Below are 576716 nucleotides of genomic sequence, written 5' to 3' on the forward strand. Positions count from 1 at the left end.
TCATGTAACAGCTCTAAACTCAGGTTGAATTATCCCGAGTGTTTTGGTTTCTGCAGCTTTAAGAGCAAGCAGGAGTTGCTGTAATATGCCTACAACTGCATACCGTTAATATGTACGTGGTGGGTGGAAATCCCCAGGCGAGTGGAGTAGAGTGAGCAGAAGACTGTTAGTCTCAAGCAGGTGAACAAACCAAGAATTATTTGCAACCGAGTCATGTGGCTTTAGCTAAATCTAGTCATTAAGAACATGTCTTTTGGAGACATCAGAGTTGATTTGCATTGGTTGTGCCAAGCTAACAAAGGTGTTTCCTGTTTAAAGCAATCTCAAGAAAGCAATGCTACATGGAGATTTCTGGTCACACTTCAGTCATGTTGCTGTTCTTCAGAAGGAAGAGGAAAAGGAAAAAATTCTAGTCCATTTCTTGTTTGACTTCATTATACTCTGAGATTTGAACGGACTCTCAGAGCTCTGGTCCCCGGGGGTTGGGTGTGCACCCTCCAGCAAAGCAGGAAGGGAGTGAGGTACACTGGTGGGCAGTGTGCTGCTGAGGCTCTGGACATGGAAAGCTGCAGAGAGATACAGAAGGTAGTGAGGCAAGCTTGGAGCTGGTACACCAGGACTTCTAGATGGAACAAAGCTTAGCACAGCAAAAAGCAAGAGAAGTTTAGTAATCAGAAGAAGAGGGATACCCTTAGATAATAAAACATCATTGAGGGGTGTCCTGAGTTTGTTTCTTTTTCTGTGATGTAATTTTATTTTTTTTAAATAATGAAATTTTGGAGCATTTACTTCACTACTAGAAGTTGTTGTTCTTTTCCAACTAAAAAAACCCAGTATATCCATTTGACCAATATAAATTATGATTTACTTTCTCAGGCTCCATGTACTGGGAAGAATCTTTACTGTATCTGGTTTTAAAATGACAAATAGGACTTTATTCTTGGCAGATACGCGTCAAATTGTAAAGCGCTTTCTGCCAGTTACGATAAGGAAGCTTACAGCTGTCTTAACATTATTATTGGTGGCTGTGTCCTTTTTTGTTTGTTTCAAATAAATATTTAAATTTCAGCTGGACAGAACTAGACCTATAAAATTAATATTTTGGTTTTCTCATACCTATAGTTTGGACATGCAGAGCATAAAATGAACTTTCCATAGCTTAAATTAAAATATTGAATTTATTGTAATTGGACTATGCTGTAAAAAGGTTATCTGTTGCATATCCTACCGTGTCAACAGAAATGAAAATTATGTAATTTATGCAGATGAGTATAAGAAGGTTTTTAAAAAGACTTCTGGCTACTGAAATACCTAGGTCAAGTACATAAATAGTCTTTGTAAATTTGCATACATTTGTAATACTGCAACACTAACTTGGTGCTTCTACAAACATATGTTAACTAAACATTAGTGGCAATACACCCAACTCATCCAGATACAGAGGTGGGTCCAGTGGAAGAGTCAGAACTCAGTTTTGTGCTACTGCTACTCTTCAAGCAAATGCATCCCTTTTTTTTCTCAGTTTACTCATCTGAATGTTGGGTGTGAGAAAACTGCCTCTTACACAAATGTTTCTGAAGGTTTCTATATTTTTATATATATACACACAAAAAAGAAGTCGCAATACGTGAGTGAAAGACTAAGCAAGTGCTGTTGCATGTTCCTTAACAACGCTCTGCAGCTGAGAAGACCTGTCAATATTGGTGGACTCAAAAGAACTTGTCTGAAAGCCCGTTTCGTGCTTCATTCTTATTAGAAGAAAACTAGGCTTTCAAGTTTTCTAAACTTCTTGAAATTGCTTATTTAAGGATTGCTGCTGTGTGTGTAAACTGGATCCAATTTATAGGGCTGTTAGGCTAGTTGTCTTTGTCATATCATTTTCTTCTTGTTATTAATGACATGAATAAGTAGTTTTAAATTGTGCTGAATTGAAAATAAGTTTTAAATTAAGCCATCCGGGTTGAATAAATAACAATACGCTACAGATAGACAACTGAAAATTAGTCAAGTATGAAGTGATGACTCATTCAGAGTGTAGAACACCACATTAGATTTAATATAAACGTACAGAAACGTCAATTTTTAAGCAGAACTTACTGTGAAAGTACATTGGCATTATCAGCACTTTTAGGAGTTTCTGTTCAGGTGTGTGCATGCACATTGTACACATTTAGAATGATCACTATGCCTTTCTTTGAAAACTCCTTTCAGGATATTTAAAAGAAAAACCATTTTCGAAGCATTTTCAGCTACATTTGCGCAAAGGAAAAAATGAAAACACTTAAAGCTTTGCAAAATGCTCCCGTTTTGAGCATTTCAGAAACAAGCGTCCTTTCGTCTGCCCCCAAACCAAGATTTCATTACTTCTTCTCCAGTCAGCTGTTGCCATTTTTGTGTATTGCTGGTTTGGTGCCCATGCGTTAACGCCAGCTCTCTTTCCCGTCGGGCTGCGCGAAGCCGGCTGGTGCACAGGGACGGCGATTGCTGGAGGGTGGCAACGACCCAGCCGTCTACTGACAGCAGCAGGTGACATCAAGCCCCACCGATAGCTTTGAAGCAGCTCTAATTGTCATGGTGCAGTAAGGAGACAAGTTGCTTCCAGAGTACCTCTTAGCGGATTTTATGCTAATACTGTCATTTGAAGTGCCCTGGTCCGGAGCCTGCAGAGCAGTGGCTGTGCCTGCTACATCCCGCTCTCGCTTCTCTGCTGCGGGTGAGAGCACTGAGCCACTGGAATGAGCAGGATGTATTTTTTAGCTAGGAGAGAGTGAAATTCTTTAGATAGAATAGGAACTGGAATTGAGCTTTTAAATTGTGACTTTGCAATTACTTTCCACACGAGGAATAAAGAAACTTCAGGCTACTGGCAGTCAGATAAGGTGCTATACCCCTTTCTTCTTGGAAGCTCAGCATTCGTCCCTGACTAGGTATCATAAATCTCACAAGTGAGGTACTTTCTAAAATTATTAGCTTGTAAATATACTCTTGTGAAAAGGTGTGATTAAATATAGTCCATGCACTAGAGCAATCAAGAGTATTCCTGGATGAAGGGAGAAATCAAACTAATGGTGCACGAGCCCCTGGCAATTTCCTGCTGCTTAAAAACAGACATGATTTTATTTTCTTTCTGAATATCAGGATAATTACACACTTCTGGAAGATTTGGTCTTTGTAATGGAGAGCTAAACATGAGTTCAGATCAGAATTTAATAGGATCCACAGTCCAGTGGTAGTGGCTGCAAGCTTATAATTTGGCATATTATAGAAAAAGGATGGAAACGCAAATCCAGGTATTCTTAAAATTCGTCAGGGTTTGGTTCTGTGTTTCAGAGTTGGGATCATTTCTGGTCTACTGTAATGTAAGTAGAAAGTGGAGTTAAAAAAAAAAGACCACTTTTTTTCTTTCCTTGGGCAACATATGTTTCTGTGTGCTCCAGGATTAGTATTAGCTCAAGGGGCTCTTTCTGAGCATAGTTTTATTATGTCATCTATTAACTCAGTTAAGATTAACCAAAAAAGTATATTATTTCTTATGGATTTTCAGGTTTTGCCTTCACTGCCTTACCTGTATGCATGTTATTGTAGTTTAAGAATTCAGCTTATGGTAGTGAAACACAAGTTTTCAAGTTTTGCAAATTAATTGAAATATTGGAGGACTAAGATATTACTCAATCTCAGTCGAGTGGATTTGAATGTAATATAAATGAACAACTGTAGCACTGACATTGCGATTGTTACAATTACTTCAATAATTTTTCCTCTATCTTCAAAAAGTTCTTGTAACTTTTTTCAACAAAGATTGGTTTATCAAACAAATTCTGAACGTGCTTTTCTTTTAGTACTGAATATCAGATGTATTTTTTTTTGAGTCGGCAATCTTCAGATAAAATATCCCATAGTTTTGGAGGGAATTTGTTTTTCTTCATTTAATTCCCTATTCAAACTTTTCTTCAGGGCACTATGTTCATGATCAAACCAAAGAACTTCTTGCTCTTCATCTTCCTTTTAGAAATGTTCTCCTCTTTCAGGATTGAACTGTAACTTCTTAAAATACTAAACAGCTGGATTCATGTAGAAGGACCTTCAGAACAATGTGCATTTAGCAGTTACATTCACATCATCTTAAATTATGTTGGTGAATTTTTATAAACAATTTAATTTTCTGTACTCTTTACTTTGAAATATTCTTTAATGGAAGACACAGCACTTAGTCAATTATTCGTTCTTTCTTACCTAATTTCCAGACTTTACTGATTATATTCAGTTCTAGGGCAGTAGAAATAAGATGTTCACCCATTTCCAAAGCAGCAGTGAAACCTAAGTAGGTTACTGTTTTACTTTACCTCCAGCTGCTCATTACAGTTTTCTTTGCCTGGGTAAAGTACGAGGACTCCCTAACTTTCACTTTCAGACATTTTTTGCTCAAAATAACCAAGCTTAATTTAAACAGTGGGTCATTGCTAACGCAGCATAGGAATGTGTTGCTAACACCTATGGAATCCAGTGCCAGACCTTATAGTCCTGAGCTGGAATTTACTTGTTTCTATATGATTATATTATCAGTGTTGATATTTCTCTTTCTTTTTGTCATGCCTGGGAGCGCAAAAAGGAAGTCTACAGGCTGCATGTAAATTGCAGACACTTATGGATCCTTTGACAAAAAAGATATCATAGGAATGCAAATTATTATAATTATTGCTAGTAATAATATACTACAACATGCTCCTTTTGAATGGTGATGGTCACTCAGAGTACTGTGAAGAATAAATCAAAAGCCTTTTCTTCTTCTTATCCAAAGACAGTACTATGAATTTTACTCACAAGTGGTTGCTTACTATAGAAGGGTACACACTACTGCTTCTTAACAATAGTACAGCATAAGCTTCTGCTGCTCCCTGTTCTGTTATTCCACAGTCTGGAAGCACATTGTCAGGGAGGCTTTTTACATAATTGTGTTGGTTATGAAAATATGTTAAAATATATGAATATATATATTTCATTTATGAAAATCTCAAAGTTTGGTTATTCACTCTGTATATCACCAATTATAACTTGATAATTTAATATTTTAGCAAGCAACATGAATTTACCAATCTGCGAGTAAATGTAACTAAAATAAATGTAAAAAGAGCCATATGCAATTTGAAATACCAATTAAGTAATTATTTTCACAATTAAAATGATTTCAATATAGTCAAATATATTTTAGAACACTTCATTTACAAATACTTTTGCACCAAGAAATGCTGACCACAATAACCACAGATTTTGAGTCTCCAGAACTTACATAAAAACCTAGAAAAGACTTCATTTTAACTTGGATAATTATTTTTAAAAAGAAGTGGTATAAAAGCTAAATGTTTGCAGAGGGGAGGATAATATTGTTTGTGGCTTACCTGGTCTTTATCAGAATAATCGGGCTCCTGACAGTGCCTGACCATGGCAGCATTGTTTCTGCAAATTACCCGACTGCCTGCAACGTCTCTGCTTCCAGCAAAGAACAGCCATCTCCCAAAGATAGTTGTAAGAAAACTAATTTGTCTTCATTATTGAAACTGAGTGGCTTCTGAATATTTGGGAATGTTTTAGGCACGGAGAGCTCATCTATCGCTAGTTTACTCACTTTAATTAATGGCTGTTGCTTGCTTTTTCAAATAATTCTAATTTTGGTATACTTTTTGCTCCATAGAGTTAACCTTTTTTCCCCCTACTTTTCTGATGATCGTAGAGACTAATTTGCATTTTGACATCACGTATGAGTTAAAATTTCTAAACTCTTAACAGTTGAAAATAAGTATCCATTGCTTTGCCCTGGCCGAACAGAGGTCCACTCCCAAAAATATTTCTTCACATATATTTTAATCTCAGTCATGTTAAACCTTGCTCTCAAAAATGTACAGAAGTTACTCAGCCTGTCCATAGCACTGTGAATTCTTTAGGAGATAATGTCTTTTGCATTTGATTCTACATCTGGAAAATATTATCTGTATTAATATTTTTTGCTTAACTCACAATAATACCCCATCCACTTCGAGGTGAATGTCTGCACTCAATATTGTTACTTTTTTTTTTTTTTTAAATATGCATTAGTTAAAAGAATGGAAAGACTTCTTTCAGATTTTTTCTTCATCTATGTCCAAGTATATGATCATCTGGTTTTAGATGTGGCAGTTGATTCCTGTCAAATAAGAATGTCAGTTGTGTTGTGTCTGTATCATGCTGATTCCAGGAAAGTTGTTTTGGAACCAGAAGGGAAATGTATGGAAATCCTTGTAGCAGCACCATTCCCATAACAAACATCAAAATAGCATCATGTTTGTTTTTGGAGAAGATACAAATGTAGTAGAAAAAATAGCAATAATTTGTTCTGATCAGCATAACCTGTGGGCATTTTGTGGGGTTTTTGTTTTGGTTTTTTGTTTGTTTGTTTTGTGAAAACTGCACAGGTGAATGGGATGAGAAATAATGTGCAACAATGAAGGCTTGCTTGAAATCAGGCATTCATCAACAATTAGAGAAAGCATAGGACTTGCAAATAGTTGGCTTTTTTTTTTTTTTTCTCTTCCTCTTGATGGTCACATACTTCAGGAGGGGCTGCTTTGTTAAATGGAGGCATTTGCTGGATAAGTCTTGTATTTTTTTTCTAAATGCTTCTTTATAGTCAAGGAATTGAGGAAACTATTCCTTTCAGACTTACGTATGTTCAAAACTTCTCGTTATGTTACCAATAATTAGTAACTTGAACAAAGTAAAGCCACTCATTCTTTGCTTTGCCTGTAAGACATTCCTCAGCATGTTTGTTCTTTGATCTATTTACACTTGAGTTTCTCTTGTGCTAGACCAGCTGCAGCAGTGTCTGGTAAGTAGTTATGACTATAACCTGTTATTTTAAAGATGATAGCCTGTTATTTTAAAGATGATGAACTTTGTGACTCAAGCATTTCCCTCACATAACACGCATGCTTCTGAAGATTTTTTTTCCACCTTTTGAGCATTATGGTTTTCTGTCCCAGATGCAACACAGCTGAGATATGTAACACAGATTTTTGCAAGTTTCTAATATGATGACATTTAATTAGGACTGGACAAGACCTAAATGAAGCAATAAGGTCAGAGTATGTATTTCTCTACTGGATTTTCTTTTTCCTTTATTCACACGTTCTTCCTGTCAACTTTCTGCCTCTGATTTCATCTTTTTGAAATGGCCAAGTGACCCTGACTAGGTTCTTCAGTGGAACAATTCCCTGTATAGTCCACAGGGAGTCCTGCTTCCAGTGTTCTTGTTACTGAAACTGGTTTGCCCTGCTTTGCAGCCTTTGGACCCTGTGTATGAAACACCTCTCTTTGACTGGACTATTACTAAAGTTGAAGAACTTGGTACAGGGTTATTCATTCTCTTCTAGGTTTTTCCTCAGCCTCAGGGCAGAGGATAGTGGACATCACAGGTGGATGCAGTCTAGTGCAAGTACATCAAGAAAGCTTGCAGTAACTGACAGCTTCATAGCCTAATAGATGCAGCCTCCAACCATCACACTTGGTGCAATATGTAGTATCCAATCGTAAAACAAATGCAGCTGTTTCTTAAGAGGGAAATGAAAATGTGGTGCTACTTTAGTTTAGAAGCTGTTAAGTTTATCAAATTTCTTTACTCTCTGCTTGAGATTTGCTTATAGTAATATAGCATCATTTTACAGTGGTTTACAGAAAATGGAATGAAATCCATTTCAGAAGCTCTGTAATATGTAATTAAAAAATCCTTGTAAAATGTACATCTCATGCAGTGTAGGTGTGGTTTCATTATCCGTAAACTTTTGATCATCTTATGAATCATACTTAACTGTTGTCATTAATTACATCTTGTACCGAAGAACTTCATTGCTACTTTTGAATGTAAATTTGGACCTCTTAAGAATGGACCAAAGGTAACCTCTGCTTTGGGATGGGGGGAGTTGGGGTGGGAAGGGCTCTGAGCAGACTCCATCTGTCTATAGATTCTGTGTTATTTTATTTTAACTATTAGGTACAGTTACTGTACAGCTTCTGGAGGACAGCTGTGTATGAACCATGCAGGATTAAAGACGCAAAAATGTTTTGTTGTATACAAATAATAAAAGGAAAGTTTTCCATAGCTGCTTTTAGATGTCTTTAGGAGTCTGTGCTTAGATAAGCGCATACATTATTCAAAGAAATTATGTCCACATTATGTCTGTGCATACTGGGTCACTTTTCTGATAACAAGAAACTTACACAGCGGGTAATAGTATACAAAATATTCCAAAAGCAGCTTTTTGGAATAAAAGTTGTACTTCACAGTTTTTAGCCCAAACAATGGTAGTTACTCTTTGTCCCATTGGGCTTTAAAATGCTAATTTGGTATGAACCAGGGAAAAACAATATAAATCTTAGGATGCTGAAAAATGGGGTTTTGTTGTTGGGTCTTTTTGGAGGTTGTTTTTTTTTGTTTTTTTTGTTTGGTTTTGGTTTTGTTTTTTTTTTAAAGAAACACGTGGTAAGCATATATAACACCAGCTGCCACAAGTAACAGTAAAGATTTGTTTTGCTTTTTAAAAAAGTACCAAATCCAGACCAAAGCAGTTATGGGTGTGTGGTATTAACTACTGTTTGATATACAGAGTAATTAGTGCAAGACAGTTCCATTTTTTTTTTTCCTTCCATGTATTTGCTGCTTTCATACATCTAGAAATAAATTTATAGACTGTAAGCTAGAGGAAACAAGTAATACGGTCAGCTAGGTTCTCTTCCTGGGCACAGAATATCACTTACCAATTTGTCTAGTGAAGCTGAACCTCGTAGCTCTTGCCTGCAGTTAATCAATCTCCTTCCTATGTTTTGAGGCAAGATAGTGAACTCTGTTTCGCTATGGCAGAAATGAGGCAGAGCTATGGAGCACCTGAAGGTGCAATGAAAAAAAGTCCTCATCACAAGCTGAATTTGGCTGTGCTCTGTGCCAGGATATCAGCTGCAGTGTGGTGCTGTCCGTATTTCAGTTTTAAAGACCGCTATTCAAATGTATTGATGACTACTTCAGAATCCTAGAAATCCTCCTCCTTGCTTTTCCTTCCAGATAGTCTATATCATCCATGACAGAATTGTCTAACCTCTTTTTAAAGAAGAGTCCTCAATGTCTTTTGGTAAACTAGTCCCATGCTTCACTGAGCTTGCTGTTAGAAAGTTTTATCCTTGTGTCAATGCATAACTGCCCTTCCCAGCAATTTAAGCTCATTACTTCTGTTACAAAAGAAAAAAAACACTACCTTTTTTTTGCAGTTACTTTTTATATATTTGGAGACTGCAGTTCATATCAAATGTCTCTCAGATTCAAGCGCTTTGGTTGCTCAACTTTTCCTCAGGGGCCATGCTTTCCATCCATTCTCCTGGTGGCAATAAGAGCCTCTTTCAGCATTTTTTCTTAGTGCTTGTATGTGCTACTAGCTCGCAGGTGCATAAAGACTTTGTCAGGAAAGATTCAAAGCTGAATGTACGTGACGTGCCGACGTCAATAACCTAGGCTGCAAAACAACCTTATAACCTGGAGAAAACAGAACAAGTCTATAAAAGTTGTGTGAGTAGAATCAGTTGGTTTCTTGGTGCTGCATAATCCTTCCTCAAATACAGTAACCCCCCCAGCAGACCCACACAGCTTGCTCAGCCTCTAGCTAGTCATACATGTTCAGACTTGACTCTTTCCTCAAGTAAGCAGATGCAATAACTGTGCTCAAAGAATGTCTTATTTCCTTGCCCGAAACCCTGTTGGATGGGTGTCCTTGCACTCCTTCAAGGCAGTGACAGGCTCATTCTCTCTGGCATGAGACAAATGAGCACAGAGTCCAGTTACTGCCTTCTTCAGATGTTCTCTGGTGTCTTCTTGTCCACCCTGATCTTGTGTGACTGAGAACCTGTGATCATTTTACACAAGGCAGCTAGCTTAGCCCTTGAAAACAAAAGCTGTGCAGGAAGGGTTTTCCAGACCACCTAGTTCTTAATAGCTCCCTTTGCTTTTCCCTTCACTTTAAACCTGCATCCCTGGGGCCTATCAATAAAAGGGATGGGTTTCCCCCACCCCTAGCCACAGGTCCTCCTTTGTGTTGACTATATCATGTGTATAGTGAACAAGCTCATTGGACTGATCCAGCTGAAAATGAATTCAGCAACAAAACTAACAATGAATTTTCTGCACAATATCCTCTCTGTTTTGCGGTGGGATGGCACAAGCACTATTGAAGGAATAAGGAATAAATTGGGGCTTGTAGGGGGCCGAGGTAGGGCAGCAGCCTGGACTTAAATTCACTGAAGTCCCTGCATCACCAGTCTTGGAGGAATCTGATCATTATTCATCTCAGCCAGATCATTAAATCTCACGCTTACCCTCTCAGCGAAGTGCTGCAGCGCGTAGGCTTCCTCCTTCACCACATCTCTGCATGACTGGTGTTCTCAATGCCATTCCAACGTGCTGTCGTACCGTTAGGCAGGGCATCACCCTCTTCTGCCTGTCCCAGAAGACCTGCATCACTGGGAGTGTTGTTTCAAATATGTTTCTCCCTACTGTTTTGTGTCTTTAAAACACGCTGCTTTTATGGGTTCATGTCTTCCTAGCTTGTCAATGTCTTTGGAGCTTATAACTAAGATCTTTAATCTGATGCTAGGTAAGCTCAGGAACAATAAAAGCACAGCTTGTGAAGGGAACAGCAGCGTGAGAGAAGGGGATATGTGCACATCTCTACCTTTTTGGATACCAGCAGGTTTCTGTATGCCAAACCAGTTCTGCTGAACTCCTTCTGAAGTGCCATGTTTCTGCATAAGCACAACAGACACTACATCCCTGTACCAACTTGGGTGCCTTGCACATTGCTTGAACTTTAGGCATACACATTTGTGCCTTGTTGAATTTGGGTTCAACTGACTGACCCTTCATAGAAGACATGTGACCAAAAAAGCAGCTGAGGCCACATCTTGATTTTCAGCATAGCACCCTAGTCACAAGATGTTGGTTCCTTTTTGCATCTTTTTTTTAATGCAGCATTCTGTTCTGGATCCTATGTGACTATCTTTTCAGAGCCAGGTAATTCAGTTAATGTTCATGTGCTCCCTATGTAACACAATGTACTGTACAATAACATATGATATTTTTCATCCTTGCTTTCCAAATCATTACATTTCAAGAATCGCCTTCTACTTGCACTGGTAACAAAACAAAACCATGCTAAAGTCTGCTGCTGCATAATTTCTTCTTATCAAAGTCCTTTTCCCATAAAACCTTATGTTGAAATATTCAACAAGCTTAGGAAACCATGTAACTTCCCCCTCCCCTCTCATTACTGCCTACCAGAAGTTGGTTCCCCTATTTAAAATGAGACCTTTAGACCATTTGCGGTTTATCTTACGCACAATAAGCCAACAGATGAGGTTCCTCCTTGACCCTGCAGCTGATTGTGAAACTGTCAGGAGAGAGTTATGCACTTCAAGAAGGCATAAATCATGTAGTTTATCATAATTAAACCTGCAGAAGTTAGACAGGAATCAGTTAAAGGCACAAAACTAATCTAGCAGCCATTGCAGCTGCCCTTTTTGTAAATCCATCATTTGGAAAAAAGATAAGCAGCCAAGGAAAAACAAATGCCTTTTGCTTGAATGCACACGATTTCCAATACAGAGGTGGTTGCCTTGAAATCCCAGCTCTAAATAATTTAATTTGCTTTATTCAAAACATGAATTAGAGATGAAGATGGGTGGGGGGTCTTGTTTTGTTTTTTGTGGGGTTTCGGTTGGGTTTTGTTTGTGGTGGGTTTTTTGGTGTGGTGGGGTTTTTTTGTTTGGTTTTTTTTGTTGTGGTGTTTGGTTGTTTGGGTTTTTTTCTTTAAATCATACTTGTGAAGTTCCCCGGTCTGCCTGACCCAACAGATATTATTGGAAAAGAAGGTTTTCCAGACTTCTAAAATCAATTAGATATAGGATTGAGCACAGACCTGGGCGTACAGGGGATGTGTAAAATTCAACCCTGAATTTTTAATTTGCAGCTGAAACTCTAAGTGTAAAGCTTTCTGCACTCAGATTTGAGTCCCGTGTTCAAATTTCTGTCAAAAGTTGTTCCTGTGGCTGTTACTTAGGGACTTGGAGCAAGTGCAGTATCATTCTAGCCAAACAAAACCACAGAGAGCAGAGCTTGGCACAAAAATAATTTACTGCTTGATAGAAGTAGAGGGAGGTAGGGGGATGGGTATCCAGTTCAATACTGGGATAAAATCAAGCCCATTACCTCTGTGTATTTATTTTACGTTAGGGTTGTGTTGGGTTTTTGGTTTTGTGGTGTGGGGTTTTTTGGGGGTTTTTTTTCATAAAAGGTGTGGAGGGGCAGAAAAAGAATGAGGAGGAAGAACAAGAGATCAAGAATAAAGACGTGAACCCAAGTCTGCCTTTTCCAGGGTAAGAGCCAAGATCAACTGTACTATTGGCTTCTCTGGCATCTTTTTAAAAAATCTTTTAAACTAAGTTCCCATTTAGATAAAGAAATATACATTGGAGAAGAGGGTTTATACCCCACTGGATCCAATGTCCAAGATAGAAGAATGTTCTGTGGCAACTGGACTGTGGGAGAATTTCACACCGAGGCCCAGTGGGTGTTAGCTGTTTACACAGAATAAAAGATCTGCAGTAGGAGAAACAGAGAGCAGCCCACCAGTAAGCCTCCTAGTAAGCTCACCCACCAGGTACACTGGCATTAAAATGACTTCTGTGGGTATATTCACAGCGAAACTGAGACTTGCTCATGTTGTGGAAGTGCCTTAATCACTGGACATTTCTGCTATTATTTTTCTTCTCTGTGCCTCTCATCCTGTCTCTGATTTTTTTTTTTTTTAACTGAAAATGCCATTTTTCCTGATGCAAGTTGCTTTGTGCCTGGTACTGTTCCATAAACAGTTTTGCTCTTCATATGTCAACAGTTTCTGACAAAAGAAATCATTTCATTAGAAAACCCCTGATCAAGCTGTAATTGGCACACTGCATCCCAGAGCGCTTCTGTACAAAAAGAGAATGCATATTGCCATGCTCTACTCCTTATGGTCTTCAACTCTAATTAAAGATGCCTTGCCATCTGTGAAACAGTTGCAGCAAGAAATGTGAAGGTAACTCCAGTTACAGTATAATAATTTCTAGCCTAAATCTTCCTTTAATGTTTGCTCTTTTGTCTTCACATAATTTGGGAATACAATCCTTGCTGCAAGAACTTTTTGGACATGGCTGTTTCTGAAATGTCTGGATTACTGGTCTGTGTTATTCAGAAAGTCAGATTAGATGATGACTGTGCTGCTTTCTGGTCATAGGCCCTATTTAACATTTACCCTTTTCCTTTACCCCTTTCAAAGCATAAAATGCAGACTTGACCCTGTGCAAGAGCTCTGTGTGGAGCATCTCTTTGTCATCCTCCTTTTTTTTGTATATATTTTCAGCTACCACTTCCCAGAAACTCTCTGGGATAAAAAACGTGTAGTGGAGGCCCACCATCCCAGGAGAGTATGCTCAGCTGCAACAGGTCTGAATTCACAGTGTACCCAACTCTTTTAGAGAAAAGACCTATAGAACTGATAGGAATGGTAAAGGAAGTTGGTTAGATATTGCTAAGGTGCTACAGTTGGGGTTTTGTCTTTTTCTAAAAAAAAACAAAACAAAAAAAACCCACAACAAAAAAAACCCAACAAACCAAGGTTTAATAAGGACTCTACCTTCTGAGAGAGATTTGTTGGAGGAAAAATATCTTCTTTCATTTCAGAAGATGGTTTAAAAACTTGCAGAAAAGTTGAGCTTTTCTGTGATGGTCTCTGGCACCTGCTGGTGCCCAGCAGATGGTGCTGGGAAAAGTAGATGTTTCTTATTTACAAAAACAATAGTGGATGTTATTACTGGGTATGCTTCTCCCCATTGTCCAATGCAATCTTTATTGCATCTGCTGCATGCATGCCAAGTAGCATGAAAGACACTTCCTTAACCATCAGCCACTGGAGTTGGAAAAATTATAGCTCTGTTCCCCAACCAGGTGTGTAACCTTCCCTGGGGAACGTTATACTCCACACTTGATTTGGCATACAGTCATAGATCTTCCTCTATTGTAAAGCTGCAAAGCCAGCTATAGATATTTTGCAAATTGCATCCTATGCCCTGAGAGATGGGAGATGGACTAGACTAGTACAGCTATATCCTCAAAGCCACGTTTTTGCCTTGCACGGATTTACGAGAAAGGTTTCTACCTTTGGCTTGCACTGACAATGATTGTATTAGCTGGCTGTACAATACATTGCAGGCAGAGATGAACAAGTAGATTAAAAAAATTTGAAAGCAGTTGTGACATCAAGAGATAGATGAAATCACCTAGACAATTGAATCACATTTGCAGCAGGAGATAACTGCAAAATGATTAAATCCACAGGCCATCTTGCCTGCCTTGTTTATGTCCTATGCTTTAAAATATTGAGGCCAAAAATACCAGAGGCCTCTGCTGCTCAAAATGTCAGCTTGAATAGTTGTCTGGGGCTTTCAAGTCTCCTCTGGAAGTTAATGGTATAAAGGCTTCAGTGTGACTCCAAGTTGATACACAGAGTGTTTCCAGACCTTGCTCCATAGAGGCTGATCCAAAGTATTTGGTGGAAAGGGGATGGCTGATATCCCCATGTTTACTTATAAGCACTGCTATTCTATTTGTACCTCAGCCATGGTTAGTCCTAATGATTAATCAACTTAGTGGGTTACACAGGTATCTGGACAGAGCAACCACATAAGTCTCATTTTATGTCCCGAGAGAAACCAATCCAACATACAGCAGAATTAGAGCTACAGAGGAAAGATCAGAGGCCGCATGAAAGAAAGTTGAGCAGCATGTACTATGGAGCTCATGGGAAAATCAGTGAGCATGAAGCCAGTGAGGTCTGTGGCTTAGGGAAGTAAGATGCTGCTATGGAGCATCCCAAGGAGACAGTGCAGGAGGTGGCCACTGCAGATAGTGCAGGCACTTATTTGTGAATGATCAATCCATTTGGAGATCTTTCAGCAGGGCTTACCTGCCTGCTCTTTACTTGGATTGGAAAAGTGAAGGGTGCTGTCCTGGGGTCACAGGTGAGGCTGTCATGTTGATTGGGGTTAGGACTTGTAAACCTGTGTTCAGTTCTCTGTTTCATGCAAATTCTTTGCCAACAAGCAAGCCATCTAGCCTCCCTGTTTCTCACTTCCCTATCTATAGTATATACATAAAAACCTCTGTGTTATCTCAACGTGGACTTAAATAATTTAAGAAGTAGGAGGATCTGTTCCAGCAGTAGTAGGGGATATATAAACTTGGAAGACAATATGCTGGACGTAACGGAAAATGGATACTCCTGGAGAGGGAGAAAAAGATTGTCTTTTAGAAAGTAAATGCAATTAGAAAAGTCTGCAAAGGAAGTTATCTGATGTTTAAAGACAAAACAGAGATTCCCCTCCCCCTGCCTTTGATTTCTTTTGATTCTCTGGAAATTGTTTCTTTCTGAATCAGCTCTTTACTGGCTTGGTATTAATGTCTTACTGAAGGCTTACCAGACTTTATTTCTTATTTGCTTTGATATGGCTCTAGGTGATAACATCACATCTTGTGTTAATTTGACTTGGAAAGAGAAGTATTGGATGGTTCCATTCTGTAACTTGCAGAATAAAACTAAGTACCCATATCCTCACTGGATAATCAGAATGTTTAGCATCCTAATGCTGGGCTCAGCAAGCTGAAATATGCAACAAAACTCAGTGAGGAGATTCCAGAACTAGAGCTGACTACGTTGCACTGTACTGCACGGGGAAAACTGGCTGGAGTCCTACAAACGTGGTGGCCACAGTAGTGCAGTAGACATCTGCACTAGTAAGTTCTGCCTTGCAATTACTGCTGTGCCTGCGTGTTTGATCTGTTTCAGGTAACATCGGTGACTTTCTGTAGGAATAAATGTATGCACACAAGGAAACAACCTTGTAAAGGGGGGGTAAGGCTGGGATCTGATGTGCTACAGACCTGGAAGTAGGGGATGCAGAGGCAGCGCACCCCAGACGTGGTGTGCGCTGCAGGGCAGGATGCCTGGGGGGAGCCTGTGCGCTGCCATCGGTACTGCAATGCCAATGAGCCCTGCCTTGCCCAGAGAGCTTTCACAGGCATTTCTCCCAGAATGCAGAATTATTATTTTACCTGGCCAGAATCCACAGCTTAAGTATAAAGCCCTCATCTCCACCTTTATGGTCAGACCTGTTCTTTGAACACTCTGCTCACATTTGGTTAAAAAGCTGATGACACACAAAGAGAGTATTTTCTTATCCGTTAAGGTGGCTTTTCCAAAAACACTGCATATGGAGCGGTGTTTAACCACGTATACACCCAGGTGCTTGTATGTCCAATGAAAAATGAGTTTAGTGCTTTGATAAATGGCAGAAGAGCCATCTATATATTTCAAACTAAAATTACAAAATAACTTGGCATATTTTCCTAGCACGGTCACATGGTATTAAAAATGTTTTGTGGAGGAATTATTTTAAGCTATAAAATATTCTGTTTGTTTTTTCTGACTACTGAGATAACAGCAGAATGTTTTGTCTACGCATATCCAGTCTTCATTAGCTGCTGGAAGATGTAAAACTGATTCAAACTTCTTGGAACTTCAGCTCAAAACAGGCATAATTTATAATGCTTTGGATGGGAAGTTTCTGAGAAAGGAACTTACTTTAATAATACAGGGTTTTGTTGGTTTTCTTCTTTTTCCTTTTTTTTAGGGTTGTTGGTGTTTAGAATATAGTTTGCATTAATAGCTGTTGGTGATTGTGTTACTGTTCTTTGGTCTTGTTTCCATCTATATGCCTAGACCTCTTGCTCATAGTTGAACTGTTGGTACTATTAATTAGTCTTACTGCTGGTAGTTATCTTTATTATGGTGAGACCTTGATGCCATTTAGGAATATGGTTTTATTTCACTAGATGCTGTATAAACAGACTAAGACGGTCCATGGCTGAAGGCTTCACAGTTTAAGTATGCCAGGGAGCAGAGCAGAGCAATGGATTATAATAAACAAGCAGAAAAAAATATTACATAGGGACAGAAGGTTTTTTGACATGGTTTATTTCATTTGTTTAAATTTTAACTAGGCGGTGCTCAGTAAAAATGGAAGGAGATAATTTGATTAGGAAAACAAACGGTAGAGAAGTTGTGGGAAGGGAAGCACTGAAGTGAACCTAGCAGGGAATAAGAGAAAGGGAAATAAGGCAAGTAGGTACAGTAAGGGCTGAAGTGAAGTGTCAAAGAGAAAGTTGGAAGAAAATATAGGGATTGAAAACTATAGTAAAATTCCTGAAGACATCATGAACATATGGTATTATCAGTTGGTATTGTACTGTTCAATCTCCAGTTTACACATGCATTTTGTGTGTAAAGACATATTGATGTTTCTAACACCAACTTGCTTCATGGTGCCCATGTAAATGCTGGCAGAGGATTGGAGCCATCCCTGTGCTGCTCAAGTAGTCCTTCTCTGATGGACCAGTGCTTCTAGGCTCTTGGCAGTTTGCACAAGTTTAAAGATGACTGCGGGTCTTTCTATTAAAGATGAGAGATCAGACCAGCATAAACTGATCTTAACAGCAGGAACAGAAAAGGAGCTTAAACTCACTTCTGTAATCCTTATTGCAACTGAGGATCTTGGTAACTGCAATTTGCTCTGACAAAAGAAAACAAAAGAAGCTGTGCTCATCTGACTTAACGAATAGATCTGTTTTCCATCGTGTCTCATACTCCGGTGGTTACTTTCCATGCCTCTCTTATTAAAACTCTCTTCCTTTGACATCGATAATGGTTCAATTAGTAGGTAGTCAGTGCCTATATTAATATGCATATGAATATTTGGAGAAGTGAGTTATTTCCATATACTATTTTTGGAGAGGAAATTTTAATCTGGAGTCTGGTCTCTCACATTGCAGCTTTTTAATGAAGTTGAGCCTGTGCCATCTGCTAGCCATACTCATTACTTGGAGAACTTTCATGTTGCTTCTCACATAATAGTTGATACATGACTTGTTTTATGCTAGATAATCACCTTGAGGCATTTCTTCACTGATTCCAATGAAGACATAAGTTATCTTTTACTGTAGTCACTGCATCATTGTTACTGTTTTTTTTAAGCAAAAACTTAAAAACCAGTTAAATACATTTCCTGTCATAAACCTGAAATCTTGAGCCAGTACCTTAAAATGCAAGAACAAGCCATTAAAAACTGCCTATAAACATGAAACAACTGTTTTAATTTGTTGCCAAAACCAGTTTATCAGATTAAGATAGCTGACTGGCCTTCCCAATGTTCGTGCTTCAAACTCTTTCTTGTCTGTGGTTTGCTGTGTGGGATGCTTTTGTGTCACTGGTTTAAGTCTGACCTTTAGTTATGAGAAATAATTTTTTTGTTGTTGTTATGAATAGAACACAGGGAAAGTATAGCTTCATTTTCACTATGCTACCTTTAACACAAAAACTCCAGTACAGCTGAAACTACCGGATTCCTACAGTCTACAGCAGTGTTATTGAATCTTCCCTTACCTCTAGGTAAGGATGTTGAGTATTGGCCTGCTATACAGAGGGTCCAGTTCTACCCCAGAGATCTGGTATCTTTAGTAATTGTTTAGCTACTCCTACAATGTTGTGAAAATGAATTTGTGTTTGCAGAGGGCTCCAAGATGATCGGATAAAAGGCTATGAATAAGTACAAAGTATAATTATTAGCCAATGTTTAACAAGGATTTATGGTTAGCACGCTGCCTGTGTAAACAGTATTTAACTTAGAGTTAACACAGTGTGAGAGCCGAGTGCCCCACTCCACTATGAGCTACTTTTTTACTCACACTGAAACTTGTCTTAAAACATTTGAGATCTTTGTCTTCAGTTTGTTGCAGCTTAGTCTAGAACCCTCAAATGAGGCTACTTTTCTGATAAAACATTGTTTATGCAAATCTTAAAAATAGGCAGGAAAGAACCACTGGATTTCAACAGCTGCTTTTACAAGGGTGTCTTGGCAAGTAGTTGTCATTTATTCAACCATCAACATAGAATTAACATATTAAGGTAAAATTTAAAAGTTTCTTTAGATTATCTAAAGAAACACATATTTAAAAATAAATCTCTAAGTTTGACATATTCATGAACATGTAGAACACACTAGACTAATCTCTTTCTGGCTTAAATTAGCAATTCTTGGGTTTCTGAAGAGTTTTGCTGTTTTGCAGTAACTGGGAGTCGACTTCTTAATCGCAGGCTGTATGGCATACATCACCTGACAGTGGTCAAGTTAGAAGTACTTTGGTTGAGGAGTTTTCATCCAAAGAACCATACCAATATTTTTTGTGATTCTCAGTGCTCCAAGTATCATTGTGGATGCAATTAATGCACTTCATATTTTAAAGGAGATATTTAAGGTAATAGAATTCAGCAGGTAAGAGGTAGACTTTCAATGACATGAATATCATGATCACATATGCATGTCCATCTCATACTGTAAGTTGTTGCTCACTGTATTTATTCAAGATCTGTGCAACAGTTTTGATGGGAATAAGAACCCGACATACCTTTCTTCTCCCTGTCAGAATTGATACCCAGAAATTTCTGCTTAAATGCCTACAAGTTCATTAGAGCTTCTCTGTAAGCTACTTAAGCTGCTTTTTACATCATTACTTAAGAAGAAAAAAAAAAGTTCTCTTTTAATACAGCTGGACAGGGGTTAGAGAGAACAAAAATATGTAAAAAAAAAATATAAAAAATAAAAGGGTATTTTAAAGGCCTATAGCATCCCAGAGAATTTACTAGGCTTCAGTATTTCACAGTGCTTACCAAATTCAGCATGTGTCTTCCTCTTTGTTTGAAACCTTTCTGATTCCCATTCAGAAGATGCAGCTGCTTCTCTGCCTTTTGTTCATTTATAGGCTCAAGCAATTCCAATATACTATCGAGGAGAAAAAGGCAGGGGACTTGAGGAGCATCCTGACAAACCTTAAGGCCTTGTCATAGCTTATCACAAAGTAAAAGGTATATTCCTGTGAAGGTCGTCTCAAGGATGGTCAGAGCAGCAGCATGTCCACTGGCTAATGCTACCAAGAAGAGCTATAAATAGAACTTCTTCTCTCCCTAGTGCCAGCTAGATGCTAGATTTGTGATCATGGCATTTACAGTCCAGCCCTGTTCAAACAGATTCTGTGCCAAACAGTAGGTGAAAAAAGCAAGCAAGTTTCTTCAGATCTCAGCACCGGGGATGTAGAAAATTAGATGATGAATTCATTATAAGCACAGAGTCTTTGTGGCTGAAGTAAGTACTACTCCTGGGTCAGATCCCTTTCTATCTTCCCTGATAAATGAACTGGCATCAATGGGAATATTACAAAGGCTTTATGTTTTGGCTTTAGTTTATTCAGGCATAGGCAGAGGAAAGGCATGTATTTTTCACTCAGCCAAAGACCTATTAATCACAGCTTTGTCTGCGTAAGCTCTGAGGAGCCAGGTCTAATACACTAATAATTAAAAAAAATCTTATTCAGTGTTCTCCCTTTCACCAGTTTGCCTTACAATGTGTGACTTGGTGTTCTGTCATTCTCCAAGAGAAGCAAACATTAGCAGACAACTCTCAGAGCAAAGAATCTGTAGCACTGGACATGGGCTGTTGATTTCCCAAGAACATCTGTATTTTCTTTGCTGAACTGGCAGCACTAAAACTTTGTGAATCAATAGTTTATTAGGGTAAAGGGGGGCTTTTTGTGTGTTATTGGGGTTATTTATATCAAGCCGGAAGACTTATGGCTTTGTGTGCTGAAAAAAACCACATTTTTTGCGCAGGTGTACATCTATGTATATGACCAATTTTTAGGGGCCACTGGGAGTGTTGCATGTAAGATGATGGTCCTTACTCTTGCAAGGTTACAGTCCAAAGGGGAGAGAAGGAACAGCAGGAAACATGGCAAATACAAGGGAAGCTCAAAGTAAGAGCAGAGCAAAAGATTCAATAAACAGCACTTCCAAACCAGCAAACATCTGTCTGTTACCAAACCTCTGTTGCAACAGCACCTTCAGAGGAGAAAGCAAGAAGGCAATCTCAGGATCTATTAGCTGTGTTTAAACAGCCTTTAAAGAATTAAAACCATTCCATCTACAAGCTTAAAAACAAGGCAACCTTCTTCCCAGGCCCACATATTCAGCTTGTAGTCTTGAGTAACGCTTTCATGTGTTTATCAGTTATGCTGCCTTGCCCTTGCTACCAGATTTGTTCTTGGTTACACTGTGCTACTTTTTGGCTTTTAAATAGGCATCAAGTGATTGCACTTAGCTTTAAGAAAAAAAAAAAAAGGTATCAACAGACAAAAAGAAGCAAAGCTCAGCTTGCTTTCACTAAAGTTTGACTTTGTAGGACTAGCAAAAGAAAACAGAATATATTCAAAACATCCGTGGATGATTCAGAGCATACACGACAGATGTGCTAAATAAATTGATGTTGTCTTGTATAAAGTTGAGGTTAGCTTCTGCATTAGATGTAAGTACCATTAGTAGAGACTTGTTAATAACTCAGAGAGAAATAGCCTGCATGCCCTGGAAGCAGGAGAGTTGCAGTTGTGAATGTGCTGCTTTGCCTTCAGGGGTGGAGGGTAGGGGAAGGGAGCTATGGACATGTATATATTTACTAAGGTTTTATCACATATCAAAAACTAATCTGAATTCTTTGAGGGCAGTAATTTAGTCGTTGAGGCAAATTTTCCTGCCTGTCTAGATACTGATTTTGTATCATAAACAACAAAGTTGCAATCTTTTTTTTGCTTCTGAAGTAATTTCTAAATCTTTCTAACTCTGTCAAACCTTTCTGACTTCTGCCTCTTGGAGTGGCTGTACCAGTTTCTCCGAGTTGTTGTCATTTGGGGGGGACTGCTATTATATTCTAAAATGGTTTGTTGCGGGTTTTCTGGCGGGGGGAAGGGTGAGGGCATGTAACTATTTTAGTTTCTTTCTGTGCAGTAAAACAGTCCTCTGTTTCCCATGGGTTAGAACTGTATCTGTTACAGGGTTGGGAGCATCTGCTTTCACTGTAATGAAGTTGCACCTACAACTATAGCTGTTTAATGAAAGACAGGAGGTGATAGTGGAGTCAGTTACCCAGCCCACAGTATGTGGAGTCTGGATACAGTGTGTTCCTGTAGTCTCCAGTAAAAGTTACTAATTCATACCCCCAGAGACATACAACATACCGTGGTGGATTAGACTGTTCTTAGCACCTTCTTAGTTTTTCTTATGGTACCAGAGTGTTAGTACTAAGCCTTTTCTCTTTTAATTTGTTTTATTTTCTAACCAAGGTCTTCCAATCACATTTTTGGGGGGCTTTTTTTTGTAAATTTCTCTGCACCTTTGGTGATTTTTAGAGTAGCTGCTTATGCTCCTGTCGCAGAGGAGCAGGATACTGGTGAGTAGTCTGTGTTTAAAACTCTGCAGAGTGTTTTCAGAGCTTTAATATTGATAAAGATCTTTGAATGAAGCTTTAATGATAGAAATTTAGCCAGTTCCTGGCAAATTGAATGCTATTGCAGTGTGCCTCTAAGCTACCAGGAGATTTTGTTTAAGCTGGTTGTTATTTGGTTTTGACCTTTTTTTTTTTTTTTTTTTTATGGGGGTTGTTGTTTGGGGGGGGTGGATTTTCTTGTGGTAGGGGTTTTTTTTGGTGTGTTTTTTTTGTTTGTTTAGAGGAATGGAAATACAAGTAAGTCAGCAGATGAAGGGTTGTGCTTGAGTGTATCCTTGATTTCCACTCCCCACCCCAGTTAAGGAACCTTCTGTTCTCTATTTCAGGTCTCTTCTTGAGCTTAGGGGTGGGCTCCAGGTTAAAAAATATACCAGTAATCCATTTATGAAAAGGCTTCTTAGAGTCTTGTGAAGAAAGTTTATGAGCAGCTTCTGGCTGACTCATTATCAGAAATTACTAATACTGAGAGTCAGTAAAGGGGACAATTGATCAACATTTGTGCCCATTTTTTGAAGAAGTCATTTGTTAGGTGACAGAGATTGTTAGGCTTGGCTGAAGAAAAATCCCTGTGTAATTAACTACAGGACCAGGTTCCTTAAGATATGCTGGTATAAATCTTAAGAAAGTCTGCTGACATCCAACAGTGATGATATGGTACACTTCATATGGCTTTACACACAGTTTACAATAGCAGACGCCTTTGAGCAAACAATCTATGCTTCAAACTTTACGCTTGTGTATCTCTCTTCTAAATTGTTTGTCTAATAAAAGACGCTGGATGAACTAAGCTACCTTTTGTTAATTAAGCAAAGGCTTGCCCTGCAGTCATGTAGCCTTAATTGGCACAAAAGCTAGTGAAAAACCAAACACAACTACTAAACTGTCCAGATTATCAGAGCCTCTCCAAAAGGAAATTGCACTAGTAGTACCGTCCTTAGTTTTGTTAATTGCTTTAAAAATGTTTACAGTGAGGGCAAAGATTTTTAAGCATGCCAGAGTAGTGGTTTATTAAAATAATCACTGTTCACATGCTTATCTGAAGGATATAATATAATTTGCCTAAATATGAGCATGTGACAAATAAAATAGGAATATCTATCAGTTATGTGCAATATGCCCAAACTAACTGTGAGAGTCATTGCTTTCCACTGGTTGATCTCTCAGCCTTAATTTTCTGTCAGACAGATTTTCTACTTTGTTTAAAAATGGGCTTACAGCCAGATGTGGGATACAGAAAGCCACAATTATTTCTACTTCATAAATGGGCAGTTTCAAACATGATCTTTTCTATGGGTTTTAAAATACTTTATCTGCATTTTGTGCTTTGAGCCTACCTCTCATTTCCACAAGAAAACTTTGCATTGTGTGTGAACCAGTATGGCAGAGCCGTAATCAGATAACCAGGAGTTTCACCTTCCTATACTATGTTGCTAATGGCTGCTCCCAGTCTGAGATACCACAGGCCTTCTATCTAATCTCTACATTTTTAATCATGGCAATGGAAATTGATAATCTTCATTCAGCACTTTCACCTGTTTTTAGGAGTAGGTAGGTGTCAAGTGGGGCAGAGGTGCTAGCAGTACTCGCTGGGGGAGATGACAGAAGATGGCGGGGGGTGGGGGAAGACAGAGGCAGCCGGCCCATCTGTATCAGGACTGCACGATTAGGAATTTTAAAGCAGATGTAAAGCAAAGATGTGTGTATGAAGTCACTCCATCAGCAAAGCAAGTGGCAATGTAACAGACATGGAGATCCTAAGGCACCCCATGAGACTTTCTGCCCATAAAGGTCCTGCTCTTGCACAGTAGGAGAGGGCGCGGACAATGACTTGGTTTTGAAAGAGTGGGCTCTATATATTTTCCACCAATTTAATACGAAGATACTAAGGTCCAGCACAGTACCCAAAGCATCTGTGAAAAGGGGCAAATGCTGGGCTGTCAGAAAGAATTTCTGTGACTGTGTACTCAGCATTGTACATCCTAACTCTCCCAAATCCTCTTCCACCTTCTCTGGAGGAAATTGTCTGCTTTGTACCCTAAAAAGCCTCCCGGCATCCTGTACCCCTTTATCCCTACCTCCTTTTAGACTTCCATCAGGCACCTTCCCTAGGCTTCCCCATGTTGATGCCATGTGCCACCTTCTCCAGTGCCATAAATGGCCTCCCTGCCTACAGTCTTTCTCTTTTTTAGCTCTGGACAGCCTTTGTACAACCATCAGTGGGAGTGCACAGCCACTAACTGGTGTATGGGATTTGAGAAGAGACTAGGGATCAGCTTTGCATTTTCTTAGAAAAAAAAATCCCTTGTGGAAGGCTCTGCCTGCCAAGGCTTGGCTTCTGCAGGGCGAGTTGCTCCTGCTTGGCTCAGGGCAGACGTAACCGTCTGCTTGTAACCCTCCCAGTGGCCAAGGCCTAAATGTTTCTTTGTAAAGAGTATGTTTACTTTATACAAAGTTAAGACAAGACTTTTGAAAACTTGATTTTAATAAAAGTTAAAGGTTAGCTAGATATTTGAAGGGGTACAAGGATGGTTTATTTTATCCTACCTTTAAATGTTAAGGTTAGTTGGTAGAGCAAAGACAGTGCAGAAATTAATGGAGTGTATACATAAAACAGGAATGCTGTCAGAGCCAATTTTCTCAAGCATTGTGAATACTGCTGACGTAAAATGAAAGAATCTTTTTTCATTGCTGTGCTCTTATGAGTGCCTGTGAACTTGTCGGAAAGTCAGAGATGAACTTCTGGGTACTTTTGGGAGGCATGTACAAAGAATAGGTGCAGATTATGTCACTCGTGTTTATAAATCACTTCAATAGTCTTGACTCAGAGGAGAATTTTATTGAATCTAGTGCTATCTTTCATGTAAAATACTGTGCCTGTAGTCTACAGCTTTTAAGGATTTGTTTTTTTTTTTTCCCCACTGTATATTGTAGAATTCTATTTTTTCCTAATACAGTGTTTGAGAGATGTTTTAAAAATAAAGCATATTGACATTTGGATTTAATTATAAATTTCAAAGATAGGAACACATAGTTTATACAATATTTCAGCACGATGTTCATCTGAGTAGTACACAATGAAAACAAATTTTACGAAATTTACATTATTCAAGGAGCCCAAATAGTTAAGTTTTCGAGAATTTGTATATTGATAAGGAGAGAGGTCAAAATAGTGGTCTGTAGAAATCAACAGCAAACTCTTAGTCCTCCACAGAAATAAACCTGTGGGGTCTACGCAAGTTACTTGAGCTGGGAAGCAAATGCAAATTAGCTTTGCTTCACCATTTATTAGAGGATTTTGTGAGAGAAGGAGAACTAGAGAGAGAAGTTCTAACACTGCTGAATTCTAAGACGGTATTGGTATATTGCTCATCTCTGGCCAGTGATATTTCAACACATCATTTTTGCAGCTACAAAAGCTCAGAAGGATTTCTGTCTAAGCCTATTTGGAGCTGGATCACTGCAGGGGAACTGAAATACTTGACATAGGATTTGTCTCATGACTTTTACCATAGTTTGCTTAAGAGGTAACAGAATCTTGTCCTGAGATCAGAGCTCTGCCATGGTTGATATTCCAAAGGCTTGCCTGGAGTGGCAAATGTAGGAGACCAAGTACAGCAAATGGGTTTATCTGCCATGGTCTCCTATAGTACCCTTATGGCCGAATTGGTGAGATATGGACTGGGTAAGTGAATGATAAGCTGGGTGGAAAATTGGCTGGACTGTTGGGCTCAAAGGCTCATGACTGTCAGTGTCATGAAGGCCAGCGGTCAGCCAGTCACCAGTGACGTTGCTCAGGATTGATATGGGTGTCAAAATTTTATAACATCTTTATGAATGACTTGGACAATGGGACAAAGTGCACTCCCAGCAAGTTTGCGAAGCAATACTGAGTTATGGGGGGAGCAACTGAGGACGGGGCTGCTATCCACAGAGAACTAGGCTGGAGAAAGGGGCTGAGGGGGTCCACATGAAGTTCAGAAAAGGTAAGTGCAGAGTACTGCACCTGGGGTTGAATAAAGGGCTGGGGGCCTGACTGGCTGCAAAGCAGCTTTGCAGAAAAGGGCCTGGGAGTCCTAATGCACAAGTTGAACGTGAGTCAGCAGTGGGCCTTTGCAGCAAAGGCGGCCAAAAGCATAGTGGGCTGTATTAGCAAGAGTGTGGCCAAAAGGAAACGTTTCCTTCTCTTTATCTGGGACTGTGAAACCATGCCTGGAGTGTCATACTCAGTTTGGGGCTCCCCAGCACAAAACAGACATTGACATACTGGAGTGAGTCCAGTGAATGGTCACCAGGATGGCTGGGGTCTGATGGCACATAATGTATGATGAGCAGCTAAGAGCTGGATTTGTTCAGCCATAAGAAGAGTAGACTAAAGAGAGATTTTATCAGTGCTTACAGCCACCTAATGGGATAATAAAGAGAAGAGGCAGCCAGGCTCTTTTCAGAGGTGTGTGTGGTGGAAGGGTGAAAGGTAATGGGCACAAAAAAATGAGAACATGGGAAGGTCCCATTTGATACAAGGAAAAAACTTTCAGCTATGGGGCTGGTTAGACACTGCAACAGGGACCTGGAGGGGTCATGGACTCTCCACCCTCAGAGATATTCAAAACTTGACTGAACAAGGCTCTGACAAACCTGCTGCCACTTTGAGCAGCAGGTTGGATTAGGTGGCCTCCAGGCATCCCTTCCCACCTGCATGATTTTGTGGTTCTCAGCAAGTGGGGAAAGAAAAACAAAAAGCAAGACTAACTCTAAGATAATGAAATTTATATAGACCCATTAGCATATGATATTCTAACACTTTTAACACCCATGTATTTCTGTGTTTTCACTGAACAGTGTGCCTCCCAAAAACTGAGTTAGTGCTATGGTGAGTTAGCTCTTGCCTAGGGTGTCTCTCAGAACCACTCTACAATGGAGCATATTCCTAACACACAGAATTCTTAATTCATGAAGTATATTTCCCTCACAAGCCATCAGTTAAAACGTTTTTGCTTTACTGTAAATGTTTCTCCCAACTTCTGAAGTTCCTTTGTACTTTCAACTTTATTCATCCCTTTGCAGACCTGCCACCTTCTTTTTATAAAATTGTAGGCTCTAGGCACACTATTTTATGCAAAATATTGCACTGGATTCAGTAAACTTTTTTTAAGATATCAAAACGATTTATAAGAAGACCCATGTGTCATATCTGCCAAAATATACTGACAAATGGGAATCTTCCAATTCTATAGTCTCTAGGGTGCCTCTAATGACTTCCTGACCGTAATCCAATATATTGCAGGACTCTGAAGCATACTTTGTCTTCCTGATGTTGCTACTTCCAATATTTACCATCAGTTCAACTGCATTTTCAGAGTCCCCTCTAAGACCCTTGTGATTTACATGAAGATTACAGTTTTCATTTATTTCGGAAGAGTCTGTCCTTTAGAATAGTGGATGAACTTAAAATACAGATGAATAAAAATATACAAGAAGAGAGAAGAAAGATGGGAATGGTGAAATAACACATTCCTTCAACACTTTTTTGAAGGAAACTGAGGAGATTGAGGAAGTAAGGGATTGCTTGAGGCATTGAATCAGACAGCTGGAGGGGGTGCAGGTGGAACAGCTGGAAGAGCAGGTATAGAATTCCATTCCTCTGGAGGGAGGATTTGTCTGGCTAAACGAGGAAGAAGGAAAGATTTGGGAAGGCAAAAACATGCAGAGAATGGAGAATACTAGCCTGATTATGTAAGCTTGGTGAAGCTGGAGAAGGGGAAGTAGATGTTAGGCTAAGTTGGAGCTGGAATTTAGAGAGAGTAGACCTAGTGATGGGGAACAGTAGCAAAAATTATTACTGAAACCCAGAAGGCACAACAATAATCATGCTCATGAAAATACCTTGCAGATTTTAAATACTGTGGTCAATAATGGGTTTTTGCTCTTGCTTACATTTTGGTGAAAATATGAAGTTATTCTAGTAAATTTAGTATAAAACCCTGACAAGAAGTCAGTGTGAAGACACACTTGGAACAGTATAAATAGTGACAACCATATCTCACACTGCCTTCTGCAGAGGTGCAACAGACACTTTCACTGAAACGTTAAACTGTCTTTACTGTAAAATAGATCAACATAGAGGACTAAATTATTTTCCATTGCAAATTAAGTGTGTGAATAGTCTTTAATTTTTATAAAAATACGGGATTGACTTTCATTATTCTGAAGAACTAGAGTTGAAATACGTTGGTTAACTGATTCTGCGTGATGTAACTGTTGATCAGGTCCAGCAATGGCTTGATCTGTTGTTATCCCATTGGTTTAATTTGGAAAACTTGATTTTTGACTCTTCATTGTATGGACTTCTAGCCTTCAAACTGATAACAAGAGCAATTAATCATTCCCTTTCACCTAGTCAAAATGAACAGCTAGTGACAGAGAAGAGTGGGAAGGAACAGATCTCACAGGATTGTTCAGTGGAAGGTATAGTCGAATGGATAGGGGGGGCTGAAGTGCAAGTTCCTTTCTTGATTTTAAAAAAAAAAAAAAAAAAAAAAAAAAAAGGACAAAACTCCAAGAAATAACAATGAAGCGCTTTGGACCAAATTATTACAAGGTTAGATCTGAGCCCAGATCATTACAGTTGCTCTGGGCTGCGTTGGGTTTCACCAAAAACAAAGCCTACCAAGATACTTAACAAATTTTCAATACCAAAGTGCTCTCCATGTTTCCAGTGACTGAATACTTATTCTGCAAACTCATCAAGGCAGATCCTTCAAAAGACAATTCAATCAGTTGTCTTACTTGCATGGATTGCTTTTTTCTTTTTTTTTTTTATTCAAACTTTTAATAAGATGTTCACTGGATCTAATAAGATCATAGCTCGAATGTCTTTAACAATTGGATATGAACTGAAGAGCTGTCAGATGCATTTCCATTTTAATTACAGCACCAAATCTGCACTTCTGAAATTGTACTTGAGGTTTCTGGCCATATCTTCAGTGACTGAAAGGAGTTTGATTATAACCACTAGCATTCAAAGGTCAGTCTGCACCTGAGGTAATGTTTTTATCTGTTCAGAAAATAAAAATATTTCAGTCAAGCTTAACCTTCCTCTGCCTTACATGCATGAAGCTAATACATCGAAGTTTTAAAACAACGAAGTTTTAAAAATTAATTTCCATTAGGTTTCCCAGTATACAGGATCCAAAAATTGTAGTCAAGATCTTTGGAAAAAGACTATCCTATAGTCTATAAATCATTTAAAAAGCTGGGATCCAGGAGGATCTCAGTTTCTACTGAGTTATAAGAGACTGTCTACTAAGACAGAGATTCTTAAGGTACTTTAACTATTTTTTCATATTTTTTTTTATTTTTCATGTGCACAATTTAATCATTGTTAGTATTGTCTAACTGTTATTTTATAATTATATAGTTCCTGTCTTGTGCAGGAATTCAAGAACACTGCACAATTAGATTGCTTCAAAATCTCAGCAGAACAGCCACTGAAAAGTGATTCAGTAATGCCTGTCTACAAGCATGTGTGCATTCTACTTGATATATTAAAGATGTATGTCAAAGATTGTGCAGTTTCCCATCGCTACAACTTACAGTGGAAGCAGTACTCCTTTTTATTACCTTGATTCCTCTTTTGCCAATACACTTCATTGCTACACAAGAGGTACAAATCCTGGATCTTAAAAAAGTATATTCTGCATGGAGGAGAGGTGTCATGAACTTTAAGCCAACCGAACTTCAGGGATCTGTGGACTCTCACATCTGCCTGAACAGCAGAGGAATTGCGTTTGTTCTGGGGGTGGCTTGTTCCAGATTTACACTAGGATGAGTAAAAAAAAGAAGTGGCTTGGAAGTTTTACCCAAATAAGAATTGAAAATTACCTACTATTTGAAATCAAAATTCTATGCACTTGACTGTCATATAGAAACAATTATCAACATTAAGAGAAGATAACAAAGCAGGTGACTGCAGCCAAATGCCAGTGTATTTAGCACACTTCTGATAAAGGAAATAGCCCCTTGACCAAAAGCATTGTAGTTGCCCCCTTTTTTTCCTTTTTTTTTTTTTTTTTCCTAGTAGGAGTGCTACACCAATCAGCATCTCTAGCAAGCAGCAGCAAGTCTAGAACAAATAAACTTGAGTGGCAATTTCCTGCCCTGGCTTTCTAATAGCAAAATTGCCAGTGTCTAATTAAGTACTTCTTAGAAATGAAATAAATGGAAACGCTGATATAATGGGTCCAATATTGTGCTGAGCCTTGTTTTACCAAGGCTTTGTCTTCAGCAGAGGTACAAAAATAAGGGCAGAATCTGGCCCATATTTGGAGAGTCATGTTCAGAAAATGAACACAGCTGTTAGATACTGGTATGTAAGAGAAACGAAGGAATTAGGAGCATGGTAGTGATAAATCAGGATATACCCTTGTCTCTGAGAAATCCCAAAGCAGATGCCTTAAAATGTGATCAGTTTTGCCTTGTGACAAGTTCATTATCTCACAAAATGGAGGAAATAACTACAAGATATGGTGTGTTGCATTTATCCATTAAATTACTTTTAGCAAAGGTGACAGAAGGAAATGATTGAAATCTTTTCTGCCCCTTTGCATATTCACAGCGCCCTCCGTACATCAAACTGACATGCCCTGGTTTTAGTTCAGTACCTACAGCTGTACCCTGGCTGTCCCTGTAGGAAAAGAAAAATATACATTTTGATTTTAATTCACTAGACTTTTACCATCTTCACAGAAATTGCTATTTGATAAAGCATCATCTTTATTCAGTATATTATCACTTTAACTTTCTAGCAACGGGTTAGTAATCCCAATATTTTTTCGTATCTTAACAATGAAAAAAATATTTGGAGAGTCTGTAACTTGTATCCCATCTACTTTTGGCTGTTCCTGTTTGTATTGTGTAAATATTTTGAATGCTTTTACTTATCCTCCAAAAGGCTATTTGCAGTTCTACACGATATTAAAAGGCTTTTGTCTGGAAACTGCAAAGGCTCAAGTGTGTCTAACTATTACGTCAGCTTTTAGATACTTGACTTTGATTATACAAAATTATGAAATAAAAAAGAGTTGTTCCACTGGCTTGTTAATTAAGTAGTGATATTTCTGCTAGTAGGAGGTGGACTATTTTATTTTCTTGCTGAACTGTTTGCAAACTTTTTTGTGTTGGATGTTTGGGGTGATAGAAAAGATATAGCAAGAAAATTGGGCACTTAATTCCCTCTCAAACCCCTTATTTTTACTAGTAAGCAGACTGCAACAGCAAGAAAATCTAATGTAGGTAATAATGCAGCATATAATCACCTGTGGAAAAAATCCAGCCCTTCCGTTAGTGAAATTAATCAAGAAATTTAAGTTCTTTCTTTTCAGGGTTTTTTGGTTGGTTGGTTTTTTAAAAACTTTCTGTAATGATTACACTCCTTTCAAAAACCAAGGAAGTAATAAAAGCCTCTATCCATTGTTTATTTCACAATCCTTTGAAAAATCAATCTTAACCCACTTGTACCCTTTTTAATCCAAAATTTTCAGAGGAACAATAGATACTTTGCTATGTGGTGTGCTGGTTCCCATTCAGTGTGACTCAATAATTTGTTCTGTTTGCCTGCAAAGATAGGTCAATGTCTACATGGACTTGCATAACATTTGTGCACAACAATGCACTGTCATTAAAGGCAGGACAACAGTGAAAGGCAAATCAACAAAATTGAGAATCATTGCTAATATGAGTATAGAGGTAGAAGAGTGAGAGCAGACTAAGAGTTTGCTTTGGGTGCTCTTCCAAGAAGGATGCCAAATAGATATGCCTCACCCTGGCCAGTTCTTTTAAAAAATTAACTAAAGAGCTGCTGGGAGCTTGAGGGGAAAGTAAAGGAAAGTTTACTTTAACTTTGGGTAGGAAAAAGAAGAAAGTCTTCTGGGTGCCAAAATGTCATATGTTCTCAAGTCATACTTAGTTTGCAGGCATTTGCAAAGTTTTAGCTGCCTTCTATCTCACTGGTCCTTCAAAAGCGATACCTTGCATTGCCAAGAACCACTTTAAAATCCATTAAACACAAGTAAAAGTGTCAAGCCCATTTGTTCTGCCTCTGTCTCTTCCATAATAAGCGAGAAAAAAAGCACATTTGTTTTTAAGATACTCACTTGCTTTCTTTGTTGTTAAGACGTTTTGCTGTAGCTGAGGAGCTGTGCTGCTGAACTGTTACAGTTCTGTGCATTTCATTTTCCAGAGTGGAAAAAAACTAACACAGTGATCAGGACAAACTGGTTTGGGTTGAATGCAGCAAGCTTGCGCTCCAGGTTCCAGACCCGAGAGAGATGTACAGAGCTGTGCATTTGCTCCTTCTGGAAAGCTGTAATAACTTGAGTCTTCCTTCCCCTCTCCTATTTTTTTGTGGTTTTCTACACACCCTTCCTGATATACTTCCCATGTATAGGAGTGTGAGATCTGTTGAAGCTGCACTCTCTTCTGCAGAGCCCAACCTTCTCTCCTCTCTCTGATGCTGCATACACTCACTGAGCATCCCTGGTATTTTGCACAATCAAAAAAGAGCTATGAGGGTAGCAGAGTTGAGACCAGTGATCCTCTCCAGAGCTTCTCTGACATTCAATCATGGCTTCTAAAACCGTTCATTACTGCAACTTCTTAAAATCACAGAATGCTGGGCAAACTAATACGGCTGTTAATGATCCCAGCAACAGCAGGTTTCATTTTCTGCAGTTCTGTTTTTCTGTATCAGTGTAGTTGGGCTTACACCTTATAGAAAACAACCTCTTTTCCTTAACACACCAGTTTTAAAAAATAGGAAAAGGTAAGGCAAACAGGTTTTCTTGCAGGAAGTTGTTTGCAGATCTGTGTTTCCAGGCCTCTTTACTTGTCTTGCATACGTTACCTGTTTCATCCAAATTACAGTAAAGGTGCTTGAATTCCCACTGGTTTGTTTCACTCAACATCCTGTTAAGGGCAGAGGAAACACGCTTTATATGCAAAGTTCACTGTTGATCTAATTAAGTTCTTAAGTCCTTAACAGTCTAATCAAATACTTACTAGTCAAGTTGCAACCATAAGTATTAGTATAATTGTAATTATATGCAGTTAATGTACAAAGAAACTCTGTAGTATCCTTTTCTCTGAAGCTATTCTTACCCTTACAGTGCCCCTCTGGGTCCTAGGGTTAAAGGCTTCAGTATCGCAAGGGCATGGGGCTTGGCAAGTGATCAGCATCCCTTTACCAGCAGGAGGAGGAGGAGGAGGATGTAGGTTGTTTCTTCCTTGTTTCAGTTCCCACATGTGGTCATTTTATGTTTGTGAGCATGCTCTACACCCTGCTTTTTCTTCATTGATCTGCAGTTCCGTGTAGCATCCAAATTTATCTTATCTGTTTTATATATATAAAGAGAGAGAGTACTTGTTCTTCTTCACCCCCTAAAATCATTTTTGCCCAGTTCTTTAACTGATGGTGGGAGAGTGGGTTTTAGCCCTGGAATCATCCTGTACCCTTGCTCCCAGACCCTGTGCCTGTAATCCCTCCCCACTGCTGCTCCTCTGGTATCATGCTGTGCCTGCATTCCTCCAGGAAAAATCTTTGTGCTGGGGTAATTGATACTTCATTATTCACAAACAGCTCTTTCTTGCTACTATTAGTTACAAAAATACATATAGTAATAAGAGTTATGTCACAAAACTGCACAGTGCTAAGCAAACAAAACAAACTAGGTTAACAGTCACTGGATTATTAGATAATCTCTGTTACAAGCAAACAAACAAAAGCAAAGCTCTAGGGTAAGTCAAGACAAGTCCAGACAAAGCATGAGAAACGCCGAGGCCTGGGCCGTCCGCATGATGCAAAACCTGCTGCCTGTTACAAGCAAGGCCATCACCGTATCTACTGGTCTGCAAGGCTTTGGGTGTTTCAGCACCGCCACTGGCACAACTTTTTAAGTGTTTTTCTTTGTGGTACCCAAACGCACCCCAGCTGTCAGCAAGGTCGGTGTCAGTGATGCCTGCTGCCACACATGGCCGGTGGCGGGGGACACGGGGCCTCCGCGGAGGGCAGCTGGCCTCTCACCAACATCCCGGGGCCTCAGGGCTGCTTTCTCGGCTCTGTGCTTGTGAATTTTCCTCCAACTTGTGGGTATGTTGCTTGCTGTAACTGATTCAGGATCACTTTAGCCAAAGGATTAGAGGCTTTTTGCTCGGTATTTTCATCTAAGAGGACTGGTGCTCTGGGGGGAGACCGTTTCATTTTGCTATCGTAGGGTACAACCATGCCATCTTAACACAGTAGGCTCTGTGTGTTCGGGTGTGCTTGCAGGGAGAGGTGAAGGTAAAGGGGATGCCCAAGACGAGTGGCATCTCTGAAGTAATACCTTATCCTTCCCTTCTGCATGGGGATGTGAAAGTAAGGCATCGTATATTTTTTCTCTTTTTTTTTCTTTTTCCTTCTTTTCTTTTTGTGTGATGCTGTTATTTCCAAAGTCTTTGTATTGCTTTCCTAGCTATTAAGTGCTTCTTCTTAGGACATTGGAATTCAAAGGGATTCTTCCAGATTCTTAAGTGTTTGCAAAGGAAATATTTGGAACAGACTGTAGGTTTGGGACAGCCAGAGGAAGAGACTGCTGACAGAGCATACCAGTAACTGTAGCTATCAAAATTGCCACTACTTTTGGAAGTAAACTTCTTAAGGAAAAGCCTTTTTTAAGAAGGTACCTATTAAAAACTAGTTCCTGCTTTCAATGGTGCAGGTAATAGATAAGCATTATTTTCATTAGGACACAGGGCTAGTTTCTCTATGGGGAAATTATTAATTATTATTTACACAAACAGCCAAAAAGACAGGTTGTATCAATAGTAGATGTGCATATGGCCCTTTTTTCACTTAGTTCAACTGCTATACTCAGCGTGCACAAGCAGGATCTAATTCATAAATCAGGCAGTGGTGTTAAGGTGGTGTTATGCTGGGCTTGCGAGACCAAGCACTTGTGCCTTGCAAGTGTAAAAGTGAATTTTTACCATGTTGCTACCTGGTTTATTTTTAATGTATTAAAATTTGACTTTTAATCCAGATACTGTCATAATGATTGCAACCTGGAGAGTAGCAGCATATCGCCTGGTTTATTCCAACTCACACAGTTTTCCTAGCCTGCTGTGTTTATATAGCCACTTTGGACTAAGAATGTGCTAAGAATGCCCTATCTGCGTGAAATTATTCTTCTTATGAAATGTATTTATTAGGAACCTGAGAAATGTACTGTCTTGAGGTAAAAGGCAACTAGCAGAGAGGCAATTGTGTGAAGGAATGAAGAACAGATACCTGTCTGTAAATTTGGTGCTATGACTCAACAGAAAAGGGTGGCTCTGCTGAGACATTTCAGTGTAAAAAGTCATTTATAGGATTGAAATAATAATGTATTTTGTGTTTTGAAAATACAGCCTATTGGCAAAGGATCCAAAATTTGGGAAACGGTATGCATGCTTCAACTCAGTCCTACTTAACCTTTATTAGTAGTGTAAGACTGGAATGTGACGGGTTATAAGGAAGTAGGCAGAGTTAGAAAGACCTTTTGAATGGTAACTTCAAACACAGTCTCTTTTCTCTTTGGTTATCAGTCTATTTAGGTGTGTTATAAATAGAGAAGATAGATTGTTAGATACTTTCACAGGAAAGAGTGGGGGCAGGACAGGGAAGTAATAAGTTATGAGATACCAATCATATTTCCATCAACGGAAAATGACTTGTGATTCATAAAAGCCTTCTTTATGCTAGAATACATTGTTTAGAATTTTGTTTAAAAATTAAACAGAACATCTAACTTTTCATCAACTGCAACTTCCTGGCCTGATTTCCAAAGGACATTCTATAAATAAAATGTATATTTCAAAGCCTGAATTCTCTTTAGAAGACCCTATAGGCAGCTTCAGTTGGATATTGTTTTTCAGCACAGCCTTATTAATTTGCCAGCTGAACAATGTTTTTGCAAGGAAAGCAATGAGTAAGAAGTGTGTTTTGAGTTGACACGTCAGAATAAGGCACCTTATGAAAACAAACATGCAAAAGAATGATCTCTGCAAAATCCAAAGCCAAATTTATATCAAGATTGCTGTTCTGAATAGCAGTGTACAGCAGCACAGTGAGATTTCAGTCAATTCACCACCTGTGAGTAATCCTCTAAATAAAGGTATAAATTTCACAGTAAATCCTTCTGCAAGGCTTTCAAAGCCCTGCACATTGTCAAGAAAACATACAGTGCACAATTCATTATGATCTATAGGGAAAAAGGGAGGCTAGAAGATAATCCCTCTGTCACTTTCTTGTCACACAGGCTATTTGCACATACTTACTTAAAAGAACCAGTTTCTTTTCTGGTGCCTTTGCTGAGATGCCATATGACTCCATAATAGGGTGCATCCCAGGCACTGGAGGGCGGGTGGGCAGGCCTTAACTAGACACTAGAAAAAAGGAAAGTCCTCTCTGAAAAGGCTTTCCCACCCTTTATTATTAAATTCTCGTGTCAGGGGTGGAGGTCCACTGTGTCTTAGGAGCAGCTGAGCTACCTTGGAGCTAACAGAGGCAGAAGGCAGACACAAGATGCAGTGCTTGTTGGCAGGCTGTTTTAGCGTAGGGACAGAAGTCCACGCCCCAGTGATATTTATCTATTTGTGATGTGTATGGATATACATTTGTTTTATTATTTGCTTGTTTTAATTGCACATACTTAGCCAGAACAACGTATGAGATCTGGTGCGTCTCCAAACTTTAGTAACAGCTATATCTGTACCATTTAATAAGCGGGCCAGGTACAACTCCCTCGCCAAGTGGCACAACATAATGTGGCTTGTGTCTGTGCACTTAAGCTCTCATTCTTCCTCACACCCCCTGCCTCCGACTCCCCCAGGTGAGGTGGCTACATCCAGGCTGGTAACTACGAGCAGTGCCTTGCATGATCTATCCCCTGAACTAAGGCCAAGCACTGACTGGGAGAGTAAGGCTTCGAATGAGCCATGACCGTGCCAGGGAACATGCCAAGAGCGAGGAGGTTCAGATGATTGTGGCCCAGTGCTCAGTCTGTGTCCTGGCCTTGTTCTGTTTACTGGAACAGGCAGAGCACGTAGCCAAAGGGGTCAGGATGAGAGCACAGCACTGAATGTTTTTAGCACACTAGGGACATCTGCCCTGCTGGCCTTGGCAATGTTTTCTCATGCACCACTTCGGTGCATACGCTCAGTCCCTTCCCCTCCGTGCTTTCCCCCGCTTGCACCCTACCTTTTCATGCATGTCTGAGAGAGATGGTCTGAGCAAAAAGCCTGCAATTATACTTCATCCTGATCATGTCCTCTAATGATTGGAAACATTTCTTGAATTTTAATCTGCACAGCCATGCACATAAGAAGGCCAGGCACATCTGGTCCAGGAGCCCCAGTCACAGACTTGGAATGAAGGACTGAGACTCTACCACCCTTTAAAAAAGTAATGTTCCCAGGAATGTACAAGACTGCAGAAGGCTGCCTGCTGCCGTGCCAAAGAGCCTGCAATAGTGTGTGTACTCCTGTGAACTTCTGCAGAAATCACATAGTTTAATTTTTGACTTGGTTTGATTCCAAGGAAATACAGAGCTCTAACCCAGGCCACCCTGTGTTACACACCAGTGAGTTTCCCACTGATGGGCAGTGTATGCCTCTGGGGCACAAACACAAGCTGTGGTCAAAAGTAAAGAGAACCTCATTAGAGTGGAATAATTATCACAAGTAATAACACTGGAATTGAGTATTTTCTCCTGTTAATGTGGCAGCAGTATGGGTAGTAACGCCATCACAGAAAAGGAAGTGGTAGAAAGGATGGATTTACTATATGGGTGACTAAGGTGAATTCTCCCCATTTTACGTAGGTGAGCTCATAAAGTGAATAAAATACACCTCCAGTGATCTATGAGCTCATGCCCTGCTGCCTTCCAGCAAGACAAGAGCTCCCTAGTGCCTGAAGCATTTTTCAAAATACTGTATAGGATCTAAAATCACTGAAGTGTTTGAAAACTTTCCTAACACTATATTTGTCTGTCTGTGATGATGGACACCTGCTAGAGTATTAAGAATTACTTTCAGCGTGTCCTGGGCCAGACCTTAAGAGCTGAGAGTGCCGCTTGATTTGGGCCACCAATCCTATGGGCACAGATTGGTTAAGACATGCAACCCACGAGCATCATTTAGAGGAACTGTTAGTAAAGGGGTGTGTGTGCTTGGAAGTTATTTTAGTTCTTTTTATAGTTTACAGAGCAGTTAAACAGAGAAGTTGTCTTCTTAACAGAATGCAGCAATGAGTTGTCTTCACAGTCAAAATCCAGAACGGGGATCTGGAGAACTAGAAAACAAACACAGAAACATGGACGTAAAACTATGCGAGGGGGAGGAGGCATGCAACTTCACAAACTCCAACACAGGAGAGCTGACCCTGCTCACATTGAGATCAAGGACAAACTGTCTCCTGGCTTTGAACCAAGAACTGGTTCAAAATTAAGATAATAGGAAAATTTACTTTTTATTTGCCCTTTTTTTTTTTTTAAAGTGTTTATTATTTTGCTCATTTGAAAGTCTATTGCCTCTGTTCTAAGAAGTTTTTTTTCCAGGATCAGAGATGTCTTGCATTCCTCAAGTGCAATTCATTTCTAATAAAATGTTCTATGTTCCATATCAACCATTAACATTTCCAGACTGTAAACCTGACACATCTAACAGATTTATACTTGTTTTCTATTAGCGTGAAGCTAAGATTGTGAAGTTAACATTTAGCATGCTGTGGAGACTGAGCCACTCTTTCTGTGTCCATGACTTTGTGGTGAAACCAAACTGCTAAAATAAACCAGGAAAAGCAACTCTTTCCTGAAGTGGCTGAAGTTTGAACAATTGTAGTTTTAACACTCAGTGCAACAAAGAAACACTCAGTGCAACAAAGAAAAAAGATGCAAAATACAGAATTTATTAATACCCCCCCCCCCCCCCCCAAAAAAAAAATTAATCAGAAAAAATCCTGTACCTAAATATTTACTGGAGAACAAATGACTACCTCAGAAAATAGAGGTAGACAAGAACTATACAGAAAAACTAGGCTAGTACAAACTCTCACTAATTCCTTTGAGTTACGACACGATGGGCATGAGCAGCCACAGATGTGGACGTGTCATAGGCTGGAACTCTGGGTGACTGTAGCTCCCAAGTTCCCTGAGTCATGTGCAGGGAAGGGATTGCAAACCCGCTGTTTCCTGGTATTGCTAGAGGGTAGATGGAAGTCTCCCATCAGTTTATTATTGTAACATCAAGTCACAGTATGAAAATGATTGAGATCATGCCTTACATCGCTCTTGACCACTTCTGTGCTGGACTATGGGAATGCTGGGGCAGAAGGGCCACCTTGTGTGCTGAGCAGGGACAAACAAAATCCTTTTTCCTTGCCTGATCAGAAATTCTGGTTGTACCTACTGGCGCATTTCCTAAGCCTCCCTCAAACATGCAAACAAACAAACCCTCTTGTTGTTCAATTCCTGGTTAGTGATTGATACTGTTTTAAGTATTTACAGTAAGCTGTGTTTAGATTCTCAATGGAAAAACATGCTTTTTTTTTTTTTAATGTAAAGCTTATGTCTATAAAACAAACACAGAATCTGATTCATCATTCACACTAAGGGCTTTTTAAAAATGATTTTTAAAATAAAACCATCAAACAAATAAAACTATAACTAAAATTACATTTGTTGGTTCATTAACAGGAACAGCAACAAAGTAACATGGAACATAGGTTTTGATCCAGTGTATGAATACAAGGTGAACAAACTAGCCAGTTCTAGATGTCTTAATACTTGGGCCAATTGGCTACCTATAAGTGTAACGTGCCATATTTCTTACCCAACCCCCTGACACTTAAATGCCATGTAGCAGAGCTTTTTAAGGAGGTAAGAACTTGATGTTAACTTTAAGGTTAATTCAGTCCACCTAATTCCACCTCCCCAAGCATAACTAGAGAGATGGGAAAGAAATGGTAATGTGAATAGACATAAATTAAGGAATTAAAATGACTTTGCAAGAAAATTCTACAGCCAAACTGACCTTTGTTGATGGAAATAATTTGGTAGAGAGCTTAAAAATAGTAAGGTGGATCCAAATGGTCCCGCATTTCGATCCCAAGATTGCAGCTTAGTTTCACGTTTAACGTTGGAGCCAGCAGGCACATTACACACTCCACCAGAGGACTCTACAGCAGGACCACCTTGGGTGTGCACCAGTCATGACTTAAATCTTTATTTGCCTAAATAAAAGAATGAGTTTTGCTTACTGACTATTGGCTAAGCCAGATAAGGCAAACAAGAACATATTTATCTGGCTAAGAACAGAGAGATTATTTTTTTCTTATGCTTTGAGGTGACCCTATGTAAGCAAAATATGATTCCCCCCGCCCAGAAAGCACTGAGCGTGGTTTTGTATTCATCTCAGCAGAGTGTGTTTAATTGGGTACAGCACTGCCATAAGTTGACAGTACAGATTTCTGGTCTGGAGCCAGTTAATGTTTACTGCAGATGTATCTCGGGACTCTTATAGGCCTGCAAAAATGGAGCTGCTGAGGGACCCTACAAAGCAGTATATTTGTGTTCCTGGTGGAATAAGTAAGCTGTAACTCTAGCTGTATCAGATTACTTGACATGCTTCATAGGTCAACTCATGGAATAATGTCAGCTAAAACCTCCCAACAGTGAATCGCCATCTCTTTCTCTTCCACCAACCTGGGGAGGGTGGGGGGAGGAGAAAATTCTGGCAACTGCAATCTTTTATTTAAAGGAGGTTCTGGTTGGCTTGTAGTGAACAGTTCATCATCTTTTTGGTTTCTTCTGTGTTTTTCACATATTCATAGATTTGAAATATTCCAGTAGTTTTACTACTTTGGTAGCTAAGTTATGGATTATTCATCACATTTATTACTTTTAATGTGGTTTCTTTGCTCTCAATTTAATGTGTATACTAAAATGTGTTTACTGCAATATGTGAGCATGAGTGAGAACTATGATTATTTTTTAAGTACCAGCAGCAATGCTTTTGTTAAGAATGTCAGATCCTAACAACTGCACCTAAAATGGTGAGTAGCAAAATTTCAATGTTCAGTTTGTATGTCACCTGGAAGTAACTGTACTAAGAGGCTGCTCTCACTATCTGCATTAGGTATCAGCTGAGACACAAGACTCATTTCATTCCTAGGATCTACCAATAGCTCATCCTTTGTGTAACAGAGGTTGAAGTGTTTTGCATGAATATGAAAAATATTAAATACAGAAATATTAAAAGGTTAACAGACAATTTTGTACTCTTACAGATGTGTTTAAATATTTAATGTTTATGTGAAGGTGCTAAAAAAAAATCTTAGTATTGTGTGCAACATAGGGACACTACTTTATTTCATCTTTTTCTTTTACACAAACTGGCAGCATTTTTAAAACAGCTCTTTCACGTCAGCTCTGTACATAACTGTTCTGTTTTGGCTGGCTAGTATTATTTGCTGAAATACCACTTCTTATCTTCCATCTCTTTGCTGGCTGTTGTCCACTTTTCAGCTACCCCTCTGCATCTTCTGACTTGTTGGACTTCTTTGGGAGATGATTTATAGTGCTTTAGATTGTCTTTGTATGCTGCTGCTTTTGTTAGTTTCTTTTTTCTTGTCTTTGTATGCTGCTGCTTTTGTTAGTTTCTTTTTTCTTAGTAGTATGTCCCACTACAGTATTAGTAAGGAGCATTCAGATCTTCTGTGAATAACTGAAGGTGGCTTTCAGTGTGTTGCAACTATGTGGCAGTGATGAAGGAATAAAGTTATTTAGTTTTGAGCCATAGTTCTTAAGACATTAATTAATTAAGATTTTCTTCTGATATGACAAAAGTTTCCGGGCTTGCATTTCAAACTGGATGCCTTACTGTTTTCATGGTCACCATTCTATAATTGTTTGATGACACTAAGAACAAGAAATATTTCATACTTTCTTTTGCAGGAAATAGTACAGAAAGATGTCTCCTCATGAGGAATGATAGAGGACAGTAAGGGATTGTTGTAATTTTTCTTCTTTCTTAAAAAAAAAAAAAAAAAAGCTGTTTTTAATAAGAACCTGGAATTACTCGTTTGTAGTCCATCAAGGTTTTTATGATCTTCAAAACAGGGAATGCTTTTTGTTCCAGCTGAAGTCACATACCAGAGTGATGAGCACCAGAAACCCTAGAGAGGCAGGAAGACAGATGTCCTATAAGGTTAAATTCTTTTCTTCTCCGTGTTGACTTTTTCTGTAGAACATACCATGATGTGGCATTAGTTACAACCCTCATTTTTAAGAGTAAACTGCAATCATTATTTCAGGCCATATTCTTATTCTCCCTTGTTTTAATTTCCAGTTTTACATGTGTTGTAAAGCTCAACAAGATGATTTCTGTTGTGAGACCTAAATACAACTTTATCATAGTGTATTAAAAAACATGATGACGGTTATTTGGTTAGCCACCAATTTCCTTTCTCATGCTCTCAGTCTCAGATTACTAAACTATCATCTGGCATTCTCAGACATGCTAACTAATTGCCCTGTAGTAGACAAATAAAGAGCACATTTTACAAGTAATGTGTGGGACGTACTAACTAATGTCAATTCATATGTTGCCTGGATACAGCTTTTATTTGTGTTTAGGATTATTTAATTAACTTCTTAATTCTAAAGTACAAAGAATTGAAGCATACAGTCCAAAGTCTAGTCAATGGAAAAACTCAATAGATTGTAATGGACTTTGGCTCAGACACCTACTGCTATGGTCGTCAACTATATTGCAGTTGCAACATAAAAGATGAAAATTAAAAGGGGCTTAGATGAAGTTGAAGGAGGCTGTGTGGAGGGGGAGGATGTCATTAGGCATACCAGATCAATGAAAATGTGTTTGTAGAGAGCATTGTTCAACATGTGTCATATAGAAGAGTAAAAGAACATTGAATAGCTGCTCAAGTGAACATTGTTAATCTTTCTAATAGGCTAAGCATGAAGGTCCTGCGGAAGAAGAACTATATGTGGTAATGGGCAGTGATCTCTGCCTGCTTTATATCAGTCCTTCTTATGGTTTTGGGATGCAAGTTGCAGGAAATAGTAAATGTTTGATATTGGCATATAGTGCTCAATCTTTAATGAAGAGAAAGAAGGAAGTACAGAAGGCATATAGGTAATGTTTAAAAGCAAGTCACGGCTTCATCTCTGTAATCTTCTAGAAACACATAGTCTAGAAATGCATCTGCTGTCCTAGTTAGTTGAGAAAGATGGCTGGGGCTGAGGCCTCTACACTTGAAGAGGTTGATCCAGGAAAAAGAGAACTCTTCATTCATTTGCCCTCGAACTATGATGAATTGCCATCCAAGATTAGAAGGGGAGATAGACGAACATAGCAAAATTGTCAGATTTAAGGAATTCATAACACCAGCTGAAACATGAATGTATCATCAAGCTGCATTAGGCTGCCTGTGCAAGATGGGATGGGGCCATTGGATGGTTTTTTTCCAAGCTGTTAGGGTTACAAAAAGTCCACAAAACCTTAAATGTATGCTGACTACTGTAATATCCTCTTAAGCATGTCTAGGGTAGGTGAAAACACCACAATAGTAGTGTATCTGCCACTATGGTTGTGTGTGCCATACCTGGTTTGTGGTGAAATGAGGGGGTTTAGTGTAAATCATCTAATTTTAGCTTTGTCATGAGTAATAAGAAAGGATCAAAATAAAAAAAAAGTCATTGAACAGTGAACTGATGACCCAGTTCAAGAATATGGTGAAAGACCATTTTAGTAAAGGTAAAAGAATCTAAAGGAGGACTTTCCACACACAGTGATGTGGAAATAGCTGTCCAAGTTATATTGCCATTTTCAAAGCACTGCTGCCATTTAGCCGTACCTTGGTGTGTCTAGGAAGCTAGGTTTTTGTTACTCTTTCTCTGCACAAACTCAATGTTACATGAGACCAAGTACCTTGCAGATCATGTATAGCTTAACTGAGATGTCAGATGATAATTCGTGGCATTACCTGGGTAGATTCACTTAATTTGCCCAGGAAAAAAAGAGGGGGGGGTGGGCAGAGGATGTTAAATGGAACGATCCATGTACTGCCTACTGCCCTGACAACCTGGAGCCAAACATGATCCCATGAGTTATGATGTGCAGAACTGTTGGATGGTAGAATTCCCACTGTATTACTCTGTGTGGAAAGGGAAGAGATGGCAATGGGCACGGAACTCACCCAAGAGCACTGAAAATTCAAAGTGTAATGAATGCTTGGTGCAGGTGATGGAGAAGATACAGAGATGAGGGCCAGGAATTAGCGGTCACAGAGCTGGCTGTCTCTGTTCCCTGGGACTCGAGGAAGAAGCAACCCAGAGCAAAGAGAGCTTTTCCTCCTCTTCTCCGGAGGCATGACTGATGGCTTCCTGTCTTCTGTGCTCATCCTTGTAGGGGCAGACACTTTCTCCTTTCTCAGTCTACTTTGAACCTGCAGCATGAATTAAAACAGTGGAAAATTTATGCATGGCATGGATAGATGAGCTGCCTTGTCTGAAACAGAGCCATCTGATGTGATATAAGGTCACTGTATTTGTTTTCCAAAAAGTTTTTTTACAGAGGCAATGGTTTACTGACTATGAATACTTTCTAAGTAAGACCTGCTTAAACAAAAGCTGTGAACTTAAATCAGTCTGCTTCATTAGAAGCCAAAGGTTTGCATTTGCTGTACTGAATGGAATTTTCTACTGCCCTAATCTGACTGGAATGGAAAAAAAGATAAATTTGCACATTTAAAAATTAAATGGAAGAAAAAATATTTTTAAGCAGTTAGATAGCTATAGGTGCACACACATATATACACAGGCTGAACACCACCTCATTCCACGCTACTCCTGAATTTTGCTCTCATGCTGAATCCCTTCTGACTTGTTGCAAAAGGGAGGCTTGACACCACTGCAGTGATGATGTGGTGGATTTGATTCACAGCCTAACAGAGTTAAGGTGTTTCATGCACCACAGTTTAATAAGAAAAAAAATTCTCAGGATGTTTATTTCAGTGTTATTTACTAGACTTTGTTTATGCCAGTACCAAATCCATCTAATCCATTGGACTTTTTGAGATTATGTGCAGTTGAAATACTAAAGTCTTTCAGAAAGATTTCCTTTACTTCAGCACAATCTGTCCCTAATCTTATGGTAGCTACCTTGCAGCCCATTAGTCCTTCAGAAAAGCTGATCCAAGTTTTATAATCTTCCCACCCCCCCCCACACACCCCCGATGACTTTTCAGAAGCCAGGAGTTTCTTTCTAAAATCTCTTTCTTGCCTCATTATTTCCTGGCGATTCTGAGCCGGTTCTTTGTTTTCTATTCCAAGAGTCTGGAATGCCACAATATTTCTCATTCAATTTTTGAGGAAGAGCTGTCTGGCTGTCATGTAAAAGCTTGTGTCCTGTTCCAAAAATTCATAATAACTTTATTTAATATTTTAACATGCCACTGTTTCACTTAAAACAATATATCTAGTGTTTTTGTAACAGTGATGGTATGGAGATTATGGGAAGTAAGGTGTGTAAGGATATATTGCCTCCCCTTCTACAACTTGCTTCTCTTAGAAGAAAAATGAAAAGAAAAGAAAATTGCTTCACACAGTACTGCCTTGTGCAGTTATCCCACAGTAACTGGAAGAACATATTTTTAATAAAATATTTTAGAAGAGTTCCAAGCCATTCCTGAAAGCCAGTTCCTGTCAGAAGTCCTTTTCTCACCTGTTTGTTGCCCTTCTTTTGCCCTTCTGAGCTCATTGGGATAATGAATAACACGCACACCTCAATTCTGTGTGAGTGGTGTCTAGCATACTGTAAGTATCAACATCAGGACACAGGAAGAAGTGTCACATAAACCTGGAGGCCAGTATGTCTAAGACACATGCTTGCATGGGAAAGATGATGTCCCTAAACCCCCTTTCCATTGTCCAGTGCTTCAAGCAATTATGGCTGTCAGATTCCTGACCTGTAACAGCCATCTTGCTGTAAAACCTTAAGTGTGCAGGCATGGCACTCAACGTCCACTAAATATGTAGATGAAATCAACAAAACTGGCCTTGTTCACCATCAAATAAAATACAAAGTCCTGAATCCAATGTATTTTAGCATGCTAGCTATTTTGCGGAAAAAAATCCCTGCACTTTTTCGTCGTGGATTGACCCAATGGAAGAGGTGTTAATTTATCTTTGCTATGAAGGAAGTTTACAGCATGAAAGTGCTCCACAAGGATAGCTTTCAAGCTGTTTTTCCTCTCAGCTTTGGCCTTGAAACTCCAAATAATAAGGTATTGAAAAGAATAATGCTGTAACTTGAAAAAAATCTTTAAGAAATGCACTGTCTTAATAAAACCAAACCAAACAAACAAAAAAACAACAAACCACCACCAAACATTCTGCCTCTCACACTCTCTCATTCACAGAAAGCCCCCTGGACAAATCAAAAAGAAAATACTTTCCTCTGCCCATTTCAGGCTACAAACTAGGCAACCTGTTTGCTTTTTATTTTGGTTAGCAGCTTGGACTCCCTTACTCCACAACTAACCTGAATAAATATTATGCCTTAGCTCATTTCAAGAGAACAAATTCCAAAACAAGCAAAGAAACAATAGACAACAATTTTTTTTCTCAAGGAGAAAAATAGGTAATTAATTTTCCTTCTAAGAAGAATAGATAATAATTTGCAGGCATTTTTTTTGATCAACAAGAGTACAATTTATATAGATTTTCAAGTCAGGAAGGAAAAAAGAAACCCATATACAGTAGTTTTGAACTAGCTTCAGTCCTACTGTGCTGTGTACACAGTGTAATAATATCCTTAGCAAAACAAGGAATCGTTTATACAGCCCCATGCTGCATAGGAACCCTGTAAATACTGGAATTTTACATAATGTAAAAGTGTCACGCTTTATAGAGGGTATCGCATACTTTTGCTACCAGGAATGAAGTTTTGTGGTTAGTAAAAATATTCATCTATAGACCTGTTGCTGATGTTGAGCAATATTGAATTTTAGAATACTTGCTCAAGTTCAGACCCTTGCATATCTCCTGCTAAGCAAAATGTACAGAGAGTCGTGGCAGTACTTCTAAGTGTGTTGACCCTTTCCAATTCCTTGTGGTGACACCTCCCTCCCCCTGATATAGACACAGCAAGCTCCTGCTGATGCTCATTTCTTGCTTTCTTTGAAAGAGAAGGGAAATAAAAGGCCCCACTGCATACCTATAAGAGCTCTCAAAACCTGATTAAACTTTGGCTGTGGTGGACAGCTTCCCTGGTAGCTCCAAGGCACAGCTCGTGCTGTCTTTTTGAAGGAGGACAGAAAGGTGTCTTCCCTGCAATTCCTGGGGGGGGAGTGCAGTTGCCCGCACGTACTGCAGCTTCTGCGCAGTGATCCAGCCTGGGATTGGATACACCTAAGTGTTTCTTGCAAGTGATGACTGTTTATAAGTTTGTGTGTCACTTGTTACATTTTGAGAGCTTCTCTGAGGAGCTCCAGCCTTGTAAAATGCAACAGGGGAAAAAGAACTCTGTAAGGAAAAAAAGAAGGTTTGCTAATCAAACTTGGTCATCATAGCAAATGGTGTGGCTGGCAAAAAACAAGTTCAGGGCTTTGGCAGCATTCTTGGAGCTGCGGATCTCTTGTCATTTTTGAGTGTGAACCATCTGGGGCTACAAAATTCCTCAGGAAGGCTTGTGCTCCTTGTTTATCTGTCATATTGTCCATTAAAAATCTGACTAGAAACCAAAGATATACAGCCCTGATACAAGGCATGGTTGGCTCCAGGGGAATATACCTAAGTGGACAGAAGGCTGAGGAGGAGGGTTGGATCCACTTGTTTGGGGATTCAAGGTACATGTACCTCAGGATGCCCTTGTTGGAAAAGGTGCCAGGCATGAGGTCTCCATAACAACAATGTACTTGGAGGCATATTTGCCTAGAGGCATGCAAGCAGTCATGCACCCTTTTTCCTCACAGTTTGAGCTCTCCAGGCACAAGCTGGCTCAGGAGGCATTTAGTTAAGCTGGTGTGTTACTGTGTAGGCCAGAATACTCGTTAGCTGGTATCCATGATTGCATTAACATTGCTGCCCTACTTCAGCACAGGGTTGGCTTGCCTCCAGCAGGTGCAGATAGTCAGTGCAACAAATATATGAATGTCTCACACCAACCAGAATGACTGGCCCACAGGAGAGGAAATGGGAAATCCTGTTAAGTCCATGAACAGCAGGGAGGCATAGATGGTCAGCACCTCCAAAAATCCTGGTACTTATTCGGGGTTTTGGCCTTGGAACTAGATGCCTCATTTTTGGGCTTCCTATCCCTGTTTATGTTGTCTCCATTTCCCACCTGGATATCTTCACTGTTTTCACTGTTTTTCTTGAGCAGATCTTTCTGTCTCTCTCTTACTAGAATGTTTTGCCCTATGCTTAACCCAAAACAACTCAGCTGTTGCAGTGGAAGAAGAGAGCATCGCTGTTCCCAAGGGAACGTTCTCTTCCCACGATTGTTACAAGATGCTTCTGAGTAAAAGCTGAAAATAAGTTATGTCTTTTTAATTTGACACAGCCTTGCATTACGCTTTCCTATCTAACACCCTGCCTCATACCACTCTTCTGCCTTTGCCTTCCTACCTGCAATCATCTGCCTCCTGTGAATTTTTGTCATGTGAAGTCTTCCCTATCCTGGCACTAAGAATGAGCTCACATGAAGTGTGAACATGACAGACAGATTGTGGAGTCTCAATGTAATGTGTTGCAAAGTGAGGGTGCTCTGTTGGGTAGCTCAGCCGCGTTTTTAAAAACATAACAAATACACAGTTTTAACATAAAACTGAAGACTAGCCCAATTCAAATTGATTTTTGTTGTACTACTTTTTCGAGGCTTTTTGGCCCCATCTTCAGGAAGAAAATGTGTGGTGATCCCAGCTAGTTAGAAATGTAGGGTACTTTCACACAGTGCATTAGAAACTGAATACAGAAACAATGATGGGTTTTTTTTCCTCTTCCGTGAGATATTTGGGACCCAGAGAGGCAGGACTATCTCCTCTATGCTTATGCCACACTACTGCCTTAATAAACATAAGTAAGGAGAGATTCTGGGCTTTGGGTCTGGTCCTTTAGTATGCTGATGCCCCCTTAGAAATTCCAAGTGTCATCCCGTTCCCACAGGACCTGAAAGGGAGATCTTCATCACACAGTAGTGTCTGATATCCAGCGCTAGAGTGTTTACATCCGTGTGTGACAGACTGTGTCTATACGAATGTTTGGTTACCACTCAGCATCTTATGGCGTGACAGCAGAATCAGGTCAAGTACTGATGAGCTGGGGCTGATGTTATTTTTTCAGGACCGGAACGTGAATCTAAGTATGTATTCAACAGTAGACTAAGATACTTGAGTCAGTAGATGTTAGGTCCGTTATAGCCCTCACTTGCAGTACTACTTTGAGAATTTCTTAGTTTTCCCTCACTTTCATTTTTTCAGCTGCTGCATAAGAACAATATTCTCTCAGTGTAAAGTGCTTTGATAGGTTCCAAATGGAATTTCTGTAAGTACACGGTGGGTTTATTATAATACTGGACTTTGGATTTCACTCTAGGGAGAGTGCATTAATTATGTAAAGCAGACCAAAATTTAGCAATGCTAATGGAGCACAATCTATTAAAAAAATCTGAGAGGTGTCTTGGGACTTTGGACTGTTACTCCTATACTTTTGAGCTGGCTCAGAGATGACACAATAAATCTGTTGTATTCTTCAAGTGCTAGGTTGAACATCATGTGCTCTTGATAATTTTAAGGGTGGGTAAGTGGAGATAGACACTGTTATTCACTGATAAAGAATGGGATGGCGAGTCTGTGTCTTTTCTGTGTTGGATGTGTCTATGCTCCTTAGCATTGTAAGCCATGTGGAAAAATCTGTCCCCAGATATGGATCCTTCTAGGATTGCTACAGTTTTTAAAAGATGCTGACAGGGATGTTCACTTGGGCAAATAAAGAGGTAGCACTAGTTTGCTGTCTGCCATCTAGCAGAGGGTTGTTGTACCTGGTAGCTCAAGAAGACCTGGAGACCTGAACAAGTCTCTCCAACAGTGCCTAGGGAATGTTCAGAAGGACCAAGAAAGATGACCAGAAATTTTGGCTACCCTATCCCTTTGCAGTGAGATAAGAAGGGGAATATGGGCGAGCATTCAGCCTACAGCATGAACAAGCTTGAATGTCAAGGGTTTCCCACTGGCACAGAACAAAGAGAAAGTATTCACTGACTCCTGCATCCTTAGGGCTGAGGCACAGCAACAAGAGCATTGTTTCTGAGTGAGGTTCTTGCAAAGATCATAGGCTAAAATCCCCCGTCTGAATGCCCAGAAGCTCTGACAAAACTTAGATCCTAAATCTGTAGCTCAGGCCTGTTTCTGAAACAATTATCTACCTGCCTAAGTAGGCATTAAACTGTTCCTAGATTTTTCTGCTTTGCTATTTTCCTACATTGTGGACAAAAGTGGAAAGCTCCCACAAATAAGATCTTCATTAGCAAGCTGAGATCCCAGAGTTGGAAGACGTGGGAAGGAATTACCACGGTCCTGAGGAAGGAAACTGACCCAGTTCCAGAAGACAATGATGCAGAGACAGAGCAATTAGTTTCATCAAACAAGATGGGTAAATCTCTGGTAGAAGTATTTCCAAACTTTGGGCGTCAATCCAGTTACTTTTCATTTTTAAACCTAAAAACTTTTGGTTAGAACTAACATCATAAAAATCCTATGGCCAGAGTAGCGTAGGACTAGACATCATGAGAACTATTCACTTTCAAGATAGTATTCTGAGGTTTTTTTATAGTAAATGGAGAAGAGAGGAAGGTGCTTAGTGCTAGGACTGCCTCATTTGAACCATTTTAGATACTTATTTGAGGATGAAATTAATCACACCTTAGAAACAATTTCCACTGAGAAGTCGAGGTGAATGTCTCAAATGTAGGCATATATATTTCTACAGTTGTACCCCACTGCAGATTGTGATTGATAGGGATATTCTGTAGTGTTTTTTCATAGTTGAGCTGTTCAGACAGAACTTTCTCTACCCCTCTCTTTCAGCTGGAGAGTTGTTTTCTGAATGTTGACTTTGAAGTAGAACATTGCCTATAAAACCACTGGGAAAGAAAAGCAAATCAAAATCTATTCAAACAGCTCTCTCAAATCAAATGAAAACTGTGCCTTTACAAAATGTGTTGCTTTAATGGACGTTCCAAAAAGGAAAAATTTCTGCTTTAGTTGAAGCAAGTAGCTTTCAACAGAGATTCTTCTACAACTCTGTTAGCAAGAAACAAGGCAATAGAGTTTAGAAAGTGTATAACATGTCAGCGTGCATTCTACATCTATGTTATAGGTAAACACAATATGGATATAATTGAAATGTGTTTTCTGTTCCTTTTTTTAATTTAAAATTATCTGAAAAATACTGCCCACTTGCATAGCAGAGAACCACTTAAAACCACTCTAATTTGTTGAACCAATAGAAATTTTTAAGTGCAACCTCCCACACATATACCCATTCATATTCTTCATCAATGCTAATTTATGCTTTCACCTAGAAAGCACTTTTCCCCTCACATACCTCAGATACCAAAGATGGTAAGCTGTTGAAAAATAGTGTGGGGTTGGGGTTGTTTTTTATTCCTAATGGTACTTCCTTTATACGTGTGTTTCTAGGATTACACCAGGACAAACTTGCTCCAAAGCAATTGTACTAACTCCAGTGTGTTTCCTAACTCTTAACAGAATTCTGTTTGACTTTGCATCCTTAACGTCATGTAATGTCGGCTGTGCATGTAATATACATCCTGCTGACAGTCTGAGCGCTTGCTGATTAGCTCCCACACACCAGATCCTGGCCAGTGAGTGAATGAGCCACTTCTTTTTAATGCTCCAAACTCCTTTAAGCTCCCACTCCATTCTCATCTCCCAAGGCAGCATAGCTGGGTGACAAGTAAGAGGTCTCAGCCCCCCCTGTGGTGTTCTCGCCAGCCAAGGTTAGGTGCAAGCAACAATTTACATTTTGACAAAAGCAGAGAGGTGATTTTATGGTGTTTTGACAAAAATGTGAAGTAGTTCAGCCTTTGTTGCTTGTGGAGCAGGTTAAGAGCCCAGTAGACACTGCATATTTGCTCCAGTAAGCTGCTGGTTCAAACTGAGGAGCATCTGTCACCACCCCAGTACCAGCACTGTGGTTTCACCACCTTCCCAGATGGGAACAATCAGTGTCACGGATTTCTATACCCTGTTTAGTCTGTGCTTTTTCACCTCTGGTTTCTTTTATCAGTCTTACGTGCTCTTTGCCTTTCTGATAGCTGGGACATTTGTACCTGCATTGCCTGTTATTTGAGAAGGAGGTTCAGCAGGAAAGAGTCAGTCAGTCCTGGCTGAAGGGGAGGCCTCCACACAGCATCCCTGCTGTGGCTGAGCTCTTGGGGGGGCTGCGTTCCCCTTGAGAAGAGGAGGAGGAAAATGCTCTGACAGGCTGCAATGTCATCTGAAGGATTTGAGGGAGGGCAAGACTTGATCCTTTTGAGCTGACTTTGATTTTGAAAGGACTATTGTCCGAGGGCCCTGAGGAGATCTGACGGCTCCCCTCACCCTGCCCAGGGCCCAGGACCTCATTTCAGCCCCCCGGGGGCCATCAGCCCCTGCCCCAGCAATGCCCCAGCAGGGCCAGTCTCCCGCTCCCCACAACCCTGCCCAGCCACGGGGCCCCTGAGCTGGACCCACCCACGGGCCCGTATGCCGGCCCGTCATCAGCCCACCCCCGGGGATGTTCCCCATGCCCAGGGCTGGGTCTGCCCCCGCTGCCCCCCGCTGCCCTGCTCCTGGCCAGGGTGGTGGGACAGGCCCTGGCTGCCGGGCCCCACTTGGCCAGACGGGGGGGAGTCCCCATAGCTCCCAGCCCCCAGGGAGCCGCTGGCCCGTGACCAGCTGGCCTGGGCCACCTTTTTGACACTTGGTGAATTAGCCACCACGAATGCAAGTGGGTAGGAAAGTCCTCTTGACCTAAGTGCAGATCAGAGACATCTACTGCAATTGCCTCATTCACAAATCTCGTCATTTTATTATTGAAGGTCAATCAGGCTGGTCAAGTGTGACTTACTCTCGGTAAATCCACGCTGACTGTTCCTAGTCACTTTCCTCTCTTTCATCAGTTCAAAAGTGGTTTCCAAGAGGACTTACTCCATGATTTTTCCAGGGACTGAAGTGAAGCTGATGAGCCTATAGTTCCCTGAATCACTCTTTTGAAGGACCCCAAAGAGGAGTCCCCAAAGGACCATTCTTTTTTTGAAGATGGGTACAAAGTTTGCTTTTTTTCTAGTCCCCTGATCTCCATGACCTTTCAAAGACAATAGAGGTGGGCCTCACTATGGCACTGGCCAGCTTCCTCAACACCCTCAGATGAAGACTGATATGGACTGAGTTCTCACAATTAACCCCTGACTCAGACTGCACCCACTGCTAGTATTTCCTTGCCTCCTCGAAGCTTGCCTCTAGAGACCTGGAAGAACTTCTGGTAGAGACTGAGACAGAGAAGGCAATGAGTACCTCTTATCTGTCCACTGTCACTGAATCACCTCCTCTTTTCAGTAATGGGCCCTTATTTTCCTTGTTTAACCTTTGATTTTGGCAACTACATTCCCCAGAGGTTTCTCAAGAAAGCTCAGGGATTTTGAGCTAGACTGTCTCTCTAATTTCAGCTGGTGAAGTCTCAATATCTTTATTTTCAGAGTCTTTTTGAGGGGGGGGGATCTCAGCAATTCCTTTAACCTACTTTTACGTGTCTGTATGTAAAAGAATTGTTATGCTATCCCACAGCAGCATTCTGAATTGTTTTAAAGGGAGTTCAGAGCCTCAGCCATAAATGTCATGGAAGTGTTTACACAGCAAACATTTTCTTATAGCGCACCTATTCCAGAGCCACAGTGCAAATTCTGCCTGTGGAAACACTTTCTGATGCCTTCCAGAAGAAAGTTGTTTGTAACTAAACGTTTCAATGTGTGCATTCAAGCAATAGGATATATAAGATGTTTTCAAAACAAAAGGTGGTTTTAGAGTTGTTTTTAACAATGGGATGTATAGGTCTCATGTATGCACTTGCTGAAACATATATCATGTCTTGTCTTCCTGTATATTCATACAGCACTTAGCCTGATAAGTTGTTATACCATTTAATGTCTTTGCTCCTTCCATATACCAGGATTATCTCATTATTGTGTATGTGGGCACCTGTTCCAAATTATTTCTAATTACCTTAATTGGGCTTATTTAAAAATTGTAATTATTGTTTTTCAGCCTTTATTTAGAATAAGATTCCTGTGAATTTGTCAGAAATTGCAGGAGTTGTAAAAAAAGTTCCATGTACTAGCAACTGCTGTAGCAGCTGTAAACAATATGCACTACTGCCATAATGTTCTTCAAGTTGCAATAAATTTGTTTCTCTGCCTGCCTCAGTGCTTCAACTGCTCGAAGTTAAAATTTTAGAGTAACCACCTCTTACTAAATCATTGCCAAAAATTAGTGTAATAACTACCTTCTTAATGGTCAAAGAGTGCAGCCAAAACCAACAAACCTGTTCACTGAAGGAAAACATGTACACATTGATATGAACTGTAAAAAACATGTTATCATCAACATCTTGGGGTTTTTTTACTTCCTTTAAAAATGGTAGACTGAAAATCATCCTGTCTTTCCTTTTCATGGGTAGTCACGTGTATGACAGTGGGTACATCTTCAAAAACCTATGAAGTCCATATATGCTGACAGAAGAGGCATATTTTAGTATTGGTCACTCATTTAATCAGCCTGGCCCTGTTCGTTCCCTTCCTTTTGCGCACAGCTCTCTCCTCGGGGTTAAGAGCAAACCTGGAATGGGAATCATGGAGGTCAAGTTTTGACCATCCCTTCAACTGAAAGGAGAGCCTGCTGTAAAATACTGCTTCTGTCTTGTCATATATCCCGTCTTTCCTGTACATCAGCCCCTTTAAAGGCTAGAGACCTGCTGTGTCAGTAAAGGAGAGAACAGCACCAGCAGGGCTTTATGGTTCTTCCATCCCTTTCTATGTTCCTCTGGTTTCCTTTACCCATCCCCACTGGTGAGGGAGGAACTGAGGCCTGGATCACAGGGCCCTTACTTCAGGCATAAGGAATGTGGCTTTCGAAGTTCAGCCAGGTATGAGCTACCAAGATACAACGCTCTTTTAAATTGTAAACCTTCCGCCAGCAGCACCTTATTCCATGTATCTGTAGTGCTCAACACAATGCAGACCTGCTCTTTACTGGAGAACAGAGGCAATACCACAGAACTACTGACAGTACTGAAAATTTACCAGAATTATATAGCACGTGTCTTTTGTTACAATGCTGTGAATGACTGTGAGGCTGAAGATGAATGAACCAAGCCTCTTGTGTAAGCCAAAGTTTGTGATAGAGTCAGCAGTAGTTTCCCCTCCACCCTGATTAAAGAAACATTATCTTAGTAAATGTTTCTTGTTGATTACACCAGCTTATAATCATGCTCAGTTAAGTATCAGAGCACTTAATGTTTCTCTCAAGGTTGTTGATGAGGAAGAATGTTAAGGAGTGAAATAGGGTGGCCAGTCAAATTTTTGTGTGTTGAAGGTACTTCATATATTAGTTTCATTTGATTATCACTAGTCAGCACTCAATAGTACGTTACATGTATTTCCAATCCAAATGACTACCTGGTAAGTTATTCTATGGACTCTGGTTTTGTTTCACTTATACTCTTGGAGTTTGGAATCATGTCTAACTTGCAACCAAGAGTATTTTTTTTCCAGGATGGGGAATTACAGTAACTTTTCAAAATACTGCAGAAAAGGTACTACTGAGAAATTTGCTTGGGGATTAGAAATACACTGTGGTTTTGTGTATTTACTGTGGGACATGGTCAGCATCATCTTGGGGGCAGCAGTAATCCCTAGTGGAGTACTGCGTATGGTTATCTTTTGGTTAGCCTTCTGGTTTTATAATGCCTTTAAAAATGAACCCCGTATAGTTGCTTTCCAGGGAAGAGTGGTGTTTCACAGATAGATGCAAGAAGTTTGTTTCACAGTAGCATTTGCTACATTTTAATTTTATTTCTTTTTCTCATTTGATTCAAGAAGGACATGTTAAACAGCCTTTTGTTCAAGCTGATAGCATGGTGATTTAACCCTCTGCATTCCAGGATTTGTGTATCTTTCCTACCATCTGACACCTACAGGGCACAGGGTGTCTTTAGTTCATTCATTACAAAGGTCTTTCCATTTTTATATAACCTCTGTCTTTTGTTTTTTTTTAATTTTAAAAGAACGTATTTTACATTCCTGAATTTTAAATTCAAATTTAAATTTATATCCTTACTTCTCTGAGAAAAAACAAAAGTTTCCTGTGTGCATTACAGCTTAGAGATAAAAATGACCAGGTAACAACTAATGCCAGTAAAATATTCCATCTTTAACAAAGTTTTCCTCTAATTGTGACAGCAATTACAGTGTTGCAGTTAGGTATGCACCAGGACTTGGACGTCTCAGACAAATTTCAGCTATGCTATCACTTGAGATATTCAGATTTCAGATTTTTTTTGTTTAGGATGATATATCTGACCACGTATTTTTTTTCATGGTGATTGGACCAAGTAAATATGAGATTGAAGCATTTTGTTACCATCTCAAGATGTTGGTAAATAACAACAGAAGCATGGTGTGGAACAGATGGATGTTCTTACTTGTTTAGCAGGTGAGTAATTTCTCTGCAAATGGAAAGCTTCCAGCTCAGCTTTGTGGCAATGCAGCATAGTATAGTGTACAGTGCAGAATATGGATATCTATTGGTCTAGTTTACTGGGAAAAATAATGAAATAGAATAACCAGTTCATGCTCAAGAAAATGAAGTGATCACCTAGAGAGGGAAGGAAGCCAAAAAAAAAATATCTGAAGGTATCAGAGTTGGTGAGAAACAACATGATGGACTATTTCTGGTAAGATTTCCACTGAGAGATATTTCACTATGGTGTGTTGGATTATTAGCTTGCTAAATTAGTATTATTTCCAGATAATAATGTTTCACAGAAAAATGTATCCTGTTTGGAGGGAAAAAAAGTCAGAATTCTTGTAAGTTTGTTCTTTTTATGAATAGCATTTTTATTGTAAGTTCTCTCTAGTTTTATTTTCTTATTTCAAATTTCATGGAGTAACAACAAATCTATGGGTTTTTTCACACAGGGCTTGTTACCAAAGTGGTAAATGCAAGGCACTGCAGTTCGGTTCCTGCCTGTTAAAGTTTAACCCTTAGTCACTTAGTTGTTCTGTTACATGCTTTGGACTACTGATGTCATAGAGCTACACGGCATCTATTAAAATTAAATTGTAACAAACCGATAGAATATGTCTGAACACCAGGTAGAGTTAAGACCTAGAGTCTGTTAGTGTGCATAATTACTACCTCAGGCTCTGCTCTTGCCATTGGCCTCAGCTCAACTGAAAGCCTGCAGAGCTCACGGGTAGACTGAGCTGCTCTGCAGGGTGCTCTTGGGAACAGTTGTACTTTTGTGAGAGCTTCAGATGATGCTGTTTTCTATGTTATTTGTTATTAAAACAAACAATCAAACCCAAACTCCACAAATCTAGGAATAACCTGGAATATGAAAGATCAGTGGGGTCCAAAATCCTAACAAAGGAATTCAAGTTCAGAACTGAGCTGCTAAATCAGAACATATTACTAAGGGCTCTGGCTTACGTATTCAAAGATGTGTAATTGTATACAAAAAGATATACTCAAAGAGAAATCCAGTGAAGACTACAGTAGTAGTTATTGGACTACACTGGTACCCAGAATCTTAAAATAATTAATTACAAAAAAAATAATCAAGCAAAATATGGTAGCACCTTTACAGCTTTAGCAGCAGCAAAGATACTGGGCAAGGTGTACAAAGTATTGGACAGTATCAACTGCAGTGAACTGATGTGTGGCAAACTGAATGCTTAGAGATGTTATGCAAAGTGGACCATTTAGAAATATACAGCTTTCTCTTGTGCTGAAAGGTCTGTTTGTTTTGGGACTTGAGAATGCAGTTTAGTTTTCTGGTTTTAAAGCCTGAAGATATTGGGATGGAAGTCCTGCCTTCCAGGGTACTCCAAAAGGAAGCAAATTTTTATGATTTTTTTTTTCCCTATTTAGAAGGTTATAACATGGAAACTTAATTTAATGGGACTATACTGATCCTTTCTCCCAGAGTGTCAGCTCTTGGGACTGCATCACATAGTGGTGCTCTCAGCAATACTGATGCCAATACTGAGCAGATACCATGTCTAGGCAGTTGGAATGTTTGCTTTGGTTGTATTTCCAAAACTTGGTCAAGAATAGCTGGCACATGTACATATACATGTGCCAAACTACAGGAGAGTGAAAGAACTTCTTGGCAGTTTGACTGCTTTTGTAGCAGGGTTATTTTGTGGCTTTTGTTGGCTGATTTTTCTTAATCATTTTCTTCTGCAAACTACTCCAGCAGGATAATTCTTCTACTACCAAAATTGTAGCGTTTGAGCAGCTGTGAATTTACCAAGAGCCTGGTACCCAAAGAGGTACCACTGAGAGTAGTTTGTTTGATGATGCCTGTAACAGGGTAAATAGCTTCTTTTAAAGATGTGTGCAAGTATCCAAGCCCTCTCGGGAATGAAACAGCACACATTGCTGAGGACAAATATAGAGTCCTGTTTCCCAGCTTTCAGTCTTAGACAGAACTTTGAATTGGACTCTGGCCCTGAAGGAGTAGAAAAAGACTAATGGTATAACTCTTAGAAAGAGATTTTGGGGTAAGGGCTGGATTCATGAGCTGTCTGTATCTGGAGGTTTTAGTTCTAAACTGAATTGAAAAGCACTATTGCCTAACCCTAAGGAAAGCAGGAAGGATAGTTGTTCAGTGGGATGAATTTCTCTATTCTTTGGTTTGTTTTCTGCAGTAAAGCTTATTATTCACTTAGATTTAATCTTGTGGAGTTATTAGGCATAATGTGAAGTAAACAGAGACATGAAAACCATGGCAGTAGGACAGAATATGGGAAAGGAGACAGTTTAAAGTTCAGACATAAAAGAAACAGTGATAAGATGCACCCCAAGATGCCACTGCAGAACTATACTAAGCACATAAAAGGGCAGGCTTTTTGAAACATGACAACAAGCTCTTTAAAGTGGTGTGACTTTTTACAAAAGGCTGCTTGAAGTATCTGTTTGACAGAGAAGGCAGAAGTAGAATACCACAATGAGTCTGGTACAGCTGCCAGCCAGGTCAGTTGAGTATGCATAGCCTATTGGAGTTATCATCTACAGGATAGAATGTTATTATTGTTGCTAAGCAGCTTAAATAAATTGAAAGTGAGGTGGCAACAGTGCCATGAAATAGCATATGCAATAATTCTGATATACACTACCACTGTTATAAGCCTTGTGCATATTAAGCAATCCAAACCAAACATAGATATTTACATAGTAAAACCATTAAGAATAAGGAATGGCTGCTGATTTCATTTGAGTTTGCTGGTACAGATTCAGGACACCAGCATCCTGATGTCAAAAGGAGAACTAGCTAATTGTTGAGCAGGACATTACTGGATAAGAAACCACTTAATATGTGACCTAGAAAATATGATGGGTTTTCCACACAGCCTTGGAAAACATAAAAGCAGAGTTCCTAAGGCAAAGGACACAAACTGGTGCTTCCAGAAGAAATGAGAAATATTAAAAGTGACTTTTTAATGCTTCAGCTCAGTTTGAGAAAGGATCTTGCTGTGCTCTTTTTGGTGGTTTGTGGGGTTTTTTTGGTTTATGGTTGGTTTGGTTTGGGGGGGGGGGGGGGTTTGAGGGCATACCCCAAGACTGTTATTAGTGGAAATACAGGGCTCAGTTTCTAAAAGAAGTAGAGATCCTGCTAAAGTCTTAATGAACTGGACTCGTGCTGTTGTCTGCTGCCACACTTTATTATTTGCACAGTCATGGCAAAATTTTGAGAAATAGAAATGATACTACTGACAGCAGGATTTGTTTATGTTTAAGGACAGATGCTTTTTATACAGCATTTATTTAAAACTATGGATTTTTTGAATGCTTGTTTATGAAAATTTAAAACAGTAAATTAGCACTTTCTTCATAAAATGTGTTTCCCTCAGTAGAATCTAGTTTTCAAGAACCTCACACACTTACATAACATACCATGTAACTAAATTAATCACATAGCCAGCATTTTTAAGATATTCAAATGCCATTTGGGGAAAAGAAATACTTCCTGAAATAACTCCAAAAGTCCTTGGGCATCCTTTGCTTATAGATGCATAAGTCTCCCCATCACTTCTAATAATATAGATACCACAGTAAAACTTATATAATGAAAATGCTTTTGTTGTTCCTATAGTAAGACAGAAGCAAGGTATGGAGGAAACTCAGTCATCCTAAATGTTGAGCAACCCCATATGAACAGTGGGAGAATAAATAAAATAATAATGGAGATTTATCATAGTTGTCTGGGCTTCATCTCCCAAGATACACTCCATGCCATGAGTCTGGTTAATGTGCCTTGCAGCTTGGTCGTCTGCATCTAGACTGAATTCTGGTAGATGTCAGCTCACAGTACCATAGCAGAAAGTAGCCAGATACAAATGCCAATCTTGAAAGTGCTGTGCTGCATCAGAAAGGAAATGTAAGTGAAGAAAGCATTTCAGGTCAACTGAAAAAAATCCAACATTGCTCATTTTTTGGTTAAAAAGATAAGTTTCCTTTTGGTTTTCCTGAAAACTTATTTTTTAAAAATGACTTTCACTGCAGAAAATTTCAGTTTTGGTGATACAACATTTTTTGTTACAGGGGCTACTCAGCAGAACATTTCCATCTGGCTCTTAAAATGGTATTCTCCTTAAAAAGTTATTCTGTCTCTGGTAAATGAGAGGTCCAGTAACATGTCTTAGGTAGCATAGCTTGTTGGTACCATTCCTGTAGCAGAAGAAAGTTGGCTTTTATAAATTTTAGCCAACATGAACTTCATGCATGACAAAACCAAGATCAGGCTGACAACCTGCTGGCAGATTTCAATGGAATGGGAAGGTGGCTAGGTGTTCTACTATTTTTTTTTTTTTTTTAATGATAAGTGTGGTTTTATATTGGTTTTTAATATAAACTACAAGCCTTGGCTTGCTAAGCTTAGTTTCTGTGAGGACAGCTATCTCTGTCTTTGTGGAAAAAAAACCCCAACACCAAAACATATTTGCATTCTAGATTGAACTCGTAGGACCCCAACAAGGGTTAATATTAAACTAGACTTTCAGCCATGAGGTAAACAGCAATGAATATGCCTGTGCCATGAGGATCACCTTAGTTATATTTGTGAAGCGCAAGTACATATCTGCTGTAGATAGTAACTCATCTTCCAGTGACTCTCTTATAGGTTTCAGCAGCACATGTGGCTGAAGCCCAGTTGTAAGATGCATCATCAGAGTAATTTATAGTATCTATGTAGTGTTTATCAGAATATAAATATATAAAAGATAAAACATGCATACAAAAGATAAAACACAGACAGTTAAGTAAGCTGTGCTGCCTGAAAGCTAAACATTTTCAGAGAGATATATTGTAAGGCAAGTAATTTCAGAACACAATAAATGATAATCGGATTTATAAAAATAGATTTAGGCATTGCCATCTCTCATCCCATTGCATTGACTTTCACATGTCTAAGGAGCAGCTACTTTTTTATGCTGATGTAACTTCAGCAGTTAATTGGGAAAGATGAAGAAACACAGGTCACATGGAAGAGAATTAAATCAATTACAAGAGGGAAAAGTGAAATAACTGCATGTGTGATCGTTTGATGTGTTTTCTGAGAAGTGGTTTTGCTTTCTCTTTCACCCCTTCCCTTCCAATTCTTTAATGCCTTATTCTTTTTAGGAAGATGGCAGAAGGCATACTGATTTTTTTTAAAGTTAATTTTGACCAATAAGCAATGATTAGTACAAGATAGACAAAGGTGGCTTTGGCTAAATTATGAGCCTCTGGGCTTGATCCAAGCTCTGGCTCCACAGGTGCACACCCTCTGATAACAGCAGAAAAGGAGAAACTTGATATACTTACCAGCAGCCATTTCTTCCTCCTCCTTTCAGGAAACTCAGCTTTTCTTCAGGGAACACAGGTACAGCTGTAGCTCATGAAATGGTTGCAGGATGTTGACAGTCAAGTCAGGTGCCATTTTATGCCAGTATTTCCTTACTGGTCAAGCTCGTGAACAAGTGTCAGTTGAGTTACTTTGCTTTAAAATGCTTCTTGGAGTGCAGCTTTAAAATTAGAACTATGCTTAATGTTCAGCTATGCAGCACTCTCTTCTTTGTTATGGAGCATAGTCAATATAGCCAATGCAAAGTGTATGTATAGGTGTCAGTGAGTTCGGTAGTACAGGATGAGGGATCCCATGAGTGGCCTTTGCTTTTCAAAGAACAGCTCTCTGTCACTTTTGAAAGACAGTCTTCGCTTTATAAAGTACAGACTGGAAAAGCCTGTGTGGAAGAAAGTGTCTTTGAAGTGCACAGCTCCAGTTTGGTAGGTTTGTGTTTTCTTGGTTTTTTTGTTTTCTTTACCAGTTCAAAAACAAAATTTTAATCATGCCATAATTTCCTTTTCTGTTATGTAGAAAAAGAAATAACGGTAATGAACTTTTTGCTGTTAATTATAAGAAGTAGATATGGTCTGAGACTGAAACCCCAGGACTTCTGAATTATGTGTCTGATTTCAAGTTTGCAGTTGGTCTTCACCTATGAAATGGAATGATAAAGAACCCTAAATGTAGCTCTCACCCCTAGGCTTTGTAGATGATTGGATCTGGCTCTGACTTACACAAAACTGTAAATATAAAGCTTAGTAAATATGACGACCTGCAACTGGATCCAGGAAAACAGTTGCATGCAAAATTCAGTGGCGCTTAATTGTCAGCTTTGATCATGGGATACATGCCAGACTTTTTTCCTCTTTCTTCAAGTCTTATGTAAGTGCACTTTCAGAAACCTCACTGTCTGTGTTTTGGAACTGAGTTAGGGTCCTATTTTACTTTGCAGCTGGAGTGGAATTATTTCAGGAGGACCGCTGTTCTGGTTTTTGGCTTAGCTCAAGAGGCCACAGGCTCAACCCAATGGCATCTCTCTGTATGTCTGTAAAACAGTAATTTCTGAACGTCACATCCGATCGTTTTCAAAACTTCAGGAAAAGTTACAGGTTTTGATAGCCAAAAACTTGTTGATTTAACAAAAAAGCAATAAGAGAAAATGGGAGACGTGGAGCTTCTGCTTTCTCTCAAGTACAGCCACAGTTTCGGTCTTTTTAAGTCAAAGACCTGGTTAATGGTTCCTGTACAGCAAAGTAGAAATGACATCTCCTTCTTACAGTTGTTTAACACGTTGCTATTCTGACGGACTGCCTCCTATGAAAGTGTCAGAGGTGGGAGATGGAGGGGAAAATGGGAGACGCCAGAAGGTGTGGAAGAGTAGTTTGTGGAGTTAGAATATCCTAGCAAAGAATGCCAACAGCTTAAATACCAGCAGGGACAGAAAGAGCGAACGGGAATATGTAGAGCCAAGGAAAGAGACTGCTGTTATTGGAGACAAATGGGTTGCACAAAAGCAAATTTCTTGTGGACCAGGAGAAATTGGAGATTCAGCTGCCAAGAAAGGAGGAATACTGGGGCAAGTTCAAGGCCAGTAAGGACGTAGTAAGAGGTGGAGTGGGGACTGGAGGGGGGGTCTGCAACATCGGGAGTTTCTGTAAGGTACACCTGGAGGACCCTGCTATGCCAGAGATGAGGAGGTGCTGTGCTGCATGGGGGAGGACTCACTGCTGTGGAATGGGACAGTGCAAGTGAATGGGGCGAAATTTTGCATATTAACTGGGACAGTAGAAGAGACAAAGATGGGGAAAACCCAGCACCTCTGGGAAGAGGGGAAGGAGGTTTTGTAACAAAGGTTGGTTTGGACAGATGGGGCGTGTGGAGGAGAGACTCAGAAGGAAGGCAAGAAACCTCTATGGTATGCTGCAAGCTCAGCTTACAGAAGCTACAGAGTGTGTGACCTTCTCATTAACTTCATTTCACAATGTTCCCTGCATGCTTTGTGTGGCTTCCAAGTAATGCATGACATCAGCAATCTTAATAAAAACCACCTGCTTCGTACATTTTATGTTCAACCCTGTTAAACTTTCCTAGTCCAAAATATCCAGTGCTATCTGGAACAGGAGTATAATTAGTTTTCTCTAAATTTGCTGAGCTTTGTTAAATGAGTTCTTTCCTTAAGGAGAAAAAATGTGAACTTATATGCTTTAACTCTACATATTTGAAAATCATCTTTCAGCTCTTCAGCTTTGTACACTGATAAATACATCTGTCAAAATTAAATCCTGATCCTCCTCTTGAACCTAGTCTACTTCTAGCCGTGTTCATGACCTGTGTTTCAAGAATGAATTAATGACTCCTGTGCACTAGGGAAGTATAGGGTATAAATGGCCATAGATCTAGTGGAAGGAAAGTTCAACACACCCCAGAAGATCTCTTTAAGCTTCAGGTTGCCTGGAGTCTTTCAAGTCAGACAAGAAGCTATGTTTATACATCCCTCCTCACAAGGAAGAAGCTGCTGTAGGCCAGAGGTAATTAATATCAGCAGTTAAACTAGCTGCTTCAAGAAAATAAGTAGTATTAGAACTAATTGCTTAGCTTTCCACTATTGTGCTCCAAAAATTCTCAGGCTGTTATGTTCCTATCTGTTAAATAGTAGCTTAATATCTCCCAATACTTAACAAAAGATAAGGACCACTCTTTCCCTGGGCTACTTTGGAAAGTTTATTCCAGATTTTGTTTAGCTGTGACAGAGGTTCACAAATTCTCAGTACTGAATAAATAGGTGCAGGGGCCTGTGTTTTTTGAGGAGTCTAAGTTTTCATTGTAGAGTCACAGCCAGAGGTCAGAACTCCTTCCTGTGGCTCCCTTGCTCTCCAGTTTAATCTGTTATTAGCGACTGAAGAGCGCTTGCCTCAAGGTAGGTTTTCCATTTTAAGTGAATGGAGCCATTTGCAGGAGGTTTTTGAACTTCTTTTTGTTTTGTCAAACAAGTCAGGCACAAGGCTGGCTTCTGAAAACTTATTTTAGGACAAGGAAAGGGGTCATGACCCTGAGGCTTTGCTGTTTAAATCAGCAGAACTTCTTTGGAGTCCAGCTAGGATAAATGAAAGGGCATGGGTTCTGCTGGTTGTGTTGTAAATTTTCCAGAGTGCTTTTTCTGAACAAGCCAGAAAAAGATTTGCCTGAAGGGACACATGAATATGGGGCACATGAATAACTTTTTAACATAGAAGTTCTGTTTTTTCAAGGGACAAAAATAAAAGGACTAAAAAGTGGGTACCATAGAGACTGGTGGAGAGAAGGAGGCATGAAGTTGACCACTGTGTACTTTCAGTAGGATGTGCAGCATAGTCGGGAAGCTGGGTGGTCTTCTGAGACTGCTGGGCCCTCCTTGAAATCTGCTGCCAGAGCTCAAAATCTCAGATAGCAAAGTCCCTGTGCCATGCTTAAAACCTGGGGCTCAGTCTGGAAGTAAAAAGTGAGTGAGATGCCATTTCTCCTGGTCTCCTTTGCATTACCTGCAGTGAGGAGACAGAATATCTCTCTGTCTGATTGAGGATTTCTAGTTCAAGTCTTTTGGAAAGAAAGGGAGTAAAGTGATCTTTGTTTACACTTAGTAGTCTTTAATCAATACTGCTCTCCTTTGTGCTTTCTTGTAAATGTTGGTGTCTTTTGGACCCTTTTGAGGATGGACCATGAGGGCATTACCACACCTAGTACAAAAGAAAAAATGATTGTAAATAAGTCTCTACATATAAATGCCCCAGACCTTTCTATACACATGTTTTTTAATCTATTTCTTCACCTCCCCTCCCCATTTTCACATTTAGATATGGGTAGCTGTAGTGTAAAAGAGAGGTATATATTTTTGTCTGCTTAGGACATGAGAAAGGGCACAGTGCTTTCTGTTTCAGCAGCTGTTCTCAGAGGCCAGTGTGCTCACTGTATTTATTTATTAGTGGGTTGTTTTGGTTAGGATATTTTTTTTCCCCAGTATAACTTGTTGCAATTCTGCTGTAATTGGTGGACATGCTTTCCCTTTCTTACACCAACAAAGAGATTGGCCCAAGAGAATTTTGTGGATTATTCCCTTTTGACCTCTAAATTCTCCAGGTTAAGATTTTTTCCTACATGGTTCTTCCATTATCATCTAGCTCTGAATGCATCCTCTTGGTATGTGAAATAACAAGAGTATATGCCACGCGTTTTCTGAAGACATGAGCCATAACCCTCAGAAAAGAATTTGTTGCTTCTCTAACCCAGAAGCCATTGAAGAAATTGCATCTGGATGAATAATGAAAATCTACTGCAATAAAAGAAAAACTGCAGATTCTTTTTGACAGCAAGCATGGTTTCTAATGTTTCCTTAATTTTCACTTACACATATCTGAAGTGATGATTAATCCAATGAGAAGTGCAAAATTGCCCACATAAATCTGACTTTCATAAACAGGAATTATCTTTAAGTTTTATAAAGTGTTCCAACATTCAGATCTAAACTTACTTTTGTGGTGCAAATAAATATCACATATATATCTCTCTTCATTTCTCAAATTTCCAGTAGTTCTAGAGGAAGAATTTTCATCCACTTGAAAACAGCACCTTTCTCTGCAAACGTTAACTCATAGCAAGAGCAACTGTGTTTCTTCTGAACAGTAGCACAACCGTGTTGCTTGCCTCTAGATTAAAAAAAACTGAAGCTGAAGACTGAATTCCCCTCTCCCTTCCTGTTCAAATTGTGAAATTGGCCTGAAAAAATAGTACTTTTTTTTTTTTTTTTTCCTTTCCTGTTTCCGAGTCATTCTGATGCTCTGTGTTATGATCAGGAATAATGGGTCCTTCTTAAAAAATGAAAATGTGAAACACTAGTCCTGTTGATTCCAGCTGTTCAGGCCTTAAGATAAAACAAAGGTCATGCATATCACAATAAATCCTGAAAGCTAGTAAAACAACGAAAAAATGTGATCAGAAGCTGTGCAGAAATGCACAGATGGAAAGAATAGCTTGAGGCCTGATAAAGTTTTTGCTGACTTTTCTTCTGGTGCTTGTCATGTGACAGCTACTAGCATCAGGTGGAGAGTAGGGAGCAGCATATTTACCCTACAGCAGTTGGGGCCTGCGTAGTTACCTGACCCTGGATCTCTGCTTTTAGGTCTCCGGAGACAAGGCAGGGGAGAAAAGCACTAATTAGCATATGAGTATATACTAGATGCTAGTGTATAGCCACCTGTAAAATTGTTACTTAAGCATGCTAATTTTTCAAGAATAGGGTAGCACCTCCTAAAATTTCTCTTGAATCTTGTAGCTATGGTCTGTGTTCTGGATTTAAGTCTGCCAAAGCAAGAGATCTTCTGCTTGCTGTGTATTTTTGGTAAATACAGCTATTTGGGCTCTGCTGCCCCTGTACTTTTTCGTAACAGGTTTGTTGCATAAAGACTTAAAAAAAAAAAAAAGGCAATGGTCCACATAAACATTTCCAAGACAATAGAGTCTGAGGTTGTAAACACATGCTTGTGACCTTATTAAGATGAAGAGAATTTTGGTTTGAGAAGAGGAAAAGCTTGTGATCAAGCAAATACAGTCACAATAATAACAAAGGAAAACAGAAAATTACTGTCAGCATAATTATTTTGGGAGTCTCGCTTCTCTGTCCTGCCCAATGCTGCCTCTTTGTGACGACCTTTATTTCAGGACAGAATACATAGTTCAACTTAACTGAAATCTAGAAGTGTTGTAACTCAGGAAAGTTTGTGTTAAATTTTTACTTACTATATTATTCAAAGGAACAAAACTGCACAAAACTAATTTTGCAACCCAGAATTGCTACGAAATGGAAGTTAGTGCAAGCACTTCCAAGTATTATCAAAATGGCTGTTCCTTGAAGGATCACAGATATGAAGATTATTTGTGTAACTTGGTTCCCATCAGCCTAGAGAGATATATAAAATGTGTGATGAGGTTTTAGTAATTCAGCATTGTTCCTGTTACTAATTAACCCTACAAGCAGCACCAAAGATCACTGCAAAAGTCATTTTGTGGCTCCACCTTTCTAACATGGCATTTCAAATAGATGATGTGTAAATGTTTGCTTGCTTATTTTCTGGCCTTTTGTTACTATCAGCATTGTGTTACTTTCCATTATACTACCTGTGATGAAAGTAGCGTATGTAAATAAACCTGAGAAGAGATGGAGCTGGGGACAGCTTGTATATGTCAGTGTTCAGTAAGTTAATCAACCAGCTGGTCTTTCATACCAGTTCCTTATTCTCCTCTCTTTTCTCCCCAGAGCAAGAGAGATTCATGCTTCCTGACTGACTGCATGAAGAAGGGAGATTATGTCATTCTAGTGGCCAGATGGCCTGACCACAAAATCCACTATGTCAGCTTGAACAGTCTCAGAAGGGAAGCTCCCAGCCTCAGGACTGTCCCTTCTCAGACAGTGGGAAAGCACAGTGCTACAGGCATTTTCAGAAGCTGACCTGAAACTCTGCAGGCAGCACTTGTTCTATAGAGAGGGCTATTCATCTGACACCTCCAGTAAGAGGCTTCTTCCTGATATACCAGTATAAAGGAACTGAGTAACCCCAACGGTGTGCACGGCTGATGCAGGGACACACCCTGCCATCCGTAGGCTGAATTTTAGATGCAACTTTTGTTTTGGCATATCATTGTACCAGACCTAGGTTTTGGTGTACGTGAGTTTTATCTTGCCCTAACCTTTGTAATTCTTTTGTGTATATAGGGCAAGCACGCCACATTAAGAAGCAAAACTAAACGCAGGAACTTCTTTCAATTCAGAGACACTGATGCAGAAGGAAGGCAAAGGGAAACAAAGCACAGAGATGCGGTGGGGAACTGTTCTTATTATTCCTGTCCATGTCATTCTAGCTTGTTTTTCTTAGATACTGAATTACATCTTCAGCCAGTATACTTTAACTCTGTTTCACTCTTTCACTGACATCAACCTTGTTCTGTTGCTGTTAACTTAGAGAAGCTTAAGGTTTGTCCCAGTGTATTTGCCCAGCCCTCGATTTAACAAAGGCTTTTCCTCTTTTAAAATTTACTTGAGTGTTGGTATGAAGAAGCTTTGGAAAGAAGGGCTTCTGACAGACCTTGTTTAGTCTACTGCCAAATTACTTCTCTTTTTTAAGGGAGGTTTGCAAGTCTTAATTATGGTATTTCTACAAAATCACTGAAGTAAAGTATTAGTTTTATGCATTTCCTTATTTTTCAAAAAGGAGGAATTAATTATGGCTCAACTACAGAACCAAAGATGTTTGTTTAAAAATATATATCATAAGGCTTCTGCAATCTAAATCCACATTTAATGAGTGTACAATATGTGTTTTCTAGCCTGTTTGCATTGCTGGTCATGTGTGACAGAAGCTTAAGTTGTAGATGAAATCCATCCTTAAAAGAATAGGTAACAAGATTTAATTCCCATCGCATGAGTCACTTCATTTTCACATGTCTCTTTACACTTGATTGGACACACTGATATTTTAAATGCATTACAAATTTAATCAAAGATATCAAATAAGATACACAATGTTGAAATTACATCCAGGAAAACATCTGGGACTATGGAGTGGGAATTACTCTTGCATAAAAAATAGAGATTCTATACTTCACAAGATTAATTGAATAAACAAAGGAATATTGAAGCTCCTCAGAAGTTTATATGGAAGGTCAATTCATGGCATTTGCCAGATTGCAAATCAATGCATTGATCTTGAATAAACTTGTGTATTTGAATAACTTCAGGGATGACTCCATCGGACTTTTTCCTGTGCAGTCTGTTGAGAGTGCTCAGATGAGATCAAGAAGACTAATCCCATGTGCAAAGTCATTCGGAGTTGTAAGTGTTATCAAGTTTGGAGGGGTTAAAGGTTCAGTCTTGCAAATTTCATTCACACAGATATATTTATTACTCTTTGAAGAACTATAGTTTAGAAAGGGACAAGCTCTTGAAGTGGGGTTGTTAATATGATTATTGCTTTACTATCAAGATATAATATCCTGAGGGTATCTGAAGCTATGTTCTTTAGCTTCCTGTATAGTATATAATCTTCCTCACATTTATAAAATGTACTCTCTTTTCTTGAAACCAAGCTCCAAAACATTATCTTCCTTCTGGATTTGCTCCATATGGAAAACATGCCAGACAATGATAACAGCAAGAAAAATCGAAAGGTATAAGAGTTCAAAATTCTGTTCAGGTGACTACATAATTTCAAATAGTTCAGAAATGGCCTTCTCCACAGGCCATTCTTTATTATGGATAATTTTCTATTGATTTTTTTTTTCCAGCCATTTAGACTTTAGAATTAGAGACTGAAGAGATTAAAATCAATCACAGCGCAGCATAAATAAATATATATGTAATTTTCTTTCTTACTATGCATGGAATCTGCACAGTTACATTTAAGTGTTAGAATACCATTAGAACAAAATTTGTAAGTTGAAAACATTAAAAACTCATCTTTGACCTTGTTTAATGAAATCTCAGGTGTGCAGTGCATGTTGAAGGAAATAGATTGACAAGTTTGTATAAAACAAAAGGTGGTAAAATTAATTGCAGCTAACCTTAGAAAAATTTCCATTCATTGCTTGCAAAACAGGTTATCACAGTGAAAGAGAATTATATTAAACTTAAATATTTCTGAGTAACTTCTTGAACTCTGCAGAAAAACCCATACTCTGACAATATGTCTGACCAGGATTGTCTTAAGATCTTGTGTTAGAGGTCTTTTCTTGATTTGTCTTTTTCTTTTTTTTTTTTGTTTTTTTTTTAATAATTTACACTATCTCAGCTTAGGTGTCAATATTTAAAAGTAAATAAGGAAACAAATAGTAAGTATTGAACTGGCATAAATCAGTAGTAAGAGGTTTCTTGCCCCGTAGTCTCTTACTCTACAAACATCATTGCTGCAATTTGCATCCTGGCCGGTTTCAGTGAATGCTTGTGCTGTCCCTTAGTCATAGACTTCTCCAGAGATACTTTAGGATACAGCAAACAGAAATGCCCAGGTCTTAGATGCATAGACTACTCCAGAGATACTTTAGGATACAGCAAATAGAAATGCCCAGGTCTTAAGATGACATATACGAAGTGATTGCTATTCAGGAGCTGATAACCTGGAGCTCCCATTTACCCTTTCTTTTATTATTAGGATCAGATTCACGGAAAGTGAAAGAATTTAAAATTCTGGTAAACGGAAGGTTATTTCTGCAGAACAAACAGCCGAGCAATGACGTACTCCTCCATAATGTGCTATTGAAAGCAGATTACCAGAACTGAAACCAATTATGAAATCCAGGATGAAGAAATATTGTAATTTACAGGATAGTTATTCTGTAAATTCATGTTTTCTTTATCATCTTTCATGTAGCAGTCTCAGAGTTGCCTTGCTGTAGCATAAGCTGGAAGATATATTTTGAAACTGGTCAGTCCTTCATTTAATTTGATGTAGCAATATTCAAACCTATTGCGTTCAGCTGTGACTATATAGAAGGTATCATTTTAAAAGTTGCTTATTACTTTAGCTTGATTTGTTCTGCATAGAAGAGCAAACCGGAAAAAATTCAAGGTTCAGTTTTCTATCACATGTGGAATATTCTGTATTTTTTTTCTCTTTTTTTTTTTCTTTAACTCAGACATGAATGACAGACTTCTATGAGTATTTCAACAAAATGCCCAAAAGCTGGAAAGTATTTAAAACCAGAGATTTGAAAAACTTACAGACAAGTTCTTCCTCCTGCTCCTGCCACAAAGACTGAGGGCCAACATTTTGCCTTTCTTCCTCTTAGGTTAAGACAAAATGTTGAAAACTACATTCTTCATGTATAAGGCTGGAAGGAAATTGGCCTGAATGAACAAATTGAACAGGTGTGTCACCTTCTATTATGCAGATAAAATAAATAGCTATGTTTTGTGAAAGTGCTGTCAAATTAGCAACTAAACAATGCCAAAATACTCTTGTAGAAATTAGAGAGTTCACAGCACACATGGTAAGCTCAGTAGCTGTAAACCTGACTCTTTCTATGGTTATGCCTGACTTCAGACCTCTTCGATACCGAACAGTTTATGAGCTCTGTCTTTGGGTTATGAATGTCTTCCAAATCTTGAGATATTTATTTAGTTTAATTTAGTCTCTAATAATCTGATTGAAATGAGACAGTATTAAAAAAGCTTGTTTTCACTGTAAGAAGAAAGTTAGTATCATCAGATTTATTTGTTTGGGTTTCTGTTTATTTTCCTGTTTTGTAGAGGATTTTTTGGTGCAGGAAGTTTGCTTTTAAAACAGGAGAAGTCAGAATCCATCCCTACGTCTAGTTTAGAGAGAGATGAACAATGAAAAATGGATTCATTGAAGTCTGGTTAAGGACCTGGTTGAAGTTCTGGCTTTCTCTAACAGTAGGGAATGTGTTCTATTACTCACTTTCTTGGATTAGATCTAACAAATCCATCAAAGCAAAAATACAAGTTATTTCCTTCTTGTATTTGTAATCAAGGTTGTTCTAAAGCTCATATTGAATTTGTGCCTCAGAAAGCTTTCTTGCTAGAGTTGCAGTGTTTAGGGTGATAGGAAAAACCTAAAGTCCTGTCTGTTTCTGGAAATGTAAGCATCTTGTTGCATTTTTTTGTTTGTTTATTTTAGTTTAGGTGTGGCAGTCTTACGGTACAGGGAAAATTCCATCTTGGTTAATTATATTCTGTCTTTCCAATTGTCTGCAGTTAGACACAGTCATTTCCTTTTCTTCCAGCCTTGTTTCTCACTGTGATGTTTATATGAAATGTTAAACAGCTGCTTTCTTAAGATCCAGAGGTGGCTGTAGTTACAACACAGGTAAAGTAATTCCTGTGAATGCTCTGTACTCTAGAAGGTGGGGGGGGGGTAACCCTGAAAACCTTAAGGTAGGCCATAAGCATTTGTCACAAAATTCAACATCCTTTTGGGAAAGATGTAAACATCCTTCAGTCAGTCATGCTTTTAACTTCTGAAAAAAATGACCTTCAAAAGAGGTGGAAAGGCTCATTTAATAAACAGAAATTACTTTGACACTTTTTGTTAAGAAAACTATGGAAGTTAAGAGTGTCACTGCTGTACGCTGTGCCTTACCAAAATGGGAGGAGCTGACTATGGACCTTGTTAAAACATCAGTGTAAAGTCAGGCATTCTGGAGTGATCTATAATAGATGTAAGTAGGTTGTATACAATTGGGAACATGCACTCTATGCAAGTCTGTGCTCATTATTACAGCATGACCTAGCTTTGACTCTGCATAGTCAATTAAAAGAAGAGCTAAGTCAGGTGAAAAAGGCTGTATCTGTGCATGGACAAACTACCCATTCCTTCATTGTAGATTTTAAAATACTAACAGTAAGTGAGGTTTAAAAAAATCAACCTTATTAAGCCTGCAAAATGAAGAATCCATGAAGTAGCTCCCTGCCTGCACACTCCTGCCTACATAGTTTTAATTCAGTCTTTTTGCCATATATAAAGCCAGTTTTAATTATGATCCTATACTATTTTTCTGACAGGACCCCTGCTTCATTTGGTGCACAAGATAGATGGTACTCATTTAATAATCTTGTATTAACTTCATTGTTTGGCACGAGGCCTTTTGTACCCCATTACTAAAACCCTGACTGAAGAGAGCATTAATTATTTCTCCTTCGGCTTTTTTGGCAGTGCCTATCACTGAATGTCTGAGCTCTGCATAGGCTTTGTTCTAACTTCACACCAAAACCATGAGGTGAAAGGCTGATATGGTTCCCATTTTATACCCAGAAAAAAATGAAGCCCCAGGCAGACCTGAGTTGAAATTACATACTAGTTTTTAATATGGGAAGCCTACATTTTTTTCAGGTTCCTGGCTGTTGTATCAGGATTTTATCATCTGAGTGCCAAGATCCTCATATGAGCTGCAGCTAAGATTTCTGCAGAATCATACATTTGACATCCATAAACCCAAAGCACGGTATTAATGACTACTGCTAAAATTTATATTTTTAATGATTACTCAGTCTTTGACAAACACAGGCTTAAAATCCAGGTTTTGGTCAGCTTTGACTGGCCTTTTCTTCCTGTAGAACTCTGTTTTAACACCGGACTCAGCCAAGAAACAATGTTCCAAATATATGAATATTTTCTTGAGCTTCAGGAATTTTTTTATTCAAATCCAAGCTGACACATCTTCCCTCCACCTTTTCCCTGAGCACCCAACAACTGCATTTTTTGCCCATCCAAAACTCAGCAATATTTCATTTCAGAAAGCAGAGGCTGTTTCCACAGCGCAAACATTTCAGTGTTTCAAAAGCAAATCATATTTTGCTCCTTCCCTGGCTCTCAGACTGAGGAATTATTGAAACACCAGAAATTCTTTCTCCTCAGTGGTCTACTCAATCACATGGAAAGCATGGTCTCCCCAGCCAGCCCTGGTGTCTTTTCTCCCCTTTGTCTTAACTGTCTCTGGCCCTCGCTAAAGCCTCTCGTTTGCTGCCCTGAAATCTCGTTCCTGTGTCGCATTCAATGAAACGGTTACTTGCTCACGGGGCTGGAAGGTGGGGGAACGGAGAGCACAGGGGACAACCTTTACGCTTGCCGGTCAGGTGCCCATCCTCCAGCAGCTGGAAATGCTGGTCGTGTGCTCAGTACCAACATCTTTGGGGGAGTTTTCACTGCAAAATAGTAGAAAATTCTGCTGAGCACGTGGAAACTGGTTTTTCAAGTGCTTTTAACGTGGTTGAATTAGAGCTCAGGTCAAGGGGATGAAACCCTGTGCCTTCCTGACGTAAGACCGCTTCCTTCCAAATGTTAATCTCAGTGTTTCAAAATTTTATGAATGCTTCAAAACACTAAAATGACCTGAGAAATTGTCACCTGATTTTTTTTTTTTTTTTAAACAGATGGGGAGTGGAGGGAGTCAAGTAACAACAGATATTTCTCTGACTTTGTGCTTAGAGATGACCAAAACATTTGGCTGAAAATGTCCAAACAAATCCAGCCTGAGGCATACCCTGAGCATGGGGAACTTTAGTCTCAGTGGCTTCAGTTTTTTATGACTTTCCTGGCCTTCAAACAAGATCATAAAAATCGGAAGTATTATGCAATCTTAATAATAGGCTATGTTACCAGTCTGCTCACAACAAACCAGTCAGCATAACTGAAATTCCTAGGTATACTGTGGTTATTAAAAATTAGTTTCCAGTGACTTGCTGCTGGCCTTCCAGCACATCCTAAATGTATTAAAAAAAAAAAAAAAAATGCTTTTGCTCTTTAAACTTAACTTGATTTTCTGCAACTTTCCCCAAACCATAGTGGATCAGGTATTGATCAGTTTTAGTTGTACTTGGCTTCTTACTCCACCCCATAAATGATCCCTTTCTTTTAATTGATGGTCTCTGTAAACTTGACTTTAGCAAAAATGAAACTACTAGAGACTGATTTTTCACCCAGATGAGACAACTTTGTTCTGGTTCTATAAGAAGTCTGGGAAAATGGCCCTAGTGGCTACTATGAATAATTCAGGGATATAATCTATAGACTTTACTCTCTACAGGCATCAGTATCTAGTACTTTTTTGTTTCCCGAGGTGTAGATGGAATTCCCAAATAAAGCAGCCATTGAAGTTTATCTTCTGAAAAAAGCTTATGAATTAGCTAAAACAGGCCTTAGGTACAGATATTAAAAAGAAACTGAAAAACTGAAATAATGGCTGCACCAGCAGTGACAAGGCCTGGTTTTATCTTGATAGTATTATCATGTAACTCCAAATGGTGAGCTGATCTCATGGATATATACTGTGGTACCCAATGACTGTTTACTGACCTTGACATCAGCGGTGTATTTGTCCTACAGATAAATGAAGGCATAGTTAATCTGGATTAAAACAGCAGTGAAACAAGTTTATTGAACATTTAGCTAAGTAAATAGCTGAATTCAAGCTCAGATTCTCCAACAGGCTTGAATTTCTACCGAGAGGTTAGTTTAAATGACAGATTTCACTGCTGTTTATAAGTGAGGTAGCCAACCCAGGTTAAGCACCCACAAAGACAGGCGTTCCTCCAGCAAAGACAGGATATGAAGCATATTCCCGTACAGTATGATTGAAGTCTTGGAAAACTATTCATTTGGAGAATTGATGAAAGAAGTTGCCATGACTCACAGTCTCCTCTGAAGCTATCAGAAAAATATGGTTTCAGCCCCAAACACTGTAGGCTGTTGATTTGTCTCAGCTGCTGTATTTTGTTTTCTTGTTTTCTACTATTCCCAGGAGCTATCACAGTCTTTCTTTTTTCTTCACCTTCTGTTTAGCAGAGATATTCTGGGACTTTCCTTGAACATACCTGCCATAAGAAAAGTGTTCAAGGCAACTTTGGGAAACCTTGATGTGGCCATTTTTCAGTTAATTAATTAAGTTAACAGATGCTGAGCTTTCTAAATTCATTTTCAGGAACCTATCCTATTTTCCTAAAGTGTCAAATTCAGTGAGGCATCTCTGAAAATCAAGAAATATGAAACAAGCTTCAGGCTCTGCCACTGATCTGCTGTGAGACTTTGAGCCAGGCATCTTCTGTCTCAGTTCTCTCACTTGTAGAATGTGGATAACACTGATTTTTACCTAGCTGTGTTAAAGTACCCGGAAATCTAGATGCAAGGTATACTCAAGATAAAATGTCCCTTACTGCATAGCAAAGAATTACATGTTGCAATGTTTTATGTTTTATAAACAATTCTGAAATCTCTGCAAGGTACTGTTTGTAGTACTGGGAATCTATTATTACTATAAACTTATTTGGGGCTTTTTCTTTTTGATACAGGCCGTATTTTGCTATGAGTTTTGCTGACATCTCCCATGTGTTGGGAAGACAGCTGGGGGCATGCCTGTCTTTTACAGTTTTACAGATCCTGAAATCCACAGCTTATGAATCAAAATAAAGAAATGATCTTACTGTTGAACCCTCCCCCCCCCGCCCCCAGCATTTATATCATAGATTGATGAGATTCTCAATCAGTGTAGAATAACATTTTGTAAAATCACTTCCTTCTAGGTGATGACAGATTTCAGGGATTAAAAGTAAATACAAGTTGTATAATTCAATTTCCAGTCTTGCAATTCCTCCCATAATAATAGACTTATTACTCTTTTCATTTTAAGCTTCTTGGCCTATTTCTGAGTGGTACTGAATATCCACTGCTTCCAAGGAAATCAGAGCTGTACATGCTCATTACTTCTCTGAACTAAATGTCTAGAGCACAAAGCTTTGTGATGTAGTTGTGGATTAATTGTAGATTACAACAGCAAGTATGATGAGTTGGTCTATGCATTTTGTTCTATTCTAGTTAAAATAATTTGAACAATTTTTATGACTGTTCATTTAATGCAGACTTCTCTGTTAAGTAGCTGTACCGCCAATCACTGTCTATACAATAGGGCAGAATAGCAGTGACTAAATTTTTTGTTCTATTGCTGGGTCTTTTCAGAATTGACACAAGCAGATGCAGTCTATTGCATTAGGCCTGAACTGAGTCTTTTCGCATTTGTGGTTCTTCTTGGTGAATCTTTGTAGAAGGGAAGAAACTTTTTATGTTAAGATGTTTAATTACATCCCACCCTGCATGGAGCATTGTGAGCGATTAGCTGTAAATTGTTGATAAAATGAGAATTTATGGTAATGGGTAGCAAGCTATTGTCATACAAGACAGTTTGGTTTACCAAGAGTCAGTATTATTTCATATCCATATCCAAGGCTTGACTTTATCCCTTCCAGAATTGGGGTCCTGAGGTGCAAAGCTTTAACTCCAGAGTTGAACTTCACTTAGAGTATAGCATACCTGGGTTCCACATATGTTATGTAATATCCTCTTTATTTTGTTTAAATCTGGTCTAAGTTTTGGACTTTTTAGAAGCAGGTAAAATCAAGCAAGTTCTGCATAGATTTATTTTTCATAGCTCAGGCAAATGCTCAGCGTATATTACTGCTGCTGAGCTATGTTGCCATGGAAGCTTTAGAAAACTACTAGAAGAGTCAGCTGAACTCATCGCTGTTTCTCTGTAGGTAACACTGACATACATGGTGATTCAAAGAGTTTACTGTCTACATTAGGAAGTAAAATATTTTTCTGTTTGCACATAATTAGATATAATCTTTCTTGCATGAGTAAGTTGAGAGCTAAATTAAAATAATGGAAAACCAATTCTGTAAGGGCAAATAAGATTATCTCTCCTTTCAAAAAAACAACTGGAGGAAAGGTATTTGTGTACTAAACGGTCATATGTTACTTGACAGAACTACCAAAACCATTTTTAAGGTCTTGGGTTTGGGAATTTTTTTAGTAATCTTTTAAGAACCTTGATATTTCTCCCAGAATTGAATTCATTTCTGCACAGAAAGCAAGTGTTAAAGTCTGAAAGGCAGGACTGCTGGGAATTCAGGTAAGCAAGGCACAAGTGAAGGACCTCTAGAACTGTTTCAGTCTTTAAGCAGAAAAAATATACAACCATATACAAACTGGAGCTGTTGAGAAAGAGCAAAAAGTTTGTGAAAATTATGGCCTCGGGTGTCTTCGGTCATTTAGGGTTAATCATACTGACCAATCTGGTGCCCTTGCAATCGAACTAGAAGCCTGGCCAAATTTCAAGTCTATGTCCCACCTTACAGTTTCATCGAAGTCTATAACCAATGAGCAAACCTGTGGCTCACCTGTAACTGTTAACAGATCCCACTGTGGCTCTTTTGTGTTAACAGAAAGAGATCTTGGCACTGTGCCGTGGCTGTGTTCCTTTGTTGATCGTGGGGACCTCTATGGAGGTGCTTTGAAAAATTGAGTTCAGTTGGACAGAATGCTAAAGGCCATGAATTCTCACTCTTTTTCCCAAGATTGGCAAAATTCTTTTCCAGGATGCAGAAAACTGTATAATTTCTTGTAGCAAGAAGTGGTAGTGCTCTCTAGATTAAGAACACCTTTACTTCCATTATAGAGTAAGTCTAGCAGAGCTGCAGTAAGAGCTTCCTGCTGGTACATATTAAGGAAGGAGCCTCCCTCTAGCCGAGTCTGTGGGAGCTGCACTAGCCTCTTGTCTGCTGGAGACAGTTATTTGCACATTTGACGTGCCATTAAAATGCCAATGAACACATTTTATATATTTTGGAGCTTTTTATTGATATCATAACTTCACACAGAATGAATGAATGTAGCTGTAATTCTGGCTGGAGTTGAGCTCATTCAGCTGAAGTAGCATAACCCACAGCTCTCATTGTTTCTAGCTTCGGAAATTCTGAGCGTACATTGGTGCTCAATACCTGAGGATACTTCTTGCAGTGATACTTGCTTGGACTGGTGGATGCCCTGTCAGCTGTGCGCTGCTCTTCCATGCATCTGCACCTGTGGACATCACTGGATTCACAGTATGGCACTGTGACGCTGCAAACCGGGCTCACGCGTCGGCCTGTTGATGCGTGTGTGGAGAGGCTTCAGTACTCTCACTGTAACGCTTATATGGGATTGCTAATTGTTGTTAATGGTGAATTACATGAAGGGAGCAGCACAAGTTCAGTCTCTGCATCTGCTGTACAGTGATGGCCTAGATTAAAATGTTCAGTAGCACATGGCTGACGTTAGCTATCTTGTGTTTTGTCAGTGTGCATATTTGCAAAACAACAGGAAAATCTCCTGCTGTGGACTAATATGCTGATTCAACGGTGGCTATTGAACTTTCACTGAATATTAACTTCTACTGCACTTTGCAAGCATACTTAGCAAAAGGTGATCATGCCAGCCTGAGCTATTGATTGTATCTGCTACCAGATCCCACTGACAGTTCTTCCTACAGAGCATGCCGAGCTAATGCTCTGATACGCTTTTCAGTGTCATGGCGATGAGGACCTGTGAACTGTTCTTTGTCTGATGTCAGGTTCATTTGCCTTTCAGGATAAAGCCATCTTTTCCTGCTGATGGTGACTGTTAGCAACTTACTATCAAAGGTGTTTGATGTTGTGCGTTGTTTTTTCGTTTGAACTATTCTACAATGCCGATTAGATTAAGGGTCAAATTTAGCAGTATCTTCCCATAAACTCTAGAGTAAGCCTTTCTGATATCAACGGGATTGTTTGAATGTAACTAGCGGAAGAATTGGATCCTGTACTCTTGCTCAAGAGAGAAGTCAAAAGGTCGAAGTCCACCTAAAGATTCATGTTATCATCAGAAACGTAAATAAAGGAGATGGGAGTCACAAGGCTGAATGAAGGATGATGGGTCAGCGTCTTGGGCACTCCCACATGATGGCATGTGGAGATCCTGGAGGGCACTTTCAGACACTGGGCCTAGGGATATCATAAGTTAGTTAACTCAGTAGACTAGTGACTTAAACTATCAGCTCTCCACGGTGTGTGGAATCACAGCAAAGTGAAGTTTTATTGAGATATTTCTTGTGCTCCAGGCTGCAGAGGGCAGATGAGGCATCCTGTATTTGTACCCAAGAAACTTGCTATGCAAATCCTGCACCCTTTTCCCATGAAGTAGTTCCACTGAGTGCAGTCCACTAATTTACATTTGAGCATTATTAAGCATTCAGTGTCATTATTTCATGGTATTTTTTGTTGAAGAGTATTAACTCTGCAATATCATAGGTGCAATTAATTAATAAATTAGACTTAATTTTCATAATGTATTAATAGGAGGCATCACATATCTCCTGATTATTTGTCTTCTCAAAGAAGCTGTGGCTCGAAATGAGTAAATCTGCATTTTATTAAACTTGCAGAGATGTATTTGAAAAAAAAACCCTTTAAATGACAGGGCACTTCAGTTATCTGCTTTACAATTGTCCGCTTTAGCGTTATCATGACTTTGAGGAACGGTGAAGCAACCTTTGAAAGCTGGTTCACTTAGCTTGTAATAAAAGGCTCTGTGTCAGTAAGCATTGTATATCTGATAAGAGCCTCTGACTTGATATATATGCAAAAGTGAAATGAACTGGTGTTCCTACTGATCATGACGTGCAAGGTCAGTACAAACTACTGAAACAGTGGATTGCAAAACAATACACTCTTGGCAGTAAAAGTCCAAACTCAGTACAGCTTGGTTATTATAGGGAAACATAGAGCTGTGCAATAAAATTAACACTGTGTTTGAAGTCAGTTTCTAAGAAAGGGTTATGAAATCTCAAGGAAGTTTAAGTGTTTGGTCTTTTGTTTTCTTAATGTTCTGAAATTCTAATTCCTGTGTATTTTTATTTGTGCACTTCACCTCAGTGACAGTAGCATCCGACGGACGAAGTCCAGCTGAAGCCCAAAAGATTAATGAAAGGGAGGGAGAGGCAATTCCTTTTTCTTTTTGAGTGTGTTGGTGTCTTTTCTCAACATTAGTGATGAATGTGAAAGCAATAAAGACTGAAAAGCTAAGAAGCTGGGACTTGGGAGAAAGAGCTACTTCCCATAAGGACAGTAAATACATGAATGTACTGTCAGTGAAACTGCTGGAAACAAAGAATAGAGTAGAAGCAAGTTAAAAAAATCACCCACTTTTTTTTGTGAAGATACGGAATGATAAAAGCAGGAGAGTGGACTTGCAATTGGAAAGAAGAAAAGAAATAGAAGCAAGCCAGAGGCTACATCCTGTCCATAAATTTCATATGTTTTCAGCCATTTTTGAAGTGCTTTTAGCTCCAGTAAAACAATGGTCCAAAGGGCTGAAGACTTTTCCATATTAGTGGAAACTTCACTGCAGTTAAAAGAACTTTAGTATGAAGTTCTTACTGAATGACTCATCATATTTGATCATTTCATTAGACCCCAAGAGGAAGGAAAAACTGTGAGTCTGCTTGTTCTCTCCTTTTTAATCCCCTAAAACAAGTAGACATTTTGCTACTTACCTAGCCCTATGAAAGATGGTGGTCATATCATGCTTCAATGTGCAACCTGAAACGCTGTGATTTATGGTTTCAGTTATATAAGTAAAAGGCACTGGCAGTACTGCTATTCCTCTAGTTCCTGGATGCTTGTTGCTTTCCTACTGGCTGCTAAAAATGGGGCTGGGGTGGAAAACTTGATTAGTAGTGACTGTCCAGATAGCTGAAGAGACCACAACTACAAAAAAGAGGGTGGCAAGCCTAGCCAGGTCTGGGACACACAGCAGGCAGAGCTCCCTCAGCTTAGGACCATGGGAGAGGTCTGTTTCTCCTAGAGGCACTCCTCTCATGAGAACGCACTTCAGTCAACCCCTTGAATGGTGATGTTCACCTTTTGTTAGCAAATATGCATTAATTTTATCGGCAGCGTGTCCCAATGCCGCCAGCGTGTTGGTCCACATGAGTGACAACTGGTAGGATTACCCTACAACCCTGTGTGGCAGACGCCCGATGTAGTGGCTTCAGAAGGTCCAACCTACGTAATGGCCCAGGGTGGAATTTGTTCTTTTTTTACCCTAGAGTGTTACGTGTCAAAAGGACATAAAAAAGGAAATAAAGCGCAGGAAACCCAAATAAGCGTAATTCCCAACCTTCTTCAGCCACAGTTGCAGTGATCCTTGCACAATAATGTTAACTGGTTCCCTTATGCCTGCAGGCATGTTACCTCTCCCATTTACTCTTTAAGAATGAGAATTTGAGTTGACTTTGCCGAGAGATGGACTCCCAGTTCCAGGAAGGAGTCTTGATGTTCTCCCAGCCCAAAGGTTAAGGCTCTAATCCATCCCCTGGAGCTAAAACAAGACAATGATAAAACTTTCCCACTCCTTACAGAATATAATCGTTGTCAAAATATTTTGAAATGAATAAAGGTTACAGTTAAAAGTTTCCATTCACATGTCTTCCGTATTGGCTTGGTTGCTGTCATTGTTCTGATTTTGAGAGTACAAAGATTCTGTAAAAACATCTTATTTAGTGTCTTTAGACACTAAAGAATTACTGCTATTCACAGCTTGGGGAAACACCATCCTCTTCCTCCTCCTCCTTGACATGGTTATAGTAGTTACTGCATTTGAACTCACTGCCAATCCTTCATCAAGATCCATCCAGGGCCTCTAAAGTGCCCTATCTACCCAACAAAGGGCAAACGCTATATGAATATGTGTATACATAAAATTTCTTCTTGGGTTCCCTTTGTCTGTTACTTCAACTGAAAACCAGACTTATAACGTGAATTTAAAGACATTATAGAATAAATTACTTTCTTGGCATAAATTACTTTTCTTACATGGCATCTAAACATTGTTCCGAGAATCTCTGGACTACAGTTTTATGTAAGAACTTTTCTTCCTTGTTCCTCTATTCAGGTTTTGCTGTCTTTTATACCATGGCACAAAGGATACTGAGGAAGTTCTTGATTAGCTTAGCTGAATAAAAATCAAGTGTGGTTTGGCCATGTTCCTTTTAGGACCCCATTATCATAATGTGTCTGGCCTTTTTACATAGCAAAATTACTCTGTGGTTTGAGTGGTGAGGAAAGAGTCCTGATGTGTTTGTACTGTCCAGCTTTTCAACACCATACTGTACCTTTCTCATAAGAGCACACTTGGAAAGAAAAATCCCTCGCTGCCACGTGGCTAGACTTTAGGCAACTCTTTACAAGAGCAGGCACCTTAACAGAGCTGGAGCTGAAGTTTTTTGTCTTCCTGAAGAATTGAATGCAGCCTCATAGCATGATTTTATTGAAATATTTAATGTAACCCTATACAGCTGTTAGTTGTTTATACAAGGAGATAGAACTACATAGTACGAGTCAACCTAGCATGAGCAAAGCTGAGCTAAAATATGCCTGTAACTTTCAGCACTAAAGCTTCTTCTCTCAATGCCATCTTCAAGCAAAATCCATAAAGTTCAATCTTATAATTCTTACTGATGATTTAGCTCATGGATTATCCAGCCTGATTATTATTGAAATCAACATGCTTGCCAAGTTCTTATGGCCTACTTCATCCACTGGTAACATTAGCAGACTTGTAATTAGCTGGACTGAATTTTTAAGGCCATTTTCTATCCTGTAGAATAAAACCTGTGAGCTAGCCCCATTAGTCAGTCAGTTAAGTCTTCAGTGTATGGGAATTCAAACACATCTTTGAGCCCAAACTCCAGAGCCTGGGGAGGAAGTGAAATCCACGGTGAAGCTGCAGAGGAGTATGAAAGCTCCTGCATTCCGAGGCCTAGACCTGCTCATTATGAAGATAGTAGTAGGAGATGGTAGTCTGCCAAGTAGTCTAATTAGTATATCAGCAGTCTCCAAATTCCAGGGCTTTGTGTATCAAAACCAAAATCGTGGTTTGGCAAAAGTCACGCTCATAACAAACCAAAACTTTTGTTGCACTTCTTCCATGCACCCATCCTGGCCTTTTTCTGGATTTATTGGTTAATAAAGATAGAGTTTAATTTTAAACAGAAAAACGAGGGACAAAGTTTTAGAAAATGGGTTGAGTTGTATTCTGCAGTTCTGACAAAGAAAAATCAGACCTTAATTTCTCTTGGATTTTAGTGGGGTGTTTTACTAGCTGTGGAACTGATTGGCTTGGAGTCAGTCTTGAATCTTTGTGTAAAATTGCTTTTTAGGTATACTTCACTGTTTTTTTCAAAACTGTGTTTTAAATACTGTGAGGTTTAGTCAAAATAATAGAAAATTTGAATATCTGTCCGTATACAAAGGGTATTTGTAGCTGTATTGGTCCAAGAGCAAGAATTGTCAATTTAAGACAGTACAGATAACATGATATCTTTTATTGAACCAAGAATAATTAATCTTTATATAATAATACATCCAGAAGAAGAACTTCTGGGCCCTCAGGCTTGAATGTTCTAAAGTATTCTTGTTCCAATAAGAAGTATCGCATTATCTACCTTGTCTACTTAAACACATGTTCAAAATGATGGATTAGTGGCTATTTTGGGTGCATTTTTTACTTGGTAGTTATCTTGAGCCTCATTTAACTTACGCAACTGTTTTCAAAGTTATAAACATATACTCTTTATATGCCAAACTGAATCATGATCTCTTTTCTTTCTTTGCTCTAGTCACATTTTCAAATGAAGTATAGTTTATACAGTTACAGTGTTGCGTGAATGTATTCTTGGTTTATTTTTGTTATATTTTACTTTGTTTTTGTCAGTAGATAAAATACTTTCAAGGAACGAGCACAGCTTTTAATGAATCTTATGCAGGAAAACCAGGTAAAAAATAGCTAAGAGCCCCTATAAAGTGATTGTTATTGGAAGTGTGATATCTGTGAAGACATACTACAATCATTTTGGTGTAGAGGAAGATTGTGTTAACAATCACTATAATTATCAGTCACTGCATGATAACATTTGCAGATGCCAACCCTTTAATTGGAGTCTTTTTATTGTTTGCATCAGTAGTTAGCTGGATCTGTAGAGATATATGATAATAGATCTAGCCCACATAGCTTACTGTGATTGCACGTGGTCTACATGCCTGGTCCACATCAAATAGAAACTTAGGGCATGAGAAAATTAGAGAAGCAGGAGTAACACAGGAGTAACTATGGCAGAAAGGAATCCTTGGTTAGTATCCCGATGCTTTTACATGGCAATATTCCCAGGGACCAGGTCTTGAAGGGCAGTTAGCACCATTAAGGGGAGTTAGATGCCTAAATGCAGTTATGGACCTTGTCTTTCATCCACAAGTGGTGTCACTGAAGTAAGAGGACAGTATTGGCTGCTGAACAGAAATGTAACAAAAATAGCAGGTTGTCTCCCTGAAGACCTAGCTGACAAATGTGTGACATGCAGGTCAATGCTTAATATTACCATTTGATAGGGGAAAGAAAAGTAAAATAGAGCACTTGTTCACCTTAGCCAGTTTGGGTTCAGAGAGAGCTTGCACAAAAGATGCAAACCGGTCCCCATTGCACCAACAGGGAAATCCTAAGCAGAAGTACCGTTGCAATTTTTCTCAAGGTCTTACTGGGGGAGTAGTTTGAAACTGTTGCCAGGCCTCCCTTGGAGCACTTCTAGATAGGTGCTGTCCAAGAGATGTACTGCACCAGAGCATCTCCCCCGCCAAGCCTGACCACTTTGTGGGCTGTGGCATCTGGCTCTAGGCCTTCTGGAAGAATGAAGATTGCAATGAGCTTTCATCACTTCACGATCACAAAAGACACAACCCTGAGAAGTGAATGATACAAGGCTGCAAGATTCACTGAGGCCTTTATAAGGTACTTTGTTTTTTCATCTGAGGATTTGAGTGTTTTATAAATCTGAAGTCTCCTCTGAAAAATAGTGATAGGTTTTGAAAGCTGGTTTCCTGCTGAAGGAGAAGAAAAAATTACAAAGTCTGACTAGGCTACCAACAGGTGGTTAGAGAAAGTCAGACAATATGCAGACAGATTTTTATTCCACTACCCCACCCCACCCCCAACTTTTTTCCAAATTTCAGTGAAAATGGTAGCCCACTCTCTGGAAGCAACTCTGCTCCAAGAGCCTTGTGTGCCGGGAGAGATTCAGCACTGTACAATCCTTTGCTTTTTGATAATGGACTCCTGAAGTATTTCTTCTGGTTTAAAAGTGTTTGAATAGCAAGAGATGTGTACATCTATAACAGCACTTTCTGGTAAATTCTGCGGTAGCAATTAATCTTTGACACCCTCAGGAGGTCCTTCAAATTTGTAATATGCAATGATCACACAATACACCTCTGTAGCTTAACTGCATGTATGTTATGCAGGAGCCTTTGCTAGGAAGCAAAGAAGAAACAACTGAAGTTGTCAGGAGTACAGAAAGCCACCAGCAAAGATAAGACTAGGGAAAAATACCAGGAACAATCCTAATGTTGCCACATATGTCATAGGTCTGTTAAGGACCACAAGAGAGCTTGAATTAGACTTAGCCAAGCCCAAAATGAAGCTGAGATCAGGTATGGCATAAGTAAGTGGGATGTCAGCGATCAGCTACAGAGTTCCTGTTCAGCTGTCAAAATGCTCCTAGTAGAGAAGTGGGAGCTTAAATGCTGAGCAAGAAGCCAAGTTTGGGAGGCGTAAGGAAAAACAACAGCTGCCACAAAACTGCTAGTTTTGCAGTTATCATCTATACTGCTCACTTCTAGGCTTTAGATGAGGAACCTTTGGGACGCACCTACATCTGTGGGAAGGGAGCAGATGCTTCAGCTGGATTTCTGTTTGGCGGCCTGAACATGCACGTCTTCTGTGAGACTAGGGAAGGGAGTCTGTCTGTAAAAGCAGCTACTTCCACCTACGTTTATTCTGGCTCCTTTCAGTTATCCATTCCTAGATAAATTCTTTCAAACGTGGTGCCAAAACTGCAAGGTGCTGGTCAATTTTTGCAAGCTGCCTGAATGACTCACCTCATTTCTCAGATTACTGGCAAAACAGGAAAAAAAAAAAGCCTTGTGGGATTGAAAGCATTTGGCAAGCTTGTACTGTCACTTCTGTGAATCAGAATGGCTCATTTTTGGTGTCTTTCTTGTGTAGCAATTTTTTGATAGCAGCTGTCAAGATAAATTTGTGGCAGGGGCTCTGCTAAGTGCAAGAGGGTGTAACAGCAGTTAGGTCTGCTGTGTCAGGGAGACAGTGTTGGTACAGATGCTTTCCTGGTGATAAACCTGTGGTGACTCTGCCAGGTATACGGACAGCACAGGAGTTGAGGTGTGCAACCATTCTGGAGTTTCTGGCTAAGGCTGTGGGGTGTCCCCTGACATGATAGGATTCAGGAGAGAATCCCAGAGAATACGAGGATGGAGTATTGGAGGCTGGTGGTTCCACTGGGAACCACCCATGTACCAGGGTACAATAGGGTCTTATAATGCACCCAGGAACCAGGGAGCACCCACAGCACCCGCTGCACCACCCCCTGGCCTCAGAGCAACAACCACTGGGGATTCCCAGTCAATGTAGGGAAGCCACATTGTTTCTGTGGGATGCAAGTAGTGTTGTGAAGGGGTTTGTGAAGCCTTCCTTCTGACCTTTCATTGGAAGAGCTGGGAGGTGCCCGTTTATGCCAAGCACACTTAAATGCAGGGGGTTTTTTTGGAGAAGAATCCTTTTAGGGTGAAAGGCAGTTCAATGGCTACCTGTCACAGATCTGGTGCCCATGTGTATTTGCTGCAGATGGCTCCCAATACTCATTCTGCAGGCATAATTATTTCTGGCTGAGGTGGGCCTGTGAAACACGACGCTGAACTCGTAATGGAGGTGGCTTGGGTTGAACTAGAGGGATTCAGGTTGGCGAACAAAGTCCTGTCTATAGACATAAATGAAAAAGCTGGCCTTGAGCTCCCCTGTTGCTGACTGCAGTTGTCTTTTTCTGTGAATATGTGCAGTAGAGGGCACTAGTATGTTGGTTCGTATCTGGTTGCACACTTTATGTTTTTAATGGGATTCACCAATAATATAGTGAGGGCTAAAGGCTAATTAATAGTAATTGTGTATTATTAGAATATCTGTTAGTCTGTGTTACAGAAATAGGTTGATTACTCTCAAGTGAATAATTGATCATCATCTGTGTGTGCAACCTTCTTCTGAACTTTGGGCTGAATTTCTACATAAAGCCCTGCTGAGAAAGGGGGATTTCAATGAATTGGTATGAACACTTCAGCTAGCTGCCACACCAAAATGGTTGATGAGCTCTCAGCAACTGGTGTGGGTACAATTTAATTAAGCCAGCTGAGGGAAAGATTCTGCTAGGAAGAATGTTCCTGCATGTAATTTTACCATGGCCCTGGAGAGCAAAATGAAGAGCAAAAGGCTACTCTATTCTTCCAGTAAGTGTGCAAAATTTAGTAGTTATGAAGGATAAAGGACAACAGTCAAAAGAACTCAGACACGTATCTCTTAAACAGATCCTTCCTGCCCACAATTGTAATACAGTACTGATCTAGGATGGGAAAACTGTCCCTGGCTATTTTCCATTTCTTAGAAATTAACAACAAATGAACTTTAAACCCAAGAGATATCAAGCTGGCACCTTTCTCGGGCATTGGAAGTAACTTACTAACACTGGGGGAAAAAATTAAGATTGGCAAATTTGTATGCAAAGAAATTAGAAAGGGGACATCCTCCCAGCTGGATTTTTCCAAGCTCTCATTGGTTTTTTTGTTGCTTTGTTTATTGGACGTTTCAATATCTTAATTTGTCTTCATAAATCTGTTACATACATTGAATTATAGCCGCAGCAGTGTGGTTTTGGCAGAGGTTAGTGTCAGAATTGGGCAAACAGTCATTTTGCTTCTCTGCATCATGTTATAAAATCCTAGAGTCTTTTTTTTCCCTGTTTGTAGCAACTTTCTGTCATGTGAAAAGACATAGCTTAAATTCTGGAAGGAGAGGCCATTGCTTCAGCGAGTGATGATTAAGCCCTTAGCTTCAGCGTCCACAATTCTACACTCTAAAGACACATATTTGACTTTCCTACATCAGTGTGTGTGTCTTCATATATATGTTCTCCTTTTCTCCATAATAGTCAGCAAAGAGAACTCTCTCATAATTCAGAGTGAAAGGAATGATGAAAATTCATGATCCAGATATAGATGATAAATGAGACAAGGAATTTTCTTTCACAATGCCACCAAGAAAGACCAAACCGGCCCCTAGTTTCACTCAAATCCTTTGAATTCAGTGGGTCACATTTATAAGTGATAAAATTTCAGGAAAAACACTCACTGTAAACATGGGCAAAAATTTGGTGTTAATTTTGCCACACATTCTAGCAAATTCAACAAAAAGGCTTTGTCCTCTGTCTGCATAGAAGGTGTCATCACATACAGTAGTTCAGACATTATCTACAGCTGAACAGTAAGAGGGGTACCGGTATGTCTGTCAGACAGGAGTGAAAGAAGAACCCTAGTGAGGAGCATTTCCCGGTGTGAGGGAGCAGGCAGGAGGAATGTGCATGTGTATAAGTGGAAGCAATGATGAAAGTTCTGTCTTGCTCAGCTAGAGAGTCATTTGGGGCCACTTTTTCTGGGCATTTTGAAACTAAAACCCAGGCTCAATAGATTTTAAAATCAGCTCTGAGGATGGTTTAAAAAAGAAGGTTGTTTTTGGAAACAAAGCTAAACTTTGGGAATCCAGAATTAAAGGACTAGAGGTGGAGTACCAGGGAGAAGTTACAGAAATGTTCAGCCCTCATCATATGATCAGGTTGACTTTGTCAACACCTTGTTTTCATCACAACTACTAGTAATTTGAGTAATTTATAGAATTAGTCCATGATATCTGCATACTTTGGAATAGAAAAACATTCCCGATGGTTTAACTATGTTTGTGGTTAACTGTGATTAGCTAATAATTTTTTCCTATTTCTGGCCTGATTCATTTCTTTTTACTGTATTAGTTACAAAAGTCTCCCCTTAAAATATATGTACAAAACCTCAATGGATGTCATAGTAAACTTTGCACCGTGTCATTCTAGCTCTTAAAACAATAATGAAATAGAGGCAATAAAGAAAGGGAACAGTATAGTAATTTTGATCTGTGCTTTTTGCTTCTATGACTGACTAGCATGACCACAAAAAAAATCCTTTAACCTTTCTTGCTGCAGTAACAAGTCAAGCTTACATATATCTGTACCTGTCCTGAGCTTAATTCAGCTTAATAAATTTCTATAAAGTGCTTTGATCAGTTTATTTAAATACAAGGCATGACTGAAGCAAAATCTGCTCTTAATTTTATATTTTCTAGTGCTGAGATGAATGTTGATAGAACAAAAAAAAAAAGATAAATACAGAAGGAACACTACACAATAGCCTGGAAAATCTTCTGCACATTCCCTGTATGCTTTATCTTCCTTATTTTCCCTCAATGAAACAAAAGTAAGATGTAATGTCAAAAAGGAGGATATTTGGCCAATTCATTGTAGAGGAAGGAAGCAAAATGCCTTACTGAAAAGTAGGACAATTCTGTCAAAAGTAGGACAGCTTACTGCGCATTAAGTACCTTTGGATTATGCGTATTGTATCACGTTTACTTTACATACACAATTAGTTCCGGTGACTTCAAAGTGGGACTTCCCGCGTGAGCTAACTGAGGAAGATTTATCCCACATGATAAAGCTGTAGTGCCATATCAAACAGGGTCAGAATACACACCCATCAAGAAAAGAATCTGGAGAACAGCTATAGCTGGTTGAGCTCATGTAGAAAACAAAAATGTCACTGACATTTAGTCTAGAGATCATATCAGATGAGAAAAACAGAGTAGATCAATGATGCTGGAGCAGGTTACACAGATTAAAATTCTAGACCTGAGCAGCTAAATTTAATCTCAGAATAACTGTGCAAAACCTCTGAACTTTGTGTGCCTTTAAGATAAGCATAAGGATGAGATCATTTCAGTGTTGGCAAAGGGTGAAAAAGACACAGCATGATGGAGAAATTTTTTATTAAATGCATTTTTTTCTTAATTCATTAATGGATAAATTAATTTTTAGTTTTCCAATGGCATTTTGAGGACAGTATTTGCAGGAGCCCTCCTCCAAAAGCAATGCATCTGTAAGTATATCACATGCAGACTGATTATTTAGATTCCATAAGGTAGGGTGTTTGAGTTGTTGGGCTTTGCCCTCTCAGAGGCTGTGTGTGCATGGTCCAGGTAAATCACTCCTGGCTAGACCTACAAAGGAGCCCAGCTCCAGAGGAGAACCTAGAGCTTTGAGTTAGGCTGCTTAGCTCCTTACACGGCACATGGGAAGTTAGTTCGTACAGCACAGGATACATAGGGACCAGTACCTTGAGAATATGTATTGCCTGAGCTGGAAATAGAGGCTGCTAAGGAAAGGATATCTCTTGAGTCCCTTTTAATGTTGATAAGAAGGGTAAATAGAGAGCTCCGAGAGAGGTAGAGTGGTTAAGTGAGAGGATTCGAAGGCTGGTAATAGTTACTTTATGTAAAATGTTTGATCTGCTACCTTGAAGGTTACAGCAGGCAGTGTGAAAACATCAGTCCCGCAATTGGTGCCCAAAGTATGCCTAAGTCCTATTTAGTTGCCAGAGCCCTTATCTGGATATAACCCCTATGCTCTGGGTCTCAGATCCCCATCTATAAAATACTAGAGTCAACAAAGCAATGCTATAGGTGATGCATATATAGTGTTTTACACAGTACCAGGACCTGAGGGCACTAATGGACCTTCATGAGTGGTGCAATTGGTATGCTTGAGGGAAAAGATGCCATCCAGAGGGACCTTGATAGGCTTGAGGAGTGAGCCAACGTGAACTTTATGAAGTTCAACAAGGCCAAGTGCAAAGTCCCGCACTTGAGTCAGGACAATCACCAGTATCAGTACAGACTGGGTCGTGGATAGATTGAGAGCAGCCCTGCAGAGAAGGACTTGGGTATACTGGTAGATGAAAAATTAGATATGAGCCAGCAATGTGCTCTGGCAGCCCAAAAAGCCTGGGCTTCTCCATTCTTGTGAGACCCCACCTGGCATATTGCATCCGGCTCTGGGGTCCCCAATGCAAGAAAGTCATGGACCTATTAGAGCAAGTCCAGAGGAGGTCAATGAAAATGATTAGAGGCTGAAACGCTTCTCCTATGAGGAAAGGCTGAGAGAGTTGGTGTTGTTCAGCCTGGAGAAGAGAAGCCTCTGGGGAGATCTTCAATTCTTAAATGGGGCTCATAAGAAAGATGGAGACTTTTTACCAGGGCTTGTAGTGATAGAACAAGGGGGAATGGTTTTAAACTAAAAGGGAGTTGATTTAGATTAGATATAAAGAAATTCTTTACTATGAGGGTGGTGAGACACTGGAACGCATTGTCCAGAGAAGTTGTGGCTTTGAGCAACCTGACCTAGTGAAAGATGTCACTGCTCATGGCAGGGGAGATGGACTACATAAAGTTCCTTTTGAACCCAAGCCATTCTATGATCCTATGATAATGGCCCTGACCAGCCTCACCTGGGACCACCACCCTGCCCATGGTCCCAGAAGCCCTATTTCAGCCGAGACCCTGCCTCTCACTGCCCTGATTTACTGCTCAGCCTCCCTGGATGGACCCTAACTCATGCTGCAGGCAGCCTGCCTCTGGCCCTGACTCCGGAGTGCACCTCAGACTTATGTGACAGGTATTTCTGTCTCCTGGGTGGACCCCAGACCTGACTCGTTACCTTGCCTTGTCTGGGGCTGTTAATGGGATCTGCCTGTGTCACCACCCTGGCCCTGTTGCAATGCGCCTATTGGCATGGGTGGCCCTTGGCTTCCCTCTCGTCCCGCCTCATGGGGCAACCCCACTCCTGCAGCTCCCTGGTGTGTAGGCCTTTATGCAAGGGATCACCTGATCTATGTTGTACCAAAAATTGTCCAAGACTTTGGTTTTATCTCCAGGGATTATCACTCTCTGTCATTCTCCATAGAAGGGAAAGCTTAAAGCCTGCTGACCTGCCTCTTCAGTAGAAGGACCCCTCCAAACACACCCTTCTCACCTGTGTCTTCAACGAGTGCTTAGTAAGCCTCTCTTAACACAGAAAACCTTGTGGGTATTATGCATAGCTTCACCTTGATCCTTGACATTATCATTCTTGTATGTGCCAAGCAACGACATCAACCGTGGCTCCTGTCCCTCTCCCCCAGGGAGACCTCCTGAGGCTTGGAGCTTGGAGCAGAGCTAGAAATCCAGCAGGATATGGAGACTGCTTTCCTGACACAATTTCTCAACCCTTTTATCCCATTCCATTTAAAAATTAGCTTACACAGATATATCTGTGATTTTTTAGGAGGTATGCTGAAATATGAACTGACTGTGCAAAAAGTATGTGGGAAAGTGAAGGTGAGGGCAGATTAGTATGCAGAAACTTAATATAACTCCAGTGCACTACTCCCTTCCTTGAAAATAAAAAGTCATATTTGCAAGCAGGGCCTGTGTGGCCTGTTTGTCTGAACCAGTGATCTTCCAGTTCTGTTTGTGTGCATTCAAAATGATGCTTCTGTTGGCAGGAAGAAAGAGCCAGTGCTCCTTTACAAGATTATCTATAGATATAATTATACGGGGAAATTTCCCTCCATCTGTGTCAGAAACAAATGTCAGCATCCAAGACACAGAAACCATGTTTTTCCTTGATTTAAATTCGAAAGACTTAATAAAATGAGTTAAGAAAGGCAGTGGCTGTGAAGAGAAGTCTCAGAGCACAGAGGTGGGAGTCAGTAAGATCTGAAAAGTAATTTACATTTGAGAAGTGGTGTGGCCAGAAATTAGGTTTCCCTTAAAGTTTCTAAGAGATGGAAAGGAAAATGTGCGTTCTCTCTCTCAAAAAAAGCTGTGTCTGACCCACAAAGTGTCTAGTAGGGATTTAAGTAAAACAGGCAGAGCTTCGAACATCAGAACTACCATGGTTCTAAGCTAATGAAAGGATTTGCTGTGGGGAGAGCCAATGTCAGTTGAATGATGAAAATTGTAACCTTTAATAGCACCTTATCTCTTCAAGGAATGGAGGCTGATCCCAGGTTCTCCATTGACAGGGAAACATGAATAAGAGGGCTTACCAACTGAAAATACCAATCTATAGATATCTCCAAAGACATTGAAATATGAAATGACACCTCTTCACAATCTCCTGTGCACTGAGTGAAACTATCTTTGTCTAACAGGTAGGAAAATGGGGTAGACCACATATTAAGTGCTGAGACTATAGAGAGAAGCTAAATCAGATTCTGAATTTCCAGGTACTATGCTCAAGCTACATCCATCTGAAAAAAAAAGAAAACAAAAAATTGAACAACAATTAGATTTAAATCTTATAATATATTCCAGCTATGCTATCAATTAACGACTGAGAATCTAAATGTCTGAAAGTCACCATAACAATTGCACGGATCTAGTGAACACATGGGTTACCTTTTTCAATGTGAAATTTGGTACTTTAAAGGTGTAGTGAATGGAAAGACAGGTAATTTCTAAGTCTAATTGTTGATTATAGCTCTTTGTTGACTCAATTTTAAATGGCTCTCTTTTATTAATTTAACAGTAGATTAAACTTAATGAATGTGCTCATTAATAAAATACTACTGAGCCCTAAACCCATCCATTTCATATAGTATTTTACTATGTACCACTGTAATAATATAGAAGTTTTAAATGCCTGTTAAAAGAACAGTAACTGAACTGAGCCAGACTGCCTACATGCAGCAGTGTTATACTGAAGAGAGAAATGGTTGACAAGAGGCAAACCAGATGCAAAAAGAACTGGAGTTTGCATTAAAGCCAACTAATGGGCAGAGTACATTTAGAAGCTCAGCTGGAGGGATGACCAAGTGCCCTTAATAAAACAAAAAGTGCTGAGGGGATGGATCTACTGCCAAAAGCGTTACTCTGCATGTAGGTCACACCAGAGCTTTATGGACTGCCCTGCTGTAAACAAAGAGCCCGGTTATCACCTGCTAATTCTCTGTGTTGAAAGTAGAAAGCCAGGAGAAAAAGTTGGGTGCGTTTTGCCAAGTGTGCCGTAACCCTCAAATTCTCCCTTTAATATAAAGAATCTCTCAAAGCTGTGAATTTTGACTAGAGTCACAGGCCAGAGAGACTATTGTCCACATCTTTTTAATTCCCAAAGTTTACAATGGAATATGTGACACCTCTCAACTGGCTTAGATGAAATCTGAGGAGCAGCATTTTATTTCTCTTGGTTTGTTTTTTCGGCTTTTCACATTTTTGTCTGAGTTCTTCATCTTGCAATCTTAATATTGCATTATTGTTCAATACAACTAGAATGGTAAAGGCAGCTATAGAGAGATGCTGCTTTGAAAAGAGGCACAATGCTCTGTAATATGGAATTGAATGGCCCTCTAGAGCTTCTAGTTGAATAAATCAAAAATTTTACTTTGAGAAAAGGATTGAGGGAGCTTAGGGGAAGTGATTTTTTTTTTAATGTAAACTGTTTTCTAAAAAGAAAAAAATGAGAAGTTATCACAGGCTTTGAAGAATAAGTGGGAGAGTTGAAGCCTCTCCAGAATAGAGGGAAACATTTGTCAGCTGTCAGAAGGACTAATCTTCTTCAAATGTTTGAGGAAATATGATCAAGATGAATTCTTTATTCTCCTTCCTGCCAGCCCTGTCTGCTTAGCTGATGGGAAGGCTTCAAGGGGGTTGTCCTGCACAATGGAGAAGCCCTAGTGGTCCAAATACTGTAATGTCCCAACAAAGTCAAAGTTAGCATAAATGTAATGCAACTTTCTTCTTGCCCAAACACTGTGGCTTCCAAGACGTTGGAGCAGCTTCATTTAAAGATGAGGATTCCAACAACTCAGAAAACATGCTCGTGATCTCTGAAGTGCTGTGATGACACTGAAAATACTTTCCCCAGAATTAAATTACGATAGATAAAATAGCTGGAGTTTCTTAGGTAGATGTGATTTTTACTTAAAATTCCTTAAAACATTATGTTTTGATCCTGGAACTTCTCCTTTGAATATAACAAAAATTGAAAAATGCATGTATTATATAATGCCTATATGCATCCTTCTGCAAGTGAAAGATTATTCGCTATGCTATTTTATTTCAACAAACTCATTCTTATCCTTATCCTGTCACTTTCAAGTTGATTCCTATTCACAGTACCTCACTTTTGCAATAAGTAACTTCCACTTGTGATTTTTCAAACATGAATGCATTCATTTTGTCTTGATGAATTACTAGATGATCCAGCTACAATTATTTAGTAAGGCATAATAAAAGACCTCATTTCTGAATCTGTGCGACTACGTCAGTGCTATGTAGTTTCACAGATGCATTGAAATCATCTCTGATTTGAGTAAAGGTTATATAAATAAAAGTTTAGTTAAAAATAAGGAATATTCTTTCTTGCCAGCCAAAATCTCCCAGTCCCCAAATTATGTATGATATAAAATATACACACAACATTTCTCCTGCTGAGCACGATATAACTTATTACTAATCATATTCCCCTCTGAGTGATTCTTGCCTAACTACATTGCATATAAGAACAGTAAATTTACTGCGGTGAGCAGAGGTTCAGTTTTAAGGGGGTTAATGGTGTGAAGAAATTAAAGAACCGTGGACTACTGTGTTGGTGAAGTTTTGGACTACAGTTATTAAAATACTCAAAGAAAGAGGTAAACTTCTGCAAGCTGAAGAGAAGTGTCGAGTATACCTAAATAAACAAATATTTAGGCTCAGACACCTCAGACTTTAAATCAAACAACATCTCATGAGGCCTTTGTGACTTCTAAAGGCTACAGAATTTTTTAAAATTTTAATCATTTCTCATTAGTTTGTCCCTTCTGACCTTTGTATGACAAGGATTTTCAGGGGAAAAAAAATAGTTCATCATGCAATTAGTGAATGAAGCACTCCTAGCTGTCATTTCAGCAATCCCACTGTCTGTTTAGAGATTTTTAATTAGAAAATTAAGCCATGTTTTCTGTACACACTAACTCTAATGACTATGACTGAAACCATCATCTGCACCCTAACTGAACAGGCACAATCATTTCTCTGTAACGTCTGGAAATCCTTTTTTCAGCAAGTGCTCCCCACCACTACTGTTCTCTGCCTTTGCGGAGAGATTATGCAACGTACTTATTGCATTTACTCTCCCTTTGCTTGCCCTTTCATAATGCGCAGCTCCTTTCTGAGCAGCTGCCAGTGTTTTTTCCACTATTTTATGTGTGTCCGTCCACCTTATAATTCTCTTCTTCCTTGATTTGTGTCTCAAAGGGTTTCCTTTCTGCAGATCATAGGAGAGGTTTGCATATGTCTAAGAATAAAAACCATGGCCAAACATGCAAATTGCAAACAGGTGCCAAGATGTCTTGCTCTTTCCCAGCGTAAGGGAGAGGTTCCCACTACAGCAAAGAAAGATCATTACACAGAAAAAAAGTGGGTTCCGTTGACAGAAACTCCAGTTTGAGTGCCATCAAACATACCTTATTCCCTTTCCCTCCCAGTTTCTTCTCTTTCACATGACTGCTGTTCAGGATTTCACTTTCAAATAAATATTTGGCGCTTGTATCCAAAAAGACAAACAAATATGCAGAGAAAATTTTGCCTGAGTAAGTGAACACTCCTATTCAAAATTCTGTGGCTAGATGAATGGATAAGTGACAACAGTGATGAATAAATAGTGCTTGGGCCTGCCAAAACCCAGCATTAGAAAGTATAAACAAAGCAGTACTGAAAACAGATGGATTCATTTTAAGTTTTATCCCTTTTCAGTCAAGAGATGCTAATGAGGCAACTTCACTTTGTACCATGACCCTGACACATTGTGTGCTAACACCAGCAAGGAGCTGGACTGACGCGGGGTCTGAGTGCCAGCACGCAGCTGCCTTTCCGCAGGGCTAAGTAATTATTACCAAAACTACAAAAAAGCACAAATCTTCCTGCTGAATAATGACAGAAGTGAATTGCAATACGCAGCAGAGCTATGTAATTCCAGTAATTAGGTATTTGTGAGTATTTGCACTGGAATCATTGCAGAAAGCTCAAGCGTGGGGATTTGTTTGCTGGGGGAGGCGGGGAGGGGGGGTGCGGCGCTGAGATGAACTGAAATCTGGTGAGATTTTACAGGCCTGGGAACTGCTCTATCAACCCATTGCGTGTTTACTTTGATGGTAGCCAAAACTTGGTGGGTATCGGAGGCAGGTGCCGTCTGTGCGGTGATTGGCAGCAATACGGTATGGCAACTTTTTCCTGAGGAAATCGTTCTCTTAACTGCTCCTCTTAGAATGCAAGTAACAAAGGTTGTTACAAAAAATAGAGGTTATAGGAGTTTCAGTTTCCAACTGGTTAAACCAAATTTTAAATATAATGAAGTTATGCTTGAAATAAAACTCCAGATTTGAAAGTTATGTATATTTGGGACGCTCTGGTCCAAATACCCAAAATATAATAATGTGTCTGGACAAAAAGCCAAGAAAAAATGTATCTACTTGTCTGGACATGTGGATTTGGATACTGCTTCTAGAAGCAAATTGTAAGAGAAATAACATCTCCCAATGACAATCACTTATTTTTAAAGTTCACAAGGGAACTTTGTAGCACTGGGTCTCAACTTTCCTGTGGTCTAATCCCTGCCAGAGACTGCTGCTGCCTGATGCTCTTCTTCTGCCTCTTCTTTCCACTCTGTGCTGGACCTCTCTGTCTCTGTCTCTGTCTCCTTCCCCCCTGTGCCTTTGACACTGTTTCCTTTTGGATGGGGAGTTGTTCACCTTTTTTGCTCTGCAGCTTTCTCCTTGCATCATTGATGGGTCCAACAAAATTATTTCTATTTTTTAAAAAGTCGTATTATAGAGAAATGATGTCTCCAGCCTGCACTGCTAACAGATGAAATATCTTCTGATAGAGCTATGTAAAGTCACTTTTCAAACATATTTTCCTTCCAGGCACTGTGATCCTACTTCTGGCCTTTGATCCTGTTCTGGGAAGCTCACGCGTGACCCACGTATAAGTACAGCCTTCACAGCCAGCACCGGTGAGATCTGTCTTGGGACACCTGCAAGCTGGAATGTGTCTCACCTGTTGAAATAAGTAGTTTATAGCTACATGAAAGGTAAAGGAAATATATAGCTGTGGAAAGTAAGGTTATTTTAAAGAGAAGCCAGGAAAAAACAAGCTTGTGACTTCTCAGCCAGCAGGGAAATCAAATCATAAACCAGAAGTGTTTGAAAACAAAAACCATGACACTCCCTGCTTTCTCTTCCACTCTTCGTGTGATGTAACTCACCTTCAATACACTCAGTTATCTTACAAGGGTTGTTGTAAAGTAAGACATTCATATATATATATATATATATATTTGAAGTATGTTTTCCTTACAATAATTTTGTAGTACTGTTACTGTTATTGCTAAATGGAGAATTGACCCTAATTCTTTGACTGCACTAGAGCAAGAGGCCTAATGGGTTTTTCTGTGCTTGAATATATTTGCTGAAAGGAGTTTAATAACATAATAACGTTGCTGTCTTCTGCTGTCATTTCTCGGGTTGTCTATAATTTAGTTGATTGGACCAAATTCCTGAAAGAGTTCTGGTATTCTAGATCATTTCCTAATCAAATATGGTCACGTTAATTGTGTCATTTTCCTTATCCTACAGGGGGGGAAACATGTTTATTGTTATTCATTCCATGGAGATTTTGAAATCAAAATCATATCACAGTCCCGTTTCCCATCCTTCCATAGCCTTGATTCATTTTTGTGTAGTCACTTGGAGAATGCCATCCTGCTCATACTTTCTTACCAAGGAAATTGTGTTATCAAATGTATATAATTTATTGACCAACAGTGGGAGCTTCATGAGATTGCAAAAGAGCCACATACCATACTCATCACCACATCTGGTAAGTTTTCTGGATTGTTGTTGCAATTTTGTTGAATTAGGTGGCGCGATGGTTTTCCATCAGCAAGAAGATGATAATAGTCATGTAAGGTGAGCAATTACTAAGTTTCCTGGGGACAGTCCAACCACAGGGAATATTCTTAATTTAAAGAAGCTATAACTGCCAGTATATATTTTTTTTCTTGAACCTTTCTAACTTTGGCTATCAAACGCAATAATAAAGTGTATTCCCTGTTGTTCTTGTTCAGGGACTGTGTCTAATCCTGGAGTTACTGGCATCTGTATATCATTTCAATGGTAAATTACAGCTGGGATATGCTAACCCCAAAGTGTGAGTAAGAACCGTTTCTAAATGATTGGAAGCTTCTTGGCACTTTGTAGTTGATTTATAGTAATTAGCTTAGTCTTCATTGTCTTTTGATAGTTTGTGTAAAATTTGTGCTATTTTCTTAGCACCAGAGCTGATTGCTTTCTCAATAGAAGAATGGTATTTCTGGTGAAAATTAGATTGTAGCTAAACCTCATTTCATGTTAATTGCCTTTCCTCATTGACAACTTCCTCTCCTTGTGTCCGTCCGTCCCCGTCTCCCCCCCCGCCCCAGTATTAGCAGAGGAATGATGGAAACCTGGAATACCAATTTTTCATTAACATTTCCACGGGGAAGATGTAATTTCCTGACCCACTCCAAAATAATTTAAATTTCAAAACTCTTTTGACTACTAATTTGACCAAAAAGGTAATAAATAATATAAATATATTAATAGCTAAAATTAATTATCTTGTTTTAGATATCTTCTGCTCAGTTTTCTAATAATGTACTCTGTGATTGCCTAACAAGAGACTAAGCACAAGAAATGCAAGAGTGTAACTCGGAGCAAAATTTGTGCTACTTATCTTTATTGCCAGTAAATAAGATTAGAGTAACTGTTTATATATCTGTTAAAAGCTACTCTCCTTGAAAACAATAATGAATGATGACTTTTGTCATTTGGAGGGTGGTGGAAACCTGTAAACAGGTTAGAAATTGACTTTCTTTCTCAAAATGGACGGCTTTCAGGGCTTACGCCCATGACAGAGCTGTCCAGGGAAAAGTAAACTTAGAGCTTTATTTGGACAAGGGCTAACATTTTAAATAGTAATTTAATAGTTACAAGCAGCAGTGAATTTGGCCTTTGACTGCCATATTTTGTATTGTTCTGTTGGTTTGTTTAATAGTCATAGGATAGCTTTGTTCACAATTGGAGGCACATGTTTTCATAATTCGATGCTGCTAACTGGGAGCAGGATGAAAAAACTGGGCCGCAGGGCAGATGAATGAGACTTTCATTGGCTTCATTAAGAATATCACATGCTTAATTGAGAAACCCTAATGAAATTCAGGAAAACTTTTCCAAATTGCCTTCCTCCTTGGAGATACCTGAATTCTGGAACTCTGGAACGCTTCTGAAACTTCTCAGCAGATGATATTTTGTAAGTGTGAACTAGAATCTGAGGAATAACAGAAGAAATAGAAATTAGAAGCTATTTTTAGAAGATGATCCTTATTGTATCTTTATACATAAAGGATATATGATTCTATACATGTAGATGTGGTGCTTAGGGACATGGTTTAGTGGCAGACTTGGCATGTTAGTTTTACGGTTGGACTCGATCTTAAGGGCCTTTTCCAACCTAAATGTTGGATTCTATAAAATAAGACTCTCTGAAATCTGTAGGATATATTTCCATAAAGTGCTGGAATGTTATATAGACAATAGCTAACTCTACCTCCAGTGGTTTAAGAATATATTATACATGGGTCAAAAAAATTGTTTCTTCTTATGCCACTTATTCTATTCACTATATGTGTTCTCTTTTAATGATCTTTAACTGTTTATTAGTGTTTTTCAATAAATTATATTGCAAGAAAGAGCTTCAAATAGTCTTTGACTGTTAACTGAAAAACCTGTATCCTTTCTGGAGTAGCAGAAACAATGTTCTAAAAATATGAAGTATCCTTATTATTTCACTAAATAGATGTAAATTTGGTTCACAGCTCCTCTTTCCCTTTTGTTCAGCTCTTTTGCTGAGGGTTTTTTTCCTATACTTCCTAATATTCTTTTGTAAGGTCCCAGTTATATGCAACACTTCAGAATATGTGTCAGTTTAAGGACACTAGTAATGCTCTGTCTGCCCAGAAAAATCAGTTTTGCATGTGCTTAATTCTCATATTAACTAAGTATTTTCTTATTCTGTACATGCTTGTCTAGAAGAGAGAAGACTTAAGTAAATTCAGTAGGCTTGAGCACTTCGGCGGAGTCTTGATTTTAGCATAGATCTCTATCTACATTATAATCGTATGTATTTTATCTTTCTAAAACAAACCTGAAACTCTACCACTTTCCTAGCTCTGGTAATTATTCCATGCTTACTTGCTTTTAATTCCAACATTTTTCACTCTCTGGGAATAATCACAAACACCATAACTGTACAAGATTTTTATAATTAAAAGAATCCCTCCCTTCTATATTGTAAACTTAAACATTAATGGTAAACCCTTTCAAAATCAACTTCTGGTTGTTTCTAGGAAGATCCCTTAGTGCCACATGGAGTTCTTCTGAATGGTGGGCATGGAAAAAGAGTTTAATTAAAATATTCTTCCTTAATCTGAGAGATGAACCTTAGAATGGTCTTTGAGAACTTCCCAGAAATTAAATTTTCATAGTCAGGATTCAACTTGGATTTCCCCTTGAAGGAACCATTAAAGGAACTAGTGAATTTAAAATGCGTATAAAGTGACACAGAGTTTGATAATTTAGCAGGATAATTCTGTTCTAATTTAGAAGAAAACAACAGTCCAACTTCTTCAACTTCTTGAAGCAGTGATAAAATTCTAAATCTATTTGCATCCTCCAAATAGTCAGAAACGTTAATGAACACTATGCTAATCAATAAGTCAAACAAATAGCACCAACTCTGAAGGCAAGCCCTAATAATGTGCCCTTAATAATATGAAAGATGTGGTATAGCCAAACCTGATCACACAAGTCATAAATTCATTAGCTCATTCATCCTAAAAAAGCTGGGGTTTAAATCAGAAATATGGATAATGTAAACCATCAGTGTGTTTTTTTGTTTTTTTTTTTGTTTGGTGGGAGTCATAATATCCTTGCTGCTCCATTTTCACTGAGTGCCCAGTTTACACTTACCAAAATTGTAGCTGGAATAAGTTTCCATATATAATCTACTAAGACATATATATACATGTATATATGTGTGTATATATGTGTACATACATCCATCTCTGTATACATAGGTATATAAATATTTTTATCTTGATCCAGTCAAGTATGCAGTTCGGTAAGCCTGCCCATATACAGAAGTTCCATACATGTATTTGCAAGACAGGGAACTAAATATTGAAAGAATATGCTAAAAATTGAATGGTCTATGTGATTTTTTGTTTTATGCTAGATTGGATTTTGGCCAGTATCTGAAAAAGCATCTGTTTTATATAAAATATTAAGAGGCAAAATGGCAACAGTGGCCATGTGTCTGAAAATTTTGTTTTATTTCAAGTAGCCAGGAGCGGTACCTTCCCTCCCTCTTCTCCCCATCATTTCATTTTCAAAACTGGTTCTGAAAATAATTAGTGTCAATGTCCAAAGTGTTATAATGTGAAGATACAGTTTTATATCGCTGTTGTGTGTAAGCTCATTTTTATTGTTATCATTAACATAAATTTGCGTGTGTATATTTTTATTCACTTATCAAATATGAAAAATAAATAATGCGACAATATTGTATTTAAATGGCAATATATTTCTATTATTCATTGTCAGTGAATGATGACAGAAGGTTGTAAACGTAGACAGATCATATACGATTTGGTGCTGCAGTCCGTATCAGCTTGATGTGGGCAAGATGCAGCACCTTTTTTTTTAAAGTAATTATTCTCCTAATTGATGTGTTTGCCCTGAATAAAGCAATTCTTCCTCTGTGTCAAACATTATCAGAATCATAACTCTTAATTTGGGGAAAAAAAATTAGACACTGACTGAAAATTCCTTCCCTTACTTTCATAAAGTAAGATTTATAAGTAGCCTGATGAAATAATCTGTTGGGGATGTATGCTCCAAATATCATGCTTAGAAACCTTTTCTTCATGAAAAGTGCAGGAGAAATGGACGATTTTGTTCAGCTATAATTATACTATCTAAACGTTTGTCTGAAAGAGAGTAATTGAATTCCTATCTTCAGTTGATTTAGCTTAACTTTGAATATTCCTTTTTAGGCGTAGCCCAAGAGTAGAAATTCATATGCAACAAGTAACCGTACCTGTGACCACCTATGAAGGATGCAGCAATATCTTGGGGTTTTTTTGTGTTATTACAGTCTCGCATCATAAGGAAACTCAGAAATATTTCATGATGTGCTGTGATGTAAGAACTATTTTTATATCCTGAATGGATTTTAATGTCTTTGGAAGAAAAGCGCTCTCTCGCTCCCTCTCTCATGTACACACACATTCTGTTTGTTATCAGATTAAGATAGGAAAACATATTCAGATCCTTCTGAATATTTAATGAAGATGTGTTACTGACAACTCAAAAAAGCAAAAGAGGCTACATAGGACTGCTATACCATCCTTCTCCATCCTGATCAGTATTTCAACTTAACAAGTGGACTTGTTCTCTGAACTCTCTTAGATCGGCTTTCTTGGTTTGAAGTGAGCTGAGCACGACTTCATCAATGTTGGCATTAAACATATGGCTGGGGGTTTTTTTTTGGTTGCTTGGTTTTGTTTTTTAATCTTGAAAGGCAACTTTCACACCGACAGTAAATTCCAGTTTGGTGGTTTAGTGAGGGTAAATTCATCCACCAGCCTAGACAGACCTTGGTGGGGGGGGGGTGGGGGAGATGTTTGGTTTTGGTTGTTTGAGGTGGGTTTTTTGTTTTTTTTTTTTTTCTTTGGTAGTGATATTTCAGTATTATCTGAAAGTACTGCTGCTTCGGAGCCTGGAACTCTGTTTGTTCATTTTCATTTTCACAGAGGTTTTTTTTTTTTGCTTTTGCATTTGAAAGAAAACAAAGACCTTGGATATCATAATAGCTGTAACTGGTCTTCATGAATGTTTATATTTCAGTCCCTAAATGATGATACCTAAGAAGCATTGGCTGGGAACCTATACGGGTGTGTCCTCATCAGTATACTCCATCATGTGAATAGTAAGATTTTGAGGGTTTTATTTGTTTTGGGGGTTTGAGGGTTTTTTGTTTGGTTGGTTTGTTTTGTTTCTCCCCTCTTTTTCACTTCCTGAGACTTCAGCTTAAGTTGATGAAACACTGTAAAACCCACTTCGTGTTTTAAGGCTCTAAGCCAGACAGATAATTTTAATAAGGTGAACCAAGCCTGTAACAAAGAGAGAGAAGAAAATAGAAAAAAAATCCACACCAGACCCTTGAGAAGTTCTGTGCTTTCTCTCCTGATTCTGGCGTCAGCCATGGAGGTACTGTTAGAATCCCATAAAGCACTCTCTGAGGTAGAACTCGTTCTGTCTTTTTTTAATTAAAAACCTTTGACTTCATATTTTTTTCTTTTTTCTTACAACAGTAATCATCTATTGTATTACCTTTACCTTTCCAGAGTTTATGTTCTGAAGAACAGAGTGAAGATATTAGCATATATTCTATGGAAAAAGAAAGCCTATGTAGCTGGACTGAAAATCCACATTTGAAAGAAGTTAATTTCTCTGGATGTTTAAAATTACAGACAGGTGCTCATCATAAAGGAAGGCAGCAGTATCTTTCTCATGAAAGGTAATGGGACTTAGATGGCAGACGGCATGTTAGACATTTGTACATCTTCTCGGCTGAATCTCTTTCAGAAAAGGTAGTAGTGAGGGGATTGTCCCCGCCCTTAGAAGCCCCTCTTGAGGCAGGCATAATTTTTAGCCTTGATTTCAGAAACTGTACTGCAAGAGCAGCCTGCCATAACTCCTGAGTGCTCTGCTCCATTACAGTTTTATCTGATAACATCTATCAGCTAAAATAACACAGGCCATATCAGCTTCAAGTAGGGAGGAGAGGCAGAAGGAAATGGTGGTTTGAAATGCAAATTGTAACCCAGCTTTCTGCTAGTGTTTATTAACCGAGCCAAGCTCAGCATTGTAGGCTTTCTCCACACTAAAGAGGGGGAGAGAGTTTCCCCTAAAGGGCCATTCGGGGCAGGAGTCTGACCTAGTCACTAAATTGCCGCCTAGAGGAACATTTGTCTCCCCCTCCCCAAGCTTGTTGGAGGATTCACAGGAGATTAATCTCCCCAGGATAAAGTCATCCTTTGTGAATATCTCCCGACACATCATTGATGAGATGCAGTCTTGCTGCTCACGACATAGGATGCTTCAAAGCTGCGTCAGGCTCCGCACACCACCCCCGGTTCATGACCCGCTGTCTGACAGCGTTTGTGTGACAACAGACATGTACAGTAACGTGCTGCGTCTGTGTTTTATGAACGTTCCAAATCTGGGTTTAACAATATTTTCTCGGGCGCTAGGAAAGTCTGGGAATTTGATCTTGGCGTGCACTTGGAGCCAAAAATATAGAGCAGCAAATGGGCATATGAAAGACCTGGCGGAAATTCACCCCTGTTGTCCCAAATGTCACTCTGAACGTTCTCAGAGACTTTTAGACTCCTGATACACTCAGTCATGCCAGTGTATCCGAATGTAATGAGCTGGACCTGTCAGAAGCAAGTCCCAGTCAGTATATTAATTCACTAGCTTTACAAATGTAATTCTTTAAAAGATTTTTGTCTTTGTATTATAGATTTTTGTGATTTAAACTTTGAATTAACAGCTACTGCAATATCTGTCTTAACAGCCTGCGTCCCATTACACGTAACTGCAAGCAGGCGTAGGAATGCAGATAAATTACTGTTACTGGAGGGATATTTTAACTACCACCATTCAGTAAAATGTATTCACTAAGTGGGAAACAATGTCTAATTTCTCAATGCTCTAGCAAAGTCTCCTCGGGTGTTCCGCAAGATAATATAACAATGATATCCACAGTGTGGGTGTACGCTTACGTTTTGTTTGCTCAAATACCACGTTGCACTTAAGCTGGCCTTTAATCTATAGTAAACTCTTCAAAGTTTTCCTTTGTAGGTTATGTTCAAAATAAAGGCAATGATACATGGTAGTAGATGCCAAATTCAGCTTGCAAAACCATAGCTACTGTGACTAGTTAACAGCTTCCTGATCCTTCACTGCTGCGTGTTTCTTGCTTTGCAGGTAAGTGTTATGTCACTTTTAAGACTGAAATATCTATTTTTTGTCTTTATCAATTGTGTTATATCAGTGTCAGCTGTGTATGAAACTTGTTTGGATTGGGATTTCATTATGAATTTGAAATGGCCCAGATTCTTTTAAGAGATTGTCTTAAAACATCTCTGATAGACTTGGGCAATTTTTGATTATGCTTCAGAGCCAGCTGCTGACTACAGGATGAAATCAAAATCACCTCACAGTTCACGGTTTTGTTTGGCTTTAGGCTTAAATCTAGTGCACAGACAGGAAGGGCTGAACTCTCCACTCCAAGATTCGATCATCTCTTTTGGACCTGTAGAATACTGGACTGCAGTTATTTTTAGCAATATCACTGAAAATATTACTTTCCTCCTACATGAGGCCCTGTTTTAAATAAGTTCTGTAATTATTGTGGTATTTTTGTATTGCTAAAATACTCTATTCAAATATGAATAACATTGCAGAAAGTCCTCTAGGAGGAATACAGAATTATGCTACCATCATAAAGACATCAGAGTCTAAAGCAACTAAATGCGGATAAAAGGAAGAGGGGGAACTAAAATGCCTAGGTTTTGTTCCAGTGTAAGCCCAGATGCTCTTTATGGAATAAGCCTTTGTTGAGCACCTTCCCATCTGTTTCACTTTGTCTAAGAGCAACCTAAATTTGATTCAATGAATAGTTGTGTAAAGCAGATTTCTTTTAAAAATAAATTGTGCCTAATTTATTCTTTGACTCAAAATGGAACCTGATTTTTTTCTTCTTAAGTAATAGGTAAAACATTATTTTTTTCTGTGATATATATATATATCATTTTCACTTTCTAAAAAGATACACTGCGTGAAAAATTCCACAAGCTCTAGTAGCATTGATGTTCTTGTGTCTTGCACCAGCACAGTTATGTTCAAAAAGTATGAAAGTTTAAGAAGTGCTTTGTTTTCTTTCCAGAATCTCTTTTTTTCTCAGAAAGAATTTTTATTTGTAAAATCTGAAAGGCAAAACCAAGGTGTCTCTTCTACATTTCTAGATGTACAGGTTCTTGACAAGTTCTGTTGCTATATTTTAGTTAATACAAATATTCATGATTAGCTAGAGGAAAACAAGATGCAAAGTTGAATGCTTAAGCTCTAAGTGTATTACGAACACATTGTGAGTGAACCCTTGACACTTTTAAAAATTAAATAAAATTTTCTGATCTGCATTTCAGACCTCTGGAATGGTTCCATAGCCAGTGCCCAGCCTGGGTACTAGGTCTAGATACTGAGGCTATAGAGCTAAGAAACTGCCTGAAATATCTTCATGTACTTGCATTGTGGTTATGGAAAGGAGAGGAAATTCGTGGAGTATTGGGTCCTCTTGTCTCAGCCTTCTGACATTTGCTGCACTCCCCTTGTGTGGAACTTCTGTACATTTGCCCAGCATTGAGTTAAGTCTGGTTGTTCGAAATACAATTTTTTCTGTTGTACATGGTTTTGAAAATGCACATAAGTTGCTGAATAGACTGCGTTTCACCCAGATTTAATTTGAAGTAGCAATCTTTAAATGCTGCTGTGAATGGGATCTATAAAGCTGTGATAACTTAAACTTACAGTCCCCCTCAGACTGAAGGCTCTCAACATAGTTTACAAACTCAAACTATGAATGGAGAAAACAGAAGTGAAAAAATAAAGATACAAAGAATACCATACCAATGCAGATATTAGTTATACAGCATTTAACTGCTGTGACATGGGAATTTATGCTTCATAACCAATCAAAAAGACTTACAAGAGTTTTAAAGCCAGCAAATGATCAGACATTGACTATAGCTTTACCAGAAAATGACTTTTCTGTCAAAAGAATATCTAACATGACTAAAGACAACCCACCTATTCTCCACTAGTAATATTAACAATGTTAATATCATTTAGCAAAGACAGAAATTAACTAAATCACTGGAATACTTTACAAGGAATAAACCATGCATCATACATGTGATGGCCACCAAACATTAGTGAGCAAACCAATGTCTTATTTGGTGATTTCATTTTGCACTGTATGTATGAATGAGGAATTGTTCTTTGTTTTAAGCTCTAATTCTCCTCTTTTAGCCCTCTGCTAGTGTACCTTCCCTTTGAGGGAACCACACATTCTAAATTAATCCCTTTTGCCTCTCTACAACTTGAATTACCCAATATGATGATGGATTTCTGCCTTCTCTGGTTCACCTCTGCACATTCAGTACTCCAAAAGCCATTCAAGTTCCTCCCTTCTAGATTATCAAGATGAGCAGGGCTTTCCTGAAGTTGTAGGATGAGTGGGCATGGCTCAACTCTCAAAATCATTTGAGCATGAAGGTTCGTTTAGCCAGCGATGAACTGAAATGTGGGTGGAGCCCGTGCTCATGTTGTTCTTGAACCAAGAATAATACTACAGAATTTGAAGACAATTATTAAGAGAAAAAAACATTACTCACTCTCTTAGGGTGAGATATTGCTAATTAGAGGACGTGCAACTAAAATTTTAGAAATATTGTAGAAGAGTCAAAGTTGATTAAAACATTTTGTGAAACTTGGCAGATCTGGCTCAGGTGCTGAGTTTGTAGCAGTCCAGGCTCTGGCTCACTTGATTGTGGTACTTTCCAGCACTGACAGTGTCTAGCATCTTCCAAATGTAATAGGAATTTTTAAATAATGTAACACACTAAATCCTAAATTTGGGACTGTCATTTTGCATTCAGTTTCGTTACACACTGAAATCTGCAGTCTGCAAAAAAAGATCATGCAGTGCATTGGATGCAAGCATCTCTCCTGCTGGCTGGCTAAGCATGGGAGCACTGCTCCTGCCGCCTGCTGCTGCTGCTGCTGCTGCTGCTGCTGTCGCTTCTGCCCCACCGGGCTGCTACACAGGCACCGGAGCTGCAGTTACAACCCAACTCCCACGTTCAGTCACTGTACAAGAACTTCAGCTGGACAACTCATCTGCTCCACAAACAGGCACCAGGTAGGAGATAAAACATGTTACATCTTCCAATTAACTGTTTACAATGATTGTTCAGAAATGGAAAATCACACGAATCCTGAGGTCTTGAGAACCAGCTACCAGTGAGGTAAAACTGCCTACCCGCAAGACTCTATGCGTGTGCGGCTGAAACAAGATCAAACTAAGCAGTGCCAGTTATCTATGTCTTATTGAGAACTTCTATAGAGGCCATGAACTTATGTTAAAGCAAGCTTAAGGAAGGATTTCTAAGTAATTTTCAGATTTTTAAGTAAGGTTAGAATATCCCCTAAATTTGTTTCAAAAATGGTTACTCAAGCAGTGATATTTAGTGAAGCATGATCCTGAGGGAAAGGACTTCAGTTTGTGGTGCATCTCTGTTGTTCCCTTATTTCACAGAAGCTTTCTCTTAATCATTCAGGCTTTCCCCCCGCCTTAATCCTGAAGCAAAGAAATGGCCTTTGTTAGTCTTTTCCACCTCCCCGAAACTTTTGATTTTGTTCTTTTTTACTTAAGAAAACAACAAAGGCCTCTCCAAAAAAACTATCCCACCACAACTACTAACAACAGCACTGGTAGATACCCCTTTGTTCATTTGGTTAAATTAAGCCTGTAAACAATGAAAACCAAGGTGTTTAAGGGATTGCCTCTCTCACTGACTTCTTTGTGTGCCTTCAGCTGCCCTCCTGGGCATCGCAGCCTTGCTGGAGGATCTGTAGTTCATCTGTTGACAGCAGCAGCTGCTCTCAGTAAATGGCTCAAGTTCTGCAAAGTGGCTCATCAACCTCCTCCTTGAGCAGAGGAAGAATCTGATAGCGACACAAGTGACATCAACTCATAAGGCCATCCTCTAAGCCTTCCTTCGAATGTGGGGAGTGGGGGATATATCTGAGAAGTGAAGGGATATATGGATAGGGGTGTGGTGTTGTGGACGCTCTAGACACAGCTCCAGCGTCAGGTATCCCACAGTCAAGATCCAAGAGGCCACCCAAAATGAGATAGAAGGGTCTTTCTCCACCTAAAGGCTGGATAGTTACATGTCACAGAACTTGTATTGTGATCACTTGGTGATGTTTCATCAGCTGAGAATAGAAAATAAAGAAGTCCTCAACTTTCACGTTAGAGTGGAACAACGTGAACTCTGTCAGAACCCACACCAACCAGATACTAACTTCATATCAGTCTCATTTTTGTGCCTCTCACTGCTGCGTCATCTAGGCGTTTTCATTCATTCTGAGCATTTGTTATTTCAATCTTAAAATGCCTCTCTGTGCAATTCGGTTGAGATATTCCTGTTTTCAATAATACATTTGCCATAATGCTTTCCTTCCTCCTTCAGACCTCTCTGAAATCAAGCACTGCAGTCCACCGACATGTTGACAGTTTTGCATGAATTAATGAAAAAGGACTTAGAAGTGGCTGACAAAGATTTATTTATTATTATTAAATTGACTGTGTATCCAAGTTGCTCTTCTGAAAGAAAAGAGAAAGAACTGAAAAAAAGTTTTTGAAATGTACAATTTGGAATATATTCTGTTCCTCAATCTACAATATATAATTTTAAGAGTCAAGGCTGCTGTCTCGAGGTGGAAATTCTTGCTCTAAACTGTAAGCAGGACTGCCTTACTGGTATTACTTTATATGCTGAGAGGAAGTGAAAATGGATGTTTCCAACACTGGGAAAAAAATGAAGTCCAAAGTTGGTCATTTAATAGATAGGGGCTAACATTTGTTTAGTTCCTTTTGCTTAAAAAGAAAAATATGAAACGTCCTGGTAACAAAACACAAACATACAAGACGTAAGCATACCTGCCGAATATTTTCTTATATGCTTCTTCTGACAAAAAGCTAAAATGCATAAGTCTAAGTGATCCAAGCACGGAAATGACACCTAATCTTCTTGAAGCAATGTACTGTGGAATGTATTAAGTTAGTATATCACATAAGGCTTGTACTCCCTTCATTTGCATGCGCTCCTATTTCACAACCATATTTCCTTTAACACTCCAGCCTTCCCCGTACATTCTGTATTTGGCTTTGCATTTGCCTGGGCTGTGGTAATAACCCCAGGCAAAGAGCACAACAGCGGCCGGCTGCCAGCAGCAGAGGCCTGGCGCTGACTAGGCAAGGATTTGCGTGGCACATGCCAGCTCAAACACGGACACTTCCTTTTTCTGTTTTCCTGCCTTTAGAGGCCAGCCAACCAAAGATGAAATTCCTCCATTCCTGGAACATCTGGCTTAGACTCTCAATGCTCATAATTATCCTCCCGTTCCCAGCTCTCTGCAGGTGCAGGGAAGTGCAGGGCAGGTTCTCCGAGAACACAGCGCTACAGTGGATAAGTTCATCTATAAATCTTTGGTAAACGCATGCCATATGATTTAACGTACAGTTATATTTTTATAATTTATGCTGAGAAAGGGTCTTACTGATAAAACGCCAGCTGGAATAATATTACATTATAAGGCTATGAAACCTAGGGCAAAATCTCCAACTCTTAGTAAATGTAGGGCTTTGTATTGCAATCAAAATCTGCATGTCAGCATCTCACACTGCTGTATCACTTATGCCTTTACGGTCTACCCCTGTACCACTCATTCACTTTTTATCCCTTCTCTCAACACAGGCTTTCACTCCTCAGGCGCTTATTTATCTTCATCCACTGCTCCTCCCTCGCCAGTTGACCACTTGCTGTCCTCATCTCGCACGGTAAAACCCCAGGAAAATCTTCCCATGCTTTCCCTGGCAGCCAGATGCTGTTGTAGTCCACATTGGCAGCTCCGACCTGTGAATGTCGTCGGAGCCGTGACCCATTCCTTGTTCGACTCAGCACGGTTTGCCTAAACAGATGGTGAGTAATGGCATGCAACGCCTACTTATCTTTCTGTGCCTCGCTCCATATGGTTCCTGTATTAGACCTGGAAACAAATTGAAGGAGTTAGTGTGACTAGGAAATGAATTCCATTAAGCTCCACAAAGCTGCTGTTAAAAATTCGTGTGTTCTTGTACTGATATGAACGGCTGTGTGAGTCAGTTCAGATTTGAGATGCAAATACACAGTTCCCTTGATTTTATTGGGGTTAAACCCACCTGTGCCATGCCTAAATCTTACTCTGTGGTGTGTGAGCCTGCAAGCCATTCGAGCACTCATGTGAGTTCCTCAGTTTCCCATTAAAATCATCTTATGACAGGTGTGAGATCTTGCAGCATTAATATCTGTACATGTACATAATATCTGTAAATGTTCTGAGACTACCCAGGAATACACAGTCTTAGAAATTGATAATGTCACTTTCTCCTTTTGGTGGTGGTAGGGGAGCTAGTATTTCAACATATGAAAACACCTGTTATTAAAATGGATGAGTTTAGATCACCTTAGATTTAGTGATATCCTCTTTGTGCTTAAAAGGAACTGATTAAAAATGTCAAGATTTCAGGATTTAGGATAACGTTCTCAAAAGGAGCCTGTAAAGGCTCATGAGTCTAATTGTCATTACAAGATATAGCTTTCAGTGAGATTTAACCTCAAAGGCCAGAATTATTTTACAGATATTTTTGATATATTTGTTTCTCAGTTAGTCACTTGGGACCAAATCCCCAAGAGGGAGCTACAATATGAGGGATGCAAAAAGCCCTAGAGACAGTGAGCAAGAAAGTATGATCCTGCGGCAGCCCAGTAAAGACTGAATGCACCTGGGAGTAGGGAAAAGGGGAAAAGCAAGTCTTGGCTTCTTGACCCTTCTTTGGGGTTAGCTCATGGATTTTACATTGAAAAGTCACAGAACAAAAGGCACAATCAACTCGGTTTAATTTCCTTTCCTGACCCCAGACCTCTCTTGCACCTTCACGTATCATGCCTTAATCACCAGTCTGTAGTAAAAGCTGTGGAGGTGGCCATTCACCCCCCTCCCACCCTGACATGAAATGGAGCCAACTTACAAGAAATAGGTAAGGACTTTTTGTTTTGAGAGACAGCGTATACAACACTGACACGTATACTGTATACTGCTGAAAAAAATTGTTGCCTTAATCATTGATGTGTGGCTAGAAGTTCTTTCTAAATGAAGAGAAAACAATAGAGATGTGTCCCTCTTGAGAAGAGGGTCACACAGCCCTGAACCTTGTACAGCTCTGGAGCAGGTCAATGACAGCTTCTAGGGGCATCTTAGTTGTGACTAGCTCTGGTGCCGTGAGTCGGTGCAGTGGGTTGTGGAGTAAACTGAATTTCTGTTTGTGGGATGGAGTCTGCCAGCCCAGGCTATTGGAGGTGGTATCATTACATTGATTTAGGACCCAACTTCATGGCTAATGCGGTCTGACCCAGTAATGGGCTGGTGGAATTCCTGAAGAGCCACAATCAACTCCTGCTGCGAGCTCCTGCTTCCCTCCTCTTCCCAGCATACGGGGGCATGGATGTATATTGTGGCTTCCAGCCATACGAAGGTTTGGATGTGCAGCTTACACAGGCAAAGAAGCTGGCAACCATAAAAAGTAGGGATACTCGTGAGGGCATAAAGACACCTGTTCCTGCTCCAATCGTTGCTTTGTGTATCTTAAATACATTTTATCTTAAATTCAACATTTACATTTTAAATCTTATGTAAACTGGCCTCTGGAGCAGGGGCTGGGATCCAGGTGTCTCTGCCCCTTGGTGAATGTTCCTGCCACAAGGCTGCAGAATTGTACTTGTTGCTTCTCTCTTTTTACCACAGGTATTTTTTATTTATTTATGCAAAGTGAAACAGATTCATCGACAAAGTTTGCAAGATTAACAAAATATTCCATGGCCAGGAATTTAAGGCACTCTGTTGAAGAATGAGAGGAATTTGCTACCGAGCACTCCACATTTTGTGACTAGTGACTTTGGGAAGCCGCTACATGTGCCTACCACATGCCTCTGGGATACAGTTCCTCAGGCGATACAGGTGGAGGAACCGTGCTTGTGAATCCTGCCAGGCATGAACTGGACATGGAGAACTCAGCCCTGCTGACATTGCAAGACTCCTAGACGTGCCCAGAAGTGAAACATTAGGCACCTGGTTTAACACTGGAAGCAGAGGACTGTAGGGGTAGCTGAAGAATTTTTGGATGCAGGCACTTTAAGATGAACAATATCTTCGAAAATCCCACTTATTGGCATCTTTAGATACCTTTCTAACTGCAACAATTTGATTCCTGATCAATTTAAGAACTTGGGCTTCCTGCATGTTATTTTAAGACTTTGCATTACATTTTTTCCTCTCTAAAAGCAGCTTCCTGATGTGACTCAGAGGGAGACTGTCATTTGTAAGTCATTAATGAGCCTGTAACTTTGATTGTGTGCTTTACATGTCAAGTGTGAATTATTTCAATAAAATTAATTACTTTTTTGGCTAGTCAGTAGGACAAGTATTCATTCTTAGCATCCCTTTACTCTGAGAGATTTGGTCATTTTGCTTGGAATACACTAGTTAAAACTTACTTTCAGCCTACATTTCTGTTTCTCAGCTATTTAAGCAGAAATGCATTTTGTTTGTTTTACTAGGAAAAGATGCTTTGAAAATATCTGTCCCATTTCCTAGGGTGCCTACGCACTGACAAATCACAAAACCAGGAAAAAAAAGTGTAAAACCTACTGTACATACAGAACTATTTAGAAATAATAGTTGTTTGCTAACATTTTTGGTAGTGTGAGCTCTGCGACACAAGATTGAATGGAACTGGCACCAAAGACAGTATGCATGTTAGTAAATATAATGATTTTTCAGCATCATCTCCCAGGACTGTCACAGAACATGTTATGTTAAAGAGGGAAGCTGAGGATCAGCATTGAAATTCCTGTTTGATGAACTTGTGACCTTCTTGTGCCTTACACAGAGTATTTTTAAGCATCAGAAAAAAAAAAAAACCAACAAAAAACAGATGAAGAGAAAGACCAAGAGACTGTTTGGTCTTTAGAGGCCAGATAGCTGGGTAGTACAGTGAAATGAAAGCCTATGGGAAGCAGAGCCCCATCCTACAAACATTTATGTATCCACTTAAATTTGTTGAGTGAGCATAACTAGGAGTACCTGCATGTTCATTCAAAAGAAAGGAATAGTGGAAGAGTTAACCTTAACCTAGCTATCAGAAAACTAAACACCATTTGAAGCATAAAATAAACAAAGGCTCCTGTTCAGATTTGGAGCAAACGGCCAGTGTACTTGTAATTATTACTTTTAAAAGGAGTTGAATATTTGCCTTCAAAACCAGTACTTCAGGTAGCTTCAAAACCATAACACACAGCATTTCTTCAGTTTGTTTTTTTTTTTTTTTTTCTTGAACCTACATGTACGAGAGAGACAAATTTATGGCATAATTATCTAATGCTAGCAAAAATTAGCAAACCAAATTTCTGGGAACAATCATTCTACTGTTATTAATTCTGATTACCATCTAAAGAGTGCTTGCGATCATGTCACTATATAATATTTCTTTCAAAAATAACAAGACACTGCTAAAAATACTTGTCTTCTACCCACCGTTACCGGCAATACTCGGAGCAGCGCCTTAGAGAGCCAGCCGGCGTGGAGGAGGCTCAGCGCGTGTCGGTGGAGCTGCCCTCTTTCTGCCAGACCCCGGGGGCAGACGGGGGCTGCACTCGGGGCCCTCACAGGGAAGCTGAGCTTTTTTGAAGGGATTCCGCCTGCTTTGGTATACCTCATTTTCGAATAGCCCTACTTGCTCTATGACTTGTTTGTATATGAAAGGTAAACATGCCTTGTTCCAGGAGAGTATGTTTTTAAGGTATTGTTTATATACATAGGCATAAGCACAGATGGTTAATTTTCTGCAGCCTAACATCGTGTTCGATATTGCAGTAAAAACCTATGCAAAATGTGAGCTCTCAGCTGTGATAAAGTGTTATCACTCTGAAAACTAGTTTCCCTTCATGTTGGCACCACTGAATACATTGTATTTTTAATAGCTGTTGAAATTGTGTGTCAATGATGAACATCTTGTGACTACCCTGCAGTTAAAACTAGGTGGAGGTTTATATTTACAATAGAGAAGAAATCCCTGAATAGATTACCCCAGCCTTGTAAGCAGTTCCTTGGGCCAGCTTGCGTTACCTTCGCTGGGAATCCACCTGAGCACAATATTCCATACGTGTGTATCGACAACAGATACATAGACAAAAAATAACGTACAAAAGACACCCTACAAAAGGCTCCAGTCACACCCTTTCCTTCCCCAAATCAGAATTTTACTCTTTCATTATAGCCTGACCATTCTAGTAAGCTGAAAGTAATCCATTCATTTCTGAATAATACTTGTTTTGAAATATAAAGCCTATACTTTCTTAAATGACTCTAAAGAAAGTATAATAGACTTTCAGAGACTGAAAAGCTCACTTCTATACTTCAGCAAAATCTGAATCACAGCCCACTCTTTACAATGCATGAATATTGTAATTGTTTTCCTAATACAGTAATCGTAATTCTTTCTACGCACGCCACAATGAAAGGCAATGGAAATTTTCATGAATGAATAAATTTGGTGAAGGTATTTGTCATCAAATGGATGCTCTCCACAATATAGGACTTCTTTTTTGTTCATTACATACCTCAGTCATCCCATTAGGAAGAAAACCTTGAAAATGTGAATTAAATAAAGCAGATGCAGTTTGGGTGTTTTGAGTATGCCTGCACTAAACCCCAAAATAACATTATTTACTATTTCCCTGCTGAAAAAAATGGTATAAAAATTAATCTAATTCTTATGGTAAATATGTTTCAATGCCACATTCACTACCAAAATCATTGAATCAGTGAGACAACTCACATGATAAAAGCTTTTACTATGTAATAATCTGGATGCTTACTGAGTTACATGACATTTATAATTTGCAAAACTTCAAATTGAATTTAATGATGTGATATTCTTTGTGAAATGCCACTGAAGTCAGAAAAATGTTCATGTTTAGAAGTAAGCATATTTTTAAGTGCTCCAGTAGACAGACATCTATAAATTCGTCATGCAGCCTACTGGTCATCACCTGAACTTCTGAGGATTTTGATGACTTAAAGGTGGTGTGAATTATTCATTAATGTTTGTAAAATAATTTGAGATCCTAACAGAGAAAAGTGTCAATAAAATCCAGAACATTACCATCATGTACAGGTTTTCATCACAGCATATTTCACATATTAGGCAAACTTAACTTTATTCAGTAAACTAATATTCAGTGGAATTATAAAAATTCATATAGAATCAGCCATACACATTGTGCAAGGTCATAAGAAGGTGAGAGAAGTTTAATTACAAGGAAGAAAGAAGAGAGAAAAAATTATCAAAATGTATAAATAATTACCTCATGTAGAGACCAAGAGTGTTACAATTCATAGAGACCATCTCTATTTTTCCTTCCTCACCATGGCACTCTCCAGTATGACATGGTGTGGCATTTAATTGGCATTCTCTATTGCTTCTTTACCCCCAGCAGAGCCTCTTCTCACTTCAGCTTAATCACAGCATTTCTGCACGATTTGGGACTTTCATTTTGTTGTATTACTTTTGAGAGGACAAGCCATATAACCTGCTACGGGATACGGCCCTGTGCATGTTCATTGTGGTTTCCCAGACCAGCTGTGGCCCGCTTACTGTGACCGCAAGCCAGCAGTGGTATGAGAGAAGACTGTAGGGAAGTGTGGACAAACCAAACAAATGGTGGTTGTCTGAGCTGTATAACTGGGCGAAGCAGTTCCTTTATGAAATCTTTCCTCCTTTCCTTAACGGTCAGGGAAGCCATTGTTTCTCCATTTAGATGGAGAATCCCGTGCTGTGCATGGATGCTTCGTGAAAAGTCCCTCCGGTGGATTAAAGAGTACGACCCGCTGGACACAGAAATGAATAAAAGGCATTTCATCTTCTCCACTAATTTACCATTTACCTTTGGAGAGAAGATACCTTGCTTTATCAAGAAATGATAGGAGACCCCATGATTACTAAGGACAAAGTGATTCTGAGACAGACGATTACAACTTGGGGAACAGTCAGCTGTCCAAAGCCTCTTTACATCTCCTGCTCTTTGTTGTCCATCTCCTGCTCTTTGTTGTCCAGAGCACACTGCTTTTTTCCAGGTAAATCTATTTTGACTTTCTTATCTAATTGGATGCTCACCCTTATTTTCTTCCAGACCTTTCTGTGATGGTAACCATGAAACTTCCCAGCTTTGTCTCCTTTGAAGCCTATAAGAAATCTCTACCATTACCATGGAAGACTGCTCTCCAAATGGAAAATAGAAGGGTATCGGTAGGTTTTCACTACAGCACAATCTTCTGCAAGTGGCAGTTTCTTTGGTGAGTGGCTGTATGGCTCCAGCACATTTATACAATGACCTTATTGTATGTAATGGTTCCCATTTTCTTTGGGTTATTATAGACGTCTATTCCTCAAAAGGAGCCTGATTCTGCAAGTGCTTAAAAGCGTACATCCCCAGAACTTCAGTGAAGTCTTGAGCTGTTCACTATTTTCAGGGGTAGAGTCTGCCTTCCCAGAATTTCTCTTTACTAGAGAAGGAAGACAGGATTTTCAGGTGACTGTACCTATATGTTCAATATACCGTTTAAGAGGTACCTATCATCTGTAGACAGCCCAGTCTGGTGGAATCCTATCCTGAAGAATGAACTAACACCAACACCCTTCCCCCCTTCTTGTGTGTCTCTGCACGGGAAGTCTCCTAAACGGCCAATATTTCTCATCTTCTGTGAAACTCGCTTTCTGTTTGGCTCATCACCTACCACGTTCTCCCACTTGGTACTGATTTTGAGGGAGATGCCAAAATTACATGACCGCTGCCTTTTTGTTAGAGATCTTCACAACTTAAATGCTTAAAACACCCTTAGATAATGAGTAGATGAATAAGAGACAATTACGTTGCTTAATTCAGAAACATGAAGAAGTAATTTTATCAAGTCCCACATGGTAGAGAGCACAGGAAAGTTCAGCTTCCCGTGTACTCCTCAGTATACAACCTCGGTGCTTAGAAGAACGAATTGGTAAGAGTCTGAGTCGTGCTTCTAGGAAATCTAGAGATTAGCACATTTGTGCTAGCTGCTGAAGTTGGTTTTGCGAGCCTTTACTTTCGTCATGTTATCTAAAAGCTCCCCAATGTAAGAATCAAGCTATCAGGAAAAAATAATCAAAATTTGACTTTCTTCTGTAAGCTCCAGTGCAGAAAGTAGCAGATGGCTTGAGGAGGTCTAGTCCGTTTCATGTTGAGAGTGTAAAGATGCTGTCTCTGGCTTAGAGTTGCCAGCTTCAGGCAAGCTCAGCCACTGATAGCTTGAGCCCTGATCCTAAGCCTAACACCCGTAAACCCCACTTTGCCAGCTGGGCTCACGGTAACCTCGGAGATCCAGGCAGGCAGAGCTCAGAAATGTGTTTCAATCATTTAATGAGTTTGAATCGCTCTTGAAAAAAAAAACCCTTGCTATTAGGATCAAACCATTATTATAACAGCTATTATAAAGAATACAAGTTTCTTTACACTAACCTAGAATCTGTCCAACCAAAAAAAAAAGCTGCTGCTTTTAATCTAAAGTGAATAATTCATGTTTTAGCTTAAGGAATTAGAAGAATACAGACCATTATCTGCTTTGATCTATGTAAGTAATATACATTTAAAGGGGGTGTGCAGCAAAAAATAAAGGTAGGGAGTGTTTATTCCTCTAGTTCTACTTTTTTTTTTTTTTTATTTTTGTGACTGTATTTAAAGTGTCGACATTTCTGATTTCAGTAAATCTAATTGCAAAGTAACAAAGTGGAGATAAATTAAGATGTAAGTGAATGCTACTTGGTAGGAAGGATTAGGTCAAAGATCTGCTCTATCTGAACTGCAACTGTTGCATGTGTTGTCATCCAGTATTGCAAGATCAATTTAATTGCACTCTGTTTTGATGCATCTAGACTTAAAAATATCAAAGAGATGCATCTTACTTATAAAAAGCTGAAAAGGAGTCAGGATTCATCCGATTATTACTATCTGGGCCCTGATTCTGCCTCTGGGATGTTGATGCTTGGGGTAGATGGAACCCAGCTATGTTTTTCTAGGTGCGTATGGCTACCTGCTGATTGCTGTCTCACCAGAATAAACTGTAAGCCTTTCCAGCTGTTCTTAATCTGGACCCTTAACCTTTAAAAAAACCAGAGGCTTTCCATTCCTCAGAGCCAAACTTTGCTAACAATATCTAGGTTGTTTTCAAACCAAGCTTAAAACATAAAAATGACTAATAAATCCATATTCCATAATAGTTAGGCTGGAAAACTATTATTTAAAAACACACTCAGTTTTTACGACCCATTTCTAGTAAAAATCCAAACCATGCTTCACTAACGCTACCACTTCAGATACTCAGATCCTGGATGACGGGCATGATATCCAGATAGATGCACCAATAAATATGTAAAGGCTATAAATCTGTCTGAAATTAGTGATTTGTGGATGTGCGTGGGGGAAGAGGGCTGGGAAACTCTCTTTTCTAATCTGTTCGTTTCCTGACGCTTAATGTTCTGTAACTTCACAGCTGGTGATTGGATTTTTCTGTGGTTTGTGTTATTATGTGCTAAACACATTACTCCGTGCCCTCGGGTGGGACCTGGGGCTTTAAGAATAAGGCCCTGCTCTCGCACGGGCTTTTAGCCTGCACCTGATTCCACTCGTGCAAAGCGCCGTTTTCGGCAGCCCGGGGCTCTGGGCCGGAGTCAGCCCCCACCCGGGACTTCGCGGACCCCCGGCGGAGGAGCCCCGCGCCGCGAGGGTGAGGCAGGTTCGGAGGAAGGAAACGGTGGGGTTTGGATGGAGCCACAGCCCAGAAACTCGTAACGCTTCGGAGGACCGTAGCCCGCTGGCTTCGGGATGCCACTTCGGGCTTCCCATTAAAACAACAACAAAAATAGTAGTAATCATTCATAACCATCCATCTTGCTGACTTTTTTACGGCCCCGTAATTGCCCCCTCCCTGACAGGCGGATTTATGCCTTGGCCGCCCGCGCCCGGTGGCAGGGAGCTCCGCCGCCCGGCTGGCACCGCCGGCTCCTGCGGGGCAGCGGCGGGGGGGCGCGGGGCGCGCCCCGGTCCCGGGCGGAGCGGAGCGGCGGCGGCGGCGGCCCCCCCGGGGCGGAGTGCGGAGCCTCCTCGCCCCGCTCTGCGCCGGGGGCGGGCAGGGCCGGCGCAGCCCTTCCCCCGCGGTCTGCCCGGCCGTTTTGAAAACGGCAACCCCCCCGTGCCCGGCAGCCTCCTGCTTCGTTACCGTCTCCAATACACCCCCCCCCCCCCCCGCTCCTTTTTGGTTTGTTGTTCTTTTCGGGTCCGGGTCTGCTTCTGGGCTTTCGGCAGTCTCCTCTCCCGGCTGGGGGGGAGCTCTCATCACTTGATTTTTCCGTGCAAAACTCAAGGACCATCCCAGCAGCGTTCAGGAGGGAAACGCTTTCCTTCGCTCTCTTCCTCTTTTTCTCTTCCCCTCTTCCCGAGCAGCCTCCCTTCAAGTCCCTCCCGCGGCTCTCTCTCGCCCTCCCGGCAGGACTTCGCAACTTCTGCCCCCGGCTCCGCTGGCCTTTTATTTGCGATTTTTTTTCCCTGGGCTTTTGTTTTGTTTTGTTATTTCTCCTTCCCCGCGACCACGGCGCACGGCCGGGACAACGGCGGGCCGGGCGCGGACCCTCCGGCGGGCAGCGCCGCCCCCTCCCTCCGCCGGGAGCCGCCTGGGAGGGAAATGATGGCCTAGAAATTAAGCAGCACTTCTGATGTGGTACATCTGCCTCTCCCCCCCCCGCCCCCCCTCCCTTTTCTTACACCGTTTAGGATTTCCCCGCGTCTCTCCCTCTCTCGCACTTTTTGAAAAATCTTGAATTTGCGCCCCCCCCGGCCCAGGCCCGGGGTGGTCGCGCAGGGGGCGAGGCGCTCCCCAGCCCTTCATGCGCGGCGCTGGGCGCTCGGGGAGGAGGCGAGCGGGGGGCGAGCTCCGCGCTCCGCAGGAAATGCCGGCGCTGCGGCGGGGAGCGCCCCCGGCCCGCCGCCCCCCGGCCGCCCGCCGCTGACCGCCGCCGGAGGGGTCGCTCCCGGCCCCTGCCCGGCTGCGAATAAGCCCCGGGGCGGGGGCCCGCGGTGCGCGGGGAGGCCCGTCGAGGCCATGGCCGGCGGCGAGGCGCGGAGCCCGGGCTGCAGCGGGCGCTGCCCGCCGGCGGGGCGGCAGCCCGGCACCCCGCGGGGCGGCGGCGGGGCGGCGGCGGCGGAGGCGGGGGGGGGGCCGGGGCCGGGCTCCCGGGCCGCGCTGCCGCCGCCGCGGGGGACCTGGCGCCGCCGGAAACTTTCCTCGGCGCTGTGCGCCGGCTCCCTCTCCGTGCTGCTGGCCCTGGTGGTGAGGCTGGTGCGGGGGGAGCGCGGCCGGGAGCTGGCGGCGGAGGGCGGCGCGGGGCCGCGGGGCTGGGGCTGGGGCTGGCTGCCCCCCGGCGCCGTGCCCCTGGGCCTGGCCGGCGCCTTCTTCGGCGCGGGCCGCTACCTGCTGCGCGGCGGCGTGCGGCCGCGGACGGCGGCGCTGCTGCTGGCCGCCTGCTGCGGGGGGGAAGCGGTGGCGCAGACGGCGCTGGCGGCGGGGGAGGATCACTTGCTCTCCCTCGCCGCCACGGGGGTGGTGCTGAGCTGCCTGGCCGCCGTGACATGGCTGGTGCTGAAGCTGAGGCAGGGCGTCCTCATGCTCGCCGTGACTAGCGCGGCCAGGACCACGTCCCTCGTCGCCTTGGAGAAGGTCCCGGCGTCCTGGCGGCCCTACCTGGCCTACCTGCTGGGGCTGCTGGGCATCCTCCTGGCCGGCTGCGCTGACCGGCTCTGGCCCCCGCGGCGGGCCGCCCCGCCGGCGGAGCCTCCCGCCGCCCCCCCGGCCGCGGACGAAGCCCCGGTGCTCAGGCGGCGGCGGCGGTCCAGCTCCATGATCTCCCCCGAGATGTCGGGCGGCGGCAGCAGCAAGACCCACCGGCGGACCTCGCTGCCCTGCATCCCCCGGGAGCAGGTAGGGCAGGGGCTGGGGGGGGGGGGGGGAGGACGACACACGGGTCCCAAACTTTGCCGGCGGCGGGGGGGGGGGTCCCGCCGGCGGCGGCGGAGGCGCGGGGAGCTGTGCCCTCCCCGCTGGAGGGGCCGAACACGGCGCGGACTTTCCCCGGCGCCCCGCGGCGCGGAGAGCCCCGGGCGGCCGCCCCGGGCCGGGGCCGGGGGGGAGCGGGGCTCTCCGGACCCAGCCTGGCTTGCCCCGGCTGCGGGCGACGGGCGGAGGGCTCGGGGTTGGCTTTTCTTTCACAGCCATCACCAGCGCTTGCTTTTCTTAAGCCTGGCGGAAGGTTGGGGCGGATGGTACCCGCTTGGCTCTCGGAGCTGGTGGGAACCTGCCCTCGGCACAGCCCTCGGGTTTCCCAGCATCACTTCCCGGCTACCTGGAAAGGTAGCTTAGCCCTATTAAACTTGCTTTAAGCTTTAAAGGGGGGAGGGGGGGTGTGTGTGAGCGAGCCACGCAGCTTGTCCTCTGTGGGAGAAGTCCCTTATCAGAGTGATAGCGTGTCCTCTGAGGCTGGCCCGCACAGCGCGGTGCTCCTCTTTGCACTTTGCCTCCCCAAGGCTGTTCCTGTGCGTGTAATCAATAGTTCCCGCTCTGCTGTGGTTGTGGGATCTGGTACGAGGCACACGCGATTTATCTCAGCTTTGCTTCCTTTAAGAGGCCGTGATTTGAATGGATGAGCGAGAACTTAGTCTGTTACCAGCGATGCGTTCTTTTAAATACACACCTCAAAAAAAAAAAAAAAAAAAAAAAAAAAAAAGGCAAACAGCATTATCTTTACTGCACAGCTGTATAGAATCCTGCCATGGACACAAGGTCGGCTTAGTTCTGCGCTCGAAGCGTTTTCTCAATTTTTTTGAGACTTAAGATTGCCCCACAAAAGAATCGTTGGATGGGTCGAGTGTAACGGAGTGTATTGAAAGTCAGCGCAACCCTTGCTGAGCGGTGGAAAGGGAAACCTGGGGGAAAATAACTGGCAAATGGTGTTAAGCTTTCTTTTTCAATTAGCATTGAAAACTACTCTGTGCACTGAGGTCAACTGAAGCATATTGCCGTACAGCAAAGGTTTTCTTTCAGGTTGCTTGCTGGATAAGCAGCTAAGTATTTTCCAAGTCATGGCATCTAACCATATGGTGTGGGTGGCTAGTTTGTTTCTGGAAATGGTTTGATTACATCCCTTTGTGGTTGGTTGTGACATTTTCTAGAAGAGGGCCTGACAACCTTATATACTTGAGGCTTATTTTACAACAAACGTACTTATTTATTTAACATTTTTGTTTAGATAAAATAAATATTTACCACAGTGTCCAGGCAAATACAGTGTGAAAAAGCAGAAAGCTGATCCAGTTCTGACTTCAGCAGGAACTGAGAGAGAGAGAAGGGTGTAAGAATTATCTGTAAATACAATGTCTAAGGTGAGAAATTAAAACTGTTTATACTTACTTGATGATGCTAGGCATTTCTCATGGTTTCTTACAATAATAACTTGTAAGGTTTAAAACATATTTCCACTCACTCTCACACTTCAAATAAAAGCAACTTTTTAGTTGACATCTCTAAATGTAATCATTTGGAGACAGAGTTCACTAGTTTGTGATCATGTCCTCTTTTCTTATAGAGGGAATTCAGATCATCTACGTATACCAGGATGTTAAACTGGTGATGGATAACAAGGTAGATTTCTTCCCCCCGAAATGATGTGCTACTTGGGGACAGTGGTCAGCTTTGCCCCAAGCAATTCCCGCTTCCAGGCTGTGGAGCTGGACTGGAGTTAGCTGGCCACCGTACAGTTTACCCGCTGCAGGATTTTGGCAAATTTCTCTTTCTTTTGTTCTCACTCACTATTAATCAATAGCGAGATCTGGTATTGCTTGCGTCACCGCGTGATTAGAAATGGATGACTACTTTTGAGTTTGGGGAGGCTTTTTGTCTTTTTTTTTTTTTTTTTTTTTTTTTTTTTTTTAAGCACAATGTGGCTGTGTGTATGTGAACTTCCCTCCCTAAAAGCTGTCCTCTTAAATAAATGTTAGCAAGATAGAAAAATGGAAAAACTGAAACAAAGCTCTGTAAGGACCTTGAAGAAATGCTGGGAGAAGTGGGACTCTTTTATAGCAAACAAAGTTTGTGTTTATAGCAAAAATCAGCTCCCCATAGACTTAAAGAAACCATAGGTAAATGTTTCTCTTTTGGGCAGTTTTTAAATATAACATGTTAAAAATAGAGGTGAGGGCTTTATAAACAAAACCAGGCCTTCCCTCACCCCCTGTTTTTAAAAAACATACCCTGAATGTTTCTGGTCCAAAAGATACCTTGTTAATACGTCTGGGAGCTGCCAATAATTTTCATCAGGAAATGGATCTACTTTATTGCTTTGAAATAAATGCTTTCATTTGGTGAGTAGCATTAGGTGAAGTTTTAGAGATGTTTCCCATTGCCTCTTGGGTAATCTTTCCTATCACTGAGCACTTAATTAAGCTTTTATTTTTCCATAGTGTGATTCTATCCCTATCTGCCTATTTGTGATATGAGATTCTACAAAAGTCAGAGTTTCTGAATTTATTTTTTTTAGTCACACACATCTCAGTTATCTGAATTTTTCCCTGGTAGAATGCTGAATTGAATCTATGTGGCCTTGTGATACAAAGGACAGTACCAGGAATTGCAGACTAATATCACAGATAGAGGTATTGGCATATTTAAAATTAAATGTATACTTCTGTTTAAGCTGCTGGTAGGAGTAGCTGGAAATGCGTATGTCACTAAATTACTCCTTCTGCAGAAACATTTTGTCTTAGTTTCTAATAATTTCCCAAAAGAATTTCAAAAGAAAAACCATTTCATTAAAAAAACCCCCCACCATCAAAAATCAAACCAGTTTCTTTTGGTGCTAAAAGTGCTCTTTACTAGTTTCTCGTTTAATTCTATTTTTTGTGGTTGATTTTTGTATATGTCTCTCTCTTCCTCAACTTTGGCAAATTCTTTGGATTAAAAGCTTCCAGTTTGGCGTGTGTGTAGATCTCAATGAGAAATGTGTGCTTTGTAATAGCCTGATCCTGCTCCCAGCTGAGTGTTGTCTCCCTCTGATTTCATCAATGCCGGCTGAGGATGCTCACCTCCTTGAGGGCTAGCTCACCCAGATTTGAGAGAGGCTGCGGAGAGAAATTGTGAATGGATGGATAAGACAGTGAATGAATGGAAAAAAAGAAGTCTTTTTTTTTTTTTTTTTGTGGTAAATGCACAAGTACCACCAAGATGATGACTTTTGGAGTTTCTTCTTCACTTTAAACATTTTAGTTTTTTCTACAAGCGTGGAGAGGAGGTGGGGAGGCGGGGGACGGGGCAGAAACGGGTTCTATGTCATGGTGTTTCCCACTGAAATATATGGCCCGTGTGCTTCGGAGCTTGTGCCTCTGTGTGTTAATCTTGACATACAACAGTCCAAAGGAATGATTTTGCCTTGGTGGGTAAAATACTCCACAGGAGATAGTAGGGCTGGACAATTTTAAACTATGCCAAAGACTCCCCATTTTTCTTTTAAGCCTTGCTTCTTGTTTGTTTTGTTTGGGGGGAATGGGAAGCTTTCAGTTAACTTGGATTCATGACAAGTGTGTGTTAAATGAGCTAGAGCAGCTGCTGCAAGTAGTTCAATTTGCTTAGCCTTTTTAGATTTCTTTTCTCCTTAGTCAGAACACTGTGACAGGTACAGCATGCATCAGGGTTTGAAGTACTTTCTCGTTCCCAAAGCAGTGGGTGACACAACCCCGTAGGAGAAGGCACTAGCGAGGTGCTGCGTCCTGCCCTGCTGAAAAGCCCCGATCCGTGCAGGAGGTAGCACCAGGACGCAGGAGTTTCTCCTGCAGCTCCGCCGTCTCCAGCTGCCAGGCCAGCAGCTCCATGTGCGACCTCCCACCCGTGTCCTCTGGCTCCTGGGGCAGAGAGGTTTTCTACCCATTTTCTTTCCTTCTTTCTCTTTGCTCTTTTCCTCCTTCTGAGCGGTTGGAGAAGTAGAAAGCTGTTTGCCTCGCTGAGGGACATCTGAGGGGCTGTCACTTATTTTTAATTGGTTTGAGACTTGGTAGCTGGTTTGCGCTGCCACATCTTTCCCTGCCTGTTTCTCCTTTTAAAAAGTTATTTTTTCAGATAAGTAGCTTTGGTGCCAGACTCCTCTGTCCTCCTCCAGAGGCTGCGGAGGGGTTTTTGCTCAATTTGACCATTTTTCATGGGGTTCTGGATGGTGACTCTGCCTGTTCCCAGTCTGTAGCCTGGGAAAGTTGTGAGCCGGGACTGTCGTTATCGCTGCCTGTCTGCAGAGTTGAGAAGACAATACTGTAACAGTTCACATGGTCAAAGATATCTCTTCAGCGATAAGATCTAAGAAATGGAGGAGGGAAAGAAATGTATTTGTTGGGTTTTTTTCAAGGGAAAATTAAGGCTTTATCTGTTCTTCTCATTGTTTGACAGTGAGAGCTTTGTAAGTGGCAGGAATATGTTGCCTCCCCCCCCCCCCCCCCCCCCCCCCCCTTTCCTGGTTCTCTATCATTCTGCCCTAAAAAAAGGACAGATGTCCCTTATGTTATAACTGATTTTTAATATTACTTATCCTGCCCTCTGGCCTGAAAATAGGAGAGATCAGAGTGCAACATACAGAGATTTAAAATTTTGCAGAGGAGAAGGCAATTAAATTTAGATATTGAACTTCATGTATGTCAGAAGTTATGGTCTCCTATTAGACATGCGGTGTTGTATACCATATACCTCCTTCTGCTAATAAGCTTTATTGAGCTGTAATTACTCTGATAAGGTTTACTGGCATTAGCATTTAGGTCACTAGAAACCGAGGAATACTGAGGAGTTATGTCATCTGGTGACTTGCTGAAACACAACCGTGTAAAATATTTAAGTAAGGCTCCAGGAAAAATCACCCAGGGATTCCAGATGTAATACTTTATTTTCTTTTGCATGGCTTCATTGACGCAAACCCGCTCTACTTAGATTTTTTTTTTTTTTCCTTTTTCTTTCAACTTCACAAAAATGTAAAAACTGCTGCTGAAACTCTCACGATTGGTTTAGAATCTATTTTTGTCAATTGGTTAAATCAAGAAATGTATATTATGGCATATTGGCAAAAAAAGTAAAATACAGTAGTGACTTTCTGCTCTTTCTGCCTGAAGTGTGAAAATGCAAAGCTGGGGAACTGAAAGAAATCCTGTGTACGCTGGGTTGTCATGTTAATTAAATAAACAGCCAGAACAGTGATCCTGTGTATGAAATGTGTTTTGAGAAGCTTGTTGGGGGCTGGAGGGGAAAAACAGTGACACATGATGTTTTGGACGTTAACTGCGACATTTGTATGAATTTGTCCTAATCTGCTGTTAGTGTGCTTACGTTCCAACTCTTTTTTGCAAGAGACTGAGACATAGCTGTATTTTGCAAATTGAAGGAATATTGCTGGGTTTTTTTTTCTTTAAAAACTAATATAAAAAAAAATAATCCCAGCCTGGAAGTGGAAAGGTTGCTGGGTTCTGGTGCTTGCAAACCGCAGGGCTCAAAATGGGGGTGAGCTGACTGCATCCTAAATGGTCTGAGAATAAAAAGCTGTAATTAAAGCTTTGAGCCAGTTGCTGTGATTTACTTAGGTAATCTAATGGGAGATGTACAGCTTGTAGCATACCGCTTGACGGATAAGGAAATAAATGTAAAGGTTCAGATAACAAAGTGGAAGTCAGGTTTTTCTTTGTGTGCATTTTTTTCTTCTCTGCGTAGTTTTGAAAAAGTTTCTCGATGAATTACCAAACCCTTTCCTCAGAGTCTCTTCTGTGTTAGTCAGCGTGTCACTCAGAAATAAATGCCTCTCCTTTGGTCTATGTAGTTTTTCAGGTTTTTGCTTGGTTGGTTTGTTTTTGGGGGTTTTGGGGGGTTTTCTTGTTTTTGTTTTTTTTTTTTAACTTGGTTTGCTCTAAGCCCTGCTGCAAGTACACTGGTAGCATCAGGAGTTCTCTGCAGCAGGGGTAACGATTTGAGAAATAGCAAAAAAAAAAAAAAAAAAGACATAAAATGTGATGTGTGTCTACGTTTTACCTTGTGGGGAATATCAGTGCTTTTCTTCCTGACGTGTTTTTGGAGATGAAGTGAGGTTGGGAGAGGAAGAACTGCCGCACCCCTTGATCAAGCTTTTACTTTCTTGTAACGCAGAGTTCGAGCTGCTTTGCTTCTCCCTCGGTGTGGGCGTATGGAATTGTTACAAGCCTCTCGTTATTTATTCTTATCATTACTCCTATTGTGCTGCGGCAGTGCTATGCGTCCGCGCCCCCCCCCCCCCCTCAAAACCGGGGGTGGGCGCGCGCAGCCCCGGGGCGGGGCGGGGCCGGGGGGCGGGGCCGGGGCCGAGGGCGGGGCCGGCGGTGGCGGGGCCGGACCCCTAGAGGGCACGAGAGCCCCTGTTCTGCGCCGGCACTCGCCGCCTTAAGAGCGTAATAAACAAAATCTGTCCGTGGTACTTAACTGCGCCTTTCTTTTATTTGAATTCTATTTTATGGTTTTTTCACGTTTTCCTGTCTATGCGCTGCGGTTCTAGTTGCGCTTCTGGCTTCTCCGAGCCCTTCGCTTCGGTCCGTCGGGGGTGAGGCTGGGCGCGGGGCTGAGGAGGGGGCTGGAACGTTTTGCCTGTGGCGGAAGACTTGGTGAGCGCGGTGGGGTAGGGGCAGGTCAACGAACCTGCCGTGAAAGAAGACGCCGCCTCTCTAAGCTGAGCTCTTTGGGGGCGCTAACAAAAAAATAATTGGAAGAAGAGCGGTAGTAGGCTTTGGCCTTCGAAATGCCGATTACGAGCGTAACTGGAGATGGCGGTACAAAGAAGCAGCTGCATCCGGATCTGTCAAGAATCTGGAAAAATACACTAAGTCACCATTGCTTTATGTATTGTGGAACCTCATGACTCTAGTCACGCATATAACTATTTATCAATAAAATGGGAAATGCCACAGGAAGAGCGCAGTAGCAGAATGTGCTGATGAGGCAAATGGTTCTTCGTTCCTGTTGAACACAGGAGGCAGGTGGATGGTTTCCTAATGCCGCCCTAAGGGTTGCCGAAGGAAAGGTAGAATGTACAGCGCAGGAAGCATATCGGCTAGAAGGGTTTGGTTGGTGAAATTACATTGTTAATTTTGGAATCTGTCAGGAAAAAGACACTGTGTCAGCTGGCAGTGCTGGTCACCGAAAAAGTCTCTGTATGTGAAGTATTATAGCGAAATTAGATTTGCGAAGTCCCGGTATGGAGTGCTGTAGTGACTTTTTGTCAGACAGAATGAATGGTTGGGGTCTACAGATAGCCCAAACCTCTGATCATCATCTAAGAAGAAACTGGAAAGATATGCGAAAGTAGACCTGACTGAGGAGTACTGAATAGGTATTTTCCTAAAAATGGAAGAATAGAAGGGAATTTGGGGGGGGGGGGAGGGGGGGGGAGAGACAAAACCATACCCCCCAAACCCCAACCCTTTAGTTTTAAACTGCTAGGAAGAAGTCTGGATGTGCGAGATAGAAATACACGCTGATAGTAGAACATGTGTGTCACAAGGTATAAGTGGAGCTATTTCTAAAATCCTTAGACATTTGTATTTATTATTTATTGAAGTTTAGAGGTTTCTTATGTCAAGTAGGTTGAGGATTAGAAAAACTGGCTTTATTTTTTTTTAATCTGATACTAGGTAGGAAGAAATTTCCCAGTTGGTTACTCTGTTGTGGTATGCTTTAGGGATCTCACTGTTTTATCTGAAGAGTCCACTGACCAGGACCTATCGCTGCATGACCGTGTTCATATTTTTACTGCAATTAACTACTGAAAACAATTAGGGAGAAGATATTTATGAGCGTCGATACAGCTAAAGGCTCTCCTTCTCCCCCTGCACAAGGCTGGAAAAATACGAAACCTCCACATATCAGAAATAGCTCAGAGCATAGCTGAGGCCTCCTTGTCTAACACCCTTAACCCACCAGTGAAATACGCGGGGTTAAAGTGACTTACTTGCATTTTGTATTTTGTACGTTGCTTAAGTTGGCTCTGTTTTGTAGTAAGAATTTATGCTTTGAATTTTAAAATAAAGTAAAATTATATCCTGCATCATTAAACGTTTTTAATGGGATTTTTGTCTGCCTAACTCTGTAGGAGTGATGCCTTTCAGATATACTCCGGATGCTTTTCTGATGGTTGCTGAACTCCTGAGACAGACCTTGGTGACGGTTTAAAAAGCAACCATTCCTCTTAGACTGGTTGGTCCTCTTAGAAGTACCTCAGCTTCATTAAAAGCTGTGTGAAATATGATGTCTGCTGGAAAGCCGTATCACTTGCTCTGCTTTGAGGATCAAGTCACTGATGGTTGTTGGATTTATTTTTTGTTTTAAAGAAGCTTCTTGATTCTTTGAATAAGCTTGCAGACTGGTTTTCTTTGTGTAAATGATAATAATGTAGGAGAAGAATTATTACTAAACCTCAAAACTGAACGTTACTTGTTCTGAGCAGTATCCTTCTGACTGATGTTTGCATAAATTTGTCCATAAGCAAGTAAGTAAATTTGTCTGAAATTAATTCCAGAAGGGGAAAGAATTGAGTGTCTGAATGCCGAAGGTTAACTGTTTTTTGAATTACTGCACTCCCAGCGGGTTGATGATACCTTGCTAGCATCTCTGTATGCTGGAGTTGCAGCCGTGGCACCAGCCATAACCTAAGTTGTTCCTCTCCCTGGAGTACAGATACTTCTGCTAGTCTCTTGCCCTTACTTTTGCTATACAGTTTTAAATAAACCAGTGTATGTTTGCCCTTAATGTCATGGAGGATAGGCAGAACATTAATATGTTTTGTTACCTATGTTACACAAAAATACTGATCCTTAGCAAAAACGTACACCCCAAATTTACCTTAAAATGAGAATGTGGGGCCGCTGAAGAGGCCGGAGCGGTGGGCTGTCTGCCCTGTGGTGGCAATGAAGTCACTCAGGTGACAGTCTGCAAAGGCACCCTCAGGAGCATTTATGTGTGCTGTCTGAGCAGCAATGGATGAAGGCACTTGGAAAGGGTGATGCATGGGTTGAGAAGCTACATCCAAGCAATTTTTTCTCCACCTCTATGAGCAGTAATCTAGATATGCTCGCCCAAGCTTTTTGTTGCCTGCAGAGTAAAACTTGTGAAACCTTGTCTATGTTCAGGTATTAAATCTCAATTGAAATGACAGCTGTAGAAAGGTGCAGACCTCTGTGCAAAAGTGTAGATTAAAAAGGGCTGCACAACCGTGGTGTCCATGCTTGCCTCTGTTAATGCAGTTTCAAGTGCTTTTATTGTGAGCTTCTTCCTGTCTGTCTGTCTTTTTCTTATTGTAGCCTGTTAGAGCTCATGAGCTAACAGATCTAACTTGGGTTTCCTTGCAGAGTAGGCTATGCTGCTTCATTTCCACCACATATCCCCACCCCCAATGCAGACAGGGCTATTTCTATATTGGTAATACTGAAATCCTTCCCCTGATACTTGCCTGGTGAGTGGCAAAAAAGTGTTGGATGCTGGTAGAGTTTTCGAGTACCTTTCTCTTCAGTTTTACTGGTGATCCTAACCACAGGTTACTCTTGACAAGGTCTAGTCACTGTATTTTGTGTTGATAAGGAACTTAAGTGTGTTTGGGAGCATTTATAATTGCAAGATAACTGATAAGATATTTTACATGTGGCTGGAGTTTTAGTTTGAGTCTGTCAGTGGGATTGTTGCAGGAATACTTGTGCTGAGACGTAGCTCTGCATCTTATTCTTGTGAGACAATGAATGCCTTTAACTTCTCCTGGAGGTTTTTCAGTGATATTTTAAAATTTATATTGTACAAGTAAAGGTTTGTTAAAAATGCTATTTTTCTTACGTTCTTTTCGTAGTGATTAGTGATAATCTCCTCCCTGCCTCCACTGACTTCAATGGGAATTGAGAGTGACCCTCAATTAGTTACCCTCAGTCCTCCCAGGGTAACAGGCTGATCCTTTCAGTTCAGTCATTAGTGCGGGAGGAGAGTGTGTTCCCATGCACAAATCTGCAGAGAGCTTTTTTTTTTTTTTAACAGCTAACCATTCTCTGTCTTATTTTAAAGAAAGTAATTCAAAGCTGATGTTGGTTGTGCTGCTTGAAATGTGACCTGAGACCTTGTAGCATGTTTTTATAGATGTGTGTGCACACACGCATACATATATCTTTATATATCCATATCCGTGAGTGTGTACGTATGTATATACACATTCAAATTAGTATTGTGTAGCCTAGAGGGATAGAATTCTTCGTTAGACTCTGACAGCACAGTCTGCAGGCTGAGTTACATACGACACTGTTCTTTCTAGGTATTTAGTAATATTTTCTGATGTCTCCACAGGCAGTCATGTTTCTTAATATGCCAGTCTCTGTAACCATTGCTTGACTTTTGATTTGTTATACTTCTAATCTTTTTTTTTTCTTTCTTGACTTGCAAATGTGTGCCAAGTTTTGGAAAAATTTTCTTCTTTTGTTTGTAAATACTTGAGCAGTGATTTTGATCAACAAATAAATACTCGTGTCTTACAAATGCATGTGTTCCAATATTCAAACTGGAACTCGGTGCTACAACTCTATTCTAGAGGTGCAAAGCCATATAGGTGCTTTACATGGTATCTTTGGTGCCTAGACTGACTTGCCGCTAGCTGTAGCTGTGACATGGAGCTCTGGGCTGGCTGGGCAGAAGGAGCTGATGAGGTCCCTGTGCAGCCTGAGCTGGTGTCATTCTTGTGGGCATAAATGGGGGTTTGTTCAGCATGGAGCTCTGGCTGGTTAGAAGTGTGATAAGACCAATGGAAATAAATAGGTGACTCGAATTTTTACAGATAAGGATGATGAGCTTTAGCTGGTAAAACTTACTCTGTTATGTGTAATGGATATGTTATTGCTGCCATGTACCTATTCTCAGGGAAGCTGTGGACTAGTTAGTATTTGTTATTTATTAAGACAGCTCTGAAAATTTATTACGACAGTTCCCTGAAATTTGCTGCATTTCTGTTGATACTGAATTCTGTATGAGGCAAAATGTTGCAGCGTAATTAATATGCCATTACTGAGGTTTTTTTTTTTAAGACCAGCTTAATTCATATGCAAGTGCCATTCTTAAATGCAGTTGTAATTGTCTACTGGTTACACAAAACTGCAAATGAATAAACATTTTCTATTAAAGGATTTAATGCTGTACTTCCCATATGCTTGTGAGGAACGGAGCTGCGATGAAGACTCTGCTAGAGATTCAGAAGTTAAAAGGCGGGTCAGAGTGGAAGGGGAGCCCTATCCTTTCCAGTAAAAGACTTCTGCTCAGAGTTGCAGAGCATTCATCTTTCCTCTGACTTGTGGGGAAGCAAACACATTTAGTACTGCCCAGAAGCAGGCAGGTATACCAACAGGTGTGTACAATTTGATTATTTCAGGCAGCACTGGCTCTGTACATGCCTCATTACAGAGACCGTACTGAGAAAGCTGTTCAGTGGCAGAGAAATACTGTCTGTGCCATATTGATATTGAAAAGTGACTTCTGGGCTGCAGAATACAAAATGCTAATTCTTACTAAGCTTGCCGTGTTTGTGTCAAGCGGTGTAATAGAGGAGCATGGGATAATAGTGCAACAATTAGATGGACTGGGGTGCCAGCATCAGCTTTAGTGCTGGCACTAAAGCACATATTCCAGCTTAAATTCCGCTTGAGGATCCAAGCCTGTTGTTTCCTCTTGGCAAGGCCCCTTTGGAGTTAGAGCCAGCTAAGAGGAAATACTAGGCACCGGGGCTTAACTGAAATTGAGGACATCTAAACCTAGCTTTCTGATACCTGTGATGTGGTGAGACAGAGAGAGATGGCAAACCCAAAAGTTTCTTGGAGAGTTCTTGAACATTTTTAAGTGAAGTAGTAAAGATAGATTGTCTATCTCCTTCCTCTTAAATCTATCCACTCTTCATTTCAGCTTACTCTTCTGATGTCTGTGGTATATAAATCTAGTCCTAAAACATGTGATGTTCTTATTCAGGGTTAATGGATGGTATATACTTGTGGATAGCAAGTGGAGGCATAGATTCAATGTTTATCATTCCAATATTTTAGCTGCTATCATCCTTGGATCTAGAATCTTCTTTTGCTTTTGTATTATACATAGACAAGAGAGAAGATCCTTAAGATTAACCTTAAGATTTCCTGACTTGTTGCGCTGTGATCTGCCACTCGAGCAGACTTTGGAAACACAGAATTTTAAATTCTATGTTCAAGCCTGGACATGCTGTCATGTTTAGATTTTATTATTCTTTTGGAAACTGTAACTGATCTGTGATCAAAAATGATAAAATTCTTGGCCATGAATTAGTACAGCTCCTTAATGGAAGGGAATTTGCGGCTGCAAATATGTGTGCTTATTTCATGTTCTGATTTGCGTTATATATTGTCTCTTCTCAAATGAAAGTGGAAACATGATGCTGAGGAAAATGTTGATTTTTAAACTGAAGTCAGTGTATTGCAAAATTACTGATGTGCATTTAAAAAACCCAGCCCAAATCCTTAGCTAGTAGGAGCGGTGACAAAACAGCTTCCTTTACAGTCATTCAGTGTACTCATGAGAACTTGGCCTAGGGGCCCCTGGGTCTTTTATTTGGTTAAGGTTTTTAGAACTGAGATAAAAGTAACGATCAGATTGTCGTAATCATTCATAATAGCAGGTTAAGGAGATGAAAACTTCAGGCAGAAACTTGATAGCCCAGAAAGTTGCTTTCTATCTTTCCTGTTATCTTAATGGATTGCTATCTAAAACAGTGGATCAGTGTTTGTAAGCATAATTATGTTGTACGCTATCTTTTGAATGCTTGAATTTGCATTCTCAGATGTTTTTAGTGAAATTTTATATATCTAACTTCTTGGATGTATGTAAAGGTGGTGGGGTTTTTTGTGGGGTTTTTTTGTTTGTTTTTGTGGGGTTTTTTTGTTTGTTTTTTTCCCCCAAGTGTTTATTTAAGAAAAAACAAACTTAGGAGAAATGTTGTGGTATCGATGCCCCCATGCTTTGAGTTAACAGCTTAGTGCCACTCTTCTGAGATGCAGTGAATGGTCAAATGTTCCTTTTTGAGCTAGGAGAGTTTACATCAATGAGCTGATTATTCCTGCATCATTCCCTATCTTCTAGCCCAGCAAATCTGAGACCCCTTTCCTCTCTCATGGAAGACAGGCCAAACAAGTTCAGGGTGGGCATTGGTCACTTGATTCTGCTTCCGTGTCTAAGAAAGGTGGATCAGATTTGTTTCAGACTGTGACTGATGCCCAAGAAACACTACAGTTTTGTCTGGTGATATATTTTTTCCTTAACTCATCACTTATTTCCCTTCAACCAGATTCAAGAACATCTGGTCATTTTTTTCGTTGGTTTGATTTTGGTTTTGTTTGTTTGTTTTGGGGGGGTGGACATTTGTTTGCTGAGCTGGAGAGATCCTTCCATGAGTTTGAGTCTATGGAGATGCTACCTCAGATTTTAAGGGATGATAGAGTCATGTGGCTCTAAATGCAAAAGTTTGAATGCAAAAATTTGTTAGTACCTTGGAGGAAATTTCCATACATCAATGACAGATATGCTCTGGTCACAGTATGTGATATGAATGTGAAGGGCTTGTAAAATAGATAGAATAAGAATCAAAGAAAGGCAGTTTCAGATAAGCACAGGTAAAATTTCCAGTTAGTGTGTGAAGTCTGTCTTAAGAATATGTATTAATTGGAGAAAGATGCTCACTAGTTTTTCATTTGTTAACACCAAATCAAGAAATGCATTTAGTCGATTACCACTATTATTTCCCCCCTCTCCCTCTTTTCAGAGTCTCTTAATTCTAATGAGATTATATATATCTCTTTTAATCCCTTGCTTTCCATAGACTGTAGTGGCCTTTCACCTTTTGGGACTGTTTGTTCTGAGTGATGGCTGGAGTGATAGTGCGGCTCGTGTGACATCATAAACATTTGTGTTGGCAATCCTTCTTCACGAAGGACTCTGAAGTCTGACAGTGGTGAAGATGACTAAGTAGAGACAGATTTATGTGGAAATCTTATTAATACCCATAAAAGAGAGAATGAAGGCATAAGAAATTTGGCTCCAAATAAACAACCAAAAAATGCTCTGTTCTTAGAAGCATTTGGCACAGCTCCATCATGCCTTTTGTGGGAACTGGCTCTTTGTCTGGCCTAATCTTGACTTCTCTTTTTTCTTTTTTCTTTTTTTTTTTTCATTGTAAAGATTACTAAAGACTTCCACTTTTCCCAAACTTTCTCACAGTAGAATAAAATTAATTTTCACTTTGGTAATGCATAAATCAGTTAATTATTTCAAAGACAATGTAAAACAGATGGCTTGCCTTGTTTCTCAGCAAAGATTTAACGGTAGCCTTGCTGTGAGATCTTTCACTGCACCAAATGTCCCTAGATGTTATATGGTGCTCATAATCAAAGCAGTTTACAAAGAAGAGGAAATATTTTTCAGCTACAGCGTGTGATGGCTGGAAAGAAATTGTATCAGACATGTGAAATCATAATTCAGTTTTCTGGTACTTGGATCTAAAATTTACCCAGACTTTTAAAGAGCAGGGTCTGAACTTCATAGCAGAAGTCCGTCTGTTCATAATGGGTTTTATGGTAGGTGGTTCTGGCGGGGAGTCCCTCTTTAATTCAGCTTTCTGGAAACAGAAAGTTAGTAACTGATTGAACACTGTGGATTTGTTCTGTCCTGTGTATATATTCATTTTACCCAGCCTCTGGCTCTGAGAGTCCCACAGGATTCCCTGCCATTGCTGTCAAGGCTCTTCAAGCAGTGCCCTGCTTGGCACACCCAGCACTCTTATTTCACATTTGCTGTTGGCAGCTGAAGTCCCTCTATCATACTGCTGGAAAGAAAACTTCCTTCAGTCTTAATTCAGTTCAGCCCAGGGGGTGGTGAATATTGAAATGCATGTGCAACAACAGGAGAGAGAGCTCAGCGCCTGTTGGGAAAGACTTGCCAGCAGTCAGATGAAAGGGTCTTCATAGCAGTTTTGATATTGGCCTTGGGAGAGGTGCCTGTGATTCTCGGTGCGTGCTAAGACATATGCTTTTGTCTGTGCAGCTGCAGTAGGGTTTTCTGCTTAGAAAATTCATCTTGATTTTTGCTACAATACGTAGTATGTACGGGCAAAATTCTTTTATAAATGAAATGCCTGCATTTCGTCTTTGCAGGTGGGCAGAGCTTTTTGTCCTGGAAATGATTTCTAATATTCTGAACACTGTTTCTTCCCTGTTACTGTTGAATGTGTAATTGAAACAATTTCTGTTTTCCTTTAAACTGTTACTGTAATTACCTAGGCATGTAGTTAGTCGAGACATTGTGGTTTAGATCTTTAACTGATCCATGTACCAGTGAGTGTCTTGTACTTTTTCCCTGTGTGTATTATTTTTCCCAGCAAGTACGATATGCCAAGCTCATTCCTGATGTGAGCACGTACCAATTTGAAATAGGAAGCAATGAATTAGCTTTTAGGGTTGGCTTATGAGCAAGATCTTATTCTTTATTTGTTTACTTCCGCTTCTTGAATGTGTGTAGTTTTTAGGCCTGCTGTTAGCACTGCCACTGAAATTGTAACCATTTCGGAGAAACAAAACAACAACAAAATGAAGAAGAAAATAGGAGAGAATCCCTATCTGGCTGAGAAGATCATTTGTATCTTCTAATGTTTGCTGTGGTAAAAATCTTCACCGTGAACTGCTGCTTAGTGACCTGGAGAGACAGCTCCCATGCACTGGTCTTTGGTCCCTTTCCCTCGTCTGGTAGCAGTGGGAAGCATCCTGCGTTGAGCAGTTGTAGGCGGGATTGATATTCTGCAAGTGGCTCGTTGGCCGGGAAGTGGAGTCGTTACCTTGGATTTAAAGTCCCAGGGCTGTGCTCCTGCGATGGTAGCACTTACTGTGCTCCTCAGGTTCCTGAGATGGCATAGTTCTTTTTATTAACTCTTGGTAAGATTTCAGAACTGCCATCTCCACTCATCCTCTATTTCTGTTCTTGTACTTTTGCATCGTTTTGGAGAGCAGTAATGCTGCAAGAAAACCCGTTTCCTCGGGCCAGTGGGTTTTATTAAGTGGGTTTGTCAGATACTTCCAAACAGAGCTGCCAGTATTGAAATCTTCTGTTCCTTCGGTGTTTGAATATCAAAGGGCAAATTGGTGTCCCTTCTGCCAATCTTGCTTAGCATTTGTATTGTTCTGCTTACTTTTAGAAAACCCTGTAGGCTTCTGGCCTGACGTTATGAGGTGTATCACGTATTCAACTTGTGCTGAGCTGGGTGGGCAATAAGGGCATTTGGACTCTCACAAGAATGAATGTGCTGACAGATTAATCCTGTGTTAGCTTTCATATTAAATGGTGTTGTGGAAAAGCTGTAGAAGCTAGCGTTATTTCTTGCTGGGCCAGAGACATGGTTAGAAGGTGGGTTCTGAAATCGTTAGCTCTGTTTTAATGGTGAGCTTCTTTGAGCTGCTGTCTTCCACGTTAAAGGGTTGCCATACATCTCTCTAGGTTTCTAGGAAGCTGAGAGTGAGGGAAGGCCTGAGAGCTCTTCCTGTTGGGTGGACTATATCTTGTTGGCCATACTTGAGGCAACTGAAATACTAAATCGAGTGAGGTGAATTAGTGCTGTGTTCTTCTTTTGTCCCATCTAACTTCCTTGCTTCAGCTGTGTGATTTACCTGAGACCAGCTAGCTTCAGCTAGTGCAGAATGAGTCTGCAGAAGTATTTGGATAAAATTCAGTTTGAAGGGAAGTGTGGTTCCCACTCTTCCCTTGTTTGCCGTGGAGGCCAAATGCATCGCATCCGGTCTCTGCTGGATGAAGCCTGGAAGTGCAGAGTTCCATCTGAATGCTTCTCGTACTTTACAGCGCCTCCCTGCTTTGTACATAAACCCAACGTTCTTTGAGAAGACTAGAGGGCAGAAATGGCTGTGAACAAAAACCATGTCTTTTTTTGATATGTCAGAAGATACCAGAAAAGAATGGTGTGCTCCATGTCTGCTGGTAGCTGATTTCTTTTAATCTTATTTGTTTTGTAGGAAAAGAAGGCTTGGTTGGATATTAGGGAAAAGTTTTCTAACAATAATGGTAGTAAAGCACCGCAACAAGCTATCTAGAGAAATTTCATGTGTGTACGTGAGAGGTTCTTCTAGAATAGCCTTTTAGATGTTTTTCCAAGCGGGTCTAGACACCTGTGTTTTCTTAAGCAAGCATAGTCGTAGCTGCCAGTGTTTCCCCCCCACCCGCACCTCCACTGCTTACATCTGCTTGCGGGCTGTCTCCCCCCAGCTGCTGCCCAGCGTCCTGGTGCAGCGTCAGCTCCTCTCACCGTTGCGATGTAGAGCCCAACCAGTAAGCCCCGTTTATGTTCCGCTCAGTGCCTGATGTACAACGTTAATGTTACTCTGGAGCCAGGAGCTTGCAGTCTAGGTGCCTGCCCTTAGACAGGATTACTGAAGAACAGATCAGATTTCTTGCGTCTCTTTTGCTGTTGCCCTTCTCTGATCCAGCGGTTGCTATGCTGTTTGGTTTGCGTTATCAGGTTGTGATTGGTGGCAGACTTTTTTTTTTTTTTTTTCTTCTTCCCCTTGAATGATGGTGTTCAAGTCCCAGGTAGGCTCGTAATTGCTCTTCGTTTTGCCCAAGCTACAAGTTGATTTATCAAGTCCACTTGTTAGCTTAATGTTTTTATGGCTGCCAAAAGAGTGCTATGTGGCGTGAGATGAAGTGACTGGGAGTTGTTAGGCTTTGTGTGTAGGGTGGTTCCTTAGCAGCCAGATAAGAGACAGCAGTTTGAAGGACATGACAGAGCACTGGAGGGCCAGACCTCCCCACCCTTGCTCACGTGAATTAGCAGCATTGGGCTTGGGAGAGAGCTCCCGCAGGAGGAAGGGCCTGGGGATGGGTGCCTGTAGGGTACAGCATATTCTGCACATTATGCCCCACCACCCAGCCCAGTAGTTCTTGTCTGCTTGGTTTTTAATACACTCATTTTCAGTTCGTGGGTTTTTTTGGTTTATTTTTTCTTTTCCTTTTTGAAGTAATTTCAGTCTGAACTAACTGGATGGTTCTTAAAGGCTGTTAAAATCTCAGCATGCAAGCTGTAAAATTGCCTAATCAACTCCAGGAGATAATCTTTCCTGGGGGAGACCTTTGAATGCATTGCCTGTCAGTAGGAATAGGTCAGATGCCTCCAGGTAACTTTCTGGGAAGGGAGTCTTGTTTTCAAAACGGTATCTACCTGCTTTGTTAAGAACTAACTGGTTAGTGGGACCTGTAATAAAAGTCCTCTTTTACATTTGTGCTAAATCCTCTTAAAGAAAGGAAATAACTCTCTTGTTAATGCTGCTCAGCGTAGAAATAAAGCAGCTGTTGTGACTGTCAGAGGCTTTAAGAAAAACTTCAAATCAGAAAATGTTTCTAGACTTGATCAGTTGATGAAACTCAGTGGGCTATGGCAGTGCAGTCTGGTCTCCAGTTTCTCCTTGGAGTCTGGAAAGCATGTTGAGTTCGGGCCTGAGAACTAGTTCAGAGTTGTATTTTAAGTAGGTAGGTGACACCTGGGGCAAGTAAGCTGTTACAAGAACTAAGATTTTCATAATTCTCCTGTAAGTCAAATGATTTAAAAAATGTGAATTTTGGTATATTGAACTTGAAGAATAAATCCCTTTCTTCCTATGCTGGACTCCAAAATTCACCAGTGAAACTACTGGAGAATGTCATTTGGAAGTAATGCTGACCATATTGGTGGCTTAAAATACCTGGTTAAAACTACTTCCAGAGACTTCTATAGCTTTGAAATTGCAAAATTGAATAGCTCTGAATTATAGTAAAGCTTCTTCAGATCTCACCTTCCTCCCTCTGAACTGGGGAAGCAGAAGGAAAAAACCACAACCAAACGCACGGTATTGCTCAGGCTTATGCTTCTCTCGTTCTGGCACTTCCACTTGTGAGTCTGCACTGGGTGTGGGGCTGTTAATTGAATTACCTCCTCGTCACCCCTGGCTCTCCCCGGTGCGTGGGGCTCTGTGCAGTCTAGGACATCCACGGGATCCTGGGCTCAGAAGGGGGAGAGCAGGGTTGTGCTGTGAGCTCGGTAGCATAAGTGCAAATGACGCATTTCAGGACCAGGATGATGTTATGTAGGGAATTTGGTGGCAAAATGGAAGTGTTTATATATAGAATAAGTATATATGTATATTTTTAATTGATGTGTGGATACATGCAGGCCTATTAATAGATGAAAATAAGGAGAGGGGTGAGAGGAAATAAAGCACCACAGCTGTAATTTATCAAGATTGACATGAAAACAAATATTATTCTAGTAATCAGAGGAAATTCTTTGTAAAGCATGTACAAGAAAGGTATTTTAACCCACCTCAACGATTTCCTGCCCAACTATATCCAAAGAAAATCAGACTGACTTCTCCCCCCCCCGGGGTCACTTTTAAATTACTGTTTCTCCCCTCCTCCATTTCTGTTGACATTGGGGGTTTTGTTTGCTTTAGATGTTTTTCTTTTCTCTTGTCAAATGCTTAACTGATTTTTGACCTGGTGTATAAAACTGTATCTAAAAAGTGCCGCTGGGGGCCGGGGAAAGGATTTGACTTGGCGTTTAACTGTAAGATGTACTGAAGCTGAAGGATATTGATGCTGCCTCCACCAAGGGCCGTAAGATCGGGCAAACGTGGTGCGCTTGCCTGGCGCGCTCCGTGTGGCGGCGGCGGAGGTGGCGCGCCCCAGCCTGGGTCAGTCCCTGCCGAGCTGACTCTGCCGCAGCTCTTTGGGTAGAGCACCCGCTTTTGTACAGCTAGGCAAAGGAGGCAAAAAGAATAACTTTACCCTCTCTACGTCGTAACTGTTTCCAACTCCTAAACATCTGAACTCCTAACAATGCTATGGGAGAAAAATGTTCAGGCACCATATCTAACCGGTGAAATGGAGATACGTGGTTTAAGCGAAGTCACCTGGAAAACACCTGGTGGACCAAGGGTTTGAATCTGGCGCTTAAAACATTGCAGGTTTATCTTGTCAAACTTCAGCTGCCCGAGGGTGACACTTTGCTTAGGACCCTGAGAGTCCCTAAACCTTTCTTGCATTCAATTATTTTTGTCTTTGTTGTTAGAAAGGATTTTTCTAACTGTTTAATAACATTCCCGCTTCAGTTGTCTGTCAAAAATAGGAATTAAGGAAATGCAGCCAAAGGCCTTTATCAGGTGAAAAAAGGAAAAAAGGAAAAGAGGAAAAGAAAAAAAAAAAGAAAAAAAAGAAAATACTACTGAAGTGGATGCTCTGCTTTCTGCTGCCCAGAGGAGTTTCCCATTTCTTGCTAGCAAAAAGACTATGAATGCCTTGTGCTAATAAGCCTTCTTCCTCAATGTGTATCGCAAACCACAAACACCATTTATCTGCAGGGAATGATATTAATAATTTGAAGAGTGACTAGAAATAAAAACAAATCTGGTTAACATCATCCATGACCTGACTTGATTAAAAGGAATTTACCCTCTTGAAAAACGATTCAAATGCTGTTTCTGAATGGATCTGTAGGTAATAATAGTGGCTGATAATGCAAGACAGAAAAACGTTTGCAAGAAGTGTAACCTTGAGTTTCCTTCTAGCCTGTACTGAGCACGTAGATTGGAAAAGAATGCTAGGTGAGGACTAACTGAAAGACTTCACATTGGGGCTTTTTATGTTTTTCTCCTGTGATCTTAACATTTAATGATGAGATTGATGTTTTCAAACATTGATTTATCTTCTAAATATATTGTAAAAGGCTAAATTGTGGAGAGAGGGGAAAGAATGAGGGACAACTGTTTCTGTAGTGTTGAAATGCAGCTTTGGCTCCAGCATTTAAAGGAGTCGGAGGTTTTTGCAGCAGTCTGTGGTTAAGGGGCATCTTCTGCTGTGTCACAAGTGATCTGGTGTCATGGGGAGCCCAAGACATTTCTTTGGGTTTTTCCCTGATAATTAAAAGCACACTGCAAGGGGGCATAGGACTGTTGGGCCCCTAACACTTATTCCCTGGATACAGCAGACCCCGCATATGCCAGCACGCCACTTTGCGTGGCTGTTGAGCTGCGTGTATCGCAGTGCAGGCAGAGTCCTAGTGAAAATACTGTGAAAGCAGCCGTTTTGGAGCACGTTGATTACTGAGGCCGGGTGGAAGGAGGACAGGAAGGGAAAAGAGCTCAGTCATTTGCCTGTGTAGGAGTGGGAATCAGTGTGAAGGTAAAGGAAATTACTCTTGATGTGGGAAAAGGTCAGGAAATCGCAGGCAGAGATGGAATAGCTTTGGAGAACTGCATCAGTAGGGCGCTTTTATTCAGTGTCCTGTATGGTCTTGGGACTAAACTTCAGTTTGGGACTCAGATTCGACATCAGTTCTTGCCTGCTGCTCAGCTGCTTTTGGCGGTTTACGTTGAGGTATCTGTGACTTCTGTTATAAATGGAATTAATGTGTCATTTTCCCCATCTCTTGCTTTATCAATTTAGATCTTATGTCAGCCCTGGTGTAAGAGACATTTTGGGAGAGGATGTTGGCAGGGTGTGCACGTGATAATAGCTGACGTGTGGGTCTCTGCTCTCACAAGGAGTTTGTAATTGCTGGAAATTACCTAGGAAAATGCCTTTGGAGAGTGCCATTGCTTTACAGTACTTCAGTAAGATAAAAAGGGGGGAAGGAATTTAGTCCAGGCGTGGTGCGGTCCTAACAGACCACCAGGTTTCCAGGGCCTGATGAATTATCATTGCATAATGCTGCAATATGCTAGCCGGTGGGCCAGCTCACTCAGGACGAAGTGTAGAGATCTCGAGCACGGTGCTGCCTTGCATGGTGCATGGCCTTAGAGAGACCTGGAAACCCCACCTTGTGCCGGACTCACCCGAGACCACTAAATCCATTCCTGATTATGTACTGGATGCGTCTAAAAGGGAAAGGGAAAATTCAGCCAGATGAGGTTTCCAGCATGACGTCAGTAACTCTTGCTTGTTACTTTTTCTGGGCAAACTGCAGTTAAGGCACAGAAGAATATTTTATTGACTAAGGGACTAGTTTGTACTAGAATTAAGTGTCTCTTGATATACAGCTGTTTATACAGACGGATACAAAGTGCTATTACCTCCCTTGGTAGGCTACCATCCATGCTAGAAAGATGTGTGGTGAATACACTTCTTCAAGAAACTGGTTCTAAGACTAGGAGGAATTTCAGGATGCATTTTTTACAGGAAGATTAAAAGAAGTCTTTTTTTTTTTCTTCTGCAATGCCATGCATTGGTGCAAAGAACAGCCAGAATCCTGGCTCTTCGCTCCTCTTGAACTCAAATATTCGTAACCTTGAGGAAATGCAAGTTCTGCTGGACAGGCTCACTGGGGCGAAACGAGCCTCCATCAGCACCTCGAGGGTGTTGGCGGTTGTGGCTGGCACCCCCCCCCAGTGCATCCTCAGCAGGAGGGAGGTTACCCTGCTTCGTGTTCTGCCTGCAGGCAGCGTCTTTCCCGAGGATACTGGTGGTGTGATGCCCCTTTGCTTTATCCTGCTTCACTCACATAGTTTCTCTGCTTTCTCACTTTCTCTGCTGGTTGTTAAACAGCAGCAAAGCCACTGCTTTTGGCCTTCATTACTGTAGATAAGGCCGTTAAAATAGCTTGGAGGCCTGGCAGTAACATTGCAGTTGACATTTAAATCTGTCCCTTTTTTTTCTCCAAACCTGTTTTTTCTTTTTTACTTTTTACTAGCATAGAGGTCTGAATTATGTTGTTTGACTAGTGAACACTCATCCTCTCTCCTGCCTCCAAAGATGCTGCTGAAGACTTTGGTGGAGATGTGGAACAATTCTTAAGGGTCACCTAGGAGCTACCTGATGCTGGTGGCTTTCTTGGGCCTGGAGGAGCAGCCAGCTGAAAATGAGTTGCAATTATTAGCTGTACTTGCTGAACATCAAGCTGTTGATTTCACTGCTGATGCACAAGTATCTGTTCCATGATGTTTCATTTTCTGCTTTAGATTTAAAACCCTAAAATGCCCCGTCACTTGTCTCACCTTGTCAGGTCAGGCACGTCACTTTTTTTCTTTTATGGTAGTGGATTATCCTGCTGACGCGCTTGCATTTTCCTACCTGAAGGAAATGCTCGTGTGGTTGCTTAAGGCAGTAGCGCTGCCGTTGTGCTCGGGCCTGTTACAGTGCAGCTTATATTGCCGTTTCCTGAACTGTGTGCCTGGGCTGGTGGTATTCACGCTGCTCCCAAAGGCATTAGCAGCCTGGCGTGAGGATGCGCTGGTCCGGTGGCGTGGGTGGAAGCAGAGCTCTGCACGCAAGCGGTTAACTGTGGCTCAGCTGTTCAGAGGTAACACCTAGTTCAGTCACCTCAGTTAACTTTGAAGCACATGGTAAATTTCATGAAATTAATGGACTTGTACTCAAAACACTGCATACAAAGAAGTATTTTATATTCCAGATGTTTTAAATTGCCCCCGTATTTATAAAAGTGATACTTAATCAAAGTAACTGAATAAATTTTTGACCAAAACTGAAATCTGTTTGGAATGTTTGTGTTGGGGAAAAGCTAGTAAAACTTTATTCTGCTTGATACAAATGATTTATTTCTAGAACACTTTATAAGTACAATACTTGATTTTTACAGAGTTGAAATGCAGGAAAAGGGAGAGGAGGTATCTAAGAGTAGCCGCGGTGGGGGAAAGTAGCTTGTCTATGTGGAGAATAACTGTTTTCACTGACGTGGGGAATTGCGCTGTTAGCTCAGTGGGAGACGTGTACCTAAGGAGCATTTAAAGGGCCTCATTTGGAAACCATGTGGTGATGCTGAGGTTCCTGGTGACTTTCCTTCAAAATAAAAAGGAGTTTGTGCAGTCAAGCTACAAAAAAAAAAAATTCCTGTCTTACTGAAGGTAAAGAAATTCTTTGTATGTTTTGCTCTTGACACGAGCAATATGAATAGGGTGATGAATTTATTCGGGGAATGGAAATCTGTTTTTTAAGTGCTCTAAGTCTCCCAGTGACAGATAGGCACCAACTATCTCTCCAGAGTCTGGACTTGACTGAGGTCCTTCACAGTGAGAATCAACTGAGGGAGGTGAGATGTGTTTGTCTGCCTGGTAAGAGGTACAGAGTTAGTCTTTGGCTGCCTTGCCCAGGAATAGAAAGGAAAAACTAATAATGTAAGTAGGTTAACGAAAGGGTTTCACTCCATAAGGAAGGCTATTCTGTAAGCCTTGTAATTCTGTAAGCTGTTAATGACTATATTATCTGTCATGCTGGTAGTTCTGCTGTCGCTCCCTGGTGAAGCAGAGGGTGCCATGGGGACCGGTGATGTCCTGTCCACGCTTCACTTGCTGAGTCCGAGCGACTGAGGAATCGGTCAGGCTGCAGGACAGCAGCGAGGTGGTGTGCATCTGTGTGTGCAAGGAGGCCTTCGGCCATCTCAGGAGCTGCAGTGTGAGAAGGTGCCGTACAAGGGTCAGGACAGGAGTCCCTGAAGCTGACTTCTACTGATACAGTAATGGTCACATATTGATTTTTGGCTGAGATGTGGGCTTTTTTTTTTTTTCTATAAAGATTTTTTTTTTTTTTTCCTTAATGATAGGCACTGTTGCATTAGGTGGCTTAGCGGGTCTGATTTAATTTGCTGTCAAAGAGCAGTAATGTGCCATACATCTTCTCCTCATGTTGAATGCCAGGGTTTGGTTTATTTTTCCAAGCTTTCAGCCACCAAAAGACCGATGCATGAAATTTTATGGGCAGTCTGTTTTTACAGGCAGAGCCGAGTACCAGAGGCAGAGATTAAGTTTTTTCAGTTCTTCACTGTAGCATGTTTGATGCAGCCTTCTGCTTTTTGTTCTGTGCAGTGGTATAAAATCAAAGTGCAAGAAACCAGTGAAATGACCGCAATGACTTGTGCGATAATAGCTCTGAAATCAAGCACAGCTACACTTTCTCTTAAGTTTTTTTCAGCCTTTTACTCTTTCAACCTTATTTTTGGTAGTCTTTCAGTTTATGCTAGATACTGTGTTTACTTCCCAAATAACAACAACAGAGGCATTTAGGACCCTTACCAATTTTATATAGACTAAAATTTTCATGAATACTTAGAGACTAAGCAACTTCTCCCCCCTGCCCCCAGCTGTTCTTTTGTGTCATAAATTTCTAGGCTTTTCAAGCAATTTCCTGATATCGTGTTGCTCAAAGAACAAGTGATCTGTAGTGCGTGGGTATAGCAATTTGGACAGTATTTATTTAATTCAATTTCTTTGTGATGCAAGAATCAAGCAGCTTTTTTTTTTTTTTTTCCTGCTGGGAGATAGCAAGAGATTGCTAACTGCTTCCTTAACTCCCATCAGAGATTCATTACCGCTGGTCTTTCTGTCTTGTATTTAAAATTTAAAAATAAGAGATTAATTTACTAATTTAAAAAGGGACTCGTGTGTAATTTCAGCATCTGCACCTTCTGAAAGACTGTCTTGACTGTTGAGTAACACATTAAATATGTCAAAATCTGTAATCACAAACTGGACCAATTGCTACAATGAAATGGGAAAAGGTCTAAGAAATGGATGTAATTACTGATACATTTACTGACGATGGGAGATCAACTATATTTTTAAAATTGAAAAGAAAAGAAAAAAAAGACACTTTGAGACGAGGCATTGCAAGATGGTCACGCAGAGTCCAGAAAACAGACATTTGAACAGTAGCAGACATTGTGACTGACAGAAGATGAATCGGCAACATCATCTGCCTCATTCTCAGGGTGGCAGGTTGTTTCTAGGTACTCAGATGCACTGGGTATTTTTATAACAAAACTGCAATGATCTTGAGCACCCAGTTGTATAGTTGTTTAATCTCCTTAGCATACTTGGAATAAAGATGCTGGTATATACATTGTTTCCTTGAACAAGACTAATTCTTAACTTAGCTTCTTGATTTTATAACTTGGGTGTTTTGTTTGGGGGGGGTGTGTGCGCATGCGCCTGGGAGCTGTTTCTTTAAAACGAGTGTTTGTAAAGGACTACCGCATATGTAGATTCTGTTAATAGGGAGTGTTACTGTGTACGACAGTGATTTGTTGTGCAATTAGGATGTTGTTTACTATCAGGGAAAAATAATTCACCTTGATCGGGCAGACAATTTGGTCGAAATTTTGTAGGAATAAAGAAATTCCATCTCTGTGTCTCAAAACTTGTTCTTGTAATGGCTGTACGCGTGACTTAAATCCTCCACATTTTAAAGATGGTTACTGTGCCATTGTTGTTTGACAGCCCCAAGGAAAATGATAGAAGCCATAAACAATAGTTTGTGTGCCCACCCCAAATGCCAAAACAGCAACATACAGGCGGTCGCTGCCCAGCTTTTAGTGGTCATTGATCCTGCAGCTTTGCGTTTCCCTGTACTTTGTTTCTCCCAGATGGAAATACCTACGTACAGGACACATGTTTGTTCTTGAACTGCTTTGTGGTAAGGAGCAGTCATACGTGTTGCCCTCTGTTCATTCTGTCTTTGAGCACGTGGCTGTTGTTTTGCTTCATCTTGCTGCCATGGCGGTAACTGCTGGTTTTACCACTGCCTAAATTAGGGCAAAAAACCAGGGAGCCAGTGTTGCTGAGGAGACCTTTGCTGCTGCTTCCTGCAGGGCAGCTCTGCCTTACGGCTGTGTACTGCACCGTTTGTGTTTGATCTGTGCTTTCTCTTGTGCAGACCAATCCACGTGGGCAGGTCCGAAGGTGGTAGGTCCAGTCTGTCCAAAGATGACTAAGTTACAGCAGAGTCTTGCTAAGGCGAGGGGTTGTGTAGGCTTATATTGGTAGAGAGCTTCAGGTAGAGGGGACTTTGACCGCAACCTCACTCCCAGCCTGCACCAGTTTATCCCAGTGTGCAGTACTGCCTTTTTATTTGTCACAGTGGCTTTTCCACCTCTTTGCCCGTCTTGGTTACCACGCTCCCCAGTGGGATGACAGAGCCCTGCGTGACTCTGCTCGCCGAGCGGCCCGGCTCCTCCTGGCGCTCGGACCCCACGGCTGCATACCCGAGCTGGGGGTGCGTGCGTTAGGCTGGCACATCGCTCGCTGGCTGCTTTTCAGCTGTGGTCCAGAAGATTGTTGTGTAAATAGCGTGACCTGGTACCAGTTTCTCATTTGTGGGTTTGCAGCAGAAAAGAAAAGATGACTTGGCTGTTCAGATCACAAGTCTAAGGATGCTCTGGCAGGGGTCATGTTGGAGCCTTGGGTGGCTGATACAGCATCCCAAGAATTTTTTTGAAATACCTTTTTGTCTTTCTTTTTTTCCCCGATTGGAAAAACTTTTTCAATGGAAATATGTTAAATCATGTTCTTTTTTTTCTAAACATGAAAACGGTGACGTTTCTTTGATTTCCCAGTGTTTGTCCCTTCCTTCCGGCTTGCCTTCACCTTTTTCCATGAAAACAGATGCAGAGGTTTCTGTGAAATAGAAGGGAACTGAAAAACAGATAAAAAATACTTGTGAAAGCAGGCACTTCCTATGAACTTGGACTAGCAGTAATTCTCTTTTTCTGTCCTCCAGAAGGCTTGTTGTTGTGTTGTTTCATGCCTGGGATGACTGAGGGTGGAGGTCTGTAGAGCTGCTGTGAAAGGGCTGTGCATGATAAGAGTGGGAGGCACAGTGTCATAATTAATGCTGTCAGAAAGTGTTTTTTTAATGTGACTAGTGTTTTATTTCCAGCATATTGTATTCATTTTCCTTTTATTGTGGTCTGACAGTACACCCTGAGCTCAAACCAATTTTTTAATCCTGAAAATACTCTCAAGTCAAATCTGGCTGTGGGAGTTTAGGCCTCTAGGAGTTTAGGGTTGCTTCACAGCTGGAAAAAGTTACTTTTTCCATTAAAACAGGCATTAACTGGCTTTAAGGGACTTACAACCTTTTTATCTTAAGAAACCTCATCAGTAATAAGAAGAGCTTAAATTGTGATGGTCTGCTAATCAAAACGAAGATGTCCTGGTTTATGGTGTTTCCATAGCATTAAGTGTAATGAAATACTATCATTGTTAAGAGAAATGGGATGTGTATCGTTAATGATTCTCAATGAAAAAAGTTCTGAATTAAGTGCATATGTGGAAGCTTTTGAATCCCTTAAGTTTGATTGCAATAGCAAATTGCTTGAAGGGATCATGAGTGCAGGACTGTTTCTGTCTTTCCTGTCTACAGCCTTCTGGAAGCTATGCGTACATTGGCATCAAAATAATCCTGTAGCCTTTGAGTTCATTTTTCCTCGTGAGGTTTGTTGTGCATAACTCCTTGATGTGACATCTCAAACATCTATCCAAAAGTGGTATCGGACTGCAAGCTGATTTTGGTCTTTGCAAAAGCCGTATGCAGGATGGTTAGACTTCTGCAGGAAGCACAAGTGTGTATGCTGCCCTGCTTACTGGTTTTTGATTGCCCACTTCTTAAACAGATTCTCTCCTTCTAAATGTTTGCTGGAACTCCTGTTTGCTGGGGTTTCTGTTCTTGTTTGGTTTTGATTCTTTGTGGAGAGAGGTTTTGTGGTACTTTTTTCAGTGTAGAGAGTTTAGGCAACATGTAAAAATATATGAAGCTGGAAATACTTCTGGTTTTAGATATACATGTATACACGATGTGTGGACATACATTTGATACTTTACATATAATAATATTCAATTGCAATGATGTGCATCCAGACGTAAGGCACTTTCATACTTGGGTACTTTGATATTTGTGTGCCATCTTTTCCTCTTTGCTTGAGTTTGACTGCAAGTTACAACATCAGTTCTTTGTATGGTGACAGTTGGTCAAGGACTTTGAGAGGCAGAACAGACTGAGGGTGGATCCTTTGCACAAGCTATGTTATGATGGGAGGATGAATTTGCCTGGTGAGAAACATGAAACGGTAACCCCAGAATAACTACTTAGGCATCTCCAAGTTGTACCACTAGCTTGTTATTCCTGTGGAAATTTTTTTGATTGCTAAGAACATATGGGTGTTTGAAAGCACTAACTGGGAATCAAATGTATTCATTTTTCTTGCCTTCTCACAGGAAGTTTGTAGGTCCTGACATTAAGGCATTCAGTAGCATGGATTTTGAAGCACGTTGGTGGTTTGTCTGTTTTAACAAGTGGCAGATTTCATTCTGTAACTGGAAGATGCTAGTATGTAAATGAGCTTGGATGGAAGGAGGATTTGTGGGTTCATTTTGGTTTTGAAGCTTAGAAGTGTAAGCTTGCAATTAAGAACATGGTATTTTTTATATTTTATTTTAATTACTACTTTGTTCTCTGGTGAAGAAACTCTGTTCAGATCAGGAGTCAAACATCCCTCTTAATTGTTCCTGATACTACAGTGATATTTAGAGGCCCCAAGCAGATCAAGATCACCTTGTGTCTGATGGTGTATATACATGTACTTAAGAGGTGGTATCCTAATCTGTTGGAGTTTTGGGGGTTTTTTGGTTTTTTTTGTTTGTTTGTTTTTTTTATGTAGTGTAAATAAACAGTGATATAACAGGGCAAAGTCAAACTTCCTAACATGATTATTGCCTCCAGTCTCTAACCTAGAGATACGCATACCTGCAATAACAGCAGCTGGAGGAATTGGATCTCTCATACTGTGAAGGGGAATTACCCCCTCTTCTGCGGCCGCTCCTCTCCCTGCGGCGCTGTCTGTCTGTGGGCGACTCAAGCCAGCTGTGCTGAGGGGGGGGTGACAGCAGGGCCTGCTGCTGGCACTCTCTGTCCGTGGTGTCCCTTCTGGTGTGCTTCCTTCCCTGCTCCCCTCGCCGAGAACAACGGCGCGATCCTTCCTGCTCGGCAGGAGTCGTAGGTTGTTAAACCGATGCAGCTTTAACTTCATAGGTGTGTTCAATTTCCTCTTTCTCCAAGGTCGGACAAGTTGTTTTTCGTATTATTTGTCATAGAAACCCTCTCTGTTTGTGGTACTGTTTACCTACGTCCCCTCCTCTCCGCTCCTGCAGAGGCAGCTGGAGCGGACTTCGGTGTAGCTCCTGGGTGCCGTGCTTACGTGCTGAAGCCGTTTGCTCCCACCAGCCCATGGGGGTTTGCTTTGTGCTGCCCTGCCAAAGGATGGCCCCCTGTATCAGTACAGCGGTTAACCTATTGTAAGCGTGCGTTTGTGGCAGTATTTCGTTTTTATCTTACTAGCCACCTGTATATCAGTGCAGACTTGGTTTTAATTTTTTGTGAATGTTTTGACTTCTCTGTATGTGTGATTTCTGAACTCTTGTTTTCAATTAAAGGAAAAAAAAGGATCTTTTTAATATGTAAAAATTGGGATGGGTAGATGGATTTGAAAACGTGGGCTACCACATGTTCTTTTCTTCTGCTCTTCTTGCTGTTATTTTGATTCATGTGATACAGGTTTTCAGTAAAAAGCCCTAAGTGTTTATTTCTAGCCCCAACTTCATAATGTGAGGTTCTCATTCTCTACAGTTCTCACATCTGCAAGATCTTTCTTGGGACAGATAAAAATGCTGGTGAAAATAGAAATTTTGTTTCTTGGTCCTGAGAGCTAAGTTGGTTGCAGCTGCTAGACTTGCATGTGTTGAACCACGCAAGTCTAGCAGCTGGAGAGACAGAGGTATTGTAAACGTGAATGGTGTTTATGTCCCTGTCAAGCGTACATTTGCAGTTAGTTATGTTTAGTTTTGTAGTTCAGTAGGATTTTGCTCACTGATACTTTTCTCAGGTTGCTTTTAATGTATCCTTTGGTGATGAAGGTTTGGATTTCTAGAGGTTAGTGTTGCTGTTGGCACAGCGGTGTTCTCCTTCCAGATGCAGACTGTTGCTTGCTGCTTTTCTCCTGGAGGAGGTGGGCAGGGGAGACTTGCATGTGCCACCGAGCCTGTCCTGAGGACATAGGACTAAGGTCACTCCTGGAACTTTGACTTGTGTGTCGCAATTGGCACTTCAGCTGCGAATGAAGCTTGTATTTATTGCTGTTGTGCTTCTGAAGCAAAGATTGGAAGCGTAGAGATATTTGCAGGCAAGCTTGGAAGAAGAGTTGGGTAGTTTCAGGAACTGTCCCAGAAGTCTCTAAGCAGAAGCAGGAAGAAAATATGCACTGCTACTGGAGGAGGTTTTCAGATATCCCAGATTGTATATCCACACATCACTGGTGGCTGTGACATCTGTGAGTTCTCAGACTGAGCTCCCAAGCAGCTTTTCCCAAGAGTGGCAAAAGCCCTTTGGAGCCACCATGCTTTGTTAGGTTGCCTTGTGGGTGTTTCTCTCTCTCCCTCTTTTTCTCCCCAACCCCCCCCCCCCCCCCCCCCCCCCCCCCCCCCCCCCCCCCCCCCGCCGTGTGCTGCTACAGGTTGTCCTACATGAAGAAAAGCTCTGGGTCAGAGTCAAGCTTGCTGTAGTGGTCTTGTTCCCTTGATGTCAATGGTGTTGCAGGTCCTTACATCCATTCTGTATTTCAGCTGTTGCTTAGCACACTTCACATACACTAAATCCTATTTTTCATATATATATATGAACATATATATGAGCTTAGCGCTGTGAAAGGTCCTGCTTTCTCTGGCTGTTGAATGTACTTTGATGCTTTTGACAAATGGGAAGAATAAGAGAATAGGAACAGAACAGCTTTTTGCTCCTTAGAGATCTACCATTGTTTTCTTCTCTCCTCTATAGAGGAAAGATATATGTTGCAAGCTCCTAGAGAGGAGAAAGAATGTGCTATTGATTGCCTAGATTGCTTGCTTCAGTTTTATGCTGCTGCTGCTACTACTACTTGCTCCTCCTGGCTTTGTGTTAACCCCCCTCATGGAGCTTATGTGTATTTCCGTTCAGCAAATGGCCTGGCTGTGCATTTTTACTGCCTTTGCCAAATTACTGTTTTCAGAACAGTTTCCCACACACGTACAGTAGCTGACCAAAAGTGAATAGCTGTGTTAGGAATAAATAGCATTTGTAAAATGCAAAGTTGTAAATAAACGTCTCTGGTTTTACCCTTCTTCATTTACTGTCTGACCTGTAAATTCTGGCTTGTCGTGCAGTTGAGAAACAAGATGCCATTGAGCTATTGAAGTCATAGTGGTAGGTAAAGTATAATAGCAAAGAAAACATGCAGGTTTCCAGCTATGCTTCTGCTAATACAAACTGCTTTATTTTTCAGTATCTTACGTATTTGACGACGAGACACCAATTTTATGTGCACTGCAAGGTAGCGGAAGATTTCATTAGCTCTCGTAGTTCTTACAAGTTTAAGAACATTCTGTTCTCACCTGTTATTAACAGAAAGAGAGGATGTGGATGTTAGTTCAGGGTGGCTAGTGGTCTCTGTGCCTGTGAGCTCACACACAAGAATAATGCTTGGCAAAACACTCGCCCATTCCTAAAGCGTGTTCCCCCATGCCGATCCGCTTTGTTTTGTGTCTTCTGTGAAATATGAGCAGATAGATTTTGTTGCTTGCTGGGCTGTAGGGCATCCCTTTTTTGCTGACTACATGTTCAGGCTGGTTCATTAATCTGTCCAGGATTCCCTAATGCCTGGCAATCTATATTAAGGAATTTCTGGTTAGGGAATTGTAGAGTGTCTTTGTGAACCCATGGTGGCAATGCTGGAGGTTCTGACTCTGTAGCAGGCCTATGGTTTTGGTTTGGTTTTTTTTTTTAAGTAGGAGGCTATAATGTGTTCATGCATGTTTTGGCCAATCAGGAGGTCTGTGTATAACTCTGAATCCTGATGTGACTCCATTCGTAATCCTCTGTTTTGGTTTCCATCTGTGAAATGTAACTGTGACTTGATATTTGTTTACCCTTTTTTTTTTTTTTTTTTTAAGAGTCAGTCTAACACTTGTCAAGACTTTTAAGTAATTACGGGTTTACTGTCCAGAGGAAAGAACCATTGCTGACAAAACAAAACCCAAAGGTTACAAATGCAGGGATTCCGCCCCCCCTCCCTCCCCCCCCCCCCCCCCCCCCCCCCGACCTTAAAAACTTGCAAATGCATTAGATAAGAAATTCAAGTAGATCTCCTTAATACATGAGTGTGCCCAGAGTTAGCCGTAGTGATGTTAGTGCCAGCTGATCAAAGGAAGGCGTTCGATGATATTTAGTAGGCAGGAGTGTAGACAAATTGGCTCGTAAAAATACTGTAGAGTTTGTTATTTTGGATGTTACTACGCATTAAGTTTTAAAGAATGCATGTGTGGCTAGCATTTGATTTGGGGAAGATTTGCTAAGTCAACCAGAAAAAAGTAAATCAAATTTATAGTCGCACATGTCTTTAAGCAAGGCTGCAAGTGAATGACAGAAAATAGGATGGGTGTTATTGTAAGGAGAATTGGTAACTGTTTGGCTTTTTAGATACATAGTTTCCATAAAAGCTGGTATAATGTCGAATAGAAAAAGGATGCATCCTGTCAGCTTTAGGAGCTTGCATGTTGAATAGTAAGTGGGTCTGGCTGAAAAATGAATGCTATGCTAGATTGAATGATGAAGACCTTTTCAGCTTCCCAAAATGAAGATGGATTTTAAAATACTGAGCTTTTACATGCCTGTGCATCGTTCCTGAAATTACTCTCTTCTCCATCTGTACTCGAGAAGGCGCGTGTATGAAATGGAAGACACCTTGTTGCTTGCCCCAGCGTTCCCATGCTCTCCTCCCCACACATCTGGGTGTTGAGCCAGGCTCTGGGCTCTGGCTCCAGCGCTGCACGCCAGCAGCTCTCTCAGCCAGATGCTCACACGCTCAGCTGGGCTGTTGAGGCTTCGCTTTGAGCGGGTTCATTTGGTCCCATCGGAGCATCTTTGGTATGCTCTGGAGATGTAGCTGTCAGCATCTTTGCTGTCTGCAGAATGAAGAAATAATAATGGCAGAGAAGAAAGCCTTAAGTGTTAGTATTTTAAAGCGTGGGAGTTGTTTTTTTTCTTAGCCGTTGTATGCTTGCTGTGTGTAAGTGTGGATTGCAGCAGTTGATGGGAACCTTCTGGGGAGCCTACCTAGCTTGTTTTCTTATTTAGGCCTTCCATTTTCCATCCTTTATTTCCTCTGAGGGCTGTCTTGGCTGGCCAGACTTGCTCCAGGACCTGCCGTTGAAGAAGTGAAGTTTTAAATGAGCTTGCTGCAGGAAGGAAGGAAAGAAGAACGGACGAGTGCTCCTCCAGAAACATTCCAGACTTGCCGTTGGGCTTCACACCTAGCTCTCCATGCAGCAGTGCACACCGGCTGACTTCCAAGTTGTCTGTGCTGACTCGTTCTCTTTGCCTTGGACTAGGAGCTTCAGATGTCAAGGAAAAGCTACGTGACTGAAGAGAAAATAAAAAGCACTGAGATTTCCCACACTTCTGTATCTGGGTTCCTTGCCAGTGGCTGTCGCGTGAGATGTTGATACCGCTACACCCTGTCCTGCACAGTTGTGCCGGTGCTGGATGTACTCCAGCTCGTTGAAGGAAATATTATTCTTTTTATCCCTTCCCTGAGGGCAAAAGTCCTTCCGTGGTCCATTTAATTACTGCAGGTTATTGTGATTGAAATTTCCACTATAACAGCAGGTGCCAGGAATTGCAGTGTGGTTTCTTCTGAAGCCTGACCCTATGCTTACTGATTTTGCTGGCATATTTGGGTTGGTCAGGAAGCTATTTCCCCCCCCCTCCACTCTTACCAACATAATTCTGTCAACAGAAGCCCAGGTGTAGCTGCAGTTATTCCAAGCACGAAAGTCCTCTTGGTGCTGTTGCTAATCCTCCTGCGGAGTCTTCTGCCAAAGTAAGCTGCGTCTTGGCTAGGCAATGGCGTTTACTGGTATGGCAAAAGTAAGCCATCAAATCCTTTCCAAGACCCTGAAGCAGGCACCCAGCACTTTCCCGGTGTGCAGATGAGATGACTGCAGAGTGAGCTCCAGCCTGGATTGAGTTTGTTAGCTGGAGCCATAACTTGAACAGCCCTTCCCCATTGCAGCTGGGCAAAGTGTCACGAAGGGGCTGTAAAATCCCCATAGCCGACCCAGGGAAGATTGTGGGAGCTGCATCGCAGCTTCCGAAAGTTCAGTTTGCTTTTCCCTCACCCCGAGCAGATTGGGAATAGGAGACCAGTCTTCTAAGGAGGTTGTATGCAAGAGAGGTTTTGTCCCAGAGAGTTATGCCAACTCCGCAGTGTTGGCAGGATATGTTAGCCTCTGTTGAGCTTGTATTGTCATGGGCCTGCTGTTATCGGTTCCTGAGCTAGCTAGTCATGTCTAGACGGTGGTGTAACAATATACCATAAATCACGCTCGGGATCTTTCCAGCCTTGCACAGGAAACCTGGTGCTCTGCACAAAGCAAATGTCCATAGGCGTAATCACAACAAGGCTGCGTTCCTGTGTGCTGTGACGGGTAACGAGTTCAGCGCCTACAGCATCTCAGCAGGTTATTGCTTGGAAGGAAGTTGAATATTTTTATTTTTGCATCGAGTAAATAACTTCTTTCTGAATTTGGGGACTTTGCATTTTGTGAACGTGGATTTATAAGGGAGAGACATGGGTTGGAGACTTCAGCACCTTCATCCTCTACTGCAGTATATTGGCGTAGCTCCATCTCCTAGCGCAGTGTTACAGTGTGTCCCTAGTTTCCAGACAGAGATCAGGTCTGCAGCAGGTAGCTTGTGCCTGCACTGGCACTGCCATTCCTTGATCGATCTTTAACATACAAAATGGGTCACAGGACTCCTTTCCCTTCAGTGCTGCATCTCTCCCTAATCTAACGTCCAAGGCCAAGCTGGTTAGTATTGCCAAGAGTCTTGAAAAATATTTCTAAGAACAGAATGAAGTTTTCTAACATCCGTGTGTAACTTACAGCCTCTTTAGCATCAAATAAGAAACAGCGTGAAGTTCTGTGAACTGTAATTTATCTTCTTTTTAAAAAGCAGTTTAGTTTTGTTTGTTTGTTTTTAATTTAAAAACTTGTTTGATTTCAAACACCATTATTGCAGGCCCTAGGATATCTTGTGGGTTGGAAGAGTAGAAAACTTTTGCGCAACTGGTTTTCTAGTTAATAAAAGAATCTGTGGTTCAGATAATATTCAAAGTAATTTCGTAATTAGCACAAAGCTCCAGTGCTTTTCCTTTCTGTTTGAGTTGAAAACGCAATGGTGTAATCCAACTCTACAGGAAAAATTACATAAAACTGCAGGTTTTCTACTCTAATTCATCCTTATTTCACACATGCCTAAAAGGTTTTGAAATCTGATAAGGGTTCAGGCCCTCTTTGGTAGCAGTAAACCTATTGCAAATAATACAGCCATGTGTACGTGTGTTGACTTTTTGTTTGCTCTTCTGAGCTGTCTTTGATCTTATCGTGGCTTCTGGCAAGAGACGGGACCAGCACGTACTAGAGTGCTGTGCTTTTTGGTACGCCCTGGCATGTCTGCTTTGACAGGAGGCTCCGCAGCATCCTTGGTGCGGGGACTGCTGCAGGGACCCTGTGCCGCTACCGGCAGATTTCTGGAGACTGATATGGGAGAGGCCAAGAAGGCCATCCCAGCCATCTCTCTTCCAGCACAGCTCTTTCTTACCACTTGATGATTTGTTTATCTGTTTTTCTGCTGGTCTCTTTATAAAAGTCTGAAACTCTGAGGAGCGCAAGTTTCTCCTAAAGCACGTAAGGGTTTTGATGAGGTGTAGGACCCGTTCCCTTGGATGGAAATCCCAGGTGGAATTTTCAAATTTCCTGTAATCTTGTTCTCAGGAAACTCTTCTCATCTCCAACCAAAATCTCCTCTCCCTACACACACTCCTTCCTTTTCTTACTTCTGTACCACTATGGAATCCTTTCTGCTGCTCCAACATGGCCATAGGATCCCCTCATTCCCTTTTTCTTTATGGGTTCCCTGTGCCACAGATTCGTTCCTGGGGAGGTAACCTTACAGGGAAGATAACGTCTCACCTTTAGTCTGTTGTGTGGCAAGTGCTCATTAAGACACAAGCTCTAGTGACGTGAGCGTGCTCCAGTATTTGTACAGACACTTGCACAAGCACAATTCTCTTGTGTGTATTACAAATTTTTTTCAGTTCTTCCTGGAAATAAATTATAATTGACTTTCCAAGTAAAAATGTCTACATTTTTATAATTTTTCCCCTCATCTCTATGCCAAGTGTATCTTGGCTCTACCCAGAGACCTGATTAAAAATGTTAAAACACACTTAACCAGTGTGCAATGGCTACGTTTATAGCATCTGACTTGAATGTTTGCTTCGTAGTCTGGGTTGTAACAATCTGATTCTCAGACTGCCATTGACGTCAGTTTAATAGGAAAATTCAAATAGAACCTGTATTAGATTTTCACTATTAAGTTAACAATAAAAACTTTCTACAGATGCCTTACGTAGACAAGGCTGTTAACAGAAATATTACATTAATGAAAATCAGGCCTCCAGAAACAGAGACTAGCTTATTTTTTTAAAATAAATAATTTTGTTTTCCATGTTCTAGTTCACAAAAATATTTCCTTTTTAATAGTGCTAGTGGTTTAGATGTTAAGTATTGGGAGGAGGCAGCTCTTGGCCATTTGTGGGCATGTTGCAAATCTCTTAGCTTTTCCAGAGCTGGTGAGCTCCCAAAAGTCTTCATTTCACTGATTTCCTTGCTCTCAATCTCAGACTTCCCCCTCGATTTCTGCAGCACACCATGTTTATCAGCTCTTTCTTAACCTACTCAGTCATGGTGCTCACAAGGTACTGATATAACTGGAAAAAACTCTGGAGGTACCAGCTCAGGTGAAGACACTGCCTGTCAGTGTTTGCACTACTTGTAGTGGTCAGTCGTCCCTGCCTTGAGGACTGTGCAGTGTACTGCAAGGAGATGGTGGGGAGAGGAAATAACGCTGTTGTCCTTTTAGAGGTGGATAAATTCTGGCGTAGACCACGTAGGTGACTTGCCCATACTTAAATCAGGAAATCCAGGCATGGACTTCCCAAAGGAGTCGCAGAGCATTTTGCCTCCCCTGTTAGCGTTAATTAGCACTTCTATGAGACGTGACATGATAAAACCTTATCTTGTAGTCATTAGTAAAACAGACTTATTTTCCTCATCATAGAATATTGGCCTGGAAGGGACTTCTTGAAAGCTTCTTTAGTCTTTCCTCATCCCGATGGTAGGACTGACTCTACCCAGCACGTTCCTAACCGATGGTTGTCTCGGTTACGCTGGGGAAGCGCCAGCAATGGATGTCATTTGGGGAACCTGTTCTAGCACTTCAGTGCTCCTCTTCTACCAAGGCTATCTGTATGGTCAGTCAAAATCTCCCAGCCTGCAAACTTCCAGTGGGCATGCAGGGTTGTTTGTGCCATCTTTTTCTTGTATATGAAGGCTGTTGCCATGCTCTCCTTGGTCTCATCTTTCCTTAATAGGTTCTGACAGCTTTCACAGTTTTCTAGACTTATGCAATCAGTTCTTAAGAGTTTGCAAAGTCTTGGGAAAGTTGCTTGCAGGGTAGTACTACATAAGTGTAAGACATTTCATTGCTTTTTGGCACAGCCTTAGATCCTGGTGTGGCCTTGACTGCACTTCCCAGCAGCAAAAGATGATAAGCAAGAAGGGTTTCTGGGCTGCAGTTCTGTGACCAGTGTGCACCATGTGATTTTTCAACTGCACTTACAGTGTGTGGCGGGAAACAGGTTTCTCATTATTTATGTGGTCTCTGACAGGGTGGTGACTCCTATTCAAAGTTAGAGCCTCATAAAAGGCCTGGAGGGTTTGGCTTAGGCTTAAGGAATTGAAATTACCCCAGAAATACCCAAGTCATAGTTTATTAGCTTCATAGTTCAATTGCTGCCCAAAGAAAATTAGTTATACCATCTTACCAAGTTAGAAGTTTTTTGCAGGAGAACAGCTAGTTAAAATCAGATTACTTTGTTTTGGCAATTTAGCATCCGTGCAAGACTGGCCAATACTTCACATTGTGTGAAATGATCCAGAGAGGTGGTACTTATCTGGGCACCTGCTCTTTGAAAAAATGAATCTCCTGATGGCCAGGGCTTCAGTTACCTCGATTTTTTTTGTGTTGAACACTGCATGTGGATGGAAGCAGAGCAATGACCAGGTCTGGGCACATCATGTAAAATGTGAACATATTTCCGTCTTTTCTCGTAAGCCTTTTAAAGAAAAATGAGTATTTGGGAGGGAGACATAAAGGTGAACAAAAAAGGTTGGAAGAAAATGAACTGGGAGGAGACTCGAAAGAAGAGAAGGGGCTTACCTGATGACTACACACATGTGTCTTAGTACTTTAGTCCTCCCTTTATAGATAAATAACTCCCCTCTTACCAATGCATTTACCTCATGTAGAGGTAATAATATCAGTGGTGATTAAGCTGTTCTTGTGCAAGGTAAGTGTATTTGTGGTAAGCATCTTTTACACCATGGGAACTGCATCTGACAGAGGTTTGTCATGATTTAACTATTTGAAGAGAGGAATTGTACCTCTGGGAGAAATGTATAAGGCCCACAGGTATTTTTCTCTCTAAGGATACATCGTCTTGATCATCAGATAAAGCGGCTACTAAAACGGATGGGAGTGGTGAACAAACATCATGTGCTGAGCTGCAGTGGCTGGTGTAGCGTGGTGAAATTTGAGCCATTTCTTTCTCCAAGTATCAGCAGGGGAAGGGCTCACTGATGTCTCTTCTCCTCGTGGGGAGCGTCACAGACTCACAGGACGCCCGTTCCTGATGAACCTGATGGATCCCCAGAGCTCGCTTCCCCACGGCCTTGGGTAGAGTTAACAAACCCTCGGCATACACGCTGCTCTCCGTGGTGAGAAGAGCAAGGGAGGTGTCCTGAAGGGGCCGGTCGTGGTCCCCAGCAGGGATAGCAGGAGTCCCTGTGTCAGCTTCAAGCGTGCGTGTACGTCTGTGCTGTTGCCAGGGGGGATAAAACTGACCGGCATCCCCAGAGTGGGTGTAGACCCGCTTAAGTGCCCAAGATGGCCGTGTTACAAACGAACGGAGTAGCGCCATGCTGGCACCAGCTCTGTTTCCATGGTAGGCTTTGAATCTTCTCCATCCCATAACCAAAACATGGGCCCAGCCTAGCCTGCCTGCCGAGCTGAGGCTCTGTATGCACCAGCGTATTTCTTTCTTAGTTTCATTTTGTCTTTGCCAGCTGAAATAACAAGGCTTTTAAGGCACAGCTGGGTTGCGCTACTGTGGTTTAGGGATTTGTATTACTTTAGTAGTGTTAGGCAGGTACGCTGCACAAGTGGGCACAAAAGGTGGCATTAAAGGCTTTGTCATGAACTTTCAGCGCGTGGTGAGGGCAAATGAAGGGTGCTTTCTATCTGTCCTCCCTCCACCCGCTCTTGAGAGCCTGGGATTTCGTGAGGTGTGTTTTGGATGAATGTAGACTTGCATAAACACAGTTATTTTGCTTGTCTGCCGCTGAGATGACAGTGTTCCATTGAAATGTTTGACAGCCTGAAGTAACTGACAATTATTTCACATGTGCAATGTTTATCTCCGTGGTACGCTGTGTGACAGCTCAGAAGTGACACCGACATTCAGTGTGAGTCGCGCTGTTCCTCCCATCAGCTGTCCTGGTAGCCTGCAACATTTTAAAAACACTCCCTGGTTTTTACGTTCAAACAGAGGCTCTCTGTTCAAAGTCACGTTAGGTAACTTTGTGTTTCCTTACCCTTTTTCATCCCCTGGCAGGACAGTGTGCAAAAGTGCGTCAGGAAGACAGGACTAGGGCTTTATATATTAGTAAATTTTGAAACTAATGTTCTTAATTTTGACCACATTGCTTTACTGGAGATCTTGTGAAAGCTCGTACTTATTTATTTGAGAAGTTGAAAGGACCAACAGCATCTGTTAATGTGACTTGGGGGTAAATACAGCATTAAGTCTTTCGACACAGCCCTGCAGGAGTAGCTGAGCACTGTCATCTTGTTCTTTTTTATTCCATTTGCAGATTCCCATGTAACTATGAAGATCAGCGGCCTAACTTAAAACACCAAGGGGCTTGAAATTGATTTAAACCTTTGTTAAGAATGTATAATCACCTATGCTGAATCTTCTTACAATTTCTTTTGCCTATGTAGTCATGCAGTCGAACTCTAATTTGTGCTCTGTTTGACTAGGGATGAGCTTTTATCTCAGGCAGGTAATGCGTGTGTTGCACAGGCACTTCAAATATAAACTGGCTACAAAATTGCTGGGGAGGCATTCAGTGCTTATTAGGAAAGTGATTGATAGTGTATTTGCCGTAAAGGGCACAAATATCGAAAGGCAGGTAGTCAGCTTGATGGCAGGTGGGAAAAATTGCTTGTTGTCCACTTTGGTTTTTTTAAAGTATAATATAACCAAAACCCCCTTTCTCCTGTTTACCACTTAGAGTAAAATGCAGGCTGATCTGTTTTCAAGTCAGATTGGCTTTCTGGTTTTCATGGTTAAGCACAGTGCTTTGCATTATAAAGTCAGAGGCAAGCTGTAATACATTCAGTATCTGTTTCCTTTTACAAAGTTAATTCTTTGAATTTTTGGCAAATTGACTGTTCATTTCTCAGTGTCACCTTAATCTACAAAACAGATAGTGAGCAGCTCCTTCATCTACTTTTTCTCCTCTTTGTTTAAAGAAATAGAAGAAAAAGTACAGTTTGCTGAGATCTTTTCTGAGTTTATCCATGTTGTCCGTATTACAAACATTGTTTTCTGTGTCTATAAGGTGGTATTAAGTTTTTACCATCACAGGTATTTGTTAAGGCTGTAGGCATTGCCATGGTGAGATTTCCTCTATACTGACATTTAGGTAGAGTGCAAAATGCAGAGCCTTTTATTAGTAAGCCAGATGCCTATTTCGAATGCGGCTGTGGATTTAACTTACTGTGCTTGGCATAAGAGGACCCTACTAGGTCTGAATTATTCCAACCTTAAAAAAAAAAAAAAATCCTAAGAAATGTTGCAGCTATTTAGACTGAAAATTAATTTCTCTCCTATTAGCAGCTGAGATTTATTTTTCTGTTTAACTAGCTGGATCTTTTGTTCGTGAGAATTGGCATCCTGCTGTGGCATGGTATGTGTCCAGTAGTCAATGTGAACCTACATTGTAATGTCAGGGCAGAGACGGCAGTGTGATTTATTATTGGACTGGGCAACTGTTGAGCTTTGTGAAGCTCAGGCAGCCCACAGAGGTTCAGGGATGGGTGCCCTTGGCTTTCCCTCTCCTCCTGCAGAAGTGAAACTTGGGGCAGAGCCAGGTTGTGGGGGGCTGTGTCATGCCGTGGTGCTGCTCTGGGCGGCCCCGGGGGTCTGGCGTGGCATGGCGTGGCACGGCGTGGCGTGGCACGCGTGACTCCGTCCGGGCCTGGCAGCAGGCCTACGCGGGCGGCTCGGGTCAAGCCCAACTCGCACCATAGGTGTTTTATCACCAAATTATTTTAATAATGGCGCTTTTCTTCTGCGGTGTAGGGAATGACGCAGTTGCATGTTTTTAATATTATCTGTAGCGAGCATGTTGAGCGCATTGTGTTTTTCTTCTTTTCCTGATCCAACCAGCTGACTACAGTGCTGGTTTAGTTCAGTGCAAAAATCCCAACTGAGGGCGATATAATTTGACAGTTAAGGTTCCCCAGCTGCCGATCACTGGCGATACATGAGCCACCTCAAAGCAGTCGGTGAAGGCTGTTGCTGACTGCGTGCCTCTGAGCAGCGGTGGCCTGCTGGGCTGCGGTGACTTGTGCCTCTGCAGAAGTGGCGTCCCCTTTGCTCTCAGCAGCTACTGCAGAGCCCCAGACAGCGCTAGGACCCGTTCTGTCTGCTCAGGGTACGGGAGCGAGGCCAAGCACGTTGTCAAAAGCAGCTAGGCGTGAGCTGATGCTACGCGAAACCTTTTGAGGAGCAAAATCCATAGTGCTCGGGATGTCTGAGGTATCCAGAGGCTCTGTTACCCTAGGTAATCACAGTAAAACACCACCTACCGTCACGGAGATCGTTCCGCTTTATTCCCGGTTTTCAGGATGGTAGCATGCTTGCAGTAATTCCTAGGTGGTCTCTGTATGTGTGTGGTGATGTCAGCAGCTTGGGGAATTAGCTTTGCTGAAGTTTACATCTGCTGACTCATCGGTTTAAAGAAGTTGATTCTTAATTTGCAGTGGGTAATAATTTTTCTCCCCTCATACAACAGTTGAGGAGAAAGAGATGGTTATGAGGTTTAGCAGGGGCTACCACAGTACAGGGTTTCCTTGCAGTCATTTAACTTACTGCATATTTTAATGGCTGCAATATACAGAAAAGCCTCAGTTTCATGGTTCTTCCTGGACCTGGTCCAGCTTTTGCTGTGAAAGTACAATTCAGCAGAAGCCCTTTTAGCATATTAATTTATTTTTAGTATCCAAGAGTTCTGCATGTGGTATCCTGCATCCTCACAAGAAAAGTCGTAGCAGTGGTGCCTTGGCACTAATGAATGCCTTGATATCGCCGTTTGGTTTTTTCCCCACTGTTTTTTTTCATTGGATAACAGAAAGTGGAAGCACCCTCTGCTTTCCTGTGCTTAAAATCCAGTTTTGCTCTTCTCTTCCTCCTTCCAACACCCCTTTGGGAACAAGAAGGAATGGTGTCTCTGGCAAAGAAACAGGTAGGGTTTGGTTGGTAAGTGGAACTGATTTAATTAAATCTCCTTTTCAGCCTCATAATGGATTCATTCAACAAGGCAAAGGAGTAGAAATTTGGCTTCTGATTCTTTTTTTTTTTTTGCCTTTCGCTTTCCTTTTTTCCTCCCCACAGTCAATGGGAGTAAAATGGCTTTCTAAACAGAATGTTTTTTCTACTGACAGTTTAAAAAAATAGGCTATGTTAAAATTTATTTTATGTCTAATTTTGATTACCTTGTCTTTGCACTCCTGAAAATATTAGAGCAACTTTGAGTGCATAACATTTGATCTAGATGCGTGCCAGTGTAACAGTGAAGACTACAGATCTATCTAGCACTACCTGAAACCTCACAGGCATTGAGCAGTACAAACTTAATACCACAGAACTCTGTTTCCCATCCTAATTAGCTCATGGTCTTGTATTATTAGTTTTATTCTGCCAGTGCACTTTGGTTTTGTTATCTTGGCAATTGCTGACAATACTAGCATTACTCAGAAAACTTGGATTAGAAATTTTGTTGAAATGTTTTTTCTTTTTGGAGCCAGAGTCTTTTGCAAGACTCATCAGTTTTGATAATGTTTTTTTGGGGTGAATATGTTTGGAAGAGAGAGTTGTGAAGAAATTCAGAAAGTGTGTGCACGTGAGCATGCAGATGTGTGGTAGGCAGTTAAAGGACTGGCTTGAGATGTGGAAGACTTGGTTCAGCTTCCTGGTCTGCGTGGTACAGAGTGATGTAGGGTGGAAAACTACTCTCTGACCTTTGAATTGGGTGGAGTAAAAACTCAATCAGTCGTTTCTTACCGTCAGGAGATTGCTCTGACTAATGGTTTGCTTTCTTGAACTGGAAAGCAGGGATTTTTCATTTTCAGAATGAAGTTGTCACACCAGGATCAGCTGTAAATGTTAGGCAGAAAACCCGGTCTTGCAACAGATGGGATGAGTTGTGTGAATAAATCTGAAGGAACTAAACACAGGAGTAAGATAGTTGTTTATAGTACTTACATAGTGCCAAAGAAAAATATGTACACATGAGACGTGGGTAAATCTAAGCTGGTTTCCTTACCAGAAGTAACATGACTTCTCTGAATGAGCAAATGAACCCTGGCTTGCTCTTCAGCTATATTGTTTTAGGTATTTGAACTAGCTCTGTACTGCACTGCATCAAGTTGAGGAGACATAATCTTGGGTCTTAAAAGATTGTGCCTTTAGCTACGTGTTTTTATATGCCCATCTTCCGCGGTGGAAAATGGATGCTAATATCTTGTGCTGTCATGCTTGCTGGAAAAGGTGACTTCCCACTTAGGTTCCTTCTGTTTTGGTTGTTTCTTGTTGCCCTGAGAAGAGAGGGCCACACTGCCCATGGATTGCTCCGAGTTCAATGGAAAATTGTGCTCTCTGACCTAATGTAGTTTAAACTGAACAACCCTATGGATGTGTTATGACTCTGCTCCATCAGTATGCTGTACCTCATCCATTTCCTACATATTTGCTTTGTTGGGCTTCTTTTAATGCGAGCATAATTGTTATTTAACTTCTTGTCTTCACATCTCTGTGCAGGAATGGGTAGGTCAACAGATTACACATACACAAAGTCAATGCGCGTGCTGAACATGGATGAGAAGTCAGAGCAAAGCAGAACAGCTTGTTCTCTGTTTTAGAATTGAGCAAGGGCAATGATTTACTCAGTGTCTGCAGTTTATAATAGTCTGTTCTCTAATCCACATAACTGCTTCAAAGAGGTAGAATTTGTTGTGCATAGGTAGATGTCTGACACAGTAAGTTCAATGCTGACATTGTAAGAATCCTGACTCCAGCGTAATCATCTCCGTGCAAACCCTTTGACAGTGTCAGGTTGGTTGTTTGCTTAGAATTGTTGTAGATTGCTGATTTTTTTAATTTTTTTTTTTTCCTCACGGCTAGTAAGTCAATGCATATTCCCTATGTGTGCATATTCCCATATTGTGCAATACAGTACATTCCTTTCCTTGGGGAAATGGCCCTAACTATGTAACTAGAGACTTTATAAATGCTGTAGAAAGAACAGCTGTGCTCACCATGGCAAGGACTTTGTTTACTTCCACATTATTTATTCATGTATTCTTTTTCTTTTTCTAGCCTCCCCCAAGTAATGGTGACATACTTTTTTTTTTTTTTTCTTCTTTTTTTTTTTTTTTCCCTGAAGCTCCTTTGGTGGAGAATTCAGCCTTCCCTATGCAACACCACATTCAGAGGTTTCATGACTCATTTATAGTTGGAATACCTGCTGGGGCAGTATGAGGGGCTTGGATGCAATAAAATGAATCACCATGACAAGCTCTACGTAAGAGCTGTTTGGTAAATGTTCTGATACAAGAGAATGCTAAATGATACAATTCCTTCCTTCCTTCCTTTGGTCTAAGAAGTCACTGCCCTGAAGATGAAAGCAGTTGATCATTAATTCCTTAGACATATTAAAAAAATAATAAAAAATTGAGGATGCTTCAAGAGTAGGTGCTTCTTTTTTCCCATACTGGTTCTTGTATTATGCTGTGGTATTGCAATCTCTGTAGAAAAGGCTGGGTTTAATCACTGGCTTTAGCATTCAGGCTAGGATCTATGTTGACAATAAATTTTTGGGGGGAGTCATTAAGTGTTCTTGCGGGTGAAATGGAGAAGATATTTTTTAACAACTTCTCATAAGAGGGTTTGTACTGTTAGAAGCCAGGGCTCCATCCCATGCTGTATAGCTTTTCCAGCTGTGGTCAGTAGCATCTGATGCTGCAGACAAGGGTGAGGAGGCCTAGCAGCACATTTGAAAATGGCTGGATGGTTTTTTTGAAGCAGCTCTGTGGACTGAGTAGATCTGCTTCAGCCGGTCAGACTTCCTGGGATTGCAGCACAACGGTGAGACGGCAGTGCACCCCTCTGCTCTCTTCTTTTAATAGTCAACCTGTTTAGCTAGCACAGTGGTCTGAGTGAATTCTGGTAAATGTTGCCATTACTGTTATATAGCTGTAGTACGCTTAACTCAGCGAGCATCATTAAAAGGTATTTTTTAATTAACTGCATGTAATGTGTTTCAGTTATGGGAGTTTAACAGAAAAATAATTTGGCCAAGCTGTGCTTATGCATAGCTTAATACAATATACATACAGGCACACACGCGCTCTCTTGCTTGCACTTCGTTCCGTCTCTCTTTCTCACTCATCTTTATTACCAATGATCCTGTGTTGCTTATTGGGCTTCAGTTCTGTACCTAGAGACTCCTGAAGCTGGAAACTGTTTAGAAAAAAAATGTTGTTTTCCTTTTCTCAATGGAAATGTAAACACGTGAGAACTGGACAAAGTATATCTCAACTTCTTTCATAACAACTAGGAAGAAAAAGAGTTCTGACAACTGATTTTATTCTTCTGATGGAGGGGATACAGCTGGCTGTCTTGTTAGCATGCTGCACGGTGCGGTGCTTGTATTGTCATCTAGTGCTGCGACGTAAAACACATTGCATATTAAGCTACTATTCTAGTTCTAAAGGGCATCACCCTATGAACCAGGTGATGAGACTTAAAGCATAGTCAGAAAATAATTTGAAATCACCATTAAAAAGCGATGAAGCAATTTTTAAGGCAATGTATTGGTTTTTTTTTTTCTTGACATTAATGGTGTTAGTATTGCAGATAAGGCATTCTAGTGAATTCCCACAGACATGCCCATGGAGGTGAAGTAGCTTAATTCTGTGCCCACCCAGGCATTCGTTTATTGTTGGCATTGATTAGGTGATAGATACAAACCTGAAGATGAACTGTGGCCTGGTTTCTTTGTTCTGAGGCTACTTAAATGTTTTGTTACCTTTTTTTTATATTTTATCTAAAAACTCTTGGGATAGCAGATCAGTGTCTCTCCCCCTCATCTCCTGCACTGTGGTCTAAACTAACCTGTGAAATAGTTTTACATCTCCTTGCATGCATGGAAGAGAAATGACTTTGGACTCATCAAATGGATGATCACCTTCAGTAAAGCTACAGCAAGAATGGGCCCTATAGTCTATCACTTCCATCAGGAATAGTTTGATTCTGCAAAAAAATTGCTGTTGGAGAAAAAATATTGCCAAATGAAAACCACCAAGGAGTTAGCAGTTAGGAAACTAGCTTAAAAGAATCATGAGCATTTTTTTTAAAATGGAAAGTATTTTTTTCTCCTCTTCTGGTTTCTGAGCCTTTAAGGAACTTGCAAGTCATGTTTTTGAGCTTTTAAAACTCTTTTATTAATTTTTATTTTTTTTTTCTCCACAAGCATGAGAACTTGAGTTATCTTTTAGAATAAGCAAAACAAAAATCCTGCAACTGGGACCCTTGGATTGTCACAGAGTCTTACAGTTCCAGCAGCTGGAGCTTTAGGAAAAATACGAAGCTTGTAATAATAGTCACCCCACCCAAATGGGTTAATGTCTGGACTTCCGTGGGATTACACATTTCAATTAAATGCAAGATATGTTAATGGGAGCAAGTTCATGAGAGTTCCCATTACACATGCTTATTCGGATGGACAAAAACTCAGTAAAGGGAATGCAAAGGAAGTGGGCAATGATAGGGTGTGTGAAGTTTGGAGAAATTCTTTCTTTGGTTGTTATCATTCCCTTCCTTTCTTTTTAGCGTCTTTGCTATTATGTCAGCGTTGCACCTCTGATTCATCATGTTGCATTTGCCTTTCCTTGCTTTTAGGAATAGAAAAGTGCATAGATTCCCTAGCATCTAAACCTAAAGGATCTTTTCTTTCTACATCTGTTCTATCTTCTGCAAATCAAGCTTGTTCTTATGATCTTCAGGGAACTGAGGGAGTGGGGTGGGACATGATGCCAGGTATGCCAAAGGGTGTGCAGAGTTAGTGTGGTTGGCATGCAGGAGGAAACGAGGATAGTTTCTTGCTGCAGTGGTGGCTGTTCCCTTTTTTGCCTTTTGAGGCAGGTATTTTGATTTGTTTGTTTCTATTTGTTTTTTTTTGGTCTATGCCAGGAGCAGCTGGAGAACTGGTTCTAAAATACCTTCTGATGAGCACACTTCTGCAGCTGGATTTCCATTCAGTTCGTAACCCACAGCTCTTCTCTCTCCCTCCCTCCCGGCACCCAGGACCACCATGAGCCACTGCCTTGAGGTGGCTCAGCTCTCTTCAACACATTTTGGAACAGATAGGCGTGACGTGCTTTTCGGTAAGAAATAGTCTTTAGGCCCTTGTTATCTTGGATGACAATTTGGTTAATTGTAGAGAAGCAGAGCAAACCTGTTCCTAAGCACAGTAGCATTTCCCCCTCTTTTGCTGGAGTGAATAATTGTTATGCAAGCTCTCACTTCTCCGGTCCTTAATGAGTGACAAGTATAATGACCTTCTGTAGTAGAGGCACAGGTCAACGTCTAACAGTAACTCATGAAGGCTGACTTAAGCACTTGGGTTGATGGAGATTTATCTGTGACAATGAACTGAATTACTGGAGCTGCGTGATGGAGTTAGTACATTTAATATCCCCTGCCATGTAGCTTCTTGGAACAGATGCCAGTAACTTTGTAGTCTTTCTTTTCCTTTCACCCAGGAATTCAGTAAAGGACTTCTTTTGCTTACTTGATGTGAGTTGCCTTGTTTCTGAAGATGTGGGAGTCCTTCCTAAAAATTGGAAGGAGCAGTATGCTTGCAATGAATGCTCAGAACAACCAAAAAATCAAGCCCAACCAAGAAATGCTTTGTGTTTCCTATGTAGATGCTCTTGCTGTGGGAAAACACGGTCATGTGCAAGAGTCCTTCTATCCAGTTCCTCCTGGTAGTTTGGGAGTTTCTATTTTATTTGTTTGTTTTTTATGTCTTTTGGTTTCTCTTTGCCCTCTACCTTTTTGCTGGTGTGTGTGACAGACACCTCCCAAGTGTTTCCAACCCCCTGAGGAGGAGCAGCTGCTTAGTTGGTAGAAGATAATCTTGTGCATAAAGCTGCTTTTCCTTGTGGGAAAAGAATTTTCTATTGGTTTTGGTGGTTTGGTTTGTTTGTGGGTGTTTGTTTGTTTGTTTGTTTGTTTTTTTCCAAAAGTGTTGCCTTAGCATGGAAGAAGGAAAATATTTAGTATTTTGTAGTTCAGAATTGCTCTGTGTTAAACCTCATAAAAGGGTTATCTCTGCCTACTCATGGCTTTTGTACTTTTTAATTAAACGAACAAAAAAAAGTCAAGGTCTTTATGTTGTCACCCGAAATATTACATTACTACACTTGCTGTGGATTTCCTACAAATTGCAACATTGTATCAGAGCTGTAGGTTAATCAAAGGGCAGGCTGCTGAGCGCATCTTGTTAGCCCTCTTTGATGCTCTGGGCTTGGGACATAAAATACTTAACACCAGCAAATAGCCCATAGCGGTGCTCAGAAATCTTAACCAGCTGTCGACCCAGATAGCCCGGGAGCAGATGGCTGAAATGGCAATTGCAGCCGGGACACGTAGCAGAGGGCTGCGTGGCGCAGGTAGTTTATTAGCACCTGTACTCCTGAGGATCGCGTCGTGGGGTCCTCAACGAACACGTTAAAAATAACTGAAAGCTGATTAGCTATTTATGTAGGAGAAAAGAGCGAGTGAGCAGCAAGGGGGTTGACTTAGAGAGGTGAATACTGCGTTTAAGTGTAACGTGCTTTTACTTAGTCTGAGTGGTGAAAGACAACGGCCAGCCTGTGATTAAAATCTGGCAGGGCAGCCCTACGGCTCCTTCCCCCGCCTCCTTTGAGCTGGCCCTGTTGCTCTGCCTGTCTTGCTGGCCCTTTCACTTCCCCTGTTTCGAAGTCCTGCCAGGAATAGCACATTTTATACGATGCCAAATGTATAAATTCCTCAGACCACTCGGTCTGGGAGGAATGTACTAATAGTGTGGCTGACTGAGTTTTAATCTGGGATGTTTTTAATTTTCAGACCGTGTTAATTTATTTTAATCTGAAAATTACAAGATTTGTTTCAGTTCTCCAATTTATTGCTGCTTTTAGTACTTCTTATTTGCCTTTTTTTTTTTTTTTTTTTTTTTTTGGAACCATTAACTCTTTCCAGTCTGCAGTCACACCTTTTTCTATCTTTGATAACTGATAAAGGAGCTGTGTAATGCAGTAGACTGTGAATCACCTCGAGATGGCAAGACCAACGCTTGTATTCTGGTTGGCTTGTGTCACACATGATTTTTATTCTAACAGCTGCTTTCTAAACATCCAACTGGGGCTCATCTCCAGATTGTTAGCACCTATTCAGAAATGCTCCATTCTGTGGGATCCGATTTTGGTTTTTTTACTGATTTATGGTCCTCCTTGCTGGAAAAAGAAGATAGACTACAAGCCGAGGGAGTGACGGAGCACCCTGTGGTATTTTTGTTTTTCATTGACATAAGGTCTAGTTTTGAAATTTCCTGTTAGTCTGTTCAAAGATTTTTATTTTACACTAATGGCATAGACATCACTTATTATCACTGCAGTATCTACTTCTAGCATGAAGCAACTGAATTTACTGACTGAAACTGGTGTCTTCAGTCCTAGCTGCTTGCACAGTCTCAAACTGAATGTGAGATAATAATTATCTGAATGCCTCCCCTGAGCTCTCAATAAAGAATTTCCATTTCTGGAAAAGCTTTTGACCATACTGAAGTTCTTCATCCCTCTCTTACGTAGTTTTTGCCTGTGTTAACTCACTTCACACAAACATACTTGCTTTTTAATTATGGTTTCTTCCCAGTAGCTGTCTTTTCTTCTTGACTGCTGTAACAGGAAAGTATGACCGTGACAAAACTTCCACTGTGATGCCATTAGCAGGTCTGTGATGCAACTGCACCGGTCAAGAACAAACAGTCGATCAGACAGCATATTTATTAAAGCACTGCAAACCTCGACCCACAGACTGCATGGGTCCGTGCCCTCCCAAGGGCCGGCTGAACAGCCCCGCCGCTCCAGCAGCCGCAGCAGTACGGTCGGAAACTATACCAGAGTTGCTGTCTGAACATCGGGGCTGGCTGTAGCAATATGTGCAGCAACCAACCTGGAAATATGGGCACCAGTAAATTTATTGTCTCCTTCGAAGGGTGGTGCCAGCACAGCCAGTCAATGCCTGGAATTAGGAGAGGCTTCTGCAGTAGCTGTAAGTCAAGGAGCTTTGCAGAAGGGGGATGAATAAATCTTTGGCTCCTGCATGTCAGTTGGATTTTTGTGCTGCCTTAAGTTTTATCGCACATGTAGTTGATGGGGTCGTGGTTTGTTTCCCCCCCCCCCCCCCCTTCTTTTTCAATGGGCCCTCTTCCAGCTTTTGGTATAGTCTCAACTCTGTTTAAATTCTTTCTTACGAATGAGAAGATCTTTTGCTGGTTTTAGCCTTCACAGACTACTGACTAGTTGTTGATGTAGAGACTGCCTGCTGGGTGCCAGTACAGGCTTCATATTGGCTGGTGGAGAGAGACAAGCTCTACTTTGTTCTGTGCTTTTTCAAACCTTACCACCAGTATGGTGGGCAGATGGCAGAAACATGAGCCCTGTGTAAATGAAACCACGGTGCTTGCTGCGAGAAGGGTTGAGGGATGGAGAGCCGATGGCCTGTGAGGAGGGATGGCTTGCTGAAGGGCAGTGAAAGCCTGGCATCCTGAAATGTCCCACAAAGGATGGGGGGGGGGGTGTAAAATTTTATCATTTTCTGAAAGCAGCTAATTGTGGCAGACACTTTGGTCAAAGTTGTCACAGATCTGTTGAATGTAATGAAAAGCAGGGACACCACCATGCCCAAACAGTTATGGTGGGGGAGGATGAGATTTATATTATTTTCCTCTCTAATCACATATCCTGATCTTGTAATGATGCTTTTGATGAGGCCACTATAATAGGTGAGCACAACAATGTTGCCTGTGCTTTTGTCCTGCAGAAATTGCCTGTTTACAGTACATGGAAGATTTAGTACAGCGCGTTGTGACCTTGCACATTAGGTAATTATGTAAATGCCTCCATGGCGCCTGTTTAAATGCATTTCTGTGCTGTTTCAGTTCTGTGGATGGACTAATTCATTCTAGTCTTCATCAGACGACAATTCAAAGGGAGAAACACACCATTGGCAGTAGGGCAGGACAGCCAGTATATTTGGAAAAACTCTTCAGCTGTATGCTTATCCTGGTTATGGTTGTCCCTCTGCCAAGTTGTACCATTTGGGGGGTGGAGGAGGCTTTCATGTCGTTTTTCTCACTGGAGCAGTCTAAGATGACTCGTCCATGTATATTGTTTCTGTATATAAATACATAGACATTAGAGCATTGGAGTGGTGGTAAGGAGTATACAGCCTTCCCCACCTCCCCCGCCGAAACTTCAGGGTAACCCCTTGCCTCTGGAGGCTCAAAGCATATGTGTCTCAAGAATTGGCTCGAGTAAAGCTAAGACTAAATTCCTTGAGTGCTTGCTATAGCTCTCTCGAAAATCAGCATCACTCAACTGACAATACGGCATTAAAGCAATACCAGTCTTAAAAGTTTGCATGCTAGAAAAAAGCTGGTAATATTTTGTGTGGCAGAGCTACCTGGCCCCCCCTTGGGACAGGCCATTGCCCTTCTAACCTGAGAAGTGGGAGTAGAGGGGTTTTTATCCTAGGACCTTAAGCTGTTGGTGCCCAAGTCACAGTTTGCTGCCCTAGGGTAAATTCCTTGTCACCCAGAAGCAGCATAATTTGGTTGTACTGATACATGCTGTACAAACAATTGTTTTGACTGTAATTTTTTTCTAGCTCTTCCTTTCTGTTCAGGCAGCTAGGCACAAAAGCTGAAACTGGAACAAGGCCACATGGTTAAGAAAGCCGAAGTCAATTGCTTGCTTTGTTGTACCACCATCTTTGTTATTTTTTTTCTCCTTAACTAAGTTAGATCAAGGTGAAATCAAAGAGGAAAAGATGCTCTTGTAATTTATTATCTTCTTGAAGACAAACATGGAATAGTCCTACCCCACTCTCCCCATGCTCACAAAAAAAAAGAAAACAAAGAAAAGGATTGGGTCAAGTTAGCAGGATTGTTTTACCTCTTCCATTGTGTGTGCTCTTCTGTATGGAACTTCATGCTGTATTACAGCAATTTATACTGTGACAGAAAGTGTTCAGAAGCCCTGTTTTGAGTAAATGTTTAACTTTTGATAAATGCTGTATTGTTCTAGCCAAACAGCAGTACAAACATGTCACCGTTTGGTGCCTTTCCAGCATGCACACCTTGTTCTTCTGTGATGCTTTTGTTAAACTTGAATGAAATCAAGGTACATTAGGTGCTCATCTGAAAGATAGACGTGGAATTCAGCCAGCACTCTTCATAGTCAGGTTCGTCCTTGGTGTAAGATTTTCACTGCCCGTGGAGCAATGAACTGGTCCTGTTACATGTCTCTTCTTGCTAGTTGTGTTTGAGAACAGGCCCATTTTCCCTCACATGCTCCCACTGATCTGGGACCATCTCTCTTGTCCATAAATCTGTGATGAGTAGAGATACCATCATACTGTTTTCTCTTCTGTCCAGATGAGACCAGAAGGTGGAGTGTCCAGGTGATACTCCTCACTGAAATATTGCTTTGGTAGTCAAAGGCAGAGATGGGCTGTGTAGAATTGCGAGCGTCCCTAAAGGTGTGGCAAAGAGCTCTGACCAAGCAGATCAGCAGAAGTTAGTTGCATTTGGGGGGTAGACAAGGAAAGTAAGGATGCTTCAGATATCATAAAATAGAGCTACTATTTCAGGAAAGGGAAAATGTTTGCTGTAGCTGGTGGTCGCCTCTGAAAATACTTTAAATATCATATGAGTCAAAAACAAAAGACAGGCTACATGCATATTTACCAAAAGGAGAAAATTAACCAGCAGGCATCTTGCCTTTCAGAACATTTCACTGTAGGTGGAAAACATTGTTATCCTCCATGTCTGTCAAAATTTCCCATGACAAACTTGATTAGAATAAGTCAGCAACTGTGAGTCCAAAAGTACATTTTAGACCTGGCAGCAAATGTGTTAGAAGAGCTCTGATACAGAGGTTTCTGCCATCATCTTTCCCTTTCTGCTCTCAGGTTGTTGCTTCCTATTTTCTGGAAGCAGATTCAGGAGCAAAGCATGTTCACGTACAGAAGTCATAGTAACCCCTTAGAGCAAATAGCTTGATCATGAGGCACAAAAATGAGTACTCATAAAAATGGACAGATCTATGCTTTAAGCCAAAGCTATTTGGTATGTTTAAACAATGTCCTTGAATATGGAAAAAACTATTTCTGACTGTCCATTGTGCACTGATGACAGAATTGAGCTCTCCCCAAAAGAGGGCTGGACTTGCTGAAAACAAGACAGTAAAGACAAAAACCTGCAGCATATTCACCCAGCACAAACAAGTAATGTAGAGAAAATAATTATGGAAATTCCAGCAAAAACATATCTTAGTAACATATTTTTGTATTACTGGATATTTGTTCTTTGAACCAATGAAACAGTGCTTCAAGGGTGATTTTTTTTTTTTTTTTTTTTAAAGCTAGTAAGTGAGTTTTGTAAAATACAAATTTCAGCAGTATCAAAACATTTTTAAACAAGACTGCAAAGTTGTCTAGAAGAGATTTGCCTTTTGTCAAGAAGTTGAAGCAAGAAAACCTTCTACGGCTTGGATTTTCCTGGGAATTTGGTGGTGAGTAATCCACATTAGTAATCCAATCCTTACACTTCTGCAGCACTGTAAATACAACTAGAACAGGATACTCTTTTAAGTTAGGACATTTTTATTTTAGCCTTTTTTCCTCATGAAAGCAGGGCTGTGTAAGCCTTGGTAACATGTATATGATTACAGTATAATGAAAAATTTCTCATGCCCCTTGCTGTTCTTGAGTCAGCTGGTGGAGGTTGGATGGGGGAGTGGATTTACCCAGCTGTTGCATCATCAGCACATGGCTGGTGCAGGTGTAACTTACTCTTGAGTACACGGTCTGAATGTGTTTTGCATCCGAACTTGCGTAGTGATTTGCTGAGGGCTTGAGGTACTGCGAGCTTTCTTCCTAATATCATAAATCAATATGTTGTTTATGATTCTAATTGATGGTCCTCTCTTTCTTAGCGTGTTGGGTGCTTTCTATACTTCATTTTTGCTTCTGTAAGGAAAAATACTTTTAAACATGCTTTTAGGTTTGATCAAGTGAGCATCCAGTATTGCTTAAAGGAGAAGCCCCCCCACCTCATCCTCATTCCTTTTTCTCAAATATTAATGTATTAGTGCATTATCCATTTCAGAATTGGTCTTTTCTTTTCTTTAGAAGCAAAAGCTCATCATCATTTGATGACGACGCTTCTCAGTATAAAATTGTCTTTATGAATTGCCACGTAATAAACAAGATACATCTTGAAATACTCTGTGGGACCATCTGATAACTTGGACAGTATGTAAACAAATAAACGTCTTCATGAAAACCTTGAAAAGAGCCATTCAAAAGCAGTGGGGCTATATATCTGAAAGAAAATGTTTCATTAGGAGAAAAGTATTACAGGCTGAAGCTTAAGGTGATAAACTTATGTGTGTATTTTCCAGTCCAAATCAGTATTGGTCTGGCCATAGTCACTGTTTTCCTGGCCGGGGCTGGATCACAGTGACAGCTTTCACTGTTTGGGAATTCCCAACAAGCTCCTCAGTCCCATGCCTGTGTAATGGAAACCAGTCTTGGTTTTGTTGTGGGAATGCGCCTGTGAATGTGTAAAGAAGGGTATGCATGTGTGACAGAGTGTTATAGCTCAAATCTGGGGACAGATGTCCCTAGGAACTTGGGACGTATTACCAAACCTGCTGGTCTTGCCCTCGCTGCAAATGCCAGGTGTGACTCTTTGATCTTGTATTTATTAACGTAAATGTACTACCTACACCTAATCAACAACCAAGGCACTTGACCCTTCCCACTACAGTAACCCACTCTAGCAAACAGAATAAATTGCCTTGTGCCCATTCATCCTCTCTGAGGAGAGGGCTGGAGAACAGAAACAAGCAATGATGGTTTTGCTGCCTTAACACATTTGTGGGAAATGCTCAGGTGATGAACCTGGTATAGGAGTCCATGTTTCTTAAACTTGCTTTTATTCTACTTAAAGCTATTGATATTTCTATTTTTTTACCGTATTTCACTGTCTCTGAAAGTTGTATACTGTTCTAGTGTATGGCTTGGTAAGCATGTTTTTGGGCAGGCAGGACTTTCTAGCTGGAAGAGCAACAGTGAAACCGAGCTGTAGCTTCGCATACGTGGTTTCTGCAATTAAGGGCTACAGCTGTTCTACTTTTTTTGTCTCTGTGACGCAAATCAGAGCGCAGCAATGGTATTGCCTGAGGGAAGAGAGAAAGCTACTTGCTTGCTTCCCCGTGCTGATAACTAAGCAGTGATGACAAGAAACTGGGGCAAAGGAAAGTTCAAAAGCAGAATCTGAATATTATAGATGACTGAAGAAATGCAGGTGCCTCTTCTTCAGTGCAAAAGGGAAATAAAACTGTGTGAATGTCAGAAGAAATAATTAGCTACCCAAAGGAAAATATGTAGGCCTGTAAATTTTCTGTCCCTCAAATGAATTCTGATATGTACAGTAGTTGAAGTCTGTATACTATCAAATACGTTACAGTCACCCCATTTTAAACATGATTAATTTTTACCTAGTGACTTCAAACTTAAGAACCCTGATTCTCTCACTTCCTCATGTGAAACCTTTTTTCACAGGCGTTTCAATATCAGCCTGAATGATGAGATGCTATTCAGTATCCTTGTGCTCTTTTTTCATGCGTAGCTCTCACAATGTCCTCCGCGGGAGGAAATCGTAAGGAAGCAGAGGTATTGAGAGCACAGGTGGCATTACTTGTCTGAGGTCACGCAGCCAGCAGAGGAGAGAGTTCAGACATCCTGATGTCTTGAGTCACAACCTATTTATTGCTTACTCTGCTAACTTCTAAATTGATTTGTGTGGTCATCCCAAGCTTGTGGATTTGTTTGCTTGTGTTGTCTAAACTGAACTTCATAGGTGTTTTATTGAAGATAAATTTTGCAGGTTTGATATGGAACTAAAATTAGTCTAGAGCTTTGTTCAGGTATCAAAGGTGCCTAAACAGTGAATGCAAAGTTCTGCCAGGTGAGCTAATGAAGTCCTTTCTGGTGGTTTTTGCTTTCTGTGTGCCCGTGCCCTGGCAGCAGGCAGCTTCGTGGGAGGGGAGTAGTTGCAGGACTAAGGCGTCAAAGGCTCTGCTCAGGATCTCCTCTGCTCTCATGTCTCACATGAACTCTGTCCATCCCTACTTCACTGCTAGCCTCCGCTGCCTCGTTTCTGCTCCCTCACCCTGAGCAAGTGGGAACAGAAGTCTGGTTTTCTGTCCCTGGCCGTCATACTCCTCCTGAATGACACTGCAGCTCCCCACCACGTCGGTGTTCCCTCCTCATTTTTTTGTTTCTTATTTCCTGTTCCTCCTCCTCTATCATATCTCATAATGCTAGTATCCATCCCTCTTTTGTCTTGCAGTGATTCTCCTGTCTTTTTGTGTCCTTCTCTTTAAGCTTTCCCCACCATTTTCTCCCAGATAAAGAAAACGGTCATACCTTTATGTGCTTTCCATAACTGACTGTGGTAAGTGCTCAGGATGAAGGTGGAAGCAAAGTCTGTTTTAATGCATAGTCCAAGATTTACCCTGCCCACCACAGCTTTAATCTCTTGGAGCACCTCATGTAGTTTAATTCCAGGCTCTGGAGCAACTCAGGCGTGGGTGAGATCTTAGCAGCAGTGTTGAATGTTTTAACGGGTCTCTCTAGTAGTAATTTTGAAGTACTATGCTTTCATTGTCTTTTAACTTGGCCAATTTGGGGGAGCTTGTAAGAGGGACAGCAAATGACATGTCTCTGATACCGTAGCCTCCTCCAAACTCTCAAATTCATGATCTGAAACAAGATTTACAAGAAAGTAGATTCTGTTTTTCACATGGGTTAAATGATGTGTTTATCTGTCATCCTGCACAGTGAGCATTCAGCCACCCATATACATAATCTCAGGCCAAATAATGTAGAATCAAATGTTGCAGCCGCAACTTAAAATGAGTTGTATCATGGAAAGTGTTGGGCCAGTTTAAAGCTGATGCTACTAGCCCTGCCTGTACTACAGTTGCCTGTGAGTCAAGTACAGAATTGAGTTAAGGCTTTTTCCTCCGGTGTTACTTGCATCAGCAAAACCCACATGCTGTAACAGAAAACAAATCCATGTTTATTGCAAGGCTGGGATTTAAGGTTTTTTTTTTGTTGTTGTTTTTGTTGTTAGCTCCAGCTTTATTTTTTCAGCCAAGGCAAAATAGATTTTAGGATTGAATAATTACCATCAATCTAACTATTTTACAGTGCTTGACTTAAAATAAGGATATAGTTTAGAAATATGTTTATATGTTTGCTACTAACAATTTTATTGGTAATAAAGAGGCTTGTTGACTCCTTTGCTGGAAACTGGATTTATGTCTTGTTTTTCATGACTGGAGGCTAGGAGAGTAAGAGTGCTTTATTAATGGTACCTTTTGGGTAAGATCCACAAAAGTAATCGGGAGCTTTTCAGTCATCTGAATGTTATTGGGTAGCCCACAAATGACCTATCTGCACTCATAGTTATTCCTCAGTCCTAAAGCATCGTAAGTTTTGCCTATGGGATCCCTTCTCTGTAAATGCAATTTCCTCAGGCTGATGCAAAAAGACTTTCTGAATTCTGCAGTTTCTCATTTTGATAGGTGGTGGCTCAGCTTAATGTGTTGCAATATGAGCATATTTTCACAAGTCTTGTCTTTTAATGTGATTTTTATACTTGTGTAGCCTAGGGTGATAAGGGAACATTCCTTTCTACTTGATCCAGTTGTAACCATAATGGCAAGCGAAATCAGCATTGGAGTTCAGACATTTTTAGGACTCCGTCTCTTTGCAAGGAGAAGGTAGAGCTTCAAAATGTGGTTTATACTGAGTATTTATTAATCATATTTTCTAATATTTATTTCCCATCAGCTTTGCTGTCTTCAAATTAATAGAGTAATGAATACTCATTAACCTTATTATGGCAAATCAATATCAAGCCTAATAGTTCCTGCTATAAAATGCTTTAATACGAACTTCAAAAGCAATATTAAAATTTATTAGTCATTCCTTAAAGCTGATTGATATGCTAGGGAGTTTCATAGAAGAAAATACCTAGATGGGATGCGTGCACTGCTAGCCTGATTTCAATAAATTTTAAAACTTTTTCCTGCTGTTTATAGTTATGATAATTGGGTGTTAAAGACTTTTTACTGAGTCTGATGCTGACTCTCCTTCTTTATTACTTCCTGCTTCTAATCACCCTTGAACTGGATTCATCTCTGCCACAGACATACTATTGTGCATGAAAAGACCTTGCCACTATTTGTAGGATTTTCCAGGGCTTTGGTACTGGTTCATCAGTGGGCAAACTGTTTGTGGTTGTATTTTTTGCAGTCAGCATTGTTAAATGTGACTGAATGTGGTGTTCTGAAAGGACACATGTGCTTTCCATTTCTTCGTGAAGACTAGGCTGTCGCTGTGTCAGTCACAATCCCACTTTTCTCTGGTAGTGCTGTCCAGGTGCAGCTTTCAACTTCATCTCTGTGACACTCTAGGGGTGCACAACTAATAGACTGCTATCAAGATCTGTACCTTGTCTTGTGGGAGATCTCTGTATTTATTAGTATTCTTGTTTTTAAACTATTTCTGGTGTGTCTGGAGAGCTGCTGAGGTGCAGAGCCATGGTTTCCACCTGTGCAGGCACCATGTGCATCAGCACCTGGCTGGGCTGTGGCACGTTTGCAAAGCTGCTCTGTGGAAAATTAGCAGAACTTGCTAAAACTACTTGGTCCAGCTCAGTAAAATGAATTGACTAAATTCATTCAAGACCTTGAGAAATGTTTAAGGGAAAAAAATCAGGTATACTAAAGCTCAGGACGCGTAACTGGTTTCGTAAGTTGTCTAGCCAAAGGCGTTTATAGTCCTCCCGCTTTGTATTCAGCTTTATGTAAAGCGCTCTCAATTTTTTTACTACTAAAAGAATAAATGCTTTTTTTACCCGGTCTTGCAACAATATTTAAGGTAGATCTCCTCGTTCTGCAAACCTACACAATTACATTCTGAATTTGTAAGTGATTTACCCATTTTTTGAAGATAAGACCTTGTCTTCTAAATAGCTTTGAAATGCTGCTCCAAAGCCTTTCCCGATGCATGAGTAAGGCCTTGAACAAATCAAGATTTGTCCACCAGTTGTGAAAATGTTTGATCTACATCCAGACCATAATACTGTAATCTGGTCCCCTGGGTCACTTATTGGAGAAGGTGAGGTGTTAGATTTGTAGAAGAAATGTTCCCATGCTTGCAGCTCAGACTTGCTTTAAACAAATGTAAAAAGACATTTTAATTTTATTTTCTGAGGCGTTATGAGTTTTAAATGTATAACAAAAATCTGTGTTAATTTTATGGGGTTTTAAATAAATTCTAGTGGCCTACTGAAGGGAAAAGTTTCTCACCTTCCCCCCCTTCCTTCCTCCTCCTCTGACAGGTTGCTCACTCTGTCTGAGTGATGCCTGTAAATATAGGAACTACAGTAAAATTGTTCGTCTCGCTTCCAAAGAAGAGGAAGAGTCCTCTTCTGGCTTTCAGCATCACTGAAATTTGTATTCATTAGACCATTAAATGTAGGGATGATTGTCATCAATGTTACCTTTTGGCAGTAGAGTCGTGGTTAGGTACAGCTTTATGACTTGTCAATTAGACAACTGTGTTGAGCACTGCTGAACAATATAAGCTGGTTGTAAGGTGCCATCCTCTAGTAGAGGTGACAACAGCTAAAATGAAAATGCTATAGAAGACGTTACTGCAGCCTCCCAGTTACCTGGCAGGTATTTTCCTACGACCTTACTTCAGCTTTGCTGTCAGCCTGTGAGGAGACCTGGCTTAAGGTGTCCCAGTTCTCTGTGTTTGTGCCCCTGTAATCTCACATTTGGAAAATAGCACTGATACTCAGATTGATTTTTATGGGATGCCATGAGAATCGCTTTCAGTTTTATACATTTGGTACCAAAGAAGAGGGCGTGGGAGAGGGAAGAAGACTGCCTTGCAGATCCACCTCCTCAAAAAGAAATCTAGGAAAGAAGAGGGGAGTTAAGTCCTGTTCTTAGTGGTTGAAAAATGTTCAGTCCTGTAGTAGGCTGCAGTGCTGAGTGGAGGAGACTTAGTAGTGAAGTACTAGAGATAACCAAATCAGGCTGCAAAGATAATTTATTTAGGTGTTGGATACTGTTTTTTCAGGTTTATATGTGATAACTGAACACAATGTACATCTTGCATTCTATAATGTTGTGTTGATACGTTGTCATCACCGAGGGCGTGGTTGTACATGCCATTGCTAATTGTAATGGGGATTTGGGACAGTCTTTGCACCTTGCAGCAAAAGCAATTGGTCACAGCAGTTGGCTGTGATATCCTCTATTTGGAAATTCAAGTAGTTGCATTAGCTAGCACAAATGATTACTTTTGTGCTTGTGTCTTGGGCATTTGCATAGTATTCTTCCAAAGTCAGGCCTTTAAATACTCAGCATCTCTTCTGGTTCAGTCTCATAGAAGCAGGGAGGACTTGAATGCTAAAATGCCCCATTTTCTAAATCTAAATCTGTTTGTGTATGTTTTCAAAATAACTTTGCTTTTCTTTTTCTCTGTTTTTATGTGAACTATAGTTAAACTTGTTTTTTCCATTACTTTCAATGTTTGGTATTTAACTTTCTGATTTTTTTTGTTTGTTTGTTTGCTTTTTCCTCTTGGATAAACTCATGGGCAAGAACTTAGGCTTCCAATCCATTCTTTTTACCTAATGTAAAATGTTACAATACTGTTACAGAAGTAACCAGCATTATTTTTTTTCCCCATACTTGCTGTTTGACCACTGACAACTTAGGATTCTTGGCCTTTCAGCCCCTCTAACAAAATGCCTTACTGGGTGGACTGGCTATGGAATCATTTGTGAATTCTTACCTGCCTATGTGAGACTGTTTTTTTGGGGTGGCTGGGAAGGAAACATAGAAACAGGCAGGAATCATAACTACTCTAGTTTTTTAATTATTAATGCATTACATCTTGCATAAACACTGAGCATGTGAGGGAAGATGTTTCAACCGAAATGTTTTTTTTTCCCCTCCTAGTGACAGCCCTTTATTGGCCTAAAGGCTTTTTAAAAATACTGTTATTCTATACTATATTCATATTAATGTAGCTCTCTTTTGTCCTTACAAACTAGTGTTAAAAATATCCAACTGTATTCAGACAGTAGCTCTTGGGAACCATTCTTCGATTGCTTTGCACAGGTTTGGTGACTTTAGAAGACCCAGGCCAACAGATCTAGAGATACAGGCAGACCTTGTTTTAGTGTTGCAATCGGTCACCTGCATGAGGGGCCTTAGTTAGCCCCCATGTTTAATTTCTGTTGACTTCAATGGAAAATACTTAGGAGAGCAGATGCAGAGGGCCTTCTAACAGGGCTCCACATCTCTGCAGAGAGAAAGAATATTTGTATGTTTTAGCGAGCATAACATCTTCTTCAGCTTTTACCTTCTAATCTTTTCCTCCTCCATTGTTTGATTTCTCTTTTCCACTGTCTGTTGTCAGTAACAAGGGAGATTGTTTTGGTTTAGGGCCAATGTTAAATGCATCTTTTAAGTAAATTTGCAGCTGGACATACACCATTTTCCGGTGTCAACCACACTACTTGTATTTGTATGTAGCTGAAAGGAAATTGGTCTTGTAAAGGTGTAGATTAAGAGAAACGAGAAATACAAGACTGGTGTTTTATGAGCCATGCTAGGATATTACTGCAAGATTTTTGTGTTTCTTAAACGCAGCAGCCAAAACATTAATCTCTGACTTGGGTGTCTCTATTAAGCTCAAAATAAGTGAAGTGGTAGATATATTAAGCTCAAAATAAGAGAGGCAGTCAAAAGGGACAATGGTATAGAAAATGTGATCCAGTGTGTTCCCGCCTTTCCACCCCCCAGATGTGTTGATTTTAAATTCATTCATAGAGCTACATAGCTTATTTGCAGTTCCTCATAATTATCAAATGAGCTCTGCATAGGAGCAGAAAACGGTAATCAGACAGTCGATTATTTACTAGTTCCTTTGCTTGCAATTTGCATCTATTTTCCTTTGCATTATTACAAGAAGTTTGAGAGGACTCACAAATCATGAAAGCAGAATGAGAGGTGAGAATTTTGTTTGCCTTTCATTTTTCATTGCCTCCAATAAAGTTCTTTTAATGTTTGCTCCCAGATGTACTTTTGTGGGTGGGGAGGGAGAGGCGGGCATGCAGAATTTCTTCTGGTGATTTCCACCTAATGAGAAAACTATCAATTCAAAGGGGGCCGGCATGTCACTACGAAAGGGACAGTCAATAAAACTGTCAGTGCGCTGCAAAGCTTTTTCCCTGCTGAGTGCTTTGTTGCACACCGAGTTAACAGAAGTGAGTGAATACACATGGCTTTTGTAATACAGTGATAAATTGGTGGACAGTTGGACCATGATGGCTTCAGGAGTTACGTGTTCACCATCAGTGTCCCGAGGCCATTTATGTTCTGTGTCAGTGGGGTGCATCTGAATACCATATGTCACAAAGACTAATGTCCTCGCTCTTCCTTCTAATGGGCATGGCAGACACCGCGCGCTTGGAAATTTCCGTGCCTGCCTCCGAGATAAACAGTAACAGGGCCAGCTAATTGTGTATGTTGTTAAACACCAGAGCTGCTTACTTGAAAGGTGGACCCTGGCAGTTAATGAGAGCCATTAAGGGAGTGAACGGCAAAAAAAATAAAATAAAATCCATTTTTTTCCTGACACAGGCTTGATGCTAGCAAATTAGATGGGCTCTTGTCCAGACTGATTGCTGCTTCACTGTTAGGAGAGAGTTATAGGTGAGGGACAGGGGTTGGAGTGTCATAATTTTTAAGAGCACTAGATGATACTTTAGACACTTGTTTGCAGAGGCCAGTGCAAGAAAACACTTGAGATAATGAAATTTCCCTCTTAACTGGGACTGAGAAACTGAATTGTTAAAAAAAGTATAATCTGCCAGTATAGTGTGCAAAATCCACTCTTGGCAAGAGGTCAGGTTGTAATGTGTACTTTAAAGATGGGGGGTCCTGGTGCAATATGCATACGAGTGAGCAAAACGTTCTGGAATAAGGCTTTCGGGTGAGCACTGTGTCGTCGCACATGCAGGGTGGAGTTGCTTACAGGGATACACTCCAGATCTAGTGAATTTTGGAATAAATGAATCGACAATAAAGTTAAGTGCGTTTCTACAGGCTTTCCCTTGCTTCCAGTCTCGGTCAGTGTAGTAGATTTAATTGAGTTTAAGGTAAACAGAGCTGTTCCGTACTTTATTTCAGACGCTGGTTGTTCTGGGAAAGCCTGTGGCCAATGGTTGAATGGCCAACATTGTAAATCACAAGAAAATGGCAGCACTGCAAAGAATAAAGTGTATTAATTACAGATGCATTTAATCTATCTTTTTGAGAGACTCATGAAAAAACTATCCAGACAGTAACTGCTAAGACCACGGCTCTGTTCTTTAATCTTTTTAGAAGCGCCAAAATGGCACTGTGGCATAGATGAGACGTTTGCCCATTGATGCTCATCCTTCCATTCAAATGTATTGCTACATAAAAGGGGGTGTGTGTAGGTTTCTGGAGCAGAGAATGACTGGTATTTGTTCTTTAACTAGAGAAGCTAAAAGCTGGGAGGGCAGGGCATTGTCTGTGTAAATGGAAAGAACAGAAACCAGCTGGAAAAAGAGGTGTTCGTTTCCAAACCAGGTCAAATGTACAAAAGCTCATATTACATAGTCTTACGTATTTGCTTGTCTGTGCTAAACCATTTAGGATTTTTAGGGCATATTTGGCATGCAGGAGTGGGGTTCCTATGCGAGTACCTGCATTTGCTGAATGCTTGAGCAAATAATCACAAAGCATTAGTAGGAATGACCAAAAATGCACATACATCGGAGAAGCTAGACTTAAAACCTTAATGAATCTGGAGGATTTGAACACTGTTATAAAAGTACATTTGTTATAAAACTTTGCATTTTTGGAACACTATTTTCCTTGGGAGGTAAACTCACTGTTTAGTGAACTTAATTTTCAGAGCATCCCAGCAATGTAATATGATGTGGTAGAATCTGAGTCCACTTCTTTTGCTGCCTCTTAGAAAGCTGACTTTCAAATCTTATGTTTGTTTTGCTCTTAAAGAGAAATATTCTATTATATATCAGCTGATTCACTACCATGCATTTATGCTTTGTATTGTTTCCATTGCTTGCTTATTCTTCAGAGCATCTTCTAGCTTTAAAGAAGATTCTTCAGACCTCAAGTGATGTAGATCTTCATCCTCCCATTGCAGCTGATTAAAACAAAGGGAGAGGTTAAATGACCTGGTCAGGGTTATGCAGTGAATCAGTGCTGCAGTTGGGAATGGGAGAGAGGGGCATTTCCCATAAATTTGTTTTAACCATTAGGCTGCTGCTGCTGAGCTATGGAATGAGATGCTACAATGAAAAGCATGTCCCTGGTATTTTTTGTTTTCTTTTTGTTTTTCCTCTCTGCCTGTGATGATGGGTGCTTTTGCATTCCTAGTCTGTGGCTTCTTAGTCCCCAGATCAGTTTTAGGGAGCTAAAGACAAGCTGTGCTGCTGGGCTGGACAGCAGAGGTGGATGATGAAAGGGAAGAAGGTGACAGAAGGCTGACCACCTCTTGGACACCACCGTGTGGGCCCAAAGTGCTTTAGAGCATGAAGCAAAAACCTTTCCTATTTGAATACTAGGTGATAGTAATGTTTTGCCTCCTATGTGTGATCTTGTATTTGAGCTAGTAATCTTGTGGGGGTAAGTGGTATGCGCTGGAAAGCTTTGTTGGTGGTTGCACTCCAGCAAAGCTGGAGTGAAGAATTCATGGACAGTGGGCAGGATGTGGTCCACAACTTATAGAGCCTGTGGCCACATTTCAGTCCTTTTCCTGCTGCTGTTCGATTTTGCTCTGGGATGCGTACGCAGATGTGTGGCTCACAGAGCGTGTTTGAAGGGCCCAGGCAGCCCTCAGCCCGTGACCTTCCCTGGGATGGGGAAGATGTGAGGAGCAGAGCGGGGGGTGATGTGCCAAGGCTGATTGCAGATCTGGAGAGTAAACCCCTCATCTTCCCTGGTTGCTGAGAAACCAACTTGTTACAGTGTGTAATGAATTTGTGTGTTTACGCAGGAGCCCTGAAGTGGGAGGCTGATACTGAAGGTGGCATAAAGCACCCTCCTTGTCTCTTCTAGGGAGTGTGTCAGCTTACTCCCAAACCCTCTGGCTTAAACTGGCAAAAAAATTGATGTAAGGATCCCTGAATTCTAGTCTTCCAATTATTCTCAACATTTCATACCTGATGGTGCTTCAGGTTGAAAATATTGCTGTCTGAAATAATACATTGCCTGATTTTGATTAATTTTTTTTTTTTTTGAGGTCGAGTCAGTTTTGTTTCCTTGATTCAGTCTAATCCTGTTCCTATGATAAATGGCTTTTCATGTAATGGGTGCACTGATTACTCCATGGCACACATCTGCTAAAGGATGCCATTGAAAGTCAGGCTAATTTGCTGGGTAAGTGGCAGATTTCTGATTGCAATCTCCTTTCAATACAGAAGATGACTTAAGCAAGACAATAATCCTCTGTTTGTTTTGGGTTTTTTTTTGTTTGTTTGTTTGGTTTGGTTTTTTTGGTTTTTTTTTTCAAACCTTGGGTTTGGATTTTTTATCCATCTCTGTCTTCACCCCCCTAGTCTATTTTTTCCTGCGCTCTAGGCACACTTTGGTTTCTCTCTTTTCATAAACAGTTATCAAATATGATTACTAGCAACTTTGGTGTAGTACAGTTTGCACATAACGTTGACACAATTGTGAACTCAAAAGCTTCACTACATGCAATTATAGGATTATGTAGTCTATTCTGGCTTCAAAACACAAACCATCTATACTGCATTCTAAAATCCGCATAGAAATGGCAATTTTGGAAATAGCTGTCAAAGAAATGGTTCGCTGAATTTTTGAATTATTGCTAGAAAGTTTCATATGGAAAGGGGTGTCCTATCTCTCTGGGTGTTACGCCCGCACCTCTGTGTTAAATGTGTGCATAAGGACAGAGAGTCTCAGCATGACATTATTGTATTTTCTAATAAATGTCAAATGTTAAGCCCTCCCTTTTTTCTGGTTTCCTTTTTTTTTTCTGGTTTCCTTTTTTTTTTCTGGTTTCCTTTTTTTTTTCTGGTTTCCTTTTTTCTTTTTTTTCTTTAATAAACAAGACAATGTTTTAATAGCTCTTACGCTAAATCAGTGCTACAAGCTTTCAGAATTTAGGGATGGAACTTTTTCTCCTTTATTAATGCTTACAAGCCTCTGTATACATATAGCTGTTACAGCTAAAACTGCTTTTATTTAACATAGCCTGTTTCACTGTACAAACCAGTCAAACTGCATGAACAAAACCACCTTCTGGTGCCTGGGAGCTGCACTTGAAGGCTTGGCTGGTACAGTTGGAGCATCAGATCCCACCTGCTCTGTCTTAGCACTTTGCAAGCCTTATTTTCAAAGTGGGTAGGTATGGGGAGTTCCACTTCGGGGATGCATGAACTGAGAGAGGAGATAACTTATTCACATTTCGGTGTATGTGAATGATGTTGCTCAGAACGGAAGCTGGGTCTTCTAGCTCTGTCTAATGCTGTGACCACTGTATCATACAGCCTTCATCTATAAATTTATCTGTATTTTACATATATACATAAAATATGTAAAATGCTTCCTCTGAAGATTTGCTTAACCAAACAAAGCTATTGCTGTTTATGGGTACAGAGAAATAGGATTGACAATCAAGTGAGCTGAAGACTGGGCAAAGCTTCCCAACCTTACTTTTGCAAATCTACGGTAGCCATTGGGATGTTCTTTTCAGCCTGATATAGCGTGTGCTTTGCCAGTGATGCAGCACGGATTTCAGACACAACTGCATCCCAGAGGAGAGGCCTCTGAGGATACCTCTTCGCTCTTACTAGTGCGCTAGAGGTAGTGCTGAGATGGGGTGCCTGGCAGAGCGAAATAACTGTATGGATGAAATACAGATACAGTTAGGTTAAATTGATCTCATTCTTGCTTATTAGAAGACCTATGGATGGAGAAAACCTTGAGATTTTTGGTAAACTGTGCTTTTTTCTTTTTGACATCTAGCAATCTGTTTTTTAGAGAAGAGCTGATTAGAATATACAATTGATCAGGTACTTGTATTTTCTCATTCTTGGTCACTTTATGAAGAGCAAGTTGAAAGCTCTGTAGTGTTCTTTGTACTTTCTTATGGGTTTATTTTGAAGGTTTTTTTCCATTGTACGTCTATTTTTTTTTTTTCCTTTTTCCCATAATAAAGTTTGAATTTGGAAGTGTGTGCGAATTTGAAGTAGCAGAGTTAATGATCGTCTCATCTGGCTTTCTAAAATAGTGCAAGGCACTGAGTCATTTCTTGCCACTAATAAGTTGCGTCATTTTGCCAGGATCAGAATGTTCCAGTCTCAAAGCAAATAGTTTTAACAGTGAAAACCCAGTTGTTACCATATATATATATATGTGTGCGCATGCGTATATACACACACACTCTCTCTCTCTCTCTTTTTCTCTCTCTCTGTCTCTAATATGTCTTTTTATCCAAAGAATATGATTGATCCTACTATGTGGAGGGGGCAGTGAATTAGTAATCACCATTTCTTTCCGCTCTACCTCAGCCTTCAGTTTCAGCAAGGCAGGAGATAAAAAATTCATTCAGACCATACTGTTTTTAAAGGTGATGTTTATAAGCATGAATGAGGAAAAATGTGGGGACATTCTGGGGGGCAGGAAGGTAGAGAGAATACTAAACTTGTCAGATTAACTTTTTATTGTGGTTTTATTTCCAACATGTTGGATGTATTATCTTTCATATCCAGTCTTGAAGTGATTTCTGTCATATTTGTGAGTTCTACTGCAACGCTCTAAGGTAAATTCTGCAGAAAGCTACGTGTTCCTCCACCTGGTTGCGTGCAGATGTTTGCTGGGCTGAGCCTTTGATATGTTGATTTTGCAGACTTTATCAAACAGGAATGAAAAGCACAATTTTTACACTGATTATTTTATGTCTGTTTATCTTCTCATCCTTTGCCAGCAAATCTGGTCCGTTTTGCCATCAGGATTTCATCAGGCTAAGTCAATGTTAATGTTTTAATGGCCCCACTGGTAGGAAATTCCCCTCAGATGGGAAAAGCAGACTGCAGGGGGCAGCCAGCGGAGTGGTACGTGTGCAGGCAGTACAGATGTGCGGGGACCCATGGCCGGAGAGGCTCAGGTGCTGGGAGAGGCTAGGAGGGGCTGGGCAGCGGGGCTAAGGCAGGGGCAAGCCTTGGCGGTTGCCCAGAGATGGCTCTGGTTTATTCCCAATAATTGTGCTAAACCCCTGGTAGGGGACTGTAAGTGCCAGCACACTGAATCTCATCTGAGACGAATCAATTTGTAGGGCTTTGGGAGCCTGGATCTCATTGCACTGAAGCAGTCAGACCCCAGGACTTCTGCGGCTTTGTTCCCCGCATCTTTGGTGATGCTGATGTGAGCCTTATTCTGTTTCTACTTTTGTTCCTGACTGAACAGAAAAGATAAAAGGTCTGTGTACAGGAGAAAAACACCAAACTGTGATGCTGAGATAATTGCTAAAAACAAACGGAGGAGTTTTTTTTAATTGGCTGTTTCAAATCATCTTAACAATGGGTTATGATTATTAATGAATTAGCAGGAAAGTCTCCGGTAGTTATTCTCATTATGATAGTGTTGAGAGAGGTTGAATGCTGAAAAATTAATGGAGCGACACGTTGCAGAGGATATTGGTGGTGGTTTTAGAGAACGGGAGCAGAGGTTGATGTTTGTGAGGTTACTGAAAGCCCTGTACTGTTGGGATAGTTTTAGTCTTCATGCTGACCTGTAGCTGCCATTGGTTGTACTTTCTACTTATGGAGGCTCTTTAAAAATAACATAAAAAAGCATCTGACTTGTATAGCAGGATCATAGCAGGGTGGCTAGTGACCTGCCTCTTTAAGAAGATAGTCTAAATGCTGGGTTTCAAAGGAGTGTAAGATGGTAACTGGTACAAACATTTAGTATGAAGGGGAAGAGAATCTAGATATCTTTTTCCCCCCCTGTAATAATTCTATAAGATAAAAATAGTGAACAATGGGTTTAAAAACCTCTCAATTTAGATAGAGACTTACTACGTGATAAAGTTCCATGGCCGCAGAGTGGGTGACAGCAGGTAAGGAGCCATGCTTTTATTTCAGCATCCTTGCTTTTTTACCTTAGCTCATATGGTGTTTGCCTGACACTCACACAAACTGTCTGCACAAAGCTTATAAGGAACAAACCTCCCCTGTTTTTTCCGGTCCAGCATGGACTACCTGCACCTGTAATCAATGCATGGAAAAATAATTTAATGGTACATTTCTTCACTGTGATGTCTTGAACAGCTGAGCAGCCTGGGTCAGCAACAAAATGCCCTGCTTTGTGGATCAAGGTAGGAAGTCCAAAGGGAACGTGGCCTCTCAGGTGCCGGGCTTGCACAGCTGTTTTGGGTCATTGGAGGTCATACGTGCCTGATGTATTCTAGCAGAGCATCATCCTGCTATCCACAGGAGCTAGAATATGTTTGATCTGCCCCAGCATGACTGGTCTTTTGCATTGATGCTCTTTGTAAGGGTCTTATAAAAGCCTTCAATGGTAACAAAGGATTTTGAGGAGAATAAGTCACTCTCTCATAGGTAAAGCTGTTGAAGCCCCAAAGACTTGACAGATAGATTCAGGTTAGATATGCAACCTATATTTTGCATGGTTGTTTGATCAGGCATGTTTTCCAGCTGCCTCAGCTGGAAAAATTGTGATAGTCACCTGAAATTTTCCTTTAAAATGAAAGCAGGTATTTCCTCATTTTTACCTCACACTAGGCATCGAAACTTCTAGGGGAAAATAGGAAACATCAAGAGATTTGGGGTAGGACTGTGACAGCTGGCTATACTTTGAGTGGTTCCACGCAGGAATACAGAACCCAAGCCATGCTTTGCATTATCTAATAAAATGGAAATGTGTAGTATTTATTTTTAACTATTTAAATTCTCTGAAAATAGGTACACACAAATTACGCAGAACTTGTGGTATCTTGCTAGTGACTTTTGGTGGTGGCCACCTTTGTATGGCAAAACGCATTAATTTTATGATAAAGGATCATGAAGTATTTATTTTTAGCTGAGTTTCTTGCAGTCACGCAAATCCTGTTTTCTTGCTGTTTGTGTAAATGTGTGTTTTGCCGTGTCCTCTAAGAGCTTTTGAGCCCATTGGCTATTTGCAGCCAAATTTCTCAGAGGATATAGAGAGGTGAAAGGAACTTATTTCCTGCAAGTTATGTGAAAAAGGTGGCTGGGTGAAGGAGCAGGAAAGGGACTCAATTCAGTTCCCTCCCTTTCACAACTGAAGAGAAAAACCTAAGATGACCTCAGCTTGAATTTCACATGCGAACATCAGCATGGGGCAGGGATGTACATGTGCCGTGGTCATGGAGTAAAGCTTGGCTTTACCGCTGGCACAGAACAGATGCAAGAGATTGCAGACAGGCTTCCCTAGGGAAGCACTCTCTCTTAGCGTTGGGGGAAACTACTTGCCCAGCTGAAATGGTATGATGAGAGGTAGAAAACCGGGTCCTGGTTCTGAAGCAGAACAACGTTCAGAAACAGTCAAGTTGTGCAGAATCCCATGTGGCTGTTGCTGAGTTAGAAGGAAGTACTTGCAGTGTTATCATTGTAGTGGATATACACACTTGACCCAAAAATATTTGTTTTCAGAGGGTATCCTTTCACTGTCTTTGTGGCAAAGTGCAGGAAGTTATTTATTGTACAGCTGGTTTAAATTGAAACTTTTGAGGATAATGGGACAACTCTCCATCTCCTCCCATCCCCCTACTTAAGTTTTCATGCAAGAGCACGTTTTCCATGACTCCATTATTGTTTGAACATCAGGATATTGCATAAGTCTCTCTTGGGGAAAACAGAATATGCAGAAGCAGAAGATGACCTGTGCCCACCCACAAGGGCTATTAAATGCAGCTTCACATATAGTGTCAATAATGAAGAATATTAGAGAGTGCAAAAAAAGTGTGGGCATTTGAATGTTTTAATTAGTGGGGGTGGCAGTATTCAGATCCAGGTTCTCACGCTACTTTCTGCAGTGACGATCTGCATGACCATGGGTATATCTCTTAACCTCTCCATTCCTCTATCTCCTGCTTTGAAATAGCTTTCCTTTCTCCTCTTGGTAAAGTGCAGTGGATAGGGGAGGACAGGATAGGGAAGTGCAATTCAGGGTTGGGGTTTTTTGTTGTTGTTGTTGTTATTTGGGTTTCTTTTTATTCCTGTGTCTATAGAATCTTAGATGAAGAAGTCATTAAAGAAAAATGTAAATAAACAGGCTAAGCTGTTAGACAGCTTGTGCAAATTACACAGTTTACTTTGGGGAAGTAGCTTTGGTGGCAATATCATATGACAGGCTTTATCCTAGACAAGAAAAGATTAACGCTTGGTAAATTTACGTAACTGCTACTGAGGGCAAGCATTCCTGGGTCACCCCATGTTCCTGTCAAAATAATCTGGAGTTTTGAGCATTGCACAAATTGAGGAAATGCAGTCCTGTGCTCTGTGATCTCTGGTTCAGTGTTGCGGTTGAAGTCAGTGGCCCAGTTCATTTGAATGTTAAGACAAATACCTTAGGGTTTTCCAGAATCAGGGATTAAATTTGCGATGTATTTTACAGACTGCTTGTGCTTAATTTCCCCTTCTCTGCCTGAAAAGCCACCATCTCTGGGTTGAATGAAACAATTCTCAAAGGACCTGTAGCAGTGCTGGAGGTGCACAGGACAGGATGAGCAGGCTGTGGCCTCTGATCTCAGTACGGCCAGACCATTGGAGAAGGTGAAAATACAAACATGCACTTTTCATGTAGATGTGCATGTGTGTTCAATCCCTACGAGAGAAAATGGCACCTCTGCTCCTTGCTCATAAATGCAGAATTAACCTCTCGCATGGCTTGCATGTTTTCAGATCAGTAGCGCATGAAGGCGGAGCTGCTGCTGTATCCTGTTGGAAGCAGAAAGGTAGTGGTGGAGGGGAGCTGAAGTTTAGTTTGGTCTCTTCTGGCAGGAAAACAAATCCCATGGGCGAATGGGAGGTCTTTTAGTTTTCTCTCTTATCCCATGTCTTTGTCACTTTTCTTCTGGAGAGCAGTGAGAAGTCTGTTGGCCCATGGAGCAAAAGAGGAGCACGTTGCATCCTTTATAACCTTCAAAATAGACAAGAGAGGGGGGAGTGACAAATAAACACGGAGATGATTACACTCCAAAGGCTCATTTCTTTTCAAGTGCAAATGAAGGGGATCTGTTACCCAATAAGCCCTGGCACCTGCACAGCACTGAAAAGGCATATTTACACCATCGTGCGAGTCAGCACAGATAGTGAAGTATCAACAGGCACTTCATTTATTTTGTGTCTAGGTTCAGGAGGGAAAACAGACCTTTTAAAAGTCAATGCCTGTTTGCAACATTATCTTGTCATATGCTATTGAAGAATGTCAATTGACAAATTGAGGGAAGATTGTCTCTTCTTCTTTTTGAAAGGTATCTCTCCTTAAGAGAAGGATAGTCTTGACTACATGGGGCAGAAAGAGTGGAATCTGGTACTATAAATCATTTACTTGAGATAAAATTTTGATAAGCATTGTGGAGAAATCGCCTCACTGTTTTATTATTCCAGTTAATGTGAGCTGGCATTCTGTGTTTATTGCCCCTGCAGTTAAAGTTTATGGAAGTTCCTCAAAGGGATGCCCCTGAATCTGGGACTTAATGACTACTCCCTCTACTGGTTTTACAGCTTCTAACTGGAGCAGCTTAGATTAATCTCAGTTTTATTGCATGAATAGTCATATACAACCTGCATGTATCAGACCTCAAATCTACTGCTACAAATCTACAGTGTTAAAAGCCAAAAAAACTCGTAAGCCAATGTCACATCTTAAAGCTCAGAAGAGGAATTTGAAAATCATGATAATAAATGTTCTGAGGTTATTTATTTCTTTTAAGTAAATATGCCTATTTAAAAAAAAAAAAAATCTTCAGGGTTTGTGTGTTTCAAGCTCTCTTCACACATATCCCTTACAGGGCTAGGAGCTAGTGTTTTTGGTTTGGTTTGGTTTTTTTCTACTCCAAGTGAAAGGGAAGATCTTCATGTAGTTCTGAGATTGCCACCAATAAGTATTTTTGAGGGAGAACCTCAGCTATTGTGAGACTTACTGTAGACTGCAAGCACAGACTGTTGAGCAAAATAAATTTTCAGCTTGATCTTAGGTTGCATTTTGGGACCAAAGAGTTGCAGATCTGAGTTGCACTGGAGTGGTGGTTGTTCAAAGAATGGAGCAGATCTTCATGAGACCTGTCTGTATCCATACAAAATGAAAAGTGCCTTGTTTCAAATGGCAGCAGATCAGGAAGTCGAGGGTTTTAAAAGAAATTGCATCCTGCTTCATTCAAACTGAGCAAGGTTCATAAATGTGAGGGAAACCTAAAAAAATCTGAAGTAAATTAAAGGTCGTCTTTTGTGGTTGTTTCATAATGGAAGTGAGAACACTGGCATCTATGTGTTTAGGCACTGGTTGAATTTCTGAAGGTGTAGAGCCTATGGCAGTCTCTGTGAAGGTCATACAAAAGTGAGTGTATGCTGTGCTTCTGGGGATCATGGCACGTTCAGCTGGCAGAGTTCCCTTCTTGATCTGCTCTAATGAGGTTTGCCTGGAATACTGTCTTGCTTGCTATTATTCTGGATTTTGTTAATATTGCCAGTATAGAAGAATTATAACAGCTTCTTTTGCTTCTCCTTATATTTCCGCTGGAGCCTTAAAGTCTTGTGTTAAGGCAGGGCTCAAAAATTTGCTAATTTTACTTCCCATATTTCCTTTTTTCCCCCCTTTTTTTTTTTTTTTTTTTTTTGACTGCTTTGATGGTAGGCTTTTATGGGGCACACCAAGTCTTTATCTTGGCCAAGCACATGGTGTACACCTTGTACCCTGGTGAGAATCATTAACTTGCAAACATTGTAAAAAATGTTATCTTCAACACAGATAGGTGAGCAGTCAGAAGGATGGAAACACTGTGAAAGAATGTTTTAAGTAGGTCATTGATAATCCTTTTTATGGGCATGCTTGAGTAAAACACTGAATACTTTGGCCTTGAACCAGAAGAGCTCTTAACTGTGAGTGTCAAGCCCAAAAGTAAAAAGTGAAGACCTGCAGTGATTGCAGTGAGGTTTGTTTCTTTGCTGACATTTGAGCACCTGCTTGCGTGGCGCTGTGGAATGTGGCCCCTCTTGGGTAGAGCCTGTGGAGGTGTAGGATGGGAAATTGCAGGCTCCTCCTCAGCTCTTACCTGTTTGCCTTTCTGATGTTCGGCTGACCTCTGTTTTGCGTATCCTAGATGGACTTCTTGCTTTGTCCCCATGTCCTAACTTGAATGAATCGGTCCTGGAAGTGGTGAAACAGTTTGGCGTTTGCAGACAGGGGCCTCGTTCCTGGTCATGCTTCAGTGGAGGTCCACAAAGGGTGAAGTTGTGCCAGATGTTTTCTAACATGTCCTCCTGGTAGGTCAGGGGATCTTCCTGTGTGCTCAATCTGTACTGAAGTTATTCGTGCCCAGATGCTTTCTTAATAGCATTCTTGTCATTTGTGACCTCATACCTACCTATATTTGCTTTCTCAGTTTAAAAACACAAGAGGCTGAACATTTAGATTTTGCCACTTATTCTTCCTTGAGAAATAAATTATTTTGCCATAATGTGTACTAGTTGGCTCACTGAAAAGAAATAACTTAGATTTCCATGGTGGACTTGTCTGTTGGTTTGTTATAATAGCATATGATTTGTATCACTGTGCATATAAATAAATAAAAATTAAGCATGGAGTTTCTTATTCTAGGAATAAATGGACTCAGAAATATCCAGAGGAAAGGAAATTTAATGGGAGACAAAGAAACAAATACAGTAGGCTACAGTGAAAAACCCCCTTCCTGTTGTCATAATTTTATTATTTGTTCAGTAATGGAAACACGATGTGGGTAAGTTTCCCAGAAAATCTCCAATTTCCTCATAGACTTTCTGTGAGGTAGCTCATAGACTTGTCAAAATCTGACCTATTTTCCTGCTGCTGTTTACGTGTAATCCTAAGTTTCTTCTCAGTAAAAGAAGTTATTTGGCTTTAAAATCTGATGAATTGAAAAAAATGAAGTTGGAATTGCTAACTTCATTGCTTGAATAAAGTAAACCTTTCATGAACAGCATGCTGTCTGGTTTATATTTGTATGTATATAAACCAGATATAAGAAACAATTATAACGTAGTTACCTCTTTTTCAATGAGGTACTTTAGGCAACCAAAGAATTTAATGGCTTAAAAAAAATAAAAATTACTTAGTTTGGGGTAGTTCTTCATGTCTTAGTAACAGTAATTAGTAATATGGAGGGGAAAGTACAAAGTATCTGAACTCTAAAACTAGTTTTCTAAGAGAAGACAGAGGCACTCAATGAAAAAGAGAAGACTGATTGCTTAGTGAACAACTGGTAATTTATCTAAGTTCTCTTCTCAGTAACCGTTTGATATTTTTCCATAGCCATGAGTTGGCACTCTTAGGTCTGACTGTACCAAACATTTTTCAACATGCTGAACACAACACATGGCTGGGTGCAGAGCTGGCAGCCTCTAGCTGGGATTCTGCCAGCGTGCGAGGCAAACAATAGTTTTCACTGAAAAATGTGGGCAAACCAAAGGTGAGAAAAATAGATGAACAGATTTTGTTGCTGTTGGAAGCTTACAAAATTGGGTGTTTAACTCCTTTGGTAAGGCTTGTGTTCCTTCATTTGATTGTAGGGAGTTGATGTTGATTATATGAATGGATTTAGGATTAGAGTCAGCTGCTGTAGAATCAGTCTGGTGTTTATGATAACTACATGTTAGGAGGTTGGACAAGGTGTCCTCCTGAGGTCCCTTCCAACTTTAATTATTCTGTGATGCTATAAGCTATTAACTGCTTGTATTTAAAGCTACAGAACCTTTGCAAGCATTAAGAAGGTCTTTTGATGATTGCTAAAAAAGGTAAGTAGGACTATTTACTGGTATTCACATTATAGTGAAACACTTGAAGGTTGTGTGTCTTCTCTGTTAGTACCTCTATACTGCAAGTGTTACTAGTTTGTGACTGGTTAGTTTTGTGTGTTTCGGTAGGCCACTGGTGGATCTCTTCACTCCAGAGCTTAGACCTACTTGCTAGTTAGTGTCAGCTTTAGCCTGCCAAAAGAACATGCTCCTCTTGCTTAGAATAATAATACAGGGGGAATGTGTTGAGGGCGTCTATGTCAGAAAACTTGCTTGTGAAAACCGCTGCAGCTTCTCATTTTATTGCAACTTGGAAATTCTCTAGAAAAGGTAGTTTGAGGGTGTATATTCCAGAACATGCTGCAAGTCAGCGGAGAATACAAAGAAGGAAATGTAGAATGAAAGCAGACAAGGTTCTAGTTGTTTTGATGACAACTGAAACAGCAATCAACAGCTTTGTTTTTTCCATGGCTAAAATACATACTCTTAGGGCTGTCATATAAGCATGTGATATGAGGGAGTCCGTAAGCTACATCTGTTAGGTCCAGAGGCTCAAAAAGGCAGAACTGGTGATTGATTTTGCATGTGGTTTTATTTTTTTTTTTTTTTGGAAAGGAGGGCTGAAATAGCTCTCTTAGCTCTTTGTACGTAGGTTAAATGTATTTGAGTGGGTCCCTGAGCTCTTTCGTGCTTGCCAGTGATTTTGCAGAACATTATGAAAATGGGAGAGGCAGTTGTATGAATTAAGGCTTAAATGAAGAGCAGGGGTAAGAGAGAGATTCTTGTTATCATGACAATTACTTCTTACAAATGGACTCCAGTGGTGTCAAGTAATAAATTCTGGGGGCTTTTCCTCCACTCAATGTTGATGCTGTTTAATCAGAAGACAACATAAGGGGAACATAACAGGAAAAGCACCTAGCAGGTTGTGGTAGGATTTGTGGACACTAAAGCTGTTCCTGGGAGTGATGGATTCTCCTGTCCTTCCTCCTTATGCTTTATCTAATCGGAATTGAAATAAAATCAGAGGTGTGAAATCTGCATTGTTTTCTGTAAATTCTGAAAGCCATTCCATAAACTGTCCAGGTGGTGTTTTGGTCTGACACCTCTCAGCCATACTGGTGTCTCTGGCGCACGTGCCCATTTCAGTATGCGACCACAGGAGAGGAAAGAAAATATATGTTCCTTGAAGAAAAGCTGAAAAAAAGATGTATTTCAAAGTATCTGGTGACATTACTAGAAACAGTTGAACACAATTTTTAAATGGGCTTGATAGCATACTTGTAAACCACAGATTTGAAGTATTGTTGCTTCATGTTGGGCAACTGGAGATCTGGCAAACTAAATGCCCAAGAGAACAAATTGGCCAAGACAATGAGATTTGATCAACATTTGATAATTTATTCTTTGTACCACAAGGATGCTTGTCTTCATGATTTTTTTTTTTTTATCTGTTCATATAAATAAAAATTCTTGCAATACATGAAGTATATCATCTTTATACTGGACTCATTTTTCCTCTGCCTATAGATATAAATAGAATAATGACGTCTTACTCTCTGGGCTCTGTGCATCATTCATACAGTACATCTCCTTTCTAGGGCACAAAGCTTGTCCACACACACACACTTTTGTTGAACACTGTGACAGTACTCAAGAACATGGAATTTTTTGCAGCTGAAAGCAGTGCCTAATTGCAGGATGGCAGCAGGGTACAAAATAATGAAAATATAAATTTGATTCAAAATTGTAAGATATCCTAATTTCAGTAAAAATATGCTTACTCTTAGCAGTGACTCATAGATAGATGATGGTGAGTTTGAGGGGGCTATTTAATTTTATTTTTCCTGTGGTTGTTCTTGGGAAGTTTTACTGAAGGGTGTGGTAGATATTACACAAGAGCAATGAGTATATGGTAGAGTTGTCTTCAAAGTGAGTTTTCATGAGGAAATCATGATATTAACATTCATTTCATACAATCTGAACACAAATATGCTCATGTGATTCCAATGCAGTTGATGGGATATTGGTAGCTGAGAAATGAGTTTGCTGATGGATATCTACCAGTTGTATCCTAGTGGGTCTCCCCATTGACCAAAGAAACATGTTTGTGGTTTCCTGGTCCTTCCTGTGTATTGGCTGCTCCATACCCAGCAGAAATAGTCAGGTTTCTAGTAGTCTGTTGGCATTTCTCCAAGTGAGAGATTAAATCATTCCAAGACCTCTTTTTGTGAGTACTTTGTAATAAAGTTGTTTTGGTATGAATGCTTTCTCCTGTATTTCACGTTGACAGCTGATTCTTCTTAGAGCAGGGGGTTGGACTGGGTGACCTCTGGAGGTCCCTTCTGATCAAAATTGTTCTGTGGTGCTTTTGTGTAGGGAAACTAGTGATGCCCAAATAGGGTGGGAGCACTATGCATACCTTAAGCACTTCTGTACAAAGCACAGTGATGCAGAAGTCTATGCTCCAAGACTAAAAGCTGAAAATCTTATTCAATAATGTGGTCCGCACCGTTAAGGAAGGTAAACAGGAGTTGGTTTTAACCAGTGGGTTAGAGCCAGCTGGGGGCCAGGCTGTTCTGCATCTACTGAAAGGAGATTGAAGTGGTGGTGGGATTTCAAAAGCATCAATTTTACATGACAAGTGTTGCTTTGAGTATTGTGGTGCCACTTTGGTACATGATCTAGACACTACTTTTCAGCACAGAATGTTTTCCTGTGCCACAGTATACTTGAAAAGTGATTTATAACTTGGTAAGTACTTGTAGCCTTGTAATTAAAAAAAAAAAAAAAAAGACTCTCAATTGCCCAAAGAAGCCATTTTAAGCTATCAGCATTTTTAGTAGTTGATTTTTTTTTTTTTTTTTACCCCCCCACCCCCCAGCCTCACCCCCTGCTAGCTGCAGGGAAAGTAATTTGATTGTGGTTTCTAAACAGAAACTTGGGAAAAAAATTTGGCCAGAAATAACACATCAAAAGGTAGTTGCCGTTTTGTTATGTGTTTATTAGGTAGCATCATCTTCCCTTTCCTGCTCCTCATTTGTCAGCTGAAAACTTCTTCAGGTCTCCTTTTAGAGGTGTGCCATTTTGGGCAACCAGCGGAGAAAAGAAAGAAAAGTTGTGTGTGTCTCATTTCTCTTTTTAGCAGGAAATCAATGTGAATATACATTAGCCTAAGTAAACGAGCAGCTGTTCTAAAGCAAGGTCTTGACACACAAATATTGTAATGACGTACGAAGACTAATATATGTACACACAGAGAAATGTCCATGTATTTTTTTTTTTTTCCCCCCAGGGTCTACAGGGAAAAAAATCCTGCTCGTTACCATGGTCACTGTTTATAATGATAGCATTTGCCAAAAGTTACCACACTGCACTTCCTTTGGCTTGATGCTGCAAAGCCCGCAATACCTTTTAACTTCTGTTAAGATTTTGCAACAAAAGAGATCAGATATGGAGGATTTGGTTTGTATTTTTTCTAACAACCATCAAAATCAGTAACAGAACTTCTCTATTTTAGTGATGTACGATCATAATCTGAGTGCACACTTTATTCTTAAGAGGAAACCATTGTGGTAATTTGCTGGCAAATACTTACAATAAGACAATTGGCAAAGTACTTTTCTGATTTCTGTTAACCCAAAGGAAACCACAAGCCAGTCTGTCTTGGGTAGTTCTTTTGATTTTTCTCATACCAACAACTGATGCCTTTTTTCCCCTCTTCCTGTGATGCTACAGCACTTCACTTAGACAGCTTTGTGCCTGCAAACCAAGCATTCATGTTGGCTTATGTGAGAAGCCAGTTTCTGCAGATACTTTTTGGTGTATTGGAAAGTTATCTGATCCTTGGCTTTCCGTCTTCCTCTGTAAATCTACAGGTCAAATTTGTTCTTTTTTTTTTTTTTTTTTTTTTTTTAATATACTGTATTTGCATAGACTTGAAGACTGGTGGCATTTCCAGAGATTCTGAAGCTGCAGCTTCCATTTTTTTTTCTTTTTTTTTAATGTGATCTCTGCAGTTTTTAATACTATTTTAGCAACACTTAAGCTATTTAATACAAAGCTGCTTAGGTTTTGTATTACAGTGGTATGATACCATCTTGTTTAATACAGACATCCAAATATATGACCAATGTAGATGGCTGGACCTTATTGCATAATACGTTTTCCAGATGGCTTTGATGAACTGGGCAATTTGCACATTAAAGGATGATTTGAACCGCATTTTGGAGCATTTGTGTGTGCAGGCAATTCTAGCTATGGTAAAAGACGAGCCACGCATTTTGTTGATGGAGCTGTTCCATGCCAGCCAGAGTTGGAACACCTGGGAGATTCAGCCACTCCTGTGAAACTAGAAAAAGCAGCGTGACTTGTAAAAATGATAGCTGATGTTTTGTTCTTCCTCTTGGCCAACACCAAGGGTAGCAGTGTTCAATCTGGGGACTTATTTTAATTCTCAGTCTTTCCATGCACCCCTCTCCATGCAGAAAACCCCTTGTTGTCAGGAATACACAAGTGGCTTGGGTTTGACTGGGTGGCAGTCCTGGTTCTGGGGTTTTACTGTTTTTCTTGTGAAGTACACTGGAGGGATGGCTCATTTATCTTTTTAAATTCACCCATGCAGAGTTTGAAGGCAGGCAAAAATCCCATCATCTTCCTCCTTTGGAAGTGCTTTGGCTGTCTATTTTCTTTTCTCTCCCAGAAGAGGGATTTTTCTGCTCACAAACTGGATTTCACAATCACAGAATCCATTTTCCAGATGTTTGAGTATACTCTTTCCTAACACTTCGAGTGCATTAACAAAAAAGCAGTATGGTTTGGAGGGCATGTTATAAAGAGATTCACCTTAACTTATCTATAAATTATTATGTCTGCATTGTAATACAAGCGAGCCAGTCTTTCTTGTAAAAAGGAATTTATTTGTTACTTAAGTTCTAATTTTTCCAGCCAATGGAGAAGCTGCATGACTTCCTTTTATTTTGGAGGGTGAAAATAATTTTGAAAGTTGCAGGGATTATTAGTTAAAATGCTGCAGTGAAAGGGAGTGGAATTGACTTTGCAGCTGATGCTGCTTTTATGCAGAAATGTGAGGCTTTGTTTGTTTAAAAAAAAAAAAAAAAAAAAAAAAAAAGAGAGAGAGAGACAAATATCTTTCTTTCCCAAATGAAGATAACTTGCTGCCTCATTCCCTTACTAGTTTGTGGTGGTGTTTGGTGGTTTTTTGTATTGGGCTTTTTACACCACCACCACCACCACCCCCCAATCAGAGTACAACATATGGACAAAATATCTAGAAACTGAGTTTCTGAAACCATGATTTTTCAAAGTGCTTAACTGGCTGTGGTTTCATAGTTACTTTAAGTTAATCTTGTTAAGTTCAGGTGGCTGTTGATGGAGGAATACTGCTTCCTCACCATTTTTCTCTGTTTTATACCAGCACTGCTATTAAATCAGTTGCACAGTAAGCTGTCAGGACCTGAACCTGTTGGAAATGTAGATTTTTTTGATTTTTTTTTTTTTTTCCCCTTGTTTGGTTTAAGCTTTGTCACCAGCCTGAAATTGAATTGGATTTATATACTCATAAGACAGCACATGTATTCATTAGGGCACATTTTATCATTACAGTATGTCAGCAGGCTCTGCCTGTTGATACACAGGCAACATCAAAGTGTTTAGTGATTGTTGTAGTTTAACCCCAGCCAGCAACTAAGCACCATGCAGCTGCTCGCTCACTCCACTCCCAGTGAGATGGAGGAGAATAAAAAAAGAAAGAAGTAAAACTCATGGGTTAAGAACGATTTAATTTAATAACTAAAGTAAAAATAAAATATAAGAACAATAATAAAATACAATGGTAATAGTAATGAAAAGGAATATAACAACACACACACACACACAAAAAGAGAGAGAAATAGAACCCAAGAAAAGACAAGTGATGCACGATGCAATTGCTCACTACCTGCTGACTGATGCCCGAGCAGCGATCTGCCCCTCCTGGCGAACTGCACCCAGTATATGTACTGAGCATGACGTTCTATGGTATGGAATATCCCTGTGGCTAGTTCGGGTCAGCTGTCCTGGCCATGCTCCCTCCCAGCTTCTGGTGTACCTGCTTCCTAGCAGAGCATGGGAAACTGAAAAATCCTTAACTTAGGATGAGCACTTTTTAGCATCAACTAAATGATCAGCATGTTATCAACATTATTCTCACTAAATCCAAAACACACTGTACCAACTACTAAGCAGAAAATTAACTCTATCCCAGCCAAAACCAGGACAGTGATCGACCTCTGACTTTTCCTGTGGCCCTTTAAGCCTTTTTAAGGCTTGCTTCTGCCTTGTTTTTTATGTAATTCCTTGAAGTTAAGATGAATATGACATTCTTTCAAGGAGGTATTTTTCATCTAGATCATCTTAACTGTTCGGTTTTCATCGTGGCTCTACAAGATGTTGTATGTTGGCAGAGTAGAAAGGAGAGCTGATAGGCTGCAGTGAGAGGACTGGACTGAGGGTTAGGAGTCCCCTAAGTAAGGCTTTTTTTTCATAGAAGAAAATACATGCCACGCTGTTGGTGCACATGGTGCTAGTGGGGAACTAGTGGCTGTGTTCATTTCTTCACCCTCCCCAGTCTGCCTCACACTGGCTTTCAGGGAGGCTAATGGGTACTATTGGGTGCTCAGCATCCATGAGAACTGGCTTGCTTATACTCTAATGATACTTAAATTTAATATGCTGCAGGTCAACTTTTGGATGTCGTGAGATGCGCTCTGGTTCTCTAACCAAAGACCATGGGCATTCAGAAAACCTGTATAAATAGTGGGTTTAGTGCCTGTAGCTTTCATGTTTGGAACTTGGGGGTTCCATTTTTATTTCTGCCCCCTTTTTTTTTTTTTTTTCCCTTGGCTGTGTCCCTTGTTTATGACTGAAATGGAAAAAAACAACAAATGTAAAATCCTATATCCTGCTGGTACTGCTTTGCTGTTGAAGTAGCATCACATAAAGGCTTATGTTTAGATTTTTATGCCTACTGCTTCCTCACCATCATACTCAGCATGATTCTTTTAATGTTTCATGAACCTGGAATTTCGGGTTATTAAGGGTAAAAATGCTGTTCTGTGGAGTGTTTGAAATCAAAGTGGTAACACGAGGACAGCACCATGAACAGTGTGGAAAAGCATGGTTAGAATCACTGGTCTAACTTGTTGCTGAATCAGTCCTGATACTCTTTTTTTCCATCTGGCTGTTGTATACACCCCTTGTAATCATGGTATTTAACAGGGGATTTGCAAAGACTTAGTCTTGGAAACTCCCAAAGAAATCTAGACAGTCAAGAGATATCCTAAGAAGGTGCGTGAGAAAGTGTGAATTAAGCAATGTGAGATGAGATGTTTTTTTGTCTCCCTATTTGCTGTCCTAAAGAGAGCACTTGAGCATTGATGTATTCAAGACTGATTTGCCATGTCATGACTGAGTTACTGCACTGCAACTCGGCTTGGTGGTTGCAGGAAACTGTTCTGTTTGTTTTTATTTTAGCAAGACCCAGCGAGTGACCTAGATGTCACTACTCTATTTAGAAGTGGGTGGCCAATGGAAGATGAACTTTTGTTGGTCCAGTTCACTAATAGTACGGAGTATTTATAATCGGGTGCAAAAGGTGGGAACCCGTACTCCTGCTGCAGCCAGTGTGACCCTTCCCAGGGAGCATCAGCGTCGGCCGGGCTCCTGGGGAGAGCCGTGCGCTCCCAGGCGGCACTCTGGTGAGAGAGAGACCTCTGCCAAGCCAAAAGAGTAAGTGGAAGCAGCTGTGAAGCCCTGTCCTGTCAGCCACTTCGCCAGTCACTCAGCTCTTACGGGGCTCCCACCACAGTGTCTGCATACAGAGAACCATACGGGACAAGGAAAACAAACTAGTTTCTTCTGCAAGAAAACAAGCCCATTTTTGTTTCTCCAGGCATCTCTTCTCCTGAACCAGCTATCTCACCAGAAGAAAATGATTTTTATTTCTCTCTGAAAATATAAAGAGAGGCTTCATAACTAACAAAGGGTAGGGCTTGAATGGCTGTCCCTCAAGACAGAAGAAAAAGGCTTTCTGTTACTCTTACTTATTACCTAGATTCTTTTCCATACCTTGCTCCAAGGGATAGCATGGATTACATCGAAGTATGGAAGAGGTTCATTAATTAGGTGTTCACAGCATTTCAGTATTTCATGCCTTCTCAAGATACTACAGTTTCAAATGTGTAATATTTAACTGCTTGTTGTTGTAACAGAAATTTGATCATAGAGTATGGTATTAAGGAAGAACAATAAAAATATATCAATAAATCTTTACAGAATTAATTTACGTCAATTACTGAATATTTTGCTTAAAATGATGAAACCTGATAGTTTGTCTTCAGCAACTAGGGCCAAATATGGAGGAAATTCCTGCTTCTTAATTTCAATATTTTTATTCTTTGAAACAAGGTGAACGCATTACTAAATTTTCTTAGTCATAAGCAGATTTACTTTCTATTCTGCTCTGGAGGATACAGCTTAAAGAAAAAAAAAATCCCCCTTTTTATGGTAGCTAAATAGCAAATATTCTTTTGAGTGTGAACATGGACTCCTGTTCATAGATACTACTTGGATGACTGCTTGAGTGTTCCAGGTGAAGGCATCCAGGAGACCCAGCTAGTGTGGTGAGGAACTACTGTAGGCTGTTGGGACACAGTGTCAACTACATGAACAGTTGTTAGATCTTGTCTGTTAGCTATGAATTTCTAAAATTATGTTAATTCTATTATCTTTCTTTATATACAGAAATAGAAGTAGCATTTTATTTGGTCAAGAGAAACAAGCTTGAAAGTTTCAGGTGAGATTTGGTTTACCTGGAAGAGCCTTGATAACAGGGAGCTACTGTAATCTGACTCAGCTCGTGTCCTTGTATTTTATTCAGGTGTATTTTTATTTGGTGTAGTAGCAACAATAAAACCAACAAAAGCACACAGTAAAACAAAACTGAGCTTATTTTGGCTTGGGGTTGACTAGAGATTTACTGCAACTGAATTTTTTATCTGACTCTGCCAGCTTTAAGTTTACCAGTGAACAAGGGTCTGTAATTGTTTTAAGCTGTGACTTGATGGATGTGTTTGTTTAAAAGAAATAAGCAAAATTCTGCTAGGTAGTGTATCCTAAATCAACTAGAATGTTGTTCTTTGTGATTGTTATAACAAAAAAAGGCCACGAAATGCAGGTTTCTGCTAGAACCTGTTCTGGTTTTTTGGTAGGCCATGAGTTACTAGGTTTCAATGTTCTATGCCTACTTTGTGTTTTCTTCTATTTTTTTTTTTTTTCCTGTTCTGAGGACTGGAAAATAATCCCAATGCGTCAAAAATGTATCAAAAAAAGTGGTTTATGCTCTTAAACATTATTGTGCGGAAATCAGATCAGGAAAACATTTGATTAAGTGGCTGTGTCTGGTTTTTTGGGAGGATCCAGATCTGTAGCCATTAAGTGCCACGCTCATGTTCTTAGGTCACAGCCAGTGTTATATGAGAAAGTAGTATCACATTACACTCTTATGTTCTTTTGGGCATGTGAGGAAATTTTTAGGAATTCTGTATTAAAACAGATTCCAAAAAAACACTTTTTATGGAAGTAGACATCAACACACCATTGCTTTATCTTTTGACTTACTAGCCTGATTAAAATACAACTTCCTAATGGTCAAAAGTACTGTACTTCCTTTTATGTCTTTACTATAAACAATGGGATTTCTTCTAGATCAATACCTAATAACTAAGCAAGCTTGTGAGTAATATTTCACCTTAGGGAAAACCTGTACAGAAGAATTTTCCATTGTATAGCTAGAAGGTACTTTAGAGAGGTTAATTCAACTAGATTTTTTGAAGTATATTTTAAAGTCGTTCCTGCTTTCTTGTATTTTGGCAGTAATTTTTGTCTTAGGGCAGGTATTTAAAAGAAATCAATTCTTATGCCAGTAAGCAGTAAATGAGTTAGTTCATGTAAGCTTTACCACAGTTCCCTTCATTAAAGTGAACAGGATGGCTCTTTCAATGCTGATTCTTGAGTACTCTGTTAATATGCATGTACATTAACAATACAGACAGAATATTGACACCACATCTGTAAAATACAGGCCTATGTAACCATCAGCTTATTGTATTTCTGGTAGTTAAAACTTCTTAAGAAACATAAGCAATTGAATGGTATAGATAAAGACAAAGCTAAATGTCAAATTGCAAGAAAGTTAAACATGTTTAGATTATCTATTTAAAATGTGCTTTCTTTATATAGTGACAGTAAGGGTCTGGTAACACTTAGCACTATATTACGTGTCTCTTACACTGCTTTTTGACATTGTCATCCTGGTTACCCTGTTACTGACTTTTTAATTAGTTTGGGTTAATGTACTTTTGTAATATGTGGTTGTTCAGAACAATATATACACCTTGGTGACCTCTAGGAAAATGACTCGCTGAACCAGGCAGCATAGGTGGTGCTTGGTGATGCCTCTCACCGTTTTGTGCTCTTTCCCAGTAGGATTGCAGCAGGGCTGCAGAGACCTTTTCGTTGCCCTAATACTGCTGTTTGTGCACTCTTTCTCCTAGAATAAAATCGTTGAAGAAGCATCATATCATCTCACAATGTTAAATGCTGCTTTTTTTTGGCAGTTTGCCTTCTCAGGTTATGGGCCCTGACGAGAAGTGCAAGCATGTTTGGTGAAGGCTTTCCTAGCCTGAACGAAGAGATCCCAACAGATCCCCAACGACATGTGTAGGCAAGGCAGTTTTTGTGAAATCTGTGCTTTGCAAATTAAGCTAAGAGGCAAGTTGACCAGCTACAGGTTTCTTTGTACATGATCCAAAGGTGAATCTTCCTGTTCAGCCGCATCACTTATCCATTGGTTTTCCTGACCTAGCAGAGTTAAGATTCACGGTCTGGAAGCCCACTAGTGTTGGACTGCACTTGGCTGCATCTGTAGGGCCAGAAGATATGCATCAGCTTACTACTTTGAAGAGTTACATTCATTTCCAAACTGAACTTTTGGTGCGCATCCAACTTGTTAACTATTTTGTATTCTGCAACCATAAGATGCAGAGGGGAGAGCAACTTTTCCTCAGCGCCGCTTCTTTATGTTCTTCCTGCCAGGGCTTTTGCTTGCGATATTTCTTTGGCATCAGGGTTTTTGTTCTGACCTTAAAGCCAGAAGCCAGCGCTGCTGTGCAGGACTGTGGTGAGGAGCCAAGGCTGTTTGCGTGGGGCTGGGAAGCTCTGGGAGGGCAGTTCTGTGCTTCCACAGCTCAGTGGCTGTGACACGTGCTCCTCTCTGACAACCACATCAGAACTTTTCGATTTTCATCTTTGCTAAATAAAAAGCTTTAGTCTCTTCCCAGTTTCAGGCAGCCTTTGGCACACTGGACTGTTTTTTATTTGTGATTTTATGCTGGTTCTGACTGGGGTGCTCTTTATTGCTGTGTGGTTCTAGCAATCACATTTTAATTTGTTCTGTTGGCAAATGCTTAAGGCACATATATCTGTGAATAGAAATATGTTGCTTTCCTTTATTTCTTAAACCTTTGGGATGATTTTCTGTATCTCCAAACTTGAATGTTTCAACTATGCACTCTACGTGTATGTGTTGATTCATTTTATCTTTTTGGTTGCCATAAATAGTATTTCTGTGTTTCTAGCACCACTTAGAATTGACAGACATGGTTTTGTTTTCGTCTAAGCTCCCTTTGTTCTTAAAAGAGAAGTTATAAAACCCACTTTCAAACCCTGAGGTAGACAAGGATGATTATCAAAGAAAATGTGAAATTGTCAAGAGGTCAATGAGGTAAAGGCGATGTGTGTATTAGGAAAGTATTGCAGCATATAATAGTTACTCTTTTCCCGTGAAGTCCACACTCTAAATCAGAAAAGATGGTATCTTCCATGATGTCCTTTGATCTTAAGTAAAAAGTGTGGATCTTCACTGCATGTCTTTTGATATAGAAAGGAATTAATATCTTCTGGCTTAACAACTGGGACCCCTTTAGGTCCCCAGTTTGCAAAGATTATTACACTCACATGCAGCACGTTGCTCCATTAAGTCAGGAGGATTTGCTTGCAACTTGTAAGGAGAGGTGTGTATGTGCAGTGGTTGCTGCAAGAGCAGCACTTGGAAAGGAAATTGCTGTCTGCAAGTTCACCAGAGCAGCGTTCGGGACAGGGAATCACAAAAACATTTTTTGTCTGCAAAACACTGTAAAGCTGTGTCCATTTGTCCTGTTGGATAATCCTACCTTTAGCAGGAATGACTGGAGTAAGCAGTGGTATTTTTAAAACATTTGTCAGATGTGGATCTTATTTGAGGATCAATAAGGGTTGATATTTTTATAGCTATTTGCAGATTTTGCATCCATATTTTGCAGGATTGGGGGAAGATTGTGAAATTACTTAGAAAGAGTATGCTCAAAGTAAACAGCGCAACGTACTTGGGTTATACACATTAATAGAAATACTTAACTGATTGAAAAGACCTCAGCATTGTGTAATAGCAATGATATGTTAAATTCCAAGATCCCAAGGCGTGTAACAGTCATTAATTAACTGGGAACAATAACTTCCTTTGATGACAAGTAGTGTTTCCTCCTGATGAGGCACAGAGGATTAGATGCCTGTCTAAAAGCAAAAACATACTGTTCTTAAAAGATACTTTAAGTGCCTATTTTTTTCCTTTTTTATTCACGTTCATTTAAGGGTGTATATCGCATCACCTCTCTGCTTAATTGCCTCCTACTCTTCCTCTGCTTTGGTGAGAGGGCAGAAAAATATTTTGCTGGTGTGAACGAAAATTCAGTACAGTGTTGTTTTAATGAAAAATTGAAAGCAGACACTGTTGTAAGGAGTGAATTTTTATGGAAAACGCAATTTTTCTCATAAGAATAATTATAAAGTTCTTTTTTTAATATAAAAATATATTCATTAGCATATAGTGGCTTTTAGCCTAAGCGAAGGATGCCAACTAAAGTGCAAGAAGATACTGTAATGTTAGAAAAAACCCAGCTGATGAAGTTTTTGTTGGGAAGGGAAGAGAAAGATGATGTCCTTTCTCCCAGCATACCATTATGCTGTCTTTTGTCCCATGTGGCCCCAGGTCTAGTCCTTCTTTGTATGCAACTTAAAGTTTAACTAAACAAACAAAATGTTGTATATTGGATGTAGGCATTCAGTTCTCAGGATAACATGGGCTGGTCTCACAAGCAGGAAGGGGTCAACACTGTGCAGCAAGAAGGAAATGCACTGCAGTTCCCCATTCCCTCCTCTCTGCAGAGGACAGATGGTTCTTGTGATTTACTTATTTTAATAGCCCTTCATGGGATGCTGAAGGAATGTTCCAGCTGAGGAAAGCCAGTGTAGTAACACCATGAATCAGTATGCCAGACTGATTCCTTCACTTCCCAGGAAAAAAAAAAAAAAATCCAATCAGTAAGTTGTTCTGGTTTAGACTGGATAAAACAACGGCTGCTCCAGGGGCTGATAAAGGTTGGAGGCCTCTTTAATAAGGCCTATTTGAAAATCTGTTTTGTCAAATTATGTCCAAATACTCCCTGTGAGCTCCCAGTCCCACCCTTTTGTCCAGCGCTGAGCCCTATGCAGTTATGCAATGCGGCTATTAAAAACTGCCTGCGCGCCGTTCCTACAGACATCAACCTGGATGTCAGAGGGCCAGGGCAATGTTGCTCTTCCCGTCCCTGTAGCTGTTTGTGAACAAATCCCTCTGAAAATTGCCTGTTCTATGGGGGATTGATATTAAGGATTTTTTGTTGCTGTTGTTGCTGGCTTGCCTTTTTGTTGTTGTTGTTCTTTTTTTTTTTTTTTTTTTTTTTTTCTTCCCTCTAATCAGAACCAATCAGTAAGCTCTCCTTTTTGATTTAGGATTTCATGAGAACTGGTAATTGTCATGTGCTGGTCTTAAGAGATGCCTTTGTGAAACAGGCTGATGCCAACAGACTTGTTTATCAAAGGAAAAATGAGTGAAGTACTAGGTATATTGAGTGATCCATCTCACGTCGTACTGATGTTAACACATGCTAACAGAGGAATTAAATTTTGAAAGCCTAGTTACTAGCTACTGATGTACACAGTTAACTTAGCAAAAACAACGACCAAAACACTCCTACTCCATAAAAACAAATAAACTTCAGTGCTCTCTCCTCCTGGCAATCAGGAATTAGTTTAGTTGACTGGAATTTTAGGAGGAAGTCCAAAGTCAGATCCAGAGCTAAGGTGGTGATCTTAAAAGCTCTCAGAGAAGTTATATTGCATTTTCAGCTCTTGTCAAAGCTGTTTCTAGTGAGCAGGCAGTTTATTTAGGTCCTGTACACCTCTCTTCTCTAGAGAGTTGAATTGGTTAGTGACACCCTCCTCACAGGAAGGATACTGTTTCCTCCCCTTTGAGGCACCTCTCTGGTTTCCGTTCGTGTCCGTTGTCTCTCAGCCTCTGGCCATGCTTCGCTGTGAAGAACTTGGCTTCGTTTTCCTAATACGCTCCCTGTAGGTACAGGTGGGCTGCTGTTAGGACCGCCGGAGCCACCCGCTCTCCAGGCTGAACCGGCCCAGCTCCCTCAGCCTCTCCTCATGGGGCAGGTGCTCCAGCCCCGGACCGTCGTGGCGGCCCTCTGCTGAACTCGCGACGGTCGATCCGTCCTTCTTCTCTTGGGGAGCAACAGAGCTGGACGCGGTCTTCCAGGCCGGATCTCAGAAGCGCCGAGCAGAGGGGACGACCCCTCTCCTCCCGCGAGCGGAGCCGCCGGCCGCATCCCCGTCGGTACGTCCCGGGAGGCCGCCGGCCGTCTCTGCTGCCAGGGCACCGCTGGCTCGTGCCCGGCTCGCTGCCCACCAGGCCCCGGGGCCTTTCGGCAGAGCTGCTCCCCAGGCAGGCGGGCAGGCAGGCCGGCCCCAGCCCGTGTGGCCGCCGGGGCTCGTCCTCCCCGCGGCGGGGCTCTGCCTCCGGCCCTGCTCAGCGTCACCGGGCTCCGGGTGGCCCCTTCCCTCGGCCTGGCTGGGTCTCTCTGGATGGCAGCCCCTGCCCCCAAGTGTGTTGAACAATACCACCCCACCCCCCCTCAGTTGGTGTAATCTGCAAACTTGATAGTTCCCTCCATAATTTCCTTCAGGTGATGGGTAAAGAGATATTGGTACTACCAGTTCTCCCTAATTATGAGCAAGTTAGCCCTGCCTTTAGGGAATCTGAACCCCAGGCTTTCATGAGTACAATAGAGAAAGAGGCAGAGGGATTGGAAATAAGCCTTTCAGGTTACTAAATTGCCCTTTTTTTTTTTTTTTGCTAACTCTCTAATACACTGGTTACTTCCCTACTCATGCCTACTAAGATTTGCAATGAATACGTGTGTCCTAAAAACCAGGATAGGATGGGAAGGATTGTGTACCGAGACTTGTTTGCTTTTGGGTTCTACCCTGGATTTGCTGTAGGCATACAGAAAAGCATGCAATGTGATGATTAGAACAGTGAAACTGAAATTGTAGAGCAAGTCTTTAGAAATAAATGTGTTTGAAATTAATATTACCAAAACATAAAACTGTCAACCCTTCCCAGTTATTAATTCTTGTTTTCAGCCTTTGCGTTACATGTTGCAGGTATTGTAATTGAGTTGATGCTGGGGTAGCCAGATATATTGCATTTCTGACTCCTTGGAAAAAAAAAATGTGATGATAGGGGATTTGAATAAGATCGTTGGACCATAGCTGTGTGCTGCTGCAGTGCACTTATTTCAGTGCTCTGTAGATTTAGGACTAATTTAACATATGATAAACGGAACTACCAGCTAGTGGAATTTGAATCAATGATGGCCTTTTGATACTGTGAGCAAAACCTGTAGCAGCAGGAGACACTTCTGCTTAGGATTGTTCTGAGGGGTGTATTTGGAAAAGAAAATTTATAGAAGCAATCAGAAATAGGTGTGTGTTGGAGGTGACAGGGGAAATACACTGTTATCTCCTCTTTGGCACTCTAAAAATGAAGTGTTTAAATTTCAGCTCTAACCTGGGGAGTTCGCATTATAAAATCTTTAAATATAATTTAGCACATGAATTGGGAGCTTCTGGCTCATGAAGGTTTGGTTTGGCTGGGACTGGATCATTCTGTCCCCTGGAGAGACCATGTTTCCTCCATATCAAGGCTGAGGTAACTGGAGAATGTTACAGCAGGTTTGCAAGTTTGCAGCGCATTTTAACATTTGTACTTGTTTTCATGCAATACATTACCTTTACAAAAATAGCAAAGCCTTTCCTTCCTTTTTTCCTCATGTGTCTGCCTCATACAAGCGGTAGTTCTTTTATTTTCATGGAGAAAAATATAAATAAAGCTTCCTAGGCATAGAATGGAGAGGGAGAAGGAGGAGAGACAGGCATGAATACTACTCCAGAAACTGATGACCTGTTCTTTTCCTTGGAGGTTTTTAAGGAGAACATGCATGTGTCTTGACTTCTAGTTTCTGGAGAACACAACTGGCACTGGGGAAATCTGGTTTGTTGGTGGCGTGACAGTGGGCAAGATGTTCAGGATGAGATTCACAAGGGTGCTGAAGTGCTTTGTAGATAGCTCTACAGATGTTACTGGGCTCTCCACAAAGGGCTTGCTCTTAGCGTGCCCTGGGTGTTTCTGTTGTCTGAAGGTGGTATTATATTTTCGTCTGAAGGACCTGTTACCCTTAAAGTGATTTCTTCTTTCTATGCTCTAAGTGGCTTCCCAGGAGCTTTCTAGCTCCCTTTCCATTTACTGATCTCTGTATCTTCAGCACTGAAATATTGAGCACCTTCTTAATTTTTGTGGCTTTCTCTTTAGTCCCCACAGTTGAATCTGTTCCCCATCATAAATGCCTGCTTTGCATGTGAGAGACTAGAACCTGCTGAACTCCCTAAAGTCATTTTATGACTTCGCTTTAGCATGTAGCTTGCTCTTCTGCGTGGTTAGACAGGAGTGATGGCGTTACCTCTACTACTGTTTCCTCATGTAGCTATTTCCTGACTTTCTGTATGCTTCTTTTAAGCTACTATTTTAACCCTTGATCTTTGAAATCTTCATTTTCCTCTTCTCTTTTCCTTACCCAATAAAAGCTCTGCTTTCTCTTTTTCTACCAAGAGATATTTCTACCTTTTTCCTACCACATCTTGCTGACTATCTGAAAATTTTTCCGCACAAGGTTATCTCTATGCTTACTTACGTGCTTATTTTACATGGTTACTGATTTGTCCTTTCCACTGAAGGGGTCCTATTGAGCTATATAATCTATTAGCCTCTTTTCCCAATAGCAACCTGTCTTGTAATTATGATGACTGAGGGATGAAGGGTTAGAATTGCAGAGAAATGAGACAAGTTATCTAGTCAAAAGGCAAAAGCCATCATGAAGATGATGTACGTAAAGTTTCTACGTGTGAAGATCTAAAATACTCTTTTTCTCCCATTTAATTTACCCAACATCTTTTTAGTTAAACATTATTTTAAAAATAATGCTAATTTTAGGCTTCTACATACTTATTAGGAATGGGAGTGAAACAATCTTTTTTGTTCCAGACTTTAAAAGATGACAGCTTGGGTCTCTTGCTTGAAAAGAAGTTTTATGTGTAACTTTGGGGGATTTTAATAATTATATTCATGCTTGCTTTTTCTCTCGAGTTCTTGAAAATGGGGAATATGTGAACAGATGAATTTAGGAGCTTAAAAAAAGGATAGGTGATCTTAAATGAAGGGCCAATACAAAATGAGAGTCAACACCTAAGGGAGTGAGCATGTAGCAACTCTTGCTGATATTAACCTGAATTCAGAGACTCAGGGAAAACTGTTCCACATCAACATGTGTTTTCTTTGTTGCTGGGGTCCTGTCCCCCTCTTCCAAATCTTTTACCTAAGCTTAGACTTAAAAGCAAAGAGTTTGATTCCTTATTCTTGACTTCTGAATCTTAAACATAATCATGAATTTTCTTCATGATTCATCAGTCTCCATTTTCCAGATGCATTCTGTAATTTGTTGGGCTTGTTTTTATCCTCCTCTTTGGATGTATACAGCCAATTCTACAGCATTTTGATGCTTTCTAAGTAATCACAGTGAAATTTCATAGAATCATAGAATCATTTAGGTTGGAAAAGACCTCCAAGATCATCGAGTCCAACCATCAACCATGCCCACTAAACCACGTCCTGAAGTACCCCTTCTACTCGCTTTTTGAATACCTCCAGGGATGGTGACTCAACCACTTCCCTGGGCAGCCTATTCCAATGTTTGACAACCCTCTCAGTAAAAAAATTTTTCCTAATATCTAACCTAAATCTCCCTTGCCTCAACTTGAGGCCATTTCCTCTCATCCTATCTCCAGCCACCTGACAGAAGAGACCAGCACCCACCTCACTACAACCCCCCTTCAGGTAGTTGTAGAGAGTGATAAGGTCTCCCCTCAGCCTCCTCTTCTCTAGACTAAACAGCCCCATCTCCTTCAGCCACTCCTCATAAGACTTGTGCTCCAGGCCCCTCACCAACTTGGTTGCCCTTCTCTGTACACGCTCCAGCAACTCAATGTCTTTCCTGTAGTGAGGGGCCCAAAACTGAACACAGTACTCGAGGTGCGGCCTCACCAGTGCCGAGTACAGGGGAACAATCACCTCCCTGTTCCTGCTGGCCACACTATTTCTGATGCAGGCCAGGATGCTGTTGGCCTTCTTGGCCACCTGGGCACACTGCTGGCTCATATTCAGCCAGCTGTCAACCAGCACCCCCAGGTCTTTCTCTGCTGGGCAGCTTTCCAGCCACTCTTCCCCAAGCCTGTAGTGCTGCATGGGGTTGCCGTGACCGAAGTGCAGGACCCAGCACTTGGCCTTGTTGAACTTCATACGATTGGCCTCAGCCCATCCATCCAGCCTGTCCAGATCTCTTTGTAGACCCTCCCTACCCTCAAGCAGATCGACCCTGCCTCCCAACTTGGTGTCATCTGCAAACTTGCTCAGGGTGCACTCGATCCCCTCATCCAGATCATTGATAAAGATATTAAACAGAACAGGGCCCAACACCGAGCCCTGAGGAACACCACTTGTGACCTGCCGCCAACTGGATTTCACCGCATTCACCACAACCCTCTGGGCTCGTCCATCCAGCCGGTTTTTCACCCAACGAAGAGTAAATTTCTCTAGAGGTGTGGGTATTAAATTGGTGTATATATAGAGAGAGCATTTTCCTATAAATTTTTGATTGGCTAGTTGGAGTATTTAAAATCTGTTTTGAAATAAAGGCACCAGATATTTATACGATTGGTGATAAGGTAAAGACAGCTATAAGACATAAATTTGCTGGTTATGGGTTGTCTGCATTGGTTTCAACTGAAATGATTATGCTGATGTGGGAGAGCAGACATGTATCTAAGAAGTGCATTGCATTGTCTATCTACATTGCTTGTTGACTCAGTTTGACTCAAGGTGTCATGAGAGGTTGCAACTAATGATGTGTTACTCCACTTGTGCTTTCTAAAGTTAAACCTTTCCTCTTAAAAAAAAATCAATAGAAACAGTATTTTCAAAGACAGCAAATTCACATAGAAGATCAAAAGTGTTTAGGAATACTCAAGCAATGAAGGGCTGCTGCATTTACGTGTGGATTACCTTTAATAGAGTTTAAGTGTCTTGCACATAAGATAGAGGTATAGTTGGGGATGAAGTCCAAGAGGCCCAAATCATGTTCTTGTTCCTCCCATCTCAGAAACAGATATTCTTCCCCTCTCTGCCCTATTCCAATCAAGTGTCCCACCATCCAGCAACTGCGTGGGCATGCTTGTAAGTCTTACTTGTTCTTAAGCCCGCACTATCCTCATACCCAAACTGCTTTGTCTTTAGTTAATCACAAAAGCACAGTAAGGAAGAAGATCTGAACTTCGGTGTGGTCTCCTTTCTTCCTCACCTGCTGTATAGGCAGTCTGGTAGAGCCATTTGATGGCCCACCTGAGCCTTGCATTTTGCATCCATATGTAATTCTAGTGTTGGATGTGTAGCAGTGACAGATGCTGAGCAAACAAATCAGCGTGACTCCTTCCTACAAAAGCCTGATGATGCATGTTCAAAGGGATTGTGTTGTGCAGATCAGTGTCAGGCAGGCCGCTGCAGCTCGGTCTGGTCTCCAGCTTCTTGCACTAATGGATAGAAGCAAAGTAAGTAGACGTTGATTCTTGTGATGTTAACCATTCTTTTTGATCAGTTGTTGGTAATTCTGGCTAAATCTTTGAAATGTGTACTCCTGAATGCTCTACCTCCCTAGCAGCAGATTTATTTTTAAATAATAGTGTCACTAGTGATTTATCTACTCAAGTAAATGGTGAAAGCATTTAATTTTAGAGTAAATAACAAAGTAGCTTAAAGAGCTTCCATGCAACATATTTTCTAGAATGTTTTTCCCCATGTACTCTAACTTAGAGAGGAAAGACTCAAAGGCTCAGCTTGGCCTCGGGGAAAAAAAGTGCATCTTCCACTGCTGTGAGTTACTTCTAAATTGCTACATACATGTTCATTTGATCTCTGTCTGCTTGACTTAATTAAAACACTGGAATGTTTGTTCAGTAGATAAGAACATTTCTGGGAGTTATTTAAATTAGTAAGTACTCTGCTTACTGTCATTAAATGTCTTTCCCCCAACCCTCCTCCCCTACTCCTCACAGTATGTAGCAATAAGTGATATATGACTATAAAATAATAACAGTTAAGTCACAGATGGTTGAAGATGAAACCTTTAAATGAACGCTGAATCTCTTAGCTGTTCATGTGGAAGCTTTTGGTGTGGGGATGTTTCTTTTAGTTTGTTGGTTGGGGTTTGGGTATTTTTTAACACTTTATAATTAAACATACTGTTGGTTTTACTTTTTTGTTACATTTTACATACAGTTTTCATTCTGTTCACATTTTTAATAGTAGCCATGACTATATGTCCTACTCCCTGCTTTTCCTCTTTCCTTTGTGGCAGTATTTGCTGGAAGAGCTGATGGTGATCATGTAGAGGTGTCTTAGCAAATGTCAGGCACAGAGTAGCAGTGTCATGGCCTGTTTTAGTCATCTTGTTTGCCAGGAGCCATTCTGCTTCTGTGAGGTGCTACATGTTTGGGGGTTAACATTCATGTCTCTAATACAGTGAGAGAGATTTTCGATCTTCTTTATTTGAGAACACAACCTCCTTGCATGCCACTCCTTTCTACAATTTTCTAATTATTTAAATAGTGTTTAAACCTGACTGATGCATATTCAGTCCCGTTTGTATTCTCATTCCCCATTGAACTGGTGTTTTTTGCCTTACCTTCTGAATTGCTCTTGCCTTTTTAACAGCATCAAGACTTTGGCTTTAGGAAGATTATGACTTCTCTTTCTTTTGTCAGAAACTTTGGATCTTGACAAGAGCAAGACAATTTTTTTGGAGAGGAAGTCACGTGAACTGGAATGACACAAGCAGTTCCCTACTACCCAACTAGCAAGAACAGCATATTTGCTTTATTTAGTTAGCTTCAGTTCTTCAGGCTATCGTGAGAACATTTGCTTAAGCTTATGGCTTTAGGATGTTTATAGGTTCTTGCAAGATCAAGGTCTTGGTGGCGCGTTCATGCTGCAGGGCGACTGAGAGTCTGGTGAGGTGTCTGTTGTAGTGCTGACTGAGGGAATTCATTTCACTTCATTTTAGCTGTGATGGAGTTGTAGATTGTCTAAAAAACATATTTCAATATAGTAATAGCAATTGGAATAGACTGCATAACATTAAAATGTTTAATCAATTATTTTGATTGTTGTACATTACCATTCACTTTCCAGAGTATATATTCATTTGATTTTTTTCCATCCCCTTTGTTTGAAATATTCAGCAAGTGTTTGCATTTTTCCATTTCTCAGATTTTACGATTGCAACTGTGGAATTTATTTTGGTCTTTTAGATATGAATGGCTTGATGTTTTACCTGTCCTTGTAAGGCATCCTGTTGCTCAACCTCTGTGAAGCAAACCATTGTTTAAAGTATCCTGATCACTGCACAAATATCAAGTGTAAAGGGAAAAGACTGCTATATCGCTTTCTTTTATTTTGTAGGTCTTATTTTTTAATTTAGTTTGAAAGAAAAAAGATGGATGGGACAGGCTTCCTACATGCCATAAGTGATCCCTTGTGTCAAGAGATTAATAGGCTTATGGAGACGCCTGCTGCTTACAAAATATGCAGGGCCTGGTGACCAAATATTTAAGGTTTCTACCATTCTTTTCATACCTGGTAGCTTGGAATAAACCAGAGGCTACAATTTAATTAGCTGATGTGAGTTTTGTGCTCATTGAAAGCTAATTTGTAAAAATCCATTTTTCTTACCAAGGTTGGTTGTCTAAAGTGTTTCATAATCTAGGTGTTTTCTGGAAGGCATGTTTTTATTAATCTGTATTGCTGTCCAGTGAAAAGCATCTCAACAGCAGGGAAATACAGATTTGTTCTGAGCAGACAGAGCTGGGGGGACATTTGTTAACATTTTCCATTACTTTTCTCCTTGCCATATTCAAGATCAGTATGTGTACACGGTCTGGTACCTCAACTGGGCTCTACAGGTCTTTGCTGAGCTGGCTGTGTGCCCCTCACTTTTGCAGCTTGTTCCTCACTGTCAGATCACCATTATTTGGTGCATTATGTTATGTTCTCTAGAAATACTTCTCCATTAAGAAGGACTTAAGAAGAACTAGATTTTTTTTTTCCACTTAGTGTTTTGATGAACAGAGGTGAGGGGTTTGAAGTGGCTTGTTAGGTGTCTGTGTAAGAAAATTATCTCCGCAACATTTCACTGCTGCTTTGTAGTGTATATGGAAGACTAAGTGTAAGTAGTGGTTGACATGTCCTTCCCTATGGATTTCTGTGGGATCTCTTAATGAAGACACAGGGCTACAAGATGCTGTAGGAAAAATGAACAATACTTTATTATTTGAGGAATGGTAGATGATATTTACACCAACATGGTTCTGAGTAGTATAATTCAGGCTGTCACTTACTGATTTGCTTAATTGTGCAACTTTATCATTCTCCTTATATATTTAACTAAAAAGTAACTACTACTGTTTTAATTACCCCCTCCCAAAAAAAAGAAGAATAAAAAAAAAAAGATTAGCATTATTTTCTTGAAAGTACAAAGAATTATCATTGCTCTGTCGAAAGTACGTGGTCTGAGAGTGGCTTTGCTAGGCAGTGCTAAAATACCTTGTCCTACCTCACAAAAAATCGTTAGCAGGGAGAGATGTTAACAGAGGGGGGTAATCTCACATATGGATGAGATTGTGCTTCAAGCTTGACCTAAGCATAGTGTGACTGTTGCTCAAAAGGTAGGGTGCTCTCCTTTGCCCATGTAGTCCTCAACAATTTAGCTGTATTTGAGTGGCCAACCAGATTTGGTATTTGGTCAGTGAGCAGTAAATACGTGTGGCACACACGTAGGGTGACAGTCATATCATTTGCAAATCTGAGCAAGAAGCAGGATGGCCTTGTACCAGGCTGTTCAGGCAGCCAGTCACCATCAAAAAAATCTGCTGTATTAATTATACAGAATAGTTTGCTGATACTTAAATGGTGTGTTTATCTAGTGAAAGTTTCTAAGGGTCTTTTCTGGAAATGATATGCAGGGCCCAGCAGGATAACAAGCATTGAGCAGCGTGGATTAATGCAGCAGCCTCTGTGTCTAGTAAGGACTTTCAGCTGGCTCATTTCTCAGCTTTTCCTCATTCTAAAAGTTGCATGCACTCATGCTTTCATCCTTGTATTTTTCCTGTTCTGTCATTTATACATACAGCTGTGTATGCTGGATAATACCACATTGCTTCCAATGGCTTTATTTTCGCTGAAGGTTTTCTATTTTCTTGGTTTTTATTGTATTTCAAAACTGCAAGGCTGTGTAATAACCATTCATGAAGTTGAATAGTTGGAGAGGGGGAGGATGGGGGAGGAGAAGAGCTGTACAGGTGTAGATATACAAGAAGATTACTCCAGATAGCAAGAACTGCAGAGGAGTTGGCTTGCGTAGCAGAAGTGCTGAGGTTATGTGGAGAGCAGAGAAGGCAGCCAGCTTGAGATGAGTGCAAGTTTGTAGCGGGGGAATAGAAAGAGAGCATATCTATAAAGTATGTTGGATGAAGTCCATAGGGAGCTTTACAAGAAAGATATTACTTATGCTGGGTCAGGTTTCTTTTCGTGCAGATGTTGTGTTAGCTCTTGCATTGTCATTATCTTGGACCTCTTCAGTGTGACTAATATTGCACAAATTTCAGATCTTTTTGTCTCTGTGCATGCTCAAATGCAAGGAATAAACCTTGTAAAGGTTTCTTTATTGTTTGTACTTCCGCTACCCTGAAGTAAAACTTTGAAGTAACTTCCCCTACTGGATTTTAAAATATTAAACAGGGAGTGAGTATACTTTCATTTACAAATCAGAACTAACTTGCGTGTTTTCCAGTTGCAAGTACAGAACTGTAAAAAATAAAGGCCTTTTTTTATGGTCCGTTTTATGACAAGAATAAGGAAAGTGATTTCTGAGCCTCCTTGCTTTTTGTGCTTGATGGCTGCTTTAACTCTGCTATGAGTTAAAGGGACTGTGGCTGGGAAGAGGCTGTGGACATGACTATATAAACTCTATGATAATGTCTCATAAATGCCAGCTCTGTGAAGAAACCCCGATGTTTCTGTTTCCTTTGAAAAACTCATTCTGGTTTGTTTCGGTTCATGTTCTGTTCCTGTGTTTCTCTGTCATTCCTGTCTCTCCTAGCAACAGCTAAATTGGGAAGTTGCTTTTGATGCTGTATGGTATTTAGACAATGTGTATCCAGTGCCATGATCAAACCTGGCTTAGCATAACTAGCCAGAGTTGCAAGCATATGGTAATGTCCATAAGGAATTAAACTAAAGCCTTGAGGACTGGGCAAAGAGTCTTTCCCGAAGAGCAAGGATCTGTCAACAGAACTGTAGCCCATATGTAATTCCTACAAATCTGTGAGCGGGAAATGCCAATGCTTATTAGACCATGCATTAAATATCATTTAACAGATGTTTGAAGAGCCTTTCATTCATAGTGCTGTTAGCAATGAATGAGGTATTATGCTCCCATTCTACATTTTTAAGTGAAGTGTAAAGATACGTTTGAAAAGGAGAAATAGTGTGAAGTGCACCCTGCTGCCATTCATGTTCCAAGACAGTTTTTTGTTCTCCAGTATCTAAAACTAATTACACCGAAAATAAGTGTTTAACAATACAGTCTCAAGTTGTACAGAGTATGAAATTACACAGTGAGTATTGTTTGATTTGTTTTCAGTAAAAAATATATACATCTCTCATATAGCAGAGAGAATTTTTCAGAAACAACAGTTCTTGAGATCTGGCCTTACCATTTCCTTAGGGCTGTATTGTCTTTGTTCTCAGGGTTCCTTCAGTATATGTGTGTTTTAATCATGTTGCTTTTAAAGAGTTTAGAAGGTTGCAGGGAAAATTAGGTGTGATATTTTCCTAAATCCCATTCAGAAAACTTCTATTTTCCTCCACTTCCTTTTCCTGTCAGTTCTGTCCTTATTTTACACTAATGTGAATTACTTTCTGGAGTTTCCTGTCTCTACTGAGTATAGAAGAGTGTTGGCTGTCTGACTTAATCTAATCCTGATGCTTAGTCAGCTCAATTTGTATGAAAGGATCCCACTTGAGATTCTTCTTAAGGTCACACAGGAGGACTGTGATTTTCCCATGGGTCACTAGCAGGCACAGTGCACTGACAAAAGCCCAGGTGCATGTATCTCAGACTTCAGCCTATTTGTACCTTTGTTGACTTTATGATGTACAGATAAATTTATCATGTTATGTGTGAGCTTCTTGCTCTCTCAACTATGGTGGTCTGAGTTTAACAAGAAAAAATAATGTTTAGGTTTTTTTTTAAAAAAAAAAGGGAGAAAAAAGCAAAAGAGTCTTGGAAAGGAGTACAAACCAGCATTTTTGAGAACTACATCCAAACTCCCAGGGCTTAGGAAAAGACCTTCCCAGAGGCTAGAGAGTACCGTGTCTGTCTGTCAGGGAGCTCTTGTACCATCCTCTTAGATGTCTGATACTAGCTGGGTGAGGGACACTGGACTGAAACACTAATGAACCATTCAGTGTCTTGCCCATGCTGGAAGTGTGGCTTCCAAAGGCTCCCAACATGGAGGAACTTAGCATTTAAAGATAATCCCTTTTTTTGTTTATTTTATCAGTTGCCAAAGAATGGTGTAAAATGTCTGTATTTTGGACTTCAGTAGAGTGAAAAAAATACATTAAGGGAAAATAGTAATTTCGGGGCACCTTCATTCATCTGCCACCATCTTATATTCCTGTCTAGGTTCTATATTATGCCTCCTCTTGGACTTTAAAGGTGTTTTGTAAAGGGAGAGTGTTAAATCAACAGCAGGTAGCTTAGAAGGCACTTTGGAAGGTTTGCGTTTTATTCCTTTTTTTGTTTAATGTGCTTGACTTGTGCGCTATTTTTTTATGTAAGTCACAAAGACTTTAGATACCCCTTTGTAAATTATTATGGTCGTGCTTATTCTTGTTTTCTCTTAGAAAGAGAAGTATGAGAAAAACATGAAGTTACTATGTTGACTATGCTTTGGGTGGAGTTGGACCAGATGATCTCCAAAGGTCCCTTCCAACCTAAGTTATTCTATGATTATAAAATATTTTCATTAAAGATTCATGTTTTCATTTGACTTCCCTCTCTGTAGTTTCCCCATGAAGCCATTTTGGAACACAAGATGAGCTGTCTTTTAATGTTCCCCTGGTTTTTGTACATTGGCATCGTCAGCAGTGTGTGCGTAGTTCTGGGAGTGAAGTCTTTAAGACTCCTGTGTCGTCTTAGTAGCATTTCCTGACCCGTACAAAGGAAAGTATGGTCAGTGGAGTAGCATGTCCTTTCTGTCACCCTGTCAAACCAACCCATCTCTTTGTTCTGTAAAACGGATCTGTAGCTCGAAGTAGGAAATTCTCAGAAGCTTCCTAAAGTCTGCTTCTGTACTTCGAAGTTCAGTATTTCATATTATATTCTGTGACACAGAAATGCTTGTTACCACCAAGTGGCACATTCATTCTGGAAGTGCCCCCTTGATGGGGAGCAAAGATTCAAGAAAAGTAAGAGGACTAACATGATTCGAATAGTTTCAGCCAAAGAATTAAAGATGACAGTAGGAGGAGTTCTAGAAGCATCCAGCTAAGCTAGTTAAAGAATTTGTCAGACCTTATTTCAAAAGAGAATTTGTCATTTGTGCTTAGATGTTAAACTATGATTCACTTTTTAAAGATTAATAAAAAAATATGCTAACCAAAAATGACATAAAGAACTTTATTTTGAGATAAACCTACTCTTGGGGTTAATTTGAAATGTTGCTGTTTCTTGGCCTAAGGTGATTTCTACTCCCCCCCTTCCCTTCTTTATTTTAACTGAGCCACCAAGCCAGAGAATTTCATTACTCGTTTAGCTCTGCTTTCAAGCTCTTAACATGCTTATGTTAACCATATAATTGGGCATTTCAGAATGCTAAGCAGATTAATTGATCACTAAAAATATTACCATGTTTCACCAACAAATTACATCAAACTTAGAGCTCTGAAATAATGTACTGTTTTCTGAGACCACGTTTCGTTTGAGATCGAAAGAACAATAGAAGCTGGGAGAAAATACACTATAGAAGCTGGGAGAGAATTCACTAAATTGGGAAGGAAAGGAGGAATCATGAGGGCAGGATAGGAGGCTGACAAATAACCATCTGGATCATCTTGCTCTCAGTATCGAGTCATCTTAAAATCTTAGGTCTGGAAAGGACATATGGTGTGATCTGTTCCAGTTCTTCCCTATCATGGTCAAGCATGTTATGCATTCCTCTTTATAAACCAAACAAGTTTCTAATTCCTGACTTACTGAAAAAGCATGGAAATCTGCAAGCATTGCAATGCTTTTAGTGTTTGCTTGAATCTTTCCTCAAAACTTGATTTCTTTTAGCTTCAATAAGAATTTTTATCTGGCAATGGTTAGTTCTTATCTTTTCATCTGTGTATGGTTAATTCTTTGGTGGGAGGTACTCGTCAGGCTATGTGTTAAATTCCACTAATTTTTCTTACGCCAACAGAAATTACTATGGCTTTGTCTGTTTGTTATTATTTCAGAGTAATTGCTTTTTTTTTTTAAGGTCTGTTTTATGTTCATTCTGTTGCAAATTCAATGGAAAGAATGTCTCAGGGCAAAGGGAAAACATGTCAAATAGCAGGAATAATGGCGTACGCAGTCTCAGATTGTGAGACTGGTGGTCTCAAATGTGACTAACAGCTTTTTGCTTTTATTTCAGTAAAACCATTAAAAAGTCAGTCCTGTTCTAAAATGATAGAAAAAATGGCAGCTGACTGGGTTGCCCTTGAAATGTATGAATGGGCTGGTGCTGGTTTGGGCTATTTGCGTGTCTCCGGACAGCGCGAGTGCTCTCCCTGCCGGCTCTCCAGCCGAGCCTCTGGCAGCCGCTTGCAGCAGGAGTGACCCTGTGCCAGACTCGGCCGGGTTCCTGGAGTGCCAAAGCCTTGAAGACTGAATTTAAACAACAGCCACCCAAGTTAATGTAACAAAGAGAGCTTGAAAATCTTACCTAAGAGTTTTCAAATGGCTCACGTACTGGTTCAAATGTACTGTTGATGCAATTTTATGGGAACTGGGAATTTTAAACCTTTGGGGGATTGCTACCACTGCTTGTAAAGCATGCGTGTTGGATAAAGTGGGCTGATGATAAAGGTCCATAGCCTTTTCACTCTGCCAGCGGTGACTGAACCCAGTTCTACCTATGTGGAGCTGTGGTGTAGAAACATTTATTTTTAAATGTTGGAATGTCCTTAAGAGAGTATATTATCCTAGAGTTCATAGATTAAGATGACAAAAAATTCCATCTATAATGTGCCAGTGACAGTCATGGTTTGTGTCTATTCACTGACTCAAAGAGTTAGATGAGGTTGAATATAATACATGTTTTACTGTTTACTTCTTAACTGCTTTGTTCTGTCTGTTTTTAGATTCCTCCTAGATCCCTTTTGAAGGCAAAGACTATTTCTTAGCACTTTTCTTCATAAAAAGAATTTCATCTTTGTTCAAGAACTCTAGACTCTAGCTCATTCTTCATAATCCCATTGAAATAACACATTTTTTTGCAGTACGTGTAAAACTGCTATTGAACTGACATGCTGATTTTTTGTCCTAGGATGAACCACATTCCCTTTTGAAGAATAAAGTTACTGATTAGCAATTGTTTCTGAGTATACATGCTATCCATCTATTCAGTCTCCATTCTCAGCTTTTCAGTTGTAATTTGTTGGGTTTTTGTTTGGCAAATGGACTTAATTTAATTTGCAAAGGTAGCAAATGCATTTGGAGTGGATCTGTGTGTTTGAAAGAGATCCCAAAGTGGTTGCAGAAGTGGCTGTGGTGGTCTAAGGATGTAAAAGGACTTGTGTGTCCTAGAGAGAGCCCAGTTTGTAGGATTGCTTGTTTCTTTATTCAATGCCTGCACCGCATCAGATCATCCAATTAAAAAAGTATGTATCATCTCCTTTCTCTGTATCTAGAGCACTGTGGAAATGGTATGCTTCTGAAGTTGATAATGATGTGTGTTGGAAAAACAGTTTTGAAACCTCTTGTACCTTGTGGTATGAAGAATACTTTAAAAAGTTAACTAGTTCTTGCATTTGCATATCTGACTTACTGTCTTGTGTTTTCAAAAAGGAGGAAAAGAAAAATGAGGAGACCCATTTCTGAGGTCTGTGGGCTGAACTTGGGGAATATTTGAACTGAGCCCAATAATGTGAGCCTTAAGTTTGTAGCCAACACCTTCTTCCGTCAGTTCAGAATAGGAAAATAGGGAACCATTATTCTGTGTGCTGTCTGTGCAGTTCTGATATAGCTGTTTTAGTGGAAAGCAAGTTGTTCACCTCACCCTTGACTCCAGAAAGGGCTCTCTGTGACATCGAATTTGCAGCATCTTCTGGCATATTTATTAGTGAATCTTCTGAAGCTGGCTACTGCTGCTCTGGTGTGTAAATGCAGTAGTCCATTCTACAAAGTAATGATGTGTGCCTATATACTAGTGAATAGAATTGAGCTCAGACTTGGCATTGAGCCCTGACTTTAGCTACTTGTGCTTCCCCCACCCCCCCACCCCACACTGTCTTCTCTCTTCCAGGACTTCACCCAGTGGTGCTTTTGGGTTCCCCTGTTCTGGGACTACTTGATCACCTGGTTTTGGCAGGCTTATACACAATTTTTTTGTATGGTTTTGAGACAATTTTTGCCCTAGCCTTTGTTCGCGAGAGGTGTTTAGGGGAAGGATTGTTAAAAAAAAAAAAAAAAAGGACTGTTTTTACTGATATTCACTATAACTCTTAATAATTTCTAGGCTTTAATTTGGGGCCAAATGTGAGCACATCTTGTATTTATTTTTTGGCTAGCAGGGCAAAGTGTGTGTTTGGAAAACGCTTCGGATTACACAGAGGCTGCTTGGACCACTGGCTTCAGCAGATGGAACTGCTTAGTAGATACTCACCCCTGCTCTGTGTTCCTCCTTGAAAGGTTTTTGCATACTAATGGCCAGCATTTAGATAGCGGTATTTTAAATCTCTTGTGTAAAGTTGAGAAATAGTACAGCAGATATCATAATCTGTGTTGCCTTCCTCCACCCTTCTGCAGTAATGTTGATTGTAAAACCAAAAAGCTATTCATTGATAAAATCTTTCCCGAGCAGGGGTCAGTTGTCCATTTCCTGAGCCATGCATAGCTCTGTTGAGAATACTGTTTTTCTCAGGAACAATCCTTCGTTTTTGTAATCTCTGTTCTATTTTCCATATGCTGTCCCTGGATTATTTCCAGGGAAGAAAAGAAACCACCAAAAAACTCCAACCAAGCCAAACCCACCAAATCTTACCCCAGCTTCAGTACTGTTGCAATATCTATTGTCAGAATCATATGTAAATACCCTTATATGGGAAGATTGTATACAGTTTCCATACACTGACATGTCAAAGCTCCAGTTTCTTCCTCTTGTAAACCGTCTTAGACTTGCAGTAGCTTTAGGATCAGCTTGCTTGATTAAGGACAGCAAAATTTGGTCCTGGCTTGTGCTTGTCCATCTGTAACTTTTAATCTGGAAACATATTTTAGTCATTTTTGAGTGTAGTCTTTCAAACAAATACTTTTTTACTTCCGTCACATACAAGGTTTATTTGAACTAAATTCTGTTGCAACAAATAAATATAAACAGTGCTTCTGCATAATGTTTTTTATCTTACAATAGCAAAACACTTTTCAAACTTCAAATTCTCAAGTTTTTATTAGTTAAAATTACCATACTCAAAAGCCAGGAAATGGTGGAGCATGGTTTGAAATCTTTATCTAATTATATGCAAAGCTGGCATTCATGGTGCTGTTGCTCCACCGTCAGCAGGATAGTCAGCCTGGAGTCTGAGAAAGAGAAGTGCTGGAGAGATAAGTCATGATTAGGGGAATGGGAGGACTCTGAGAAACAGGATATGACACAGAGGCCATGGGAAAAAGTAAAATCTCCTCCTTTGCCACAAACCCAGACGCTTGTGCTAAAGCCCGGCTTGCAGACTGTAGCAGGCCTTGGTGAGGTGGGCTCCATGTAGGCATAAGAACTGCTATAAAGAGCAGCTGGCATTTGGAGGCCTTGTGCAGCACACTTACGTTTATGGCCAACACTTAGTATATGATCAATTTGAATACAAATAATTATTATTAATGTTTGGCAAAAGCAGCTGCTTGTAGAAGCAGGGACAGCCACAAAAATGAGTAATTTTATGCTGAGAGAAGATTTGGGCCTGGAACAAAACACTGGGGATCTAAGGAGGAGTCCTTAGTGTTGCTAATAAATATCCACTTAGGCAGATTTGTCACTCATGTTTCTGAAAGTTTTGTGGCTGGATTAAAAGAATGTGCTTTTATTTCTTGAGCAGCTGTGCTTTTAAATGGGTGCAGCTGTACCACAGTGTCCATTGACACCAATTGCTTTGTGATTTAGTGTATTGGTTGTAGTGGGTAAGTGTAGTCAATCAAGTAGGGCTTTTTCTTTTTTTTTACTGGGAAGTGAGGAAAATCTTGTGAAATAGCTGAAGTTTGTTAGACTGGAGCAGGCACAACTGCAGCATATCTGTGACATTACTGCGAAAGCTTTCGAGGGCTATGGAAGTCGATTATCGTTTGCTGTTAGCCGAAGCACAGCTTTGCCGGAGCTGTCTGTGTTTGTTCCAGCAAGGGCATGACCTGCCACATGCAACGTGGAAGTCATTTGCAAGATTTCCTATGGCAAGAACAACACTGCAGTTATGTAATGAAGTTTTTTTGTTAGAAGTATGTGAAAACAGGAGCTGTAAACGTGCAGGCAATCCAGAGCTGAAATTTTTCCTTATTCTCACTCCAGAAGGTTTTTTTGGAAAGTTTAATGGAATGCTGTTTGGCATTTTTTGATGGGAGTCAGTGTGCATGTCTGTTCTGAGGAAGACTTTTTTTTTTTTTTTTTTAACCATCCCATTCTAACAGTGAATTTCCTAAATTCACAGCGTTAGGAGAGTGAAAGCTTTAATCTTGGCTCTGCTGACGATTTGCTGAGTAGGCTTGGAAAAGGCCTTCTGTCTTCCTGTTGTAGGGATAAATTATTAAATGTCTACAAAGAAGTTTTATAGGTGTATGCCAAGGTGTTTCAGCATAATCTTTTATAGGTTACACTGGAGCTTTAAATCCTCATCTTAAGGACTTTTTGCAAAAGCAAAAATTAAGAATACATTGCTGCTACTCAACTTATGTCAAAATTGAGGTGAAATATCAGGAGGTGGAGTTTGTTGAGGGAGGTTGCGTTTTTATATAAATGACTGCAATTTCTAGGAGATAAGTAATTCCTCTATGCATGTCAATTATTTTGTTTACTATTTTTAAATATCTAATTTTCTGTGTAAATAATACAATGTCACTCCAAATAAAGCCATACCATTGCACTGTTTTCCTTGAATGAAGGTGCCCAATTATTTTCCCTTTCTTCATCCAAAAAGCAAACAAACGTCTGTCTTTTAGTCTGTTAGGCAGTTTTAGTTGCCCTGGAGAGAATGGTAAAGGTCTTAAATTTCTATCAGTTTCTTAAAACGAGGTGGCCAGGTAGAGGAGGGAAATACACATTATGTTTGGAGTTTGGAGGCAGCGGAGAAGAAAGGAGCATTGGGAGTGCACTACTTAGCAGAGAACCCACAAGCAAGTGGTGTTTTAAATGGCCCCACAGCACAAACTTCAGTAAGCGCTTGAATTACCCCCTAGGCAGCAAAGGCAACAGGCTCTTGTGAGCCAAACACAAGGGGAACTAGTCTTCCTTGTTCAGCGGGACCCTGCCAGATTTGACCTGTGATTGCATTTTGTGATACAACAGGCTTTCTAGCTCCAGCACTTCTTTAAAAAATGTTTAGGCTCATAATTTTCTAATGGAAGCAACTTGCTGCATTGCTCAGGTGGTTTGAGATGCTGCTTTATTCATTTGAGCTCAGGAAATGCTACAGCTGCTCAGTGGTTTTGTGATGCCTTTTTTTTGTTGTTGGTTTTGGTTTGTTTGGGTTTTTGGTTGGTTTTTTTTTTTTTTTTCTTTTTATCACACTTGTGTCCAAGTAAAGTTTAAGTTAGATTAGATTTAGATTTTTGACTCTGCTTTAAAGACTCATGTTAAATGAAAGTGTGAAGGAAATGCTAGACTTCTTTATCTTGTCCATTCTCACAGATTTTGATTGATAGATTTATTTTTAAAGGAGAAAATTTGACTACACTCTGAATTGTAGTCTGGGCTGTTGCTTACTTATGGGTGCTTGAACTGACAAACCTGTCGGTTTATTGTGGCCCTGAGAGAGGCTTTTGAGATGTTACTGTATGGCAACTGCCAGCGGCATAACATTGCTAGTGCTTTCAGTAGTGGAGAAATCATCTTGTGTCCAGTAACATTTACTGTCACAGCCACGCAGATTTTAGTACTGAAAAAACCTGATCAGACACTTGGGGTGCATTGTCTCTTTCCAATTGAGGGCTCTTCCTGAGTTTCTTTGTTTTGGTTTTGGGGTTGGGTTTTTTGGGGGTTGTTTTTTTTTTTTTTTAATATTTGAAGTTGCTTTCTGTACTCCCTTAGACCTTGCTTTTGGGAAGTTGTGAGGGGTTTTTGGTTGGTTTTGTCTGGTTTTGTTTAAATTTTCTCACTTGTATTTAATACCCATTTGGAATAACATTTATGAAATTTCTTGTACCGTACTAGGACTTGGCAAGTTGCTTACTGATTGATTAATATAGATATGTTGATTAAAAATTCTGCATAAGCTACTGAAGCCAATGGGAGTTACTTTTACTTGTTACAGGGCAGGGTCTGCACTACTGTGATTCAATGGGAGGAAAACACAGCAATCATCTCTGGACAAGTCTGCTTTCCCCTCAGTTAATGCGTAGCTTATCTAAAATTCCTGGGAATTACTTGTGTGGTGATTTAAATTCTACTAAGCCTTATAAAAGCTGGAAATGTTGAGGTCTGCTTGCTTTCTGATTGCATTTACAATAAGGTGGAAGCTTTCCCTTACTCAAATATCCATCTCCCTTTTGCCTGAAGAGAACCCCCACCAAGGACAGGTGAGTGTTTTTGGAAATTCAAAATAGCAACACTTTTTTTAATAAATTCAGAAAACATTTGACATTTTTGTGACCAGCAGCATATCCATGAGCATGTCTTACAAATGACACTATTTTAGGCTACCTCATACTTTAAAGAATACAACACCTGGAAAGCAGAGGCTTTAAATTAATTTGATATGCCTGTCAAGAGAATGTACTGTTTTAAGGGTGTTCATGATAGGACAAGAGGAAATGGCCTCAAGTTGAGGCAAGGGAGATTTAGGTTAGTTATTAGGAAAAATTTTTTTACTGAGAGGGTTGTCAAACGTTGGAATGGGCTGCCCAGGGAAGTGGTTGAGTCACCATCCCTGGAGGTATTCAAAAAGCGAGTGGACAGGGTACTTCAGGACGTGGTTTAGTGGGCATGGTTAATGGTTGGACTCGATGATCTTGAAGGTCTTTTCCAAACTAAATGATTCTATGATTCTATGAACATCCCAGAATGACTTGGGCTGTTTCATTGGTTCCTTTCTGCTAAGATTACGCAAACTAAGATGATGCCTACCTTTGAATACGGTATATTAGTGCATACTGAGAATGCAAGCAATACACAGTGAGGTTGGTAAATGTGAGTAGATACAACATATGCTTCCTCCATGAGGTACTGCAGTGCTGAGATCTATAGGTAAGCCTTTAGGCTGGGGACATGGATATTTCAGTAGTGTAAAGAGAGATTGTGCATGCTGGTGTTGGAGGTTCATTGTCGAAAATACAGAGCTGTACCATATTTATTATTTTCTAGTTGTCTGGCTATTAGGGACCATTTAAAATCAATATGTATCTAATTATTTTAGGCAGGGAGGGAGTTTGGTAGACCTGAAACTTCCTGAAGCCAGTGGAGTGGTATGTAACATAATTAAAATCATCCATTTTCACAGCGCTGCTTTGGTTTTATCATTGCAGTATTAATAGATTATTCCAGGTTAAATCTAATCATGTGATACTTAACAGGCATCTAATTAATCTCGTTTTTACTCTGGCCATGACTAACAGGGTCTTGGGTCCCACCATATGCAAGAGCTTCTGGCTCCCAAACCAGCATTTAGATGATTTCTCTTTCTGCTGCCTTATGAAATGATGGAAACACGTCCTCCTTCAGCTGCTTTCCCTATTCCCTTTTGCCTTTTTTTTTCTTTCCCTTATTTTGAAGCAGCTATGCTGTTTAGTTCTGTGTTCTTTTGAATATTTATCCTTCTACTGCAATCTCACCCAAAACTTTGTATAATTCTTTCAAGTCCCTGTAGATGCTCTTTAGAGGTGACTCCATCTGAAGCCCACGTTCTGTGTGAGCAATCAGGCATTTTTTAAAATGTTTTTGGTTCTTGCTTTGTGTTGAGCAGCTGAGCCTGGTACCTTGTCTGTCCTTTACAATAAATTTTTTGGATCCACTGACATCACTAGTGGATTACAGCTGCCCCCATTCAGCTGGACAGCAGCTTTTGCACAGTAACATTATGTGTTTGTCTTAAACAGGTAAGCCTATGTAAATGCAGAAAAAATTGAGTTCACTGTGTTATTCTCTCTCTTCATATATGCACACCAGTGTCTGGCATTCAGATGTTGGATTAGTTTCTGCTCTTTCTTGTGGGGATGGATGCCACTTGGTTGCTTCTGTTCCTGGCCCTGTTTCAATGCAGTCTGTTTTGCAGTGTATGGGAGGGCATGTGTTTTGTTGTTGCACAAGGAAACATGGAAGGCTCCAAGGTTTTGGGGTAGGGTGCCTTAATACATGCTTGCTGTCTAGCCTCCAGCCGCGATAAAGTAGTAAATGTCAAATGCATTAAATAGTCAAAAAAATAAAATTGCTAAGAAAAGAAAACAACTTGTAATTAAATTCTGTAAACCAATAATAATTCCAAGCATCACAAATGTTTTAATTCACCAGTCTGACTATAAACCATTTCAATCACAGCTTGAAGTCTATGGAAACTACCTGAATTGTGGCCTAAGGAATATTTGTGACTTGGGGAGAATGTTTTCAGCCTGTTTCTTTTGGGAATATAGAGTATTCCCTATTTTTTATTGTTGGATCACCGAGCGGACCCATATTGTAAACAATATATGCTGCTATCATTAAAAGTATTTTAGGCAGAAAGCTGTATTGGAAATTTTTCACTTTAGAGAGGGGACAAGAGTGGAAGCCTGGAGGAAACACTGCTGTGCCAGTTGTATGTGGGTTTAAAAAGAAAACAATCCCAGCACCACCACCACCACCCGCCCCGACCTCTTCAATAGGTTATATCACCATGTATCTGTTTATTTCTAATGGCTCTTTTAAATGACAGCTTCGTAAACTGAATTATCCAAAACAAAGGCCATGAAGTTTACTTTGGCCATCTCAAGTAAATTTTCCTAATCTAAACATCAGCAGTGCCTTTCATAAATCAGTCCAGTGACGTCATCTTTTCAATTAGTGAAGTCGGTATTTGTGCTGTGGCCTCAAAAGCTATTTGACCAGTTAATGTTTTCAGGTTTTGTAGTAGTCCAGACTTCTCACCAGCTGCAGTTCTCAGTAATGCGCTTGAAGTGGGAACACGTTTATGAATAATTGCCACTTTTCAAGTGCAAATAGCAGACAGTGATTAATGGCTGGCCTTCTTTATCATCTACCAGGAATAACAAGCATTGTCTGTAGACTTTGAAATTGTTCCTAATACATCTTCCACTTCTTGTTGTTGGGGAGTACAGGCATCTGCAATTGAATAAGTATTAGCTGGTCTTCTGGGAGGAGGGAAAGAAGAAAAAATATTGGGTGCGTTGTGTTTCCAGGAAAGGTAAAACGAGGCAGTGTTAGAGCTGGGAGTGAATCATCTGTTGGCCTGAGTGTGCTAGTTTGTTTTGTTTCCCAGTAAGTACTTGAGCTTGAGGTAAAGGGCTCCTTCAAAGAGACTCAACTTCAGACTTCCTTTCCGTTCCTGTGTGCAGGTTAGAGGGATCAAGCCCATGCGGACAGGGAGGTTGCCTGTAGTGTTGGGGTGGGGAACGGTTTGTTACAGCATATCTTTTTCTGTAGATGAAAATGCTTCCACTGCATGCCACAGAAGCGAGAGAGGTTTATTCTGATAAGGTTTTTAGCAAAATCCACCAAATGCCAAGAAACAGTCAAGCAGAGCAACAATATCCTTTCTCTTAATCGCACCTTCCTCTCCCTATGTGGAAATAACAATAAGGGCTGACATGAGCTGAAGAAAGCCAGGAAATTTAGAGCGGAGGCTTAACTTCTATCCTTAGCTCACCCTAGCAACACATTTAGGCATTGCAACACAGATGCTATGTAAGGTCACCTACTAGCAGCTCTGAAGTGTCAGCTATGATTGAATTCCCTTAAAGAGAAACCAAAAATTATCTTAAACACACAAACTATTCCATATGTGTGTGTATGATGTATGGTTTTGTTTATGTTAATGAAGAGACTTGCACCAGTAAGTGGTTACGTGCTTGGCTTGAAATGTGCAAATGCTTGAAACCTCACTCTATGAATCACTTTCTTTCACTGTCCTTTGAAGCAACCTGAGCTTGGGTTCCCATGATACTATTTCTGTTCTTCAGCTTTCTACACACAGCAGTCTTTCACCAGACCTCCTGCTACCTTTCGTTGCTATGGCTTAGCTTGTTGATAGCAGGAATGGGATCATTGTGAGCTAGACAGTCCTGTTTCCATTTCTTTTTCCCCACCTTATTTCTGAGACAAGTTAGAAGCCATGATGTTAACAGTGCTGCTGGCCTGCAGCAGTGGCTGAAGATGCAGCATCAGAAGACACTGAAGCCTGACTGTAATTTTAAGGGAGGTATTAATGTAAAATAGCTGGACAAGTTCAGGAAATGCAGGAAAATACCATCACCTTTACTGGTGAGATACTCATAGGTCTCAGCCTATTTCAGTGCTGTGCTTTTTGCTTCCTACTTGCTCATTAACACGTGGCCCTCACTATAAAGGGTTAGCTGTGAATTGACCACAGACTTGCTTGAGAATATGGAAACTTTCCCTTTATGTTCTGTAGGAAATCTTCTACGTCCTAGGGTTCATGCTTAACAAATTGCTGAGCTGATTATTTTCCCCTTTGGTTTGCCTTCGAGCAAGTGAGCAGGGAATTTGGAGTGGGGGAATGTGGGGGTGGGCATCACATCCATTATTGAAACTCATGAGTAGGGGGCTCCTTCAGCGTAAATTAAAGCAATTTCCTGTAATCTAGAGAAAGAAAGAGAAATGCACTTGAGCTGGAGATGTCTGTTAGTCATGTTGACACTTCTGCAGTGTCTCTTTGCACTAAGCTTTTTACCTTACCTCATTGGTAGGGTTGTGCTTTAAGTCATAATTTAGCCCTGAGCAAATGGGGTAAATGGTTATTTTTCTATGGGTTGAGGGTTTTTTCTTTATGATTTTTGCAGTCGACTGGGTGGGTTCCTTTTTGGGGGCTGTGAGAGGAGCCGATTTGTGAGGGAATTTAGAGAGTCAGTTTGAGGAGATGGAGGATCATTTTAAAGGGACTGTCTGTTTTGGGTACTTTTTCAATAACATTCTTTGTAGGGATATTGTAGAGGGCAAAATGAAACTTATTTAAAAACAATTTTCTCACATATCAATATTAAAGGCCATCCAGACAATGACGAAATAAAATTTATTTTCCTGAAGTACCTCAAAAGCTTGATACAGTATCTTAATTCAGTGAAGACAATTTCCTATAATGGGATTATGCCACAAGTCTTTCTTGTGAACAGTATTTTCATTAGACATTGCATGGGACAATTTCCAGTTTGGTAAAATAAAAGATTATTTGCTTAGCAATGGCTCGCTCCAGGGAGTTTTTCTGTCTGCTGAATTGTACAGAATCACAGAATTGTTTAGGTTGGAAAAGACCTTTAAGGTCATCCAGTCCAACCGTTAACCTAACACTGCCAAGTGCACCACTAAACCCTGCCCCTAAGTGCCACATCTACACGACTTTTAAATACCTCCAGGGATGGTGACTCAACCACTTCCCTGGGCAGCCTGTTCCAATGCTTGATAACCCTTTTGGTGAAGAAATTTTTCCTAATATCCAATTTAAACCTCCCCTAGTGCAACTTGAGGCCATTTCCTCTTCTCCTATCGCTTGTTACTTGGGAAAAGAGACCGACCCCCACTTCACTACAGCCTCCTTTCAGGTGGCTGTAGAGAGTGATAAGGTCTCTCCTCAGCCTCCTTTTCTCTAGACTAAACAACCCCAGTTCCCTCAGCTGCTCCTCATAAGACTTGTGCTCCAGGCCCCTCACCAACTTGGTTGCCCTTCTCTGGACACGCTCCAGCAACTCAATGTCTTTCCTATAGTGAGGGGCCCAAAAACTGAACACGGTATTCGTGGTGCGGCAATGATGAACTCAGTCAAGGGATACTGTTGTGGAAATAACTAATTTGGTGGTTTTGGTCCTTGAAGAGAATCTCCATTCCTCATATAACTTCTTCAAGATTACTGGGCTGCCGAGATGTTACAGTTATCTTGAGAGAAGGCTAGGGGAGGAGTGCTTACTGATAACCTAATAGTAGCAAATCATTGTCCAAAGCTTCCTGAGTATTCAAGAATCTGTAAAGAAACCAAAGACTGAATGATTTCTGGAGTGTGTTAAATTCAACAAGCAGAGCCTGCATATTTTTCTGAGAGGCTGAAGCATTGGATTCACATATTATCTGGTAACTGTAGTAGATAGCTGGTTTATCAGTTGCACTATTACGGATTCTGTCTGACCATGCCCTTATCTCTCTAGTGCTACCGGTTGCAGGGCAAGTACCTTTTTTCATCCTTTATGCAGTGGCTTCTCACATGTCTGAAGGGAAAGCTTTCTCCTTTCACTTAGGTCACTTGAGCATGCCAAGGTCAGCACATGGGAGGAGCAGAGCCTGAGTGTTGAGGTTTGCTTCGTGCAAATAGAAAGAGGCAGCAAAGGGGAAGCTGTGTCTCTAGAGACCAGTATTAAAAACATTCCAGGGGGTATTTTTACAAGTTAAATCAAATAATTAAAAAGAACACAAAAAGTAACTTAAGCTGGGAAGTTGATTAGATGGAATTTGTTTGGGGTTTGCTACCTGAGAATGGGATGAAAGTGGATAAATTGGCCCACTTACAGGTAAGGCAAGGTAGCCTGGAATAACTGCATTCCAGCAAAACAGAACAAAGATGATTTTCTGCATGGAAGAGCAAAACTAGTGACAAATTCATGAGTTGTATCATTTTCCTTGGGCTCTTTTGTTAAGAAGAAATGACTGACATGGGCAGCACTGATTTCCCAGCCCTACTGAGAATGCTGTGATGGTAGATACATCTGCCTGTCCCATGTTCTGCCGGGATTACTTGAGTTACAAACCCTAACTTAAGTTATAAACCCTACAGGGAATAACCTTTGCCACCTCTAGCTGTTGTGTGCATGAGGTGAAACCATGCAGAAAGGGAGTTTCCTGGAAAGTCCGGGACTGATCCTAAAACCAGAACACACAACAATATAGCACAGAAAGGTGCTCTGATGTGTAGAAAGTAAAGGGCGGGAACAGTCTGGGTGATTTTTACATATATGGGAATCTGCATCTGCATGTGTCCTGGAAAGAGTGAAGGAGTTGACTTTGAGAGATACGGGAAGTTGTGATATATAGTGTGTATGTTTTGATAGTTCAGCAACAGCCACAGACTGAGAAAGCTGAATGAAGTGAAATGAAATAGTGTATCGCTAACTCCTGGCTAAAAGTTGATAGTGTAGGGTATATATTCAGGGAGCAAATTTTCTTTTTCATCAGTTTGATTTATATGCTTAATTAAATATGGATTTTCTTTTCCAGAATGTAATCTGAGCCAATCTAATCATACAGTTTTTGATAAAACTATGATTTCTGAGTGGTGCTCTGGAGTGAATTTTTTGGAAATCCATTTTATCTAAATAAGCTAGGGACTTTTTAAAAAATCCTTTCAAGAGGCTGAAGTACACCTAAACCTTATCTTCAGTTGTATGCATAGTAATCGGCCTTGAGCTACATATAATAGGTTGAACAGTTTCTAGGGACTATAATTCTGATGAATGAGAATAATTGCTTATACCTAGCTTCAAGAGTGCAGCTTTTTAACAGTTACTAAAGCAACCGCATTTCTGAGACTTCTCTGATATCATGAGCATATTTGCCACGTATCAGGTGCTGTGTTCTTCCTTTTCTGTAGCAGTATCAGAACTATGGGTAGCAGTACCATGTGTCTGCATGTGTAAGAGTAGCCAGTAGGTCCAATGGAATTTAGTATGTCTAGGTGTAGCCTTCTAGGAACTCTGTCACCAGTGATTAATATGGCAACTAGACTGCTTTCTAGTAGCAAAGTGTCTTTATTTAAGTTTAACATCTGGAAAAAAAATTCTGAAAGGAGATGATTTTATTTAGATATATGTCCTTCTTGAAGCTTATTGTCCTTACATAAGCTCATGCAAGAACTTTGCCCAGTAGAAAGGAGAGTTCATGTGTGCTGGAGATAAAAGACAGCTTATCGGCAACAACTTCCTTTTCCCTTTAGATTTTTTAGCTTTTTACTTGGTTGGGAATCCTTTTAAGTTGCAGCTTCCCTGACCTGTGCTGTCCAAAGCCATTTTGCACATACCTGGAGGTTTTTTAAGCACTTTCCAGGAGTACGCTGCTGCCTCGGTGCCTCGTGACAGCCCCTAGCAACAGGGCAGGAGAGAACAGGAATGTCTTATCCAGAGCCTTTGTTCCATCCTCTTCTTTTTTTATTTTATTTTTTTCAACTGTTCGATGCAGTTCATGCAGTAGACATCCCAGTACCCAATGTTGGTTGAAGGGGACAGCCATTTCTCCATCACTGAACTTGATGTGGGGTGCTGTAGCCTGAGGAGTGGGAGGCTGGGGAAATGGGGCTGGTAGCAACAGCCTGACCCAGATGTACCTGTTGTGTTGCCCAGGTAGTGAGGGCCAGGCAGATGCAGCACAGGAGGTGTGGACAAAACGGTGCCTGCAGCCTGCTCCTGCGCACCCATCGGCTGAGCTCCCACACCTTGATGGCTCCAGAGGTGCTGGTGCCCCGTGCTGGGTGCAGGAGCAGCTCCAGGTGGACTTAGCTCAAATCTATTGTGGTTACTAACACTTCATCTTACGGAGGGCTGTGCTGCCTGTTGCTCAAATGCGGACCCCAAAAAGTAGCTCTGGGTCTGTCTGGCAAATAATTCTGTTGTACTATGCAGGGGACAGCTTTGTGAAGAGCCATCTCTAGTGTCCCTCCGTCTGAGGCACTACTGACCTGCAGCCCAGACAAAGCCTCCAAAGGATGGCTGAAACTCGATTGTGTTCTTCAACCATCAGTGAATGGATGGTGCTGTCCTCTTTGATGCCAGTTCGATTTGGTTTAGGCATGAGTTACCTTAATCAAACCTTGCAAGAGAATTATGTTCCATGAAGTTAAATATTTTTCAAACACTTTTCTGTCTTATTTTTCAAGTGTTATATAGACCAAAAAAACCCTCTGTAAGGTTGCTTGACCAAGTGTTTGTTTTGCCTTTTTAAACCATATCCACCAAATCCATGTAGCTCTTTGCAAAGGAAACTTCAGATATCTTTACTGCAGTGCATGTGGACATGAAAGAATTATAGTACGGCGGGAGTTTTAAGGAAATGGTTCATTCCTGAACTGCCGATATTTAATAAAAAAAAACCCTGTATCGAACTGGTAGTATTTTTCTTTCTTTTTTTCTTTTGCTCACATCGGCAGTTATGTTGTTTAGCATATATGTCATCCAACTCCATTAGAACATAAGCATTCAAGTTTCACATTGAAAGCTGGGGGCTTAAAGGGGCAGGATTGTTCTAAAGTTGAAAATATGTTCTCATTATGGAGTATACTTTGGGCAAACATTAGCAAGATTCATATTAGAAAATGTCTTAAGTCCACAATAGTACAGGAAAAAAGCTTCACCTCATCATGTTGTGAAAGCAAATGTAGTAGTCTGGTATTTCAGACTGTTTTGAAGGGGAAGTATTGAATGTCTGAATAGCTAATAATGTCAAAGTGCTATTTAATAAGTATCTGAAATGTTAGCAGTCTTATTCATTGATAAAGTAGCTATGTCAGTGCCCTTTATAATACTTAATCTTTTGTACCATGGAGTTAATTTTTCCATTTTTGGATTAAGTTGTTTAACTTTATGAATTTGCCTTTGCCTTTTGCTGACAACTCGGGAATACTGTTCAGGTTTTCATTGGCATTAGAGTCGTCACTGCTACATGCAGGGCAGCTGGGGTCCCCCCAGAGCTCAGGGGATGCTCCTTGCTCAGCTCTTTAAAAGGAGGGCTTGTAGTGGTTGTTGCTTTCAGACCCTAGAGTTCTCAAATGTGTTTCCCATGGCACGCACAATTGTCTGAAATACCGAGGAAGGAGAAACTAGGTCTGAACAGGTGCAAGAGAGAAATGTGAAAAAGAAGATGGAAAAGAAATAGAAATACTTCTGTGATAAAACTTAGGAAACGCGACATGCTGTGCATTCCTGTTGGGGAGATAATAAGTTTTTCATTGAATTTAGAGGTGAAATACAGCAATATTACCTCGACCATGCTTTTGTCACATAGCCACGTAAGTGAAAGGAGAGGTGTTTAAGGGTCTTAGGAATGCAAAATTGATCTGAAACTCACTTTTTGTATCTTGTGGATATTGACTGCATGAGTACAAAGACTTGTTACACCTTCAGGTTGAATTCTGGAGTGATTTTAATCTTTCCATTAAATTTGTTAAGATCACAATGTGTGGTAGCGTAATTGTTAACTGAAATGAGACAAGAGTTTCTGCTAAACCAGGAAGTTTGCAAGTGATTTACTCTCAGTGATTCTCTAGATAATGCCCTCCCATTTTCACTTCTTAAAATAATATTAAGTAAGAGAATCTGCCTCTCCTTTCCCCCCACTGATCTCTTTGTTCTGGCAAACAGGCTTTAACCTGCCCTCTGGGAAAACAGGCTTTAACACTGCAAGACCGGGGAGGGGGTATACATTGGTCACCAAAGAACAGGCACTGTTGGCACCTTTATTTCTTTTAAGCAGTAGTACTAATGAACTTCAAGTGCAATCAGTCCAGCTTGTTGGATATTTATTATGTTAGCTGGCCATCAGCTTTTGTGGACAAAACTTGAAGATTCTTAATGTCATCCCTCCCATGATGATAAAGGTCTATATTTTTAAAAGATGCTGATGTGGAATTACCATTTTCTTGCCTGAGACTTTAAGAGCTTCATTTCATCCTTTTTTTTTTTTTTTTTTTTTTGTGAGTGACCCTTTTCCATTCAGGAAAGTTGGATTTGTGTCTGGATAGCTAATGATTTATTTGGGCCAGAAGCTATAGGGAACTGTTAGCATTATTAAACTCAGTGATGGGGATCTCTGAAATTGCTATGATAAGGGACTCGTGTGCATAGTTGGTCTTCGTCTTGCTCTGTAGGAGGCTTTTAAATTTATAATCTAATTTCTCAAGCATTCATAACAATCTATTTACAGATAATTCAGAGGTCTGTCAGATCTCTAAAATTACCCTGTTAAAATATTGGAGCTAACTTTTAACGCAGGTCATAATTAGTTGCTTGTTCCGGTGGGGAATTGAAATCAAGCTGTTAGCCTGTACATCTTCATTGAAGAACAAAAAGCTGTGGCTAATTATTCTGATGGTGTGGGACTGCTGACTGACTCAGGATGCAGGAAAGGAGCTACTTGAAATATAATCTCTTAGGAGCAGAGCTGTGAATTGCATCCATGTTGTGGACTTAAAAGCAAATGATGATGCCTTCTTGGTCTGGAATTACTGGCTAATTATTTTTCAGGTCATAGACACTGCACTGATGTCTACGCAGTAATTTAAAATTGCACACCATTTTACCTACTGTTTCTTGAAAGGTATGATGTATTACAATGTAATATAAACTAGATACTATGGAAAGAACAGCCATTAGTGATATATTGAGAATAACGGGAACATGGATAATTGAGAAGCTTCAATCTTTCTCAACTTAAATTCGCTTTATCAGAAGCAGAATGTTACAGTGGAATCTCAAAGGCATTATATCAGCCCATTACAAACTGCTGCAGTTAACAAATTATACATTTGGCTTGTAATCCTATTGATGATATAGGCAGTGCTTGTCATTGCTATAGAGAGTAGAACAAAAGCATCACTGTTACGATGAGCATTAGTTTGGATGTCTGACTTCTCTCCTGGCACATTCATCTCCTCTCATCTTCCTTCTCTGTAGCCTCCTGATTTCATTTCTTCACTGCACACTGTCTGTAGCACTTACTTATCAATTCATTTCTAACTTTGGAATAATTGTTATAACTGCTTAAGTGGCACACACTGATCTTGATACAGCATCATTTTTCTCATGAAGATAAGGACAGGGAATCAGTTTAACCACAATTCCCAGATAAGCTCTGACCTGTTGGGCAAAAATTAACTCTGTATTTCAATATTAACAAAAAAAAAAAAGAGAAAACAGAGGGGGGGGGGGGGGGGGAACAAAACCAGGAGGGGAGGAAAAACTGGAAGAACTGCTTTGCACATGAGCGTATTAATATAATGAGAGGGGGTACTATAAAAGAAACCATGGATGAGTATAAGCAACATTGCCTGGGACAGGAACCTGACCTAGTAAGTAATTTTAACAGAAGATTAATATTGAAGTCGTTATTTGGCTCAAGAAGAGCAAGCAGAGAGTAGGGCTACATCCTTGTATAACTGTTATGTACTTGTTCTGAGATCCTGTGTATAGGGGAGGGTCTTTACCCAAAGTCTTTATGCGACGTCTAAAGAAAAAAAGAACGTAGAATGTATTATGATGAATGCCAGCTCTGTTTTACCTAGATGCACGAGGGGACACACAAGCAGTTAAAGTGGTTTTTATTTCAGGAGATGGATAACACAACTAGAAGAGAAACTTCTCGAATTTGACTACAACCAATAGGAAGAAATAGATTGAGTATGTCCAGGTGGGAAAGCAACATTAGTGAAAAGGAATGATAGCAAAGTAAAAATGTTGGATTTTGTGTGTGTCTGTATGTATATATGCACATATACAGGACATGGAAACTGAGTCAAGGAGCTAAGGACAAATAGGGAAAGGTACTAGAAGTACCCATGGACAAAACCAGAAAGCTAAGCCAAAAAGTAAGAGGAAACTAGCAAGATACACCCAAAATAACAAGGAGTTATCATATGTAAGTGTTCAGAGGAAGACTAAAGAGTCAGTCCACTTCTTCATGGAATCAGAGAGTGTATGATAGACACCAGTGTTTTTTAAATTTACGCTTGACTGTCTAGCAGCTGTCTTTATGGAAAAGGTTGGTCGTGTGGGAGGTGGCTGACACAATTAATGTGATGAGACCACAGATGACAGCATTATATGAGGAAGGTTAGAGAACATTCAGATGGTTTGGGGTAATCTTGACTTGATGAATTTTATGTTAGGACATGTAAAGAGTTTGTGACTAACATCTTGGAGCTGTTAGTAGCCACATTTGAGAGCACATGTGAGACAGACCTGTAGATTAGCATTAGAATCTATTTTTGAAGAGGGGGAAAGTAGATGAGGTAGGACATTTTAGATGCTTAGTTCTCAAAAAAACAGTGAAGCAAAGTAGTCAAATTACATTTAAGCACCTAGAAGATCAAAAGAAAAAATAACAGCTGATGTTGGTGTTTAGTATTTTCACTAGCAAGCTGAGTGATGGACTTAAAGGAATGTTCATTAAATATGAAGACCCCATGGAGCTAAGAGAGACTTGTCACTACCTTGCAAAACAGGCTTACATTTCAAAATTTATCTGGGCAAGTTGCGGTTGCAGTGTGGGAAATGAACTGCAGCTCAGTTTGATAAATGCAGATCACTGTAGCTAGAGAGTCCTAAGGAGGACAGGGAACAACTTGCTTGGAGCAGCTATTTAGAAAAAGATCTGGGTTTGTTGTGGATCACAGCCCGCACTTGGAAAAATAATATTATGTGGTTGTGAAGAAGGTTAGTGCCATAATGAATACCTAAACTAAACTATTGTGTCAGCAAGACGAATCACATAACCTTTCTACTTTGCTCTGAAATTCTTTGGCTTCAGATTGGGCTATTTCTAATTTTGGGCCCCACGCTCCAGGAAAGATACGAACCCAAGTCCAGAGGAGAGTACTTAAAATGACTGGAGATAAAGAAAACATGACCTCTGAAGAAAGATTGACAGAATTTGAGCTGAGTCAAAAAAACCTGAAGGAGAAACATAAGTCTTTAAAAGGCTCTCACAAAGAGGAAATAATCATCTCTTGCGTAAATTAGTAGAGAACAGGATTAGTTGCACTGGCACTGGAACCAGTGCTGTCAAAAAAGGGTAACTGGGTGTCTGTCAGGAATGTCACCACCGTAAGTGATCCTGACTCAAGGCAGGGGTATGACCTTAGGTAACTTAAAGATTCCTTCCAGTCTTCATTTGATTCAGCAGTGACCATACTTTGATTCCCAGCATAATAGCATAACTTTGGGCAGTTGTGACCACTGAATCTGACTCTGGAGGTAGCTTGCTTTTTCTCTTTTCAATTCATAAATGGATCTTAAGTTTTGCTAGAGAAATATATGGGGCAGGGAAGGGTGGTTGAGAGAAGAATGATGACAGCCTTGTGCTTGAAATGAACCTGCTGCTTTCCACTTCTACATTTACTGGCAATTTGTGACTTACTTTGGTCTCTTGCAATAATTATGCACGTAGATGTTTTGATGACTAAAGTCTAAAAGTCTTTATATTGGTATTTCACTCTCCAGATCAAAGCTAATTTGGGAAGAATACACTCCTATGTACGCATGCAACTCATCAAACTCATAAGTATACTTTATTTTGTCTTTCTTTTTGGTCGTATCAATGCAAATGATTTGTAGTTTGACCCTTTTGAAGTTTGCTTTAGGGTGAAGTTTGCCCTAACAGTTGCATTAAGAAACGCAGAGATGAATGTTTTCATTTTAATTAGAACTTGATGGAGGAAGTAGGATCCACTCTCTGCAGTGGAGCTAAAAATTGGAAAGAGGGATGCAAGCCATTCAAAAAAAACCCCAAAACAACCAGGTGAAGTTTTAGAAGCAGCTGTTCAAGAAACAGGGAGAAAAATACTGTGGTAATACTGGGAGATGAGAATATAACTAGCATTACTGATTAAAACTTCTGAAACACTCTCCCTCCCAAGCTTCCACTGAATCCTTACTTCTCTCTCTCTCTCCCCCCCCCCCCCCAATTTGCTTCTTTATTTCTATCACATTGACCATTGGCTAAGTACACATTTTCATCTAGCTAGAATTCTCAAACTGTGAATGCAAAAGTGAGTAATTTCATTAAGTCCAAGAGCCATAAGTATGTATTTTAAATGATAGCTCAATACCTTACAAAAAATTAAAGGTGTGCTATGATTTTAAATTCCTTAGAAAGCAATTATTAAAATATGGCTACAATATGTATTGATTTTTAGGCTTTAATTTAGAAATGCCTTTCTGTTATTAGGCCAGGAGACATCACTACTGTCTGACTTGCTGTACTCATCATTTGGAATGATGTTGGGTTTTTTACTGTTTTTAGAGAGCATCAGATGTGAGATTTTTTTAAGGGCATAAATACGTGCTTTTTCTTTGAGTGTTGTCTTGATCCTTGTTATTAAGAAAAGTGCCACAAGACACTGAGGCATAAGGCTGTCATCTGTTGCTTTACTTCACAGCTCAGCAGAGCGAGCAAATGTTCTATACTTCTGCAGTTTTTAGGGCTCATTAGTTGAAGTGGTCAGCACTGTATTCATTACTACATTTGCTTTACCAACAGAGTAGAAAGAAAATTGCTCTTTGCTTTGAAATCCAGCATATAATAAATTGGCCAGAGCTAAGGATGACCAGGGCTCTGCTACCAATTACATACTACAGTGTTCAGTTTCTTACCAATTTAGCAGTTGACAGAGTTATTTTTCTCATGGGGGTATGACAATACATAGGTTAAGTGAAAGTGCCTGAGGCACTCCTGTATACCCACAGTATCACCAACTATTTTCTGGTTTTTACAATGTAAAGTGGAACAGTAACATTCTTTAAAATTTTCAGCATGAAAGTTAGCAGGCCTCTTGTAAGTGTTACTTAGGAGGTCTACCCATCATGAGAGAGCTGGATGGATAGCAGCACAGACCTGCTTGCAATGAGACCGGGGAAGTCAAAGCAGGTTTGTATAGCTGCATTTTCATCACTTTGTGCTATACCTGTTGGTCAGAGGGCATTTTCGGGAAGTATCACAGGTTGGGTTCCTCTCTGCTTTGTCCTTGGCACCTCTGCTCAGATCAGGGCTCCCGATTAGAGCCAGCATAAGTGCAGTGATGGCTTTTACTGATCTGGAGACCTTTCTGTTCCAAGCTGCACAGGGCTGGCAGGGAGCGCTGGCTTTGAATGGGCTGGTGTGTCTAGATGGTGAAGTGCCATGCGGGAGTACAGCTGTGGTCTTGGAAGCAGCGTAGCTGTGCCCCAAGCAGCCACTAATTAGCCTGGATGCTGTACCACACTGACGTGGCGAGGCAGCTTCCCGAACCTGGGCTGGCTCCTGTAGCCTTGCACAGTGTTGTAATTATGTGGTGTAGACTTACCTAACTTGTTTTGCAGAAGCTGCCAAACAGTTATCAGACAGGTAACGATTTTGGCTGTTATTGACCTGGGGTAGATTTGACTTGATACATGCGAGCTGACAAGTTCCATATCCCATTTCCAGAGGTTTTGCATTCTTTGATGTACAGTGTGATAGTTATTATGAATTGATTTGATTACCAATACTGTGTCTGAGCCTTTTATTAAAAGTAACAAACCTTTTGAGACTTGTAGGATTTAATGTTCTTGACTGGCTCAGTCTTTCAGGGTAACTGTTGCTTCTGCATTTGTAATAACTGGCAGAACTCCTTATTAAATTCAGTAAGAGAAAAAGCATATTTCCATTGAAATGAATACCTCAGGAATGAGTTCTGTTTTAGTGGGAAATGTTCCAATCTGTCTGTGCTTTTATTTTGTTCACTGTATGAGTTCTTCCATATATTTTACTGTATTTGCACTTATTTGCAGTGCCATATAACAAAGCCATATATAGGTATGAGCACTTTTCTGTTCCTAAGCCTCTGCTAGTCTGTCTGCGCTTGTCCCTGAATGTGCACACACAGACAGAGCCCCCTGGTCGTCTAGCTGTGTGCTAGTAAGATCAGTAAAATCCTGATGGGCTGTTCTGTTAAAGCACTTCTTTATTTTCTTTGTGATGTAGTATAATTTATTCATCCAACACATCTTTGATACTCCAGTTTGTTGGCACTACAGGCCAGTATTAAAATGTCACCCAGTCAGATTTTAAAGAATTACTCATTTTCTAGCTTTTCGTCTTCCCTTATAGGCTAGACTTCTAGAAAAGTTGGTTTCTCTTGGCCCTATTTAATTTAGAAGAGTTGTTGTACTTGTGGACATGTCAGTACTGGAAATCAAGGATGCTGAGTCTTTATTGCTGCCTGTCAGATACATCTGTCTGTCACTGCATATTAAGTGTCTGCAACAGCTCCATCACTTATGGCTCAACCCTTCCCTGGCCATTTACAAGCTATATGCTATTCCAAACAATAGACTGAATAATTTAATAGCTGTAGGGTAACTTAATAATTACTTCAGTGTTAAGTATATCAACATGTTGTTCTCGGATGCTGTTGGAAAGGGAAAGTAGCAGTGATCCATATAACGTGCTAAACAGATCTGAGCCTTCTCCAGAGGACTGACTGGCTCCCTGCTTCCCACCTGCCTCTACCCCAGTGCACCTTCCACCCCAAAATAAAGAAGAAGTTGTTGAAGACCTCTGTCTCTGCTAGTAGTCTCACCGCTATCAGTTTCCTTTCTGGTAGTCCTCAGCACCTGTCTTAAGCTGGTTGGTGAGTTAGCCTGGGAAAATGGAGTCTAACTTCATCTGTAGGTACCGAAGTAGACATGTATCTACCTAGCAAGCTCTGCTTATCATTTGTAGCAAGCAAATAGTAGGGAGTTGGCCGGAACCTGGGATGACATCTGCTAAGGGAAAAAGAGTAACTGGTTGGTGTTAAAGATGAATGTGGCACAGGTTGTGTTGGAGACAGGGAAAGATTCTTGAAAAGGATTTTACAGACAAGGCATATCCCCGTTTGGCTGCAAACACATGTCCATAATAGTTCAGTTCCAACTATGGCTCTGGATACCTTGTCGTGATTGTAAAGTTGGGATTTGTCTGGCAAAATGAACTGCATTTGAGCTGTCCACCAAGGTGTATTTCATGTTCAATGGAGAGAAAAGGCATTTCTATCAAGAAAGTATGATCTGCTCCATGACATGCTTCATCTCACTGTTAGCGATGACATGGAAACATGCCTGATGCTCTCCATTTGGCTTACGAAGGCAACATCTGAGGAAGTAGCTTACATCTGGATGTCTACACCGTATATGTCTACAGATAGGAAAGATTAACTCCTCCCTGAGTTACTTATCAATAAGCATGTCTAAATAACATGTCATCTTCTAATGACTGGAGGTTCCTCTGGTCCCATATGGTCACATCATAATCTGGCTTCAGTTATTCACTCCCTGACCTCTCAGCTGCCCTGCAATGCTGCAGTTAGTCTTGGAAACAAAATGTCTTACATTTTTGAAAGATTAAAAGGTTCAAATGATTACAGTCCATCTCGTGAGCAACATGCAGTGCCATAAAGGTGTTAGACCTTTTTTTACCTTCTTTACAATGGCTTTCAATGGAGCATTGAATCAAGAGTACTGCTCTTAATATCCAAGATGATAATTGATTTGGATTTGGAGTACCTAAAATGCCTCAAAATCTGATCTGGGGGTTACTGCTGGCCTGTTGAATCTTTCTGCAAGAAAGATCATGTGGATCTGTGCTGAGAGCAAATTTCTGTTGGTATTTAGACTGACAGCAGAGTAGATTTCTGGATCATTGATGATGTCTCTGCTTTACTTGAAGTAAGAAGTATACTACATCGCCCATGTTGTTTCCAGGATGCTGGGATGCAACAACAACAACAATCTCCACCAAAACAGTCTGTGTACCATTGTGGTGTCATGCATTGTATTTAAAAACTACAGTGACATCACAAAAAAAGCTTTAAGAATTACTTGAGGTTCTTGATGTATAGGTTTCAATGAATGATTTCAGAAGCTCTGTTTATTTTGTTTGGTATGGAGAAAGAAATTATTTATCAGGTCCTATTGCTACATCATGTATAAGAAAACACTGTTTTATGCAGAAGTCTCGGGGAAAAAAAAAATCTGGTAAGTGGAATTTGAGTTTAGGGATAAAGTATAAGGGAAATAAACATCCATGTGACATGGTCTGAGGACATGGTAGGCTTGGGAGATAGCCATGTTGTCATTGCTTACTTTAAGTAGATCATCAGTTCTTTCTTTCAAGATTGCCAGGTGTTTTGCTAGATAAGATGAAGAATGTTGACATGTTTGCAGGTACCCACCTTCCTCTGTCTTCTGCAGAAGGAATCCAGCTGGCCATCAGACTGTACCTGACTAAAAGTTAAATGAGTTGACCATGTGGATTCCACCACTTTGAGGAGTTGCTTTACATGACAGTTGTACAGCTCAGCGGTATCCACCATGCACTTCTCTTTACTAGCCAGTTCAGAAGACCAAACACTAATCAGATGCCAAAGGTGTTCAGGAGTTTTTTGAGATTGGGACATAGTGTGGCGTTTGCTCGCTGTTCAGTGATACCAGTTTACAAAGTTACCACCACTCAGCTGTTCCTCATTTCTCCCTCAACTGAGACACAAAGTGCCAGAGAACTCCCACTTCATTTTAGTATGAAGAAAAACAGATTAATTTAAGCCACCTTTTTCGCTGGGTTTGACATTACACTAAAGGAAATTGCATTTGTTGTTCCTTTGCCTTGAGGCATGAGTAAAGTGGCTTGTATCTGTCTGCAAAATATCATTTTAACTTCTTACAGTCTTCTATTTGATGACTGGCCAATAATTTTATTGGCTGTTAAATGGTCTGTATCTCACTGAGTCTTGGAAAGTAGTCCATACCAAGAAAGCCACAGATAGTCATTTGGCTTGGACTTTGGAAGGGAGAGATCCAGACAGATAGGTAGGATTTCTGTTGGTAGGTAGGATTTGAAACATGTATTTCTCATAGTTGGTCTCAGGTAATGGGGGAGTAAAAAAAACTAGATAAAATGGAGCTGGAGTAGATTTTGTCAGTGGAATATGCCTAGAATAATAACTTGACATACACAAAGAAAACTTCACCTATATTGTATCAATATGGAAACGGTGGGCCATTTTCATCCTACAGGTCTCTGTGTGTAACACTGTATGGAAAAAGACAACAGCAGTCGGCTGTAGCTCAAGCCTTTGCCATGAAAAAAACCCCACCCAACAGCACTTCTCTTCTTATATGGTGACCTTTTTTCCCGTGTCGGACTAAGGTATTTTCTGTATAATTATCAGAAGGAGAAAAGGAAAGACCTTCTCTTTAACCTCATTAGATTTTTTTTCCTTTACTGCCTTTCTAAGGGAGCACTTAGTTAAATATTCTTGGCAGAACCTCAAAAGATTTTGGCATGCTGGAGGGAAGGACTTAAACAATTAAGATAGTGTTAGACTGTACCTGCTGTAAGAGAGGCATTTGTTGGGGGATGCAGAAGCCTTGGATGCGTGTTCTATACACAGCACAAACAGATATTTGCTTGGGTGCTACTAAAGCAGTATGGCTCTGTTCTCAGAAGAAACACCTGGGAGCATAAATGCATTATACTTTGCTCTGCAAGCTGGGAGTGCTCTGGAAGCTAGGGAGGTAGATGGAGCTATGATGCCAGCAAATTGAACACTTCCCTTCTTTCTTTTGTGTAATTGCATTTGCTTCTCAAATTGAAGTATTTCCTCCTGATTCATGGTATGACAAGTCCAAAACTGTGAGTAGAGTTGAGGGCTGTATGTCGGAAACCAGGTGTTTTGTTTAATGAATAGTTGCTGTGGTTTTCTTGTTTTGTTGCATATTGGGTGTAGGAGGGAAAGAGATTTATTTTGGGGTGCTGGTTGTCTTTTGCTTTGTAGCACTAAGAAACTCTTTAATTTAACAGGATAGATTTTCATAGGACTATGGCCTTAGTCCAATATCTGTTAAACAGCTGTTAGCCTTACGGCTACCTGTTCTTCCATGCGAAGTCTTTTTTGTTGTATAGGTGACATTGTTAAGTCAGATACTGACACTGTTTTTGTCTTTTCAAAAAAATTAATTCTTTGACAAATACAGTATCAGTCAGTTCTGGTGCACTCAGTCAAAGCACTCTGGTGTTAGCAGTAGGCAGAATACTGTGAATCATGATGCATTAATGAGGACAAAAGTAGCAACTTAGCCTTTTCAGCAGTCCATTAGCACTCTTGACTGATTAGCTCAAAAGGCAACCATAGTTCCAGGGAAATGAGTCAGCAACGAGTCAGGCCAGACCCTGAGTCATCACTGCACCCGCCCGGCCATGGGGGCTCACCAGGAGCCCGCTGCCCTTGTGAGACTGTAGCTGGCCAGCTGATGGAAGTGATCCTTCTCTCCAAGGATCCTGAGGCATCCTGCGACATGCTGTGTGTGCTTTAGTCCAGTGCCAAGAAGGAGTAAGTCGAGTGGAGGGGCCACCAAGGCTGAGCAGAGAGGCTGAGCAGCTGGCTGTGATCTCTTTGCTCTCCAGACTACCTAAAAGGGCATTATAGGGAAGGTGGAGCCAGGTTTTTCTCAAAGATGTGTATTGTAAGGTCCGGGGCAATCAGTAGAGGAAGAGAAAGTCAGATTAAACAGAAGAATTTTTCACAGTGAGGGTAGCTAAACACCGGAATGGTGACCAGAGAGGCTGTGGCACATCTACCCTGAGGATGGAAAGCTCACCTGAACTAACACTCTGAGTTAATCTAACACTGATGTGAGCCCTGCTTTGAGCAGGCACTTGGATGGACTACATGACCTGGAGAGGTCCTTTTGAACCTAAATTATTCATGATTCAAAAAATCATACATTTAAGTGGGTTCTCAGTCAGAGTTTAGTAACCTCATAATTAATCCAAACTGAGATTTACCCATAATGTTTTAATTGTACTGGTTTCTTAAAGAACTCTGGGCATTCTAAGCTTGATGGCTTCTTCCCTAGATTGGGAGATCAAGATTTTTCTTTGCATTCATGGAAAATAAAAACTAAATTTACAGGAAGTGAGACTGTAGAAGTGTGAATTGTGCATGTTTGGGCTTTGGCTTCAGGCTCTGACCAAATGCTGTGATGTTTGTTCCTTTGGGAGTGCGTGTCCTCGGTGTTGATCTGTGGCTTCTCTTCTAGCCTTTGTTATCATGCATGTTAAACCCAAATTTGTAGCTAGCCCTGTGGGCCTTTGTGGCTGCATGGTTTTTTGCAGCGGTGGAGATGGACTCTCTGAAAGGCCACATGGCAAGGGAATAGCTCTGTGTCTCTCCAGGATGTTTGTTATTGCAGTAACACAGATGATAAAATGTATTAGACAAATGTATCAAGTTTCTCAGGCTCTGTGAAACTACAAAGAATAGCTCTCTATTTTTTTTTCTAGTTCCTGGTATCTCAGGTGCCATTATGTATTCTCAGGCTTTTTCCTCATGGATCCCTGATGTTGTTGTTCTGACAAAAATGACAAGCTACATTTAATGATAATAAAAAAAAAAGTGTACTACTTTGGGGGTTCTTTTTTCTTTTTTGTTACTTGTTTCCCTAGCAAGTAGTATTTAAAAGCACTGCTTGAGTAATCTAGAAATTCGCAGACATATTTGCTTGCTTGCAAGAAACACAATGTTGTCATGGGTTTGTCCTCTTTCAGGAGGTTGGTAGTCTTGCTGCTCCCAAGTTTCCCCCTCACTTTTCTCTCAGGGACTTCATTCTTTTAGCCTTGACATTTCTTGAAGTGAATATTGAGGTTTTGTTTTTCCTGTCATTAGGCTGGCCTACCTCAAGGAAAAGTTCAGACCCTTCCAGGGAGAGGATCAAAGAGGTCAATTATAAATGAAGGGTAGGGGAAGGAGGGATATTTTCCTGTCTTGCTTCATCATTTTCACTGATGGAGTCTGCAGAAGCAGAACAGTCTGGTGCTTGTAATATTTGGGGATGGCTCTGTGTTTTCTGAGCTCATTATGGAAAGGAGCCAGCAAGAGAGCTGGAGAAGTGAACAGGCTGCCCACATGTTTAGAACGGGCTGGGGAGCTGCTTCAGGTTCCTATTTCCCAATCCCTGCCCACAAAAAGAAGGGAAGGGAGGAGGTTTCTCCTGTTCGGGGGGGGACGGGGGGGGGGGGGGGACAAAGGAATGAAAAATGGAAAATGAGAGAAGGATGGGAAGAATCTGCCTTTTTCCTGCTCCTCGGGGGACTGGTGCTAGATAAAGCATTTGATGAAGAAAATGCCATGTTTGGATTTTCAAATACTTGAATTTCAACTGTGCTGTTGGCCTCAGAAACTTGTAAGGAAGTCCAAAAGAAACAGTCTTCCTCTCCAAAGAGGTTTAGCTTGCATCATGTAGGCTCCTTTGCTTGTAGAGTCATATTTAGTGATGTAACAAAAAAAAATGTGGAAGTGGTGTCTTTCAAATCTTGCTCTCAACCAACTTCAGGCCTGGACAAAAGAAATTAAGGACTTTTTTATAGCTCATATTTGTTATTGTGTAGATGAAAGTAAAATAGCATTCAGCTTTATCTTGGTTTGATTTGTAAACTCTTGATAAATTCTCTTTTACCTCCCCAAACCAGAGAGGGAAGAAAAACGTTGACTTTGGAAAGTATGACCTCTCCTCACAGGAGAGGTACTGATGTGCGGTTGGCTGCTTTGGATTCTTTTCTGGTTTTTGTGGGTTGTGGGTTTTTTTTCCCCCCACCAGCACAAGGCAGTTCATTGGGAAAACCTTAAAACAGTCTTCAGACGATTACTGCAGTGGCAGCTCTGCAGTACTCACCTACCTCTGCAGCCTCTCCTGTGGGTCTGATGCAGGAAGATAAAATGCTGCATGTATCTAGCATGGAGAGATTTTCCTACCTTTAAGAATTTCCATGTTTCTCCAGCGAATTCATAATTATCAGGAGTCAAGAGCTTTTGTATCTTTTACAGTCTTGTCATTGCCCCACCTAGGGAAATAATTATGGGTGGCTTCTCCTGAGCAAGTTAGCAGTTTTTTGATGTTGTACAATTTACTGCAACTTAGCTTAAAATGTGCAAGCTGACTGTGGTGACCCAGATGTGACTTCTGTGCCATCACCCTGCCCATGGCAGTAGTCAAAAGATTTTTAATTTATTTTTACTACTTCAGGCTGTCCAAAGCAGAGTGAAAAGAAAGCTGGAGGTTTAAGTAACATTGTAGCAGAAGGTGAAATATTCATTTACCCTTCCCATTCTCTGCTTCTTGCTAGAATTTGGTCCAGGTGGGGATGGAGGAGGGACAGGCAAGACAGATTTCTGCCTGCTCTCTCCACTGCCTTTCCTCACCTTTCAAGGAGAGGCATGGGGGCTTCTGCCCTGGCTTCAGCTGCAAGAGGGGAGTTGGAGGCAGCAGTGAGGACCGAGTGTTTGGCTTGGCCAGCCGTTTCTCAGCTCCTTGGCTCAAAAGCAGACCTTCCTGCCTCTCCTTAGGGTCATTTTTCTCTGTCCCCCATGAAGAACCACAGCTCTTCTTCCCTCTCCTCATGGTTGTCGGCTCGCCAGGGGATGTGTCAAAGAGCAGCCAAAGGACCTCCTGAAATCAGGAAAAGGTGCTGCCTGTTCCCCAGATCCCCCACGTGGAGCTTTGTGTCCTTTGTCCAGCTCTAGCATTTCTCCTCATTTCCTTATTCCTTTGGGAGAAAGAAGTAGGGACACAACTGGAATTTGAACATGGGCCCCCCTTATGCATAGAAAAGGAGAAAGCAGTTGTGTTTTGGGCTTTATAAGTCTTCCTTAGTCAGATGTTTCTGATTACAAGGTGATCATAGGTGTGGTTGTTACTGCAGTAACCATGTTTGATATGTCCCCTTCTGGTCCAAAAAGCAATTATTACTGTGATTGTGACGCTTGTCTTTCTCATATGCGTTTTCTGATTTTTAAATCCAACCTCTTTATTTACTGATACTACATAAAGTTTTGTCCACCCCTGAGTTTTTGAGACCTGCTAGCTTCGGTAGACTCGAATGCAATGGTTCTAACACACTCTGCATCAGAGGAACTGTGACCATGCAGTAGAATCGTCGTGCCCATGATGTCAAGGGGCAGCTGTGCGCTCAGCAGCTCAGGAGGGATGCTGGCATGAGACCAGAGGGAGTGGTAGGCTAGAGCCAGCACCAGTGGGGTAGCCAAGTCTCTTTTGCTGAGGAAGAGATTGATTCAGTCTGGAGCACTGATGGTTCTATATTTACAGTCTTGAGTGAGCCAGCAAAATTACATGGGGTTTATTTTCACTGTTTTGTTTTGTAGTGAGGAGAGTGAGGTAATTATAAAAAAAAAAAAAAGGCAGCTTAATTTTTTGATGGAATTTAAATTTTTAAGCATAGGTAATTCTGGGCACTAGAGTATACGTAGCCAAAGACTTGTATGTTTTTGAAGAAGCCTAGGTTTTTTTGAAACATACTTACAGTAAGCATATTTTTTTTGCTAAACGTGATTGCTATATACAGTTAGTCTTTGAAACCCAGTACAAAGTAAAAGCTGGTTTGAACTCAACTCCAGGAGCTTTTTATGGTTAAAAAATTAAAAAAAAAAAAAAGAAGAAGAAAAAGTCTTATATGGCATCTGAAAATGTTAGTATTTTTAAAAAGTGGATTTCTTTGTGTTGACCAGGTTGCTAGAGCTACTGTAAGCAGTAGGGCTGTTGTAGGAAGGTTTTGTGTTTCCATATAAAGATGCTCTTTGTAATTAGTTATTTTGATATTTTGCAGCTTTCCTTCTTGGAACTCAGAATATGTAAATATTCAGCCTTACAGACTTGTTTGCTGGAGGAAAAAAAAATTAAAAAGTTAACTCTGTGAATGATGGGGGGAAAAGTCACTTGTCTGAGGGCTTAAAAAGAAAATTGACTTTGAGACCTCTCTTGTTCTTACAGTCTCTACGAACTCAGCTAATTGCTGCTGTACCAGTTGGACTTCAAATATTCATTCCCTCTGTCTTTCCCCTGACCTGACACAAACATCAACATCTTCCATTAAATTAGACATCTGATAAAGCAGCAGCCTAAAATGCAAGTGCCCATTCATCCTTAGCCAGGCTTCATTGTAACATCATTTCTCACTTTTTTTCTTTCCTCCAAAATGAAGCAAATTACATAGAAGCACCAATAACTAAATAACAGTGCCTGTCAAAAAATTCATCTGGAAGAACACTGTTGAAAGCATGCTTACAAATTATTAGGTTACAGAACAAGGTCCCAGGAAAATAGATTGTTAGCAAATCAATATTGGTCTTAAATGAAGAATACATTTAGAAACTAGGAGAGATGTTTAACATTTTTTTTTCCTTCTTAAAGACAGCATGTGGTTACCCAGGTTTATGATTGAAGGGTTGGTTTCTTCTTTCAGATAGAGACTAATGTTTCTATTGAATCAGGTAAATGGAAGCTGTCTTGCACAACTGAAAAAAAAAAATAAATCTGTGCCTAAAATGCTTTTTGGTTATATTTTAACAAGACACGATTTCTGAGCCTGTTCACACTGGATGATTTCACTTGCTGCATCTTTTAAATATTCATGAAACTTGAAGCAGAAATGAAGGCAGGTCTCACTTTTCTGACTATATACCTCATAAAACTCCACTGTAAAACATTGTAAAAGGATTTATTGATCTTTCAGAAATAAGGAGAAGGCTAAAATTATGGTAGCCTGCGTGAGCTTAACTAGCCTACATCCCATTATCTCCTTCATACTTGCCTCATGTCCTAAGCCTTTAGGATAACATACATCTCTTACGCATCTCTGCATATTTCTTTTCCTATAGGTTCCTTGATCCAGCCATTGCACAGAACAAACCTGTGTTGGGTGTAAATCTGTGCTCTCTACTGAGGGAAGCAGTATTTTCTTAGATCACATTTTTGAGGATGCCAGAATGTGTTTAGAGAATGAGTCAGGAGATTGCAGAAGGAAAAATTTCAGAGTTAAGACAGGTGAATGGTGCCTTAGAGTGCTGATTTTTTTGTGCAGTACTAGGCAATTTGTTTAAAATCCAGATTCTTGTGAGTGCCTGTTTTTATGACTGCTTGACTCCTTATCTTATTTACTGAATGCTTCCAGAGATCAATGGGAACTGTTTTGAATATGGAAAGTATTATATAATATGAAAAATTCTCAGAAATAGGCCTCAGTTTTCTCATACTGTACGTTTCAAATTATTAGATGTATTTGACCTGACACTCTTTGTCTTAGCACTCTCTTCCTTAAGGAAGTCTTATTTAAATAAGTATTTCTGAAGCTTTCAGATACTGTGGTGATGAATGTTAAAAGCTCCCAGAAAAAAAGAACAGACAGGAGAATTTCCATAGCTTGGAGTTAAAAAATTTTAGTGCTATCTATACTGAAGAAAATGCGGCTGCTCATTCAAAAGCATTTGTAGGCCGCACCATTCTGTGTGCCAAATGATGATAGGACCCTACAGTGAAATACTTCGTGGCCGCTTCATTAAGCTCTATGCTGTGCAATAGAAGAAAAACTGAAGTAAAATTTGGACTTCCGCGTTAAAGATCTCCCTGTGGATTTTTGTTTGTTTGCAGCCTTTTATTTTTTTTCATTCCTAAGGTTTTCATTATTCAATTGAACCAGTAATTCAGAGGGATTGGATTTCTGACTGCCTTCTGGCCATAAGAGGGTCGTGTGTCCTAGCCTAAGTTTGATATGTGCCTGTGCCCTGTTGGGTACATGCTTCAGCACATTTCTCCCAAGTCTCCACTCTTGATGCATCTTACAAGTCTTTTCCCTGGCTCAGATTTCTAATCTTTGTTCATGGTCCCCAGCCTGTTCTCACCATTAGGAAGTTCCCCGGCGGCACGTTTTGTTGAAGATCCCCATCTGCATGTCCTGTTGTGTCCTGTTGTCACCCTCTGTACCACCCTGGCTGCCAGTCTTTTTCACTCCATCGCTTCCCACCACGACCTGGCTAATCCCAGCTCCTTGCCGAGTCCCACCACAGATCTTTAACTCCCCCATGCCCCTATTCATTGATACTGCAGATTTTTTCCCAGGATCCTTCCCCCTCCCCTCCAATTCCCTGTGACCTTATCACTTTGCAGTCACTTGTGGTGAATGTCCAATGACTCTGGAGCTTAGCCACTCAGGCTTTTTTCCTGGCGGTGACTCTCAGCTTTCACAGCAGGAGACAAGGGGAGTTTTTACCCCTCTGTTTCTGTATTTTACCAAGGAAATAAGGTTGTTTAGTCTCCTTCTCAAAAGCATTTAAAAATCTGTGAAGAAACAGTTCAGCGGTCTGTAAGCACAAAGCACCACTGTTAATGAATGAAATGAGATAAAACTGGAGTTCCTGATGGTAGGCTGAGGCAAACCCTCAGGCAATTTTCTGCCAAGGTGCAGGGAATCTTTCAAGCCATTTTAGTGGAGAGCATCACTGCAGGAATCTAGCAGTTCTCTTCTTTGAAGTGTTGGCCTCTGAAAATAAACATCATAGGCTTTGAGGAAGTCAGTTCAGCCTCAGTTTGGTGCCTCCCAACATTTGTTTTCCTCACTGGAAGATGCAGTACTGCACGTTCCCAGCCCCGCAGAACCTGTGCGTGCTGCCATCTGCCCGTGCTGCCATCTGCTCCCCTGAGCTTGCTGCAGCCAGAGACTGTACATGCCCTTTCCAATGGGTGAGGCGTAGCAACAGGAAGATTCTCTGTCCTAATACCAGGGTAGCGTTTCTCTGGAGGAGCAGGGAGGAAGGTAGAGGTTTGCTGGTTTTAGCATACTTCTATGCTTGTTTGGCACTTGCAGCGTTTGAGGGTAGTCTTCCTGCAATTTGGCTGCCTTGCATGCTGCGTGGAAAAGGCCTTGTAGTAGAGACAGCAGGTGCTGCATATGCAAGGTGATTTTTGTTTTTTTTCTTACTGGAATATCTTTTATTTTAAATTTAACAGCTCTTCCTTTTTCCGGTGCAGTGAACCAGCGAGGTTCTTTTGATACCCAGCTATGTAACCTTGCTTGATTGCATAGCAGCAGTTCTTCAAAAGAGTTGGGTTTTTCTCATTTGCTTTTTGTTTTTCCTCCCCTGTGCATCTGAGTATGACTTGAGAGCTGCATGAGGTCATGCCCCCGTTTTCTCCAGGTATTTATTTTTATCTTGATAAATAATATATAAATAAACTTTGGAGATACATGTAAGTAGGCAATAGTGTGCACCCACAATTTCTTAGGGTTATCATTAGCTCAGTCTGTGTACACACATATGTGTGTGCATATATATATATATATATATATATATATATATAAAATATATCCTTCATCTATATAATGCAAACTCCTTGAAGAATCTCTTCAAAAACAGTGCTAGGCAGTTTTTGCTGCAAGAGTTAAAACATTTGAAGAGTAGAGTCCCATGCATGGTTCTCATGGGCCTATTTTTAGTTGCTCTTACGGGAAGAATGGCAAAAAATAGACTAGGACTGTGACTTTGGATTTAGTGCACATAATGTTTATAGGTTAGTTGACAGGAGCGTGTGCGTGTGTATGTGCCACAGGACCTTAGTACTACACTTCCTGTACATTCATTAACAGGACTCCCAGCAGAGCTACTGTAGTTTTAGTGCTCATAATACTAATTTTAACATGCCACTATAAAGTGCGTCATAGCTCTGAAGTGCTATTTTCAGCCTTGATTAGGGATTACTGACCTGAAAGATCTGTATTTCTCCAGTGAGAGGCTTTCTTGAATTCATAAATGTCTCTCTGGATTTGCCCAGAGTGCTTTGCTCCTCCACCTCTCTCCCCTCCTACCGAAGCTGTGGATGGGGGGGATGCACAGGGTTTTGTTGCACTTATGCAGATGGTGCATTTATAGCCTGCAAGTACTGGTGCTGCATCTTTTAGACGTACATCATTTTGAACAAAGAAATATTGAAGAGTCTTTCAGAATCTATCGCTTTTTTGGTTATTGCTTTCACCTTCTGCTGTCCTTGCTGATTTTCTAAGTTTTGTTTGGTGTGATGGGCTCAGTCCAGAAGGGTAGTATTTCTAAAGTGTAAACTGGTGTTCTTGTACGTCTGTGTGACTGCAAGACTTGGGACCCTTTAAGCACACTATATTCTGATGCACGTTTGCAAATCATGGCTGTATAGGGATCAGGTGAGAGACAGGGACATGAAAACCTGCTGTCTTTTGTCTGAAAAAAAACCCAAACCCAAAAACATTTAAATGTTGAAAATTTTAGCAAGCTAACAGTTCCAGCTATTAAACTTTCCATGGAAATACCTGCCTCGTGTTTTCCAAGTCACTTTCCATTGCAGCTGTTTCCTTACTAAATAAAATGTTCTGCTTTGTTAGTGACTTGCTAGCATTCAAAAAAAAAAAAAAAAAAGAAAAAGTGAGCATTTGAGCAAAGCTCACCTTCCTGTGGACTTCACACTTGTACAGAGTTTGAAACCTTTAAAAGGATGGGGTAATGCTGAAGTAAAAAGCTTCCTATCCCGCGAGTCAGACAGAAAGGAAAGCAAAAGCCCTGACTTAATGAAGTGGAGCAAGAAGTGAAAATGTTTCAGGAGTGCCCCCTCCCCTTTCAGTTTTCCACCTACAGAATACCTACACTTAAAACCAAAAATCCTTAAAATCTTAACTTGACTGGAAACAAACAATTAAAAGATCCAGCCTTTGTTGTTCATCACTTACCGGGCAATTACATGGCAGCTTTGCTGCCTACAGTGCACGAATTTGTTGGGACGGCTCTGAATCGGGTGTGCAGGACCGGATTGTTCAATGCTCAGTTCATTGGCCATTAAATGAGCAAATTATTCCAGCAGCAAAAAGGGCAAATTTCTACCTTGCCCTAATTTTTCCACTCATCTCTGTCATTCTCTGTTTATGGGAAAGGGAGTGAGGAGGAAAGGCAAATATTTCCCTGCCTCCAGGATTGCAGGCAGATGGAAGAGACACGCTGGTCACTCCAGTCACAGCTCCAGATTTGGTCCTTTGCCTTTTTAGATTTCACTGTAGTGAGTGTTTCTCTCTTCTCCGTGTTTCCAGCACCATAATAACACGCAGATTTGAAAAACCATTTTCCCTACAATTATTGGATACCGATACAAAAACAAAAAAACTACAGAGAGCCAGATCGGGGTGATAAATTGTGAGGGTGGGGGTAGTAGGTTTTCTTTTAAAAAAAACTGACTTCATCAGGCAGCTAGCTCCATTTCTGCTCAGATAAATGCTTACACCCGCTGCATTGCATGTGTGGCATGTCTTTCATTTTCGTTTTATAAATGCATGAAATAATTCAAAATAGGTTGCAAAAAACTGATGGTTGGCCTGTTAGAACTGCAGAGTTATTGCAAATAATGAGGTGCAGAATAAGAGTAGGGGGAATAAAATCTTTCAGTGGTCTTCATCTAAATACGTGTGTTTAATTTCCCCTCTACTCCTAAGTGTAAAAACAGCAGGAAAGCCCCAGAGCCCCTCGGAGCAGAAGAGCAAGTTAGAAAGCCCAGCTTTCAGCGCACCGGTGAGGAGACAAAATTACAGAGCTCCAAGCCTGATGTGCCGTTTCCTCTTGCCCCCCTGCTCTCCCCTCCGCCAACCTACATTTCTTGGCTCCCGTCAGCTCTGAGGCTGTTGGGGTTGTGACGTAAATGACTCACAGCGAGTGACCCCCGTGGCAAACCTGTAAAACATTATACGGCATGAATAAGAAGTCTCTTATTAGGTCTGCAGCTGGCAAGATGCAGACATATGGCAGCAAGGATGTTTTGGAAGAAAGGCACGGCTTGACAAAGAACCTAGTCTCCCAATAAAGGTTTATACTGGCACTTTCCTGTGTTTATAATACCATATGCCAGGGGCATGGCCTCTTTTTTCATCATATTGTTGTTTAACTTTTTTTTTTTTTTTTTTTTTAATACCTAATCAGTCCTTAGGTTGAGGAATCTGAGAAGCAGAAACTTGATATTGATATTATTTTTTCCTTAGATTTCTCCGACTGGAGTTACCATGTTGTAACTGCCTAGGCTCAAATCTGTTTCGTGTATAAAGTGAAGTAAGTTTGTCAGGACCAATTGTTTCTGTTATGAGAAGGAAGTTTAATTTTTGAGAACGTTCTCAGAATAGACTCAGTATTGCCTGTTTTTTTGTTGTGGGTTTTGTTTTTGTTTTGGTTTTTTTATTATGTAGATATTCAAGCTTGTTTGCTTGCTTGCTTTTCCCTATGTTAGTTTATTATTACAGGATAGTATAAGCATGGTTGTTTTCAAGGAGGGTTGCTATTTGAGTGTGTTTTTAAAACCTCTTTCCCTTACAGCCTAACAATCTCAACAATAAGCTTTTCCTAGATCTAGGCATCTCGTCTCTGGTTTAAGAGCTGCATAATTATGCTGTTCCTCTATCAGTTACTGTGATAACTGGTCCTTTAAATGATCATCCTTGACCTTTATTAGCCTTTCAGGCTGATTGATTAGTTAAATCCATATTTACAGTGGTAGCCAGAGAGATTTTTGGTTGAGTATAACTGCCGATTTGGGGTTTTGTTATTTACAGGACAGTAGCCCTTAGGATTTCCAGTTGGGGAACTTGCCCTGTTGTTCTAGAAGCTGCATAAAACTAGGACAGAAAGACACTTTCTTCTGCCCCAGAGAACTTGCAGTCAAACTGAGTTTTGGTTTAAGAAAAGTTTTACTTTGAACTGTTTCAATACCACCTGGCCCCCACATAATATGCAGAGTGTAAGAGCATTGCCCTCACATTGGGAAATTCATATTCTAAAATGCAGTGAGTTGTTTTTCTGGCTTTTTGCAACTGCGCTCAGTGACAAAGCGACTCTTTCGCTGCTGAAGGCTGAGCTGTTGGTGCTGTACTGACTGAGTCCTCTTAGGGCTATAAAAATTCTCCAGCAGTACATAGTCACCTTGGTGCAACTTCTTAGCAGTCGAGAGTTTGTTGGGCAATGGACTGTGTGAGGAAAGAAACTGAAAATAAATAGTTACAGGTTAGGAGACATGCTAATAAAATTAAAAACTAGCAAGAGCTTAAAAGAAGTCTGGGTTCTTCTTTTCACTTTTTTTCTTGACTCCTCAAGATACAAATTAACTTCGTCTTGTACCTCCTCCATATCTCAGGTTCCCACAGTTAAATCTACGGCTGTCTGAAATACGTACACAAAATATCTGTGTTCAGAAAAATCCTTGGCAGTAAAATAACTTTTTTTTATTATTGTATTTTAGTTTCCTTAGCTTTATCTGCCCTGTGGTAGAAACAGCCTGCATAGTGATAAAGGACTTAATAGTTTTCAAGTTGCATTAAAACTGCTTTGTTCCTCTGTGCTTGCTGATGAAATTGCTGAGTTATTATGGATATTATTTCAAATCCTGGTGCATCACGAGTGACATGCAGGGTGCTTTTTATCTTCATTTTCTTGAAGCGGGTAGGATACCCTACGCAAGCAATGGAGCACCCAGAGCGAAAGGTGGAACAGCTGGGTGTGTGGAGCGTGGGTGATGCCTTACGCACCCCGTGAACCAAGGAGGTGACTGTGTAGAACTGAGGCACTGTGCAATTGTTTCTTGGAATTTTTCTTAACAGAGTCATTTTTATCTAGTTGAGTTAAAGACCCATTACTGTCTTCAAGCTAGTTTCTATCCTGTCAGGGACAGGCTTTTTCTTCTGGTCTCAGGCAGGATCTGACAAAAATCATGAATTAACTCCACCCCGGTACAGCTAATGTCTTGGGTCTGTTCTCCCTAAAATGAAGTTACTGCTTACTGTTGTTCCCACAGGGACTTGGGGACAATTAGAGGAGATAGATGAAGAAGATTGGAGCAGCTAAACTGGCCAATTAATCACTGTCTTTTGCTCGCTTGCTTAATTTAGGGATAGATTTTGCATCCCTTGGTAGCAGTGTGGCCTTTAAAAAAAAAACCAAAAAACCCCAGTGAACACTTTTCTGTTCACTGAGCAGTTAGGTATATCACCCTAGACAAAAGGGTGAGCCATATGACCTGTCCCTCCTCATATTTTCTTGACTTCTTTGGAGCAAAATCAAAAGGCTCGCCATGGCCTGGCATGCCTGGTGTTATCCCTGTTGGATCACGGAGATTTGGTTGAGCCTGAGGTTTTCCATAAGTATAATTTAGTAATCATTTCTTTCTGCAGAGATGCCCTCCATTGTGATGAAGTGCGGATTGGTATCTGTAAGCGAGGTATTAATGAACAGTTTGAGAGTCAGAAGACTCTCCACGCTCCTATTAAGAGCTGGAGAGGAAATGTGCTTCCTCCCTGGGCAGTCTACCTCCCTGCCCAAATGCTTCATCCCCCTGCCCCACCTTAATCAGAGAGGGAGCCTGTGCTTTTATGTTGGACAAGTCTTTACAAGGTGGCACTCGTCTGCGTGTTTGTATTAGAGCCGTTGTTGTGTCCGGCCGGGCGAAGCAGGCACAGCTGCACAGGGTGGGCTGGCACTGAGTGGAGTAGCTGGGGTATCAGAAGTGTGTGAGGTACACAGGACGTGTGTGGCTCGAAGTCGGTATATAAGCAGCATTAGAAAGGCTTTCTGCTCATATCCGTAAAAGTGAAATTCCTCCCTGGTATGAAATCCTGGACCTATGACTCCCCCACACGCAGCAAAACAAAAACAGCCATCTGCTTGCCATGTTCTTAGCACATTTCTGGTTTGGGTTTGTTGTTTGGATGGGATTTTTTCCTTCTTTCTTCCAAGAAAGTTGACATCCTGCTTCCAACCTCCTCCTACTAGGAAATTGACTTAGATGGTAATGAAAATTAAAGGCTCCTCCAGGAATAACTGCAGCTATATTCTGCCCTGTCCCAGCCATGAAGATGAAAGGGAAGGAATCTATTTTAGACCTGGCTCCCCAAGCAGAGGTGAATCTGTGCACAGGAGGGCGCGCAGCTGATGCCGTCCTGGCAGAAGATGGCTGGCAAGCTGGGAATCACAAATAGGAGAACATGCAGCTGTAATTCCAAAGTCGTTTTGCACCGCATTGTTGCTATGTGACAGGCAGTGCCAGCTAGCGAGCTGAAGTGCTTGTGCTACGGTTTAGAGTGGTTTAAGTTTGTAACCCTGGTCTAGCCTGCTTTTAAGCACGCATTACTTGGTGGTTGTATGAGCTCCAAGGATATTCCCTCTTCTCCCTCTGCCTCCCATTAAATAACAAGATTACAGCAAATTGTTGGCCTAGATATGGCTTGCTGTGCTCCCCTGGTTGTAGATCAGACTCTGACCTCATTCTGTCTTTGCTCTCTGACGTCTACATCCTGTGAAATCTGCTGGGTCCTTCGTACTTACGGCTTTGCTCTTTATAAGTGTTTCTTTACTGTTCTGCACCCAGGGAGCCATTTTGCTGGGCACAAGCAGCGGCATAAGCATGGCTCTCGAGCAGCTCACAAGGAGGTTGACTTGCTCCTGTGTACCAGGTCCCCGGGACGTCTGGGCTGCTCTGGGGTGATGCAGACCTGAAAGCAGGGGGGAGAAGGAAGCCAAGCTTCAGCATCGTGAGTTTTCCCAGAGCCTGAGGGCTCGCAGCCTTGTGCGGCATCCCCAGCAGGGCATGAGGCTGCCTGGTGAGCTGCTGTAAGCTCCTGCTCGTGAACCTCTCCTGGCTCCCTCTCCCCTGCTTTCTCCCATGCAGGCATCTTGTGCCTCTTTGACCTTAGAAAGATTGACTGCCCTGTAAGGTCAGAAAATTTGGCCACTCAGTCGAGAGCCACCCAGTGACCGGTTTTGCAAGCAGGACTGTGGAGGCATTTCAGGAAAGTTTTCCAAACGTAGCTTTTTTTTTTTCCCAAGCAGAAGCAGCCTGAATACTTTGAGAAACTGGGAATGAAGTTTCTTTACCACAACAGCAGAAAAGCTGATTTGGGTCAGTAAACCCTTTAAAGCTTGAAGCAATAGTGGGAATTTTTTCCATGAGTTTTGGGTTGGCGTTTTTTTTTTTTCCTTTTCAAATTTTAATTTCAACACTCTGTAGTAAAACAAAACTGAATGCTGTTGTCCCTAGATATTGAAACGGGAGACCCTGGTGTCTTATAAATATCCTCTTTCTCCCTTCCAGTACATGCACCCAAACCAAAATCTTTGGCAAATTCAGTTTGTGAAGCATTTCAATTTCGAAGAAACCTGGTTTTAATTCTTGCAATCAAGTCAACTGATTGTGTTATTCACTTATATGCAGGTGCTCTTTGCATCCTGGGGACGAGGAATTAGTCTGTACCTTTACAAGATGCTTCATATAAATCTGAAAGCACTGTTTTATAAATAATCGGAATTCTATTTCATTGAATAAAATAAATAAAAAAAAGTAAACCAAAAACCTTGTGTATTAATATGTGAGGACATTAGAGCTATGGTACGCACGTAGTGCATTTTTAACTCTCATGCTTTTCAAATAAAGACTTAGCATATAGTTGTGCAGCAAGACAGTAGGAATTTTCACACTAATCTGTACTGTTGCAATAGCAGATATTTAGGCAGTGGATAAGCTACTGGGTAAATTTTCACATGCTTTCTGACCTTTCTGATGCTGGCATTGCCTAGTCTTCTCAAGTAGCAACTGAGATAATTTGGCCCTTGAGATAAAGGAGGAGAGATAAAGTTATTTTTAGCAATTGCTTGCTTTAGTTCTGGCATTTTGTTCTGTCCTGCCCATCCTCCTCATAGAGTGGAAGGATGCAGCTTGTTTATTATGTTTTACCATATCCACTGTGCTGGCTTTTCATACCAGGCAGGGGTGAGGTTTGCCCTTCGGCAGCTTTCCCACCAATGTAGGGGCAGCCCTCTGCGTTCTGGAGATCGGAGATCAGCCGTGAATCTTGTTTTCAATCCTTGTATTCAATCCCCCCCCCCCCCCCGCCCCCTTCGCAGTCATGGTAGTTAGAAGCTTCCTTTCCCTCTTTGAAGAAATTTTTTTTTTTTTTTTCCTTTTCTTTTCCTACAATTCAGATTCCAGGAACTGAAATTTCTAAGAAAACCTGAAGTGCTGTGAGAAATATTGTCACTTCAGATATAATCTGTACTGCAGAAAATCAGTATGTGTGTCTTCTGTAAGTTACAGTAAGAGTATTTATTACTGTCATCTTAAGAGATTCCAAATGTTTTCAGCTCATCGTCAGTTCTATGTGTGGGCCCTACCTGTATTTCCATCCCCTTATTTCTTGATCCTGTCTATTTAGTATTATGGAAGATGTTGGTAGCATTATGCACATGGAGGCTGAACCCCACTTTTTAGTCATAGGGCCAACAAAGTGTGGCATTACAAGCTTGTAGTGGGGTGTTGCCTGGGAGCCCCTGTTTTCCTCTGTGGCTGCCTATTCCTCGATGTCGCACTCCAGACTGCCACTGAGAAGGGCATTTTCTCTCCACCACGAATACTCGCTTCTCTGTGGCTCCTTGGTAAGAACTGAAATACCTCTCATCAGACTGGCTGCACGTAGGCAGCTCCTTAGTCCACCTTGAACTTTCTGACTTCCTTGTTAACCAGCACAGGTGTTTTAAAGTGAACTGTCTTTCCCTGAAAACAAATGAAAATGCCGGTTCCAGGGCCACGCTGGGTGTGTTGGGGGGGACGGGGGCGGATGTGTGGGAAGAAAAGTATTAGGTTAGGAAAAATATTTAGGATATATACATTTTTTATTTGTGTTCTATATTTAGGTACGAGAAGGGAAGTTATTTTTTTTTCCCCTTCTGCATTTCTCCCAAGCTCATAAAGCATGTGTTTCTCAGCCTCTGTTGCTCTTGCCTGAACTGAGGTTGTTGGTGGCCCTGGTTCCCCTTCAAGGAGGCTTTGTCCTGATAAAGGGACCCACTGAGAGGGCCAAAGGCAGACAGGCACAGGCAACTGACGTTCAATATGCAACTGCTTATCTCCTGGCAACATATGTGTGGAGTATGGGTCTTGATACTAATAAAGTAGGTAAACTGCCATTATCTATGATTTCTCTTTCTGAAAAAGGAATTGTGTGGAAAAATGGAAGGTGGAAGAGAGAAAATACTCTCCAATTCATGGAGCTCTTGTGGTGAACACTTTCATGCCAGAGAGGCCTCACACACCTCAGTCACTTGATCTTGATGAATAGATCAGAAAGTTTCATGAGGATGCTTTTTCTCCTGGGATTTTGGCTTTTCATCCCTTCCTCTCGCTGTTCATCTCCACATCCACATGTGGAGCTGAAGTGGACTCAATGTCTTTAAAGCTCAGGGAAGGTTCAGTTCAGGTCTGGGGCACAGCTGTTGGTTTTTCACTTTGTTCAAGTCATCTTCTCTAGCTACAGTCCTTCTAACTGAAGAAAGAGGATTGCAGGACGCCTGGGTGTTCGGCCACAGATATAGGGGAAGAACTTTCACTATTTTTGATCCCTTGAGGTTTCCTATCTTTCCGGTTTCACTTTAGTGCTTTCTTAAAAAGAGGGCGGTTGTTGATATGTGAAGCCTGTTCTCCTTCTGATATGTAGAGGGCTGAACAGTGCATTTTCAGAAAGAGCGATAAGATCTCCTGGCGGCTGAAAACAAGATTAATTCTGTTCCCTGGTGTATGCCGTCGACTCCCCCAGAAAAGAACTGGGACATAAATAGTTGATCAAAATTAAGCCTATGGTCTGATCCCATGAACTGAAGTTACTTAGTTTCTATTCCCAGTTTTGCAGTACTGTGCTGGGTAAATGCCTCAGTTCTCCATCTGTGAAATGGAGATAAATCAAATTTTTTTTCTCACAAAGGTCCTGTCTGAGTTAACAAGTTTGTATGGTGATCTGAAAATAAGTGCTTTGGAAGTGTTGCTACTAAGATTTCTCTGATTTGCAGCTGATACATAATAGCAGGGAGAGACTCAAAGCTGTCTTACAGAGACTCAGACTAATTGTGTTTAACCGTGTCTCCTGGAAGACCGGGCTGGTTCCCAGGCCTAAGAGGAAAAGCAAAGGACAACATCCAGGCCATGCTGAATTGACAAAAATGTTGTTAGCATTAGGGGATCAGGATTGTATCTGTAATCAATACAGATCTGGAGGTCTCTTTTTCATAGTCATAGGACCAGATCTGCACAGCTGCTTAGCACTTTTAGTGCCCCCCCCCCCCTTTTTTTTTGTTTGTTTTGGTAGCTAGAAATATAAATACCTTTCTATCTGGACTCTCCTGGTTAGGGTAAAGTGATGTATACTAGTGTCTACTGAAATAACACTGATGCTGAATCAAAATAGCATTTTTATAGAAGTTGAACAAAAGAAGATGAAAGAAAAATATTTGGGACACAGGAAGAAGGAACTTAAATTACTTTTTCGGCAAAAAAGGAAGGGGCTGAAGACATCGTAATGAGATTAATAGAAGGGAACTTAAATTACTTTTTCAGCAAAAAAGGAAGGGGCTGAAGACATCGTAATGAGAATAATAGAAGGGAAAGCTCTTATTTCTGAGGGAGTGCTTGTCATAAGAAGAGGAAATACTGCTTTTTTTGATCAAGCTCATTTTAGAAGTATATTTCAGCAACATGCAAAGTTAGATTATGCAAGGAATAAAATTCTGGGGAAAAAAGGACCAATGGTGGAGGCAGAAGTAGTTGCTCATATAAAAGAAAGCAAATTTCAGAACTTTCTATTTTGGAATAGATGGACCTTTTTGACACAAAACTTTTTTTTTTTTTCTTTCAACCACAGAAATGCTACGTTATTTTGTTGAAGTCTGTTTCTGAAAGGCAGATTAGTCAAAATGACATATTTTCAATGGAAGATTCTTCTGCCAAAGAATATTTCAGCAGCTTTCGTATGACTCAGTTTAACTGAATTAAAATTGCGGTCCTAAAACAGAAGGGACGGAGCAGCCGCACATCTCTGAAGCCCGCTCCTTCAAGGTCAGCCCTTCCTGAATGGGCTCCTCTCCCCTCTGCCCTGCTCTACCTTTCTCCTTCTCAGTCTAAAACACCACCTGGTATATCCGTTTGCGCCGTGACACCCCTGGATAGCATATATTCTGTGCATCCTTTACACCATGATAGAGACTGCAGCTTTTGCGGGCTCTGGTTTTGCTGTTAGCAGTACTGTGACGCTATGGAAATATGGCTTGGGTGACCACGTGGAATTAAATGTTGGCAGACGATGTTGCAGGGGAATGTATTTTATGATATCCCTCTAAGACAACATGCGTGGTTTTATTACTTTAAAAATAAAATCTCAGAAGCAAAGCTTTTAAAGAGTCATACTTGTTTGAAAGACAGGATTTCAAATCATGGAAAAACCTGCAGCCATTATGAAAAATCTGTTTTTACTTTGACTTCTAGAAATCTCCACTGAAATTACTGCCGATTCCCCCCTGTACAGCACAAGCCCGGTATTCATCTTCCTGGCTTTTGCCTGTTTATATCCAGCATCTCTGCAATCCAGATGGGGAAGAGCACATGTGACAGCGTGTGTGTGATTTGGAGCAGCAGATGGGTGCGAATGACAAACTGTTGCCTGTGTAGGCACCTACCTAGAGATTACTCGGAGTCCTGCCTCTGTGTGGTGGTGTTCTGTTCCTATGCAGCATTATCGACGAGGGCACTGTCAGGGCTCCTGTGTTGAAGCTTTACCTAACTTGACAGGGATCCTGTGCAGGCATCCAGATTTCAGTACCTTTCAGTACTGATGTCTGCTTGTGATGTGCCTTCTGTCTAAGGAGGCACTGACTGTATTAAAAATTGTGTAGGGAGAAAGGCAAGGTGGAATTGACTTTGTATTCGAACTCCCTAGTAAAGAGAGATCCTGCTTCGGTGTCTTTTTGTTCCCCAAGTGGGCCTGTCACTCTGCATTTCTTGCCCTATTTGAGTTGCCTTTCCCTTTTCTGCTCTTGCTCTGAATGTGTTCTGCATAAAGAGAAAAGTGATGGAAAGTGAAGTGCATTGAGAGAGGAGAGGTTGGTGTTTCTGTTGCGGTCCTACACCTACAGCTTTCGATATTCTCGCTGCATGGGCATGCTGTTATCAGCTGGTACAGAATTTCACGCGTTGTCCGACAGCGTGACTGCCGTGAAAATGATGCCATTTCCAGTGGCCAGGAAATTTAGGGCCAAATGTATTTTTGCATGCATTTCAGCTGGACTGTCACTTAAAATTGTAGGACAGAGAAGTTTAAAATGCATGTGTAACTTGCTTCCTTGAACTAGTCCCTTTCCAGTCAGCAGGGTCACCAACGCTGCAGTCATGCGTGCACATGTACTTGCTAGGTTAGGAATGCAGTTAGCGCAAGGTTTGGTGTCTGAGTCACAGCAGTGATTTAAAATCCACAAAATCTGTAATTTCTCTACGCGTTAGTCCTGCCAGCTCTGCTGTAAGGCCTGACTGGGGTACCAAAGGGGAAGCCTCACTCTGCCAGCACTCTGAGCTCTGCTTGTTTTGTAGAGCCAGCGAAGCACCGAAGTTTGGTGCCTGTGGTCCCGTAAATTTGAGGTAGGTAATCAAATCCTACTGCTATCTGGCTGAAACACATATTCTGCGGCCAGGAATTTGCATGTAAATGTCAGTGTGAAAATATCGTGGTGAATTTTCTGTGACAGTTGTTTTGTTTTGTTTTTTTTTTATTTTAAACTATGCGGTTACAAGGATGAGTAGAAAAGATCTCTAGTTTGCTGCTGGATAGACATCTGAGCCCCATGTGAGCACCCTGCCGAGGACAGTTGGAGGAGATGCGGGAATGGGGCTGCTTGGGGAAGGGGTGGGTGAAATGTGTCGTGCTGGAAGAAGATCACTGAACTGATTTAATTAGTTCTGTTTCAGAGGCTTCGTTTTTGCCCGGGTCACTGCTACGTTCATCTATTTGCTTTTTTCCCCCCTCTTAGCAATAGACAAATGCAGGGTGATAATTAATTTGGCAGGTTGATTGAGATTGGGTGGCAGAGAGGGGAGTTTTCCTGGATGAGTGGTGAAGCGTTGCTGGTTGAGCTTAAAGTGAATAGTCTGAAATAGAAAGTAGTTAGTATAAAATCCCCCAAGGGTACGTTTAAACTGAATGTACTTTGAGTTTTGACATTGAGGTTTTTTAGTAAGCTACCAGGCTCTACAGTGTAATTTTAGGACATTCGCTAGCTGGGATCTAGCTGTTGAAATGTCAGTGCTATTCTTCTGCATTGTGAAACCTCAAAGCTGGGAAAATGGGGTGTTAATGAAAGAAGTAGCTTGTTTGTGTGGGTGTCAGGCTGGAATGAGCTTTGGCAGAGTGATGCTCTTTTCTCTTCCAGGCCAACCCTGGAAGCTGAGGCTTCACCTGACCAGACACAGTGCTGCTCTCGTGGTGGAGGAGGCACTGTGGGTCAGTCCGCTCTGTGCACTAGCTTGAGGGAGGCTAAATTCTCAGTATCTTAACATTTTCATTATTAAATCTCAGCTATCCCTCAGTGTGCTACCATTAAAGTTAAAGCATTTTAGGAAAATGAGCTGCTGAAACCATAAGAAATTATGTTTCTGGCTTTCTGCCTCACTGTATTTTAGCCTCACCAGGGGCTGATTCCCGTAATCACTGTGTTTTGTTTTTCACACCAGGTGGACATTAAGTTGCCATATTAAAAAAAGTAAAGTTTGTTTTTTCCTTTTCAGTGAGTGCATATGGTAGCAGAAGAGATCTGATTTGTTCAAACTACTGGATTCTGTTGCTTACAGAATTTCCAGTTTTGGGGGGCAGTGGCACTGCAACCGTTATTTGACTTCTCTGACCAAAAGGTTGGGGTTTGGGGGTTCACTCTCTCACCCTCTATCCCCTTCCTTTTTGTAAGTGTCTCTTTGCTCTGATGAGAGTTTTTGAGTTGACAGCTATGACAAAATGCCATCCTACGTGCACGAGGGAAGCACAACAGGGACACCAGCAAGTCACGCTTGTCCCTACCCCCTCTGCTGTGGCTCTGTTCCTTTGTGGAGGAACCACTTCTGAAGGTTAAATATCTGGTGAAACCTCCATGCTTAGTCAGTCCTAAGGGTTTTCTGCTGGGACTGCCAGTAAGGATGTCAATTTGACAAGGTTTTGGTTTTGGTTTGGTTTGGTTTTTTTTTTCCCTGCGAGGTAGACACTTATCCACTGGGAATTGAATTGGGAAATTCCTATTTTTATGCAGACTACCAGAGAGTGGTCAGCTGTTAGATTATTGCACTTATTAAACTAATTGGACTAAATTTCGTTCCATATGACCTTTCATGGTTTCTGTCAGTATTGAGAGTGTTTCAACTAAAATCAGAGCTTGACTCAAAAATCCCTTAAAAGTTTTCCTACTCTTTCAGTGGGGTTTTTAATTGCTATGTGAAAATACATCCCCTGTATCTTCAAGGAACTAATTTCTTTGGAAGCAGAGACCCTCTTGCGCACTGATTAGCAGCTGAGAAGAGTGTGTGTCATCTTCGAGGCTTGTGTTGGTAACAACAGAAAGTGCAATATGAAACTAGAATCTCTGAAAAGATGGAAAGTGAGAGAAAAACTATGCACTAAGGAGAGAATGGTATTGGTAACATACATGCAGAGCAGATTTTTTACAGTAGTCTTTAGACTCCTTTAAAAAATAAATAATAGGCTTCAGATACCTAAACATGCTTTCAGACTATGCTGACTTTGTCTGCTGCAGTAGCTAGCTAGTTCATCAAGCCTGTGCCAGGCCTGATATTGTGACTGGGGTCCTTAATGCATAGTTAATGATTCCCAATGGAAAAAAGTAAATAAGCTTTCTGACTTTTTCTAGGAACTTAATTACACCAGAATGGACTTGACTGTGTAGCTTTGAAATCCAGGAACTTAATGTGTCTACTTTGAATAGCAAGAAAGCTTTAAATAGTGATCTTCTTCATTTTAACAATCTATTTTTGTTCTTTTGTCAGCTTGTTGTTATATTCAGGAGTCTTGATATTGCTGTGTTGCCCTGGCACCCCCATACCAAGGAATATTCTTCTGTAAGTTACTGTCTGTAAATTATGGCCATGGCTAAACTGGGAGGATATCAAAGTATCTGTGCCCACATTCTTTATCTCACCAGTATGGATATTTTTTCCTAGGACTTTGGTTTTTATGATTATGCTCAGAATGGGAAAGTGAGTACATGGAAGATTTGGTGAACACTTTTGCTTGTTGCATACTAGTCCACCAGCTCAACGTGCCTATTACTAATCCACCAGATCAGTTTAAGGGGATAAGAAATCTTTTTATGATCAGTTTAATTGTTTTATTCATTTATTCTGGAAATCTTTTAAATACCCAGATTAAGATAAGACTATTAACTTAGGACGCCTTTGCTAAAAGAAATCTGCTCCACATCTGCAAGTAGCTCTTTTTGTGGCATCCATCCTTGGGGATCACTGAAGAATAAGAGTTGCTTTTCTTTAAAAACAAAACAAAAAAAAATCAGTCCTTTTCTGTATTTTACTACAGCTCTGCCTCCAAAACCCATTGTTTAAAATCCTGTTTGATGTGTGAAAGATTAGTAGGGGCCTGAGAAATTCGATGGTAGGACTGAAAATAATAGAAACCTGTAAGGATTTGTTTTACTACTGTCATCTGTTTAAATAGTTGTGACAAAAGTTTATATAAATCCAGATACAGGGTGTGGAGGTGGATATTCCCCTGCCTTTTCTTTTTCCCATGTACTTTTTCTTTTTATTTCACATACCTTCCCACTATCTAAAGTTAAACCTGCTCATTTCAAGAAGTGGTGTGGAGCAAAGAGCACGACAGTAGTCCACAAACCCACGGTTGCCAGTTTGCCATGTCATGCGTCTTCGTGCCTCCTGCTCCCTTGCAAGGGATCCAGGATCCCTGAAGAAGTCAGATGCAGTTTATTGTCTGGAAATATTCTAAAAGGTCATATGCTGCCATGAGAAAAGTACTCAAAAATGTAGTCTCTCTCTTGCTGTCTCACCCAGCGCCAGATATGATCTCATCCCTTTTATTCCTTTGGAGCTGAGTCCCTGGTTAAGTGCTCGGGATGGTTCCTTCAACATGCCTGCGGGACAGCGGCTGCTGGTGCCTTTTGAGTTGTCCTCCTGTGCCGCAGTGCCCGTTCACCTCCCTTCAGCCTTACCTCACCAAGCGCCCTATTTTCTCCATTCCTTTCTGCCACAGCGGCTCAGTATCATGTTCACTGTCTCAACAGAGTATCTGCCAGACGTAGATGTTTTTCCCCTGTTTTGTGTAGCCTCTGGCGGTGCTGTGGTTTGTTGGTTGACCTGCCAGCCAGGCTGTGAGAGGGCTGTAGGGGTCAAGGAGGCAGCTCCCTCCGGGGCTTCCACCTTCACCAGGGTGCCAGCTTCAGAGGGCTTAACTCCATCCCCACTCGGGGCTCATCCTGCAGGGAGGCTGTTCACTGCAGCTCCTCTCCAGACCCATCATTCTACCTTGCTGCCCCTGCCTCCAGTTCAAAGCAATGCCAAGTTTCAGAGCATTTCTGCCTGGGCCTCGGTTTAAAAATCTTACCTCTGCTTCCAGCTGTTGTCCAGCAGCCCACAAACCTTTGAAACAACTTTACTTGATTAGGAAGCAGCTGAAAGGCTCTAACACCACCACCACCCCACCCTCCCACCCCGTTTATTCATTTGGTAGTTTATTGGGGGGGGGGGGGGTGTGTGTTTTGGTTTTTAACCAGTCTGAGAACGGGGCCTAACCTTGATGATTTGCAGGGCTCCAACACGTTGGGAGCATTTGGGTGGAGAGTTTCCTCCCCACTAATACACAGCCAGAGGCCACGATGGGGCGAGCGTGCAGCGAGCGTATCTGGCTGAACAGCGCAGCTCTGACATCTCGTGCTTTAAGCTGATCTGGGAGTTGGCGAGTGGTTGTGGAAAAGGGATTGTTTTTGCAAATCTTGGAGTACTTTGCTATCTGTGTGTCAGCCTACACGTGCCTGTGTATGATCATGCTCACCACACAGCAAGGAAGACATCTCTGATGCTTTGGATGTCTGCAGGGCAAGCTGCAGCTGTGCCGTTTGATGGAGAAGGTGGTCAGTGCAGCCATGCAGTTGCTCTCCTGTTCACGTTATCAGGACCTGGCAGTGCTGAATCTCAGCAGCTACAGCCCGCTTAGCTTCTGCTGACGGTGTCCACACCAAAACTGCACTCCCTAAGTCAGTCGAGTCAGTAAATCACCTCTTTTATCTTGATTACCGTGAAAGCGCAGGGAACAGTCTATCAAATAGAAAGAATCCTACTGAAAAGTAGAAAGTGCAAAAAACTCCTGTTAGTTTCTGTATGATCTGACTGCTGCATATTTGTAAAAATAAATGTTTCTTCTAATATGTAATCAAGGAAATAATTTGTGCTTTTTTGTTACTGAAAAAGAAATTTATCAGGAACATTTTGTGCCTACATGCTGGTAACAAACAGTTTCTTTTTACCAGTGGAAGTATGATCCTGACTGAAGCATAGCTAATACCCATTCAGTCAGAGAATATATATCATACTGTGCCCCATTCAGCGCAAGCCATAAGAAGGCAGTGTCAAAGAACTCAACAGTGAGACACTGTTCCACATCCTCAACATGCACATTCAACAAAATCTCTTCCAAAGAGGGAAGATGTTATGCTCATGTTTAAATACAGGCTCTGCTATTTTGGCAAAGGTTGAAACCAGGTGCCAGCCAGATTGGGTGCTCCTATCTAGCTCTACTGGACACTGATTCCCAAATATAAGCAACTCTTAAAACTGCTGGCTCCCACCCAGCCAGAACTTCTCAGAATCTCAGTGGTAATTAATTTTTGCCGCTACTAAATGCTCTAAATCCTTGCAGGAGTGGCAAAAAGGCATTTTTACATGTTCTCAGCTGTTTGGGGAAGCTCAGGGTATCCTGCTCATGTACTGCAGCCGGTTCAACAGAGAACATTGGATGCTAAGCATTTGGCTCCCAATCACAGATGGGGCAGAGGAGCAATTTCTGTAGCATTCCTGTGCTTTGCTTTGTGCTCACATTTCATTTATTCACTAGAGGAGAGCAGGGCTCTCTTATGCTCAATGTAATGGAAAAAGCAGTGTCCAGCCATGGTCTGAAATCTTTAAAGTCCAAGGGAAGAAGCCAGTAAGTTGGGGAAAGGTCCTGACACATGCATTTGGAGTATGTGATCCTGCTTCAGTCTGTTTGAATCCCATTTACTAGCTTTGGTGAGTTGTGGCTGATTTAGCTCAACTTCGTCATCACCATATAATTATTTTTGTAACTGTTAAAGTGTTGTGTATGTATAAATATATACCTAAATAAAATCCCAGAGTAGTAGACTATAATCTGAATAGAATTAGAATAGGCTCTGAACTGATTTAAAGTCTTTTATTAAACACTAAGTATAACTGCTTTATTGGTCCTCTTAAGTACTTACCATGAAAAGATCTGCTCATTCCCTTTAATGAAACTGTGTTGAGTGTTATATTTGCTTAAATAAACCCCCCCTGTGGTTTCAAAAAGCTGTTGCATTCTGCTACTGAGGACTCCCTCACCTTCCTAAGAATATACATGGGACTGCTCATATTCTAAGTGTTAGGGGTTTTTCCCACTTGTGCCCAGTTGTGGAGGTCCTTATAAGATTATGTCTTTTCTATTTCTGTGAGTTGTTTTTTGGGTTGTCTTTTCTATTTCTGTGACTTGTTTTTTGGGTTGTGGTTTTTGGGTTGGTTTTTTTTTTTTCCAGCCATGGCATAGTTAGCAGTATTGCTGGTTCAGGGGTGCCAAAATCAAAAACCTAGGCCAGAAAAGACGATTTAAGGAAAAAACAAGACCTAGAAACAGCTGAAAAGGTGTGAATTGTCATTCTTTACTTTCCATCTTTTTATTTATTTAGATCGTTTAACAGTATGTGTGGGTCACATTTTCCTGCAGTTGTCTAACATTTAGGAGGTTTAGAATTATGGTTTATGAATTTTAATGAAAGTTGAGATTATTAGGTAATCATATGCTAGGGCTTTAATTAAATCATCAAATAGGAGAAGAACTGCATTTGGAGAGGTGAGAGCTGAAGATGCTAATTTTTAAATGTCTTTGTTCTACTCTGGCATGGGTATCTCAGATATCTAATGCAGACAGTCCCTTATACTATTCTTTACTCCTTGGCAGGTATCATTGTATTACTGAACATCTGGTTTACATTTAAAATTTGGTTTTACAACCATGAGGCCTAGAGACTTCATAGTGTTTATAGCAAAGGCCTTAGTTTAAAGCACAGGCTACCACCCTACATGTTCAGAGTGAGCTAGCCCCATTTCACTTCTCTTTTTCTCTCTGTGGCTGTGATTTTGGTATTAGGGTCTTCTGCATTCCTGCCTCCTCTTCCATGCACAGTCCTCACACTCAGCTGGGCTGGGGGAGGCTGTTTTCTCTGGAGACCTGTTAGTCAGTTAGTAGGGTAGAGCGAGCCAGTTGGCTTTAGCAAAGCCCGTGTTTTTGTGCATTCTTGAACGTGCAAGAGTTGTTGCTGAAAGCTGCCTTCATTGTTAAGTGTTAAAGCTGTTAGAGCTGGGTTTCCAGGACAGTTTTAGATGAAAAGTGAAGTAGGTACTTTTCTTCTGAGAGAGACTGCACAGATATAAGCGGTGTGGGAATTTGAGTTTGGCTTTACTCTTCCTTTTCTGCTGCTGGTACACTCAGCCTTAGGACCCTGGTCAGTAAGAATGATAAAGAAAAGTAATTGGATGGTGTGAGGCTGTTTACCATCAGTCTGAACTAAATCAATTCATAGTAATTTTTAGAGGGAGGTGGTGGGGTGGGGTCTGGAATAAACCCTTCTGTTAGTGATAAACATAAATCCCTCTACTTCCAAATGCATTTTTGTGCCTGTATCTCTGTTTTCATCCATGCACCAACTAAATAATAAATTTTTAAAATTTTTTTCTGATTTCAGCAGGTTGACTCAGGCTCAAGTGGATTTATGCACAGTCTCTATGTTTCTGAGTGTTTATGGTTTGGTTTTGTGGGGTTTTTTTAATGCTGTTTTCTTCATCTTTTGATCTCTAAAAAGCTTGTGGAAATTGTGATTTCCAAGTAGCCCGATAGGTCAGGCATGCTTGCTTTCCTCCTTTTCTACATATCGTACTGCAGCACTTACTGTTTGTCCATTCAAATAAAATCTTTCCCAGGTTCAGAAGTAATCTAGCACAGTGTAGCTTGTTGAGCTAAAGGGTGTGTGCTGGTTTTGGCTGGGATAGAGTTAATATTCTTCACAGTAGCTAGTGCAGGGCTATGTTTTGGATTTGTGCTGAAAACAGTGTTGATATCACAGGGATGTTGCCATTACTGCTGAGCAGTGCTTACACCGAGCCAAGGCCTTTTCTGCTTTTCACTCCAACCCACCAGCGAGGAGGCTGGGGGGGCACAAGGAGTTGGGAGGGGACACAGCCGGGACAGCTGACCCCAACTGACCAAGGGGGTATTTCAGACCACAGGACGTCATGCTCAGTGTATAAAGCTGGGGGAATCAAAAAGAGGGGGCGGATGTTCAGACTGATGGTGTTTGTCTTCCCAAGTAACCATTGCTCTGTGATGGAGCCCTCCTTTCCTGGAGAAGATGGCTGAACACCTGCCTGCTGATGGGAAGTAGTGAATGAATTCCTTGGTTTGTTTTGCTTGCATGCGCAGCTTGTGCTTTACTTATTAAACTGTCTTTATCTCAACCCACATGTTTCTCACTTTTTCTCTTCCAATTCTCTCCCCCATCCCGCTGCAGGGGGGGGGAGCGAGCGGCTGTGTGGTGCTTAGTTGCCAGCTGGGGTTAAACCATGACAGGGTGTCATACTGAGGCAATCATCCCTCTGTAGGATGTTGGCCTGGCAGAGTTTTTGTTACAACTGCTCTACCTGTTTATTTGTTTTGTTTTCTGTCTTCTGTCTTAAAACTTGAGGCCCCTTTGTAAGTGTGATATACTTTTTATTTTTTTTTCCTCTTTCACTCCTTTATTACTATGGACCATTGCAGATACGCCCAGACATTATAGCACGAGATGAAAACTTTTTTCTAGATTGTGAGGAAAAAATACATTTTAAAGCCAAGTAAGATTTGGTAGGTTAAAAATAGGAGGAAAAGGTTGGCTTCATAGGGTCATGAACTTTACTACCACGCTTGAAAACTGCCTAGAATTGACAAGGTCTCTTACCATCCTAGAACACTTCTTTTGCTTCCTTGTGCTCACAGTTTTACCAGGTGATAGCCACAGGGTTAAGTCAGTAGAGCATCCTGGCATAGTACGTGACATACAAAGAGAGAGCAATGGTGTTGAAATTCTTTTACACTAGGGGCAATGGATCTATCAGCAAAAATACAAACACGGCTGATTCCACAAAGGCACATTTGTAGAGAAATTAAATTAAATGTGGGTTGTGTAATTTGCTATGAGGAGTTAGCATAGTTAGTTCGCTAATAAAATGGTGCCAGAATAAGCAAGGGGTCACTCCGTTGGTTCCAATGTGTTTATGACTGGTTGCTTCATTGGTGACTTTGGCCTCTCTTCCATAAGTGATTTTGATAGATGCTGAGAAATGGAGCGAGGACAAGTTGTTATGGCCTTCAGACTCATTTTTCACTGTAATGTTAGCTGCTGCTGCAACATCCAGTCTGTGGAGCACCCCAGGATTGCCCACACCTGCTAGAGGAGCAGGGCTAGAGATGGAGGACCTGGGCTAAAAGGCACCTGCGAGGTGTGGAGGAAGAGGAGCAGCGGAGCAGAGCAGGGGCTGGCTGTGGGGCTGGGGAGGCACAGGAGAACACTCTGGGGGCTGAAAAACTCTGTGTGTAGTTGTGGAGCACCAGGCAGTAACTGGAGAACAGGGAACAGGGTGGGCAGACTGTGCCTGAAGAAGAACGAATGTTTAAGAGGACTTGATTTGGGCTTGAGGATTGGTGGTGAACACAAGTAACCACCCCTGGCACATGTCAGTCTGGTTTTCTGGGACTGGCTGGACTGGGAGCATCCCTACATTCGATGTACTCCTCTAATGGGAATGATAACTCCAAGCTTGACTCTTAACTGCATTGCTTATTTTTGGTAGAAATAGTAAAGCAACCCTTTGCTTTTCAGTAAACTATGGATTCAGTGAGGGTAGAAGCATGAAAAGCCTGGCAGTGGGATCTCATGCTACACGTGGTTTTGAGGGTGTGGTATGTGCTGCCAAATGTCTATAGAGCCTGGAGAACCACAGTAACCATAGCCAGGACTGTAACATTAATTCTTTTTTCTTAACTGTGAAATAACAGGCATATTTTTTGTGTTAATTTCACTGGTAGGAAGTTGTAGGTAAAGATATCCCTTATCATGCTGGGAATCGCAGGTGGTCAGACTCATGCTAAATTAATTTTTCTTTAGCCAAGTAAATTAAGAAAGCAGGCACCACTTCCCCACAAGGCATAGGGGCTGAGGAGTTAAAACTGAAGAGGTTTTCTTGGTCCAGAGTGGCAGGAGCCAGGGAGGAAGCACAGGTATGAGGGTTTTGGCAGAGGCTCTGTGAAGCACATAACCTTTGGTAGATGCATCTCTTAGTAGCTTTTGCATGCCGGTTATTTACTGAGAGGCCAGCTTTCATAAACATCAAAGTGCAGTTTCATCCAGTAATGAGCAAACATAACAGTATGGAGAAACAAACAGGGAAACTTGGCACAGCCAGTGTTTCCACCAACAGTATATGGAAAAAGGAAATAATTACAGTGAAATGAGGGGGTCGGTCATGAGGCTGTATCAGGTAAAAAAAATGGTGTGACATTTCTGATCTTTGATGCCTATCTGCATGTGCGGTTTGTCTCCAGTTATGGGGGAAGGTAATAGTAAGTAATAACTTAAAGAAATGAAAGGGTCCTTGGAAAAGGAAAGGATAAGTAGGAACAGTTGATGGGGAAGATAAAGATTTCATGTGAGATGTATGTTTCTTTCCTTGTTTTTCGAAGTAGTTTTAATCTCTTGTCCTGGGATGAGTGTTTTGAAAGCATGTTCTGCAATAAGCATAGGTTGTAAATCTCGTTGCCTACCTCTGACCTGGGAGAAGGCATTTCCTTTGGGAAAGAATGTTGGGAAAAAGCAAGAAAATGTTCATGACTAAGTCATTACATGTGACATTAACCCTCCTATCTTTCATTCACATATTTTTATATTTGCATTAAACTATGCTTAGCTGAGTAAGAAAAAGCATTACCCAGAAGAGATCCCTGAGTGGCTGTAAAAAAAAAAAAAAAACAGCTCCCAGGCTGGAACACAGGCCAGCCGAGCGCTCAGAGGCAGGATTAGAAGCGGCAGCTGCCTTGTGTGCTGCACAGCCCAGGCTCCACCAGAGCTGTACCTGGGCACTCCCTGGTGTTTTCCAGGTATTTTTAGGCAGGTGTGAGGATAGCTTTATTGTCAGCAGTTCACGTTTGCCCATAATCTTCATATACATAAAGCAGTAATAATGCCTACTGGGTATTCTCTCTCCTCTTTTTTTGTACCCCACCATGACATACCTGGAAAGAGCTGCTGTGTGCAAATTGTATGTTGCTTGAAGGAAGAGAGTGAGTGCCTGTGTTAGCATACAGTTATGAAGTACAGTAGTAAAAAAGATGGGAGAAGACAAATTATTTTTTCTGGTGTCCATCTGTACCATCCAATGTCTGACTGCTTGTCTCACAGCACAATCTCCTGTAGGGTTACACAGAGGATTTGAGAGCTGAATTTGGGCTATAATTAATGCTTGCCTCCTCTTTAACTTGAGGAGTTGTATACCATCACAAATCATAATTTCTACGAGAACCCATCATCTCTAAACTCTCTCTGCTTTCCTCTGCAATGTTTTCCTTTAGAGGAGTACCTCTACTTTTTTATTACATTGAGAATAATACAGTAGTGAAACAGATGTAAAGCTGTCGCTAACTTTCATGCCTGGTATAAAATTTGCATTGCTATTTAATAAGATTTTGGTAATCTCCTTGTTGATATATCAGCTCTCCTTTTGCCAGATTGGTATTAAACATTTGGCTAAAGCTGACTCTATGGTAGTGGGAATTTTATTGGCATGAGCAGTGTTGTGATGCTAGATGTGTTTTGGCTCTGAATGTAAAGGTACAAAGTTATAGTAACAACTCCCAAGTCTCCTCACCCTCATTACGAAGCTAAAAGCTGTGTGAAATAAATAGTAAAAGCAAACCTGTTTTTTCAAAGAAAATATGTAATGCATATAAAAGCATGAATGTTTCAATTAAAGCTAATGGGTACAATTTCTCACTTACCTGTGCTTTTCTTTGTTTTTCAGCTCATGGGACATTCTGAATGGGATCACAAACGAGGACCCAGAGGCTCACAGGTCAGTTGCTTAGTGTTTTGTGTTTGGTTTTGGCTTTTTCTAAGTCTGAGGTATTCAAGCAAGTTTTCCATCTGTGATTGGCAAAGTTGTTCATTTTGTTAGTATTTGCAGGATTGAATCAATGGAAAAAAAGCATAAAACTGTGACAGCTTTCATTAATATAATTTTTGAGCTGTAATCCAAACAGTTGATCCAGACAGAGCTGAGTCATGCAACAAAGTTTCTTTCAGTAGCAGAAAGATGGATTAGATGTATTGAGAAAGCATTTCTTACTCAGCTGTCTCCATCAGGATATCAAAGGAATGCAATTTCAAATAATGTGTGTATGTTTTGTGGTAGTTTGTTGGGTTTTTTTTTTCAAACCTGACAAACTTGTAAAACTTGGATAGTCCTCACACCTTGTTCAATAATAAGGGGATTAGTGGTGTTAGAACTGTGCGGGGAGGTGCAGGAAAGCCATGTGTAGCTACTGGTTTGCTCTTCACACATCAGTGAAAGGAAGTTGCGCTAGTAGTGTTAATGGCATCATGCCGATACATTTTTAAATTATCTACAGAACTACAGTTGCTGCAATGGAGACATTGCTACCGATATTGATGTTCAGGAATATTCCTGCTTGGGTAAAGCAGTCTTTCCCATCTGGTGTAGAAATTATATAAATACATTATTAGGGCTCTGGTATTTTGGAATTGCTTTTCCTTCAGGTGAAGGATTCTTATATGACTATGAACATCTATGTCTAAATCTATAATAAACAGGCTCTGCTGCTGTGGAGCTACATCTTTGCAACCTTAATCTCAGTAGGGTAGTTCCTAGCCTAACCTTCATAATGCCCCTTGCAAAAATCACTGGAGTACCTGCCTTTTTAATGAGCAAATATCATATGTTAATCAGGAAGCTGCTACTTATTTTCATAGACAAGATTTACTATTTTTAATGCAAAATTCATTTACTAAGTTTTGCTCTTTTGCCCTTATTGTTGCGGAATTCTACATTTTTTCTGGTTTTCTAAGCTTCTGTCTTGTATTTCATGTCAAAACCACCTTGAAATTTACAGAAAAATCAGGATTGCATTAAAAAGTTTAAGATGGGTTGCAGATCAGATTTTTTTCAGGTGACAGTCTGTCATTTCAAAAGATTAAAAAAAAACCAGAAAGCAAGCTAGTTTTCAGTGGAAACTGTGGGATTTCAGAAATCGGGGAAATCCTATGCAGTAAGGCGAGACCTGTTCAGTATATAATCTCTCCTGCCTCATCTGATGTGCTAGTTGATCACGTTGTGTTCTTCTGGTCCAATGAGTGGAAGGTAAATTGGACTCCTCTAAACTACTGTTGAGAGGAAGGCAGTCACTTGAAGGACTCTTAATGTGACTTAGACTTCTTAAACTTTTCTAGCATTATTGCAAATCTTCATCTAATTTTTTTTATGCATATGAAAATATGGGTAATCTTTTGTACGCTCTGAACCATGCCCTACAGTCCTAGTGCTTTGCCTATGGCAGCAAAATACATAGACTCCTGACTGGGGTGCATATGAAGTCTGCGCTGGTGTTGCATCAGAGATGGAGGCCTAAGTCCTGTCTAAGTCCTCATGCCTGATACATCCTGTTGGCCATGTGCCTCCATGCTTGCAGGATTTTTTGTTGTCTTCTAGGCATTTTTGAAGGTTTACAGCTAGCCAATAAGAAATGCAGGAGAAAGGGATTTAGGTGGAAGGTAAGTGGCATCCATCTGTTCCAAATAGATTTTAAATTAAAAGGTGAGATGGATCGAGTTGATCAATGTGTCTTGCTGCAGGAAATTGGACTTGGGCTGTTTAATAGATCCCTTTTGAGTTTTCTGAAAAAGTGAACTCACAGGATGAAATAGTTGCCAAAGAATTTTTTAATTATTTGTTCTCTTGAGGCTACAGTTTCTTCCAGGGAGGGTTCCAGAGAAATTAATATATTGCCTGGTTTCTCTCTTTCACCCCTTTCTGAGAATAAGGAGGGCTTGCGTGGCATGGCCTAATTTCAAAGGAAGAGGTCTTGTGGGCATTAACTCAGTTGCTGCAAATGCCCGTCTATATGGAGTGCAAGTAAAACCATTTGTTAGGTACTGTTAGGGAAGGTTGTACTTGGGCAAAATGAGATAACTGGTTACTAATCATATAGATGAAGTTCTCTGGGTTTCAACAGAGGCTGAGAAGGAGATAATTGTGAGAAGATAATTCTCTATATAAATCTAAAAATCTTCTCTATCTTTCTGAGAACGTTTTGTTGCTTCCTTGTGTGGTGTTTTAGATACTCCACCACAATTTCATATTTTAAAAAAAAAGGGGGTGAGGAGAAGTTCAGTGGAATTCTCTGCAGGTCAGCCTGCAGTCATTTGAACCTTTTCTGAAGGATATTGTTGAATTATTAAAAACATTATTCTAGAAAACTCTGTATCAGACTTTCATGTAAAAGACTCCTGCTGATTATTTTTTCTTAGGCAAAATATCTTTTAATTTTACTTTTTTAACAAAATAAGCAAAAATACTTCACCCCCGAGAGTGCGTTCCTTCAAAACAGGTTAAAATCTGCTTATGTAGGGTTTCCTTGACAGAGCAGTGAGGTGTTTCCTTCTAAATCCATCCAAAAAGTGTATAGTTTTAATTGATTTCATCCTGTAAGCACTCTTTTATTTCATTTGTGCTGTGTATAGGTATTCTGCAAAGCTTCTAGAAAGCTAATTGTTCTAAATCTTGGAAGAACCTTGTAAAACTAACAATCAGTATGTAGCACAGAAATGTTAAAGGATCTTGAATAGGGTGGGAAAAGAAAATGACCCAAGCTCTCTGATTACTGTGTGGTACCCTAGTGCCCAGTCACAAGAAGCAAGGAAGAAAAGTTTCATTAGGGGGAAGAAAATAAGCCTCAGTTATTCCACTGTAGCCTCAGACAGTTGTCTGTGGTAGGAATAGTGTTAAACCTAATTTAACTAGTTCCTTGAAAGGTTAGGAGAAATTTAGGAGGTTCCAGTTTTTGCATGTAATATGAAAGACCTGTTTTATCCTTTTGTGATTGAGTTGCATTGTTGCCAATTTGTGTCCTTAATAAACGTACCCTTTGTTAAACAAGATCTTGCCAAAAAATTAAGGTGAGTAATCTGCTAGGTATACTTCTCCTTCAAATCTAATGCATCAGGTGTTTAAAGATGGACTGGCAGTTGCCTGCAGGATCTGCCACAGTGTTGCTTATGGTGTTTCCCGAGGTCTGCGGGGCTTTCTTCCAGCAGAGAAATGGGACTTGTGAGGAGAGGTCTCTCCTGGCCAGTGGTAGCCTGCGCTGCTCGGCTGAGCAGCGAGAGGGAAGGAAGGGGTTTAGGCTTATGTTATTGGGAGCCAATTTATTAGTCTTCCATGATCTTTTAATTCTTAGGGGGTAAAGTGAAGAAAGTGGGAAGGTAGATCTTAGGAAGCCACCCGCGTGTGTGAATGTTAGCTATGTCACTTGTGAGAAAAGGAAGTGGAACCACTGGTTTACCATAATATAAAACTAAAATCCACATATAAACTCATAAAATTATTCTACCAAGACTCATTAAACAAAACTCTAATCCTATTAAGATTTTTTTTTTTTTTAAGAATTAGTAGGTTTTTCCATGGTATGTGTTGAAACATGAGAGGAAACTACTACAGTGCGTGTCATACTTCTTAATGACCCACTTGGAAAATATGTTTCTTTTCTGCATGTGGAGTTAAATGCAAAGTGATGTAGATAGAGGTAGTGATGGATGTCAAATGAAATACACTGAGGCTTATGGGAATTTCTGTTTGCAGGAGTTTGTCTCCTGATAAGCATCTGCAATTCAATAGAATGTAAATAGGACAAGTAAAATGCTGTCTTTACAATATTTAATTTGCTCCTGACTTCCACACCAACACTGCACTCACTTTTTTTATAGATTACACACATATATATGTATGTGTGTATGTTGTGGGATTCCTTTTCGTTTAGAATAATTATACTGTTAAGGCTGCTGTAATTACAGTGAATTATAGGATGCCTTACAAAGAGCAATGGGTTCCTGGCTACCTACCACTTTTTTTTTTTTTTCCCCTTCTTTTTTTGATCTCTGAAGATAACACTTCCTGCTGTAATGCTTCATGCAAAGAACTTACTCTCTGGATTTGAAATCATGCAGAAAGTGCAAAGTGAATTTCATTATGTTCCATGCTTAATTTTTAAAATTAATACAGGTTAGGATTTAGGCACGAAACTTCAAAATTTGAATTCAAAGTTAAAGAAATTCCTAAATGTTTAGGAGTCTTTAACCCACCTAAAGAAATCTCTCTCTCAAATATACACTTGCAGTCTGTAAGACTGCATCATCTCACTCATGTGAGGGGAAAATATTCATACCCATTTCTAATATCAGTACATGCTACGAGCAAATGTGACTAGCAGAATTCATCCTTGGCATATTATGCCTCTGCAGGAAAAATGTGCAAACTGTATTTTGATTGTTCTACTAAAACATAATACTTGATACTTCTAAGATATTTCAGGTGGGACCCACGGCACACTTTGTGCTCGCATTTTTACGAGGGACCTTGCATATGTGGGAGTTATTTGTTGCTCTGTCATCAAGACTTGTTTGGCTTGCTGAAGATGTAGGCGTTGCCCCAGGAGTCAGTGGAATCGAGCGATCATTCCTCCAACATTATAAAAGGATCATAATTGGGAGAGAAACACAGAGGTCCAGTGTTTTTAATTCTCTTTAAATATAAAAGCTCTCAATTATATATTTGAGGTGCTGCATCTTACCCTTCCAGTTCCTAAGCAACAGCTATTTTCAGATTGAGTGCGTCTGGTGTTGTCTACCTACTTCAGGCTTTTGCGAGGTAATTCGTCAGTGAAAGCTAGGCTTTTCACTGTCTTGCCCGATTCCCTTTGTCGTGGCACTATAAGGAGACAGATGCTTCAGAGAAATGGGAGAAGCTTGGGTGTAACCGGTCTCAACCTTGCAGCTCGCAAAAACTTGTGTACATCGGGGAGCTCTGCCGTCTACAGCAATGAAGCACAGGAGTCAGAAATAAGGTTCTTGACACTGATTTGGGAGAAGCCTTTTTCTCAAGTGTGGAAAAACCTCTAGAGCAGATTCAAAATCATGAGCCGGAAATCTCTATACTTGCTGAAGCGTAGATGGGAGTCGATACCCGCTACTGACCAGGTACTGTGCTCTGGTGAATCTGTTGTGTCTTTGTCTTCCCTCGCAATGCCACTGTACAGAGATTTATGGTGATTTAACGGTGGTGGTTGGGGTCCTCTGCATACAGTGAGAACCAGCTGATCATTACTTGTCATTTCCACGATGAATAGTGCAAAATGTTGGTAAAGCTGATTTTGCAAGAGCATGTGCTTGTGAATGTGGAGGTGCCATGACAGCCCACTAATGCAGACTTATTTAACCGACAGAATCGCCCTGTCTCAAAAATGAGACTTTTCTAAAGGTTTTAGGAGTATTTTAAACTGAGTGGCTAAGGAAAAGTGTAGACTACTGCTGATGCATTCCTCGGTGCATGTGTTTGTTGCATTTCATATCTTGTATGTATGTATATATATATGAAATCACTGATTACAAGTAGATATAATGCATTGGCAGAACCTCAGCTTTTTCGGCATCGCCTTGGTTGATGCATCATTTCAAGTATGTTAACAAGGACAAGAGTAAAGCAGATGTAAACAATGTAGACCAGATGTAATGTAAAAATTGTGGGATGCTGTTTGGAGCAAGCATTGTCACCATAAGTAGGAATAAGACGTGATGAATGGGAGTACAGTTAGTACATTTCCTACTTCCTGCTCCAGGCACTCCAGGATTCTGTGAAATTTTTTTCAATATCTTACTTGGGATGTAAAGACACTAAAAGAAAGAATTCTAGAAATAATATTGAGAGCAAAGTGGAGGTAGTAGCTTATTACACGTTCCAACTCAGTTTTCTGTTTATGAAGCAGTCGACTATGAAGGGATGCCTTTATCAGTGGGAAGGAGGCAATTTGGGAGAAAATTCTTCAACAGAAAGAAGGATGGACTACAGAAATATTTCCCAGTTTTTGAAAAGGATCCTCCTGTATACTTTTCATTGAGAGGGGGAAGCGAAGGGCAGATTACATGCCATATTTTATAGAGTTGTAGATTTTAAAGCCAAATTGGACCACTGTGAACATCTAGAGATCTCGGACATATTACTAGTCAAAAAATACCATGCTGTCACATCGTGTCACATCAGGCCTATGTTTTCTGGTTAAATAAAAATATGCCTTTTAAATATATCCAGTATTAATTTAAAGTCTTCAAGTGAATAATAATCCACCAAATTCTCTGATAGTTTTTCTATTTTTTTTTTAATGTTGTCTTTTTTAACATAGTGCCTTCTCTTTTGACTTCTTTGATATGGTGGGAGATTTAAATTAAATTTGCTACACCTTTGAATGCCAAATTTAAAGAGCTGTCTTTCAGAATTTTTTTTTTTCCTGAACAGATACCTAGATAATTCTTCTCCTTTGGTTTGCTGTTATCTAAACTAGCTGAAACGCTAAATTTCAAAGGAATCAGGTTCTCTGGTAATTCACAATAAAAAATTCACAATAAAAATAATAAGGCATTGTTGATTAATACAGTTTCATTGTATTGAAATTGAATTGAATTGATCCAGTTCAATCAGTCATTCTTAAATCTCCTGGTAAAAGAGGGGTAAATAAATGCTCTGTATAAAGCGAGTCGTCATCCTGTTAAGATGTAGAGACACTAATGTCATTTCAAAGGAAAGCTGTATTTCAGCCTCACTTTTCCAGTGTTTCCTTTTCCTTGTAATCACTCTAACCCTGGTGTGGCATTGCATCATACTGTGTTACAGTATGATGTATCTGGGAAAAATAAGTATTCCTTATCTAGATGTGAGGTGTGCTTGACTGCACTGAGTTGTATATCCATTCCATCATCATCCCCTTGATGCCTCTGGAGGGTTTTAAAAGAGAAAAGGAAATTCCCCTGACCCATCTACCACTTTGGGAGAAATGAGACTCAGTAAGTGATGCACGTAGATGGAGTTGACTTGAGCATAGTGTGAATCTGTAAGGGTTGTTTGAAGATAAAGTAAGGGAGGGAAGATGGTGTTCAGCTTCAAACACAGATATTTCTGTGGCTGTTTGTACTGCCCCTTACTGTGGGTGGCACAGGTGGAGTGGGGCTACTCTGCTCTGCTTGTTCTCCCCCTTGCTCAACAGTGCCTCATAGGAAAATGCAGTTACTGTGCAAGAGGACAACCACAAAGAGGCAACCTGTTTGAGCATTTTAAGCTGATCCTGTTCACATAGTTATCATATAAAAATAATAGCTCTGTCTTTTGGTGCAGATTAATTATTTGGTCCTTAAAGGGATGCACTAGCCTAGTATGTTCTAGGCTAACCTTGAGGAAATGATACTCTATTTTGATATGTAAGTAGTAACATCGTAGACTATTTCTCTATTCAGAGGAGATCGAAGATATTTATGTTAACAAATGACAAAACCTCTCCAAACTGGTTTACTGTATTACCACTTTTTTTTTTTTTTTTTTTTAAATTAAAGACTAAAGGAAGGAAATAAAATGGAATTCTGAAACTGGGATTTTTGGCTTGATTTTGTTTCTAGTTTAAAATAATACAGCAGATCTGACTTTTGAGGACATGGGAGCTGTAAGTCTACAGTGAAGTCTGATACTCTATTTGAACACACTATTTTTTAAAAGTCATTAAGTCATTTTTATTCCTCATCTTACCTACTTTACATCAAATTGAATGAAACCCAGAACCATTTAGGCAAGGGTGAGCAGGATGAGAAGTAGGGGTAGAGAAAAAACAAGAGTAGTTACGATGGCTGTAGACAATATTGTTGAGGGGTGGTGGTCTTAGGCGGGAGCATTATATAATTTTATTTTTGATCTTTTGAGCATATTTTACACTCACAGACACTATATCACAGAAGTCTCCATGGTTTCCAGGGTCTGATATGACAAGGGAATTTTTTGGTTGGTTGTTGTTTTTTTGTGTGTGTGAAAGAAAGAGGAAAGTGGGTTTGAGTGTGAACCCTGAATTAGATCTTTTTGCTTTCGGTTGATGAGAAACATCTTACCTAGCTATACATTTTTATATGTGGGAGAGCTTTATCCTGTGGGCGTTTTGTATAGGTAAATTTAAGCAAAATGGTGATGAATTAGCTTCTATTCAACAAACTGTAGTATCTCTTAATGCTTGAATCTTGAATGTCTTTATATGTCTCAATAATTTCAGAAGGAACTACCTTTATAGATCTAAGGAAAGAATTTATGAATGCTTTTCTTTCTTGTCCATCCAGCAGTTTGGATTGCCTGAAAGTCTTTCCTGAAGTTTCAGTGCAGGTTTGGGGGGAAATTCTCTGTTGGTTTTATTTGGTGTATGTGCCTGAGGATCTTGTTTCTTGGACTGATCTTAATTTTTTATCCCTGATAGCTGCAACTGAGAATGATTTCACTGAATAGATATGCATTTAAAGTGCTGTGGTAACCAAATGAGCCAAAGGTGATGAGGTGTTAAATATTTGCTGTAAGGATGTTGAGTATTTCCCTCTGCCTGAAATTCCCTGTAGATTCCATGAGCCATAGTCTTTGAACATAAGTTGCATTTGATACCAGTCCTAAGACAGGAAAAATTTTCACACGTTAGCCCATGATGGAAACTTCTAATTGTTTCGTTGATGACTATGAATTTAAAAACAGGAACTAGATTTATACAACAATATAAAAGCCAAATAACCCAGTAATTGATACACAGATTTATATAGCTAGAGCTCATTCAAAGGAATGTACTGTGCAGGTAAACAAATTCATCAGTAATATTTCTTTAGCTAGAAATGCATGCTTATAGCAGTGTAAACAGTGGTAATACTTTCTGTACCATTAAGTCACCTGTTTAGATTTTGATGAATTTGTGTAAATCCCATAAAGTGATGCCTCTCTCACCTGCCAGTAATTTACAGCACAGCCATGCCTAAGGCAGTTTGCATGTACGGTGCAATATCCTGTTCCTTACCACTGATGAGGTAGATAAGAGAAACTCCCATAACCTACAACTTATGCAGGGTGCTAAACAGTGACTGATCCTAACGTGACTTGAGTCATAACTCTGTGAAATGATGAATCAAGGGATTTTCCGAGAGAGAGCTTGATCTAACGTTACATCATGCAGCCACCATATTTTCAGTGTGTTCATGTATGAAGTAATTCTGATGGATTAAAGCTGCTGTAAAGAAATGGAAGAGGTTCACTTTGTTGGGATTGGAAACTGTGTTTTCATTTTTTTTTCCCCTTTTATTTTTTTTTTAATTAATGGCTCAATCAGCCACAGAGCCTTTTGCTAGTTGCATCTTGCCTTTCTGCTCTGAACAGTCCTCATTTGTAACCCCTACACATCCATGAGGATGGATCCATCATATCTGATATCTTTATGAGAAGGCTGGAGCTCCTGTGCTTCATTTTTCTCTCAGATGTCCATTAAATTCAGACTTTTCTTTGTTGCTGTCCAGCTGCCCCTGCATCCAGCAGCCTGACTGCAGTATGGCACTGCCGATTGTCTTCGGCCAGAGCCAGCTTCGCTGGGAACTTCATGCTGCGGAAGCACAAGCCTCTGCGAGACAGCATCTCGACATCAGGCATGAATGCATCAGTATGGATGTTTGTATAGGAGAGAGCCACAGCAGAGGCTGGCTTACAAGCAGCACAGTATCAGGGACCTGGATGAAAACCTTCAGTGCAGCAAGATTCTTGGTATGTGCCTCCTTTCTGTGCAAAGGTCATGACATTCTTCATAGGGAAGGGGATGAAGCAATGATTATGGGCGAGGAGGCCTTGGAGCAGTTGGTGTGGGACTCTGTAGGTCTCCCTGGCTCACGGATTGCCTAAGGATTAGGAAAACGTGCAATAAAGCCAGGGTCAGCTGGAGCAAAGCAGTTCCTTTTCCTTTCAAGTGCCCATGCCTGCTGGCTTGTGCCTGGTTATTTGTTTCGCGCAACCTGTCTCCCAAGCAGGCTATGGTGTGCGGTGGGAGCCATGCTCACCGTGGCACCACCACAACACATGGTCTCTTGAGGAGGTTTCAGTGGCAGCAGAATAATAAACACACACAACCGTGGAGAGGCAATGCAAGCCAAGGTAGAGGTAATGCACTACCTTGTATCATTGCATTTACTTAGAAGAAGCGTGTGCTAGCAGTCAGTCAGACGGGCTGCAGGAGCAGCAGTGCGAGTGACCACAGGAGCTCAACGGAAGCCCCCAGCTCCCCTTGGATCTCCAGCTTATTCAAATCCATTCACCCAGGTGTTACAGCCTTTTCAGTCATAGCTCCTCTCTCCCCCGAACTTCACATTAGCAAGGCCCATGGGGAATACGTGCCTCTTCAGAGTTCCTGCTGGGATATGTCACAACAGTGATCCTTGTATCTGACCAATTCCTCTTATTATACCTGAAAACAGTTTTTTAAAAAAAGTTTCCTATTAAGTAGGTTTTTGTGGTTTTCCACAGTTATTGTTAATAAAACCTTACATTATCCTTTCATTCAGCAGACAAGTTTTCAAGGCCTTAGTGGCAGAGCAGAGATTGTGGAGTTTGGGATGTTATGAGAAAGGGGCCTCCTGGGAGGGTTGCAGGTTGGCTGGAATATGGAGCTGGGGCTGGGGGAGGAGAGTTGCTTTTGCACAGCAGGAAAGGTGCAGAAAGCTGAGATTGGGATTAAGAAATGATCTGTAAAATACTTCTTTGCTTTCTAATGCAGCAAATGAATGATGTAATGCAGAAAGCTATCTTAAAGAAATAATCTCCCTCAGATTTGGCCTTGCTTCTCTTAGAAGTGAGGAGTTGAGCCACAGGCACTAGCTGCGACTGTGGGACCATTTCTGTTTGTCTCCCAGGCTTTCTACCCTGCTGCTCAAATGAATGTGTGGGAGGGGAGAGAGTGGTAATGAGCTTGACACGCAAGAGAGGCCACTCTTGCTTGCTGATGTACCACCACCACTGTTCAGGAGATGACTGGAGAGGTTCTGCAGGTAGTCGGGATTGTTAGGAAGTACATTTAGGCCAGGGAGCAAATATTTCCAAAGTACAACAGAGATCGGTTAATTTCAGAAGGATCGTCACTAGGAATATACTTGCCATCTTGCATGGCTTTGGCCAGGCAAGAGCTGGGGCGAGGAATCTCAACGCTGTACATCCTTCCATGCTGGCAAATGGCAATAAAATGTCCATAGTGATTCACAAGAGCCTGAAGTGTGATAAATCTCAATCAGTGTTGATGTAGAGCTGTTAGAGGCTAGAAGCTGGCAGGACAAAAGACAGGCTATGTCATACTGGCAGTTGTGACACAGATGATGCAGGCAAACCTCCTGCAACCTCCCATATCCATCACTTGTATGATGGAGAAAGACCTTTTAAATGGTGTCAGCCACTCTGCGAATCACCTTCTCTGTCAATTTCTCTATCCCAAAATGATTGGCAGTGGGACAGGAGTGGATTGGAAGCTTGATAATGACAGCCCTTTTATTAAGACTCAGTCACTCTGTCATGTCAATGTTCTTCATAGCTAAGCAGGAGCTCAACAAAGATTTCTGGAAATACTGCCTTTCTTCTTGAAAACCTTTCTTCACCATTAATCCTCCCAGGTTTGTAGTGCAAGTCTTGCTGCTAGGCAGGCAGTCGAGGTGTGTGAAATAGAACAGAAGCTTGCTGATGATACTCAATGTAAATTGTATTTTACTTTATTTAGTGAGCAAGTTCCAGTTCAGGAAGGTTGCAATTTGTAGGATCATAGCCATGCTGCAGTTCAGTGTGGTTTGGAAAAGGAATCAGCATTAAAATGCAAACTGTAGTCTGAAATTGTATCCTGGTGAAACGATTCCTTGAAGCAGCATGTTAAGAGAATAAACAGTTAGGCATGGTGACATTTGGCTTAGTATTTTGAAAAGCAGAGATAGTGGAAGAAGCTAATATGCTGTCTTTTTTTTTTTCCCCAAGCATTATCTTAGACTGGAGAGTGCATATCCACTCCTGTGGTGCAGATATAGATTGATTATGGCAATTGAATTGAGAGGACAAGATTGTGAACTGTTGTCATTTGGAGCAGAGGAAGCAGATCTTTTTCTCTCTGAAATACCACTTAATCTCCCTGCATTTCTCTCATCACCACAGTGCATCTTTCTGGTCCGGCACTTTTCATAATTTTGTTTGTTTGTTTTCAGATCCCTGTTTTTTATACAAAGTAAGTTTACTGGCTACAGCTTATATTTTTCAATTGCTTCTTTATAAATTTCTTTGAAGTAGTTCAGAGGTTTATGGTCTTCAGGTTAAAAAACATCAGTTAAGAGATTTTGTTCCTGTGCATTTTTTTTAGTCTTCCAGTTGCAAACTGTTAGCAAAAATGCTTAGGGCACTTGTTGGATTTAGAGGGATTTGAAATTTATTGGCATCTGACAGTTAAAGTTGCTGGTTACATTTAAGTACCCATAGAGAAATTTGTAAACTTTCAGAGAGTTTAATCTGCTGAAATTCAAGTCCTCTGCTTTAGCACAAGCTAAAACTATCTGCAGGTTTTCAGATTGCAGATTGTTCAAATTGCTAAAATTTGGGCATACATATGCCAGGCTCTGAAACAAAAACTACACTGAGAATGTTCTGAGTCCAGAGTGGTGCTCCTCAAAGAGGTTAGTAGTTAATGATGAGTAAAACAGTGTCGCTTGGTCTTCTGGAAATGGCTATGCTGGATAAAATTTTCCAAATACAGCCTAACCGTTGCAAGGGGAAGCGTCAATGCAAATGTTTAAAGTTTCACAAAAGTATAAGCAACTGAAAACAGGGTCTTAAGAAGGAGAGCGATGGCCAACATAATAATGGGCGATACAGCTAGGTTCCCTGTAATGAAAAAAAACCCACATTAAAATTATGTAGCACTGTGGCTTTTGTGATGATAAAAGACTAAATTTCGGCTCCTTGCAGCTATTAAAAGCTGAGAGTTGTGCCACAAGGTGTTCTTTTCTTTTCCAATAACATCTTAAATTTCACTTATTGCATATGTGTGTTTCAGGTATTTGTCGCCTTCCCAAACAAATTGTTGAACATGATCATTATAAATTTTTGGCTTCCTGTTTTCAGAGATGAACCCAGTTACAGAATGAACATGATTAATGTACCTAATTTTTTACTGAGCCATGATTATGCCTTGTCTTCAGCCAGGATGCTTCCAGTGGTATGTTAATAGTAGCATTGCCAGAGGATGTGGGCTGCTCTAACCTTCCTTACAGAGTTTCCACAATGCCATTAGTGTTGGAAGATGTCTTCAGTAACAAGGACAAAATTAACTGACTGATTTCACTCTATAATGGAAACTTTGGTTTAAAAGCATTTTTATTAATAGTGTTTTAATATTTTTTTTTTTCCCTGTGCTTTGTGTCCATACTGGGGAAGATATGTATGCTGTAATTGCTGCTCTCTGGGATAGTTTTAAAGAATAAATAAGTGAAAGTATTTCCTATTGTTCCTTCCTTACAAGAACACATGCTGAACTCTCTAGTAGCTCATTTTATGAGTTTCCTAGTGGAAAAGCTCACAGCTGATTGGCTCTGTTCTCAACAGCAGATGTTCTTTTTCTTCTTGACTTAAGTAGGGAGCCATAATTTTGTTCTGTGTCTGATGGATCAGTGTTCAAAATTTCAAAATGAATTATGGGAGCAGCCTCCTGAGATTTTTGAATAAGCCAGAGCTGGAGTAAATCTTAAAGTCAAGTCATAAAAAAGAAAATTTCATGTTGGGTTGGATTTTACAGATCAAAGGTTCATTGTGTAATGGGTCTGCATTGCTCAATTTTCAATTCCTGAATAACCTTGAATGTTACAAGAGCAGTATGAATTCTTGTAGTCCATAAAGGAAGTCTGGAGATTATCAGACCTGAATCTAGAGTTCATAATTATTGAGTTGCTGGGCTTTATGCAGGACTAAAAAAGCTACTTGTTACGGTGAATAGACAAGCCCCTAGAGGAGAGGTAGAGGTGTCAGTTATTGACTGCAAAAAAGTAAAAAAAAAAAAAAACTTAGCATGAAAAAGGTATCTTTATTAATAACCTGCATGATGAACAGACTGCACCCTCAGCAAATTTGCAGATGATGCAGAACTGGGAGGAGTGGCTGCTACACCAGCTGGTTGTGCTGCCATTCAGAGGGACTTTGACAGGCTGGAGAAATGGGCCAACAGGAATCTCATGAAGTTCAACACAGGGAAATACAAAGTCCTCCCACACCTGGGGAGAAATAACTGCAGGCACCAGTACAGACTAGGGACTGACTGGCCGGGGAGCAGCTTGGCAGAGAAGGCCCTTGGGGGTCCTGATGGATACCAAGTTGAACATGAGCCAGCAATGTGTCCTTATGGCAAAGAAAGCCAACAGCATCCTGGACTGCACTGGGGAGAGCATTGCTAACAGGTTGAGGGTGGTGATGCTTCTCCTCAGCTCAGCACTGGTGAGACACATCTGGAATGCTGGGTACAGGTCTGTGCTCCCCAGTACAAGAGACACACAGAAATACTGGAGTGTGTCCAACAAAGGACCACAAAGGGGATTAAGGGACTGGAGCATCTGACATACGAGGAGAGGCTGAGGGAGCTGGGACCATTCAGCCCAGAAAAGACAAGGCTCAGGGGAGTCTTACCAATGTGTATAAATACCTGATGGAAGAAGGTAAAGGAGGTGGAGCGAGGCTCTTCTCAGTGGTGCCCAGTGACTGGCCTAGACGCAATGGGTACAAACTGAAATACAAGAATTCCCATTTAAAAGTAAGAAGGAACTTGTTTACTGTGAGGGTGACCGAGCACTGGAACAGGTTGCCCAGAGAGGTCGTGGAGCCTTCATCCTCAGAGATACTCAAAACCCAACTGGATACAGTCCTGAGCAACCTGCTTTAGCTGACGCAGCTTTGATCAGGGGAGTTGAACTGGATGATCTCCAGAGGTCCCTTCCTACCCTCAACCCTTCTGTGGTTCTGTCCCATGTTGTCATGACAATAGGCTTCCATGGGGCACTGTTTTTTCCCCTAAACTACAAGAAGTTTTTTTACTAAATTTAGCAGCCTAAAGCTGTGATGAGGTGCATTAGTGCTACTAGGTACTGGTCTCTGTTAATATTCACATATTTGCTGGTAAGCAGATTGTCAAGAAGGTCCCGCTGAGAGTGTGGTGCCGCAGCGTACCGTTCTGTGGCACTTGCAGACCATAATGCATTGACTGGTGTCCCTCTTGTGTCTGGACGATGCTGGTAAAAGGGATGGAAAAAGTCCAGAGAGAAGGGAAATGAAGTCTTTTTCTACTAATTCTTTACAGCTCACAGAGAGAGTGAGGGATACAGTGTTAGTGATCCTGTCCTGCTTGTTGAGGAGTGGAGGCAGAAGGTGAACTTGTAGAGTTGTAAAGACTCATCCTCTCTACATCCCAGCCCCATCCAGTAGCTGGAAGACACGTGGCAGTAGCAGATGTTTGCCTTTTCGTTTTCCCTACACCTCCCCCCACAGGCACACAAAAATCAGGAGGAGGGAAAAAAGCCATAGATGGAGAAGGGGAGCCAGAAAAAAATCTTTCCAAGCAGAGCTGGAACTTTATTAAAAACCGGCTACCAAGGTACTGATTTAAAACATGTAATCCCTTTTCAGCCTACATGGATAGTATTTTGGTAGAAACCCAGATAACCTTTCTTTTAGTTTCCAGTAACTTTGCTTCTGAAGCACAAGAGCTCAGTTCTCTAAAAATGAGCTCTAAAGATGAGAAAATGTCACTTGTTAATACTGTCTATTATTCTTCTGGTATCTGACAGGCAAACAATTTGAAATTTTCTGTCATGTATTGTTTTGAAAGTTCATATGCTGTTCTCACATACATGCCCTCAGCTTCAGAGTAAATCTCACACATATCACGTTTTCAGTTTTCACATCAGGGATAGGGGGACCTGAATCTTCAAAGTTAGGTGATGGATATGATAGACTTGTGGAATGGCCATAAGCTTTTTATGTGTCATATTATCATGGACCAATTTTTATAAGTGTCTCAAAATAATAACTCTGTGCATATAGAGATTGTGTTTTAGGACTCCTGGAGGGTTTTATGTGCTTGCTTCTTTTAAGTTAACAGTTGGAGTTGAGTGAACAATCTGCAAATAATTATTTTATATTAAGTTCTTCATTAAGATGCAGAAAAGGAAGGGGGGGGTAGCTGACGAGAAGCTGCAGTAGTACTTTCTATTCCTTACAACTCTGTGGGATGTGAAAGTAATGAATAGCTGAAGTCAGTGATTAGGATCTTAAAGGATCAGTGTTGCCTTTGAGACAGTGATATCCCAGAATGGTGATTGTTGTTGGGATTTTGATGTGGTTGCATTCTCATCACAGAAACAGTCCCTGGACAAAATCACAGTGTAGATTTTGACTCATTTCTGTCCCGATAGGAGTTGTTAAAAAGTATTATTGTATGTGTGGTTTCTGTGTGTAGCTGCCACCTCCTGTCTTACAAACAGAGACTAGCTTTATTTTTTGAGCTATTACTAATATTAGCATTGATAATGGGTAGAGCTTGATGTTGGTGGAGGAGCAACACAAGGCATAGTGTCTCCTTCATCAAAGGACACAGTGCAGATGGAGAGTGGTACATCAGCGTCTCAGCTGTAGTAAGCCCCCCAGCATGTGTAGGCTATAGCGGAAAAGGGCATGCTGTGCAGTGTATGTTTTTTACTGAAGACCAAGTAGGGCATGGAAGAGGAGAAAAAGTAGAAACTGAAATGGAGGTGCCTTAAGAAGGGTGTGAATCAGTAAGGCACACTGTCTTGTCCTGTACCTTACATGTTTTCTGGAGTAAATCTCATAATCTGCTGACGTGGGGTATCCCATTGGTTTTGGGACTGCATAGACAGCACCTTTCTTTCAAGATTGTGATGGTCCTTCTCCACATGCTTCCAACAGTGAGTCTCAGTGTTGGGAAGAAGAAACTGGAAAAGTTATGCAACTGGGTGGTGGATTCCTGAGATGCTCGAGGTCCTAGGGATGTGCTATTTTTGTTGCTGCAGGCATTTAAAAAAAATGTACTTCCAACATTTTGTTTTGGAATTATTGCTGGAGTTCTGAAGTCCAGGAATTTTTAGCAAGTCCTCACCATGGGAGCAGAAAGAAACAAATCCAAGATATTTTAATATGGCACACATAGTTCTGTTGTTGCCAAAGGGAAGTGCTCTACTTAAATGTCAAGACGATGTCAGCAACAGCTGACTTAAGAGAAATGATCTGGTGATCCCAGTCCAGTTTCTAATGGTCAACTGTCTTTCACTGAAAACTCTATCTCAGTCTTTCAGTGCTTGGGAGGCATTTATTGTGTAATGAATACGTAACCTGCACTCTGCTCATTTCTTCAAGTCAGGCTTTTCAGAGTCCTTGTAGTAGTGTAGATGAACCTTCCTCTGTCAACATCTGTTTTGTGTGCTCCAGAGGGAACCGCTTGAGGTGGCAATCACATAAAGGTGCAGCACAATTTCTGGGTCAGACTTTTCTTCTGGTGATACTTGGAAGTGCACCTCCTATTTCTCTTTAATTAGAAATTGGTGTCTCTTGATCTCAGCTGCCTTTGCTAGGGAGATAAGTAAGTAGTACTATTTTAACTGGTATGGTTCTTCCCATTGTGGCACTTGATCTCATTTGGAGTACTTTTCTCTGTTTTCCTCTCACTTGCCTGATCATCCCTCCTACTATGAAGCTTACTAGTTAGAACCTGCCCCACTCATATCCCATGCCATGTTGGAGTTACACTGATGACATCAAAGGATCTTTTGGGCCATTACCGTGAAACTGGAATTTAACTTAATCTTGTCTGTAAGTTTCTCACACGGTCATAAAATCTTTTATGCATATTGATCCTGGGCCTGATTAAAATGAAATTTTTTAGCCCAGTAATACATGATTGTTATTTTTCCAGATATTACTTCAGGGACCCCAGCCTGACTACTACTCCCATTCAACGTAATGCCTGCCCAGTCCTTTATGAAAATTGCTGTGTACTACTGGCATCCCAGACAAATGTTTTCAGCTGACCAGACTGCATATCAGCACTTACTAATTTCACCTCCACATTGGATTATATTCTTTTGTATGCTTAATTTACTGTATTAGGGCCTGTATCCCTTCTTTTTTTTCCCTTCCAAAAAGTTCAAATGCCTCTTAACTTTACTTTTTGACTCATCAGAAGTCTAGTATAGAGACCTTAGACCTATGCTTCCTCCTAGTTCTCTTCTAGATTCCTCTCAGGCCTCCTTTGTATCATCTTTGGCTCTTTGTAGGCCCTTGAATCCAAGCAACGTTGCCTTAGCCTTGCCAACCTTTTTTTTTCCTTTTGCAGCATTTCTAATATGGAACTTTTCCCATCCACAAAATGCAGTCTGGGTTCTTAGTATTTGAACCTTAATCCCTGCAACGTCCATGGCTTTGATCTTTAAAAAATGTTCTTTTCTGGTAAGGACAAAATCTTTAAATTGTTCTCGTTAATACTGTCCATCTGTTACTACTTCTAATGATTTGATCTGCTCTCATCAGAGCCTATCTATACCCTTCAGTTTTTATGCTATATCTAAACTTAACTCTTTCACTGTGACATTTGACAGTATCATAACCTAGTGACTCTCTCTAAACCAGGAAAATAAAAGGTAACTCTCTCAAACCTCTTTATAACTTCATTTTGTTTCTGCTGATCTTTAGTATTAGTGGGGATTTTTTTTTCTATTCAGAACATTTTTTCATTTTTGTTGCTATCACATTTTATAAGCCAAATGCTATGGCCTTTATTATACTACAGCACCTGTTATCTTACGTGAGGATATTGATAATTTACAGACCAAAAATTGGCTCTTGTATTGCTATAACTTTATTTATTTATTTTATTTTTTCTCGGGTGACAGAAAATGCCCATCTCTGCAACATTACTTTCAGAGAAACATTGTAACAGATGATGTGACCATGTTTTTACTGTTTTCTGCATTTTTTGGCTTGCCATCCAGAGAACAAAGTGAATTTGGCATTGCTATTTCAGTTTAACATTCTTTGTCTATTTCATGTAATTTAACTTTATTTTATTTGCCTTCTTTCTGTTAAAAAATCACTAATCAGGGAATATTTATTTTATTTTATTATATCATGATTCATTAATGAGGATAAACTATTTAAAAGTACTGGGGAGGGGATGCAATTATAAATAGGAGTAGGTGGTGAAAACTGTGCAAATCTGAGGTAGGATTGCCACTGTGTTTAGGGGGAAGGAATAGGCTGCCCTGTGTATAATGTGCTCTGGATGCCTCAGCGGGGTGTAACCTGATTTCTAAATTCCTGGCAGCCAGAAATATTGCTCAGTGAGAATTGCCATCCAGGTGATGCCTTAATTTGTTATGTCTGCGTGAGGATATTATATTAACATCAAGTGAGATTTTTGCATAAGTGCAAGAAAATGACTCACTGTCTTCTACTTTCTGCCAGCATCTAGAGTATGGTCAGTACCAATGTATCCAGATTTCTTTTGTGCAGTGAGTATGCTGTGGGGGTGGGAAGGGTACTGGGGGGATAGTGGCCCAGTTTGGGGGTTTCTGCTGCCATCAGGATGCCGGAGCACTTGCTGTGTACTCAGCTGTAAAAATGAAACTTGGCAGAAAACTGCCCTGTCTTGTGCTAGTGAATTCATCTTTTCAGCTGCTATTGCTGCAAGCAGGTTTGCCTTCTGGGCTCAGTAATTGTCAGAAGGCTTCTCAATTATTTAACGTGGATGAATGTGTTGTGAGAACTTGACGTCACCATTGTCTCATGCTGTCCACTTCATGACTCTCTGGTTTAAGTTTTGAGGCCACATGCAAAACTCTTGCTGGTCTTCTCCTGTGCTAGCTTTCCTGCTGCAGGAGACAAGATTTTTTCCATGCTTCGTGTTTGATGCACTGTAGAAGGAAGAAATAGGAGGGAATTTGCAGTATTTACATTTGAGTTAATGAGCAAGGACAATTCTTCCGATGCCACGTCCTGATAGCAAGAAAGCTTTATATAATCCTTTCATAAACCTAATCCAAGCTCTATCTTACTGTTACTTCACTTTTTTTTTTTTTCACCCTCCCCAAATTCTCCTCTAGTGGTAAAGAACAGTCTTTTAATTTCCTACCTACACTTACGTCCATCGCATTTGTTACAGTCCAACATTGCTCTGTAACATAAACCAGCCCCCTCTCTAAAGTATTTTAAAGAGCAATCACATCCCCTCTCAGCCATCAGTCTGCTACATTAGATAGGGTTTGCTTTTTCTAGTCTGCCCATAGATTTCCTTCCTAGAATCATAGATTCATAGAATCGTTTAGGTTGGAAAAGACCTTTAAGATCATCAAGTCCAGCTGTTAACCTAACACTGCCAAGTCCACCACTAAACCCTGTCCCTAACGTGCCACATCTACACGTCTTAAATACCTCCAGAGATGGTGACTCAACCACTTCCCTGGGCAGCCTGTTCTAATGCTTGATAACCCTTTTGGTGAAGAAATTTTTCCTAATATCCAATATAAACATCCCCTGGCACAACTTGAAGCCATTTTCTGTCATCCTGTCCTAAAGGCTCTTTTCTGCATTTGTTGCAGTTACATAGAATTCAACTTTCTTCATAAATTGGATATAAATTTGAGTCTACCTAGGTATCTGATTAAAGGAAAGAACATAAATCGGGTATAAATCTATTTTTTTAATCCTCTTGTAAGGCATAAGCCATTTAGTTCAACTTCAGAGCGTGAAGTTTTCCTCTATGTGGTATTCCAAGAGACGTCTAATCTGTGCCATGTTCAATGGTGTAAAAATTCCCTGTGCCTAGCAAAAAGGCTTTTTCTGCTTTATCTAAGTGTTATGTTTTCTTGTTGCGACTGGATCGCATCAATGCCTTGTATTTGTTCTTGAACTGAAGAGTGAACATGATCTTGACCATCTAAAATGGAGAATCTTTGAATTTGGGCTGATTGAAAGCTCTTATTGCTAGTCCCCAGGAGTATAGCCTTTAGCTGCATTACTGAATTTTGTCTATTTCTATCACTCCACCCCTCATCCAGTTTCTTGTTATGTCCCAGTTCCCTCTTGTGTGGGAAGTGTCTTCGAGCGCTGTTGTCAGCATGTGTCATCTGCTGACTGTGCTTCTTGTGGAGTGTCACTGATAGGAAAATTAATTATGATCTTTCCTAAGACTGACCTGGCCTTTGAGAAACTCAAAAATGATCTCTCTGCAGTCCACACTGAGACATCCTCATAGGCCATTCCTCAGAATTTTTCTCACTAATTTGCTCAGCAGCAGCAGCCGCCAGACTAACAGTTTGCCATCTCGTGTAGGTAACAGAAACTCTGCAACTGAAAAAACAGCATGTGTGATGGCAGTGGGGAAGAGGATGAGGGGACTCTGACACTGAGTCTGTCTTTGCTGTCTGAAGGACTAGGGATAGAAGTAGATTTCTTTTAACTGCATACAGGTTAAGTTCTTTAGGGACTAATAATAGAAATGTGCAGTCCAGACTGGCAGGTTAACTTGCCGTATATGGTGTGTACGATGAGCAAAGAACAAGGCAGATGTTGAGCAAAATGTATTTCTAGTCAGTAATTCGTGTAATGTATGAATGATGAAGAGTGATAACATTCCTGGGCATTTTAGGAACAGGAACTCTTAAATTATGAGAGAGAGATGTATGATAATTAGCAAATAGAAAAGGGATATGAAGTTGGCAAAACTACAAAAGAAAGTAGCATTGTGCTTGCCATGTTCAGATTTTGTAATTTGATTCCAGAGAAAAATGGAGCAGGAAGAATCCTAGTCTTAGAGAGCAAGAACTGAGTTTTCATGGCCTCTTCCCCCCCTGAAGTTGTATTTCATTTGGTTATATGAAAAAAATAGTTGAAGAAAAAGGCTGTCTTCTCCAGAGCAAATAGCTGTAGGCTAAGAGGGATGCAGTAAATTGTCAGTCATCTGTCTCTGTCTCTAGATTACCTGATGTACTGGAGCAGTTAAAGAGGAATGTACTGCTTAAATGCAATCAAGAATTGCATTTTATTGGTTTATTTTTTCTTATTACAACTTTGGCATCAGTCTTGTAATCAGGAACTTACCCTGTTGCTTTTCTAGGATGTACTTTATTTCCTCTGCCTAGTGTATAAAGGGAAGGCAAGTGACTGAGAAATTGGGCACTTTCAATTTTCAGCTGGTGAATGGCACAAATCGCGACTGCAGTGAAATAATTGTAGTGCCTTGTAACCCAAAGCAAGTTGGGAACCTGTGTTAGGAAGTGTTTCCCACCAAGCTGTACGTGCTGATTTGGGAGCTGCTGATGTCAGATGCAAAGTCCTCCATTCAGCAGATGTTCTCCAAGACATTTCTGGCAGAAGCTCAGCAAGAGAGTGACAGCACTTTACGCTTGTGATGTCGGATGACCTCATGTCATAACAGCCCATAACGTATACTTTATGTATCTAAGAAACGGTGTTAGATCCCATCCCTTTCTCAGATGTGTGGATTGTCAGATGTTGTGGGACAAATCTAGCAGTTCGGTGCAGCTTTTTTTCTGCTCTGCTGTCAAGCTGGAGTTTCTTCAGATTTGCAGTTTTGGGGAATAATGTTTAAATAATATAATTTCCATAGGTATATCTGTAGACCGTATATGTAGGCATGTAGGAAGGATGTGGGTGTATACTGCATTTAAAAAGCCATCTTATATAACACAAAAAGTATTTTAAAACATGAGGACACGTGTCGTGTCTTTGTTACAAAAATCTTATTTCTGTTGTTTATTATTTGGATCTGATACATCAGACAAATCTGCTCTGGAGAACCAATTACAGCTTTGGTGCATGTTGTGCTGGGTTGTTCGGTTCCAGGACTGGCCATGGAGAAAGCAGAAGCAGCATCTGTGCAGAGCCTGTATTTTCAGCTCTGGAAATTACTTCCTGACCATGAAACATGCCTGCACTGCAGGATTTTAAAACAAATCCTTATTTGATGTTTGCTCCCTGATAATCAGTCCTGTGGAGAAGTGCAGATAGGTCTGCAGCTCCAGGTCTTCTGGCTCTCCAGCTAGTCGCATGACTCCTTTCTTAGTTTGAGGAGTTTTCTGAGGAGTAATGATTTTTTAAAATTTTTTTAATAAGTGATTCATTTTCTGTTGATTGAAACATTTTAATATCTTTTAGAAGGCAAGGCAGAAAGTACTAATCCTAGGAAAGAACAACTGTTTCCTTTTGGAGCACGGAGCGAGTACTGATGAAGGAGAGCAGCTAGGCAGCGCTCCTAGTGTAAATGTCATCATTTAGGTTTCAATGGCTTGCAACTACAGCTTAACCTAAATGGCTTGCTCTACAGGCAGAAAATCTAATTAAGCCTAATTAGCCCGTAATTTATGTTTCATATCCTGTGTACACCCTAATTCCCTAATCCCTGTTACTACTGTAAATCTGCTATGAATCAGCTGGACAGCAGAGGGTAGGGACTGGCTGGCCAGGCCAGGTAACTACTGACCTCACGTTGAAGCCTTTCGCTCTCCACTTTGGAAGTCATACCAAGCATTACCTCTCATCAAAACTGATGATCATGTAAAGGATTCTTGCCAGAATTGAAATACATTTGGCTTTTATTTTGCTGTCAGACTTAGTTGAGAGCGGCCAAGAGGTTTCAGCTGTTTCAGTAGAAGGCTTCTGAGGGATGGACAGGAAGAAAGGTACCACATTATTAGTTGTATTTCTGTAAAATACTGCCAATGTATAAAAAGAGAAGGTGACATGCCAGACATTTTGTGTTTATTAGATTGTTATAAATAACTGATGATATTTCCAGCCAAGACTACTTTGTTGAGACTACAGCATTTCTTAGCCTGTTTGGGTAAATTTTTTGGTTGCTGTGTGTTGGAGTTTGTTGACATATGTAGGAGCATACAATACTTCCAAGAGCATTCATTAATTGTGGATTAGCACCTGTCTGTAATTATTTGCCTGATTACTTCCTTGATTGAGTGTAAAATGAATAATATACTGCATAGCATTTGTGTAAAATACACAAGTTAAAGAACAGGATCATAGGTCTTTTGGAAGAAGTTTTGCACTTCGCAGCAGGAGGACAGCTGAAAATACATTTCTTTTCTTTGATACAGACACATCATTAGTTGCTGCCACAGCAGATACAAATTTCCTTGACATTCCCACTGAAATTAGATCACTTTCCCTCCTTCTGTTTTCTGATAAAATTAATACCATTGCATTAACATTAAAAATAACAAAAGGAGCATGTGACCACAGCAAAGAGGCAATACATATTTCAAAGCAGATACCATCTTTTGTGCTGCGTAAATGCTGCTGGACTCCATGTGAGTGCAGAATTGGATATAGTAGAAGTCTTCATATCTGAATTATATTATTAGAAATCAGGGTGAAATATTTTTAAACTGTTTTCAAAGAGAGTTTGTGATCTGACAGAGGTTCTGAATGCTTAGACATCCACTGCTGTTGTGGGGTGTGTTGGTTTTGGGGGGGAGGTGGTGGAGGGCATTGGAAAGGTTTCCTTCATGGAACAGATGCAGTACAGAAGAATCTGTTCCTCTGCCTCAGTTTTGACCCCCCCCACCTCTGATTTGCTTAGCCTACCTACAAATGACAGTGCCTAGTCGCTACTTGAGTTTTGGGTGTGAGTTTGTGGGGTTTGGGGTTTTTTTTTGTTAAAGACTTCCCAACAGTGTAAAGTTTCATGGAGAACGTAACTAAAGAATATGGCAGAGAAGATGCAAAACAAATGTCTTTGAAATAAGCTGGCAGACTAGTAATTCTAAGATTAAAGGCTTCTTCTATCATGGCATCTTTGTTTCTTTCCTAACTTACCAAAGTCAACCTGTTGTGGGAAGCCGATTTTGGCAGTACACTGATGTGTAGATACAAGCAATTAGCTTTGGTATTGGGAACAGTTCAGCCTCTACTGAATCAGGCAGATATCCTCAATAACATATCCAATTTCTCATCTCACCTGGCTTGTCTGCTTCTAGTAACTGAGAGATCTTTCCTGGTTAACTTTGGTGTCCCTGTACCACGCTACATCAATCCATAAGCATTACAGTTAAACCACCCAGCATCTGTGTTTTATGGCAAGTGTCAGTGGCCCTGACTGTCTGTAATTGCTAAACTATTTACTTGCCTTTTTTGGTTTGGGGTTTTTTTCACCTTGTCTCTGAGACAGTTGGGAAAAGATTAGTAAAATTCAACTATTTTCATATGAGGGAGACACTAGGTGCAGTGGATATAGTTCAGAGAAGATAGAGCAAGTTTCATCTCAAAACCAAACAAAAAACCCCCACCCCAACACAGCTCAAACCAAAAAAGCAGCACGGTTTGGCAGGGTAAGTGCAGCGGCCTCAAGTTACAGAGAGATGAGGCTGTTTCTGTCGTGCCACATCAAGAACAAAGCGCTTGTGTGAGCTCCTGAGCAGCTGGGGTAGCAGGGAGACGAGGGGAGGCGGCGGCAAGTCCGCGCAGGCGGGTAAACCTGCCCCAGCGCTGCGAGCCCAGGGTCAGGGCACGGTGGGAACTCCCTCCTTGTGCTGATTGACATAAACACTTTCCCTCTTGCTCGAGATCAAAGTGTCTTGTCTTTGCACTGTAATGAAATAGTTCGATACTGTACGATGTCTCTGAACACCCTGTGCAGAAAACTACACCGGGCGGATTGCTTTTCCGCTCTCCTGCGATGTCAGCTACTGCCTCAGCACTAGCTAAATGTGCAGCTCACGTCAAAGGAGTGACGGCTCCTTGAAAAGCGCTCCTGACCCAGCTGGCCTGTTTTCTCCTCCTTCTTTCTCTTGCATGGACACAAAAAAGTCCTCTGAACGAGTGAACCAGATTTAATCCTGCCTGTAAACTCTTACCAACACTGCCTCCGTAGCCAGCTGCACAGTGTTTATCACTGATGAAGCTGTGGGAGCAGAAAGCAAGCTGCCTTTGATTTACTTATCTCAGATGACGTAGCAAAGATGTCAGGAAAAATCATTTAAGGACCTCTTAACTGACCAGAGTTACCGAGTTTGTAGCAAACTAGGAATCGTATGATGTCGTTTTGGCACTGCTCCTTTTCCCGTGGTAGATGTGTTGTAACCCTTTTTGGAAAGTGTCTGCGTTTTGCACGTCCATGTGCTAATCAAGTTTTAGGTAAAGGAAGACACAAAAGCCTTAGTCAGTGCTTCAGTACTTTTCTCAAAAAGCTCAGTTCCAGCTGCATGCACAAATGTTTTTCTTGTATATAAATCTTCTTTACCATAACAGAATTTCTGAAGCACAAAAGAATTTTCCTTATGTTGTTTGTTTGGATTTTTTTTCTGCATTATTTCAGAGGGGAAGAAATGCCAAAGAGTTTGTGTGCTTGCATGTGTATGAGTCAGTGACTGAATGCATGTTTTATTCATCTCCTCGTTTTCAGACTGGAGATACTGCGGCACCCAGCAGGCATGACTCAGGTGAATCTGTGCGACTGTCAAAGTACTCTGGTGTTTCATACTGAACCCTTTGCCCCATCTGACTGCACTCCTCTTTGAAGTTACTGTGTAGCTTGGGTTTTAAAATGTTTATGCTATTTGTGGAGCTTCCCCCCACTCCCCCCCCCAAAAAAAAAAGTCCAAAGTAGAAAGCAACCAAGACCAAGAAGGGGGTAATGCTGAGACAGGAAACGCTGTTTTGCAGAGGAGCCTGGATAGAAATGGAAGATGAAAAGAACGACGATATCTCCCCATCTCATCTTGCTGCCAGTTCAGGATTCATCTGCGTGGGTTATCCTGTGCCACTCTCCAGTGAGGCAGCAGTGGAAGTGAGCGGTGTAGCTGTCAGATGTCTTCCACCCCCTCCTTATTCTCTTAGCTTTAATTTAAATATTTTGAAGGTTAATACACTTAAATTCACACACCGATTTTAACAAGAAACCCAAGTTTGTGGGCTTCAGTGTAAATCATTAGAATGCCAAATAACTGAGGTTAAATTTTTGAATGGTTGTTTATGCCAACAGTTTATAAGAGTGGAGGAAATAAACCTTTTCTGAACAGCTTTCCTAACAGAAAGTGTGACTTAAGCCAACAGAAATGTGCAAATACATAGCTTAGTGCCAAAACTGCCTTACATGAATTAGATTTATTATACACCAGACAGAAAGAAATTCAAACATTCGCTTCAGCTCTCATTCTGTGTTGAGATTGGGGGGGGGGGGGGGGCGGCGGTGTGCAATCTGTGCAAGATAAACTGCTTGGGAAATTAAACTTTGGAAGAACTGCCCCCCCCCGACATTTTTTGCAGTCAGGCTCATGTGATCTCCTGTCATTAGAGTGCGGGTGAACTTCCCGAGCCCTGACATTGCAACTCTGCTCAGTGTCACAGCTACAGTATGTCAAGCTCGTAACAAAATAAACCTCCCACCGGAAATGGCTTCCCTTTGAAGTTCTCAAACTTGCTCTAGTCTTGCTTTTAAAAAAGCAATATCATATATCAAATACACTGAAAAGTTATTTCAAGCTACTTTTCTATGATAAAGCACTATGGTTTGGCCATTGCTTTAAGTGCAGATGTATTCATTGCATTCCAGGCTTTGCCAGCACTTTTATTTTATTTATGGCTTGCTCCTTTTTTATTTTTAATAAGTGTTGGTAAAATTTGTCACGTTGCTCCATGCTAAAGACTTCAACACAGTGGTAAGTTAAATTTAAAACTTTTCACAATGATGTATGTGCTAGATTGGCTGGTACAGCAGAGAACACAGGGGTTAGTAAAAAGGTAAGTTCACAAATGTGAATTAGCTACCCTTTGTCAGAAATAATTTTGTCTTGATAAAATCGGAAAGTTAAAGCAGTAGTGGCAAAGCTCAGCTACAAGTACAGAGTGTTTCTACATAAGCTAATGCTGGACACGCTGACAGAGCTCTTACTTGCAGCGTCCCCGATTTGGTGAGATATTTGACTGTAAGCGCAGTTATAGTTTGAAGTCTGCATGTGGCTTCTTGGTGGGTTCCCATTTACCTTCAAATCCTTTCTCTCTTGCTGTGGTGATAATGAAAATGTGGCTAAAGCAAGGTTTTAGTTACTTATCTTATTGAGGTACACCGCCAGCAGTCAAAGTATGTTCTCTTGAAAAATGAAAATTGTACGCACCCATGCTTGTGTTCTGAAGGCTGCTATAACGGTGTTAAAGGACCTTAGCATGAGAACCAAATTTGGTAATACCATTATGAATTAACTCAGTAATGAAGTAAACATCTGCTTTAAAAAAACTTGCTGGATTGCAGCCTGTGTCACTTATTTTTTCCTCTTTGGTGTCTTTTTGGAGAGAGTAAGGTCATATTCCCTTGGTGGTGGTCCACAACTTTGCATGGCTATTATGTCAGTAATGTAATCAAATGACCTGTAATTTCTTACCATTGTTCATCCTAGTACAAAGATTTTATCCGGAGCCTTTGTCATTTTTATTCTTCCCAGGATATTAACATTTTTGCACTTTTAGTCTAGTGGAAAGGTTTAGTTAGTTTGTTTGCTAATGGCCTATAAAAATGTGAGCATAGCACCTGCATTGTAAACCTTTGGTTGAGTTTCTGACTGTGATTTATAGCCATGTCATAAAACTCTGTAAAACCGTTCTCAGATGAGGATGCGCAGCCTTCAGAGGAAGCCAGTGAGGGCTCTGTGGGACCCTTTCACGCACTCAATAAACGTGGTGCTCTCTGCTTCACTAGCGTGATAAAAGTGGACCTTGCAAGCATTTTAGCCGTCAGTGCATGAGGCCAGGATTTCCATATTTTACCTTCCCTCGCTGGGTCTGCAGTGGCTGCCCGGATTGTGTCAAGACCACATTCTTTCCACTGCCAGAGGTGTTTACGGCGCTATCAGCTGTGAATTGGGAAATGCAGAGCTCTCGGCAAGGGGTTGGCACACAAATAGGGAGTGAGGAATCATCTCAAATAGCATGACTGCATGGATGTCCTTGGGTTTATATTAATTTTTTGAGGAACAACTTGGTATTAAAGTCAGGAGTCTGAAAATGTTTTTGAAAGCCTTTCAGCTTACCTTAACTTCAGTTAACTTAAGCTTGCAAGAATCAGACTAATGCAGGTTAAACAAGGCCTGAGTCCCCACCACCTCACACACACAGAAGTTACATAAGAAATGAAAGCAATTAACTTAAAGTTGGGTCTATGTTTGTATGCTGTTAACGGCAGATCAACTGAATTACTACCCGTGAGGCCTCCTAGCTAAGAGAAGTCCTTCAGGGCAGCAGGTCACCTGTCAACCGGCTGTGCTGGATTTATTCCAGTAATGGCTGGATCGAAACTTCCCAGCCCTGGTTGGGCCTCCATGGGTTTTAGCTTGCTCACCTCTAGTCTCCAAACTGAAATATGGAAGGATCTCCAAGAGAGAAAAACCTGTCTGGGAGGGCAGCAAAGGGGCAAGTGACTTCCTCGAGGCCTGAGTATTTACTTCACGTGGGGGGCCCTAGTTTTGTGTGTTGTAGTAGTTGGGACAGTAGATGAATTGGCCCCAATAAAGTTTCAGGTGTGCCTGGCAGGGGAAAATACAACAGTGATTAGAGAGAGAGATGACTTGCTTGGAAGGCAGAACAGTGCAACTGGAAAACAGGCAGTAGCAATAGGATATGCTTTCTGTGCAAGAATGAACAAGTATTTATAGAGGAGAATCTGCAAGAGGCACTGGTTTCCTCCCACACTACTTACTGTTGTCAAAGTGACGGGCTCCCTTTGAATAAGTTACATTTAATGTATGCATATTACAGTGAATGTCAGTGTCTGAATAATCCTCACAAACCTTGAAAACGAGATTCATTTCAGAATCCTGAATTTTGGCTATCCATCTGGACTTTGTGTCAATTAGAAGCTGAAAGTTCATTAGAGTGAACCTTCTAAGGGTCTCCCTGGGAAGTGTCACAACAGCCATTTCTTGTCTTAGCTGAGGAGCTCTAGGGTCTGTAACAGCTTCAGAAGGTGAAACTTGTGCACTCGTCACATGGACACGGGAAGGCTGGCTTTCTTTTGAGTGAAAGATTGCAATGGATGGAAAGGCATCTTGCTGCTTTTGAAGATAATGCAATCCTTTGGATGACCACTTAGGTACAGGGGTTGTATTTCTCATGAGTTCATTGAAGTATTAGCCTGGGACCGGTGAAAGAAGGCATGAAAATTTCTTACTTATTGCTGAACATAAGCTCTACTGGAGATTGCTTTAAGCAGAATCACTGAGTGGGATTTAGTTGTGAAGTCTGAAAATTGTTTATATTTAAAACAGATGTGGTGTGATGCAGACCTGTGAGATAGGAATCTCTGTCTTGTCTGTCACCTTTGTAGCTTTAAATTTATTCTCCTACAGCTTCAAGTGGAGAATTAATACCCATAAAGTTATGGAAGGATGGTTTTGTTGTTTATGTATTTTATGAATTCAGTAAAGAAATTTAAGCAGAAGTGATTATACCTGGAATGGCAGCAGGGAAATAGCTATATCTCTTCTCCATCCTCTGATTCATTCCTATGTCAGGATTTACGACTAACTCAATTAAACACACACTTTCCTCATAATTGCCCATGTGCTAGCAGAAAGTAGTCAGTTGTTGGGGGTTTTGCTCATTTCTGGGTTGGCTGTCTGAGAACATAAGGATTTAGGGAGAAACTGTGGAATTACCCATAAATTTTCTTAATTGAATTGAGCATAAGCTTTCAAGCTTAAGATGTGAGCAAGGAAAACTTTCCAGTTTCCAGGCAGAGCTGTCTCATTGCAGTTATTTACACAGTGCTGCTTTGACTTGCTGTTAAAAAATTACACTGAGGCAGAGATTGGGAACTCAAAGAGCAGTTTTGTAAGCAAAAATGCCTTGGTTTCATTCAGTAAGAGGAGATGTGGTAAAGGAGGGAGGAAGGGGGGCGAGTGAGCAGGGGAAAGAGAAAGCACTATTACTTCAGGCAGGTTTGCATACGTCAGTCAGGAAGACCTTGATCCTGTAGAGCCTTAGGAATATGCTTTATGTTATACCGCTTCAGTGATCCAACTTAGAGCATGTAATGTATGTGGCCCTAGATGGCAGGTCAGCCTTCTCCCTCCATCTCTCCCTCCTCGTCATCACCCATCTTGAGTTGTTCTCGGTCCTAATCTTTTGAGAAATAGTATTGAGGGAATTGAGTTTCTTTCACAAAGCTACTACAAAATTTCTCATCCCTTATTAAAAGTAACTCAGAAACTACTCACTTCAGGACTTAAATGTGGCACATGGAGGACACATCCATCCTTTTAATCTTTGTTTTAGGGTGGTGTGCTGTTGCCCTTTTCTGCATTTTGATGTGAATTGTTAACAGAGATCAGAAATAACTGAAGAAGTCTTTGCTAACAGCAAAATGTACTTTAATACAAAAAGATGTCTGCTTAGTCTGCGTGCACGTGTGTTGATAGTACTACTTTAGCTCATCACCGAAAAGGTAACTTACATTGCGGACTTAAAATGTTGGCGTCTTACGTGAATATTTGGGGATTTTTCTGTGCACCTTAGGAGCAATATTGTGCCTCCTATTAAATGTAATACAAAATTAGCAGCTGCATTATAATATTATCCCTGCAGGATTTGAACATCATCTTAGGTCATTTATCTTCTGTCATCATGAACTATTTGTGTGAGATTTTACTTAAAATAGTACAGAAATTCTTTCAATGTGTTCCAGATCAACGTGCAAGAAATCTAGTCAAAGTAGCCAAATGAGTGGTGCATCTTCCATACCCTGCAAAGTTACTGGTGTGTTGCTGGAAGTTTTCTATCTTTTCCTGTAGCCTACACTGAGAGACTCATTCCTCGCATACAAACTTTCAGCAGCCTGACAGAGTGGCAAGGCAAAATAACGGAGAGGATATAGTGCATGTTGCTTGATGCTTGGTAGCAGTCTCTGAAACTGGGACACAAGGGAACCCATGGCTGCTCAGTGGTATAAAATAGAGACAAGAGGTTACAGTTGCCTTCTGTGTGTGCTTTGGGACTTGTCGATGAAGAGAGAGTACCACAAGGTGACAGACTCCTGCTTTCTGCCAGATCAGAGATTAGATGCACAGTGTTCTTCATTTACACCGTGTGCTCACAACAGTTCCCTTTCCCCAAGAGAACTGAAAACTTCTGAAAGACGCTTAAGCAGTTACACTGAAAACCTTCAGTAGCTTAAGGAGAGCAAGAGAGACCCCTTTTTTCAAGGAGGTCTGTGTAGGCAAAAGCAGGAGGAGATGGTGTGTTTGCCTGCGCTGCTTCCCGCAGAATTACGGGTCTCTGGGCTGACAGCGCTGCTGCAGGTTTTTAGTAACACCAGCCTGAAGTGCACACGCACCATGGAAGGCTGCATTCCTCCCCCTCCCGCCCAAGGCTTTTGCTTTTTTGGGGGAGGTGGTGGTTGTTTTTCTGCGCCTGCTGACGTCAACAAAATTGCCAGATGGCATTTCAATGCTTTGCAAAGAGACAGGAGCCTTTTATTGCCGGGGTCACGTGGATCCCATTCATTTGCATTCCCAGAAGTGGTCTAAAGCTTTTGCTCACTGTATTGGCAAAGAGTGCTCTGCACCTTCCAGAGACCCAGAGGGGCTTCTGTGGGATATTGTTACCTTAAGTGAATCCTGTAAGAGGCACGCATAGATGAAGGTTTTGCTTCACATTCATTTGGCTACCAAATATTGAAAGCCTCCAGACGGTTGTGCTTCGCAGAGGTTTTGTGGGTTTCTTTTTAAAATGACAAAGGAATAGTTTTGCGAACTTAGGGTAATAAACAGACCTACGGCTTAGCTCTGAGAAGGTTACTTACAGTCTCTCAGATCCAGGTGACTCCGTAGCTTGCAGAACAAACATGCAAGTCCAACACTGTGGTAAGTATTACCAGAGAAGAGGAGCTATCTGGGTTTAGATCTTGAAGCTTTCCAGCTCTAACATTAGAGCTGGACTGTGACGTGATCGATGTGTTGAAATGGAACGTAGTCCCTTTATATCCCTGAACAGATGACTGGGAACTCGGTACCAGATGCACAAGATTAAACCAATTTACTTTGCTGTGCTTGAGCCATTCCCGCAGCAGCTGGGCAGGGGACATGGCAATGCTTGAAGGCCACAACAATCTCTTACTGACGTGGTAACTCCAACAGTAGCCCTTGTCTGGCAGCTAACCCAGAAGAGAAAGAGCTTGTGATTAGATTCTCAGTGGACCAAGACCTTGGAGAAGTGATCCTGGAGGAACCTGCAAAGCCCGCAAGGGAACGCATGGATGCTGAAGAAGGAAAAGCTAGACTTAGTTTGGGGGAGCACGAGGCAGTGGAGGCTTTTTGCTTCTTGCAGATTATGAAACTGGTCCTTGGACTAGTTTCTCAGGTCAAAGGGAGGAGAATGAAAGACGGGAACACTTTTTATTTTTCCTTGAAGCAAACGCAAGGTACCTTGGCTTGAGCCTATGGGCTCTGTCGTGATGCAGGAAGGAGGCTAAGTAGTCTGGTTTTGACTCCTACATCACAGTTTAAAACTAAAACTCCCTTAAACCGATATGAGGTTACCGTAGGCCCCTGAATGAGCGATGATCTTGGCTCACAAACCAGCTTTTAATACATTACTCTTTTATTTTCTACCAGTTTCAGTTTTCAAATGTGCCCCTGCGGTGCCTCCTTGCTCAGAGTACACTGCAGTGACAGAGATGTGCGTTAAGTTACCAAGGGCCATCTGTCTGAAAAAAAAATATGGGGCAACATAACCCTATGATCTTTCCAAGTGTGAATATTTTATGGCTTAACAAAGTGCTATTGAAAGGCATGAAACAAGCAGCATCACATACTCCCCTTTCCTGCTTGATAAGCCATGTGTTAATATTGCTTACCCTTGTCTTACCAATTTTCCAGCTGTATGACATGCACTAAGTTCTGGTGATTTATCATGGTATTCCGTGTATGTTAAGCATTGCTGCAGTTCACATGGTGTTAAGTGGTTACAGAAGAACACAGAAATAAATATAATGAATTATTGGACTCTTTAAAGTTGGTACCATTGTATTCACGACTAGGAAGTGGAGAAGTTATTTTAAGCTGGCTCAAAGCAGACTGGTTGATGTTGCGGAGTACGAAGAGTAATAACCAACTTGACCCTGCTTTCATAACTCCATTCTTCAGCTGGGGGAAGAAAGAATACAGTTTCTTTAGGGCTGGCGTCTTAGGGAAACTTATTGCTCACGCTGTGCTCCGATACCTAATTTAATTTCACAGGGGAGTAGCGATTGGCGTTCACGTCGTGATTCACAGATCATGGAACAGGAAGCAGCCTGTCAACTTCTAGGGAGCTGAAAGGGGGAGAGTTGCTTAGAGAAAAACAAAAATCTGTTTTGTGTGAGGGAGTTCGGCTTGTGAGCACAGCAGGCAGACTTCAGTTCTGCTGTGACTCCTGCTGAAGTTAGGAGTCACTCCGCAGATTAATTTGCCCCTCAGTTTATCAATTTGTGGAGTCTTGAGCACAGATGAGTCCTTTGGATTAAACAAAAAACAACAACAACAAAAAGAAATAACACTCTTTCCTACCTAGGATAAGAGGTTTTTGAGACTTGAATCTGAACGTGCTTCTTCTCTACTTTCATCCCAAATCAGCTGTATTCTGGATTTGCTTCCACAGCCTCTGTAACTTGTACCTAATTGCAAAGGTGTTGCTGAATACTTTGTATCCTTTTGCAAGTGACATCAACAAACTGAAAGAAAGCATGCTTACACCAACATGCACATGTAAACCCTGGGTTTTTTGAGTGTGTGTGTGCTGATGTTTCATTATTAGCATTTTTTTGTGATATTCTTTCATTTTCTCTCTTCCATTATTATTTGTGTGTGGATACTCTCAGCAGCTTTATTTAAAAAGAAAAGTGCAATACTCTTCAACCAAATTTAGGGAATACTTTCATACTAGACACTGCACAATTGTAGATGGAGGTTAGCATCTTCAACAGCTCTGGTAGCAGACAGAAATAAAAAAATGGGGAGAAGAGGGGCATGTATATGTTATCCTTGTATGTTTGACTTATTTCTCTGAAGAAATTCTGCTTTTTTAATACAGTTGTCAAGCACTGCGTGTTTTGCTGGGGAGTTTTGTGTTCCTACAGAAATGTCTGTAATCCTTCTGATAGGGAATATTTTAGCATGAGGGTCAGCTCAAAATGTTATGAGATTCCCTCCACCTCCCCCAGATACAGTAATTTCTCTGTTGTTTGTACAAGATTTTCAAGATCATTGGAAAGAATGCGAACAGCGAGAGACTACTGGGCTAATATATAAAAAACATGGATGAAGATCTTTTCCTCCCAAATTGATGGAAGCATTTCATGTGCAGAGTTAGTCTCGATTTGAAGGAAGAATAGTGCCATCTGGTGATCCCTGGGAAAGGCTTTTCCTCACCTAAAGCTGCAGGATTGTAATGCGCTGTATTAAAAGTTCTGCTCAGTAGTACCATGGCTGTTATACTATACCCTTTCCTGAAGCACTGACTCACTTTAAGCTGTTACCTAGCATTAAGTATCCTAAGTAGTGTGCTCATTTATGGAAGTATTTGTGCTCTAGCCTTGACTATGTATTCAAACCAGCAGTTCTGTAATTTTCTCACTGGCATCCCTGCTACGAAGCTCTCATCTCCTTTTCCTGTTGTGATTTTCACTTCTGCAGCTGGATGTCCTCATAGCTGTGCTGTGTACCCCTGTCTCCTGCCCTCTCCCCTTTTCCTGTGCTGCTCACCCCATGAGACACTAGCGGACCATCGGGGAGGCAGTAACCCTTAGAAAGACGAGTGACATTTTGGGCTTCCTTGCTCCATCCCGCTGGGAACTCCCGGTCTGCATCGCTTGGTTTATAAGCGAGGCGGTGGCTCCATTCCAGCAGAAGACCTGCGCTCTTATCTGCTTTCTCTTTACATTCTCGTCAGTAATGACGGGCTGGCATCCAGATCATCACCGATGCTGCTGCTGCCCGAGGGGAAGCAGAGTTCAGCCTGCTGCTCTGGAGCCATGTGAGGTTTTGCATGGCTGTCAGCTTGGTGCAGGGAGAAAAGGTTGTGTTACGTTAAAGGTGGATTCGTAAATTGTTTATACAGAGCTAAAGGAACGTCATTTTACAAGCAAAAATAGTCACTATGTGTGGTTAGAAGTCTGCCAATGGACAGGTTTTATTTAAAATAATTTGTTCTGTGCACTTGGTGAAACGTCCTTTAACTGGTTCTCATTTAGGCTGATCACATAAGCAAGCCCTTAAAGCAGAGCAGAAACCCCTAAATTACATGTAGAGTCAGAACATGATTTTATCTTTTTTGACTGGTTACTAAGTACACCCAAATCCACACAAATCGGACATCAGTGTTAAATATGAAGTCCTATTTGTAGCTTGTCTGTTTGTTTTTAGCTGGCATGGGCTCATATGGTTCTTTTTATACACAAAGGATTAGCTAGTCTTTAGAGACAGCTTTTGATTTGCGTTTTCTTCTCTGTTTAAAAGAAGGCCAACTAAATGTTAATTCCTTTCTTTCCAATTAATTCCCCTACCCCCATTTAAACTGAGCTATTAACAAGTGTAAGTGCAATGTATATTACTATGGCTCTGTATAGAATTGGATCATTGTATAGTTAGTTATGGCTTAAAGGCATATTTGTATCATGTTGGAGAAATCCCATCCTAATTGAAGGCATTTTTCCTAAAAAGCAGAACAAAGTGGGACCTCATCACACTGCCTTCTTGTGCCACCTTGATTTTATTGACAGGAAATCAAACACATTTGTTTGATCTGTCAGTGAAGATAAAAAGGGCAAGTGGATAAAGTGTTGTGTGTGTTTGATTTTGTCGAGTAAATATCATATAGAATAATGTAATATCATATAGAATGTTTCAGCTTTACTCTTTACAGCAATTGTAGCTTGCATTAAAAGAGGAAATGGATACAAATAAATTTGTACTCAGATTAAGGGCAGTCTTCACATTACTGGCAAAATGCCAGTGTGTTGCGCAGAGTAAGCATTACCAATATACATTTTCTGCTCTGTGTTAGCATTTTACTAGGAATGACAGTAATTAAAAGAACAAATAATTACCTAAAGTAACTCTTTCTAGAGAAGGTTGCTTCCTAATGTTATTGCCAAAAATCTCACCAAATGCATTAGGAGCAGAAGGGGGGTGTAAAGAGAGAATTGATCAGTAAAATTTATTTATTTATTTATTTTTACTTTAATAGGATAAATGGGGTATCTGGGGCCACTTGTAACACTCAGATTGAAGCAGTCAGGGAGAAAATACAGAAGTAGGACGACTGAATCCATATGCTTCATCAGCTGATTTGCCAGAACACCGTATGGCAAACAATTTTGCTTGTGGTCTGTTTCGATTTGTTAACAAATATGTTTACATAAAACATTGCAATGAGAGATGTGCGTGACTTCAACAGGGTCCGTGGTATGAAGTCAAGCATTTTCTTGTGATTAAAGTGGTCTTTTATCTTTGTTGTTCTGAGTTTAACCTCCCAAAGTTAAACTGACTATGGGGGGCAGACCTTTAACTTCAATACCCTGCATTAGGTCACCTGAATATTGAAGTCATCTCCAGGGTCTAATCCATTATGGACCAGTCCCATTTGAGTCAAAAATGAGCCTCTGACTGTGCGAGACACACTAAGCCTCTGCAGAAGTCTGAAGCAGCAAAAAATGCAAATGTGGGCACCAGGCTGTTCTGCAGGACAAAAAGTCATAACCTTTTTTTAAAAAACTGAGTAACTTTGTTTCAGCATTTTCAAAGTTAAGATTTAAGTTTTGCAAAGTTGACATGACTTCTGGTTCCTATCTTTTAATAAAAATGCTTTAAAATTGCTGAAACAAAGCCAAAACAAGCCCTTTCAGTTGCCAGAAATTCCAAACCCAGTAATTTTTCTGTCAGGGTACAAAATATTTTTGGTGTTTGTCTAAAGTTGTCAATACAGTGAGAATCCTTGAGCTGCCTGGTTTGAACCCCTGTTTCTTGTTTGTGAGAACACTGCTGTTCTCTGTGTAAGAGAGCTGTATGGCAAATTTGCGTGATTAGAAGTGTCATCAGCAAATAGCTCAATACTATGTCCACTGATTAATAGCATTCCTCCTGACTTAAAATACCAAGGCTTTATACTGATTTATCTTTTAAAGTGGTTGATTTTCAGTGTTAAAAGAGAGATTTGTATGTTGATACTGCTTTTCTATACCTCCTTTTAAAAAATGAGGCAGTCTTTTAACCCATCTGCCAGGAAATGTGAACTTCTGTATGGTTTTAATGCACCATTTCCAGCTGTTTTGAAACTGGCCCTTATTGAGGAGTCCTCATTGATTTCAACTTGTCAGTATGTCTTCCTCTTCTTCTCCCAACTCCTCCTGCCTTTCCACATTCTCCATACATTCCCATACTCCTCCATGCTTTCATACATTTCCGTCTGTCTACATACTTCTCTGTGCTTTTCTTGCCTTCAAAGGCAGCTTGAACCCCATGCTGATACTGGTAACGCCTGGTGGTGGCTGGTGGCTGGGCTGTGCATTGGATGTCTCTTCTGATGCTGGTGGGCTTTACCCCTCAGCAGCTGGTGCCAGGGTCGTACCTGGCGTGCCAGCTGGCTGGGCGGCATAGGGCGCTCTGTGCATTGTTGACCCTCTTGGCAGAGCTTGCCCAGTCTGTAATCCATCATTTTGTTGTTGAAGAAATGAAATGTTTAGTTATTTATATACCTGCATGTGCATGCAGCCAGGCAGAGGTACCTTATTACTTGTCTGAAAAGTAGTAACTGTCAGTGCTGCAGGTGGCTTACCCATCGTACAGCGCTGCTTATCTTGCATTGATCCTATGGTCATGTAGGACTTCATAGTTATTTTATAGCAGCACTGTCACAGAACGTGTTCCTTAATTGTCAGCAGAGGTAGTAGCACTTTGGGCCTTTGGCTTTAAAAGGCCAGAGTGTTAGTGCCGATGCTGCGTCTGCTGTGTCAGATGGTTTGTGTGCTAAGAAAGAAGTGATGATTTAAGTGGGCTGCATTCACTTGTTCTCCCTTAAATGTGATCTCAGTGTTTCTCTTGTGACAATTCAGTAACAGTCCTAGTGATAGAGTTTCAGTGGGTCGTCTTGTCCCTCCAAATTCAGCCTACCCACTCCACTCAGTAGTTGTAAGGGCTTCTATTGCACTCGCTGGTACATCATCACTCATTTCTTACTGGAGTAGATTCAGATGAGCCACTGAAGTTCAGCTTCACAAGGGGATTTAAGATTTTAGAAAAAAAACCTGTGTAGCCCGCAGTTGATTTTTTTCTTTTTTTAATACCTACATCCAAGGAGACAACATAAGTCACTGCAGAAATAGAAATCATGTCTAGCTGGGTTGCCAGCATAAGCACCAATGCTTCACGGTCTGTGCCTGTTTTTTGGTCTCTAAGGTTCTGTTGCCTTTTGTAAATGAGAAGCCGATGCTGTTAAATTTAGATGTGAATCCAGGCTTTCCAAAAACACAGAAGTATTTGGCCCTCATCAAAAAGTGCAGACCATGAGCCAGATGGTGAAAGTTCAGTGTCGTGAGATATTTGTGATGCAGAAGTACAGACTGGATCGATCTCTAATTAGAATTGAGAAGCAACCAGCATATCATAATTAGGGGTATTGTATGCATTTTCTTTTTTCTTTTTCTAAAATGCAAGTCAAAAACTGTTCACAACCTAAAAGCCACAAGTTGAAAATAGGACTTTTCTTGGATTAAAGCTGTACAACATGACAAATCAGTCACCAGCTTCATGAAAGAAATGAGTGATTGCTGAGGTTGCTTAGAAAGTCCTAGAGCCTTTAGCATCTGGTTCGTAGATTATAGGCCAGAACAGTAGTGGCTGAAAATGGCTATCTTATGCAGGCATTGACATATTATTGTGATCAGCTGTATACCTTATACCTCAGCAGGCAAATATTTTTTCTCGTTTGTGACAAGAAAGGCAAAATAAGCCTATAGTATGAACTAACCTAGTGTGTCTTTAAGTTGATTCTCGCAGGTCAGGGATGAAGTAGGTTGGAAGCAGTCCTCAGGGCTTGCCGATCTGTCAGCTTATATCAGTGCTAAGTGAAAAAAATCATTTTAGTGTCATAGAAGACATGTAGAGGATAGTGTTTTATTTTTCTTGTATATGAATTACTGTTTCTTTCTGTTCTGATATTCACTGAAGTGTCTGCCTATAAGTAATCTAGGAGAGGTAGGGGATTTTCACATATAGTGCATGCTTAGTGTGCCTTTTGCAGGTCCTGGCTTTAGATGTTGAAGTAGCTTGTGCTTTAGAGAAATTACAGCTCTGCAGCACTGATGATGAAGGATTTGGGGGCTGCAACTCCCTAAGGCTACAGTTGCTTTTCTTGAATGAGTCATAATATAAGAATCCAAAGCCAGGTCTTAAAGAAAAATGATTAATTCTTTTCACAGATGAGTTCATTAGTGACATAAAGTAATAAGAAAGAGGAGGAGGCATCTGTAACAATAGATGGTTATTAACTGGTATTACTGTGAGCACTTTAAATCAAGAACTAAAATAATGCAAACTACAAGGTTTGCTGGAGAAGAAAAAAGTCTTAAAATTTCACCAATTTGATTGCAGTGAGACAATTGCTTGACTTTGATGAGCATAGGATTTATTTTTTTCAAAAGGTGCAGGATATCTCTGCCTGCCTTTGGCTTCAGTGAAAGCATGTTCTATAAAAATGGGCCACTAAATACCGTTAGTGGTCTTGGTCACCTGGAGAGTTTCATGAGATCTTCCTGCTCCTGTTGCTATGGCATATGCAAAACATGGCGCAAGATATACATTTGGCTCCTGCTGTCATTTCCAAATCCCTGTCATAATTTCAGTAAGAACAGACTGAACTTTAGAGATGCTGTATCTGCAGCTTCACTGATGATTATTTCCTAGTTTCTAATTTTCTTTTTGTTCTGGTTTTCAACACTCAGTGAACAGTTCTTGAAACCTCACCGAGTTTGCTTTTTTTCAGTTTATTCCCCTGATGGCAACTCCTTTTTAGTATTTAAAAATACATTTGACACTCTCTGTAGCGATTCTTTATCTCCCTTCCAATCTTTTGTCTTAATTTAGAGGCTGCATTTATTTGCATTATATTTTTAATGATATTTAGTAATGCTGTTCTGCTTAATACTGTTAAACAGTCCTTAGTGAAGGACTGAGGTGGATGCGCATCTTTAGGTGGGATAATTTTCATATGTATTTCTGCAACTTGCTACTAATTGTGATGCCGCTTCTCAAGTTGCATCCCAAAAGAGTCTGAGATATTCTGAAAGGGAGAAAATATGGCAGTGTATGGCTCCTTTGGCTTTGTTCTAGTGTAACTGAGACCGTCAAGTTGAAAACGTGGGAGGATTAGTTAGTACGCAGGAAGCAGAATGGTGATTATTGCTTTCAATGGATCTTTTTTTAACTCATGCTGTGTATTTGGCTGCTCTCTTTTAGTTCACCGTAGAATCAAAATAGCTTCCCATGCTAAGCAGGCAGTTGGGATATTGGAGCTGTAAACTCAAATGGGTAAGATCACCAGGTATTAATAGATGGCATATCCTCCGCTGTGTGTGCACCCAGCATCCCACTCCTGCTGGGTCCCAGCTGGTGTTGCTGCATCTCAAGTTGGGACTGAAGACAGTTGTCACTGTTTTCTTCGCGTGAATGCAAACTATCAGCTTCAAGCTACCAATTTGTGACCATCTGATGTACAAATTGAAGAACAATAATGTAAGACAATTGAGGACAGTTTCTGAAGTACAGAATTGTTTTCCTTAGTCTGTGTTATTCAAAGCAGATTTGAGCCCCATTTAGAATTTAATTTTTCCCATCTGCTGTGTTTTAAAGAAAAGTAATAATTTTTAAAGTTCTGAATTTAGTTGGAGCGGTGTCTACTTTTTAAATAATAAACCCTGACTGTTTGTGACTGACTCTGTGATCTGCTCTATGTTGTCAAATAGTTCTTCAGGCTGGGATAGTCATGATAGTTTAAGGTTTTTAGGCAGCCAAATTGCACAGAAAGTCCCTTGGAGTTGGGTGACTGAGTCCCCAAGGCTCTGCTGAGAACATCAAACATCAGCGTCAGAGTTTCCACAAGGTTTCCAAGCTGCGACCGGTGGCTCTCAGCCAGGAAGTTCACCCCATGCTCTCACCTCCTTCCAGGAGCTGCTTTCCCTGGATCCTCCTCACAGGATGCCTTATGCAGAAGGTCACCAAAACTCTCTGAGTATCTTCATTAGAACTGGGATTTCCCCAGAAGCCCAAGGCAGAGTCCGTGTACGGTTGGTTCCAGCTTGCCCCTTGCCATTCTTATGTGCCGCAGAGTAGCGGCGGTGCTACCCATGGCACGCACTCTGGGCGACAACCCTTTGCCCCTTTCCCTTACGCTTTCTGGCGTGTTCCAGCAGCAGCTGAGATACTTGTGCTCTACTGTGGCAGGAGGAAATGTGGAAAATTAGGTACTACTTCACATCAGTACCAGTGGAGTGAGTTAATTTGAGGTTCTTTCTGTCAGGTCTGAATGGTGAGGAATTCTGTTGCACTGGGTTATGTCCAGAACATGTATCCACACGGAGGCAGACTCTCCTAGTCTGTAGGTCTTGAATCTTACCAAATTTAATCATCCCACTCCTTGAGATTATTTCTGCATCTATCTTTTTGTTGTTGTTGCTTGGTTGCCAACAACCACAAACAGATTTTCTTTTGGTACATGTTACAAATCTGGGAAAGTTTGCTAGGTGACCTGAAAGCGAGAACTGATAGTTTCCCTTGAAAGTTACAGACGACACTAAAACTGCTTAGGACTAAAACGTATTTTCTGGGGTTTTTTTTCTCTCTCTCTCTTTTTTTTTTTAAATTCATAATGCTTGTCTGTGAAAACCTTGAAGCCATGCCTTCCTGAGGGCATGTAGGTTTGTCTATTGAGTATGATATGCAAAAGAATCTCCTACTTTTCTTTTTTTTTTTTTTTTTTTTTTCCCCCAAAAGTAGATGACTTTCTAAAGCTGTGAGACAGACTTCTCCCTGAGCAGCTGTGGCCCATCCAGGGAGATGCTCACCCAAGCCTGGGGATTGAAGAGAGGAGCAGTCACCCTGGTGTTATCAGTGCTAATGATTACCGTGACATCATCACTCAACAAGAGGGAAGAATAATTGAGGTGTAAATCTGAGTTGCAGACTACACAGTGCAGTTTGGATTAAATGTGATCCTTTGCCCCTTGGGATGTTGAGCACAGTGCACAAGGCCACGTAGGCAGCAGCGTGTGGAGGTGCGCGCACTTAGGGCCGGCAGCATCCTCAGGCAGTTTGGTGGCTGGTTTCTGACAACCCACAGAGGTCACGCAAGGCTAGCTTTGGTTTTGTTTTTCCCAGGGGCTATATAACTAAATCTGGACATACCAGGACAGGGAAAGCAAAAGGCCTTACTGCACCTTCAGTGCCTGCTGCAGATTAAATGGTATCGGTTTACTAAGAATTTTTAGCATGAATAAAACACTCCAACAGTGTTCTTGTAAATGTCTGAACAATTTTTTCTCGAACGCTGAAATAATTCACCCCAGACAAATACCTGGCAGTATACGTTTCAGTCTGAGCTGTTTGGCTGACAAAGCTATCACGAACTGAAAGGTCCTGTAATGGAAGAAGTTCAGTCAGCTGTAGCTATAAGCTTTGTGTGTGGTGTCGCCTAAGGTGGAGGTGCAGGATGTGGCAATGGCAACTGCAGCCCCAGAGAAAGTGTGCTATAAATGGTGATACATTCCACAGGTCTTACAAGAAAGAAAAAAAGAAAAAAAATAGTATTTCCTTCTCAAACTAGTGCCTCTTTCCTAAGGGCTCCAAATTCAATATTTGCAAAGTTTGTGATTACTCTGAATAGATTAACTGTTGGAGCCATTTAAGAATTATGTTGGTTTTCTAAAGAAAGTAGGCTTACATGATCATGCTGTCTAACAGTTTCAAGCAAATGTGGCAGATGGGAGGAAGCATCGGAGATGATTATCTTCCTAGAAATTTTATGACAACTTATGATGGAGAGAGCCCTGTATAACCCTGCTCATTAGCATGCACGTAGCCCCAAGCGTGGCTGCCTCCTGCTGACTGTGTGGCTACAGGGCTGTTGCTGAGGAAAGGGGTCATTGCAATACCGTGAGTGCTGAGGGGACAAAAAACCATAACTCTTCAGAGAGCCCCATTTCATTAGATCCTCTGTTTGCAGAACTACTTTCAAACATTTCCTCTGGCTGCACTGTGATCCTTGGACTCTGGCATCGTGTTGGCCAGTGCTCAGGCTACAGACACACTGCGTGTGGCGGTCGTGACATTTTTACTCTGCAGATCAGAGTTCAATGTAATTGTTACCAGGAAGGTCTGCTTTGTTATGGTGGTGGCATCCCAAATGCCATATAACCAGGGTCAAAACCATAATTGTTATGGCTCATACAAGATCTAGAGTCTTCTCTCATTATGGGCTCATCTTTTGTGCTTCAGTGTCTGGTTTACAGTCATGTGGCTCTGCATGCTTTAAAGAATCAGTAGCAAAATCAGTGATTAAGCTGATGATTATGAAAGGTTTTCTTTGATCAATGTGATGAAACAATGGGAAGGTGCTATATTCAGTCCTACCAAAGACGCGCCTTAGAGAGCTTGCAACTGGTTCACCTCCAGAGAGCAGTGGAAATGCTGTGCTTCATTAAGGTGGAAAAAAGATTTTCAGAAATATCCTGTTTGCTTGCCCAAGAAGAGAAAACCTGAGGTCTTGTGTTAGTACAAAATAAGAGTAAAATAAAAATAAGAAGTCTGGGTAAGACTCCAGTTCTGCAGCTTTAAATACAGAAAAGTAAAATGTCAAAGAATTGTACGCACACTTTTCTTTTCTCCTTAGTCATTCAGTGAAAGGTGGAGTAGTTAAATCTGTGGCGCCTTTAAAATGATTCATTATTTCCATAGAAGCCAATTCATGTTTATCCTTCAAATCGCTCTGTGGACATTAAAATAATGGAGAATTATATTTGCTTTTAATTTTGTTTCCAGACAGCTTGGCCTGAACATTCATGATGTGACTTGGAAACTATATCAAATTGTGATTTATTGTTGCTCGTAATTGTGTGAAGATTGAAGATATGCTGGATGCTGCTTTTTTCCTTTTTTTCCTCCTCACCTCCCCCATTCTTTCACTTACAGAGTGTTCTTGAGTGTAACGTGGTGAAAGGCCAGCATCTCTGCCTTCAGTGCTTTTCTTTGTACAAGCCACAGCAAATGAAGATTTTATTTTTTCCGTAACATGAGGCTGTGTGAAATGAATTGCGGTTTGTGTTCGATAACTGTTTTATTTTTCTTTCGTGTTTCTATTTTTTTTTATTATGCTTAAGTTTTGACTGGTTTTATGTTGTCATGTTAATCGTCCTTTCTTGTAGGGTGGAGAGAGAGCAGTATTTTTTAGTTAAGCTGGATGAGTTCAGTTTTATGAGAACCATATGCAAAACACCAATGGCGAAGGGGAAGACATTTATTTGCAGTAAGGCATCTGTTAAATATAAGAATGTCAAATCTGCTTCACAGGTGGGTCAGCTGTTTCTTAAACAGGAACAATTCATAAACTAAATTTATCTATCAGGTCTTATGGATAAAGGAATTCATTTTTCCTATTTTCCTAAATTTGTTTTTCCTACACAGTTGTACCTGCTTTTTCCCCCTCGTGAGTAAAAAGCTATTCTTAGATTTTTATGCATAATATAATTTAACAGAAGAAAACGAATGGGGTTTTGTGAAATGTAATATAAAAGCCTACAGAAGCTTATGCAAATTTTGAAAGATTTTTTTCTAGCCATGTTAGCGAATCCAGAACAAACTATTCAAACCTAAAAGTTCTAAGTGATCGTTAATATTTACCAGAATATTGTTTTCATATTGCATTTAAGAGTGTTCCTTGAGGATAAGTTTCCTGCCCTGACAGAAATTGTCTGTGTGACAGTGGGCCATGCTATTTGTAATTTGGTCCTGCAGATGCAGCAGTATGTGCGCTTCCTGATACGTGAAAGTCTTCTTGCAAATTCCCAGTAAGCCCCCACCCATGCAAGCTTACATGATTACACGGTTGGTGCTGTGAAGTGTGCATGTCTGTCCCCGGTCTCTAATGCATCCTACTGTGATCTGGCCATCTTATTTTTCATATGAGTTCTTTAGGGGAAAACCTTTTCTTTTATTTCTGTGCATAAAAAAGAAGCCCCAAAACATACAGCAAGTGCATTTGGGCCCAGTTAGGAATTCCATGTAGTACCACAGCCTAAAACACCTACCTGGATGCCAGTTTAAAGAAAGAAGGGGGAGGGGGGGAAGCAAGCACAAAACCAGCTGTTTTTCAGCATTGTAAGGAATTTATTTTGCTCCTTACCTTAGTTATCAATGAGCATGTTTAGTTGATCTCATTTTGCTTTTGTTTCCAAACTGTTTGCTTTCTCATTTTCATGCCCTAGAGCATTTCAGTTTTGGTCACTGCATGACATCGCTTACATCAGAGTTGGAATGAAGTCACAAAGTGAACAGTAAGCCAATCTTCTCCAAAATTCATGGGAGGAAACTGCATTCACAATTATTAGCATAGATTGGTAAATGAATACTGACCAGGGTGAAATTAAATTCACCTTAGCTTAGCTCTTTGGTTTTTTGGTTTGTGTTGTTTTATCAAGTTAGTTGTTTGTTAGTGTCGATTGCAAACATGTTATTCATGCCTCTATTCCCAAGTATCCGGCCTTTGAGTTCCGATGAGTAAAGTGGTTTGGAAAGAATCCAGATCAGTTCATGCAGAGGCTATGCATGTTAGTAGGAAACTACTTACAAAGTCTGAGCATGGATTTTGTATGCGCTTTTACCCTAAATGAAGACTCTGCGTGTATAAATTTGTGCACGCGTGTGTAAATGCATATATAAAATTACATCAATTTAAAATTTTCAGCAATTTACTGTCTTGCATAAATTTTTATATTGTTTCACATCATCATATGTATTTCATAAAAAATTCCAGGTTTCCTTGTTCTTTAGGGAAACACATTTTAGTTTACTTTCTGAATGATGGTTTGCAAAGCATACACAGTTCTCTACTGTTTTGTAATAGAGAATCTAAAAAATAAGATATTTTAAAATGTCTTCATGCCTTCAGTTTGTAACTTGTAGAAGTTTTTAGAAAATAATAAATACCTGTAATTTTATCTAGTCAGACTAGTCTGATAGTACTCTAAATTCATCCCGAGATAGATTAAATATTCAAACTGCTCAAAAAAGAAACTGTTTTCCTGTATACAAGTTGTGTGCAATTAAAATTACAACATACAAACCTTACCAACTTAGGATGTGGTGTTAAAGTACTGAAATCGGTGGATTAGAGCAGTGTTTACCCTCTTCTGTTTCTTTCTTTGAGAGGAATTTAAGCTTGGTCTGTTCTCCTTTTACATATGCTCTCATTCTAAGGATTCTAAGCATTATGAGTAGTTCAGCTCCCTACAGTACAGTGATGTCTTTGAAATACCGTGTGAAGTGTTTTCACTTTGAAGTATTGTGCAATGCAGTATGTCATGTTGCACAGCTTGGTAACTGTTGGTGTTCCGTGGTGACCCTGGCTGGGCTATGCTGGCAGGACATAGGTCTCGTTTCAGCCCCGGTGGGGGACACTCAGCGTTCACCTCCTTTGGGCGGGCTCCATGCAGGCAGGGTGGGTGGCTGCATGGGCTTCGTGTGAGTTGTCAGTTGAAAGCATCAGATCTGCAGGTAGTGCCCTTTTGGTCAAAAATGCAAAAGGTCCTGCCACCTTGCTGTATGAAGAGCACATTGTACAGAGGGTGAGGTCGTATATCGTCTGTGCTGTTGCCAAGCTCTGAAGCCTTTCCCGGGTGCAAGGCACACTTCCGAAGAGAGAATCGCTTTGTTTCCACTGATTTGTTCTGGTGGGGCATGGGCTGCAGGAGTGTTATTGTGTGTTACGTGTGTAAGTACCTAACTCAATTTGAGTGCAGACCGTCCTTTGCGGTGAGGCGCAGTCACAGCTCAGGAGAGAGGATGCAGACCTGGTGTGTGGCGTCCCTCTTCCTGGGCCGCATGGCCTCAGCGCCAGCTCCTCAGATAACTCGGCACGGCCTGGCGTTTGAGCTGGACAAATCTGCTGGGTCCCAGACTCAAGGCAGGGGTCACCAAGATGTGACAAGGCCTCCCCATGTGTTGTCAGAGGCCATGTGGCAGAAATTCACTGTTGAGAAGAGAAAGGCTCTCCCTCTACCCACTTGGTACTAATCATGGAGAACAATGCTGGCTGCTTTGCAAAATATTAGTACTGCTGTACAAAATCTGGGCCTCTGCTTATGGCCTGCTGAGTCAGACTTGTTTACTTCATTGAAGTATTAATCTCTGTCTCTGATTGGCAGTCAACAACTCCAGGCTCCAGGCTTAATAGAATTCAAACTGTAGATTACGCAGTTTTGCCGAAAATATGAGGCTTCTATCGCGCTTGGAATGATGTATTCTCCCTCACTCCCCTTTGGTTTGTTTTTCAGGGCTGAGGTTAAGATAGATAATTAATTCCTCCCACCCCAAGCCTTGTCTTTTAATTTAAGAATTTTCTTTAGCATCTGCCAGAATCTTCTGCATGCTCCTGAGAGGTTAAGCAGTGAAAGAGCCATTAAATTAACTTCAGCCGTTAATTTTTTTCAGTAGGATGAAATAGCACTTCAGTATATCGAATAGTTTCTGGTGTATTTTATTTCATATCATGACAAAGAAAAGAAATGTAAGAAGAAGAGGCTGGTTTTTGTTCACATGAAAGGATGGTGAGTGAGGAGGCCTGTCTTCTGGTCCTGTGGCTGGCTTCTGTGCTAGCAAGAGGTAGGACACGAGGACTGGATCCTGTGTTAGCAAGTAAGACATGAGGAGCGGATCAGTGTAGTAAAACAGTTATTGCCAAAGGCCTGATGTCCACACTATGCAATTGGGAAGATAGTGGGGAGAGGTTTAGCTATACTTCGCTAATATATCACTTTCCTCAGAAATACTTTGCTATTGCCTGTAAAGTCTTTTGTGAGAGCAAAGCAGTGTCAAGCTCTGTTACGCTGTTCTTTCATGTGTTGTGAGGTCCATAAATGCTGTCACTGGTGAGTCAGTCCTGGCCGGGGCTCTGATCACTCTCCTGCTAAGCAGTCTGTCCAATTCTCCATGCTGTGCACTTGCCACTCCAAAAAACCCATATGCTCTTTTCACAGGCATAACTTCCCCACTTGGAAAACTGTATATCTTAGATTTTTCTAAGAAATACATGAAAACAAATCAGTACAAAATCTCTTGGAATGGTCTCTCCAGCAAAGTGCACATACACCAGCTGAAAAGTCCCAAACAGTAGCAGCAGGATTGGCTTATGTGTCAGAAACACAGCAAAGGAAAAATGGTCAGTCTTGGAGTGTCTTGAATTAGTGATTCCACATAGAATTTATGGTGATTTATAGAGTACCAGCTAGTGAGGCTGAAATGTCACTGCTGCATTGAAAGTTCATATGCCTCCTGCCTTTCTAGTTGTTCTACTTCTGTGTGCATCCAATCTCAATGTTCTAGCAGATCTTAAAGATCCTCAGTCTTTTGTAATTGTACCATATAGCTGTCAATTCACAGACTTGACAACTTTCCTGCTTTTGGCAATAGACTGTTTCTTTTAGTGCCAATATATTGCCCTACTGGGTTTTGGGACAGATAGTAGTTGGAGCTGCTGAATGTCGGGAAGTTCTGGAGAAACTCAAAGATGCATTTGTGGATCAACCCTCTTGTGCATGCACTGGAAGCCCAGTGCTACAGCTGTGTTAGATTACCTGTGTGCATGATGGGTGGACTACATGTATGAAGACAGTTTGCCTGGGCCACAGTTGGTTTGCAGTACGTCATTTACAGATCAATTATATATGTATACTGGGTAGGGCATGTAAGATTTGCCAGTGATGTGAGCTGCTTCTTGATATTATTTCTGCTTACGCATCACTTTAGTTAATAATTCTTCATAAATGATATATGTAAAGTTAGGTATATATTTCAAACCCAAGAATAAGTAAGGACCATCTGAATCGGTTGTACAAGTCTGTAGAGTAACTGTTCTCATCACTTCTGTCTGAATAAAATAACGATTGGAAAATCCACTTTTTACTCCATTTCAATTTTGGTATAGGTGCCCAATACGCAATTGCTTGGAGAAGAATGTTGTTGCCACCGTACCAGAATGCTATATTTTAATAGCGTGGAGATATTTTTAAAATCTCAGCATATGCTTGGGATTCATTTCGTTCATCTAAGTATAAGCATTGAACATTAGTTGTTCTAGATGCCTCTGTAGTTAGTAGAAAGGCATTTCTCAAGAGAGACTCCTCCCATCCTAAGCTATGTCTCCAAAATTATTTGTGCAAATAGCCCCTGGCCATTGACCATGTCTCTGTAGGGAGCTTGAACAATTAATTCAGATGGGTTAAGTCAGCTGCAGATGGTGAAAGCCGTGAAATCAGATATGATGAAATTCCAAACTCTTCGCAGACTGTGAGCATTATGCCTGATGATCAATCTATTCAGCATGATTCTCCTTATTTAAAGAATTATTTCATGTTATTATTTTTCCACTCTGTGGGTAACTGCTTTAACAAAAGTTGTGGAGAGACCTCACCACAGCTTTAGATACCGCTCAGCAGGTTGTTCTCTTCTATTGTCTTACATGTATTATTTTTGTCTTCTTTAGTCTTCTGGTACCAGTATCACAGTGGATATTGCTGTCATGGGAGAAGCACATGGGCTCATTACAGACCTTCTGGCAGATCCTTCGCTGCCCCCCAACGTGTGTACTTCACTGAGAACAGTGAGCAACCTGCTTAATACGCAGTTAACCTTCCAGGCCATCCACAAGCCAAGGGTGAACCCTTTGGTGTCCTTCAGTGAGAACTACACCTGCTCCGACTCAGAGGAATGTCCGGAGAAAGGAGAGAAACTAGCTATTCCCAAGGTGAGTACTGGACCCTGTCTATCATCTTCTAACTTGGTTCTCCCTGAAGAGACAGCACTGGACTAGTGGGAGATGTCACTGGGCTTTTTGCTTGCTTCAGATTAACATCTTATGCACTAATCATACTCTACTGTGAAAGGACAGCTAAGTAGACTGTTGGTGTCATAGTAGGACGATTCCTGTGTATCCTTCAACTCATGGCCAGGTTAACTTTGGTTCAGGCGTCTTTAGAAGCTGATGTTTGACACAGGATAGCTCACATAGATGGTGTGCGTATTTCCTCACAGGTGTTGGTTAGAGCTTAAGAGAGAAAAAATAATAGGGTGCAGAGCAAGCAAAAGCCTTTCAGCATCCAGATTCACCAGTCTGCCCCATTACTTCTCACGCAGAAATTCCCTTCCCACTCAAAAGATTTGAGCCACTGTATGTGGGGTGACTATCCTACTCAATGAGCAGTGAGGAATTAAATAGTAATATGAGGGACCTTTTTGCCCACTTTGAGGATTGGCATTTGAAATTATGTATGAATTTCAGTCTCCTCTTCCTTCCCTTAGCTAGAGGTGTGAAACCTATCTAAGTCAATGAAAAAGTCTCTATTGATGACCTCCAGGTGCTTTGGATCAAGTTTAAAATGTTGTATACCAAACAAACAAAAAAGATCACCATAATACTTAGTATGACAAATATTGTGAGCTCATGAGAAGTAGTCTTGAGAAGAAAAAGAAGACTGAACCAAAAAAAATACATATATTACTGCCTTGACAGATGGCTTTATGAATACTTAGGAATCTGACAGGAAATAACCAGTGGTAACCACCCACATTTAGTAAGTGAACAACTAGAAAGAACATATCAGCTTTGAAGTAGTTTGAATTGTAGGTTCGTTGCTAATTAGCTGTCCTGCGAGGCTTACATTTCACTTTTGAAACTAAACCAAAATACTTCTGTACTGCAGTCTCCCTTGTAAAATTAAATATAGGCAGAGTACGTTGCACAGGTGAATGCTTTTAAGTTTTAACAGTTCAAATGGCACAGCCAGCATTCATTCCAGCATTTCCCAGCATCTGAACTGCAACACCTGTGATTCTTTTTTTAATATATTTTAGTGTGATGATAATTATTACCCTGCCTATGGAGCAGCTGTATATATGAAACGGATGTTCACAGGTTTTTAAGCACATTTTCCAGTTTATTTTAGTGCACATGTCTATAATGGCTGTACTGTAGGCTCTGAGGGGAAAAGTTAAGTGGAAGAACACTGCCATCGCATGAGCAAACACAATGAACAGATACCAGCTTGCTGTTGCATAATACCTAGTGAGGAGAACAGAAATGAAGGATGAAGAAATGAGCTAATGCTACAGAGAGCTAATTTGACTGAATAATTCACTGACCTAAATGTATTACAGTTCATAAAACTAATAGTTTGCAGTCCTTTATTTAAGTGTCTAAATACAGATTTAGGGTCTTTTCCTTAAGCATCTGACTGAGCATTTTGGGTAAGGAGATAGTATGTTAACATATTTATCTGTAAGTTTGAGCTTCAGAACCACAAGTGTCTTCCATCTCATCTCTCTTCACTCTCTGGCAAAGTCAAAGCTCTCTGTCACAGAGACTTATTTATTTTAGTTCTTAACTATAAACACTTCATGAGAACTGTAAGAGAAACATCTTACAAAATTATAGCATCTGCAACAGCAAATCTGGATCCACAAAGACTCTCTATCATCATCCTTTATTATCTCTGCCTTCAAAAATTCAGAAAAACAATGTGAGCCCCATTAGTGGAGAAAAGGAAGAGTCAGGTGAAAGAAAAATGCAGGGTGGTCAAGAAAAATCTGCTGTAAACAGTGATGCTTTCTCTAAGCTTTTCAGGAGACATCATATGCCAGAGCATGAAAATTTTATTTCAGTTGGTGATCTCTGGATTGGGTAGATATAGCAGGAAAAAAAGTTGGAGCTCCCTTCCTTTACTTTTCTTACAGCCTTTCTTGCCTTGAATCTCTGATTCTGAGCTTTCATGGCAGTTTAAATCACAGAATAGTTGAGGTTCAAAGTACATCTGGAGATTGTCTAGTCCAGTCCCTCAACTCAAGCAAGTTGAGCCTGGAGCAGGTTTCTCTAGGCTCAACCAAGAGCAGGTTGCTCAAGAGGATGTCCAGTTGGGTTTTGAGTATCTCTGTGGATGTAGACTCCACAGCCTCTCTGGATAACCTCTTTCAGTGTTCAATCATCCTCACAGTGAAAAATATTTTCTTACATTTAAATGGAATTTCTTGTATTTCAATTTGTGCCCCATTGCCTCTTGTCCTGTCACTGGACACCACTGGAAAGAGCCTGGCCTCATCTCCTTTGCACCCTCTCTTCAGGTATTTATATACATTGGTAAGATCTCCCCTGAACATTCTCTTCAGGCTGAGGAATCCCAGCTCTCTCAGCCTTTCCTTTTATGAAGGATGCTCCAATCCCTCAGTCACCTTTGTGGCCCTGATGACTTGTTTAAGTGCCTTTGGCCACATCATGTAAGACCAAAATTTTTAAAAATCACAACCAACATTGGCTGACTCCAGTGAGAGGTCCAAGTGTTGAACATCTGTGGCTATGGGGCTGTGGATATATACCTTTTTTTTAAACTTGAAATATGTTTCAAGGATGGTCCAGACCCTCCAAGCATTTAAAGCACTGCCTGTGTTGATTTGAATAGAAGGTAGGCACCATAATACCTGGTTGAATCGAGATTTAAGGTACGTCACTAGGTGTTGTCAGGCAGAATTAATCAGATGGAAATATTTTTGTTCTTCATGTTTAAAGTTTTTGTAAGCCTATATAAACTCTAAGCAACCGATTTCTCTCTAGCGCTTACGGAGGAGCTTGCCTCCAGGACTGCTGAGACGGGTGTCCTCAACTTGGACCACAACAACATCAGCGACAGGATTACCTACGCTAGAGCCAGCTCCAGTGAGAAGGGATCGCAGTGCCAGCATCAAGCCTCATGAGTCATCTTCATCCAGGTTACAGATTACCTCTTCTCTCTTTTATGTCTGTCTTCCAGCAAATTTATTTGGTTCTGTGTGATGATGTCCCTCATTTAAAAATGCTGACTCCAAAGTGTGTTAGAACTACTTCTTCATGTTTCTCTAAATTGGGTTGTCAAAGAAGTGGCATTCCCAATTTTAGTCAGATTATGCCAAAACTATTCCTATTATTGGGAAGCAAAATAAAAAAGGAAAAAAATCTATTTGTGCTAGCAAAGTAGAGAATTGCACAATAAAATTGGAAACAAGGCAAGATATCTGGTTAAAGTCTTCTTGATGTGCAGCGGTTTCCTCTGTGGGTATTGCCCAGCCAAGAAAAAATTCTAACAAGTAACCCAACCTCTGAACATCACTTCTAAGAACACGCCTAGTGACGTGGCCCTGTCATTAAACCAGTTCATAAATCACTTCTCCATCCTCTAGATACTAACTTCCAGAACACAAACGCTGATTTTAAGTGGACCCTCCTAAAATACAGAATTCTCTGGTTTTCTGTCCATAGAAATGGAGTATCATCAGACTGTACAGCACTGTACATGCCCTGCATCCCATGTACACACTTAGTTCCAGAATATAAGAAGTGCTTAGGGCTCCCTGAATGAACTCATGCAAATGCAATACCAGCGTAAATAAAAAACATTGAGTTAGATAAGTCAAAAAGTGATTTATTGCAGAGAGGAAAGTAGATGTGTTACCATTGGGAGAAAAAAAAAGGTGTAATCTAGGAGTAAAATTACAAAGAAAGATTTGCTAGTAGAGGTTGAAAGCAAAGCTGAAAATGAAATGAGCAGTGTAAAGTTTTCTTGCAGGATGGTTGCTGTACTTTCCCTAATTTTAAGCACTGCGGTGGAACACTTCTTTCCCATTGAGCACAGAGTTTAGTTTCCGGGATTCAGAATCCCAGCTGTCCCATCCTTAATCCCAACTGTCTCGTCTAGTTAAAAGGCTTTTCCTAATTTGCCACAAGAAGCAAATACACACAGCTGTTTTGTTGGGGTGCAGACTGAGTCCCGCTTCTATTAATGATATATTTATTTACTTTTTTAAGATGCCCCATATTTTCAAGGGTTCTGTAAGCAGGTGCTGGTACTGGAAGAGTCACAACTACAATGCAATAATTAATAAAGCCTTGAAATGAATTTCAGCAAAATCACTGGAGGAATTGTGAATTATTTGTTTGTCTTGTCTGGAAAAAGAGTTCTGGATTCAGTCATGACACATACAGTTTAAAGTTATGTTCATATAGTGCATCGTAGAAACAGAGCACTAGATCTGCAAAGACGTTTGCATAGGCTGAGGTACCTACCTACTCCGTTTTGTGCCGAAACCAAAATTTAGTTCCAGTTTCCTAAAGCACATCCCTGGAAGTCTTTCAGAGTCACCCAGAACCACACTAGTTGTCAGTATTCTGAAGAGACGGGTTTTTATCTTATGGCTATAGTCCCTCATGACTGACTATAGGAGTTAGGTATTCCTTGCTCACTCTGTCCCTGAGCCAGTATCATACAATACATAGTCCTCCCATGAAACAGAGAGAAGTTGTGTCCACTCAGCTGCTTACAGCCAGCAGCTAATTGCTTTAGAGCATTTGCAGAGCCCTACCCTAATAAAGTTGGTTCTCTGCCTGAGGGTGTTCAGACCTAGGTACCTTGCATTTTGGGACTTCTGTGGTACCAGATAGTCTGAGGTGAGCTGCATTTAACCCTCCACAAGGGCTGTGGCAGATAATCCAGTAGCAGCCAGTGAAGGAAGGAGTTGAATGAATGTTAGTCTTGCGGGAGGAGCGCTCATCTGTGAGAAGATAGAATTGGGTCCCAGGCACTGTTAACTATGATATGTTGCATAGCTATTTCAACAGGATTTCCTCCTTTCTGGCTCCATGAATATTTTTCTGTTCTAGTCAGAAAAGTGCAGAGCCTTCAAAGGAGAGGCAGAGGGCAGTCAGTCATGCAGCCTGGTAGCTACGGTGCCACCCTCTGAGGATAAAGTTCAGGTCCCCTCCCCACCTCAGCCAGTGCTATCATCTTTGACGTGGTGGATGAGGAGAGAGTGTAGAGACATGCTTTGCTATGGGGAAAGGAAGAGCAGAGCAAAAGCACCTAATTCAAGAAGAGAATTCAGAGCCGTGATAGCAGAAGACTCACGTGTTTTTTCTGCAATTCAAAATTTGGTGCCGGTAGTAGAGAAAAAGATAGGACCTGAGAAGGCCCGACATCACCAGTGTTTGCCTGGGTGAATGCAGCCCCAGAGATCTGCCTTGGTCAGCGTTTCTTCCAGATACATAAACCTTTCCCATAGAAGAGGCTCTCGTGCAAGGCACCTAAGTGCTCAAGGCAGCCTGCAGAGTACACTGAATGTCTGGTGCAAGAAAAATACATGGTTAGCCAAAGCTCCCTTTGTGAGAAGTTCCATGTATCTCAGTAAAAGTAAATATAAAGAAGTTATAACCAAATGGAAATGTTCTTTAGTCACTGGCCTGTGGTTCCCAGGGTGCATTTGATTTACACTGTTGATCCCAGACTCTCATGTAGTATGTAAGCGTCCTAAGATGGGAATCAGAGGGAGAAGGAGAGCAATTAAATATTATTGTTGGTCCTTTTCTACGGTTATTATATAACTCTGCATGATGAGCCAACTAAGCAGGCTATCAATTCTTCCTACGTTTAATGTCACCAATTATATAATTATAGCTCTGTCAAGCCTCACAGCCTACTGTTTGCAGTTCTTCTTTTACAGTAGGAGAAACAATGTGTATTCCAGAAAGGGGAAAAATGAATCCTGTAAGTCTAGCTTTAAAAATTTTGGCAGACCAATACAGATTTGCTTTCAAGCAAAAGAATTGTGAACTGAAGGGAAAAAAAAATAATCTTGATTATCTGCCACTTCCCCTGTACCAAATTCAAGGACACCATAGGTCACAGAGAAAGAAACATTTCATGGCTTGAAGGGTAGGAGAGTGGAAATGACACTGGAATTGCCCTGTGGCAGATTCTGCAGTGACAAAATCTGCAACTTGTTCTTCACAATCTGGGACATCACCTCTAGATTTCTATAGTCACATATTTGCAAAAATCTCCCTTAAATCTCTGTTTAAGATTAGTAATCCTGTATTCTTCCAACTCCATGTCACTAAACTGGTAAGACATGGTCCTCTTACAGCTTCAAATGATTTGGGAAAAATAATAGAGCTTCCACATGCCTTCCTTCAGTCACTTCTATGTCCAGTGGTTTTCCCTTAAGAAGTCAAAGAATGTGTTTTGGGAGTTTTTGGTTTGGTTTGGTTTTTCTTTACAGTGGGCCAGTGTGTTACATTCTTCCTGTCAATTAAAAAACAAAACCACAAAACAAAACAAACAAACAAAATAATTAAAAAAACAGCTGGATTCTTTCTTTGTCTTACTTCATCACAGATTATAGGAATTCCAGCCAACAAGCAAATATTTTTGTACGTAGTGTTTGCTCTTCCAAAACAATTAGGTGTTTGTAGAGTTAAGACAATGTTACATGTTTTTTTTCCTTTCAGAATACTTTTTTTTCCCAAGTTTTTCTCAAGTTCAGCTGGGACTAGGCTGCTTTAAAAGGCTGTCTTCTGCCTTGCATGTCATCTCATCACTTGGATGTGAGGCTGTGAAGACAAATGTGGAGCTTGAGAGGCCTAGCGGATCTGTCCAGAGAAGTCATAGGCCTCATGATAAGAGCCAGCGCTAAAACCCTGCAAGCGGCTGACGTTTGATGAGTGTCGTTTGGGACAACAATGATAAATACAATTCTTTTGCTTTACAGAAGTATTTGGCCTCTTCTGGTACACAGTGATAGCCTGAAGGCTGAAAGCATGTGCCCATCCTGTTGTAGGGGACCAGGACTCGTTCCACACACACACAGACGCATGCACCCTATTTTCCTTCAGTGAGTTTCTCTTGGATCAGTGACCGATGTCTTCAGGGTCTGTCAGTAGGACTTTTTTTGAGATGCAGCATGCATTTCAGTTGGCTAGAGCATGAAGTGCTTCACCCAGAGCAGAGGCACACCACTAGCAACAGCAATGCAGGGCTCTTCTGAGCCTCTTCCAGCCTCCTGAGGAGCTCCTTCAGTGCCCGAAGGGTTACTGGGTATCTGCCCTTGCGGTTGCAGCAGAGGAGTCAAGGAGACTGATTTTTCATTTACACTGAGAACTTCTGGCTCTTGTAAGGATGCGTTAAAAGAGAATATAAATTTAACTTACTTCAAGTCAGCTTTTAAGCCTCTTTGTACTGTCAGAACAATATAATGAAGACATCTTTGTATAAATAAAGTGAATAGGCCTCAGCACTGAAGGAAGTCCAGCTTTGGAGTGTCTGCATTGTAAATATTTTTGCTACATACAATACTGAGCGCCTCACAAATAGCGGTTCAGCCAGCAGATAGATGCTGTTTTCCTCGTCAGATTTTGTGCTATCTCAGTATTGCATACTTCTTGCTGTGGCTCCTAACTTCTTAACATCTGCCGTTGAGGCTTTTTACTATGTCGAACAATGCTTGTTTGCACTCTGGTTTTGCAGCTCTGACTCCTGGAACAGCTCAATTCTGATGACAATCACAAAGAGCAGGTCCTTCTCCACCTCCTACGCCATGTCTTCTACCAACCACCTGAATGCCAAAAGGCAGAGCCGGCAAGGTGAGTGGACATCCTTGGCTCTGTCAGGCTCGCTTAGCTGCTTCCCCATGACTAGCACATGCAGCTGCTTTTAATTGCTGTCTAATCTGTGTCTTTTCTTATTTTTCCATCAATATGAATGTAGTTATTTCTTTTATTTAAAAAAAACCTGTGGCTTAAAATACTATAGCTCATAGCGATGCCATTGTAAATGTTTTGACTTTTATGATTTATAGAGGTTAGTCATGACATGATGCGGCAAGTGCAATACTAAATTGTGTTGTGATTTATATCTGTGTAATTCCCTTGATTACAACAGGGCTGAGAACAGTGTTTTCTATAACATTTGTTAGATTAACTGTCTGTGTATATTGCCTGACTGAGATTTCCTGAAGCGCAACCTACATGATGCCATTCAGAGCTGTAGGCAGCAACTGACCCGTCTTACGCAAACATATCCAAGACAAAGCCATTATAACTCAGAGGTCTACCTCTGTATATTCATTATTGAGAAAGCCCAGGTAGTTCTTACTGATTTTTAGAGATGAGAAATATGGGGCTTTTTACTCAGCTTTTTAATTTTTAAAAAAATTACTCTTGTTTTAACTGAGGGAAAGAAATTGAGAAAGTGACTTCTTAATTGATAATGAAATGGGCAACATGACAGCCATGAAGCAATCTTAATCCACAGTAATGTGGTTCTCTTCCCTGTACAAATGCAGGATAAAGTAACGTTCACCCATGCTTTAACTTGCAATTCAAAATGATCACAAGGACTTCCTTTTTTAAATCAGCCTGGTTTTTTTCCCAAACATATAATAATGCTGAGATAATGTTACTCAGAGATACTGGCCACCCACACATTAGATGGAAATTGATAGATGCCTGAGGTCTGACATTGGAAAAGTCAAAGAATCCTAACTTAGAGATGGGTTTGAAGATATGGCTGCACAATTATTCTGCATATCTAGCACTGTCATATCACATCTCCTTTTCAAACTGAAGAGTTTATTTCATCTCCTCTTGTACAGAAGCTGCTTTGTTATACCACAGTGAAGATTAAGTAATACAATATTATCTTAAAAGGTAATAGGCACATAGGCAAATGAATAAAATTGAACCTGGAAAATAATGGAGATATAGTACCAAGAATCCAGGAATTTGTTTTAAAACAAAATAAATCCAACTTAGACTTACGATTTTCAGAGATTAACCCATTAATTTGAAAGGGGGGTGTGTGTATAATATTCTATACTTGGAAAACAAGACTTACCAACCCCATCAGTCACTTTTACATTTAGTCTCCTCTGCTTCCAGAGTGAGTTAATAGTCATCTCTGTTGCACAAATACATGAGCTCCCCCATGATGAAGGGAGAGTTCCATTCCATCACAAGCGATTCCTAGGGGCACTGATTGAAAGGAGTGAAAATTTTGGCTCAGCATTTTGTGCAAAAGATTGAAATTTTGATGTTTTAGACTGTTTAGAGTCATACATTTTTAATTATGATTTGTTTTCACATTCCAGCTAAGGAATTGCTTCAATTTGTGCTAGTTAATACAAATCGGACTTTTATATATTAGCTCCGTTGGCATTATATAATAATTCTTGGTAGAAGTTGATCTAGCTAAATCTGTAAATCTGTTAATTTACAAAATGTGTCTTTAATTATGCATGAAAACATTAGCAATTTAAAATACCGCTAGCCATACCTATTTTGGCAAAATTCTGAGGTAAACTCAAGTGTTTTCATATGTAATTTCACATCACATTGAAGTTACTGTTTTATTTCTTCAACACTGCACATGTGTAAACGTTCTGGAGGACCTAAGCAGATGGAGGTACTTAAAAAAAATTCTTCCTGTATTGTTATTCTTCTCTTATCTTGATTGTTCAAAATTCCTTGCTGTCGCAACACGTTTTCTCTCACTTTTGCCAATAAATGGTTAAATGTGGGATTATTGAAAATAGGTTGGCATTTTTCTGGTAAATTCATTTATTTTTGGTTACCTACCCTGGCAAATCACTGTTTTAAAAAAAAAATCCACAACCAAAAATATTTCAAGAGACAGGAGCCCAGACTAGCAGTAGAAAGCCAGCTGTGATTAGAAACATTATTGTGAAAATTGCTGTTTAAATTCCCAGGACTTGCTTTAAATTGTTGAAAGATGACCATATATATTGTATTCTCTAGCAGTCATGAAGATTACTTGGTAACATATAGCTCAAAGATAGATAAGAATCTAACTCAATCCCCTGTGCAACTTAACAGGCTGCGAAATGGTTTTAAAGACATATTTTTGTTGGATGGAAGGCAGATATCTCAAAGGATTAGTAAATGTGAAACAGAGGCTTTCTGTATTTTAAAGCAATTTCCCTATGTCATGGCCATCTGATAACTTTTTAATTGCCCTGTAGGCTGTAGGTTTCTGATCTCAAGACTCACGTAATATTCTAGTTGCAGTCATTGAATTAAGACAGTAATACATACCACATGTTTGCTGAAGAAATACCCTAATCAAAACTTAAGAGATGTTGGATATCTCAAAATTACAGTTTAGTAACTGTCAGAGATTATTTTTAACTCTTGGATTGTCAACAGTAAATCATATTTTAACCTTGTATCACAGTAAGTTGTTATCAGGAAAAACCACTGGAACTGTACACATATACCCTGCAAGGTTAGTATTTCATAAACTTAGATGAACATATTGCCTTATTCTAAGATAATCTTTGTGTCTGGAATGCATTTAGATAGTGGGCACAATTCAAACATAAAACCAGTTAAAGTTTCTAAGCTCTTTATATCATTTGGCTTTGAAGAATGAACTGGGGCTGAGTTCCTACAAACTTTAGAAGGTAAGTCAGTTGACATGCATTTCCTTTTGAGATAGATTATGTTTGCTTCTCTGCGCTTTATTGTGAATGGGACCTTTTTGTCTGACACTAGAAAATGTAAAGTGAATTCAAAAAGAAGGCGGCACTTTGTCTCAAACACTGGACTGGCTGATGCATAGATAGATGCTTAGATAGAATAAGGGGCAGAGAGAACTACATCTTGCTAGTGTTCACACATGTGGATACTGGCGGTTTCTGATACACTAGCTCAGGAGTACAATACCATGTGGTACAGGTAAAGGTCGCAAGTCTCCCATAGTGAGCAACAGATATTGAAAAATAAACTCAAGCTGCACAAGATCAAGGCCAAAATCTGTGAGGAATGCGCAAATGGCACCATAAGTGCAATATTTTATATTCATATGATGTATGACTACTAAAAATTGCTTTTTTGGTTTATTGTAAGTCTTCACACATGTAGAAATTCAGATTTGCTGGGAATGTGTGTAAGCCTTTCTTGTCCCTGCTTTACAGATGGAGACAGTGAAGCAAAGAGAAACTGCAGATGGGTCTGGGAACTGCCTATTTGGAGTTTGGTGTCTCTGTCACTAGAACATGTTGATACCAATAGTCATGCCACTAATACGTGCCTTTCATTTCATGCCTGCCAGTTGGTGCATCCTGCTCAACAGGGAGAATATGCTTCATATTTTGAGCCAGATCTTCAGCAGGTAGAAGTGGCTGATATTAATGGATCTTCATCTCTCTGTGACAGCCATGGGCTTGGCTCAGAGTGGAGGAGGGTTTTCTCTTATTTTTCTGTTTGGAAGCTATGCTGGTACCTGTGCATCTCAAGAAGAGTATTTCTGCACAGTGAACTCATACAACCATCTGCCACTTCTGTTAATTGACAAGACTCTTCTTTTCTCTTGCCAGGTATCCCGCCGAATATTTCACCTCTCACCTCCCCATGCCATTCACCGATTCAGGGGACGCCTGCCACAAGTCCTACCGGAAAAACATCTTCCGTGTCATTTCCAGACTCTACAGATATTGACTCCAAGCAAGGCTTAAAGCCACACAAAGTCTTAACTTCTACTCAGAGTGCACCTAGCCTGTCAGACCCTATTATCAGCCCCTCTGTCATCTGCAGCAGGTAAGATAGTAATTTGACATGCGTTGGAATCATTTCACGTTGTTCTCGCGGACAAGCTCTTTTAGCCCACGTACAAGTTTTTGTGATTTGCTGCGGTATTATGTATTGATATTTCACCATATCTAAGCAGTTCTTAGTATAAGAGTAATCGTGTAGATTGATGCTACAAAAGTGCAGGAGTTTAGCTACATTTATAGCTTTCACGTGTGTCAGATGCACAGTCTGATTCATAAATAAATTCTTCGTCAATAACTTGCAGGTCCCAAAGTTGGGTTTCATGTTAACAACTTATGTTTCTCATGCCATGCCCTTAACATGAACAGTCGCTTTCAGGTCACAGGCCAAGTCTTTCACAGTGAGCACCTGATGTTTGGTAGAAAAATCTGACTCTAGGGTTTAAAAGCTGCTGGCCTGTAGCCTTCTGATAAAGGTGTGCCAACAATGCCTGAAGACTGTGTGATTTTGAGCACTCTCTCAGGAGTGGATCCTGTCATCCCTAGGCAGAGTCAGATTATGTAGCGTTGGGATTTTTTTTTTTCAGAAATCAACTGCAGCCGAGTTCTTTCTACTGCTAAGAGTTACAGTAACAGTGTAATTTCACACTTTAAAGTAGCCCGTTATTAGATTACGCAGATCTGCTCTGCAAAAACAGCATTTTGGAAAGAAAGTTGTTCTGCTTATCTTCTCAAAAAAGATTCAGTTAGATTACTGTGTCCAGTTCAGAATAGTGGGAAACACTGGTATTTAGAAGGCTGTTCCAGTGCAGTTTCAAGGTTACCTTACTCATTAGATGTTACTTTTGGTCATAGTAGTGAGTGATTTGTGATTATTGGCTAGCCAGTGGACAGTACGTCATCTGAGGCTGGGTTAAATGTTATCAAGTTTGACTGTCTTTGGAAATAGTTTTTTATTTATGGCTTCAGTCACGTGCCTTTGGACGTGTCTCGGTATGCTGTGTGCAGGGCTAGGAAGCGGGTGTGAGGAAGTCAAAATTGAGATTGCAAGTTTGCTCAAGGGAGTCATCCTCACTGGAGTTCAGACTAGCATCCTGACAGGCTTTTAGGTGACTAAGTAGAAACTAAGTGCCTTTAAAAGTTTTCCAAAGGTATTGCAAAACTGGGACTTGCAGTGATTTATTTGAAATGAAAATTATATTACACATAAGTAATATACCATAAACGTGCTACTGTGTTATTAAACTGTGCCTTTATTACTACTTCAACAAAATATTATTGCTTTAACTAGTAACAATTGTTTCTGGAAGCCTTCTATTAAAGAGGACAGTTAATAGTTGCATAAGAAATGTCAAAAAAAATTCTATGTAAGGTTGTTGTAGATAGTAATGAAATATATTTTCTTGATATGTGTAGACTTTGATTTCAATGTAATCATTGGTAAAATGCTCATTAGTTTTTATGTGGTTACTGTCTTCTGTGATCTACATAGGTTGCATAGCATATTTAGGTCCTTAATTTCCTCATTTTCAAATGCTTAGCCTGTGTAGGTGTTAGAAATAGTTACATTGCTGGCATAGACTTTGTTGTCCATTATTTGAAACAAGTACATTATTTAAAATATTGTGATGTAATGACTGCTAATAGAATTGGCATCCACTGTTACTAATAATCACAGTTCCTTTAATGTCCATTGAAAAATCATAAGCACTGTCACATTTCTAGCCATTAGTATATAGAGATGTCATATCCACAGATACAAGCTGAACTAACAGCACATAAATAATGCACCCCTTAGTAATGTAAGCACAATTAAAAAAAAAATAAATAAAAAAACCAAACAAAAAAAAAAAAAAACCAAACCAAAAAAAAAAACCCAAAGAAATTAAATGGCTTATACAAGCTGAGAGAGTTAAATGAACAAACACTAGAAATAAATCTTTTAAAGTTTGAGCTTTCACATTGTAGATTGCTAGTCTTCGCAGCATGCAATGCCCTACATTTACTGCCAAAAAAACTGCCTTGCTAGGAAATACTACCAAGTCGGCAAACCTCTGCCACCACCAAACCAATCCCTTCCCTAACAACAGCAAAAGAGGAGATGAACACTTGATAGTTCAGTGCTTTGAATCAGATCCACCCAGGCAGTGGCATCAAGACAGCAGTTTTACTGTACTTTTTTTTTTTTTACTTACAAAGTGAAGTGCGGTAGGACAGCAGAGTTTGAAAACTGCATTAAACAAGAACATACACCAGGTAACACTGTTAAAAAAAGTTGTAAGTAATCATTTTTAATTCTGCTTAGTGGATAAGGCAGGAATCCTGTGGAAAAAATATTAAACAATCCTGTGATTAAGAAGTATATTAGAATGCCTGTACATGAAGGGGATTGAGTTACAGTTGCCTGGGCATGATTACTTCTGACATAGAGCAGATTTAAATGTTCTACTAGGTAGCTCAGTAATTTTTTTTTAATATAGTGTTTTATGCAGACCATACATATTAAATCATTGTGAGTTTGCATATGTTCTGGAAATAAAGAGGTACACTCATAATGACGCAAAAGTCTTGTAGCATTACAACCAATCAAAGGCTTGCTTTCTCTTTTACTTTTACATTTTGGCTTGTTACCATTGACCTCATGGAAACCACAAGGAATGTGGGAGAGAGAAATTAATACATTTTTTTCATCTTGTTTATAGACCTGAGTGATACAAGATTTATTTGTTTGGCTATGCACTACAAGTATCATTGTATACAGATTTATATTTTAATTTAAAATTATTTCAGATATTCATTATGTTTGCAGGGCATACCAAGCTCCAGAATTTGTTTTGGATGACCCAGTCAAAAGCTAACTGGTATAGGATTTCAGCCATTTTTATATGGTGAACTTACACTCGTGCAAAGTTGCTAGTACAAAGTTTGACCAATCAAAATAATTTTGTAATAGTTGCATTGAAAAGGCTGTTATATATGAGATATGCCACAAAATACTGACTCAAACCAGAGAAAGAAATGTTAAAATGTCAGTTTCTCATGGACAGATTTGATATAGTACTACTAAATGAGGCTTCAGATTTGTTAAGTTCTCTCATGTTTTCATGATATATCATTGTTCCTTCAGGTCCTAGACTCAATCATATTGGGACATTGTAATTTGAAGTGTTCCAGCTGATATTGAATTCATGTTTAGGGCTTAAAGGGAATCACACACAAGGAATAATGCATTTTAATGGAAGGGAAGAGCCAGTCATTCAGAAAGGCCATGATATTGTGATCCCTCCCACAATGTCTTTCTGTTCTGGGAATGATGAAGCAAACTCTGTCTTCTAGTTTCATTGCTAAATGTCTGGATGTCAGATCACTTACTTCATGTTCTGTCCAAAACGCCTCCTTGGTTCTGACGTACTTGGTATGTTGTCACTGAAGTAATGGCAAAATACCTTTTTCCTCCTTAAGAGGAACGTATTCAAGTTTTAAACAATAAAAGGAGAGTAAAGCCACATTATGACTGTGTTTAAATTGAATTATACAAGATTGTATGGCACTCTGGCACATTTTCATAATTTTAGTTCACATTTATAGGGCAGCTGTAGTACAAATCCAGGGAATTTTTTTTGTACTGATAAACTTAGAGAATAAAGGTTTACTGTTGGCAACGCAGATTTAACGGTGGTGGCCAGGTAATCCAAGGTCTTGTATTTTTGTCTTTGTACATTCCTGACTTCCAGTAAAACTTCAGCTCGCTCTTGTAATTTTGTCTGGAGAATGCACCCTGTACCATAGCTTATACTGGATGACATAATCTTACACTGTCAGCAGGAAGTCATTTTACATAAGACTGTCTAATGCACATGGTTCTTTATATTGTGCATGTTTCTTGATGTATTTCAGCTGTGGCAGACCCTATAACCAAATAGAAGCTGGTGATGGGACACTAGATAGAAATGATGGTACCACACACACCCTGAACAGAACAGGTAATTCTTTGTCCATCAAAAACTCCTCATCCCTTAAAATTCAATAATCATTCACGGAAAGGGCAGATATGCCTGTCTGTCATAAAAGGAGAACATACGTAGGTGAGACCATACAAATTGTCTTTGAGACTCCTTTCCTTTTTGTATGTAGTGCAAAATGCTGATGAAGAATAGAGTTAAAATACAGAGGAAATATGGTTTCCCTCATCTAACCTAGTCAGTTCAAATAATAGTCCTCAAAATTTTTCTCACTCTTGAATCCCTGATCCCATTTTTTACACTCTGCAGGGTATAATCTTTAATGCCTTTGGACAGATTGTCCGACTTTGGACCCAGCCAAGCAGCACATATGTATTATGAGTCAGAGATCCTGTTGCTATTATTCAGAAGGTCACAGGATGACTTTCATGCAGTCCTTGCTGTTCACACAACAAGCTTTGTGATTTGTGTTGTAGATGATCCTGCGCAAGCCACTTCTGACTATGAGACCAACAACAGCGATAGCAGTGATATCGTGCAAAATGATGATGAGACAGATTGCTCCAAAGATCAGACGCGGAAGGGATCTGTCTGTAGGACGTACACACCTGAGACCATCATTCTGCATCCCTTGATACCACCTGAGGTAGCTTGTTTAACTTCCACTTGCACAATAGACTCAGTGTATACTGACACTGGGGAAAAAAAAAAAAAAAAACACCAAACAAAAAAACCCCCCAAAAAAACGAAAAATCCCAACCCCCCACAAAAAATGCCCCTAGGGCTGTCTAAAGATTGTGACCATGGTTTTAAGCAACAATTGCAGCAGGCTTCTACCTTGCAGTAGGAGGATTGACCTTCAAGAATTGAAAGGAACCACTGAAACGTGTGAGAGCTGCTAAGCCCTGGCCACTTGTGAAACATTAACCATCTTTTTAATCATATTTTGATGAATAAATGTAAGTTTATGGACCTGGCATTAGGCATTTCTGAAACGTTTGGCTTCCATGTTAACGTTGCCTTTAAAGGGAATGGATTGGAAGGAAGAGAAATTATCTTCTCAGACTACAGGCATGACATATAGTCTTCCTGTTCAGCCACTTCAGCTTCTCAATGGCCTTGCAATCTTGGCTAATATATACAGTGGTCCTTATTTTAAAATAAATTAACACTTGTCTGGGGGTGCTGCATTATATTATTGTTGGTGTATGTCCTGAACATAAGAACATTGCAGCATGGTGAACAAGTGCTGATCTTCTCATGACTACTGTACTCAGCTGTAAACTTGATTGAGATGTAGAGGGAAAGCTTTGTTTAGTTAAATTTTCCACGGCCTGTTGTACAACTGAATTAATAAATTTAAGTTGGCATGAGCTCTTGAAAAATTTATTGTAATCTGTTGAACTGGAGTTGGACATGCTGAGGGAAGGCATTTGTCTTGAGATATTTTGGTATTTACTCATCTACAGTTTCTTAGTAATAATGAAATTCAAGGCAGTATACAGGGGGAAATGTGAAAGGAGGGGCACAACCCATCACCTATTTGCAGACCTTGACAAAGAGGTAGGTTTCAGTTTAAGAAGTACAAGTCTTGAACCGAGCTGCATTAGCCATGTTAGATTGTAATGAATGGGTCCTGATGCAGAAGTAGAAACTGAGCACTTTTCCCTCTGTACTGCAGCAAATTTTACAATGAAGACAACACTCCCTTGGAAATGAATGAATGATTCCCATGAATGAATGAATTAATGCGTCCCATGGATAAGTTCAGAGGCTGATGTTTCATATATAGAATTTCCTATTCATTCAAGTGAAACAAATTATAAAGGAGAGTGACTAGCTGCAGGGCTGGTAGAAATGGGGACATCTCCGCTGAGCTGAGTAAAGTACCATTGACTTACAGATGATGCTAATGTGACCTTAGCTTTTAAGAGCATAAATTTTTGCATGAGATGCTTCACAGAACTAAAGTTCCTCTTTATTCTGACTTCTGGCATAGGACAAGCCTGTACTTGCTCCTGAGCCTCTGGTTATGGACAACTTGGATCCCCTGATGGAGCAGCTAAATAATTGGAACTTCCCAATCTTTGATTTGGTGGAAAAAATCGGAAAGAAATGTGGTCGGATTCTCAGTCAGGTGAGAAGGATATCTTGTCTGCAGTTACTGGCTAGATTATTGACAGATTTAGACAGTGTTAAGACCCATTGTCCTTACAAGCTAGTTATCCAATGAATTGTGATCCCTGCCACCTAATTCAAAGCTGACAATATGAACTCCGTCTCATTACATTCCTTACTTTTAAATTTCTATATTTTTAAATTTAAAAATGTGAAAGAAAAAACCACACACCTATTTTGCCTGCTGCTCTCTGTCAATGAGTTTACATTTCCTTTCTGAATATTCTCTTCTATCTGCAGGAAGTGCTGCCACCTCTTACTGAGTTCTTTGTGAAAGGATTTCTCAGGGAGTTCAGCATGGGAGGGATAAATAGTGCATATATTCAGTTGGGGCAGGAAATACAGAACTTTGGTCCTTTTTTATACTGGAGATTTTAGTCAGGCTGTGCAAGAAATCAAGGTTTCAGGAAGTGAGGGAAAAAATAGTCCTTGCTATATTCCCTCATCTTGAAAGAGTCAGCACTTTGATAGTAAGTTCATATCATTATTACATAGGGAAGACTAATTTACTGTGAATCAGGATGTGAGAGCTTACTAGTCTTTCTTTCAGCTATTGTTTTTTCATTTCCTCCTGTAAGTTGAATGCAGGTACTGACCAGACCGTCTCTACTCAGCACAATTAATGTCACTTCCATAATCACTTTCTTGACTGAACTTTCTTCTCTGTTATGCCCCTTTTCCTGGCACACTAGACAAGTTAGCCATTTTTTCTTACTGAAGTACTGCGGTTTATTAAACAGGAAAGGCAAGTAATAATTATTTTTTAGGGATGGACGGGAAAAAACCCCAAGAGAATCTGAATGACCTAGTACCACTTTACAAGGCATTACGTAGTGATGAGTGCTGGAAAGAAGAGATTATGTTAATTGGTATAATGTGGGACAATTAACACCCCCCACAAACACAGAGGTTAGCGCATCAGGCAGATCTCAGTGCAACAAGCTCCAGAGAAAGCTGTATCAAATCTTGGTCCCATGGTGGTTAACTATTATTCAGCTAGATTCAATTATACAGTGGTCAACCAGGAAAACCACGGCATGAATTCAAATTTATTCTGTGGTCTGCCTTTTATTGTTCTGTAGCTTGGCAAGTAACATCTATGTTTAACCAGCCTGCCAGCTCTCTAGGTTAATTTTAGAGAATTAGGCAAAATATGGCTGGATGTGGGTATTGATATAAATTCGGTCATGATCATTGAGACACTTTTGCACTAGACAGTGAGCGTGTGATTAAAATGCTCTTGTAGATCATATTGGTCATGTTGTTTTGTAATAGCATAGAATGATAATAGAACAATGAATGAAACATAAGGAAAAACAGAACTTTTTTTTAATGGCATAACCAACAGTTTGGATGAGCCAAAATTTGTTATAGTTTTACATGGGTACCTCTATAGGTTTTAAGCACTTTACCAAGTTGCATGGAGTTCTGTACCTCTCAGGACAATTCCCCTGTGCCTCCCTCAATTGGCACTAAAGCTCCACACTCTGTTTCCCAACATCTGCTTTTTGCACAGGTTCTGAACATGTTATCTGTTTTGCAGTGCCACAAAATGAGGCCTGTGAAATAAAATAGAGAAGCTTTAATAAATAATATCTGTGATCAAAATTCAACATTTTCTGTAACAGCTGTTTGTAATAACTCCCACTCCCTAAGAGCAGAATGTAGCAAGTTCAACCTTGTTCATAAAATATAGATCCTTTAGTTCTTTCCCCCACCTACTCAGATGTTCCTAACAAAGTTATTTTCCGAAATAAAAGAACTAAAATAAATACATCGTTTTCTCTAGCCAAAAGGATTGTCTTTTTTCTTGTATAATTTTTAAATCCTGGAATATTGTAAACAAAGGAAAACAAAAGCTCATAATGATTTATTCTCTGTATTTTGCCATTAAATGGACTCATCCATTAAAAATAAGTAAATTAACAAGCTGAATTAACTATGTTTGCCTTGCTAGGTTAAATTTATGAGATGGAACAAAGCAGAGTTGACACGTGCCTCTAGGGAAGCATTCAGTTTAGAAAGCAAACGCTGGCTTAGCATCTTTAAAGCTGCTTGAGATGTCTGTTTCTTCTTTTTGGAATGTTAAATTGATTTAGACATATAAAAAGACCCCAAACCAGTCAGCGGCCATAAAAGCATCTGTGCAAAGTACAGTGGCAAGCACTCTAAATGTGGCACTAACACATATGCATGATAGGGGTTAGAGAGGAATTTACATACCAGTCTCATTTCAGAAAGGAACAGCAGAGCTCTCCAACTGAGCTGATGTTTCACAACAGGCCATAAAGTTAGATAATGTCTTCAGTCACACTTAACACTCTTCTTACAGCTCCTATAAAACTAAAACCTGTGGAAGAGAAACTCATTTGCCTTGGAAAGCAAATAAAATGAAAAAGAATAGGCTAAAGTCAAGGTCTCTCTCTAGCTTTAATTGCTGGGCCCGTCGAGACGAGAAGTGTTGGTGGTGCTCCTAAGCTCTCAATACACCAGCAGCGTCAAGGCCGGGTGGCATCATTGCAGTGCATGCGAGTTGCTCCCTGGGTGGTACCGAGAGGAATGTTTGGTCATCTCATCATCGTGCATGGCTTCTGCAGAGAGAAACTGCAGCCGTTATATGAAGGAGCGAGGGAAATCAGTCCTTGGGGGATGAGATCTTCCCAGGATTGTCACAGCAGCCCTTGTGAGGACTTGTGTTTGTCAGAGCCAGAGACTGGGTGCTGACAACTTAAAAGAAACACACGTTTGAAGAAAGCAAATACAAAAGGCAAAAAAGGAGTGCAAGAGGATTGCCTGCAAACAACGAGTAGGGAACTGCTAACCTAAAATTTGCACGTGTCCTCCAACGAGAGCCATTTACGTGTGCCTGCAAAACCCAGGAGAGGAGCTACGTGTGAATAACGATCCCCCTTTCCAAAACAACTTCCATTAGGAATCATTTGGGAGAAGTGCTTGTCCTTCTTCAGGCAGCACCACCAGAAGTATCTGAGTTATGAATGATTCATTCAAGTGTTAGCAATCGTTGCAGAGACAAGCAGAAAATGGAGGCTGGAGGGAAGAGGCAGTGTGCAGCACCCACTGCCAAGCGCCTGGCAGCTGTCGGAGTTTCCCTGGGCTTGTCTCTGGCAGCGGGGACCACGCTGCGGCTGCAAGGGTGCTGTGCTGAGCCCGTGGGATTCTAACTCCCAGGGAGCTCATGAAGCAGCATGTGGTTTGGGAAGGAAGGATTTTAAAAGACAGAAGCATTTAAAAATGGTTAATCCAGAGCAATGAATAAACAAAACTGCACAGTTTTTCTTTTTTTTTTTTTTTAAATGAAAGAATGTAGTTAGTTGACTTTCTGGAGGACATCAATGCCCTTTTTTCCTCTTTCTGGCCTGCCCTTACCCCTTCCTCCCCATTTGCGAAGAACGACAGAAAGAAAGAAAACATTACAAAAATGTCCAAATGACTTGCTTGGCTGTTTATGCTTTCTAATGACTACAGAGAATAATGCCATTTTACTCCAAGTCATGGGGAAGAGCTGTCATTCATATCCACTAGTCAGCTTCGCTTCTTTTCAACTGCTGTGGAATTTCCCGACCCCAAAATCCAAGGGGAGGAAACACATGACTTTATGACGTCCTTTATTTAAGATACCTATCCAGTGTAGACCAGTAGAGTTTGGTCCTGCAGAATAATATTTCTTTATGCTTCCTCTTTTTATACAGAGATATTTTGCTGGAAATATGAAGCTTACCATTCAGTGATCTAAGACTAGAGTGTAAAAATACCTCATCTCTCCATAGGTGAAAGTTTGGATCCCAGCTGATTTATTTCAGCTGTGATTCCAGATAGATAAACAGAATTCTATGCAGTTTCTAATCCAAATTATGCATAAAGTCAGTCTCTTCACTCTGCCTCAGTACAGGAGGATCCCATGGGATTTTCAGAGAGTAAAGTTTTGCCTTCTACAGTCCTTACCTTTTATTCTAAGCTCATGTCTTCTAGAGCACTGTAATTCAGTAGTTCCCTAGTTCCTTTGCTACGAAGAACTTTTTACTTTATGGCAAACAGCCATGGCCACAAAGAGAAATTACCACCAGCAGTGATTTTTCTGACTGCATTACTAGTAGCACTTACATAGGTATGATAGGAAGGGAAGTAAGAGCTGAGGCCACCAGCAGAACCCCAACTGTCAGATACGTGTCACTAGAGAGCATCCTAGATGGTGTCAGACACCACACTCAACCTGTCTCTGCATCATCACTGCCTGTTGCAGTGTTTTGCCAGAGTTAGGTCACAGATTTTTTTCCTGGTGGGGAATGACTAGGAGGGGAGGGGCAGGGGGGATCATTAATGCTGCAATTCATATCCTTTTTTATTATTCTTACTGTAAAAATCCACAGTGGCAGGACGTTTGAAGTTTATGTTCATTAAACTTTAGGTGCAGCTCACAGGTCCCAATTTATATACACATGATACAGAAAGAAACAGGTGTGGATAGCTGTTTGATTTACATTCAGGTGTAAAACACAAAACATAATTTGTAACCATTTCTTATCAGTATAGCACTCATCATTCCAAATGTGCTTCAAATTGCTTAGCTCTAGGCAGATCATAACCAGACAGATGGCATCAAAAGGACAGAATTTAGCTAACAGCGGTAAATAAATAAAGAAGCTGCAAGACTTTAGGGTCCAATTTGTGAAAGAAGTGAAAAGGTCAGGCAGTAATTTTACTATGTCCCGTTGTTCTGTATGTCAAGTTCAAACTTGTCTTCAAAAGTGTCCATTTTGCAGCAGCTGCTGCCTACATTTCTGAGCACTCGTATCTCCTGATCACCCCCTCACTCACCGATCACATTCTCCCTTCCACTATATCCTCTCCTGGCTGTCTACAGTCATCTTTCCATGCAGGAACACTTGGAGCAGCTCTGCTTCCTAAGCCGCTTGCTGCCTCTGAAATCCTGTTGGAGAAGTCACTTTTGTCATTTCACTTCCAAAATGGGGGAGGGGAAAAGGAGAAATTGCATAGGAACTGAATGGTTCTCTCCTTTTGTCATTCTTTCACTTGTTTCCCCTTTTTCTGGGAATTGATTTGACTCATGGATGCTCCTTGGATAAGTTTGTAGGGAAATTTTTCCCAAGACACCGAAGACCTCTGGATATCTTTCTTTATGTGTGTATGTTTCTGAGGTGCTTGCAACATTTGGGGGTTCCATATGCCTGAAAGGAAGAGAACATCTCAAAGGTGTAATGAAGGAATGAGGAGGACTGTTTGGTACTAATAGCTTGTCTGTTTTGCTATCTAGCCACATCCCTATGGAAATGCAAATAGCTGCAGCTATAGCTGGATCAGATGTAGTTGAGAAAATACTACCAGGAAAGCAGGTTTTCCTGGGGTAATTCAACAGAATGATTTTTATACCTAATTTTTAGAGTTTTTCTGGTCTACTTAGCAGCATGGTTGTTTTGTTTTTTCAGGTATCATACAGACTTTTTGAAGACATGGGGCTGTTTGAAACCTTTAAAATACCAGTGAGGGAATTTATGAACTACTTTCATGCCTTGGAATGTGGATACCGAGAGATACCTTGTAAGTAAAAACTCCCAGCAGATAGCAATGCTTCTTTAAAGTTTGGGGTATTTTTCACACACACTGTTACTGAAGCCTTTCTTCTCTTGTTATAACAGCTACTTTTTTTTCTTCAGCTACATCACGACCAAATGGATGGCTCTCTAGTCAGAGGCTGGTGCTGAACCACAGCCTCTTGTGTTTTTTTCATTGCATTTAATGTTTCATGTTGTTTCATAATGTTTCTTCGTAATAATTCCTGGCAAATCTGAAACCGTATAAAGCTACTATAGGTACAAAGGACTGTTTCCTGATGATGCAAGTGTACCCCAGTGCCCCAATTAGAGTTTATTGAAATATTTCTCCCCCATAAGCAATTTGGATTTTTACAGAGTAGCACCGCTATGCTACCAAAGGAGATGAGCTTTGTAAAGCAGAAAAAACATGCCAAGTAGATGAGTGCATCCTGTTCTGCAGCTACAGCTCAGCTGGTATTTTTCAGTGTGAATCATTTATTCACTGAAAAACCTGCTTTCAGTCATCCCCAAAGTATTTACTAATTCAAATCAAATTTACCAAACCACTTCAACTGCAAAAAAAATCTTTTTTTTTTTTTTTTCCCAGGAGGAGAGAGGGAGTTATTACCCCCTTTAGCTGGCAGATAACCCCAGTGTTGAGGAATATAGGACACCCTGTTTTCTCCCACCTCCCAGAAAAATGTCTGAAACATTGGTTTAGTAAGTCATATAGTCTCTCTCTCAAAATATTAAATACCAGTTGGAACAGCTACAGTGGGAGGGATTGAAGGAAAGCTACCTCAAAATGCCTCCCAGCCAGGTGGTTTGGACTCTCTTCTGGGAAAGTGAGAGACCAAATTTCAAATCTTGCCTTGTGTTTGAACCTGATCAGGGATTTGAAGCAGCAGATTATAGCCTCAGGGGGTTATACATGGGTGTCCCACAGTCCGTCTGTCCTACTGGAGCCATTCCTCTTTGTTTAAAACATTTAACTGTTCATAGAGTCTCAAGAATTTTTGTGAATCTAACCCTTCATTTCCTTGGTTTTTCTTAACTGTGTTTCATTTTAGTAAAGCAGAATATTTTGTCTAATACAAAACTAATTTACCTTCTAGTTTTTCATTTCTGTGAAGGGGTAAAAACCAAAACAACTTGTTTGGACTTAACCATTTATTTCTTCTGGTTGCTGAACTGACAAATGGGTTATTTGCACAAAACTAACCGTGACTATCCCAGTTGGATGAAATCAGTGTAAATTGCACAAGAGGCTAATCCAGCCTTTACACCTGTGAAAAGCATTAGAATCCTATGCAGGGCCATCCTGTAGGTTTTGTGTGATGAGATTAGTGTCTCAGGAGGGATGTTCTTAGTACTTGGAGGAAGGCAGGGGAGAGGAGAATCCTTCTATATTTTACTTTCTTCTTTCCAAAAATAACCATGCTTATGCTGCTTACTGTTTTGCTGTTAAATATGTTAGCTAGTGGTCACTAAGGAGTATTTAAAGGGACGGTCACAGGGAGGACAAAGGAGAGCAAGAGAGGAAAGCAAGGGGTGTATAAAAGGGGCAAGTGGCATGACATTATGCTCACGTTTAGTGAGCGAGTAAAGTGATTGCAAATTGTGAATATAATAAACCTTTCTGTGTTACACCCCTCTGCCCTTGGCAGACGGGATACTGCTGATTGTAGGCGTAGACAAAGTAGGCAGTTGCCTGAGCTGTGGAGTGTAGGGTCAGCAAGATGGTGAGCCCTCCTCTGCCAGAGCCAGGGAAATGCAGGCTGGCGGCTGCTGCCCCACTGATGGTAGGGGTTAGAAACGTGGGCTCAGCAGTGCTGCTCTGGAAGGGGCAGGTGGCTGTTCGCAGCAGGAGCAGGCATTACCCGTCCCCTAGCAGTGGCAAGAGGGCAAATATGGCTCTCCAGGGTGCTTTCTCCATCCCAGGTCTTCTCCTTCCTTCCTCTTCTCCCATAGAAGGAAAGGCCATAGGGTGAAGCTCAACTTCAGTGCTGAGAAACCCTGTCAGCTGCACGCTGCCTATCTTTAGGATGCAGCAGGTATAGAACCAGGTTGCTTACACATCTTGCTGCCAGTCCCTTCTAGTCCTCCAGAGTACAGAGGTTTTTTCACCCCTAATGAATTTGGTCAGCTTTACTTATTACTTCTTAGAGAGGGCTTCTGGACTTGTGTGTTGGTAGTTTTTCCTAGTGAAGGATGCATATCATCTCCAGTGTATCCTGATTCTTGACCATTATCCTCTTAATATAACCTAGCTTTTCACCTGTTCTCATCAAGCCTGTTCCAGCAGTTGGTTTGCTAATGAGAGACACGTGACTGATTGGTATTACCAAGGTGTGTCCAACTAAGATATCTGATTACCTAGAGATGTAGCCAGGTACTGTGAGTTTTACAGATAGGGGTGACCCAGCAGTGGAGTCCCACATTTTTGTGCTTTGTCCTCTGAAATGCATCTTTCCAGAACTGCAGCAGCAGTAGTGGAGCCACAGGTTATCATTCAGATTAGCAGATTTCTTTGTGTTTAGCTAGTCACTGTAGAAGATACCTATGCTCTGCTCAAAATCAGCCTGAATCACAAGCTGAAATGCTTGTACTTCAGTGGTTTAACCCCAGATGTAAGCTTTGGTCCTGGCAGCAAAGCATTACCCCTTTTTGCTAATGTATATTTAGATGATGCTTTGTGCTGAACTAGCATGTGATTCTTTTTCAGCCAGTTGTGTTGATTGTGGGATAGTTTACCTGGCCTTGAAGGATTTGGTGGTATAAGCCTTAGGGTGACTTTTATCTCTCATTTCTACAAAGAGAGCTTATAGTAAGCGAGATTACAGGATCCAGGACCTGAACTCATCTCTGGCCAGAAAACTGCAGAAGGAACCTGGTTTAACTGTGCAGTGTACATATATCCTGAGTTTGATTTTCTTGCAGTGCGGCTGCTAGCACAGCACCTAAATTTGCTCAAGAAGGGTCAGGTAAGTGTTACCTGCCTTGTATTTAGAAGCTAGGTGAAATCTGGCTACTAAAGTAGATGAGATTTTCCCACTGATTTAGTTTGAATCAGAGGTTAATGGTGCATATTGACCTGATAGCATTTAACTACCTAAAGGCAACCACTGGAGTAAAGGATTGGAGCTGGTAGCACAGGTCAGGCTCCTTGTTTAACACTTTTTTTGCAAAGTTCCCTACATTGCAGATCCCACTGCTTCTTTGCTGTTTTCTCTTTCTTGACTGGTATGAGACATACCATTGAATGTGCTTCAACTTCAGTAAAAGAAAAACTGAACATTTACAAAATACAGCTGTTCATGTTTGTGATAATGTTTGATTTGTCTCTGCTCAATTGACTGCCACGCAGTACCCACTAGATGGTGCTGATTTCCCTCCGTCAGAAATATCCTTCACTTTTAATAGCAGGGTCATTTGCTTTGTATCACAGATCACAACCGAATCCATGCAACTGATGTTCTACATGCCGTTTGGTACCTTACTACTCAGCCCATCCCAGGACTCCCAACTGTGATTAACGATCACGGGTCAGCAAGCGATTCAGGTATATTTAAACGTGCAAGTATATATGTTGTATTTTTAAAGTTTTTGTCATGAAATTTGCTGTAAGAAAGCCAACAGTTGAGGATTGCATGCAGTACTACTTGTTATATAGACTTCTAAGTTCAGTAGCACCTTGGATGTTGAAGGTGTTAAGGTATGTTTGTATAACTTTGAAGAGAAAGGAATTGGTCCTCTAAAACCTAATACTGTACATTTAACGATGTGTGAATGCAAGCCTTTGTGGTCACCCATAACAGCAGAGGTTTGTTACCATTTGATTTTTACAATACCTTTTTTTCTAGGAGAATTGTATTAGTAGTGCTTTTCAGCGCTGCTCCAGAAGCAGTGTAGACTTTTAAAACCTCAAGCCCTGCATTGTTTTGCTATTACAAAACTGCTGGGGCATGCAGATAGTGCTGTGCACTTGTCACTGCTTGGCTGTCATAAAGTGTTCCTTTGCCTTTCTTCACTGTCTCCAAAGAAAGAGACTTGTTACCATCTTGCAACTAGTTTGCAAGACCGCTCGTCTGCTGTTTTATGATTGCTCCTTGCAGGAAGCTGTTCTTACTGCGTCTTTATATTAACTTCTCCAGGTTCAGCTTTAGCAAGTAGAGGACCTGTCTGTATTTTGTGGGAGTTCTGAGGGAGTTACTGGAAAAGCAGGAGTTTGTTCTGCAGAAACCACTTCCAGTTCTGCTTTTTTTGGTGGTGTTTGTGTGGCACATACATATCATTCGTGAAACTCTAAAGGATGTTTTGGTGGGACTGGAAGTGTTTTTATTCCTGCAAAATTTTATTAGCAAGGGTTGTTGGAGGCTTTGTAGGTGAGGTGAAATGGGTGGAAGGAAAGGGGTTGAGTTTGGGGGCCTTTTGGTGTTTGTTATTTGAAAGACATTGTTCAGCTGCATGTAAGATCCATTCAAGCAGATTAAATTAGCAACGCATCTCACTCAGTATCTGCCTCTGACAAGCATGTTCAACCTGCTTTAAAAAGAGGCTGTTAAGAGGATTATCAGCAAAGATCCAAAGTCTAGACGTTTGGATTGGAAAACATGCACCGTAATTGAATTAATAAATGCTAGTCCATTGCTTTAAGGACCGTTAGTGTCTGATAGACTAATCTATATGATGAAGCAATTAGAGGAAGGAGTGGGAATATTGAGTTACCCACAGAGTTCCAGCATGGCCATGAATCCATGGCTTATTGCTAGTAACTTATATAGTTTGAGAACAGGCTTTGCTGGATGGCTGGAAGATCCCCAGGTGGGATGAGAATTTGTTCCTTTCCAATTATGTGCCTTATTGCACTGGATCATGTGCACAGTATCAGAAAGCATTGATGTCAGAATGTGTTTACTCTTCTGTAATGTATTGTAAATTTGCTCCTCTTCCAGCTTTGTTGTTTCTCTTTCAATAAGTCACTGAAAAAGTGGTAAGGGGTTTTTTGTTGGGTTTTTGTTGTTTTGTTTTTTTTTTTAATTTATTTATTTATGCTCAGATTCTGACAGTGGAATCACTCATGGCCATATGGGTTATGTATTTTCGAAGACATACACACCTACAGATGACAGCTATGGATGCCTAGCTGGCAACATCCCTGCCCTTGAATTGATGGCTCTTTACGTAGCTGCAGCCATGCATGATTATGATCATCCAGGAAGGACCAATGCCTTTTTGGTAGCAACAAGCGCTCCTCAGGTAAATAACTCTCAAGTAGTGTTGCTGTTAAGTTCGGAAGGTCTTTGGTAACAGCTTCTCCTTGTCAGTGGTGCCTGTGGCTTCCATTAAGCACAAGTCTACCAAATATTTTGAAACAGCTTATCAAAGTGACAGAACTAATCACTTCACTTGGGGATTACCGGTAAGAGTCTTCTTACACCTGCTCACCACCCTCAGTTAGTAGAGCTGTTAAGAAAGGTACTGATAAAATGTCTGAAACTGTGAAATAAGGGAAGAATTATACTACCTAGTAAGGCACAGAAAGATTAAAATAAAATTAAAAAACACCTGTATAGTTGACAGTGTGCCATGCAAGTTAGTTTGTGCATGATCATAACGTATTTTCCGTTGTTTCTGTAGAATATGAGCAGCTGCAGTCTTTTATGAATGTATTTTTACACTATGCCTCTATTGGGGTGGGGGGGGGCAGGGAAGATAATATCAGTTTTATAAATGAAGAATTGAGGCTTACCTAAGTTTACACTGAAGTCGTTGCCAGTGCTGGGAGTTGAATTCAGCAATTCTGAGTCACTGTTTATTGGCTTAATTGTGAGATCATCTTTCCTTACTTTACATAGCTGACCTGCCTGGCTTCAGCATACTGTGCTGAGAAATATTTCTATGGACAAGGAAAGGAAAAAAAGATAGCTTAATGGTGAGAAGTCAGGTAGGGATGCAGAAATTCTAGATTTACTCCCCAACTTGGATCCAGACTTCCTCTCTCACCAAGAGCAAGTCACCTGAACTTGCTCTGTATCAGTTTCTGTCTATAAACTTACAGTAATACTTCTCATCCTTGCAACATCTTTCTGTGATCAAGAACTTTGATATTTACCTGGCCAGGTAAATAAATTGATAGAAGATGTATGCTATCCTTAAATCTATTTTTAAGAAATTAGTGCTATAGCTTTATGGTTGTAAAAATCAACATGGGAAGTTAGATGATTAGTCTTAATGTATTGTCCCTAGTTTGAAAATAAATTAATGGGAAAAATTCAAATTCTTCTTGTTATTTTGGGGGGTTTTGGGTTGTAGTTGTTTATTTTAAAATCTGGTTTTTCTCCAGATTTTTCATCTTTTTTTTCCTGTTTTTCACGGCAAGCAGTATCAGCTTCCAGTAATGACAAAGTGCTGCTATGTTAAAAATCTGCTCTCAGGAGCTGGCCCTGTAGCAGAATATATCTATCTCAAATGCTTACTGTGCAGTTAGGCAAGATAGGCTGTAAAGCTGAGTTGCTTCAGCAACCTGTTCTCTGAGGTAAAGAATAGATTCTATACTTTAAGAGAGGATTTAATTTTGTCATCTCTAGATGACAGAAAAGTATAATCGAAGTGAAAAGCCACTAGAACATAGGTGTATATATTTGTGTAAAAATTTACAAAACTTGTATCTATTTTACATAGAAGCATATTTCCAAAAACTTTTCTTTCCATAAACCAAATTGTCAAAAGACTGAATGCTGCTGAAGTGGAGAGATTTTCTAGTTGGTTATTGTCCCCTAAAGTCCATTTTCCAGATCTTTCTTTAGTTTCTGAATGGAATTGCCATAACTATGAGAGTTATGCATCTTGTTTTGGTAAAGATGTAACCAATTTTGGATTTTAGCATTGAGAAATCTTTCGCGCTGAGTGTGTGTTGTCAGGATGCAAACTGGAATTTCACTTATTTCTGTGTTTCGAATCAGTCCAATATGGACAGAACTGCCAGGTACAAACACCAAAGACAATAATCCCTGTTAAGGGAGGTTAGTTCTGAGAAACAGGGAAGCACATGCCTGTATTAGATTATGTGGCCTGAAACAGAATAATCTATTGTCATATGATGCAGTTGAGTCAGGAGCTGAAGACCCTTGAGCATGAAAGACCCAGATTTTTCAAATCAGTCTTCCAATAAATCTTAACCATCACAACAATTCAGGTGTCTGCTATTAGTCCTGCCAAAATCACATCTTCAACCTTGAGAAGTTCTTTAAAAAAAAACCCCAGACAAATCAACCAAACCTGAACCTCCCTCATGCATCATCCCCACATTCTCATTTCTGCACTGCGGTGTTTCTTTCACTAAGAGGTTTCTCAGCTTTCAGCTGCCCGCATTACTTTCACAGGCGGTGCTGTACAACGACCGCTCCGTCCTAGAGAACCACCACGCCGCTGCTGCCTGGAACCTTTTCATGTCAAGGCCAGAGTACAACTTCCTGGTCAACCTCGATCATGTGGAGTTCAAGCATTTCCGCTTCCTCGTCATTGAGGCAATTTTGGCCACTGACCTGAAGAAACACTTTGATTTTGTTGCCAAATTCAACGCCAAGGTAAGAAGATTGGTTCAGGTTTCTGGTAGATGGTCAGAAAAGATTGTGGGGCTTGGTAGCATCACAGTGAAAATGCTAGGAAGGCTGCTTTGTTGCTCTTTCTTCTGAATGTCCTTTTGGCTGCTGTAAAACATTCTGTTGAATAGTAATCTGGCAATTCTGTTATTTTTTGCTTTAAAGTAGCGCAGCTTCTTTTCTTATGTATGTTTAGTTTTTTCAGAAAGTGGTTTAAGGCTAAAGATATTATGGACTATTTGAAAGTAAGTCCCACTTACATCCTACTTTTCAACATTGTTTTCTTGTTCACTGGCACTTTAGACCTATTAGCGAAGCACTCAGGGAAAAAATCAAAGGTGTTACCAAGTTTCCATAATGGCTAAGTACTTAAGATGAATTTTTATTGGTTTAATCATACTGTTTTACTATCAAAGAACAGAAAACATAATTATTTTGAAATTCTAATTTCAAATGCAATGAAAGCATGATCTTTCTTTCCTACTTTGTTTTAAATGGGTAAACCCCAGAGAAAGGTCACTAAAGATCTTTCCTGCACGCTCCATTCAGTGAGTATAAAATCGCAACCCTCGGAAACCATTCTTAAAAATTATTGTACAGTTTCAACCTAACTTACTGGAAATCACAACCTATCAAGTTACTTTAATAAACTCCATCATCCGTCAAAGCTGTTGGCATGTTACTTAGATGATACTTGCCTTTGGAGCTGGTACTGCCTTCTTGTTCCTTGTGAGAAACACACCAAGCACAGAGTGTTTCTCATCCAGAACTAGGACCTCTTAGCTGTTTTGGTGACATAGATAAAATGTTTTCTTGTGGTATTGCTTAGGATGGACCTATATCCTGAAATCTTGAAGCCTCCAGATGTATGACTGGTTTTGTTTTCCATTTCTCTGGAATATCTCTCTCTTTGTTAGGCTTTAAGAAGCTCTAAAGAAAGGCCTTAAATTATGGTCCAGGGTAGGCAGAGAACTGATCTGTAGATCCATAGAAGTCTGAACTCCTTCTGCACCCCTGTTAGTCATGTCCCAAAACCTCCGGTAATATCAGGGGGGTTTCTTCAGGTCTTAATTTTAAATTCTGGGATCATTTTCACTGGCCTAATTTCCTCATAAATATTGAAAAGTATTGGCAGATTCTCATCTGTCAGGGCTGCAATGACAGTAAAGCACAGGAAATTTAGGCTGTCTGAATACATCCTTTGAATGTGACAGTTTGGAGCAAAGCCCTCACTTCTGTGAACATAAGTAAGGAATGAAAAAAGACAGGCTAAACCAGTGATTACTGTGGCTTTGTCACAGAGATTAACTGTCTTAACTGTGGAAGAGGACAAGCTTGACCAAAGTACTAGGCATAAATTGCGGATATTGAAAACTAAATTTGTCTTAAATCTATCAGGCTGGACAATGGTAGATGTAACCACTGTTGTAGCCAAGCAACATGATACCTGAGACACTGCACAGTCTGATATATCATGTCCTGCCAGCTCGCTATAGATTTATAAGGACATCTGTTAACCTCCTTCTCTCTCCTTATTGCTTGAATAGTCAAATGGCCATGCATGGAATAAAAAGTGGAGGAGAAGGTGAACATATTAACCAGTGCTTGTGGCTGAGCCTGGCTTTCCCAGAGTAATCACTGCCTTAAAAAGAGATTATTTATGTTTGGTTGGCAAAATCTCTTCTGTACCAGAGTGGTCTCAGAGAGCAGGCCTGACATGTTTGTATATGGGTGGAGGTGCTGTAACTGATAAAATTAGCTCTAAATGATCACGTTATTGGTTGGGTTGCTGAACTGTAGTTTAGTATATTGAGGCTACCGTCAGAGAGACCCTTCTGTACAGAAGTCAGTGTAAACACATGTAATGTAAGCATCCTCCCACCAGAAAACTTGTAGTCTGGAAAGTACCCACAAGAAATAATGAAGGATGCTCACTGTCTGACACTGATGATTTCAGTGCATTGGAGCACTTACTGTTCTCTGACATTAGTTATGTTGGATCACGTACACCAGAAGCAAAGCCCTCACCATGGGGGCCCACTGCTGCATGGGGCAGGGGACCTGCTGACAGAGGACATGGAAGTTTCATCTAGTCATAGCACAACAACTCTCTATCCATTTTCAACTATTGCAAGCTTGACAGTTAAAGCTGTGTTTCAAGGAGGGATTCGAATTTTGAAAATTAAGTGGACAGTAGAAGACAGCCCCTCCCACATGAGGAGATATTCTAGGAGAAAAGGCTGGGATGGGAAAATGTGGCTAATGGCAGTAAAGGTTGCTATCGCTGACCGTTTGGAGATGTAAAAGGCCAAAGACCTCAGTGCTTTCTCAGTCGCAGTCTTTGTGGCTAAGACCTGGCTTCAGGAGTCCCAGGCCCCTGAGGTGTGAGACAAAGTCTGAAGTGATGAAGACTTACCCTCAGTGAATGGCATCAGGTTAGGGAGCACTTGATCAAACTGGACATACACGAGTACATGGGACCTGATGGGATGCAGCCATGTGTATAAATACCTGATGGGGAGAGTAAAGCAAATGGAGCCAGGCTCTTCTTGGTGGTATCTGGTGACAGGACAAGAGACAGCGGGCACAAGCTGAAATACAGGAATCCCCGTTTAAAAATAAGAAAGGATGTGTTTACTGTGATGGGGGTTGTACATTGGAAGAGGTTGCCCAGAAAGGTTGTGGAGTTTCCCTCCTTGGAGATATTCAAAACCGAACTTGACACGATTCTGAGCAGCCTGCTCTAGCTGGCCCTACCTTTAGCGGGGGGTGGACTAGATGATCATCAAAGGTGCTTTCCAACCTCAACCTTTCTGTGATTCTTCAAGGTGACGCTTTTATTTTAGAGCAGTTGATAGTATATATTACTTTTTATTGTGGGAGGTACGGGAAAAATAGAGAAAAGGAAAAAGACTGGGAATACTTTCAGACATAGATCAAATAGGGAAATAAGCTTTAGATGTGTCTTCACGCTGCAATTAAATCAGCATGGCATTTGATGGTAATTTATCATTGTACACCAATTAGGTAGCAACTTCTTGGAAAATGTCATGGAAAGATTGCATTTGTTGGTTTTCCTAGCAAATGCTTTCAAACAGGCACATCATTTGCTAAATATTAATTTCTTGTGATTTATCTCAATGTTCAATAGTTTTCACTTATTTTTTTTTTTTACATATTGCTCCAGAGCTGATTGTAAATTCCAACCTTGGGTTAGCTCACCTGCTTACACTTGTGATTTTATTAAATAGCTAAATATACTGTAAGATATTCCAGGGCAGAACTTCCTCTGTGGATGCATCCTTTTACCCAGGATTACTGTCATGGTTTTCCTTTTTCTGTCTGCTAGGTGAATGATGATGTTGGAATTGACTGGACTAATGAGAATGACCGCTTGCTCGTTTGCCAAATGTGCATCAAACTGGCTGACATAAATGGGCCTGCAAAATGCAAAGATTTGCATCTGCAGTGGACAGAAGGCATTGTCAATGAGTTTTATGAACAGGTAAATAAATGCATGTCCAAAGTGGTATCTGCTGGTTGCATGTCTTGTGTTAAACAGTCTTGCACCATGCTGGTGCTGGTGATGAGTGAAAATCACAGAGAATAAGGGATGACGGGGATTGCTAGAGTTACACTAGTCCATCCTTTTGCTGGATCAGTGAAAGTCCATTTGTCACTGAAGATTCTCATGTGTCCCCAAAGACCTCTGATGATGGGGTTTCTACAGGCTTAACTGTTCCAGTCTGGCACTGTCCTTACAGTGGACATGGTGAGCAAGTGTTCCTTTCCTCTTTATTTTTCTGTAGGCAGTCGTCGTGTCTCCCTTTCAGTCTTCTTTAGGGCAAACTATCTTTTCATCTTTCCTTCTATGTCTTTTCGAGACATCAGCTGGTTCTCATTGCTCTCCTCTGCAGTCACTCCAGGTGGCTCACACTTTTATTGACATGTGGTCTCCAAAACTGGACACAACATCGTTGCTGAGGTGATCTAAACAGAGCAGATGAATTATTTTAGCTTCCCTGTGGGCCACATCTCTGTTCACACACAGAACCTTTATGTACTGAGCACGACTGTAACATTGACTTTCAGTTTATCACAGACTAACCATATCTGCTCCCTACACATTGATCCTGACTCATACTTGATTTTTTAAGACAACACTTTCAGCTTTCAGAAGGTTTGTCGGTACAACTGCACTAATTATGCAAGGCTTAGCTGATGGTAGCATGAGGAAGGAGGACAGACACAGATTGATTTACAAAGACCTGGGAATACAGCCAGGCACTGGTCCTTTTCTGCCAGGTGTAAGGGAGCCCTTAATTGAACCTTTTCTCATTATAACCTATTTAGCCCTGCCGAGTGCAAGGGATGGGGCTGTTCCCACACTATGCCTGTTTCCGGAGTGGGAACATATTTTGAATGTGCTGGTTAGACTAAACTCTACATCCTGTCTTTTCAAGAGGAAGCAAGCAGGCTAAATCACTGAACCAGACACGCCACAGTCTTCTTGGGGAGGCTGTGCAGTAACTTGAAGTCACAGACTAATCCCTTTTAAAGCCTTTTCATTTTCCCTTAAATTTACTGTACTTACACTTTGGAAAAAACCAGGATTTTCTGCTGCTGCTGCCTTCTGGAGTATGTAAAGAAATGGGAAAAGGGACAAAATTCAGACATTGACCTGAAGCTCCTTCATTTATTTCAGATCTCCTGAGAAGAAGAAAGAATAATGACCCTTATATATATTACATATATAGTTGGTTCCATTTTTCTTTTCATTTTTTCTTAAAGAGAGCGAGTCCCATAACAACCATGATCAACCTTCATCTCCCAAATTTTCTTTCAGGAAATGCTTTTCTTCATATTTGTCTGTTTTCATTACAACTCTCCCAACAAATTGTACTTTACTTATTTCTGGTGATGATCATAGCTTATGTGGGTGACTACTGCATGCAGACAAAACCTGTTGATCAGATACATGATATGACTCTCCTTTGATCCAGCATAACTAATGTCAGAGGGCAGTAACTGCTCCAATACATTAGTATTGTCAAAGTGTTGGATAGTGAGCTCTGAATCAAGCTCGGGAGGAACATGTGTGGGAGGATAGGGTGTTATCTCTTCCATAGCAGGAATCTGGATTATTTTCCATCAGTCAGAAAGATGAGCTACTAATGTTTTCATGCTCTTGGAAGCTGCTCCAAAGGACTGTTGGACATTATCTTTCTTATAATCCTGTAATTTAAAAAAAATGCATTTGAGATTTATCCTCTCTGCAAAATTTGATTCAGAATAACATATATGTTATCTTTGTTAATGCATTCCTTTTGGGGATTGTGAGCAAATGCATTTGAACTCTTGGCTTGCAAATTCCAAGACGTCAGGTAATCAGTAAGATACTAGGGTTTTTTGGTTTTGTCTTTGTTTTAATGGAAGATGTGTATTCACTGTATTGAGAAATCAGTAAGTCCCAGTGGGTTTCCTGTTTTGGTTTTTTTGCACAGCATGAGTCGCCATGCTGACAGGATACTGATGGGGTTGAAAACAGAGAATGTTTTCTTCCTAGGACTTACTTTTGGCATTAAGGAGGATAAGCTAGATTCTCAATATATTTAACCTAGGTTAAAATCTGATTCTCTGTAATGTAATATGCTATGAGAGGTGTATCAAGCCTTCTTCACCATGCTTTTGATCATCAATTTTTTTCTGAGAAGGGAAAAATCTTCATTTTCTCATTTCTAAAAAAGAGAACTTTATGGGAAGTTTGGATTTTCCTAGAATTGTTATCAAAAAGCATATATATATATATGTGCATTCAACCTATGCTGTGAAAGTAATGAAATATTTTTCTTGAATTTCCTTTAATAAGCACCAATTCCTTTGAATAATTTAACTCCCCTGTAAATAAAAACTCCTTAGTAAAAACGTTTTGCATAGAAACATTCAAGATCCTGTCATATTGTGACAGTGTGTTTCCTTTTCTTCCCTCCACATGCTCAGTGTACTTATTTGAAGACAGGTTAGACATATTAAAAAGAATGAAAAAATGCACTGCAAGATGTTTCACATAATAAATCATGTTTTAATGGAACATGAAAAAAGAACTTGTAAACATTTCAACAGTCAGCTTTCTTCCCACTACTGACAGCTTACAACCAGGAAATCTCAGAGATGTTACTCTAAAGAAGAGAGAGCAGCCACCTCTTCTTAATTTACTTGCTATTTCAGGAATGGATGGCATGTTTCAGTGTTCTGTTAACACTAATATTTTGCATTTAATGATTGAACATAACATTTTGGGGTAGGTTATTATAAAAGTAACAAAACAAAACACAAGGAAATGAGACATTTGTCATACATGGTTCAAAGTTTAACTCTCATTCTTTGGCTTTCCCAGATATCAACAGGGTGTTGACCAGATACATTGTCCATGACTTTTTGAAAATTTATGTTACAAGGAGATAAATTCAGGCAATCTGTAATATAATGGAAATTGAAAATGTCTCTCCAAATTCTAATCTTTATTCTCAAATATAGATCTCTGTATTGTATTAAAACATTAATTTGTATATCAGGCTTGATTAGGGGGATTAGATATTTTTCTTGGAGAGGTGGCATCCAGTCTTGACGTGTCTACTCAGCTGAAAACTCACTGATACCACCAGAAGCTTTCTTGTGTTAGGGATGAGTGAATATATCAGACTTGGTTCTGCAAGAAAGTTTTACTTTCTTTTACATCATAAGAGGAGGGAGAAAAAAGTCTTCCTATACCTCCCCTTTACCCTCTTTCCCCAAGAAAAGCTAGCAAAAAGCTTTATGGGAAAGATTTACTACTTCTGAGCAACCCGTGCTTTCATAGGGATCATTCTAATAGCCCTGGAAGACAAGTACTTATGACCCAAAGCCAAGAGGACCTCTCCATGTTATGTATAGTAAGGACAAAATTAATAAGAAAACTAGTTCAATGAGATAGCCCTTGCTTGTAGAAATTCAGTCTTGTTCCCTGCAAACATGTGGCTGATTACAAGGTTGTTGTGAGCTAAAAATCACAAAATCAGAAGGGATTTTTTGGAAATAATGTGAAGAAAGAAAGAAAATAATAATTTTCAAATTTGCACACTCACAGTGTAAAAGTACAGGACAAGGGCGGTGGGCATCATTTTGCAGTCATCAGCTAACATCCTTGTTAAATTCACACTATCAGTAGTGGGTCCTCTTACAAGAAAAGAGCTGTAACTTCCATTAACCATTTGACATGATGGCACTGTAGTAGTGTCATGCTGGCATACTATGGAAGTGGCATTGGAGCTGAATTATTTTTCTTTCATCATTTTTAAGTGGTTTGACGTGCATTACTCCTTTTTGTGACATGGTCTTTGAAGTAAATGAAACAAAACATTATTGCTATTTTTCATCTCCAGGGTGATGAAGAGGCTAGCCTGGGCTTGCCAATCAGTCCTTTCATGGATCGCTCTGCTCCTCAGCTGGCACACCTCCAGGAATCTTTCATCACTCACATTGTGGGACCACTATGTAACTCTTATGACTCAGCGGGGCTGATGCCAGGAAAATGGATAGAAGATAGTGATGAATCAGGAGACACTGATGAGCACGAAGAGGAAGAAACAGCAGAAATGGAAACTTGTGAAAATGCTGAATCCAGTAAGTTGTTCACACTTAGATTTTTCAATGGAGCAAGTTCCATATTGTGACCAAAAACTAAGCAGCCATATTGTAAAAGCATAGAGACCATGAGCTGGTCAGGTTCAACATGGGCCTCTCCAGAGTTACAGTGATTCAGTGCTGTCCTTAGTGAAGCTGGTGTGTAGCCAGTTACATTGGTAATGGAGACACTCCATGGTTTCAGGACTCATACGCGTTGCTGTTCATATCTACTGCTCATTTCTACCTTCAGCTCAGGTTTCTGGTGATGGATCACCCATCTGTGTGAGGGCTTTTTAGACTGTTTCAGCACTGATGTTAGCAGACTGCAACAACTTCAGTTGAAGAAAGGATGGTTGGGAGATGATTTTTTGAGGAAAGCACTCATCATTTCCATGAGTTAGCATGACGTACAGGAATAATGGAATGAGGCTCTGAGATGATGATGCAGTAAAACAGTTTTTTTTCAATGGAAGTATTTTAATGCAAATCTCCTCAGCGTAATATGTGGAGAAGAGTGGAGAGAATCGGCACTGAGCTTTGCTGTGTTGTGTGCTGGGAACTGCATCACTTGGCCTTTCTGGCTAATCAGTAACTAAAGCTGATAGTCTCCAGCCTTTCGTCCAGAAGGGCAACAGTGCTGACATTTGTCATACTTAGAGGAAAACTATGTACCCTGAAAGGAGATCTCGGGAACTCATTGGAAGTAATTTTTAAGAGAAAAGGCTGCAGCTGTAGACCTATTTCTTTTACCAGTTTAATCCTGCATGCGTTGCCTGTTCCTCTCTCTCCTGTTCCTCCTCCCTCTGAGTATCCTACTACTGTTCTTTTATTTCCTTCATCTGGATCATCTTTCTCTCCCTCCCCTATATCTAATCCTTCTAGAAAGCACTATCCTTAAGTGTGCTAATGACATACTGATACATAGCTTTTTCCTCTTAACAGCTTCACTTTTTCTGTTCATTCCTACACACTTTCATGCCCTACTGAGTATCATCCCTATTTTCTGTTGGGGAGGCTGAGAAGTGGAAAGATTTGAGGATTGCATTGTCCACATAAGGACGTGGAACTAAAATCTACATCTCCTGATGTGTAGAACTGACCTTTTATCTCTAGTAAGATCCAGGGGTACACGGTTTGTAATTAAGAAATTATTGCTGTTGTTCACACACACATTTGCACATATTTTAAGTTTAGCAGGTTCACATGCACAAAAAAATGTTGTTGAGAACAGCAAACATTAAGTATTATAGCACACACAAGTTTATTTTAGCACCTTATGATCTATCAGCTCTAATAGCAGACAGAGCCATATGTTTCTGTGCCAGATTGGCATTTATGGAATTGCCTGCCGGGGGAAAGCGTATGCAATTAGTCACCAACATAGACCCCAAAGCCTGAAACCGATGTTGCTGTATTAAAAAGAAAGATGAAGGATGTTCTCATTTATCCATTGGAGTGTCTAACCTTACTTTGAAATCCTTAGTTTCCTTTCACCTCGTTTCTCTGTTCACTTATCTTCTTTGTCACTGCTAGTCAAGTCTAATAATGCTGCTTTCAGGTTTAAAGCACAGACCATTATTAACCCTTGTCACATTGAAAACAGACCATTTTTTAGTTGTCTTCTGTTTTCTTTTTCACATTCTCCTCCATGACAGTACTTTACTATTCAACCTGGTGCTTTCAGGCTCTTTATCTTTTTCAAAACCTTAAAAATGAATGTATCAGAGTTTTGAAATATCCAAACAAATTATTCCTACTTCCTTCTTACCAAACGTGAGGTGCTTATCTTCTCGATCATACCAATGTGTTACAAACTGTTTTCTTCCAGTTCCCTAAATTCTCTGTGACTGTGTGGATCTGAATCAGGAATCAACAACATTGTTTGTGTTGATATAGGGGTCTTACAGGTCGTTAGAAATTTATACCTGTGATTAACACAATTTTGGATGTTTAAAACTTTCTCAATAAAACAAAATGGAAGGTTGAGATGTCAGATGCATAGATATTAAAAGTTGTGTAGATGTTGACAAAGCTCTTTTTCTTGATGGAAATGCCTTTTCGGCAGGTGGAAATATAATTGTGGCAGAAAACACTTCACCTAGGTCCTGATAATTCACTAAAGCAGTTGAGATAGATAAATTTAAGAGTTATAAAACCGTAAGGTAGCTTAAAATTGTTTTTATTATTATACAGGAGTATGTAATTCCCCCAAAGTTCTGATGCAAGTATAAGAATTAAACAGGCTCAGTCTTTAGTGATTCAGACAGATTTTAACACCACAGCAAGTGCTCGCTGGTGTCTGCAGAGAGCAGCAAGATGCAGGGTCACCCGGGAAACCCAGGAGAGAATGTCCTGCTGCGGCATTGGCAGGGTAGGGGCTTCCTATTAGTGCTGAACCTGAAGGTTTCCTACAGGGAACCAAGGGCTTTCTAATGAAGGATTGAGTTGGATTTGGTCTGTGCTCAGTGAAAAGCTCTTTGTTTCCAGTTCAAAAGCTTCAAGGGCTAAACGTTTTGGATCCTGACACAGACATACTTCAGGCAACCTGCAAATACTAATCCACACAAATTTATTTGGTACAAAACATTCTTCTACGTCACCTTCTTTAAAAAAGAAATGGGCAGTTGTCTTTGGAGGGGTTATTATTTCAGTTCTGTGATGGCCGTTGCCACTGTTAACAACCAGGGAAAATTTTCAAGCTTTGTACTGTTAAGGAGTTAACAATCTGTGTTGGACAGACTGTATTGACAAAGAAAAAAACACACTTCAGACAGCAAAACACTTGTAGTGCAGCTGTGTCAAGAGCCATGAGAGCTACCAGTGGCAAAAACATTTTATAGGTTAACAGCAATGGACTGATGCTTCAAAAACAAAGACAAGCGAGCTCCCTGATAGTATTCAGCTGTAAGACTACATCTTCAGTGGTCAGACTCCGTTGCCGAAGCCATGTTGTGCAAAGGCTTTAAGGTCGTCTGTACTGCAATGGTGGAGTGATAAATCCCTGACTTTGAAAAGGGCACATAGGAGTGGGTTCCCTCCTTTAATTACTAATGCTTGCTTATTCATTATCCTTCTACAGCTCAGATCAAAGGTAAAATGTGGAGAAAACAAAATCAGGATCTTTCTCCCGAAGGCAGTCAGCAAGGATCCATTGTGGGTGGGGGCACAGAATTTAATGTGTATGTGTTATGGAGTAGGTTGATCAGAGTCTTTAAGTACTTGATATACAAAAGTGAGCAGAAACAGCTCAGCAACATCCTTTATGCGTAATCATTCAAGCACTAGATGTCTCTGTGAGCTGCATAGTCAAGGACAGCATGCAACCTGTGATGGGATGAAGCTGGGGCTCAAACTGTGCAGGAAACCAGTTTGCTTTCCCAGAGATCTGGAGAGGCATAGCTTTCTGAATTTTAAGACTGTTTAAGTTTGTGTTTTTAAAAATCTGTTGGTGCAATTCCTATATGTCCTAGTGCACCCTGTCTGCTTCCTACACCTTCAGTCCCTTTTCCTTCTTCTCTCACAGAACACAGTACGTTAATGTCACATGGTATTTTACAGGAAAGAAGTTCAAGAGGAGGAAAATCTACTGTCAGATCACTCAGCACCTGCTTCAGAACCATAAAATGTGGAAGAAAGTAATTGAGGATGAGGAGAGGTTAGCTGGGACAGAGAAGCAAGGCGTGGAGCAATCCACGCTGCACCAATCTTCAGAACAAATCCAGGCCATCAGGGAAGAGGAGGAGGAGAAAGGGAAGCCCAAGAGGGATGAAGAGGAGAACACAAATGTAGAACCAAACCAATGACAATATTTACAGCAGTATTTTAAGACAGATTGACTCGTGCACAGACTCTTTCTCAAGCCAGCACAGCATTTAGACACAACACTGTAGAAGTATGGGATAATGCGCCTACAGCTGTTTAATTTGTTTCTTTTTCCTTTTTATGGTGAGGTACATTGTTTAAACTCCTATGCTCAAGGAAGCTTTCACACTGCGACACCGGCTTTTACAGACTTTCTTTAAAGAGATTTGGGGGTGGGTGGAATTATATAAATATATATATATATAGCCAGGGTTATTGGCTGCACACTTCAGCAAAATACATTTAATGGTATATTATGGTCACTGTGATATTTACAGAAGAAAGTTATCTAAGGAAATGCTGCTTCTAAAGCACATTTGCAGTTAACAGTAAGGTACCAGTTAAGAAGCTTTTGCTCTTAATGCCAAGGGATAAAAGTTCCAGAGCTTTATATGAATGCTGATATATCCTGCCAACAGATACGTGTGCGTGAGGGGGTGTTTGCGAGTGTGAGTGGATGTAATGTAATATAGCATAGTTTGAGTTCTTATTACACTAGCTGTAGCACATGTCCCAATACGCGACAACAAACAGAAGGCCTGAATTTTAGAGCATTTGTGCCCACAAGGGAACCGGAGACCATTTTGAGGAGCTGTGCGTTCCCCGTAGCCCTCCAAGTCCCAGTTTGCACTCCGGCTGCAGCAAGCAGCCTTTCAGCAGGGGCCGCGGTGGCCCGGGCTGCTGGCCTGGCCCCATCCGGCTGTGCGGGCTCCTCCGCCTCCTCCTCCTCCTCCTCCTCCTCCTCCTCCTCCTCCTCTGCGGCACTTCCCGGACTGCTGGCGAAAGGGATCTGCCGGGAAATTTATTTTCCAAAGGGGGTTACAAGGGACCGTGTGGCACGCTGGTCTGTTCCCCGTGAGAGGACCCGGCCCTCTGTGTGCTTCGGAGCGGGTGATGGCTGTGCGCGGCAGGGTGGGTGTTTGGGCAGGAGAGACCGGAGAGCAGACGCGTGCGTGCGCTCGGAAACCAGAGACACGCTGTCATCTTCCTACCCTGACCTCGTGCCTCCGTGCGTCAGCGGCCAAATATACCATTTAAGAACGAAGCTAAACTACGTCTCTTGAGAGCAAAAGAAGGGGAGCGCGGGGGCCATACCCTTCCTCAGAATAAGAGGCAAACGATGCGTTAGGAGCAGCGCGGGGGACAGGTGCCGGTCCTGCCTCGGCCGGACACTCGTATGTCTCAGCAACCACTCACATGAGCTTCAGAGAACTTGGCTTTTCAGTGTGACGTGCTGGATGGGAGCAGTTTGTTGCTGGCATTCTGCTTAGAAGCAGCGTTTGATACCACCAATATACTTCTTTTCTTTTTTCTTTTTTCTTTTTTTTTTGTTTTAAGAGAAAGGAAAAGATCGGGCCTGTAAGAAGAGCAGATCTTTTTTTTTTTGTTCTGTTTATTTGTTTTCTCTGTTGTTTATGCTGTGAGCCAAATGTCTATTTAAAAGGTTGGATATTCACTTTCAATATTTTATTTCACAATATTATATTTGTCAATGATTAGCTATCTAGATGTAAATATGGAAAAATTTTTATGGGTTCCTGTAGATAATGATATCTTTAAGAAAAAAAGAAAAAGAAAAAAAGGGAAAAGTCTTTTTGTAAAGCTAATTTTTTAAAAAATAAATACAAAAACATTTTTATACAGTGTAGCCATTTCCAAACCCAACAAATAAAGTCTTGAGTAATTTGTATAGACCCTTCTGGGAAGCCAGTGGTCTACAGGATCAAGGCTTTAAAATATTAATGCTCTTTGGGACTGGCAGCACCAACCAATACAACAAAATTTAGAGTTTTGTTCCCCCAAAAAAAGAATATATATATATAAAGTTCAGTTTCTCTCAAAAATCATTTGACTATGTATGCTTTTTATATTTTGATCCTGCAGCCCCTTGCCAAGAAGAGGATTGCTTGTGTAAGTAAGAATGCTTGTGAAAGGAAGAGTTTGTAGGAGAAGTCCTTTCTATATTAAATTTCTGACATTGCATCCATCACTTTCTGCTATCCTTACGCATTCACCACATTTCATGATCCTATTGATACATCCCCAAAAATGTTGGAAAACATTCTCTATCAAAGCCAATCAGCATGTGTGTTACCACTAAAGAGTTTCTTTTTGCTTTGCATTTCTGTTAGAGTGTGCTTTTGCTGGAAAACAGGATTTTGGTTTCTTACAGGTTGCATTTGCCTGATATCGTCCCATCCTACTCTCACCAGTAGAGAAGGCATTTGTGTTTTGACAGAGTGACTCTAGAGCATGGCTCTGAATGCTCTTAGCAGAAGAAATATTTATTAAGTGTTTTTTAATGAAATCAGAAAAGCGAAGATCCAAATTGCACTATTATTTTAAAGGGAAAGGATATAGCAGAATTCATTCAATAGAAAAAAAGATGTCTCTGAGATCTCAGCAAGTCTCCACCAATTCCATCTTGCACTCTTTTCACACCTCTTCAGTTACTTTGATTAATCATTTTATTTGGGGTTTTCTTGTACAATTGATATGCATACCTTATAGTATGAGAAGAATTTGATATGCCTCATTCTGTCCTTTAAAAATTAAACTTACAGAGATGCTTTAAAATGTCACATCTCCAAGCACTTTTTTCTCCATTTTCAGTGCATGATCACTGGGACTGGATTTTTTTATATTGATTTTTATATTGCCTTTGCTAAAAGAAGAAAAAAAGAAGTTATTGCAGAAAGCATTAGTGGGTACCCAGTTGGTAAAATTACATAGAGGCATTCAAGAATGAGGTGAAATCCCGCAAGTGGACTTCCACATACTCCTCTAAGCAGGCATACACAGGGTTGAACTAAGAAAAATTATCCTAAAAATGTGCTGAAATGGAATTACTCTATTTTTCCTAATCATCATTTTTGGTTGCCATTAGGTAAAATCTTTGTCAGCTTCTAATCTGTTAAGATTTCTTTCTGTATTGCCAAAGCAGCTGTCACAAATTGTTACTGCATTGCTACACAAGCCTGTTTGTGGGTACAATTTGATTAACTCAGGTCTTTTGCAGTGAAGGAATTGCTGACAGGCTTAAAATCAGAATGATCATTGATTTTATCCAAACTGGAAGGAATACCAGTGAAGAAGCTAAAGTAGCTGGGAGTGGTTAACTTGGTAAGAGGTGACTTATTTTTGCACTCCAAATAGTTACTAATAGAATCCAATTTCTGCAGGTGTCCACTCCTTATGAATCTGATTTTCAGTGTTTGCAGAGCATTTCTGGCAGGCATTGATCAGGAAATTTCCCAGATTGGCTTAAATTTAATACAAAAGAAAATACCAGAGAGATTTTGTATCAAATGTGAATACCATTGTTTTGCTTTGGGGTTTTTACTAGATAATGAAGCAGGTAATATTTTAGGGGGGCTGTAATAGTTTCTAGTCCGAAGGAGGCCAAGCTTTTGACCTGCAGTTGCAGCAACCTTTTGGAGGCTAGACCTTGACAGTTTTCCGCTTTGTGCAGTCATTTTGTGTTGCAAACCCCAAATAAACCACAGCCTATGCAATATTTTGGGAGGGGGGAAGAAAAATAATTGTATTCTGTCAGCAAAGTGCTCAGATTTCAAGTGGGATGTTTACAGTGTTGATTTGGGTTTCTGGTATATACAGTATGCAAACTGTTAGATACTAGGGAAGGCAAGCCCCATTTAAACAGTGTTTTGCAGTAACAAAAAATTTACGTATTTTAGTTTCCAGTTCTTTAAAAACAGGAAGAGAAAGATTGGTCTGTTTTTTCCAATTGGATATTTTGGTTTCTCCACTGTAATGTCACCTGGTGACTGATCCTGCTCCCTTCTAGTCTAAGAGAAGTTTGCTGTTCCCTTAAATAAGGGGCTTTTTGCAGTGCTTGCAGCCCCCAGTGCAGTGAGAAAAGCACTCTGCCCATCACATATAAACCCTTTTGTCCCCATATTCCCAGTTTGCTTGATAGTCACATGCTGTTCATTGTGGAATATAACTTTTGTCTTTATGCTCGTGTTGCAGAAGGAACACATGGGAGTAGAAAGTGTGAAAGCCCCAAACTATTTATTTTATTGCCTTTTCTTTTAGGAGGAGTCTGAGACTTTCGTTTCCAAAAATCCCAAAATACCTGTGTCTAGAAGTAATAATTTCCACCATGTTCAAAGGGCCATAATTTACTATTTATGCTCTAATTCTTGAGGGAACCTGGCGTTTCTTGATTTGTTTTGAGCTAATGTACAGAGCATGTTGACACTCATCTCTGAAAATCATATGCCTCCTCCAGTAGAAGGATGGTGTTTGATGCAATGCTGCAAGCCATGCATCAGAAGTTGCAAGAATCTACTAGGAAAAAGGGATTCTACTGTGCTCTTGGCAATATTTTGAACTCCCTTCCTCTGGGAGTGAAATTTTTTACAGAAAGCTGGGGAAATCGCTGTGTGTCACCCATGGCCTCCCCTGTGACCTTGTGCAGGGTGCTGGCTCTCCTAGCAAATGATGGTCACATTCTGGCAGTAAAAGGCTCCCAGGGCAGATGTAATTTGCATTTGTTAACAATGCAGGGATAGTTGTTCATCAGTTTTTACCCTGACATCATGTGTGAACGTCTCTCTGCATCATCATCAAGTTAAAATCCAAGACTGTGATTGCTCAGGACCTTTTGAGTGCATGCATTTGGGACTTTTACCCTTAGTGTACTACTGTTAGAAGTTCTTAAGATCGTGATGGTCTGAATTTGGAAGGAAGTTAAGTCTGTAAAGGTTCAGATAGATGCTTCTAAAAGTACCATTTGGCATCTAAGCAAATTCTGTACCCAACTCCCTCTTTATGCTTTCCGTGCTGGATTTTAAGTTCATTTGTTTTCTTTAGGAAGTTCTCCTAAATTTTTGTCTGCTTTTTAGGTACAAGAATTTTTCTGAAATTCCAGCCCTGTCTTTTTCTTGCTTCATAAATGCCCCGGAAAGTAGAACGCAGTGTGGAGAAGCCAAGGATCTTGCCAAACTGAGCATCAGTCAGTGGTGCAGCCCGTGAGGACTGCCCAGCCTGCGGCCCAGTCTGGGCGCATTCGCACCCAGTGCCATGCCCATGCTGCTGAGCTGTGAGCTGAGTAGGTGTGGGGTAGCTGTCGCTTCGGGTACTCGGCAGCCTGAGGCCCACCAGCTTTTAGTGGGACTTGGGATCTTAGAGAATTTTGTCAGTTTTCAAAGAACCTTAGGCACTTCTGAAAATTTTGCCATAAGTATAATGCAGCAAAAGGTTTGTGGTTGGTCCCAGGTGTTAATGAAGTCTCATTAATTATCAGGCACATCCTGCTTGGTCTGTGTGGTGTGGTCCTGTGCTGGTGATGGTGAGGGCTTTGCTGTCGATGAAGGTGGTTGCAGGTGTGAGTCCACCCTCTCGCTGACTTTCCACAGGCACAGCCAGATGTGCCAGTCAGTGTGAGCCTGGGCAGCCCAGCAAACCCAGCTGCACGCCGGGCTGCGATGCAGAAAAAGCACCAGGCGCTTGGCCGGCAAACACCCCAAGGAGATGCACCAGCAGATTCAAGTGTGGGAGAGGCAACATGGATGTGCTGTGGTTCATTCTAGAGCTGAGCCATCTGACAGTGTTCAATAGGCTGGGAGGGCAGCAATGACAGTCTGTGGCTTTTCTTTCTCTGAAGGAAGAGGCTTTTGACTGTTGGAAAACCTGTAATTCATAAAACCATATAATATTTGCTATTACTTTTGCAAGAGCTGTTATGGTTGAGATGTTCCAGCACTATGTGTTTTAAGGAAGAAAGGTTTCAATTTAAGGATGAGTATGAGAATTTCTTGAGCATCCCACAGCCTCATGGGTGGAAGAATAGATCGAGGCACGTGCACAGCGCAGAGAACGTGACTCTCCCAGGTCTGCTGCAGGCACCGCAGCTGGGAGGCAGGCACGGAGGGCTGCTTGCTCTTTCCAGTCTCAGGTCTGGACGTTCAGCCTGAGAACTTGGGTATTCCTCAGCTGGCAGCCCAGCACTGGTGTAATAAGTCCGGGAGTTGATGGGGTTGTAGACATGCAGGGAGAAAATCAAACTGGCAATTCACAGGAAAGAGAAGAGGAAATTGTAGTCCAGTATGAAACAGACTTTATGCAACACACTTAATTTTCCCTTTCTTTCAAAATCAAACGTAATCCCACTGGAATGAAGTAACCATGGAGTTCCTGGTGTTTTAATTGCTGTTTGATGTTGCAGCATTAGTCAAAAATGGTGGCAGCATTAAAGAGAAGATAATTGTTCCCATTAGCTAGGGTGGGGGAATCTTTTTTTTTTTTTTTTATTTCCCATATTTTTAGGTGAGTCAACAAATAAGAATGTCCAGGCCTCCTGAAGAAAATGAATGTTAAGTGGTTTTTAACAGATAGGGGAATAATTGAAATTAGGTGACAGCTGTCTTAAGCAATCATTGGAAGAGCTAGCAAAAAATACTGATTATTGGAGGCAAACTTTGAATTAGAGCAAAATAGCACCACTACTTTTGAGAGCAACTTAGTGTGATAAATCTTTCTTTGAATTTCATCACTTTCATTTAGCAAAACAACATTCCTTTGGAGGTAAATCAAAGCAGTGTTTTAGCCCCTGCTGTGGTAGTTATTGAATCCCAGTGTTGGAGGGAGCAGTGCGAGAGTTATCCTCCATTTACATCCTAATTATGATTTATTTAGAGGCCATTAGTGGGATTTTCCTGGCAGGCAGGTGTTCTCTTGATGAAAAAATACATCACGCCTCCTTGGTAGGATGCAGATGTCGCCCACATGAGCACCTGCCTGAATTCTTAGGACAATACAAGCTCCTCAGGAGCCTGCGGGCAGAAGAATGCGGGTGTACTTCTGGAGAGTCTTATTTTCACAATGACAAAAGGGGGCAAAAGCTCAAGCTAGTTAACAATATTTCTTTGATAAAACTGAAACAATATTAAGCATCGTGCAGTTTGAAAGCTTGCCAACGTCACTTGAGGTATATGCAAAAATTTCCCCGAGGGCTTGCACATGTAAAACTATTCCTTCTGGAAGGTGATCAGTTCAGGTGAGACCAACTGGCCTTGGCTGTGGTCTGTCGAGCTGAAGGATATAGTGAACCGAGAAGAATTTTTGACTGAAGTAGTTTAATTCTCCCTCATTAAAGAATACTTTGCTTGGTGCTAGAGGAAGAAAAAAAAAGATAATATTTATTTCAGTTGACCTTTTCAGGTGGCTAGTCCATGCCAGTTGTTTCTTACTTCCAAAGCCGTGCTTGCAGTACGCTCGAGGTGTGGAAACGGGACATGAGATGAAGCTTGTTCTGCTGTGGATGGCATACGGGATCTGGGTGCACCAAGGAGCACCACTGGAATCTGCAGGTGTGGGAAGCGGTGTATCCCAGCAGTGAGTTAGATGGGGAAACTCAAATATTTCTGTTTTCTGTCTGTGTGGAAGCATAAGAGCAGGTATAAAGGACTTTGCCATAGCTGTGGACCGTGTATCCCTTTACGATTGAATTGTCTTGTCCTGATTCAAAAACCATAGAAACCAGATCAAATAAGCAACACACGGCGCGTGCTGTGGCCCCGGCGAGGCGGGCGTGTGTTCGCTTGCTTTCCCTTGGGCTGGCAGAGGGAGCCGCGCTGGCACCCGTGGCCTGCAAATGCCGCGGGGTCCCTGGCAGCACGGCACGGCACGGGGGGAGGAACTGGGGGAGGTAAAGAACAAATGCCGAATTTTAGAGGGCTGTTGTCAAAGCAGATGGAGAAATACCTTAATGTAATCCAACTCTGTACCCACCTCGCCGTGGTTTGCTCACAGCGATAGCCCCAAGGCAGTGGGCTTAGATGCTCTGGTTTTCAACGCCGTCTTCCTTTACCACAGTGAACACTTACAAACAATTAACGTGAATTAGCAATTGCTCTTTGCTTTTAAGTATTTATTTAAAGGTGGTTGAGTTTTGGGGAGTTTGTTGTTATTGTTTTTTCCCCCGGAGCCTAGTCATTTTGCCCCCGTGCTTTCATAAAAAGGAAAAAAAAAGTCTTTAATCTGATCAGAGAGAAAACAGTTAGGGGTTTGCCATGTGTGTACATAGTACTTTAGGTAGAAAGCCCGTCATCTGTTAAAGCTATCTTTCCTATTCAAAATTCCTGCCTGATTCTGACACAAGATGAAAATCTGTATTTGAATGCAAAATTTTCATTTTTAGATGTTCGTAAATCTTAGTACAGTACTGCAGATGGTATCCTAAAAGATCAAAGACAGCGTTAACAGTTATGTGGTGTTGATGATATTTTTAATATTTCAACCATGTCGGCATACATTTGGTCATTACTTTTCTAAAGTTAAGTCTTCTTTTCTTGAGTAATCAATATAAGATGTTTGCATGATGGAAAGTAATTTAAGTTCACTTTTTAAAAATACGTGATTCATACTGTAGGTTATGTTTGTTTAACAGATTAACATTTTCACTGACGGGTGGCAGTTTTTTTCTTTTTAGTGCTTTTGATAGAAGAATATCTAGGACATTTTCCAACAGAAACACATTTTGTAATCTTTGCCTCCAGTTGTGGGAGTAGTACCTTTCAAAAATAATTGTTTTCCAATACAGTTTGGCCATCTGGGTAACAATATGTGAGTATGTATATCACATACAAGATATGATTTTAAAAAAAAATTTAAAATCCCATTTTGGTGAAAGTAATCAAGAAATTAATCCAGCAAGGTCAAAACCCTTTCTGAGTAAAAATTTTGGGTGCGTCAATATAATTGGTGCACTCGACCCCTCCACCAGATTTTGGGGCCAAATGATACAAATTTTGTATTTTCAAATTCACAAAAGGCCAACCAAAGGTTTTTTACTTCAGAAAACACTGAGAAATTTGATCGTTTTACATCCCGTCCTATGAGGTTTGACTCCTGGCCTGGGACCTCGGGGCACTGTGCCTCAGACACAATTATTTTATGATGCTCATTCAGACTCAGCTCTAGTAGCAAGTTTCCGCAAATCACCCACATACTTCAAAATTAATCCCCCCCTTGATTTTTTTCACTTCAAAAGGTGAGGAGAGGGGGGAATGTAATTTTATATGGCTCTATTTCAAAAGGGGTTTATGTACCTTTATAATTCTTTTGAAGCAATATTTTAAAAAATAACTGCCAGCCAAAGTGGCAATGCAGAAGTGCCATCTTGTTTAGGATTTGTACACACCAGTTTTTAACACAGTGTTCTTTTCACTAAGTACTACATACGTTAATTTATATTTATATATTGTCAATATTGTTGTAACCAAGCTTCTCCTTTCTAAACACTTCAGGAACAAGGCCTTGTATTTTTAGGTGATTTTCATAAACAGAATATTTCTTTTCCTTTCACTAGTATCTTGCACTCGATACACGTAGCAATACTTAATATATTCTCTTCACAAGTATTTGTTAAGTGATTTAGTTAATGGCTGATAAATGTTTTGTACAAAATAGATTCTGTACAGGAAAAAATCTTTTAGATAAACATTATTTATTTTTACTGTTTTGTAAGTTAGACACTATAATGAAGCTCCTTTTTGCCAGAATTACTGGAAGTGCCTCTTGGTAAAATGTATTATACAGTAAATATGTATTCAAAATTATTAGAAATACTTGTCACAAAATGAACAATGTGGATGTTGCAATGTGAAGACAAATGTACAACATAAATATAATTCTGTGGTATCCTGTTTGCTGTGTTTCTTTTTCCTTTATTGAAGAAATTTGCTTTCAGTGCCCAGCTTTCAGTTTAAGCACCAGACTGCAAATGACCTGTAGCCTCTTCAAACTCTCATTCAAATCCAGTAAAGCTGGTATATACTGAATTACTTTTTCATCTGCCAGCCCTGCTCGGTACGTGTTAGTGACCCATACTTAGGTTTATTGGTATCCGATTACCTGCAACTTTTACCAGCAGAATTCTGCATTTTATTTCGGATCACCAATAAATCCCATGTTAAATGCTGTGTGACTCAACCAATCTGTGGAAGGCCTCATTATAAACATCCTTCTTTAATGGTGGCCAATATTTCAACATCTGTCATCTGTGTACTTTTCAATCCAATTAGTATGGACCATCCTGATTGTATGTGGTCTATATTACATGGTACTATTCAGCCATAGTAATGCAGAGTAACTAATGCTTCCAGAGAGAATGAAATGTGTTACCTTAACAGTGTTTCCTTATTAATCACAGAAGTAATCTGTTAAAGTGGGACATCAGTAAGTGAAATCAATTTTCTTGCAATTATGTTGGTAAGTATACTGTCATTCTTCAGTGAAAGATTTTGCTAGTCCATTATGTGGGCTAGAATTGACATCTAGCTACTTTCTTTGCTTAGTGTTTATAATTTCAAAAAAGTTACAGCTTACAGCTGGCAAGTATTTTCCCCATTTTTTAAGTTTTATTGCCTACTTTCATCAAAGATCTGGAGAGCTCTTCAGCCAACTCATTTGAAATGTCTGCATACAAATTATCTGGATCAACTATGTATTCAAAGCCTCTTTCCCTATAACTTAAAAATTAACAGATTTCAAAATACGGAAAAGCATCAGCTGCATATCTGGCTGTCAGTTTTCAAGTCCTACCGGTTTATTTGTCATCTAGCTTAAATCTGAATGGCAAAAATGTAAGGAAATTTGCACCAGGCAGTTATTAGGAAGGAATTAGTTGGGATCATTGCCAGTACAAAAGTAAAATATGGTTATACCTATTCTAAGGGAACTGCTTATAAGCCTGCAGCTGGTCTGTCCCAAACACTTAGTAACTCCATAGCATGGAATTATTTGATCCAGAGATTCACAGCTGCCCACAGAGAAGCATACAACTGGAGTAGCAAAGAAAAACTCTTTCCCTTCAATACTGCTCGTCACAAAGAGTAGGGGCTAGCAAGGTAGAGAATGCACTTGCCTTTGAAAATCACCAAACTCCCTTTGGAACTCTTCAAACAGCGAGAGGTTCCCATGGGAAGAGATGAGCAATAAAACACAGGGCAGAAGCAGTCAATCTACTAATGAGACCACACATGAGCATGCCTCTCCTGGGCTTTTGGTAAAACATAAAGGAGGCCATGACGCACAGTCAGTAGCAGCTCAATTAAATGTTGCGTTTTCCAGGTGTTCAAATTACTCTCAATTGCCCAGGCAAATCCACTTGGCTAAAACCACTTAAAGTGTTTCACTAAAAATAGAAATCTCAGAGAACTCTTGGTGCTCTGTTTAGCAATGCTTTCTTTAATGTTTCTTCAATTATCTCACCAAAATGCTGTGGAAATCGACATTAACCCTCATGCCACCATGGACTCCCTGGATATCCTCAGCGATACACGTAGGGGTAGAACAGCAAACGACTTTGACGGTCAGATGCGTGACTTCCAGGTGCTACCCTGACTGATGGGGTCTGTAGCTCTGGGGTAGCCATCTCACACAATCCGAGGGAGATTTTGAACCACTCCACACTGGGATCCCAAAAATCTGGCGTGCTGAGATGGAAACTGTCAAAGCCAGCTACTTTGTTGAACAGCTTCACAGTCAAGGGGTGATGCTAACACTGCATTCAGTTGTGAGCCATGGGAGAAAAAGTGCAAGTTTAAAGTTTTACCTAAGGTTTTGACGGCTTGTGTCACACCCAATCCAGACTGCTAGTTAGAGTCACTAAATAACCTGGCATAGTTTGGAAGTCTGATACAGATAAAAGGTTGCTGCAACATCTGCTTGTGTGCAGGCAGGAAATACAAAGCAGACGGTTCCTGTTTGATCTGCATGATGGCTTCATTTACAGTGACTTTTGTTGTTGTTGCTGGTAAATTACTTCCCTTCACAATCCTTTGCACATGGCAATTGTTTATTACTGTGCTTGCCAAAGGCATCATATTCTACAAATTCAACACCTTCTGTGTAATAAACTCTTCTGTTAAATTCTTTACACCTTCTCTTTCCACATTTCTAGCCAAAACCTTTGTGTTTAAACCTGCTTCAAAGAACTTATCTGCATTACAGAAAGTGCTATGGGATTTTATTAAGATTAAAGGTATTAATCCCTAGCGTCTGGACATATTCCAGTTTCTCTTATTACGTTCTTCTAAATTAAAATTCTCCCCAAAGCTCCAGTGGGTACAAATGCTTCCTGCCCTGAAGAGATGTGTCTTGTCACTGGATCTCTCATTCATTCTTCTTGTTATAGCCCCTCTGCAAGTGCTTTCGAGGTAACCTGCAGCCACTGAGCACGCTCCTGTACGTTACCTCAGGCACCCAGCATGGAGAACATACATAGAAAAGGTGGTATTGTTCTATGGTCAAGGCACAGTAAGTGCATTTACTGCAACTGCTCTTTTGGAAAATTCTTCTTCCTGAGGCTCATGAAAGGGGCTGAAAATCTGAACGTCAGGAATAATTTGATGAGCACCTCAGGGTAATGAGACTTCTCAGAAGGATGTGTGGATATCCTAATAATGAGTTATCCAGGTCCAAAAAAATAATTAGAACAGTTTTCTATTGCTTTTGCTGTTCTTTGATAAGAAAACTCTTCTTTGAGGCTAGATCTGGAAGTCCTTAGTTGGGCAAGGAAGTACTATCCTCAAGCCTGAAATTTTCACGGCAATCCCTGAGTGCTTCTAACAAACAGCTGAAGTGTATTATTTGTCATTGGTTCTTTGATGTGGAATTATTATGCAAGGTTTGTTCTGACAGTAGGTTTTCTACACATTTATGTTCTTACCAAGTATGTTTGTAGGACTGGCAACAAAAAGAAGAGGAAAATTAATGTCAAGAAATAATGAATCCATAGCAATAGAGTAGCATAGCTAAAGGAATTAAAATTATATAGGCAGTGAAACTGGATTGCTTTGTTAGTTAACTGTAAATGTCTTCAGTGTATCTGCTTGTCATTTACTCCAAACTACACATTTATCTAAGAATCACAGCTAGCAGAAATATTTTTTTTATAAATTACAAAAGTTAAATTGTACTAAAATTTAAGTATTCAGAGATGTTTCTTTGAAAGAAACAGCTCCTTCCAAGCCATCATGCTTTCTAAGTTGCCTTTATTCTGGCAGCTGCATTTCCAGACTCAACAGTGGTGTGATGCCTTGAGCTTCCTGCTCTCTGGACAAGGATTCAAGAGATCTGGATCTGTTTGAGTTTTTTCCTGAGCTCTGCACAAACTTCCTGCATGACCTTCAGCAAACATGAACAGTTCAATTCCTCTCCTTCAAATGTGAATAATACTTACTATTTAGCCAGCTCTCTCGGTCGTGTCTGCTGCATCTTAGCTCCTGCGCTGAACTCTCCGAGCATTTAGGAGATCATTGCAGTGCGAGAACTCTGGGCCACAAGCAGTTGCTGCCATGACTGGCTCTCCTTCGCTGTGAGTCATTCCAGACACAGCAGAGCGGCTCAGGGTTGGAATATTTATGTGCTAGCATAAGTAAAATAATAAAGGAGCATTTGGCCAAGTGTCAATCTGAGAAGTTGAGGACTCATTCTACTGAGAGTTTCTACGTAGCTTTGCTTTGCAACACAGTATTAAAGCTTTGGAATGTGTTCTCTGTCAGACCATAGAAATCAGGTAAGTTTGGATTTTAAGGTGATGTGGTACATCAAAATCCCATTCATACATTTTGGTTTTCTTTTTTTAAAAGTCAATATTTTCCTTCTATCAGATGAAAATAAATGTTTCTTTGCAGCTGTTATGTGTGTATTCAGATTTCAGTGTAAAGTTTATCTTTACAAGCAAGCCCTTATGCTTTAAATAAGTCTGTTGGAATACGATTTTAAAAAAATGTCTTTAACAAAGGAAAAAGTTCCGTGCTTCTGACCACTGGGGGGGGTTCTTTTGAGACTTTACAAGGTTAGCATTTGCTTAAGAAATGTGCTTGAAGAAGAAGCAGCTGGTTCCCTGGAGCTACGTCTCAGAGATCTGTTGTTGTTGGATGGTTTAAAGACTGACCCACAAACCTGCTGTGTTGTTAGTGTTGTTAGTGTTGTTAGTTGTTACTGATACATCTGAGTCAAGATTACTCTTGTCACAGCTATTCACTACGGCTAGACTAGGCTTTGTAAATGTAATTAATTTAACCCTATGCTTTAGAAATGAAGGTGGTCTGGCTTCTAATTTCCTGTAACTAATACAAAGTAGGAATGCAAAGAAAATAGAAACAGACCTTGAGGAACAAGCTTTAGTCTGGTTCTTTGTCCTGTAACTGCTTTAAAGGCTTTGTTTCAATTATAGAATAAGTGTATATGAGTAAGCAATTTCTTTTAGGACTGTGGGAAACCAAAACCTTTCTTGTGTGATTGATTGTCTAGCAAACTTCCAATGAGTTTTGTGTCATTGTGCTTGGCAAGTGCTCTGCTGTGGGAGGCACTGAAAAGTGACACACAAGAGGCGGCGTGTCCTGTATTGGAATTGGTAGTGATCCGTTTCCCCTGTCTCGGTTCTTGTTAGTAAATTGTAGCAGGTGATGTACTGCATCACCTTTCCATGCGATATCCATGGCCTGGGAGACTAATAAATTCCTACCTGGATGAGACTTTCTTCTCTGCCAGATGAACTCACTGAGTTTTAGTGAGGATCTTGTATTCATTTAGTCTGAGCATCTGGAAAAGTATTGTTAGAGGGCATAAATACAACTGTTTCTGAGGAACTGCTATAATTAGCTTATAAAGGAATGGTTATGCTCTTCTGGAAGGTGTAAGAAAACTTTCCATAATGGAAAATACCTCCCCCAGGGTGGTTTTGATAAAGTTCCAGTTAAGATATTATCTACACTTATAAAGAAGTCAGAGAAGGCTCTGTAAAGAAATTCCAGTGAAAGCCCAGCTGTGATAGGAAACTGATGCTGAGGTTTTACAATGAACCAAAAATTCAGGAAAGATGAGAAGATTGCACTAAATCTCGTGGGCCTCGTTCTTCAAAGCATTGCTTCATCTTAAAGTACATAAACCCATTCTTTAGGTATTTTTCTGTAAGGGTAGAGGACTGTGTCCTGGTGTTCATCAATATGATTTGTAGCATAATGGGGGTTTGGAGTATTATGTGAAAGGGATTTATATAAAGAATTTATGGTGGTGAACATGAGCATCACGTATTTTAAGGGACAGTGTGGTGAAGGCTACCTGTGGCAGAATAACTGGAGTCTGTGTCAGAAATCATTGAAGGAGACAAGGTCAGCAATAAAAATTAAAGGTCAGGCAAAACTAGTACAGCTCCTGTATTGCTTAAACTCAGTTTTCCTAAAAATTGAAGGAAACAGGCTAGAAGCTGTTCTCTGAAAGAGGCTGAAAGAACTCATAATCACTAATTCTCCTAATCACTAATTCCTGTGGACTATTAGGCACCCTGATATCTCTTAGAAACGGGGAAAAGAGATTTCCAAGTTTCCAAACCTGCCAAGTAAGGATATAAGACACATTAAAGTACAAAATGTGAATTATGTGCAGTGTAATAAAATTCCAGCCACATTAAGAATCCAAAATGGAGATATAATGAAGGAACGGATACTAATTTGTATTAAATCTAGGAAAGTAGAAGCCTGTTCCAATGGGTCGTGTTTGGCACGGCACCATTTTGAGTGTCAGTGAGGTTTTAGCTGCCATGGGAACATTCCCTACTGCAGAGGGTGGGAAAGAGCAAAAAGGGGAAAGGAAAAAGTATAGTTTTAACACCTTCTTTGTATAATTAAAGCTCACAGGTTAGCAGAAGACACAGGATTTATAGCCTCTCTCATCTTAAGTAACTCCTCTGGGAACTAGTCATGTTTACACAAAGTTGTTCTTTCAGTAGTGATGACCTTGTGACAGGAAAAACACAGGGTGGGAATGAAGTTTGCAAATTTTTCCTTTCACTATGGCAAAGGACTTGACTGACTCTCCTGTGCAATTCTGTCCTCTTTTCTAATGGGTCTTCTCATTCTGGTTTTACATCATGTTGATGGGGACTTTGCCCTGCAGCTTTTGGGGAGCAGGGCATACTGGGCATACCAGGAAGGACCCAGGTCTGGATAGGAAAAATTTGTGAATCACCTGTTCACCCTACATCCTATCTTCTCCCAAGCACCCCTCCCCCCCCTTTTTTTTTCTCTGGTTCATTCCCCCTTGAAGTCTTTCATTTCCTGGGAATGAGCAATTAAGAAGATCAGGATATTTTTTTTTCCCTCTCCACAAAGCTTTGTCACGTGCCCCATCAAACTTACAGCAACTTACAAAGAAAAATACCCCCTGGAGGGTTTAGATGCTCTTCAGGATTTCCAGCTAGGGCACCCAGTGTCTTTGCTTTGCCCATGTGCCCACTGTCCTGGAGCTGATAGGAGCGGCGAAAGGAAGAAAAAAGTGAGGAGGTGGGGGAGGAGGATGGGGGGGAGATGAATATCAAGTGCTCAGGCAAAACAAGAAACAAAACAAGTTCCCCCACCCTTATGCTTTTTCCTTTTTCTACCTCCAGTATAAGATGTACCATCCCTAGACAGGGTAATTTCTAAGAAGTGGTTTTCCCCTCCAATTTTTTCCCACTTCTAAGCAGGGACCAGCACCCATGCATGCATGTATGGGTATGCATAAGCAATAGAGGGAGCTTACCTGTGAAAACCGGTAGGCACCATCTCTGGGGATTTCTGCTGCCAGGTAAGATTTGGCTTTTCTTCCTCTCTTTGTTGAGTCGACTTTCAGAGAGGATGTCCTTTAGCTGGGTTCATGGGTAAACAGTCTCTGTACCAGTCTCCTGTGTCCACCTATTCTAGCAAGTGCAGCTCCTACGCCTGCGGGCTGACACACAATAAAGGCATGTCTAAGGAGGCTTATTGCAAATCGGAGGAGTTTCCAGTGGGGGAAGGACTTTTTTTCATTGCCTGGAGTTTGAATGAGTGGAGGGCTGCTTCAGGAACTTGCCTGGCTGTGCCTCAGCCCACCGTATGCATGCTCAGGGACAGACTCGTCCTTGGACCTGACCGTTGGGCACAACCCCACATGCCAGCCCTTGGGAGGGTGAGTGCCACTGCTGCCCAAACTGTCTCACAGGTGAGTTATCGGGCGTGCTTTCGGTGGGATAGAAAGTAGAGCCACCAGAGAGGGCTCCCGCAGCCTGGCCAGCTGGAGCCAGGAACGGGAGGAGGTGTTGTAGCCCCAGCTGTGAGCCCTGGTGCCAGGCAGAGAGAAGCTGTGAGCATGGCCAGCAGCTGTCCTTCGGGCAGAGTGTCACCCGCCTGGACTTACTCAGGTGTCATTGGTGTGATGAAGCACAACTGGAGTACTGCAATGGATGGCTGTAAACTCTTCAGAAGGGATAGGCAAGGAAAGAGGCGCAGTGGGGTAGCCCTGTGTGTTAGGGAGTGTTTTGATTGTCTAGAGCTTAATGATGGTGACAATAGGGTTGAGTGTTTATGGGTAAGAATCGGGGAAGGCCAACAAGGCAGATATCACGGTGGGAGTCTGTTATAGACCACCCAACCAGGATGAAGAGGCAGATAAAATACTCTGTAAGCAGCTGGGAGAAGTCTCACAATTGCTAGCCCTTGTTCTCGTGGGGGACTTCAACTTACCAGAAGTCTGCTGGAGATAGAATATAGCAGAGCGGAAACAGTCTGGGAGGTTCCTGGAGTGTGAGAAAGAGCTGCCTGACACAGAATGAGCCAACTAGGGAAGGTGCCCCACTGGACCCGTTGTTTGCGAACGGAGAAGGACTTGTGGGTGATGGGATAGTTGGAGGCTGTCTTGGGCATGGCGATGACAAAATGACAGTTTTTGATTCTTGGAGAAGCAAGGAGGGGGGTCAGCAGAAGGGCTACCTTGGCCTTCCGGAGGGCAGACTTTGGCCTGTTTAGGAGACTGATTGACAGAGTCCCTTGGGAGGCAGTCCTGAAGCCCAAAAAGTGTCCAGGAAGGCTGGACTTTCTTCAAGAAGGAAATGGCCTCAAGTTGTGCCAGGGGATGTTTATACTGGATATTAGGAAAAATTTCTTCACTGAAAGGGCTGTCAAGCATTGGAACAGGCTGCCCAGGGAAGTGAATGAGTCACCATCCCTGGAGGTATTTAAAAGTCGTGTAGATGTGGCGCTTAGGGACAGGGTTTAGTGGTGGACTTGGCAGTGCTAGGTTAATGGTTGCACTCGATGATCTTAAAGGTCTTTTCCAACCTAAACTATTATATGATTCTATGATTCTGCGACTACATTTTGCTGGCATTCCTGCCACATCTGGGAAGGAAGAGCTGACACAGGCTATCTGTCTTCACCTTTCATGGTACTGGAGAAATAAGGTAACCAAGATACAGCAAAAACCTAAGGTTGTCACTATATCCAAGTCAGTAAGACACCATCTTTACCAGCCAGGTATCTGCTTGGATAAAACCAGAACTATCTCTGACCTCCCAGTGCAGTTGGCAGTGTATTACCAATACTCCCAGTATAATACCGGTGGTGCCAGAGAGTATTTGAGTGGCATAGGACAAGTTTGTGATTAGAATGAAATGCTCCTACATATGCTAGCTGCACAAAAGAGGAAAGATTAAAGCTAATACTCCAGTGGGCTGTGGTACCACCGGGCACACTGCTCTGCTCCCTGTCTTGTGTTAAGGATTTCCCTCAGAGGCGTTGTCAGGGCAGCTGAACCAACGCTCTGAGATATATGGTTACAGGTTGCCCCGGGCCTGACAACTACTGACCTCCTTAAAGCTGTGCCATAGGAACAGTTGGGGATACATTAAAGCCTATAAAACTTGCGTGGCTATCGGTCCTTCCTAGCATGCTTTCATGTGACATCTGGAGTCAGATAATAAATGTTAATAATTTTTATACTGTAATAATTTTTTATACTGCTGAGCATAAGTTTTGTTTAAGCTGTGCTGTCCATTTGAGAATTGTACCAGCTCAGTGTGGCATGAACTTGTATGCTGCTGTCAACCATCGATGTGTCATATTCCACCCCCATACCTCCACAGCATTTTTTTCCCTTTTTTTTTTTTTGGTCAATCCTGCCTGTGGGCTGCAGTGGAAGAGACTGTGCAGCCCCCCTGCTCCTCTGCTGGACCTTCTCTAGTTGGATGTTGCTTTGCTCAGAGGTAAGGACACTTCACTTAGCTGTGTTTCAGATGTTTTCCTTTTTCAATATTTTTTTTCATTCTGAAATTGCTGTTGTAGTAATGTGCAAAGCATTTCAAACCTTAAGCTAAAGGCTATTTGATGTGCTTCCACGGCAACATACCTTATGTGAGTGTCATGCCCATGCTCAAAAGTTTCAGTGAATTTATCCTCACATGAGTGCTGTGAGGTACATGCTGTCATTGCCCAGTGTTCAAGTTCAGAAGCTGGACAAAGAGAGATGATGTGACTTTTCCCAAGATTGCAAGAAAGTCAGAAGCATAGCAGGAATAGGTTATAAGTTTTCTGCAGCAGGCACAAACCATTCTTGTTTTGTTATTGTTGTTTTAAAAAAATCTGTATACTTATTCGTGCTGACAAGGAAATACATTAGAGTCCCTGTCAAGGCAGTGTCAAATACAAATATTTCTCTTATATGTAGTCAGGAGCTCTTATTTCATCTGATGTAATGGAGAGATCTCTGTGAAAATGTTGGTACCACAGCCACAGACTTTTTGCCTTGTCCGTATATGAACAGAGCCTAGGCAGGTATTTGCATGAGCAGATCTTAGCATCTAGCTATACTTTTGTTATTTTCACTTACCTTTCTGGAAACACAAGCACCTACTTCACAGACCCTTGGGAAGCCATGAAAACACATGCATGTACATGTACATATACATAAAACCATATATATTTTTTTACATATGTAAGATCTGTGTCTTTAGACAAACACAAAAGAATAGGAACCTCTATTCCTATTTTCAGCCAGCAGTTCTATAAAACATAGTGCTGCTTAAAAGTGAACACAGAAGCTGATTTCATAAATATTTTCAGATCTGATTTAGAGATTGAAATTAAGAACAAAGTACTGTAGTATGTAAGTAGAGATTTAAGAATTACTGATATCTTTTGTTCTCAAAGTGCAGTATTTAGGTTTTCTTTACTTCTTTGTATTTACCTGCAAATAAGCAAATTCACATTTTTCCTGTAACAATTGACCACTGAGCCCTAAGGCTCTATCTAAAATGGTAAAGGGAACTAAACCTCTTTATTCTTGTGTAACTCATTAGCTAACATCAGACGATTAGAGCTAATGTTTCAATCTAAAACAATTCATGTCCCTCATTAACGAGGCTAGATTTCCTTTGATCTAATTACTTAATGTCCCAGATATATGGGAAATTCAGAGATCAGCTCTGAGAAATCTCTGCAGACATGGTCACATCTAGAAATGTGAACTTACATATAGGCTCCAGAAATGTTTGAAATGTTAACAAGCCTCATTTAGTCTGCTGGTAATGCTTGGTCAAATGTTCAATGAAATCACATTGATGATAGCTAGAGAATGAAGATGACTGGTTGCTGAGTATGATTTAATCTTCATTATTATAGGCAAGTGGATTGCAAATTTCCATAATTAAACATCCAGTGCACTGGTCAGATTCTGTTGTAAAGTTTGATAATTGCTGTTGTAGGGAAAACAGTACAGCGGGGTGTTGCTGTCACATGATGTGCTTTTGAGGCTGAGCTAATAGGATGCCCTTTTAAAATGTTCCCCATGTTTTCTGGTTTAGAGGCAGGGGATATCATCATGGAGATTTCATCAAAAGAAAACACTCAGTTTTTCTCAAACAACACAATCCTGCCTGTTGACCGATCTTCATTCAAATCTGAATCTTCTGCATCCAAGGAAAAACAGTCGTGTTGTGGAGGTATAAAGGTAGAGTAAGAGTTTTTGGTATTCCAGTAGGGACTTAGAAAACCTCTTTTTGGTGAACTATCCCTTTTTCAGTTCTGATTGTGTCTTGCTGAGTCAGTATGAAATTATTAAAGCTATTTCTAAGCTACAAAAGAAGTCTGCATCTGATCTCTATTTGCCTAACATTTGGCAATGTTCATATATAACATGTTGGTTGAAGCTTGCATGTTATGAGATCTTCAAAGGTCATCCTGAAAGGTCACTATATCTTCCTTATTGCACCACCTTATCTTCCTGAAGTTAAGAACAGAGTGTTGGCAGACAGGTACCACAGGCAGCTGTTAGTACAGATTGCTTTTTTAAGATTGTAGCCATGGTAATCTTCTGAGCTCTGAAAAATAATATTCATATTATGGTCTGTGTGTTTTGAGTGCTACATTATTGAAGCATTATTGTAATATTCCTGATTTGAGAGAAATCTGCATGACATCACGTTGAAACAAAACTGCAGAAGTATCACTGCTGTATCTGCATTTCTCTCACCCATGACAACTACTTCTTAGAGGCAATGGAAGCGTCCTGCTTTAAGCCTTTTAATGTAGCTGTACCTACCTGATGGTAGGACCGCTGCACCTTGGAGGAGGATTCCTCCCTGTACAGGACACCGGGGTACAGGAGGCAGCATGATGCTTTGCCTACTGTCTCTATCTGCTTTCCAAAGCCAGACTGTAAAATGCTGATGCTCTCTTGGTTGAGGTCTCAATAAATCACCATACCATGGTGAGGTGAGATAAAATGAGTCTTTGGCCTTGCCCAGTTCTTTTCATCTTGCACAGTCTTTATTTCTGTTGTTTTTTCACACACACATGCATACATCTACTTTCAGCTACTAGTCCAGCTCCCAATACAGTCAATGACTTCAGCAATAGTTGACCTGAAGTCTGTAAATTATGCAAAGTAGTTAAGATATTGCGGGATTAATTGAGTCTGATGACTGCTATAAAAATATTTTCATTCCTGAATAGTATCCTTGATTTTGTCTGATCCTGTAAAGGCCCAGAAATGGGGTCCTGTTTTGAAATGAAAAGATGAGTTGTATTAATTAAATTTGTAGCATAATAGTAATTCTATCATTGTTCCTTCATTTGCTGCAACAGTAATCTGATTCCCTCATTGAATAACCTTCAGTCACAGATTAGCCAGTTGGGAATCAGCTTATTAGCTCCAAAAATAGAAAAGCAATGATATTTCAACTCAGTTTCTTTCTGTTCAAAAAATTTGCGTCTTCTTGGAACCAAAACCAGTATGATTAACTTATTCCAGTAGGGACTTAGAAAACCTCTTTTTTTGTTGAACTAACCCTTATTCAGTTCTGATTATGTCTTGATGAGTCAGCATGAAATTATTAAAGATATTTCTAAGTCACAAAAAAGTCTGCTTCAGATCTGTATTTTCCTAACATGTTACCAAAACGATATGCAGATTCAACAGGTGTTTTTTACCAATTATCAGCCTTCCCATGTGTTAAAATTGCCTTTATTAACCAGAAAGATGTGGTGAAATATTTACTTACAGTCACTGACAAACCATGGACGAATGTGAAATCATGTGTACCTTTCTGTTCCAGATCTAAACTGGGAGTGTTTTTCCACCCCTGCACACAGTCTCCATCTGTCTCCTGGGACAGCTGCAAACCCAGTAGAAAAACTTGTGCCAAAGAGAGACAGAGACACTTGAAGTTCTAGTTTGACCTAAACAATTTTCCTGTGAAAAACCGTATTTGCCTTCACATTTCTATTTAAAATCCAAGGGCATAAACACACAGAAAATGTGAAATATTATGGCAATATTTTTACTAGAGAGCTCATCGAGAGCCCTCACTGTGGGAGATAAGAACCAGATACTGTTTATTTACCCACAAGTGTTTCTGAAGGAGGAATAACCAGCACTGGATAAAGGGTGTTGAGTGTGAAACAGGGATATATTTGAGCCTTAACATAAGAATTTGCGTTCAACAGTGATGCCAGTGTTATTACCAATGATGTGCCTTGTCAAATGAGATGTTGTAAGGAGTATCGCACTAGCGGTGAGCACATTGCTTCAGAGCACCTGCTTACTGGAAGCATGATTGCTCAGAGGGTAGGTCTAAGGAGTGGGACAAGGGTCTAGACCTCTCTTTATATGAAATCTTATTGTGTCTTTTAATTTCTGGTTAGGGTTCGGTTGGGGTTTTTTTAACACCTTTTACAAAGAGCATCCATGTATATTCAGTCAACACAACCTGTATCTGAAGGTAGAAAGCAATGTTGTGGTTTCCATGACCAATTGTATGGTGTTTGAGTATCCTTGGAGCTCCTAAACGCAGTAAGGCTGCATTCAGTGAAGGCAAATTTAGGCAATAGCTCTGCAGAAGTGGAAGAGTTGGTGCTAAGGACCCTGCACTCCCACTGTATGCATTTCAGGGTGGGGACTTACTTCAGACCAGCTCTAGTCTTGTCCCAGAGACTGAAGAGCCATTGGCTGTTGAAGTTAATGATGTAATGCCCTTCTGGAGCACGTCTTCCAGTTAAATTTTGTGTAAAAGGGATTCAGTCTGCACGTTTTCAGTATGTACGAAAGCACAGTGAGCAGGGTGGGAGTTTCATTTCCAAAGCCCACTCCTGATTCAGACTAACACACTAAACCAGATATAGTGATGACTAAGAGAAAATAACTCTCTTTTGCCTCTGCAAAACAAAAGGATGAGAGAAGGTTGTCCCCCAGCAAAATGGAGTGTGCACTCAAAAGAAAATGTATGCATTACAGCTTGCAAGAGATCTGGTGGAGAAAGGACCAGCCTAGAAGAGAATTGCCTGGCAGGTCACTGGTCGACTCATGGAGCCATGTAACAGGAGGCAGAGCCCTCTCCCTCCTGGCCACCCTGGGCTTCAGTGGGAACAGCTTACCAGAACAGGACTCTCAAATCCAGCCAATTGCAAAAGCAAAAAATGCCCAAGTAACTCACCCCCCCCCACCAAGCCACACTTAGCACTTACCCTTATTGTTATTGTGTAAGATACCCCCTCCTCAGAGAGATCAGGAGCGTGATATATATCTCTATCCTTCAAAGCAACAGTTTATATCATTATTGCTCATAAGAAATGGACAAATCGGCAATCTAGCATTTCACAAAAAGTAGGACAAATATTGATGTTGTTATTTGGGAAAAGAAGAGGTGGGAATGTAAAAATTGTTTAAAAATAATTCATAAAGGAAAGCCTTCTGTACTGTCTGGTTTTAATCACTGTCAATTTCTTTCACAGATATTTCTTGGTGCATTGTCTTTTGTTTATTTTGCTAAAGCACTGTCAGGAAGTTATCTAAAAAGTACTATCACACAAATAGAAAGAAGATTTGACATCCCTTCCTCTTTGGTTGGCGTTATTGATGGCAGTTTTGAAATTGGTATGTGCTGTAGAAACCCATTTTTGTTTTCAGAAAAAAACAGTGATGCAATTTGTTGTGAAAAATGATTGTATAACTCTCCTTGAACCATTAAAACTGAGCAAGGTTCACCTAGTAAAAATCAGCATGACTGTCAGCATGATTACGTTGGATGGAATAGGGTTGCTAATACAAGCAATTCAACATAGTCCTAAATATTCTGTAATCTCATAAACTTAGTGTCTGGCTAATTAATACTAATAGAAATTTTGACTGTTGAATGAGATTTTACCTGCACAGATTTCTGCTTTCTCTCTCTTTTTGTCAGCAATCCACCTGCCCCACAAGTGTTTGCCCTTCTTGATTTATTAAGCAGCAAGAGTACAAACCTCTAACTGTAATCTACATTCATTGTCCAGTCCATCCCCTTCCTTATTGCACTAAGGTTTCCAGCATGACGATTTCAGATTACTGAATTTATCTTGTGGGTATTCAGTTAGCCTAAGTGTATAAAGCTCTGTGATTCCCTCTTTTCCTGCTTTCCTGGTTATTTGTTCTCTTCAGCTGGCACAGTCCTTCTCTTTTCCAGCTGCTTATCCAAAAGTTTATGGTTTTCTTATCACGGAAGGCATTGGGCTTCTGTAAGAATGCCAGGAAAGAGGGAGAAACACCAACCCCACGCGATCAACCCACTCCCCTTCAAAACGCTGCCTATACCACACACTAGGAATCATTATTTTAGGGGATCTCTTATTTTTCTTTTGTACTCTTAAAGGGAACCTCCTAATCATAATTCTTGTAAGCTACTTTGGAGCGAAGCTTCACAGGCCAAGAATAATTGGAGCAGGCTGCTTAATTATGTCAGCTGGAACATTCCTAATTGCGATGCCCCAGTTCTTCATGGGACGGTAAGTACAAAGTGATTGGTATTTTCCAACTGGGCTATGCACACTGAATGTTAGCTAGTTAAAATATTTAGGCATTGATTGTGAAGATGCCCATAGAAATGGGCACATGTGGATGTGGTTACTCTATTTAATATTTTTTGTGTGTGTGAAAAGACTTATTACTGTAGAGCAAATAATTTCACATATATGCTATTTTCAGTTGTAATCAACTTCTTATAGTTTTATTAGTCTGTGATCTTGGTTGGCCACATTTTGACACGGTTTAAGAATTGTTGAAGTTTCAGTGATGAAGTGATCACTAAACTCTGGAAGACAGTCTTGAGTATCAAACACAAGCCAGAGGATACACCCACAGTCTGATAATCTCTTAGTGGAGTCTTGTACATCATGGCAGAGCAAAGTGCCCGTTAAATGCGTCACTGTGACACAAAGAGAACCAAAGGGGCAATTTTCATGTGCTACAGCAGTATAAACCAATTTCCATTTATCCCCTGTAAACCATCATTGGCAACACTGGATGCAGACAAAATTTTCATTTAAGTGCTATGGGCCTATCTTCCATGGTAGTAACAGATATGTTTGCTTTTTCTTATAAGTTGGGACAGTAAAACACAACTTTGGTTTATAAACAGATATCGGTATGAAAGATTCCCTTCCACCATCAATTCAACTGTTAGCATCTCTCCATGTCTGCAGGATAAAAGCCAAACTCCACTCTCAGCCTTGGAAAAATCTCAAGCAAAAATAAATGCAGGTGAGAATGATCTCTGTTAAATATTGTGATAAGCACACTAAAATACATCAAAAGGCTCCTAAACTCTCATGCAATAGTTTATTAGAACACAAAAAATACTAAATGGAATCAGATGAATCTTTCCCACAGAAAAGCCAGATTGACTGGCTGAGGCAAATTTATTAAAAATAAATATATAACTGCCACTGCCCTCTGCCAAGACTTTTTTCAGGCTGCAGCCTTTCCTCCAGCCTTGCTGTCTCCTCCAGCAACTCTCTGCAGCTTTGTGGCTTGCAGAAACACCAATCTCCCCTGGGGACCTTGGAAAGTCATGGTCTTCCCTCTGCCAGGAAATGTCCCTTTAGATCCTCGGCCCACTGGAAACAGCCACTTGGGTCTCCCAGCCTGCAGACCCCCCTTCTTGTTTCTCTCCCTGCCTGCTGACCCGGTTTTGCACACCACAAAGCTGTCTCCCCTCTGGGTGTGTTGAGCTCCTCGTGGGCAAGGAGCCTTCCTCCCCGATGCCCAGCCATGAATAAGCTGTGGATGAGCAAATCAAACCCTCTATATGTCATAAAACTTGTGTATTTTTGCATCTTCATACCTGTAGATTAGATGTGGCTGGTAGTGCTCACTATCATCATCAAAGTTTCCCAAATCTTTCCATTAGGAGATCCCAGTTTTGGTTAGAAGGAAGTGAAAAAGGTTTCTAAAATGGGATGTGGCGACAAATTTATAAAACTGGCCAACTTCTACTATCTTTGACTGAAGAAGTTCATGCTAAATGTGTGTCCACCTCAAGCTGATGCCATCCCCACAACCCACAAAACATTTTTCACAGTTTTCATGCTGGTTTTTCCCACATTAGAAGTATTTTAAGTGTCCTGTGCATTCAGTGTCAAACTGTTGTGAAAAACACATGATTGCTGTCTCTCTTGTGATATACGCAGGATGTGAAAAAGAAGCAGGCTCTTCCATGTGGATCTATGTTCTACTGGGAAATCTTCTGCGTGGAATAGGTGAAACTCCTATCCAGCCTCTGGGAATTACATACATTGATGATTATGCCATTGAAGAGAATGCTGCCTTATACATTGGTAAAATAAATATTGGGGTTTTTCCTAAGGGATTTTTCGCCAGAGGAAACTGAGTCATTCTGAATAATGGAATGAGTGTTATTGAGTTAACTTGCCCTGATTGTTTTGTTTGCATAATTTCCAATATTAAAGTTTATTTAACAGTCATGTATACTCAAGGGACCAAGTTTCCCTTTAATTATACCAGCACAGTTCCATTATCTTAATTTGAGGAAAGAATTTGACCTTAGGTTCCTGCTGTTACCCTAATCTTCCTAATTCTTCTGGATGTGGACTGCTGAGCCTCTGTGCACATTCAGTTCTCTGGAAAGTGATAAAAAACTTGTACTCTTTTAAGCACTTAAAATAGAATTTCAGCAGGCACTCAAAACATTCCCTCCAGATTCAGGTAGAATTATAAACAATAGTGCTAAGGCTTTAAAAAATTGGTATCAGTGTTCTTGTTGTGTTCGTTGTCTGAAGACCTCTGCACATTCACCTGAAATATTACCAAAAAATGCTTCCCCATCAGCATCTTGTCTTGACAAGTTTCCAGCCTGGCAAAAGGCAAAACCTCAGGTTCTCTCTGTAAAAGACTCAGTCTTCCCAGATTTCCAGATCAATTTTGAAATTCAAAATATTCAGAAAGTTTGGCTGAGAGTGTATTGAAACATGTTAATATTGGGTATCAAAGCCAAGTGATTTTTCAGCCTACTCAGGGCCCACCACAACTTAAAGTGATCCATTAGCTTAAATAATTGACATTTGCTTTCCAGTTACTTTAATCTAGTCAGCTAAAGAGTTTCTAGCAATTATAGATTGGTGCTGCTCTTGAGTTTAGGCAATTCAGTTCCCTGACTTTTTTTCCTTTGGGCTGAATGTCAGTCTTTAGTTGGATGATAACAAAAAAGGTTGAAGTATCAATGTAGTGGCAGAAATTTTATTGTTGGCTTTTTTCTTCTTGAAAATGTTCTAACTTGTGTAACTAATGTGCCAGAGAGCAAAGGTTGGCTCAGTATTTTAAGACTGTATCGCTTGTTACACATCACATGATACACTTTGCTGTTAGGTGCAGCAAGAACCAGTGCTCTTTCTTTTTAACTCAGAAGTGTAACAGTCCCCTGTTTTCTATTGCAGGCTGCGTACAGACAGTTGCAATTATAGGGCCAATATTTGGCTTTCTTCTAGGATCCCTGTGTGCCAAACTTTATGTTGACATTGGCTTTGTAGATCTGGGTAAGTCAGAAAACTCAGATTTTAAAAATACAGTCAGGCTCCAAAATGCCTATTTTAGGCCAAGATGTAGTTATCTTGTAGGCATAAGGGGCTAGCGGGGGTAGAGCAGGCACTTTATGAAATAAAAAGGATGACAGCAATGCAATGCCCCATGCAGAAAAGGCTAGCAAGAAGGATGGGTATGGAGGAAGTAGGAGGCCTGACTCTTCCTCAGCCGCAGCAGATCTGGTGCCCCCAAGGAGATGCCTCAGTGAGGAGGCTCTGGGGGGACAGCAGGCATCACGAGGAGGCAGGACTGCGGCTCAGGATCCTGCCAAGAGCTGTGTGCGTGTGTTTTATAGTGCACTGCCATTGCCTAGAAAAGCAGTCTTGCAATGGGTACCAGGGTTCCTGACTGACTTCTTCCTGAGAAAACACCTTCCACCCCGTTTTTCCCTGGCACTTTTGTGCAGAACAGCCTGACTGGGAACAAGTGCGTGGCCACCTGGACTGCCTTTTGTCCTGGGCCTTGCAGCCTCTCTGAGGATGTGCGACCAGCATGGCTGGGGACCCTGCGGTGGCAGGGGAAGGCTGCCGCAGTGTCACAGGAATCAGTGAGTCCTTATTGCCTCCCCACAATTGCTCCTGTAACACCGATAGAGTCACACAGCACAGCTAAACCTGGCGAGGTGGGGGGGGACTCCTCTGGAGAAAGTCCCTGCAAAATCACCTTCCTTGTTATCAGCAAACACTCTCAAAAAGTGTTTGTTTCTCCTTTTTTTGACTTTCTCCAGACAGTGTAACAATAACTCACAAGGACGTGCAGTGGGTGGGAGCCTGGTGGCTGGGCTACTTAATAGCAGGTGTGATTAGCATTCTGGCCGGCATCCCCTTCTGGTTCCTACCAAAGCACCTCCCAAAACCAGAGAGCAGAAAGGACTCCAGTACCTCCTCCGAGCAGTCAAAGTTCATCGCTGAGGATAACAAGGACCAACACAAATCTTATCAGCAACAAGTGAAGATTGCTGAGATGGCAAAAGGCAAGTCACTAGAGTTTCCTTCCTGACCGCTGAGTCTTTCTCTCACTAGCTTTTATACTTTAAAACTTTATACTGTCTAGGGCCATATTTTAATGGCCTCAGAATTACTATTTTTCCCTCAAGTGTCACTCTCCACCTATCTAGTATGCACAAAAATGGTCTTTTCCTTGTCCCCTGGACCTGCTTTACATGCAGAATTTCTCCATCTGAGATTTGTAAAATTACACTAGTGGCCCAACAAATATCATGAAACTCTGCAAAAATTTTTCATTCACAGATAGTGACTGTTGCAGAAGTGGGGGTCAAAAAAATCTCAGTTTTTGCTAAACCTTTTTCTTTAAGGTCATTCATAAGAAAAACACATACAATATCTGATCAGAATAAGGATGGGCACAGACCAGATACAGTATTTTAGGAGGCTATCTGGATTTAGACACAAGCTGTTTTGCACAATTGCATTTCCTTGTCCCTACTTTGCCAAAAGCATTTTCCCTCAGTACTTGAATCTGTAACTCAATATGTCTGTGCTTACTGTCAGCTGTGCTGAGCACCCTCTGCCCCCAAATTAAGCTAAAAGATGCTGTGGCTTTTGAGGACACATAGAAACCAAATCAGTCCTGGTTTATGATCGAAAGAAGATATATAACACAAGATATCTCTTCTGGGAAATTGATGCTTAGTATTTTGCTCTACTGTTCCCCCATGTTCCTCCCAACGGGGGAGCTCTTGGGAGCATCATGGAACTTCATGGATTCCCTCTGGAATGTTCCACAGTCATTCTTTTGAATGCAAACATGTTGCAAAGCATTATTCACAGCAGTTATTCTCTCTCTGGCCTGGTTGTCATTTCTGCCATTTTGTCTTGCAGACTTCTTGCCATCACTGAAGAACCTCTTTGGGAATCCTGTTTACATTCTGTATTTGTGTGCAAGTATCATTCAGTTCAATTCTTTAATTGGCATGGTGACATATAAGCCAAAGTATATTGAACAACAGTATGGGCAAACATCTTCAAAAACTAATTTTGTTATAGGTAATGCTATATCTGCTTCTTGATATCTTAAAAATGGACATTTTAGGACTGGCGTATACATACATATAGGGAAAATCGGATTTTTTTAGGGTACATTTATTTCTTCTCCTTCTTTCTCTGGCTTTAAGTAGTAGCTTATAGAAGGTAAGTTATGTCATCTCTGCTTTAGGACTAGTTAGCTCTGAGTTTATCTTTGCAACAGTTACTGCGAAAGATTACATGATTTGATACCTTATTTCCCATTTTACTGGAAAATTGAAAAATAATGTATGTACAGCACAAGAGAATAATTAAAAAGAGAATTAATTTTAAAATACTTTACATAAATTTGTCATCAGGCAGATCTGTTCTCTTGCTGGCTTCCCATTTATTTCAATGAAATGAAGATCAACTCAGTGAGTGCTAAAGGACTGACCATAAAGTAGCTGTGATATTGCCAGTGATTTACTTTCTGAAAAGGTTGGTGTTAAATAAAAGGAAGTCAAAGTCATATCAGTGATCACACAATACATGCATCAAAACCCTAACATTGTCTCAGTGTGATGCTGGTGAAGGAAAAATAGGTATTTCTGCCCTAACTTTACCTAAGAGCCTTTCTCTTTTGTGAAGTTAGTCTCCCAAGCCCTCCCGTACAGCACAAGGGAGAGAAAAGCTGCTTCTGCGTTTGGGTACCGAGGCGGCCATTTTTGCAGATGTCTTCAGGATGGTGAACTTCACTGCCCAGTTGCTGAACCTGCATGCAGGCTTGGGTTCAGTTCCTGAGGTCCAGGGATTCAATAGCATTAGACAGCAAAGAGGTTTACATCTATCCAATACAGAGGGAACTGCCTCGTTTCAGAGCAGCATTAGTTGCACAGCAACGGAGGTATATATATGCAGAAAAGCTGTATTGATCCATTGTGCTATGTTAATTCCTTAAAGATAGAAGCTGGAATTTCCTGGCACGAAACTCCTCAGAGCAAGGAGAAATCTTCAAGCATAGTCGATGGCCAGAGAAAGTCCAGAAAACAATCCCTACATTCAGTACAGTACTTCTCATTATATTTAAAGATTTTCTGGAGCTAAGCTTTCAGGTATGTGCAAACCGAGTGAGGATTAAGATCCATCTGATTTCACAAAGCATAGGGACTATATCCAACAGAGAATGTGTGATGGCTTGGCTAGGGAAGGATCCTGGCTGAGTGGCCATCCCTGCAATAAGGTGTTTTTCCTTCCTCCTTTTTCTTTCTCTCCCAATCCACCCTTGCTAAGGAAGCTGAGGGCTGACTAGAACTAACAGTGTCTATTTCCCTTTCCCTACCTCTTTTCCTATTTCTTCTTCTTCCTTTTTTTTTTAAACAATTTGTATCACAATCTCTCTCATAGATATCAGAATTGTCAGAGCAATTTGAAGCACTACTAAAAAAAAAAATCATCTGGACGTCATAAGAGGGTATTTTTCAGTAGTCACAACCCAATGAATGTGCGAAAAAGTAAAATAGCTCCTGCTGTGTTTGTATGATTTTCCTTAAATATACACACTTTGGTCTCCCCCCGCCCCCCGCCACGATGCCAGTGTCAAGCCATGGAGTTATCTGTAAGGCTATGAGACAAAGGCACAAACGAAAGGGTGCGTAGGAATGGGCAGGCAGAGTGCGGGTGCTCTCTGGTGCATCACACAGCTCCCAGTTCCAATCCCAGTCCCCTCTTTACAAGCAAAAGAGAACGGGAAAACCTGGTATATAGCGACTGTTAATTTACATGTGCTACATTTTGGATGCTGCTTCTAAATCCCCTGAAGTACAATTTTCATGTATGTGCAGAGTGAAAAATGCCACCCCAGGGAAGCTTCCTGAACTGTGTCAGTAACTGAACTGGGCTCATGTACTCAGCCAAGATACTGACTCCTGGGTTCACTAGATAGAATAAGGCTTTTTCTAACATCAAACATACCTACTAGCATCTCTTCTAAGCACTGATTTTTTCCATGTGTACAGGTGGATCAAACACTGACTTGAGCCAGAAATTTAAGGGATCCCAGTGCACTTTCTAGCAGGCAGATTAGACTCTTAATGTCGTAAATTGGTGATTTATACCAAGTCATTTGAAAACATGTTATAATACCTCCGGTCCCATGAGGAAACTTCTGAAACTTCATCTGCTATATGAATGCATGTATGTGTTTTGCACACTCGCTCAGCATGATGCTGCTACATGTCAGCATGAATTAAAAGCTGCAAACCGCATACACGGCCCTATGCAAGGGGGAACTTAATGCACTGGAACTGGCTGGTAAAGCTTAGAAAATCATTTTCATTAACAGTGAAATCCAGAAAAGGGCACCTTGCTTGACTGTGCAGTATCATTTATGGTGACCTCTATTTACATCTTTTTTGCATGTACTGAACAGGATTTTTTTGGTCTTGCTGTCCATGTCTACCCAAATGGACACTGCTTTGAGCAAAGTTGTCCAGGTAAGGATTAATGGTCACCCAATTTTACATGTTTCCTTCAGTGCTCTTTCACTTGATTGCCTGAAGCCGGATAGAAGAGAGCCCATGGGGTATACCCATCCTTCTGCTGTTGCAATACTCACCTAAGGGACCATTTCAACAACCAAAACCAGAGAAATTCCCTAACTCTCCTGGGCGTGGATGCAATGATGTAACACTGGCTTTCGCCCTCTCGGAGACTTCTCTAGGGGATTATTGGTTTCATGGCTGAATCAAAACAGAAAAAGCAGGTCTTGCTTCAGATTTCGTACCACTGTAGGTAAAACTGAATTTGCCCTCTAGGAATGAGTAGTTCAGGCTCCTCCTGTCGGTGGAAAAAGGAAGGAGAAGAGCTGCCCTGGAAAGCCAGAGTGGGGCAGCCGCAGAAAGTGGCCCCTGTTCCTCCTACTGTTGCTATATGGGTGAAGGACACAGGGAAGGTCTATAGCAAAGCCCCAAACTGTGCAGTGGGACGGTGGTTGTCCTGGCTGCCCTAAGCAGCACAATACCCTAGGCGACTTCTCTGTGCCCAGTGCAGCTCTTGGGAGAAATAACCCTAAAAGTATTTAAATTAACACTACAATGATCCCCCCACTGACAAACTAACTGTGGAGAAAACCACCTAGCTCAAGAAATTGGAAGATCATTATCTAAACTTTATACATAATCACCCTATCAAAGAACTAACAAAGAAACCTTTCCCTGTGAGGAAGTTTTTAAAAGCAGTCGCAGCACTTCTGTAGGAACAATCCAAGTCTGGACAAATAAAATGCCCCGACTGAAGAGTTTTCATATTTTGTTGCTTCATCTTATTGCTGCTGCTGGTTTTGTGGCTGAGGAGGATAGTCCATTGAGCTGGTGTTTTCATTAATACAGATTTTTCTGTTTGATTTCAGGTCTTATCAACATTCCTGCTGTGGCCTTTGGCATATTCTCTGGGGGACTGATCATGAAAAAATTCAGAATCAGTGTTTTAGGGGCTGCAAAACTCTCCCTGGGATCATCTTTCTTTGGTTACCTTTTGCTCCTCTCATTATTTGCAATGGGCTGTGAGAACTCAGATGTGGCCGGACTGACCGTGTCGTACCACGGGTATGCTGGGAAGGGCACACTTCAGCATAAAGTGCTCTTGCAAACTGAACTCCCTCCTCATTTTATTCCACAAAGTATATATTGTTGGAAAAAGAATGACTGACCTAAATAGGCTTCCCAGAAATTTGATTCAAAGTGGTGGAAACCACTCCATCTATTCCAGTGGGCATTGTGTCAGAACCCTTTCGTGATTGTTGCCTTCAGCCCAGAGGCGTTTATGCCACAAGTGCAGATTATTTTTCTGATTACTTTTTAATTATTATTGCCATGGGACCCATCCTTTGAGCCTAGAGATTTCTGGAAATGTGAGGAGCTCAGTAGGGAGGGTGAGATTCAATTAATTGTTCCTTGCCTCTGTGTGCTGCTGAACAACCCATGGCATTTAATAGCCTCTGAACCCAAAACTTAAGGATTCATGGATTAACCATGAGTTAGCCATGATGTTAACCATGAGGTACACCTGAGCCTAGCACTTTTTGGTCACTTTTGCCCATGCTATTACTCTGTAAAATTCACTTTTTGGGAGGAGTTTCCAGCACCAACTCCACAGCAGCCCCAGGAGCTGCTCTGCTAGTGACTTCAGCAGCAGCTGGCTGAAGTTGACAGCTGTCATGCAAAGTATCAGACCCTCAGTTTGGATGAATGCCATTCTGATCATTTCCTTACTAACTTCCACAGTGACCGTTTCCCATGAGCCACTCACTCCCCTCTTTGCCACTGGAGTAATCAAACTTTTTTGTCCAGTTTTGTTAAAACTGCACCAAGCCTCAGATAACTAAAATCTTAGAAAATCCGAGAAAATGCATGAATAGAAATTGTTAGCTGTCCCCCTTAATAAAGCAACTACTATCTCACAGTAGGTGGTGTGAAATTGTGAAAACCTTTTCATAACAGAGAAATAAGAATTTGTACTGCTGCATGGATGTGAAGAGACAACACCTTAATGGACTACAGACAGAAGGTCTGGCCAGGTGCGCCTGGCAGAGAGCATAACCCATGATTTCATAATGATTTCTTCCACATCTGCTAGAAAACATCATTGCAATTTCTCTTTTTCCCCAGAACTAAACAGATGACTGATTACGAGCAAGCCCTGTTTTCAGAGTGCAATTCGGGCTGTGCATGTTCCAAGAATGACTGGGACCCCATCTGTGGGGAAAACGGAGTTACCTACATTTCTGCTTGTCTCGCTGGCTGCCAAGCATCCAACGGCAGTGGGAAAAACACCGTAAGACAATCTTTCATGTCCATATGTGAAGTGGTAGTTTTCCTAATACAACCAGCCCTGTCAGAGTAAGTGGATTAAAATTCAGTCAGGCATGTCCTCTCCAGCCCTAAACTCCTCAGGATTTTTTAGCCGTCACCACCCACATTTAAAACTTTCTCAGTTGCTGTTTCCAGCAGAAATCCCAAGCAGAGAATGTAGGAGGGTTTTTTTAACTGTTGGCTACCAAAACTGTTTAAAAAACCCACTAAATACATTCATCAACAGTAGACACTTTCTTTATAAATTTCTCCTTCAATGAACAAGCCTCTTCCTTTTGAAAAACATTTTCCAGTTTGGATTTAAACTTTCAGCTACCCAGAAAAGCATGATGTGCAATTCCTGAACATTCACTTCTCCGCTGGTTAGGTTATCGTACACTTTTGCCTGCTGTCTTCCAGGTATTTTTTAACTGCAGTTGCGTGGGAACCTTGCAATCTCCTTCACGAAGCTCCTCAGCTGTGGTGGGACCATGTCAAAAAGGAAATGAGTGTCCAAAAATGTTTCTGTATTTTCTAGTAATATCAGTTATCACTTCATATACTCTGTCAGTAGGTGGCACACCTGGATACATACTGCTTCTAAGGTAAGAAATAATTTCTGCTAGTATTGCCAAATGTTCTCAGGGTGTTTCAACATGTGTAACTGGGTCTCCCTCCCCCCAGTATTGTGAAATGCTTTCAGCTATGCAAGGTGGCTTTTAAAATTATTTTTTTTTTACTATTGAAAGGCATCCTCATACTTTGACAATGAGTTTTCTACCACTGAAGCAACAATGTGCTTATGATTATCTCTACCAGCAATACCTTTCTGGTTTTAAACATGCTATAGGAGGCCTGGTTATTTATACCAAATTCCACTTCCCTTAATGCCTTTTACATTACCAGAATGGTGTTAAATGACCTCCATGCAAATGGAAATTAGCTCTGCACATGCCAATGTGTGTACGTGTATGCTTATAGGTAGCCAGTTGCTGTGGATACCAATGCACCGCTACACAGAGGTGATCTAACCCAAACCCTCCATATAAACTCAACTCTTCTCCTCTAGCCCATTTTATTATTCCATATAATTGTTCTGTCCCAGATTTCTCTCTTCAAAACAAAGATATTTAGCATGAGATGGTTGGTTGTTTCTGTCATAACAATCACGGGTTTATTAAATGCTCGTCCCAACGGATTGTTCCAATATGTATTTAACTGCTGGAACTATTTGTCCATCAATGAGTGTAAGCTTTTAAGCTAATTTTAGAAAGTGCAAAAGGAATAGAATACTTCCAGCAATTAATCTGGATTTTTGTCATCTTCTCGCAATTTTTGGATTCTAAGTGCTTCTCTGCTTTGTTTTGGAAAGCTTTCTTCCTCAGTTCCTCTTTCCAAATTATTTCCAGATGGGTACATTCTACTTCTTAAACAAAACAACGGTTAATACAGTTTAACTAATCTTTATTATTGTTGTGTTTTCTTACCCCAAAATTCTCTTTGTTTTTGAATGAAATTTTTTGGAACAGGCCCTGTCTCATTGCCAGTGTCTATATCATGTGGAAAAAGCCAGTGCTAAAACTGGCTGATTATAGGTTATATGGAAAAACCTAAAGAAATGTAACTTCAGCTATGGTTCCAGCACAGTCCTTGAACCAGAATTAATATTCACACAGAGACTTTCAGAAATGGTTGAGGTGAGAATCCTTCTCCACTGCCCTCCACAAACACTGCCAGTAAGGTATATGCCTTACACCATATAAGCTCCACAGCTTTCCCCACCCACCTTGTAGGATTACCATTGAGTACTGCAAAAACATGTGGCATCTCTCTCTCCAAGGAGTCACTCCAAGAATAACAATCATATTATAATCCATTTTAGACAATTTTTACTGAAGATTATGCACCACTGAAACTGTCCATGCACCAAGAGGAAGATGATTCACAAGTTGAGAGCTTGTAGTAAAGCCTTCAGGATTTCTGCCAGATTGCCCTCTGTGGTTGCTTCTGACACAGGGGGCTTTTTTTTTTGTTCTATAAATATGGGCATAGAGCTATGCAGGGATGCAGTTTCCTTCCCCTTTCTCTCCACATGATGTCCCCTTTCTATCCATAAAACATATGATAGAAAATGTGCATATGGTACCACACAGGACCTCGAAACCATTGTTGCCATGCTCAACCTCCTGCTTTCCATCTTGTCTCCACTGCAAAAGTGTCTGGGAGGAGACATTCATAGCTGAACACCTACGAGCTTAAATCATACAGAGTTGCCTGCGCTTCTCAACCCTAAGAACTTGCTCTCAGGGGACTTGATGCTTAATGGATTTATTTAGAAAAGCTTAGAGGGGTTTTCAATAACGATACTAAAACATTTTGTTATATGAAATCAGCAAAACAGCTTTATTGGTTCTGCTCCAGAGCTTTTATTTCTGTTGAAAATCATATTACTTTGAAAGCCATTTAATTGAAACTGAGAAGCTATGTGGTTTTCTGCTGGATTGAAGCACCCAAATCTGATGTGCAGCTAAATAAAACATGTTTCAGTAAGTTCAATCCTTCTTTTTTTTCCCTCTGCAAATGACCTGTAGGCACAATTCCACTTTAAGCTCCTGCTTGCTTTTCTGAAATCCATGACTGATTGACTTTCCTTGGAAATCTGTTTGAACTGAAAGTGTGCTTCTGTTCCCAGAAAGAAAATAAATGTCCTTTGAAAACAAATAGTCCCAAGGTCAAGTTGCAGAATTCATTAAGTATTTTTTTTCAATTTTTTAAAATTATTCAGTATTCTGTCAGCTCTGATAAGATTCCAGCACTTACTTAATCAAGCTGATGTTTTCAGATGAGCAGATATCATTGCACCTGCCATGGAACACAGATACAGTTAAATCCCTAAAAGCCTATATGATTTAGTGACATTTACTTCAAGGGTTTACACAACCAAAATCGTTGAAGCTCACAGCTAGTGACCGAGCCATTTGCTGAAATGTCTTTTTAATGGTATTAGACTAATCACAATTACCAAGGGACTTGGGAAAGCCCTGAAGTTTTGGAGAAAAACCCCTGCAATTCAGATAGCTGTTGTTCAAGCACAAGCTATTAATACCAGGTGATTAGGCAGTGAAAAGGAAGTCTCAGATCTCCCTGAGAGGTTTGGCTATCGCTTAGGATCGCAAAGAACTTGGGTTTCCGTGCAAAGACAATACAAATGCTCAAACAACTTTTTTTCCATCTGAAAGAGACAATTTTTTTTTTGCAGGATATAAATCCTATGGAACACATAATAAATACCCAGTTATTGGTTTTATTTTCCACTTTTTGCTTTCTATGCCCTCACATTTGGTTAAAAGGACTTCTAGGTTGAGGCTTGCTTGTGTAGCATATATGTGATGAGAGGGTAAAACACTGTTCTTCCAGCTCAAAATCATATTACATTCATGCCTGCATAGATGGCAGTGCCTGTATAAGGACAATATAACAGAATGTATGATGATAATCCATGATCAGGGCATTAGAGAATAGAACACTCAGACTACAAAATGAGATGCGCACAATGAATTTTTGACCATAGTACTTTGGTGTTGTTTTCCATATATGTCCTTCATGTCCTTTTCCATTTTCACTCAATTAAAGGAAGATGACCCGAATATCATTTACAATATGGGTTCTTAATGCTGTTCTGGCAGCTACATTGGGAAATCATAAAACATCACTGGTGGAGAACAAAAGAGCTAGTTCTGCAAGTTCTTTGTTATTTTTTTAGAAGGTATTCCTAATTACATGAATTTCTGCAGAAGCTAAGCCCATCCAAGTTCAGAGCACATAGACTAGATCTCCAAAGTGCTATGTTTATCCATAGAGACAACTGAATTTCAGTCCATTTTTCTTTTTTTTTTTTTATATTGAATAGAATGACTGTGACAACAGGGAGTTTTATCACTTACCATAATGATACACATGTGTTACCACACATATCAAGCACATCCCAGTTTAATCGTGTGACTGGGGCTACTCACATGCTAAAAGTAAAGCATATACTCAGGTTCTTGCTGGATTAGGTATTCTGATAGGGAGTCTGATACATGCTGGGTGAAGCAGAACACTTTAGCAGCTGGTGAGCTTAGAAGCAGATGAGTCCTACTAATTTGAGTGGCTCCATATGCACACCACTGCTAACATGGATGTGAAAGGCAGCTGTTCTCCTGCCCACCACCTCCACCCTCCTAGAAGAGCCAGGACGATGACCCAAGGCTGGAGCAGGGCTGATCTGGAGCCAGAAGGACTGATGCCTGTGCTGGGCCCCCACTGCAAGTTCAGTAAAGTCTAAATGCAAATGGCCTGTTCTGTCAGAGAATGGCTTGGAGGATTTACCTTTATAGGAGGTGTGATCCTGATCCTAGATACGGTGCGATGAAAACTGAGTGGCTAAATACCTTGTACTAGCCTGGGTCATGAACCACAATTTCAGAGAGTGTTTAACTGAATAAGACTATGCAATGATGCATGATTTCACCACCAATTTTCTTGTCCTGCGTTAGTAAATTCTAAGTGCTGGCATTATCTGAAAGTGCACTACCTTCTTAAAATGTAATATTGAATATAGATGTTCAGAAGTCCTAGATACTGTTCTGATTTTGTCACATTATTTACATTTTTCTGTAATTGCATTAGTCAGTATAAGTAAGGAGGAAAAAGTCACATTTCTTTCCTTCTTGCTTTCTATTTGTGTTGAAATTACCTACAGTCAATTCTTTATTTCTATTTAACACCTTTTTTTTTTTTTTTAGATGCATTAAACCACACTTGAAATCATTTGCACTTGGTATCTACACCCTGGCAATAAGAGTACTTGGTAAGTCTGGTTGTACTCTTGGGTCTATTTTAATATACTCCTCACCAATCATTTATTCTTGAATTGGAACTTTGATTGTTGGAAAGACCAGTGTCTAACTGACAAGCTAATATTACAGGATTTTTTAAAAATCTAGGAAAAGGGTTGGAAAAAGGAAGCAGCTTTGTATTTCATAAATCATATAACTGTATCTTAGGTATAATAAAAATATACACGGCTAACATCTGTAGAGGTGACAAGTGATCCTTCGGACTATGAAGCTAACATCAAAATTACTTGTCTTTCCTTATTCAACAACAGGCATAGTAGAATAGATATGGCTCAGAATTTGTGATCATTTTTCAGTCATATTTTCAGTAGTTTCTAAGGGAATTAATCTAAGTACAGGTATGCCCGAGGGCAGGCTTCACTGGAGCCTTGTGGTAGAGCCACCTACAAGTTTTCTCTAAAATCAAGGGTAACATGAGATGTCAATGAACTGGAAACTCTAAAATCCTCTAGGTCTTCATAGAAAAGGTAATCATTAGCAAGCAGCAAGTCACTTATTTAAATTAGAGCAGACTTAGATGAGCTGGATGAGGCAGATGAAATGACATCAAAACAAGCTCTTGGCTCCTTTCTCACACCTTTGCAGGCCAGGATTTTCCCTCCAGGCTTACTTTCTTCTTCAGCAACCATGGGTGCCCCCGCCAGGTTGCACAGATTCCACAATGTCCCCGTTAGCACCTGAAGAAAGGCTCTTCCTTTCCATCACCCACAAGCACTGCAGTAGGTTTGCCCCTGCCACGGTAGGATCTCAGGATACTTGTAGCCCCACTAGGGGCTCCCAGCCCCACTGTCTATCTCCCTTCTGCCCCCTCCCCAACCAACACACAGGACAGCCCCCAGCCCCAAGCTGAACAGGCTCCATCGCTCTCAAGAAAGGAGAATTAGGTTCTTTTTTTTTCCCAGAGCGGTCCTGCAGGGCGAGGAAACCAAGCCATGGCCAGTACGCCTTCTGCTGACGTCCACAGGCTTTTTGATGTTCAGCTGCGTTTCCTCCCTAGCCCGGTTCCCCACAGGGAGGAAAGGGCGGTGTGTGCCTCAGCAACACAAGGCACGACTTCTCAAACCAGCAAACAGTATGGAAGTGCCATTGCTGTTTGAGTGTATTATTTAATGTTCTACTTGAACGTGCCTCTAGATCAAAACTGATCACCCAGGAAAGTAACCTTCTTGCCTCTATTTATTTGTTAAATTCACCCAGCGGGAATTCCAGCCCCAGTGTATTTTGGAGTGGCCATAGATACCACCTGCTTGAAATGGGGAAGCAAAAGATGCGGGGGAAGAGGAGCGTGCAGACTCTACGACTCCAGTGCACTCAGGTAACAGCTCCTCTCCGTTTGTTCCTTAACTTGTGTTCTTTAAGTACCTCTACTGGCATTGGTAGAAGAAATTCTGTCAGAAAATGTGAGTGAGAGATTTGATGACAAATGAGAGTCTGACTAACAATATTAACAATAATGTTCAGGTTTTAGCATTCTGTTTTGGTTTAGTCTCTTTGGGGGGGGGGGCAGGGGGTGTCATCTTATTTCGATATCAGCTGGAAATATTTAAGTCACTTTATTCTTTGCCAAAAAAACCATTCATTTAAGACGTCAATTTTATGCTAAAGCTTCCCCCATTTTTTAAAAACTCTGCTGTGAGAGAGTGTGTGTGTAAGTAAATAAGTAAAAAGGCTGTTAAACCTCATCATTGCTCCATGTTGGAGCTGGACAACAAAAAGGAAGGGAAGGGTGCCACAAAGCATGCTCAGCTTATCTAGAGACTTAAGTGCAGTGTTGTCTTTATCAATTTATTGCTAGAGGAGAGTAATTATCTGAACTGCATTCATGAAAAGCATTACCAAAAATGGAGAATGGAGTAACAATGGTAAAAAGAAAATGAGATAACAGGTTGCCCTTCCCCCCACCCCCGGGGAAAAACATGAGGGGAGGGTACATCCTGATTTGCAAATTTGAAGAAAAGAACAAAAGCTCACTTGAGACTCATTACTAATAAAGCATAATGATGTTATTGTTGCTGCTGTTGTTGTTACTGTCATTATGCCTGTAAAGCAAAAATGCGATCAAATGGTCTTGGTATCACTGGTACTGTTTATGAGGCAAACAAAAAATAGATTAATTGCCCTAGAAATATTAGTGTTATTCTCACTGAAGCACATTGGGGTGGAGGAGGATGTCAGTCAATGCCTGAGACACTTTCTTGGCCCCAGACCGCACAATACCTGACCTGGGTGAGCTGGGAAACTCTCATCTCCAGGATCATCACCTTGCTTGAAGAGCTTTCTTACTCAGCCTTACCTCATGAAAATATGAATGTGTCCTTGATGCCTTCTAGTCGTATGTTGCCTTTGAAATAGGCTCTGATCAATCATTTCTCCCTCAGGTACGTGTACCTGGGGCTGACTTTGGTGTTGGGCACGGTGTCCATTTTCTTCAGTGTTGCTGTCCTTTGGGTTCTCCGGAAAAGGTCTTCTCCACAAGATGAGACCCTCTCAGCCAACGGGGAGAGAGGCACCTGTGGGACAAAGAGCAGGAAAGATAATTTTGTTAATAGTGACCGTTTAATTCAGACAACTTACTGGCCAGAAAAGGAGACTAGACTTTAGGAAGACTGAGATCTCCACCATGACTTTACCTTATGAGTGGTGTTCCGGGCAAAAAATTCATCATCAGTGAAGCGGTATCTTAGTATCCACCCTGAAAACGTTCACCTTTGTGTAATTTTCACTGTAAACAACAAAAGCAAAGACAACCATTTTAGCACACATACAGCTCTGAAAACACTGCTCACCATTTGTCCAGCCGAGTCAGTGCCACTCAAGTGAGGGGATTTGTTATGGCTGGGGAGGTGCAGCTTGCTCCCTGGCCGAGAAGCCAGTTTTATGGCTGCCCCTCAGCTCCATCCCTCCTCGTCAAGCTGCAAGAGCCGCTGCTGCCCCTCGGCTTCCTTCCGTGTGTGAGGGGTAGTGGGGAGGCTGCAATACAGCTCGCTCCACCATGGTACCAGCATAAAAGGAGCTGGTGCACAAAACCCGACTTGGCAACCTGGAAGGTGCAAGGATATTCTGCACATAGCTCACCTTTGCAAGCAGTGTGGCACAGGGCAGGAGGAAGGTGGTTTCCTGGAAGGACAAATCAGCTACAGGCTCTGGGCATCTCCTGAATTCAACCCGTAACACTTAGGACATCAAATGTTGTGGTTAGGGTTTCTTTTTCAAGTAGGTCTCTTCTAGCACAACAATAATAGCAATAGAAGTTGTCATTGCAGTCAAAGAGACCACAAAAGTATCATCCAAAGGAAACTGGAATAAAAATAGAGCTTTTTTAGGTTTCCAACAGTTTCTTGCTACTTGCTAGTACCTGGTGTACTGAATAATTCCATGCATTTTATGCAATGTAATAACACCATGATACAAGATACATATGATTTATTTTTTAAAAAGCTATAACAAGACAGCTTGGGAACAATAAAATGAATTCAAAGACCAGGTGATTTGGGACTTTTAATTTATTGTATTTGCTAGCTGAAACTAAGACATGTGTCATAGTATCCCTTTATATATAATTTTTGCAGTTTGACAATATTTGGTGTTAAATAAATTTGGGGTGGGGAGTACAATGGAATGCTGTTTAACATCGAACAAAATCTCAAAAATGCTTGCACTGAAAAAGATAGTGACAGAACCACTACAAATGATGTCCTTTAAAGCAACTAGAATTTTAGAGCACATGATGAAAGTTAGGCTTCACCCTTCATCATGATATTGGCAAAACAAACTCATATCACATGCATCACTTGCATCTCAGCAGTGACTGTAGGTACCCTGCTGCCTAGCTGAGCTTGCAGGTCAGAGGCAGGTGTGGAGCCTCTCCTGTGTGATGCATGAGGAGGGGCAGATGTATAAGAATGGGATTCACTGAGCTTTATCAATGATAAATGTTTACAGTGTGCCATTAGGGAGGTACCTAATCCATTCAATAGGAATACCCAGAAGGATGTTGCTTAAGCACCAAATATCTGCAGAAGGTAAGGATTTAAAGCCATCGCTTGAGAAAATGCAGTTGTCAGAGGAAGGACCGATGCCACCCACCATTTGCCACGTGGGTGAGTGTTCAGACAGTGGCCTGGAATATGGGAGACCCGGTGCCCTGTCCCAGCTCTTTGTCCTCCCAGGTGAGTGTCAGAGGCTACAGGCAATGGGGTACTGGAGAGCTGTGGCTGTTCACTTTGCCTTGTATAACTGGATATTGAACTAAACGAACAAAATTAAAATAATTGGAAGGTTTGTGAATATGGGGGTTGCTGAACCATTATGGCTAGGGTGAATCACAAAGATTGGCATTCCAGTTTAAAGGTCTCATTCATACCACATCATCATAAAAACAGCAAAAATTGCCAAACCCCATCAGCATCCCAGAGTAAGAGAAATGCTTGGAGCCTTCCATAGTCTCCTTGGGAGGGCACTTTTCATAGCAATGAGCTGTCAGATCCAGTGAGAGGAAGGGAAAACCCAACTTAAGTACACACTGGGATAAAAAAGGAGGCATATCTGCGTTGCACTCAATGCTTGATGTTGCATGCATGTCAAATAAGTGGGATTGATTCTTAATTTGCGAATCAGTCCCAGCAGGGTTTATGGCAGGGACATTGCTACTCAGCAATGCTGAAGCTGTCACGGAGGCAGTTCTGCATGTGCCCGACAGCAAAACGGCCAGGAAAATTCACTGGCTTACAGGACAAAGAAAGAAATTAAGATAAATAAACATATCTTACTCTAATTCAGAAAGAAACAGGGAAAAAAAATCAACTTCTTGCATTATCACCTAAGTTTATGTATGTAAGCCTGTACCTAGTGAATAATTCTTTTAGAGCATGGGCTTTCCTTCCATACCCCACTTTCTTTGGACATGAAAGGAAGAGGAATACTATAAAAAAATTTGTTTCAGTAAGTATTATTTTCATTATGGTTTACAAATGAGCACTCTTTTCTCTTCCTCTTTGGCAATGATAATACTGTGTTACCAAGCAGATATACTCCATTCCCACGTCGAAACATTTTCTAGTCTGCTACTTTATTTTAATACTTCAAGTATTAACATGGATGCATGGATGAGTGTCTGACTAGAGATACATATTTTGAATTTGTTATAACAGATGAACAAATGGTGTCAGCACAAAGGGATTTGGACCTGTCAGGTTCTTTCTACCAGAATTCTTCATCTTAAACTAAATCCGCAACTGGTACTGTCTCACAAAGGTCAACAAATTTGGACTTTTTTCTTTTCTTTTTAGAATTAGAGATATTAAACCACAATTGAGAGACTGCAAAGAAGCAAATGCCTTTCATTTTCAAAGGTGAGACTGTTAAAAGAATTGGCTGAAGAGATTTCCCAACCATTGATGTCAGCCCTTGAGGTCAGAGTGGGACTCAGAACCTTGTGAAGTAGTACCCAGGGGCTGTATGCCATGTAAAATGGTATTCATACATTTTCAAGTTATAGCAAGGACCCTAACTGGCACATAAGGGAGAAGACAAGGGTACCAGGCCATGACACATGCTGGTGCATGTGCAACCAGGCCTGGGGCATGTGAGCCAGTGCACATTTTCTCTATTACTTCCCAGCAAAAAATGTAACTCTCAAATGATATAATATGTCTTACTTAGAGGCACATAATTTCTAATCATGTCAGGAGGGAAAGCGAGGAATTCTAACAAATTAAGGAGGCAAAAAGATCAGGTCAATAGAATGTGGGAACAATGCATTTGATCTATAGCTCATGCCCTGCCAGCATTTGAGAGGAAAGAAGCATCAGTATCTTTAAGACACAGACAGTAGAACAGGTACCCCATCCTTGTGCCACTATTAAATTGCTATATATGGTCCTGTAATCTGAGGGAATTGCCAAAAGACAGAGAGCAAATAAATGGTGTGAATGTATCAAAAAGAATACATAGGCTGAATAATGGTAGGCTGCCTCCTTGATGTGCTCAAAATAATGAGTAAGATGAGTGATGTATGAAACAACTATTGTAATATTTTTAAATGGCAGCATGATTATTATCATCTGAGAGAAAACATTGACATTACCACTTTGGCTACTTTGACTGTTGATGTCACAACACAGATTAACTGTTTGAAACATGCAACTTAATTCTGCATAACACTGAAAGAAAAAAAGTTACTTCTCTCTAGAAGCTATGAAGTGCATAGTACATAGACGCGCAAGTAGCTAAGTCACAGGGGTATTTTATAAGTATTTGTAAATAGAGAACCATTATTGATAATCATGAGAAATATGAAGAAAGTGATCACACTTGTTTAACAGAAGAAGAGCATGGGAGGATGTTGAAAACTAGCAAGTAGAGCACAAATGAACAGAGGGAATGTTTCATCTCACCAATAGTAGAATTATGGGGATAGAAGTTTACACAGATTTAAATAGTGACTACGTGAAGATGAAAAAATGTATTGAAGGTTCCTTAAAGTGTAAAGACCATCTCCAAAAGTCCCAGGCCAAAAAAAAAGAAACAAAAAAATCCCTGGAGAGTGAAAGACAATATGAGAAAGCATGGTTATGGGTAAGACTACAAGGATGACCAATAGCAAGAGAGATTAGGGCTGGTTAGTGTGGAAAAAAGATAGCAAAATGGAGAACTGTAAGTGGCATGGAAGGTGTTGCTAGGGATCAGCTGCTCAGCATCTTTTCCATCACAAGTACTAGGGAGCACCAAACTGAGAAAGTAGAGGGGATGTTCAAAGCAAAGGAGTTGGCTTTTCACACAACAGATGTGAGACCTGAGAAATCCTCACAAAGAAATTTTGTATATGTAGGTTCAGAGGGAGAGAGGGTAGTCATAGAAAAGAAAATGCCATGTGGGCCATTAGGTACTTGCCCTTGCCTCCTGGTTCTGCTCAAGACTTCTCTTGTATTTTGAAACCAATTGGCTGTTGGGAGAACAGTAGACATATCAAACATACTGCTGACTCTCGCTTTCCCTAAGCATCCTCCCTTGGCTATTGTCTGTCAGGGCTTTGAGGGCACTGATGGCCCTGACCTGCCTCTGCTGGGACCCACCTCCATTTCTGCCCATGGGCCCCAGAGCCCCATTTCAGCTCCAGCTTGCACATGCAGTCCTCATCTGAGCCATTTTGGAGGTTTGCATGTGCTGAGCCCTTTCCTGAATTATCGTCCGGGTTTCCAGGATTGCCGTAGGGCCTGACTTCTTAACTTGCCTTTGGCTGGTGGTCACTGGCCTGAGGCTGGGACCCGTAGCTCTTGCTGCCTCAGCTCTGCTGACCCTGATGAGGTGCTGGGTGTACAACCTGCACCAGGTTGGCCTTCAGCTACCAACTCGTCCCCGCTCATAGAGCAGCCCCTGTCAGCAAGAGACTTTGCGCTACAGGGGTCATAGGTCTGACTCAGGCTGGTCGTCTCTTCTTGTACCCTGGACTACTGTTAAGCAAGTGCTGCATGAGGCAGTTCTTCATCCAGTGCTAATCAGTCTCTGGAAGAAAGAAAGTCCATAGTAGCTGTTAAATTCTGAGACCAATTTGAAGGTGGGGCCCTTTAATGGTGATTTAGAGTGACCTTACTTAAGCAAAATGTGGTTAATATCATCAGGAGGTTGGTTAACCAACAGTTCGTCACAGATTAATACAGTTCATTGAATTTTTAAGAGAGTAAATAAGGAAAGGATTTACTGGAGAGCAAGCAGAGCACCAGCTTGATGGTGACCAGGTCAGGAAACTTTCTCTCATGGCTGTTGAGCAAGGTAACTTTTTGAAAGGTTGTTTACATGGTGGTAACCAGAACCCTCTCCTTGATCCCATGATGTTGGCACTTCTAAAAGAAGATGCTGAGAAATGGAGACTGGTTTAGGAAAAAAAAAAAAAACGTGAAAGTACTATGCAGTCAGCAAAAGTCTGTTTATTTAATTCTGCAAAAGTAGACTATGTTTGAGTGCCTGGAAATCAAACAGGACAAAACTGCATTAGAAATATGATAACTTTTTTTCACTGGAACAACTGTCTTTGGGATATTATAGAATTTTCTGTCATGTGTAGTCTTTACATCAAGACTTGACCATTCTTGTAAAAGATCTGCTCTTGTGTAACAAGACAGAAAAACAGCTTAGTGAAGTTGTGTTGTATATAATGTCAGGTATTCAATTACTTGAACCATAATATTTTTTTCAGTCCTTATATCTCAGGTAATATCCCAGACCATGTGAAGGTGATGGGGGTTTTGCCCTGGGGATTTCACCTAAGTATGCATGTTTTTCATTGCTGTTATGCTGTGATGCAGCATGCTTTTGGACTAGCACAATACAAAGGTCTGAGTATTCTCACTTATGGATGACTTGCACGTCTTCAATTCTGCATCTAAAATAACAACTCTAAACTGAGCTGCTGATTAAGACTGAATGCAAAGAGAAGCTGTACAATCAGCATTAAACACTACCCTTTGTATTTCAAATAGAACAATAAGAAATATCATTAAAATAGCACATCCTGATCTACTTTTCCCCAGATAGATACATGATGCAAATCAATGAGTTCTTATGAAAGACAAAAGCTCCACAGAACAGTGGAAGGAACACGTCCCAGACATTAGCTAGGATGGCGACACAAAATCAGCTTGTCAGCATGCTTTTCTTTCTTGTTAGCTCTACAACAACAAGCTGAAACTAGATGTGCTGAAACAGGAACACCAAGAAACCTTTTCCATTATCATAAAGGTTTTCACATTCTCAAGATTCCTGTAGTATCTTCACATTTGCTTAGCTGTACACCATCCCTTTTACTTAGTTCATTAACTAAGAGTTAAATTTTGAAATACATTGATTTTCTTTATTTAGGGATTAGTGTCCCGAGAATAAAAAGGGCTCTAATCAAAGCTGTCTACTGCAGTTGGCCTCTGCCTGGCTGACTGCTCCCTGCTACTGCTGGTCGCCCCTTGCAAACTGGTGCCTTGGCAGCCACTTCTTCTGGTGGGAGTCTGCTGCCACCCTCTGCCTGGAGGAGTCTGCAACCAGCTCCTGCGGTAAAGGTGATTCTTAGTGTGACTTTTGTAAGGATTGTTTTTATTCTCAGGAGTAATCAGCAATTACTGATATCTCAGTGTTCTTATTAAGGGGATTTTTACTATCATAATCCAATTTTTCCCATGAGTGTAACTTACAGTTATATGGGAGGCCTTGGGTGAAAAAAAAGGATGAGATGTGTCTTTTTTCAGGTGTGAGACCAAAGTCTTTGATTTGACTTCAGTAGTTTCCCATTTCCCATTCTGGTACTTTTGGTCAACAGTTCTTGGTTCAAAAAGTCCACTTTGAATGTCAATGCTTCCACAGACAGCTTGGACAACAGCAGTCTGAATATAGAAAATTCTTCTCAGCCATACAGAAAGGAAAGTATAAAAGATATTTTAATTTCTGAAAAGTTATAAATTAATGGTATATACAGGACTAGAAAAAAAAATGGGAAGAAATTGCTGGGTATTCATATGTTAGAATGAGGAAATCAAAGGAATAGTTTCCCCTTTCACTATATGAAAAAGAAAGTAGCACGTTTTCTATAGGTTCTACTACTTCCAAATTACAGAGTACATTTAGCTCTGTGCCTTTTCATATTTTTAGGATCAAAAGGCAAAAAAAACCCCTTTGGGTATGTCTGCTAATACATCTGAAGACAACCTGAAAATGAAACCTTGGGAATGCAAGGCTCTATCAAAAAACACTGTAAAAAAAGAGGGTACACTTATCTTGACATAGTCAGAGCATAATAGTGGAGCTTGTGACACACCTTTGAAGAAGGACGAGGACACAGGTGTTTGAGTGTATGTGCCCTTGGTGGAACATCAGTAACCATACAGATTAACAGAAGTATGGTATGCCATCCTGTAATAAAGAACAATAAATAAGGGCCAAGATGCCTATCTTGTCACTAGAAAATGTCAATCATGGTATAAAAAAACCTTCTGGAAATGGGTGGTTGATGATTTATGCCACAACAGAACATGAAGAATCCCTGCCTCTGAGAAGAAAAGGCCCACATCTGTTGTAGGACCATGAATTTCGACCTCTTGCATGTAGTTAGTGGTAAGTACATGATCATCTGACTGTGAGGATGTGATTGACTCTTTTAAATTGCAGGGGACGGTGGTGTTGGTTTTTTTTTAATTCAGACCTAAATCTGATGGATGCAATCATAACGTAACACCATGTTTTTTCTCTGCAACAATGAATGAAACCCCCCTTGACCATGTTATTGATCACTTAGTCATGGAAAACTAAAACCAGTTCTGCAGAAAAAGTTACAAATAAAAAGAATCAATAAAATAGCAAGAGAAGTTTTTTGGAAGATTATGGAACAAGTTATCCTTGAAGCCATTATTGGGCACACAATGGACTGGTGATTGGGAACAGACAGCATGGATTTACCAAAGGCAAATCAAGGCCTGAGCAAGCTGATTGCCTTCTGTGATGGATTGACTGGTCTGGTGGACAAGGCCAGACCAGTACTTGTTGTTTACTGGGACTTTAGGAAGACCTTTGACACAGTCTCCCTTATTATCCTGGTAGTCAAACAGGTGAGATATAGTCTACCCACTATAGGGTGGGTAGAAAACTAGAAGATTTGAAATTGTGATCAGCAGTTCAAAGCCCAGCAGCTGATGGCCAGTTGCTAGGGATGTTCCTCAGCAGTCAATACTGGGGCTGATAATGGTCAAGAACTTCATTAATGATTTGGAGAATAGGACTGGAAGTGCTCTCAGCAAGTCCATGTAGGATACCAAACTGAGGAAAGGAGCAGTTCATGTGCTGAAGGGCAGAATGGCAGAAGAGGTTTGGTGAGGATGGAGAAACAGGTTGACAGGAACTCATAAAGCAAAGGAAAATGCAAAGCCCTGCACCTGGGATAGAATGAATCTATCCACAGAATACCTCAAGGGAGTCAGCTAGACAGGAGACAGCTTTGCACAGAAGGACGTTTGGGTCCTGGTGGATGGTGAGTTAATCGTGAGATGGTAGTGCACATTTGAGCCTACGAGGCTAACTGCATATTAGGCTACAGTTATTAGAGACCAGAAGATCTGGAAAAATGGTTCCTTCCCTCTGTTCAGTACTTCTCAGGCTGCATTTGGAATGCTATGTCTGGTTTGAGGCTCTCTAAAACAAGACAGAGGTGGATAAACTGAATCAAGTTGAGCAAATGATGGATCTTACTGCTTTCTTCAGCTATCTAATGGGTGCTTATACAGAAGATAGCATCAGACTCTCCCCTGTGCACAGGTGATGCACAGCAAAAAGATGAGAAGCAATAGACACAAGTTGCAGCAAAGGAGATTCCAACTATACATACATATACATCTACGTATACTAGTTATTTATTGTGAGAGTGGTCAGACACTGGACCAGGTGCCAAGGGAGGCTGTGGAACCTCCTTCCTTGGAGATTTCCATACAAAACCCAACTTGATGAGACCTGAGCAATACCAGCAAACTTTGACGTTAGTCCTGCTTTTAATGCACAGGATTGGACCAGATGAGGTCCAGAGTTTCCTTCCAGTCTAAATTATGCTGTGATTCTAAGACTTTCTCTAAGCTTTTCTCTGAGATTACTTTATTTTGGAAGGCATCTCTAATTTTGATTAAGTCAACGGTTAAGACCTATCTATTTTAGGTTTCTCAGCTAGGCATCAGTCTGTCTCTTCAGTTTTCTTTACTGTTATTAGATTTCTAAGTATATTACGCACGACATTCCAGCTTCACTTTTTGAAATAACAGTTAATGGCACAAAGTTGGATGGGATGGTTAAACAGAGGAGAGTCTGGATATCATAGAGGGAAAAAAGAAGAATGAACCTGAGAATGGCAAAATAGGAGTGGAATGTAATATTAAATAGAAAGTTGCACAGCTGATGGCCAATAACAGGAATTTCTCCTCCAGGTTAGGAGCTTCTTAGCTGACAAGGCTAGAGATAAGAAATAGTTAATATTTCAAGATGTGGCACTGGTGAGATTACACCTGGAATATTGTATACATTTTTAGCCATGTGAACTGATGAGATATGGATCCAGATAGAAAACACTGTAGCCAAGGTCTCCAAGGATGTGCTGCAGTCAAGAGAGCCTATTTTTCATGAAATTATTAAACATGATTAGCTTGTTTACCTAGTAAAACAGGTTGAAAAACTGTGCTTTCTTCATTTATGATCAAGGTTGAGTCCTAAGTATCAGATTGAGAGGAAGAGCTTTTAAAGTTAAAGCACCCTGTCAGTTCAAAACCAGAATATAATCTGATCATGACCGGAAATTAAAAAAAGGTTCTTATGCCTCAGAAGACCAATCTTTCACAGTAGCCTTAGAAGTAGATGGAGTAGGAGGGAATGCAATTCTTATTGTTCTCAGGGCAGGGCTTGGCCCTTTCACAAAATGTGCTTTTGAGTTTGCAGACTGGATTTGTGATCTGGATTCCTCCTGCATTCTTATTTTATAATTTTACTAATATTTGCAGTTGAATTGCCCTGACATATAGCTTTGGAGTGACTACCATTTTCTTGATAATGATGTCTCTTGTTCTAGGAAGCTAAAGGGAACTGTCTGGTTGAGAGTCAGAAAAGCCATGAACAGTGCAAGGTATTGCGGATAACAGTATTGAAGGCAAAATTTAATTAAGATTATCCAAAGGTCAGCGTTAATAAGTAGGCTATAATTGTTCATAGCAAGTAAAAGAATGGGCATGGTGACAGTGGTGGCAGAGAAGGGCACATGAACTACAAGGAATGGCACATTTTGGTGTAACATCCAGGCAGACAGTAGTCAGAGTTCACATGCTTTAAGAATGACTTCTCTTTTAACTACAATCACTCCCAGGAATCAGGCATAATCCACAACAAGGGCACAATCTAATAAAATACTTCTCAGGAAAACAGTTCAGGTTTCCTTGAACTAGAGCTCTAAGTAGGTAAAGGGCTGCTCCAAAGTACATATAGCCCCAATATACTTTCATGCTGGGTTTACCTGTGCTGTTAATAGCACTGACCTATAAATCTGAAGAGTCTTCGAAGCACGAGTGTTTCTTGAACACCCAGTTTATTCAATGTACCCAAGGCATTATATTTTATCTTCCTGCAAGTCCTTGGCTGGCTCTAGCAGGTCTTAGCTGAATGGACTTTAGCTATAGACTATGAAAATAAAACTTCATACCAAAATATGTTTTAGCTATCAGTAACCAGGAACACTTCTAAAGTTGGGACACCCCATTTTTAATTGTCAGGAAGGTATGAACTATTATAATCTTGACAAGCTCAGGAAAAAAGCTGTTTCACAAGAGTGTACAGAAGGAACACACTTGCACATTTTCTACCTAATTAATTTTTGACCACTGTGGATAAACATGTATTTTGGGACCTTTAACAGAGGGCAGAACTGGGAGGAGACGAGATTAAAACTGCCTAAACCATAGTTTGTGTTAGAAGTTAATGATTCTTCTACCAAGTACCAGCACAGACTTGCTTAAGAAGGAGAGAATACTCTGACTTTTGAGCACTTGTGTGGTAGTATAACTGCTGTTGTTGTGGATACAGAACCTAGGTAGGAACCTCTTTAATATTCATTTGTCTTAATCTTAAAATGTTGCCATTTAGTGTTTGCAGCTAATGGACATTACCTGTGTAGTACTAGTTGCATTTCCTGTGGCCAGAACACCAGTAACATTCCTGTTGTAAATGTCAATGCTTTAATGATGGCATCATACATTTCTATGTGTGTCTCTGAACAGTAAGCATCATATGTCGTGAGTAATGTAAGCAGCATTTAGACCTGCACAACACTGTGATATTAATTTTTCATATTACAATAACTTAAAAGGTCTTATGATTCCTTAAAATATTTAAAAATCAATAAGATAATTGGATTAGCACTGCAATTGGTGTAAATCAATACAGTTCCATAAACTACTGGGTAAAATCTGGCTCTTGATTTGTGATGTGGTAGTCTATTGCATGGTGATATAGCCCCTGAGAGTACAACTACAGTGAGAAATAGCCCAAGGACTTACAGTGTCTGTGTTGGATTCTGAAAATTCCTCAATCATCATTGTATTTTTTTTCCATAAGTATCTACAAAATCTGTAGCAAACCATTGTCTTGACCTTTGTAAACTAATTAGCGGTTATTCATGTTAAGGTGTTTAAATTGGTGCTCTTATTCATTATAATTTGTATATAATTAGGGAGACGAAAACCAAGATTGAATTTTTTTAATGTTCATTAAGGAGTAGATCTACCTAACAGGCACAGAGTTAGGCCATGGCCCCTATAAGGTCATACACCCTGAAGCACTGAAGAAGTCTGTGGCTGTCCTTTCCAAGGCTGGCTGCTGTACTCTGGAACAGATTTGCAAGGTGCCACATGGTTCCCATGATGCTGTGAAAGCCCTCAGCTCTCACCAACACAAATGATCCACACTATTAGTTAAAACCCTTGATCTTTCTCCATCTAAAGTGTTTCTCAGAAGAGACTGTACTGAGCACGAGACCAAACAAGTGTAACGAGCTGTTTGTCAAATGCTCCCCGAGTATGATGCAAAAGTGAACTGGAAGAGTGTTTGCTTTCATCTCATAGTATGGCTTGGTGGGTTCTGGTGGGGTTTTTGCCTCATATTTGCTTTTGGGAAGAGGCTTGTTTTCTTCCCTCAGAAAGGAAGTCAGGGTGATTTTTGTTTAGGTTGAGTGACTACCTAAACAATGCTAATATGTTACTTGACTGGTCTTGTCCTTCCGCAAATGCAATTACCTTCAGGTCATTACTACAGCAGAATGGTTTGTGCAGGCAAAACGTAACAGTTTTAGAGAAGCCATATAACTGAATGAACACATTTGGTGCAGAAAGCTTCGTACTTTTCATTTGCTTGTAACCAGATTCTTGGTTTATTAAACATGGAAAAAAACACTACTGAAATAAATCTAAAATAGCAATTTCATCAATACTTGAAACTGTCAGGCTCAACAGCTGATGTATGTTGACATCAGTTGTGAATCGACCTTTTATCTTTTTTTCTAATCTTCTTGTGGCATGGCATTTCCCCAGCCTGGATATCTTGTATCTCCAGCAGATTTCCATGTAGGTCAGGGTCAACTGAGGATGGGAGGAGATGCTGCCAGCAGCTCCAACTGTTGGTCCTTGCACATAGCTAGCTCTAACATTTCTCCAGCACAGGTTGCATCATCTTTTCGCTTCTTTCCCCCAACCCACTCTTCCCCAGAAAAAGTACCACCATCTTCAGTAGCACCTTTGCAAAGCAATGGTAAGGTGTGTCATTCACCACTGACAGGACCTGGTCATCCCTGTTCTTGCCTGGGAGTCCTTCCCCTGGATCACAGGAGGAGCTCAGTACTGACAGTGTTGAGCCAACTACCACTTTCTAGCTGCCTTCACACTTTTCTGTGTGCATCAAACAGATTTTTGCCCCCCCACCCCCGCCAAAGATGAATTTTACTTTCTTTTTCTTCTCTTCTTTTATCCTTTATCTTGCCTGGTACCCTAACCTCTGCCTCTGGATGCCTTTCTCACTGCCTAATCTCCTCTTTGATACTTACTGCTCACACGTTCAATCTGACTGTCCTCCCTTCTTGTGCCTTCACAGTCTTTCTCTGAAACATTTACTGGGATAGCCTGCTAATATCGAAACTTCTTCAGTTACATGTATGGATACCTAACTGCCTTTCTCTTTTCTCTACTTTGTGTCTTCTTTCTATCTTCATGTTTCTCTGCCTTCATTCCTTCTCTCCTTATATTCAGACTCTAAGTCATGTTGTACCTTCTAAAACAGCCAATTCTTTAGTCCTGTGAACTGCAATGACATGCTACCTCAGCATCTTATTGTAGTCTTTAATGTATCATAATAGCAGGGAGAAACTAATATCTTCAGATTACATGGGAAGAGGTAAATTTCAGAGGACCAAATGCTCAAAAGTATTTGTGTACTAACTTTTCCTGAGCACCAAGAATCTCATTTCATAAGCATTTTGGTTGGTAGTTGTGCAGACCTGAGGAAATTCTTTCCTCTACTTCTTGTTCCTGTCTGTCTGAGGAGCCAAGGGGAAGAAAAAGCTATTTTTCATCCGGATATGTGTTCTGACCCAGACTTACAGCACAGGCACAGAAGCAGTGGTATTCACATAAGTGAAGAGTGTGTGAAGCAGGTACGAGCAGTGGGAAACAAAAGGAATTATTCATGCCAGCAGTAGTACCTAAGGACATGCTCATGAAATTAAGCCCAAGAAACTCCTAAATTGTTTAAATCTGTTTGTGTATTTGTCTTAAACATTCTTAGGTATTAACCCTCTTCCATCTGAGTGAAGAAAAATGTTCTTCACCAACATGCATTAGAGCAATGCCTACCCTTTAAACGCTCTGACAAATGTTACTCTGCTATATGGTCTGTAGCAGAGCAATTTGCAATTGCAGATGGACTTTTTCCAGCACTGGAAAAGTTCATCCAACTTTTTTCAGATCCAGTCAAGCATGGAAAAGCCCTCTTTGTATGATTCCCCCACCACCACCACCACCCCCCTTTCACCTTTTTCTCAAATGAGGAGACTGCTGTGAAAGGTGAAATAAATCAGTTCCTGTGAGCTATGATTTCTGAGTTCTGACTTGAGGTCATTAGTTTCAATACTTCTATCTATCTCCCCTGTGTGTCAAGATCTGCAGATCTGAAGAGAGTTTGTTTCAAGTGACCCATTTTTTTCCGAGGGGCTCTGCAGTGGCATCTGGATCTTCCTTCAGAAATCTGTTCTGTTTGTAGTTGGAGTTGCACAAACGGGCAAGTGTTTTCATTCTTTAAATAAACTTTGCAAATAGATACATAGGCTTCCCTTACAGCTTTTCACTGAAGTATTCTTTTTAATTGCTTACTTATCTCTCAGAAATAGTGTTTGAAAAAACTGAGAAAAGATGTGAAGTATTGTACTATTCATTGCAACAAAGCCAAATGCAACTTAATTATGAAACAAGTCTTTTGACAATGAAAAAATATGTTATACTAAAGAAGGGGTAAGATTTGTCCTCTGTGGCTACAGGGTGTTCTTTTCCCAGGGGAACGGGAGCAGTGCTGCTGAACTGCTGAGTTGCAGATGATTTCATGCATCAGGGGATATAGACAGCACTCTGCAAACAGGAGCAGATTAGGATGCCCTGTATACTATTGCAAGAAGAAAAAACATATAATCTCCTTATAGAAGGTCAGGTAGCTAAAATAATAAATTATTTTGTCATTAACAATTGTTTCCAACAGGCCAGGGTGAAGAAGTAGGATGGCACAGTGTTACTACAGAGATCTTTCTTACTAAAAGGACGACTGGGTCCTAAGCCATGTGGCCTCAAATTCAGAGCTTCACTAGGGCTCCATGTGCTTCAGCACTGATGCTTTGTTGACCCTGGTAGTTTATTTCTGGACAGAGACTTTGTCTCTTACTGTTTTGTGGAAATTGTCTTTTTAGCATTAAAAGTCATTCTAGACTGAAAAAGGGGGGGGAGGGGAGTAGGGAGCAGTGGAGAGGCTGAAGACCATTTCCCTTGAAAAGAAAGAGGGGAAACAAAATACTTAAAATTTAAACAAATATACACTTTGAAACACCCAAGTCATTGAGCCAAATCCTTTCCAATGAAAAGATTCAGTTTCAACGTCTCAGCATTTTCCTGTTAACTTCTGTTTCATCAGAAAGGTCCTTAAGCAACTCTATTTTGGCATATTTGCTTTTGTATTTATTATTGTTTTCTCTTGGGTTCAGATCACTCAGTAAAGAAGTCAACCATGACAGTGGAAACCGAATCCAGCAATGTCGATGACTCAAATCAGGAAGCAGAACCTGCCCAGCTTTTGGATGATGAAGCAAACAAAAATCTACCGGTCAAAAAGAAGACTTCCTGTTGCACAGGCTTGAAGGTTTGGTGCCTTATCAATATCACCACAAATTACTGTTGTCATATGTTAAGAAATGTTGTTCAAGATAGGACATGACAGATTACTTCATTCCTGTACCCTCTACCTTTTCTGGAACTGGATACACACTGGAGGTACAAGGAAGGGTTGGATCCTGTCTTTGTCCTAAAGAAAATAAAAAAATCCTGATTCACCATATTTCCTCTCAAGTTACTCATAGGTAGATCCCCTTTTTGGTCATTGGAGAGAGGTAGCAACCTCCAGTGGAAGACTTGAAGCATCCTAAAATAGACGGCTATGATACACTGTTGTCTGCAGGTTGCTATCACCACCCATTCTCGTAGGGCCGATATAAGGTGAGGTAAATTGTATTCCAGGACTTTTATCTAATCCAGGGTTGTATGTCAAACAGTCCACTGATTCCCACAAGCATCCAAGCTTTCAGGAATGCACAAGAAGAATTGACGGAACAAAGCAAGTAAACTAATGAGAATTTTGCTTTTGTGTTAAAGCCTTGGTGTTTATTGCTTCTGGCTGAGCTGCAAATACTACAAGGGCAAGATTTCTTTTGCCAGTGATGTGTTCGGGTTTATGTTTTGACTACTTCTTCAGCCAGCTTCATCTCGGGTTAAATTCCGTAGGCCTAATGGAGTTACGATCAGGGACACATTTCTTTCTATTAAAAGGTCTGTAAAATGAAAGATTAATGGAAAAAAATAGGCAATTGCAAGCTTCTTAAACATCCAAAATAGTTTGGCTCAAGTATCAGGCAAAGTTTGTTCTATTTTTTTATTTTATATGACTCACATTTGCCACCCATATACACCTGCAAAAATAGAATCTGATCTCTCTGGGAGACTCGCAGGACTAACTTCGCCATCATGTATGCAAGCAATGCTGCACGACTGTGGATCTATGTTTAACTTTATGGCAATTAGAGTTTAATAGACACAATACCTTGGAGGTAATAAAAGACAAACTGTTATTCTTCCTCACCTTCCTGTTAAACGTCTTGTGGTTTACCTGGGGATTGCATTTTCAAACCCAAAATACCCAAGTCATTTTTGTTTGTGTTTTCATGATTATCAGCGGTTTGTGATTTCAGCCAAAACCCCTGAAAGCACTGTTGGCATAACACAAGAAAGGTGGTTCTCACAGACTCTTTGACAATTGAGATCAGGAAATACAAACCATGTCAGGACAAAGCCCACACTTGTGAGATTTTTCTCTATGTTCTTAGACAAAAAGAGAATAAATATACCTATTTTCAAGCTTTTATTTGCAGGATTGGCTTCATTCCTTACAGTAGATAGTATTGCAAAGTCTAAATCTATATTTACTTTTGTTTACTTACCCAATGTTGTGTTGTATCGGAACTTTTACCTAGTGAGCAATAAGTCTATTTGTTTTTTAGACTATGTTGAAATAGTTGGATAATATTTAAACAAACTTAGTTTAACTTTTTATGAAATACATCTTTATTTGCAAAAGCCACAATGTGTGTTGATGGAAGCAACTATAATATTATAAAGAATATTAAGCTTTCCCTTATGAGGTGTATGGTATACAGGCGACATAGCCATGATCCACACGTTTCAAAATATATCATCTGAGACAGAGATGAACTCAACCAGTCTGTACCACCTTCCACATACTGGGACACCATAAAAACTTGCATAGAGCCTTTGTTTTGATGCCATAGCTATCTATATATTTGAGTTAGAACCAGTTATGAACTGGCCTAAAATAAGCGACATGTGACCCAAGCAGAAGTTAATTGGGGCCAAGATTAATTTTAGGTTGGACTAGTATCAGTACATCTATCTTGATTAGGTATTTTACCCCTGGCAAACTTTACATTTCTGCAACATCTAGAAATCCCACCATTTTTGCTGCCCAACACAGGGCCTCAGCTTTTTGATAAATTTAATGTCAGGATATAGGTAAGGCAAGTAGTCCCCAGTGAGTTGTTTGCCAAATTTAAGTTCCACAGTCCATAGGATTTCTGCTTTGGAACACCTCTGGCCAGCAATGCAGGGAAGATCAGGCTTTCTGCTCATTAAGACAACTATTGCAAACCTGAGCCCTAAAGCAAGCAGCTGCTCTCAGCGCAGCACCTAGCACCAGCCCTCTCCAGCAGGGAAAAGCAGAGCAGGAGCAGACATCGCTGAGAGACCACCCTGGCGCTCCACAGCATTAGGGTACATGAAAATTCACACACAATGTTGTCACTGCAATTTGAGTAACAAACCTATACCGTGATGCTGATTGATTGCTCCACACAGTTTTAAACATATTTGATCCCTCTGTGACAAGTTTCCCTGCCTCTACCTCCCATTTTCTGTCTTAATCTTTCCTCAGGCATTTCTTGCTGCTTTATCATTCAGCTACTTGAGTAAAACTTTGTCTGGCACGATTATGAAAAGTTCCATCACTCAGATCGAACGAAGGTTTGACCTGACGTCATCTACTGTTGGTTTCATCGACGGGAGCTTTGAGATGGGTAATTGATATTCCATAACATGCAGAAAACTGTTCCGAGAAATACAAGGCACAGCACTGGGCACTAATTTTCATTCATTACCTTCCAGGAAACTTACTGGTGATTGCATTTGTAAGCTACTTTGGAGCTAAACTTCATAGGCCCAAAGTAATAGCTATTGGATGCTTTACTATGGCTTTGGGAAGTCTTTTAACAGCAATGCCTCATTTCTTCATGGGATAGTAAGTACTAATCAAGATTAATTTGGGTAACCTAACATTGGAATTGGATACTGCTTTCTGGTTTTTGAATGAAACTTGAATCATGCTTGACACAGACATCACTGTTCATTAGATCTGGTTGGAAAACTATGGCTCCTCTGAAGTAAAATTTCAACTTCCCCAAAAAATAGGAAAATCACAATGCTTTAGTTTTCAGTCAGACTTGTTCGGAAAAGAGGCAAGGGAGGAAATGATTTTACAAAATCATTAGAATTTATTTTTTCAGGAGGAAACACTTATCTATGAAAATCTTATGAAAATTCAATTTTCAAACAAAACATATTGTTCTTTGAAAATCTTCATCCATGCTACTATGCAGGTGCTATTGCTTTAATGAATTATTTACTATTCCTGAATGGCAAACTGTAACACCTTATTGGGAAAATCAGTGTTAACCTAAGAATGTGGCATCATTGGTTGCTAATAGAGATGTCTGGATCATATAGGCAGGAAAGCCAAACCATTATGAACCAGAATAAAATTATGAGGAATGTAGAATTCACCTATGTGATTTCCAGAATAAGTTTGTACTGTTTTGAACAGGATCTCAAAGCTCTGAGCGGGTAACTTCATATTGAGGGACATCTCTACCTGACTGACTTTATAGTAACAGGTAACTCTCATGTAAAATCAGGGATTCAGAGCTTACTCTGTGAAGAAACCAACCCACAAAGATCCTCATTAGAAGAAATCTTGCTCCTTGAAAGAAGAAACCAGAGCCTTGTTGTGTAAGATGATGCATTTTGCTCTCCTGTGGCCAACAGCTGCTCCTCACACAAAGCAGCCTCTCAGCTTCACGCAGAGCCTGCAGATGGATCAGTGCTGGTAGAACTGACCCCAGGGTTTTTTCCTGGTCCAAAGGCACATGGCTGGTTAAACTGATTTTCTGTGGCTGGTTAAGCTAATTTTTATTCATCTTCTCCAGGCTCAAAGAATTACCGCATGTTGCTTATACGCAATAATGTTTCTAGCCATAGCTTTGATACAGTGATAGCATATAGAGTAAGACATATTTCTGTTGCTCTCTTAAATGTATTAGAGTAATTTTAGGTATACAACTGTAAAAAGAAAACTGAGGAATGCTTTTTATCATGATAATGGATCTTGTACTAGCATCAGACTTTTATTTTCCACTCCTTGGGCCAAACTATGTATCTTGCTCACCTACATTGGGAAACTCATAGTTTCTCATGAACCTGGGCCTGAATTTTTATGAGCAAATTGTTCTGCACTGTATCTCCTGATAAATGCTCTTTGTTTCAACCTGAAACATAAGCCTGGTTGGTCTAACAGAGCCAGCCCAGTTCCTAGAAGCAGAATGTGTGCTTTAGCGTGTTGTTCTGCTTAAGCTAATTGTACTTTGCACCTCAGCAGGGCTCGTATCTGGGAAAAGGATCATGCTAAAGCATCTGAAGAGCTACCAGCACCTGAGCTGCTCAGCTGCCTCCCTGCAGCATTGCCCAGCTCCCTGCAAATACAGCTAAAGAGTGTCTTTTAGCCACTAACTTTATCCACCCGCTACTATACAACAGCTCTTTCTAAAGCCAATGCCAATTAGCAGGCAAACAGGTACCACCTGAGGATGGCTTCTCCTCACTCCTCTACTCCCCCACCACCCCAAAATACATAAAGGGGACTTCCACTCACGCTCAAGAGATTCTTCTTTATCTCCTTGACCGTGGGGTCAGCATAGGGAGCTCGCTTGGATCTGACCCAACCCCAGATTTTGACACGAAAAGTTCAATCCTATTCAAGTTACTTTCAAAAGCCCTTTTGAATTTTCCAGCTTAAAATGTTATGTCTTCTAGACAGATGATTCCAACTTTTATTTGTTCTTCATTTTAGTGTTTTGGTTTTCCAAATGTGCTTAAATAATCTTTTTTGCTCCTTCAGTATCACTTTGTATTGATATTTAAACAAAGATACTTTTCTGTTTAGAGAAACAGCAGTCAAGTGGTTCCTGCCCTACTACTCTCGTATTTCCCTAGTGCACACTGCTTCTAAACCTACTATTGTGTGTTTTCAGTTATAAGTATGAGACAGCATCACATACAGCTCCTTCAGCCAACTTAACATCAAGCATAAATCCCTGTTCCCTACATCAAGGTGTGAACAACACCTTGTTGGAAGTCTCCCAATCAGGTAAGGAACTGTAATTCTAAGTACAAATACAGGAGCCAGTTTTATCCTTGGTTGCAAGTACAGTAAATCATTGGCCCATGCAAGTTGCTCAGTTAGATTTCCAACTTCAGTCTCTACCTGTCTGGGAACATTACCAACACTTAAATGCACTTTGTGTATCTCATTTGCGGAAGAAACATCCAGCAAACACAAATTATAAGGATCCAGATCCCCAGTTTCCTATGTTCATACTTCCAAATTACAATACGATCGCCCTAACACTGAAGGGGATGCTGAGATGGTGTTTGAAGGGATTCAGTTGCCCAGGACGTGGCGCTGGGGAGGTGGAAGAGATAGCATACAGGACATGAAAGTGCATAGAGTTAACTGGAAGTAAATGGAGTTTTCTATGATCTATCTTACAATATGGAATACAACAGTTTTACATGTTGCTTTGCATGGGACATAGGTAGAGAAAGAAGCAAGCTGTGCCCCAGAAAACACCTCAAAATTCTCATGTTAAAGATATATGTTACATGCCAGGTAATATATTTATGACAATATCAATCTGCCTTTTTATTTACATGAGCTTTTTTTCTGATGGCTGATACCTGTATTTTAGAAACCAAACACAGTGGAGGTGGAGGAAAGTGTTATTAAAAGATTATTATAAGGTATAATGAGGTTGATGGCCTTTCATTAATGTAAGGAAAATGCTGTTAATGCCTTAAATACGAAACTATAACCGTTTTATGTGCTGAATTCCCTGTGATTTGCACTGTTTCCCATTCAACTATTCTATTACAAAGATGTAAACTCTCACCTGTAGGCTGTGAGAAGGAACCATCATCATATATGTGGATATATATCTTCCTGGGAAACATGTTACGTGGAATTGGTGAGACACCAATAGCACCATTGGGCATTTCTTATCTTGATGATTTTGCTAAAGAAGAGGATGTTCCTGTGTATGTAGGTAATCTCAACATGAAGTAAACTGAGAGATTTGTAGTATGAGGTGAATGATCCTCTGCAGAAGAAAATGTTCAGCCATTAAAATGTACTAGTATCTGCTTCATTATATTTTCAGCATGTTTGCACACAATAGCCATGTTGGGCCCAATGTTTGGTTTCCTGTTGGGATCTTTATGTGCAAAACTGTACGTGGATATTGGATTTGTGGATTTAGGTAAGCAAAACAGAAGAAAAATTAAAGCAAGCTAACACTTGTTCATAACAGGTTCCTCTACGCAGTTGCATAAGTTTTTATGATATTAATTATATTAATATAATTTATATTTAATTTATATTGATTTTATTAATTTTATATTATACTTTTTTACAATTTAATTAAATTACTGGAAGATTTTAGGGTAAAGGCAGAATTGGACAGGGAACATATTTTAGAACTGTGTTTTAAGATTAAATTATTAAAATACATGTTTAACTTTAAAAGTTAGTTCTAAGAACTCTCACAGACCCAAGACGTTTTACTAAACTGGGATCTTAGTGAAAGGATTCTTCTAGCATAGCCATTTTACAGTTTTGGTGGATTACACGCCCTTTCAACTGAGAATTTTACATTATTTACAATTCATGTAATGTTTGCAGTACATTATACACTTTTTTCCAGGCCTTGTTTATTCAGATGAAAAGAAAACACATGTATGTATTCACATCTGCAAAATGCCAGGGAGGGCAAAGCAATCCCCATCAGTGGTGGCCGTGGTCCTTCATCCTGTTCCCCTTCAGTGGAAGAGGCAGGAGCCATCTCTGAGGTGGTGTTTCCTGGCCAGCCCACCTCCCCACCGCTGGACCAGCCTGATGGGGAGTCAGGCAGTTGGGCTGGTGATGTCTTGCTCAGGAAAAGACCCACTGTAGCAGCAGCAGTGGATGACCCTGTTTTACTAGCAGGACAGAGAAGTTTTCAGATCTTCAGGATCCTGTAGTTAGATAGATGAACTATTTTGTGTTTGCCCTTTGTTAAGCTAATGTTTGATTTTACTTGAGCATAAAGACAGTGAGCCAATTCGGGTCACGCAGTGAAAAGTCTTGTAGTGTTGGTCCACCACCAAACATGCCTGCATGTAACAATCATAAAAACATAACCAACGACTCTTATCTTCCTTGCAATACAAAGTTTAAAGTTGTGGCTAATCTCACCGATGCCACAGAGAATGCCTATATGCTTAATAGCAACCTATACAATTCAGGTTAGCAGAGGATGGTCTCAGTAGAAATGTATCATCAGCCCTAAAAGGACTCCATGCTTGGGGCCTGTCTGCCACCCATTTGGTTTCTTATGTGTTGGGTAAGGACCTCTGTGTTGCCATATATGCCACAAGACGGCAGTCAGCATAAGATGTAGAAAGGCAGATGAAACATAACACCATTCAGGGTATGATTCCTGATGCCTTCATTGCATGAACAGTCTCTCATTAGATGATTATCATTGCCACTGAAAGTCGGATGTTGTAAAATGTAGCTATTTTAGCAGATAAAGGGTGGGAAGGTTCAACTTCTTCATTTAGGTAACTTGTATCTGTTTCCCTCAATTCTAGGAAGCATCACTATCACCCCGCAGGATTCCCGCTGGGTGGGTGCGTGGTGGCTTGGTTTTTTAATAGGTGGAGTAACCAGTTTCCTAGCTGCTATTCCATTTTGCTTCCTACCAAAGAGTCTGAAAAAGCTGGAGGAAGCCAATAATGACAAATCTTCTCATGGTCTCTTGGAAAACATGGGTGCCACAAGGAAGAAACTTACTCCTGCAAAACCTAAGCCAAGGAAGTGGTCAGTAGTACTGAAAGGCAAGTGTTTTGCATGTTGTATAAATGTGAAAAGCAATAGGCACAATGTACAGTGGGAATGTAACAGTTCTGCAAAATATTTTGCCACCCCTGCGCTTCAGTCTAAACCAGTTAGCTATCCCCAGGAAAGGAGGGGTCTGCTAAAGATTATTAGAAGTCAAAGAGCTTGTTCAAGATTGTGAGGTTCTGCATGCATCACCTGCAATGATCGCCTGAGTGGCACCTACCTCTAAAATTTTGTGCTACAAGAAATTTGAACAGTGGAAAAGTTGTTTCTGTATCAGGACCTAAAGAAAATATTAGAAGGCTCCTTTTGTGATATGGAAAGCCAAATTATTCATCTGATCATTATACAGCTCACAGACACTCTGAAGCACATTGCTGCCTGAGGTAAATACACCAGGCTTGAATATCAGCTCTGGTTGTGCAGTACTTAGGCTAAGAAAGGGGTGGAAAGGTGGTGGGAAGAGATGGCTTTGCATCATTAGTCAAATTCTCCTGTCTCTGTTCAGATCCCAGGGGAAGACGTTGGGCATCTCCACAAAGGCAGCTCTCACTTAGCCTTGAACCTGTGATAATATTCATGTTAAGCTGAAAGAAGTTTTTGCTGTGTGGAGCCCTTTTAGTCTTCATGTGCAGATCTCACTAGAGCACCCAGGCCCTAACCCATACTTCTGTCTTTTAGGATTCTCTTCCTGTATCTCAACCTCTGGTGTTTTTCAAGAACCTTATTTTGCTTTCAGATACTCGCATGCAAATGAAGATCAGTATGACTTCCACTTGGACAGCTGAGAGAAGGATTTTGCCCTAAGTTTTGTTGATTGCTTACCAGTAGTTATGCCATGCATCTTTCAAAGCCAACTCATATATCCCTTTCTTTCAGATTTCTATACCTCCCTGAAAAAAGTATTGAGTAATCGAATGTACTTTACATTTTTGTGTTGCTCACTGTTACAGTTCAGTAGCTTTATTGGTTTCTTGACTTACAAACCAAAGTACATGGAACAGCAGTATGGACAATCTACATCTAAATCTAACTTTCTAATAGGTGAGTTACACCATGTAATGACTGCTTATGCTGTAAGCAGTGCATGGGGCTAAGTTCTGGCATGCTCTTTCTGGGACTGAGCTCCTTGCAGAACAGGCTGATGTAAATGGCAGTCTCTCCTGAACTTGAACTATAAAAAGGCAGCATTCAAACTATAGCTTTAGTGCCTATGGGACCAGAATAAAGTCTTTATATTATATTATATTATAGCAAGGGCACCCCAAATATGCAATGAATGTGGTGTGGGAGTTTTAGTTGCTGCAACATCTGACAACTGCCTTGCAATGGAAGTGGGGTTTGTGGGTTAGGCACTTCAGAAATAGTATATGCAACCCAGGGATCGGGCTGAGCACAAAGCCACTTAAGAGTCATCACAACAGAACATAAAGCTGCCAGGGACATCAGCCTGAGGACAGACTTTGGCTCTTGAGCCCATTGTGACTCTTTTATTTTAACATTCCCTGTCTATAATCTCTTTCAGGATTGACATCCTTACCTCCTGTAGGTGTTGGGATTTTCCTAGGAGGGCTCATAATGAAAAAATACAAAATGGGCATCATTGGAGCAACCAAGTTTGCATTTACCATGTCTTTTTTGGCCTACGTCTTCAGTCTCCTGCAATTTTTTGTTGGCTGTGAGAACCATGTAGTGGCAGGAATTACAGTGTCCTATGAAGGGTGAGTATAAAATGAAGAAGAGTATGTTTTTCTCCGTGGCAGCAATAGTTCAAAAACTGTACGATGACGTCAAGGCTAAATGAGGAACATGCTTTTGCAATGCTTAAGAGAAAGTGAACACTACCACATGTCATCGTGATAGTTTTGTTGGTCAGCAGAGTGTGAGCCTGCCAAAGCACAACACTGGTTAAAGATTAATTAGAAATACATTAGCAAAATTGCATCATTACCGACGTAGGTTGTTTGGCTGTGTGAGGTGGTATTGCTGTTTCACACAGTGCTATCTCTACACCAGAAGCAATTTTCTAGCGAAGTGTATTCAGTAAAAGGGTGAAGCATATGTAACAGAGAGCATTGGTAGCATATCCTGCACAGAGATGGAAAGACTGCAACATGCTAGACTCTCAGCCTGCTGTAAATCAAAATGAAGCTTTTATGCCTACTGATGGTCTCTCCCCTCAGGAGAAAACCAGGGTTTAAAAGTTACAGGCTGTTATTTTTTCTTGGAGTGAGTGAAGATACCAGTACAGGGGATGCATGCTAGGATCTGGCTGTCCAAGGGGCCCAGCAACACACTAGCATACAGGTTGTCACTGCCTCATGTCCAGCCTGCTCAGAGTACCTCACGGCTAGCATGAACCTGTCTGCATCTCCCTGAAGACTTACCCACCGTTCAATAATTTGTCACTGCAGTTCATTTATCAAACCATACTGGTTCACAGCAGAAAAAGTGGAACTCAACAGGCAGGATGCCAAGGGTGTTTGTATTTGTTGGAACCTAAGGACTAATTGTTGCTTGTCCTATGCTCTGCAATGTTTTCACTAAGAATGCAAATGGTGGAACGGGGAATATGCTTAGTAAGCACTGAGATGAAAGAGATGGCAAGCACATAAGCTTAACTAACCCAGAAAGGCGAAGCCAAGGGAAGACATCCCTCCTTGTTACAGATCTCAACACCCAAAGGATGTCTGAAAGCAGAAGGGAATACTGCATTATCCATATCCTCTAGGAAGAGTTAGGCTAGGCTTTAAGAGACCAGTATTTTTTACTATGGAGACCAGGAAATCTAGTTTCTATCATTGGTGCATTTTTACCAACAGCTAAAGATGTACTTGATAAGACTGTCTCTAACTGTTGCTAACTCTACATTCAGTTAGGGGGCAGTCTAGCTGACCTCTCAAAACCTTTTAGCTTTTTCTTTTTCTTTTCTTTCTACACCTGCCAGCTAAAATGTGTTGCAACATTTTTATTTGTTTTAAAATTCTTTATAATCTAGTAATCACTTTAATATCAGTGCAAGTAGGATGGAATCTCAAACAAACAGATCAATACTGTAGAGACTCAGCTATGAAAATGTATGTCCTGGGCATATGAGGTGGGTTTCAGGACAGCAACACCGTCACACAGAAGGGACTACGCTGACCTCAGCACTGAATTACAAATTTCTTACACCTGTCTGAATTTAACTTCCAAGCAAACCCATTCCGTACCATGAAAATGCCATATTTTCTGAGTGCCACTCTAACTGCAAATGTGCCTCCAATGTGTGGGATCCTGTGTGTGGAGACAACGGACTCACATACGTTTCGGCATGTCTAGCTGGGTGCACGACTTCGGTGGGACATGGAAAGAATACAGTAAGACTCTGTTTCAGTTTCTGAGGTTTTCTACTGGCTTATTTTCCATGTAACATCAGGGATTTAGTAGTATAATGCATTTAAGGAAAGCCAAAGTTACTGGGGACCAGTCAGTAAAGTATTTATGATTTCTGGCTACAAACAGCACAGAAGACATAGAGATTTCTTTGAGTTACAGCACATTAGCAAAAAGCCCTAGGTCTTTGTTGTAGATATTGATTTTCATGTTTTGTACATTGAACACAAGAGGGGAAAACAAACAGATCAAAGTGGTTACATGTTGCCTGAAGTTTGTCCATGGCTTGCATTTCATAAACCTCATTTTGGCTGCCCTGAGGTTTTAGCCAGCAGTTGAAGTACACTAAGATAGGGTAGTATCTTCCCTGACGCTGACCATTAATGAATAGGTATGAAGAATGATTTGAGGGGAGGCAGCTTGGTTCCTCAGTGTGAGACTCTGGGATGGCAGGATACCGCTTGTTTTTCTGGCTGACTGATTTCTGCTCAGCACAGAGTGCTGGGGATAATGCACAGAGTCCCAGAGAGGAAGCTCTAGTCCATGGATATAAGCCTTCCTTGGACTGTGTCATTCCCATGTTTTCTGATGCCAGATGATCACTGCAGAAGATACATGGTCTGGAGCTGTCTCTTGCACTCCTATAGTTTTTCTCTCCAACAGATTTTTATTTGTGGCTGGTTTCTCTCTGCTGTGTACAGTCATCTTCTCCAAAAGACATTCTTTGCTTAAAATCTTAAGGCGGGAGGCAGGGGAGAAGGGCTCAGCAGCATCTGTGACAGTGGGACTACTGCCTCCCACATAAGTCTGTCTCTGTAGAGGTTAAGGTTTGTGGCTCACAGGTCCCCTTACCTCAGCACATCCTCAAGCCCCTGAAGCCCTGGCTAAAAGCTATTGCTCTTAAGCTATCAGTACACCCACTGCTGATCTCAGGGGTCTGCATGAGCTGTGTCTTGACAGGTAGCTGCTGCTTAGAGCTGTGAGGTACCTCTGGTGGATGAGCATTAGCAGAGAGGGACCGGTGATCCAGGTGCTTTTCACAGAAACAAATCAACTACCAGGTGGTGTCACCTAGCAGCCAAAGGCACAGCTCCTTGAGCCTCACTTTTCCACTTCAACTGCCCTCCAGGGCCGCAAAGGCTGAGGCCAGCCTCAGAGGTCGTGCAGGTACTCCAAGCATCTTCCAAAAAGGGTTGCTAGGTCCACCGGCAAAAACATGCTGGCACGGAACATCCCTTCTAACTCTGAGCACTGTTTGTAGGAAAGAAAAGAAGCAGCTGCTGCCCATTGCCTCAAGAAAGGCAAATAAGATAGGAATGGGATGCCTAGGAAGGCTTCAGGCTCTGCCTGTGTCCAAAGGCAGGATTCCCCATTGCATGAGCAGTACCCTACCAAATCCGCTTCGTGTCTTCCAGGTCTTCCATAACTGCAGCTGTCTTGAAGCCAGCAGTTCATGGACAGGAAATAACTCTGCCACCTTGGGGCAATGTCCAAAAAGTGAAGATTGTTCAATGAGGTTTATTTACTATACAGTAATACAAGTCATCAGCGGCTTTTGTTACGCTTTGGGAGGCACCCCAGCATACATGATTATGTTTAGGTAAGTAAAACTAACTCTGTACCAAAGGTTGAGGCTTCCCAATGAGGGGATCAAAATTATGTTTAGGTTCCTCTCTTTCCCTTAGGAAAAAAAACTCTCTTGCAGTATAACATGCTTTCTTTAATGAGTTTTGTCATTCCCATTTGTTCGTAGCTGTTAGCATCAAACCTTACCTTGCCGCTGTCTGTAAGTCGGTTCTAGTACATTGCTGCCAACTACTGCAAAATGATTTCTTTTATGCCTGTCATACAACCAGGTTTTCCAGAACATGTCCTCTTTCTCTGCTTGGATATTCTGGCTGTATGGATTCTGAAAATGCCATGCATTTGTCAGGATTTCTGGATGTGGGGTTGCCCTAACAGACTGTGCTTACCAGATGTCTGGAAATTCAGGACATCTGAAGGCTCCGTCTGAGGTTCCTATGCTCATGTCTGTTGAGGTACACAGGTGCAGGTGTACTAGAAAGTGATTTGGAACCACGTACACAAATTAACACATACTTTTCAGTAACCTAAAGAGAAAGCTCACTCAGTAGAAAAATGCATTAATGGTAAATTTAATGGTAGTCCTAAGGGCATTATATCATCCTAAATGAGCATGGAAAACAGAACGCGAACTCCCCTCCCTTCCTCATCTCTGTGAGACGTCTTTCTGAGTGTTGAGCATGTTATAATATTTGTAAGGAGATGGCAGAGGCTGGATATATAACAGATTAAAGATCAGTGCCCATTTCTGATGCTTGTAGTGTGGTTCCCCATGAAACAGATGGGCATATTGCCAGACAGCTTTGTGTAGTTCAAGATGTGGTGTTATACAGAGGAATGTCATTCAAGAACAGAAAGATGCCTTACTAATGCAGCTACTTGCAACATTTTTGTCTTAGGGCAATATGATATTTCCCATCAAGTGACTGAGGTATATCCCATCAAGTGAGGAAAATGTATGCCAGGGAGTTAAGGCAGTTAGAGAGCCCATTTCAATAAGAGTAGAATGGACTGTGATTATGACTTTAAAATTTCACTTCTTTAATTGTCCTTAGTGAATGGACTTCCCAGGAGCTATGTGATGGAAAACAATAGATTAATTCTCCTTCTTCATACCACTTAACATGTTTTCAGCAGACGTAGGAAGCACTGCTCTTCCAAAGCTTGGCTTTCTGTCATTAGGAGTATTAAATTTACGGTAATTAACAGCAGTTTAATAGGCATGTCTTAGCACTAGATAGGCATATACTTCATACTTATCCATCTTTCTTTCAGATGCGTTCAGCCAGAGTTGAAATCTCTTGCAGTTGGTCTATACACACTGGTTATGAGAATGCTAGGTAAGAGAAATCATTCTGACTGAGGTGCTTGCTCGTTTGGCTTTAAATGACACCAGTGCGACTACCATTTGTAAACCAGATGTATCCTTGAAATAGCTGTTAGATCATGGGCTGTTCCTGAAGATCCTGGTTTTTTCTTGAAGGTCCAGTATTCAGTCAAGAGTTTATTGGGACACCAGCTAACACAATTCTGAAAATCTTTGACCTGCTGATTAAATGCTGTTGCATTTTGGGAGCCTGGTGTTCCAAAATGGGAAGACTTTCTAAGAAAAATTAAAGTATTATCTTGAGTTTCTAAACAACACTTAAAACTTTCAAACTTATGATTCAACCAATGGCTTATTGAGATAGAATGCTGCAAAATCAAATAGATGTGCTCTAGTAGGACTTCATTCAACACTAATACAGCTCTGCTCATAGTAGAGTGTTTTCTCCATGTTGAAAATTCTCTTTCCTGGTAGACAGCTTAGATTTCAAGTCCCTTAAAACATGCTGCAATGCTCTCCCCCCCCCCCCCCCCCCCTTTTTATTTGAGAGTTGCTAATGAGATGGTTGATTAAGATGCCTAGGCAGGCAAGAAAACACCTCTCTGTTGCCTTTTGATCACTCTGTCAATGGAATAGGAATACCTGCATTTCAGAAATGTAGAGAAATGTGTGTGAAGAGACAAGCCACATGGGTTTGCTATGAATCCTAAAAAATCAACAGCTGCTTAAAAATGTCTACAATCAGAGCTAGGTTAGGGCTGTAGTCTCAGGATTGTGATGGGACATTTTGAGATAGGAAGGTGTATCCACACTTTGTCATCTTCTACTTTTCTCATCACACAATGGAGGGGCAGAATTTCTCTCCCAGCTCTCAGGACAAGCAATGTCAATGGGATTCCTGGAGCAATTTCAGCCATAGGAAATAAAAAAAGCATTACTAAAAAAGAACTTCCCCCTTTCTATAGGCTTCTGCTTCAGCACATTAAGCCAGCATGCTCCTTCCATTGCAAGAAGGGGTAGAGCCACTGTCACTGATTCAAAAAAGCTGGCATTTCTCTTCAGTGACTCAGAGAGCAAATCTGATGTACTCCTGTCTTCCTCTAAGGAACCTCCAAACTGAGCATTTGTCCCTTCGTACCCTGACTACAGCACTGATGATTGTAATACACAGGCCTTTATAGATAGATTACTGAGTTCAGACTCTCACAGGAGCCCTAGAGTAGAACAGACTGAGACTATACCTGTTTTTGAAAAATAAATTATTTCCTATATAAGAATGCAGGATGCTCCTGTAGGAACGAAGATAATGTGAAACATTGTCCTGTACATGCTGAAACCTGGATTCCTCTGAAGTTAATACTCGCCTTTACTTTAGCAAGGTTAGGATTTTGTCCCATGTCTGCCATGTTTTGCAGTAAAGTGTAAGCTCATATCTGGGCAAGTCACACTAAGGATTTCAATTGCTTTACCCTCATTCAGGCAGAAGGGACTATCAGCCAGTGTAGATAATTTAGGCTATGCATAGAAGCGGGAACTATGCATCAGCTGAGCACTCCAAATGCACAACCAGTCCAGCTCTCCCTTGCAAGAGCTGAGCATGCACTGGAAACCAGCTTGAGAAACCAATGTGCATGACTACAAGACATCCGACCACATTTCCTGGGGACTGACCATCCCCACGGCACGGAGACGGTGTCCCAGCTTAGAGTTACTCTGATAAAGGAAAGGAAAAACTCTCCATAGTCCAACCCACCTATTGCTACTGTTGCAGCATGTAATTTGCCACTAAGAAAATATAAAGCTGATTTCTAAAAAGGTGTCTTTTCCTGTGATATCTTGTGACATTTTTGCTTGTTTCCTTGCAGCTGGAATTCCAGCACCGGTTTATTTTGGTGCACTGATCGACAAGACGTGCTTGAAATGGGGAAGCACAAGCTGTGGGCAGCGAGGGGCTTGCAGGCTATACGACTCCAATGCATACAGGTAGGCAAATTAGGGCACAAAAAGCCTCATGCATTTCCTCTCTACAGATAGACGTGCTTTGTTCTGTTATGCTGTATTCGTGAGGCCACTGATCAAAAATTATGGTCAAATACTCACTCGGGACTCACATTTAGGTAAGTCCATAATTCCTGAAATTGAGCAATCTTAAGATCAAATCTTAAACTCTTAGGGTTTTAGTCATCTTTTATGTTGTGCAAAAATAACTTAATATCAATGGCAGAGATTTCTGGATTTAATTATGTGTTTTTAATATCCTATGAGTCAATTTAAAAGACCTAGGATTGTATGATTTACCATCAAGAGGAAAGTTACCCAAATTTACCTTATTTGCAGGTAGTTTGTTCATACTGGTAAGAATGTTAACTTTGTCCATTGGTGACATTTGAGAGAAAAATAAATGAAAGAAAATCATACTGAGCAGCTGAAGGTATTGGTTAAACACAAACATTATCGGTATCCAGGAGGAATATTCCAGAGATTTTTCTCAGTTTCACCTAAACCTTGGCCACTTTGATGTGTTTTTTTATTTTTATATATAATAGCCCACCCTGGCGATCTAAATATATTTCTAGCCCTAGAAAGTCTAAGGCCTTAAAGTGATCCAAAAATCTTCAGAAACAAAGGGAAGATGATGGAAGTTTTGCTTTGCAACTATCTTCATAAGCAGAAAGAATATTATCAATTGTTCAATGGAAGTTTTTGCAAGCAAAAATGTCCAGTTTGTGGTACCATTCACAAAGAATGAGCTTTAATGTTTTCCCCTAAGCTTTTTCTGTATATATGTGATCCTTAAAAGCCATTAAAGTGATTTTCTTCAGTGTCTTTGAAAACTTCTATGCTCTATCCCACAGGTATGTCTACTTTGGTTTATCAGCGGTGTTAAGAGGTCCTTCCTACTTGATTGCAATCTTGTTTTTTATATTGGTAAAGAAACACTTTCAAAATAAGAACTCCAGGCCTATAGAGAATGGAGGAAGAGAAGATGGTCCTATGAATAAAGAAGATAATTGCAAGAGCAAAGAACGTTTGCCAGGTTCTTCTGATACAGAGAATGAATCATGTATTTAGAAAGCCATTTAGACCAGTGTCACATGAATCAGGACAGCTTCTTTTAGAAACAACTTTCACAACATTATGAGTAACTAAATAATAAAAAATAACACTGTTCAGAAAGTAAAACTAATAGCAAACCTGTGATCAACAACCAGAAAAACTAACATACAAGTATGGAAGTGCCTTACACATACCTGGTTACAAATAACAGACAGAACAAGTTACGTGAACTGAACCGAATTCTCAACAGATAAAGGAAAACCTCTCTTGGCATTTCCAATAGAGCCAGTCTGCAATTTTTAAAGGGTCAGAGATGATGGCTGGCAGAACAGCCACATGCCAAAGGCCCACAAAATGTGATGTTGATCCTGTACACAGATTCATGCAGTAGACTGTCACAGGAATGACAAGCTCAAGGCTAAAAGCAGCTTTCTGATTTCATCAAATTCAATCAGAATTCACAGTAAAGCCAAAGCCTTTAAGCAAAACACTTTCACCTTATCTAAACGAATCATTGTAACAATTTTCCATCACAAAATTGACAAAAGCAGTATTTTTCCAAAAAGCATTTTATCTTAGCTCAGCTGAAAATTTTATGACTACTTAACACTACAAATAGGTTGCCATAAAGGAAATAATTGTTTTTTAAAATCTCAGCGTTGTAGCATTTTATTAAAAACTATTTTTTTTTAGTTAAGTGACTATAAAACATAAGAAATATTCTGAATTTTGTAGTGATGATGTTTTCTAAGCAAATTCCATCCAACCTATGCAGGTGGGTTTATTGCTATGCCACGTACTGTCCAGCAGAGGACACTCAAACAATAACATTACCCCTATGATTGCTGCAAATACTCTACATATTTGTCGTGTTCAGTCTTTATTGTTCTGGGAGAAGTTCATCACCAGGCAGGCAAAACACTCATCTGTGTTTTCATGCACCTTAAAACTTTCTCAGCTCAAGCCTTTAGCTCATATATTCAAAGTTGCTTTTGTGTACATGTTGGTTTGTGTTTATCACATATGCGCCACTCGGAGATTGACAACTGTTGTTACTTTAAATAAAGACATGTGTACTTGTGTACCATTTCACAACAGTGATTGAATTCTCCAGTTGATACTTTAAAATAGATGCTCAAGGCTCACTGGGATATAGTTAATAGACATGTTCGAGCAAAACGCTGAGTTGTTCTGAAATAAGCGTTGTCTGTCATGACAGTCACTTAGCAGTGATTGCAGCAGCTGAAGGGTAAAGAATGGGATTTTTTTTTTCCCAGATGAAGTGATATTTACTGAAGGCAGAGATTCTCCATCTAGCAAAACTGATATGACTCTTTTCTTGGTCTTGTCTTACAATTGCATTTGCAAATGTTTTGACATATCCAGATACAGCCATAGGAATGACCTGTGGGACCTAAAGGAACGAACCACGTTATCAAACTACTGAACTCAGGAGTGAGTTTTGGCAGGGAAAGTAATTGCAACTGTCTAGTTCTGCTCGTCTTTCAGCTGCTTTGTCCAGATGATATTTTATTAACGCATCTTGGTGCATGTATAGTTTCCTATGCTGACTTTAAAGTCAGTGGTTTGGGTGAGGTATTTTTAATCCAAAATCTGTAACCTTTGAAAACACATTTTATGTGACAAAATATACCAGTTTTAACTGAAAACAAGAGCTAATTTCAGATGACAGATTATGAGAGTTACACACAAGGAATGAGCAACGCCAGAAAAAGTTGTTATGGCCTGCAGCAGATTTAGGAAGCTATTGCTCCAGGCTCCTGTGTTCAAGGAGGTATCAGTATGCAGGTCTTTTGGGTACAGAGAGGAAGGCTGATACAAGAAGGTCATAACCTGCTTATCCAGGGGGCTTTCCCCTTTCTTGTGGAAAAAATGTTTCCAGCCAGAGTCAGGGTGCAAAGCCCAGCTGCCTTTCGGTGCCACAGCAGGTCAGCACCTGCAAGGAGAGAAGTGGGGCAGGGAGGGCGGAGAGAGAGAGAGCAACGCTTTGATTTGTCACCAGCCTTGAAAAAATTGTGGTCTTCCCTCCGTCATTAAAAAGCTGCAACTGTAGGTCATGGATCTATGGTGGAAGCAGAGCAAACAGGACAAATTATTTTATGTCACAGTGTAGTACCGCAATTAATGTTTCTGCTACAGTTGTGCCCCGCGCGTCCTTGCTGCATAAGAAGAACTGCACACACACGTGCAGGCACATGCACACACACGCACATACATGCACAAAATGGCAATCTCTGCTGCAAAATGCATGCGTTTGAGGTAGGGCAAGATATATATTGCCAAGAAGGAAATCAGCAAGAAATAATGATGACTGCTGCTAAGCATATTCAGGAGAGATTCAAACAAAACTGGAGAGATAATTTTGAGCATCTTTACAGTTCTGGGAGGAAAGCTTAGATTTTTTTTCATTGTTGTTTTTGAGGGGAGAACAATTACTCGGTGGAAAGATGTGCATGAATGTGTTTCAGCAATAATCTGTCACTGCAGCCACAATTTTTACACACTAAGTAAGTAAAATTAAATGCCTACATCTACTCTTTTATCCACTGCTGTAAATATACCCTTCGCACCTTTTGCTTAACTCTTTGGAAAGGCAGGCTGATTTTATTGAGGTGCCTCCCTTTACACACTGAAATTTTGAACATTAGGAGCAATGCCTCTAGACCCAGAGAGGCATAGTTTACAATTCACAAAACTGGAAGTTGTTGCAACAATTTGGGCGGGGTGAGGAGGCACTTGGTTTTCTCTGTGTGGTTTGGGGTTTTTTTTCCTGAATAGGTGGGGTTTCCTGGCAGAGAGTGTGAGAAAAAAGGTTTTATCTTTCACACTCAAAATGCCTTTTCATATTGCTGATTTGGCCCAAGCCAGGCCAGGTGAGACCCCTGCAGAGACGGCCTCAGCAGCAGTACAGGTAACTGTCAAGCAGACACCTCCCTGTGTTTCCAGAATGAAAGCTTACCAGCAGCATAAGTTTCTTGCAAACATTAAGCTCTGAGTTTCATAAAAGAGCATGAAAAGGGAGCAAAATTATATATAATGCTCTTTCAAAGTAGAATGGATGCAAGCAAAGAAATAGAAAAGCTGAAAGCATTTGCATTATGAGCTCTGGGAGAGCAGGAGCGAAGCAAAAATTTGATAAAAGTTTAAGAAATTATCTTCCCCTGCTAAAAGAAACACAGCAAAGCTGACATGTTATGAACTGCAAAATAAATTTACTGTGTTCAGTGCTGTGCACCATGGGTGAGAGAAAAAAAGTGCAAAAAGAAGAAAAGCCTTTTCCTATCTTGCTACTTTCTGTGCCTAAAGCAGGCCAGGGAATTATTTTTGTCTTTTCTGATAGTGCACAGGGAAGTAACTATATTGAATCTTTCCCACTTATTAATAAGTACCTGATTTCCAGAATCAGTATAGAAATACTTCTGGAGATAAGCATGCTTGGCTTAACGTGCTTTTAGGTGAATGTCTCCATTTCAAGACAAAAGCTGAAACACATAAAAGAAGTGGTTTTCCAAGGCTGTGTGTGGTGTCATGAGCTTTATGTCTGAATCAATGCAAAGCATTGATCATTCAGCTTTTATGTAGTACATGCTACCCCATGGACATTATCGTAGTTTTATTCTGGAGCAGGATCTACAGGCAATAAAATACATCGCAGAAATATGACACGAAACAAAGACAAAAACTTAATCTTGTCAATTTTATTTTGGTGACAGGTTATCTATTGGTGCAAATCCACCCACTGTGAATAACTTCGCTTACCTGTCCAAGCTGGCACGTGGGCTCATTAGTGCTCAACTGAAACAGTGTTAAAGATTAGCTCTTTTTTTTAATTTCAGAATTTATAAAATGGATTTCTTCACAAAATGGCTGTCTGTCATCCATTTTATCCAATGCAGCATAACATCAGCTCATGACTTTTAGTTTTAAACATATGAATTTTCTTTTCTAATAAAATTCTTGGAATTTAAAAAATACCATTAATTTAATGTACCAGTGTGAAATATTCTGGAGTAATGTGAAAACACAAGGGACACTCTACAGGACTGTGCAAGCCCACCCTGAGTGCTCTCTTGGATTAGGGTCACAGACCTGACCAGGGATGGACCACTGATGTGTTCTACTCACTTCAAGGGTAAATGTCTCATATGCAGTCAGATCTCTCAAGTCTTTCAAAAGGAGAATGTCAAATTGTTTGCTACGTTCATCTGGAATCTTAGCAGTTACTCATTATTTTTAAAAGGTGCTTGCTAGTGGTCAGTAAGAGCACTAGTTAGTTTTCTTAGTGCACCTTCTCGTGCATGCTTTCTGGAATTTCTTACTTCCACACACACTAAGTACCTGCAAGTATTTACTTGCAAAAGCTTCTTAGTTTCCAATTATTCGTACTATTCGTTTTTTTTTTTTTTTCTTCTTGAAAACATATTTTGAAGGAGAGTTCAATAGCTGACTCATTTCTGAATCATCATTAATTTCAGCCCACTAGTCTTTTTTTAATCCTCATTTTAATACATGGGACTTAAAGTTGTTTGTTGTTTTCATTGACTTTAGGAATGCATTGAGTTGCTTGAAAAGAAGCATTATGGAGGGTAAGAAATGTTTTTGCCATCCAGGTCTCATAACTGCCCTTATCCCAGCCCTGTTCGACAAATCCTCCAGGGCTATAAGAAATTCAACAGCTAGTTCTTAAGGTCATCCAAACATTAGCAGGACTAGAAGACCTGCCATAGGGTGAGTTGTCATTACCTCTATATTGATGATGCTACTAAACAAGGGATGCACTTCGCTAGCTTATAGTCAATTTGAACTTGCAATAAATGTCAACATTGGCACTCATTGGAAAGCAACAGCAGATAATGCATTGACCAATTAGACTCTTGTTGTTCCCCAAAAGCTTCAAGAGGACTGAAGGTTTCAACAAATGTAAAATTGCAAAACAAAACTGCCTTAGCAGCAGGTACTTATGGATGGATGGATGGATGGGCAAACATACAAAATCAGAATAAAAACATGTCAAATCAATGTACTACCTAAATTATTTTATCTCCTAAAACAGCTGAATTGGTGAAATCTTTGCAAGACAACATCTCTTAAGTGTTATTCTGAAAGTTGAATTAAGAGGGAAAAATAAAAAGACATGGGAATACAGGGAATAGGATTGGTTACAGTAACCAGACTGAATTGTCTGGTCCGACTTCTGGCATTAACAAAGCAAATCTGCAAATAAACCAGCCCAGTTGATCCAGGCGACCTCTGGGTAGGGACTGCATGCAGGGCTAGGATTGTTTGTGTTGATGCAGGAGTGAATCCCTGCACTGTGCAATTTCAAGTTGAAGAAGGAGAAAATCTTGTTAAGGAGGTATTCTCCTACTTGCAGTCACCTCTTTCCAAGTTGGTGCAACTTACTTACCTTCTACAATGACAGCTCAATGACCAGCACTAGCTATTTTTGTTCCTTTGTGGTTCTTCAGTTTTTCTCTTAGGTGGTTTCTTCTGGGATCTACAGAAACAAATGGAAATCATGGTATTTCCACTACAGTTTCCATTAGTATCTTCAGATCTTAGATCAGTCTCCATCAGGGCTATGTAGTTAGAGGAGAATGGAGGAAAACTGACCTGGAAATAACTATTATATTACACATAAGCATTTGAATGGTCTGACATGAGGAGTGTTCTTTAACTCCCCAAAATTCACTAGATAATCTGTTACCCTCACACATGAATTCAAGGTAGCCATTTTTTTGACACATTGAAGTCGAACAGACTACCTTGGCATTTGGGATGTCTACATTCACTTCCTTGCTCTGTTACAGCCTTATTTCTTTGGCCAAGAAATGCAAGCTTGGGAATCATAGATAAAATAGCATTTTCCAGAGCACTTATAAGCCAAATTTATAAGCCAAACTTCTAAGTCAAAATTCTGTCTTTCAGATTTCTTTATAATGGCATCCTAATGGATGCAAAGTCCCAAAAGCTTAACTCACATTCAGTAATGAAACAGGACCGTGTAAGTGCTTTGAAAACTTCCATTTCAATGACTTGGATCACAGTAAACATAGATGAAAGGAAGTGCTTCAGGAGATATTTCCTATTCTAAAAAGATATAGCCCCAAAAGCTAGAACGTTATGTTCTTCATTAACAGTTATTGAGGTGCTCCTTCATTCTGGATGAGCTTTCCACGTCTGGAAAGGATATTGTAGCTTATAAGTGTTTTGGAAACATGATTTTATCTGAAGTGCCCACCCTTTCGTTTCTTGACCCAAGAGTAATTTTTGCCTGGAGATAACAGCCCTGCCACTGGAAGTTTAGCTTTAATTTGTTTAGCTTTGAATGACAGTAGTTTTGAACAGATCTTTGCCTTCCAGCTTTCAGGACAGGGTTTTGGCTTTCAGTCCAAACACTTTCCCAGAAACTGTAGTGGGTTTGTACAGCCTGAGCAGAAGTGTCTTCTTCACCACTGTAGAGGTGGCAGCTGGATTCAGTAGGTTAAGTTCACTCAGCTGTGATCATACCTTTGACTGCAGTTTAAAAGTCCTCTTTTTTTCTATATTGCTGGATTATAACATCATGATCTAGCCATTTTACTGATCAAAAATCAGGTCATGTATTTGCAGGCTAAAGCCAGTCAGGGATTGGTAAACAGCCATTATCTTCAGAGAGGTTGAACCTGTTTGTGTGCTGGCTCTGAAATGACACTTTAAAAAAATTCCTACAAATTATAACTGCAAATGTTTTTGAGATGTCCTGATTTTTTTTTTATTTTTTTTTTTAAGAAATGCATTATTCAGTGAGCCCAGTACTAGATTTTTGGAGAATGCTAAGTACTAATGCCTTTAAACTCAAAATTGTTACCTAAATTGCCTAAAATAGGGCACCCAAAAATGGAACTCTCCCTCTAAACTCATTATCGTCTTTTGAATATGCAGATCAATACCTTTAAGTATTGATAGAAAACTTCTTCACACCCTCCTAAAGCCATATTTAATCAATTCTTCTCTTCACTTGCAATTTTATTCATGTGCTGATGTGTTCCTCTTTGCAAAGCAGGTACCCCAATGAGCCATTTTCCAACTGATATAATATTATAATTGGCCATTATAATCTTGTATGATTCATACCTTCTGCTGGCTATGAAGAGTAGAATTCTATGTAAGAATCTATCTATCTGTTGTGCTTAGGAGACTGATTTCTCACCCATGCACCTGCAGCTTTAAAAAAAGTTTGAAGCAATCAATACATAAAACCCATCAGGAGCTCTTAGATATTTCAGGTCACATCATCATTATTACTACTATAACCTGTTATTAATACTGGAGTAATATTTCAGGTTTCCTTGGTCCTGCCAGGTTAAGCCAGGACTCGAGCACAAACTCTATGATTATATACATTGCTAACATATACCGGCCCTTGCTCTAGCCTAAGGAGAGATCAAGGGTGTCTGGCTTTCTGGGGAAGGAAACTCCAGCAGAGATGGGGCCAGCTCACCCTGAAGCTATGCTCTGAAGGCCATGCAGATATAACCAGCTCAAGCTGTGACTCACAGCTGTGGCTGGGAGGCTGCTGGCCCGAGCAGCCCATGGGATGCAGAGAAGAGGACCAGCACGTTCGGGCAGAGCTGTGCTCTCCCACTGTTCATTACGAATGAACACTCCCTGGACGGCCACCTCACAGTGGGACATCAGGCTCCAACATCCCCGTGTGAGCGAGCCAGGTTAGCAACCCACTTTTGTTATCAGGGAGACACATCCTGAGGGACGCAGTGAGTAGGGCCACCAGAAGCTGCCGGGGACAAGCCACGGCTTTCTCCCACGCGGTTGCATATGGACCCTCTGTAGAGAAGCGCAACAGCCATGGCTGAAGGTATACTGAACCACCTAAAAGCAGGGTATTATTGCAGGATGCCTTCTAGTCCCATCTGAAACTGCATTAATATCTCTCCTGTGAAAATGCCATCTGAGCTACAGGAGTGGCAGAACTCAGCAGGTGTATAAGACATCCAAGTCTGAGATCTAGTATAATACTAATTTTAGAGATATGAGCTCATACAAAAAATCAGTGTTCCATCGATGAGATGATAATAAAATAAATATACGTTCAAATGAGATTAACTCATTTACTATTTTTGCAGATAACAGGAAGAGCATTTGTTCATTTATGCAGCAATATGTCCTACTGAGAAACATGAAATTCCTCTGATGATTTCTTACATGGTGATTTTGGAGGAGAAGAAAATGCTGCATTTTTATATAAATGCCTTATAGTGTAACATGGATGAGGAGATGAATTATTTAGGTATGACAGTCACTGACTCAGAAGGTCTCTGGTTTAAGATGCAGATCTGTTATAATAATTTTAGAAATACTTGTCAGATTTTTTCCCTCCATCACGTAAGTCTTACTCTGACCAAATCTTGAGAATTCCATAAGAGTACTTAGTCTCCACCTATATTTCCCTTATAACAATTTCTGTATAGCTTCTCTTTTAATTTTATTCCACTGATCTACTGAAATCTGATGGCCTGATGCTTCCTGGTAGTCTTGATCATTCAGGAGTTACTACTTTTTTTTTTTTTCACTAAATGTGGTAATCACTTTTTACAGCACCTTTAGAAGACCCAAGGAAAACCACAGCGCTTCCATCCCATTGGAAATCAATCCCAGGCTTTCTGCTTCCAGTCCCACACCACAGCCACTAGGCTATGTATCAGAGACACCCAAAAAGCAGTCTGCATCCAATGGGTGGGCCAGGCAGGAGCTCTCCCAGCACAGGGCATGGGTCAGCAGCTGCATAGGAAGTTCTTAACCATCAGCTTCAACCTCTTGGGCTTTCCAGTCTTTCTGGGTGGATCCTTTGTTCCACCTACACTGGTGGAAGTCAACCCCTGGCTCAAGCAGCGCATCCCATGGAGAAGGGACAAGTCCCAGGAACTAAACTGGGACCATAAGTAAGTGCAGTGACACCATGGCTGGTCTCAGAGGAGACCTAAATTTGCTCTTACATGCCACACACAGCCTGTCCAAACCCACACGATAACTCCATTGTGCTGCACTTGGTTGTGCCATTCGTGCCATGCCCAGGATTTGTTTGACGCTTAAAAGTCCTGACTGCACGAGGGAGAAACTGTGTCCTGACTTTCTTAACCTGAAACTGCAACACTCTGTTTTCAGAGCTAAGCTAAGGGCTGCCATCTCCTGCAGGGTGCTGCTGGTGCATTAGGCAGGGCTTGGGCTCAAGAGTCCACCCTGTCCATAATGCAGATCTGGCCAAAGAGAGGGACAAACACCTTAGGACACATATAGCATGCCTGCATGGTTCCCATGACCACTCTCCACCCTCCACATGCATGGCCATACACAAACAAATTATTTACCTTCTCTAAAAAGCAGTCTCTGCCCTTACAGACCACTTTGATATTAGTGCAGAGGGGTCCAGTGAAAGAATCTGCTCAGCCTAAAAATTCAGGTGCATTTGTAGCAGGAGGTTTTTTTTCTTCTTAGCTGACTTTTTAACTGTGATTAAGTTATGCTTTAGTAGCTCAGAATAAAAATACGAATTAATTAGAAAGTAAGATATATAAGTAACACCAGAGAAAATAACATGTGGTTCAGACCTATATTAACAGTTTCAGCTAGAAAGAACTTTGACCACATTCCAAACTAGAGATAGGCAAAGTGACAATATATTCCACAGTGAAAAATTGGTAGACTAAATCTAATGTTACTTTTCTACTATATTGTTAAAATATTTGAAATGCTTTAAATTCAGTGTGACAGCCTGAAGTATTTTCTGTTTATTCTGCAACCACTAGTACTCTATTCCCAATTTATTTTTGTGCCAGAATAGACAGGACTTGATAATGGGGACACAAAACCTGTAGGAGGGCTTGGCCTTTGAAGGGTACATGATCCTAATGCGTACGGAAAACTGTGGGTTTAGGACTGCTGGGTTTTTTTCCTCTTTGATAAACAACTAGAAAATATCATAAAACCAGGTAGTCATAGGTCATTACGTCTGCTTGATTATATATCTAAAAGTAAAGAAATGCCAAATAACTGCACTGTCTTCTGGGGTAAGGCTCTGGCTTCATAGTTATTCTGACAGAAGGACTTTGCTAATGCCATTAAAGGGCTTTTTGATAGCCTCAAACAAGACTTGGGTAAACATAAGGCTCATGGCCTTAAACCTCCCACAGTATGATAAAAATTCACTGGTTTGGCTATTTCTTCATTGGTTTCAGTGGAACTACCATGATTTATGGCTCACCGAGTTGTCTGTAATGATCCCTAAACTACCTGGTTTGTCATCTTTATACAAAAGCATGCCTGACTTGGTGTAGTTGCAAATTTGCCTCCAAAATAGCTTTCCTGGTTAACAGTTTCTCTTACCACCTTAGAATACGGCAGGTTTCTCTTCCTTCCTGGAGGATCTTCCCAGTGATGGAGCTCAGAGGTGTCAGAGCTAGCTCTGAGCATGCTGACACAGCTATCACAGAGGACAAAGATACCAGTTTTGATCCTAGAATCAGTAATGTGGCTTTGCAATCAAACGAGAGTCCCAGGGGCCTCTCTGCATCTCTGTTTGGTGAAACCTTGTCTTTGGAGCAGGAGGAATTAAAAGTGAGAATGTCTTTATCTCTGTTGTGAGAGGCAAGGGGATAAAAAACTTTTGGAAAATGCCATTCAGTTAACCACCTATTTCATTTTTGTATATTCTGTGCTATTTGCATGTTGAAGAACAAATTATTCCCTTGAAGAAACTTCTACCTGCTGTTCACAGGAGAATGCTTAGACTTGCACAAGAAAACAGCGCATGTTGAAAACATAGGCAAGTGATATAGCCTTGGAGTTGGGAGTATACTGAGCGAGTGGCTCATTTAATACCACCTGTGGCAGTGCTTATGCTATTATCGATTTGGGACTGTTATGAAGAATGATGTTAATTCTTATTTGTTTGAAAAAGCTCAATTTAGCAAGTTGCATCTGGGGTAAATATCTGGACATGAATCATCAGATCTGACCAGAATCTCATTTCTAGTCTGACATCAATTGTCAACACACCTTTGATAAAACATTACCTCCTGGGACAATCAAGCAATAGGTGCAAAAGATGCTCTCATCAAAAAACCTGTAATATAAAAAACAATGTACAGAAATAAATACCCAAACAACAGAAGTAAAAGGGAAATGATGTTACAGTATGAGTCACCTGACTGAGTCTATATGGCTAGCACAGATCAGGAGTGTTTCTAGAACTGCCAATATATTCATTCAATGTTAAAACACTGTTTGCAGAAGGCGAAAGAAACATGATTATTTTCTCTGTGTAAAATTCCTGGGGTCTCTGGAACTTGGATTTTTCTTTTATTATTTGCAAACTTAGGTGCAATATTGATATCATCTGTACTAGAGAAGCTTTCATTCCTGTTCCTTTATAACACAGACTGCTTCCCCATATCTGCTGGCAGTTTATAATCAGAGCTGTGATTGTAAAAGACAACGTCTAAATGTGCTGGTCATTGTCCTTAAGCAATAAAATGCAAACAACTCCAACCCCAAGGCCAGGATATGAACAAATTCCTTTTAGTGAGTACCACATCAACCCTTTTCCCATTCCTGTTCTTGCACTTACACAGGCCAGATGGTAGAAAAAAAGTCAGAAGATCACTCAACATGGAGAGTTCCTCTCTTTAGCCCTCTGATCTGCTACTTTCTCGAATAAAGGGTGGTAGATTTTCTTCATATTCGTGCAGTGCTTTCTTCCATTTCCCATGGAATTTTAAGCTTAGGAAAGAAAGCTTGTTTACTAGTTTTAGGCTTATGCACAGGACTGCAGAGATCTGAGATACCCTTCAGAAAAGAAAGCGAAATAGCTGTGATGATGGAGACAAAACCTGCAATATCTTACTAGGCATGTTTGTTCCCATTGTGAAGATACGTCATGAAATATCACACCCCAAGTATTTTTAGAGACTTTTTTTCCCAGTAATGACTGTTGGAAGCATCCTTTATTAAAGATTCTCCCTGGACTAGGCTGTCTGTGGAAAGCTGTGAATTTGCAAGTTTTTAGCACTGTATTTCAAGGCTTACTGGAGGTTCCTTAGACAAGAAAGGAAACCTCTATACATATGGTATAAAAGCAGTGGTCATTAGGATAAAAAAGCCCCCCCACACACACCAAAAAAAGTCAAAGGAACATAAACACCTGTCACTTTCTTGCATCAGTTCAGAGTCATTTTACTCAAACCCAATACTGAGATGTGCTGCAAAATTAATACACCACTTTCTTATGTTTGCAATCCATTTTGATTGTTTAAAGTGTTCAAGCCAAACCCCAGAGTCATTGTGCAGTTCTTGTTCAGAGAGTGCTCAGTGACGGCCCCGGGGCTCTCACCTGAGCATGGGCCATGGGACCCAGTCTGGAACAAAGAGCTCTGGCCATGAACCACGCAGCAAAGGTCGTCAGAGCAACTGGGCAAGTGTAACTTGATTGGCCATTGAGAGCTATAGGCCTAAGTACAGAGCAAGAGGACTTGAAATGAAGTCTGTGAAAAATGGAAAAGCAGCTTATTGTGGATCTCTTCTTTTTAATTTTTCAATCATAATCAAATTTATGACACTTGAAAAATTTCGGCTAGTCCTACTGTTGGTCTAGAAAGGGACTGAGAGCAAGAGGATGGGAGAGTTCCCCAAAATTTTGAAAACCTTTTTCCTCTATTGTTTCAGATGAGGAGAAGCAGAGGATAAGGTAAAGCAAATTAAAAGTCAATGTTTCAAAGACATTTTTTTGGACCTCCAAAATGTAAACTAGCTGTTGAAGCCAGTAATTAGACTCCTGTTGTGCTTAGAAAAAACTGAAGCATAGGCAAAGTTATGAAAAGACCTTGTTTCTTTTTTACATACAAGTTTCCTCACTCTCCTCTGAGGTTCTTGCACCAGGAAGAATTTCTTTTCTGTTGGCAGTATCTGGTTCTTTGCTGGTTGATCTTTCTGTATTTTTAATATCTGTCATCTCTTTGCCATCTGGTTTGAAGCGTTTCATTATTAAAACAGAGAGCACTATGTATAAGAGACAGCATCCTGCCCGTAGTCCTGCAATGAGGCCAAGATAGACATTTCTAGGAAAAAAAAAAGGTGACCAAATATGTTTATATTATTAAAGCTTGCCAATTCTGAGTGGAACCAAGTAAGATATCAAATACACTTTCGCAAAACCATCTATTCTCAGCCAGGTATTGCTCCACGTTTTGAGAAATAACAGAAAGCAAACAACCTCATGATATTTAGCCCAGGCAGGTTCTAATCAGGTCCTATACTCCTAGCAGAAATGCCTCCTGTCTGAAGGGATCTCCCGTCCAGCTGACTACATTTTAGAGCTGGCACAGGACGAGCTGCACCAGCCGGGGCTTTTCCCCTGTTGTCCCAGCCTTCCCCCAGCCCCTCACTGGCAGCACTTGGTGCCCCTGGCCACAGCTCTCCATGCACCACCAGTCATTTGGGTCCCCTCTCCAAGTGGATTTTGTGAGGTGTCTTATATATTAGGAAGCAGAGAAATAAGGGATGAGGAAGAGCATCTTCGGTGCTACACTCACTCCAACTCCGCAGTTTTTCAGTCTCCCACAAAGCCAAAGCATCGCAGAGTTATTCAGTGTGCTAAGGCTTCAATAAAGGAACGAATTCTGGTGATGTAAGGCAGTGTACTGCAATGTCATATGTCAGATTGAATCAAAATTATTTGGCTTATTTGATCTATTAAGGCCTAGTCAAAATAAGGAGCTTTGGTGCTTTTAGTATCCTAATCAGTCTATTGACAATTGACATGGGCAAAGTATACCTTGTTTCTTGGTGCCCAAAGCTGCCTCTGAAGCCAAATTCCCTAGCCCTTACTGAAGATTTCAGCTTACCTGAATGCTTTCGTGTCGTATACCCGGCAAGATCCAGATCCCCCACAGTTTTTTGTCCCCCATTTCAAGCAGGTTTCATCTATCAAGGCACCAAAATAAATAGGGGCTGGGAGTCCTCCTGCAAAGAAAAATCTTATTACGTGATCACAGACATGAAGATCTCAGCATTTAATGGCATGGTAAAGAAATGAGGAAATGAATCTGAGGGTTTCTGAGTTATGGCTGCATAAGATAGGACTAAACATCCAGCTCCAGCTATGAGATTCCAAGAGTTGTGAAAATATTTAAGCAAGTACCTAAATGGAGTTGAAAAGATGGAAGATTATAGCATTACTATATTCAGCAAGGGAAATGTTAGTAATTCTACTTTAATGGCATTTTTATTACAATGATAACTTCTGTTGTTTAAGGAAATAATATAACCAACATTTCTTTTTCAGCCCCCAGTGTGGAATTACATGCCATGACATATAAATATTTATGTATATTAATGTATCTATTCCGGTATTACACAAAAGTTTGCCATTAAAAATGGTTAGCTGATTGCCATGGGCTGAAATTAAGCACTTGCTCAAAACCAACTAGGTAATAAGTGTATTACTTATGTAGTACTGAAAGAATTCCTTTTAGAGAGCCATAATGCTTTAATATAATCAGTAAGCTGTTTCAGGGATAATGTGCAGTTTTGTGAAGAAAACTATTTCATAAAAGCACAAGATTGATTCTCTGCAGCATTCAGCTAAAATACAGAGATTAGGAGAGAGAGCCAAATGACTGCTTGGTTTGTCTGTGTGGGGAAGATTTCAAAAATCAGCAAACAAATGAAGATAAGGCAAGGTTTGCTAGAGGCAAGGCAGACTCCACGTCCAAAGACTTGAATGATGATTTCTTGCAGATAAACAAAAGAAAGAAAATAATAGGCAGAGTACATGGTAGCTCTAAGTGAAAAATGGTCAGCAAAAGGGAGCATAGGTGTTAAGGATATCCACACTGATCAAGCTCAGTTAGTTGTGTCCACGAATCAAAAAAAAACCCCAAAGTACAATGAAATTTCCTTCCTTTGCCTGATTCCTTTGCTGCATAGAAAAAATTCTGAAGGTATAATCATAATATGTAATTACATACCAGGAAACATGTAGCAAGCTCCTCCAAATATTTTGAAATGCATAGTCTGCTTACAAAGACAAATTTTGGAAAATTTCTTTTGTTCTCATCTGGAGCAAGGACATTACAATGTCTAGCTTTGGTCCATTGCTTTGACTACCTACTTGAATCCCACAAAGAAATGAAGTTTTACCTAGTACTCTACCACCTAAAGTTTCGATCCCAACAGCAAAGGATTTCAGGTCTGGTGAAACAGATCTAAAAAGGAAACAAAAATAGTATATTGTTTTGGGGAACAATAGAATTGTGTAGCTATAGTCATGCTGTGAACATCAGCACGTGCCCCATTGCAGGAGTACTGTGGTTTACCTAGCATAGCTCACTCAAATCCTAATTGAAAACATTCACCAAAGTTAAAGTTCAGATGTAGAGCCTCCTTCCATTGACGTCAGTGGATGAACTCTCAATGAAATAAATGGGAGAATCTACAGAAACTGACCTTGAACCCAAGGAGAAGAGATTGTAAACACTTTTGGGAAAGGATGCATGGGAAAATTAAAGTGAACCAACTAAAAGTAGGCAGTTCATGTCCGTAAGTTAAACTCCAAGAATCTGCCTTGTTTTAGAAGGGGCTGCATTGTGCAGTGGTGAACAGAGGGAACAAGGGTGTGCGGTCCTTACTAGCTACATGCAGGTAAAACCCACTTCTGCCGCTAGCATTTTGCAGAGAGACAGCAAATGTGCATTACCTGGCTACAAAAGCACCTCATTCCTACCAGTGGAGAAACAGCCTGTGTCCATCAGACGAACTGGAAGCATTGACAAGAAGCGGAGGGGAGTACTGAGCTGGCACAGGGACAGGAGAGAGACTTGCTATGGCCAGCCTGTTTCCTGAACTGGAGTTTATACATCAGTATGTTGTCTTCTCAGTATTAACATGAAAGGCTTCTCATTATACACATTAGTGTTCTCAAAACTGCCCAGCAAAGTTAGCCTTGCCCGTAATCCAGGCACGCGTTAAGAATGGGGGCACTTAGAAATACTGCAGAAGAATCAGCAGCTTTTAGCCAAGAGAGTTATCTGGTCCTGTGCACTGACTACTAAGATTGCGATTCACCCGCGAGCATGAGTGGAAAGAAACTTCCATGCAAAAGGCACAGAACATTGTCTTTTCTTCCGAGTGTAAAATAGCAGTGCTGCTTTAAAACTGAAGGAGCAAAAATAAAAAAATATTGCTGCTGACATAGTTCTGTTTATACCAGCCTGACAAAAAATGGGAGTATCGGACTTCTCACAACACAGAAAACATTGTGAGGCAAAAAGACTTTAACAAAGGTGAATGTTTTTATCCTGAGTAATGTGAACAGCATAGTCACCTTGGACATGACTTAGCACTGCATCTTATTTCAAGGTCTCTGCTCTGTTAAAAACATCCCTGTCATTGTAAGTGAAAACTAACGTGCAGGATCAGCATAAGGCCCACCATTTCATCAGCAAAGTACCTACTCAGCCTTAAACCGGAATTAAATTGGTGGACAGGCATTTTGCTGTGCCTCTGAACAGAGCTGGATTTCAGAGTACAGGCAAAGACTCAGGGCCCCAATTTGATCAGCATGCCGTTCTTCACAATAGGAATGAAATAGTAGATACCATATTCTGTTTCTCTTTCCCCAAGTTTTATGGTCAAGGTAAGGTAAAGTATTTCACCTAAACATAATCATGTATGTAGGAGTGCCTCCTAAGGCTAAAATAAATGCACATGCAGTCTGTAATGCTAAAAAATAGGGAAATGCTTTGGTACAGCTTTCTCTTTGGCATTGTCCCAAAACTGCAGAGGAGTTGCCAAGCCCACGCCCTCGTCCTTCCACACAGCTGCAATTGTGGAACACCTGAAAGGAGAGGATGAGAAGAAGAATTTATTTAATCAGAATTCAGTGGCACAAAACTATTTTAGTAGCTAGATTTTTCACTCCGCGTAACAGGCAGGCTGTTGTTTACACTGAAAGAACCTCCCTGATCATCTTTGCAGACTGATGGCCAAGTTCATTGGTATGCTCCAGCCACTCTGAGCGGCTCCAGAGGCACAAAGAAACTGTGACTCTAGTTTCAGCCATGCCATTGCTAGGACAGAAGGTGCTCTGTGTATGCTTAAAATGGGTCAAAGCTATAAAATTCAGACGTGAATTGTTATCCAGCCATTCTGCTCAGGAATCCTATAAAGTAGATGAGTAACAAATATAGATGTGGACCCAACAATGCAATCATGCATATTTATTGTTATGTATCTAAAACAGCATTTGGTGCTGGATTGAGAGTGGGCTGTTTTCACAGCCTTTGAAGTTAGCAGGAGACATGGGTTTGAAAGCCAATTTCCCTGAAGTGAAGCAAGAAAATATTGCTGGGATATATGGATATAAGACTGAAAATGTTGCTTGTCTTTTTCAGTATTGTTGCATGAAGACAATTCTGCTTCTGCCAGAAGACATGACATGAAAACATGACATGAAAAGTGCACACACTTTTGCAAGCCTTCTGTTTTTAATGGTCTTGCCCAGGTAGGATTGTTTGAAGTCCTGAAATGGCTTTGCTGCTGATACACTGAACAAAATGGCCAGATGTATATTTATGGGACCTCTTGGCTGTATAATTTAGTGTTACGACTTTCTTTCCTGAGCTATGGCAACTCAGGGAAGCAGGCAATTCCAGTATAATCTGTAACAGTTTGTGAAAGCGGCATTCACAGTTCTATACATTTCTGCTGCATGAGTTAACACCACAGGATTTTGCTAGTATAGCAACCAGACCAGTAAAGGTCTTCTAAAGCAAACTCCTCTTAGCTGTGTTGTACCTACACAGTAAGAGATCTAGTGAGAAACTGAAAGCCAAGTTTATGGTCATCTTGCTGAGAAAATAAATTTTTAAAAATCAAAATAAAAGCATTCAATAAATGTACGTTAAGAGTCTGAAGTTTTCGTTTCTTTCCTGAATAGCTCGCTTACCTCACTCCAACTCTTAAAAACCCTTTCTGCAACCTTGCACTCACTCAGTTTCTACAAGGTTAAACCATATAGAATGGACATTTGTGTCTACAGGATTTCTTAATCACAAAGCCAAAAAATTAATAGATGGAGAAATCTAGCTATACCTATAATCATAGAGTCATAGAATAGTTTGGGTTGGAAGGGACCTTTAAAGGTCATCTAGTCCAGCCCCCCTGCAATGAGGAGGGACATATTCAACTAGATCAGGTTGCTCAGAGCCCCATTCAACCTGACCTTACATGCTTCCAGGGATGGGGCACCTACCACCTCGCTGGGCAACCTGTTCCAGTGATTCACCACCCTCATCGTAAAAAATTTCTTCCTCATATCTAGTCTAAATCCACCCTTTTTTAGTTTAAAGCCATTAACCCTTGTCCTATCTCTACACGCCTTACTAAATAATCATCTATCTGCCTATATATTTACCATATTCTTTCCCATCCCAGTCGATGATTTACATCCAGCAAAGCAGGCCGTCATGTAAGTGATCCCATTATCCCCACATACAGGGTCCCACTGATCCAGCTTGCAGCTGCAGTCAGTGTTGCAGCTGGCCACGAAGCTGGTTTTGGGGGAGGAAAGATGCTTTAGTCTGGAGGAAAATAGAAAGAAATAAAAGAATTATTTAGTCAAATTATATAGTCAAACAAAATATCAGGGAGTAGGCAGGAAAAACACGGAGAAATTGAAGCAATCAACATGGACAGGTATCTGCTACCATCCAACTGACTGTGAAGGTGTTATATGGAGACTAAGCTAATTTCAGCTAAACCAAAGTTCTTGAGATTTTTCATCAAGCATTAACATTTTTATGGATTGTTGCTGAAAAGGCATGGAACTTACAAACAAGGTATTCTTGGCTGGGAGGGAATATTTGGTATTACTTTTTCATTTGAAAGCTCAACACAAGAAAAATAAAATCATACCTAGAATCTCTTACCACCTGTAGACTGGCCATGCTTTTCCTTAGCAGTAGATATCATACCATGTCTGGGTGCTAGAAATGGTGACATAAAACTACAGCAACAAGATGTCCTTGAAATTTTTTTCACTGGATTAGAGCCGGTTAGTGGCAATGAAAGTTGCATGAGTCTGAGTGAGAAGTGCTGCTTCTCTCTCAGCTCTGACCATATTCAACAGCAGCAGTCCTGCACCTGGGACAGGCTTGAGCCCCATTTCTTATCAGATCTCATTTCTTGTTGTATATTTTCATGGACTTTCATAGCCTCCACTTTTACCAGCATTTCTATAAGAAACATCAAAATAAGGCCCCAAGGAGTTAAACTAAGTGGACGACAACTAGAATTGAGAATTTAAAAAGTGGCCAGCAACTCTGAGGGCATGGTAGCAGGGCTCAGTTTTGAGAAAGTGTTAGGAGTCCACCATCTACAAATCACCCCTGCTTTGAAGTAATTCAAAATATGAAGGAAAAAGTGTTCAAAATTTGCCTTTTCTTCCTCCTCATACCTCAATCAAAACACACCTCAAGGGGGCTACATTTCTCCTGCCTTTTAGAAGGGAAAATAACTGGGGGTTTAGCCGTCGTTAGGCTGTTGCTTGTCTTCAAACTCCAAATTGTTAAACAGGTAAAACAGTATGTGAGCCGCTTAACTAGAACAATCCTAGCACATGCTAAATTCTCCAGTCTCAGTTCTCCTGGAGAAACTGTAATTGCTCTTTCACTATTTGCTGTATTTGCTGTCTTGATGTTTCTGCTTATTTTTAATTCACTCTACAGTATCAGATGTTGCACTCAACCAGAGTTATCTCAAAGTTGAACTCAGTGCCAGGTTTGCCAAGACAACTTAGATATTTCCCTGAACATAGGCTCAGTTTCAAAAAACACAGGACTGAGTTTCTGTCTGAATTGAAAATCTAGCAAGCCCTGCTGGATTCAGTTTAATCCTTTAAAATCCCTTGAAATTTGTTGGACCAGTCTGAGCTAAATTTAAACAGTAAGCAATTGTGGCAGGCTGCTAGAGTCAGCAAAACATTCTCAAGAAAGCATGACCATGGTCCTGGTAAGGGAGGGGGAACGTCCGTTTGGGCGGCACACACTCCTGACATGACCACGTTCTATCTCCCAGCTGAGAAAATGGATGCAGGCAGGTCAGCAGCCCCAGATACCAAGGGAGGCTGGTAACTCCCCGTGCAGGGTTGATAACCACTGATCTAGAGGATCCTCCCTTCTAGAGGCAGAGCTGCTGGGGGACCATGGGGAAGTCACTTTCAACACTTTTTTTACATCCCACTCCCTACATGGTAGGAAGAGACCGGCTTTAAGTTAAAGCTTTGAAATAGAATATAAAAACTTAATTTGCCTGTGATAAATTTCATCTTAATCAGTAATTTGCCAGAATAGAGGTATATTGTCAATATGCACCAATAAATAACTTAGAAAAAGAAACGTCCGATTTAAATGAAATTTGAAAAACAAAATTGGGATGTTCTGCCCATCCCCAACACTAGGTATCATTTCAGCCTGACAAGTCTATCTCAACATCTAGGATTTTCTTGTCTGTATCACCACCCACAGAGCAGTAAAATGATATAATCACAGTAGCTCCACTCTAGCTGAAACCACACTGATTGACACTAGCAGATGACCTAATACAGGTCAATTCCAATGAAAATTTGTTGTCTTTAAACAGACACGTATATTAATTTTTTTTATGCAAAAGGATATAGCAATATGCTACAGTAAATCAACAAAGACACATTTCAGAACTGATCCAAATTCAAATCAAAATGTTTTCTAGAGTAGAAGCTTCGTAGCCCAGATGAGATTACACACCCAGGTTAGTTTGCAAGAGTAGAGGAATACAGGTGCACGCACCATGTTCTGCACAGGGCAGGAAGCAGCCATGACAAATGACACAACCAACACAAACCCAACGGGATACAAACCCAGAGTAGGGTGCTGTCAGTCCAGCCACCTGGAGCACCTCACAACTACACATAAAGTACAAGAGGTTTAACAAATATGCTACTATAAAGGTGATGCACGCAAACTTTGCCATTTCAGTTATGTGAAGTTTGAATTTCTTGATCAGAAATCCTCCTAGAAACATCCCCAGGATTGTGACGGGTAAAAGTATCACACCTGCAAATAGAAGGTAAGAAAAATGTTAACTGCTGTCACTTGCATTGACCCTTTTTAGAACAAATATCTTGGTCTAGTAGTTTCCAAAATATCAGATACTGACCTATTTTCAGACTGATCCTTTGAGGTTCTAAGACTTTTTATTACCTTTAAGTAATTTTGCTTACTTTCTCATTTTCTTTCAAGTCATGTTATGACTTTCAAAAGCTTAGTTCCTCAATATTCCCTACCTTTTTACTATACTGTTGTTTGTATGTATACTGATATAATAAAACCTATGCAGGTACCTGTTAGAAACTGGAGTAAATGAGATAAATGTCTTAGCTCATGGGCACTCCTTCATCTAAAATAAAACATTAAACTTCCTGAAAGTTACCAAAAAACAATCTTCAAAACAGAACATGAAAGGAAGCAGCGTCTGGTTTTCATTGGATTCCATTTTGCTCTGAGAGTGAATCACTGAAAGATTTGCACTTAGATTTAACCCATTCAGCATTTCACAAACTCCAGCCCTAATATTTACATGCTAAATAGAGAGCTTTTACAAGGTTTTATTGTGAGGGGTTTGCCTTTCTCTGTGGGTCTTTTTTGGTTGGCTGGTTTTTTTCTCATGTTGTTTTCGTAAAACTTTCCCTGCAAACAAATGAAGATAGGAAAAAGAAAGTTCTTCCCACATTTGTACCAGACCTGCAGCAAAGCAAGGTGCTTTCAGATTAAAGTAATGGAATATCAATTTTGCAATGACCTCAAATACCCTGCTTTTCTTGCCAGGCTATGAGACCATATTAATCACTGTAAGATTAATATAATTTCAGCATTCTTTTTTTGTAGAACACTACAAAGAACTTATTTTTGGAGGGGACTAGCAAATAAAAAGAGCTTTGAGCTGAATGAAATGAGTCAAAATTTTACATTTTGGGTTCTTATTGCTTATAAAATTTGTATTTGTAATCAAAATGGAAGAACATTTATACCTAGATGTTATTCTGAAAAGGAAAAATCACACATTTCATTAGACATTTTCTAAATTAAATGTTTTTTTCTTTTAGTTGTTACTTAGTTGCAGTTTATGTGTGGTTTTTGTTAATGAAAACAGACACATTCATAACCCAATTCTCACTCTGAAAATAACTTCAGCCAAAAAAAAATCCACCTAGTTCTAGTAATCCTCTAGCTCACTAAACACCAGGAAAATTAACACTAAAATTAACATCCATTTTCAAAATATGGTACGAAAATTAATAAACCACTACATACTTTTTTTAACCAATAAAGTTCACAGAAGCTCTTCCTAAAAAGGAAGGTGAAATAACAAAGAAAAGCTTCCTTTTTGACACTGGAATTTAAAAGAAGGACAGGTACCTACCAATTAGAAAGATGGCCCTTGCCACTGACACATTAAATTGCTGCTCCATAAACTTTGTCTCATAGGTTATTAACCCAACAAGGGAATTGTACTGCAGAATAGTGAGGAAGATGTACACCAGGAAAATTGGATTTCCAAACAGCTTCTTCAGAGCTGGGAAGAAATCTGCAATGGAGAGGTATATGCTGTACACCCTGCTAAACACAGAGAAGAGTTGTTTTGACATCCTTTAGATAATAAAACTAACTTTTTAATTACTGGCTGTATTGCAGGTCATAACTCCTTGCCTACCAAAACATATGCTTGCTCAAGTGAGAGTTTTCCTCATTGTCAACACATGACTTAAAGGAGCAGCGTGGCTGAATGGCACAGCGGATGCTGAACTGGGAATCAGAAATCCTAGATTATCTCGTGTGTGACACAGGACTATTCATCAAAGGCACTAAGGCTTGCAACACTGATTCTCAATGCCTGTACAGGAGAGTGTCCCTACAGGAGCATTAAGGCTCTCTATAATATACCAACTGCAAAGTTTGGTGCCTAAAGCAGGAGCCTTCACAAACCACATGACAGCCCCACATGAGGCTGATATTCAGAGAAAGACCCAGCAAAAGGCTGGAACCTTTCCTGAGACCCTTGATTAGATTATCTAGGTCCATGAAATTGAAGTGAAGACAAAAACCTGCATTTAGGCTGTAGTCTGGCTGTTGGCACACTTGCCTAAGAGATGAGAGTTCAAAACCCCTCTGCCATAGCCATGAAGGGGTGCACATGCATACATACATACGAATAAAACACCTGGGGGAGTCCAGCAATGGCTAGTTGAGTCTGATATTGCCTATATGAGGTTCATTTAGCATCACTGAGCTCATACACGGGAGCTATGAATCCAGTGAAAACCCTCCAACAGCTAACGTAGTACTTAGCCGCATGTTTCCCTCCCATATGTTGGCCTCAGTGAAAGAGTAACTTGCCAGCTGTGCATTGGTCATTAATGAGGGATGGAACATTTTCCCCCCTTTTCCTTCATAATCATAAGATTATAGCTGTATTACATCATATGACATCTACCGTGTTGAACTGAGAATGTCTGGTGCTCAAAGCAACAGCATGGGATTTTTCCAGCTGTCTGACATAAAAGAGGGCTGAAACACACCCTTAGCATGTAATTATAACACTACAAATTAAAGAGAGGATTTTTGCCCATCATTTGCACTGCAGAAACATGCATTTTGCTGAGCGTTTTGCAAATCCATGCTCAGCTCAGAATGAACCCATGAGAGGAAATTCACATGCAAACATTTGGGCAATAATCTTTCACCTTTTACTGCCTCTGAGAACTTTAACTGTGGCTGAGCTGGGGGGTCTATTTTACAGTGATCTCCTTGAACAGGCAAATGAGTAATCTTCAGGTTTTCATTCTCTCCTTCTTTTGGTAAGGAGTAAGGCAAAAACCAGAAAGGCAATGAAGCAATGAAGTTGACTGCTCCACAGATAAGCAATCCAAGCCACCAGGCACCAACCCAACGGGTATCCTTGGGATTTATGCTGATAGCATCTGTAAAATACAGAAAGACAGGAAAAGAGATTAAGTATCATGCAGAGCAATTAAACTTACTAGGTATCCTTATATATACTATTTAAAGACCAGAACAGAGGTGATTTACGTTTCATAAGAAGAATTGAAATGCAGCTTGTATCAGATCAGTCCCATGTACTCAAAAATAGATGTCTCCATTTAGACCCACGGTGGCATTTCCTTGCCACAATCTTCCAACACTTGCTGTGCGAATAAGTGCAAGAGGGCCCTTCACCACCCAAAAGGAACTCCCCTTTCTTAATTTCCCACTGTCCCCTCCTTCTTCTATCCCCAAACTCAACAGTTTTTCCTTGAAGTTCCTCAAATTTTCCCTGGGATTAGAGACTTGGAAGTGATTTGAACAATGAAATTAGTTTTCATATGAATCTTTGCTGCATGCTTTTTAAAAGAACATAATTTTTGACAAGTGTCCGTGAGCAAAGGCCTTTCACTGTTGCCTCAATGTGGGGATGGCTTTTCATTTGCTCATTTGTTCTCAGCTGTGCAGCGAGGGTGTAACAAGTGCATGCGCAAGCATAAAAAGAGGTGCAATGTTTTCCTACAGTGGGGGGAGGGGTCTTGCATCAAGGGCTATTCCAGTCACACTACAATGCTGCCGATATTAAAATGCAAATAACAGCAGCTTTTGAGTAGGAAAAACTCTCTAGAGAGCCCCCCTTTTTGGAGTAGTAAGCTGGGAAGGTGCTTCTTGGCATGCAGGTTCCTATACACATCCATCTCCTCAGTTAATGCACCACTCCACAGTCTCTTACCGATATCCACAATGCCAACGTCAACCCAGAGGCTGGCACAGAAAGATCCAAGCAGGAATCCCAGGGTTGGCCCAAACATGCCCGAGGATCTCACCAGGCCTGTAAGAGAAGGGAGGCAGCACAGGAGAGTGAGAAAAATGCTGCATGGACAAGCAGGCCTTCTTCTCTGCGAGCAAGGAAAGGGGAGAGGAAGGAGGAGACAGAAGAGGGGCACAGCCCGTTGGGGCATGTCTGACGGGAAGCTTCTGAGCGGCAAGAAAATAAGCCATAAGCTGCCAACACACTAACTGTGATGTGGAAGCAGGTTCCTTCACCCGCACAGGGCTTTGCCGAAGCGAGCGCAGTTTCACGTGGACCCCCACGTGCATTTCATTGGCAAGACTGGTGTTTTGGAAGGAATAGGAAGAAAGAGAATAACATTACAATGATTTTTAACCCTCCTCCTCCTTACTTCTCTTCTTAGATTTTTGAAGTTGCATTGTTCAGCTTGTGGTGGATAACTAATGAACGTAAAACTCTAGGCCCATTGGAGTTATAATAAGTCTACCTGCAACTCTATTTAAAGCTTGTACGATGTTCTGCGATTGTAGAATTCAAGACTTTTCCCTGTACTATGTGTTCAGGTCCCTAGTCTAATTTTAAGTAGCAGTAGTTGATCTGATGGTGTGCATCAATATAAGAAGGCACATCTTTGCAGTTTGGAGTCACATTATGATGACAGGGACAATAAAAGTTCGTGGACATGGAATTAGGTACAGGACCCCGAGAATATTTTCAGTAGGCAACAAGGAGATATAAGCGTCCCTTTGTGTGATCACAGTTCATTAGACAGAATTTTTGTTGATTCATTCAGCACTAGAATGAGCAAATAAGCTAACTGTTGTGTTAATACGTACTTATGTGGCTGTAAAAAAAATAAAGAAATCTAGTGATCAAGTAACAACCTCTTTAAAAGCAGCTTTCAGTTTTGCTACTGGCCGCACTAGGGCTTCAATTTCTGGCTCTGTTTCTGCTTACAGAGGAGATAACATGGGATCAGAAGAAGGTGCATTGCCCCTACGAGCAAATGAATAAGTTGTGAAGGCTAGCAGAAACCTAGGAAGCTAGGACTGCATTTTGCTGACTGGGTGTGTAAATACAGCACAATATGATTTTGATGACCACTGCTGACAATCAACATGAAATAAAAATATCCTAAAAATAATTCAAGCATAGGTCCTCACATTCTCTTGTCACTTGTGTTGATCTGTTGAAGTTTAGTTGTGAGGGGGTAACAGTTTCAAAAAAAAGTTCAGTGGTTTGGATTTCTGAATTCTAGCATAGAACTGCTACCTGAGAGCTGTTTGAAGTTGCAGAAGGCTTAATTCTATTAGAATAAAAGGAATTCTTGACCAAGTGCCTGTCAGTTCTTGCCCACATTCAGCACTAGGCTCTGCAAATCCTACTGTGTTGTTCTACTGCAGAGATTTTTCTCCTGTTGGTTTTGCAAATTCTCTTCTGAATATAGTGATTGCTCAGCTTATGATCAAGGACTTCTGCAATAAATTCTTACAGCATAATTTAACCATATGATTTTTCATCTTTGCTTCATTGCTTCAATTGCATATTGCTTTCATTCAGTTCTCTCATTTTACTTCATTGGAAGATCTGGCCTTTTAGACTAAATTCTGATGCTTCCAAAATTGCTGACTTCTGCAGAGTCAGGATTTTGACATTAGAAGCCAGGAATTAGCTCTTTATATTTATTTATCAGTGAGTCTAAAGTAGAACTTACTATTCAGAACTATGCAAGCTCATGTCCAAAGTTCAAATACTCAGTGGCAAATTTCTAAAATAAACAGATAAAAACCAGCACACTGACACCAATGGCATTGGTATGCAGTATATTTCTTTAAGATACCAGAAGCTATCAGATAAGCTAAGAAGCATAGGTGCAATAATTTTGCGTAGGTATATTTTTAAAATTAAATTTCACATTTGCATACCCTTTAAATTTAAGAATAACTTCACTAAGATAATATGCATGTATTGTGATAAAACAAAACCAAATAAGTTCACTGTGATATTTTCTTAGCATATTTTTCCTTTGTAATATTTATTCTTTGTAATTAATAAACAGGCTAAACCACAAACAGTAAAGCATGCAGACTTATCAGTTAATCAGCTGCTGCATATTGATATACCTCAGCCAAGCCCTTGTATCGATAAGTAATTTAGCATGTAACAGGTATGAAAGTTTACAACATACTTTGGCTTCAGATACGTTTCTATTGAAGCCATGGGTTCAATAGATACAAGATTATATGCTAGTGCTCAACTCAGTGATGAAATTTCATTCATTCATTCAAAGCCTCTGCTTTGGTGAGAAATCCATGGAAGTGAAGTACTCCTCATTAAATATCTTTAATTGTCTGTTACTCCTCTTACATGGTAAGTCTGATGGCTACTGCCATTAATTAACCATGTCAATATTCAGTTTCAAATAAAATCAGAAATTAATTTTAAAAGTTGGCTACCGAAAGCTTATTAGTATAGGTGAAATCCTCATATGTATGTTGGCAACTCTTCTATAGGCACCTGAACAGAAGTGAAACATCTGAAGACCATAAAACACAGGAACAAATCAGGCACTTAGCGTGGGGGGGGTATTTATGAAATAACCTCTCAGTCAGAGCAGTTGACCTCAAAGGTCACTCCACCAAAGACCCCTCTCAGAACAAAGCAAACCACTGAGATCCTCATATTCCCATCTCCTGACAAATGCCAATTGCATGTAGAGACAGAGGGTCAGATCATTATACCTTACAGTCATACTGAGTAGTGACCCTAAGCAGAAAAGCTTTTCAGGACTGTATATTGTGTGCAGTGCTTTGTACCACCTCAGGACCACGCTGATGGCCTGGTAGAACTACATAAATTAAAAAGGTTCTGTAAGACTCAGTCTGAAAACTATAGGATTTCCTGAAAAAAAAACAGTTTCTCACAGAGTTCTACAGAAAAGCTACCATCCTCTACTATACTCTGTAAGACAGCTTAACAAAACCACTGTTTTTTCCTTTTCTGTTCCTTCCTGTGGCAACTCTGCTTTTACCGCTGTCAATTATCATCTACACTACAACTCTGCCAAAAAGATTTTAATGCATTCTCTTGACACTTAATAATGTATTCTATTGACACTTAATAAAAAGCTGTCTCTGCCACAAAATAACTTATTTTCTTACTCAACAAAATATCTAAAGCCAGGAGAAAAAGCAGAGACAGGAAGGTGAAACTTCTTGTTCAGGGTCAAATAATGAGATCAATGGTCAAAATTCATCAGCAAGGCTTGACTGACTTTATTATAGGACTTTTTTTTATTATTTTACAAAAGGACTGATCATAAATTGATTCAGTCAACTGATAAAAAAATCAGATATAAAAAAGAATTAAAGTTGGTCAAGAAAGGAATTTCAGCTCTTTGGAAAAGACTATTTCAACATTCACTTTTTTTGCAAATTGCGTCAGTCCATCAAAATGGAATAAGAGACTGAAAATTGCTATTCAGAATGTTAAAATAAAATATTTTAATACTCTGTAAATGAAATAGTTTATTTCACTTGCATGACCCAAACAAATTTTCATTTTGGTTGAATCCATGCTATTCTCTGCGTCTCCTTTATATTTGTAAACTTACTTCCCCGATAGTCTCCAACCCATCAAAATCTCTCCCAGATCAGATTCTGACAAGAAAAAATTTCAGCTGAACTTTTAAAAATATCTTTAATCAGAAGATCAGAGGTGATTACAATTATTTTGAATAACTGCTGAGTGGAAGTTTTGGTTTTGTCAGCTCCCTTCACAATACTTCCATTTTCTTCAACCTGCAGATTTCCTCATCCCCAAATGAAGACATTTGCCATGGCCTTCCCCTGTAGCATTACATACTGAGCTCTTCCTGAAACTGTGTCTTACTATCGTTATGACGAGTTCAACTTCACAAAGTTTACTTCAGGCAGCAGTTTTAACCTCCCTCAGCCACACAAACACCCCATGCTACTAAATCAGTTTGGCAATAAATTAATTAGCTGGGGTGTAAGTCTTTGTGTCTTGGGCAATAGGCTATCTTCCATCAAAACAACAACAAAATCCCAATTAGAAAGGATTTGTTACAACACCCTGGCAAGGATTTAGTTTTTCCTTTGGTAACTAGTGACTTTAAAAAGCTTTCATCAGGAAGTGTGCTGCACGTAAATTTCAAAAAGTCAGGTAAAAGCTTCTGAAACACGTTTACATTACTGTGATTACATTACTGATCCTTACATTAAGGATCATTCTCTTATCTGTGAGACAGTGATTAGAAAGAAATTTATCGTCTGAAGCTGTGGTACTGAAGATGATATGCCAGATAAGACAGATATGACTTCTCACTTTGGAGAAATGAGTATTTGATTGTCACAGATAAATATTGTCACAGAGAAAACTGGCATGTGTAGCTGAAGCCAGTTGGGGAAAGCAAAAGGAGCATCTGGGAAATATCCTTCAAAAATAAACATGAGATCCCTTTTGCACTGCTTTTTTACCTCTGTGCAACTCAAAATTATCCAGAACAGACCAGATAGATTTTTTTTGATGAGTATTTGCTTGGCTACAGAAATGTTAAGGAAAAGAATGTTTAGCATAAAAATCACTCATTTGCATATTACCTATGTAAAATGCTGAGTTTTCTTCTTTAGAAAAATCATCAATATATGAAACTCCCAGTGGCATAACTGGTGCTTCCCCAATTCCACGTAAAAGGTTCCCCATCAACACAAAGAGCCACAGATAGGAATTCGTTGTTTTCTCACATCCTGCGGGCCGTAAGCATTTACATTTCTGTGAACATAATTCTGACAATACTTTATTGCAACAGAAAAATAACATAAAATATGTTTTTTTACAATCATTATAGGGTGGGTTTGTATATATCATGGTTTCTAACAGGGGTTTTACTGTTTTCCCGTAAAAGAGCATGTATAAAATGGGGACAAGCAGAAGAAGGGAACCCAGCATCAGAGCTTTTGCTTACCGAAATTTTTCATCGCGCTGGGTGTTTCTGTAGCATCTGTGACTGGATGGCTCCCAGACAACGCTGGGGAGCAAGCTGATACACTCGTAGAGGAGTTGTCCACAGTAACAGTTATTCTTTCATAATTATAACTGGAAAACAACTATGTAAAATACAACTGACACACAAAAGACTCTGCTTTGCAGAAAGTGGGTATAAGCCTTGTGTTCATACATGTTCGTTCCTGTTACGGGCAGGCAAAGCAGAGGGGCAACCCATTTCCAGTGCTTTCACTTAAAAATAAAGATAGGTATCTTCATACTTTTTTCAAAATGCTCTGACCATTCTAACCCCAATATTTTCTTAAGCTAAAGAGAAAAAAAGCTGGTTCCAGGGCTTAAGAGATCATTCTTTAGACTGAAGGACAGAGGCAGAGTCCATCCACATCTGTCTACGTACAACAGCTCTGACGTTTTACCATACTGGCACTGGTTTCTTACCTATGGGACAGACTTGTAACACAGAGAGTTCTGTGCTAGTTTAAAATTAGCCAGCTAAGGATCTAGTAGTAACCTATCTGTGTTTATAAAGAGATTAACACAGGCTGCAAAACACATGTGCCAGTTTGTCTGTATTTAGGCAGCCAGGTGCTACAGCAAATCTGCTAAGTAAATTGAAGCCAGCCTGAGTACATTTATACTACATTGGGATAAATGGAGAGCAGCTATTCCCTCTGACTGTGCAAGCAAGTGGTAACCTTTAATATTGTGATGGAATGACACGGAGGTCCCCATGGCCACTGGGTTTTGCTCGGTGTTGTGAAGAATGGGTAATCTTCAGAACTTGGCTGTGAGTTTGGGTTAAATCAGAGATTTCCATGGCTCTGCTTCTGGCCTGTGCTGTCCCCTGCAGTGCAGGTTCCCAAGCAGAGTAGTGACTGTGGCTACTTTCCATACCATGGTCCCCAGATATAATTCTTTCCATACACCCCTTATCACATGTATTTGTCTTGGAATTAAAGAAGATGCACAAATAAATTTTAATTTTTGAGGGACAGAGGGGTTTTATTTTCAACTACTATTCAGTAAGGATGCCGAAGGATTGGAGAGGTATGAACTGCTTCTGACAACTGTGTAAGCACTAAAGCTTAGATGTGAAGGGATATTTAACTCTCCCTGAGTTCAGTGGAGATGATGGATACAAAACTTCGTAATTTTAAAGAGCTTAGCATGGATAGCCACCATGGAGAAAGAAACCTTTTCCATCAAGATCTCGTTACAGTTCATTTAAGTATAAGAAAAGGAGAGCAGCTAAAAAAAAAATAAATGTATCTATATTTATCCATCCCAGGTGAAAAATTCAACTCACTTTATCCCTAATTATGTATAAGTTCTGTAGAAACCTGAGGTTTCTCTCTTACTTACCTGTAGAAAGAGGTAAGCTTTCAGAGAGGAAATCAGAAAGTCAATACTAAAGAATCCACCTATTAAAACCTCTCTGTTATCTGGAAGAAACTACTGTTGTCAAACTTTTAACTCAGGTGTATGATTAAAAAACACTTTATATAGTCATGTTCACTTTGTGCCCAATGTGAAAACTCTCCATATTTACCGTCCCATTAGGAACTGAGGCATCACTGACAAAAATGCTCCTAAGGACATGATGAGACATCCAACAGCAATTACTTTTGGTCGATGAACTCTTGGTCCAAGGTAGCTCACCAACACCATTACCATTAAATTACCTACATCAACAGAAAAAAGAACCAGTAAGGTTCTAAGGTAAGAAAGAGGGTTTTTTTAGGGGAAAAATGTATTAAGAAGCAGTATTTATCCAATTTCCAAGAAAGCACACATACCTATCTCAAAGCTGCCATCAATAATGCCAACAATTGATGATGAGATTTCAAATCTTCTTTCAATTTGACTGGACATGCTCTTCATGTAGCTTCCAGAAAGTCCTCTGGCAAAAAAGGAAAAAGCTAGAGCTCCAAGAAATATCTGAAAAAAGAAAATAATTGAGTTTGCAAAGAAACAATTTTTCATTCATGGCTGGGTGCCTGAGCAACCTACTCAAGAAACACAAAAATCAAATGCTTTGCTTTCTAATTCTCTGTGAAGGGATTCTTCCTATCGTTTTCATTACAACAGAAGATTTTTCCTTCTCTTTCAGGATGGCCTCCAAAGCCTCTTCTACTGCAAAGAAAAAGGAAGTTGACATTGACAGTGCGCACCTTCTACCTTTCTACCACATACTGTTTTAGCTGTTTCCTTTCTTAGGGAAAACTTGCAGCATAAAGTTGTTCATTACTGATACTATTATTATGGCATGTCTTATTACTCCTACTTCTGCTGTTCTAAAAAAACATGGATAAAAAGATATAGCTGCAACTACCACTATGGCTATAGCACACCTCTAAATGATTCATTATTAAAATATGGCCTCACTTTTTAACTGCTGAACACATTTATTGACTTCCATGTGCTTGGAATCACAATCTAGAGCGTTGTTTCCAACACGTGTAATGTCAGTGTCATACAGAACTAACTGAATTTTGATAGAACTTCAAATTGCCATTTTTAGTATTGCAGAGAAAATATGTGGTGAGGGCTCCATACCTTTAGCTTTGAACAAATATGGCACACACTCTTGGCAGGAACTGCGCTGCCATCGCTGTCCTGGAAAAGTGATTTGTCTTTAAGTTGGCCAGCAGTGATTGGCCTGTCCATGGTTTTCCTCCTCCAGATGTGATATGTAGGTTTTCCTGTTTGGAAAATATCACTATGATTAACTATTATTTGCATAAGAATAAAGGTTCCAATGTTTTTCAGACATACTAGATGGTGAGACACTACTTGACATGTCTACACATTGACACCTTTTCTCAGGAAAGATGTTAAAGAGTGTTCAAAGTGTCATTGTAATGAGTTAAGGATTGGTGCACCTCCTTTGTGAAATCTGCTTTCCAAAAGACTTCAGGACCTTCTTGGATAGATGGAAAATTCAAAGGGAACTTGCTGACAGTTTTTAGAAATCTTTGCAGAGAAGGAAAGTCCCTAAGCAGCTGGAGGCTAGGAGAGTATGTCAGAGAAGCATCTTCATCATGCTTGAACCAATTCTTATAGACTCTTTTAGATATCCGCATTTCTTCACTGTTCCAGGCTAAATGGACCTTTGGTATGATCCAGTAGGCCCCTGATAGTATTTTATATTCATTAGGATTTTCTCTAATTGTGTAATCTATGAATTTGCAGAAATACTGAACATTACTCTGTACCATTCTGTCAACATTCCTATGAGTAACATTATTTATTGGATAAACATTTGTAGAGTCAGACCTTAAATGATGACTGAGGAGAAAATAGGGTAAGACATATAGTAGGTAAAGATGTATTAGCGAAAAGAGGGCACTGATTAAAAGAAATTAATAATGACTATCTTTAAGTCCACAAGTCTCCACAAGTTCCTGCAAGACAGATGATAAATGTAGCTATTTTAATGAGACTGCCAAAATTTTTCATTTAAAAATTGGCTCTGATATAAGGAGTCATCTTAGCTATGTTGGTTGATGTAGATTAAGCTGATCAGGGAGACCAGCTAATACAGAGAGATCCGGAATGATAACAAATCAAAAAGAGCTATTGCCAAGTTCTTCTGTTGGAAAACTGGTGCAGTAGTAGTGAAATCAATTAGTTAGCCCCAATATACATTGGCACATGTATTAGAGGAAGATAGAGGAATATAGGTCAAGAAATTGGCCTGTAACATTCCACCCCCCCCCCCCCCCCCCCAAGACACTGGGATCTTAGATATCCCACTCTGTTTAATTCCCCTGGAAACTTCTCAAAGTTCCCCTCCTGCAGGTCCCCCAGGCCAGCTGACCCATGAGTGGAGGCCATTTAAGTCTTCTGAGATATTTTCGACACCAGGGGTGGTAGGGCTATGGCAGGGTCCCGGGCTAACCCGCAAAGGTCGCTCTGTTCCTCTGGAGAGCTCAGTTCTCCCAAGCAAATGCCCAGGAGCAACTTCAACTCCCTGAGAAATGTCCACCCATGCCCGGAAACGAGAAGACTCTCTTAGGAATCCAACAGCCCCCCAAAAGTTATTCCTAATAATTGTGAAAAGGCACTGTCTAATAAAGAGATATAAAGCCTCATAAGCACTCTAACTTGAACTTTGCAGGTTTTAGTTCCATATTCTACTCCAGCAGGATCCACGAAAAGTGGCTGTGAAAAGCAAACACATGTATATTTCAGTGATCCACATATGAAATTTCTAAAGGGACCTAACCTTCCTTAGACCATCTTCAGCAGCTCACAAATCAAAAAAAACATTGAAAAAAAGAAGTTATAGGTAATTAAAGTATGGTCAATTCACATTTACCCCACTCTTTAGGGGATGGGAGCTGAAAGTCAGAGTTCTCTAAAGCAAATACATTCTTTATTGATTTGTATTTTGCTGATGATTAACTTCGTGAAACACCTGACTTAAATAAACAGTATGTAAATCAGTGACGTGGTTTTCTTTTCACAATATTTAATGTTATGCTGCCAGTCTAATGATCTACCTTAAACTTATAGAAAATGTTAAACTGTATAAACACTTCTCTTATGCCTAATGAAACAATAACATTTTCCATAACCACTCTATAAAAATCTGAACTTTGGCAAACCAGTGAATCATTGACACCAGTGGTATTTAAGATTAAATGAAGCAAGAAAAATAATGCAAGATTTAATTTAAGACAATTTTTTAAAATGAATTAATGGTAATGAATAATTTTTGCATGGAGGGATAAAACATCCCACTGCCCACAGTGCTTATTTTTTAAAAAAAAAAAAAAAAATTAATTTGCAGAATTGTACCTTTGCACTTTACATAATCTCTTTCAAGTTTAGTGACACCGAGATGTACAAAAAGCCCAGTCTGTCCTGCACTAGCACCTAACAAACAAACAAAGAAACAAACAAACAAATAAAGGGAAAGAAGCAGGAAGGGAGGGTGCGGAGAGACAGCAAGAGGCAGAGAGAGAGAACTTACTTTGTGTCACTGCGACATCAGGCTGTTTCTTTCCCGTGCCCTAGGGCTTTTAGGCTTGAAGCCAGAGCAACGTCACAGCAAAAGTGCTGCCTACTCCAAGTGGAGCGCTCCACTGCATTTTTTTAAACCTTGGATTTCCTTCTTACCATGATTGCAAAACTTTCCCACAATCACTGATACAAAAGCTTTGCAAAAGAAAGCAGGTTTCTTGCGTTGTCATTACTTTGGCAGTCTACCTGCCAGCATGCTAGTGGTGCCAGCCTTTCCCAGGAGGAGCAACTTGTTTTCTTCACCCTTGTTTTTTCCCCTGAAGTCTAAACACTAAAGCTGCTTTTAGCAATCCTACAAAGGGGACTCCCTACCACCCACCACCAGCCACAGAGTGGCTCAGCTCACATACAAGAGCCCTGAGCGAGCAGACTCAGTTTTTCCAAGCGTCTTATCTGCAGCCTCAGTAATTTGCACTTCTTGGTGCCTTTGATGAGCGTCAGCAGAGATACTAAGGGATGACTTAGCTCCTTAAAGGGCATGAATTGTGTATTGACATCTGCCAGTTTTGGTATGGGCCCTCTGTGTCACAACCCCAATGCAGAGGTGCAAGAGGGCTACCCTCGTGGAGATCTAAAGACAAGCGGACGCCCTCGGGAAATCACAGCCTCCTATCAGACCCCCTGCCTATTATAAATCAGAATTATTTAAGACAACCACAAGCAGTTCCTGCAGGTGCCAATAGGAGATGTGGAATGACACAGCTATCCCTCCAAGCTGACTACAGCCAGGCCAAACAAAAAGAGTGAGCATATTACCCACAGCTAGCCCAGCTCTTGCATCTTAACTAACCACAAGTAGAAAATCAGCTCACACATCTAACAGGGCACATACAGAGCGCTAGCTCACCTAATTCATGTCTTCTCTAGAGCGGAACTCTCCAGCGCAAGGAAAGATCCTGACCCAGAAGTCATTCCAGGCGTTATCAACAGAGTCTCAAGAAACTGGTTTTGGTCGTCTGGTCGCATGTGCTCGCTTTTGCAGAAACTTGAATTACAAAATCACATCTAATTAAAGGACCTTTCTAGTGACTTCAAAATATAGAAAAAAGAGGTTTATGACTCAATAACTTCAGGAACGACAAAACATTGTCCCACCATCCCCTTTCTGTCTAGCAAAAGGTAAACTCCTGAAATACAAACTTTGACAAAGTTTGTATGAAAAGGCTTGATTAGCTTTTTCTGTGTAAAAATACATTAAGAGATTTGCTAAAGATTAAATTAACTCAATGAAATACATGGAAATGTATTATTTAGTCATGACAGCTAAAAGAAATAATAAACTTGCTAAGTCCATAAATATGCAAGTTCTCACTTTCCCCTGAAGCCTGGTAGTTAACTGCAGACAATCATTTTATCTGCCATATTCACATTTGCTATTGGATTTTGTTTGATAGAATTTTACAAACTTTACTGTGATTATTATATATTTATTGATTTATTATGGGTCTTTATTTAAAGTTTCAATTTTTCTATTTTGCCAGCAGGACTCTATGCTATCACCAGATACTCAGTGATCAAATCAAAACACAGCTCATTTCTACCATTTAGTAAGAATATATGCAACACCGGAAAATGTTATTTTCTATAATGTTTTTAATTGTGACGTTCCTGCATTAGTCTTTAAATGCTAACCTCTTGTTTCATTAATTTAGTTTTAACACAAGGGAAGAATTTACTTATTGGAACTTTCTTTCTCTTAAAAGAATTCAGAATACAGGAAATGCAATCAGACCTATTCTTCAGATAAACTGATCCATTCTCATACTTTTACTTGGGTGAACAAGAGTTATCTTTGCCTAGTTCTTAATGTCTTAATTGTTGGGGTTTTTAAAAAAAATCTTTAAAATGCTTAGATCCATTCACCAGAATATCACTAGAATAAATCAGAATTTGTTTCACCTGATAATTTCAAATTTACATATATTACAACCTGCATTTGGACTGCTTTTAACTATGATGATATTGCAAAGTTTGAGGAAAAACATATACGAACATTAGCAACGGGTCCCCTGTTTATCATTGCTGTCAGCCTGCAACCAGGTGGAAGAACGAAATCTGTTGGAAAGGTAACTGCAAGCCCATTGTCTGTCAGGAGAGCAGGCAGAGTTCTCAAAATGAGGCACCCAGAAAAATTCCACCAGCACTTTGATAAACGTATTTTAAAGTTGAATACAAAGAAGTTTATCTATAGAAGGCATGACACTTCTTCTAATTGTCGCGCATAGATGGTAGGATCCACTTAGAAGGCAGCACTGCTTGGATTCAGTGCAGACACTTCCAGATGAGCCACTCAGTCAGTTTCTCTTTACAGTCAGAGGAGGAAAAAGAAGCATTTCCAAAGGTGTGAGTTGTCTAGTCTATTTTAGATACTTACTGTTAGATATGAGATGAAATGAACTCCAGATATGGCTGTGAAAGAAGGCTAGACAGCAAGATCAGCTTTTGACAAAGGAAAGTCGGGAGAGATGAATCTCACCATAAAAGACTTCAGCGCTCCCATAAAAATAGTCTTCTGTAACTTTTGCAAACTGAGGTCCGGTGTCTCTGACAGCATTTGCCATCGTGCCTGTACGTGCAACTCCGTTGTGATATGGCAGCTGCTAACGGATGAGGAAAAGGCCCTTGTTATGGAAGGGCAGTCCTGGAGAAGCAAGCCACAGCTGCCAGATCCTGGCCAGCCCACTAGCACATGCTGGCAGAGAGCAGCAGCAGCAGCACACAGCAGTGCCTCTCCGTGAGCCACGGCACGGGCTATTGTGTCAGCCACCAGCCAGACAACTGGCGGTACATTGGCCTTGCCCACTGGGAACCTGTCGTGCAAGGTCTGCGGTAGCACGAAACTCAAAAACAGGAGAGCAGGTCACCAGCAAGGAAATGTTTGTTGCTGCTGCTGAAGCGCCGCTGTTTTCTGCGTGACCCAATGCTGCCTGTCTGCGGCAGGCTGAACGACAGCCTTCGTGTCTGGTAGTGGTAGACGCTCAGAGGTGGGTGCAAGACCCCCCTGCAACCGCCCCAGGAACAGGTCTAGGGGAGGGAGCTGCCTCCTGAGCCTGGCCGGGCACTGCGCCACATAGCACCATCAGCCGCGTTCTCACAGCAGGACACGGTGTCCCTGATGTGATGCGCCTGGCTGGCTGCACATCAACACCCTCGGTGTGTTATGAACCGCATCAAACGGGTGCAAGATATTCTGTGGCTGAGGACAAGTAAGGACATTCAGAGGGAGCGGGTGTACGTTGCCGTGCTCAACCGGCTCCTTTCTCCGGGAGGTTATTTTGTGCGGCAGTAACTTAAGAAACTGCAGAAGTTTTAGGCTTGACCTCCTGCCATGCAGAGGTAAACCAGATGGCAGCTCCCGCTCAGGAGGCTGCCTGTTCAGAGCCGCGTCTTGTTCATCAGTGGAGGAAGCATTGTGCGAGGGGAACCCGCTTGTCATGGCTTTAGTTCCGCTCGATTGCACTGACTGAGCTTTAATGCCAAATAGAGCCCCAGCCCAAAGCGGCACAATCCCAAATGCCAAGCCAGCAGCCAAAAGATCACGTGGCGATGCCGTGTCAGGGCTGATGTGGCTACAAGACCAAGGCTCAGGGAGCTCAGTCTGCAAGTCACATTGTGGGTTTCCTCAGGAGTAAGTAGTAGCAGAGGGAGAAGGGACATGAATTCTGGTAGATTGTTCCCTACTACTGCTGAAATGTTGAAGGACAAGATGTGAAAGAAGAGGGGGGCGGGGGGAAGTTAATCCTCTGCCTCAAAAAGAAAAAAGCTTTTAGAAGCATAATTTGTACCTAAGGTGTTCAGTCTTTTTCTTGACACCAATTTTTCACCTCCGGAAAGGTGCACAGAGGATTTGGGGTTGTTATGCTAAGCTATCATGTGTTCTTATTTTAGTAATTCCAGCTTCCCAAAAGAGAATTAATAAAAGAGTCCCAAAGAGAATTAATAAAAGACAAAGATACAAGTGGTAAAATCATTTTGGAGTGCTCTTCTATGAGAATTTTCTCCTGTAAAACTTAATTTGGCAACTGTTCACAGGCCTCCTGCAAAATTGGTGCAATCTAACTCTGCAGTAAGGGAATTTTCTCCTCAACGATGGGGCCCCACTGAGTACTCGTATGTAAAACCTCAAATAATAATAGTAGTAGAGGAGGAGTGTTACTGATCTCTTCAAACTGTAAGACAGATATTACGTGTGTGCTCATTATGGGAAACAATACTATTAACGTTGGAGGAATAGACATAAAAATTATTTCAAGTCATATCATTTCTTGGTAAGATGGGCTGCATGTGCCTTTGAATTTAGATATAATATGTGCTTGAATTCATTAGTCTTCTGAAAAAGAAAAGGGTATCTCAAAAAAATCAAGATTTTGTCAGTGTGAATGCATGACTTCCAAGTGAATCTCCAGCACATGTTGGAACAATGTTTTAACCGGAATAAAAGAACTGTTGTTTAGATAACACTCTACACTTACAAATAAAACATCAGAGGATTTGGACAGCCCGAACAAACGTGCTGGGGATGCTTTCAAAGCTGCAAAGGAGAAGTCTAACTACCACTGACAACCTTCAGAAGACGAGTGCCCACCTTCAATGTATGCCATTGGAAATCACCTTTTACAAGTATCTTGCATGCAAGTTGTATTAAACATGAACCTAATAAACTGATGGGGAAATTTAGCTTCTAAATATCATAGCCCTTTTTTGCCGCAGAAAGTTTGTATTAAAAGAAAGTAAGCAACTCTACAGTGGAATACAATGCAGAAGAAGTAATCTTCAAATACGTTACTACTGCTGTATTCCTCAGGTGAAGATCTCTGCTGACCTCTCTAAGCTCCAGCTCAGAGTGGGAGCTGCCCACTGCCTGTGCCAGCTCTGTCAGTGCAAAATGCACCTGAGCCAGAGGGCAAGGAGGAGCGAGCCTCCGCGCGCCAGGGAGCAGGAGCACGAAGCGCGGTTGTGCCTTCATGCGCAGAGCGCCAGTGGAGAGAAACCCTCCACTTGTAAATAGTTAACTCTGGGCACTTCCAGTAACATGCCTACACAAGGAGCGCATTTGCAATCTCATCTCCCTGTAGAGTATAACCTGAAAGCACAGGAGAGATCCTCTGCTGGCAAAACCAGTGCAAATCCCCTGGATTCCAGTAAATTTGACCAAAGTCATAGGGAGAACTCTTGCGAGCATTATGATGGACCTGCACCGCTTTTGCCTATCAAAGTGGTTGGTCTTTAAATGCTAGCTAACTCTTGCATTCAAAAGTACAATAATAACTTAGAGTATTGCTAAGTAATTCTCAAATAGTTTTCATTCCGTCCTTGGTGGGAAACGTAGGAGGAACATCTCAATACCGATTTGTGTGTACATCAGCATGTTATAAATTTACCTTCACTTTTTTTGAATATGAAGAAACCTTAAAGTACTTTTATATGCAAGACTGTTATTACTTATGCAGCTTAAGGTGGTTTTTTTACTACTAGATAATGTTTTAAAAGTCATTCAAGAAAACTTAGAAACTTTGCACTTTCACTTAAAAAGTGCTAGGTGTGGGAATCTTCAAGGAAAACATTTCCTAATTTCTCCCCAGATCAGTATTTCTCCTTGCAGTTCCAAGGAAGGTTGCTTTTCTAACAGCTACATTTTTAAATAATATTTTATGTAGAGTTTTATTTTTTAATGAAATGAGGCACTAAGGATTTTTCAAGCATTAGTTGCAGTAATTGGTTTTGAGGGAGCTAGGTTTCTACATGAGGAGTAACTAAAGCAAACATATTGTGAACTATCCTTAAAACTATTGTGCAGCATAATCTCAGGCAAACAGCCAATGGGAATTTCTTTCTTCTGCTGAGCAATGTAAAGGTATCTTCCTCTACAATCTGTAAGAAAAGTCATAGGTAGCATTGGTGATATAGTTGTAAACATTAAAAAGGCAGTATACTCACTATTTGGTGTTCCACTCCAGGCCCAGTGTGGTAGCCCATGTTTCCTTTTTTTTCATTGTTGGCTTTGGAGGTTCTGAAAAGCAAAAATAGGAGTCCCTGAAACAAGTTTCTGACATTCAGTTACACAGGGCCAATGCCAACACAGTTTACAAAAAATGGTTCTTTGCTTTTTGTTTTGTAAATGGCACAAATTATAGAAAAATCTCAAAGGTAAGAAATTCACACAGTATCAAAATATAGGAAGACCTTAGTTAAAGCAATAATGGAAGACCTTTTTCAAGGCAATAAAGCAATATGCCAGTCAAGAACCAGTTTTCAGAACAAAAGGATGTTCATTAGATGAGCATCACACAACCTTCATGCATTCTTGGGACAAATCATAAGGTGCTCAGTACATGGGGAAGGTACAGGCTTATTTTAGGGAGCTTGACACAAGTAAATATCTGAAGAATGTAAAAACATCAAAGAGAAAAAACAATTATTAAATTGGATGAGAAATTCTATATTAAAAGAAAAAATGAACACCACAGGGTGTCTGTGACATACTGGGAAAAGTTCCAAGACAGTAAAATTAATAGAGTATAAAACAATCTCCAGAGAATAACAGAAGCCATGCCATCTATATTTTAAAATTAGATTTGACAAACATTCATAAATATGTGCCAAGAAATAATCTTTTATTGGTGGTAGACAATGTAATTTATTTACTGTACTCAATTTATAAACTCGGAAGCGCTAAACCAACGCGATTAGGACTAGAATTAGAGGCCTAAATTGTTCCCATCTGTTCCTTACTGTCACTGCCTACATTCTCTAGCATGAGCACTTTATAAACAGGCAGTAGTTTAAATCCCCTTTGATAGCCCGGGGGTTCTCGTTTGCAGCTTGCGGTGCAATTGTTATACCCGAGCCAGATGCACCAGACGCTCTTCCCCCGCCGCGGTGGCGATGCCAGGGATGTCAGCCGCAGCACCCTCTGCTTATGGCCCTCCCTTTATAGTTACCACAAGCAACACTCTCTTATCACAGGGAGTTACCTGCCAGCCCAAAACTCTTGGGAAGTAGTTTTTCCTCTCAAGCAAAGCCCAGGTCGCACTGGAGCTATGAAGGATCCCACTGGTGCTGCAAATGCAAGGGGACTGAGGCCAGCTCATCTCGCTGCAGGACACACTGGCATCTGGCAAAGTGTCTAGTGAGGGACAGAGGTACGTACTTGATTACAAAATCAAAAGCAAGAAAAAGGTTGCCAGGCACATTATTATAATTTACATGATAGTCTAGGCTGATGCACCGTTTCTTTCCATAGCGTTGTCTGGATTAAGGGATTCTTTTAGCACACATTGCACTTGCTAATTGTTATGTGCAGGTATTAATCCTTGGGTGTTTCTGGCCACCTAAGGTCTGATTCCCACAGCAATTCCCATCTGCCTACCATCCTATAGTACATAAACACTGAGTAAGGATCACTGTACATCCTGGAGTTATCTGGATCCCGTTCCATGCAAACGGAGGCTAAACAGACCCTCTTGGTACCTCTTCTCCTTCTTGTTTCATTCTTTAAACTAAAGGCACATGCAGACCGATCTTGGTGCGCTCTCTTCCTGTCACTTTATTTAAAGAAGATAGCGTTTAGTGAGTTTGTGATAATAAACATGCGAATGAGCATTGACAGGTCAGCTGTCATTTTGGGGCATTCAGGCCTTTTGAATTTCACAGACTACTTCCCTGTTAGTCGTCTCCGCATCTGGAAGACTGACTGAACTGCAGTCCAGTACAGACTCCTTTTTACTTGGTATTAATTACATACACTGTGATAAGACTCATATCAGAAAAGGGGAGAGGGGGAAAGGTACCAATCATACCAGCTACACTGAATGAATGCAATAGCTCACACTTAGTATTAAAGCCACCTAAATATATGGCAGAAGGGTTTTCTGTGTGATATGGATTTCTTTGGGAGTTATCAGCCTATAGTAACGAAGCAAAACAGCTCTCCCACAGCTACCACACTCTTCATTTCTCCATACTTTTACTGAAGTCGTAATTCTTTTTTAGCAGTAGCACTGTCTGCTGCCATGGAGCGGTGTAGTAGCAAGTTCACAATGTCCATACAGAAATAAGATTTGGAGAAATCTAAGCTCTTCTCTACATACTACTACATACTTTACACTACCTTTGATAATTAATACAGGAAAAAACTAAACTGGACCTAAAGCTCTCTGATTGTGAGGAAAGTTCATAACTATATCCAACATCTGTTGCCCAGGCCTTGTCTGACCTGAAAACATAGCAAGACAAATTAACAGAGAAAGCTGGAAACAATGAATAGTTTTGTACTTAGTATATTTGAATTTAGAAATAACTTCTCTAACACCCAGGACAGGATTTCTGAAGCCAGACTCCTACATAAAAAGAATTAAAATGGAAGGAGAAGGCCCTTACTAGACTCTGTCTGTTAAATTGTAATGCCTGAAAAATAAATGCGTGCATAAACAGTACAAGTTGTCTGTCTATGTGTCTGTGTGCATGCATATATATACCTTTGATAAGAATATTCCTGCAAGCTCCTGGTCATAAGTGGAAGTAAGTCACAAAGTAGCAGCAGCACTGTTGCAAATGCTGGTATCCTATTATTCAGATTCACCAGGAGGAGTGTTCTGAGTTAAAATGCAGTATGAGGTAGAAAACTACAGTGGGGAAAAAAAAAAAAAAAAAAAAAAAAAAAAACAAAGAAAAATAAAGCAGGGCTTATGCCGTCTTAGAAATTTTTTGAAATTCTGGAAATTTCTGCAGAAACTTAAGCTTGTTTTATATATGATTCTGTCTTTATACCAGAAAGTTTTCTTGAGATTGGTTTACTACCTGCAGAAGAAAGAAGAATCATCGTGTGCCAGACAGCAAACAGTTGCCTTTCAGAGAGCTGCCTTGAAACAATGGTAACAGCAAAGGTACAGCATGAACTGGACCACTTTGTGTTCATTAACCTCAAATGAGAAGTTTGATTTTTTCAAAGCCTGTTCTGGAACCATTTAAATGATAACATTATGAAGCTAGGCAGCCTTTATACAAACACAGGGGGTCAAGACCTTTTAAAAAGCAAAACCTTTGTAATGAACTTTTTCTCTTACACCACCATTTCCCACCTGTAATGGGCTTCCTGCCCTCCAAGTGAGGACCTTCCTCAAATACTGCCCAGGCTATAAGGATCCCCCAGCAAGCTGCCACCTATGGTCACATCCATGTCTGCCCTGAACAAATGGTGTTTGTATTCCCTAAGCACCTCTGCTGGAAACTAACAGGCATATATCACACTTCTGGCATGGAGCTACCAAAGGGTCTCCTCTTGAAGGGACATTAGGCATTGCGAAACCTAAGATTTCACCTTCTAAAGGGATCTACTACTTTTTGTCCTGTGATTTAATTCTCCTGTGATTTAAGAGATCTGTGTTCTTGACTCCCCAAACAAAGCAAGAGAGGGGCAATTACCTAGTAATTGTCCACATCTCAGAGAAAGGCCTAAACAATGAAAGTTCAAAATTCCAACCAGCATAACTGGGAACACTTTATGCCTTATTAAGAAAGGAAAAGACTAAAAACAATTCTGTAAAAAAAGCAGCTGTAGCCAAGAACTTGTTGCTGGATACATCCAGTTTTTATTGCATTACCAAACTTACATAAACTAAAAAGCAATTTGGCTTTTTGCATATAAAATCCCATCCCAGGTATGCTTAGGGAGTTCCTTTCTCCACATCCACAGGTTAAATTAGCTCCTGGTACTAGGAGGCTTGCTTGGATGAGAAGAGTCTGTAGGGAGGAGTTATCTGCTAAAACTCAACTTGAGATAGAAAGGATACAGAAACAGCCTACTGTTCACTCTAGTTGAAATGACTGAAAAGAACGTGAACTTGAACTGTCAATAATACTTGTCCAAAACTGTAATGCTCAGGTATTCAGAAACTATACGTGTTAACATAGTATGTTTGTATCACAAACACAAAACCAGTATTCATATCATGAATCAGACAGTCATGGCCTCAGCCAAATTATTGTGTAATGATGCACCTTTGGTCACCACACCTCCTTTATGCCTACTAATTAAAATCACCTTGCCAGGTAACATTTTTTCCTCCCAAATGAGTAATTTCCTCTCAAAAAAAAAAAAAAAAAAAATCATAGTTTGAACAATATGCATAATCAGAAAATTTTAATTGTGCATCAAGAATAGGTTTCGGTTCTTAAAAGTTAGAAGCAGCAGGGAGACAATGAAGTTCATACAAGACAGAATTTTTTAGGATATATATAAAACTGTTAATAATAACTTGTAAAATACTGAGACACTTAGCAATAAAGTAGCTGATGAACTTAAAAGTTGATACAGAGAAAATAATGTAAACAGAAAAAAACCCAAAACATAGCCTGCATGTGCAGAGATGTGCTTTTTTACAAAGCACTGCCATTTTTCAGTAAGAGACTGAAGACTGTTGTTATTTCTTTGAAAATGATGGCTCAGCACCTGATCATGGTCAAAAAACCCCAATGGAACATCAGGGATCATTACAAAAGGCATTGAGTACAAAATGCTAGATAAATACATGTGGGCACAGTTTGCATACCATGGCCTTTAAATATCTCCAAGATGGTTGCACTGGTCACACTGCCAGAAAAACATGAAGTTTGTTTCTCAGGTCTGGCAGCTTCTGTATCCAGGCACCAGCACCTAGCCTTCCACTTGGTAGGTTTAAGGATCAAAATTCAACTCATGGGCACCCTTTACTGAGCTGAAACTTCAGTGACAAAGAAACATGGTTGATTGTACTGTGAAAGCCATCTGCTTGGCTCTCAGGCACTCAGAAAATAAACCTACCACACATTTTTATTAATTTGATACTGGACTTAATCAACTCAGATATTCACATGCTACTGCTTTACAAAAAACTTTACACCTACGGTTACTTCTATTGGCATTATTCCCATTTGTGGCTTGCGCTACCCCCAGTGCTGATGCAAGTCTCAGTGCTTGAAACATCAGACCAGGATCAGCCCAAACTTTCAAGCACAATAAATATCATCTGAGTTCCTACTGTAACGCACAGCAACTAGCCTCTCTTCAAATGAGTGTCACAACAGTGTCAGTTTGGGCCTCAGTCTTGAAATGTCCGATGCCACCTACTAAAACAATAAACATGAATAAGGCCACTAATTTTTAAGCTAAGCACATGCTTAAATGCTTCGCTGAATCAATGTCAGCATGCTTAAAACTTGGAAGGATCAAGTCTAAAGTTTGGCTTTACATTTGAAGGAATAGCTCCAAGAGTATTTTTCTAACCTCCCAACCTAATCCTAGGAATGTCTGTTGTACCAGAGATGGCATATTATAAAGGTTTTATGACGATGACTTTGGAGTGACCCGTACTCTCTGTTTCCTGGTTTTGCTCTGGGGAAGTAACGTTCCCACCATAGGCTTATGCCAAGAAGCATCTCTACCGTGCCATCACCCAGCCACCTCTCCAGCCAGCACCACCCAAGTTGATAAACAGTCCGAGTAGCAGACCAATGACTTCAAAGCACCTGGTAAAGGTGACCTGTTTCACTGCTACATTCTCTAGCAGATGAACTGGAACAATTAAAAAGAATGTTAATGTATCTACTAAAATGCTGAATTTAAAACTTGGAAACTTTCCTATCTGCTTCCTTCCATTTCAAAACACAGTGAGTTAGGTAGGCCTGACTCTCTGGCAGTGGTCCATTTAAATGGCACAGATTTGCCTGCCTAACAAAGCCCTTTTGTTTCCTGCAGCTGTGAAACTTCGGTGCACTGTAACTTTCCAGGTTTCCCAGGTTACCTTGGCACCAAACTGTGACTAAATGCCTGCAAAAGATTTTTAACTCTAGCTTTGGAGGAATATAACATCCACAAGGAAGAAGGATGGCTTTTAGTAAGTGCCCCATGGTAGCAAGAACAATGCTGAAAATCAGCTGTGTTTCAAATGTCCACAAAGCTTCTGGAAGACCTGTGGCTTAATAGAGAACTGCACTATGTTCTGCTCTCTCTGTTACAGGATGTATCACATTTGTCTTTTCTTCTGTTCCCCTTCCCCATGTTATACCTGTTCAGCTCTATCATCCGATGCAAAGGGAGGAAGGGGCTGTGACTTATCTTTTCAAAAGAATTAATTGTAAGGACCTCCTGTATTTGAAGAAACTTTAAATTCTGGAGCTGATTTCTTGCTCTGTGGAAGAAATGGATCTTTTGTCATTGATGATCTCTGTGCCTGGCAAGGTCATGGAGCAGATCCTCCTGGTAACTATGCTAGGGCACATGGAAAATAAGGAGGTGATTGGTGACAGCCAACATGGCTTCACTAAGGGCAAATCATGTCGGACAAAGTTCGTGGCCTTCTACGACAGGGTTACAGCATTGGTGGATAAGGGAAGAGCAAATGGGAGTGACCTACCTGGACTTGTGCAAAGCATCCCACACAACATCCTTGTTTCTAAATTGGAGAGACATGGATTTGATGGATGGACCACTCAGTGGATAAGGAATTGGCTGGATGGTCACACTCAAAGAGTTGCAGTCAACAGCTCGATGTCCAAGTGGAGAGCAGTGACGAGACGTGCTCCTCAGGGGTCAGTTTTGGCACTGGCCCTGTTTAACATCTTTTTTGGCAACATGGACAGTGGGATTGAGCGCACCCTCAGCAAGTTTGCCGACAACACCAAGCTGTGTGGTGCAGTCAACATGCTGGAAGAAAGGGATGCCATCCAGAGGGACCTTGACAGGCTTGAGAGGTGGGCCCATGCGAACCTCATGAAGTTCAACAAGGCCAAATGCAAGGTCCTGCACATGGGTCAGGGCAATCCCAAGCATAAATACAGGCTGGGGGATGAATGGATTGAGAGCAGCCCTGTGGAGAAGGACTTGGGGGTATCAGTGGATGAAAAACTGAATGTGAGCCAGCAATGTGCGCTCACAGTCCAGAAAGCCAATCGCATTCTGGGGTGCACCAAAAGAAGTGTAGCTAGCAGGTCGAGGGAGGTGATTCTCCCCCTCTACTCTGCTCTCGTGAGACCCCACCTGGAGAACTGCGTTCAGCTGTGGGGTTCCCAGTGTAAGACAGACATGGACCTGCTCGAGGGGGTCCAGAGGAGGGCCACAAAGATCATCAGAGGACTGAAACACCTCCGCTATGAGGACAGGCTGAGAGACTTGAAGTTGTTTAGCCTGGAGAAGAGAAGGCTCCAGGGAGACCTTATAGTAGTCTTCCAGTACTTAAAGGGGACCTACAGGAAAGACAGGGAGGGACTCTTTAACAGGGAGTGTAGTGATAGGATGAGGGGTAACGGTTTTAAATTGAAAGAGGGTAGATTTAGATTAGATATTAGGAAGAAATTCTTTACTGTGAGGGTGGTGAGACAGTGGAACAGGTTGCCCAAAGAAGTTGTGGATGCCCCCTCGCTGGAAGTGTTCAAGGCCAGGTTGGATGGGGCTTTGAGCGACCTGATTTAGTAGAAGGTGTCCCTGCCCATGGCAGGGGGGTTGGAACTAGATGATCTTTAAGGTCCCTTCCAACCCAAACCATTCTATGATTCTATGATTCCACAAGGGTAGGAAGCAATTCCGAGCACATACACATAAGGTGTTAATAAGACACCCTAAAGTAAAACAGAATATAATTTAACTAACTTAACTACTTTGGGGAAATATCCTTCCCATTTTTCGGTGGTTGTAGAAGGTCCCAGGTGGATAAAATGGGAGTAAGTCTGTGTCCTATAGATTAAATGGGTAGGAAACACTTGCAAGGGCTGGAGCATTGGCCTATGGTAAAGTTCCAGAAGCTCCCTCAATGCCTTATGCAGTAGGGAATAATAATCAGGAAGGGGTTTTTTTATTTCCAACAGCTGTAATAAAAGGGCTTGAGAAGTTATTGCATGGTCACCTGCTGACAGACCTAAGGGTCCTCTGCACTGGAGCCAAATATGAGGCAGTTGCAATCTAGAAGCTAAACATGGATGCACTATACTCAACCAAAGATACATCTCGTGTGACATATACCCTATCAGCAGGTTTTTCTGCATGGTTTTTTTCCTGAGACATTCAGGGTCTTTTCCTGAGATAGTTAAGACATCCCAGGGCAACAGTTCACTGTCAGTGAACTCCAAATGGATACTACATTCATTGTAGCATCACATCTGCAGGAAATAAAAATGGGACAAAGACCAGGAAGAGCACATGGGTGACTACAGTTAGGTACCATTCAAAGAATAATTTAACAAGACACGAGAAGGCATAGGATTTAGCAGAGAGTAATATGATGGGCAAAATACTCACAAGTATCATTCTATCATGCTTAATGAGTGAGTTATTCCCCTCTAGAGTGAATGCAACTGAAGTAACAAATCCTGAGAACTTTTCCCTGTCCATGCTCTATGCAAACCTTAAAATATCACCATAACACTGCATTTTTTAAAAATTTAATTTTTTCTTTTTTTATTTGTTATTATTACCACAGCACCCAGATCATGTCATAAACCAGATTCCCGATATATTGACCACCTACACTATGCAGAACAACAAACAGTCCCTGCCTGAAAGGACTGACAGCATAATTAAATAAATTTATGGAAAAATCAGGCCCAAAGCAGCTGCAAATCCTGTCTATAGTCAATGAGAGAGGCTGTGGCAGAAGCTGTTGGAGAATTCCAGCATGAAATCTGGCATCACAGGAGTTACTTGCAAAACTCTCGCTATCTGCAGTAAAACCAGGACTGAAAACATATGTTTCTGCTTTATAGCCCTTTGCTCAGACAACTCAAACCTGGCATTTCATAAGTTTTCTTATTTCTACTCCTTGTTTTTTTGCACCAAACACATTTTTCCTGTAACTTCTGTTTATGAACTGATACTTTTATAATATAATTAGGATACAACTATATGTAATTCTATTAATCTCTGTCCAAGTGTTCACTAGTTAAAGTATGAAATGTTTCACAAGGTTATATCCAAAATTCACACTGCAATGTTTTTTCACTATATGTCCTGCTTTGAAATACTATTTCAATGCTTCTTGTTCTTTATCCTGCATTTCTACTGGTGTATTTAATAAGATTTGGCTTTCAGATTTAAGTTTCTTCTTTAAAATAAGGACGATCAGTGCACTTGGGATATAGGACACTCCACGTAATATTGCTGGCAGGCCAAGATAGAGCCACCTGAAATAAAGGATGAGCTTCATTAAATATATGCATTCATGAAAAAAATAGCAGAACTATTCAGCATACATTGTTTTGCAACAATTGCTCAGTCACTCTAAAGCTTGTGCCCTGATACTTCTGGAACTCACAGAAGGTGAATTAATATGAGAACAGAGAATACGTCAGTGTCAGTGAAATGACTATTTACATCACCCAACTTCAGGCAACTGATTAGCCAGGATCATTAGCCACACAGTACCCTTATGGCTTTCTCCACAGGGAAAAGAGAGAGCCCTGAAAAGGGCAGCTCAGACCACCTGAGTAAAACTTCTGGGTATTCATGAGCTAGCATTCTTCTTCCAAATCAACCTTAACACAATATTAAAAGGAATCGGTCTGAGGCCACTAGTTCAACAAGGCTTTTCTTCAAAATTCCCACAGTGCTCCTTGAAGGACTACAGAAGCATGAAGCATAGTATCCTGGGCCAATTTCCAGTTTGGGTAACCAAATCCTGTTTATAAATTTGTCCTCTATTTTGATTCAGGTGCTATTTCAACCATTTTCTGTTCAAAGATATTGCATAGACAGCCATTAAACATTTTTCTCACAAGGGCTTACTGCTTTTAATTTTTTTATCAGAATTCAGTATTTTAAGGTCTGTTCTCAGGAAAGGCCATTAGTAAATGTAATTATGGCACCAGAACGTTTCTGTTCAAATGGTGTTCCAACATCTGTGGCAAAGGTTGCACTTGACAAATAAAGCCAATGCCAAAGAAAAGTGTTGTGTCAAATCTCTAATACAGGAGCAGTTTGTCTACTAGGAAAAGAAAGAGAGTGTAAAATTATATCTCTATGCTTGTAATGATACAGTAAGAAGGAGAAATTAAAATAAAGTAGAAAATATACCTATATGTGACAATGTCGTACATCCTACATGCTCCTTCTCCTCCACAAGTCATAGTACCCCACTTCAAGCAAGTGGTATCTATCAAAGCTCCAAAATAAATGGGAGATGGAATTCCAGCTAAAAAGAATATTAGCAACATTTTTGTGAATACCATATTTCTTCTGATTAGCAGATACACTACAGAACCCATGTTGTTTCTAACCTACTCCATCTGTCCTGTCCTCTTGCAGCGTGAACCATGCTCTCTGTATTTCTTATGCTCTCTCTTCTTCCTTATCCACCTACCCTCAACCAAAGATTTTCTTTCCTGTTGCCTGTTTAACAATATATACATGCTACAATATGGACTGTGATTCCTATTCAAAACTCAACATTTTCTCTCATCAGTGAGAGTGAATGTTGTGTTCGACAAACATACAAGAGCAAAGGAATGTAAGATGGCTTTCAGATAAGCAGCAGCTGTGGTCAGCCTATTACCCAGTATAAATGAATGCAAACTGAAAGCTGTTCTAATTTGCCATGCTGCCTAGATCTGTAAAAAAAACCCCAAATTCTTCCTGCTCAAAGGCACTCCATAGGAGTAGGCTCCTGTGCCATGCCCATAGCCCTGATGTGATCTTTATCTAACTCTAGATCAGACCTAACTGTGCTTCTGAAGTGTGTTAGAGCTTTTCTTACCAAATACTCTTGAAGCTAGTCCATGGATACCCACTCCAAACGACTTTTCTTCAGGCTTTAGAGACCTGTATGATAATCACATTGTACACCAATCAGTAGAGGTGACATTAATAAGAAATGTTTATCTCTGGTTTTTTTTAATCAAATTCTTCATCACATTAGGCCAAACCCATTCTAATTAGAGCATTGGTTGAAAGAGTTTGTTATCCTCATTAGGTGACATTTACTGAAGCTCCTTAACTAGGACTGCCAAATCACAAAAGGAAAAGCTATCATCCACTCGGACTGAAGCCAGCGCAAAGTGCAAGATAGTTGTGCCTTAGTCAACAGCATGTTGATGTGATCAATAAACACATGGGTAACACACAGCTCTCAATATCTCAGTGCGCTGACTCAGTGGTCCTACATTAATTCAGGATATAGCTGATAGCCAGAAGCAACAACAGGTTATATAGCTGACATGACACTAATGAAACCTTAACACAGCACAGTAATAACGTAAGATCTTTCTATTGTTCCTCCCTCCATACACAAACTAACACACTTTTAATTCTTGGGGGTGTCTGACCTTAGAATAAAAAGTCCAGTAGGTTTCTTAAGACAAGGACATTTTACTGTACCTTATTAAGACCATGTACCCCGGCATGGCTGCTAAGGAAAAAATGAAGCTGCAGACTAATGACAATATTAAAAAATAATGAAGCATCTTATCACAGTTTTCTTCTCCATCACACTGGCCCAGAATTGCAGAGACATTTTGAGATGAAAACGCTGAGGCTGCAACACAGGTGCAGTTTTCAAATACCTGTCAAAAGAGTATTTTAATCACACAGACTTGTCAAAACTCACACACTGAGTGTGAAACTCAGACAGTTGGCACCTAGCTCACTCTCTCCTGCACTTGAGTATGTTACACATGTGCAGCACTGCACTGCAGCCCCTCTCCCAGTCTGCCAGGCACAGGTCCAACCATCATCTGTATTTAGTGCATGGGGTTAGAGAGCGGGAGGGAGCTATGGTCCTCTTATGCAGCTGGGACTATGCTTCCTCAAAGAATCCACAATCAAGAGAGCCCTCATATTTCCCAGCACAGCCTGGCTATGTGGTCCTTCCAGTGCCAATAGATCTGACCCTCTTCTTCATGACCTAGCAAGTGGTCTTTCATATGCCAGAAGAAACCAGAGATGTTTGACTGAGGCTGGGTTACAATATTCTCACTCAAACACTTGCTTCTACTGAAATCATTGAGACTATTGCCAGAATAAGGATTCTCAAATGTCAGCCAAGGTGAGCAAGGGCATCAGTGTCTGGCCCTTGCTATCATCTAATACTTCTTTAAAATATTTGTGAAGTACAAAGGCTTTGTAAAACCTGTGTGATTTGGGGTTTTATTGAACTCATTATTTTTGATTGTTTTCAGTCTAATTAGAATTTACTATTTTTTAATGGAAAATATATTATCAATTAAGATAATAAAAGTTCTATAATACTTGGTTACTTTTTTAAATCTACAGAGTAAAAGAGATTATTTAAAGTCCATGCCATAGAACTTAATTTTGGCTGAAATGTTCTTGGGCACTCAGGTTTCCAACTGGCAATACCTTGAGAATAATTTCTTACTCCATTTTAAGTATTTAAGATTCCTTCAATTATTAGAAGAAATGGAGGCTTCTTCATTATATTCTTTAATTTAAACTTAAACTAATTTTCATATTCAGTTTGGAATTTCTATTGCGACTCAATGAATTTGTCCAACTCTATTTATCACCTTATATATCCAACTAAATGTACATGTATGGATATTTCGCACCCTATATTGATACGGATATTTCTCACCTACTATATTTCATAGTTACAGCACAATAAAATGTAAGCTTTACCACACTTTTTCCAGTTCCTCTTGAGGCTTTACACCCAGCAAGACAAGGTGACACATAAGTGATTCCATTGTTCCCACAAACAGGGTCCCATATTTTAAGTGGGCAGTCACAATCCCTGTTGCAGCCAGCAAGTAGAGTATTTTCTGCATATGAAACTTGCTCTATTCTGAAATACATTTAGAAGATGAATAAATATTTCAGTAATGAAATACCTACAGTAACCCTTTGCAATGCTTAGGATTCTATTCTAGCTCAAGCGTTGATCCAGGGCACAATCCTACATGCTCCTATCCTGGAGTCATGCCTTTCTATCTTTCTATAGGATGATATGTTATGTTATATTATATTAATATTATCAATTCATAGGTAAGTATGCATACCCTAAAGCATCTTTCTCATCTATGGCATGTAGGTATATATGTAATGCTTGTAGAGAATCAAAAACGTACATGTGCATTTTACAGACACACAACCCTTCCCAATGATTAATGGCAGGCTTCAAATCAAGAAACTGCAGATAAAATATCCTCTGATAACTCAGTAGCAATCAAAGTCCACTAAACCAGCATAAGATAAAGAAAGGATTTTGTCCCTCTGTAATTCTGAAACTGCACTCATGTATGCCTAATTTGATCAACAACTTTTTATTTCTACCTGCAGTTACATGATTTGAATATATAATTATATTAGTAAAAGAATTAATATGGACATGCAATTGCATGATTCTTGATGTGGATGTCTTTTTTAATACACTTTATTGTTTAAAACAGGGATAACAGAAGATAGACCTACTGTCTCATGCAAGTAAAAAGCTTTGAGAGTTTAGATTATAAAAAAAAAAAGTTGCAAAGCTATGGAGTCCCTGGCTGATTTTTTACAAGAAAAATCATTCCAGTGTCTTAAGACTTAAATCCTCTTGTGTCTTAAAGAACATACCCTTCATAGGAAACTGTTAGGCCAGCAACTGGTGAAGTATCACAGACAGTCCAATAGGCAGCAAAGTAGAGAAGGTATTCCAGTAAAGATACCCAAAATGCTATGTTCGCAGCCTGATAGATATTTATCTTGAATTTCTTCATGAATAAGCCTCCAAAAAAATACCCAACGCATATAACTGGTAAGTTGTAAACACCTATTTAAACAAGTGAAACTTCCATGTTAAAATAAAGGAGAACTTCAAAGCTACTCATAAGGGAAGACTGTGTTTGGCAAAGGTTCATATAGTGCCTGTGACTGAATAATTTATCTATGGTCAGAAATGGGTTTCTACTAGTTCCCTTGCACACCCAAAACATCTGCCAAAGTCAACAGCAGTTGGGAACTGCTTGGAGAGTGAGCTAGAGGGTAGGACTGAAATAATTCATTGGAAAATTGCAATCTACAGCTGCAATCTAGTTCTAGCACACACAAACATACCAAAAAAAAAAAAAAAAAAGCAGGGTTTCAATACAGCCTCCCTATCTGAGAGAGAAACTCAACAGGAAGATAAGCTAGTGGAGCATATCTTGGTGCACACTGAGCATCACAGAAAGTAGGAACAGACTTTCAGTTTTGATATGGGATTACTGAACATGCTCTCACACTTCTTTGCTGTTTGATATTTTAATGAAGCAAAGACTGACTGAAAGACATTTAGGAAGTAGTTTTACACAAGCATCATATGGCTTGGTTGGCTTTGCTCAAGGCAACGTTGGTTCTCTAACAATACTTGAGTGTAGGTGGGCATGGAGAAAGTGAGGAAAAGGGAAGGCTATTAAACCTGAATTTGGATCCTCTCAACATACTCTATATTTCAATACAGAAAACAATCTGTCTGAAAAACAACCTAGCAGTGCAATGTCAGCACAACACAGATAAGATGTATGATAGTTACATGCCTTTGGATGCACAGCTTCAAAACACTGGTAACAGAGGGCAATAGTAATACTCATAAGGTCTGGGACATTCTGTGTGGCAGGTTTTAAAGAAAATTGTGCAGATACTGTGAAAGATGAGCACCAAGTTAAGGAACAGAAGTATAGCTAGATATATATTAAGATGATTCTTTTACAACGAGTAAATAAATTCTAGTCTAATTAAGTCACTGCAGTTAAACAAGGGAACACTGAAAATTTAAGACATGTAGAAGCATAGAAAGGCTCCTACAGTTTCAGGATATTTGCTTTGTGCTACAACTACTTGCCATTGCCATTTCACAATACATGAACACCTTGTCCTCACTCATAAAAAAAGGTTACAAATGAGAGACAAAAAAAGACAGCTATTTGGTCAGTGCTTTCCTTCCATGGAGTTCTGCATATGAAAGAGGATCTGAGGCTTTCAGAACGCCCAAGACCAAGACCCAAGGAGTGGAGATGATGGAAAGTGTTGAAGATCACTGGCAGTTTTAGCTGTGCGTAGGTTCAACACATCTACATCTTAAGATTGCTAGTGATGTCATTTTCCTGAACATTAAATCTACCCTCTGCTTTGTAGTATACTTTTTAATCAAGATAATATAAACATTGGGGCCATGCTCTCTTGATGTAAATTAACTTAACCTTTTTGAGATCAGTGGTGCAAGTTTCATATCAGCTGAACTTTCTAGGCCAATTCAAAAGATGAGAAGTAGATTATAAAATTCTGCACAGAAAATTAGGAGATGCTTAGCAGAAAATGCATGATTATTTAGAAATGCTTTGTAGTGTGGAATCTCTCATTTGTAGAAGCATTTGACCTTAGTATGTATATGTATACATGTACACATGAACACATATATATATGTATAAATATAGAGAATTTGCATAGAGACATCACTACTTGGTAGAACAGAGCAAAGCAAAATGCAGACATACCAATTAAAAAGATGGCATCTGATGCAGATTTTCCAAACTGTTGTTCCAGATATTTTGGCATGAAGGATACCATGCCATTGAAGGCACTGAACTGTAAGACAGTTATGCATATAAATAACATATAAACTGGGTTACGAAACAGATCCTTGAGGAAGGGGATGAAATCTGGAATGAAACAATGTAACAAGTTAGTGTGATGCTTTATGAAATGAATCACCCCTTGCTCAGTGTGGCTGAGGTGGGAAGAGGGGAACAGAAATGACTCTTAACTGGATCAGGCTAATTCTTGTGCTTTGCCAGACACCATAGGCCAAAGATTACTTGCACAGCCCAGGCTAGCCCAATGGTCTCCTCTACACAATGATAACCTCACACACACACATGCACAATAATGCATGCTGCTGCTTATAAAAAAATCACAGTAATAACCTTATCGTAAAAGTTTCCTGAAACTTCTTAGCTGTACATTGACTGAACTTCGCACCTACAGGTTTGCAGCAGCAGCTACTCCCCCACCATTCCTACTCCTTTTTCTGTCATCCCATGCCCTCAGAGCATTCACCAAAAACCCTTTCCTGCACCTGGCATGCAAAGGAAGTACAAGGGGGAAGGGGTGCAAATGCAGTAGATAGCTGCAACAACCTGCCCCCAGAGACCTGATCACTGATTTTGGTTATTGCTACTGTCAGTGATGGTGCAGAAGAGGCCTGAAGAAGGACATGACTGCAGTTATTCCCACCATACTCTCAAAGTCTGGATCCACCAGTCTTCAGCTAAGTAAGCATCTGAGAAACTAATTTACAGAGGTCTTTTCTCTGCGTAATGCCTATTAAGTCAGGATCTGAACCATAAAAAAAACCACAATTCCTCTTTGTCCAACGTTCTCTATTAATTAATGTGCTGAGCTGTTGTCAGAAAAAAGAAACGCTGCAGAAAACACAAGCATCTGTAAAACAATGACCATGCTTCGTTGAAAGTGGGCACCACTCAGGACAGATACATATCTTTCAGAGGTAGGCAAGTATCTTACTAGAAGAGGATCTGTATGCAAGTCTTGCAAAAATAAGTCAAATATCCAAAACGCTATAAATAGCCTGTATTATTTATATACACCATGCAGTTTACAATCAGAGCTTTCTGAGGAAGAGATTAATTTTAACTATAAATACTTCAATTTTCAACTTGAAATCCTTGGTGATTAAAAAGCTGTCTGAACACGTCCTGGGCAACTGGCTGTAAGTTGCCCTGCTTGAGCAGGGAGTTGAACCAGGTGACCTCCAGAGGTCCCTTCCAACCTCAACCATTCTGTGAAATGAAAAAGATTCTTAATTCAGGTTATTCAGGGACAGTGGACATTCACACCAACGCAGGGAGGGAATGATGATGAAAACACAAGCTCCGAGGGGACTCTGGAGTACTAGGACCCACAGTCTGAGCTAGGAACCTTTCCTCACCAGAGCAGTACTTTATTCATGGATTCACTTAAGACTACATGACAGCAGTGAAAGGTGTTGCTTTTATCAAAACTAAGTTGCAAAATCAGCCAAGATCTGAGTACTCACTCTGAGTATGGTGAATTTGCAGGACTCAGCTTGAAACACCATGGAGAGATAGCTGCACTTGGCACTTACTTTCTGAAAATGAAGATCCTGTCAAGGGGCCCTGAGCTGGGTTTGCAGAATCATGAGACTACTCTGAAGATTGTAGCCTTTGACATATTTTATTCACTTACGTTTCCAACTAGCACAAAAAATGGAAGGAAAAAAACCATCTTCCTACAGATATATAGATCTGAAAGACCACAGATGTGAAAGTTGCCAGTGGTAACATGAATAAACGTAAGTCAAATAGATCCTTGTTCAACAGCCATTAAATGTTTATGAGAGACTTAAGCACCTGTCAATTCCCTTTTATGGCTTTAAGTTGGATTCAAGAAATGCACAAGACTTGTGCTGGTTTTCTGCTTTTCTGCACAGTGCATGTGGGGTACAAGCAACTAATATCTGCAACTTGTCCACAGCTCACTGAGTTGTAATATTCTTAACCAGATTTCAGTGCATTAAACCTCTACCAGGAAGAAAAGATCCAAATCTACATACACCTGAATTATAGGGAGGGGAAAGGAGTGAATTCAGATCCTGGATCTATGAAATTAGCTTTCTTCCTCTGCAAGGAGCCATTCTAAATCCCTGTGCAAATCCTTTGTACTACAGAGAGATGAAAAACATAGTATGTAGTTCATACCTTGGACCCATCTTTACTTACAAAAATACACAGACATAGTTCACATCTTAAGGACTAAATTAAGAAGGAAATAAAATATAATATAACTTGCCTTTAGCAATTTCATACATGGTCTGTTTGGCTTCATTTTTATCATTTTCTTGCAACGGTGTTACACTATTTTTACTCATCTCCTCAGGGTCATTGATTTCTCCTTCCTTCACCAGTGACTTGGGCAAAAACCAAAAAGGTATTCCCGCAAGAAGATTCAGTGATGCACAAATCAAAATGCCCAGCCACCATGCTCCAACCCAGCGGGCATCAGTAACTGTTATAGTTATGTCCTCTATAAAACAAACAAACAAACAAACAAAACAGCCCCCACATCTTATATTAGTTTAGAAACATCCTTTGCTGTCATTGTGTGTTTTCCTAGTCATCTCTGATGTGATATATTAAAAGCATTTTAAAGATTCTTAAGATGAGGCTGATGAAAGAGAATAGTCTCCAGTCTTCTTTTCTGATGTTGCTGATTTTCTGGCAAATTTCAGTGTTTTGTATTAAATTAATTCTAGTCCTTTCCTATGTCAAGCCAGATGACACAATTTTTCATCAAATAATTTATATGCAGATTCATTTGTGTATGTGTGAATTCAGGCCTTTTATTGAATATTATACACAAATTTTCCATTCTAAAAGAAACACCAGCAAACTCAGATAAAATTAAGACATCTCATATAAGCAAAGAAATATCTTTTAGTGCTGATAAATACACCATCATGCCTACTGATTTATAGGTAAGATTCTATATATTCATCTATTACCTGCATCTACTGATCCCAGATCAACAAACAGTTCTGCACAGAATGATGCCAACAAGAAACCAAGGAAGGGGCCTATTACAGTTGCTGTATGTAGACATCCTTAAGTATGAAAAGGAGAAAATATACTAAATTAGAACCCAGACAGAATTATTTTCTTGGAATTGTTATCTATGGTTAGAACAGCTCTATTGAATAGACGTTTGTGCCTAAAAATGGCCTCACGTCAACAAGTTCATCTGTAGGTAAATTACAAGTTCTACAGTATTATTACTTTGATAAGGCAATAATGTCTGTCTTCTCTCTCCCTTTATTGGACTGAAGGGAGTCACAATAATCCTCTCTTTTGCTTTTGATAATGTGTATGTTTGTCTGGGGGAGGGGAATTATCACAACAGAGTAGATTTACCCAGGTAGAAAGGTGAATTCTCTGCTTTGGCAAAATCCTCCAAATACGAAATGCCTAAAGGCATGATGGGAGTTTCACCCATTCCTCGTACTATGTTTCCAACCATCACAAATATCCACAGCAAGGACCCAGGCTCTTTTTCACACTCTGAACAAAATAAGAAGCCAGAATTGGTGTTTTAATTCTAACTATTAATTGAATTCTAGAGACAAAGACAAAGAATTGACTAACAGCTTAAACTTTGGTGAGTACGTCTGTCCTGTAAAACTGGGAAATAAGTAGTTGAGATACTTGGAAGGCTCCAGAACTGGAAGAACCTGTTGCACTTGCTGGAGTAGTGTTTAAATCTCTTCCCTCTCCATGCCATACATTGTCCAACCACCTGGCAGTCCAACCACTGCATAACCTCGGCCCTTCCCTTTACTCATTTCCCTCACCAAAAATGCCATTTTCACATCAGTGAAGAGAAGACAGCGTCTGAACATCAGTGATGAAGGGATGAAAAATCATGCCTGACTAATCTGATCACCTTCTACAACAAAGTAATACTTTCTGTCGACATGGGAAGGACAGTGGGTGTTTTTTACCTGGACTTCAGCAAAGCATTTGCCACTGTTTCCCATAGCCTCCTCCTAGACAAACTGGCAAGATACAGACTGGATGGACAGTCTGTGAGATGGGTGGGAAATTGGCTCCAAGGCCACACTCAGAGGATGGTGATCAATGGCTTCTACTCAGGCTGGCAGCCTGCTACAAGTGGGGTCCCCCAGGGGAAGTGGGATCTATGTTTTTGCTCTATTTCTCATGCTTTTATTTCTTGTGTGGTACAATGAAAAAGCATCCTGGTGCCTTTTACCCATTGTCCAAATATATTTCCCACCTCCTCAAGGTATCATAGTATTTCAAGTCAAAAAGAGGAACATTTGTGAGAACAACCTGGTGTTATATTTCCCCAAAGTGAACTGGCAGGGATGTTAACCCAGCTGTTTGGATACTGTGAAAACTGCATGAAAAAAAGCTACAGCTCTGGAGTCACAGACTAAAGAAACAAGAAGTCTAGGAAATTTCCTGACCTCTAGTTTTTATGTCTGCAAAAAGTACTGATCAAAAGCAGGACCCTGAAATAATTGCTAATAAAAATAAAATCCTATTTACTTAAACACTGTAAAAACTGAGGAAATGTATTATTAGACATAGGAAGAGTCATACCTATTGATGGTTCCTCTGTAGGTGAAGAGAACAAGCTTTGATTAACAAGGCACAGAGGCATGACTGAAAAATTCTCCCGTTGTGAAATACTGCTTTCAATACGATACCTGTTTGAATCAAAGGAAAGCATGTATAGATTAAGAAGAAATACATCAGAACTGCCTCACAAATCTGTACTTCAGTAATGAAGCTACCTATAAGAAGAGCGTGTATCTATAGGAAGAAGGAAACCCACGTCAAAAGTTAGCTGAACCTCAGGAACAAATCAGACTAGGAATTGTAGCAGGGAATCAACCCTGTGTTTTATCCAGACTCTTATCTAGCCTCTAACATAATCTTGTAACAGATGCTTCAGGAGGAGTTGATGAAACACCCTAATGAAATCCCTTGTACCATCTTCTCTCTCCTACTCTTCTTACATTCTAATCCAATTTACAACTTAAACAGAAGGTGCTACCAAGGCTGTCAGAGCCATACCACATTGGACATAACAAGATTAGAGGATCTTCTTTTCTCAAAAGAAATCTCACTGATTAAAATATAGACAAGGCAAGCAAAAATAGCAAAAAACTGTTTAAAGAATCATTATAGTCTGTAAAGGCCTTGCCAACACAGTGATCAAGTATGAGCTGTCATCCAGGCTCCAGACCAAAGACATCCGTAAAAATCATTTTGTATTGCCCATCCAAGCAGATAAGAGCTAGTAGTGTAATGTGACAGTATCACAGGCCACTCTTTCTTCAGAGTCCACACAAGAGGTAGCACAAGGATGAAGGCAAAGGCAAGGGAAGGTGCCCGGCACAGGGGTGACTCTCCTCAGGAAGCGATGACTGACTTCTGAAGCCATCTCAGAAGCAAAACAAAACAAGTTACTCTACAATTATCACATTGTACTCATGCTCAGCAGTGTCTCTCTCAATAAGCAATACTATTTCAGTGGAAGAAGTTACGGATTAAGGCAAGTAACGATCACAGAAGCTGTTGTGAGCTAAGCAAAATACTCACCTTCCAAATAGGAAATGAGGAATTGATATCAAAAGACATCCAAATGACAGAATTGTGCAGCCCAAAGCAATTATTCTGGGTCTGTGAAGCTTTGCTCCAAAGTAACTCACAAATGCTATCAGCAGCAAGTTGCCTGCAAAAAGAACCTGGTTCATATTTACAGACCAAGGCATACTTCTATCTTTTGAAGTGTAACACAGATTTGAGTATACCTTGTTACTTCAACATCTGTTACTTCTCTTGTCTTGTAAAAACTGTAACTAGACAGGGAACTGCCTAAATGATGCACTAATTCCCTGCTTTCTGTTATCTTTTTCTAGAAGAGTTACACCATATGGACAGAACATGAGAACAGAAGGCAGAATGGAAAGAGAACATGGTGAGGGAGACTTTTGACTGCACCTATGTGGAGAAGAAATTTTTACTTTACACAGAGACCGGGCCCAGGGGCAGCAGAATAATAGCTGTTTTAGGAAGTTATTCTCCTGGGATACCCTATTTTCCAATGTGTGGGAAAATACAGAAGTATATATCCAAGTAGTTTTGTACTGAAAATAATAAACACAAGATGACATACAGAGAAAAAAGGAATAAAGAATTAATATTAATTTCAGTAATAGTTTGAGAGGAATAAAAAAATACAGATTTTTGTACCTAGTACCATTTAGAAATACAAATGTGCTAAAAATCTTCATTCCCTTCTCCACTTTCACTTCAGACTCAGTGATTTTCTCTACTCTTCATTTATTGCTATGCAACTAAGAAAAGAATCAAGCTTCGTGTTATGAATCAGGCCCCATAAAAATAGCAATTTAGTAGTTGTACACCTACTAATTTTGTGATCTTTTTGTCAAAAGAACAAAACCATGTCTCTAAGTGATGAGCATCATGCTCTGAAAGAAGATAACATCTTTTTTTATGCATGATTGCTAGACAGACTGTGTTGAACCAGTGGCCTGAATGACACTTAAAGATGTACACTTACATGGTCCTAATACGTTACTTATGTCTGCTACATACACTGACTCTTAATCATTTCAAATATTACTATGATTATTCACAGTTATTTTACATCCTTGGAGATAAGAATGCCACAACTTGTTATAGAAAAGTGCATATGAGAGGATACTTTGTTTAAAATATTATGCCTTTTACATACTACTTCATTAATTTTAGCCATTTCATATTTCTTAAAGTCTCCCCCTTATCAAAGGGAAGAATATATTCTGGGTATTCCTTCTCTATCATAACTTTGAGGTACCCCATCAGACTGCTTTGCAGGCAGCAGCTCAGTGTTGCCAACAGTTTCTTCTTCTCGCACATGCAGGTATAGGAGACCAGGAAGGGGGGAGAAGGAGCCTTGCCCTCTCTCTCCACCAGTGTATATCAGCCTGTGCAGACCATTTCCTCAGATAAGCCAGGGGTAACAAAGATCCATATTGTGAATTAAGGGTATAAAAGATCTCTATTGAGATGGGTTTGAAGCTATCAAGCTTTTTGTTTGGCTTTTTTGACAATGACAAGACATAAGCTTGTCACTGGGCAATAAAACTCACCAATAGGTAAGGTAAGGGCCACTATAAAAGTAGAACTGGAAACTTTCTTTGCAGTTGTACAGGTATGAAATCTTGAAATACTATTGAGTTTGAATAAGGGGACAATCCACTTCAACCAACTTTGAGGTCACTGATTAAAAGAAATGTAAAATGCTAAATATGACCTTAAATTCTAACAAAGTTTATAAAATCTTTCTGTTTTGTTCAGAAAGATTCAATACAAAGCTCATAAACTAGTTCTATTTTATTAGTTGCTCTGTCATATCTTACGATAGTGCGGTAATTAGCTGAACCAGCTTTTAAACCTAAACTTCCTTATTTAAGTTGTCCTGTTAGTTTCCAAGACACTAAATGTGTAAGTACCAATGGAAACGGTAGGATAGAGTTGGTCACTATTGTCAACATACAGTAATCCACAGATTGCTATGGACATGAGAGTCACTAATGTCTCATACATTACAATACATGCTCAGCCAGCATATTATACTTTCAAAGAATAAGAAATATTAAAATAAGCAATTACCAATTTCAAAGCTTCCATTAATGATCCCCACTAAAGAAGCTGGAATATTAAATTGTTTCTCTATCTGTGTGTACATGCTGTTCATGTAAGCACCAGACATCGTTTTACCAACAAATGCAAGTGATAGTGCCAGCAGAAATACCTAGGAAGGAAAGAGGAGAATGCATAAAGGATTCAAAATTACATATTTAGGAATATTCCACGGTTATTTTCCTCACCAAAAATGTGCTTCCAGGTAAAACAAGTGAACAGTTCTGTTCCACTGATGTGTGTTTAAATCCCATCACCTATCCTTGCCCACAGAGTTATGGCTTCACTAAACCACCCCACCCCTCACCCCCCCAAAAAAGAAAGATTTTTATTCTTCACCTGTTCCCATTGACCAAGCCTGTCTTCAGAAACCTTAAGCCCCATTTCCCTAGCCAAGCCAGGCGCAGCACACCCTCTCCCACCGTGTGTCTGCTGCAAGATTGCCATCTGCAGGACTGAATAACGTCTGCAGCCAGACCAGGATGCAAAGACCGTCGCACCCGTTGCTCATCTGAATGACAAATTACTTTCAGAACTAAGATGGTTTCCTTTGATCTAATTACTTGATTGAGTATCTGCTCTCCCATCTCAGTAGAGGTCACGAGCCCAGAACAAGTCATTTCAAACAGAAGGAGTAAATAGTGTGTCCTTTTTACAAGAATCTAGTGGCAATTGACAGTAAAAAAATAAATATGAATATAGGCAGTAGTATTCAAATTCTTTTAATGTTAGGGTTCTTAATAAACAGTATTTATGAAATGAAATCAATTATATTTTTAAATACATCTGCTGCAAATGCTAAAAAGCATAAGTAAGGTATTTGGGCTTTGAATTATTATTAAAAACAAGCTATTTTACAACCTTTTATAGAGCTTCTTGACAACTTGAATAGTCTAGGGTACATCAACAGCCAATTTTTACTGCCGTGTCACAATCGGTAAGACTCATTTCACAGGTTTAAGAAGAAATGGTAAACGTGCCAGACTAGGGGGATTACACAAAAAGAGGTGGAGCTTCAAAGGCGCAATCAACCATACCTCCAACACATCACAGAGTGTAAAGTTCAGGGACATAAAAAGCAACACATGATTGCTTACAAATTTGCTTGACCTCAGTTAAGGCATTAAGGATAAGGAAAGAAACGGAGCTTATCCATTCATTTAGTCTAGACTGTAGCTTCTACTAAACCACTATAAGTGCAAGCAATTACAGTTGTGCATTCATACAAAATTGCTTAAATATTTCTGTACCTTCAGCTTGGAAATGCAGCAGAATTTGTCCCCTGCACGTGGCTTCTCAGCTTCTTTCATGTTGCCTTTTTTAATTGATCCCAATGTCTGTTTCTGAGTCTGTCCAATGATCCCATTACAGTGTTGAAAAAAAGGAAAGAAAAAGAAACATTTTTGTCCCATGTTTGCAAAAAATCAGATTCCTTCTAAGATATTTGATATTTGAGCATCTTCCTTAAACAATTGCAAACAGATTCCAACAAAACTGGATTCTAACAAAAGCTACAAGCCTATAAGCTTTATTCTAATCAAGAAAATTTGACATGTGAATGTCAACAATGTAACAGCTAGCTATTTCTCATCAGATACTGAATGCTGTCAGCAGCATACGACCTGTAAGCAAAGAACAGAGAACAGAGACGTTCTGAGGGCAAGCTAGTTTGTCTGTAATACAGCTTTACAGTCCTTTTCACAAGCATGTGGTACTAACCACTGTGGGAGACAGGACTATGAAGACCTATACATTTGACTGATGTATACCTGTCTCCATGGTCTTTATTTACTATGCCTGTCCTTGCTAGCCATAAAAACCACATTTAGTTCTGTTCTGCATGTTCTGTTGAGCCCTCTCTTCTTCCACTGGCATCAATGTAAATTTGTTAATTTTAATAGAAACTGTATTGGAGACCAATCTCTTGGCATTAAAATTAGAAGGAGAAAAAAATAAAACCCAAACCACCAGACAACTTAAGTTCTAAATGGAAACAAACCAGGCTCCATTCTGCTTCCCCTCCCAAGATTTGCAAAAACATCCCTCTCTATTTGTCTGCCTACTTTTAGTCATCTCCATCTCAACTTGATGGTTAGAGCTTCTGGTAGTGCTAAACCACCTGTTTTCTTACACATCTTACATATTTCCCAAAAATGTGTTCAAAGAAAGAGCAATATATTCCAGGGGCTTGGAATATACTTACCTGTAAAAGCTCCTACATATCTGAGGGTTAGCACAGTGAGTTAAACAGGGAGAACACCAGTTTAAAGAAGATTTATCTCTAAGGACTGCCACAAAGGCTTCATTAAATCAAGTTATTAAATACAGTTCCCTCTGCCTGATGGGGTAAGCTGAAGAAAACCAGGGCAAGTCAAAGCCTTACCTTATAGTCGGGGTGGATATAGGGTAATTTCCTCTTTTTCGTCTCGGATACACTTTCCGAGTGCAATCTTGCAGCACCTGCTCTTCTCTATGTTTTCCACCTCGTGGATCCACGGCTGGGAAGGAAGCTGTCCTTGACAAGCCCACAAATAGGACTGAATTGCCTTTCACGATCTTCAACCCAACACCCTCTCAGTCAATCTCTTCAAACACTAATTTCTACAACAATGTTAATCCTCTCAAATGTGTTTCTTAACTAACTTGATTCCTAGCAAATTCATGGGCATTAACTCCTTCTACAGCTACCTCCTCATTTTCAGTCTCTAAAAGTGTCATACATTATTATAGCATTCCTGGAAATACTTACTTTACAATGAGGTGTAGGTGGTCAGCAACTCAGACAATTAACTATGATATATAAGTAGTTTGTGTTTCCGGTTTGCTTAAGGACACTTACACAAACCGTGTCCAATCACAGTACTACACTGTGCTTATACAGCTTTGTACTTTCTTTGCAATTTGGCATAAAGTTTTGTATCCCAGGGAGTCGTTTATGTCTTACCTTAATACTGCTTTATTCAGACTGTAACCCACCAGTGATGCCAAAAGGTGAGGAACAGAACAAAGATTGCAGTCTCCTATGTCTGTCCTCTTCTACTCCTAGGAGTTGGCAATGGAATTCTGTCCCTTACTATACCAACCCCTGCATTGCACTAACATACACAGGGAACATCATCTGGCGAGTTACAGGTTTTCTCTTCTGGTGCTAGAAGAAACCAGCCAGCAACCTCTGCCCAAGTTTCTCTTGGGGCATCAGAAACATCACACTGCCCCTCATACAATTACAGATGACAAAATGGCAATGTTTACCTTTACTTATTATTACGTTCCCTCAAAGCATAAATTATGGTAGAAAAATAATGCATTGCAATCCATTTTTTACTGGGAAGATTATTAATTGAATAACAAAATAGACAGAACTATTATTTTCAGCTTTGTTCCTAAGGTTGCTTTCCCCAGCTTTAAAATATTTTTGTGGTCACACTTGGTCAAATGGAACTGAAGCAAACACAGACCAACAGTCTAGATTATCAGAGAGACGTAGGTGCATAACTCACTCAGCTGAGGTGCATTTACACCACACTTTAAATCCAGGTTAGAACTCAGACTACCATTTCTGTGCCTAAGGAAGAACCAATTGTGTTCCCACTCCCTTCTCCCATCTCCCTGCTCTCCATTGTACATTCCTGTTGCTTACCTTGCTTCCACTTTTGGGCTCTCCAGACACTTCTTCAAACCTCTTTAACTCATTAAACAGGCAGAAATTTAATTCAGGAAAAAGAGTGCTTTCCAGGCAGTGAGCTGATTTGGCCTGCAGAATGGTTCAACAAGTGTCAGACCCACATAAGCAAAAGAGCAGGAAAGTGGAGCCAAAACATGAGAAGAGAGAGGAAAGTGGGAGTGAAAGCAGAGTAGGAAAGGATGGAGAGTGAAACCTGCCCATCTGAGCACCAGTGATGTGTTATGTCACCTCAAATATTTGTGGAACTATGATCTCAAGCCCTAACCTAAGCTGCCCAGGCCAGCCCTGAACACAGCTGGCCTCATAGGATCAGCACAGCCATAAGGAAATTATCTCCTTCAGTGAACATCAATCAGTATCTCTTTAGCCAACAGCAAGAGGAAAGGCAGCTTATGCTACTAGGATAGTCACATTGTGACTGTTCTGTAACAAACCACTTGAGGAATTTGCGCAGGCCAGGTGAGACTATATATTTATGCAAAAGTTTGCCCTTGGGTTCTGACTGACCTACCAGCTATCATGTAAACACCTACACTTGAATCCTACTCAAAAGCCTGCAATGTCCTCTGAAATTTCAGGGAAAAGGTCAATAAAATCCTTCCTTACAGGATCTTACTCCTTCCACTTCTGCACTGAGTTGGGAACATATTTATGGCAGGCTAAGAAGTTAGTTAGTGGTAACACCACAACTGCCTCTTCCAGCCATCTCTGCTACTGGACTAAATTTCCACAGGCAACCAGAAAGACAAGTAATCAGAAGACTTGTCTCTAGAAGACACCCACTTTACATAGCGCACAAAGAACTAAAGCACACAGCATGGACAGTTTTAGTAGAGGCTACAGCTACAAAGCAGATGCATGAAGTACAGCATCTGATGTATCATGGGCTGAACAAGGTTGACTTCATAACAAAGCAAGTACATCCTGTGTGGATCAAAGCAGGCTTATTCAGTGTAGCTGACAACAGCAGGCAGGCTAGCATTGAGAGATGTCAGTTTGGACCCATTTGTCCTACACAAACCTGCAAATACATTTTATAGTTTTAAAACACATTTCACCTTAGCTAACCAATAAAATGAAGACCAAAAGAACACAAATATCTGGATTTAAATGTCTATGAAGCAGTATTCTGCAAGTTGCCTTGCCTGAGTCCCAAGGGGACATCCTATTTTCAACGTAAAATGCATCTTCCGTTTGGCTCAGCTTAGTCATATAGATAAATTGCTAAGTCCTTGTTTTGTTTACAAACAGGATTAAAAATCACATGAGGTGATTTTTATAATTTTTTTATAATTGCCAAGCAGAAGGCAATTATAGTGTCAGAATTTTTAACTAATTTATTTTTCCCATTGCAAAAAGCATTTTGAAATCTTGTTTTACTAGCCACAGTGCAAACTGTTACTCAAATGCAATTACACTAATGTTAGACTGAGACAAAGGAAAATATTCTCATGGTGAAACAATTAGGTACTTACAGTTTTGAAAAAGTTTTCAGAAGGAATGACTGATATTGTACGCTTAAACTTTGACTTTTATTCTAAATTGTTGAAAATTAACCAAGTATACTTACTGCAGAATTTGTATTTTTGCCAAATGGTTTCAGCTGCGCATTTTAGAGTACTCACTCAGATGTGAAAGACACAGGCTGAGTTCTTTGTTAGAAAAAAATTAAGCCCATCTCTTTCTCTTCCCTGCCAAAAAAGGCCAAGAGCTACAGCTGTGTCAGATCCCTGAGCACGAAGTGCTAACACTCCTGCCCACTGAAGACATCCAGAGAGGGCTCACAAGCAAGAAAGGAACTTTAAGATTGCACATAACTGTAGATTTACAGGCTAGGCGGTGTCCTAGCAAAAAGTAGCACAAGGTCAGGCTGGAGGACAGGAATGAATTTGTGTTTCTCATGTCTTGAGAGGGCATTCAAGCCCTGAGTTAGTGAATGGAAAGCAGCGTAGGCATAATAATTGGCCTCTTTGTGCTGTCTTGGAATGATTTGAAAGAAAGTGTAGCCCTTCCCAGTTGGTATAAAGCACTTGGAGGCTCAGCTGCAGGGTAGAACTGAGTCTGAACCAAAAGTGGAGAAAATTGCCTCTGCCGCTGAAGCACAGAGGCATAATATCACTCTTTTTGGCATCCCCAGCTGCTGATCTTCAGTGTTTCTTCTCAGTGTAACAGCCTTTCTGGATGTATTTTCGAAATATCCAAGTTTGATTACCTACTATATAACTGGTGTGTTGTTAATTCTAGAAGAGGACGAAGATCCTAATAATTAGAGACTGCAACATTCACCAGGAGCACCATTTCCTCTGGGACTCTTGTTGAATGATGATGGTTCACCATGCAAAAGTGAAAGATAAAAAAGCCACCCATAGTCACATAGCTGCTGTGGTTGTCCTACAGGCTGCATGCTGCTAGTTGGTGATTACTGGACATTACAAAATCAGATAGTAGTTTGACCAAGCGTAAATAGTTCTAGCTAATGTGACAAGAAGAAATTATGTGACTTTGATCAAATCAGGTAGACATCACATCTAAGAATCAGTAGATACACCTTCAACCACTGGTGCTGAAACAGGTTTTATCTGTGACCTTAAGTCTCTTGTTGACATTTGTGTTTGCCTCCCTCACAGAAATGACTACTAATGCAGATGAAAAGCCTAAACGCAAGGTCTAAAAAGTGTGGTGAGGGTGGGATTGGGATTAATGAATGCCTGGCTTTGAGCACAGCCTCCAGGGCAGTGTTTCTCAGCTTTCTGAGGGAGCATGCAGCCTTCCTGAAAAACCTTCCTGGACTACCACATACCCTGTGTGGTTATGCTGCTGAGAGGGGGAAATAACACACCAGCAAGATACTTGGCATTTTTGTTACACAGTATGTTTTTGTCTCACAAACTTAGAACTCCACCGCTGTACTGAAAAACATTTTGTAGACCCTCTGCTAATGCCTTACAGACCACTGGTGGCTGAGGGTCCTGGCCTGCTCAGTGCTGCACCAGAGCATGAGGTAAGGCATTTTCCCCTGTTATTTCTTATAATAAAAGTTCACAATTGTAAATTTCTGAGAGCATACCTTCTCAGTTCTCACACACTAGAAAATTTCTCAAGTAAAAATCTATTAACATGCTTCCAACATGTGAAAAGTCTTGTTCTCCCTCAGAAAATATGCATTTCATAAGACCTATAGTGCTGCTTTCTGTTCTTGCTTCCTGATGGTCTCCAAATCATACCTGATGTCTGTCTGTGCTGGGATTTTGCTTATACAGTTTAACTAGAAATAGAAATTCTGTTTCCACCTTTGATTTCCTTTAACTAATATCTGAGGTAAAGTCTTATTTCCCACTAAGATATTTTGAAGGTTTTCTTGCATTTTCTATTTTCTCCACTTACCCAGTGCCACTTTTGGAAAATTAAAAAATCCTCTGACAAAATAAGAAGAAAATATAAAAACAGTGGTCCGAGTTCTGCCACATACTGCTTTATGTTCACAGAAGACTGTACAATGAAAAAGCAATAGTGAACAGAGGTAGAAAATGGCTGAGTATAAAGCTGCCTTAAGTCCATGTGGCCATCCTTGCTTCCTTTAAAAAAAACAGTTAAAGGTGATGAGGAAAGAGGATACTGCCCACCAAAATGGCAGTTGTTCAACAGTGTATGTCAACAGCAAAGTAGTGTTCATTCAAGTGTAAACCTGTACCCATACCACGTGCAACAGCCCTCTGTGTATGACTAAGCATTGTTCTATGTAGGCGAGAAGTCTCGGTGTCATTAGAGCATTACACTTGCTTTTGCATTAAAAATATCTTAACTTCAGTATTCTGATTGTAATAGTTAGCTATGGAAATCTGACTACAAGTACTTAATCAAAAGACTTGGCTAGGAGAATGCGCAGGGAACTTGATACATGATATTTATCTTAATTCATTAGAAACTAGAACTGTAGATCTCAGTTTAGTTGTTTTATCACTCTGTGTTTAGCTATTACACGGATTTACCAGTCCTTTCTTCTTTCTTTCTCATCCCATCCATTTTATTAATATTTCATGTCATAACTATTTGTAGACTATATTCTACATATATATTATATTTTAATCCATGCCTATTTAGGTGGAGGAGACACCATGATTTTGTCTACAGAGATCCTTATTTTCGAATCTCCTTATCTATCATAATTATTTAAAAGTGAGCTTCTGAGATGCATGCAAGTATTTTCGGTATCTACATGAAATAAGCAAACCAGTGAAATAAAACCATTGTCTGGGGTTTTAATTAATTATTAAATAAATAACCATTAAATAAACTTGGATGAGATAGAAAGTCATAGTAACATCGCATACAGAACTGTGTAATTCTACAATCTCAGTAGGATTATTTTGTTCAATAATAGTTTGTGCTCAGGGTGAATAAGGTTGAAGATTCAGACCCAGCAAAGTAATTACAAAAAATGGAAAGCAAAAATTCCAGTCAAATAAACACCTCCTTATAGCAGGCACTTAACAATTTGCTTTAAACACTTATGTCCATATCAGAAAAAAATAACTCAGGTGGCAGTTTAAGTGATTTATAGTTTGTGCCTACTATCATATGATTTTCTAGCTCCACTTTAAGAGAACTTTGCTTTTAAAATTTCCCCTAGAATTCATCATCAATAACATGCATTTTAGAAACTGAACAAATAAGTGCTGTCTTTCCTCTTCAAAAGAAAAAATAATATAGGGGAAGAAGAAAAAAAATATTAACTTTGTAAAAGCTGAAGTACCTCTTCAGGATGATGAATTAAATACTGCATGCATCAACTTATCTCAACTGACTTCTGAGGTTTCAACACCTTTTTCCAAAGATTCATATTGCCCATTATAAAAGATTTACTCTTATGCATAACACTCAATTTTGGTCAATTCATATTAACATATTTGCAAAGTGCCTTAAAGTAGAAACCTATGTGCTGAACATTCACAGAAGTCAAAAGAATTTCACTTATTGATGTGCTGAAGTATGAACTGAGTTTATCTTTAAAAGTCAAATGAAGAAATAGATGTTTCAAGGGCATTTTCCTTCAGATACATACATGAACACACACAGGCACAGACAAACACACACACACACTAACAAGAGTTTTCCCAAGGACTGCCTACATTCAAACTCTCTCTCTGGTGTTCTATTTTTCTGTAGCATCACGATAAAGGAAGTACTACTGGAGTTATATCAATCTTTGCTTCATGGAGAAAGTCTTAGAGACTTCTGCTTACAAATGAACAAAGGCTAGTATCCATGCATTTGGCTCTACAGTCCTGGAAGAAGGAAAAAGGCCTTTTACAGGGATAACAAAAGAAATCATGCCTATGAAAATAGCATTTTCCCAGAAAAAAAGATTAGAGTGAAAATATATTTATTTATTTTTTATCTGCCTGAGAGTGCTGGTGAGCTTTACTAATTTTTCAGGCTTTTTGGAAGCTGAAGGAAGTTGGGGGAACATTTTTAGGGTAAGTGTGTGCTCTTAATCTTAAAGTAGGTAACTGTAGCCTACTTGCATGGTCTGTGTGCACAAAAAAGTGCCTGAAGGAATACACTCATAAGGCCCATACCTGGGCCCTTTAGTGACTTCTGTGAATTTTCAGTGTTTGGACATGCTTAGGTGATGCTGGGAAGCACCTACTGTGCAGATCTTGACCTTTATAACCTGCTTTTGTTTCAGCACACAACCTTCAGCAGTGGCACTCGGGTACTGAATGAAGATAAGGAGTCATTCCCAGCCATTTGCCAGTGATCAAAAATGCATACAAATTAAATACCTCTCCAGAAAAATAGGAGTAGAGATATGAAATGAACATATGTTCACAAATGCACAGTTTAATATTCAGTAAATTTATGAAAATTCAGTGCTTACGGAATTCAGTATTTTTCTCTATTGTGATTAATTCATGGATAATACAGAATTATAGAGAGTCTATGATGTTTTAGCATATTGAATTCCCATCTTTGTGGGATTTCTCCTAAAGGCCATATTTGCACCAAGTTCACTGCTTCCTGCATTATCAGCCTACCGCTTGAGAAACTGAAACTACAAGTGTTTTTTTCCTGTCTGGATAGATTTTGTTTGAGGGGGTGCTCTAATAATTCTAATGCTTCAATAAAAGGAAAATACCTTGAGAGAGTCAAGTATTTGTATAGAATCAGGTATACTCTATTATTAGCAAGTAGTTTTCTTGAAGATCCTCATCTAGAGTCTCACAACAGGCATTAGAGAGTGTCAGATATTTCCAGAGAGTAATTTATCCCATCTTAAGACAGCTGTCTGAAATAAGTGGGAGGAAACAGTCTCTAGGGGTGCTTCTCTCTTCCCTTTGATTTGAAAGTCTAGAGAGCTAGATTAGTCTAGATAACTAACTTTTAGACACATAAAAATCAGCTCAGATGACACCCGTCCTGGTTATCTCTCCTTACGTCATTCTAGATCTACTCATCTTGGCCAAGGAACAAAAAAGCCTGTCAGCCAGCAGGTCCCAGCCTAAGGGCAGGGCCCCCTTACAATTGCTTATGCAAGGTCACAGGAAATTCAAATGGATAAAGGGTGGTCTTATAGAAATCAGTAGAAGTTTTCAGTAAAGTTACCTACCAAAAATACAGAAGTCACTTCTAGTCTCACTCTAAATACAATACGTGATTTTGGAAACACTGAGGACTAAGTAGCTCTTTCCCAGCACTGCAGTTGTAAACAACCACAAATGTAACTAATTCGGGAAAAGCTGGAAATATGAGCTATGTCTTCACAGAACTGAGCACTACAGCAGTCATGGGTTGCACATCCCATAGGACATAACATGGCAACACAGATAAGGGTCTTGTGACACAGATTAGGTTCACTGTCATTTCCCCCATCAGTTCAGAGCTGGACCACAACACAAGCAATGTTTAAAACCATTTTTTTTTCTCTCAATTGTATCTCCTGAGACCTGCTTATCTACTGCAGGCTTATCAGGAGAAACAAGGGAGCTTAAAATTTCACCCCTCACTAGTACTGATCAGGACAGTGGCAGTGCAGAGCTGTGATAGTTGAATAGCCATGCAGCTCCCACTGAAATGAAGGCTAATGGAGAGAATTTCCAACAAGGACAACACGGAATTTTCTTCTCAGGGTTGTGCCCTAGTCTGGGTACACACTCCAAAAGCTTCACTGCAAAGTTAAACCCTTGAACAGACCAACAAAACTGAGTCTGGAAACCTCACAAGACAGGCTCTTTCACAACTTTTTCTCTCCTTTCAGCTGCTTACAGAGGTCACAACTTCTGCACAAAGCAAAAAACCCTTCTCAGGATATTTTGGGAACCTAGTCTCTCAGAAGACAGAGGAAGGATGCAAAATAAAGGTAGAAATAATAATTTAACTGATCCTCCTTTAATCAAAAAAGTATTTATTCTGGCAGTGGTTATACTAGACTGAGGTAAATTGTGGGGAGTCACAAGGTCTTATTATACTGGCCAGTGAAGAGACTAATAGGTAAGAGCTTGACTTACTCAAGCCAGGTGGGGAAGCACCCATCTGCATTTAACAAAGAAAGTGGCGTGTTGTTTATCCCTGTATATGCAGAAACACAGAGAGGCACAAGAACTTCTGCCCATTTTGAGCCTGAATTCAGGTTTAGTTTGACTATCCAGTAAGATTTCCTTTCCTCTCACCTCCACAGAGTGCATGTCAGCTACAAACTAGATAAAGATTCAGATCTGTCTTCCATCCTCGACTCTGCCATTGACTCTGTGCATCCCTCTTAACTCATCATTGTCTCAATTTTTTCCTGTGTAACACAAGAACAATGAATAGTCATTTATAGCAAGCACTCAGATCTGTACATTGGAGACAATATTGTCTATGTGCAAAACATTAATCGTTGTCTGGTTTTGTAACTATTTATTTCTTTAAACTAGTGAGACTGTCCATAACAGCTTCTCTCTTAAGAAAGTAGTTTAGCACTCTGATTTCCACTTGTATGGATTTGGGGGGGTTGCTTTTGTTTTACAAAACACGTTCACATCTTCCAGCCTTGTGGCAAACTTTATGAAGACATAAAATTCTTTATTCTTTGCAAAATTTGCCACAAGGCTGGAAGACATTCTCTTACACAAACTTCTATTTTTAAATGTTAGAAAACATAAATGTTCCAATTGTCAAAACAGTTTTTCAGAATAAATTACCTATGTAAAAAAAAAAGTTGAAAACCTAATGATGTACTTTTGGGCAGTACCTACTTTTTAAAGTACAAAGGGATTTGTTGTGCGCTCAGGTCGTCAGCTTTCCACTAACGAGGCATATTGTCTCATGAACATACTTTAAGAAAAGTTAAAGGAACAAATGTACTGTAGGTTGACTGGCAGTTCAAAGGCTTCGAAGTCTCTCTGGAGTCTTTTCCTCTAAAAAAATGACATTAACTATGATTCATCAATCAGTGGTTTATGTAACCTGATAGCATTTCACTTTCGCTATCCATCAAGTCCCCAAGTTTTTTGGTGTGTGATAATATGCTTTGTGTGCAGAGATATCATCTGGCTAGGTACTGGTTACTAGAAAATGCTTAAAGGTGATACTCTTCACATTTCTAGGTACACTTTACACAGGGACCTTTTCTAAGACAACTCAATCCTAAAAGGTGTGAAACATCCCAAGTGGAAGCTCCAGGAACATGGGTGAACTTGTGGGAATCCAGCACATAGCTATGCATCTACCTGTGAGCACTGCTTTCTAGCTACAAAAACCTCATTTTTAAAACACAGGAAATTTTCATAGGATCCCCCAGAACAGGTATTCTTGCTCAGGAAGGTTTAAGGTTTAAGTTCCATGAAATATACATCCTCTTTTGACAATGGAAATTAAAGAACTGACTTCGAATAACAGTGTACATTTAAGACTTTCTAATAAAAAATAGTTTAACTCTATGGTGACAATTTTTATGGTTCTTTTAACAGTTGTTTATTCAACTGCTACAGACTATTAAGAGTATTATAAAAGGCAACAAGATGATATATGACCTAGAGCACTGGGCTGTAATGATCCATAAAACCATGGAGAAGATTATGACTGTTTATGACAACTGTTTATAAAATAATTTAAGAATGTCTTAACCCTTCATTGACATGAAATTATATGAAATGCTATGTTGATGTGAAATTATATATGACTTTGCCAACATTCTTCATTTGTTAACACAATACCAATAAGTAGGAACAGTGTGGCAATGTGACAGTTCTCTAAAACAAAACTAGCCATTTACAGCCTGTGGGAATGCATCAGGAAGGGGTACAGGGCCTCTGTGAAGAGTAACAAAATCAAGCCTACAGTCACTAGAATCATAGCCACTAGTCAGAGGTCTACCCCTCCAGTTGGAAACGTGTAGGATTCCTGTAAATCAAGGAAAAAAAAAAAAAAAAAAAAAAGACCACCAATCTAGACAATAGTTTATGCAGTAGAAAAGACTCTGAACCCGAAAGCAGAGCTTAAGATACCCATTCTAAATAAACAGTACCTATTCAACACCCACAGATTTTAAAGATAATTGTCCTGAAGTATGTTCTTCTCTGCTGCTCTGCACAAAGTTCTTTTCTGAATCAAATGCTATGATAAGATGACTTTTCAGCTTTGTCCCATTGAAACTGTAGCATTCATTGGCACAATATTTGTTAATATGAAATTATTTTAATATGTTAATGATTGAAAGTTTCCAGAGCCTCAGGTTTTTTTGCTTTGCAATAATACAGTGCCTTCAATTTTCCACTTGGTATTTGGTTCAATAACAGTTTGTTGCAAAAAACATCACCTTTTGAATCAGCCATGTCACTTGTAGCTCCTAAAGTATTTGTGAGAGCTCACATTTAAATACTGACTTTTCCATACCATTCATGTTTTCTGTTAGCAGGGACAATCTCAGCCAAAAGTGGAGTGGTTGCTAAACAGATAGAAACCACAATATTTGGTGTAAAAGGCACTAACTACCATAACAAAGCAAAAATCCACTAAATTTTTCCAGATACATATGCTGAAGTCCTAATGAATTTTTAATGACTTCTTACAGTAAAGAGACAATTTCATGTACTGATTCACATTCCCTGTGCTTATCAAAATCTTTTCTCATCTCCAAGTAGAATGAAAAGGTCAGGTCTTGCACTCACACGTACAATAATCCAAGCATACAGTAAATGCAGCCCTACTGCACTTCTCTTTGAAGAAGGGCTATCTTAATTTGCAGCCGCATGTGCCGACATACCATAAATAAGTTAATTTATGTTTCATGGTATTGTCAACGTAAATCCTCCTACGTAAGCTAGTACACTGCAATTGCCCTTAGTGAAAAATTATTACTAACATGACTGATTCTCAGTTCAGCACAATTCTCCTTTTTAAACAGCAGAGAAAATGCCACTATTAATAGCAGAGCTGTCAAGACAGCATAATCTAAAAGACTCGGAGTGTTACAAGACAAAGCCAGATTGTCATTCTCTTGCTGCAGTTTACAGAGAGAAAAAAAGAAAAAGTCTGATTATTGAAAGTGAGATAGTTTAAAAGAAAACTTAGTTAAAACTTATGCACTGGATCAGGTAGGAAGGGCTGACATGATTCTGTGTAGATTTATTTTGAAAACCAGCAGTTTCTCTTACTGGTGAATGGTTCCATTTGCTCTGTACTTACTAACAATTTGCCTCCACTTAAATAAGTCTGGGGAGCATGGAGGGTGGTTCCTGGCCTCACTGTATCTTCTACAGATATCTGTGCGCTTTATAAGATGCTGGGGTGGGGAAGAGGGGGTGGAGAGTTCTCACTGTTACACTTAGTAAATCAGAGACAGCACTTCTACGCATACCTAATTCCTTAATCTCTTTTTTCCCTTACAGGAGCATTCAGGGAGACCTCTGCACATTCAGTAGCAATATAGTCACTCTGGACTCTTCTGTAAAGAAAGACCTGTGTAGTCAGCCAGGATGCAAATTTAAAATGCACTGACTCTGTAAGGAGATACTCCAAGTAAGCACCATAGCCTTCCTTTTAGCAAAATTATTTGTTCCGCTTTGAAGTATACATATGAGTCCACATGTTATAGGACTCCATATACTATTGTAGTAGTGGTATGTATACATTACAGCAATATATTTGAAAGCTGAATACCTTTTTATAGCTGAGTTCTTATAGACAGTGACTTCAGAGATTGATCATAGCAGGAAGCAATGGATGGCTTAGGTTACCAGAAAGGAAGAATAGTAGTACTATTTCATATTACTTATTTACCATTGGCACTGTCTAGAGCCCTTGTAAGTGACATTGATAACCAAAGGAGAGTTATGCTTTTGCTTATACTTCTGGAAGCAGGTTGCAGAAGAGACAGGGAAAAAGAAAATCAAGAATTTAAACCTGTTGTATTCAAAGATAAATTGTTGGATGCAAGTCAGCAGAAGCCATGCAATTAACACTCTATAAACTGTAAGTAGGAATGGCATTAGGAACTATAACTCATCAGTCACTGTGCTGTCATTTCTGACTCTTCTGATCTAAACATGGGGTTTATTCCTCTTGCTTGGGAGTTTCCCAGCTACAGGAACTGATTCAGCACAAACTCTGCTCATTCTCAGAACAATCATTAGCAATAGCCCTTTGAGGCTACACCATTGTTCTGTCAATGTTGTGAGCTGACTAGCATAAAACATCATAAAAGTCAGATTTAAGATATTGTTAACTATCCAAATGACTTCTTTCCATTTGCTAGTCAATTCCATGGATGGCCACCCTTCATTTCTGAATCACCTGTTTTTTCCACTGGGGGAGAAATGATTAACTTTGCTCCTATTACCTCTTCTGCTTCTTCTTCCACATTTCTTCCACGGGTTTGACATCAGTTTGGGGATCAACAAAAGCAGCTCTGAGTTTTTATCAGTGTTGAAATGGTCCACACCAAATAGGAGTAACAAGGAAAGTTGTGCTAGCAAAAGCATATTTGATAAAACAATATTTGAACAAAGCAGATACACATAGCTTAAGTGCTAACAGTAGCAAATTACAACTCCACACACCAGAAAATACAAACATTGTAGTACTCATCAACATAGTAACAAGCAAGAAATACTGGGAAAAGAGTACAAATTTTCAGAATTTTGCATGCAAATGTAAAAATTTAGGGAACAATCCAGGTTCCTAATCATACCTGTCTAGTGTAATTTTAGACTCCCTCTGATATTCCACCTAGTCTGCAGTTGCTACAACAGTGTCCTACTAGCCAGGTTCATGCATGTCAGTCCTCGATATCCTAGGACATCTAAAATGATAGCAGAAAACTATGTTTAAGCACCTGATTTACTCCTCTAATTTCAGATTTGGCCATTTGAACACAAGGTGCTTAGATGTTTTCAGAGGCGCTGACACTATCAACAAAACCTTATTTTTATACTTTACTTTTGGTTTGAAGCTTGATTCAGACTTATTTAACAGGAATCAAAGGCTAATAAAATTGTTATAAAAATGAAACAATTTTGTCAGATCACATGGAACATTCTGCTCAACTCATATAACAGTTACAAGCAGTGACACATGCACCATTCTGTTTCATTACTGGTAATATTTACACTGATGCATATTAATGCTGCTGCTATTATGATTTCTGGTTTATTCAAAAAATTGAAATATGCTTATTTCAGGTTAATGCCTAAAGCTTTTCCTTTTCTCTTTTGATACAACAGGAAAACTAAACTGTGAGTTATTCACACACTTACAGTTCCTGGTAACTGAGCAACAATGTAATTTACTGGAGACATTTACCTTACACAGCAGAACAGCATCTGGTAAAGTGCGTGCAACAGGTAATATGGCTTTTTGTCACTCTCACAAATGGGAAAGAGACATCCATTACCAAAAGTCTTAATGCCTGTTATTAATGTTCTTAAGCAAATGTGGAACTCAGAAATTGAAAAGCAGCCATTAAAAGTGGGAAACAGCTGTTCCAGCAGGTGTCAAGAATAGGCTAAGAAACAGGTAAATATGAGAAAGAGAGGGAGACAACCTTAAATGTTAGGAACTGAGCACATAAGAGAGTTAATGCACCCCTGCTGGAATTCATTTCACATACATTTAGACACCTGCAGTGTAAACTTCTCTACCTAAGCAAGTCACCCAAGGCTGTTTTTATAGTCAAAAAGGAGAAAGAGGCACAAATCATCTAAGCTATTTTAGACTTCTGCATTAGAAACAGGCACTAGAATGGTCTCTCTATTCATCTCACATTTAGTCAGATAATTCCCACTCCCCAGTATATAAAAGCAGCAGTCACTTGAGACAAGGCTAGTTTCCTGTTCCTCTGCCGCCAGTACATTACAGTGCAGAGCATGTTCATCATCTTGCAACTCTAGACATTTATGCATGCAGTTTCCAGAAGGAACAGGGGCATTGGCATACCATATCTTCTACTTTCTTTGTAAACCTCAGCTCTGGTGTCCCCTAACACTCATACAGGCACAATACTTTAGACAAATCTTTTCATACAGACTTAAACACCAGTATAAATATGTAAAATTACCATGTAACTACTCAGGATGGAATTGGTCATGGGTTTCTTTATTGAGAATACTTGATTTTTTCCTTAGGCTCATAACATTTGTTATGCACAGTAATAAAGGTTTTTTTCTAAGATCAAGGTTAAGGAACTTTGTCAGTGATAAAAATAGTTTTCTAACCACTTCATTGAATAGTACTAACTGCACAGTACTTAGTGCCAGGTTCTTGAAATTTGAATTATGAATAGTTCTGCTGTCAAAGAGATTCTACAATTTCATATTCTAATCTTGTTTGTGTGGGAAAACACTATTCCTGCTTAAGAGAACTTGTAAGAGAAGCCATAATACCTTAATTTTGTTAATATTACATCTGACTAATAGCTGGATAGACTTCTTGCTGACTCTGCCAAAATGCTATGTGGCCCAGGAGGCAAGCAATGGTCCTGGGACATCATGACCCCAGTTTCATTTCTACAATACACTCAAGAATCAGCCTTTCTCTTCTTCCCTCAAAGCATTAAAGGGTCCCCAAGGCCACTTGCAGGACAGCTGGCATTAGGATTTGGGACCAATATTTCTTTGAAAAGCCTGTTTCACTTTTCTTATGTTAACCCATAGTTTGATGCAAGCTTGACAGAACCACCATTCACTTAGACACCTTAAAGCATAAGAGATTCTGAATATTCAGTCCAGTCTTTTAAAATCTTAGATGCAAACTGCATCTGATCTGTCCATTGCTTTTCAGGAGTTGAAACAACATGAGCTTGCCTTTTCACAAGAGCTGAGCATACACACCACTACTGAGTGTCAGTGGGACCCAGATCTCTTCTCACTTCGGAAGAAGTGCACCAAGGCATTCTCAAGTTTAATATTCAAGCAGTCAATATTGGCTGGTGTCTAACACCAGCCAGATTATTTGCATAACTGTTTTTTTAGCACAATTCTATCTCTGTAAAATGGGTCTACTCATGCCTTCATTTCAGAAGAATGAAATTGCTACAGTGAAAATAACACCAGAATGTTATTTTGTTGTAGTCAAATGCTACAGTGAAAATAACAGCTGAAGACTCTTTGAGAGATAAACTTGTTTCAGATATTGCACAGAACATATTGTCATGGTGAAGATAAAACAACAGTATACTTACTTCTCTTACAGAGGGACTGTGCATCCAGGATGACAGGAACCTGGGGGGGGGGGGAAAGATATGATCGTATCGTTAAAAACAGAGAGTAAAATATCTAGAAGCAGCATCCCTTTTTTTAAAAAACCAAGCGAACAAAAAAACCCCAAACATTTTGTCACTTGCTAGAACCTTATTTGCAGACTAGCTGTTGTATCACATTAAGAGGCTACTATCCCAGCTAAATATTCCTTCTGTATTCAAGTCGAGTAGCACAAATGCCTGAAGAGAGCCAACACTGGAACTTTAGCCATTTCAGTGAAAATCTGGTGTTACAGACTAAACCAACAAAACAGGGAGCTTCCAGTTAAGGCAACATACCTGGCATTGAAGCAGTTATGAATTAATTTGTGTTCTCTGGGGGTATGGAAGATGCGTACAATAACTTCCTATCACAGAAAACTTTGCCTGAGCTTTTGTGCCAGCATCTTAACATCCATAAATAGTTGAAACACCTGTTTCCAAAGGCATTTGGGCACGTAAAGGCAACTAATAAGACAGAAAAAAAAAAGAAAAAAGTAATTTGCCTAATTCCCACTGAAACTGGGAAAAAAATGGTTCTAATCTGTATCCTTGGAAATCTGCAATCAGGTAGTTTATTAACACTGGATTTAGTCTATTAAAAGCTGTATATTTTTCCCTGAACCATGCTCTGTGCACACTAGAGAAATAAATGTTCACAGGCAGCCTTTATTCTGACATTTCCTAGCTTTTTAATCCTAGTCTTCGCCGCCTTAAGAATATTAATTGACACAATTTTCATGCATGACATAAAGAATCTACCAGTGTTAGTAAAACATAAGATTTTACATTAATAATGAGAATTTTCATTCATATATATACTTTACTGAAAAATGTACGTGATTTCTACCTTGTTACTCTGAATGATCACCCTATCTGTCAATTTCAATAATTTTCACTCTTTTCTTATTCCTCATACAGCTTTTATCCCTTCAAATATTTTTTGTGTTTTGATCATTATATACCTCTACAACAAACCTCCACAACTTTAACTATTCTACCTTTTCTAAGATAACTGTTTTCTTATATTTCAATTACTGGTGATTTGCTGTTTCATCTACTCTAGCTTTCTTTATAACTTTTGTTACCTTATTTAGCCCTTGAAAACACCCACAGGGAATATTACCTCAGCATCTTATCAGAACTGTAAAGCTGAGGCTACAGTTCTGATGTGCAATATGTTATTACAGTATCTTCACGAGGACATCCTGCATATACCAGGTTAATATTTACTGATGTGCTAATGTAATAATGACCTTTCTGCCTCTCCTCCTCTCTGGGGTACTTTCTATCTATAGGGCTGGGAATTAATGACAGTCTGTCTGTGCTGCCTGATGTCAGAGCTGAGAAAGGTGTGAAGGATATATAAGAGCCGTATTACTTGTCAGAAGGAAGGGAGAAAAGGGGTACTCCAGAGCCAGATGCAAGTGTGGAATTGTTGCATGCACCCTTCTTGCTAACACAGGCGTGCTGCTTCACTTAGCTCCTTGACCACTAAAAGGTAAACAATTTCCCTTTTTTTCTTACTTAGGATGCAGTGCAACAGATGTGCTTTCAGGAAAGCACAATGTTTCTCATTATTAATCAACAGCATTTTTCAGGAAAAGGATAAGATAACTTCAAGGTAAATTGCACCTGGGACCAGAATTTGAGACTGAGACTTGTCAGGAAATCCAAACCGGAGATAAGGGAAAGAGGATTGAAACTACTAGATGGAAAATGAACATTTGCTGTTGAGAGCTCTCTGTCTGAAACTGCGTTGTGTCACTAAACTTAGGGGGATCATTTTTTTTACTCTAGCCTGTGAGAATGACTAGCTGCTGTTGATTTAGGACAGAATGGGCACCAGTAATACAATATGCTGAAGAGTATTTGGGTTTGCTTTCAGTTTTGAATCATTATTCTTTTCAGAAAGTTTGGAAGCAAAGATGTGCAACCTAAAGCTGTCGGTTTTCTTCATTGCACTTTCTGTCACTCTGAGCTGTTTGGAATCTACACCTATTGAGAAGTGAGTAATAAGTAATCATATTTATTTCTTTTTAGGGGAAAACATGTTCAGATTATTGCATGAATTTTTTTTTTTTGCTTTCATGTCTCAAATAATACAAGCAAAAATAGAGGTATTCAATTTCACAGGGTATTTTATTGTTGTTTAAAGATTACTATCTGTGGCTGATGATCTATCTGATGGTAATTCCAAGAGACAAGGATGGATATTGCCAGTAATGTCACAGAATACACTCTCAGGACTTAGTGAGGAAATGCCAGAACAACCAGCAGCAAAGACAAAAAGGTATTGATTTTCCTTGTTTCTCCTAGTCATATCAGCTAGGATTAAACTATGAAGTAAACTTTGTGCCAGTGATATTCTGTTACTTGACTCTTTGCATCTGATGTTTATTCTCAAAAAGAGCTTAAAACACCCTTCTTGTAAATACAGCCATTCTGTAAGCCTAAAGATCAAAGCATTCGGGCTAGAAAGTGAAACCCAGAGACAAAAAATGCAGATCATTTAATAACTTTACATAAATTAGAAAGGCTACAAATACTACATTGCCTTGAGAAGAAAGGTGTATTTTGAAAGGGACTTTTCTTAAATTTGTCACATTTCCAAGCCTGAAGGGAAAAAAAAAAAATATATACCCTTCTTAGTAACACTAATGCTTTTCTAGAATGGAATTATTTTATAATATAACTGTTTCCTGTAAGTAAGTATTATTTCATTACAGAGTTAAATATCAATTTAATCATGGGAAGAAGGAAAATAAGCAATCAGCTCTGATAGAATTTAACTTGTCTGAAATGCATTCATGTTTATAAATCCATAAATCCAATTTCGGGTAACTTCTTTATGAATAAAATAGCATTTCAAAAAGTGTTTGCAATTTGTACTAAAAGATAAACAACACTGAATTATTCTATGTTCGTCAGGCTTTTGAGTGAATTTCTTTCAATGACAATTCTGTTATGGATAGATTCAGTAAATACACATGTCTGTATAGTTGCCTGTTCCTTTCTCTTTGAATTTATAAAAAAAAAAAAAAAAATCATTATTATATGACAATTTGGTTATCTTCCAAAATATTTTGATAATGGAGACTAAGTTCCCACATTTTTACAGCTTTAAAGAAAATAATAATAATTGTAACTCAAACACAAGGCATCACCTTTATGAGTGTGGTATGCCTTATCTGCTTTTCTGGGGCCTTGGTATACAATGTCTTACTGGGTGAACTGTGTCATTAAAGCACATATTCAATTAATGGTGACAGATCAGAGACCTAACAGGTATAATGGGTTCAGTCAGGCTAGACGTCAGCTAGGAATCTAGTAGCTTCCTGTAAGGACTGGAGTTTTAAACTTGGAATGTCAGGGCCTGATTTTGTACCTTTAACGAAAAAGAGAATTCTGCCTCCACAAATAAATCAGGATTTCCATGAGAACTAGTTGCTCTTTGAACTTCATATGTTAAGGGCTTGATTAAACTCTTTTAAAATCAATAGAAATAACCCACGGAAATCTCAGAGAGGCTATATCAAGCCCTATCCAACCATTTCCTTTAAATACAATTACATATTTAAAAAATTAATTGCTTAGAAATTGCTGCCTATTTGCCAATGAAGAACCAGTGTAATACAGACATTTCTCTCACAATTGCTATTCCATTTGGATTCTTAGATCAATACAAATAACTCTAAAAGAACAGATGACATTTTAGATAAAAGATTTAATCAATCAATAGGAAAAGGAACTCATTGGTAATTGCTCAGAGTTTGAAACTGGGAAATTGTCACTCTTCACAGTAAATTTTTGCTGCAAACTGTTGTCTACCTCATGGGCTATCAACATGAATAAGCCCAAGAAGATTAACAATAACTCAAAAAGCAATCTTAGCAAGCAAGGATTTCTGTCTGAAGGAACAACATAATGGCCTGAGAAACAAATCTGAAAACCCAAGCTCTCTCAAGCTAACAGTTTTACTGTGATTAAAAAAAAAAAATCCCATGCTACAGAAGTTCTACCTGGAGTTCTGTAAACGGTCTGCTGGTTCAAACAATAAAATATTATTTTTAGATATGGACTCTTCCATAGACACTCTTTAAAGTCTCATAAAGCAAATTATTATCATCGCCTACCACAACAGCATTTTCAAGTTCCTGGTGTTTCAACAGCTTTTCAGTAGTGAAGAAATCTCTGTTTAAACAGAGCTAAATCTTAAGTGGTACTGAAGTTGGCAGAAGTTGGCAATGCCCACCACCTCTCACGATATGTGGTGCAGTTGGGAGAAAGAGTCTTTGGGCTCAATCCACTTGATGTGGACTGGAAGATTACTGTTCACTTCAGTGAGAGCAGTATATGATTCTGTGGGAACAAGAGAACTAAATAAATATTAGTGATTGTCATTATGTTAGTAATCCTTATGATATCAGCAAGAGCTCTAAATAGATTTAGAAGTTGAGCTTAAAGCTAAACATTTATTCATTGTTTTCACTTACTGCCTTAACTACACTATCATTACAGGTTTTCTAGATGTCATAAGCTGCTATGCAGAATATCAATAAAAATGACATATGACTGTTAAGGTCTTTGCATTTAAATAACCCCCATCATTAAAACTGATAATAGCATACAGCGCAGGATTTTTTTTCAGGCACAAAGTAGGTGGTAGGAAGATTGTAATGTTCCTGTATTTGTGCACATATTAAAAGACCTCCCACATTAGCACAGCTCAAATGCCTGTTAGAGGTGGCACACTTGATTGCTCATCATTTGACTTAATCTTGGCTCTTTTTGTTTCATCTTAGTAGTCACCATCTGGAGAAACGGAAATGCAACACCGCTACATGCGTGACACAACGCTTGGCTGACTTTTTAGTTCGTTCCAGCAACAACATCGGAGCAATTTATTCACCTACGAATGTGGGGTCCAATACATATGGAAAGAGGGACACAGCTGGGCTTTTAAGGAGAGACCCCTAAAACAATGCACAGCTTCAGGGTGTTAAAATGACTACTGATACAGTTTTCATTAGGAGCTCAGTTTTTAATGTATCAATAACCTCTTGGTCATTTATTACTTGTACAGTCTTAACAGTGCCTTGTTTTCTGTGTGTGCGTGTGTATGGGTATGTGATTTATGTTCATCATTTCACTATGCATGTACAATGACATGCATAGGCTATTGTTTCAACTCCATTAAGAACTCCAGAAATCTGCTTGTCAAATTCCTTTGTAAAAAAATAAATATATATATCACAATAATAAATGGAAAAGTAATTGCAACAGGGTTTTTTATTATTATTATTATTAAAAGGATGAAAAAGATAACCACAATGTGTATGTCTTTATAGTCACAGTTTGGTAAGAGAAAGAAATCATCTTAATTAAGATCAACAAAAATCAGAATGCTAACAGAAGTTATGTCCTAATGAAAGTAAAACATAAGAATCTTCTGGTTTTGAAACATCTACAGTGTCTTGTTTTGCACAATTGAAGGAACAACTAGATGAGACAAGGTGGCTGCATTGTGTATATGATTATACCAGTTAACTGACTGGTCTCTTTCCACCTTAACATGCAGTAAGCAAGTAGAAGTGGTCTTGCAGCACAGATTTCCATACATACTGGGCATGGGATTTTAAGAATTTACAGTTCTTACTTTAAGATGGTATCAGTAAAATGTAAGCATAATGAGCATAAGTGTTTTTAAATATAAATAAAAGAAAACTCAGTTAACAAGCTAGCAGAAACACCTGTCCTTAGGTATTCCTTTCCTTGAACTAGAGTAACAAAGGGAAGAGACAAAACCAAGCATCAAAGCATATCATAGAAACAGGGTATCTGTCCACTGGCATACTTACATTGCTACCAAAATCCAAGAAAATAATTTTAGAGATGGGCAGACCTTAATGGAAATTTGACAGTGTTATTTACTCCTACCTCAGCCCAGTATCAGTGCAGGCTTAATAAACATGTTTGTTCCTTTAAATTGTTAAGCAAACTTTCATAGAGATGGTATCCTATATCACAGCAATGGTTGTTTTGTCCATCATTTTCTCAGTGAAGAGTTCACTGTCATCTGAAAAACATTGCTGTCCAATTATGAAAAACATTCAGCAGAAGCCTAGTTCTGGAGAAGCAAATGAAATCTTAATAATTGCCTTTGGTTTATTTGTTTCTGTTATAAAGTATGCCTCAAAATATAAACATTTTTGCTAAGTTTAATGTTAAATGGCATATTCCCTTCATTTCACAAATAACACATAGGAACAAAAATTACTGCACAGAATTTCTGCTGTAAAAGTGTTACTGATTATTCTGTTCAGAAAAGTTTCAACCTTCATTAATGTTCTAATGGATATTTATTCTGAATTTTATTGAGAAAACCATTCATATGGTATTAAACTTCTCTAATATTTCTGCAAGCTTGAAATGCTTTCCATTCAAGTTACTTTTGAGATATATTATACACCCATTGTGTGCTTAATTTGTTTTTCAGCTAGAATATTTACTTTTCAGAAAAGAAACGAGAAAGTGACAGGATAGCTCTGAAGTGTCACTGTGACGTTGTTTGTATAGAGGAGTAACCAAGTGGAGTCTTCACTGTGGGTGGATGCGGATTTCTAGGCTGAGCCCAACCTGAAATATGTACAATGCTTTACCCATCAGCTTTTGCTCTTCAAGCTACCATTTGACAAATCAAAACAAAGCACGGACTGTCTATGCATGGGTTCAGTGGAACTGTATACATTATTTTCTGCCTTATGTACTCCTGACCTTAGTGGATTTGATACTAACATCTATTTAACAAGTTTGCCCTATTTGGCAAATCCTGAAAAATGTTACTCATCTCTCAAATCAGTGAAACAACAGAGAGAGGGATAAGAGATATATCAATAGCTCAGAGGGACCATCTCGCCATCTTTAGCTGCTTTTTGTCTAACCAGTTGTCAGTGCTCTCCTGCTGTTTGGTGGAGAAAGACAGCTACTTCCAATTCATCCCAGGTTAGACATCTATTTTAGGATGGGATGAATCACACTCTTGAAGTGCCTCTATTTCTTCATTGACGATAGAGTGTCTAGACAGTTAGCTAAAAAAGGGCACTTCACTTAACTTTAAGATAACTAGAGTTAGGTGACACGAGTCCTACCTGCAGTTGGTATGAACCGTTCAACCTAAAAAAAAAAAAAGTTTGGTACAAAAAAAACCAAAACCACTTCAGGCTCCAAATTATCAGAGCGATCAGCTCTCATATTCTGAACTATATTAGTTAATTCATCAGTCAGAGCATCTTGAGAAACTGCCTACACTGAGACTTGTTTCCCCATATATACCCTTGAGAACACAACTCTGCTACCCTTCCTCCTTCTGTGTAGTTACCACCGGACTGCACTTAGACCTCTTAGAGAAGAAGGACCTAGTCATGGTAAGCCTGGATACAAGCACAATCCTGAAAGAATAAGCCAGGAAAAGTGTGGAAGGAAAAGGAAAGGAAAGGGAAAGGAAAGGGAAAGGAAAGGGAAAGGAAAGGGAAAGGAAAGGGAAAGGAAAGGGAAAGGAAAGGGAAAGGAAAGGGAAAGGAAAGGGAAAGGAAAGGGAAAGGAAAGGGAAAGGAAAGGGAAAGGAAAGGGAAAGGAGCATTTAAACATTAATTCATCAGAACCCCAAACAGCATAACTTCAGACATTTCAGAATATGAAGATTGGTAGGTGAAGCTTAGTTAAATAACAAAAATTAAGTACCTCTATGCATTTTTAAAAATCCCAATATGTATTTATCTGCATGCTTAGGGATGTACATATTTTTTGAGAATCAAGTCGTACATAGCTTTAGTTCTTTTTCAATTCATCTGGATGCCCTACATCTTTCAGAGAATATGCAAGAAAACAAAAAATATAAAAGAGGAAAATCAAGAATGTTGACAAAGTAATAAACATGGCTATACTCCCTTTAAAAATAAAAATACTAAATCTCTGCTTTTTAGTGTCTTCTATTAAGTTGTCTTTGAAAGGAGCAGAATAGGGACATAATATTGAATTTCACTAAATGAGAGGGGGAAGAATAAAAGTCATCAAACAAGCAAAAGGAATGTTAAAAAAAAGATTTTATGAACATGAAGAGTGTTTTAAATGGAGTAGTGGGCCCTAGGGTCTAATATTTCTCAGGAGCTATGACAGCTTCATAAAAGACAGAATTTGTATTTTTTCATGATGAATAGAGCTGAGGTAAGAAATTGATTTCACTTAAAAGCTTGGGCTAAAACTAAGAAAGCACACAATATTCAGGGAACATAAAATGTACTTTTGTTAAAGAGTAAATTTTGAATGAATCGTTTCAATTCATATTAAGAAAATATAAATATTTTTCAAATAAATAAGATTCTTGGTGAGAGTTTTAAACACTAGGTTGGCAAAGCTTCCATTCACTTTCAACAGGATAATGTTATTACCAAGTCTGGATTTTGCTGAATGGCTTTCTAAAACTATTTGAAAGTTAATACAATGATACTATGAAAAAATCCATTTCCTGTAATGCACTATTGAATATCTTCAGTAGCTGCCATCTTTGCTTTCTAGAATTATGCTGGGTTTGAGTCAATTAGTTCACTTACAAATGTAGTTTGACAGGTACGGTAGACTCTTTTTGTTCAGAGTTACAAGGTTAAGTAATTTTGTTGTCTAGCTTCATTATCATATAGAAAAGGGACTGCTCCACATTGCTTTTGCAATGCAACTAGCAAAAAGCTGTGGTTAGGTATGACACATCTCCTTGCTGTATACAGAATACAAAAATAATGGTTGAAGTAACATGAAATAGAATTTTTCTATGGGATGTGACAACTTCTGTTTCAACCATCTTACTGTTATCTCTATTTTTCCTACACTGAAAAATAAAACATTTTTGTGGAGCTGTGTAAGGTTCAATAACCAGACTCAAACTCAGACCCGAAACCCACCATTTAAACTAAGCTTCAATTTAGGAACAAAGCCCCCCAAAATCTGGATTCTCTACTGATCAGTTTTTCTGAAAACTTAGACAAATTGGTTTCCAGCTTCAATTGCTATGAAAACTATACATCCTTAATTAGATCCAGTTAAGAAGCGTTTCTCTAACTAAAACCTATCTTCATATCAAAATGTTAAAAAAATTCTCAAGCTAGGAATCATATATGCCATCAAAAGTTGAAAGTCATGACATCAGAGGCTCGCTAAAGAATGAGACAATGGTGATAAGACAATAGTTAAAAGTGCTGTTCAATATGCAACAGATTTTCTCCTTGAATGCTAAAACATCTGAACAAAAAGAACACATTCATATGCATTTTAATCCTAACAATAGGGCTGATTTGAGTAACAATCATGCCATAAAGTCACTTTTTCCTAGAAATGCTTTTATAAATACAAAATAAGTTTAATTATTCAAATTAAGAATCTTAGACCTGCCCCTACTTTAATAACATTTTTCCTCTATATTAAAAGACTGGGTTTGATCCTGCATTAGAGATAGTGAAACTGTTTCTTATAGGCTATTTTACAATATCCTTCATAGAAACGATTACTGCACATGTAGCCTGATATCTGGTGCAGAACAACTGGTGACACCAAGGATGATAGAAACTGATTGAATCAAATTTCTTTAGTCCCAAGTTTTGATTAGTGCATCATCTGTGTGGTGGGTTGGGGGGTTTTGTTTCGTTTTTTCAAAAGGAATTACAATACTGGGATGTATTAAAATAATTGGAGTTGTATTAAGTAGATCATTACATGTGTGAATTGAAATAGTTGGAATCATTCTGGAATGAAATGCTACTCAATATGATTAAAATATGACTAAAACCAGAACCTGCTTATTGTTTACACTGTCAACAGAGGCAGATCACTTTATTCAAACAGAATCAGTCCTTATTTATTAAGCAGTCCCTTTGGAAGGGGTCAAAGTGGGACTTGCCTCTGCTAAGAGAATTGTGTAAAAATTTAATCAGCCTGTGATTGTCAGTCCAGCACTGAAGAAGCTGAGCTACTTAACTCTCAGAATATAGGTCATTTTTAAACATCAGTCTTGGACGAGCTTATTACTTGTGTTGCATATGGAACTGGGCACATAACAGAGGATTTTTTTTATTTTATTTTATTTTTTAACAGGGGGAAGGGAGAAAGGGGTCATAAAAACTGGAGGAGAAGAAAAACAATGTCAAGCCTGCAAAATACTTCAACCCTTTTTCCAGGATCAGTGAGCAACTGGTAGCCATTTTTTATTTCTATATTCTGCTGTGTTACAATACAGGAAGGAGAGAGGAAAAACTAAGACTGTAAGTGAGTATATTCTTTCTTTCAGAGCAAACACAGATTTGAAGCAGCCTGAGAGAGTAGGAGATGATCGAATGGATCTTAGGAGGAAAGATTGCCTCACTGCTCCAAGCACTGCTTTAGATTTCAGGATGACCACATAGTGCTATTAGAGAGATCAGAAGTTGCTACCTGCACTGTAACAAAGATTTTCACACTCAGAGCAAGTTAGCAGGACCAGCACTTTCTGGCCCTGTTGATGTCTTGCATAAAGGCATGAGAAGGAAAATTTCACTGTATCGCTGTTGTGATTAACTTTTCCTTGCTTGAGCAACTTTGAAACTTTGGTATGTACAAATAAGATAAGAAAACCTTGAGCCTTGTCAATGGTATGCGCCAACTGACAAGAGGCCTTGGGCCCTGATGATAAGTCTTGGGTCCTGCTGAGTTTTTGTAATTAAAACCTGCCAAGGCCAGCTAACTAGGAAGAAGACCTGGGATGATCTGCACTGCACTTGCCCAGAAGAGTGGACACTGTAAATTATTTCTGGGAAATAACATGAATATGTATGACAGTTTCAAGAAATGTAATGAATATGTATATGATTACAACAATATAGGCTTTGCTTGCTGTAGGTAATGGTATGCATACTAGGAGAAACTATCTCCCGTGCATCCAGCGCTGCAATAAAGAATGCCTGCTTTCTAAAACTCCAAAACTTGAGTCTTAGAGAGTTTCTTCAACCGGCTTTTTCGATAACACTGTGCTGGCTGCAGTGCCTTGAAAGATGCTGCTGGAACAAGTGGCTGTCTCCTGCACTTCTTGGGAGATGCTGACTTCTTAACCAATCTCAAAAATCAAGCTGGCTCCCCAGCACTTGGTGCTTCAGGCATCTGCATGCAGCACTTCCCCTCAGTCTGTTTTTGTTAAACTGACATCCTGCAAATTTCCAGGAGGAGGCATCGATGCTGCTCACAACTGCAGGAGCTGGCGTTAGTGTGGACAATGGGGCTAGCAGAGCCTGTGGTTGGGGGAAGCCACAGCACAAGTCATCGGTACTTTTCCTAGCTTCTCCTTTGTTTTTATGAGGTTATTGCTGCACATCCTTCCTTCTTGAGGAAGACTTACTGAGCAAGGACTTTCTAAAAACATTATTCTTGAGTCCATAGTTAACTTGTTGTTAACTAACTTTTTTTTTTTTTAATCCTTTTCCCAAATCAAAAGCATATGTTGTCACTAATTTTTCCTACAATTTTTTTCCTACTACTATAGTAGGGCTTTCCTAAGACCCTTTGCACACACTCCACCTGCTAACATGCAGCTTACACACTGAGGACAAAGCCAGACCAGATATCAGCATGTTTGGAAAAGACCTAATAAAAGTGTCATTAGATGAACCCAGAGAGTGTAAACAGTAAAGAAACCTAGCATGGGGCTACAATTTATTTCTGGAAGAGAAAGAGGTTGTGGTTTTCTCATTACTCATTCAGTGTTTTCCCAGCTGAAATCCAGGCAAATGAAGCACAGCACTGATGGCATCAATACCAGTTCTGTAAGCATGAACACACCGACTGACTCTAATGTAGCATAAAGCAGCTAGACCACGATATCTGAAATTGAACGATTGCGGGAGAAGTCTGCTTCGTCCTAGTATTCTTCCTCTTCATTCCACACCTTAGCAATATAACTTCGGTGAATTACCACTCACAGCTGTGAGCAAAAGTAATTAAAAACCCAACTTTTTCCACATTTTTTACATTAAACAACTGGCATTGGAGACGAATGACTTTGCAGAATGATTTCCATCACCATCACCCTCAGTATCGCTTTCAGGTAGATCAGCCTTAATGTCTGAAAGGAAGCTACCCACACAACTAGCCATTGCCCAGTTCAAGAGTAATGGGGAGGATAGTTAAGACAGTGGGTTTTTTTCAGAACAGTATGCTGCAAAACTGATTCCATAAAATCAAGAGAGAAATCACTCTGTCCCTAGAAGGGTATACATGTGTTCAGGTCTCATTCCAGCAGACACAATAATTTTACTATATTTTTCCTGTCCCTTATGGGATGCTGAACTAATTGCAGGGGCCCAGCTGTCATCTTCTTGCACTTACCTAATTTCACCACTTTTTTGCACTCCCAGAATCCTCAGCAAAGATACTGCCTCACAGATAACCATAACTAGGGTTTGTGCTAGAGAACTTCCCAACAGTTTTTCTTGCAAGATCACTCCCACCAGAAGGGATTTTTCCCCCCTTACTCCAAAGAACAGCACAGGAGAACCTGGACAGCAAATGTCTTCCTCTGTCCTGTTGGAGGTTACAGACTGAGACTCTATGAATTGCTGCTTGGACTGGCAGTTCTATCACAAGCAAACCTCCTCCTTTTTTAGGCCCTTCTACATTCCAGCCTGGCTTTTGTTTTTGTTTTTTTTTGGTTCCCCCCCCCCCCCCCCCTCTTGTCTTGGGAAAGTTTGGGGGGGGGAAGGAAGGAAGGAGGAAAAAAAAAAAAAAAAAAAATCAGTGAATAACTAACCATTGTTTTGAGAACAGTACAGCACAGTCAGCATAACCAGCCAGAGGAAAAGATACCTGAATGTTTTTCAAGGCTGCAGACAGACACAGCTTCAAACAAACAACAGACTCTCAGTCACAAGGACAGGCTGACTTGAATGTACAACCCAAGCAGCTATGCAGAAACAATATGGATTCATTTAATGACCACACAAAGCAACATGGGACAGGAGAAGAATTTTCCAACACTGAGGTAAAAAACAAAACCTTGAATCAAAATTGTGGATACATTTTTGTTGCTTAAAAATTATTTTTGCCCAAAAGTCACAGAGACTTTCAGAGACCTGTATCGAAGTCTTCAACCTTAACAAATCTGTATTCTCCTTCAAAAATATTCCACCACATATTCAGGTAGCTATTTCATAATACATTTAGCCAACTAGAGAGCACATCTCATTTCTGATGTGACTTTTCAGAAAAGTAACGTTTAAGTTATCATCACTATCAAGTTGGGCAGTACAAAACCTGGATAGAATAAGAAACACTAGTAAACTAGGAAATAACTTCCGAGTCAACTTCAAAACCCCAGAACAGTGGTGTTTCAGGTCTCTCACATTATTAATAAGAGCAAAACTGATACTTTGTGAAAGTTCTGTAGCAAGGCAGCAGCAACCAGACTTGCCCTACAGACCATTTCATTGACACTCTGTATATATGTGTATGCATGCAGGTTCACAAACACAGCACAGGACAAAATTCTGCAGCTTTTAAGTAAATAGGAACTTCCTCTTTGGTTTTCATTTGTGGGATAACACACTGAAGTTCTCAGTTTCTGCTGAGCTTCAACTGATTAATCCAACTGTTTATTATTTATAATAGTATTGCCAGAACTAATATCAATATTAATTTTTATCTTTTTGAAAAATTCTTTTTGTCAAAATTCCTTTTGATGAATGCCAAAATGATAAGAATATCAAAAGAGTTTGAAATCAGCACATGTGTTATTACACGGTCTGGGAAATGGGGAAGAATGAGTTAAGAAGCATGATTTATTAATATTGTGTTTGGTGGCCTTGCAGGTAAAGTAGGAAAAAATTAAGGATAGTGTGATGAAAATCAGGAGGCACCTAATCAGCAGCCTGGAAAAAAGTTCAGAGACATAAGTGAAAATAGAGAATAGCTGAGGTAAACGGGACACCATAGGTGGTAGAGCTAACTTTTGCATCTTTTGAGACCAAAATAAATCCCAAGGATTCACACCAGCACAAGAACTTAACACTTTTGTCTGATTCTCAGGACTCAAAGATCACAAGCTTTGGATAGGTTTTCTACACAGGAGCTAGTTTCATCCTAGAGGTGAAAATCTCAGTTTCTTCATTTAATCATCATATTAAGTAACAAGTTTGACTGAGTAAAGACTGCAGGATTTAGCCTACTCCTACTACGTGTCATGGAAAGAATCAAGATTGTGGATGTTTTAAGAAATTCTTTTCTGTACCCTCTCTTCAGAAACGCAAGCAAGAGACTCCAGTGAGATCAATCAATGGTCATAAATTTTACTGCTCATGTATTACACTATATTTATTTATATATCCTGAAAGGGACTGAAGATTGGGTATGTGACTAATGCTAAGGTTATAAATTGCTCAGAGAAGAAATCTAAACATCACTGTGAACTTCCTCCTCATCCAAACACATCCATCATATTCTAATAATATGAAGTGCAGTTCTAATCAAAAGTGATCTGAACTTCTTTTTAATCCAGATATCTGCATCCAATGCATATTCACTGACAAAAATAAGATTATTCAGTTCATTGTGTTGTATTACTAGAGAATTAAAGAACTAGAGAACTAGCACAAATCACTGTGACTGCAGCTTTTCTTGTGTTTTCCATATCCTATAGAATCTTTTTTTTCCCCTCAAAGTTTGTATAACATCTTATAACTGAAATCAAAATATCTATCAAATGAGCTGGCACAGACTGTGAACTTGTTATTTTACATGCTGGGTGCCATTCTATGCCTCAGAATCTCTCTCTGAAATACCTCTTCAAAAAAATGCCTGATGTTTCGAACTGACAAAGATAAACTGGAGACAAGACCTAAAGAAACTGTGTACCTGCCTCATTGTTTTACATTGTGTTTCACTCTCAAACCTAATAAACACTGTTCATAAATGAATACTGTTAACTATTTCACTGTGGCTGTAAGCAGGCAAGGACGTAGACATAAAAATTACAACGGTGGTCTGCCAATCTGTTGATAAAGCCATTTCCTTTGGGCAACATGTTTTGCTATCACTAGTAGCTTTGATTATCAGACTGCTGTGGAATTCTCCTTTGCAAAACAGGAAGTTTAATACTCAAACCCATGTGAATCTTCAGAGATGCCATTTGTCCAGATCAACTTTCCAAAGCAAAACTTATTAACAAAGTCATTTACATCACATACCAGGTGAAGTTTAAATACAAAGCAAGTCCTAATAAAGCCCAAGTGCACAAGCATAAGATAAAGCATGAATATTTTTTCTAAGCATGTCACTCATTACCACCCAGTACCATTTTCTGTTTATCCTTTTATTGTATCTATTGGTGTCAGTCACTTATACATACATTCTTTAAGCCTCTGTACTTTTCCCCCACTTTCTATGTAATGCTTTTATTTTTCTTATGTAATGTTTTTACTTTTCAATGCATTAAAGGGTATTGTTGCAGCCACAGAACACTCCTGCTGCACTTATCTTTCCCCAATATGCAATAAATAGTATTAAGACAACCTTCTCCTGCCCACCTGCACACAACTCTTCCTCTAAACATTGCTTTCCAGCAGATTTGATCTCCACATCCTGAGTTTACTGCAATCTGTCTTCCCCTGCTCAATCACTTTTAACTAGTGCTCTCACTCCTTTCTCTTCTTAGAAAGGACAGCCTAGGAAGAGGTTAGTCTCAGCAACATCCCTGTACATAGACAGGACATCTTATACTATGTAACCTGACACATCCTAGTACCAAAGGTACTGAAAGGAATAGAAAGTGAAGGACTTCTATGAGGGTAGAAGGAATAACAGAAAGCTCTCTCCCCCCTTTTTTTCCCCTTTTTCCTTTTTTTTTTTTTTTGAGCAGTGTCAGTCTGAACAGAAACATACGGGAGAATGTTGAGAACAGGGAAGTACACCTTGTGCGTAGGACACTGGCACACTTGTGATGAGACATTTGGGTAGGTCACAGAAGCAGCTCTACCCCCTCTGAGCTCCCCTTTTTTCCCCAGGTGTTGCAGAAGAAGGTAGTTCTCAGTCAACAGCAGGGCCAATCAGGCTCCACATATTGTCTCCAGATCTGAGTGCAGCTAAAAAAGACATGGCTGTAAGTTGTAAGGCAATGAAAGGGACAGAAGCCAAAAGGGGCAGCACAAATCCTAGTGCAGTGGAGGCTTCCTACCAAGGGGACACCAGCCACTGGTGTCAGTGTGATGACTCACAGGACAGAAGAGGAACTCAGTGAGGGAGAGGAAGAAGCAGTGGCAAATGAAATCCAGCCTGGTTACAGGACCTTTTCTTCAGGTACAAGATTCCTCCTTCAGCTCTATTATGAAGATCCTTTCCCCATGTCCTCAGCCCCTCCCACCTCCTGCCTCTTATCATGGCCATTGCTCAGCCTGCCTAGATCTACATGGTACCTGATCCTTCCAAACTTTTATTTCCCCAGTACTGGTACAGCCCCTGCTCTCCTGTCCCTCCAGCCTCTTTGCCCCCATGTCGTCCTAGAGGCTGATAGCAGCTATCCTGCTATGCTGTATCTCAGCACAAATACAGTACTTGAAAAATATAAGTCAGTGCCACCTGGAATAGGATTCTGCTGCAATCAGCTGCTACCGCCCAAGGAATCAAAAGAAAACAGAACTGGCCAGACTGGCTGGACACTTGAATACAATTACACAGCTGAAGCCATACACAAATAAAACTGTTATCCCCCAAAGGAAAAAAAAAAATTACCAGTTTTCTAGCGAAGGACAGAACAACATCAATTTTCACAAATGAGACTTAGTCATAATCAGACAGGGAATGATTGGTCTCAGTCTATGCTATGACAAGAACATGAAAGTCACTTCTGATGGCAAGGCAGAAGGGACCCAGTGCCCTCATCACATCCCCAGTACCAGAACTGATGCCTTTCTCCCTTTTACCTCCACATCATCAGCACACAGCCAGTTCCTCATTGGCAAGCCATGGGGTATTGATTACCATCCACACTCACCCTTGCTCCAGGCTGCACGTGATAGATGAGCTACAGCTGCCCGTCTAAGAGCTGCAGCCCCACACTGATTACTGACAGCCCCAGCACTGCCCAGAGAGTACTTCATTCCTCCCACACCCAAGTCCACTCTCTCCAGCAGAGCAGCAACATCCAAGTTCAGTGTTCAAGCTGCTCTTCTCTCTTTCAAAGAAAACTTAGAGATAAAAGCAGCTGTGAGCCAGGAAGACAGCCAAGTTTGTTTGCCCTTGAAAGGTGGTGGTCAGACACAGTGAAAGACAAAATGAACAGAGAACTCCTGAGAAAATATATTCACCCTAGTATCTTCTCAGGGCATTAGTCAAAAACTCCACAAGTTGGGCAGCAAGATACCATTTTCACAATCCCGAGGTAATGTTTTTGTGCTTTTTCAACACAAATAAAGGAAACCCTAACATAAGGGCATACACATTGGCAAGGAGGAAACACCTTATTGATGAGTTGATGTTCCCTCTCGCTAACATAATGTGTAAGAGAATCAAGTACTTCCTTTACTTAGTGCCAGAAATGCTCTCAGAATTAATATAGTGGCAACTTCTATAAGCAACAGTGTCAGCAAAGGTGGCAAACATCTGTGCTTAAAATAAGTAAGTTTGAGACAGATACTGATATTATGAATGAGTTAATACATATATGTATACATTTGGCACAATTGCAATAACACCCATAGGTGACTTGCACATCAGCAGAAGGGCATTTCCACAGAGTGATACCTTGGAAAACAGAGAAGACAAGGGCAAATAACTTGGTGAGCAGGAGAAATGTTTTCTCCCTGAGGTCACCCCTAAACTGGGGAAAATGGAGTCACAGAAGCCTTGTTACCCACCACTTTCACTTGAAAATTTCAGCTGATGGTATTATTGTAGGCTGTAAAGGGAGTGAAAGACAGGGACACCTTCACACTGTGAACCCTCTGACCAGAAAAAACTTCCAGGTAGATGACAGTAAAGCACGCTTTAATTCACAGCATGCATGCAATTCATCCACCAGGGTACAAGGTTCCCCACTCTCCTTTGCCTCCTTCCTTCCACCAGGAGAGCAGTCTGGAACTGTCCTCACTCTTTCTGCAGACACAGGCCATGAGTGTCAGCAACAGGACTGAGGTTCACCCTCTCACTCTGAGTGATGAACCACCATAAAGGTCACCAGTTTCAGTACATGGTTGCCATGTATCATGCTCAACATCTTTGTAATGAAAAAGAGAAAGACAACCTCGGGGATCCTGGACCAATGCTCTGGCTGCCAGCAAACCCTGAAGACCATATCTTCACTACTACTGCAATCGAGGCTGATGAGATTAAAAAAATGCAGACATATGAAAGGCATTTAGTGAACTCATAAATACACATGAGACTATTCCTTTTTTATATTAGTCCCTGGTCTTGCACTGGACTTCTATTTTCTCCATTATCCACTATCTCGACAACCAACCAACCCCACTCAAACAACGAAGAAAGCTATGCTACCCAACCTAAGATGGTTGTGAATGTGGAGAAGTTCTTCTTTATTACCACTGCGGCTCTCTTCTTCAAAGAGATACTCTTCCAAAGCTTCCATTTTTGTTCAATTGAACTGGATCATTCAGTAAGGTTTTCTCAGTGAACTAAGATTATAATCAATAACAGATTTGCTACAGATTAACAAGCTGGCTCCCTAAATGAAATATCAGCAATAAGAATCAACATAACTGATTAGTAAGAGTCCAGCTGTATTAAATACAGGGCAAACAATATCTACATCTACAGATGTTCGTATCTGATGGCTACAGGTTTCAGAAGAACATGAACCAGCATGAATTAGTGGAAAGGCTGAGCTGGGGGAGAGCAGGTAGGAAATAATAGGTACTGCTGTAAAATGCCTTTAGCCACTGAGTAATCTAATCACTGCAGTGACACTCCTTTTTTTGTAAAATACATAAAAGCAGCAAAACACTACCAAAACAGAAATAAAAGCCTAAATGAATGGAAAAGAACAGTGGAAAGGGCTGTAGCTCAATACTGTGGTGTGCATCGTTTATGGGGGATGTGAGGAATGAAAATAACTGTTAATATTATTTACGTTTGTAGCTTACATTAGATATAGGAAAAAAAGGCAAAGGAGAAAAAAAGCACTAGGCAATGAAATGTTAATAGAAGTTATATACAGCTCAATAAAAAGAAAACAATCATATGAAAAGTAGGTGAGCTAGACAAAGGAGAAATTAATGTAGGAAAAAGAAAAAAAGAAAAAAAAAGAAAAAAAGCTGAAATTGAGAATTGTAATATAATTCTTCAGCTCACAGTCTGGAGAACAGAAAGATACCCCAGAGGCTGTTTATATTCTGAATACCCAGAGGAAAGTTAAGAAAAGTTAGACAGGAAGAGACATTCAGAGGATGTAGAAAGTGCTAATCAGAAAGCTTATGAGCAATTAACTAAGGCAAAGAAATGCACTCATGTAGACCACGCTAAGCTCTGGAAACCAGAAAAAAATGGAACAAGTAGGACTCCAGCCAGACAGGGTTCTGAAATAATTTCTACCATGCCACAGAGTACATATTCCTCTGGAAACACAAATAGTAATGATGGGAGCTAAAGAGCTCTATGCTATCAGGGATATAGTCCTGAATATGATGGCTCTTGTGTTGGGGAAAATTACAAAAGAAACCAGCCAACAGCATAAGTAAAGGCAAAAATTTCCTCCACAAAAGTGCCCAAGGCAATTGGAAGGGAACATATCTGTTCCTTAAATCTAAAATTCCTCACGTCCCACATGTTGAGGTATATATTTCTACAAAAAGGGACGTACATTATGAGAATGCCAGCAGAGTTTTATCTTATGACTCAGGCCATTTGAGTGAAAATTTAGTCAATTATTCTTGATAGAAATAGCTTCATACTTTTTTTGTTTCAGGGACTGATTTGGTTCACTACGGAAATTTAATGAGCAACACTAACTTCCAATGGAAATAAAACATTAAAACTCTGCAGTCTCTTTCCTAGCTCATGATGGTATCTGTTAAATTCATTATCTTAGGAGATTAATTCTCTTTTTTAAATTGAGGCATTTACAAAGTGACAAAATCTTCCGCGTTTCCTCCCAACCCCTAATGCTTCAGCTCAGATAAAAAAAGTAGCATCTGTTGTACTCTGAGGTCTTTTGCAGGACTTGAAGTTAGCTCAACAAGTCCTTTAGGAGAAATCTATCAATTTTATTCCTGTTTGTGTATCTGTAATTAATGCCATGAATTTTCATTAAAAGGCTATGGTTACCATTTACTTGGGGATGAGTTTACTTGAAAATAGAATCTTAACAGTAAAATTCAAGAATATATGGGAGTAAGCTGCTGTCACTATACCTTTGTAGCATGGAAATGACAATTCCACAATAATGCTATCCTCTTAGGATGCAGATGGAAGCAACAGGTGGCCATTTTCATCACAAATAAAAGTAAATTGTAAAAGCTAATAGTGATATTAAGACATTGTAATACCATTCTCTTTTTAGTTCACTCTGAACTATCAGTATTTATTGACATTACTACAACTAGCTCTTTCAAAAAGCAAAGGCCTCTTTGAAAATAGAGCTAATTGCACTGGACACATAATTTGTGAATTAACTTCTGAGATAATTTAAACCATGGCCGAGTAATAAACTGCCTCAAAGCTGATTATTTCAATGTTTAATGCATCTTAGGCTTTCCAGTTGCATATGAACTTCACACATTCATGGTACATGTTGGACTTCTGTCTAAATGGAAGATGTTCTAAATCTTGCCATAATACACAATAACAGACCATGGTCACTGTGACCGATAATTTAATATGAAATTTCCCCTGCTCCAAAATATAGACACCAAGACTGTACTTTTAATTACTTGGCAGTAATATTAACTATCCACATCTGAAGTGTCAGTGCTCATGACAGCTTTATTGGGGCACTCACTGAAAAAGTGAGCAACGACAAAGCCTAATTGGCTTTGCTTCCTGCTAGAAGGACAAAGTGAGCTGAAAAATTCCGGATACCACTGAAGTCAGAACTGAAATTCACAGGAGCTGTTGATGCTTAGCACCTCTCAAAAATGGGTCATTTGTTAAAGCTTGCATATCACATTAGAAATAATGAATCCACCCCCTTTAAAATAGGGCACAAGAACTAGTTTATCTTTAAAGCCCTCCCCCCCAATATTTAAAAAACCCATTGAATTCAAAGCAATCAGAGAGCTCTGCTGAACAGAATGCAATTACCCACATACCCAAATCAACATGTGCTTACATACTTTGCTGATGAGAAGTCTGTATTTCTCCCCTACCCATTCTGCATTCAGTTCTGCCTCAGCTACAACCCTACTCTCAGCGATGCTCCTTGTCCTTCCTCAACCATAACATTGCTCCATGTTGCGCATACTTTCCCCACACTTGTCGAATTCTGCATGTGATTCTGTGTTTTCCTTTTTAGCCAAGTAAGAGATCAGGTGTACAGAACAACTGCTAATTTTTATCTTCCACACCCTTTCTAGACTGAAGCTTTTTTAGGGGGAGGTAGGAATAATGGCACAATCTTTCAGCATCATATTGAAATCCTCTAGGATCCTTTCTACTCCAGGAGAGAAGAGAGCGGGGCAGTTTACAAATACTGAAGGGTTTCCTTTAGACCAGCCTAGAATTTATTAGTGGGCAGGAATTTCCTTCCTGCTCACAGGTTGGCTCCAACCTTGAACTTTTGTGTCACCTGGCAGAAAAGAGAAGGCAAGAACTACTCATCCCATCAAGAATCTCATGAAGTGCTATTGAGGCAAAAAATTGCCACTGAACACTTCAAACACTTGTATGTCAGGTGAGATACATGATAGCTGACAGTGTAATTTTGATTATATATTAATGACTTTTTTTTTAAACACCAAATACCTTTCATTCAGGCAACATATGTTTGATACCTTCTGCTGACTCATCTGAATTTGAATATGCTCTCTCCATACTCACATGTGCATACAGACACATATAGACATGCAAAGATTGAGAACACTTCTAAAGTTATTTCTATAGCTCATTAACTGACTGAATTTGCTGGAAAAGACAAGACAATATTAGTCAGAACAAAATTCTGGATGCGGTGAATGTTAATACAACCTCCAAACAAATGTAGCAATAATACCATCAGCATTAGCTAGCCTTAAAACCAGATCAACTAGCAAAAACTGAGTCCCAATTCACTGAAGGGAAAGAATAATTCCTCCCTGTACTTACAATAGTACAGGGGGTAAGCTGAAGTCTCTGAGCTTTCTTCCTATCTGTGTGGGTGTCAGTCTCTTCTCCCAAGTAACAAGGGATAGGACAAGAGGAAATGGCCTCAAGCTGCACCAGGGGAGGTCTAGTTTGGGTATTAGGAAAAATTTCTTCACCAAGAGCGTTATCAAGCATTGGAACAAGCTGTCCAGGGAAGTGGTTGAGTCACCATCCCTGGAGGTACTTAAAAGACATGTAGATATGGCACTTAAGGACAGGGTTTAGTGGTCGACTTGGCAAGTTAACAGTTGGACTTGATCATCTTAAAGGTCTTTTCCAGCCTAATTGATTCTATGATTCTGTCATTCCTGGGGAATCCTTTCAACAGTCAAGTTTATACTCACATTTCTCCAGTTTTCACAAATTTTAAGTTGAGTAACCAACATGCATAGCATTCACATAAATACATACCTACCCTCTTATTAACCACACTTAAACATCAGCAGATCCAGCTGAATTTTGCCCCTGCTATGGATTTCTCTCTACATGATTGTTATCAGTATGAACTTTACAGGGCTTCTTTAAAAATTAGGGCTGAGGGCTTTTTTGGTCTACAAGAACAGAACATGAAGAAAAGTTAAAAGCAACAAAAAATTAAAGACATTTTGCTTTAACCATTCCTGCCAATCACAGTAAATTCTGCATTAGTAGGTGTTCCCTCCTCTTTTTCTCCTGAAAAAACTGAAAAAGCTACCTGATGCACCAGCACTCCTGCAAACTGTCGTTCTGACAGTTTATTGTCACTTATAGCTAGAAATACCCTTTCCAGCCTGAGATTTTGGGCAGGATTCATCCAGCCAAACAGCCTGCAGGACAGTAAGAAACAAATTTTAATCACTGAATTTATTATACCATTTGTGTGATCATCAGTTATCTTTGAGTAGCCTCTCTTCACCAGAGATACACCTGGAATCGTAACCCTCAAGTCCATACAGGTAGCAATAAACAATCATTGGATTTATATGATTTTTCCAATAATCTTCAGGTGTTCAGAACTAATATCAGTATCTTTTATTTATTCATTTATCAGCCGTATTATCTGGCTATATGTCTCATTTTCTAAGACAAACTATTTTAAAAATATTTCTATGAATGTATGCTGTGGTAAACCACATTTCTAAATTGACCTAGATTTAACATATGTGTATAATGTAATGTATCTTTTACAAAACGTGATGAATTCCTCCTCAGAAAAATGTGTTTATTGGCAAGGGCCTTAGGGCGCCCAAAAAAGTCAACAAGAGTCTTTCTCTTGATTTAAAGCACACCATTCTATTATCATTCTCTACACTAAAAAGGACATTGCTTGCTGTGTCCACATAGCAAATGCCCAACAGGAAATAGTGGAGTATATGAAATAGCATATCTATTTGTAAAAATACCTTTAAGGAGAAAGGTTTGTTTATGGATGAGGAGAGAAAAGGTCAAGGGACAGTTTCCAGTTTCTCACTGCTTTACTTGTGGTAACTTTAAAGGGTAGTATACCTAAATAAGGTAAATACTGTCAGAATCAGGCTGCAAAAGATGCATTATTTAGTGTCCTTGCATTTTTTTTTAAATCATATATTGTAAAAAATGAAAATTACAGATCATTTTAAACAAGAAATCCACTCCTTGACTTTGTAAACTAAGATGGCTTGCAGCCAAAAGAACTGTGCCAATTTACACTCCTGGCTCAGTCCTTATTTTTGTCACCAGTAAATTCACAGGGATTCTGTATTTATTTAAGAATATTTTCCAAAAATGTTAAAAACAAATGCAAAAGGTGGATGCAACTTGAAAGATGTTTCACAAATGTGGATTTTCAAAGGTAATGTCCTTATTATTCATACTTATGTAAGGCCACATTTTCTGATCCCAATAAGGTGATTGTTAAGGTCATGGTTATTCTGTCAAAAAAGGTTTTGATTTTAAACCTTGACCAACATATTTCTAATTTTATGAATTCTGTCCAGAAGTTAGGGCCATGCTGACCTTTCCAGAGAAATTATATGTCAAAGGAGAAAACAATTCTGATAGCTTCCTGCTATTAGAAAAAAAATCATGTTCCAAAAACTTGCAATCAGGTTGAGCCTCTGATGTACCAGCAGAGTTAAATGACAGCATCTCTGTTAAAATGAATCATCAAAAGGGACTAATGAAAAAAACATTGCAGAAGAGTTCCTCCCTCTGCAAATGATTCAGAAATCTAATCTTAGGGAAGAGAGAAAGAAAAAAAAAAAAAGGATAAAGGTAGAAAGTTGTGTATTTGGAAAGTAAGAGGCCAGAAGACATGAATCATGGAAACATAGAATGGTTTGGGTTGGAAGGGACCTTAAAGATCATCTAGTTCCAACCCCCCTGCCATGGGCAGGGACACCTTCTACTAAATCAGGTTGCTCAAAGCCCCATCCAACCTGGCCTTGAACACTTCCAGCGAGGGGGCATCCACAACTTCTTTGGGCAACCTGTTCCACTGTCTCACCACCCTCACAGTAAAGAATTTCTTCCTAATATCTAATCTAAATCTACCCTCTTTCAATTTAAAACCGTTACCCCTCATCCTATCACTACACTCCCTGTTAAAGAGTCCCTCCCTGTCTTTCCTGTAGGTCCCCTTTAAGTACTGGAAGACTACTATAAGGTCTCCCTGGAGCCTTCTCTTCTCCAGGCTAAACAACTTCAAGTCTCTCAGCCTGTCCTCATAGCGGAGGTGTTTCAGTCCTCTGATGATCTTTGTGGCCCTCCTCTGGACCCCCTCGAGCAGGTCCATGTCTGTCTTACACTGGGAACCCCACAGCTGAACGCAGTTCTCCAGGTGGGGTCTCACGAGAGCAGAGTAGAGGGGGAGAATCACCTCCCTCGACCTGCTAGCTACACTTCTTTTGGTGCACCCCAGAATGCGATTGGCTTTCTGGACTGTGAGCGCACATTGCTGGCTCACATTCAGTTTTTCATCCACTGATACCCCCAAGTCCTTCTCCACAGGGCTGCTCTCAATCCATTCATCCCCCAGCCTGTATTTATGCTTGGGATTGCCCTGACCCATGTGCAGGACCTTGCATTTGGCCTTGTTGAACTTCATGAGGTTCGCATGGGCCCACCTCTCAAGCCTGTCAAGGTCCCTCTGGATGGCACAGTATGCTTTTCTTCGAGTACCACCATTAACTTTTTTATGGGTAGTTGTATACTGGTTATACCTGGTCAGAAAATGAAACATTGCTTACCACGGTGATTTGTGCAGAACTTTATGATAAATTCATTTAACATGCACAAATTTTTCCTGTACTTCAATACTATTCACTGATCAGTCTAAGCAGAACTCATCTAAGACGCCAGACCTCTAAAACAGTCTTTCTGCAAACACACACCAAAGAAAAACCTGCCATTTTCCTTTATATCAGACTGGCCAGAGACTAAAGACAGGCAATATTCAGTCCTCATCATGTCAGAATTACGATTCCTCTGCCATTATTCATATCAGAATTAATAAGGCACTCCTACAATAACACAGTAACTAGCAAGAGCAAGGGAAGCAGAATCTGGCCATTAAGGTCTAACTTTTAATGAATCCCACAGTTTAAAGCAGAACTTGCAAACTACTAGAAAGAGAACATATTTGAGTTGCTGAGTGAAATACACACTAGTCTCAGACAAATCTAGGGTACAAAATTCTAAAACTGTCTCATTTTAGTAATTAAATGAAATGTGTTATTTCTAAAGATTTTTATGAAGTTGCTAAGTGAAAATTTCCTTTAAGCCTCAGTCTTGTGCTGTTGAGATTATGATTTGTCAAACTTACTAAAGCATTTTTTAAAAAATAGCCTTAAAATGCTATGGGGTTTTGTTGTTTGCTTGTTTTTTCACTTTGTGTGTGAGAGTATACAATTTGTCTATTGGGATCTCTATGCTAAAGACAAAGATGCCGCAAGTAATTTACAGTCATCCAAAACCATGAAAGTAAAGCCACCAAATATTTCCTATAACTGATAGTATGGCTACTTAGTAATCTCTGAGTCTGCATGTGTAAAAAAACCCCAGTAATTACACACCTTATTCCACAAGGGGTTACTTCTGGGGTTATTCTATTCTCCTGCAAGAACAAGATTTGAACTTCATATGACACATGCAGAAGTCTCATATCCTATGTCAAAATATTTGTCCATTGCTCAGTATTTACACTGTCATTACTGTAGGAAATCATGGTCAGAGGAGAAAGATCAACCTTCAGGTAGGAAGAACAAACATCATTGCAGGCTTGGATGCTAAAAATAATACAGTCCTATGTATCTACTTAGGAGCATAACTGCACTTTTCTCTTCCTAGCAACATTCATTCAGTTTGGTTTGAATCTGCATCAGCCAGTGCTGTTTTTTCAGATGCAAGCTTTGTATTTATCCAGAAATACATGTTGGCAAACAGATATGTTGGATAAAGCCGTGCAGAGCTACCAGACTGTGCAAACTTTGATAATATTCCATAATAATTTTGTTTTGTGGAGTTCAAGAGGTGACCCCGTAAAGAAGAATGTGTCCTATAACGATCCTGTGAGAAAACTACAGTCACCTCAGAATATATCTAACACTTCTGCAAATAGCCAGAAGCATGTGGTACCAATTTCATGAAGCCCTCGGTTACAGTAAGTTGAGATAGGCTTACCACTTCTGTACAGATGAAAAGGAAGTCACACACAAAAATAACAGGATATTGTCTTTGTTCCATTCCTTAGTCTGAATGATCAAGGATGATCAAGCTCCATTTCCAGAACTGCAAATCATAGTATGACTTCTTGCCATCACTTGCCTACCTGTGAAACATGTAAAGCATTTTGAGATGCTGAGATTAAAGTGGCCTTAACACACCACAGAAATAACCGACACAGAACACTGTAAAAAAAAAAAAAAAAAAAAAGAAGAATAAATGGGTTAAGTAAATGCATTTAAGGTAAATCTATTTTATAGTTATGATGTTATTAAATACCCTGGTTTAGACTGCAACCTCTCACTCTGGAAGTTTCTTAACCAAAGACTGAGACCCTGGAAGAATATTTCAGAGGAAGATCACTCCATGTTCTCTCTCTAAGTTGATGTGATCGTCAGAGACCAGGTGACAGTATGGAAGAGCCTTTGATCCAACCCTGTACGACTGCTCTTATGCACACATGGAAGAAGTATACTGTATTTCATTTCTGTTGCACTATATTTTTTTAAACTTACAGAATAACTACAGTCAGAGTTTTATAAGTATCCACATACAGAATTACCTGTATATATCCCACTTTGCCATACATCACAGATACCATCAGAGCACAGTGTTCTATGTTGTAGCAAGAAGCCTTGTAAAGTAACAAACTTAAGATTTTAGAGTTTTAAAAGACTACATAGAAATCATGCACTGAAAGAAATTCTTAATGGCAAGGCATCTGTGACAGCAAAGCAGGAAATACATCTAATGTATAATATGCACTACAGTTGTTCATCATAAGCCCCTGGAGAAATGACAGAAATATAAAGCAGTTTACAAAAGAAGTTTGTGTCTCTGTTCTGATGGCTTCATCTATCAACAAACAAGTTTAGCTCCATGACAAGAGTAGATTAAGGGAACTATTAAGCTAAGTGTGACCAAATGTTATTTGTTTTACCTATCAAAACTCATTACTGTCAGAACCACTGTCAACATCACAGGCTTGGAAAGAGAGACTCAAAAGCTGGTTGTTTTAACTATTCCTTTAAAAACACAGCAAGGATAGAAGGTTTTTCCCTTACCTTGTGCTACCACGACAAGCCAGGAAAGAGAACAAAACCTCAAAAAAATTAAAGGTTAAATCTTTCTCGTAGATGAAAATAACCCTGGGGAGAATTATATGTACATCACTAAATCACCAGTGAACATCTTACATACATATCTGTGAATACACTGAGCTGCCTGGCCACATCAACATAAGACCATTGCTAGGACTAGCTGGGGAAATATTGCCAGGATGGGTAATTAAAACTGATCTGCAGACATCAGATGTTTGAAACCTGTTTTAGTATTATCCACAAAATTAACTTACATGTTATTTATCACTTCTTCCAGAAGGCAGAGGGACAAGGGGCATCTCTGACTGCATCTAAACTACCAGTTGCCTCCTGGGTTCATGCAAGTAGACTTTGCAGGGAGAAGGCAGCAAAACCATTTGGAGGGTGGCTCATAACACCTTTTGGCAGCAGGCCCTGCAGCAAACTGCCCCCAGCATTGCACCTGTGCTTGATCTGTGCTTGATCTCAGCAGGATCTTGTTGCCTAACTCCAGGAGGCAGCCCAGAAGCAAACTAACTTCTACAAAATGAGAACCAGAGGACCAGGAGATGGATAAAAGGTGTGAAGAGCTGGAAATGAACAAAAATGTGCAGATAAAAACATTACTGTTAGGCACTAACAGGCCGTAATTTCCCTGATTGGCCTCAGCTGGGACGCCCCACGCCCTCTGCCTGAGAGCCCCACTGCAGCTCTGCTGGGCTTTGGTGTACACGTACCTCTCTCTGGACGGGTCTTGGGCCTGCCCTGTAGTTGTGTCTCCTGGTGGGATTCCCTGGATGGACCTGGCTCATCACATGCCACACTTGGGGCTGCTGATAACCCCCTAGCCAGGGCCTGCCCTCCATGCCCAGTCCCATGGGGCTGTGCTGGTGAGTGAGGGGTGTGCCCTGAGCGTGAGTCACCCCGACTCCAAGCTTGTCCCCGCTCTGGGGACAGCTCTGCTCCCACAGCTCCCTCACGGGTCACTCCACCTGGTGGAGCTGAATGCCTGGCCCTCAGGCTCTGCAGCACCCGCCCCAGAGCCCAAGCGCCATGCTCCTGGCTCCCAGGGACCCTGGGGCTCCTTGGTCAGCTTTCCTGTCCCACAGACCCCTCCGGGGCTCCTCACGGGAGGTTCGGTTCCCTCCCTGTGCTCGGCTTCAGGGACCTTGGCCTGGCTCCATGGCTCTGACCCGGCAGACCCCGAGGACTGGGGAGGCTGTGGAGGGCACCAGGAGGCCTTAGTGGCTCATGGTTCCTGATGCCCCATTTTACATCAGGCTGGGGCCTCCAGCCTTGCCCATGCCATGCTGTAGGCGTGCCTGACCCCAGCCTAATCTCTGTCCTGCCTCCTGGACGCACTGCAGCCCTGTGCCATTGTTCTGCCTCCTGCTGCTCCCCAGCAGCCTCCCGGGATGGGCCCGTCCCCTGCCCAGGGCTGCCCCGCGGGGCCTGCTGCTGCCACCGGCCTGCCAAGCTGCCAGGGTCTGCGCTGGGGCAGCTCCCTGCCCGCCATGCCCCTTGGCTACGGCTGTGGGGGTAAGGCCTCCTCCTTAGGCCTATGGCTCAGGATCCTGTTTAGGAGGAAATGCAAGTTAAAATATCAAAGCTTCTTGCAGGACAAACTGGTTTTGACTCATCTGGCCCTTAAAGGCTTTTGAAATGTGAGCTCAGCCCAAACCCAGGGTCAGACACAAGGGCAGGTTTACTTAGGAAAAGATGAGCTGCAGCAATTTCTGCTGTTAGTTTCGTGAAAAGCAACCCTGGTTTCCACAACATTCAGTAAAACACCCTTTAAACAGTATCTATAAATTTTGAAATGTTTGGAGGACAAAAAAATCCCTCTGTTGGTAATTTAGCTTGAGTATCTTCACAGCACAGGCTGCCACTGGGACGAGCCGTGCCACGCACCGTGTGTCCTCCGCTGCCCCGCAAGTGAGACTGCTCTCCTCACAAGGTCTCATTCAATGCTTCGCTCCTGCCCTGCCAACAAAGTATTTCTATCAGCTTTGAAAGGACTAGATTTTTGTTTTAATAGTTCAGAGAAAATATGCTGGGAACATCATTTCTAAGTGTTCAGGACACCAAGAAACAACGAGACGAAGTGACGCTTGCCATCTAGATGATGCTAGAGAGCAGGGGAGGGAGGGACAAACACATATATAAAAATAAAGCTATGGGGGAAAATTAATTTTCTGTCCTGAAAGCAAATTACTTCCCAAAGCTGAATTGCGAGGCAGACAATTTGCTGAGGTGGCTCTGTGCTTGACCTAGCCGGAGCCAGGCTTCTCCTCATCAATGGCGCTCTGTCCAGGGGCAGTGCAGGTGACAAAGAGAAGCAGGTAGCTGGCAAGGGAGCAGTGTCACGGCCCCTGATACTGTAAATTTCCCTGGCAGAACTAATCCAGGTTGGCACAGGCAGGCACAATTAATGGGAAGTGACATAACTGTGATCTGATAATAAGTTAACAGAATAGAACTGTCAGAGTGCTTCCTGGGGCAATGATAAATGATGTCATCTCTATTTCAGGATGTTTCAGATGGAAAGCAAGCTTTAACCACACAAATTACAGAAGGAGAATGAAAATGTATTATACTCAAGAATAACAAAAAAGATATTAGGTTACCGTTATATTGCATTCTTGCTATATACCACCTTATGGTGCATACTGAAAATCTCTGTGCTCTTTTCCCTGGGTGGATCCTGGCTGAACCCACAGGCCTTGCTCAGTATCTAGGTACATATCCATCCCAACTATTATTTTGCTCTCCACATGGTTGATTCACAATGAGTGGGTTACAGAGTGGCTAGGAGCTATGAGACTCAGGCAGTCCTTAAATGTTATTCATGGGATTCCCCATTTCTGGGTTTTTCAAGCCTATAGCACACACTTTCCTGTGTGCTTTCTATTCCCCAGGCAAGGATGGCAAATTATATATCCATTTTGTAGCTTAACAGATCAGTCCAGACTATCAGCAAAGCCTCTAGACCTCGAGTTTATCCCCACTCTGCCAAGCCAAGAATGCTTATGTTGTGCAGCTGGCTGGGCAGCCAAATGCATGAATTACTGGTGACAGCTAAAAGGTATGTGTTAGGTCCTACAATTGAAAGGTAATTTACAGGTCTAGCAGGGCTTGCATCCTGTTGAAGAGTTACAGTTGCTCCCTGGGGAGAGGGTCCAAGCCAGTGTAGACGAGCACTGGTGAGGGTGCCTACACATGGGCAGACACAGGTTCACACACCTCTTGCAATTCTTCTTGATCCTCATTAAGCAGTGACAGAAATTTGGGAATTGCAGCTTCCATTGTCAGAATTCACACACTGTCCAAGAGGTCATGAATTCCCTTGAATCAGACAACCCAGAAACTGTGGGGGACAAACATTTGTACTTGTGGTACGACACAATGGTTAAGAAAAGGCATTAAGGGGGAAACACGACAAATGATGCAGCAGCAAGCCCAGTATATTTCCATTATACAGGTTTCCAAATTTCCAGAATGTTTGATAGACTATAAGAAACTATATTGACTTCCTTTAGCAGTCAGTAGGTCCAATTATACTATTCGTATGTCTTCTCACATGTTTATAAATTCTGAGTTTGCTTAGGTATTTGCTGTTGTCCAGTCAATCTTAAAGAAATGGGGAGCTGCCAAGATTTCATTTTTAAAAGCTAGCCCTTACAGAAGCCAATGAAATAATAACCCAGTCACACATAGGGCGTTACATTAATATTTTATGTGGCGAATACATCAATCCCAGAACAAATCATATTATTAATGAGGTAAAATATCCCCCATGCAGATTAGCAGCTCCTTCACACCAGGAGGTTAAAAACAAGTACATTGTCCCTTTGCAAGAAAAAGTGTTGCAAAATGGTAGAACAACTTGCATGGTGTTTCTCCAAATTAGCTACTCACATACAAGTGCCTTACAAATAAACAATTCATTAAAAGGACTTCATATGTCATGCATAGGAGCATACAGGGCATTAATAATTTCCCTTCTCTCTGTGCCCCTAGTGTTACGGCTAATTGAAGCATTTTCTGACTGTGAATTAACTAAAGAGAACATCAGAATTACAGGTCCTCTCAGCCACATCAAGACCCATGAGAAGTGAGAGACTTAGGCTCCTGTTCTCCCATTTCATGCCCCTCACTGCAGTGTCAACACTTTGCAGTCACTGCAATTTCCACTGTTTTCTTTGTCCCACAGGCACTTGTGAGCGCAGCACAGCTGATCAACGCACCTCCAACTCACCAGCTAGGTCTGGTTATGCTCTGAGCCAAGCAGAGTCAATGAAATAGTGCCGTAGCCAGAGCTCCTCCCATAATACATAATTTAGGGCAGAGGAGTGCCTCTGCCATATAAGTAAATGACCAGCTATGCATTTACCACTTGACAGGCATCAGTCACCAGACTGCAGCTTGACAGAAGAATCCCATCCACTGGGTTTGCCTTTAGCCCTGCATATACTGTACAGAGTGCAGCAAGCTGTAATCAGACACGTACCATATGTGGTGCTTGCCCCTGAGCACCTGTGTACATTTTCCCACCACACTGTAACTGCTGCCAGTGACACTGGGCCTGCTCCTGGAAGGGCATATTAGCTGGAATGGGACTATTCATGAATGAAGCACTCTTCACGAGGCCGACATCTTTTCTGCTTTTATCTAATATAGCAAAACATGAATATTAGTGTTCCAGTAACAGCCATACTAAAACAAACCTCTCAGAGATCCCTGGTAATAATGTTTACTCATACTCACAGAAATGAAAGCAGAACCCAGTCAACATGTTTTCACTGGCAAGTTCCTGAATGTTTTTGCTAACTGTTGTACTTCCAACTAACAAAAATATTATGACAACACAAAACATTCGTTTAGCTGGAATTTAATGATCCATTAATTTATTTTCAAGTCCAATGTGTCAAAATTATAATGCTTGGCACACAGACATTTCTCAAGAGAAAATCCTAGTAGCAATTATTTCAGAAATAAAGAAGACATACTAATCTCTAGATATCTCGTTACAGAACACATCAGAATCAGCTAAAAACGTACTGTTTGAATGCACTGAAGTGACAATAGAATGGATAAACATATTATAAAGATATTTCCAAGCAGCCTCGTGATGCTGACCTGAAGACCACTGTACACAGAGGAGTTAGCGATCCACAGAGCAGTTACCCTGGCACGGCAGGCACAGCTGTGCGCTGCGGTGCAGGTACAGCCCGGCCTTGAAGCTGGGCTGTGCTGCACACATCGCTTGGCCACAGGATGAACTTAGCCAGCTAATTGCAAACAAAGAGACTGTTGTCAGCTCCCACTCAGTACTGTTGAATACACCACCTGCGTGGCCTTGCCTTTATCTAAGTGCAGCAACGAGTTCTCATGGGAACATCCATTTTGTTTGACAGTAGAAATGATGAATAGCGATGTTTTCTTGGAGGAAAATCCTATAAGAGCTCCGAAGACCAGAGCGCCGGGTAACCTTCCCACCGACGGGACCTGCACAGCGTGCTGCGCCCTGACGGGACACCCGCCCGATGCCGCACAGCCCGGGGTTCCCACCCTCCGGAGGGACGTAAGATTATCCGCGCTTCTCCTCTTCTGCCTTACAGCCTTAGCTCTGATAGACGGCATTTGACGCGGCACTTCGCGCGGTCCGAGTGCCTCTCTTACCGGGACCGTAACGGAGCGCCGCGGGCGGGATCCTGCTGGAAACGCCGCTCTGGAGCGGGCCCGGGGCGCCGGGGGGGTGCGGGTGCCCGGCTGCCCCCCCACGCCGCCGGGGTCCGGCGTTCTGGCCCAGGGGCCGGGCGCAGGGCAGGGCCGCTCTCTCCCCGCGGGCACGGCTCGGCCGCCCCGGGGCTGGTGCGGTGAGGCGGCACCCCGGCAGAGCGCGGCCGAGGCCGGCCGGGACTGAGGGGGGCTCGCCCCGCCGCGGGGCGCCGTTACCCGGCCTTCGTCAGCCCCGCCGGGGAACCCGCCTTTCGGCGGGCGCCCCCGCCGCTCCCGGCGGAGCGGGGGCTTCCCCGATGGGGGCTGCCCGTGGAGGAGCGGTGCGGGACGCCGTCATGGCTCTGGGGAGAGGAGGGCAGGCTTCGGCCGGAGCTGAAGGCTGCCCGCAGAAAGAGGCTGCCGGCGGGGACAGAGGCGGGCGCGCTGCCGGGGCTGGGGCAGAGCAGCCGCCGCCGGCCGGGAGAAGGCACGGCGGGGTGCGGAGGCGGCTCTCCTTTGGCGGGGGTCCCTTCAGCGGCGCCCGAGTTCCCCCCGGTACCGGGCCGCCCTGGGACCAGGATGAGGGAACGGGCGGCCCCTCTCCGGGACGGCTGGAAGGGGCTGGGTGGGGGCCGGCTTTTAAGTGGTGGGTTATGATTCTTCAATGGCTCATCTATTAGGGTATCTAGACCCTAACTGATGGAAATGCATCCCATTGCACCAAGAATAAGATGATGAATATTAACATCGGGGAAGGGGGGGGGGAAGCAGATGTTTCTCGCAGAGGGATGCACAGTATATTGTGGGGTACAGGAGCGCCCCAATCTATTACAGGTGACGGTCAAGCAGGCAAGGCCTTTAATACCTCTGGTGAGAAATGCGTAATTTAATGCCGAATGGGGGGAGTACTCCTTCAGGGCCCGGCCCACCCGAGCCCAGGCGCAGGTAGTTGGAGGCCCGCGGGTGCCGCAGTGTGCTAACCCCGCTCCTCGGCTCGGTGTGCGTGGCTGCCGGGGCACCGGGCCCCTCCTGGACTGTCACACAGGGTATGTAGCAGGGCTGCTGGCAGGCACCTTCCCCTCCGCACAGCCCTGCTGGGTTCATGACAAACTGGTGGATTCTGGCGTGCCAGAGAACAATTTGGGGAGTGAACCTGTAGACAGCATGAGGGCTGGCAGCTGA

General features: G+C 40.4%; 5 protein-coding genes and 2 long non-coding RNA genes across 23 annotated transcripts; 3 read left to right on the plus strand and 4 right to left on the minus strand.

The window, feature by feature from the left end:
- The first annotated feature begins 124923 nt into the window (after positions 1 to 124923).
- On the plus strand, positions 124924 to 383977 carry PDE3A (phosphodiesterase 3A). Its single transcript, XM_041118210.1, has 17 exons — positions 124924 to 125355; positions 290540 to 290590; positions 341498 to 341758; positions 344615 to 344769; positions 349332 to 349447; positions 353200 to 353419; positions 357271 to 357356; positions 357812 to 357981; positions 359335 to 359472; positions 364979 to 365090; positions 368535 to 368648; positions 370146 to 370345; positions 372472 to 372675; positions 376040 to 376195; positions 380112 to 380352; positions 383435 to 383534; positions 383914 to 383977. Exons 1-17 carry the CDS (start codon positions 125041 to 125043, stop codon positions 383975 to 383977), a joined length of 2703 nt encoding a protein of 900 aa, XP_040974144.1. The 5' UTR covers positions 124924 to 125040.
- Positions 383978 to 384970: 993 nt separating this feature from the next.
- LOC115352733 lies at positions 384971 to 400884 on the minus strand. Its single transcript, XR_003927247.1, has 4 exons — positions 400774 to 400884; positions 398720 to 398796; positions 397430 to 397615; positions 384971 to 385006 (listed from the first exon to the last, which is right to left on the minus strand). It is a non-coding gene; the product is annotated as an uncharacterized LOC115352733 (long non-coding RNA).
- LOC115352729 (solute carrier organic anion transporter family member 1C1-like) lies at positions 400742 to 460185 on the plus strand. 11 transcript variants are annotated; one of them, XM_030041339.2, is made up of 18 exons: positions 400901 to 401211; positions 403180 to 403249; positions 404846 to 404991; positions 408273 to 408414; positions 409169 to 409301; positions 409934 to 410055; positions 410985 to 411131; positions 412248 to 412346; positions 413120 to 413365; positions 414234 to 414398; positions 417766 to 417961; positions 419024 to 419189; positions 419627 to 419811; positions 423994 to 424058; positions 425305 to 425422; positions 429396 to 429458; positions 441899 to 442053; positions 444412 to 444554. In XM_030041339.2, exons 3-17 carry the CDS (start codon positions 404863 to 404865, stop codon positions 441954 to 441956), a joined length of 2034 nt encoding a protein of 677 aa, XP_029897199.1. In that variant the 5' UTR covers positions 400901 to 401211; positions 403180 to 403249; positions 404846 to 404862; the 3' UTR covers positions 441957 to 442053; positions 444412 to 444554. The 11 variants fall into 11 exon arrangements, with proteins under 11 accessions (XP_029897193.1, XP_029897201.1, XP_029897198.1 ...); XM_030041340.2 differs by lacking the exon at positions 429396 to 429458 and having other exon boundaries at positions 400902 to 401211; XM_030041333.1 differs by lacking the exons at positions 400901 to 401211; positions 429396 to 429458; positions 441899 to 442053; positions 444412 to 444554 and adding exons at positions 400742 to 400818; positions 426486 to 427944.
- Positions 460186 to 461862: 1677 nt separating this feature from the next.
- LOC115352732 lies at positions 461863 to 466638 on the minus strand. The gene is made up of 2 exons (XR_003927246.1): positions 464517 to 466638; positions 461863 to 462591 (listed from the first exon to the last, which is right to left on the minus strand). It is a non-coding gene; the product is annotated as an uncharacterized LOC115352732 (long non-coding RNA).
- A 4454-nt stretch (positions 466639 to 471092) lies between these two features.
- LOC115352730 (solute carrier organic anion transporter family member 1C1-like) lies at positions 471093 to 494277 on the minus strand. 2 transcript variants are annotated; one of them, XM_030041342.2, is made up of 15 exons: positions 494040 to 494277; positions 491618 to 491763; positions 490858 to 490999; positions 490611 to 490743; positions 489021 to 489151; positions 488656 to 488802; positions 483974 to 484072; positions 482943 to 483179; positions 481622 to 481786; positions 480060 to 480255; positions 477579 to 477744; positions 475819 to 476000; positions 474305 to 474369; positions 473008 to 473125; positions 471093 to 472221 (listed from the first exon to the last, which is right to left on the minus strand). In XM_030041342.2, the coding sequence occupies exons 2-15, from the start codon at positions 491726 to 491728 to the stop codon at positions 471999 to 472001; spliced, it is 2115 nt and encodes a 704-aa protein (XP_029897202.1). In that variant the 5' UTR covers positions 491729 to 491763; positions 494040 to 494277; the 3' UTR covers positions 471093 to 471998. The 2 variants fall into 2 exon arrangements, with proteins under 2 accessions (XP_029897202.1, XP_029897203.1); XM_030041343.2 differs by lacking the exon at positions 494040 to 494277 and adding an exon at positions 493865 to 493974.
- Positions 494278 to 508527: 14250 nt separating this feature from the next.
- LOC115352813 (solute carrier organic anion transporter family member 1A2-like) lies at positions 508528 to 569109 on the minus strand. 6 transcript variants are annotated; one of them, XM_030041472.2, is made up of 18 exons: positions 568693 to 569109; positions 541642 to 541681; positions 526938 to 527051; positions 525681 to 525812; positions 524548 to 524646; positions 523268 to 523409; positions 521189 to 521321; positions 520184 to 520290; positions 518975 to 519121; positions 518569 to 518667; positions 517857 to 518090; positions 515522 to 515686; positions 513624 to 513819; positions 512688 to 512853; positions 511428 to 511612; positions 510808 to 510872; positions 510129 to 510246; positions 508528 to 509239 (listed from the first exon to the last, which is right to left on the minus strand). In XM_030041472.2, exons 5-18 carry the CDS (start codon positions 524605 to 524607, stop codon positions 509080 to 509082), a joined length of 1977 nt encoding a protein of 658 aa, XP_029897332.1. In that variant the 5' UTR covers positions 524608 to 524646; positions 525681 to 525812; positions 526938 to 527051; positions 541642 to 541681; positions 568693 to 569109; the 3' UTR covers positions 508528 to 509079. The 6 variants fall into 6 exon arrangements, with proteins under 6 accessions (XP_029897332.1, XP_029897334.1, XP_029897333.1 ...); XM_030041474.2 differs by lacking the exons at positions 541642 to 541681; positions 568693 to 569109 and adding an exon at positions 539155 to 539194; XM_030041473.2 differs by lacking the exons at positions 541642 to 541681; positions 568693 to 569109 and adding an exon at positions 537651 to 537748.
- Positions 543059 to 546973, plus strand: LOC115352814 (islet amyloid polypeptide). Its single transcript, XM_030041480.2, has 4 exons — positions 543059 to 543199; positions 543610 to 543706; positions 543857 to 543991; positions 546504 to 546973. The coding sequence occupies exons 2-4, from the start codon at positions 543627 to 543629 to the stop codon at positions 546676 to 546678; spliced, it is 390 nt and encodes a 129-aa protein (XP_029897340.1). The 5' UTR covers positions 543059 to 543199; positions 543610 to 543626; the 3' UTR covers positions 546679 to 546973.
- Positions 569110 to 576716: the final 7607 nt, after the last annotated feature.

Source organism: Aquila chrysaetos, chromosome 17 (assembly GCF_900496995.4).
Source record: "Aquila chrysaetos chrysaetos chromosome 17, bAquChr1.4, whole genome shotgun sequence".
In the NCBI taxonomy this organism is placed as follows: domain Eukaryota; kingdom Metazoa; phylum Chordata; class Aves; order Accipitriformes; family Accipitridae; genus Aquila; species Aquila chrysaetos.

What these genes read in the sequence shown, in the direction of transcription:
- PDE3A (XM_041118210.1), top strand. Translation starts at nt 125,041, where the DNA reads ATGCTCGCCGTGACTAGCGCGGCCAGGACCACGTCCCTCGTCGCCTTG. An exon ending in CCCTCTGTCATCTGCAGCAG is followed by an intron (nt 353,420 to 357,270) that starts GTAAGATAGTAA and finishes GATGTATTTCAG; the next exon opens with CTGTGGCAGACCCTATAACC. An exon ending in TAGCAACAAGCGCTCCTCAG is followed by an intron (nt 370,346 to 372,471) that starts GTAAATAACTCT and finishes TTACTTTCACAG; the next exon opens with GCGGTGCTGTACAACGACCG.
- LOC115352729 (XM_041129460.1), top strand. An exon ending in TATTGGATTTGTGGATTTAG is followed by an intron (nt 448,124 to 449,495) that starts GTAAGCAAAACA and finishes CCTCAATTCTAG; the next exon opens with GAAGCATCACTATCACCCCG. An exon ending in GCATACATGATTATGTTTAG is followed by an intron (nt 454,721 to 455,979) that starts GTAAGTAAAACT and finishes TCTTTCTTTCAG; the next exon opens with ATGCGTTCAGCCAGAGTTGA.
- LOC115352730 (XM_030041342.2), bottom strand. Translation starts at nt 491,728, where the DNA reads ATGGACAGGCCAATCACTGCTGGCCAACTTAAAGACAAATCACTTTTC. An exon ending in CTGACAGCACCCTACTCTGG is followed by an intron (nt 477,745 to 480,059) that starts GTTTGTATCCCG and finishes ATTTTCCTCCAG; the next exon opens with ACTAAAGCATCTTTCCTCCC. An exon ending in ACATACATGATTATGTTTAG is followed by an intron (nt 474,370 to 475,818) that starts GTGAAATACTTT and finishes TTTCCTTTTTAG; the next exon opens with ATCTGTTTCACCAGACCTGA.
- LOC115352813 (XM_030041472.2), bottom strand. Translation starts at nt 524,607, where the DNA reads ATGAAAGAAGCTGAGAAGCCACGTGCAGGGGACAAATTCTGCTGCATT. An exon ending in TAATGGAAGCTTTGAAATTG is followed by an intron (nt 521,322 to 523,267) that starts GTAATTGCTTAT and finishes TTCTTTTTGCAG; the next exon opens with GCAACTTGCTGCTGATAGCA. An exon ending in GGGTACATGGTCTTAATAAG is followed by an intron (nt 510,873 to 511,427) that starts GTACAGTAAAAT and finishes ATTATCATACAG; the next exon opens with GTCTCTAAAGCCTGAAGAAA.
- LOC115352814 (XM_030041480.2), top strand. Translation starts at nt 543,627, where the DNA reads ATGTGCAACCTAAAGCTGTCGGTTTTCTTCATTGCACTTTCTGTCACT. An exon ending in GAATCTACACCTATTGAGAA is followed by an intron (nt 543,707 to 543,856) that starts GTGAGTAATAAG and finishes TGTTGTTTAAAG; the next exon opens with ATTACTATCTGTGGCTGATG. An exon ending in CCAGCAGCAAAGACAAAAAG is followed by an intron (nt 543,992 to 546,503) that starts GTATTGATTTTC and finishes GTTTCATCTTAG; the next exon opens with TAGTCACCATCTGGAGAAAC.